A 447,617-nucleotide genomic window follows, 5' to 3' on the forward strand; every position below is an offset into this window, starting at 1 on the left:
CAGCCTTGCTAACAGGATGAATCCCACACAGGTCGCTCCTGCTCCTGAATTCCTCCCAGGCCTTGGGGCTGTCCCCTGCTGCCAGGTGACATCCTGACCCACGAGTCCACGGCACCAGGAGCATCTGTTCCCGAGCTGGCAGGGAACGCCCCGCAGGACAGTGACCACTGACCCAGCCCCACTGATACGGCCACAAGCCCCAGGGACCTCATCAGCAGAGAGCACAACACGATGGGAATCTTCCAAAGCATCCCGTGCTTTTAAAACATGCCATTTTAGGCAAGAGACAAGCACTGACAAATTTTCAGTTTTATTAAAAAAAATTCTAGCAGCAAAACCTGTAACAATTCCAAAAAAAAAAAAAAAAAAAAAGACCAAACCCCCAAGAGAACATAACACAGAGAGAAAGAGATGGAGAGAGACAGGCTTGGGGTTTTCTCCACCATTCACTCAAGTTCCTTATAGCGGGCAAACATGACTCTCCTGACGGCGTCGCGGTAGGTCTCGTTGGACTGCCTCTTGCTGGGCTTCCCTTGGGCCCCCAGCCCAGGGCCCTTCTTCCGATTTTCTGCCTGAAAACAGACACAGCTTGTGTTAGTGATTTCTCCTCTTCGCCGGCTGCCCATGAAGAGAAAGCTTCCCTGGGCTGCTTCAGGACAGCTGATTGCTCCCGCGTGGATCCAGGCGAGGAGGAACAGCAACTGCACTGTGTTCCTCCAAAAGCTGTTCAGGAGAAACCGTTGGTCCTTTGCGGGCAACAAAAACACAGCCAGCAAATGCCCGGTGAGAATCAAACCGCAGGGATCGGCTGCGGAGACCAACACCAGCATACGGCGGGGTGGGAGCGGGCAGCCAAAACAGGCAGCGCTGGCAGACGAGAGGCAGCCGAGTGTGAGCGAGGATCGAAACAGAGCAAAGGAAAGTGCAGCAAGAGAGCTGGGCTCCCGGGGAGCTGCTCGCAGTTAGCCTGCATTTGCGCAAGCTCCGCTGTTCTCTCCTCTAACAGAGTTCCCATGGGCTCTGGTAGCTCACTTTGAATTTCAATCAGTTTTTAACGACTGGCTTTTGCAGCCAGCGTCTGAATTATTCAGTAATACCTGCCTAGAGTTAGCCCAGGAGAGCAGGCCCAAGGCTGAAAGTTTCTCTTTGCTTTTAAGTCCGACTTTTCTGAATATCAGCGATGTGATCAATTAGGCCAATAGATCAAAGTCCTGCGGGGCTGAAGTGGGCACATGGCTTTGCCCAGCATGACTTGGAAGAGGGAAGAAAGCACATCTCTAGGGCTCTTTTGGGAGGCCTTTATAGGAATTGTACGAGGGCTGTGCTTTGCCCAGCTCCCCCATCCGGTCCAGGGAGCTCTGATCGGAGGTCAGACCTCCCAGAGCGCATCGCTGGAGCTGGCTCTTCGACAAAGCCCGCTTTATGGCCACAGGAAACTCTCCACGAGGACTGAGCAACAGCTGGGGCCGGTTCCTGCTGTCTGAACCGAAGAGGGAATCTTGCCTTGTGTGCGTGGGCTCAAGCAAACACACGTCACGAAGCCTCAAATATTTGCCGTTAATGATATACTCGACTGCCAGCTGAATGTCACAACGTGAGCTGCGCTGCAAGTTGCCTGCCCCTCGGCGAAGCGCTGACACCACGGCAGCGAGGCAGCCAGGCGACAAACCCGCCGCGTTGAGCAACCGCAGCCGCAAGGGCATGGTGCTGCTCACGTGCCCCTGAGCGAGGGAGAGCAGTCCCTGCCCCAGGCCGCTTGCCAGATAAACCCTCTCCGGCAAATTAAGGTCCACTGAGAGACCAGCCTGTCCCAGAGGGCAGGATCTACCCAGCCCTGCCTATCCCTGAAGCCCTCTGCTGATGGGGACTCTGCTCCTCATCAGACGACGTACCCTGGCATTCCCTTCCGAAGTCCAGAGTCCAGAACGGCAGCGAGAGCCTCACAGGCAGAGTAGACAAATAGTATCACGTGCCCTGTGGCTTTGGCTATGCTCACACCTCCCCGGAGGAGGTTCACCTTCTCCCCCAGCTCTTGTGGCTGCAGAGCACTGAGCTGGTGACCTGCTCAAACCTCAGCCTGGCTTTGGGCAGGTGTTAATCAGACGCTCACACCCTCCCTACTCGCTGTTACTCTATTCTCAGCCCCTTCAGATCCATATAAATTCTAACCTCCTTCTACTGCCAACATACTTGCAGCCCCTCCTAGCCTGCAAAGTTAATCAGCACACGCATATTATTCCATCAAGTGGGCGCCGAGACTTGCAGCCTGACTCTTGTTCCGGCTAGGAACTCCCTCCAGCTGTCTTGGGAGACATTACCGGCTGCAGGACAGGGATGTGTTCGGAAAGGAAGGGAAGACTCACCTCCATTGGTGATGTTGTGCCCTGCTGGTTGTGGCCGAAGCCTTTCTTCCACCCCGTGGACTGCAACATTCGATTCCCTTTGTTGTTACTATCAATCCTTGGGTCATAGTCACTGCAAAAGAGGCAGAATCAATTGTCCAGTTTTGCAATGCTTCGAACACATGCCAGGGATTTTTAGCTCTGCTAATAGCTCCTTCGTTGACATTCCAACTTCTCCTGAGGGATACCCAAGTTGCTTGCAAGAAGCACACCGCCCAAGGAAACCAACACGGTGGATTCTGTGTGCGGGGCTCAGACACCTTTGACCGCGTAACTTCTTGTCCCACCTCAGGGGAAAATACACCAGGGCACAGGAAATGAGCTCAGGCTTCAAAATATTTATGGTACAAGCAAGCCAGGAGTGTTCTGTGCTTGCATTTCTTAATCTGAATTTTAGCAATAGCAAGAAAGTGAAGTCTACTTCCTGCTGCTCTGTTAGATCTTTCTTTCCTCCTAGTGCTGTGGTCATTGAGCTGAATAGATGCAGTGTTGATTCGGACACCCTTTCTCCCACCTGGTCATTACTCATCCAAGACCATTAACCAAAACCCATAGTTTTGAAAACTGGTCAGCACAAAAATAGCTTCCTTCAGGCAAGTTCTACTTTCTGGCTGCTGATGACACTGCACACAAACTGCTTTAGTTTATCCACAGCTATTCCAGGAAAACAGAGGGAAGAGAAGATGTGGATTTTTAAACTGCAAGACATGGAGGAAAGGTCTCCTTCTGGGGTGCTGTACCAGAAGGCAACAGGCACATAACCGGTTTTGTCTTCAACACAAGCCTAGCAGTTCCTCAGCCCACTGGAACACGCGAGCTTGCAGCAGGCAGGCCTTTCGAGAGCTCCGCACAGCACGCACTTTCTTCCTCCACCTACTCTGAATGAGATGGAAACAGCTCCTAGCGTTGCTCTGAGTCAGTGGAACAGATGAAACACAGCTTTGCTCTTTCTTTCGATGGCTAGATGCCAGGACAGGAGGACAGCAAGTGCCTTAAGGATGAGGTGGATGGGAACAGGCTGCATTCTGCTCCCTGTGCCTGGCCAGGCACGCTCAAACCCCACATCTCACCCCTCCAGCACCACGCAGCCTGTCTCTGCTTTCCCCTAAATCCTCGTTTCCACCCCTGCATTACACACCCCTGGCCCTCTCCTGCCCTCTCTGAGAAGTCCTGCAGCACAACAGGCTCACACTTCGGGGAACTCTACCCACAGGAATCACAGCCCGTCTGGCTCTTGCAGATCTACCCCACCAGCCGATTCCTGGCCTTGGTGTGCCAGCAGCACACGTGCCATCCTGGCATCAGCAGCCCCAAGGAGATCTAACCAAGAGCAGCCATTACCTCTCTGAGTCCCGATCGTATCTGAGTCGTTTCCTCTCTGGTGAATCCATCTGCTGGAATTTCTCTCTCCGGTCATTTCCTTTGTCTTTGTATCTCCCCTTCATAACAGAAAGAACAACGTAAGTACGGGGGCTACAAAGGATTCAACACTCCACAGGAGACTGCTCTGCAGTCAGGTCTCATCTCATCCTCAGCTGGCTGGAAATGTGTCCTGGGAACCCACAAACCCTGGATGTTTTTAGGACCCACAATCCAAGCTTATTCTGTCCTGATGGGCTGACCCATGGTTGCAACCTTCCAGCTACAGCACCAGGAGCAGCTCTGCTACCTTCCGAGCAACAAACAGTTACAACTCTCCCATTTCTGGCCAGGCAGCAGCAGCCCATACACTGCATCAGTTTTAGATGGAAATCTGGGTCCCACTTAGCCCAGAGCCCAACGCTGGCTTGCAGGGCAACAAAACCACATTCAGATCCCTCTGGGAGGAGGGAGACCTCCTCTTAGAAGTCACAGCACTATCTACAGGTCCAAATGCAGAGTGTGCCCACAGCTCCGTCTAAGACTCTTTGGGAGGCATTTGATGCCCAGGCTGCAGATACAGGTGCGTAAGCGGAGGGTCTGCCTGGGACCAACACCCCCCTAGTGCAGGTCCACAAATAGAAGTCTGCCCACCGCTGCAGACCCACCTCACGCTCTCTCTTCTCCAAATATGCCAGTTCTTGCTCAGATCGTTTGATCTTCATATGTATCTCCAGGTTTTGCTGGAAGGAGGAAAACAGAAGCCAGTGTCAGCAGAGGATACAAGCTGTCAGGGCCATTTGCTCCACCCATAAGGAGCACAGGTAAAGCAGCACGCTCTTGCACCTGCACTATACCAGATGCGACAGCTTCTCTTGCAGCCCAGAATACCTGCTCCCCCACAGAGGCCAGGAGCCCTTCCTCTCCACAGTAAGGAAGGCAACCAGTCCTATTTTAACCTGCGTGCAGTTTGGCCCGCCTAGAAGCAAGAGCTCAAAGGCAGCGCAGAACATGGGGAGGCATGTGCTAAGTTCTTACTGCTGTCACACTCGTGTGTGCCAGCACCCCACCCTCCCCAAGCCCGAGCTATCTCACTACAGCTTAAAAAGTCACACCTCGATGTCACAGCACTCCCGCGGCAGGAGCAAGCAGCTCACACAATGCTTTGAACAGAGCTTTGACGGGAACTTTGCCTGCTACTGTGTCAAACTCAGCACAGCTCTTCCCACCCAACCGTCGCATTTTTCCCTGCAGATCACAAAGCTGTTGAGCCAAAGGCAGCTTGCAGCACACACGCAGCCCCCCAGCCACCAGCTCCCCCGTACCTTGTGCAAGTTGGAAAGCTGCTGGTGCTTGATGAGCACTTCCTTGTTGGGAAACTGCCTCCTGCACAGCAAGCAGGCCAGCTTGTTCCAGTCGGTCAGCTTGTCGTCGCTGGCCTTGGCCTTCCTTGGCTGCTCCTCGCGTTGTGCTGGTGGGTGGGGAGGCGGCAGCCACTGTGCCTGTGGCTGCTCCTCCTCTTCCTCCTCCTCTTCATTGTCACTGTCTCCTCCATACTCTCCCAGAAGTCCTATCAGAGGGTTCACCACCTTGGGCTGAGGGAAGAGGCAGAGAAGTGTGACAATTTGCAGCATCGAGCTTGCCCTGCCATGCGGGGCTCTGCTTCCCCAACCAATCTCCCCGTGACTTCCATCTCTGTTCCAGCCCAAGAGCCAGAGAGCAGCGTCCCGGCAGCAGGGGCAGGGAATGGAAAGAAGCTGGCTGGCCAGCATTTGAACACCACGGGGTAGGAGCCCTTCAGTTCTCTAGACAGGCTGTGCTTCGGTGCCAGGCTTTCCCAATCTGCCACACACCCAAGCACAAGCAGCTGACTGAAGCAGCGGCTATTTGGCAAGGAGCTGCTGTCAGTCACTTCCTCTAGCAATGGAGATGAGTGAGGTTTGGCCTTCCTCAGTCTGGAGGCAGCTGGAAGAGTTTTATGCCTGAGGACTGCTTGAGTGAGGAGACCCTGCTTAAATGCAGGTATTAAATTTCCCCATGCTAGAAGCCTGCAAACAAGCTCAGAGTTATAAAACAAACTGCCTTCGCGATTTCATCTCCAATGTTCCCTCCTCTGGCATGAGAAGCTGGCACCTCTGCCATCCAAGGTCACAGCCAGGCTTTGGTGAGCCTCCTTAGTCCTTTACCGAGCCTCGAACAAGGCAAAACCCCGTCCTATGGAGACACTCACCGGGGCTGCACTCTCATCCTTTTTCACCGAGGGAGGTAATGGTTTTTTAAAGACATCTTCTGCAGAGAACTTCTCCTCTCCAGTCTCATTCTAAAACAGTCAAGATCAGGTGTTAAGATTGCCATTGCATAGACGCAGTGCACCCAACAGCTAAGCACCCATTTAAACAGGCCTCCAAGGAAACCGGGCAGGAGGCAGAAATGAGGTGGTGTTCTTGGTGGGAGACATTCCCACTCTGGGAAATTCATAGCTCTCCTGGAGCTATGCCCTTGGTTTCTGGGACGGCTGCAGCAGCTCACCATGCTGTCCCAGCCTGCTCCACTCTCACTCTGCTGGACTGTGATGCTGACAGCGGCCCCAGCCGTGTCTCAGAGCAGTGATGGAGTGGGACTGGGCCAGGTCACATTTAGACCCCTCTGTGTGTGGTGCAAAGCCACCCCCACAGCCAGCCAGCACGGGAGCAGAGAAACCCACCACTCCAGGAAGAGTTACAGTCCTGCTTGCCTGTGAGAGATGAGACAAAGCACAAGTACTATAGACGGGGAGGAGAAATGACAACAACGTGGCTAGGCTCAACCAGCTTGGTGGTGTTTCTAGGACCTTCCTTATACTGGACAGAGAACATGAGAGACCGCAGTCACCCAGCACTGCAACAGGATGAGACTCTGATGCTCACTTGTACGCTCAGCAGCACAAAGAGTAGGCTGGGGTGAAGCTTCACATCTACATGCTTTACAGAGAACTGGTCTGAAGCCCTAGACATGTTCTAGTTTCGCAGTTCATTAGCTACTCATGCTTGACTGGGGAAAGACAAGTGCTATGCAACATCTTACCAGGCCTGCACCCTCATCCTTTTTCACAGAGGGAGGCAATGGCTTTTTGAAGACGTCTTCTGTGAAGAACCTCTCCTCTCCAGGCTCATTCTGAAAGACGCAAGATTGGGCATTAGAACATCAGCAGCACAGGGGTCCAAAAGTGCACAGAACAGCCGGAAAGCCACCTCTGAGCATCCACGGAAACCAGGCAGCCGGGAAAAATGACGGCAGGATTTCTACTGGAGATGCTTTCATCCTCCAGACACCACCATGTTTCTCCTAGGTCAGTGCCCTTGAAAGCAGGCATCCTCCATACCAGATGAGACTCCTTGGCTGGCTTGGTATCAATATCAGAGACAATTACACCCCTCAGGTCCCAACTGCCCAGGACTGGCCATGCCACAGAGCGTATCCAGAGCCACAGGCAAGGAGGAAAACAAAGTTTCTGCATTCGTGGCTCAATCACTTCTACCAACTCTCCTGGCATTCCTCGGGCGCAGTCAGTATCACAGCACTGTTGTGGAAGATCCTGCTCCAAGCACCCATGCACAGACATCGCTTTGGACAGCTACTCCCGACCAGCAGCTCCCCACGTTGGGGAGACAGCGTTTGCTCACTGGGAGCAGCACTGACGGGCCCTGCCCCAGGACCGGGGCTGGACTCCGGGAGGGACTGCACAGGATGTCCGTCACAGACTCCTATCTGCATTCGATCTCAGTTCACCCTTGCAGTCCATCTGCACCGCCTGCCTCATCTTCCTGCCTGTCTGTGATGTTTGAAGGGGGCAGGAAATGCGGTTAGGGGAGAGCTGAATCTCCGTTATTATCTGACTTGGTGTGTTTAAACATCTCTGCTATTTTTCTGTTGGCTCTGTTACAATAGCTGGGTGCTTTCAGCAGTGTGAGTGAAATGTGTGTCTCGGTTACCTGGATGTTTCTGAATCCTTTATCATAAAGAAGGGATGAGAAGCCCTGACTTAATGTCACAAGAGAAAAATTTCAGGAACTTAGTCCCACCTGGCCAGACAGCAACCACGTTCCTGGCCTGCTGGTGACCCCATGTATTTCATCGTTTTCTCTCACTGTCCCTCCCTTTTTGAATCCTCTATATATTACTCTCTATTTTCTAACCTCTCTTAGCTCAGCCTCCTGGCCCCAGATCTCTGATCGTTCTGACACCTGGAGGGATTTACCTTAGCAGAAGTATTTTTCCCTTTCTCCTTTTTGTCCCTATTGTCCCTGCTGTGCGGCTCCTTCCTTTCATTCGTCCGCTCTTGGCTTCCATGCCGCCGCCTTCTGCTCTCTGTAGGCGATGAGCAGGCTTCTCGGTCTATTGTGACTTCTCTCTGAAAGACGCATTTGGAACAGACTTAGCCAAACCCCTGCAATCTTCTTATTGGGCTTATTGTCCTTATTGGGCTGGGGAGACCAGCACAGTAAGAAGGGAATGCAGAGCCTCCGACAGCTGAGGGCAAAGGCTTCAGAACTTTGCTGGGGCAGAAGACAGTCTCCCACAGCCAGGTCATCGGAGCACTACCCTGCTCACCCAAAACTTGGACATCTCCAGTATCATGAAAACAAGATGACAGTCCCAGAGAACCTCTGCTGATGGCTCTTTTTTGGCATCCTTGTAACTATTGCTGGCTGGGGTCGGGGAGCAAAGAGACCACAGATGAAAACAGAGCTCTGCTGTCCATCTTTTAATACAGTCACGTATCACGTCTTCAGTAAAATCTAGCAAGAATGCTCTGTCCGTAAGTCTACTCAATGAAGAGAAGACCAGCAGGGCTTCAGAGGCCAAAGAGGCAGCTACAGGAACTGGTTCAACACACAGCTAATGGGTTCCTAGCCTCTCACTAACTTGATATTTTGGAACGTGCATCCCTTTTATACAGGTCAGAGGACTGAGTAAGAGAAACAAAGCCACCTCTATGCTGTCCCATGCTAGCCTGTCTTCAGGATCTGGCTGCAAAATCTCTCCAGAGAAGGGCAGTTTGTAGGAACGTACTGTGTGTAAAGCTTCCTTCCCACACACTCACCTGAGTCCTGGGGTCATAGTACGTCCCAGCTATGGGATCGTAGTAATTCCCAGTTTCAGGATCATAAATGTATGTGGACACATCTGATGGAGCTGAACAGAGAGACAAGAGTTAACCACAATCTTTTACAAACGCAAAAGCATGAGCAAATATTACATTGGTGAAAGGACCAAGAGTGGGGAAGAAGAATTTTTCTCTCCTGGCAAGAGAGGTACGAGTATCCTCACATCACTCGACCTACATCATCTTTTCTTTAAGGAGTAAAAAGGGAAATAGGTTTTCACAATTCTTCTGTTTTAGGACTCTGGCAAAACTTCCACATCAAAACACACTTACAGGGGCTGTGCTGAGATCACCAGACCACAACACTTGACCGGACAAAGATACGAAACTCGGTAATTTCCCTAAGAATGGGGTAATGACTACCAGGCTCTGTGTCCACCCACCCCTGTGAACAAGGAAGATCTGTACTCTTTCAGTCTCCTCTTTAAAGTGATGACGCTTCCCACATCCCTTCAGCCCTGTGGGTGCATGAAAGCTCCCGACAAGAAAGGCGAGCAAACTGTTTCTACAGGAAAAGCCAAAGGCCTTAAGGGTAGGCCCGTAATGCGAGGAATGCTTCTCATTTCCAAAGTGTTATTAGACAGAGCTCGGTGGTACTACATATAAGTTAGTAAAACGATCAGAAGTGTTCTTCCAGCTACTGGCACTGCTGCATAAAGTGTATTTTCTTCCGTCTCATCTAGTAATTGCCAGGCTGATTTTATCCCATCAGTTTACCACAACAAGAAAAAGCACACAGTAAGTTTCCTTTATCTGCATGTAGTTTTGCACAGTAAGAGTAGAGAGAAACACATCATCAGATAGGAAAATGTGACTAAACAAAGTTGGCAAAGGAACTCAGAAGTGGGTGTAGCAAACAAACCTACTCTTAGCCTTTAAAAATATTTTTGGGCTGAGTTCTACATGTCAGTGCCCTTTTAAGGAAGAAAAGTCTCCACAGTAGGAGTGAGGCAGAGCTTAACTTACACTGTGCTCTGGTGCGTCTCTGTGATTCGCCGCCCCTCCTGTCTCTCATGCCCCTTCTGCCCTGGAGTAAGTGAACAACACAAACAGATCAGAGACTCTTTGACAAACGTCATACTGCTTCTCCTCCCTCTCACAGGCCCAACGTTCAGGAAAACAGCTCATTTAGCTACCCTAAATAAGGCACAAGCAGACACAGCTTTTCATCTACAGAGCAACGGAGAGTGTTGCAAAGCAGAACACCTCTGTAGCTTCCACAAATCTTTAAATGAGGTGCTCAGGGCAATCCGTATCGAAGCCTCCAGCCCATTCAGTACAGGAAGATTCCTGTAATCTAGTAACAAGCACTAGAGAAGAGACATTCACTCCGGGAACCAAGATCAGTCATCAGTTCAGTCACTCTGTAAAAGCGTGGTATAGAGTAATCCAGCCCAGAACTCCCTCAAGTAGCATCTGCACGCTGACTTGCACTTCCATGCACATCATAAACAGCATTAGGGGCACAGTAGCAGTGAAGAGCACACTTGAGCATTATCATCCCATCTTCAAACATGTTGAATTTTCAGCAGCCCAAAGGGAAAAAGCCAAACAAAGTCAGGCCTATCACCCCCGGTGCTCCCTCCCTTTCTGGCTACCTGCAGGGAAGCTGTGCAGACCTACCGGGCCATAGTAGGAATTATCACCGTGCTCCCCATAGTCATTCCTGTTGAGATAAAGGTTACAGGTTAATGTCAATCTGGCTTCACATTAACCTCAGTATACTCAAAATGATCAGCAGGACCAATAAATGCAGAAGGACCATCTTTGCTGGCCACATGTTGGATTGTGTCCATCCCAGGAGGCAGAGAGCCTTTGCAGATCGCTGTCCCCACAAGAGTTACAATCACACTCTCTGCTGTGTCTGCAAAGATGAATCTCTCCAACTGCTTTTTAAAAAGCTGAACCCATTAATTCCCTCACAATGGGATTTGATGGCTGGACAACAAGAAGAGGCCATGCAATATGACGATTAATCCCATACTGCTCAATCACTGAAGCTTCTTCTAGCTCCGATGCCTTCAGCTCTCCAACATATTTTTAGGTTGTAGGAACATCTGTGCTAATTCACATGCCAACCTTTAAGCACCTGGTCTGACGAGACAGCTCTAGCTTCGCAGCACATCACGCAAAGGACAACCCTACTGCCCCATCTGTCTATACCTTCTCCTCCCTGTAGCAAGATTCACTTCCACCGTGCGTCCATCAATGCAGATAGGGGGATCCAGATTCTGCAGTATCTTTAGCAACCTCAGTGCCTCCTGTAAAAGGAAAGGAGAATTTCACGTCCATGAGAAGGAAACACAAGCCCGTTTCCCAGATCCAGTCTGCCTGAAAGGAAGGCTTTGTGCTTACATGATGACCATAGTAGGACAGGAAACACAACACTTGTGTCTAAATATTAGTGAAAGGTATTTAGGAGACGACAAAAAGGATAAATGCGTTGTTAGGTTCTCTGTTTGTCCTATGACCGTTTTCAGCAGCCAGCTAGGGACTATATTCTCCTAGGGCTGCTAGACAATGCAGAACCGTGGCTGCTGTTGCCCCAAAGAGTTTTGGTGAACACCCTCTGGACCAATGCCAAAGCACAGTTATGGAGTCTGGGAGTCACCCAGAACCAGAAAATGTGAACCCTCCAACGTGAGACTGTCTGTTAATTAAGATTCTTGCCTTCTGCAGACAGAAACCATTGAATTCAAGTTCTCTACAAACAAAGTATCTGTTTGCAAGAGGTGTTCAAGTTTAGGAGGGTCTACACAGAAATGTATTGAGGCAAGAAACTCACTCAGCATCACACTTTGTGACAACAGACAATCTTTGGCTCCTCAAGCCAGAGTGCAACAGCTGTATCAGATATTTCCCGTACCTAGCCAGACAAGCAGAAGAGAGGACTCACTCCAGGACAGCTGCCTCACAAGTACAACTATTTCTTATATTCCTGTGGTTTCCCTACTTCTACAGACTATAGATGCCAACAGGGGGAGCATGTGAAAGCAGGAAACTACTTACAGCATGTGAATCCAGTTCAATGAAGCCATAGGTCTGCCCCATCCGGCCAGCCTTGTTCTTCATGATGCGCACGCTGGATGTGGAGAGACGCACATACGGGGCCAGGAGCCCCACAATCACTTCTGGTGGGGTGAATCGAGTAATACGCTTCAGCATAATTGCTGTGAAGCACAATGAGGGAGGTGGCCAGGAAAGAAAAAGTGGTAAAAAAAGATAATTCAGATCTAAGTTTATTGTGACAGCACAGGTAAAACTAAACCCACTCAAAGCAACAGCACAGCTTCTTGCAGTTGAGTCTGGAAGCTATCGCTTTTTTCCTCTCCACTTTGCAAGATGCTCAGAGTACCACCTCCAATTGCTAACCTTTCCTTCCCAGAAAACAGAGCAGAAAGTAGGCCCCTCCTCAGAGGAGCTCAGCCCAGGCCAAAGAGACTTTTGCTGCTAAGTTAACTGTAACATCCTGAAGCCAGCTTGCCCTGCAATTCGCCAGCACCTTTGGAGCTGGACAGCCCACCGTTACTTGACGCCATGATTTGCACAGCATAGAAACAGCCTCCAGCGGTTTTAGTGGAATGCTGCCCTTTCTGCTGATGGCCTCATGTAAGCAAGACGATGCACTCGCAAGCAAGAGGAATCCAAAATCGGGCCCTGTGCCACTCACTTCTGCTTCCTCCACCATCCTGTGGTGTGGCTTCCTCTGCTTCTCTCTGAGAAGGCAGCTCCTGGTGCCGCTCCATGTCCCTTCTCTTCTCCTGTGAGGGCCGCCGCTCTCTCCCTTCATCTCTCTTCCTTGGCTCCTGTTCCTCAGGCTGGCACTCCTGCTGCGGAGCTGGAACCGAGGGCTGGAGAGGCTGCTTTGGAGATCCTGGTTGTCCTGACAACTCTTGCTCAGGTTTTTCAAGCTTTGTCTCTGCTGTTAGAGAGGAGAAATGGACTGGTTCCACATACAGTGTTTCAGCATGTATTTTTCTTCTGCTATTTTCTGGCCACTGCAGCAGCGCCCCTTATAAAAGGCCAACCTGTTCTGCCCTTTGCATATTCCCTGTCTTAACAGTCTGCAGACACAAGCTGTGTAAAGGACAAGCTAGATACTGCTCATCCTTCCATTGCCATGTTTCATGTTGGGCTCCTTTACCTGACCTCTCCTGTCAGAGACAAGAGCCCTTCTGGCTTCCTTTTAGGATTGGCTCTTGCCTGGGCAAACGTTAATCAGGGACGGTTTTGGGTATGTTCCACTCACGTCCAGGACAATCTACATGGCAGTGATATCCTTACTATGCCTGATGTATTCTTGAACACCCATAGCTGAGCAATACCAGCGAGCAACTGTCACCCTATCTCTATGCTAGAGGAAAACTGGGTGCAGAACCCTATAATCACTAAGTGAAATGCATCATAATACAATCACTGATTTTACCAGGTGCCCACTTACCTCAGATGAGGCAGATACTATGTGGAAACACCCTGCCCCCCAGCCTAGCTATGCAATACAGAGAAGATAAATCCCATCAAGTTTCTGTGCTTGAAGGCCTCTGAAGCATCTGGCTTCACTTCAAAAGAGATCTCTACCTGAGATTCTAAAGCTGTTGGAAAGGGAAGCCAAACCTGTGGGGCTGCAAAGTCAGACATCACCAGCCCTGTACCTGCTGCTGAAGCCTCTTCCCACAAAGAGAAAGAAGTGAGAGTGCAAGACCTGGCACAGTGAAGCTTCACTCTTTAATGTCTCCCAGAGCACCTCCCCACTCTCGTTGTGTTTGGGCAGTGGGCAGCATGGCAGAACACACGACCATTTTCCACCTAAATGTTGGGAAAGCTGCACACCAACTTGCTTGGCTGTCAGCACAGCTCATGTTGAACAGGCGTACTAATTTGTCTGCAGTTTGCAGCGTGCAGAGTTTTACCTACGTTTCATGACCAGAACCTATTGTAAAATTTGCATATGAAACCAGTCTGCACATGCAGCTGTGAAAACTGCCCATGCGAGTCACACAGACATGAGCACGACCCCGGACATGGGGAGAGCAATTCTCTTACTGAATTCTTGCTCAGCTGATGCATCCTCTCCTTCAGAACCACCTCTGGACTCTGGGCCTGCTTTGCTCCCTGTAAGAGAGGCACATTAAAATCCATTTCAAGACCATCAGTCACAAAGCACGCAAGAACTCATGCAAAGCTGCAGTAACGTCTGTATATGCCTAGAGAGTTGTTTTGTTTCACCCAGCAATTAAAGGACAGTCAGAGAGGTTACCTTTTTGCACATGTTCTCACAATCAAGAAAACCAGGTCAGTAAGAAGCATGCACCACAATCTGTCCTCACAGCATCTTAAAGGCTCTGTTTAATTTGCTCCTCAGCAGTTTTATTACAATCCACAGTTGCGTTGGGCCAGCTATGCGGATTTTGTCTTCATAACGCTGATGGAGGAGCCACAGTGCAAGGAAAGCATGGGGACAGTGCTTCAGTAAATAGAGTTCTGCATCAGCAGTTATTTTAATGCCCTTCTGCCTGGGGTACGCGGGTAAGAAATGCAAAACATCAGAAGTCTGCTCAAAGATACAGAGTCAAAGCTTACAGAGTGCCTGGAATACCTTCTCGTCCCAAAGAAATCAGTTCCTCAAGGGAGTGTGTTTTGGCTCTCACATCCTCCCACCCAGAAAAGCAAAGGTGTTGGTGGGGCGAGGAGAAGCAGAACTCCTCTCCATGCACTTCTTACTGTCAGCAAGGTCAGTTCAGCGATTCAAGTCCTGGATTCACCTCTAATCCGAGAGCCTCAAAAGAGTAACACTAAAAACATGCAGCTGCATCTCCCGAGGAAGGTGGGTTGAGGGGAAGCCATCTCACCTACGGCCAGCAGTACTAGCTCACTGTCCTAGAGGAGACACAACCTGTAATTCCGTGGAGGAAGGACAAATGCCAAAGCAATAGGAAGGGAAGGCCTTGTGCAGTAAGATGCCTCTCCTCCAAGCCTCACAAGAACAGAGAACCTGGTAGCAACATATCTGCATGCATCATCTTTACTGTGGATCGGGAGAAGGGTCTAAAGGAAGCACAACTAATAATTCTCCTACACAGTGCTCAGCTAGTCCACCAAGAGGGAAGCCAGAAGAGAAACTTACTTGTTAGGGCAGATGAAACTTTTAACCGACCAAACACGGGGGGACCAGATATACTCACCATCTCTTGGGAGCTTGCAATAGGAGCAGGAAGATCTGTAGCCCACAGTACACACCTTACACTGCAATGGAAGATGGACAGCGTGAGGAAGTCATGTTTTGAAGGTAGTGGGTACAACCTACTCCAGAAGGCCAAACTGCAGTGATCTCAGAAAGTAACAGCCACGGAAAAGTTACAGTGAGAGCTTGAGAGACAGGATGGGTAATGGCAGCAGGAGCCTTGGCTGGAATGGAAGGGAAATGCTCACATGGCTCACAACTGGGATTGCCTTGGGAACAGGATTTTCACACAACTTCTGAGCACAGATTTGCTCACACCATGGAGGTACTTCACTAGTCCTTGAGAGAGGACCCTTCCCCCTCTCAAGTGATGCTTGACCAAAAAGCTCGGTGCTCTAGGCACCATACTGCTAGCCACCCTGTTGTTTCAAAGGATCCAAAGTTACCTTTGTATTCGCTAATCTCAACTCAGTCCTAAAGCAGTGACAAAGTCCTTCTCTGAGCTAAACTGTAGATACTGATGTAATTTGCTGCACAGGGAGAGTCAATGAAGAGGTGTCTGCTAGAGGTAGAAGAGGTAGAGCTGTACGGGCTCGGACGGTTATCCCACCCAGAGCCACCGTGGAAAGAGCCAAGTGCCCCGTCTTCACAGCTCTCTCCGAACACAGCATTCCTAACTTCCTCTTCAAGCTCTTTGTAAATGCATTGCTTCTCTTTCATACATTTTTTTTTTTCTCTAACTAAAGCCCTGCAAACGCTCTGGGGCATAAGAAAGCTCTTTCAGGCCATGCTTGTGCACAGCAACAGTACGGACACATGCTCCAGCTACTTCTCGTTGCACTGAGAGCTATTGTGAAACCACTGCCTGAAACTGCTCTCTCTACTTGATCTCTGGAGCATTGCAAGCACAGATGAAGTGCCGAGCAACAGCTCTGCTGGCAACTGGTGTGCATCCAATTAGCCTGGATGAGGGTCTCTGTAGTCCAGTGTGATCCAGTGGTCAAGGTGGGAGTCTAACCAGAACTGATCCCCTCCCACCCTGCTGCAACCTCTTGCTCTGCAGTCAGTGGGAATGCAGGCAACAGCCCTGCCCTTTGCTCTAGCTCTCCTCCCCAGCCTGCTGCAGCCGAAAGCGCCTCTTCTGGGAGAATCGCGGGAAGGGCATGGGAACAAAACTGACCCCTGGGCAACTAACTGCGCCTCCCCAGAAATGGGCCAGTTCCAGTCTGTACTAACTGCTGCCTGGACCTGGACTCATGTCCATGCTTCCTTCCCTGCTGCACTTACTTGACTCAACTCTAGATGACAGGTTCCTGCGTGAGACAGAGGGGTGGTTTGCACTGTTACGCTGGTGAAAGCTCTGGTTACCTGGGCAGTGAAGACATTTGCGGTTAACACACGTGAACCAGAGTGAAAGCCTGTTCCATTCTGGTTGGCAGAATCACTGTCTCATTTTGGTTTTTAATGACAAAGGATCCACACGCTATTTTCCCAATGTTAAAAGGGAACGCACTGCATAGGGATGAAACTGCTCTGCGCATAAAACACTGGCTACCTGTACCAAAGCAACATGCACTCATACGTGGTACCAAAAACAAGGCAGGGAAAACCACAGAAGTTTAGAAGAGGCAAGAGCTTCAGGACAGGTATTACTCTGAAGGATCTTCAGCCACTGAGCAAGTATCACGCTCCTCTCTGCTGCCGCTGCCATGAGAGCCAGCAGGGGAAGCACAACACAGCTCTCTGATCACATACTTACACGTTTGCAGCGCCAAAACTCTGGGCACGGAGTGTACTCAAGGGTCACTTCTTTGCCACCGATCGAAAGAGTTCCCTGTTGAGACAAGGGGGTAAATGACGAAGGTGCCCAGCACACACAGATTACTCAGAGGCAAAGAAAGGGGTTAAAGCTCTGGTTCCTAAAGGTTTCGCAAGTGAAACAGGGTGAAAGGGGGAGAAAGTCTCCCGGTTCAGTTAGCTGGAGCTTTGCCATGGAAGTGGAAGGGAAACTGCCTGTGCCCTGCTCTAGCACGGGGCTACAAAGCTGCGTGTTAGCTCCAGAGGAACTAGGCAGAAGAGGCTTTGCCGCTCCCAGGAAGAGCAGAGACAGAGTAACCAGAGCAGAAAGGGAAACTGCTTTAACTTGCTTTGTCCACATGCTGGAAAGGGGCAGCTGGACAGCCTCCTTCCCGCCAGCCACCACCAGGCTGGCCACAAGGCAGCTATCTGAGGAGCAATACAAGGAAAAATGCCACCGAGGTGAGAGAATTTTCATACTTGGGTTAGTCTTCATGCCACTCATGAAACTGTGGCTTTCCTTCAGGGAAGTATGCCAGCACACGGCAAGGCTACCGGCTCCGCAGCCAGTGCTTGGTGGGGCTGGCCTCGAGCACCTGTGCAGCAGCAACCCTGCCTACAAAGACACGCTGCTTTCAGCTCCACACATCACGCTTTGGAGAGATGTCAGGAGCCCGACAAATCCACGAGCTTTGCTGAAATGCAGATGATTTAAGGGTGAAATGAAGTCACAGGTGCAAGTCCCCCAGCTCCTGCCCGGAGCAGCCTATAAAAGCAGTGAGCAGCAAGGATTCCCGGTGGCTCTCATCTGCTGTGGACAACAGACCATGCCTGGGCATGCAGGATGCAAGCCGAGTTGCAAATGCACGGAGCCGTGAGACATCTCATGTCACTGGAGGCACAGGCAGTCTGTATTTCCCAATACCACAATATGAGACTCGGTGACAACAATGAGACTCAGACCCAGGTCTCCCAAGCGCCAGGAGAGCAGTCGCTCTTCTGGCCCATTGCTGGACGGTACAGACAGATGTCAGGGAGCTGTAAACGGCCCCAAGCTATTTTGGGGACCCCTGGTGAGTCAGAAGCTTCCCAGGTACTCTGACCCAATAGCCTAGTCACGCAAGAGCCCCCAGAGCAAACCATGAACATGAGAAAACAAGTCCCCAGAGTTATTATTCTGAAGTCACGATACACCCATGCATAAATTGCTGTGCAGAATGTGAGGGAGATGCTAGGGAATATGTAAAGTAGGCGGGAAGGGAATCACTTGGCAGGGGAGGGAATCACTCGGCAACGGTACCACCACCCTAAGAAAAAAGGCAGCAGAGAAAGTTGGAGACCAAAGACACTGCCCTGTAAGGTCCGGCTCCACCACCTCCCCTCTCGGCAGCCTGCCTTTCGTGAACCAAGGCTGTCCTTTCCTACCAGGCCTACGTGTGTTGAACACTTCAGGGGTTTCCTTTCTGCCACCCAGCTGTTCAAGCTCTGCTTTCCAGCACGGACTTGCCATTGCCTTACAGAAAGCTGAGCCATTCCCAGACCTTGCTGAGGGCTGGCACGTGTACCCAGAGCACAGTGCTGCAACCTCAGACGCAAGGATCTCCTCGGGGTCTATTCACAGCCTGGAGTATTGCCTACTTCACATGTCTAGGAGAAGGTTTGCACCTTCTTTAAGATATGTGAGGAAACACAAGTAAGACAGGGAAGTGGAAATCAAGGCTGTCCCACTGGGACTGTTGGTCCCTCTGAGATGGACGTGCTCCCTCCCCCAGGCAGGGCACCCATCACATCACATCGCACACTCAAGAGACAGGCAGTGCCAGGAGAGCAGGCTAGAAATGCCCGCATCTGCCTCAGGACCCACTGAGCAGAGGCAGGGAGAGAAGGCAGGGTGCACATCCCCATGAGCAGAGCTGCGGCCACCCCGTGAGCCCAGGAAAGCCCTCAGGAACAGCAGCTCCTCAGTAGGCAGTTGCGGCCCTGCCTATCAGCTTGAGAAACAGGGACAACTAGATTTGAGGACAATCCCTCTGGTAGGGCAATCCGTCATAACAGCTTCATCCTTCTACCAGCCATTGAGGATAAACTTGCCCGAAAGTCTTAAGATTATTTTTGGTTTTATGAAAAATGGTTTTTAAGTGCATGTGGTGCTGGTCTCTACTGCAAATTCAGTTCTCAGAGACTGCAGAAAGTGTCACTTGCATAATTACTCCTTAATTTCCTTAACACCCTGCTGATTGCCTGCTCACTTTTTCAACAAGCTCTCTCTTACTGATTTCTTCTTGATAAAGTCATTTTCAAGGTTGCAATCATCATTTAACACACCAAAATGAGTCCTTCATTTAGGACACACATTGTCAGGATTCAGTGACTTTAAATTCCTCATTCCCCCATTTTGTTACTAGATTCCATCCCAAATATTTTCAGAACCTTTATTTCCTCTAGTCCCTGTCACTGCTTATTCTTTTTCATCTATATCTTCTTCCTTTTGTCTGCAGAATGTTTTGGATAATACTCTAATTTTCAGTTCACCACTTTCAGTTGAGCAGATCTTTGTGAAATCACAAAGATTTTCCAAGAATTTCAGGGAACAGTGCTGGGGGGAAAAAAAAAGGTAAGCCCAAGATATGCCACATGTACTGTCTGGTAACCAGACTGTAACGATCTCGTCCATATTCGTGCGTTTTATCCTGGACCTCTCTCACCGACTCACCTGCACTATGCCCGTTAATTCTCCTTGTGGATTTTCAACACCCTGTACTTCTGAGCAGCTTGGCCTTTTCTTTCTAAATCAGTATGCTACAGAAATGTCCCTCTGGTCCTCCCAGTCAGGAACCTCCCCCTCAAAACGAGCAGTAAACACACAGTTGACTCACCAGCGAAGGGTTTAAAAGGCAGCACAGCTCTGCAGTACTAGAACACCGAGCTCTCAGCCATGGAAATGCCTAGATTTCCAAGGGCACAAGCAGATTCTACTGTTTTTTCTGAATTGCCAAATTCATCAAAACAGAGCATCAGGACTTTACTGCTGGGAGCAATGTTTTATGCTACTGTTTGATATCTTTCACAGTTCTACATGTTTTTTCACTTAGAGGTCTGTTGGAGATGCAATACTGGATCCTAGTCTAAGTGATACAATTCAGTACAAGCCATTTCAGCTAAAGCAACTAAAAAATCTGCATCATCTGGAATAATAGCTGATGGCCTAGTATGTAAATATTACTGTCAGTAGACTGATCAACTGAGCAATCCCATCATGAGGTGGTTCTAGAGAGCGATGCCACGAAACCATAAAGCCTGTTTGCAGAAAGCACACACCGCACGTAGCAACGTCTCAAAGCCCTTCACTGAGCGGGGACAAAACCCACAAGAACAAGTTACTTTAAGAGAGGGAAAGAAAAAGGGAAAATCCCTTAGCCATGATATCCACAGGTGATGAAATCCTTCCAAAAGCACTTTGGAGACTGCACGTGAGCTGGGCACAAGGCTTCGGCCACGTAACTCCGGTTTTACTAGAGCAGCTTCCAAGCTCTTTGTCACCAAAGGCAGTTAAACCAGAAGCATTAAAAGAATATCAGTAAGTTCCAAGTGGTAAAGGTGACCGTAACTGTAAGAAAAAAACCAGACCACACTCCTAGCACATGTAATGCCCACTCACGAGGTTGGTTTTAACTCATCTCTAGTTTAACCTCTTTGCAATCGTACTAGTTTAGCAAGGAAAGAACTCACCTCCTGCTCTGAACAGAGCACAGCTAACTCACGTGGGCAGGAGAAGTCGTGCGTGCTACCGAGTAGCGCGGGTATGTGAGCGCAGACCGCTTTGATCACGCTTCCGAGGGAAGCAACGCAGCTTCTGACAGGGCCAGGAGACCAACTGCCGCCGGTCAGGCATGGCACAAGTTACCCACTTCGGCGGCTTCTCTCTCAATTAACATTTACAGTTGGCACGCTGGTATTTTTCATGCTTGTTGACAGCCTCCTAATGATGATGACTGGGGGTTGAGGAGGGAGAGAACTTGCCAAAAAAGTATCTCTGTGCTCTCCAAGACCGAGATGACAGAAGAATACAAATCATCAATGTCAAAGTTTTTGCTAACTGTTTCTCTGAAAAAAATTTAGAGCATCCAAGAGTGACCTAGAAAATTTGAAACGTGGAGAGCTTTTAGAGCACGGCACACTCCCTCAAATCAAACCAAGCTTCTGCTTTAACTGAATTTGGCCAAACATTAAAACCTTCAGTAAAATCTCACTTCGGAGCCTCTTAACAACGAGCTGACAGCTCTCCAAGTATTCCACCCCACAGGTCATGCTTCAGCAGCTATCACAGGGGCTGCCAAACCGCACGGAGACGGGGATGTAGAAACCAGCACCGCTGTGGATTGCTGTGGAGGAATTGTGCTCCGGCTCTTGCAGTGGAACGGTAACCAGATGCTACCGTCCCGTGTCACAAGAAAGGCCTTGGGTACCTGACTCAGTGGAATAGCAATTGTCAGCCTCAGCTTTACAGATCACACACCTGGAGCGGTTCAGATCATTTTTGGAACAGAACCAAAAGGCTCAGCTCTGGAGCCCCCAAATCCACAAGGATTAACAAGCCAAAGTTTTCTCCTTGGCTACAACCACAGAGCAGCAACCAAGGGAGTGCAGGAAGCACTGTCCCCACGCTCCTCAAAGGAGGTGCCTGCACCACCAGCGAACCATACTCAGATCTCCTCCAGCGGCCGGCTCGTGCACAAAACCAAACACTAATTCAGCTAATTATTTCCTTACATTGTTCATAGTTTGATTAAATGGAAAATATCCTGGCCATGAACTGAGTATCCTTCTTGCTGAGTAATAACCAAGTCAGAAGACTGACATGGTTCCACATGTTAAAAATGAACTGAAAGTATAATTTGCAAACAGATATAAAATTGCATACAAAGATTATGACAAAAGAATGCTTATGGGCAACACAGCGAAGCAGTCACATTAAAATATCAGAATTAAACTTGTTTACGTGATGTTAGTTCAGCCCTCTTATGCATATTTACTATAATTAGAATGGTTATTCAAAAATCATTATACATCCATCATCTAAAAATTATATAAACAGATTAATGACTAGTGTTTATTGCCTTGGGTTGCCTCAGATAGTACCCCAGGAGGCAGCCTGGGAACGCAGAGGGAGCCCACGGTCCCAGCAGCACTTCCTAGAACAGCAAGCTCTCACCATCCTCAGGGTATTTTCCAGTCCCGGCCTCCAAATGCACTGGACGGCACAGCACAGGGAGACAAGCAGCGGACAGCAGAGGTTGGGTTATCTAGTTGTAACTGCAAATCAGACTGCTTTCAGGATTTTCTCCTATTTAAGTATGGATTATAAATGCGAATTTAACAACCCCAACCACAAGACAATGTACATTATGTAATCGCATCCTATTTCCCTGGCATGGTTCTCATCTCTGCACAGAGGCTGGAGGGAAGCTGGCAGGGAGAGCACAAGGCGCTCTCCCTTAAGGTATTCACCTTCAGATAAAGCGGGCAGGCAGAGTCAAACACCAAAGGTCCCTCTAACCCACACATCCCCAGCTGCTCATGGAATTAGGAGGCAGCAGCTTCCCAGGACGGAGCAGCGGGCCAACGCCAAGACACCCGGGAGGATAAGAGACCAGCTGGATATATTTCAAAACAAGATCATCTCAGCCACAGAAACTGGCTTCTCATCCCGTTTTTTCCATATGCTGAAGTTTTTATCTCTTGGCAGCTGCTGTGCAAGGGACTCAACTCTACAGAGCAACAGGCAGTACATCTGCTTACCTTTGACAAAAAGCAGATGAGAAGAGCTGTGAACCCACAAACCACAATCCATCTGTAATTAAACATTTAGAAAACCGAGCGTGACACGGAGAGATGAAGAAACAAGAGCAATCCAGCCTGCTGCAGGGTATTGCAGCAATCTGGCATCTCCTACAGCAGCACTAACTACAAGCAAATTCCTAGTGTAGTGGGACTCTCCCCAAGGCTCTCAGCCCTCTTCTCCAGCTCCCTAACCATTTCCAGCTCAGGGACTTCTTTTTACTGGCCTGATCTATCAGTGTCCAGTACTCTACTGCTGAGTAGCTGACAGCCAAGGCAGAAGATTCAAGATATAGAGGGGAAAAGGATGGTCTGACAAGTGGTGGATCCCAGGGGAATGGTTACATCACCAAGTGGATCCAAACAACCTTGCTGTGTATTATTATTACAGGTCTCTATCAAGACTAACACTGAGATGAATCTTGCACAATAGTTGTGTTAGTGGTACCTGGAAAGGAAGATGTTTGGCTCCTGAGCATCAGCGATGCTTGGAGCTCAAGAGCACGTGGCACCACTTTGAACCCTTTGGCAGTAAGGCATTTGTTTCAACAGTGATCCGATGTCAACCAGCATGGCACACTCAGGGCTCACGGTCTTCAAGGTGAGGAGGCCTGAGACTCAGAGCTCAAAGATGTCACCATCAATCCTGAGTTAACAGAACATAGTTTCAGGCACATCACTGATGGGCATGTTAAACAAAGTCGGCACTAACACAGAACTGAGGCATTAGGAGGATAACTTAGAGAGTCCTAAAGATGTAGTAGCTAAATATGACAGATTAAGATGCTATACAAGGATTATTTTATCCCAGATAGCACTCAGTGCCTCTTTTTCAAACTCCTTTCATGCAAAACCCATTACCTACTTGCACTGGGACCATCCACCGTGACACACAAGTTTCCATTTCTACTTGCTCCCAGACAGCCCTCCTCAGGCCTCCCTTTCTGCCTGGTTATCCAGGTCATTTGTCCTTGCGCAGAAGGTCCCAGTCTGTATCCTTTAAGTACCTTACATCGATAGACACCCAATCTAGCCTGCTGAGACACCTCCAGTTTTCTTCCTACGATTTCTGAATTCCCTGGATGCCAGCCATATTCTTTTTAAGCAAGTATCTTTCTACAACTCATCTCCCCCCCACTGACATCCTTTTCACAAATATACACAGAAATTGCCTTTCAGACTATGCCAGCTCTCTGCATTTTATTGCCTGAATTCCTAACTCCAATTCACTTCCAAGTTAGGACTCTCAAAGTGCTTATCTTTTAAACACAGCATTTGCTTCACTTGTCAGCACACTCAGTCCTGCTCTGAGAACACCACCAAAACAGTCGGCACAGGCAAGCTCCCAATTATGGCTGCAGGAAGGATAACACCGATGTGTCGCAGCTTGAGAAAACACACGATGTGCCTAGGACTTCACATGCTCTAGGGCCAGCTTTGGGTGGTAGGTGATGTGAGTGGCTTCTGCATTTCACCCTTTAAGGAGATTTCAACACATTTGAAAGTTTTCTTGGATCCAGTGAAGTGCAGTGGACCTTTCACCTGCCACTGAAAGCCCTAACGTCTCCATGTCCAGCTAATCCTAACCTCCAGCTTCCCTCACCCTTCTGAAGAGGGCATCTTTGCAGATCAGCATTAAAGGATCACTGGAAAAATGTGAAATTTTAAAATGAAAGCCTTTCCTATACAGTACGAAGAGGTCAGAAGAGGATTTCTAAAGTTCAGACAGTGAGGGTCTGGGGGCATCAGGAGATAACAGCTCAAAGGGGGACAAGTTCTGTGCTCTGGTGTTACTGGCTGCGCTCCCATTCCACAGCTAAAGAGAAGCATGGATGGTTAAGGACTTGTTATGGGGTAAGCTAAGAAGGTCATGCATATGACCTTCTTTAATGGTTGGACTCGATGATCTTAAAGGTCTTTTCCAACCTAAATGATTCTATGATTCTATATCAAACACTTGTTCTCATGCCCAAAAAAGTATGAATCAGGTTGAATCCTCTATTTGAAAAGTATACTTAAACTATCAAAATTTAAGAGTATTTAAATATTTAGCATATCGAGTATCATTATTCATAGATGGCTCTAGGGAAGGGTCCACACAGCTCTGCCTCATCTATATTCCCTTCTGATTCATCACGGTCTACTGCCTGGACACTGTTTGAACAACAGTTTCTTCAAAGACTCCCTTTGCTCCCAATGCAGGGATTTCCCTTCTCTCCCCAAAATGCTGCTCTAGAGCCTGGACATATTTCTCAATACTTTGTTACATGGCCACCTTCTTCCTCAAAGGTCATCTCATCCCATAACGCTGTTAAACAATATAAAGATTAAGCACGTTAGTACAATGCACTAATCCACCCCAGGACCTTCCTGTGCATTTCCCCCAGGAGCACCTTACAATTAGCAATGGTCATAAGGAAGCTGGGACAACAATGAGGAAAGGCCCAGCTCCTTACTCATAGATTTGAAGCACAATATCAAAACACTAAAGAGCAATCCCAATGCAAAATCATGCTGGAGAAAAGTCAGGCTGGAAAGCTCTGCCTTAAAGGGGTAAATTTATTCCTAGACAATTCAACGTATTTGGTTAAGCATTTAAAGATCCCAGACCCAAACAAAAGCACGTCCTTTTACTGGAGCACGTAACCACGGGATTACACACTGATTCCAACACAGCTTGACCTGCATGGCAACCAGAGCGCAGGATGTTCTGCGCAGCAGCAAACATTTGCTAAGAACACGCCAACTGTAAATGGGGAAGAGAGCAGTTCAAAGGCTCCCCCAGACATGCCTCCCAACTCACTTCTGCACCCACTGAATTAAGCACTCGGAGCCTTCGCTTGCAATGCTTTCTCTGCAGCCAGTGCTCAGGCAAGCTCCCTGCAGGACAGCCTCTCTACTGCAAGGAAAAAAACCCAAAACCCTGGGAAGAGGAAGCAGCTCTGGATGAAAAAAGGGTTTTGTCCTTGGAGACTTCATTTCTCAACATCCCCAAGTTCCCAGTTAATGGCAAAAGTGGGTGCCTGATACTGACTCCAAAAGGGTCAGAGAAAGAACCCAGCCAGCTGCCAGGGGAAATGCACCAGCAGTGCAACACTTACCTGTGCCGTCTGAATGATGATTCCCAGCGCGTCACCGTGACCTCGAGGTGGCCTGTCCAAGAGCTAAATCCAGATCCTTAACAGTCACGCCTGGACAGAACCACAAGGCAGCTGGCACACCTTCAGGCTGGCACCTGTACTGATTTCTACATCTGAGCAGGTGCTGCCTTAAGAGAGAGCTCTTCTTAGCAGGCGATTTGGGAAACAGCTGCTTTAACCTCTTTGGTCAGTATTTGCCCAAGAAACCTGGCACAGTGTGAGAACAGAGCTATCTGAGTCCCTCGGAAGGAAATAGGTTTCTCCTGCCAGCCTGGCTTGGGTGCAACGTCACACTAGTGGGTGTCACAGCTCACCTTAGGGCCCAGCAGCTCCTCCTCTACAGGGGCACTGAGGTTTAAGAGGTTCATCCAGGCAACTGCACTGCACAACATCCAGAGGTACATCCAGATCCCTCCTTCCTGGCCAATTTCCCAGAATTGCTGAAGAAAGGAGCTTAGTGCCTTGTCAGGGTGCAAGAGGCAGAAGAAGCGATTCTCCTGTGCGAATATCCAGGCTCTGAGGCTGCAGTAACTGACCTCAGCTCTTCAGGAGAGTCTAGCCAGAGAGGTGAGTGTGCAGGAGAGCAGCTCCTATGATAACCCTGGCACTGAGGAAGGAAAAGAACAGGATTCCCTGTTGTGTCAGAAGTGCCCCAGCTTGGCTGAATTCCTGAGGGCTTGGGAAAGGGAAACAGCATGCACAGACATCTCCTTGAACTGTCAGATAAGCAGCACGGTAGCAGGTGGCTCAGGTATTGCCACCTGAAGCTCTTGTGGGACTCTAATAGCCGGGGATGTGTCAAGCCAGGTAGCAACACGTGGCTCAGTACAGAGCCTGGCCCGTGCAGACCCAGGGCAGACAGACACAGAGGTACTGCCTGCAGCTCCTTGCGTGCGGCTGCTCCTCTCTCAGCAGCAAGCACTGGAGCACCAGAGAGGTGATGCTTTCAGCTGCTCCTCTTAGAATCAGATGGATCAATCATTTGCCTGTCACTAAGAGATGTCTATTAAACATTTTGGAATTCACATCTTACATTTAATGACAGGCCCAGTACGCACCAGAAGGAAGAAAAACAGACAAGCTAAGTTAGTGCAATGGGCAGAGAAGCAGGCAGTGGTAGAGGACAAACACCGATCTCACATGGACCAGGCACAGAACTCCACCTTGTCAGGTGAAAAAAAAACCAAACCACCTCAGCTCTCTTCTCCAGTGATATCAGAAGCTGGGAAGAATCAATCAGGCTTTCAAAAACCTAGGACTATAAACAGTAAAATACCTTAGTCATCCTATCATTAATGTACAGCTTTGCACCGTGAGACAGCTTCTTAGTGAGGCTTCTCAACCTGATTTTACATGTATGAAAATATATCTTGGGATTCTGAGGACTTAAAATTACTTTCTCTGTTAACTCTGCTCCTGAGATCCTTGATGGAAAAGTACATCAAATGTTTGCTTGGGCTTTTACTGCCATCCTGGCTCAAATCTGGTACATCTGAATATTGCTAATTTCCTGCTAAGACATGGATTGCACATCACAAAAACTAAGATTTCCCCTGCTGTCTATGAAAACAGGAGAGAATTACTTTCATCCTCTTGTTCTAAAGAAGGCAGTTTCAGAGATTTAAATACGTAAATCTCATGTTTACAGCTTTATAGCTTTGACCCTCATTAAAATGTAATTCATTATATGACGCACTTGATTTTAGACCCGTGTCCTTTGGGGAATCTACTTCTGGAAGCTGTTTGTTCATCCTGTGGAAGACATAACTAACTGAACTTACAGGTGGCCTGAAGTGATGGAGATGCAGGAGGACACTTGGATGCAACATCTGGTAGTTGTCAACGCATACACACAGTGCATCAGCACAGCAAAACAAACCTTAAGGCAGAACGCTATTTTACATCAGACACTTCACTGCAACAAGTCAATCGCACATTGTACAGCTTCTGTCACTGCAGAAGCCAGGAGGAACTTTCCACCTCCCTCCTGTGTCTCCTTGTACAAGGATTTTCCCCCATTGCCCTCTTCTGGGAGCAATCGTAGCCAAAGATTCAGTAAGCTGGTCACACAGTGGTACCAAGGACCTCTCAGTTGCTGTTCACAGATGTTAGGTTAAACGGGTTGCCAGATATGATGCAAGAAGAAATTCTCCCCCTCTAAAACAAGAGAGGATCGGGGGAAGTTTGTGCCTTTCCTGGAAGTGCAGAGGGCTGTTGTCTGCCAGCACCCTCGGTGCTCTTCCACCTAACGTGTTTTCTTGTCCTGCACAGACGTAGAGTGACAGCAATGCTCCCGATCTCTGATCCTGTAGCACACAGTGTTTCTTGGGATCTCTGTCGGTATTAAAGCTTTGGTAAGAGCCTTGAAGGTGCCCTGTGGCTTGCAGGGGAGTAGGGCGGATAATAACTGTGTGTCCTTCTGTGTTAAATACCTGTTTCCTTGCTGCCTGTGATTAATGGATAATGATACAATAGTCCGCTCAGGCATGCCAGCCCCCATTTTCCACTGTAATCATGTTTCATTTCTAGTCAAGAACATTTAGCAGCCCAGTTACAGTCAAATGGAAACAGAAATTCACAATTAAAAGTTGCTGACTGCCATAGCTTTGATCTTGCATCTTCAAACTTGAAACACTGAATTTAATCTTTTACTCGTGTGAGTCTCATAACCCGAGCAGAAAATGGCAAAATTCAAGGTACTGTTTTTGAACGTACCCCATTTCAAGGTAGCCAAACTTCCATGATTTACATTGAAAAGGTCCAACACAAACTCAACTGGGAAGAAAACAGACTAAAATCCACATCTGAAGGGAATTCCAGCTCTCTCTCACTATCATAACCTTATGCAAAAAAAATACATAGTTTCTGCAGAAAAGCAGGCAGACCATCGCTCTTCTAAGAGAAGGATACAGTGCTTCTGCCTTCCTTAACCCCAGGGAGTGTGCAGTTTGACTTATTTTTTCAGCTTCTAGACTCAACCTTTTACCTTCCTGTTCCAGCAATCCAACATCAACACTGCACCAAGGAATGGAAAAAGCAACCTCCGCTGAGATAGCATAAAAGCATGAACGAACAGTTCTGATGCTGAAGCTAACAAAAATGACTCACCAAGTGAAAATTGCAACAACATTTTGGTGTGCTCCCACTTATCAACAGTCCAGGTGGAGTCTTAGTGCTATAATCTGGCTCATATGCTTGTAAAACATATCTGGTGTTCGCCTCGACGTTGCTGGGATTGGGCTGAGAAAGGCTGCCGTCTCTTTCACAATGACAGGTCTTGTGCAAACCATTATGGCAAAACCACGATAGAAAATGGTCTTGCTCTGGAAATGAAAGTTAGGGTGTGTGCACCGAGATGCCTTTAGTCATGTAAACTGAACCCATACAGACATTTCCTTCTCACTGCCTCTGCGTCTCCTTTAAGTAACTTCAGTCATATCATCAGCACCATCCACTTCCAAGAGTACAGAGGGAATTTCTGGTAGTGCATCTGCAGTTCTGTTAGCCACCAGCCTACTGAAAGAATGACTTCAAAAGCATCAAAGCAAATCAGGGGCATGAGTCCTACTAACTGTCATATAGGAGCTTGACCATGGGATTTTACATCTTAATCCAAAATCACCTTCTGACTATGTACACAATCTATCAATTGCGGCAACACACTATCTGTCCTACAGCTGATTTACCATATTCCTTTGAAGCACTTTGATGCTACAATGACAAACACCTTCCAAATGGTTACACAAGAATATATTTAGAGTTTCTACAGATCTTTATAGAAAATCAACCAATCATGAACGTAAACACAATAACAAACATACAATCTGTGAGTAAGAGCAGCCAGCAGTAAAACATTGCTCTTCGTTTTAAGGTGAAACTACACTTATATATAGCATCTGTAACTAAGGTTTCCCGATTGTCACACAACATTTCCATTAACATGTTAGGAGGAGAGGACCTGACAGCTACACAGACAGAGTAGCACCCCTATCCTCCATATGCATCCAAGGACTACTTCAAATCCTTTCTAGCTCAAGGCAAAATCTCACCTACGAACGAATTCAAAGGATGAGTGTGCCAGATGCCAAGTCACTCAGGAAAACGCTTCGCATGTTGACAATGACCAAAACAAAGGTATTTCTCAGGTGTTGCTCTGCCAAGGAGTGCTCTACAATACAATTTCAGCCCTATGGAAGGGGCAGAGAGCAGACTTATCTGTGGTACACGTTGCACTTCATATTCACGAGCAAAAGTTTTCAAGTACCCCCATTTTTACAACAGCCATGCCAGGCATGACCAAAGGTCCAGCTGCCCAGCAGTGGTTCCTCATTCTGAGCCAAAAGTGTAGGCAGTATCCACCCCCATGCACCTTTGGATGCTGCACAGCGGCATGCGGTACCCAACAGGAGTGAGTGATGCACTGCAAGTACTGGCATATCACATCGTACGACCAATCAGCCAGAGAGGACTGGACACTTATCTTGGCAATCGCTCATGGATCAAGTTATTCAAACAAATTTCAGGAAATCACAATTATTCCTTAATGTTTGCCAGCTCAAGCTCCTGGCATTGTAAATAGAACATCCATTCCAACAGCAAAAAACTTGATTAACAAGCCATTTGAGATCTACAGGGAAAGAATGGATATTTCAGAGATACATCATCACACAGATTTGTTAATGTCAACTGGCAAAAAATCCCAACAAACCCATAACCAGAACATAAATGCCCAGAGGCCAGAGGGAGAGCAGTTTCATTTTAGAGAAAGGTAGGGAGGGATGCTTTACGTGGAACAACCTATTTATACAGCACCCCAAGTGAACTTCAGCATATGGAATAGATAATTCTGCAAGATACAGCAATATTTGAGTCCTGAGATAACCCTGCTGGGCCATACGTCCCCAGCAGCAACCAGAGATACTAAGAAAGTCCTGCTTAAGCATCTGCTGCATGCTCCAAGCAGCTCACCCAGAAGCTGTCTTCTGGGACAATCCCATTACAGAGCAGCAGTTCAGCAGCAGCAAACGCATACAATCCTCATCACACGGGTAAGGTGAGGGTGAAGGAATAAAGGAGAAAGGAAAAAAGGAGGACAGGATTTTGGAATAAGAGCAGGGAGGTAGAGGGATCACACAAGTAAAGCAAGAAGATGCAGCTTCACAACTCTTCCAGTTACTAGTGCACTTATTTTAAAATACGTTGGTTAGCATGGTTTGCTTTCTGAGGCAAGGCAGGACAGAGCTGCCAAGAAGAAGGTTGTAGGTTTTTATCTGGGTAGGGCTAGAAAAAAGACATTGATGGGCAGCTACCACTGGCTAAAGGAAGAGCGTGTGAAGTCTTTGGCAGAAGATCTCTTACGACCTCCTGTGCCAAAGGAAGAGAGACTAAGAGGATTCACACGGCTTGAACAGTTGAGATGACAGAAGATGCTGAGATGACAGAAGAGAAGAAGGTCCAGAGAAGTATTTTCAGTATTTTTGGCAGTTACATTTTACAACAAAAGACACCCTTCTCTGCACAAGGAAGGTGTCTGTAGCACACAGAGATTAAGCCAGTCCTTCCGAACAGAAAAGCAAGCAGTGCATTTATCATAACATCACTGCAGGATATACACACGTACACCCACGCACCCAGCCCTGTCACAGTCATCGCAGGCAGATCCGACTGCTTATTCACAGGCAAGCCTCTGCCCAGCACCAGCAGCCTCCCACTGCAGACTTCCGTACTGATCTCAGAGGCTTACAACTCCAATTAAATGACGGTACGACGCAGTGATTAGTGAGACACAAGTGGGAATGAACAACAACATGTCAAGCCTCAGTGATGTAAGACCAGGGTGAGCTCGTGACAAGGCGACACACTGAATCAGACACAAAAAAAAACCCCAAATCAGCTCTGCTGCCTGGAAATCCACTCATCTGATTACAAGGTAGCCTATGGAGGGAACTTTCCACAGGTCACTTGGATCATTATAATTACCCCATAATGTGCACGTTTCCCAAATCATTAGGATGTTTATAGAAAAAACACTGCCTAGGGATACAAGCCTTTCCCCTCTCTATACACACACTCAAAGTGGAAGACTCCAAAAGGTTATTCTAGAAATCCACACAGTCAAAGGCAGGACAGGTTTAATAAGGGGGAAAAAAAAGTGTGCTAACAATACAACCTGAGCAAAATCCACACACCTAATATACAATAAGAAAGCAGAAGATAATGTCAGCTGATAATCCAAGGAGGACATATCAAAAGCAAGGCCACCTCCAGCACTCTTAGCCTAACACGCAAACAGATTTCAGTGTATTTGTGGACATACTCAATTGTCACCACCACCCTCAACTGCAGGTTAAAGCTAAAGAGATGGAGTGACGTTGTCAAGCAAGTAAATGATGGATACCAGACAGCCCGTGAAAATACACTTGATGCAGGTGTCATCTTCCATTACAGGGGGCATTTTGCATATTCTAGAAAAAAAATGCCAGGCTCCACAACTCGGCATATCCTACCAAAAGGAAAACACTTATTTTTGATGTTTGGACACACATTTTCTCTTACAAATTGCAACACACTCCTTGCACCACAGGCTTCAATAGATACTCCAAGGCTACAGGTCACCAGAGCAGATGCATTCTCAGGAAAATCGCAAGCTCCTTCTGTATTTAACTGGGAAGCCACACAGAGTTGTGACTGGTTACTGCAAATGTTTTCCGGACAGAAAGTCCTAGGCTTTGCCTGCTTGTCACAGCATCTTGTGGATTTTAACACCAACAGCTACAGCGAAAAGCCTGTGAAGTCTGATCTGAACCAGAAGCTATGTTCACACTAAATGCAGAAAAGCACTACAGTGATAACAGGGGACGGGCTTAGAGCCGGAAAAACGCACAGCCGATGCTTCCAGCTGCACGGTGGTGGGATTTGCTCCAGTCAAGCGAGCACCCACAAAATCCAGTAAGAATCCCTCTTACCCTCTCCAGCAAGAAACAAGCAGGGAATGGAGGTATCGCTGTGCTCAGCAAGCTGAACCAGGACCGCACAGCACTGCAGGGGAAACTGCTCTCCGAAACGTGCCGGTCCCGGTGCAGGAAGGCACAAGAGCAAGTCTTGGAATGACTGCTCTAGCACACACCTGGAGACATCCACAATAATTTACAAAGTATGTATTTTTAGAAGTTCACGCTATAGCTCTCCCATTTTTGCCCCCTTACTTAAAAAACAGGAGGAAAGGATTACAAAGATGTTAGTTACTAGCAACAAAAGCTAGGAAATATTCACGCTGCCAGTGTTGCTAAGTTTGAGGCCTGAGAGGATTTGGAGACAATACTACATAGTCAGTCAAGACTAATAATTTGCTCCTAAGCTTAAAAAAGCTTCTTCTGCTTCCATATGTATAACAACCAGCTCCACACCTCAGCTAAAACAGTAATGTCTCCAGGCAGCAGAGACAGGATCTCTCTATTTCTCCTCCTTCACCTGCCTTTATGATACGTGACATACACAAAGGGTACTTCCATCTCCCCCCTGATATTACGCGCGTTTCTTCTACAGATGAAGGAGGAGCGCAAGAGAGAATTCAGGTACTCAGTGGGATCCCAAAGCATGTGGAGAACAAGAGCTGTGGGATGTATTCCCAAAGTTGTCTCCCAAGAAGCCAAAAAGGTGCCCCAAGACAGGAACACTACTACACCATGGGCTACACCAACCCTTAATGCAAAGAAAATGCAGGAAGATAAATGCCACACCACACTGCATTTCAAAACGAGAATAATGGAGGGAAAGATTATTTAGGAGAAACCATGTGACTTAGCAGACAGAAACCCCATTTTCCATTCAAAACACCTGTGCCTCCCCAAAGGAAAAGCAGTTTCTCACAGACAGAAAAAAGGTTTCCTTTCAGAAAAATCAAACGACAGCCAACTTGTAACAAAAGACCAACAGGAGCATCACAACCACCAGGCTGCAAGAGGGGTTGCGCTCGGGTTCTGCAAAACAACCCACCAGCCCATCCGCCCCGCCGGGGCAAAGAGCCTCCAGAGGCAGCAGGGGGGCTGGCAGCCGCGCCTCGCCCTGCCAAACCTGCCGCCCAACGCGTCTGCGCTAGCAACAACGGCAACCCCTCACGTTCACAAACGTTAGATGGGACCCTTTAGCTGTAATAAATTGCCAACGCAACAATCAACAAGGCAAAGCAATTAATAAGGGGGGTATTTTCGTTACATTAGCCGCAGCAATTAACACAAGTGGAATGAAAATCCCCTACAAAATTAGGGCAACATAGAAGATGGACGTTTCCTTATCACGATGTACTTAATAGAAAGCCCCCTCAAATGTCAGCGGTCACATACACACGCTAGACTTACTGAATGGAGGGAGTTGGACCTGGTAAATCTGTAGTTAGCAAGTTTGGGAATGATCTTAATCGAGTGCTGGTCTGTGCTGAGTAAAATAAAAGGATTTCACAATATAGGAATTATAAAATATAGGCGTGTAGCAAATAGTTCTTTAGGTAGGGGCAGTTAAACAGGCATTAAGCAGCACCAAAAACACTGTCTCTGCAAAAGCTATTTATTCCTAGCCTACAGATGACTGAGAAAGAATCAGGTTGACTAGTGAGGGGCTAGGATGTCACTGTGGGCTGAAACTGTTTTGCTATTTATGCTCTCAGAAGTGACTGAGTTTGACAGGGCTAGTGAAACCTTCTGAAAATAACTGAACTACCAAAGAATCTAAGTCGTAGCTAACACAGGTTTTGGGTTTTGCAGCTTGTAAAAATGCAGATTAATTCCCAGTCTAAGGAGATGATCTTACGACTCTACCCTGGAAGATATTAAAATGGGATATCTATTGTCTGAGGACAACTGAATTGCATAACTCCCTTTCTGAATATCTCTATTTGGCTTCTACTGAGAACTTAAAAGTCAGCTCCCTCCCTTGCAGCAGGTCAGATATAAATCTTACTACTTCTCTCTTTTTTAAAAAATATTTAAATAACTGGAAGGCCTTTTTTTTTTTTCATGTTCAATCAAGAGCAACATAGAGAAGTTAACCTATGTGAGGCAATCTAGAGGTTACAACTCTCCTGACCAAATTCATATAGTTTGGATCACCCCAAGCCAAAAAGCACATTTCTTGCTTCACTAATTACAAACTACTGTAGCTCTACTAAAACAGAGTGAAGACTGGAACATGCAGGCTTTGGAGCTGATCCCCTCCAACCACTCCATCTTCCAGGTTTCCTCTCCACACACACAGAGCCATGTAGAGCAGGAAGGAAAACTGGAAGACTTCATACCCTATCTGTTTTTAACATGTCCCAGGTAGAGTGCACGGCTGGGACCATTACCCCCACCGCTAGCAGGGTTCTGGCAACACCATTCCTGAATGTTGGAAGGGAAACACAGTAAAAATTTATCCAGCCTGAAGGCCTGCTATAACTGCTGCTGGGGAGGGTCAATGCAAGCAGCAGCTGAACGCCAGCCAGAACCTCCTCATGTGCGTGCGCGTACAGTGATTTACTGGGCACCTCTAGGCACTCAGTTCAATTTAAGGAATGGTGCTTACAGGCTCTTTGCTCTCGCAAGGGACTGAATCTGATCAAGTCAAATACTTGTCCAAGTATGTAGGGATGCTCCAAATGGGAGAAGGGGCAGAGCAGGCGTCAACAACAGGAAAAAGAGGAATTCTCCAATTCCCAAGCATTTGGGAATTGCTCTCATGTAGGGAGACATTATCTCACGTGAGCAGAATTGGGGAGAGAATATGAGAGGCCTTTAGTTAAAAGGAGTGTCATACATAATTACAGATTCCCCAGTGACAACAAAATAAACTGGGAATTGTAGCAACACTGAAGGGGAAATAAAAGTTGTCACTGATGGTAAAAGTAATAATTAATTCTGGAGCCTTCTCTCTCTGGGCTCACCACCACCACCCCAGTGGGAATGTGCCAGGCTCTTTCCCAGCAACAGAATTATTTCTGTAAAACATTTTTCTAAGTTGCAATACCTCTGTAACTGAAAATAGAGGCAAATGTGAGCGCTTAGTGGGACCTCTGAAACCCCAGCTGTGAAGACTCATTAATTGTAAGTACATTTTTGCAGATGCACAGCTCTGAATCTGACTCATGACTCTCATCCCATGACAGCGAGACTTGGGATTCAGGTAAAAAGGCTTTAGATAATTTATATGTATTCTTACTCAGGCAAATTAGGAGCAAGAAGGCAGCAGAGAGGAGACTTAAGGGATGTAGTGAAGGAAGGGGGATCAATTGTTTAGTGTTTTTTCTTGCACAATCCATCATCTGCAGTTCCAAGGCACAGGGAGGGTGGTGCGAGATGGGAATCTATGTTTTACCTAACAAATTTTGTGCATCTTGCTCTTAGATGGTGGACAACAGCTCTAGCTTCAATTACCAGGTCAGAGTAAAGGCTCCCCTTGGGTACTTATTCCCTGGGGATTTAAGCCATTTTGCACTTCTAAGGGCTGGCAACGTTCAGATTTACCAGGCGCAACTGCATGTAGGGTAGTCCTCATGCTTGCAGCTCCAGCTTGCCAAAGGACAGGATAGATATGGGGGAGATGCACAATAAAGAATCTCTCCCACACACGAGGCATATGAAAAAGTGGAGCAAGCAACTCACAGTTGACTCAGAGCTGCATACCCGAGGCCTCACCTACGGTCACATTTGTATGTGTGTGTGCACGCACAGCCGGGGGAGGCATTTAACGCTAGCAGAGATCTTTCCGACTGGATTTCGGTGTGAGTACAAAAACATCAGGGCCAAAACCTGCATTAGGAGTCTGTCAGCCTCCAGCCGCTGACTCTAGCCAGTGTGCCAACATACGCTAGGGAGGAGGGCAGACCGTTTGGTGTCCAGCAGCTCTTTCACACTGGCATTTCTAAGCCTTTTACAAGTTTCTGGAAACAACATTTAAACCGCAATGTTGTGTATTATACAAGAACAGATCTTCCTTTGAATGGTTCAAAAAAACCTCATTGGCGTTCCACCACCCCACCAAAAAAACTTTTAAAATCTTCTAGCAGCATTGACCGAAGTTTAAAGCAACCTGGTTGGCTTCCATGCATCCGATGGCCTCTTCCAAGAGTGAAAACTCCACGCAGACATAGCCATAGTCGTAACCTGGGGACAGCATTTAAATACAGACGGGAGTCATGTTAGTGCCTTGTCATAAAGAAAGCCACATTAAATATGCAATTTCCCTTTCCCTCCAATGACAAACCCTCTAACCACCACCCCTCTACTCCAGAATGAAAAGGAGAGAAATCAGGGACTAGCTGGATGATGATTAACTGTGCAGTTTATCATGAATGTTAATAGTACAGTGTTCCCACTTCCCCTTACACAACCCAGTGACAGGCACACCCTTCCTTAGGGCAAGAAATAATTGCTTTGGTTTTTTTTTTAAAGGCATAGTGATTTTCCATTGCTAGTTTCCCATTTTGTGCTACCTTGGAGGCAGTGCTCTCCAAAGCAAGCGTGGATAAGTCATTTTGAAGTACATTGCTGCAAATGTATTTTACACGAATAGCCCCATTTTAATTGGGCAATATTTCAGAAAGAGCTAACGTGATTCCTTTGCCTTTGCTATTTTTCCTTCAACACCTGCTTTCTTTTGAAGTCCAGTCCCTCATATTATGAAAAAGTGCAGTGGAGCAGGAATGAGAATTCCAAATTTCTCATTTGGTATAGATGTTATTGCACACGTAACAAGAGAGTGTGGGAGCTTAAGTTTAAATGCAAGAAACTAGAGAGCCTTTACTCTTCTCACTCCTTGGAAAGTTGTCATCTCAGTCAGTGGCAGAAAGGACCCACTGATTCAACCGTGTACTCCAGTCACCTGCGCTGAAATATTATGTCCCACAGTGACGTGCAGGGTGAACACTACAGAAGCTAAGACCATCCTAAGAGCCATCAGCCTTGTTGAAACTATCTCCAAGAACTGAAGCGCTGAGGAACAACCTAAAGTCACAACCTCACCCTTCACATGCCAAGGCCACCTCACTCCAAAACAGTGCTTTCCAGATGATCATGGGCTGAGATGCTTCTACGCGGACAAACAGCGAGAGGAAAGGCTTGGTTCTCTCCTCCTGCTGCTCTTTTGGCTGGTTAGGAGCAAGAGGAAAGCCAGTCTGCCTGTGGACTGTACCATTTTAGGCACCTAGCTGTCCTGGTGAAGAGCTTGCCTCCTCTCCTAAAGATGCACATTAACACTGGTACCTTCAAACCAGGTACCTATCTGATTCCTATTGCTTCAGCCCCTCACCTTCCATGGGAAGGTAACTCCACACGCACTTCTTTCAGGCAAGGCATTCCAGTCTGCTGGAAAACAACCCCCATCTCCCCCAAGCCTGCGCCAAACAACATTTGCCACACTCTCCAATTTTTCTTTCTGTTTCTTTACCATCTTTGTACTTAACCACATCAGAGACAAGGCCATACAAAACTGTTTCATCATCAAACCCTACTGATTTTTTTTTTTATTATTCTGGGAGCTCTGCACACTGTTCTAATGACACAATCCTGACTCTGCACATTTGCCTTTATAACGAGACTCCAATTTGAATTTAGCTCCTCCTCTACCTCACACAGGAATTTATTCCCCTTCCCCGTATTATTTCAGTCAATATAATTACACTAGAGGGAAATTTATCAATCTGGGTGCTTTTCAGCTCAGTGAAGGACACAGGCCAGCAGCACGCCATCTGTGGTGGAACGCAGCTAAAGCCACTTGATATTCTTACATGAAGTGGGCACCTGAACTAGAGGTACAGTTTCAGCTGGCAGAATCGACAGAACCAAATTCACCGAGCTGCTCCCACAGCATCCATTCTGCTCTGCAGTTCCAGCCACACTAAATCACATTTTGAAAATGAAGCAGTCCTCCTCTCGCAGAAGAGAGCTGCTCTCCAGGAGCAGTGCTGCCCCTTGCTGGGAGACTGTTTTGCATTCTGGGCAGACACCTCTGCTGCTTCACGGCGCAGCATGCAGGCTCACACGGTACATTTTAAAGTCTTACTCAAATCCAGAACTCGAGAGTCACTTCTCTCCCTCCTGATCGGAAAAGGGCTGCATGAATGATATTTGTCAGCCTGTAACGCTCGTGATTCTTCTTCACGGAGAGGATTTTTGAAAGCTGCCATAAATCAGCAAGCTAGGATCAGAGTGCTATCTTACTTCTATGTGCATGTGAAGTAGGGGGTCCCCTGACAGATGGAAAACAAGAAGTTTTCACTCTATTTGCTCTACAGAGAGAGCCAGTTTATACCCCAGACCTCGTGAAATGAATGAGTGGTTTAGACATGGATTTAATCAAGCATGACACAACTGAGAGTGCAACGCTGAGTGTTAAATGCAGATACAAAAGCAGAGATGCTTGAAGGAATGCACACTACAGGATTGTTCCAAGCAATGGAACTGTGGAGACGGTTAAGGGAAGACCACCACATTTCTCCCTGTGCACTTCCTTACCTCTGCCCTCCCCCACCAAACTCAACCCCCTAATAAGCATAGCTGCCGCAACATGTACACTGAGAACCAAAACCAGAAACGGTGGCCCCATGTCCTGCCAAAAAGCAGCTTCAGGCCGGATGTTCAGCTCTTGTGGTCAGGTTGCAGAGGGACGCAGCGCTCTGCAATTCCTTGCACAGACAGCACTGAAGTAGTGATGCAAGAAGAGAGCAGCCAGAAGCCGCTGCTCCACTCCAAACCGCTGATGAAGATCTGTGGGGACTCCACACTTTCCCCTGCCTCCAGAGCCAGCCCTTTGCATAGATCTGACAAGCACGCCCAGCATGTGAGAACTACGGAGTAACATCAGCCTTGGACGGTACGGCACCCCTGCTCTGTCCCCTGCCGCCAGCTCCACAACAGCACCCTTCCATTTTAGACCATGATGGAAAGGCCACTGAAATGGAGGCCTGTGAAACAATGGCGCTGCTACAGAGCACCTTCAAAACGCAATGCTTGCTGATTTTAACACCATCTGCAATAATCACACTACCCAGAGCACAACGCTTGAAACAAACCCAAGTGACTTGAGGCTGGTTCTTAAGGGGAGCAGCTATAGAGGCTCCTGCCACCAACTGTTGTGCCTCTTCCCCGCCTCCTCTGTAGGGCTGGTTCAGCTCTTTGTGTCAGCTGCTGAGCCTGCGTATTTTTATTTCCGAAGCCTTCACACAGTTTCCCTGTCAGAACGCAGCAATTCAGCTGCTGTTACCAGAAGCAGGGCAGGGGATTTTGACAGAGGCATGGGGCCAGGCACCTAATAGCAGGAATTGGTTCAACAGGCACCCCAAGGTAAGCTGACGTCCCCTGTGAATGAGAGCTCTCGGACACTCACTGGTATTCTTCAGGTCATAATAATAAAACCAAAGTGATCAAACCAGCAAAGCAAAATCACTGCTGAAGACTACAGCATGGTTTTTTTTGACTCAAGTGGCCTAAATTCATCTGCAAGGTTTCACACGAAGATATAAATCCTGGTATCTTCTTAATTTGATCCTTCACTTACTGATTAGTACAATAATACAGTTTCAGGATCCACAAAAAAATACAATGGAGTAAGAAGTGCTTTATGTTTTGGCAGAAGTATACGTGATCAACACAGACTCTGTCAAAAGAAACCAGTACTTCCCCCCACGCAACCTCTGAGCATGCTGCAGCGCAGTTACTCTGTCCAAATGAACTTTCCAATGGGAACAATCCTCCAGCGCTTGAACTCATCCAGATTTTGGCCCTAGCACGGTCATAAAACACGCATGCCCTCATCTCCCCCCATGTTTTAGGTCAACTATGTAAGATACAAAAAATTTGTACCTTATTTAAGGTACTACTTCCTCTCTGCGCAAGCCTACAGTATCACAGGCTGTGTACGACAGGTGAAACGAGAACACAAGGAGGGCGTGCACATAAAACCCAGAGGACTTCTGTTTTCCCTTAAGTGCTTCTATGCATACACAATCCTTTACGGATGTTCCCAAAGCATGCTCAGTTGTTTTCTGTACTGAAAATGGGCACGATTGCTTAATACTTGGGAGTAAGGACACATTTAGAGCTCCAGGAAGCTGCTCTGCAAACATTTGAATAAGGAATATTTTGCCTCTAAAACAGATGTGTTTTAGTGAAGTGAATTTTGACAACAAATAGCAGGTCCCTGTTAGCATGCCATGGTTTGGCTAAAAGTCCTGAAAGCCTGACTTAAAATTACCATTCCTTGACTTCAGAAAAAAAGATCAAAGACTTGGGATTTAAAATAAGACTTGTTTCTTTACACACACAGTTTCTACGGTACAACTGACACATAGTAATGTGTTACTTCATGATAGTTTGTTATGTCAAAGATCTAAATAAAGGAAAACCATAATGTTGTTTTGATAGGGGCTGTAAGTGGTGTGAAGACATCAAAAAATATCTCTGGAGTTTTAGGAGGCCAAATGAAAAGATCACGTAACGACAGCAGCTCTGTCTATGCCAAACCAAAGATACTTTCGGAAAGAAGGCATGATGGCAACATGACAAAGGCATCTGATTTGAGAGGTGATCCAGCTCCTTGGTTCTAGGAATGAGCACGCAGTAAGTCACGTTACTGCCCGCGCCTACAAGCTTAAGGCATTAGGTAACCTTTAGAATCATAGAATCATTTAGGTTGGAAAGACCTTTAAGGTCAAGTCCAACCATAAAACACTGCCAAGTCCACCACTAAACCATGTCCCTAAGTGCCACATCTACACGTCTTTAAGTCCGTGGTGAACCGCCACTGCCTTCTCAAAAACTGCTACAAAACCCGTCTGCTGTGGTGCAATACGAACATATTACCTTCCAGGCCAGAGGAGAGAGAAGACGGCCTCCTATTAAAGTAACTCTGCGTAACAGGTTGCCAGAAGACAACTACGCTAAACTGAACCGCTGGGCCAGCTGCGAACGTGGGGGAGGTCCCTGCACCTGCCAGATGGGGCCAAGCAGCCTGAGGGCAGATGATAATGATGGAGTCTCCGTAGGCAGAGAGCTTCTCAACCATCTCAACAACACTTCACTTGTGTTTTTTCCTGTAGAATGAGACAGAACTATCACAGAAGAAAAGCAGTTTTGGGTACTTCTAAGAGTCGGAGAGCTAGCACATTGAAGCAGAGCCATGGCCAGCCTGCTGAAGCAAGGATATTCTCGCTGCTTGCTCTCTCCTGAGACAGCATGGCAGAGCAGAGGGCAGCTGGGGAAATCCTCTAGAGTTTCACCCACGTTAGAGAAGAAAGTTCTATTGCTTCAAAGGCAACTACAGCATAAAGTATGGAGTGAATATGAAGGGCTTCTACATCCCTTGAAGGCATCTGCAATCTCACACGCTGACCTTTGCACAGCTTAGGTAGTGGAGACAGGATTTTGCACACTCAGAGATGTGCTATTCTCAGAGAACCTGCTATTCCTTGGTCGATAGGAAAAGCCACCTCATCTGTGTGAGATTTTGGCAATACGCCCATAACCCCATGCACGAGTTTTTCTGTTTCCTCCAAGGAAAGATGCAGATGCAGGTCATCCATACTGAAGAGTGAATACCTCATCACAAGAAAATACTGGAAAACACAGGGCTTTCTCTGCATCTCTACGCTATTACGGTGTACTATTATTAGCAGACATAATACACTCGCTGCTTCCAAGAAGCCAGGAGCTCCTGAACATGCACAGCAGTGGCTGTATCTGTGCTTACGCAGTGAGTCTTGCCATTACAGTGAGGATGGGCAACAGTGTAGTGCCGTCCGTAGTGAGAAGAGAGAATAAAGAGAAAATAAAGCTGTCCGCACAGTCTGAAAACTTGGAGGGCACCCCCGCAGCACGGCAGGGAACAGCGGCAATCTATCTATGCTAACACAAGCTCAGAAGCCAAAACTGAGAGCTCTCTCAATACCAGCTGGTGGATTCTGAGCGTCCATAAATTTGTCAGATGTCTACTGCACAGATAAATTGGTGTTCAGAGCTACTAAAGCTGAAGAGCTGTACCAGAAAAGCTTGCTGTTGAATACTAAACAGGACGATCTGCCACGAGCCATATCCCCAATTCCTTTCAAAGGCTGAGCATTTACAAGCCACAGCTGGCTGCTGGGAAAAGGCCTGCCACTTCATACTGTCCCTCTGTATAAAAAAGTACATCCTTACGCACTCGTTCATCGCAGCGCTGCACAAGAGAACGGCACTGAAACCACAGGATAGGAAGCATAGCTACATCCTGGAAAGCAGAGCAGTGCAGTCCATCCTCCTCCCTCCACCCCCGAGGACAAGACCCAGAAAGGACCTGCCTGAGATACCCTCAAAGACAGACACAGGCAGCCCCGCAAAGTACAGGAACTACAACAGTCAGAGCCCCAAATGGCTGTCAACCCTTCTCGGCCCACAAGGAGGGTAGTTTGCACACAAGCACAGTGAGGAGGAGGGAAAAACCCACAACAGTAAGATCGTACACACTGTAGCTTTATTAAAGACAAAGTTGTACAGACACCTGGAATCCAAGGAAGGCTGGGGCCAACGCAAAACTCCATGAGAGGACTGAAAGCTGCATACATGGGAAGGTGTTGCAGACAGGAGCTTGGTTTTAAAGTGCTGCTAACGTGAACGTGGTGTCCAGGATATATGATCTGTCATTTAGCACAAATGACTCAGAAAAGCAATCAATGCAATAATGTCAGCACGCTGTGAAAAGCCTTGAAGTTTTATGCTGGAGATGCAAAAAGGGTGAGCACATTTGTAAAAATGTTACAGAGGGAAGGATTCTGCATGTCAAAAAGGCTGTGAGTGTGTTTTATGGATGAATGTGTTTGTTGCCTCTCCTGTTGAACAGGCCTTATAACCCTGAACCAAGGTTGATCACTGTCACAAACACTGACTTAAAACAGACTTGTACTTCCTATTTCCTAAGCCACCACATCACAGATGAAGAAAGACTGGCAAGAATGCCTTTTGCTTCCAAGAGACAATGCACTACTGCCCTGAAATCAAGCAAGACCAGCCAAAAGCCTACTGCCCGCACAGCTGGGAAAACTGGCAAGCACTGGTATCGATGACCATGGACTAATTCCAGTTAAGTGCTTTTTTAGCCCTTGCCAGGCTATTTTGGCTACAAACAAGAATCAATTGCTTCACACAGATCAGCGCTGAAGATATTTCCTCAGTTTCTGAAAGGCAAGCCCCTCCAGACTGAAGAACTCTGCTGATGAGCGGGTGATCTGGTCGTGCCTCAAGAGGAAACTCCATGTGTGCTACAGCATCTTGTGAGCTCGTGGACGATCACTTCAGCTCTCAGCAAGTGCCTGAGATCTGGGTGCCCTTATTCGTGGCTGACGCAGTAGAGTGGGCCACGCAATCTTCACTGTGCAAAGCACTAAACACAGCAAGAGGAGATTATTCTTCCTGTGGTGCATTAGCACCAGCCTTGATGGTGAGTCAAGTTGTCTTCTGTATAATTAGCGCAACAGGCAAGATGCACCTCTGTGCCACAGCATGTATTAGAGACATCTCGCATCAACCCACAGCACATTCTTTGTACCAAACCAAAGAATCTAAGTCCTTGCAGGATCTGCTCCTAATCAAACTCCATAGGGTTGGTGCCAAGCCCTCTTTGTGAGGAAGCCACTAGCTGGCCACAAATCCACCCTTCAGAGGGGTTTACCCAAGGGCACTGCATCACTCCTGAAAGGAAACAAAAGGTCTCAGTTTAGCACAGTTCTGCTGCACACCTCCAGAAACATCCCCCCCCATGCAGAGCAGCTCAGCTCCTCAGCGCTGCCTAAGGCTGGAAGCTGCAGCACAGCGGCTCCTGTGGCATGCATGGGGGCAAGCGCAGTATTTCACCAGCGCTTCTGACCTCCAAGAGCATTACTAGCCCAAACCCCACCCACACATACAGCTACAGTGAGGGAGCTAAGACTCAGTTATATGTGGGCCAGACAAATGCACAGCCATGCCTGCTACCACAACAGGAGCTCTGCTTTAAGGGAGAGGAGATCTCACTGCCTCGGGACGCACTCCAGCCATGGAAAATGGAGAACTTATCCCTAGTATGGAGAGGTGCACCACTCAAAAATCTGTACCAATTTTTCCATCATGAAGTGTAAAATTCTGGACCTTAGATTATGAGTTTTAGCAAAATGCAACACTACAGAATACAATTTTAAATTTCAGAGGCTTTCTGAAATGTTCCTGAAACCAATGATTCACTGTTCTGATCTACAAGATAGACTGCACTCGGAAGAAAAAAAAAAGCACCTTTTAAAGGATTATCTAAGGGGCTTATTAATATTTAACAGGGCACCAATGTGGCAGAGCTTAGTGAGAACAAGCAAGATAATCCAGTTTCTTCTAGGCCTTGGCCAAGGCAAGTTTAACAAAGTTTAAGTTTAACAAAGGGAGGGATAAAGGGGGCAGTTCCAAGCACCACATAAGGGCCAGGTCTGGAGAAATGAAACAAACAATAAATGCTAGTGCAAGAAGGTGGCTAAGCAAGCAGTAAAGTACGTTTAGTGCCAATAGTACTTGCTAAAACAAAAGCTTTTCAAAATGGAAGAGGCAGGTGCCATTAAGTAGCCACTAGGTTTTTTCAGGTCACACTACATTTCTACCACTGGAGGATGCCTGTCCTTTAGGATCAGCCACCTGTATCCAGGCGGTCCTCTGGCCTGGCCCCAAGCATTACTGCTGTTCAGAGAGCTCCTCCCTGCTCCAGTCATCCCATTTTCCACGGGTGCTTTGCTCCTCAGGGGTGCAGCATTGTGTTCCCGCATCCCCACCCAGGGTGCAAAAGTGAGTATTCAGAAGGGTCAGGAGAGGGTTAACAAATCCAAATCTCCCAATTTCTGAAGTGCTGCACTAATTTAGAGGGTACCTAAAGGGGCTGGGGTAGACCTCACTGCTCCTTCTGATTGCAATCCAGCTCACCTGGTCCCTCCAGGTCCGCTTCACAGAGCTCCTCTCTGCGCATGTTGCCCTCCATCTCGGTCAGTGTGTCCATTCTCCACCAGGCTCTCCCAGCTCAGCAAAAACTCCTCTCGGTTCCCCAGATGGGCTTGTAGAGTAAGCTAGAAAAGCCTCATGGGCTGCCAGCAATTTCTCAGGCTCGCTTTCCCTGAACAGCTTTTCCCAACTGCTGGTTCTAACACTAACATGAATCCTGGTTGGAAAACACATGTTCCAAGCTTGTCCCACCGCAGACTGCATCCAGGAGAACAATTTGAACAGAAGGCTCAGAGTACGCTTCATGTTTTCACCTACTACTTGGACATCACTGCAGCACCTTTTAAGGGTGAACGACTCATCATAAGCAGCCCTTTAAGATAAAGGCAGCTCCGTGGGCTCTCCTCTCCAGGGCATACGTGTGTGTTCAGCCGAAGAGTTCTGTGCACATCAGACACTCAAGATGATATCTCAGACTTTTCTTACATTTGACATTAGTCAGGAAAGTAGAAATAAAGCTTGATGAGAATCAGGCAGGAGCTAAGTTTAAAATATGATCAAAATCAAACCAGGACAAGGTGTGTTCATGTTAGATTCCTCGAAGGTCAAAAGGTATCGGTTTCAAGTTCCTGGCAGTCAGCACCAACACAAGCGCACGGACAGTAACAGGAGAATGACAGACACCGTGCCACAAGCAGCCTGGTGCTGTTACACGCTGCACCAACAGCTCCACAGAGGGAGGCCCACACTGTAAAGACACTTGAAAGCCTTGACCCCAGTGAGCAGAGACAAGCACCTTCAGATGGGACGGGGGGAGCTCACAACCCCTTCTCAGAGAGCTGCTGACAAGTCATCACCGCCAGTATCTACCGAAGCAGAAGTACATCCACAGCTCTGCCTCTGCATGAGGCAGCAAGAGGCACCAGGAGACACTGCAGACTAAAGCAGTTAATGGTCTTTGAGAAGATTCCACTATCACTTCAGGGTTTATTCTTTGTAATGATTAATAGAACAGACATGACCAAACACACTTGAAAAGGCAAGCTGAAAGATAAGCCAACAATCTAATACAGTTATTTCTGCCAAGGCTTACACATTACGTTGGAAGAAGCCCTCTTCCCCCCACAAATGGATTTGATGCTTTCAGTCTGAACATACAGGCATCAATTCAAAAATCTAACTGATGGAAATCACAAGTTAATGTTGCGTAGGGTAATACTATAAAGTCTGACTTTGAGATTTTATCATTGTCTGTAAATATCTGCCTTTTTGATTTAAATAGAACTACCATGCCACTTCTTAAGGTCTTTCCTTTCACTATCTTGTTGAAAATCTAGACACTGTTTCAGTCTGTGGACTTCAGAGAAAAATAATCTAAAGAATAAACAGCTTGAATGCATACTAAAATCACAGCAGTATACTAAGAAATGTTTCGTGCTCAGCACAACCTTCAGTGAAAATACGCTTCCCTTAGCACATACACAGCGTGTAAAAAGAAAGGGTTTTATAAAAAGAAGTTGAGCTGCTTTTTCCGAGAAAAACCAACCATGTATTCTCCCCCAAAACAGAAAGAGTCTTGTGAAAGATCATACAGAGAAATCATCATGTTGAAGTTGCTGAGATAAGCTTTATGAAAAGCATCATCTTTTTGTGAAACTGATCCGAACCTCACTTATTTTGAGCTAATTGCATGTCATCTGTTACGGCTGCTATTGTTCTCCAACAGCTGCAGGCCTTCTTCTCTCCAACACGCTCAACATGCATACTCATGATTAATGTTATTTTTAACATTTCTGGACAGCACTCAAAAATATACAACCCACTCAGACAGGCTTAGCACGCACTCTTCTGAGCCAGGCTGCCGTCATCCCACTGAGCTGATACAGCAACGCAGCCAGTGGGCCCAGGTGTATCCCAGAGACATTAGCAATCCAGCAAGTCTGCTTTTAATTCTTATGAATATTTACATACACACCCCATCATAAAAGCATTGTTTAGCCCATGACTGGCCTCTAGTTTCAAACAGGCTTAGCTTTTCAGAAGTTAATATGAATTCAATTTCACACACTTCTCTATAGAATGACCTAATGTGAAAAGCTGGATTAAATTTACTACAGCTTCTAGTTACCCAATTTCAAGAAGAAGTTTTCCCAATTCAGGAAGCTTTTATTGTCCTAGATGTATCTATCTTGCGTAAGAAGGATCGGAAAGCTGTTTAAATCAGCAGCTGCATTTGCAGCCTCAGGACATAATGCAAAACAAAGTCTTTGGAGTATCCACGTAACCTAGAAAAATGCTACACTGCTTACATTACTGATGATGACTGGACAGGGTTAAACAACAGCTTTAAATAGCTCATAAAATATGAGCTAATTTTAACTTCATTCTTTCCCTCCCCACAATTGCCAGAAAGACTTAAAAAAATCCCAAAACTTTGCAGCTGAGGAGACAGACTGAAACAGAATGCAGCTTTTAGAGGGACAGCAGAAAACTGCAACCCCCATATTACGTGCGACCACCAGCAGACACCAGGGCTTCTGCATGTAACTTCAGACACTGTGTCTCATCCTGAGTAGCCTTTGAAATGGGGAATGGGAAGGAGCAGACAACAGTTCTCTAATGAGAGCAGTAAGTCCTAACAACGTACATGAGAAGAGACTTATGAAGAGATTCCCAGGTCAAGTTGATTTATCACTGAAAAATGATGTATTTCAGAAAAAAAAACAACTGACAAATCACATCAGCACAGGCAAAAAATGAGTATGTTGCAATTATTGGGTTGCAGTCAGTGTTGTGGCTGACGACAGCCACGCTGTACTATGCTTAGAAAAGAGGAAAGGAAGCAAGAAAGACTGACTGTGCCCCTTAAGCCCTGCTTGTCGAGCCAGACCAGATTACGTGACACAGGGGTGTTCTTCAGTTCAAAGGTTCACGAGAAGGTTGTGAAATCCCCTTTGACAGCTTCCAGAAACAAAAATATACTTGAGAAATACCCAACTGCCCCAGTTTCTCTCCCCAGCTACTAAACACATAGGAAGCCTTTATATAATGTATTGGCACCAAGAATTCCAGCTGCTTCACGTGCAACCCATACTGGTAATAGAAAAAGCACTGACGAAGGTAGAAGCTCTGCTTTCCGAGGTTTAAAAAAGACACAGAAAACAGCCCTGCCATTCTCCCTTTCTTTGGAAAATGACAGAAATTCACTCTGTTCACCATCATCAGAGCAGGAGAAGTAACTTCAGATGGTCCCCTCTCATTTCCAGGTATTCCCTACCAGTATAATCCAAACCAATCCCCAGGACTCACCCCGCATTTCCTACCATCGCACATCTCTGTTCCAGTACAACTCTCTCACAAAGCAGCCTTGTAAAATATTTCTTTCTTCAGAATCCTATACATACTGATCAGAAGTACAGCAAAACTTCATTGTTTGAACGAGGAAGAGCATCCAGAACCAGTATTTGGGTATTTGTTTGTAAAACTTACTTTTCCTTTTTTTAACCTGTCTTCATATCTAAGAAGGGTAAGTTTCATGTTACTGAAGGAGAAATGTTAGGATGTATCAGGTTTCCTGAGGACACTATTTGTGCAGGACATGTTCCACGGTAAGACCACCTCAGAAACAAGATGTAGAACAATCCAAAAGGATTTTTTAATAATTTAAAAAAATCTATTAGGGAATTAACCTGCTGTCCATGTCAGCATTGGCTTTACTCTTGATGGCTATTAGAACAGCTTTACTGTTTCTCCTGCTGCTCCTACATCTATCTAGAGGCAGTAGGACACACGCTTTACCTCTGAAGTAGCAGTGAGCGCAGCCATCAGTTTTGAAGACGAGAGGACAAACTACAAAACTCGGTAGGCATTTTCATTCAAAAATACCTGCAATTATGGCACCAAAGACTTTAACCAAACTGCCTAAGAGAGTATCGGTGTGAAAAATACTCTTTTGTAAACCTGAAACCAGAAGCACTGGAAAAGCATTCTCACCTGAACTGTAATCTTTCAGTCGCAAGTCCTTCACAGGTGTCCCATCGGGCCCTCGGAACGCGTTGAGAATCTACAGCAAAACCAAGATCCACTTCAGTCTCCAAAATCAAACCTCAGAAAGTGAAGCACTTGCTAATGTACATTTCTCTCTCCCCAAGACTTCTTTTCTTTCTAGGTTAACTCTGGCACATTAAGTTCCAGAAGTACCTGAGAATTGTTTATTGAGTTTTGGGAAGTATTTTTGGGTTTTGTTTAAATAAGCGAGCACGATTTACACCACAATTCAACTGTGCAAAGGTTTATCACGCTGGTTTCAGCCAGACAGTTCACCTCTGATCCTTATTTAAGGTCAGAGATGTCTTACTGCCTTTAAGAAAATCAAAGGACATGGGGTGACTGTTCTCAGTCTTACCATCCTCTGATGGACAAAGTTTTTGTCATGAGTTCTTCAGTATCAAGCCTCAGAAGCTCTGATCATCACAGCTAAACTAGCTAGCAAAAACTGTTGCATGTAGGGGTTCTCACATCTGGAACTGCCACCAAAATAACTACCCTAATTCAAAGTGGAAGCTTTTGGAAAGAGAACTTCTTTCACCTTGTAGCCTAGATTATTTTTTGGTTTTTTTTTTACTAAAATCAGCAGTAGCAGCAGACCTCTTTTCCATCTTTCTAAGATCTCTTTCAAGCAATTTCAAGTAACTAAGAACGAACAAGTTCACTTAGACACTACACATCTTCCAAGCCCAAAACATAGCAACAAAGTAGTAACAATATTTGGTATGCATAAAGCAATGCTGGAAGTAAGGCATGTTAAAAAGCCTGGAGTCAAGGCTTTTAGCCACCAACACCCCACAGCTGACTGCAGAAAAATTCATCACTTCCAGACCCCCCAAAAACCAGAATAATTAGATAAAAAAAAAACATTGTAATCAATTCTAAATCTGGATTTCCCTGGGGAAAATGACAGACCGTCTGAACTACATTAGCTAGGCTTAAAAATGGTACATTTAGAAACCCTTGATAGAAGTTTTTGGATGAAAAACATCCCACTTACATCATCCTTTGTGGCAGTTTCAGGCACTCCTCCCAGCCGAATGAGCTTGCTCGGCTTCACATATTTGGGACAGGTCCGGTAATCTTGGTCCTTGAGTTCACACAATTAAGATGGTTTTTACAAATCAGAGATGCTAGCTCACAAAATACACAAACAGTAACAAAAAAAAAGCGGGGTATAATTCAAAGGCAAAGGCCCATAAGCAGACGGGCTCAGATCTTTAAGCACGGCACTGTTTAAGATTCAGAGAGCTCTGGAGGACTAGCATTACTAGCTTCATATGCTCATTGAGCTGTACAATGAGGTCTAGCTCCAGGAAGACAAAACAGGCAAATCACCTCTCTCTGCTTTCCAGCAGTGGGAGATTCAAATTCAGTACTAGTTATTAACTCAGTGGTTACCATTACCTTCAGATTTCAAAGTTAACTCTGAAGGAAAAGAAAGCATGCATGAGAACAGCAGTACTGTTCTACACAGGTCCATCTAAGGCAGTAGCTTCTCTCTGGTAGTGCTCATAAGCGATGTCCAGGAGAAAATAAGAAAACAAGTTCTTCTGTATACTACTTCCCCCATAACACCCTCCCTTCATCGGTCATTTTCAACTTGGGGACTTTCTGAACCAAATCTGGTTTTATGTATTTAGCAATTCTCAATCGCTAAATTGCATTTCTCTTAAGAAGAAAGTATTTCTGAGATAGAAAGGGTACCCATTAAAACAACCTGGAGCATGAGGATGATCTCAGAGAAGGACAATGAATTAGGATAGAACTGAAGTGATGGGATATGAACGGAAGACTCCTTCCCAGCTCCTTCCACTCTTTGGCCAACACACGTTTAACAGAAACATCGATTGACAAAACCACCCACCTGAAGGCTCTTATAGGGCCTAGCATCTTTGCTGGGTTTTCCTTCTGAAAAGGACTTGCCATGTTCATAATCAAACATCTGATGCCCTGGCAGCCGGTGATCCACATCGCGATACTCAATGTTTCGGTAGTCAGTATCTTGTCTTCCAAGGAAATCCAGGCCACCTTCACCCTTTAACCCAAGATCAGAATCGGATCTTTGCTGCTCCCCCCCAGAGAGCTGCTGCTGTTGCTGCTTGTTAGCAAAGGTCTGAGGTTGCTCCTCTTGGTCCTGAAGAGTGGGAAGAGGTCCACGGCTATTTTGGAAATTGTGTGAAGTGTCGTCTTCAAGACCCAATCCGAGGGATTCCTCTTCTCTGGCTGGTGCTTCTGAATGTTGAAATTCTCCTTTTTGGCTACCAAAGGGAGTTCTATCTAGACCAAGTGCAGACTCCTCTCTCTTGCTGGTGCTTAAACCGGAGCCCTCTCTTTCTGCTAAAGGTACAGTAGATTGGTTGCGCCTAAAATCTACAAGGCTTTGATCCACAGGAGGCATTTCCCTATCTGAAAAGTCCATAGGAGGAGCCACATCTCTGCTCCTAAAATCCTGATCAGATCGGGACCTGTGCCTATTTCTGAAGTCTGACGATGGTGCATTTCTGTTTCTGAAGTCCAGATCAGAGGTGCCCACACCCCTGAAGTCCAAATCAGGTACATCCCTATTTCTGAAGTCTGAATAGGAATGCTCTCTGCCCCTGTAGTCTAACTCAGACACATCTCTTGCCCTAAAGTCCGAATGAGATCCATCTCGACCTCTGAAGTCTAGATCAAAAGACCCCCTTCCCCTGAAGTCTGATGGAGGTTCATCTCTGCCCCTGTAATCCATATTATGGGCTTCCCTATCCCTGTAGTTCATACGGAACGTCTCCCTGTTCCTGTAGTCCACTGAAGGAACGTCCCCACCCCTGAAGTCCATAGGTGGCCCTTCTCTCTCCCGGAAGTCTCCAGAGTACATATCCCTGCCCCTATACTCAGAAGAGGGTGGCTCCCTACCTCTGAAATCCATCTGAGACTCATCTCTGCCCTGGAAGTCAGATGATGGGAAATCTCTGCCCCTGAAATCATGGTGTCCCTCCCCACCTCTGAAGTCACTACGTGGTCCATCTCTAGCTCCAAAGCTGAAAGAAGGTTCCTCTCTGTTGGCAAACTGAGGATTGAGGAGGCCTGTGAGTGCCTGGATATCAAAAGGAAGTGATTCTCTGCCAGAGAAGTTGCCAGAGTGTCTTTCTTGAGCAAGACTATCAAGGGAAGGAGGATATTCCCTGTTCCACCCGGGAGCAAACCTTTCTTCTTGGCTCCCACTGTAGAAATAAAGACAGTATTATTCATAACGTGCTTAGAGTCTGAAATCTACACAGCAGCACATTCTTCTCTAAACTTTTATAGAGTTGTGTAACAGTCTAAGATCCGCAGAAGATATTGATGTTTGGCAGTTTAAGATGAGGCAGCATACGACAGATGTGAGAAAGTAAACTTGGGTGCTCCCATTTCAGCACAATTTCCAGAAGCACTCAACAGGGAATACCTGCAATATTAATGGGTTAATGATGGTAGCAATCCACATAGATCTGCACTGCACACAGCTCTGCAGCTGTTCAAGGTTCCACCAGCTGGTGCGTTTGTTCATTAGCATCACCAGCACACGCCTGTGAGGAACCACTCGAGCTTAAGCTCTCCGGGCAGTATTACAAACGGCTAACACATCATCCTGAGGCACATAAAAGCAGAGGTTACCAAACATGCTCTATTAACATACTACAGAGGCTCATTTACGCTTCCTTGTGCTGGAGTCTAAACTGGCAAAATGCTGAAAGCTATCAGTTCAGACTTTGAGGATGCCTCACAGGAATATGCCAACAATCAACGTTCAAGACGATCCTGTGCTCGTGCCTCCAGACTGGCTGTCTTACACCGAGTTTACAATACTGTAGCTATGAGCTCTCCTGATATCTGCATAAAACCACTCAGGAAGAGGTTTCCTCTTAAGACAGTTTTTCAAAACCCAATGAGAGGAGATTTTTCATTTAAGTGAGGCTCCAATCCATTTTTTTAAAAAATAGAAGAATAAAACATCAACACAGTTTAAAATAACACCAAATGCTACCAAAATCAGTGGACATTTCCTTAGCAACTACAGCAAGTCATGTTCTTCTTCAAGTTTCACTACAGAATCACTCACCAACAGAATGCAAGGTGACATTTGCACAGTTAATCAAACTATATACAGATTTCCTAAGCTACACACCCCTGTTTCACCACCATATAGAACAGTAATTAAAACTTGGTTCAAGGTTAGAATTCCCCACCCAATACAGTACAGAATGATGCCAGTAAAATCCACTTAAAAAAATCAGCAGAACAGCACTACTGATATCATAACAAAACACAATCATGCTCCTATCAATACCGTTAAGACATGTTCTGGAGGATACTGGTTTTCGTAGCTCAAATGTCATCGGCTTTCTCAACACATTACAGTCCGACAATTATCTGAAGTATTCTTATTGCAGAAACCTAAGGTAGCCATGAGGAAGTACCTTTATCATGCTGATATTCAAGTAACTGAGCTGGACACATGAGCAAAGGATGAAATTATGCACAACAGGGCAAAAACCTAGCTCTTGGTGCCTCCATTTTTTTTTTTTATACCCAGAGCCCTCTTGCAAACACAGGGCCTAGTAACAACCAGAGGAATATAAACTAAGAAAAATATCATGCTATGCAGGTACAGTTGCATACGAACCTTTAAAACAGTTCCAGTGACATTCAAAAATGTCTTATGAAGGATATATGATCTACTTAACCTCATGGAAAAAGCTAAACTCTCAAAGTTTTCATAAAATCCTGCTTGCAATGAAAGGGCCAGTATTTCTGAAGTTAAGGCAAGCACTTGAACAGAATCAACATCACTATCTGGCACTTCTCTTCTAGGTCTTAAGAGCACCAAAATCCATATGGCATATCATCACCTTAGCTTACAACAGCTAAACTAAGTATTGCTAGAAAAGGTGGTGTGAAGAAGGAATAGAAATACTAAAAGCAGCTGTTGTTTAAAAAAAAAAAGAAATTACAAAACTTCACAGAAATGCAGAAAGTTACACTGTCACTTAACTTGCCTATCCTTTGGCAATCACACCTAGCTCCACACGGACCTCAGAGCTTTTACCAAAATAGTCTGCTTACAGGAGGATGTGCAGAAATACTGACAAACAAAAAGTTCCTATGGCTTTTTGTATTTAAGAATGTTGCTGAAACAAACTGTACATTCAAACGCTTACCGAAAAGACCCCATTCTGTTGCCTTGTCGATGGTCTCCCCACATTTTGATCTTGTCTGGTAGGTTTCCAGAAGTGGATAGTTCACTCTAAGAACACCAAGACAGCACAACCTGTTGAATAAATAACATGACAATAAGCCACATATCACATAAGAAAAACACCGCTGGTTAGGAGAATGGGCGTGCGGAACATCTGATCAGGATCCACAAACATACAGGACCACACTGAGGCATGAATGAATTTAATTGTCGCATTTCTCCACGTTCAAATTTGCCAGCGTCAAATGACTTCTGAAATCAAACTGTCAATATGGGTGGGCAAACAATTTGATATCTGCTTTGATTAACATAAAGCTTTCCAACATACTGTGCTGTCTGACACTATTCAGAGTGCAGCTAGAAATGTGAGAACGCCACAATCTATAAACAACAAGGACCGTTGCCGAACAACAGTTTGCAATTAATGTTTAATCCAAACTATTCTTGCCAAAAGCTCTTTGCTGTTCAAGGAAACGCTCGCTACTATTGGTCTACTATGCTTACTCTGCCCTCAAAAGCACGTAGATAACAGACTAGGCTTTGCCAGTAAATCATCACAGGCACTGTTCTCCAACACTGCCCTCATCAAGCTGAGTGCCGCAAATAACACTTGCCTCAACAGAGATCTAAAATTTCATCCATTTCCTCCCACCAGCGGAGAATGTGGGGCTTTCCTGGTGACTGCCGAAGCCACGACTTGGAACAGGAAGTACTTCCGTCTCTCCCAAAAAACGGCTGCAGCAGACCATAGAGCAAAGTGAGGTAACTAGCAACCCGATGGTCTCAAACCTGCTCTGGATAGTCCGGCTGCAGTGGTTCAGGAGGGCTGCCGTGCCACCAGACCAAGGTTAGGAGACCTGGGGCTCGCGTGCTTCTACAAAGCAGCTCAAAAGCAGGATTAAACTAAGTGCAGTGGTTAGGTGGAACAGCAGATAGCACGGACAGTCACCGCCAGGCCTGGCTAGAGCAGCTAATGTCAAAAAAGCACACAAGATCCTGTGTCTTCTCACTCCCAAAGGCCAGTGCTGCTGTACGGGTGGCAGGTTGAAAGAACAGGTTATGACAGATGTTACACCAGGGATCCATTCCAGATGCCGCTGCCGGCAGCCGCCTGTGCCAAGGAGCTAAAGGGAGCTGCCCTGCCAAGAGGGAGCACCCACTCCTGCCGGGCTCCATCACCAGTCAGCGAACGCTCACGTGGGAGCCGGGGAGAGCAGAGCCTGGCAGGCCCCAGCATGCAAGGGTGCGGAGGCTGATGAAGGCAATCTGTACGACCACTGCCGATCCATCCACCGTGGTGCCATTTCTAAAGAAACAGGTTCATTCAACTGGCCACCCAAACCCGAGAGCGCTGGTCTGCTCACATTTAACATGGCTCTCGATGCAACAAGCTGGGACCTCCCTGGTCCCAGGGATTTCCTCCACGAGCTCTATCATTTTTTCTTTCTTGGAGGTGAATCTAAGAACTGCCACTGCGCCCTCCACGGAGAGGGCAGGCGAACAGAGATTGTTATGGCAGTCATCACTACGGTTGGCTGTCATCAGCCAGTCCTTTTATCTACGATCTTTTGCAGCCTGCAGACATCTGCAGACCTGGTGTTTCTTGTTCTTCCCTTTTGGATTTCCTCCCCCACTCCAGTTCTTATTAAGTCAACAAGCTTACCGATGCTTTAAAAAAAAAAAAAAATCCCTTGCCAGCTGGGAACTGTGTGGACATAATATTCAAATTATCAGATGGGGAAAAAAATACCACTGGACTGGTATCAGGCCTGGCATAGATCAGCTGAGCCATGCAGCAACATCCATGAGTATGAGGTCATGGTTCAACAACACAGGCAGGAACACTGGCTCCGACAGTCCCCTGTTCAGCCTGATACGATTTGCTCCCTCTGCTCTGCCTTTGGCAACGCGCAACGTGTTAGTTGTGCCAGCTTGCGCTTTTCTGGGTCTGCACCACAGATGACCCTCCGAAAACAGTTATATTTAACCCGGGTCATTTCAGCAATACGGTTTACTATACAGCCCCACAAAACAAGGTGACAACAAACTGCAGGACAGGGACAGAAACTTCTTAGACTGGCTTCCATCAACGCCAAGATCTCCTGAAGGTACGCCCTGCTGCAACTGCTCCAAGAGAAGCACGCTGTGATGAGACGCCATCAGCATTTACCCTGCAGGCAACAGCCAGCTCAGCTCCCACCTCCCTGCTCGCAGGCAGATGCTGGGAGACAGGTCAGTGTGAGTAAGGCTGTTTGCCAAAGACACACCAACAGAGCCCGGGGCTGGGGCCAAGCCAGCAAAAAAGCACGGCAAAAATCCACCCTCAAGTGCTAGGAATTAGGCATCAATTAGTTTTACCGTACCGCAGTCACAACCACGCACCTGAAGGAGATGGCAACAACGGATGTTTCAGAGTGACACAGTCACGCAGAACGCACAACATCCAGTTACTCACAGAGGCCAGATTTAGAGTTCTTTTAAGACAATAATCAGCTGTTACAATTATACTGAATATTGAGGAGGGCCGATATGCAGCCTGAAAGTATTGCATTTTATTTCCCTCCTCCTCTCCCAGCTGGCTGTTTCCTGCTGGCAAAGCCTCGGCTCCAGTGAAGATACAGAGGGTGAGTCTCAAAGGAGGGGAAGCTCTTTTGTGGTTTTAGTTCCTCCAACGACCGGTGGTCCCGCAGCCCTCCCAGCAGACAGGAGAGACTGATGGACCTCCGGATGCTCCCTGGCAATTACACCCAAGGACTTCCTCAGGACCGTGCCCCTGTCCCCCCCGGCGCACCCCCAGACGGCCCAGCGCCTCGCACTGCCGCTCAGGGGACGCTCCCAATTCGGCTTTCCACATGCAGGTGCCAAGCCTGACAGCAGACTCTTTTGGATCTCTTATTTCAATTTACATCACACGATGGTAAAATAATGGCATTGTGTATCAGAAGCAGGCAACTGAGCCAGACTAAGAAGCCGGCCTTCTTAAGGAATAATTAAAGATTTCTGGCAAGGGGCAGAGCGAGGAATGCCAGCACAGTCCTCGAGCATTTCCTCACTGACTTACACCCAACTTTGCACCTTGTTTTCCAAATCTGAGGGGAGAGAGGAGAAATTGGTGAAGGATTAGGCAAAGTGAAGTTTCAAAAAGACGCTAGTTTCAGAAAAATACTCCGGTACTCACAACTTCTCTCCAAACAGATTTTGCCAAGGCTGCCAGACTTGGTATTTATAGACCATGAGGAAATCAAACGCATAACTACACACAAGACTACGCTCAAATAACAGAGGAAGTAATTTGCTGCAGAACAACTTTCTGCGCCCAGTAAAGTTTTTGTAAGGCTGAAGAAAGGAAAAAGCCTCTGTGAAATTCAGGTACTACAGGAGGTACAAAAGAAAACATTTCCCCAAGCTACAGAAACTGCAAGTAGCCAAGAGAGCCTGTTATTTCCAATGTTAAAGTTGAAGATGTCTAATCCAGAAGTGAAGAAATATCAAAACCATGTCGCTGAAGTTTGAAAGCGAAGGGAGAGAGAACCATTTCAGCTCTTCTGGGTGTCAGGCTGGAGGTTTTCACTTAAAAAAAGGGATGTGTGTGCTTTTCAGTTGTATGATACTTTTAAAAACATGTATCAGAAACAATCAGGTGAATTTCTAACCCCCCCATTACTATCCTGACCTTGCCTGTCCCAAAGGACTTCACGTGCGCATTCCCAACTAGGGAGACTTTCACTTTTCACTGTTAAAAAGAAACTGCAATGGAGAGTACAGTGTCAGTCACTTTCCTTGTATCGTTTTCCATACCACCAACGCCCTGCTGGGATAGGAAAGCGGATTCCACCTTCAGCAGAATTTCCAAAATCAATACCACACACCAGCAACAACATCAAACTCTTGTAGTGCCAATTGTTTTAAAAAAGAAAACATGAGAGCTCACCGTTATTACTCCCAGTAGGTCGCTGCCACTGCATTACCCGGCCTTCACCAGCCTCCAGCACAAGTCGGGCCACATTCTGCCTGCACCTTAGTCCAAAATCCCATTCAGCCCATCGCTGAGCCTTGCTATCAGCTAACGCACCCCCAGCCCCGCACACCAGCCCTGATCACCCTTCTCTACATCCCAGCATGAACCCGGCCCGCTTTTTGTGCCTCTCTTTTAAAAACACAAGTCTTCTGAGACACTTCTCACGGAAACGCATACGAACGTGGTGTGAAAGAAGCCCTAATTCTGATTAAGGCCTCAGAACACAGAGATACCCAGAAACACCACAACCACCGACAACGACACAGACGGCAGGCCCCAACGCCCGGCACAGCCGTGTGGGACCCCCATACCGGGGACCGAGCTGCCCAAGCCCGCGGCCCACTGGGGCGTGGGGCTCCGACGAGGAGGCTGACCCGCAGGCAGCTGCGGGGCCACGCCGGGGCACGGAGCTGGGACCTGCTTCCTCACAGCTCGCAGCCGAGGCAGCCCCCAGCCTCGGACCGTCCCCCCGTCACGGGTGACCCCAAAAGAGACACACGCACCCCCCTCTGTCCTGACGGACTCCACAGGAGAAACCCCCTGCTCCTCCATCCCAGGTGGCTCCTAGGAAGGGGCCCCCCCGCACGCTCCTCTATCCCAGACAGCCCCACGGGAAGACACCTCCCCACCCCGGGAGACCCTCAGGAGACCCCCGCCCCGCTCCCCTCTCGCGACACTAAGGGAGACCCCCCTTTATCCCAGAGGACACCCCAGAAACACCCCCTCCCCACCTCCCTGTCCGGACGGCCGTACGGGGGACTCTGTCCCGCCCCTGTACCCCGGGACACGTCCCCGCCCCGCTCCCGTACCCCGGGAGACCCCCGGGAGCCGCCCCCGCTCCGCCACCCCGGCGGCCCCACGCCAGACCCCGCACCCGCGCGCCCCTCCCCAGGCAAAGCCCGCAAGCCCCGCCCGGTGCCGCCACACCGGCCGGCTCCCCCGCAGCGGGCAGACCACCGCCGCTGCCCCGGCGGGGCCGCGGCCGGGCCGGCGGGGTGGGGCCGCCCCTCACCTCCGCCACCGCCGCCGCTCCCGCCGCGCCAGGCCCAGCGCAACCACGGCAAGAAACCGGAACTTCCGCTACCCTCCACCCCCGCGCGGCACTCTGGGAAGAGAAGTCCTGTCCCGCCGGCGCCGCACTACCGCTCCCGCCATGCCCCGCGCCGGCAAGACGGCGGGCGGACTCCATTTCCCAGAGCGCTCCGCGCGGCGGGCGGAGCCTGCTGGGAGTCGTAGTCGCGGAGGGGCGGGGCGGCGGCGGCGGGGAGTGGGTGCTGCCTACAGTTCCCATGATTCCGCGGGGCCGGCGCCCGACCTTGGGGCGGTGAGGCCAGGCCTGGCCAGGCCGCGGGGGGCGGTTCCCGCCGGGCCGCCGTGCCGCGATGCCGCCGGCGCCGCGGGGGCCGGGGCCGGGGCCAAGGGCAGGGGCAGGGGCAGGGGCAGGGGCAGGGGCAGGGCGGGAGGCGGCCGCCCACCGCCGGCGTCGTCCCCCCCGCCCCGCCTAGGCCGTGCCGGGGGCTGCCGGGCGGCCCCCGCCGCAGCTGCGCCCGCCGCGCTGCTCGCCCGGGCCTCCGGCGCCGACGTGAGGAGCCGCGAAGGTCGGTCCCTGTGCGTTGTCCTTCGGGGCTGCGGGGGGGTCTCGGGTCTGGCGCTTCCCCGGGGCACGTCGGTGCTCCGGGAGCAGTGACCCCCCGGGCGGGGGAGGGACCGGGACGGGCCCCGCACTGGGCCGTGGGGGTCCCGGGGAGACCCTCACCCCCGGGCAGCCCCGCGGGGGGCTGCGGGGAAGGGCAGCAGGCTGGCAGCAGTGCAGGCAGGAGGGAAAGGGCCCTAATCCACACCCCAGCACCCTCCAGGACTGTTGGGGTCTCACAGGCTTTGGGGGTCGGGGTCCGGCCCCCCCAGGTGCGGCGTTACCTGCTGGGGCTGGGCCTGGGTGCCTGGGGGGCAGGAGGTGTCACGAAACATGGAGCGAAGCCGGGGCTCCACGAGCCTCCCCACCAGCTGGTTTTGGAGGCTGGGGAGGCTCCGGCACCGAAGCGGCACAGGGTCCCGGGCAGCCTGCCTTCCCGCTGTTGCTTTCGCTTGTGTTCACTTTTGGGCCGGTTTCCCCACGGGGCAGGGAAGAAAGCGCAGGCTGGAGGCACGGCCAGGCGCTGCCCCGGAGGGCTGACCCATGGGACAGGGGCTCGAGAGGGCACCCTGCTCGCAGGCGGTTACGCCATCTGAGTGGCTTCAGGAGGAGCGTCACCAGCCTGCTCTCATCTCAGCCTCCTAATCCAGGCCAAGGAGGGCCATAAAACCCGCCCTTTGCAAACATGAGGCCTCTGGGATCGTCGGTGTGTGGGACCAGCCCCAGCCCCATCCGGGGCCGGCTCCCTTCCCCCTTGCTGCCGGGACGCAGCCGAGGGAGGCTGAGCGGCTTTCCCAGCGCTCGGGGGAAATCGGGGCCAAGCCTGGATGAAAGGTGCTGGGGCTGGGGGGCTGGAAGGAGCTGGGACCTCCCACGGGAGGGAGGAAATCCGGCTGGATTAGAGTGGCTTTCCTGACGTCTCACCAGGGCTCGGTGCTGCCTGCTGAGCCAGCAGGATTGGGACGAGGATGCTGGCATAGCCCCGCTCGAGAGTGGAGTGTTTCAGGACCCGTTTTGCGGGTGAGGCAGCAGAGGGGTGACACTGTGGGTCGCATGCAGGTCCTGCCCCGAGGAATGGCTGCGGATGTCCACAAGAAGAAAGGCTGGGAAGTGCCCAACGGGTCCCTGGCGCCGGGAGATGGGCAGCACGCGGAGCGGTCCGAGAGCCCCACGCCAGGGCTGGCGCAGGGGACGGAGCCAGGTACGGGGCAGAGCTCGCCGCAGGGGTAAGCGAGGGAAAAAAACAAAAGGCAGTTCCTCGTTATGCAGGCTGGGCCCTCCACAGCCCCGCGGCAAGGGGAGACGGGCCCACTGGCGACTCCCCACCAGCAGGACCCGCACCCGTGGGTGCCGTGGGATGAGGAGAGGAGGGCAGGTCCCTCCCTGCAACCCCCTGTCCCTTTTGCACCTTCCGTCTGCCCGCTGTCTCGGGGTGGGGGACAGGCGGACGGACGCTGCACGGCCCGTTGTTCCCAGGGGCGGGCCAGGAGGGAGCCATGTTCGTGCACACCCGCTCCTACGAGGACTTGACGAGTCCCGAGGACGGGGCGGCCGTGGCGCGGAGCCCGGAGGAGAGGCGGGGGGAGCCGGCCGAGCCGACCAGCATGGAGCAGATCAGCAAGGACTTCAGCGAGCTGAGCACGCAGCTCACGGGCATGGCCCTCGACCTGGAGGAGGAGATGAGGCAGAGCAAGGAGGGGAAGCTGGAGCCGTCCCCACAGACCACCCGCCGCGACTCGGTGCTGTCTGGCAAGGAGGAGGAGGATGTGACCATGGACGCCTGGCGCATGCACCGGAAGCACGTCTTCGTGCTCAGCGAGGCGGGCAAGCCCGTGTACTCCCGCTACGGCTCTGAGGAGGCCCTCTCCAGCACCATGGGCGTCATGATGGCCCTGGTGTCCTTCCTGGAGGCCGAGAAAAACGCCATCCGGTCCATCCACGCAGGTACCGCCCGGGGGGGGGAGTGGGACAGGGGGGTGTCACGGCCTGCCCGGCCATGCCCCTGCCACCGCAGGCCACATTAGCTGTCCCCAGGGGCAGATTGGTGGCGGGGGGATGCTGCAGCCTGGCTCCCCCTTGCAGCCTGGGGGAGCCAGGCTTACGGGTCTGTCCCCGGCCCCCCCGGGGAACTCCCTCCCAAGCAGATGGCTACAAGGTGGTCTTCGTGCGGAGGAGCCCGCTGGTGCTGGTGGCAGTGGCGCGGACCCGGCAGTCAGAGCAGGAGATCGCCCATGAGCTGCTCTACATCTACTACCAGATCCTGAGCCTGCTCACCTGGACCCAGCTCAACCACATCTTCCAGCAGAAGCAGAACTATGACCTGCGCAGGCTCCTGGCCGGCTCCGAGCGCATCACCGACAACCTGCTGGACCTCATGGCCCACGACCCCAGCTTCCTCATGGGCGCCGTGCGCTGCCTGCCCCTGGCCGCCAGCGTCCGGGACGCTGTCAGCACCAGCCTCCAGCAGGCCAAGGCCAAGAGCCTGGTCTTCTCCATCCTCCTGTCAGGGAACCAGCTGGTGTCTCTCGTGAGGAAGAAGGATCAGTTCCTCCACCCCATTGACCTCCATCTGCTCTTCAACCTCATCAGCTCTTCTTCCTCCTTCCGGGAGGGTGAAGCCTGGACTCCCATTTGCCTCCCTAAGTTCAACTCCAGTGGCTTCTTCCATGCCCACATCTCCTACCTGGAGCAGGAGATGGACCTGTGCCTCCTGCTGGTCTCCACCGACCGCGAGGACTTCTTCACCGTTTCCGACTGTAAGCGGCGCTTCCAGGAGCGCCTGCGGCGGCGAGGGGTGCACCACGCTCTGCAGGAGGCCCTGCGCACCCCCTTCTACAGCGTCGCCCAGGTGGGCATCCCTGACCTCCGGCACTTCATCTACAAGTCGAAAAGCTCTGGGCTCTTTACCAGGTGAGGCCCCTGGGGAACCATCGGGCCAAGGCCATGGCGTGGGGCAAGCTTTTTCCACGAATCCCCTTCTCCAGGGGGCTAACGGGGTGCTGTGTTCCTGCAGCCCTGAGATTGAGGCACCCTACGTGCGGGAGGAGGAGAAGGAGAGGCTCTTGGGGCTCTACCAGTACCTCCACAGCCGGGCTCACAACTCTTCGCGCCCCCTGAAGAACATCTACTTCACGGGCCCCCGTGAGAACCTCCTGGCTTGGGTAAGGGCTGTCTGCAGGGTTTGGGTGAGCCAACACAGCACCAGCTCCGTGGTCCCCAGGGTGGCCTCCAGCTCGTGCACGGGCCTTTTGGGGGCCAGCCTGCCCCCGTGCACCCCTGTGCCAGGGAGGGGCGGGCAGGGAGAGCAGCAGGGGCTGGCGAAGGCCGGCACCAGGGGCTGTGCCATGCGCTGTCCTGAACTCCCCAGTGCCACAGAGAAAATCCACTCTGGGAAAAAACCCTGGGGTTCGGTCCCCCCACTTCTGAGCAAACCAGGTGCCACGCATTTAGGGTACCCCGTTGCCACCCCGCGTCCCTGCACTGGAGCCCCTGTGCCTGTTCCCAGTGCCCGGGGCGGGGGCAAGATGCAGTGCCAGCCCCAAGTGGGGTGCAGGCGTCTGCCCAGCGTGTACCCTGTTTTTTCACCCAGGTCACCAGCGCCTTCGAGCTCTACATATGCTACAGTCCCCTGGGGACCAAGGCTGGCGCCATCAGTGCTGTCAACAAGCTCATGAAGTGGATCCGCAAGGAGGAAGACCGACTCTTCATCCTCACGCCCCAGACATACTGATGGGCATCGCCCAGGGCGTGGTGCCAGCTGGGGGAGCCCCCGCTGTGCCGGGGAGCCCATCCCCGAGGAAGCCCGGGCCATGAGTCCAGGGGAGAGGGCATGCTGGGACCCCGCAGCACGGGGAAACCCACCCATGGGACTGTCCAACCTGGGTGTTGGAGACGGGGTGACAGCTGCCAGGGGAAGGGGTGAGCAGGACTTTCTCTCATCTGCAGGCAATGCCTCCCAGCTGGGGGGGCCACCCTTCCTCTGCAGCCCCCGGCTCCATCCCTCATGGTGGGGGTCCTGGAGCGGGGCTGCTGGAACCCTGGGTTGCTGGAGGGGAGCTGAGGCCCTCGGTCCTGCTGCCCGTTGCCTGGTGCCCTCCTTTCTCTGCCATCCTACGGCTGTGCCAAGGGTGAGGGTCCCCAGGAGAGATGTGGCAGCACTCGGGGGACCCCCGTGCTGCTGTGCCCGCAGAGGGTGGGTGACACCACCCAGGCGGGGGACAGGGTCCTGCCTACCTCCCCACAGGGACACCGAGTGGCCCCAGGGAGACTCGGGGTACCGGGGTGCCCATGGGGTGCTTGTGGGCTCATGGTGCTGGCTCCTGGGCAGCGGACCCTAAAGGGGCGGCTGAAGCGCAGCCCCCCTGGAGATCCCGCTGGCACGGGACCCTGGTGCCCTCCCAGCCCAAGGAGGGTCTTCCCCTTGGTGTGGGGGCACCTGCCCCCCAAACCCAGCCCCTCGAGCCAGCAACACTGAGCTTGCTGCACAAGGGCCGCCTCCTCCCCAGCCGTCCCCAGGCACTGGTGTGGGGCTGAGCGCCCATGAATGCCGCGGCACGCCGGGCACAGCCCAACCCTGCGTTCTGGGACGGTCTGGCGAGCACTGGGACGGGTGTTCAAGGAGGGGCAGAGCCACCGGGGTGGCACCGAGACACTGAGGGAGCTGGGAAGGACCCGGCAGGGCTAGCACAGGGACTCTGCTCCTGTATTTATGCTCCTGCCAGAGTGTAATCGCTTGTCTTTGCTCATAAACATTATCTGGACCCTAAGTCAAGTCTTGTCACGTTCGTGGGTGTCCACTTGGGGGGTTGCAAATGGCCAAGCTGGGGGGGGAAGTTTGGTCCAAGTTTGGGTACGGTGCAATCCAGCCCCAGGGACCCGCTGGGGGCCGGGAAAGCTGGCGGGGAGCGGTGCAGGGCAGCCGGGGCCGTGCTGGCAGGAGGCAGTGCCGGCCGGAGGGTGGGAGCGGCGAAAACCCCGGGACGAGCTGGCCAGGGCCAGCTAATGTCGAAACCGAGCGGGAGACGCGCAGCCGGAGGAAGGAGCTGTTGGGTAAGGCGCGGGGCCAGCGTAACCACCGGGCCTTGCACAACGCGGGGCGGGAGCCTGGGAGGGCTGAGGCTGCCCAGGTGGCGAGGGCAGGGGAGCCCGTTTTTGGCGTGTTCAGCCCCTCCGGGGACCAAAGTCCCCCCGGCAGCGCCCTGCTCAGCTGGAGGAAAAGTTCGTGTGCGCAGCTGGGACCCGCAGCCCCACCGCCCGAGGGCAACAGGGCTCTTGGAAGGCAAATCCCTGCGTGAAAATCATCTTCCTTCATCCCCAGAAACAGCAGCAAGTCCCGGCAGCGCTGGCACCTCCTGCCACCACAGGCAGCCATTGACGGAGGGGGGATAAGGGGACTTGACGCAAAGAATGGGCACAACCGAAATAACCCCCACGGCTCCCCTCGCAAAGCTGCAGCTGCCTCGGCCCCGCTCTTGCCCCCCGGCTGGAAACCCCCGAGCTGAGCCTGGCACCCCCCGGAAGGCCGCCCCGCCAGCCTGGAAGTGAGTCGCAAGCGCGGTGCCAGCGCGGGCAGCTTCGGGGAAGCGGTGATTTCGTGTGTCAGGGTGTCGACAGCCCCTGCCGCCGGTGGCAGCGGGGTCAATGGGTGCTGATGTTCCCCGACCTCCCCACGCACCCCGGGATGCTGGCAGCCGCCTCCCAGCCATGGGGACCCTCCGACGGCCACCCAGTCAGCGCTGGGCTGCAGCGGGTGCCCGGGGCATCGCACTAGCCCTGCACCCCGTGTCCTGCTCAGGGGCCCCTGCTCCCACCCGTGTCCTGCTGGGGCACCGTGCCCACCCACCTTGTGCCCCCAAGGGTGCCCAGCGTCCCTCCGGGCACCCCGGGAGCGTGTGCCCCCCGGTTCCCCCTGTGTCGCCCCGGACTCCTTGGCTCCCCGAGCACTCCCGTCCCCCCGGGCTGCCTGTGCCGGTGCCCGCCCTCGGGGAGCCCCGTGGGCAGGGCCGGCCCGCCCCGGCCCGCCCCGGCCCGCCTCGCCTGCTCCGGGCACGGCCCCGCTCCGCCCCGTCCCGGCACGGCACGGCCCGGTACGGCTCGGCAGCGCCCAGGTGAGCGGCCCGCCGCCCGGCACGGCTCGGAACGGCTCGGCACCGGGCGGGACGGACCGGGACAGGACGGGGCGGCCCCGGGGAGGGGCGGGCGGGGGCAGCCGGACCCGACGGCGACCCCGGCTGGGGACCGCTCCCAGCCCGGTGAGCTGGGGGGGGGCGGCCCCCGGGGTACGCCGGGGTCCCTGTCCCTGGGGGCTGGCAGGGGACTTGTCCCAGTCCCGCGGGGATCCTCTGTCCCCATTGCTGTCCCGGGGGGCTGGCAGGGGTCCCCATCCCCGTCCCCAGGAGGGGGCTCGGCGGGGTCGTGCGGGGCAAGGATGCCCCCAGGGGACAGGCAAGGGTGTCTGGGAGGTGGCAGCAGGCAGGATTTGTCCCCCCGCTGCAGGCAGCTTGGCTTCACCTCCCGCTTGCGGTGTTTGGGAAGAGGTTTGGTGCGGCCGATCCTCCCCCGGCAGCACCCATCGTCGTCTGGCCCCGGGGGACCCGGCACCCCCTGTCCCAGGCACAGCTGTGGCAGTGCCCCAGGGTCCTCGCCTAACCGCGGCAGGTAAAACCCTTTCTCCTTTATTTTGGCAGATGTGATGGGTGACCCGTCCTCCATGTGTCCTGACCCTGCTTGGTGCTGAGCACCATTGATAACCCCGCGCCGGCAGCACCGCGCAGCATGGGGCCATCGTGCCACGCATGCCTCTTGCTGGTGCTCGCCCTGGCCCTGCTGGGCGCCGGTGCCTGGCAGTGCCCTCACATCCCTTACAGCTCCACCAGGAACTTCTCCGTCCCCTACACGCTGCCCAGCCTCGACGCCAGCAGCCCCGTGCAGAATGTTGCTGTCTTCGCCGACTCCACTGGCCCGGCCGCTGTCTTCGTGGCCATCCGCAACCGCATCCTGCTGGCCAGCCCCGAGCTGCGCCTCCTCTCGGTCCTCGTCACTGGCCCGGTGGGCAGCGCCGAGTGTGAGATCTGCCGCCTGTGCCCGGCTGCCGTGGACGGCCCTGAGGACACGGACAACGTCCTGCTGCTGCTGGACCCGCTGGAGCCGTGGCTGTACAGCTGCGGCACGGCGCGGCACGGGCTGTGCTACCAGCACCAGCTGGAGGTGCGGGACGGCGAGGTGGCCATCGCGACCACGCACTGCCTGTACTCGGCCACGGGCAACAGACCCGCGTCCTGCCCTGACTGCGTGGCCAGCCCCTTGGGGACCAGTGCCACTGTGGTGGCCACCTCCTACGCCTCTTTCTTCTACCTCGGCTCCACTGTCAACAGCAGCGTGGCGGCGCGGTACAGCCCGCAGTCGGTGTCCATCCGCAGGCTGAAGGGCACCTTGGACGGCTTTTCGGATGACTTCCAGTGGCTGACGGTGCTGCCACAATACCGGGACAACTACACCATCCACTACGTGCACTCCTTCGCCGATGGGGACTACGTCTACTTCCTGACGGTGCAGCCGGAGCGGCCGGGCTCGGCGGCGTACCACACGCGCCTGGCGCGGCTCAGCACCCACGAGCGCGACCTCCGCCGCTACCGTGAGCTCGTCCTCGACTGCCGCTTCAAGTCCAAGCGACGGCGGCGGCGCGGCAGCGAGGAGGGTGCCGAGTGGGACATCGCCTACAACGTGCTGCAGGCTGCCCACGCCGCCCGCCCCGGCGCCCACCTGGCCCGCAACCTCGGCATCAACGACACCGACATGGTGCTCTTCGGTGCTTTCGCCGAGAGCCAGCCGGAGAGCCGGGTGCCGCGGGAGGACTCGGCCGTCTGCGCCTTCCCCCTCCGCCTCCTCAACCAGGCCATGGAGCAGGGCATGGAGAAGTGCTGCGGCACCGGGCACCAGGCGCTGCTGCGGGGGCTCAGCTTCTTCCAGCCGGTGGAGTACTGCCCGCACAACGTGAGTCCTCCGCCCCGCGCCGCGTCCATCCCGGGGGGGCCTGGGGGTCGGCTGGGACGTGGGGAGGTGGATCTGGGATGCTGGGAAGCGCTGGTAAAGCGGGGTGGACCCGGGGATGGGTTGGGCAGGGGGAGAGCGGCGTCACCCAGGTGTGAGTCAGCCCCGCCGGCCGCCCCGCCGCCTATTGCAGGGGCCGCTGTGTTTCGCCAGCGCCAACCGCGCCGAGGAGGCAGGGTGCCGGCAGGGATCCGGCCGCGCTCCCCACCCCAGGCACCCCACGTTTGCCTGAGCTGTGTGCCGCAGCCACGTGTCCCGGCACATGGGTGTACCGCCGCTTGCCATGCACCGTGCCAAAAGTCCCTCTCCTCGGTATGGCTGCCCCAGGGAGCACCGGCTCCGGCCCCCGCAGTGACTGTCCCCAGCGCCGGGCTGTTGATGACCACCCTCTCCAGCTTGTTTATGTGTGCGGGGGACGGGGAAGCCACGGGGTCTCGGTGCTCCCCGGGCCGGGTGCGCGGGTGCCCGGCCGCTCCCACCTTGCCCCCCCTGGCCCCAGGGCCACCGCCTTCTCTGGGCAAATAAACCACAGGCGGAAGCGCAATTAGTCACCGGGGTTTCTCGTCTGCCGCAGCCCTGGGGCACGAACACCGTGTCCCAGGGACAAGCTCTGGCACGGCTGGGATGGGGACGGGTGGGCGCCCTGGCAGGGCCCTCTCTGCAGGCAGGGTCCCAGCAAGCACCCATGACACGAGTTTTGGCGTTCTCAGCCAGGCGCGGGGCGAGGCGCCGCCAAATCCCCTCCTCTTCCCACGCACGGAGCAGACAGCTCACTGCCGCTGACTCACGCCGCTGGCAGGGCGAGCCGGGAGGGGACCCCTGGCCCCGAGCATCGGTGGGGGGGGCCAGCAGGGTCCCCCCGGCTCCTGGTGTCCCCCTTCATCCCCAGCACCCTGGCGAGCCCCGGGGCTTGGGGATGGCTGGCTTTGGGGTGCCCGCCCCACGGTGCCAGCACCGATAAACACATCCAGATGGGGCGGGAGGGGAGGGCAGGATCTGACGCCGTGCGGGGGCTGCGGGAGGGGCCAGGAATGTGGTTTTTTCCCCCCAAATTTTTGCAGCCTGGAGGGGAGTTTGCGACATTGGGCACTCCCCAAAATATCTCATGGCTGGAGCTGGTGCCCACCTGCAAGGGCGCAGGGAGTCGGGGTGCTGGGGCTGGCTTCAAGGTGCCCATCCCGCAGGTGAACCTCTCAGCACCGGTGACCAACACCAGCTGCTGGGACCAGCCCACCCTCGTCCCCGCTACCTCCTATAAGGTGGACCTGTTCAACGGGCACCTGGCCGGCGTCCTCCTCACCTCCATCTTTGTCACCGCCCTGGGGGACGTCACCGTTGCCCACCTGGGCACGGCAGAGGGACGCGTCTTCCAGGTGAGATGGGGGACCGGGAGGGGTGGGAGGTGCCCGGCGGGGTGTGGGGCCACGCTCAGCCCCCCACTCTGCCCCGCTGCAGATGGTGCTCCAGCGCTCCAGCTCCTACCTCCTCACCTTGGCCAACTTCTCCCTGGGGGAGCCGGGGCCGGTGCGGGGGGCCATGGGGCTGCAGAGCCACTCGCTCTTCTTCACCGCCGGCACCAAGGTGAGTGGGGGGCCCTGGGGGCACAGGGCGGGCGCTGAGCCCCACGCACCCGCTCGCCTCCACTCTCCGTCCCCAGGTGTGGCGCCTGAACGTCACCGGCCCCGGCTGCCGCCACTTCTCCACGTGCCAACGCTGCCTGCAGGCCGAGCGCTTCATGGGCTGCGGCTGGTGCGGGGATGGGTGCACGCGCCGCCACGAGTGCGCTGGCCCCTGGGTCCAGGACAGCTGCCCGCCCGTCCTCACCGATGTAGGTCTGCGCCGCCGTCCCCCCAGCACCCCACATCTCCCGGGCACTCGGATGGGGAGGGAGGTGACACGTGGGGTGGCACATGGTGGGACCTTTGCTCCATCTGGAGACCCCCTCCCCAGGATGGGTGTCATGCCCCCCAGGGAAGGGGCTTTCTGGACCCGCGACTGTCACCGGGCATTCAGGGCTCGGGGCGACGTGGGTGCCTCTCCCGCAGTTCCACCCCCGGAGCGCCCCGCTGCAGGGCCGGACACGGGTGACGCTCTGCGGCATGACCTTCCGCTCCCACCTGGACCCCGACACCCGCCGCAGCCCCCCTGGCACCTACCGGGTGGCGGTGGGACGGCGAGGCTGCGCCGTGCTGCCGGAGGAGAGCAGGAGCCACAGGTGCGTGGCGGTGCCGGGGGGGTGACAGCAGCAGAGGGGGGTCTGGGGCTGCCCCCCCGGCCCGGGGCTGAGCCCCCATCACCACCCCGCAGACCCCTGCCCACCTCCCACCACAAGGACTCTGTGGACGTGTTGGTGTGTGAGCTGGAGCCGGGGGGCCCGACGGCAGCGAGGGGCCCGGCCGACGTGGTGCTCACCGTGGAGGAACCCGCCGGACCCTCCGGCTTCCGCGTCCACGGCTCGGCCACCCTCGGCGGCTTCGTCTTCGTGGTACGGCCCCGCACTGGCGGTCACCCCTGGCAGGGTTTTGGGGGGGGTTTAGCTCACCCACCCACCCACCGACCCCATCTCTGCCCAGGAGCCCCACATCAGCTCCCTGCACCCCCCATTTGGCCCCCGGGGGGGTGGCACCCACCTCTCCCTGCGTGGCACCCACCTCTCGGCAGGGAGCAGCTGGCGGGTGATGGTCAACGGCTCCGAGTGCCCCTTGGCCAGGCAGCACAGGTACGCCCCTGTCCTGCCCCCACTGGGCACAGTGGGGTCCCTGGCACGGGGATGGGCACAGGGACCCCCCCGCGGTCCCACTGTCCCCTCCAGCCATGGCCACCCTGTCCCCAGGCAGGGCGACGGGGCGATTTCGTGCATGGCTCCCACCGCCAGTGGCCTGGGCGCAGCCTGGGTGGCCCTGTGGATCGACGGGGAGGAGTTCCTGGCCCCCCTGCCCTTCCAGTACCGTCCCGACCCCTTCGTTTCGGCCATCGTCCCCAACTGCAGCTATGAGTGAGTGCGTGGGGTCCCTTCCCCTGGGAGGGACAGCCCCGGCCTCCCCACCACCCCGGCCGGGCTGGATGAGGTGCTGGGGACCATGTGCACCCCAGGGACCACGTGCACCCTGAGGACCATGTGCGCCCTAGGGACCACATGCACCCCAGGGAACATGTTAATCCTGGGGCCGCATGCACCCTGGGGACCGCATGCACCCCAGGGACCACGTGCACCCTGGGGACCACGTGTACTTTGGGGACCGCCTGCACCCCAGGGACCACATGCACCCCAGGGACCATGCTAACCTTGGGTGCCGTATGCACCCTGGGGACCATGTGCGCCCCGGGGCCCTGACCCCTGCCCACCGCAGGGGCTCAATGCTCACCATCATCGGCACCCACCTGGACTCGGTGTATCGCGCCAAGATCCACTTCGAAGCCAGCAGTGTGAGGACCGAAGCCACGGTAAGTGCCGGGGCAGGAGGCCGTCACCCCCTGGCCCTGCCCTGCCCGCCCCAATCCCCCTGGCACCGTGCCGCGCCGGTGCCCAGCATCCTGCCACCCGCAGGAGTGCGAGGGCCCGCGGGTGCCGGAGCGGCTGCTGTGCCGCAGCCCGGCCTTCCCCTTCGAGAGCAAGGTGGAGACGGCGCCGGGGAACCTGAGCGTGCTGCTGGACGGCGCCACCGGCCGCTGGCTCTTCCGCCTCCGCTACTACCCCCAGCCCGAGGTCTTCCCCCTGGAGCAGGAGGGCAGGCGCCTCCGCCTCAAGCCTGGCGACGACGAGATCGAGGTGCACGTATGTGGGGCGGCGGGGTGAGCCAGGCTGGGGGGTCCCGCCGCTGGGACCGCTGGGCTCAGGGTGCTGTGTCCGGGCAGCAATTGGGGCTGGACGCTGTGGCCGCCTGCATGAACATCACCATGATGGTGGGGGGCCGGGACTGCCACCCCAACGTGCTGAAGAATGAGGTGACGTGCCGCCTGCCCCGCGAGCTGCGCCTGACCCCGGCTGGGGCCCCCGTGGAGGTAGGTACCCCCTCGGGGTAGGCGACCCCCCTCAAGTGTCCCCCACCCTGTCCCCGCTGAGCCCCTGCTGCCCCAGATCTGCGTGAATGGTGCCTGCGAGGAGCTGGGCTGGGTGCTGCCCCCCACCGCCTCGCTGGACCTGGCCGCCAGCCTGGCCCTGGGCACTGGCATCACCTTCTTGGTCTGCTGCGTCCTGGCCGCCGTGGTGCTCTGCTGGCGCTGGAGGAAGCGGGGGGGTGAGTGCCATGCTCGCTGGGCACCCCATTGCTCCCCCGGCCCCCCGCCGTGCCACCCCCCCGCCCACCCTGCTGCTGCCCACAGGGACGGAGAACCTGGAGCTGCTGGTGCAGCCCGGCCGTGGCGACCACCCCACCACCACCCAGCGCCCCGGCGTCGACTATAGGGAGGTGCTGGGTAAGTGGGTGTCACCGGTGGGTGGTGGGGTGCTGGGTGCCTGCCCAGCCCTCACCCTGCCTCTGCCTGTCCCGGCAGTGCTGCCCGCGGCAGGCAGTCCCGGCCCAGCGGGGCCCCGGGCACGCTTTGCCGGTGCCAGTGCCGGAGCTGGCATGGTGGGCGGTGGCTCCCCCGTGCCCCTGCTCAGGGCCACATCCTGCTGCCTGGAGGATCTGCGGCCAGAGCTGCTGGAGGAGGTGAAGGACATCCTCATCCCCGAGGAGCGGCTCGTCACCCACCGCCACCAGGTCATCGGCAAAGGTGACGCCGTGCCCCGATTTGGCTGTGGCATCGCCCGCTCGCCGTGTGTGGTACCAGCTTCACGCTGCCTGTCCCCGCAGGGCATTTTGGCAGCGTCTACCATGGCACCTACACGGACCCACTGCTGGGGGACCTCCACTGTGCCGTCAAGTCCCTGCACCGTGAGTAGCACTGGCTCCCACGGCGCGGTGCCGCGGCACGGCACGGCAGCGGGGCGCCCCACGGCTCGGCTCTCGGCAGGCATCACGGACGTGGAGGAGGTGGAGGAGTTCCTGCGCGAGGGCATCCTCATGAAGAGCTTCCACCACCCCCAGGTGCTCTCGCTGCTGGGGGTCTGCTTGCCCCGCCACGGGCTGCCCCTCGTTGTCCTGCCCTACATGCGCCATGGGGACCTGCGCCACTTCATTCGCGCCCAGGAGCGGGTACGGGGACACCCTGGGGGGAGGGGACAGCGGGGGTCTGAGCTCACCCCGCTCACCACTGCCACCCTGCAGAGCCCCACCGTGAAGGACCTCATCGGCTTCGGACTGCAGGTGGCCCTGGGCATGGAGTACCTGGCCCAGAAGAAGTTTGTGCATCGGGACCTGGCGGCCAGGAACTGCATGTGAGTGTGGCCGTGCCCACCATGGGGTCACCCCGCGGGCCCGGGGGTGGGCGTCGGGGGTGCTGCCCGGTGCCCCCCCCAAACTGGTGTCCCACAGGCTGGATGAGACGCTGACGGTGAAGGTGGCCGACTTCGGGCTGGCGCGGGACGTGTTCGGCAAGGAGTACTACAGCGTCCGGCGGCACCGCCATGCCAAGCTGCCCGTCAAGTGGATGGCGCTGGAGAGCCTCCAGACCCAAAAATTCACCACCAAGTCGGACGTGGTAGGCACGACCCCTGTCCCCGTCCCCCGACCCCTGTCCCCGTCCCCCGACCCCTGTCCCCATCCCGCCCACCCCGCCATGCCGGCGCTCTGCTCGGCAGTGGTCCTTCGGGGTGCTCATGTGGGAGCTGCTGACGCGGGGGGCATCGCCGTACCCCGCGGTGGACCCCTATGACATGGCCCGCTACCTGCTGCGGGGGAGACGCCTGCCGCAGCCCTGCCACTGCCCCGACACCCTGTGAGTGGGGCTGGGGGGTGGGCAGGGTGGTGGGGGGGGGGTCCCGGGGAGCCGCCGGCACTGACGGGGGTGTCGGGGCAGGTACAGGGTGATGCTGAGCTGCTGGGCGCCGGTGCCCGAGGAGAGGCCGTCCTTCGCGGGGCTGGTGGGCGAGCTGGAGCGTGTCCTGGCCACGCTGGAGGGGGAGCACTATGTCAACCTGGCCGTCACCTACGTCAACCTGGAGCGTGGCCCCCCCTTCCCCCCCGCCCCCCCGGGGCAGCTGCCCGATGGCGAGGATGAGGACGAGGACATCAAGGAGGATGAGGAGGAGGAGGAAGAGGAAGAGGAGGAAGAAGAGGAGGAAGACACAGCTGTGTGCTGATGGGGTGCCCTGCACCGTGGGGGCTCCCGGACCCTCATACACTGCGGGCGTGCTTCCCTAGGAGGGATGCAAGGCGCAAGCGGGTGCTGTGGGGCACCCTCCCTATGGGATGGGTGCTGGGAGGTGGCTGGGTGCTGTGGGGTGTTCTCCCGTGGCTCACACCCAGACGCTGCTGGGTGCTCCCCAGGCTCGGTCCCGTGCTGGTGGGGTGCTGTGGGGCTCAGTCCTGCACTGGCTGGGTGCTGGGGGGCTCAGCCCCACAGTGGTGAGGCTGTGTTGTGGGGTCCCCGCTCAGCCCCAGCGGCTGCCGTGGGGTGGCCTGACCCACCCAGGGATCCCGTGGGGTTTCCAACCCCTTGGCTGCTCAAATCGCTCATTAAAACCTAATTATATTTTTTCCCGGGCTGGAGCTGTCTCTGGGGGCACAGCACCCCTGTCCCCCTGCGCAGAGGGGGCTCCCCACCCCGGGTCCCCACCCCGCCGGGGGCACCCACCTCGCAGGGGGCACGGGTGAGGGTGCGCCCACCGTTCCCGTGCCAGCCACGGGAGGGCACCTGCACACCGGTGCTGGCGTGGCCACCCCGGGCACCGTCCCCCGGTGCCCGCCACGCCGGGACCACCCTGTGCATCCTGGGTGCTGCCACGGCCCCCTGCGCTCAAGGGGGACCCAGGCATCCGGGAGGTGAGGCCGGCATCAAGGAAAAGGATTTTCCTAAAAATCCCCCTCCCACCCTCTTCAGCTGCGGCTAAATACAGCCCCGGCAGCTCTGCCCGCCGGGTGGGCACAAGGTGCCCGCCTGGCTGCGCGGCTACGGTGGGCCGTGGGGCGCGAGATGGCGTGGGGAGCACCGTGCGCTTGGGCGGGGGGTGACGGTGCCCCTGGGATCCTGCTGCCCGGGACGTGGGTCACAGTGCCCCTGGGATTACGGGATGATGGGTGCCCGGGGCATGGGATTGCAGCACCCCTGGGATTATGATGCTCCTGGGATGATGGGTGCCTGGGCACGGGATCAGGGTGCCCTTGGGATCACGGGTGCCTGGGCATGGGATCACAGTGCCGCTGGTGTCACAGAGCCCAGGGCATGGGATTACAGTGTCCCTGGCATCGAGGTGCCCCTGGGGTCACCGTGCCCAGGCCACGGCATCACGGTGGTGGACTCGGCGGTGCCCAGCCTGCAGTCCCCCCCACGACGCTGCCCACCCTGCCCACCTGCATGGGACCCTGCTGGGGGACACCAGCCCAGGCTTGGGGCTGACGTGGTGACCAAGCGTCGTTACCAGCCTCACTTAATCACACCCTAATTGCTTCAGCCGCTGCCTGTGCAGGGCACCGTGCAGCTCCTGGCACGGGACATGCCCGGACGCTGGCACTGGGGCTGCCCAGGAGCAGGGGAGAGTGGCTGAGCCCCCCCACCGATGCTCGCCGCCGCCCGAGCCGCCTCTCTCTGCTCCTTTTGCTGGCAGCGGTGGCAGATGTCACACCTGCGAGGAGCTCGTCCCACCGAGGAGGTCCCCTCCACCCCAATTTTGGGGCAAAAATCCCCTAGAACAAGACATTGAGAAAGAGGAGGGGGCTGGCGATGGGCATCACCCCCCTGGGTGCACGTCCGGAGCTCGGGGTGGGGGGCGAGGGCAGGGTTTGGGACTGGGTGGACGGGCAGGGGGTGCTCGGGGCAAGTCCAGGACGGGCAGGGGATGCTGAAACCTGCCCTGGCCCCGCGGCCGCGGGCAGCTCCGTTCCCCGGCCACGCAGGTGCTGCAGCCAGCGCCGGCTTTGAACAAAACCTCCTCGGCTGCTCATTAAGCGGCGCCGGAGCCCAGGGCCGCGTCAGCTCCCACCAGCCAAGCTGTCCGTCTCCGCCGCCGCCTCACACCTGCACCTCCGCCGCCGCTCGCGAGAGGGTATTTTTAGCGCGGCTGGGTCCTGGCATCCCGCGGTCAGGGGGTCTGCCGGGACCGTGCCTCAGTTTCCCCGTGGTGGGGTCACGCTGCACCCCCCGGCCTGGGTTTTGGGGTGGCCGTGCCCCCCGTGTGGGTGCCGGCCCTGCCCGTGCGAGGCCGAGCAGCGCCATTTTGGCTAGGCTGTCGAGTTGCTGTGGCAACGGAAGGGCCCAGCGCCGCGCAGTTATTACGGGCTGGATCAGAAACGGGAGGTGCTGGGGGATGGTGGGTGCCGGTGCTGGGGGACGCTGGGTGCCAGGGTGGCGGCAGGGGTGCGGCCGGGGCAGCCGGTTGGGGCACTGCCAGCAGCCGGGATGCAGGGATGCAGGGATGGATGGACAGACGGACGGACGGGCACTCTGGGTGTTGCCCTCCTCAGCACCAGGCAGGGTGGGTGCCCAGGGCTGCGATCGAGTGGCGGATGGGTGCCAGGCCCACTGCCCCACGACACGGGGGGCAGCCGCGGGGGCACCCCGCGTGAGGCGGGGCTGGCAGTGCCCCGCGGTGGGGCGGTGCAGGGAACCGCTCGTTAGCTAACGAGGCTCGCGTGGTTACGGTGACGCGCGCGAGGAGGGCCTCTGCCTTAAGCTGAGCCCCCCCCCCCCCGCAAATGTGCCTGCGGAGATGACAGATTTCACGCTAATTTGCATTTATCCCACCCTAATTACGCTGCTGGAGGCAAGGAGCCAGCGCCCGGCCTTTAATGCCATGGGCTGGCAAGTGCCCACCCTTGCCCACTCCTGCCCGCCCCTGCCTGCCCCTGCCTGCCGCTGCCGGCCAGGATCGGTGCTGGTGCTGCGCACGCTGCCCAGGGGACGGGCAGGGGGACCTCGCAGGGTGGCATCTCGCACGGCACCGGCACCCCTGCCCCAGCTGGGGAGTGTCTCAGAGGTGCTGCCCGGACACGGGTGGGCACCCAAGGTTGGGCACTGGGTAAGTGGCACCCTAAGGTGCTGCATGGCTGGGCATGGTTGGTGGAGCACCTGGTTGAGCTGTTGGCATGTGCGGCCGTGCCGTGCCACACTGTGCCATGCCACGTCGTGCCGTGCCCACCCGCCACGGCTGCAGCAGAGCAGCCGGCGTCCCGCCCCGGCAGCGCGCCTTGCACACACAGCACTTTAAATGTTTTATTTGGGGAAAGTGCTGTCGTTAGCAGGGATTAATTATTAAAATCAGAGCCATCTATAAAACATGAGTGGCCATGCGCAGGGCTGCGGGCGCACAGGCAGAGCCGGGCACGGTCCCGCTGCCACCAGCACCCGGGGACGTGCTGCGACAGCGTTTGCCGGCGCCATACGGTTTTGGGCTCCCCATGGCAAAACGAGTGCAAAGACCGGTGGCAAAGCGGGTGCCACCCAGGTGGGCAGCCTGCCCCCTCTTACCTCCGCCGCGGCCCACCGGGCAAACAGGGAGGGGGGCTCCATTGGAGGTGGGCAAAATTGTGCCGAATCAGCGTTTGAGCAGAGCGGTGCTCTCCGGCATCACCCGGCCCCGCAAGAGGTGGCAGGAGGCAGCCGGCAGCGCCGAGCTGTTTTTAGCGGCTGCCGGAGCGCTGGGGAGCGGGCGTGAAGCGCGGCCACGGCGCCATTTTTAGAAACCGGCAAGTTTTGCTAATGATGCCTGCGTGCGGCGGGGGGGGCTGCCTGCACCCCGGCCCCCCCCCAGCCCCTGCTGCCCGCACCCCGGGCAGGCTGCGTGCCCGGCCCCGGGAGCTAGCCTGGGCACCCCCATCCTCCCCACCTGGTGCTGGCATCCATACCTGGGGGTACCCGCACTACCCGGGGCACCCCTGCACCCATCTGGGGGCTCTGCTGGTCCCTGGGGAGCTTTGGTGGTCCTTGGGGAGCTCTGCTGGCCCCCGGGGAGCTTTGGTGGCCCTGGGGATTTCTGCTGGCTCCCAAGTAGCTCTGGTGGCCCCTGGGGGGTTTTGGTGGTCCCTGGGGAGCTCTGCTGGTCCCTGGGGAGCTTTGGTGGCCCTTGGGGAACCCTGCTGGCCCCCAAGCAGCTTTGCTGGCCTGCAGGGAGCTTTTCTTTAGCCTGAAGTTTCCAGCTTCTAAAGAATGTGTTTTTCTCCTTTTTCTGCCCGAGACAGCATCTGCCCTCAGCCGGGGAGGCTCGCCCCGTCTCGGCACCCACTCAGGACCAGTATCAGTCACGTCCCGGTCCTGGTCCCAGTCCTCACCCGGGGCCAGTTCTCTCCTGGCGAGGAGCCCCACTCGATTTGCACGTGAAAATCCTCGCCCTGACCAGCCTCCCCGTGCCCCGGTCCCTACGGCCGCAGGGGGCAGGTACCACCCTGGGGAGCCTCAGGGGACCCCCAAAGGTCTTCCAGTGGGAAGGGGAACCAAATCGTGATGCCAGGGGTGATGTCATCACTGTGATGCAGGCGGTCGCTATGGCAACTAACCCCCCCCAGGGACCAGAGCCAGCCCTGGATGCGATGGGGGCCAAGCTGGTGGAGAGGTACAAGGCTTTGTGCGCCATCGTCATCGACACTGGGTCGGGCCACACCAGGCCGGGGACGAGTAGCCGTGGTCCATGGTTGCCCAGCCAGGTGGGGGGTGGCCCTGTCCTTCCCCATGGCATGGTCACTGACTGGGACGGGCTAGAGAAGCTGTGGCACCGCGTCTTCTACCGGGAGCTGGGCGTCTGCCCCGAGGAGGTGGCGGTGCTGGCCACGGACGCCCCGCTCTCCCCTGCCGCCAACTGGGAGAAGGTGGCCGAGCTGCTCTTCGAGGGCTTCGGCGTGCCGGCCATGCTGGTGCTGCCCCGTTCCCTGTCGTCGCCTACTCCTCCGGCCGCACCGCCGGCGTGGTGCTGGGCTGCGGTGCCGGCACCTCCCACGTGGCGGGGGTGCGGGAGGGCTACGCGCTGCCCCATGCCACCTTCCGCCTGGACGTGGCCAGGGACACCCTCACCCTCTACCTGAGCCGGCTGCTGGGGTCCCGCGGGGCCCACCTGGGCGCCGACCCCCTGCGCCGCTTGAAGGAGACCTGCTGCCGCGTCCCGCCGGGGGCCGGGGGGCCCTGCCCCTCACCCTGCCCTCGGGGCTGCTCCGGGGGGACGAGCGGTTCCGCTGCCCCGCGGCGCTGCTGGCCCCCGCAGCCTGGGGCTGCCGGGGCCGGGGCTGCTGGAGCAGGCGGCCCGCAGCCTGCGCCGCTGCAGGGACCCCCCCCGGCCGCCCCCCGCCCCCCGCCTGCTGCTGGTGGGGGGCACCACGCTGCTGCGTGGCTTCTCCCGGCGCCTGGCCGCCGAGCTGGGGGTCCCCTCCGAGGCCGCCCCCCGCTGCCACGCGGCCACCTGGCTGAGCGGCTCGCTGGCCGCCTCCCTCGACGCCTTCCAGGGTGCATGGGTGCCACCGGACGCCTACGGGGAGGGCGGCCCCGCTGCCATGCACCCCCGCTGCTGCTGACCCCAATAAAGGGCCGGGAGAGGTGATTGGAGGCTGCGCCCCCTTTTTTTCTCCCCCCCGCTAGCCCCCCGAAAGGAGGGATGGGGTTTATTTGGCCCCGTTGCCGGGCCGACGTGCGCAATTATCACTGATTGCCTGGCGGTTGCCATGGCGATGGTGAGCACGCAGGGATGCGGTGCCGCGTGGCGCTTGAGTCACGGACACGCTGCACCCCCCCTCCCGCTGCACCCCACTGCACCCCACTGCGCACCCCCCCGGCACCGCGCTGCCAGGCCGGGCTGGCCCCACACCTCCCCCACCCCGCCTGGGGCAGAGGGGTACAGCCGGGTGCCACCCACCCCATGTCCCCCACCCCAGGCAGAGGGGTACAGCCGGGTGCCACCCACCCCATGTCCCCCACCCCAGGCAAAGCGGTACAGCCGGGTGTCCCCCACCCCATGTCCCCTACCCCAGGCAGAGGGGTACAGCCGGGTGCCCCCCACCCCATGTCCCCCACCCCAGGCAGAGGGGTACAGCCGGGTGCCCCCCACCCCATGTCCCCCACCCCAGGCAGAGGGGTACAGCCGGGTGCCCCCCACCCCATGTCCCCCACCCCAGGCAAAGGGGTACAGCCGGGTGTCCCCCACCCCATGTCCCCTACCCCAGGCAGAGGGGTACAGCCGCGTGCCCCCCACCCCATGTCCCCCACCCCAGGCAGAGGGGTACAGCCAGGTGCCCCCAGCCCTGGCACCCCCACCTCGGGCAGCCCAGGCTCGCTCACTGCAGGGGTCCTGCAGGAATGTCGCCCCAGACTGGCCATGTCACCCTGCACCTGGCTCTGGGCTCACCGCAGGGCAGTGGGAAGGGTGGTGGGTGCACGGGGCAGGGGGTGCACAGGATGGGGGGTGCACAGGGCGGTGGGTGCACGGGGTGGTAGGTGACAGGGCAGTGGGTGCACAGGGCAGAGGGTGCACAGGGCAGTGGGTGTATGGGGCAGGGGATGCACGGGGCAGTGGGTGCACAGAGCAGGGGGTGCCTGGGGCAGTGTGTAGACAGGGCAGTGGGTGCACGGGGCAGAGGGGGAGGGCACAGCAGGAACAAACGCCGTTGGGGTCAGCAGAGCTGATCACCCCAAAACGGGGCCCGGGGTGGCCCGAGAACCCAGGCAGAGCCGGGGCCAGGAGGGGATGGGGTGGGCAGTGATGGGAGCCAGGGGCTGTTCTGCCACAGGCAGGAGGCCGGTGCCAGGAGCCGCGACTGGGGCCAACGGGTGCTGTAGGAGTGCTGGCCCGTCCTTCGTGCCACGAGCCACCGCCGGGCAGCCCTGAGCCGCGCCGGGCGCCCGCCGGGTAATTGTGAGTTACGCTCCAGGTTCCCGCAAGGTGCAAAGATTAATAACGGCGCCGCGCTGCTGCCAGCCGCTATGATTAAACTCTTGATTAGAAGCTCAAACTACAGTGCCCTGCTAATTCCCCCGCTCTCACGCGCCGTTAATTACCCGGTGCGGGTGGCGGCGGGCCCGGGGCTTGGTGCCGCACAGGGGACGGGTGCAGGTGGTGCCCCGGGCTGCCTCCGCCTTGGGGTGCTGGCCAGTCTCCCTGTGCGCAGAGGGGAGGTGCTGGCTTTGGGGACAGGACCCTGGTGTCCCCCGTCCATGGGCCTGCCCGACCCAGGCTCGGGTGGCCGTGGGACCCAGGAGAGGATGGCCACATCCCCACGGTGGCTCAGGACGGGGCGGGCCGGGTGGTTTTGGGGTGCTGGGGTTTGGCGGGTGCAGGGGCGGGAGGGGATGGGGGGATGCAGCTCGGAAGCAGCACCATATGGGCCGCAGATGCCAGTGCGCAGCGCGCAGCCGGTTGGGAGGCTCTGCACGGGCGGCTGCGTTGCGTGAGGAGAGAGGTGCTCCGGAGGCTGGGGAAGGGGCTGGGGGCCCCGCTGCACCCCCGGGGCCCCGCTGCCCACCCTGGGCTGGGCACCAAGCCCGGGCTTTGGGCAGAGTTAAGGGTATCGGGGTGGCCCCAGGCCACTGAGCGTCATCGCCCCTCTCTTGTCCCTTGGCCCATGCCATGGATGCAAACATCTCCCCTGGCCGTGGGGAGCGAGCGGGGCCTTTGGCCGCAGAGCGGGAGAAGGAGGACGAGGGAAGTTGCCTGGTTCCCACAGGATCATGGCGCAGAGGCAGGATCATGCGCCTGCCCGCCTTTTCATGGCGCTTCTTAGTGCCCTGGTGGGACAGGTACCTGTGACACTGAGCCCACACCCTGCACCGCTAATAACCTGCTCCCGAACCACCCCATTCCATCCCATTCCATCCCGTCCCATCCTATCCCATCCATCCTGTCCGATCCCATCCCATCCAACCCGTCCTATCCCATCCATCCTGTCCCATCCCACCCCATCCCATCCCAACCTGTCCTATCCAATTCATCCTGTTCCATCCCATCCCATGCCATCCCATCCCATCCCACCCCATCCATCCCATCCCATCCCATCAACCTGTCCTATCCCATCCACCCTGTCCCATCCCATCCCATCCCATCCCATCCCGTCCTACCCCACCCCACCCCGTCCCATCCCGTCCCATCCCACCCAGGGCTGGTGGCCACAGCACAGCCCAGGGGACCCCAGCTCACCCCAGTGCTCTGTATCTCGCATCGGTCCCCACCAGCTCGGTAAAGCCTGCTGGGACACCAGGGCCACTCCGGCTCTTGGGGCTCGGCAGGACACGGCCCGTGGGGCACAGCCCCGCTTTGGGGGTCACCTCCCGGGGTGAGGCCCTCGTACAGGGACAGCGGGAACAGGCGGTGGCTCAGGGACACCCGCAGGCAGCTCCGCTCCCCCGGCTGGGCAGCAGCCAGAATGTAGCACACCCCGGGGGCTCGCGGGTATTTACACGCCCCCCGAGCCGCCGCCGCGTGGGCAATGGCGTGGGGTCCCGCAGGGTCCCCGGTCCCCGAGGCGTGGCAGTGCCCCAGCCCGCTTTTGGTGAATTTGCCGCCGCCGCCCTCTCCACGTTGCGGGGGCCGCCCCGCGGGACGCGGCCACGCGTGACCCGTCCCCGCGGGTCCCGCTCCCGCGCCCGACGGGCGGGGCGCGAAGTTTGGCGGTGACGTCAGGAGGGGGCGGGGCGCCCGGGGGGGGCGGGGCCCCGCGGTCCCGCCCCCCCCCCAACTTGCCGCGCCGGGCGCGCGGGGCCGCGCCGCGACGGACCGACGGCTGGGTTCGGCTCGGCTCGGCTCGGCTCGGCTCGGCACCGACCCCGCGCGGGAGGGAGGGAGGGGCGCGCAGCCCCCCCCGAGCGGCGGCCCCGGGCCGCGGCCCCCCTTTGCGGTCGGAGAGGCGTGCAGGTGAGCGCGGCGCCGCGCCGGGACAGCCCCGAGCCGAGCCGAGCCGAGCCGAGCCGTGCCGGTCCGTGCCGTGGGCGGGGGGGGCCGGGCCCGGGGTGGGGGGCGTTGCTGGGATTTGGCACTTGTTGGCCCGGAACTGCCCCACACTCTTCCCCCCCCATCCCGCTGGCCCGGGACACCCCGGCGGGGCCGTGCCGGTCCGTGCCCGGGTGCGTGTGCGCCCCGACGGCAGCCCGCTGCCGCCCCGCCGGCACCCTCCGTCCCGCAGACCCCCAGCCCCGACGGGCGCCGCGGGCACGGCGAGATGCCGGGGCACGGTGAGATGCCGGAGCCCGGCTCCCCCCTGCTCGCCCCCCCCGGACCGTTCCTGACCCGCTGCCGGCGCCGCGTCCAGCGCGGAGCCCGGAGAGCCCGGCCGGCCCCGGGGCGGGCGGTGCTGCCGGGGTCCCCCTGCCCCTCTCTCCCGCAGCCCGCTCCCTTCCCGCTGCCGCATCGCTCCGAACCGGCCACGGCCGAGACCTCCCCTGCGGTGCGCGGCCCGGACTGCACCTCCGCACCCCCCCCCGGGGCTGGGGGGTGGTGGGCTCCGGCCCGGCCCCGCGGGGCGGTGGGGCTCCCTCAGCCCTGCCTCTGCCCCAGCCCGGGAGCTCCTGCGGGCAGCGCGGGGCTGGCGCAGCCCCTCCGCCTCCCCGCTGCCTGCTGCTGCCTGCACTAGCAATATTTCGGTCCATCTCGGCCCGGCTGCGTTTGTGCCTCTCCCCGGTACATCCTTCCCCCGGGCTGAGGGGGGCGGGATGGCAGCAGGGACCCCCCCCACGGACACGTCCAGGGCGGCTGCAGGTGGAAGTGGGGCTGGAGACAGAGCGCTGGCCGGTGGCACCCCACGCTGTGGGGCAGAGCCGGGGCCCGGGGGGCTGGGGGGGCCCCGGTGGGCTGGGGGGGCCGCTGGCGAGGGCTGCGCGGCTGCGTCATCCCTCCGTGCCATCCGCACCCGGCCACCCACTTCCCCGCTATTGTCTTACACCCGCTGTTGCTTCTGCTCCCAAATTAGACGCTTTGTGGGGGGGGGGGCTGGCTGTGCGCGGGTGCCAGCGCAGCACCCAGCTTCCCCCCTCAGCACCCCAGGGAGGGAGCGCTCACCCCTTCGCCCACCCCTTGTCTGGGTGCCCCTGCCACGGCGGGAGTGCTCTCACCTGTGGGGCACAGGTGCTGGCCCCGATGTGGGGCTGGGCGCCAGCCTCCCTTGCGGGGTACCCCGGGTGCGCTGAGCCCCTGCAAGCCAGCCTGGGGCAGGGGAGGGTGCCGGTGCTCAGCCCCGGCAGGATGGGTCCCTGCTAAACGAACGGGAACTAATTTTATGAGCGCAGATTAGCTGAGCGCTCGCAGGGACAGCAATAAAATCCCGATACATCATCCCGCCCGTGTCCCCTTCCCGGCTAATCCTGGCATCATGCCGCCGGCGCTGGCAGCCTTCCCATCCACCCGCAGGCCAGCTCTGCCTCTGCTGGCCCGCGGCACCCAGCCCGCTGCCACACCAGCGGCTGCCAGGACAGCCCTCGTCCCCCTTGGCCGGGCACGGTGGCACGGCAGAGCTGGCGTCGGCATGGCACAGGGACGCAGAGGTGCCAGGCAGGGCACGTTTGCCGGGGAGGCTGTTGGGATGAGCCGAGCATGGGCTGGAAAGTCTCACCCGGTCTGTGGCGCAGGGAAGGGTGTTCCATGGATATTCTGCTTCTCTTTGGGGAGTGGGTGCACCCTGAGCGGGACGGGGACAGGTGCCCTTGCCTGGCATGGGCTTTCCCAGCAGGAGGGTGCCCGGGTGTCGTGTGAGGTGGGAGCACCCATCCTGCGGGCATTGCTTGGGCAGGCATGGAGGCAGGTCAGCCCTGAGGGATGGAGGCAGGAAGGAGCATCCCCCGTTCCCTGGCTCGCTGCACCCACGTCCCACCCAGATTTGGGGTCATTCACCCCAGGGAGTGCTTAGGTGCATGCCCTGGGTGCTACGGGCAGGACCACCTTCCTCCCGGGGCCCGTGCAGCAGGGACGGGGCCATGCACCCGCAGGTGGGTCGGGTGCTGCCGGGTGCTGCCCGTCCCTGCCCCCTCCAAAGGATGTGCCGCTTTCTGCATCTCCAGCTCCCATTGCCATAGCAACAGGCTCAGCGCTTGGGTACCCGCGATACCGGCTCCCGCATCCCGCACTGCCATCCTGCCCGTGGTCCTCGCCGCCGGGCCCCGGGCGCTGCCGGCACAGCACAGCGAGGCCGGCGTGTCGCAGCGTGGTGTTTTGGGAGCTTTAACACCAGGCGATGGGTGCCTCCAGCATCGTGCCAGCATCCCATTGTGGGGTCCCGCTCGGGCCCATCCAAGAGGGCTGGGGGGGGCCTGGGAGCCCTTTCTCCTTCTGAGCCGTCAGAAAATAACGTCAGTTGAAACTTCTTCCCACTAATGGGGTGGGAAAGGGAAAAAACCACTTTATGGGACCTGGTTTTTGCTGGGAAGCTTTTGAGCAGGGTCTGGTTTCAAAGGGCTCCCGGCAGGAAAGCAAGGGGCAAACCGTCGTTCCTAAAGGGCCGGAGGAGCCGGGGCTGGTGTCCTGTCTGCTGCCGGCGGCGGGAAGCCTGGCACTGCCGAACCGCGGTGCCCACCTGCCCGGTGCTGCAGTGGGGCCGTCAGGGCTGGTAAGAGTTGGGGAGCTGAGGCTGGTGTAACTCGCTGCACCTGTAACGGTGTGCGACGATGCTCCCTGGGGAAGCCCCGGCTACGGAAATGTCACCGCGGGGCAAAACCAGGCTGAGAAATGGGAAAGGGTCCGTCTGCCTCCGCTTGCCTCCCCAGCGGGTGCTCCAGGCTCTGCGCTAGCCCTGGCTACTTAATAAATTATTAATGATCTGCAAACGAGAGCCGGAGGAGCCAGCTTGTGGCCGCGCCGGCAGCCCGAGCCCAGGCAGAGCGGCCGGACGCCGCGGGGATGGACGTACATCAGTGAGGCTGGGCATGTGGCGGCTTGCGGCAGCCAGGGAGCACGAGCAGCCACCGCACCTCGTCAGGTTTTACGTTAATTAGTGCAGCTCGGGGGTGGCCTGGTGCGGCTCCAGGGGGGCCGGCGGTGCCGGGGCGCTCACCGCCTCTCCCTGCCTTGCCAGCACCGGGCCCTGCGATGCCGTTTGGCTGCGTGACGCTGGGAGACAAGAAAGATTATAACCAGCCGTCCGAGGTGACCGACAGATATGACCTGGGCCAGGTCATCAAAACGTGAGTTGGTCCCTCCCCAGTCCCGGGGGTGCCCCGGGGACCCCAACACCTGCGTGCCCCAGGCTGAGGAGCAGCACCATGCTGCCCGCGGGGGCTGGCGGGGTGCCGGTCCCCAGCTGGGATGGGCAGGGTGCATTTCGGGGTGGCTGTCCCCTAATTAATCCCTCTCGCTGGCGGGCGCGGGGGGGTATTCACCACCAAGGAGGGCAACGAGGTTTCCCTGCTGCTGCCGGCTGCAGCCGAGCGGCTCCCCGTATCCCTCCCTCCTCCCTGGCAGATCTGCAGGGATTGCAGCAATTCCGCACGATCCCGGCTCCCCGCAGCGCTCCGGGGAGCAGGAGGGTTCTGCTCCGGCAAAGGAAAGGGCAGATATCATTTGAGGGGGAGCGGAGCGCTGCTGCTTCCCCCCAACTTTTATTGCCGTGCTGGGGGACCCATGAGGAAGCGCTCCACAAAATGAAGCCCCAGACCCATTGAGGGCGGTTTGACCCCAAAACACGTGCCAGAAATTTTTCCGTCGGCTTCCGAAACACGGGGACTGCTTGGCCGTGGGTCACGCCTGGCAGGGTGACGCTGGGTGGCAGCGGGGACCTTTTTGGGTGCCCTCAGAGCTTTGCTCCGTCCTCTGGGCAGCCTGTCCCAACACCCGTGAGTCCCAGATCCCCTGCACCCAGGGGAGCGGCCACGAGGATTTCGGCACTGGAGGGTTGGAAAGCCAAAGGCTTTGCCGGAGCGGTGCCAAGTGCCCCCCGCGGGCTCCCCCACGGCTCCTGCCCAGCCACTGGGCTCGAGCACCATTAATAATAGAACAGAAATATTGCAGCATCCCCGGGCAACCGGCACGTCTCCCCTTCTTTCTTCCCGACCGCGGTGCTCGTGTTGATGCTGTTCTGCCCCGGCTCGGGCGGCTCCGCAGCGGGTCCTACCCCCGCTGCCACGGGCAGGGGGCTTTTTAATCAGCAAATTTTCCCCCTTCCCTATCAATTTGCTCATTCCAGGTTGATTCCTTCTCACTGCCCTTTTTTTTTTAATCCCTCTGCTCCGGAGAGGTTTTTAGCCGCAGCTTCCTTCCACCCCTGCGGCATCTCCCCTCGCTGTTGGGATGGGGGGGATGCTGGTGGGCTCGGGGACCACCCCAGCACCCCGAGCTCAGCGGTCCCTGGGGGGGTGACGGCTGCGGGCGCCCTTCCAGGGAGGAGTTCTGTGAAATCTTCCGTGCCAAGGAGAAGACAACGGGGAAGCTGTACACCTGCAAGAAGTTTCTGAAACGGGACGGGCGGAAAGTGCGGAAGGCGGCCAAAAACGAGATCATCATCCTCAAAATGTGAGTGCCGTGGCCGGGGGGGGGTCCCATGCTGCCGGGCAAGCGGGGATCCCCCGCTCACCCGCCCCATCTCTCTGCAGGGTGAAGCACCCCAACATCCTGCAGCTGGTGGACGTCTACATCACCCGCAAGGAGTATTTCATCTTCCTGGAGCTGTAAGTTTGGGGGGGACGGGGGGGTCTGGCTGGGGGTGCCCCTGCCGGGGGGGGGGTCTCGGCAGAGCTGCTGTCGGCAGGGCCACCGGCCGGGAGGTCTTCGACTGGATCCTGGACCAGGGTTACTACTCGGAGAGGGACACCAGCAACGTCATCCGGCAGGTGCTGGAGGCCGTCGCCTACCTGCACTCGCTGAAGATCGTCCACAGGAACCTCAAGGTGGGTGGTGGGGGGGTGGGAGCACCCATGGGTGCTGGCGTGCCCCCCGCCCCGGCGCTCACAGCCCCTGTGCCAGCAGCTGGAGAACCTGGTGTACTATAACCGCCTGAAGAACTCCAAGATCGTCATCAGCGACTTCCACCTGGCCAAGCTGGAGAATGGGCTCATCAAGGAGCCCTGCGGCACCCCCGAGTACCTGGGTGGGTGAGAGCCAGCCGGGCGGGCGCACAGGGTTGGGTGGCACTGCTGGGGTCCCAGCAGGTCCCTGATTCTCCCTGCCACCCTGGGGACCGGTCCTGAGGGCTCCTGTCGGGTCCCTGCTGATGGTCATGGGTGCTCCTGTCGGATCCCTCCCACTCCCCATCACCCCAGGGCTGATCCTGGGTGCTCCCGACGGGTCCCTCCTGCTCCCCATCACCCCAGGAGCTGATCCTGGGTGCTCCTGGCGGGTCCCTCCTGCTCCCCATCACCCCAGGGGTCAGGGGGTTGGGGACCCTGGGCCATGGCCGCTCTCCTGTCCCTCGCAGCTCCGGAGGTGGTGGGACGGCAGCGGTACGGGCGGCCGGTGGACTGCTGGGCCATCGGCGTCATCATGTACATCCTGTGAGTGCGGGGCGAGGGCCGGGGCGGCCACGGGGGGCCGGGGGCCAGGGGCCAGGCTGAGGCCCCCGCCCCGTCCCCCAGTCTCTCGGGGAACCCCCCCTTCTACGAGGAGGCGGATGAGGAAGACTATGAGAACCATGACAAGAACCTCTTCCGCAAAATCCTGGCTGGGGACTATGAGTTCGACCCGCCGTACTGGGACGACATCTCGCAGGCGGGTGAGCCCCACGCCGGGGCGGGGGACACAGGGTCCCACGTTGTCCCCCCCCGGCGCTGACTTCCCCGCCCTGTGCCCCCAGCCAAGGAGCTGGTGACGCGCCTGATGGAGGTGGAGCAGGACCAGCGGATCACGGCAGAGGAGGCCATCTCCCACGAGTGGTGAGGGGCGGCAGGGGCGGGTGGGAGGCCGGGGGGCTGGCGGGGGCTGCTCACCCCTCCCCGCCTCCCCAGGATCTCTGGCAATGCCGCCTCCGACAAGAACATCAAGGACGGTGTCTGCGCCCAGATCGAGAAGAACTTCGCCCGGGCCAAGTGGAAGGTGGGTGGGAGCGCCCCGTGCCTCAGTTTCCCCTCTCAGCCGAGCCCATTCCCCCATCACGGGGCTGCCAGCCCGGGGTGGGGGGGCTGCCAGCCCCTGCAACCCCGTCAGCCCCCAGCAGGCATCCCCGGTGGGGGACCTGATGCCCCGGTGAGGGGTCCAGGAACAGGGGAGCGCCCGCACCCCACGGCCCCCCGCCTCTCCCCCCGCAGAAAGCCGTGCGAGTGACCACGCTCATGAAGCGCCTGCGGGCGCCTGAGCAGACGGAGACGGCCCCGGCGCCGGCCACAGCCGCTGCCACCACCACTGCCACCGCCGCCACTGCCACCGCCGCCACGGACACTGCGGCCCCCGCGGCCCCCAGCACGCCGCCCACCGCCGCGCAGCCCCCGGCCCCCGGCACGCCGCCCGCCACCACGTGTAACGGGGACGGGGCTGCCACCGGTGCCACCGCCACCACCGAGTCCCCCAGCGAGCAAACCGGCTGAGTGGTGGCGGCACCCGTGTCCCCCCTCTGTACATAACCCCCAGCATGGTCCCCCCGCGCCCCCGCCTGCGCCCCCTTTTCTACGTGCCCCGACGGAGAGCCGGCCGCGGGGCAGTGCCCTGCATGGAGCCCGTCCTCCCTGGCCCCCCCCCGGCCCCTCCTGGCCCCCTCGGTGGCTTTGCCGGTCGGTCTGTCCCCCCGCTGCTCTCTCAGTCTGTCCCCCGCCACCGTCCCCCCGCGGGGATGCCCAGAGATACGGGGCAGCCCCCCCCGGCCGCACGCCCCACAGGGCTGGGGGGGCGTCGCGCGGGGCCCCCCGGGACACGCGTGCATGTGCGGGACCGCAGGTGGGGCCGCGCGGGACGGAGGGGGGGCCCCGGCGGGCAGAGCACCTGGCACCCCCTCTCTGTCCCGGAGCCCTGGGGGGGCGCATGGCAGGGGGCGAGGGAGCACGGGCCCCCCCCGCCCGGGGGCAGCCACACGGCCGCCCACGCCTTGTGTCTGGAGGGTCCCAAATGCCCCCCCCCGTGTCCCCCTCACCCCGGTCCCCGCTTCCCTCCCTCGCAGCTGCATGCCTGCAGGGCCGGCTCTGCCTGCGGCTGCCGCCGGCGCCCCGCGTGCCCGCGCCCCCGTGCGCCCCCCGCGCGCCCCCCGCGCCCCCGCGCTGTATCTCTGGCAAATAAAGACCCCGCTGAGGACAAACTGAGACAGCACCAGCGCCGCCTGCCCTGTCTCTCTGTGGGGCCCGGGGTCTGGTATCAGCCCTGCCAGGGCTGAGTGAGGCGGGGCGGCCCGGGCAGGCTGGAAGCGACATGACCGCCCAGGCTGTAGGGGCGGCGGGGCCCTGTGGTAGCTTGTCCCGGCCACCCCCCGGGAAGGAGCTTCGCGGCCCAGCTGCCATCGTTAGGCTTCAGGGTACACGGGAGCGGAGACCTGGGGGCGCGGAGACCTGGGGGCGCGGCCCCGCCCCCGCCCGCAGGACACGCCCCCCTCAGGCTCCGCCCCCGGAGCGGGAGCGCGGGGCCAGCGCTCGCCCTGTGAGGTCACTTCCGGGCCGGGCCGGAAGCGGCGGGCGGGCGGCCGGATTTGAATCGCACAGCGCCGCGCGGCTGCTCCGGTACCGGGGCCGCGTCCCGCCCGGCCCGGCCGCCGCGCCCCGCCATGCCCATCCGCGCCCACTGCACCATCTGCTCCGACTTCTTCGACAACGAGCGGGACGTGGCGGCCGTGCCCTGCGGGCACACCTTCCACCGCGCCTGGTGAGCGCCCCGCCGGCCGCGGGGCCCGGGCCGGCTGCGGGGAGCGGGGCGGGTCCGGCAGCCTCTTGCCGCCGTGGGGTGTCAGCCCCGTAGGGCTGCGGGTTCCCCCAGCCGGGGCGAGCCCGCGGCCGTCCCGCCCGGCAGCCCCTGCCGCCGGTCACCCTGCTCGGGCTGCCCCCCTCCGAGGGGGCTCCGGTGCTCGCTGCGCCTCTGGTACCTGCTGTGCCCCCTCCTCCCCCGCTCGGGCTCGGTTGCTGAGGGCGCTGCCGCGTCCCTCTGACCGGCGGAGGCCCGGGCCGCTGCGGAAGCCATAGCGGCAGCGATCCCGCTTTGCGGGGAGTCGGAGGAGCCCACGAAGCTGCCGCAGGAGCCTCGGCTGCGTTGTCACTCCTCTGCCTGTGGCCTCCCTTCTCCGGGAGGGCCGGTGCCAGCAGATTGCTCCTACACAGGGTGTTTATCTGGAAGGAGCGGCGTTAGAGGATGAGTGCAGCCTCCCAGGCAATTTCATGCTTTTGCTGGAACGGTTTTGCAAGTGTTTGTGTTGGAAGGAAACGGTTCTTCTGAGGAAATAAATCCTGTGTGTGGGGAGGGAGCGGGCATTTGCTTTTCTGGCTAACTAACTTGGAGAGGGACCCTCGCTCGCAGGTGCGATGGTCGCTTCTTGACCAGCCTCGCTTGCTTGACCAGGTCTTGATGGTCACTTCTTGACCAGGGCTCGCTCTCCTCTAACAACCAGCGCAGGAGGGAGAGCTTCCACAGGTAACCTGCTAGCTCCAGATTGCTACTCTGCTCCAAAAATAAACCCTTCCGAGTGTGACGTGATGGCTTGGTTGCAAAATGCATTAGTAGCGATCCTGGGGAGCCCGACAGGTTTGCATTCATCATCTTGGAGCAGAGACCGGCCTGGTCTCCCTCGCTCCGCGGACGCGTGTTTGGTGTCAGTGGCACCCTTTGGAGCTGGCCAAACTGGGGATCTCTCAGCTGTCATATCCCGATATAGCAGCTCTTGTGCCACTCTGCGTGTGGATCCGTTCACTCCTGCGAAGCTACAGTTGTTCAAAGACTCTCTCCCAGGGAGATCTGAGCTCTGTAAAAGCTCTGCCCTGCTAAAGATAAGCTTGCACGCTAAATTCAGCTGGGAATTGTCTCGGAGACGAAGGTAGAGTGCGCCTGCTGGAACACGGCGTTCCCGTTAGCTGCACCTCTGGACTAAATGTTTGCGTTTCTGTTTTTAGTTTGTAAAAAGGAGTCGCATCCTTCTGTCTCCTGGTGAGTTGGGGGGTAGCCCCAGGGAGCAGCGCTCCTGGATTTTAAGGATTTACTGTTTGTTTTCTTTTCCTTTCTCAGTCTTATCCAGTGGTTTGACACAGCACCAAGCCGGACTTGCCCGCAGTGCAGAATCCAGGTAAAACCATCGCCTCTGTACACCTCCGTATCTCTACGGCACGATGCTCTGCTAAAGGGCACCCAGGAGCCGTGGTCTGGGCCTGTGGTGGTGCAAGGAAAAAGTTCATGGTATGGAGAGAACTTGCTCTCCCCAAGAGTATCTCCTCAAAGGCCTAGAGGGTGACCTCTCCTCAGCCACCCTTCCGATCAGAAGGGGTGGTCCGAGGGTGCCCTACTGCTGCCCGTATTGTAGCTCCTCTAGGAAGGGTCTCTGGGTTTTCACGGCTTTTATTTAGGCTGAGTAAGTATTGGCATAATGATAGAAGGGGCTGGAAGGGGTTAATCAGGACATCAGGGTTGCATCTCTACGGTACCCTGCTGCTCGCCGTCAGGTAAGCAGCCCATTCTGCTGCACATGGTCGTTATAATTGAGTCCTTGCTTTGCAGCACTCGGCCCTTCGTTGAGAAAAGCGAAGGCTGGGGAGGGAATGAAGGATGTGCTCTGCTTCTGAGGTGGGAAGCCAAGGCTTGGGGATCCAGTGGCTTAATCGGGACCTGAACTTCTTCGAAGTCCCTTGTGTCACCAGCCTTGATGCCGCCAGTAGGTCTTGGCATGTAGTGGCCGCAGGAGATGTTGCCTCACACTCGGATGTCGGCTTTAGCCAGCTGCAGCTTGGGCTTGTTCTGTGTTCGTGCTTCTTTCTTCCTCTCAAGGTCTTGGCCCTTGTTCCTTCCCTGACTTGTTGATTCCCTCTGTTCTTCACTGCCTCTTACATCTCTGGGTTACCATGGAGTTATCGTGAAATAACATCTTATGTAGCAGTAACTATGCAATTAGCTGGTGTCATGACTGTATATAATACTTAAAACACAAAGCTGTAACTGCATGGGGGAGGTGTGGAGAGCTATCAAATTCAATTACAGCACCTTCTGCCTGCAGAAAGCAGCACGTACTTCTGTCTTAGGATTTGGCATCATGTTAGCTCAGCGTCAGCTGCTTGGGCCTTGGCTGCCAGAGAACAGGCTGCGCTTGATTCAGAAATGCCTGAATCTTTCTGCTGCGGCTCAGGAGCCTGGCTGGAGTCGCGCTCCCAAAACTGAGTGGGGGGTCTGCTGCTCTGCTGATGAGCCAAAGCAGAGTGTCGTTGCTAATGGTGTTGAGCACGTGATCCGAGTTGCCTTTCATGGCCCTGTGACAAGATGGTACCTTCTCCCCCTCCATCTGTCTTCCATATCCGTTGTGTTTCCATACGTGTGCCCATCAACCTCTTCTGTCTCCTGTGTTTAGGTCAGCAAAAGACATGTCATCAATAAGCTGTTTTTTGATGTTGCCCTGGAGGAGCAGACAGCACCGGACGCGGAGACCTTGCAGGTAACTTGACTGGGTGGTTCTCCTGTTGTGTGATGCTTCAGCGTCTTGGAAGTGCGGCCTGGGCTGCCGGTCCTCTGCCAACGGCTGCTTCCTGAGCTGGTGCTCGCTGTGCTCGTGTTTCAGACCTGAAGCACATCAGTGTCTCCTGCCTGTCTCTGTTCTCCCTCTCGGTCCTTGCCCAGTCTCAGCTCTGTTGTAAGGAAGTCTCCATGTGGTGGTTTAGAGTTCCCCCTGACCAAATATCCTGTGGTGATTCAAGAAGCCTCCTATGCTTCACTTGCTCTTCCTTCTGGTTCTCGCCTTACCTGGAAACCTCCTGAAGCAGCATCAAATAAACATCCAACTGCTGCTCCTCCGTTGGGTCTCAAAGCCTGGGGGATGAGGCTACAGAGCTTTTCCAAAAGGCAGGAGAAGGAGAATCCCAAATGCAATGAACTGCTGCCGGTGTCTGTGGCTCGGCTGCGTGCGAGCCCTGCTAAGCCCTCTGGAAAGAAGGGACTGTTAGAGGGAGTGCCACCTCCTCCCTTCTCTGCAGGTAGGTTTGTTTCCACGGCCTGTAAGGAGGTGGAGCAGTCTTGGTTCCCCAAGATAAATTAGGAAAGGGACTACCTGAAGCTGCACCAGCAGTGGTGAACGGTGCTGAGGCTGGGCCCTTGTGGGGGGAACCTGGCTGGAGCCGGGGTGCTGGATGATGTTCTCCAAGTGCCACCCTTAGGTGTGGAGAGCTGGGGGTGAGAAGGGATGGACGCAGGGCGGCCGTTCTGTGTTCTCCTCCTTTGCTCAGTGTGGATGAAGCATAGCTCCTTATGTCTTGGAGTTAACTCTTCCAAAAAAAAGTAATCAGTTGACCTTGATATAATGGGATGCTTGTACCCTCTTGTGTTTAGTATCAGCATGTGCAGCAATTACCATAATTAGCAGTTGCCATGACAATGCTATATGTGTATCGTATGTTTTTAAAATAAAGCCAGCCAGATGATAATGTCATTCTTAAAGACCGCTAATAAAGAAACTGAAGGCCAAAGTATGTGTGCTGAGGAAACGAAAAAGCATCTCTGGGCACTTGAAGCTGTGTGCCCTAGAAACAAAGCAGTGGCTTGGAGCGGATAAACATTGCCTTTAGTACATATTCAGATCTGTTCTCGCAAGTGTAAATAGATGAATGACTCAGAAATGGGTTGACTGGAGAAAATGGCCCTAGAAAAGCTTTCTGTTCCCTCTCACCCCCACCCCAGGATCTAAGATGGGTCCCCCCCAGCCTTCCCCGCCAGGCAGGCTGTGCAGCATGGTAACTTGATGGTAACTCATTGTGCTCCTACAAAGTTTGTTGTGCGGCCCTCAGAGCAACATCTAGCCCTGAGTGTGCAGCTTTCCTAATGAGAGTGCTTGAGGTCACTATCTAATGGGAAAGAAAAATATTTTCTGTGTAATTAGCGTAGTCAGTTTGTATGGGTATTTACTGATCGTGCCCCGTGCACTGATTCAGGTTGCTGCTGGGCTGATGCTGGTTTGTCACCAGTTCCACGTTGTGTGCTGCCTTGTTTCTGGAGGACATGGAGCACCTTAAGAACATGGGTGACCATCGTGGGTGGGATTTAATGTCCATTTAGACTGGAGTTCTGTCTGCAAAAACAATTGGTGACTTCCTCAGCCAGAACTGATTTCACCTCAAAAAGCCCTCAAATCCAGGGTTTGTTGCCAACCACTGTCTCTCCCTCCAAGAGCCTGGACGTAGAGTGCTACTCTGCTCCGTAATCAACTGGAGCTGTATCTGTGCAGCCTGCAGATGTCCTGAAATGAGCATTTGGCCTCCTGCCATGAAAAGGTGGGACTGGGGCAAGGGAGCGTGCTTCAATGTGCTAGAAAGCAGAGTGCGCAGCTGCGGTCCGGGGAGACAAGCTTGGGATGCTCTTCTGAGAACCAGTCTTATGCACCCAGTTATAAGTGATCAAAAAAGTTCCCTCATAATCTGAAACCTCTTCGTGTTGTTGCAGAATTATCCAAATTATCTTTTGGATAATAATTGTCTTTGGTGCTATTCCTCACTCTTGCTTCTGCCCTGAAATGTTTACAGTCGAAGGAGTGCCGGGGCTGCTTTGCTTCCCACCACCGGGCATCAGTTTCGGCTGAAACGCCGGGGGAACTTGGTTCCCTGGAGTAGCTGCAGACCACAGGCTGAACGCTGCAACGTGTCCAAGTGTTTCTGGGTGCTGAGCCTGGATTTATCCTGTATTGCTCTTAAAGGTTGTCCTCAGTGATCAGAACAGTCTCCGTGTTCCCAGAGCAGGAAAAGTGTGGGTTTTGGGGTGTAACAGCTCGATGAGGCTGTCTGGAACCTGACACTTCCCATTGCTTGTGATCTGGGGAGCCGAGAGCCCTTCTTCTGGAGGAAACTCGGAGACTTGGGCTTGTTCAGCTTGGCAAAAAGGAGGAAGGAGGAGCAGGATTCCTGCCTGTAAATCCACTGGGAAGGGTAGAAACCTGGGCAGACAGCTGTCTGTCTGTGGTCAGGATATACTCATTTGATCTTAGGAAAATGTGATCTTGTAACTCAGGCTGGCAGAGAGAGGAGAGCTTCTATCACAGGAGTGAAAACTGGGAGCAGCCTTTAGGAGCAGTGGTGGAAGATGAGGGATTTCAGATTAAGTTGATGAATGAGGTAATGTTACATAGCTGCCCACAGTAGCCAGGCATTTCTTTGCTATCATGCTAATTAGCCCATTTTGTGAGCTCACTAATCGTTCCTGAATAGGACTCTGAGGAAGCTACTCCAGAATAGTTCCTGCAGCAGAGTTAATTCCATGTCAGCCCTCCAGCTGTTGTCCCCCCGGGGGCAAATCCAAGTCAGCTCTGCTAGGCTTTGCATTTAGTCCCTTCTGCTTACTGAGCTTGACATCCCATATTCTCTCTCCTGCCTTTATTGTCAGTAGCAGAGCTTCGCCCTGGCCCCGTCAGTTCCGTGGTCACTGGTGCTGCTATTCTCAGCTCAGATTTGCATGTAGCGTTCCGGGTTGCACAGATTTGTGTGCTCTGCTTCAGTACTGTGTTGGCATTTTATTGTGGTTTTATTCCACTGCAGTTCCTGCCTGACTTGTTATGTGCTTTCCTCTGCAGTTCTCTAACACAGCTTTTTAAGTAATCTTCTGTTGACTCTTTCTTGTATATATTTTTCTCTCTATTTTTTTTATATATATACACACATATATATATTTATATATTGCCCTTCTTTGTAACCTCTCCATACTTCCTTTGCCCATTTGCCCGTGTTCATAAGTCATATCGCTTCGTTATCTATAATTTAAGCTGTGGGGCATTTGCTGTCTCCTTCTGATCCTTAACGAAGGCACTAGAAACATTTGACCTTCCCCAGACCCTTGTGGCATCCAGGAGTTATGTGCCCTCAGTTGGGTATGGATTGGTTTATCGCTGATCTGTTCGTGGCCATTCGACCGAGCTGTTAGCTCATATCAGCATCCCCAACTGCAGTGACTTCAGTGTCCGTCAGAATGCTAGCTGGTGCCTCTTGATTGCATGCTTGGTTACCTCTCCAGGCATTTGGACATGCCCTCCTGTCTGCCACCTGCACCCAATTAAAGTTCATTTCAGTTCAAAGCAACTCTCAAGCCAGTTAGTCTGGCAACATCCCTGCCTTATTGCCTTGTTTAGGTAAAACGTTATAAAAATTGTTCCTGTCTGATTTCCTGTGTTTCCCTGAGAGCCTTCCAAAATTATTCAGCTAAAACAAGATGACTGACAGTGTGAGAAACACAAGGTTGACAAGGCTAAGACGAAACTGGGATCTTCTCTTCTCCCCCTGAAGAATGCCAGTTGGAGGTGCTCTTTGCGTTCCCTGTGATAGTACTTGCTTGTAACGTGGTGCTTGCTGTTACTGCGTTCCCTTCTTAGCGCCTGGCCGGTGCAAACGTCCTGCCGAGAAACCTCTCGGGTCCTTTTGAGATCTGGTGAAAGCTCCTCTGCAGGGCATTTCCTAATCGGGTTTTCTGTGTTGTGTTTCAGAATGAACTGGACAAGGTGAAGGCTCAGCTCTCTGTGAAAGGTGAGTTCCAGCTGCCGGCGGGGGATCGGCAGCCCACGATCGACAGGTCCTGGGCTCTGCCTGTGCTAGGTGGCTTGCCCTGGGCTCTGCCTGTGCTAGGAGGCTTGCCCAGGCCTGAGGAAGCCCTGTGCAGAGCCTGCCCCTCTCTGAAGCCGAGGGCACGGTGCAGGCTGCAAACTGTTTTGCTGGAGCAGCTTCTTCACAGCTTTTTCTGAGGCGAGACCTCCGAAAGCTGTACAAAGGTTGTATGACGGAGCCAGAGTCCACAGCCTGGCCCAGCTCTGCTGTAAGTGGGGAGCTCTCTGCAAGTTTAGAGACATACATGCAATTTTTTTGCCCCTCTTCCTAATCACAAGCTACAAAAGTGCAGCACAGCTATATCTGGAGCAGGCTTGCTGAAAGCAAAACCCTTGGTTTGCTCACTGGAAAACTCACAGCTGCAGATGGCAAAGGCTTGTTCCTTCTAACAGATGAGGGGGTAAAAGTGGTGCCCAAGCAGCAGTGGGAAGGCTTTGGATTTGTTTGGCTGTTGCAGTGCCACATGTCGCGCGAAGAGCAGACGGAGTTCAGTGTGTGTGTGCTTCCATTTTCCCATTTTTAATTTTAGAGGATGTTTGAGGGAGGCAGGAAAAGCAAAAGCCCTGGAGACTTGTCGATGGGTTTTAAGCATCGTCTGTAGGCAGCCTGTCATCAGAACATGAGTCATGAGCAGCGAAAGGAAAATGTCAGTCTGAGTGACAGAAATCCAAAGACACACTAGCAGAAGGGGAAAAAGAAAAATCTTTAAAGAATGCTGGGGGCTCACCCACGCTCTGAGAGTCGACTTTCCTCTGCCTTCCCTGCGTGCACGAGACAGACATGAATAGCCAGTAGATGGAGGATTCAGTCCTTAGCCTGAGAGCAGAATTGGACGGTCTGCACGTCTCTATTCTGAGGCCTGTTCTCTTGCCAGCTTGGTTGAGTTTAGTGACTTGGTAGAGAGCCAGATCTTCTGGGGAAGGTGGCTGGGATTCTTGCTAGGATGTTATCCAAGAAAAACTGCTCGAAGGCCTGCTCATCTTCTCGACTTCTGGTGAGTAGAGGTTGGATTCGACGTTCCCTGTCCCATTCTCTTTTCCTATTGAAAACGAGACGCTTCTTCCCACTCCTGCCTCCTTTGCTGTGGGCACTCTGCTCTCTGGTGGTTCTTGTGTATAAATTCTTTACTTAAAGACGTGCTCTGTGCTGTGTGCCGTAGAGGAGCTGTGTAATTGCCAGTCTCTGATCAGCTTGCAAATGGCTCTAGAGGTGCGGAGCTCCGAGCAGACCCAGCAGGCGATGTGGGAGGCACTCTGAATGAGCTGAAAACTCATCCCGGCAGCACAGGGAGGTTTGACTCCTGCCATCTGCCTCTGGGCAGCTGGGAACAGAGGAGGGTGAAGCCCTAACTCTTTTTGGTGGATGTGGAGTCCCTGCAAATGCAGGGGAGCGTCTCCAGGCTGTGCTGCCTCTGGTGAGGAAGGGTTATTCAGATCAATGGAGAAAAAATGCTTTGCTAAGAAATAAATCTGTGTTTCCCTAGCCACCTGCGTGCTTCTGCTGGGATATGTTCCTCTCTTCTTCGCCAGTCCCACGTGGCTCTTCCCATCTGATCGAGCAGTGAAACTGCACTGCAGGTCACGCTTCCATGGGATGTGGTGGCACAGTTTGAAGCCGGATTGCTTGCAAGGAGAAACAGCTTGTGGAGAGGCACTGATTTGCTCTCCACTATTGTCAGGCTGGAGCCACAGAGAATTTTAGCAAAGACAGAAGATGCTGAGCTGAAGGCTTTACCCTGCTCTCAGCAGGGTTAGACAGAGGCATTGCTGCTTTCCCTCATTGCCCAACTGCTTCGAGCTTTCCAGTGATGCTGGCTGTTCCGTGCTTAGGTCTGTCAGCTCCTGATGATGGTTCTTGCTTTGTGAGCTGTACTTCCCTTGTCTCGACAAAACGAATTGAAATCTGGTGTTGTTTTCCACCATCTTCTCTCTGGTGGTCAGAGGCATGTGCTTTGTTCCTGGATTGCCTGTGTGGGGAGGGACAGCAGGACTCAAAGGTTTTGTGACCCGCAAAAAGTGGGCGCTCTGGGGAATCTACTTAAGCCGTCACATGTCCTGCGAAGTCCCCAGGGCCCAGCAGAGCTCTGCTTTGCTGCCTCTTGCCCTCCAACGTAGGTGCTGTGGTGAGGGTAGTTGCAGCAGCGTGGTGACGCAGCAGCGTGGTGGATCGCTGTACGCAGCCACCCAACAGCCCCCAAAGGGCTTCCCTGCATGTAAGGCTCCACGTGGAGAGGACGGGCTGGGGGCTCGGCTCTCCAGCTCTGTGGCAGCTCGGTGTAGCTCGAGAACAGTTTTCCCTGTGCAAGCCTGGCTGTGAGAGCATGCAAGAGTTAAGATGCATCAGCTTAATGCTAGCAGGGCTGGCACTGGGAAGCTATTAAAGGGAACTTGTTATCTTTAGTAAAGAAAATCTTGAAGCCTGCTGGCACTGGGAGAAGCAATTGCTCAGTACAGACCCTGGTGCAGACAGCACTTAGGGAAATGGCTCTCTACAGGAACAGCCAACTCCTACCAGCCTGGAGCCTGAGGCTGTTTGTGGTGCTCCTGCTGCTGTGGGGCAGCTGAAGTCTGGGTTACCAGGCCATGACCTTTTTCTTTTTTCTTTTCCAGAGAAAGAAAAACGGGAATGCCAGGCCGTTGTGGATGGGCTGAGGGACACACTGGATGTGCGCAATGCCACAATAGAGTCGCTCCAGAAGGTGCTGGGAGAGACAGAGATGCTGTGCTCTTCTCTCAAGGTACCTTTCCCGTCCCTGACAGGACTTCAGCATTAACCATTGCACAGTCGGTGTTAGTTTTGTTGAAGGTCTCCGCAGGCCCTGCTAATAAAGAGATTGTGGTGGTGGCATTTTGGATCTGGTGCCTCGAGACTCCCATCTCCTCGATCTCTGAATGACAGAAGGGCAGCGCAGCTGGGTTTTCATGTTGGGTTTGTTAATCCGAAGCGAGTGGTCTCGCTGGTCTCGGTCCTGAGTGCGCTCCACCCGGGGTGATTCAGAGGCGTAAAAGCCAGGCCTGTGGCTTGCGTACAAGTGGCTGCACGCTCAAGGCAGAGGTGGCCGGAGTGGGAGAGAGATGCCAGCCCAGCCTGGGGGATGCTGGCTGAGCCTTGCTAATGAAGTGGCAGTGCTGATCATAAAGGTAGCAGCATGAACCGAGAGTGGGAACTGGCCCCAGCGCCCCATTGCCGAAACACTGGCTCCCTGCGGTAGAATGTTCTTCTGAAATGGGTTTAGGCCAGGCGGGATTCAAGGAAAATTAGTTTCTTAGTTTGATTGGAGGAGAAATCAAACTGAAATATATGGAGGGGGAGTTGCAAGCTTCAGCTGAGTGGGATTTGATCCAGCTAACTCTCCTGTTTCTGTTCTGTTGCCAGGGCTTTCCTTCAGTTAGGTTAGTAATGTATGAAGTCCAGGGATCAAATATTCCTGTTGTGTTTCAGCGTGCAGTGACTCAGTGTGTAGTCATGTACTGTGCGTAAACAGCGAGTGGAAGAGGGTAAGAGCAGGAGCCGCTTTGTTGGGATGTCTTGTAGTGAGCAGAGCGACTTTGCCTTGGCGGTGGGCTGGGACGGGCAGTCTCCACTGTGTGAAGATGACGTGCTTGTCACAAAAGATGGGGTTCAGGCAGGTGGGGTTTGGAGCTCCAGGCTGAAAGGCAGCGTAGGGGTCAACTGCGCTTCCCAAGACGTCTGCCCCTTGGACTACAGGTCTGACCCGATAGCTTAAACAGCACCATGTTCCTTGACCTGCAAGGCCAAGTGGCCCAGGGAGAGCTTGTAGGTGGGTTGCGGGGTCGTCTTGCTGTATGGCACCTGCAGCTGGGCTCTCCCTGGGAGGAACCAGTCCGGGAGGTCTGCCTGACGCTAGCAATGTGGTGCTGTCACGGGGTGGAAGGAGAGGGATAGTAAGGAATTAATGCCAGACAGACCTTTCTGTGAGCCAGCACAACTTTTTTTTTGCCTGACCACGGGATTATATCCAATCTGCTTGGGTGTAAAGGCAGCCTGGGTCTGTGCCATGCCAGAGATGCTCCTGGGATCTCGACTGTACCGGTGGCAGGATACTTCTGATGCTCCCTACTCCTGCAGAAACAATTGTGACAGTGGAAGCTGGTGCTTGCTGCTCAAGTCAACATCTCTGTGCTTAGCTTTCCTGCCTGGCACCTCAGGAGGAGGCTCTCTGGTTATCTTGCCTGTTGCAAAACCCTCTGTGTATGCTTAAGTCCTCTTAATGAAAGCTGGGCAGGGCAGAAGGATTAGGGACCTGGAGGTATCTTTTCTGTGGTGTATGGCGTTTCCCAGCTGAATGCCAAGCACTGTCTTATACTGCATCATTAAAGATTAAAGCACTAAACTTCTGCAGTGAAAATACAGGCTTAACTAGCTGTGACGCAGGTCAAGCCCACAGGCTGCGAGCCGTTCATGTCTTCTGCTAGCGCTGTCAGCTGCTGCTGAACCTTTGTGTGAGAGTTTGCTGCTGTTTCAGGCTGTCTGAGGCTAGGGACTCTGCTCTAACCTGGCACAAAACACTGCTTTGGGGAGCTGAAGTGTAGAGAGCTCTGGTTAGGAAGAGCCAAAGGTGGGCTCTGCTTAAGCAAGAGTAAGACATGAGCCTGCAACACTGGCCCTCTGCAAAGTCCCAGCAGTTTCACAGCTGTTTGGTTTCTGTGGAGGATGCAGATAAAATCCTTTAACTTCCGCGTGGAAGGGAGCTTTATGAGGCGATGGTCTTTGGCCAGGCTTCTCCCTGGAGTCAGCACTGTGCTGAAACCAGGCCCAGAGCCTTTTGAAGCTGCTGCGTGAGGTGCCCAGGCACACACAAATCTAGACAACACCAGACGCATTGGAACGGTGCTAATTCAGGCCAGCTTTCCCCTGTCCTCTGCCACACTGCAGATCTGTGCTTTTCCAGCTCAGCTGAGGTTCTCTGTTACTGCTGCCTACTACTGGAGAGCCTGGAAAGGTGATGGCTGTAACAGGCTTGCAGCCTCTCCAGGCAGGTGAGAAGTGCCCCGGTGGGTGTCTGATCTGGCTGTGGTCTCCCAGAAGAGACCCACTCAGCATTCCTATTTAAGCAGCTAACGGCAAGGAGAATTGGGAGGTGAAAGCAAAGGGATCAGCTGTGCATGGAGGAAAAAGCAATAACAAGGTTTGCTTGCCGTGGACACCCTTGCTTTTGAAAAACAAATTGTCGCTGTGAACACGGTACTGCACAGCCCCACAAACGCTCCCAGCAGAAAGGAGGCTAAGATGCAGTTTCAGCACCAGACTTGTCTTGCGATTAGCACTGAGACCCTGCTGCTCTTGCAAGGAGCCAGAGCTAGGGGTGCAGCAGGGAGGGAGCTAAACTCTCCGTAATCCTGGGCTGCTGAGGTGGTGATAGCATTAAGAGCTAATGTAGGCTCCCAGCTGCCCGCAGTGCGCATAAGCCAGGATATTTCTCTAACAATCCCTGGAGCCTTCCTAACGGTCTGTGTGCTTGCCTCTCTGCAGAAGCAGATGAAATTCCTGGAGCAGCAGCAAGAGGATAGCAGAAGTTCAAAGGAGGAGGCCCGCCGTCTGCGAAACAAGCTGAGAACCATGGAGCGGTGAGATTCCGGGCTCTCGGTGGGCTGCATGCCTCCCCCCTTCTCGGAGAGGGAGGGAGGGGTCCTGCTGCGCCTGCTGCAACATCCATCTCCACGTGCTGGGCTGTCTTACCCCGTAAGGCTGGAAACTGCTGCATTAGCAGGCCTGCCCTTGCCCGTCCGTGCTCTTGCCCCTGCTATGTTTCCAGACAGCTGCTCTCCCTGAACAGGGGCAAGGCCCGGTACTGGCCTCATCTCTAGCGCTTCGGGCATGGCTACATGCCATTCCTGTTATCAGAGGACGCTGGGGCAGAATCCCAGCCCAGGAACAGTCAGTCACAGGGCTATAAGGCCCAAGAGCTGCGCCATCGGCCCCATGTGCCGTATGTGTGTACAGCTGCCCCTTCTCTAGTCTGTCCACGTAGCGCTACTCTTCCCTAGCAAAAAGCCCTGCTTGTGGTGGGGCAGTTGTCTCTCTCTTCCCCGCCACAACATCCAGAGTGCCTGCAGCAGGAGCTTAGGCTGCACCAGCTCCTTGGCTGGAGCCCTGCTTCCCCCCTCTTTCCGAGCTCTGTTTGTGACTCAGGAGCTCAGGGTACTTTTTTTTTTGTGCAGGATTGAGCTGTTGCTTCAGAGCCAGCGCCCCGAAGTGGAGGAGATGATCAGAGAGATGGGAGTCGGGCAGGCAGCGGTGGAACAGCTTGCAATCTACTGTGTCTCACTGAAAAAGTAGGTGCTGCGGGCTTGGCGTAGCCGGCTCGTGCTGTCCTGGTGTGCCCGGGGAGAACCCTCTGCCCAGTACCGGCAGGCACACAGGCTCTGCGGGCCTCTTGCCGCCTGTTTGAGCCTCCACTGGGTTTTGACTGACAGATCCTGGGGACCTAGATTGGAGCCTGTCACACTGAACTGTTCCTGTTGTCACTGTAGTGACATGCGTGTCACCATGGGAACTGTCTCCAGAGCTGTCAGTGCACCTATGAGGTGACGATCATTATTCCCTCCGTTCTCCTCTCGTGCCTGGGGGGACATGAGTGGATGAGGGGCTCGGGGCTGTACCCTCTGCTGCGTTGCACTGTGCAGCTGTGGCCTCAAGCGCTCTCTGGCAAGGCGAGTCTGCAGTGCTGCCCTCCCCTACCTGGAAATCCATCTGGTCCTGCTGGGCAAAACCACAGCTTCTTTGGGTCCGTTCTGATGGCAGCTGAATAATTGTAGCTTTGATACAAAGCTGTAATGAGGCAAGTGTCCCTGTGGTGTAATTGGGAATGAATGTGCACGGCCAATAGTGTGAAGTTTCTGAAAAGTCACTTAGAACAAAATCCCCTATTTGCTGCCAGCATGGAGGCTGCTCTGTTGTCTGTCTGTCTTTTCCACTGGCAACTGAAATGTCTCCGGATCCGGTTTCCATTTTGTTGGTGAGGTCTGTTCAGGCCCTGTTCTCAGGCATGGTATCCCATGCAGCTTTTTTCTCTCCCATGGTGTAGTGGTATGTTTGACACGCTGTCAGTCGGTGTTGGTACACTCTGCTCCATTCCCTAAAGGGCTTTGGGTCTCCTGGGTTTCCTTTGGTGGCTCTGCAGTTGCAGAGCTTCGTATTAAGGGTCTTGGCTTATCTCTGAGAAGTTCTAGCTCAATCCTCTCGCAAACAGCATGACTCTTCTGGTCTCTTTGCAGGGAATATGAAAACTTGAAGGAGGCTCGGAAGATCTCTAGTGAGATGACAGAGAAGCTGAAGAAGGAGCTCTTTTCTGTCAATAGCAAGGTAAAGGAAGCATGTGAGTCGCTAGGGTGACATCTGGTCTGTAGATCCCTGTCAATAACAGTGGCCGAGCCCTCCGCAGTGACCCCCTCCCACACTGAGCACTTCTTGAGTGGTACAGGTGGTGTGGAAGTGTCAGGCTGGGGTTTCTGGGTCAGGGTGTGATGCTGCGGTGAGTGTGCGGCTCATGGGCTGTTGTCAGGAGTGCAGTCTCTGAGGACACTGGTGGGGCAGCATGTGCAGAGCCAGCCAGAGTTTGGCAGGGAGCCTGGAGTGGAAGGCAGCAGCATGCCGGTGCTCCGCTGCTTCCACTGGGCTCTGGAAGCAGCCCTGCCTTCATCCTGCCACACTGCTGAGCGTGAGCTAGCTCAGCTGCCAGCCCCTTACTGATGCAGAATTGGGCCCCTAGGAAAGGTGGGAAGGGATTTGAAGCCAGCACCATTCGAGCAGGGCTTGGCCCTGGCTTGGCACAACCACAGTCACACCCAGCCCTGTGCCTTCGGCGGACCGAACTGGGCCAGGGCTCCTGCGTGGTGCTGGGCCCAGGCAGGAGAGGTCCCCGAAGTGTGGTGAGGACATGCAGGTGGCTCTGTACAGAGCCTGCCTGGGCTGGTCCTGACCTGGTGCAGAGCTTGGAGCTGCTGATGTGCCTCTATTGCTGTGCTCCCCCTGCCCCAGGCCTGGCTGGGCTCTGTTAGCTCAGGTCGGGAATCGTTTTCTGTCAGTTCTGGTAGGAAGTCCCCAGGAAAAGTGTGTGCCTGTAGCCTTGCTCTCCAGGGCGCAGGTGTTCCCTGGGGCATGCCCGCATCCAAGCTCACAAAGTGGGAGACTGTGGGTGGATTTGGTCTATTTTTGTTACCTGACCGTGGCTGTTGTGGTCCCCTCAAATGGAGAAGGAGGTTCTCAGATTGCTGTGCTGTTCCCGAAGGGAGTTAACCCCCTACATGAGGTGCTGCTGCTGGAATCGGGCTGCTCTGGCTGAGTCAGTGCCAAGCTGCAATCACCGGCTTGGGTCAGGAGGATGCGAGTCAGTGCGCTCAGGGCTCCGGGCTTGGCTGACGGAGACCTGACTGTACCGGCACTTTGTGGGCTGGCCCAGACCCCTGAACCCACAAAAGTCTCTGATGTGGTACCAGTCCACTTCTCGACCCCTGCTCCTGGCATGCTTCCCTGTTGAATCAGGCTTGTCCATGTGCCAGTACTGCTGATGCACAACCATCTTCCATCCTGTGGTTTGTAATTCCTGTGCTCTGGCGTGTCCAAAATCCTGCAGGAATTCAGCCACCAAGTGTTAGAGCAGGGAAATGCTGTCACCATCAGGCATAAATGCTCGGGAAATGCTATAGGAAGGTTTGTGCTGGGCAAGCAGCCCTGGAGATCCCTCTGCAGGCAGCTTGAGGAAATGGGCAGGCGTTGCATTGCTCTGATACAAGACAGACTGCCACAGAAAAACCGAGCCCTGAAACAGGGGAAAGTAGCATGTGCTGCAGAGCATACCGCTCTCCTGGGGGATCTGCCGTCTCCTTTACCTACGTGTTGTAACCAGGTGTTTGTTCTGCAGCTGCAGAAAACAGTTTCAGAGTTGGAGAAGACAAAGGAGGAGTTAAAAAGCACCCAGAAGGATCTGAAGAATGCGGACAAGGAGATCTTGGTGAGAATATCACTCCTCAGTCTGCAGTAACTGGCAGCTGGCCATGGCCTGCAGCTGCAAAGCCAGGAATTACGCTGGCTTTTTGCTCAGAGACTAGGTTACCCAGCCCACCTTACCTCTCTTATGTGCCCCACCTCTGAGCTCCACCTGGCGCTGATTTATGGAAAAGGGGCAAAGCATCTGCTACTAAATCTTTCCTTATCTTGCTGTCTGCTTTCCCTCCTCCCTCCAGAGTTTGAAGAAGAAGATAGACATCCTTCAGGATACTCTGAAAGTGCCATCTGTAACCAGAGAGACACTCAGTCGACTAGTCTTTGAAAGGTTAGTGAAGTGCATCCTCAGATACAGGCCAAGGATGGAGATGGCAGGTCCAAAGTAAGAGTTGACAGTTTAACTAGCTGGGGAGGCAGAGATGTACTAGTCTGGCAGGCATCACAGGAGCGTGGTCATCTTGCTCCTTGCGTCCTATTTTGTTTTTTTTTCTTGTTGCTGACAAGATGGTGTTTCATTTACCTGGAAAAAGTGTGTGTTTTGCAGGGTTTGGGTCAGGATGGGATGGAGGAATGGGCTAGGTTTTGACAAACTCTTTGCTGCTATGCCCTGTCAGGGAAATATCCCTAAATCTGCTCTTCTGGTTGCCTCAGAGTTGGCCTTCCAGTGAGCGTGCCCTGGCATGTGGGGACCAGAGGTCTTTGTCAGGCAGAGGAACCTAGCCTGAAAATGGCATTTTTTTACATTTTTATCAAGCCCTTTCTTTTGAGGAGCCTGTGCTATTACCCCAGTACAGCAAGCTGAGTTGTGTACACAGAGCAAGTGTGCCAGTGTGTTTCCCTGGGCTCAGGGTGCTGCTGTTATAGCACAGGCCATTCAAGGGTGAACAGTAGTTTTGGGGCATTGACTATAAACTCTGGGATTTGGACTGTCCTTTCTGTTACTTGTAAGCAGAATGGGGCTCTGATCCTGGTCCCACTGCTGTCTTGCAACTCAATAGTGTAGCTTGCAGCTCTGTCTTCCTCTTGTCTGCTGGGTGGCAGGCGGTGGCCTCCTGATGGCTGACATTCTGCATGGCCTTGCAGCCCCGCTCCCGTGGAACGGCGGCACCCGAAGCTCCACCGCCCGGCCCACAGCGATGAGATCAATCTAGATGCTACTTTTGATGTGGACACCCCTGAACATCAGCCCTGCAGATCTCTCTTCAGCCCTGCAAAAAGGCAGAAGCTGGATAAAAAGCCGTGAGTTTTCCCTCCTCTTTCTGCTTCTAAAGGAGATCAAAGTCTTGCTGCTTTGGATGTTGCTGTGTGAGATCAGATAGCTCTCCAGCTGCCTGATGTCGTGCTGCAAGTTTCGTCATCATTTGCTTGGCCTTGTTTGTCCTTGCCAGCTCCACTTGAACAATAAATCTCTGCTGATTTGCTCCTTGGGCTTCTTACAGGCCTCCTGTGGTAAATCTGGCGAAGAAAGTTCTGAAGGAAACAGTGGAGGTAACAGGACTAATCTTGATTTTTCTGTATCACCTCTTTGATTCTGCTCTTAATAAGCTTGAGATAAAGGACCCGTTTTTTCCATGTAGGAGACGCTGTGATTGTAGACTGGCCCATCTATAGAACCACAGTACATGCTTCAAAGTGCTTTGCTTGGCAGTCTCCTAGAAACACTGTATTGCTGCCTCAGGCCTCCTGGAAGTGGGCAGGAGAGGGAGGGTAGAGACCCACGGGCTTTTTGCTGATTATCCTGCCTCAGACGTGCTTGGCAAACACAACGTGAGGCTGATCACAAGGGCTCTGGGGTCAGCTAAGGGGGCTGTTCTCCCAGGCTTGCTGGGTGCAATGTCCCGCCTGCCAGGCGCCGCTCCACATGAGCCCCAGTGGGAGGTTTGAAGCTGCTGTTCCTTGGCCTGACATGTGGTACAGCGGTAACTATTACCCTAGATAGCTGTCTGCGTTATTAGTGCTCCCTGTACGCGGACTAAATTCAGCAGATCATGCTGGTTAAAGGGCTTTTCTCATTATTTTGTGGGACAGAACTGGGCAGATGATCTGGAGGATGATGCTCTTAAAGGACTCTTGCCAGCATTCATCAGGAACTCTGTTCTCTCCAAGAAGCCGTCTTCGGGTAGCTTGCTGGGTCCCCACAAGAACATGGGCACTGTAAGTATGACTGTCCAGTTGGTGAGCTTGTCAAGGCCTGGCACTGCCCACCTCTGTCCTGAAGTGACCCTACAGGAGGAGGCAAATCAGGCTTTTACCTTGCCACATACAGTGTGTAGAAAATGAGTCTTGGAGCACCACCTGGCTGCTTCCCAGTCCTGCAGAGCTCCAGGGATGACAGATGCTCATTCCCTTCCTGGCAGCAGACTAAATGGCCCTCTATGTCCCATTCCTCCACCTCCTTGGAGCTTGGGGTGTTTTCCTTGTATTCCTCAGTCCCAGTGACAAAATCCTAAGCCTTGCTGCTGCTTGGAAGGCTCAGCTTGCTTCAGAAAGTGCCCAAGATACCCAAACTTTGCTAATACCCCTGGGTCTGTCCTTTTCCAAAGGTAAGGGCTTAGCACAAGTACTGAACACTTCCAGGTGCTTGTAACCCCTCCCCAGAACCTGTGGCCTGCAAGGCTCCCCCTTCCCCATAACCAACACGAGGAGAGGGAGCCAAGGCTCTGTGCAGCTGCTCCAGGCTCATGTCTTTCTCTTTCCTAGGTGAGGATGGGGTACGATGGCTTGGGAGGCAGAACGAAGTTCATACAGCCTGTATCCTTTCCTGCAGCTGGCATGGCAGAAGTGATGCTATGGGGACCTCATCTCTGTTCCTTCTCTTCGGTCTCAGCCATCCTGGGGAGTCGTGTCCCCCGGTCAACCAAAAATGGGCTGGGATCCTCAAGGAACCATCAGATTTCTCTCTATCTGACTCTGAGCTCAGCAAAGGCATCAAGGACCTGAACTTGCTTAGAGCATTATCAGTGGTGGCTCATTCAGAGAAGCAAATTAACTAGAAATCAGTACAGTTTCCAGGGACTGCCTATGCCCTTGGGATCTCTGAGCAGCAGCGAAGCGCAGCCTCTTCCTGGCCGCGTGCCTGCCAGCCCATGCAGCCGAAGCCTTCGTTCCACGCTGCTGCTCTGCTGTGCCTGTCCTGGTGGGCAGCCCTGCAGCAGGTGAGGAGCGGCTGGGCTGAGCTCACCCGGCGGGTGGGGAGCTGCTCTCACTCCCACTCCTCACGCAGGAGCAATGTACCGTCCCCTGCGGAGGCTGCCCCTCACCTGCCTTCCCCAGGCAGTACTGTCAGGGGGGTGTGTGGTGCGCCTATGGCTCTGACACCGTTCTAGCTCCTGGTGCTGGTTTTGAGGGGGTTTTTGCTCTTTATAGAAAACCAGGAGGCTGAAGCAGAGAAGCAGCCATGAGCTGGAAGTCATGACCTGCTGGGAAGCCTTGGGCTGCTGCTCCTGTGGCCTCACGGTGGAGGGACCTAATGGCAGGGAGGTGCTTGAGCCAGATCTCTGGGGCTAGATGTGCCCGTGCTGCCAGCCTGAGGGGCATGGAGAAGGTGGGCAGCCATCCCAGTGCTGCCCCTTGCCTGTGGCAGCTCTAAGCCTGAGTGCTGCAGGTGTGCTGGTTTGTGTAAGCCTGCAGTTCTGCTAGCATAGCCTGCACCTGCCGTTCCGTGCTGCGGGTTTAGTTGTTGCCACTTCTGTGTCTCCGAACGGCATGTGAGTTAAAGAGGACTTGCTGCTCTAAGGGCTCTTCTCTTGGGGTTGCTCTGCTTTGGGATGCTGCGGGCTCTGGCTGTCGTGCCTTTCCCTGCACAGTGCCCTGGCTGACATGCAGGGAAGATCTTGAAGCTCTGATGGATGTGCTTAAATGCTGTTTTGTGTGCAAGGGGGAAGCATTCCTTGACCTGTGGGACAGGAGCATGCCTGAGCTCTGCTGCTGTTGAGTAGGGGGCAAAGCCCACCCAGTGCTGCAGGGAGTTTTTCTTTGGGTGCAGATGTCTCGGTCCCAGGTCTGTGGTTCAGGCTAGTCTGCGGCAGGTATGGGATCACTTGTGTCCCCAGGGCCTTGGTCTGTAATTTCCTTGACAGTTTTACCTCCAGACAAACCTGGCAGAAATCCGTCCGTTAGCAGTGAGGAGCAAGAAGAAGAATGTCTCCAGGCCTGCGTCTGCAGCTCCCTCCGCATCTTCCTCCAGCAGCAGCCAAGCCAGGCTGGACAGTTTCCTGCAGTGAGAGCCCCCGCTGTCCCGGGGAGCGGCTGGGCAGGCGGCTGCAGGGCAGAGCGCACTCGCCCAGCGCCTGGCACGAAGCAATGGGCAACCACCGCTGTGCGGGGGGGCTACTATTTGCAAAACCACAACCGATGCTGCATTGTGGGTGAGACGAGCTGCCCGGGGGACAATCCTGGCCTTGCAGCAAGCCGACAGGAGACCAAGCCTCTGGCTAATGCTTGGACTGATTTACACCCCTCATTTTACCCCTCCTTCCTCCTATTTTCATGCAGAGTAAACAGGGTTTTATCACATTCTGGCCTGCTCAGAGCTCTACGATTGCTGCTGCTGCTGTTGGGCTCTCTGACACCAGGTGGAACTGCACTTCTGGGATGCAGCTGCAAGCTAGAGATGCGGGAAGGGTATCTGGGATGTTAGTCTGGAGCGAGAGCAGGGAGAAGCAGCTCTATGCCTGGTGTAAATAGTTCAAAGAAAGTTTCCTGGAGGAAAGTTTCCTGTAGGGCAGAGCAGCCCTGGCCCACGTTGTTGCAGGGTGGCTGTACGTTCATCAAATTGATCAGCTTCCCTCTGTTGCGGGGCCTGTGTGGGTTGGGGAGACCCACAGGCAAGGCTGGGGATGCTCTGCCTTGCCCTGGTTTGGGCCATGAAGTCCTCTGCGTTTTTGCAGGCTTGGTACTGAATCGCTGACTTGGGGAGGAGGGTGTTGGGGGTGACCCCCTGCCCTGCTTGGAAATGGGGAGATCGGTGTGCTGATGTGACCTCTGTTCTTGGCACATGTTGGTGTGAAACTCATTTATGAATTTCTATTTTTTTTTAATGAGATTGTAGAGTTTTTTGTTCTTTTGAAACTGGTCTGCCTAGTGATTTGAGGGTTTGGAAGGGCCTGAAGAAGTGCTGGAGAATGGCTCCCTTCAGGGGAGGGGGAGACTGATGGGGCTGAACCTGTCTGGGGTTCTTCAGCCGGAGACATGGGACAGGAGATCCCCCTTTGCCCCACGGCTGTAGCAGGGCTGTTCAAGCCGCAAGGAACACACTTGGTGGGGTACCTCGCTACAGCACTTGCTGTACAAATTTGTGATGTTTCCCACTTCCAGCTGCTTCGGGGTGAAAGCCTCAGTACCTGGGCTGGCTAAAACCATGTCTTTAGGGAATAAAATATACTGCCGTGCATGCTTGTTAACACAACTGGCTTCTGAGTGGTTTCCTCCCTATTGCAGCTCAGGGTGGAGGGCTGAGCTCAGGTGCTGAGCGTGGGGTGATGGATCTGCCTGTCCCTCCTGAAACCCCTGGTGCCAGCTCTCAGGAGATGGGTCCCTGCTGCAGGGAAGGGCTGCGGTGGGGTGAAGCCGTGATGAAAGCGGTGCCGACCCCCAGGGCAGCGAGCAAGGCAAGTGCCTGCAGAGCATGAGCTGTGTCTTGCCTGCATCACCTGGGGCTGACTGCTGAATGACGTGGAACGGGCGGAGAGTCTGGAGGAGCATGAGAAGAGGGTTCCGAGGGCTGGGAAACAAGCCTGGGGGGAAGGGAGGGGGGACTTAATCAGGCAGAGTGCCCTCGTCCCTTCAAGGTAGGTACCCTGTGTGTGTAAAATAAGTGACAGACTTGCTTCAGGGCAGAGACATCAAGTTCAGGGAGACCCTTTTAAGAAGGTGGCAGCGAGGCTCTGGGAGCATGGCTGGTGAGGGACGTGTTGGGGTGCTGGAGAGCTGGTGCTGTGTCTACCCATAAAGGTAGAGCTGGTCCCAGTCTGCAGTGGAGGGATTGAGACAGGCTTTTGGGGCTGTCCTGCTCTAGCCCTGGTTTGGGGACCTGTCAGAGCCAGGGGGAAGGTATTTGCATCTGATCAAGCCAGCCCTGTCCCCTGCTCAGCTACGGCCCCGGGGCCACTCTGCAGGCAGCCCTGGGGGTCCAACCCACCTGCAAAGCTCAGCCCCACGGGCTGCGTAGCCCAGTGTCCCCTCCAGCAGGGACAGCAGCACCTGCGTGAGCTGGTATCTTCGTGTTCGACTTCTGCTGGGTCTGTTGCCCCCCATTACTTTAAGCTGATTTTTATTTGAAAATAAACTCATCCTGGGCTAAAAAGTTCTCCCGCTCAAACTGCGGTGAGCAAAGGCCCTTCGTTTTGGTGTCGCTTGGTGTTGGCTCTGCCCGCTGTGTTCCTGGGTGATGTTTTCCTCCATCTCCCACCGTCTCTTAGGCTGGCATCCCCTGAGCGGCTTCCCTGGGTTTTGGCGCTGAGGCAAGTGGAAGCCAGGGCTTGCTTGCCTTGGTTGGGCAGTCAGCTGCTGGGCACCGCCTGAGCTGGGGCTGCTGCTGGCGGCTGCTCAGACCTCCCCCAAGTTTAAGGTGGATGGTTTGAGTCTTCTGTGTTGGGGAGAAAAAACAAACAGACCAAAAAAACAACAAAAACCATGAAACAAACCAGGTTTTTTTTTTTCTGTTCTGGCCATCTTTCATCCGTTCCTGCACTCTCCAGCTCCCCAGGTACTTGCTGCTTTTGGAAGTTGCTTCTGAGGCGGTTTTATTCTGTTTTATTGCACGTACACGTCGCCCCTGCCCAGAACTGGAGCCTTTTTGCTCTTGCTCGGTGATGATTTCAGCTCCTCAAAAGCCGCCTTCCTCCTTCAGGACACCCTCCACACCCTCCGCCCGGCCCCAGCGGGACAGCAGCGAGCCCCGCCCGCGGGCAGGGCTGCTCCCTGGGCGGGAGGGACGCCAGCCGGTGGCGAAGGGGCAGAGACGCCGTCTCCCGGGGGCAGGTTGGAGCCCGTTTCTATTTCTGTGCGGTGGGAGGTGAGACCGGACCCAGTTTCACGTTTATTTTCGGCTGTCGCTGCGCCCGCGTTGACTCACAGCCCATAAAAAGCAGCTGCTGGTGTTAAATACCGGGAGCGGCATCGCGTCCCCCGCTGAGGGGTGGCAGTCAGGTGGGGGGGGCCGCTCTGTCCCTGCCCTGCCTGGGGACCCCGGGGTCGCCCGGGGCGGGGGGGTCCTTCCTCTGCTCCCCCTGCCAGGCCCGATCCTGGCACGAGGGGGAGCGAGAGGCCACGGGGGGGGGGGGGGCAGGGGGTGCTGAGCCCCTCGGCACGGCCTCTGGGCTGCAGCCCCTTCCCCGCCCGCCCCGTGGCACCCCCCGGGTGCCCCGTCCCCCCGCCTGCCTCCCGCGGGAGCCTGCTCTGCTTTTAACGGGAGCTTTAATTATTGCCGCCTCTCGTTAACTACGGGCGAGATCTGGGTGAGGTGTAATTGCGCCGGCGCGCTGCATGGCGGGAGCCCCGGGTGGGGCTGGGCTCTCTCCCAAAGGCACCTCTGCTCTGTGACCTCATCAGGCAGCCTGTGACCTCATGCAGAGAGGGCACGCCTGTTGGCTGAGCGCTGTGTGACCTAATGGGGAAGGGGGGTGCTGGTTGGCTGGGCACCCCATGACCTCCCCGGGGGAGCTGGGTGCTCACGGGCTGAGCCCAGACATCAGGGAGAGCGTGTGAGCTCACTGGTTGGTCCCTGTGACATCATGGAACAGCGACAATGATCACTGGCTGAGCACTGTGTGACCTTGTGGGGGACTGGGTGCGTGTTGGCTGAGGGCTCTGTCACCTCATCAGAGAGCCCGTGACCTCACATCAGAGCCAGTGTGCTTACCCACTAGGCAGTGTCTGACCTCACTGGGGAGCCTGTGACCTCACAGGGAGCTCCATGCTCATTGCCTGGCTGTGAGTGACCTCCTAGGACAGCCCGTGACCTCATGAGGTAGCAGAGTGCTCATTGGCCAGTAGTGTGTGACATCCCAGGGCTGACGTTCCAAGGCTGCCTGTGACCTTACAGGGAGCAGGACGCTTATTGGCTGGCAGGGTTTGACATCCCAAGGCAGTCCATGACCTCATGGGGGAGGTCAGGGTGCTCATTGGCTGGCAGACTGTGACCTCCCAAAGGAGTGGAGAGCCTATTGCCTGGCGTGATGTGACATCCTGGCGCAGCACATGACTTCATAAGGGAGGGAAATGCTCATTGGTTGGTAGGGTGTGACATCCTGCAGCAGTCTGTGACCTCATGGGTGGGCAGATGCTCATTGGCTGTCAGGGTGTAAACCTCATGTGGGAGTGAGCGTCCATTGGCCATCAGGGTGTGACCTCACGGGAGACTGGATGCTCATTGGCTGCCAGGGTGTGAGCTCGCGGGGCGCCGCCTGGCGGGTGCGAGCGTTGCAGAGCACCGATTGGCCGGTGGGCTTGGCGGGGCGGAGCGCTCCCGCGCGCCCGCCGTCGCCTGGCGCCGCCATTGGCTGCCCCGGCGCACGCCCGCGGGGTGGGGGGCACGTGCCGGCGGGAGGGGGGAGGATGGAGGGCGGGGCGGCGGGCGGCGATTGGCCGGGCGGCGCGCGTGCCCGCGGCGCGAGCGGGCGGGCGGGCGCGGGCCGGCGCATGCGCGGGGCGGCGGGGCAGGCGGCGATGGCGGCGCGGGGCTGATGGCGGCGGAGGCGGCGCTGCGCTGAGGGAGCGGTCCCGCCCGGCCCGCCATGGGCAACGAGGCCAGCCTGGAGGGCGGCGGCGACGACGGGCAGCTGCCGCCCGCCGCCGCCGCCGCCGCCGCCGCCGCCGCCACCGGGGCCCCGCCGCCGCCCGCCGCCGCCAAGCCGCCTTCAGCACCGGGCGGCGGCGGACAGCTCCCGGGCAGCGCGCCCGCGCCCGGGCCCAGGTCAGACGGCGGGGGCGCGTGGGGCGTGGGGGGGGCGGGTGTGCGGCGAGCGGGCGGGCGCGTGGGGCTTGGGGGTAGGAGCAGGCAGGCGCGTGGGGCGCGTGGGGTGCGTGGGCAGGAGCAGGCGGGGTGCGGAGGTGTGGGGTGCTGGGGGCGCGGGAGCAGGTGGGGGGCCGGTGCGAGGGGCGGGGGTGCAGGAGGGGCCGGGGCGCGTGGGGCGGGGGAGCAGATGGGCTGTAGGGTCGTGGGTGGGTGCAGGGTTGGGGTGCGGGGGACAGGGGCGTGGGGTGTGGGGGCGGGGGGCCGAGCTGGGTGCCAGTGCATTGGGCCTGGGGGTTTGGGGCACGAGTGTTTTGGGTGTGGCGGGTGTGGGCGCGCTGGTTGCAGGTTTGCGAGGCGCAGGGAGCGGGCTGGGGTGCAGGGGGTGGCTGGGGGGCACGCAGGCAGGAGCTGCCGCTTGGGTGCAGGTCTGCGGGGTGCCTGCAGGCAAACGCAGGCAGGCGGGGTAAGAGAGGGGTGCGCGAGGGGTGCAAACCGATGGGAGACCGGGGTGCAGCCGTGTGGGGTGCAGGCAGGCAGGGAGAAGGCAGTGGGGTGGGGGCAGGTAAGGGAGGTGGATGGGGCTTAGGGAGAAGACAGAGGCACCAAGGCCGGTCACTGCTGGAGGGTGCAGCCCCAGGGGAGCTGGCAGCTCGGGAACACCGTGGGTGCTGGGGGAAGGCAAGGGTGCGGTTTGGGGCTGGGTGCGGGAGAGGGATGGTGTTCCCTCAGTGAGGAGTGCAGTGTTTTGGGGGGCAGGAGAAAGGTGGGTGCTGCCCAGTCCAGCAGTGAGGGCTGGGGCGGCCGCGGGGGGAGCGGGGTTAGGGGGAGGGAGGGATGTGGTTCGGGGTTGGGGAGCCCGGGCTGGGGGGTCCGGTCAGGGTTGGGGGGATGGTGCCTGGCAGCATGCGGCTGACAGCACCAGGGTGTGCGAGCGCCCCGAACATGGCCACCCCAAACGCGGCCACCCCAACTGGAGCCGGCACCAAACGGGAAAGGTCGTTATGTAACAGGAGGGACGTGCAGCCCTGCCAGGAGTCATCGGTGCAAAACCTCGCGGGGAACCGCGCCGAGCCGCTCTCCCTCTGCCAGGCCGGGAGGGAGATGCTTCGGAAGCGGGCGTGGGATTGGAGATATTCCTTTAAAAAAAAAGCTGATCCTAAAATATCATCCTATCTGGAAAAATAAATGCGAGAAGCAGAAAGTTGCACGGAGGGATGTGGGGGACTCGGCGGGCAGTTTGCGTGGCCGAGGCAACAGCGTTTCGGGCTCTCCGCCTCGCCCGTGCAGCGATGAGCTCTGCTTGTGTTGCCGGTCGTGTTACTTCAAACAGGAAAATGCAAGCGGGAGCCCGAACGAGAGGCTGCGGTCTCGCCTGGCGGTGCTTTCCTCTCACTCCCAGCCGGCAGGCTGCAATCGCTGCTTGCAGGCTGCACCTTAACATCCAGATGGGATTCAGGGATCCCACAGGGCGGCCGAGCTGCGGGCAGGCTTTTCTTTGTAAAATCTCTAGTAGCTTTTACACAGGGAGCATGAAAAAATACCCCTGAGCGAAATCGTGCCCGTTTTCCTTTGTGTTTTTCCAGTTCCCCTTGCTAAAGAGTCACCGACCTCTCTGCTTTGGACTCTGCCAGCGAGAACTTGTTCATAGGCTGCTTGTAACAATTTAAAATTAAATACCCATACGGCTATTTAGGCTGGCGTAACAAGATCAGCCAAGGGAGCCCTGCAGATCTGCCGTCTCTGTCCATTTTTGGGGCTGCTGTGGGGCTCCCCCATTGCTGCCCAGGGTCTGCGTTTGCTGTTGGGTACTGGGGCTGGGGGTCCTGGGAGCTTTGGGGGTGCCGGAGCACACGGGGCTGGCGAGGTGGAGGAGTCCTGAGCACTGCCATCCTCTCTCCTCTCCTGCCAGAAACACCAGGTTGGTTTTGCCAGCCGTGCCCGAGCCCTCGCACGCTGAGCTGACGCTTCTGCCCCTCCTGGGGAGCTGCTGCCGGGGAGCTGCCCTCCCTTGCAATTAATTAACGCAATTAAAGAGGTGGGCCGTGCGGGGCCTTGCGGGCTGGCAGCGAAGGCTGCCGCGGAGCGGCGGTGGGACGGGGAAGATGCTGATCTGTACCGGTGTTTAAAAACTGAGTGTGGGAGGGGTGTGGGGAGCTGAGATAACGCTGAGGGATTTTAATTCAAGGTAACAAAGGAAATGAAGGAAAAAACAGGCCTGGAGAAGAAAGTCGTCTTTGTGAGATGCAGGAGTGGGCACATAAGATAGACCAGATGTTGTAAAAGGTTTAGCAAAGCACGGCTCGTGCTGACCGAGCAGCGAGTGTGCGGTGCAAAAAGTGCCGCTCCAGAAATCCCAAGTGACCAGGGAAAGGAAAGTGAATTTCTCTCAATATCTGGGCAATTTTTTTTTTCTCTGAATTAAGTCACCTAAATCTGTGTGCAAGCCAATGAACACCGGAGTAATGTTACTTTTCTGTGTAATTTTTCACAACTTGCTTTGTGTTATACACAATAGTCTGTGTAGTCTGAAATAGCCTGAACACCTTATATGTGGTGTGCTGGATTTCGGGGTCTTGTGTTTAAATTCATAATAATTGTTTTCAAGAAACTGTGCGTACGCACAGAATGGAGAGACTTCAGAGAGTAGAAAACATCCTATAGAAGTAACGTCTTCTCGCCGGGTTGCAACATCTACTGATATTTATAAACTGTGATTTTCTGCTTGCGTGCTTTGGGTGAGGCGCGGCGGAGCCGGGGCGCGGAGGTGCTGGAGGATGAAGGGAAGATGCGTGCGGTGCTCGGCTGTGAGACGGGTAGGCTCTGCCAGCGGGGTGCAGCTCTGAAAAAGGCAAACGCGGTGCAGGATTGCATCAGGCGAGGTGTTTCCAGCGCAGATGGGAAGACCTTACCCTTGTGCAAGGCACTGCTAAAATCTCACGCAGGGGGGTTGTGCCCAGCTCTGCTAATGGGGTAAGGTGATGCTGAATCAGAGGAGGGAGGGAAGGGTTGCTGTTAGTCTGCCCGGACAAACGGAGCCTCTGTTGCCTCAGAGGAGATGAAAAGATGGAGCGTTATTAACCTGTAGGATCAAGGGAACACAAATTGGTTGCAGAAGCATTCGGACTGAAAACTTCACGGCCTGCCTGGCAGCGGAGTCCTGGTCTGCTCCTCCTCAGCAGCAGAGGACAAGCTCATCTCACGGTGCAGCTTGATGGATTGATGAAAGGGAGCTGGATGGCAGGATAGGGATGATCCCAAGTTCAGAAACGTAGCTTAGGGCACAGCACTTTAGGTGGCTGGTTTTCCTGGTATCCAGAAGAGAGACTTTATTGCTGCTTCTGATCATATTTGTCTGTGCCTGATTTATGCCCAATTCATTCAGGTTTTCGGCCCGTCTACTGCTCAGCTGGGGAGCTCGTAAAAGACTTTTTTTGATGCCTGGATGCATGAGCTAAAGCTGAAGGACAGGAGAGGGGAAGAGGGTCAGTCTCCTGGGAAGCATTGAGGACTGGCCACAAATACCCAGGCTGCCGGTGGGAGCAGCGGTGCTTTTAGCATCGCTCTTCCTCCGGAGCCTGGGAGATGCGTGTTGCAAACAACCGGGCTGGCTGCTGAGCTTCAAGGTCGGGAGGAAGCCTTCTTCCACGGCAGAGACCGCCGGGACCTTTGCTTTCCGTGATAAAGAAGCCACTTTACTGAATACCCCAGAATTTCTGAAGTCTCCAAGTAGGCTTGCTGCGAGTTGAAGGTCTTGAAGTGACCAAGAAGGGAATTTTCCAGTACTGAGTAGCAGGAACTCCAGTGTGTGCTGGGAGCACTTCCCCAATGCTTTCGCTTGGCTTGAAACGGCAAGTCAGGTGTTGATCCTGTTTACCCTGCTGTACATTTAACATCAACTTGTTTGGCAGGTGATGGAGGTTGAAGTGAAAAAATCAGGTATAGTAGGTATAGTAGAAACAGGATTGAAAGAAGCACTCCTCCAAATTAGAGAAAATAGCTCAAGTTTGGAAAAAACGTTAGTGCAGTTCAGATGCTCCGTTCTGCCCTTTCGGCAGCTCACTTGCATTTTCTGGGTATTGGCTTGTTTTCTTGCCTTAAGTACCATAGCAATAATAGGTAATAAGTATATACATAAAAGTAATTTAAAAATAAAAGCAAGTTTGCCGATTTCTTTTTAAATGGGCACTTTTCACAAGCTTGCAGAAACGAGCAGTCGATGTCCATTTTCATATGACTGTGCTAGAAATAGAACAAGACTGTGTGATGGGAAACCAGGCTATGGACAGGGCTCACGCTTGTCTGGAGAGCCAGCTCCGTATTTGTGTCCGTGCTCTGCTGTCCCCAAAGAGACTGAGCCCTGAGCAGGACCATGCAGAGGCGTTGCTGTCAGAGGCATCGCTGGAAAACCTTTTCCTTGAATATTAAAATAGCTTTTTCCTGGCCTTTTGCTGAACCACGGACTGGCACTTTGGAAAAGCCTGCTGTGCACCCGTGCTTAGTAAGTATTAGTTTATTTGGTATAAAAGATTTGGAGGGTCAGGAGGGAGCTGAGGCTGGGTTTGAGCAAGGAGGGGAAGAACAGATGTGCAATGTTTCAAACTCATGAACCTTGTGTGTGCAAAATAAAAGGTAAAAGGAGGAGTACAAAATGGCTTACTTGACGGATCAAGTCAAAATATTTGCTGTGTTAAATATCCCACTGGGCTTCAATTAGTCTTCCTCTCCCGTGATGGACAGGCGGTGTCAGCTGCAACGCGCCTTCCCTTTAGCAAGAGGTGTTTTACATATTTTTGATGGCTCTGACAGCAGCCATTAGGCCACTGAATTTAGATGGCACAATTCTGGGTGCTTAAGTAACTCCAAAACCTCTTCTGTGAACGTGTTCATCAATATTCAAAATGTTTGGCATCAAATATTAATGCCTTTATTTCCAAAACAAATACACAGATTTGCAATCCGCTGCACGGTTGGGGTTTCTCACTGCTGAAACCAACCTGGTTGTCGTGCTGAAGGCATGCCTCTTCACCCTTTGCTTTTGCTGTGCGAGGGGCTCCTGGACGTACCTACGCTGTCTGCTTCTGCTCAGGGAGAAAGGTGTGGAAGAATTTGTAAGGGTTGATTTCCTCTCTGTTGGCTCGTGCTGGTTGAAAAGTTGGAGGACTCTTTGGCTCCTTCTTGTGCAGCTGCAACTGTGGCAGGGCCGCTTTCTGCGCCCCGAAATCCTGAGTACTGGTGGTCAGCCTCTTCTGCTGATGCTCGGGAGCAGTGGGTGCCGCAGCTTGAGTGACCGCATCCACTGGGACCGGTGGGTCCCTCCACGCTGCGGGTCATGCCAAGCGGCGCGGTGGGCTGGCTTCTGCTTCTCCAACACACTTCAGTAAAGCGGTTTCTTTTCTCTGCTGTGTGAATTGAGCACATACTTGATGCTTCCCATTATGTTTCCAATTCAGTGCAAACAGATATGCAGCGCCGTGGCGTATTCCTGCAGTTTATACCGGTTTGGGGAATACTTGGTGTGCATCTGGACACCCACCTGCCAGAAAAATACAGCCTGCCTGCCCCAAACCCTGCCTCCCTGTGCAGCCCTCGTCACTGGTTCCCTGCTGGGGCTGGCACTATGGCACACCACGGGCCGAGGGTGTTTTTCTAATAATCCTGTTGCAATATCAAACTCATTTCCTAGCGTATGAGATGCACTTTCGGAAGGATGTGGCAGGCAGTCAGGGTGCAAACAGCATTTCCTAAAGCCGGGTAGCTCCTTAGGGTGAAATGGGCTCTACGGCAATGGCATTCTGGTTTTTCGCTTGATGTGGAAATAAGATTATCACGTCGTCTTCGCTGATGAGCGCGGCTGCTCCTGGATGCTGCCCGGTTTTTTTTTTTGGCTGGCGAGTGACAGCAAGTGCTGGTGGTCATCCCGGTCCCACACATCGTAAACTGTTATGAGTGTTGCACGTATTTTCTTGAGATTGAGATCGTTGCTGTTGAGCCATCGCTGAGTTTTTAAACGTCTGTTTGAATGACAGATTTGTTATTTTTGCATAAATCCATGGGCACGACTGTTCTTATGAACAGGTTTTTTTGGTCTTTTTTAGTGCCTGGAGGTGCTGAGCTTTGGCGTGACCCTGAAGCTCTGCTGTGCAGCCTGTCAGTCATCACCGGGCATGCCAGCCTGCTTTTCATGTCACCGACGCTGAAGATTTTTTATAAATACAGCGAGCTGGCTCCTCGCTGAGAACACCCAGCACCTCAGACGAGCTGTTTAGGAGCCTACAAGAGGGAGCAGTATCACTGCATCCCATTGACACTGGCCTGTTCTTTACAGCGAGGCTGGAAGGCATGTTCCTGGGGGGCTCCTCACCCATGCTCTGCTCATATTTAATGTCAAAGATGACTTATGGATACTTGTGATGGTATCTCGCTGACTCTTGGCCTTTTTATATCTTACTAGTGCATGTTTGATATCGAAGGTAGACCCCGGCCCCGTTAACAGACTGGGGAGTGCAGGTGGATGGGGCAGGAGACAGCAGCTCCCTGCCCATGCTGAGCTCCTCAGAGGCAGAGGAACATCATCCACCAAGTCAAGAAAAGCCACGTCTGAATGCAATTTTTATTTTGTTTTGTTTTCTCCTTTTTTTTTTTTGAAGTGTCATGGTTTGGCTTGAGATGGGAAGTGACGGTATGACATCCAGCCTGACTTCTGGCACTGGGTGGTAAAGATCGTCATGATGGCTGGCAAAGGCAACCCAAAATCTGGAGTTTAGAGGTCCAACCTAGCAAATGGCAATGAAAGGTATATAAAGAGTGAGCATAAATAAATGTAGCAGCAGTTTACCAGAGGGTGCGATGGGACGTATGATCACACAAAGCTTGAATAAAAGCTTCACCTCCTAAAACATAAAGTCTCCCTCAGCCCAAAACTATAGTTTCTGCGATGTACAGCAGATTAGCCATCCATGTTGGCTTTATTCCCCGTGAAGATGTGATTAAAGAGTTTGGTGTATTCTCTTTTGTCAAAAATGATTTAGTTGTGTTTCTAGGTCATTGTCTATAGAAGAAAAATGTGTGTATATTTAATGCGGTAAAGTGTATTAGGCATCTTCTAAGAGCTACAACAAAAAGAAATCCCTCTCCTGCCCAGTCTGTCCCCAGACCTTTCTCCTATCCCTGTCCTTGGTGTCTCCTGCGGCAGCAGTCCTTCTTGGAAACCCGTTGCTTAGAGGTCGCCTCAGCAGCCTGCCCTTGTCCTCCTCTCGCTTCCTGACGTTAGGAAGAGCCTTTACGCCTTTACCCCAGAGCAACCGAGATGAACTTCTCCACTCGGAGTCCATTAGTGCTTGGTGATGATGGGCTGAGTTGCCCAAGAGCCAAGTGACTATAACAGGGTGTGTGAGGTACTGGTGGGCAAAGGTAGGAGCCCTCTGGGCCATTACCCACTGGTAGACACCATTATACACCCCATCGTATGGTCCCACTAATAAGGTAACAACTAAGATCTTAGATGAGATACTCTATTTTGCAAAGCCAAAGTGCAGCATTGATTTGCCTGCGATAGTCCATGAGTTTGAGATGTGCAGCTGTGGCTTAACTTCCATATGTTTTCCTGAGGGATAACGACACCTTCAGGCCCGGGTGTATTCGAAGACTTGGACTTGGGCCATCATAGCCAGCCGGTTTTGCAGCAGGGAGCGATGGTGACTGGGATGTTCACCTATTTCTGGTTCTGCAGCCAGCTGATGGGGCATGTTGCATGGCCGGGACGCAGCGGGGGCAGCCCTTGGTATGTGGGTCAGGACTCGAAGTTGAGCCTTTGGAGATGATGTGATGGTCCTATCCTTGTCCACCATGCCCCTCTCCTCCGTGTTCACAGCCAGGCAGCAGGTGGTACAGGAGGTTAGGAAGGGTATGGACACCAAGCCTTCTCACTGCATCGCGGTTACGCAGTGACTTCCCCAGTTGCAGCAAGCTCTGCACAGGCTCCTCTGCCCCATGCGACACTCTTCCTCTCCTCCCTGTTGAGGGAGAGGCCAACAGAAGACTGTTGAGGCCATCCCTGTGTTTCTCAAGGTTAGAATCATAGAATCATAGAATCATACAGGTTGGAAAAGACCTCTAAGATCATCGTGTCCAACCGTCAACCCAACACCACCATGCCCACTACACCATGTCCCTAAGGGCCTCATCTACACGTCTTTTAAATACCTCCAGGGATGGTGACTCCACCACTTCCCTGGGCAGCCTGTTCCAAGGCCTGACCACTCTTTCAGTAAAGAAATTTTTCCTAATGTTCAATCTAAACCTCCCTTGGCACAACTTGAGGCCATTTCCTCTTGTCCTATCGCTAGTTACTTGGGAGAAGAGACCAACACCCACCTCGCTACAACCTCCTTTCAGGTAGTTGTAGAGTGCGATGAGGTCTCCCCTCAGCCTCCTCTTCTCCAGGCTAAACAACCCCAGTTCCCTCAGCCGCTCCTCATAAGACTTGTGCTCCAGGCCCTTCACCAGCTTCGTTGCCCTCCTCTGGACGCGCTCCAGCACCTCCATGTCCTTCTTGTAGTGAGGGGCCCAAAACTGGACACAGGATTCGAGGTGCGGCCTCACCAGTGCCGAGTACAGGGGCACGATCACCTCCCTATTCCTGCTGGCCACACTATTTCTGATACAGGCCAGGATGCCGTTGGCCTTCTTGGCCACCTGGGCACACTGCCGGCTCATGTTCAGCCGGCTGTCGACCAGCACCCCAGGTCCTTTTCCTCCGGGCAGCTTTCCAGCCACTCTTCCCCAAGCCTGTAGCGTTGCCTGGGGTTGTTGTGGCCGAAGTGCAGGACCCGGCACTTGGCCTTGTTGAACCTCATACAGTTGGCCTCGGCCCATCGATCCAGCCTGTCCAGGTCCCTCTGCAGAGCCTTCCTACCCTCCAGCAGATCAACACTCCCACCCAACTTGGTGTCGTCTGCAAACTTACTGAGGGAGCACTCGATCCCCTCGTCCAGATCATTGATGAAGATATTGAACAGGACCGGCCCCAAAACTGAGCCCTGGGGAACACCGCTCGTGACCGGCCGCCAACTGGATTTAACTCCGTTCACCACAACTCTCTGGGCTCGGCCGTCCAGCCAGTTTTTTACCCAGCGAAGAGTGTACCTGTCTAGGCCGTGAGCCGCCAGCTTCTCTAGGAGAATGCTGTGGGAGACAGTGTCAAAGGCCTTACTGAAGTCCAAGTAGACCACATCCACTGCCTTTCCCTCATCCACTAGGCGGGTCACCTGGTCATAGAAGGAGATCAGGTTGGTCAAGCAGGACCTGCCTTCCATGAACCCGTGCTGGCTGGGCCTGATCCCCTGGTTGTCCCGGACATGGCTCGTGAGCACACTCAAAACCAACCGCTCCATGATCTTCCCCGGCACCGAGGTCAGGCTGACCGGCCTGTAGTTCCCCGGATCCTCCTTCCGGCCCTTCTTGTAGATGGGAGTCACATTGGCGAGCCTCCAGTCGTCCGGGACTTCCCCAGTTAACCAGGACTGCTGGTAAATGATGGAGAGCGGCTCGGCAAGCTCCTCCGCCAGCTCCCTCAGAACCCTCGGGTGGATCCCATCCGGCCCCATAGACTTGTGAACATCCAGGTGGCATAGCAGGTCATGAACTTCATCCTCTTGAATTATGGGGGGTTTATCCTGCTTGTCGTCCCTGTCTTCCAGCTCAGGGGGCTGAGTACCCTGAGGATAACCATTCTGACTACTAAAGACTGAGGCAAAGAAGGCGTTGAGTACCTCAGCCTTTTCCTCATCCTTGGTGGCAACGTTCCCCCCCGCATCCAATAGAGGATGGAGATTCTCCTTGGCTCTCCTTTTGTCATTAACATACTTATAAAAGCATTTTTTGTTGTCTCTCACGACAGTGGCCAGGTGGAGTTCTAGCTGGGCTTTTGCCTTTCTAATTTCCTCTCTGCACGACCTAACGCGATCCCTGTACTCTTTCTGAGTTGCCTGACCCTTCCTCCACAAGTGATAAACTCTCCTTTTTTCCCTGAGTCCCAGCCAGAGCTCCCCGTTCAGCCAGGCCGGTCGCCTTCCCCGCCCGTACTTCTTGCGGCACATGGGGACAGCCCGCTCCTGCGCCTTTAAGACTTCCTTCTTGAAGAACGTCCAGCCTTCCTGGACCCCTTTGCCCTTCAGGACCGTCTCCCAAGGGATCCTCTCGACCAGTGTCCTGAGCAGGCCAAAGTCCGCCCGCCGGAAGTCCATGGTAGCGGTTTTGCTGGCCCCCCTCTTTACTTCACCAAGTATCGAGAATTCTACCATTTCATGGTCGCTAAGCCCAAGCCGACCTCCGACCACCACATCTCCCACCAGCCCTTCTCTGTTCGTGAACAGCAGGTCAAGCGAGGCATCTCCCCTGGTGGGCTCGCTTACCAGCTGCGTCAGGAAGTTATCCTCCACACACTCCAGGAACCTCCTCGACTGTTTCCTCTCTGCCGTGTGGTATTTCCAGCAGACATCCGGAAAGTTGAAGTCCCCCACAAGAACAAGGGCTAGCGACTGGGAGACTTCTGCCAGCCTCTGGTAGAATATTTCGTCTGCCTCCTCTTCCTGGCCAGGTGGTCTATAACAGACCCCCAGCAGGATATCTGCCTTGTTGGCCTTCCCCCTCATCCTTACCCACAAGCACTCGACCTCGTCATCACTATCATTGAGCTCTAGACAGTCGAAGCATTCCCTAACATACAGGGCTACTCCACCGCCTCTCCTTCCTCGCCTGTTCCTTCTGAAAAGCTTATAGCCGTCCATTGCAGCACTCCAATCGTGCGACTCATCCCACCACGTTTCCGTGATGGCGACTAAGTCATAGCTACCCCGCTGCACAATGGCTTCCAGCTCCTCCTGTTTGCCGCCCATGCTGCGTGCATTGGTATAGATGCACTTGAGCTGGGCTGCCGATTTCTCCCCCGACAATGGCGTGCGGACCCTAGGCTCTTCTCTAGAGAGCCTGGTTTTATCATTCTCTGTGAGCAGGCTTCAGTGCTGTGCTGCGACTTCTGGCCAGGATGTCCTGCAGCTGCTGAACCCCCATGTGAGGTGCAGGCTGCCATCTCCTGCCTGTGACTTGCTGCCTGTCCCACCTGCAGTCACCTGAACCTCTGCTGCCTGAGCATGCTAAGCTGCACTCCACAAGAAGAGCATCTCCTGCCCTCTTCTCAGAGAGTTTCCCCCTTTTTTGACAGTTGTAACACTGAGCAAGGAGATACTGTATGGCTCACAGGGAAAATGCATCCATGCTGCTTGAGAAATGTTGCTGAATTTTGAGTTTTTTCGAGCAGGTATGACTAACTGTTCTTCACTTGGCTCCGGGACCTGCCAGGGACCATGGCTTCTCAGACGTGACAAAGCAGTTTCCCGCACTGAATGGCTTTCAGATGAGGATTTGACAGCTCCTCTGAAGGCCGCAGAAAAAAAAAATCACCTTGGACCAAAGTGTTGCCTGGTGCAGATGTGACAAAATTCAGTGTTTCAGCCGGCCCGTTGGAGGTTGGCATGCCCTCCTCCGACCGGCCCCGGTGCCGCAGGCACAGACGTCTGTGTAGGTATTACAGGGCAGGGAGACTTTCAGAGGCCAGATGTCAATAACTGAGAGCAGCCTTTGAACCTTTTTTCTTTTTTTTTTTTTCTTCCCTGGCAGTAGAATATTGGCTTTTAGCCTGTTTTGAGTCTTTCCCGGCAGTGGGGGCTCACAGGTTTCTCCAGTTGCCGAGAGGGACGTGAGGTGACGCCAAGCTCAGAGCCTGGCTCCAGTGGATGTCCCTTTGCAGGACTGGTGCTCTCCTGAGGATTGAAGCGTTGTGAATGTGGGGATTTATTTTGGAATTTGGCTTTATTTATGGATTTTGAGCTCTGTTAGGAGGCGCTTGGAGTATGTGACCTCTTCTGACATGGTCTCAGGGTGCTCTGTCCTTGGAAGTTGTACATGGGCGTGAAGTCAACGTTAGGTGTGTCTTCTTCAGCTATTAAATGGATTCAGAGGGGTCCTGCCCCTCTCGCCAGCCTGCGTGAGACCCACCTGGGTCTGCAATGGGCTCCCCAGTGTGAGAAAGAGCTTGCGTCCTTCCTTCATCAGTCTAGACGTGAGGAGTACGAAGAGATTTTGCCATATTTAATGTCTGCGAAAGGATGAAATTGTGTGTGGGAATTACTTTCAAAGATTGACATGTTGTAGCTGTTAACCACTTTTTTTTTTTTTAAAAAAAACCAGAAAAAACAGATTGCAGCCTGGGAAAAACAGCATGGGTTTTTTTTTTTCTTTCATCTCCTACAGAAAACATTTCAGTTACAGATATGTGAAGTTATGAGTTATAAAATAGGAATAGTTGAAATTTGGAAATGTATAATAAGTTGTTAAGGGACTTGGTAATTTGCCTTCCTCTTGTGAAAAAACCAAATCAGCTGATAATACAAAGCTTATGGAAGGCTTGGGGAGAATGCAGTGCTGAACGAGATCTTTTTCCAGGTTGATTCTGAACTGTACTTTTTCCTTTCATGAAACATGAAATTACTTTTAATTTATTTTGTTCCAATCCTAGTTACATAAACTATTATTTGATTGTACAGCTGGACTGAAAAACTGTAGGAGGTCTCACATTTAGGATTTTGCTGCCTCTTTCTCATTAAGCCTACAGACTGTTTTCTTTAAATGCACCTATTAATCTTCTTAGGGAGACAAATTGTTGTTTGGTTGGGGTTTTTCTTTCTTTTACTTTTTTTTCTTTTTTTTAACACTAAACTCCCAGTTAACTGCCAGAGTAAACGCTGATGGTTTGAAGCCTTTCCAGGTACGTCTGCGCTGCGGTTGGGCAACGCGGTGCTAGCATGTGTTGCCCTGGCCAGGCTGGCTTTGATCAACTTAGTTTAAGCACCTGAGGTGGTTACAGCCTGAACCGTTCTCGTCGTGCTGGGCAATAACCTCCAAGTCTACAGGATGGGGTAATAATTTTTTTTTCCATTTTACTTTTGCAGTATGTTTTTTCAGTACCTTGTCTACAGTAACTTCTGTTGTGTTATTGACTCCAAGTTTTGGGGACTTATTGTGGGGCTCCAAGTTTGGGACCCATTAATGTGGTCCTTGTGGGACCAGCAATAGGGCGCAGCGAACCACGTCTTGTCCTTGAAGCGCGCAGATCTTTCCCATATTTCCTCTGAAGTGCATCAGCTTTGTTGTCTTCTGCTCACCGCATTTTGGGTTTCTTTTTACCCGTTCATAGCAAGACTTCTCGATGGACCGGGCAGGTGTCGGTAGCGATCCTTTGGACCGCTACCCTTGCAGACCTTCTCCGCTCTCCTCTAATCCTCTGCTGGGAATGGCTCTTGGGAAGGTGGGGAAACCGCTGTCAGGCTGCTCCCAAAACACATCGTGGGCTGCGTCTCCTCTGATATGAACCTACGAGATGTCTGCAGGAGATAGTGCCAGAGCACATTGTGTCGGGGCCCGGCAGCATCCGCAGCTTTCCGTAAATACTCCCGACGCCGGCGTACGTGAGGAGGCGATGCTGGGTTCTGCTTACATCGCTGTAAATCAGTCCGTGCTGCTCAGCACCTGCCCTGACAAATGTCCCTTTGCATTTCGGGCAGCTCTGTAGTCCCAGAGAGTGGAAAATTCCAAGCCTTCTCCTTTTCCCCCCTGTCTGCAAGTTGTTGTGGATGTTTTGCTTGGGAATCCTGTAGCTGGGGAGCATGTAAGGAGCGATGGGTTGTTTCCATTTGTATAGAGTGGAGATCTTTGAGTCTGCTGGTCCTGCAAGCGCACCCCTAGCCTGCCCCCCTCCCTCTGGGTGAGACCCTCCCACCCGGGGCGCAGCAGCAGGGGGGCACGTGGTCCTTTGCTGTCCTTTGAACCTTTCACGGTGGTGATTTTCGGAGCAGGTAGAGCCCCTTTACCACTTTATTAGGCTTGGTTTGAACTGGTTACACTAAAATGATGACAGAACATCAGTTCTTGTTTGAGTGGAAAAGATGGTCCGTATTACTACGTTATATTTCATTGATTACCTTAACCTGGCAAAAATAAGGCATCCAGAAACATCACTCTGGGAGAAAACTCTAAAGAAGTCTCTCCTTATGTGTCCTTTTTGTACTTTATGTTATCTGTCTTTCTCTTGAAGTATCTCCTAGCTGCACTGGTTAATGGATTAGGATGTGATTCCTGTACAACTCTGTGTCATCCAACCCATGTTGATAATTACCAACTTAATTTTGATTTATTATTAACTAAAAATACAGTCCCAAACACCCTGAATTAACAAATTATCATGCCTTTCTTTTTCTTTGAAATATGCAAACAAAGTCAGCTCGCTGCTTTGAGTAGTAATAAAATGCCTTCTACTTATCAACATATCTAAAATCCACTTATCAAGTAAACTTCTCAGCCTTAAATTTTACCTGCTTCCATTTCTGCCAAGTTAAGCCTTTCGATGGGACCGTGAGGACAGGTACATCAAATATCCAGATGCGTCAGTGTCTTTGGGGACAAATGTTCTGGTCTGAGGTATGTGCGGCAGGGAAATGCATGCAGGGACAAGGCACCTCGAAGAATTGCAGGCGCTGGCGAAGTGTTTTCCTTTGATCCTATAAAGAATTTGGCAGGGGAATTTCAGGCTCTCCTATTTCAAAAGTGCATTTAAACTGAACAGCTTGAAATACTGAAGTTGATGGTGTCTCTGACAGTATTGGTAATGAATTATTCTTTGGGTTTGCTTTATCTTTCCTGTTGCGAATAACAAGTTTTACACACAAAAATGTAATTAATTCCGAGTTTGGTTTGCCATTCGCATTTGAGCTTCCAGTTCAAATCTCAGAAAACCAGAAAGTGCAAATCTAAGACACCCAAACAACTATATTGACCCCGTCCTGCGCAAGGCAGTTGGCTGGCAGCCCCAGGGCCGCGTCCCCAGCAGGCACTTGCAACCACGGTCTTGTCTCCCATAATAGACATTGTTGAACCACATGCGCTGGTGTGGACAACACCAGGGCTGGAGAAACTTCTGCAGCTGAGAAGTGTTTCTGACAACCACAACCTGATGTCAAGTTTTCGTCAAATGGTATCTGGCCGTGCTGGACACGAAGCTCTCCTCCTTGCAGGAAAGTGTGGGCTCATCAGTTTTACCACGTACCCCTCTACGTGCGCAGTACTTGGAGCTCTTCGGGGAGGACATCAGTTGATCACTGCTTCCTCAGACCCTGCCCAAATGATCTTCTCTTGATTGCTCTTCCACACCTTAGTGTCACCTCTTCTGATAACCTGAGGCAACAAACAAAAAATATTAAGGACCTAAATGGCCTGGGGAAGAGTTCAAGGGACAATTATGAGATAGCCAAAATGCTGTGAGGTGCCAAGACACAATTGCAGGATGGATAAAAATGCTACAGTTTTTCACAGACGCAAAAAAATATATATTAGGTCTCGTGTTTCCTCTGCCCAGGCTCAAACAAATAGGCGTGCAAAGTCAGGATCTTTCTGCTGCCACTCGCTGCAGTCACCAGGAGCTATTTGTCTCTCGGCGGTATGGTAGCCTGATTTCCTCTCCTGGAAATTGCCATTTTAACTGGGTTTTTCTTTCCCTTTTCTAAAAATACAAGCCAGTTTCTTTCTGGTATGTCATTACTGCCTCTTTTTTAACAGCACTTCTCTTTCTGATGGATCTTCCTATTTTTTATGCCTGGAATGAGTGTTGTTCCTCGTTCCGGGCTGAGTTTGGTTGACTCAAGCTGTCACGGAGATGGATAATGATACATTTTTTTTGCATCAGCTTTTCATTTTGGAGCATGGGTGGAACTCATCCAAAAAAAGGGCCCTGCAGTCTTCCCAGCTTCTTAATGGTCGAATACCAACTGCTTGCTGCTGGAGAAGCACGGGGACCCGTGGGTGGTGTGGCCAGGACCGTGAATGCTGTCCTGGTGGAGCCAGACCCCTGGGATTGACCCCTTTTTACCCACCAGCAGCAAACCGCTCTCGGCATCGGAGCACTTACCCACAGCGGGCCAACAGCTGCAGAAATCCTTCCAGCTCCTGGACTGAATCAAGCCTGAAACTCAAAAGGGAGCCTTGCAAAACCAGACCTTCGTGCCACTCTCCAGGGGGGGAAAAAAGCCAGAAGCAAGTCAAGGGAATGGGCTGCCTCTGCTCTTCTCTTTGAATTGCTTTCCAGAATGCATTTTTCCCAAAATAACTTAATTGTCTATTTTTTTGTAGATCGTTCTATATTTGTTGATGAGCATTAAATTGACATTTTCTGAGAACTGTCCAAAATGGCTTGAAGAACTCTTTGCAGAGCGGCAGTATCTCATTTAGAGCCCATCACTACGCGTGGCTACGGTTGTCTTATCTTCTGCGCGTTACTCTGCGTTTCTTGACCTTGGATTTCACCTGCCACGGTGTTTCGAGACATCCATTTCAGGAGAGCCTTCTAAAGCTCTTTGCATTTGGTTTTAGCTTTGAATACTCTGAATAAATTTGTGTGGCTCAGCAAACTTGTCCCTTCATTATTCCCCTCCTTCCCAGGACATTTATGAATATATCCCATTTATTCCATGGCAGCATCCTGCAACTCTGCTTGTGAAAACCTGTCCACCTACCTCTATCCTCGGCGTCCTAAATCGTGGTCAGTTATTAACCCACAAGAAGGCTTCCCCTTATTTCACCATCTTTTACTTCTTTTTTTCCTTCTTTCTTTCCAGATTTTTATGCTAACATTTCTCCCACTGAGACGATTTTTCAGACTAATCCGTATATGAATCGGTTCTGGTGTGGGAACCTTCATAAATTTCTGCTTAGCAAACAGCATTGGATTTATCTTTTCTTTTACAGTCCTGCATTCCTTAAATATTTCTGTTGCGTTTCAATCTTCTTTCAGTTTTCCAGATTCTTTGGCAGATTTCCTATTTCTAAAGTTTTAGAAAATCTTTCTTTTTTTTTTGGCCCAATTTACGAGTTGTTCCTTCAGGGATTTTTTTTTTTTTGTATGCTTTATTAGGGCTTTAAATTTAATTTGCCAAAATTTGGGGTGGTTTTTTTGTTGTTTTTTCCTCATCTAGATACAATTTTTACTTTTTGAAGGATTTCTTTTTACTCCTGTAGCCTTATTTGCTCCACTCTTTAAATATGTTGCCTTGTTATGGCCATGTCTTAAACCCTTTCTTGATAGTGTACGTTTTGCCTGAGAGCCTAATATGCTAACGGGTGCCATGGAAACTTCCCTTTCTTACCCTTCCACCTGCTGCTTTTAATTTCTTTTTAACAAACTTTCTCACTTTTTCTGATTTTTTTTTTTCCTCCATTTAAATCTAAATATTACAGTCGTCATGTGTATTTGTGTGTTTTTTCCAGTCTTGCAAACAGATTGAAGCTGAACCTATTATGGTCACCGTTGCTGAAAGTTTCTGTCCTTAATTTTGGCATTTCAAAGCAGGCGCCGTGCACGGCGCAGGACTAAGTCAAGAGCAGGTAGCTTTGTTCTGCATTGCTTTAGGGGATAGTTAACAACCTAAACAAAAAATTGTGTTGCTGCCAGTTAAAATCAGAGAGGCTCTCGGGGAGGTTATAATCAGAGATTTACAAGATAAGCTTTCATGAACCATGTGCCGTAAAAACTCCTTAGCTTCATGCCGTGGTTTATCTTTTGGCTTTGCTGGCATTTCATAGATACAGGACAGTAATTCATGCTGGTAGCTTTACTGGGACAAAGGTCTTCAGTTAAACGTGACGGTGGCAATCAGCTCTTTGACCGTTTAATTGCTAGAGCTCGGCTATAAAACGTAAGCGGATGGAGGCAGAGGGGAGCAGTTGCTCCTTGGCTGGGGTATTCTACCCATCTTGTCCTTTCTGGTGTCCGCAGTATTTTCAAGATTGTCATGACCCTTTATAAATTATACGATTTTTAATATGCGTAAATGACTTGCTCACAGCAATCAGTTGGTCCTGGGAAGGAGACGGAGGCCACACATGGAATAGCTAGGTGGAAATCAGATGGAAGGGACGGCTGTCAGCCCGCTCCTCACCGTGACTCCTGGGGACATTTATCCTCGTTTCAGCCGCCCTTTCTCTGCGTGCTCCCTGGTGTTGGTCGCAGGGCCGTATCTCTGTGGCAGGGCTCTTCATCATTTCTTGCAGACCTTCCAAGTCCTGCAATAAAGAGGAGAGGAGCTCTGCAGGCGGCAGCCCACTTTACCATCCAGCCTGCAGCATCCCCCGAGCATGGTCCCCCCCAGCGCTCACCTGAATTCACGTGGACTTTGGTATGCTCAACGGGGGGGAGCTAATGAGTCCTGCAGTCGGGCAGCGGTGCTGAGCATCCTCCCTTCGGCAGTATCCTTGGGGCCAGCGGCTGGGGTGCCCGCTGCCTCCTCTCCTTCCAGCTCTTCTCAAGGGCTCCAAGGCTGCTGTTCACCTGCACCGATGCTCCAAAGCTGACTGCACCCATACACTGGAAGAGCTGCCGTTCCTCCTTGCTTTCCAGATACTTCCTAAGTGCCCAGAGAGACGCAGACGCTGGATCAGAAATCCAGTGGATCTTTCTAATAGCTCCACGTTCACCCCAAGGACGGCGTTTCTCCAGGCACGGCAGAGCCAGGGCTCCTGCTTTGCATCTGCACCCTCCTGGCACTCCGCGGCTAGCTCTACCGCTCCTCTCACCCCGTGCAGCTAATTGCATCACGATCAAGAAGTGGCTTCTACTCTGTCTCTGGAAGATTTACATGTAGTTTCCTGCTATCACAGAGGAGACAGATTTTCCCTGATGCTGAGGCAGAATGGATATCGGACATCCCCCTTATCCCCGAGAGATTTTAATGCTTTGAAGTTCAAGATCGTAAATGTTCTTAGCAACAGTTATATCACTTGAAAAGGAGACCTGTTCAAGTCTTTCAACCTTCAGTGTGCCTGCTCCTGTAAAGCTATCTCAGAAGAAATCTCTTTGATATATATTGCGCTGAGATCATTACCTGCAGGCTCTTCTGTCATGCCAGTTGCCGCTGGCTCTGGGGGGCTTGGCCAAGATCCTGACAGCGGTGGCTGCACATTTCAGGCGTCGGCAGCTGAAGGAGCAGCACGTGGGGGTCTGCAGGTCACTCGGTGACTTTCTGGCTTGCAAGGGCTCGTGGGAGGTATGCAAAAGTCTCCCCTGACTCCAGTTTAGGTCTTGGGGTTCGTAGAGGCTGCTGGGGACTCTATGGGGATTAGTTGCCTTGCATTCTGTTGCAGATGTTCATCGAGGTCTACATAGGGTGACTAGTAGACATCAGACATGGGATTCTCTGGAGAGAAATTTGGGGATGCTGGGCTGGTGGGTGTGAGCAGCCCTTGCTCTGGTTTTATGTCGCAAAGCACCCTAAGGGAAATTACTCTTAGCTCAACCAGCACCAAGTTAGGTGCAAATTAAGTATTTATTTGCCGCATAGCAAAATTGGGAATAGAATAGAACAGAAGGGAATAAAATAGTATAGAATAGAATAGAATAGAATAGAATAGAATAGAATAGAATAGTTCAGTTGGAAGGGACCTGCAATCATCTAGTCCAACTGCAATTGATAACAATTCACAAACACTTACAAAAAGGCAGTGCGCGGGAACGAAAATAAGCAAGTAAATGTTTATTTAGAGCTGGAATCAGTCATAACCCCCTCTTTTGGTACGTAGGATTCAGCTAATAAGATGGCAGATGCTTCTCAACAACCGTGCTTCATACAGCAGCGTGAGTGACATTGATGTGTTAGCCTGTTGCGAATTCTCGGCTGAACTGGGTATGATGCTAATAAGATGGAGAATAGCTGGTTTGTGATGGACTGAGGCTTTTCCTAATCTTGACTTTGCAGTATACTGAGTCATGCACCTATAAGGTGGATGTAAACTGGAAAACTACTGGTTCTTGTAACCTCTCCATGGATTGTGTAGACCTCCGCATTTTAAACTGAGGGAAAAGCTGGCGACAGCGCTAAGCGTGTTATCTTCTGCAAAGCCAGGGGCCAGAGGAGGAAGGTGGCACGCCGTGCATCGCCGTGCTGTTTGCCACACGGCAGCATCGTGCTGGGACGCGGTTCCTCTGGGGCAGGTCGTTAGTCTGGTGCGTTAAGTACAAGTGGCTTATGGCACTGCCTGCCTGGCAGCCCCTCCTGGAACCCCAGCCCCAGCGGGGTTTAACAGGGAGGCAGAGGGCTCGAGGATATCGTGTTCCTCGGTATTTATGAGAACAGGTATGTGGGTGGAGGTTAGGGACCTGAATGGTCGCCCGGATTGGGTGAAAGCCTTGAGCAGGAGCTCAAATGCACTATCCAGCATCAGGAGACGCGCATTAGGAATGCCTTGGTCACAGGGAAAATGCCTGACAGAAGCTGCATCTTATTTGACAGGGATAAAGCAAGCCTGGAGCACAAAGCTGCGGGAGAAAAGGGTTTTTCCACTACTCACAAAAGCAAGTCATTAAACACCGTGGCCTTTCGCAAGAGTGCTTGTGTTGCCATCTAATAATATACTCCCTGACAGTTTCTAGTCACCATTTCATATTTTCTATTTTCTTTTCAGCTGTGTGGCATTTGCTGTTTCTAAACCATCCAGTACACACACATTTCCAGCATGAACTTCTTCCTGCATGGACGTAAATGTGATTAAGTCGGGGGCACTTGGATTTAAGCAGGTGCTGATTTTTAATTCTGTAACTGCTTCTTTTTTTATCAAAGCAGAGTCTGATACAGGATTCCCCGTGTTGGATGTAGCACTTCTAGAGCTACGAAGCTGCCGCCCATAAAACTCCCAAGCTCGGTGGATGTTTTAGCATCGCTAGTGTGAGATTTTCAGTGCGTGTAGCTGAAACCGGAGGCCCTCCACATCAGACACTTCTTTTTCTGTTTATTTATTAAAATGTTGCATGTCCTATTTTCTAGTCTGACTTGCTGATAGGCAGTATAACCGTCTAATATTTGATATTATCTCCCGCAGTTCCTATGCGACCCATAAGCATTAGGAATTACGTTTTTCTGAGTCAAACCCAGTGCCATTTTGACCTAAGAGTGCAACTCCCCTTTTGCTTAGCTACCTGTTTTTTTCTAAATAGGTTATATTCAGTGATTCTTAAAATCAGTCATGTGGATGTTCACATCGGGTTTCAGTCGAACCAACTAGGTCAAATCTCTGCTCGTAGCTGAGCAGCTTTAATTCTTGTTCGTTAACCCGCTCTCCCTCTTTTGGGTGTGAGCGTCTACACATCTTCTCTCTTTTCATGCTTTATCTGGGTTTGTTTGCTTCTCATACCCTTGGTTTTACTGCAGGTAAGCAGTCATTTGTTTTCCCTCTTTTTCTACTGATAGAAAAGACTTGCTTGTCCCCATTTTGCTTATTTTGGATACAGATGTGAAGCTAGCAGCTCCCTTCCATGGACAAACCCAGCTCTTCTTTGGAAAGCCTGAGCAGGGCGTGCTCTTTGTAAAATTATGGCGACAGCGCCATTTGTTTTCATGTTCTTTTTATATACTGTAATGCAGTAATTAGATCAGTTGCCCAGCGAGCAGGGACACATTTCAGTTGGCACCAGGCAGAGAAAGGGATGCAATCCATGTTTCCCAGTTGAATAAAAGGGCTGCAGCTCTTGAAGGCTTTACTCGGACCAAAAATGCCAAGTCCCCTGGATGTGAGTGGTGGTAGCTGAGCAGATGGATGCGGCCAGTGTGTTCAAGGGGGGAATGTGAAATTAGGAAAAAAATAATAAATTAGGAGAAAACCAATGGACATGCTCTCTCTTGAACTTTTCCACACACCACGCCTGAACAAGACTTGAGTTACCAGTGTAGATTTTGTGTAATACCATTATTACTTGATTTTATAGCAAAGATGTTAACGGCGTTGGCATTTACCTTGCGATGGTTATTGCTCCCAAGTTAGCATCTTGTATGAAAAAGAACCCGTTGACACCTCTTGGGATGCTGGCTCCACGCTTAGGTCTTGTCTGTAAAATTTAGTGGCACCACTGAACCTCCCGGAGTTAAATTAGAGCAATTCCCTTCTACAGGCTCTGACTTTACCTAGGAATTCCCAAATAAGTTTACTGGAACGGGATTGTAAACCAATACTATGTCACTGTATTGCTTTCATCTTTCCTGCAGCCGGTGTCATCTTTTCACTGGCACAGCCATGCCATCAAAAGTTAGGTTTAGGACAAATCATCTTTTCTGAAATTAAACTTTAACCAGCCAACTGAAAATCTAACATTTGGTTTGGCTGTAAATAGGATTTTGTTTTTAAAGCCTTCCCAATTCTTGTTATTTCAATGAAAAAACATCATTTTTATGGAAGGGAAAAAATCAGACGTAAAAAATCCAAGATGCTTGTGACATCGTAGACTGCTGAGCTCGATTTTGTGGAGAATGGCTTTGACCCTTGGTTTTCATTATGCTGGTCATGCTTCTGATCATCTCAGTCAGCCATTCCCTCCTAGTCCTTCTCCAGCTCCTCCCAGCCTGCCAGGACATTTGCACCAGCCCTAAACAGAAAGGCTGGTTTCATATCCGCGCTTGTTCCCGAGTGGAACAAGGAAAGTTCTGCACCTTTTCAATCAGGAGAAGCATCGGATGGAGAAGCAGACCTGGGCACAGATTAATCTGTCAGGGTGATTTTTAGCTCTGGGCTACGTGGCAAGCAACCTTGCAGTTTAGCCTCCTCTCTTGCATGGAGCTGAGGGTTAATTTTTGTGGGTGTTTTGCAGTGCTTCACGTCGGGAGACGGGCAGATGCTTCTTCCGCTGCGTAGGGAAGGGAATAGAGGTGGCAGGGATACGCTGCGGCGTTGGGAGTGAAACCCAGGCTTCTGATGTTGCAGACCCAGGACTACCCGCGTACTTCTTGACGGTGAAATGCTGTATTCCCCTCTGCAGGAGGCAGAGGCTGGTGCTGTGTGCTGCTTTGCCTGGTTTGATGCTCCGTGTTCAAAGGACGGTCAGAGTTGAGCTCCAACAAACTTGGAGAAGGTTGGGCAAGAAGCGGAGGAGCAGGCATGCTGGTGGTGGGCATCACTTAGGCTGGCTTAGGCTGGCAGGAGGCTGGCTGTGGCTTGGTTTGACGCCGTGTCGGCTTTATGCTGGAAAATGGAGGGAGTTTTAGAAAGCAAGAAGAAAGCCATCGTTTTTCAATTTAAAAATGAAAAAAAAAGGAAGAAGAAGGCATCTTCCCAGCTGCCCAACCTGCCGGTGATTGTGGGCAGATTAATAGAGCTGCCTGCCTGACCTTCTCTTGATAGAGCATTAATGGACAGAATATAATAACTGGAAACCTCGATGTTAATTGTTAATAAGCTTAGTCAAATGCGCTTGATATTTTTTACTTGGACAAAATTATAACTCTGTTGGTAACTGTGAGAGCGCTGCTGAATTTGGACCCTGCGGAGATGTTTGACTGAGCATCGCCCAATATTTTTAATTCAACAATTAGGGTGGTGCAAAATCAATACAGCCCCCATCAAACGGGTGAAATCCTGCCTTATCAAGACATCTCCATCTAATTGTTAACAAGTGATCTGTTGGCATTGGGGGGAATTTCTTTGGAACTGGTTAGCAGCCTGATGCTAGCTAATGTTTTTATCAGTGATGAAGAGGGCTGTATGGAAAAAAAGTGGATGAGCAGTTTGGACTTGTGTAACACAGCAAAAGGGTTCATAGATGGGTACGAGACGTACATGGCACGTTCGGCTGGCGCAAGTGAAAGGCAGCCCAGGCCGTGCCACAGGACGGCTGGGGCATCTTGGATAATTGTAAAATAAATAAATGCAGTGATGGTATAGGTGCACAGGGTGAAACCGCTGCTGGGAGCGGGATGGAGATGGTACATGGCATTTCTTTGCCCTGAAAGGGCGAAGGGAGCCGGGACGAACTCCATCCCAGGCTGGGAGAGCATCCCCGGAGCAGCAGTGTCCCGCCAGGCAGTGAGTGCCCAACTGCGCTCCCTCCTCTTCTGCGCCAGGAATGATGCTCAAGGCAAAATAACAGCACCTTGTGTATTTTTTGCTTTTTCAAGAGAGCCGCAGACTCTGTTTTGGGTAGGAAACACAGTAAACTTGTCTGTGCCTTGTGTGACAGCTCCTCTTGATGTAGCGCAGGTTCAGAGGTACGGTTTTGCTGCAAAAAATTCACTAAGGAAAAAATTCACTCTTTATTTAAAGAAAGGTACTTGAACTAAATAAGCCAGACTGCTAGTACTACTAATACCAGCTGCAAAAATAGGTGATACCTACTAATATACTGCTAAACACTTCTGCTGTGGGTAGCTGCTGTAAGTTCTTTCCATTTCTCACTGAGCTGGGAGGTGAAACCGTAGCTGAGTGGTATTTCTGTGGTCAGAGCCGGTTTGGAATCAGAATTCCCACTTGGTGGCAAACATTTTTTGCATATCAAATGGGAAAAAAAGATTTGAATTTCAAAATTTGCAGTGGAAAAACCATTCTCTTGTTCCAAACAACAGTTATTTGACCGTCTATACATGAATCTTTTCAAATAATTTTATTTCAATGCTGTTTAATACACCATTAGGATAGTATGTATTCTAATACATAAATGCTGTTTTTATAAGAATTAAATTTAAGGAGAGAAAATGCATTTTGCTTTCTGACAGTACCTTCTCCCAGTGTCTGGGACAGACTCTCCCATCTCCACCAGCTACGGATGCCACACGTTTTATGGGGCAGCAGCTTTGCAGCCCTCAGCATCAGGAGGCAAATCCCAATTCTGAACTCAGGGGCGTCAGGACTCGCGGTGGAGGAGCAGGGCGTGCAAACGGCACTTACTGCAGGTGGCTTGCTGCAGGGCCAGGTGCGGTTTGCTCTTTAGTCTGGAGCAGATCAGTTACTCCCTTATTGCTTTGCTTTATTATTACTGTGTGATTCCTCCTTCAGAGAAGTGGATTTCAATCTGCAGCCGAAAAGTATTCCCAAAGTGCTATTTTAATATTTATTTTCATCTGACTTCCTATTACTGTGGCAATGTGCACTTTGAATTTCATTACTTTTATGCATTTAAGTTCCCTTTTTAAACCTTTATAAGGTCAGACCCTGCTTGGGTAAATCAACAATTTATTAAATTTGAGATTCTGAGTAATATTTTTCCTTAAACAGCTGTAGATCACAGGTAGTAAGGGCATTAGGGCTTCTGCTTTTCTGAGAAATATTTGATGAGCACGTGCACCAGATGATTCTGTTACCTAAAACCCCTGTAATTACATAAACATCTTCCATCGCAGATTCATTCTCACGCGTTCGTGGTCTGTCAGCAGCACGTTGCAGGGAAATAACGTGGGAGGTGGGGTGCGTGGGACCTCGTGCCGTGCTCTCCAACACAAGAGCTCAAAGCTCTTGCAGCTGAAGCTGCTCCAGAGCTCCCTGGGGTCACTGGACCTTCTCCCCAAGCCCTGGGGTGGCAGGGAGCACATGCTGCAGGGTGCTGAGCATCCTATGCAGGCTATGGGGACTGCTGCCTGACCAGCAGCGGGTGCGATGCCGAGCTCAGCATTGCTCCTTCTGGGTAGCTGGGCTTTCACAGGGAGGTTTCATCGCCCTGTCCTGGTGACCCCATGCATCCCAGCGGGTTTTCTGCCCAGCCAAGACTCACATCACCCAGAAGAGGGTTCAGCTGGGGGGCAGCCAGCCCACGCAAGCCCCTGTTCCCCAGGCTTCTCATTTTAGTAATGATTACTAAAGCAGAGCTGATGCCCTCTCTCTTAATTTCCCACTGCTGTGGCCCCTGGGAAACAAGCCCTCGGTTGCCGTCACCTGTGACTTGCACGGGAGCAGCTTGACAGTGAGAAGGTATAAGTAGTTCTCCTGCCGCCTTTGGGCCTCTGGAGGGGTTTTCCTTCAATAGATAGGGCTCTTCGCAGTCTTTTCGTTTCGCAGCAACTCCTAGAAGTAGGTTGTGAGAAGATGGTTTAGCGCGCGTTGGCCGTCTCCCTGCAGGAAGGGCCCCGCAGTCTGCAAACCCGAATTGCTGCTGCCTCTTCGAGCACCGGTTTGCGCTGCAGAAGTGCTAATGGCAGGAGGCTGAGCTGCCCCAAACTTCTCATTTATGTTTTCTCTGCAACTTTCCGACTAAATTTCAACTTGGAATACACCAAATAATTCAATTAGATCTCTGCTGCTGGGTTATATAAGAGAAAGCTGAAATTGCGCCGTGTTTCATAAGGTAAAGCGTATCCTTCTGCTGATCTGAACGGTTCCCTGGTTTGCAGCGTGGTTTCGCCGTGCCTCCTTGGCTGAGCTGGGGCTTCGGGGGCGGAGAGGGTGCTTTAGATGTCTTCTGCATTGACAGGCATCATTTGAATATACTAAACCTGGCTTATTATGTGTATTTTTAATGGTGTTTCAGCACGCCGAGGAGACCGGAGCAGCTGGATCAGGCTGCGGGCCAGCGGTCAGCGTCCCCCTCCCTCGCACAGACTGTGCCCAGCTCCCAGAGCCCCCGGGAGATGAGGGGCCGGGGCCAGCCCGGACCGCCGGCGGAGGGACCGCGGAGGATGCTGCAGGTGGATGCCAGGAGCCAGGGCTCGGGGAGGTCTCCCTCGGCATCGCCGGACCGGGGCAGCACCCCTACCTCTCCCTACTCACTCCCGCAGATCGCCCCCCTCCCCAGCAGCACGCTCTGCCCCATATGCAAGACGACGGAGCTCACCTCCTCGCCCGGCCAGCCGAACTTCAATGCCTGCACCCAGTGTCACAGCAAAGTCTGCAACCAGTGTGGCTTCAACCCCAACCCGCACCTCACCCAGGTAATGCCTCCTCTTCCTCGGGCAGCCTTCCCGGCCGGTTCGGGTGGGCGGTGGGGTGGCCGCTGCCAAGGTTTGCAGGGAGAGGTTCTTGATTTCTCCAAGCACAGAAGTTGCACCTTTGCTTTTCGCAGCTGCGAAGCATTGCCCAAGAGCAAGGGCTCTGCTGGTTAATCAGGGGATAATTGTGATATTGTGAACTATAATGAGGCAGGGGAGGTAAATTAGTTAAAGGGAAGTGATAGACCACCAGAGAGGTTCAGTCTCCGTTGCTGGGACCCCAGAATGCTTGGCTGAGGTGAGGTCCACGTACACAAAACTGCCCTGAAGTTGAAGGACTCGACAGCGGGAGGGGAGCAGAGGGGTTGTTGGCAACCCCGAGGTGCCGATCCTCTTAGACCCTGACTCATCCCAGGTGATGATGTTTTGGTGGCGGGTGAGTTTCAGACAGCATCAGGCTCGGCGGCAGGAGAGAAGTGCGAAGTCGTGCGTGAGATGGTGCCTTGCTGGGGGAGCTTTTTGCGCCGTGTGGGATGTGTGAGATGGATGCGCCGGGTTCCCGGGGGTGGATCCAGCAGCGGGGGGTGCTGGGCCATGGGGGCCCCCCCCTGCCGATCCATCAGGTCAGAGACCTCCACACAAGATGGGAAGGGACATGGATGCTTTTTGCAGCTGTTAAGAGCCAAACCATGGGGATTCCTACTCTCAGGCTTAACAACAGAAACTTTAAGCCACGCTTTGGAAAGCCACTGTGCCACTCCAGTGAGGAAACAGGATTTGGGCACTGAAGTCCCCTGGGTACCCACGTTTTATTGCCGGTAGCTGTTTCTGGTAAGCGCGCAGTGCTTGCTCCTGACACCAGCCATAGCGGTTTCTAAACACCGATGTTTGAGAGAGACTCCTGCCTCCCAGTCCCTTTTCCTGGTGGAAGGAGAGTTGGGGTAGCTGATACCCCTGGAATAGCGAGACATAATTAGCTGGGTGCTGCTTTTGTACCCCTGTAAAGAGGTACTTACCCCTGCGAAGATCAGCATAAGGTCTCAGACCTTAACAAGGGGCCCTGGGGTGGACCTGGGATGAAAAAAGATGTGGGTTTTTTTTTGTTTGTTCTGAGTTTAATATGCATTTCAACAGCAAGCAACCTTATGACTTGTAAGTAGGTTATTGAGGGAGTTGGGGGATGAAAACAGTTGTCCAAGATTGCTGTTTGCAGCTTGCGTTGGCAGCCGGTGTGATGGGCTGGCTGGGGGAGCGACGGTGGTTACTGCCTTGTTGAAGTGCGACTCGCTTTCCGCAGCATCATCACTTGTGCTGCTATTCTAGAGTCACCTGGAGAGGCGGCTGAAGTGGTCTGGTGGCCTTAAAGAGCGTTGATGGGAGGCAGCTCGGAGGTTGATCTCTTTCTTGATGGTAGGAGCCAGGTTGGAAAGGACCTCCAGAGGTCACCTAGTCCAACCTCCGCCCAAAGCAGAGATCAGGCCAGGGAGCTCCGGGCTTTATCCAGCTGGGTCTCAAACTCCCAAGGATGGACCTCCCGGTCCCACCTGCTCCACTGCTTGACCGTCCTCACAGGGCAAAACATCCAACCAGCCTGGTCCCTCAGCCCAGCAGGTGCTGCAGGGTGGCTGCACGGTATTGCTAATGAGGGGATTTGTGGGGTTGCACTTTCCATTTGCATTTCCTTATGAATATATTTTCATGTGAATAGCTGATGTTTCTACTTTGTGCTGCAGTAGATATGGATTTGTAACTTCTCCTTCTGCTTTCAAGGCCTTCTAGCAGGATTAAATAATTGAAAATATCACATTTTCTAAGAAAACCAAACCCAAGAAAACCAAAATTGTGTTTTACGTGGTACATCCTCTCCTGCACAATCTGTGGGACTGCCAGAAACCGCAGGTGTGGCGAGGTGGGAACTCCGGTACTTGTCTGGCATAACACAGCCACGTGCATTGACTTCTGAAACCCTTTTGAGAGCCTGGTGTTTATATAAACTTGATGTCTTTTATATTTTTTTTTAAATACATATATTATAAAATAGCTTTTTAATATATCTTTTCTATATATATATAAATAAAATAACAACAGACTTAGCGTATGAGCGGTAGTCCATCACGCTCCATCCTGCCACTTACAAGAAGCAAGAACACATGTTTCAGAGGAGGGTTAGCCGTACCCCCTAGCAAAACACCTTAGCTCGATAATTAGGTGATAGCTTCTGCTCAGAAGTATGTACATTCCTTTGAAAAATTGAAAAATTCTTTTTCTTTGTCTTTTATTTTATTCTTTTTCATGTGGCTTGATGATCATTTTATCTTAAAGGCAAGTAATGAATTTCTATCATGACGAAGCAGTTGGCCTCTATGGCGTCTTGAGTTGATTTCTTGCTGAGCAAAAAAAAATAATAAATCTCTTTTGTTTTTTTTTTTTATTTGCTGTCTTTTTATTCCTTTGAGCACCAGCTCGTTCTTGTTTCACAAGACTGGGCAAACAGAAGTTCCTGTCTGCTGTTGGTGTCACTCAATATTTTACATGTAGATAATCATATTCTTCCCTCCCTTCATCTCCGTGCGTGGAAATAACTGCTGTCATCGTTTTCAATTTGGTCGCATGCTGGCGTGCCAGTTTTCTCATTCATTCACTTATTCCTGAAGGTCAGTGCTCTTGCCATAGACGGTTATTTTAAGCAAGGGGAAATGTGAAGCAGGGAGCTATGATGGCACCATTAAAGACAAGAAGTTATGAAATAGCATGGTAAAATTTAAGTTGGCTTACACGCCTATGTAGGAAATAGGCTTTTGAATGGAAATGTGTTATTTTAAATGCAATATTGCAGCCCTTGCATTCTAGTAGGATTTTAAATTTCTCGTTAAAACTTTTTTTCTAGTTGTCCTCTCTGTTGTCTTTGAGGGTTTTTTTTGGACAGTTTGTTCTGCAGAACCATACCGGCAAGGCTGTCGTTTCCTCTGGGGGGGAATAGCTCAGTTTCAAGCCAGTACAATAGGTTTAGAAAATCCTCTTTTTACACATCTTTCACTTTGTAATGCCACTCCTGTGGCTTTCGCCTGACTGATCCTGCAGCATGTTCATCTGATTGGATTTGCTCTGTTTGGTATCATAAGGAGTAACCTGCAGGCATCCTTTCTGTTTTTCTGGGGTTTTGAAGTGCCACTGCACGTTGCTAATTTGAGAAATTAATTTCTTCTTCAGTGTTCTCTTAAAATTTTTCAAGTTTCTTTTAATTCATTTCCTCCCCATCCTAAGTGCTAAACCGAAAAAATTTAGAACTTGGTTTTGATCAAGAGCAGAGGCACAGCATTAAAATACGTGCTTTAGTTAGTGCTGAAATGAAACTCAAGATGTCTGGCTGCCTAATAGGTTTGCTTGGAACCGCTTTGGGATTATAGAAGATCTGTGCGTTCTTCCTTACGTTTCCATTGTGCTTTTTTTCAATTTGAAATCGTGTTCATCAGATGCAGTTTCATAAGTATTCAGATGCAGATATCTTCTCCCCACCCTGAAGAGAAGGAGCATATTTACACGTGTATGTTCTTCACCAAATTACTTCCTTTTTGAAGTCCCTGCTTTTGTCCTCAAGCCGTTCTGAGTGAATGTATGAAGTGGTAATACTTGTTAAACTTCAGTTCTGGTCCTCGTTTTTTAGCTCTGCTTAAGGAGATTGAAGAGATTCTTTGTACTTTTTATATTATGAATATAATGTCATATGAAAATATGAAATATTTAAAATATTTGAAAGTAAATCTGTTCCCTATGTACTCCGTGCCGAGTAAGATCATCACCAACCTTTGATCACGGACCTTTGGCAAGTGAAACGTAAAAAGTCTCAGGGAGGATTAAAAACTTGCTGGTTGGTTTCCCAACAGCGGTCAAGGTTGTTTTTTTAGGCAAGGAAAACCTCTCAGTAGCTCTTGAGTTATCTGTAGCAGGAGAAGATATCCACAAAAATCATTTAAAGTTTTGAGGTAAATGTTTAAATTCTATTAATGGAAAGCACACCATCAGCTGAGGAGGTGAGAATGAAATAATAGAAGTATGAATGTACAGTATAGGGTTGTATTTGTCCTATCATAACGTACCAGTAGATGCTTTTCTGCTCAATACTGTAAGAAAATTCAGGTAAAGTGGAGCAAAGGAGGAGGAGTTAAGGGCAGCCGAGGATGGCAAGGTGCTCAGCCGGGCATCTCTGCCGGGAGGACAGCGCGGGGGGAGAGGGGCTCGTCAGCGCTGGAGGGGTGGCCTTGGTCCAAAGCTCCACCGGCAGGAGCCGTGCCTGCCCGTAACATCGCCTCATTTATTTAGCAAATGACTTCAAAAAAACCAAACCAACAAAAAAAACACCCAAAACCCCACCAAACGTCACCGAAGTTGTGAAGGTGTTCGTATGCTGCTTTTCCTAAGAGCCCATTTCTCGTTTGGTTCATTGTCTCAGTTTTATACCTTGTAGCGTGTAGTGTCTGATTTTCAGTAAAACCTGCTGTTTTTGTGAATTAAGGGCCCAATCTGAAATAATTACGCTTCAGGAGGCTTTGGCTTGACTAGTGACCACTGGTTCAGCAGCCCCGCGAGCAAAGGGCTGTGCTTAGGGGTGCCAGGGGGGTTATTAGTTCTACGTTAAAATGATGGCCATTCTTAATAGCAGTAAATCCCCAATCTTTCTTTCATCCCTCTCATCTCCTGCCTGTCATTCACTGAACATCCAAACATTTACAGGTCTCTGATGCCCGCTGTGTCAGCGGGGGCAAAATCCCCGTTGGCATCAGTGGTTTTACCCCAGGGTCTAAGAGATGCTGAAACCATTTGGTGGGGAGTAGCTGGGCGCAGGTCCCTTGTGGTCTGGGTAGCCCTGAAGTTGTTGGAGCACGACTGTAATTTATGTTTCTGTAATTTGTGTGGCTTGAAGTCACGTTTTGCAGTACGTTGTGCTCTGACGCGCTGCCTCGTCCTTCCTGGGTGTTGATGTGGCGGTTTCTGGGACTCTGGCTGTGTCCGAGCTCGGGGAGCACCAAGGGGTGAGCACCAGAGGATTGGATGAAAAAGGGTGAATGTATTGCTTGCCAATAGATAACTAAACATGATTTTTGAGACATTTAATCTCCCCTGTCTCTCTCTGCCTTTTTAAACGACCAAAGTGGTCCTTCTCCTTCCTGGCTCTTCATTGAGAAGCTGTGGGGCAATGCCGGTGTGGCACCTCCTAAATTTCTAAGTTTTCTCTGGGTGCGTCAGCTCCGAGTTTGATTTAGCTCTTTGCAACGGGACTGACGGCAGAGGAGGAGCCATTTACGTGGTCTCTTCTCCTGCTGAACAGCAAGGCCGACAAGGTTTTCTCCTGCCCTTGGGACCTCGCCGGCTATTCATTTTCCCGGCTGTGAAGCAGCCTCCAGCCTCAGCTGTTGGCGTGCGTGCAGCACCGCAGCTCGAAGATGTGTTATTGTGCTCGTGCAGAAACGCGAGGCTGTATTCGGAGATTATAGTTCCCCCTTCCCTTAAAGAATGGGTGCTGGGTCTGAAAAATGCCGGATCTCAAAAAGCAGATCCTATAGTGGGGTAATATTTAACAGCAACTGTTTCTCCGGTCTGGCATCCCCCGGGGGATTTCACCCCCAGGCGTGGGGGCCATGGTGGCCGTGGCAGAGGAGCGGGTAGCTGGGGAGGTAAGACTGTCGGGCTGGCTCTGTAGGCAGCGGTCCTCTCTTCTGGGCACCTTTCAGCAAGTTCAGTGGTATGTTTTTTCTGCCTGTGATCAGATGAAAACCCAGGACACCCTCGGGCAGGCAGGATTTGTGTGCTGCTGTGGTGTGAGACAGCTCTTTGCGTGTGTGCATGGTAAGGTTGCACCCTATATCCAGCCAGACCCCTGTGTGCTGAGTCAAGTTGCCCGTTTCAGAATGACTTCTCTTTTGAGATCATCCTTCTTCATGATATTGCTGTAAAAATAAATCTGTCGTTAGCGTTATGTTGCAGATCCGGGAGAAATTTTCCATTGGTTCAGGCTGCGCAATAGGAGAGAAATGCGAGTTTTACTCCAATTTATTGTTTGTTTTTAGCAGAGCTTCAGCCAGCAGTGACCTGTTTGTGCTGGGTGTGATCCTCTTTGGAGGAGCCGGGGCTCATCATGGCTGCTGCCTCCTCATAAGGGCAGGGATGCTTGGCCCGGTCTGCTGCTGCGGGGCAGCTCCCGGGACCAGCGCTCGCTGGGGATGTGCCCACCTGAAGAAGCCCTACAGCTCTCTTCAAGAGCACCTCGTGCTGTGAGCACGATGGAAAAGCTAGGCACTAAAAATATGCTCTTTGTGATTGCAGTGAATATTCTGTATTTTTTTTATGGTGAGAAAATATTGATAAGAACTTTGAATTTATCACCCTGGACCAACAGATGGGGGGGGTGGTGGGGGTGGGGTGGGGGTGTATTTCCCGTAATTTAGCCCTTCCTCACCATTGCCCTTCACCTCTTAATCCCCTTATCCGTACACTAAGTATCCCAGCCCTCATTTCTTCCTGTATCTGCAGTGTTGCAGTGAAGGATGCTTCTGTTATCTCTTGCTTGGACTTTTTTTTTTTATTTATTTCTGCTCTATCTTTTTTTAATGGGGTGATTAGCACTGAATAAAGCAACTAATACGAAGCTGGAGAGTAGCACACTTGCTGAGGATTTCTGCATATAAATGACTCGTTTGCCTTTTCAGCCCCTGCTGCAGCCTAAGCAGGGGTTTCTCCCAGCCGTCTGCAGCGACATGCGACTTGTCTGTTTGATAGATCGCAATTTAAGTTAAAGCCAACAAAAAAAAAAAAGCTCATGAGTAATTCTGGCTGTTCCTCCCAGTATGCCGCCTTTCGCTCTGCTCTGCATGGATGATTCAAATAATGCAAAATTCACTTGCGGAAAATGTCAAAAACTATCTTGGCTAAACGGTTCCGGGTGAGTAATGGGGCTGGTGTTGCTCACGGTGGCTCCCCTCCGCTGACGGCTGGCTCCGATGAGCCGTGGCAGCAGGGACCCGACTGTGGGGACACATAAAAGTCCACGGTGACGCGTTAAATTGTTCGGAGGGGATGGGAGAGCGTGGCTTCCCGCACGCCGGAGCGATGCTGTGGTGGAGAGGGGTAATAAAAACAACTGCAAGTAAGGATGAATACCCCTGAGAGATGGGAAGTGACCTGCTTTCTTCTTGGCATCTTCTGTCACTTGATAAATACCAAGCCCAGCAAGCCGCACGTGCTGAGCCACCACCGCCCTGCGTCATCCTTCCCTCGGTACATTAAGTTACGGCAAGCTGTTTGCTTGGATGAGATGTGGTTTTCCTCTAGCTTTCGACTCGCATATCACTTTATCATTAAAAAGAAAAGCAAGCTGAGGATCGGAAGCGGCTGTCAAGCTCTCCAAAGCAGAGCAGGGTACCGAGTCAGAGGCTCCCCGTGTTTTTGAAAGCTTCGCTGTGTCTGCTACTTGCTTTCAGTTCCCTCCCCTGGATGTCCCTGGGCAGAGGAATAAAATCATTTACAGCCTGTGGCGGTCGATGGAGCTATTTTGCTCACGTGGATGCTGCTGAAGTTTTTCCTACCAGTCGAGCGCGTGAAATCTCACAGGTGGTTAAGTGTCCCTCTGGATCCCGCTCACCGCACACAAAGTATCCCGAAGAGCAGCGATTGCGCAGGACTTTATAGCCCTCGCTTGTACGGTCTTGTTTGCAATGTGTGCTTGGTGGTACAATGCTGCGCTGCCTTCGGGGAGCGGTTGGGAGGACACTTCAAGCGCTTTCAGTGCCTCAACAGAGATTGAGTTAATCCCAGCCGATTTAATTCCGATTTACCATCTTTCTACAAGCAGCAGAGCAGGGTGGTTGTAATGGGGGGTGTCCGACGCTCCCCTCTAGCACCCGCTCTGCATCCCCTATGTTGCTGTCTCGGGGGCCGTGTCTCCGGTGCGGTAGAGGGGTGCCCGGTAGGAGAGCCCCGGCACAGGAGGAGACGCCGTGATGTTGCTCTTCCCACCCTGGCTGGTAACAACGTGTGAGGTTCATTTGGTCCTTAAAGATAGCGCTGCTTGGCAGAGGTGGTGACATCTCAGCAGCATCTCTTTTGACCTGAATTTTAGCTGATCACCGATGCTATTTATAGAACTGTGTGGGCTCCCATCACCAGAAACCCAACTTGCTTCTTCCTAACCCTGTTTCTCATCTGTCTCTTGGCCATGGTCACGTTTAGGTGCCGAGAGGGGATTTATGTAGTGTGGTGGACTGAAAAATATCGGAGATTTCTGAAAATAGCCCTGTGACTGCAGTAAGGTGTTTGTGGGACAGCAGTTTGTGCCTGCTGAGGTGTTCCTCACCGCTTTAATTCAAGCTCGTACAGCCTTGCTCCCGGACCTCACCCTCCTGTCGTACCCAGCTCCTCATCTCAGAGAGGTAATATGCAGCCGTGCTCTTGGGCAGCCCTTATCTGAGGGGGTATGGTGCTAATTGGACTATAAAACCTGGTTATTTTAACTCTGATTGAAATGCCATTTTATCTAGGCTGTAAACCTTTTGATCAAGGACAGCCGAAGGGTGGGATGTTTCAGTTCTGGATTTGGTTCATGTTGTAAATAGTCTGTGCCGTTGGCTTGGCTTTCTGCTCGAGGTGAAATCAAAGCCAAATTGTTGGAATGGCTCAATAGGGAAAGATGTGGTCTTGATGGGATGGGAGTAGACTATGCAGCAGGTCTGTGGGATTAAAGGTTTGTGAAAACGAGTTAAGGCATGGACATAACATGGCACTAAACCAGCTGGAAGTCAGTTTTGAAGACTGAAGAGCCAGTGTGTCCCTCCCCTTCCTCCCTTGCCCCCTGCCCTGCCCACTTTGATGCCCATCTTCTGCGTCTTAATTGAGCCCCAACTGCTTGTGCAGCAGCCCTGCTGCCTGGTGGCAGCTCATGGAAATCCCCCCAAGATGGGAGGAAGACTTAATTGACTTAACTGACTTTTTGCTCCCTCCCCACCTGCTCTGTCACCCCCTTGTTGTGTCCGAGCCATGGGGTCAGACTGGCCAGACCCTTGAGTTGGAGACCTCCATGGAAGGAGACCTGAGTGGTGGGCAGGACAGATGTGCCCATCAGCCTTACGGAGAGGAAGTTTTTGTGTCCACCTACCTCCAGTCGCCCTCTCCCCCTTCTAACAAGCACGACGCAGTATTCCTGTTAGACAGAAAGAGAAGCACAAACACTCGGGCTCATATGTTCAGCAAAGCCTAGATTATTCTGAATCATCCCGTATCCTTATCAGAGCGCTACAGCCGGCGCTTGCATCAGTCACAGCACAGGCTAGCGGAGTCGGTGGCAGCGCTCTGCCCGTTTTAATTGCCACAAGCGAGCAGCTATTTGAAGCCCTGTCCCCAAAGAGCAAACGAGCTTGTCACTGCACATAACTCGGCTTTGCAGGAAATACGGGCTCAGCAAGCGTTCGCTATTAAAAGCCTGCTAAGGATGCAAACGTATAGGGGTGCACGTATAGTGCAGCAACCAGCTGGATATGCCGGAGTGGGGGCACGGCTAGGCTTGGATCTAGGAATGGGAACTCCCCTTGGGATTTTAGTTTTGTTTTTTTTTTTCCCCTCTCTCTTAATTGCGGAGTACTGTGATGCCTAGAGACTTAGGTGGGGGGGAAGGTGGAAGGGTCATGTCCCTGCAACTCCTTGGGTGTGGGGTTCCTCCAGAACAAGCTTCATCATGGCTCTGGGTCACACATTGGTTCTGCTCAGCCCCTCCTGTGCTCTCAGCTGTACCATGTCTTCTTTCTTCCCTGGCAGACATCCCATGTTTCTCCTGATCTCCTGTAAGGCACTGCTTGCTGCTCCTTCCCCCTGTGAACAGAGTATGATGCCCAGTAGATAAAATACCAGGTCTAGTGGAAAGGTCTGGCTAAAAACTAGTGCTCTGTGCTAAAGTTACCCTGGGGACTTGAGGAAGAGTTGAATTACCTGAATTTCTGGATTCCACAGAAATAATGAGCATACTTACTGTGGGGAGAGGCTGCATATTGCCTTGAGCACGTCTGCCTCCGTTTTGCCTGCGATGGGCAGTGCGTACTCTACATATTGCAAAACCTTTTGAGCTTCGAGAAAAGCAAATACTCTTGGTGTTTGATGGAGCACAGCGTGCTAATGCAAGGCCAACAGTGCTGGGGCAGAGGAGGGGTCCCCCCCAAAAAAGTGAAGCCCGGTTAAACTGAGCCCTTGTACCCAGACATGCTGCTTTCCTCTACTCCTGAGCAACCTGCCCAAGGGACCTTTGGCAGACTGGGGCATGAATCCTGCTTTTTTTCGGAGTCCCAAGTCAGTACTGAGATGCTGGGCCAGGCCAGCTCATGCCCTGAAATTCGTTTTTACAAACTCTACCTTATGTTCTGACCTGCCATATTAATTTTCCAGATGATATGATTGTGGCTTTCAAATTGGAGAGCGCTCTGAGAAATATCACCAAACAGGCATGCTGCTGCTGCCATCTGTCTTTGAGCTGCTTCTGGGATCCCATTACTTGCTCTCAGCAGACGATCGTTATTGCTTTATTGAATTAGGAAGAAAAAAATCCAGCAACTTCTGAAATATTGTTTTCCATAACTAATTCCAGGTGCTAAATTCTCGTTGAGACCTAGGGGACGTGTTGAAATGATGCTTTATGCAGATCTTGGGCATAAAGTTTTTACCGGTCTGCCCAGAAAAGTCCCGTGACCTGATAGTTCTGAAGGATGTGTCGTTTGGAGGGCTCTGAACAGCTCCAGCACCACCGCATTGAGTGATCTCCAAGCCACGCCACCCCAACCAAAAGCCAACATTGAGCGCTACGTTACTTTTTGTAAAAAGTGAAGGCTTCATTGCCCCTACTGATGGTTTTGGCCAGCTCAAGCTGTTGCCCCAAGTCCCCCTTCTCCAGCCAACCCCTTTTCCCATGTCTTCCAGCTGCAGGGAGTTGCCCCATGCCACCCAGCCTGCATCCCACCGGGAAGCAAAGCTCTCAGCACAGCGAGACCCTCTCCCTGTGAGGATGAGCAGCATCCCCTGAGGAGATGTTGGCCGTGCACAGTGTGCCATTTTGCATCCCAACGCCTGCTGCACACCATGGTTCAGACCTGCTTCTCCTCCTTTCCTTTCTCTGCAGAGTGCCAGGAGCCAGCCCAGCCAGGCAGGGGGCTTGACACCAACAGACAAGGCTGTGGGCAGATAAAAGCTTATGGGAAGGTGGTATTTATTTGGATGTAAAATGTTTTCCCCTCCTGGTGCACAGGTCCTGCTGCTTCCCTCTTGCCGGGCAATCCATCCCTTATCTGCCCAATTTAAGGCAGTTTAGGTCTGATTGCTCGCAGTCGGCGCAGCTCCCACCGTTCAGCTGGAGGTTTTGATGCACAACACTCGAAAATCAGGAGAGACCTCTCCAGCTGAACACCCGAACACGGAGGGAGCAGCAATCGCTCCTGCTATCTCGCCTGCGAGAAACGCGCTGTAGATCGGAGGGTGCCGGTGGCTGGTAATTACACTCGAGTCGCCTGGGTTTGAGGCCGGGGCGCGGTGACAAGATGTATTGTTTCTCTCCAAAAGCGGTTTCTAATTGGCATTGGAGCAAATCAAAGCAGGGTGAAATCAGCTTGAACTGTGCAGTTTGCTGCTCTGTACTTTCCTTTTTGCCTGGATGGACACGGAGCGGGGCCGTTCCTGGAGCACTGCAGCTTGCGTTGCCTGTCACCCAGTCCAACGTGCTCCTCGGCTGCGGCGGCAGCACCGGTGGAGTGGAACCAGCATGGAGGTGCTGGGCGCTTTTGGCACCTAAAGATGATGTATTGAGCTATTGGGCTTGACTAAGAAATGCTTCTATAGAAGCACCTTTTAAAAAATGTTCTGCCAGAGGCATAGGATGGCTGCCTGGAGATAGCTGTCTGTCATAGCTGTGATGCTTTAATCAAAAATACACTATTTACAAGTAAAAGAAGTTTTTTTTTCTTTGCCTGACAAGTTAATTTGAGATTTCATTAAACACTGGTCCGCTCGTGGGGACCGAGTTGTCGGCTGTGATGGCATGGACGGATGCCTTCATTGAGGAGCTCTTAAAGACTTTGTTCAAATGAGCAACCTGATTTATTTCCCTGGTATTTATTGCTTGGGGTTGCATGCACCACTGTGACCAGTACATCTCCATCTCTCTTTCCATCTTCTCTTTCCAGCCACCAGTGCTAGAAATGTTGCTGCAGCTCAGCAGTGGGAGTGCTGTCTTGGCAAGGGGGATGCTCCCGGCTGTGCGGGCAATAAGGGGCTAAAGGCAGCATTAAAATAGTGTTTGACAGCGGCGTGTTTGCCCAAAAAGGGGAGAGAATTCTTGCATGGTGGGTTTGGGTTTTTTGTGTTGTTTGGTTGGGTTTTTTGTGTTGACCCAAAGCTGCTGCTGTTTAGAGATCTTTCAAAGAAAAGCTAAGAAGCCTGAAAAGGTGGAGGAAAGATTTGCTTCTGCGATATTTTTTTTTAACTGAGCAATTTCTATTTGAAATTTTTTCTCTTCTGTAATGGTTTCTAGTTTTGCAATCAAGGACTGGGCCCCTTGTTTGAGCAGAACAAAAGTAGCTTTCATTTGTAAGCTTGCCCAGGCTTTGAAACTGGGCTGAGGGGTCCCGGGCAGGTTGCTCTCTGGCGATCCTTTGAGCCCCCCATCAGGGGGGCAGCAGAGAGCTCCCCTAATTGGGTAACTTCATCTTTTGGCTTGGGTGATGATAAAGGAGGCAGCCTTGCGGATAGCAGGATTCTTTCTGATTAAGAGTTTATGCACCTTCCCGGGATGTATCACTTTAGATCTCCATGGCAATAATGACTTTAGATCAGCAAGCAAAAAATCATGATTTGAATGACCAATTTTAATCTTGCTTTGCAATTAGCATTTCTTTTGAAGACAAGGTAATTGCTATTGTAGACTGGCTTGCAATTAAGTACCCTCTTCTTAAAGGTTATGCAGTGGCTATAAAAACACAATTAACAGTGATGTGGCTTACAGGTATCTGTTCAAATTCTAATCGTTTGCAGATTTTTATGTTAGAATTGGTATGTATTTTACTTAGTAGATGGTGACTTATGAGCTGGGTCCAGGTGCTTTTGGATGGGGATAGGAATTCCAACACAGAAAGCCTATTCTAATTTATTAAAATAGGTAGCTGGTGACAGGACAAACTGTTTCTGGTGTTCGTGGCCATACCTGTAAGCCTGTTTTGGGCACCAGGGTCACCCAAGTTGGTCTCTCCAGAAGGCGGCGAAACAGGAGGTACGTCAGGGGGCAGGTGGTCTGTAGGCTGCTTTGATGGAACATGCAAGACTGAGCTCCTTTCATAGCACGTTGTCCTCCAGCGCTGCCCGAGCAGCTCCTAAACATGCACAGAAACTGCACCTGGAAACGCAGAAAACCATGAATTGGGTCTGAAGGCCATGGAGGTGCTGTGGAACCCCGGGGAGATCAAGACCAAGAGTTCTGCAGCATGAAGGTGGTGACCAGTCACCTCTAGGAGGCATTTTGCACATTGTGGTCTTGGTGCCGGGACAGGCTCAGACGTCTTCAGCAGGGAAGCTGCTCGCAGGCTGTTTTTACTGAATAAAATAGCTGCTGTTCAGTGTTTGTGGGCTGTAGGACGGCAAGGAAGACTTAGGTTAATACTTTGGGAATGTTTTCTAGCGGTGAGGATAGTTAAGCCATAGCCCCTTTATTCCCCCTTTTGCTGCCCACCCAGTAAATCCACAACTGGTGGGAAGTTTTAAAGACCAAATTAGACAAACATCTGTCGGCCCTCTTCTTGCTGCTGCAGGACATCGGGGCGAAATCCTGCATCCTTTAACATGGGTTTGTTGCAACGAAGCAGCAGCGTAAATAAAATTCAGACGCAGGAGCATCTGTTGGAAAGAGTGGGGCAGGGAAAGGCAGTGCTGGGTGCCCAGGCTGAAGGAAACCCACCCAGCGCCTCTCGTCTGCCTCTCGGAGAGTCTTAAAGATGCTCAAGGTTCGCGATAGGGCCCCGAGCCCCGTGGGAAAGCCTTCTGCGTTCGTTCGGGGTCGCTGGAGCCGGGAGGTGGTACCTGCCCCTCCTACCCGTTGATGTTGGTTGGTACAACAGCTTTCCCAGGGCGGTGCTCAGCGCTGCGGTTCGTTACTCCTCTGCGTGGGAAGGGGGCTGCCTGGGATGGCTTCGTCATGGGTTTAGGATTAACGCTCCTGCTGGACACCTTCCAGGTCCCTCGCTCGGGTCTCTCCTATCCAAGCGTGGTAAGTCCTGGCTGGACAGGACCTTTCGTTCTCCCAGCAGTCCTCCTTTCCCCTGCCTCCTCTGCGGGGTCCTGAGTGCCGTCCCTCGCGACAGCCCCTGCAGGCTTCCAGCCTCCAGTGCACTGCGCCCCGTTGGGCTTCACTGCGGCTCTTAAGCTCTGTCACGATCATCTAATGAAATTCCTGGAGAAACCAGTACAGCCAGCTCCTGAGGAGGGCTGTCCCAGCACAGTCCAGACCATGAACAGAAGGGGGGATGTCCTGTGCCTGTCTCCTCCCAGGTGCGCATCTGAACTTCGTGCCTATTTAATTTGTTCGATATTTGCATCCTCTGAGCAACATGATAACCCAAATGCAGATACAGGCTGAGCTATTTCGAGCAAGATCAGACCTGCCTTGGGCAGCTTACGCTATTGCTCCTTTGGCCAACGTTTGGTAACGAGCCGGGGTGTCTCAGGATCGTGGCATCTGCTCGCTTTTCCTTTGCTGCAGCCATAGATTTGTGTTTCATAGATTGTGTGGCTAGCTGGATTATAAATTATTCATGGCAGGGAACTTATCGTGTTTATCTGGAATAATTGAGCAATTAAATCTGTTTAGGTATGTAAAAAGATTGTGCAATGGCTTGTCTATCTTCAGGCCTTAAATTCTACAAGAGCATTTATTACATATTTAATCCAGAATAATAAAAAAAAGAAAGACAGAAAATACATTCTGCTTTGATGCATTGATCCACTCCCATATGTTCATTTGCAGTTGTTCATTCCAGTGGCTTCCCTCATAAATACATATTGGCGCAGGATAAATGAGACCTAACTTGAGTCCTTCAGTCTGCAGAAAATGTGAGGCCATAACGCCTGGTCTGTGACTCTCTTTGAAAATACTTTGGGCTATTTACGCTAGCACCAGGATTGTCTTTATCGTTTAAAAACTTCTGTCCCAGGCGCTTGCTACTGCGTCAGAGGATCAGGATCCTCTCCGCCCTGACTGCTGCTGTACCCTAGTCAGATGCTGATGCTGCCAAGGTAATGCAAAGTTTGGGGCGTAAAAGGACCTTCAAATATTCAAGCGTGTTTAGTTTAGTCCCTGAGCTACAGCCATTATCTCCTATTACTGTAATTGTCCGGGAGGGTTTCCAAAGGACCCAGAAACTCATGGGCAAGGCTGCAGCAGGGCCCACTCATAACTGAATAAATGTGGAGCCATGCAGTAAACGAATGATGATTTTATTCTGTATTACCAATAGGAAACTGGGCTGCTTTTAAATTAATCTATTAGAAGTCTATTTATTGAGAGCAGCCTATGCTCTTTATAGCATTATAGCTATGAATTGCATCACTGCTCTACGTGGTAGCCACTTTGCATCCAGAGAAACCCCATGGCCTCATGTATTTTTCTGCTTTAGGCAGGAGGTACCGGTGAATGGAAAGTTTTGAGCTCCCCTGCTCCCTCCCAGGCTGCTATTTTAGTTCTGCAGAAGACAATAAGTGAGCAGGACCGGAGGCTCCTGTAACTCTGGACGTCCGTCCTTCGGCTGGCAGCAGGGTACGGGAGCAGCCGCAGAAAAAGGCAAAGCAAGCCATTAGGCTTTCCTTGACCGAGAGGGCTCGTGCGGAAGTCCTGCATCCTGCATTACGGAGCGGGAGGGGACCCGGGGCTGCACTTAGAGACCATCGGCGTGCAAAGCTCAGGAGGTTAAAACCTGGGGTGAGCTCTTCGCGATCCTCCTGACGGAGCCCAGGGGAGAGCATCCTCTGAGCACGCACAGACGTCCAAACCTTTCATGCGCTCCTGCGGACAGGGAACAAAGGCTGTCTAAACAGGAGCTAGCGAGGCAGCAAATTGCACAAGAAACCTTCCCTAATGAACTGGAAGGACTTGTCCCTTCGCCTCGGGCGGTGGCACTGCCGGCGTGCTTAGCTAGGCAGCGCCTTGCTTTGGCGGGGGGGGGGGACCCCCGCTCCGGGGGGAGCAGAGGAGCAGCGCTGGGTTTGATGCTGGTAAGGTTTCCTTCTGCCCATCCATTTCTCTCCGCCAGCAAGGGCAAGTGGTGAAGAAGGGGATGCTCGCGCTTCCCGAGGGGCTAGCAGCTCGATCGGCGCCTTAGCCATGGGGGATGCTGCTGGGGGAGCGCCGTCCTGCATGTGACAGCAGATCAAGGTTAGTTGCAAAGCCCTGCAGCTGCAGTTATTTTCTTTGAACGTTTGCTTCATCTCTGCGTCAGTGGCTGCGTGGTGTGGGTAAAGATTGTCCGAACAGCGAGGCGCAGGAGCTGGAGGTTGCCTTTAAAAACTGCAGAGCCTCGTGTGGGTTAACACCTCCTGACACCCTCTGGGGAGAGGAGAAGGCCTGCTCTAGCAGCCTCCGGTTAGTTCGGGGAGCGCTAACTAGAGAAAAGGAAACCGGTTAAGAAGTGACTAATAGGATGAAATGGCACCGTCTTATTCCACAGCTCGATTCTCTGAACAAACGCTGTTTCCCATCTGTTGTTTGCAGTGAAGGACATGAGTTTGGGGGTTGGTTCCTCTTGCTCGCCAGCAAGCGAGCAAGTTGATTATTTTCTGGCAAGCATTAGCAGGATGATTACTGACGGCTTCGGTGGCTTCCCCTCCTGGGCAGGAGTGCTAAGGACTAGATTTTATTTGTATTGAGATGTTTGAAGATAAAGATGAGCATAAGGTGGCCTTTTTCAGAAGTGCCTCGGCGACCAATTCCCCTGTCAATTAAGTGCCGAAAGACTCCTAATTGCACAGTCCCTCTGGAGCCCTGGGTTCTCCTCAAACTGTGCTTTAGATTTCAACCAGGAAGCTTCAGCCCACGCTGCCTGCATGTTTGCATCCGCCTTCTTTCCACCTGGGTGCACGCCTGCATTTTGGTGATGTCTTGACACGCAGCCTGGCCAAGGACACACGATGGCTCCTGCACCCTGGGCCGCTCATGGTCCTCCAGAGGTGCCCTAGGAGACTTCATCTCCTGACGTTATCTGTCCCCCCCCAGATCGGACTGGTACACCACATTGCAGCCTCCCACGGGATGCTTTGCAGGCTTCTCGCTGCATTTGCACGCAGGATGTGCGCTGATCCAAACAACAGGGGCTGCTTTTCCTACCCTCGCTGCCTGAGCTTTGTGGCAAGCTGTCCCTGTGCTGCTGCAGGAGAAATCAGCCATAGCCCGGCTTTAAAAAACAACCCCAAAACTTCAGAATAAGGCATATATTTGTATTTGTCATATGCTCCACCAGCCAGTCTGAGATGGTGTGGGAAGCCTTCTCCACGCAGCGCTTTTAGCTTTTTCCATGCATCAGCAGCTCTTCCAAGATTTGCTGAGCTTTCCCTGCTCTCCTACAGCCATTCCCACCTCCTGCCTTCCCGGCAGCGTCCCAGCTCCCCACCGCAGCTTGCTGTTCCCTCTATTTTCTAGCCGAGGGCTGCCTTTAGCACTGCCTCTTCTCTTGGATCAGGATGTTGCTTTAATTGTAGGGTACGTGGCTTTGGCAGATTTCAGCGTGACAATGTAAAGCGCAAGACGTGCCCCCTGGAGAGCTCCTCCGGAGCGGATCCCGGAGGCATGGAGGGGAAGGGACGTTTCGCTGACTGGCTGATTTCACGAGATGACGGTTCTTTGTCTGCAGGCAGACTGATGAATTGAAGGCACGTAAGGACACTCTCGGGCAGGTCACTGGCGGCACCTGCAGCTCTAGGGAGAGGCCAGGCTGTTGCAGTGTTCCTCCAGGATAAGCCAGTAGCACCCATTAATGAAACCCTTCTTCATCCAGTCAGTGATCTTGGCACTGAGCCTCCCTATTAGTCTGATTAACGCAGTACCTTCGTTACCCAATTCCAGCTTTGGTTATTTTTATACTCCTCTCGTTCTGGCTGTACTGCTGGCTGCGAAAGGCAGAGGAGGGAGCTGTGACCCCGGCCCTGGGGTGCATCTGCTGGGGGTTGGCTCCATGAGAGGTGGCTCTGGGGCAGGAGCCTGCTTAGGGCTCTTGGAGTCGAAGAGCTCCTGCCAAAGTCTCGCTGTCTTGCTCTTCCCAAATATGTTTTTTCCAGGATTTCCAGTTTTGTAGAATATTAAATACAATGTTTTGGGCAACTCGGAGAAAACCCATGCTCCTTTTCTTCTCTGATTTCCCATGAACTTGGCTTCTTGTTTTTCAGCTAGTTGTCCATCCTGTTGTCTCACACCAGAGAAGGATGGGTTGTATCTTCTGCTGAACAAAGCTCCTTTGCTCTGTCCTGTTCAAAGTGGTCAACCTTGGATGGGATTGGCCACGCTTGACTCGAGATGACTTGGGAGCTGTTCTTCCCAGCCTAACGTAATCATCTAAAACAAGTCAGATGAACTGTGCTCCTGAAGTGCCCAATGGCCTCCTCTGATACAGGGTCGGATGGCTAGCAAGGTCAGGTGGCTTTGGCTGCAGTGAGGGGTTGTAAGTGGGTAGAGCTGGTGAGGAACCATTCAGTCTCAAGTCTCCAAAGTCCTAAATATGGTCAACTAATGCTCTCCCATACTTTTTGGGTTTATTATTTTTAGGTAGTAGGATAGCATCCTGGTCGAAATGGTCCAAAATAACCAACCCTCAGCAAAGACAGAATTATTCTTCATTATAATCCTAAATTTTGGCTTGAAGAGATCTCGGACGTTCAATTAAGAAATCTTTCTGCTTGCAGCTCATTTTAAAGCTTCTCCTGTCTACTGCAAAGGCTGAACACTATACTTAGGATACTTTTAGAGCTGTATTGTCTTACCTCAGGAGAACAAAACAACCCACACATTACCAGCGCTCCCTTGCATCTCCTGGTAACAAATCCAGGGGACGGACTGCTTCCACATAGTTTCCTAAAATAGGTGGTGTTAGAATAACTTCAGAAGTCTTATAAACTCAAGCTATCTCTATCGTTTCAGATCATTTTTAACTGGGGGCTTTTCTTGGTGTTTTTCGAGAAGGATCGGTAAGCCACAGCGCACAGGGAGGCTTTTTGGTCGCCCCTACGTACCTGTGCAAAACACTGCTCTCCTGTACTGCAGAGGGTCAGGATCCTGCCCACCAGGCGTGTGCCCATCTATAATTCTTATCGGTGTTTAAATCTGCCCTGAGCACATCCAGCGTGTGCTGTGTATATTCCTGCCTACCATTTGTTTTAAGGAAATGCTGATTTGAAAGTTTTCGTTCCTAATGGGATTCGGAAAAGGTCGGTGCCGGCAGCCGCAGGATGGCGTCGAGAGGGGGAGGCACATCTGGCAGCGGTGACCCCACAAGTGCTGCAGGCTGCAGACCCGTCCGTGCATTAGGGAATAGCAGGATTTGGGAGGGGGGTTAGAGGAGTAGTCTGGGACGTTGCAGGGGTCTGGGGTGGGAAGGGTAGGGCTGGTGGTCGTGGGCGTGTTGGGCACTGCGTGCAGGGCTGGGGCAGGTCAGGTGTTGGATGCGGACGTACCAAATGTCAGTAAAGATGGGATGGTTCCAACCTTCAAAGCTTTTGAGATCAGTACGGGTATAAAATACCTCATAGATGAAAGGCCTGCAAGCTTCACTTCCCTGAGTCTTCTGCTGAGCCCAACAGCATGTGTATAATTTGCTTTAATGGTTAGAAACATCTGCTGTTAAAAGTGATGCTTAATATATTTGGCTTCCATTTCCAGTCATTAGTTCTTTTTATGTCTTTTTCTGCCTAATTAAGAACCTTTTAGTACCTGATATTGTTTCCCCTGAATGTGCTGCTATATCGTAATCAAGTCACTTCTTAATCTTCTCTTTGATAAACGAAAAAGATCAACCTCTTTAATTCTCTCATTTCAGACTTTTTCTGCATCCCTAGAATCACTCTTAGAGATCCGGTCTATATCTCCCGCAGTGTTTTACTAATCTCCTTAAAATGTCGGTGTGGAACCGTAGAGGGCTCTGGAAGGAGTCCCTCGGTGCTGGACGAGGAGGCTGAGCCACCTCCTCACTCCTCCCTCCAGCTCCGGGCTTCCCGCACGGATCGAGCGCAGGTTTGCCAGGCAGCGGAGACTCATCTTCCTCTATTTATCGTTTTACCAAAATCTGCCGTGGGTGAGTGGTGTTAGCCATAGTGAGATACTTAAGCAGTGATGAATCCTTGTTGTCTCCCGGAGCAGCCAGGTAACTAGTCTGAAATCCATTTAGCATATTCACTATTCATATTTTATAGTCCTTTTTTTTTTTTTGTCAGCATGTCATGCATTACTAGGTCAAAAGACCTTTTGGACATCAAGGATATTGCTTCTATGCATTACAGTGCATAGAGTAAAATCAGGTTTGCCTGCTGTGACCCATTTTCCCCAAGACCGCGTTGACTGGCATATACCCGTGCCCTTCAGTTTTCTGCTGCGTGAATCCAGCGCTGTCCTCCTGTCTTGGACAGATGTCTGGCTAGCTGTCCCCTTCAGGCCGTACCTCTGCCGCCTTGGATATTCAAGCAGAAGACTCTTCCAGTCTTCTAAAATTTCCTCTTAAAAAAGAACATCAGCACACAGCAGTTTTCTTAGCTCTCTTAGATCTCTTGGATGCAAAATTATTCAGATCTGCCAAATTTAAATATCTTCTGGTGCTGGTAGATGTTGTTGAATGTTCTTCTCGATTGCTAATAAGTTGGAAATGCTTCATCCTCGTAATGAGTGTTATCCTGCTTCTTCCCAAATGTTCGACGACAGTAATTACAGCACTTCTGCCATATCAGTCTCGTTAACAGCTTTACCGTCTCCATCCAGCGATGGGCCTCTGTCCTTTCTAGGATGGCCTTTGTCCCTAATGCCCTCGATCAATCCTTCCTACTGCTCCCCAAGAGATTTCTTCCTGAAGCTCCTTTGTTTTCATATGGTTTAAGCACTTCACAGCTGCTCGGTTGACGTTGGTGTGCTGAGCTCCGATATTTGCTGATTTTGTATTTCTCATGGTACCCTTCATTTTGCACAGCAGCCGCCTTCACTTTTAGCTGGCCTCGTTCGCTCTTCAGTGAGGCATCAGTTTGGTTTCAGAGCTATTATCCACATTCCCATTTTCTTTGTATTTTTCAGTATTTCCCCCAGTCAGATTTCCTGGGGTGAGGGAGATTAGCATGCTCTGAGCAGCCAGTCTCAGGCTGTTCAAGAGAGCACAGCTTTACCTCCCCTTATTTTAGGGTATAACGGCGACTTCAGCATTCCCAGGTGAGCTGGAACTAGAGTTTTCAATAATTTTGGGTTTCTCTCTTCTCACCAGTAGACATTTTGTTTTGCTAGTTACCCAGACTGTTAGCAGTGATGAAGAAGCAATAGGATAAATTATTCTTTTCCTATTCTTGCCCCTATTTCTGTATTGTTTTCTGAGCATCTTCCCCCTGCGTGATGAGTCTGCAGGCAAGAAGAGGAACATTTAGAGGACAGCGATGCAAGCCAACCGAATAGTCCACCGTTTCATCTATTTCTGCATCTTATTTGGCCAGTTCTCCACCAAATCAAAACTTTCAGGGGTTGGGCTGGTAAAGGTTTACACCCAGGCTTTTCCATTCTCTTTTCTCTTTCCTGGGGGAAGGATCTTTGGCAAGATGACTTGGCCCTTCCTCTTTATTATCTTCCCTTCAGGATCCTTTAAGTCATCTTTGATCTGTGTAATCCACACGTTGTGTCATCAGTTGCATCAATTTGTGATAAACCCATCTAAATTTACATTTCAAATGCTTGCTCTGGGAGCACACTGACCCACTGTATTCCCTGCAGCTTTCTCCTGCTCCTCAGGACAGATGTTCCTCAGCAGTTGTTCACCAAGTCACCGAGAACAATTTGATGGTTTCCATCCCATCTGAAAGCCCCCTGGCTTTCTTCTGCCTCGGCTCCATAAGCCAGGGTTATTGTGGAAGGTGAGAAAGCTTCAATGATCCCATTGTTCCCCAGCCCCTGAGCTCAGGAAGATTCTGGTGGGCTCATCCACAGCTTGCATGGTGGCAGGACCTGGGGACGGTACCTCCCGGTGCCCGGGGAGCCGTTCTCCTGCACAAGCCTTGACCAGGGGCAAAGCAGGCACCGTGCGTGGCGCGGGGAGGGGGTGAGCCAGCAAAGCCGGAGCTGTGAGCTGTTCGGTATTCACCAGCAGCACTTGCTTCTCGTTAAAGCTGGCAGACAGTCGAGGGCAATCAATTGAATTCCCTCAATATTTTGTTTGATTGTTTGGGAGTTTATGCAGGAGAGGGGCAAAGTATTTTTCCTATTCCAGAAAATAAGCTAAATCTTGTGCCAGGCTACGATAGACACAGACTATACAAAAGCAGGAGTGTGGAGCGTGTCCTTTGTCGTGTACCTTGCGGTCGTGGTCCCTTAAAATCGAGATGCAAACAGCCCCGACGGCGGGTCTGGGAAGATTTCCTTTTCCCCCAATTTCCACCTCACCGGAGGGTCTTAAAGTGCGGGTAAGGAGATTATGTGGAGAGCTAAGATTTGCATTTCTTGGATACTGGGAACTTTGCAGGGAGAGACAATCTGAACAGAAGGGATTGGTTCTCCCTTATCAGAGCTGATGGGGACAGTGCCCAAAGCCGATGGGATTTTGGGAGACGCTGTCCTAAAATAGAGTAGTGGGAAGAAATTGCAGGGGATGTGAAAGCAAAAATAACGCGAGGAATTCTGTATGTCAGAAGAGAGATAGCAAGACCATAAGAAATTATAAAAACTAAAGCAATATTTTCAAGAACTAAATATAATGTGGCTTGTTTGGAAAGGCTTGGAGAAACAACGATGTAACGCAAAATTGCTGGGGAAAAATTGAGGCTGCTTTTCACTGGGCTCCGAGTCAAATACTCGAGCAGAGGCTGGTGGGGATAGTGGCGTGGGAGCTCAGCAAGCACAGCGGAGGCTGCGAAGAGCACAGAGCTGACGTGTGTCACCAGGCCTGTAAGGTGATGGGAAGAGCTTTGCTGGAGACTAAGAGGCAACGCAGAGCTCTCTGCAAGCTGGCAAGGCGGCCGGGTGCTGGGCAGAGCGCGGAAGGGGCATAGTGGGCAGGTGGAGGTTTAATTTTAATTTTAATCCGTCTTTCCTAGCTGATCTGAATTTCCTCTATTTCAAAAAGTTTATTATTTGAAGACTGGGCTCTATGAGAGTCTTCCTGGGAGCAGACCTGTAAGGGGGGGTTCAGGGCACATCTGCCTCCCTTCTCGGGGACTCGCCGTCCTGTCCCATCACAGGACCTGCCGAAACACCCAACTGCATCTCTGCAGGCAGCTCCTGTGAGCGGAAAAAGGTTAAAACGTGCCTGTGGTTGGAGTGTGTGTGGGGGGGGAAAAACCCCTGTGGCCAGGTTATGAATCGGTTGTGCAGCGCCCGTGCCTCCAACTGCAGGACCAAAAGGCCACGCAGACGTGGAGATGTGGGGCTGGGCGAGGCGATGGGGCGATTAATGTCTCTGTAGTGGGGATTAAGCCGAGCCTTAGAGGTGGCCCTTAACACTGGGATGAGGAGACGGCTCCCGAAATGAAAGGCAGGAAAATCTGCATCTCGTGCGGTGCGTTGCTGGCCCGTGGGACATGCGCAGGGAGCTGTCGGGTGCAGCAGCCCGTGCCGGGCTCTGGGCCCACTTATCCCGGATCCTGCTCCGGTTTTTGGGAATGCTCTAGTCCTTTTTGCCACCTTCGTTGCTTGTCTCGGAGAAATCTGTTGCAGGCAGGGCCGGTTGTCCTGCTGACTGTGCTATATAGTAATATTTGCCCAGCCGCTGAGCATCCTGGGGATTCCTCGTATGGGAAGGTTCACAGCTTTCATACGGCCTCTTTAATTAACTTAATTCAGACATTAGCGTGTCACAGGGAATGTCTCTCAAGGGGGAAGTCTTTCATTTATCACCATTTAGCCAGGGAGCATTGTATTTTTCATTTGCATCCAAAAGTTCATCGCTGCGAGAGTGAAGATTAACTCTTTACTCCCCGTCGGTGCGTTGCCTGCCCAGCAGCACAGATAGATCATGCAAGGAGAACCCTGCTGTCCCTTACGGGCTGCAGCCCCAAATTTTTGGGTGGAATATCGCAACCACCGCACCAATTCTAGAAAAGCCATCTCTGCTGGCCCCGGGGAAGCATCGGGCACGTCACGGCGGCTTTTCCCCGGGGAGGTACCCGGCGGCAGCGTGCCGGCGCTGGGGAGCGTCGCAATTGTACCTGTGCCTTCTAGCAGCATCCCTCTGTCGAGCTGCGCTGGGCCTGCTGCCAGCCTGCTCCGGTCTGAGGGGCCCCGGCTGTTTTCCGTGCTAGCTCTGGTTGCCAAGCGGGAGGAAAAAAAAAAAGGGTTTTAGGGAGGTGGTGGGGCCGGGAGCCCTCGGAAAGGCCCCTCTCCCCGGGGAGAGGCACGAAATGCGCTGCCTGCAGGCAGAGCCTCGTGGCTAGCAGGAGTTTTACAGCAGAAGCCTTGGAAGCAAATCAACGCTAATTAAAGCTGGCTTTCGCGCCGGCATGTTGTGCCGTGGGTACCTGTGACGGATGGGGTCTGTTCGCCGTGACTGCAAGATACTTTCGTGAAGAACGTGGTACCAAAATGTTTTTCGGGGGTTGATGCCTTGTTCCTCTAGCTACGTGGGGTTGGTTTAGGGGAACCGACGGGTGCGCTGGGGCTGCCTGCGGGCAGCTGTGGCCTGCCCGCCGCTCACTGCCCGTGTCCTCTCCTTGTCTCGCAGGTGAAGGAATGGTTGTGCTTGAACTGCCAGATGCAGCGGGCGCTGGGGATGGACATGACCACCGCTCCTCGCTCCAAAAGCCAGCAGCAGCTGCACTCTCCTTCGCCGTCCCCCTCCCACTCCCCGGCCAAGCACCCGCCGCCCGCGGGTGCGGATAAGTCCCCGCCAGCGGCCCGCGCCCCGCCTCCCGAGCCACCCAAACCTCACCCTGCGACGCCGCAGAGGGAACCGCACGGCCAAGGCCAGCCAAAACCTCAGGAGGCGGCCAGGTCCTCCCCGCAGCATCAGCAAGCCAAGCCTTCCTCCTCCGAGCAGAGAAAGATGACGGGAGACGCGGGGGCGAAGCCTGCTGCCCCGGCCCCCGGGGCTGGAGCACAAGAGCAGCCCCAGGAGGGGCTCACAGGGAAGCTCTTCGGCTTCGGGGCATCCCTGCTCACCCAGGCGAGCACGCTCATGTCCGTCCAGCCAGAAGCCCCCCCTCCGAGCCAGCCGTCTCCTGGCAAAGTGCCTCCAAAAATCGTCTTCAGCGATGCCAGCAAAGAAGCTGGTCCCAAAGCCGCAGGGGCGCAGGGCCGGGCTGGTGCTGCAGCGGCCGCGAAGCCGGGCAAGCCGGAGCAGGGCGTCAAGCCAAAGGAAGTGCCGAAAGCAAGGGTCTCGTGCCCCCTCTGCAAGGCGGAGATCAACGTGGGCTCCGGCGAGCCCCCCAACTACAACACCTGCACGACCTGCCGGCAGCAGGTCTGCAACATGTGTGGCTTCAACCCCACGCCTCATCTGGTGGAGGTAAGGGGGCTGGCGGGGGCGGGCGCCTTCCGAGCCGAGGGTCGGTGCTCTCTCCTCGCTTAAAATGGAGAAAAGAATAGTGCCTTTTCTTTCAAAGGTTTAAAAAAGCCTTTAAGAAGCTGCTGAAGCCAGGTCCCTCCTGGGTGAAGCCCCAGGGTTGGAGGCCATGGTCCTCCACCTCTTGACAAAGACATGGATTTCATATGGGTGCACTGATTTCATGCTGGTTTCAGGCCAGGAGTGGAGCAAGCGGTGGCTGTTGTTCGGGGCACCCCTGGCAGTGCCCACTGCTCCCCAAAGGTGTCCAAGGAGTCAGGACAGGGTGAGGAAATAGAAACAGGTCATGCAGATGCCAGCGTCACCAACAAGCATCCTCCTCCCGGTGCTGCGGATAGACGCCTTGGCCAGGCTTGGGAGGAGGCTGGTGAAGGATGAACTGCGGCTCCTGCATCCTCAGATGGTGAGGGTGCAAGGAAAATGGTACGGGGCGGGAAGGTGGCAGGACCTCAGCAAGAAGATTTCAAATCAGCTGAGGGCATGCAATGTCCCATTGGAGTTTGCTGCCCTCTCCAGATGGCAAGGGTCCTGCGCCGTTGTGCCTGGGGGCAGAGCGGGGAGGTGGGCTGAGCAGAGGATGGATGTGGAGATGTCCATGGTGTCGTTTGGGTATGAATTGGCTGGGGATCATGCAGCCTGCTGAGATGGAGTGCAAGGAGAGGAGGAGGAGGTGGAGGTGGTCTGAGGTCCACCCAGTCTCACCAACTATAGTCTAGGAGGTCTCTGAATTGTTATGATGCCCACCCAGATCATCTTCCCAAGCACCAAAAAGGCACCTTAGCCGACTCTAGCCACCGATGCCAGGAGAGGAGAGTGGTGCAACTGGGGCTCAGCTGGAGCATTCCCCTACTCCCTCCTCCCCCTTGTTAGCCAGGGAGGGAGATCTTCCAGACCCTTGGAGAAGACCTCAGTTAAAGTCTAGACCCTCACTCCCTCCTCTACAGGCGATTCAAGACCATTACGAGAGGACGCCCAGGGCTTTCTTTTGGAAGTGCTGCATCTCACAGCCAGTAAGACACAAAACCGATATCATCAGCACATGAAAAAGTTAATGAGAACTTTAAATGACCAGAAGTAGGATTGCTAATCTTGGCTCCGTTCCATGGTGGATAATTACATTTTATGTCCCTAGCTCCTCCCTGCAGTTTCAATTACACCCAGTAATTTTCTCCTCTTCCTGAAGCTGCTGCTGTTCATGGTCACGTTTGCGGTGGAGGAGAGCCGCTCTCCCGGCGCGGTGCACAGCGTGCGCGTGGAGGTGTAAACCTGTTAGATGGCCGCCTCCTTGTACATAATGCCGTTTTCAACTGAAACGCTTTGCTCGTTGCTCCTACCACTGCTTCCTTCCTGCCCAGAGGGCTTGGGTGGGAAGAGAAGGTGTCCAAGCGTTGTGCAGTCTCTTGGGTAGGGCTGAAGCCCTATGTTGGCGTGCCCTTAGGCAACGATGTGTTTCCAGGCTTCAGAAAGCTCGTGGGTTGATGAAATGGCTTTAATGTGCTCCCCTTGGCACCCACCTGTTAATTAATTAATTAGAGAATTAATTTGGAGTTGGGTTGTACTGGATAACATGATGCTCTCTGCAGGTACCATGCTGGTGACCTCTCCCCAGCGCTTGTCTCCAGGGTCACGAGCTGAAACCTGGGATTAAATTCCAGATTTTGAAGGCTGGACTCTGTCTTGGCTCCTTCAGCTCTTGAGTAAATGCCTTCAGACACCCTTGGCAAACTCGCCCTTGCTCGTATGTCCGTCCTAGGGTTTCTTGCCGCTGCTCATCACTGCGGTATCCACATAGAGTGAAGACCCACAGCGAGGTCCCACCTGGGCTTTGTGGTGTCTCGGGTTTTGTTTCCCTTTACACAGAACCATTATCCAGCTCGGAATAGATGGGTTGGTTTATGGGATATTTTTTTTGAGAGTAGAGGAATAAATGCAACATTGGAGCTGTGAATGTTCTTAACAAACCCTTTCTGTGAAAAGGAAAACGTTGCAAGACCTGTTAATGCAGTCGGGCTTTAGGCTTGCTTGATCTTCTGAGAAAATTGCTCTGTGGTCTGATCCTCTTTTTGCCCGCAGCTCACGTGAGCTTGTCCCGAGCCCGGAGATTCACACAAATACCAGAACTCGCTCTTTGAAGTGGCGAGGCTTGATCCATTAATTGCTTTATGAATTAGGACCTTGACTGCAAACTGCCCTTGGAAGCTGCCTGCAAACTAATGAGGAGATTTGAGCCGAGGTGGGGTACGTGCGGAGGAGCGCGAGCTGCGGGCGAGACGGGCACGTCCTCTGTATGTACCGCTGGAGCCTGGGCAGAGTCCTCACCCCCGGCGTGAGTCACAGGGAGGGAGAGGGCATGGGCCGCGGTGGCCTGGTTTTTGGAGGAAGGATGGAGTTTTGCATTTGGTGCTAAAAGAATCCATTTTCTGCCAGTAGAGTTGTATCGTCGCTGCAAGCAGTTGAGGCTTCGTCACAGCGTTGGGGGTGGGCTGCGTGTGATCATAGTTTCGTAGCAAAACTGCGTAACCATCCTGGGAGGGGAAAAAAACCTAAATAATGTTTGCATCCTCGTACAGGACAAGTATTGTCGCTAACTAGGTCATCGCCACTGCCGGAGAGGCACTAATGAACTTGCGCTGAGGGAGGCTGCTCTCCCCGGATCGGTGCGGGCTGTCACAGCTCAGTGGGAGGCATCACCCAAACTGAGACTGGAACGTGGTGGGGGGGCTGGATGACCCCAGTAGTACGATGGGAGCTGGAGGACAGCACCGCTTCCCTGGGGGGACCCCAGCTCCTTGGTGGCATAATCCTGAGGGTGAAGGGCATCCTAACACCCACTATCCCTCGTGCTTTCCTCCAAATCCGTCACAGCTGTTGAGGAATAGTCCCTGCAAGTGGCTGAGGTGGATCTTGGAGGGAGCATGTGGCCAGAGCAGGTCTTCAGGAAGGGGAGCTGCACGCTTAGAGAGACCTCATGAGATGCACTAGCCTGCTGATGGAGGTGAGACCGTGTTAGGCTGTTGCACGCTGCTGGAAGCAGACCTCCTGCTGCGTGTCTGTGTGTTTCTGCTGTGTGGATGGGCCACCAGCGGGATGGGACGGGTCCCAACTAGTTGGACGCACGGTCGACATCAGGAGGGGCAACTGGTCCAACCTCTGAGCCGCTCTCAGCAGCGGGGGGATGCGGGAGGTGTTGCTGTCTGACAATCGCCGTTATGAAAGGGGGAGAAGAAAATGCAGAGCGAAATACAGAAAGTAGGGAAGGCTTTTGCCCCTATCTGCAGCCCCCTAAAACTTCTGATTTCCCTGGAAAGATGCGCTATTATTTACCCATGGTATTTTCATCCCCATCCCACTCCTGATCTAAAGATGGAGTCGGAGGCTCCAGGTCCCTGTTGTTCCCTCCCACCCTCTGCAGCCACCTGGGGAGATATCCAAGGAGCTGCCTCCTCCCCAGCGCTTCATTCAGCCGAGCGCACTCAAACCTAACAAAAGAGAAGAAAATACTAAAATTGCTGTTTTTCCGTGGACTCGCCGGCTGAGTTGCGTAGGTGCCGAGCCACCAAAGGAAAAGGGTGACTTGCACTTCCCTCGTTGTCTTTGCACTGCCGTGGGCTGAGGGCTCCTGCAGTCTGGTCCAGCTGAAGGTTGCTCCAAGACCATCCCACCTCTGAGCAGCTGGGTAGTGCCTCCAAGCCCAGAGCTCCATCAGCAGGGCTGGCTTTCCTTTGGCCCTGGGTCTCAGAGAGTTTCTGGGCATGGTCAGAAAATGATGGTGAGGACTGGGAACGTAGGACACTTGAAGAGTTCAGGTACAAGCATGGCATTTTGGCAGCGTGTCTCAGGGGAAGCCTGTGGGCTGTGGTGGCCCATGGCTCTGGTGGCTGTGAATGACCAGCAGAGAGGAAGCCCAAAGGTGTGCCTGACCTTACTTCTCCTGCTTGCTCACCACGATACACGTTACCCAGCTTTAAATAAGTTGTTTATGTGAATTACCCGAAGTACAGGTGCCTGGAGGTTCCTCCCACCTCATCACACCTCCTCCGGGAGCCAGCTCCCGGGAACAGCACCATGAGTTCTCTCAAATTCCCTGCAGCCTCAGCCTGGTGACATGCAGGCAGGAAAGAGGTTTCCGTTGCAGGAAGAGCAACGTTTCACTGGGGATTTAAGAAATCGCGCCTGTTTACAGCAGAGTCTAAGGGACAAGTGATCTGGCAAGAGCTGGCTTGGAGCGTGATTGCCCTGCACTGCACGATGCTCTCCCAGTAACCCTGACTGACCCCAATTGACTCCAGGGGTTTTGTATTAAGGAACAAATGAACTATGCATGTTGTGCTACTAAATAGGCATGGCAGGATGCCCCTTTGCCTAATTAACCAGCCTGAAACAGGAGCTGTGACACGTTTTGTGGAAGAACGCTGCTGATCCCTGGGTGCCGGGCTGTGACCTCCAACAGGCGCCTTACCCTCAGGAGGGTCCTCGTACTCATTTGTGGTGCCTGCCACGCAGCATCCGCATCCTAACGTTGCATTTCTTTTCTTGCTTTCCCCCCGTGTTACAAAAAGCATCCTTTTTATAACGCTTGTGTTGTCATGGGTGTGCTGCTGCAGCTCTCTATCTGGTCTCACCAGTGAATGCCGTTATGTTCCTTATTATATGCATATTATATATATGCATTATATGCATTATCTTGGATGTGATATCACAAGTCAACCAGATGCAGGAGCAGCATTTGCTTGGGTCCTTCGTGGGACATGTACCCCTTCTGCTGCTCCCCCTGCACCTGCAGCCAGGTACAAACAAGCCCGTTCAGATGGCTTTTTTGCAAAGAGCTTGTGAATCACCGTATCGAATACTTTCCGGAAAGCCCTGGACTTCTCTTTCCGTCAGGCTCCAAGACCTCCCGCCGGGCAAAATTGAGCAGAAGAGCTCCCCAGGGTATGATGCTGTGCAGCTCAGGTTTGAGATGCTGAGGCCGAGGATGGGGCTGAGCCTGCCCTACTTGCAGGAGCAACCGCAGCAGCTCCTGCGCTTGGCTGCAGGGAGGAACGCCTGCGAAAAAGGGAGTTCAGCTGGATGGAAAAACCTCCGCGAGATCAGTCTTTGTGCAGAACAGGGTGTCGCTGCTGGCAGCCGGAGGATGGGTTAGAGAAGGAGGGCTGAGGAAAGGTTTTGTGCCGAAATTATTTCAGTGTTGGCACATAAATTTCACAGAAAGGGGGGGGAAAAGCGAGCAGGGAGGAGTGCTGGGCTCCTGCCTCGCCTGCCCTCGCTGCAGGTGGGAGCCGGCAGCCACGAGCCCGTGTTCGACCCCCGGTGTGCCATACCTCCCTGCCCCCTTCCCAAGGGTCCGTGCTCGCACTGGGAATGTAATTAGCCGGTAGCTCCCGGCCAAAGAGGATTAGCCGGGTTAAGAGTGCCTCCAGCTGCCCCGCCGCCTCCTTCCCGGGGGAAAAGCAGGATATAGGTGCCTTCAGAAGAACCTGCCTCCTGACATGCGGGCAGTGCCCGCGGAGGGGGTCCGGCAGCTCGCTGCCCCAGAGAGCCCCATGTCCTTCCTCCGCGTGATGCTCTACGTACGAAACCCTTCCCAAAGAGCCGCCTGCCTGCGCGCGGTGCCGGGGTGGATGGGTGACAAGCGGAGACAGGCGCTTAAAGTTTGCAGGCATCGTTTTTCCATAGGAATCCGGGTTCTGTTATTCCAGAGGGCCGAAGGGTACCGACGGACACTCTGCGGCCCCTGATGTAGCAGGGAGCAGCTGTTGTCCGTCACCCCTTTGAGGCTGTTTTCCCTGAAATCGGGTGTCCTGCGCTGACAGCTTGGCAGGGTCCCCAGGGCTTGGCTGGATGCTGAGACGGCCGGGTCCCCGCTCTGGGGACAGGAGGAGGGGTGAGGTGCCACGCTGGAGGGTGGGCAGGGGGTTAGACCCCAGAGTTTCCCACGGGAGGAAGAGGTAGCCAGAGATGCGGGCCACAGAGTGCAGCAATTGCTGGGTTTCTCCTGATATTTTGCGTAGAAATCAGGATTTTTAAAAAATGCCCCAGAGGTATAAATATTCAGGTCAGTCACATGAACTTAAGTCAAACCGAGAGCGCTGCCTATGACAGCGCGAGATGAAGTCGGCTTCACCGGCGTGAGCCCTCAAATCCCTTTGTGGATTGGTAATTAACAGCTCGCTGTGACTCAGGAGTTTTCTGGGCTGCTTAACCTGCTGTAATTAAGCCGGCTCCTGCTGCTGGGCTGGGCAATGCCGGGCTCCCCGCCGGCTCCTCCTGCAAGCACGGGGGGCTGAAGCGGGGCTGGGGGTCGGTGGTGATGTGTAACTGGGCCTGAGTTAAGAGTGGAGTCCCATCAGATGGGTGATGCATGGTGTCCACGGGTGTCCCACCCATGCAATCCATGTTTCTGTGGCTGTCGCAGCCCCTCTGGACCCCACTGCTGCAGAACCCCATTAGATGTTACCTCTGTGTCTGCTGCAGACTCTTGTCTTCCGCTAGTCCTGTCTCTGGAGGTTCTAGGACTACTCCAAATGCTGGGCTTCGCCTTGCTGAGCCTGCTCTCAGCTTCTGGCCACTTAGAAAATCATTTTAAGAACCGCTGTTCCTTTCTGTAATCAGAAAAAAAAACCCCAGAGCTCCAGATTCCTTTCCTCCTTTAGATGCAATTATATTATTAACGGACAAATGTCAGCCGTATGTGAACCCTGCTGATTAATGCTTCGGAGGAAGCCGCTGCCCGCGCCTGCAGATTGTTTGCAATGGTTCATAAAACCAAACTATATATTCAGAGGGGTGACAGTGGCTGAGCGAGGTAAGGGATTTCTGCCTTCCTCGCTTCTAAATAAAGATGTATTTGAAGTGAATGGTGCTTCCCTGATGCCAGGCTGGTTTTCCAGAGCATATTTGCTGTGCCCTAGGACTTGGAGCCGCTGCCTGTTGTGTTGCTGTGCTGGGCTAGCAAGCTGCCCGGGCCAGCAGTGCCAAGGTGTCCTCCTGAGCTGTCCTGCCGGGAAGGCCAGCGGGTACGTCAAGAGCAAAGCCTGAGTGCTCACCATGGAGCAGGCAGTGCAAAGATTCGGGCTTAAAACCGGGAGCCCTTTGGCTTTTGGGGCATCAGTATTGCTGCTGTGGGCCAGCCCGCTGCTGGAGGTCAGCTGCGTACCAGGGCAGACATGATACCTGAGCCTCCACCGTAGATGTCCTTCTCAACAGCCCGTAAGAGTGCCAGCTCTTAGGGCCACCACCTCGGTGCGGGGTGGGTGGCTGCCCACACCGCTGCCTCGGTCCCACAGCCCCTGTGTGCCAGCTGCTGCCCAGGCATGGCAGCCTGCTCCCAACAACCAGCCGGGGTGAACAAGACCCACGGGCCAGTGTTCCCCAAGAGGGTGCTGCGGGCAAACCTGCAAGACCCGACGTCTTGCTGTGGATTGTAGCAGCATCGCTCGCTGTCATTAGTGGCAAACCACCACCCGTTGCTCCTGCAGAAGGTAGCGGTGTGGGTGGGTGGGTGGGCGCAAGCGGTGCCCACCCACAGGGGAGCAGGGGGGCTTTGCTGGCTCTGCTGAGCTGGGCCAGCAATGGGAGCCTATGGAAGGGAGGCTCTGCTGGTTCCCACCACCGTTCAGGCTGGGAATGCAAAGGGCAACTGGTATTGCTTCATTAGGCAGCAGCGTGGATTTAGTTCTGCTGTAATTGATGGTGAAACTCCATCCGTGTGGTATTGATCATGGTGTTTCCTAGAAAGTGCCAAGGAATGGTTTAGGGAAACGCTTTTTGCCCATATAACGTGATTAGGTCTTCATGCCAGCTCCTGTCCCCTGCTAAGCTTCGTTTGCTTTTCCCAGCAGACACTTATTTTGTTAGTTGTTGCAAATCTGCTTCTAAGGGGTGATGGTATTCTGTCCCTGAAACTTTCATGGAACAGACTTATCCTTCAGAAACCTGCCTGAGCCGTCCTCAAGGAGATGGAGCGGACTGCGACCTTGCAGCAGGGACGTGCAGACAGACGTACAGGGCTATCGCTGCGAGAGGATTTGATATTCTCGTGAGTCGGGTGCCATGAATATTAAAATTCACCAACCCGGGAAGTAACTTTCCATCTCCTAACTGAGGTTTCACAGTTTGGACCTGCGCTGGAAAAACCTGAGAGAAGATCAATTACTGCCCTAACGCGCCTTGTTAGGGACTTTCTTGAGCTTGAGAAGCTTTGAAAAGAATTACTGTTGTACACATGAAAGGTTGAAGGCAGCAAAAATAGGCAAAGTAAAAGCACAGAGAGGAAGCAGGACAAGCTAGAGCTGCCATAGTGCTTTATGGATATCAGAAAGGTTTTTAAAAGAAGTGCCAGAGAGCAAAAAAATCCGGTTCATTCACAAAATTCAGGAGTACCTGGTTCTAGCACAGGATTTTCTGCCTTTGCTCTGCAAGTCAGAGCTGGCAGCTGTGCTGCTGGGGCAACCCTAAAGCCCCATGCTACCCTAAAGCTCTCTGCTAACTTGGGCAGCGTCATGAAGTCCACCGCGGGACCAGCCTGAGCGATGTCCTCGTAACTCGTCAGATGAGCCCCACGCCCAGGGAGTTTATGGAGACCTCAGCGGACACCTTGTTCAGGCACACAGTTGGCATGAGGGCAAAGCAAGACGTTCCCGGGGCATCCTCCTAAAGGTGTGCCAGATGCAGCAGAGGTGGTGGAGGAAAGCAGGGGAGGAGGTGTGTGACATTACAGGGGAGGCGTGGGGGCTCTCAGCGAGATGGGGAAGAGCCTGGACCCTCGTTTCTGCTCCTGCTGCGTCTTGTATTGAACGTTCAGTGGCTAAAGAAGCTCAGGAGCAGTCCCCAGCGCAGGGACTGGCACCCAACATCAGTAGGTTACCACCATCTCTGCCCTGGGAGAGGCGGTGGTGGGATCAGCGGGATATGGGCTGGGGTTGTTTGGTGGCCTCCAGGTAGGATTACAGACTACTTCTGCTTTAGGGGCAGCGTGGCTTGGATCACGTCTGTGACGCTCAGCTTGGCGGGATGACTTCTTGGGGGCCGGTAGGACGCAGTAGCGCTGACCCTTGAATCCAGGCCGCTCGGTGGGGTGCCTGGGCTCCTGTGGCATGGGACCTCTCCCCTGCCCGCAGCAGGGGCTGCTGGTGGAGGTGGAGAACATCTGCCTGTGGTGGACACTGCTCTTACCAAGACAAGAAGTCTGTGAATGGGGTCGGGTTGGAAGGGATCTTTGGAGCAGCGTGCTCTCAGCAGCGGCCTGGGGACTGATGGTGGAGGTGCAGCAGCAGATGGTGAGGCTGGTGGGACCACGTAAATCAGAGTCTCGGTCTGAAGGTGTGGTGGGCAGAGAGAAACAGCTCTTTTTATTGGAGATGGGGAGGTGATTTGGCTGTTCAGCTCCTGTTTCCACCCCCTGGGAGCAGGCGGAGATTATCCTGATGTGCTCGCAGGCCATTATACAACCTGGAGCTTTCTTCTTTCTTTTTTTTTTTTTTTTTTAATAACGTGCTATGTTAGTACTTTATTTGGGAACACATTGGGACACTTAATCGAGCATTTAATTGGCTTTGTAACACTGGATTTCTGAGTGGGTTGAGGGGGAGGCAGCTTTAGGGCCGGGCTGCAGTGGAGATGCTCGGTTTTCCGGCTGTGGTGGGAGCATCTCAGACTGACTTTGTTGGTGTTGATCCACCTTCCAAAGCAGCATCGTTCCTCCTAGTGAACCCAGTGGCGTTTTGCAGTTGTATCCCACAGTTTTTAGCATCTGTAAAGGTCCATGGAACAAAATTAGAGTGAGGAGAGGGGCTGCCGACGGTGAAGTGTGTGGGCATGCTGGGGAAGAAGCCAACGGTGATGCCAATGATGGGATTACCAGCTGGATGTGCATGTGTTGGGGATGGGCATCGCTAGCTCAGCCCAGGCTCGTGTTGACTCCCTCCTTCCCATGTTGAAACCGTTGTTGGTAAAGCCCAAGGGCAGGGCAAGCCCGCGTGGGCAGCACAGCCTCCTGGCGCTGCAGGCACGTTGTACCGTGCTGCTGAAGCAAGCCCAAGCCTTCATCAGCCACGTGCACGTTGGTGAAGGTTGTGTCCTTCTCCAAGGGCCAACAGGACCTGAAAGACAGTTTTACGGTATCTACAACTCAACCACTGCAGTGTTTCACCCTGGTTTAATAACGTTTCACATAGTGCAGCATTCAGTCCTTGCCGTGTGCCGGGATGCCCTATTTTCCTGACTACACGTGTGTTGGGGCGAGCCATGCGAGGCGAGGACTATAAGATCCCATCTCCTGAGAAGTACATTGAGTGTTGGAGAAACTGCCGCTGGGCAAAGGCAGAAGATCTATGCAAAGAAACGGCATTATCAGCGCGGTTACAAGTGAACGCTCAGTGGTTTGTTTTCTTTCTCTGGGTGTTGTTTTCTTTCTCTGTTAAATGGCCGTGGGGCTTTGCTGAAGGGACGCAGCCTGATCCCCAACGGAGCGGTGGTACTGCCAGGAGGTGCGGGATGAAGAGCTGAGCCCTCACCATCATCCCTCTCCTTGTGTCTCCCTGCAACGCAGTGTAAACTCTGGTCTCCAGAGAAACAGGACCTTTCTCCCAGTGGAAAGGGGAGCCTTGTAGAGTTAATATTATTGGGGGAATTGGGGTTCTGCACTGTCGGGGTGCCCGGGACTCAGCAGAGCTCTGGCGCGATGTGCCCGCACATGGTGATCCTCTCGCCGGGCAACGTGGGTGGCAGCAAGGAGCAAGCAGTGTGAGCCAGGGCACTTCAGCCTTTTATTTAAAAAAATAAAACATTACAGCATGTTAAAAGCCAGAAAGCTGAATGGACCGGGGGGGTGCACCAAGTGGCTGGCTGCTTCCTCCTCCTCTTCCTCCTCCTGGCCTGCTTGGTAGGCTGATGAGCTGGGGAAGGTGGGTGGTACCGGCCTGCAGCAAAAATAAATGCAAAAGCAAAATAGAAAATGAAAGCAAGCTCTTTCTTTGAAGCACACCAAGGCTCTGAGCCCGTGCAGGTCTCTGAATGGAGATTTTGAGCGACGTTTCATTCTTATATTATCCAGGCTGATTTTCAGTCTCGGTGATGGATCTGTTAGCATGGCCCATGGCCACCTCACAGGCACCTTTTGAATGATTTTTCAGACATAGGGGTCAGGAACTGACTGGAAACGCGCGATTAAACGCCTTTTTGGTTGACATTTGCCACTTAACTTGAGACAGAAATGTTTCACAGGGACAGTTTGATTTCTGGAGGTGTGAGATCCTCGCAGAACCCGGGTGCCCATGTGGCACCCCAGGGCAGGGGCTGGCTGGCAAAACCCTGGACGCTAGAAACTGGTTTATTTTTGTTATTTATTTATACTTATTTTCTGCTCTCCCAAAGGAAATTCTTGGATCTTGGGGACCCCCATCCTGGCGTGTGGGGGAGTTGGGTACCACTTTACAGGCACTTTGACCCCCCAGGGGATTCATCTGCCTCTTCATCTGCTTAAAAGCCTTTGCACGCCTGCCATCGTGGCGTTCGGGCTCCTCGATTTTGTGGACTCTGGCTTCCCCCGCGCGCGTTTTACTCACAGAGCAGAAGAGGGAAAGACACGTCCCTGCATTTTCCACTCCCGTTTGTTTCCCAGCTTTCAGTGAACCTGTTCAGTGCAGAACATCATCTCTGCCCCTGCCATTTAAACTGAAACAGCTTCGTTTTGCTACGTGTCTCTTTTTTTTTTTTTTTTTTGCTATAAAATGTGCCTAGCAGCAGCTGCTCTGTTGGGCAGACTGAAAGCCGTGCTGCAGCTTCCTTGGTGCTGATACAGGATTTCCTACAAAGCCTGGTGCTTCCTGTCATGCTTTAACCCCAGCCGGCAACCAAGCCCCACCCAGCCGCTCGCTCACTCCCCCCGGCGGGATGGGGCAAGAATCAGGAGGGTAAAAGTGAGAAAACTCGTGGGTTGAGATAAAGACAGGTTAACAGGGAAAGCAAAAGCCGCGCGCAAGCAAAGCAAACCAAGGAATTCATTCCCTGCTTCCCCTCGGCAGGCAGGGGTTCAGCCATCTCCAGGAACGCAGGGCTCCATCACGCGTAACGGTGACTTGGGAAGACAAACGCCATCGCTCCCAACGTCCCCCCTTCCTCCTTCTTCCCCCAGCTCTATATGCTGAGCATGACGTCATATGGTATGGAATATCCCTTTGGTCAGTTGGGGTCAGCTGTCCCGGCTGTGCCCCCTCCCAACTCCTTGTGCACCCCCAGCCTCCTCGCTGGTGGGGTGGGGTGAGGAGCAGAAAAGGCCTCGACTCTGTGTAAGCCCTGCTCAGCAGGAACGAAACATCCCCGTGTTATCAACACTGTTCTCAGCACAAATCCAAAACACAGCCCCGTACGAGCTACTGTGAAGAAAACCCAGCACACTTCCGTCGTCTCATTTTTCACGTAAGGCTGTAAACCAGCTCCTTTCCAATAATCAGAAGTTTAGGAGGGATTAGCAAGGAGGTGCTGTTATTAACCTACGTGGTTTTAATTATAAGCCAAGCCATTAACATAGATGCTCGTGCTTGATCCTGCAACAATTGCAGTCTTTTCCATCTTTGATTTTTATCCTGTTTCTGCTCCCGTGAGTGCAAAGGCTTGTCCAGCGCTCGGGCTGCTGCGTGTTGAAGTGCTTGGCGACTTGCAAGCCAGCGCCCGTGTTTGGGGCCGGGGGAGTCCCCATCTCTCCTCCTGCCTTTGCTACCTGTTATTTCTGGCACCGCAAGGACTGACCCCCAAAACATCGGTGACAACCCTACTGCGGTTTTCGGGTGAGGGGGTTTCACGCGCGGCACGTCGGGTGCTCCCCGGACCCACCGTCCATCCTGCACGCGCGTGGCCGTGCCTGAGCTCGGGGAGCCCTGCCAGGAGCTGGGCTGATTGCCGAGCAGCGCTGCTGGCCCCTGCAATGGGGGGCTCTTCCTGGGGCAATGGGCACGTCCCACCTCCCCCGGCGCCAAAACGTGGCTCTGCGGGGACAGGCGGCCGCTTTCCCGTCCCACGTGCTCCCCCCGCTCCTGTGCTGGCTTTAGCCATAAATAAATAAGGTTAGCCCGGGTGTGTTGGACTAGGGTCTGGTTGCGTAGGCAGTATTTAGAAGCCCTGGGGGATAAAACACTCCATCAGATGTGCGATCGTTCCCTGAGAAAATGGGGAATTTTTAGGAAATGTCCCTTGAAAAGCTCACAAAGCAGAGGAGGGTGCCGGGGAGGGCTCCTGTGCAGCCGGAGGCTCACCTGCTTTCTAAGGATATTGATTGCCCTAATATAAAATGTATTTCTCTCTAAAAAATTTACCCGTTGTGCAAACACCAACACCAAAGAGCAGAAGATAACCACCCCGGGGACAGCTTCTGCCACCCTGTTTGGCTCCTCCAAAGACAGAGGCTTGCTAGCTATAGCATGTGCTAACGTAGGTGCATTCTGAAGCTTGCTAGCTATAGCATGTGCTAACGTAGGTGCATTCTGAAGCTTGCTAGCTATAGCATGTGCTAACGTAGGTGCATTCTGAAGCTTGCTAGCTATAGCATGTGCTAACGTAGGTGCATTCTGAAGCTTGCTAGCTATAGCATGTGCTAACATAGGTACGTTTGGGTAACGTCCTCCTGTGGTGTTTGGTGCATCGCGGACTGTTTGTTGGTGAAACAGCAGACTCAAGGTTTTGTCGCATCCAAATTATCTGTAGAGTTATTTGGTAATTTGCTAGAATAGTTTTTCTGGAGTTCCTTGATTTTACCCGTTATCCTTTTCTCCCTAATTCAGCTAGGTCTGGCTGTAGCTGGGAAACATCTCCATCCCGCAGCAGGGGCGCGGAGGGAATGCCAGCGCCTTTCCCAGTCCATGCCCTCCTGTGCTTCTGCTCCAGGCCGATCACCTCCAGCATCAGGGGGTGACGACGGGGGGTGCTGCCTGCAAGTGGCTGGGTGCTCTGCCACCCGATTAATTTTAATTTAAAATCCCCCAAATTTTAAAGGCCATCCTGGCCAGGCATAAGAAACTGGATGAGAAATGGGACACAAAATGACAGTTTAAAGAGGGAACGTAGCCACGGCTTTGCCGTACCCGCAGGAGACTGCTTTGCTCCCGTCAGCAGGAGCTGACGTGCCTGCCCTCTCAGAAAAGGACATCCAAAATTATTTATTAGTTTCTACTTTGCCAAGAGTTTCTAAATATGTTGCTTGAAATGGCACCTAGAGAAGTGAGATCTTCTAGAAAGTATGCAAAATGAGCAATTATAAGTAAGCAACCCATTAAAGGGAATGCTATCGCCTTCTCTCTGTGCCAGAAAGTCCTGCTTTTGGGTAGGTAAGAGGTTGTTTTATATCCCTGGTGTGATCTGAAGGTGCTGTTCTTTCTGGTGCAGTCACAGCCAAACGCGGGCGTTCTTCCCCTGCGACCGCCTGCCTGCGGCGGGACCTGGAATTCCCGGCGAGGGCGATGCTGGGGAGCCGAGAGCTAAATGTCTCCCTGCCCGCACTTCAGGTGTCGAGGGAAATAGCAGCTTGCTAGCCCTTTCCCGGCGGAAGGGAATATGAAAATTATTGTTAAAAATTGCCCAACTTCTTTGCATGGCAGAAAGAAATTGGCTGGGGAGGGCAGAGGTGTAGCCTGGTGCTCGGCTCGCCCTCCACAAGAAATGCTTTTCCCTTCTGAGGCTGTTCCTGGAACTGATAGTAAAAGCTGTTTAGGAGCTCCTGGAAACGATTCCCCGGCAAAGCAAATCGTTTCAGCTAATTAAGAACCTGATGCGAAAGCCCCAGGTAATACTTTGCAACTTAAACAACTTTCCAGGGCATTTGGAAGAGAAACAATTTTAAAGGCGCAGCTGCTGGAGTTATATTTTGTATGTTGGAGGGCAAGGCGGAGGCAGAGGTCCGGGAGGATACGGCTGTGGTTATTGCAGGCTGCCCGTCCCTGCCCCGTGGTGCTTTGTCCTGCTGGCGCTGGTGAACGTGACACCGGGCGAAGGGGACAGCAGGGAGGCTGGGGCTTCACGGCTCCCGTCAGGTCCCACGTGGATGGCGTCCGCTTGCAAAGCCTTTGGCACCATCTCCCTGAGCATCCTGGTAGCCGGGCTGGGGGGGTACGGTCTTTGGGGTGCAAGGAGGCTGTGCTGCCGCCCGGCACTGGGGACGGGGCCGCACAGGGCAGGTGGGGGATAAACCATCTTCTCAACGTGCCCTGGAGTCCGAGCTCAGGACTGCCGCCGCTAGACCAGTCCCTGCGTGCTGCTGTCACGGTGCCCAGCTCTGCAGGGGCTCAGAGAGGAGGAAAAACCAGGGTGCTCTCCAGAGCATCCCCTGCATTTCAGGCAGGGAAGATCCTGCGGACAGCCCTGAGAGATGTTCAGGCTCAGCCATGCCAAAACCCACGGTGGCATCAGGCAAGGGGACGGTCCCAGCTCCCCCCAGCCCCGCGGGCAGGAGGCGGCGGAGCTGAGGCACCTTCTCGCCAGGGCTGAAAGCCTCCGCGAGGGCTCTGGCTCCTTTTGCTGAGGATTATTTCTGTTTGTGCCTCACCGAGGCCGTGCTGAGCCAACGCCAGCTGTCCCTGCCAAGTGGTATTTGGGAACCAGGGCTGGCTTCTCCCCGCCCCTGCTCTCCGTGGCTGTAGGTCCCCCACCAGTCAACCCCTGAGCTGCCTCAAAGCTCATCCTGGCTACGACCGTCAAAAGGCATCAAACCACTTCGGCAGAGCACGGGGCTTTATTTCAAAAGCCTTCTCTTCGATTCTGCCTTGCCTCTTTATCTTCCCACTGCCATCTGCTCCGCCTGCTAAAATAAGGCAGCGTGCTGCGGACGAGGTGTGCTGTGCTCGGGGAGCCCCGCGCCGCCCTGCCCGGGCTGCCCCAGCGCCAGCTCCGCGTGACGACTCGGCACATGGGGACCCTCCGGATCTTCTGCCGTGGCCTAGGGGAAGCTGGACCTGTTGGAGGGGGTCCAGAGGAGGGCTACAAAAATGATCAAAAATGATCAGAGGGATGGAACACCTCTCCTATGAAGAGAGGCTGAGAGAGTTGGGGTTGCTCAGCCTGGAGAAGAGAAGGCTCCGGGGAGACCTTGTTGCGGCCTTTCAGTGCTTTAACGGGGCTTATAAGAAAGATGGGGACAGACTTTTTAGCAGGGCCTGTTGCAACAGGACAAGGGGGAATGGTCTTAAACTAAAAGAGGGTAGATTCAGACTAGATATAAGGAAGAAATTTTTTACAATGAGGGTGTGAAACACTGGCACAGGTTGCCCAGAGAGGTGGTAGATGCCCCATCCCTGGGAATATTCAAGGTCGGGTTGGACGGGGCTCTGGGCAACCTGATCTAGTTGAAGATGTCCCTGCCCACGGCTGGGAGGTTGGACTAGATGACCTTTAGAGGTCCCTTCCAACCCAAACCACTCTATGATTCTATGATTCTAAGCTGATGCTGCCGCTGAGGGTAGGGTTTGTCTCTGGTTTTAGGTGTCTGCAGGTCTGGTACCCAGGCTGAGCTGGCGGCGGAGGCACCTCTCCACGCTGATGGAGAGAGTGGTACCCAGCCAGGGTGACTCCTTGCACGGGTCTTGGCTCCCCGCCCTGGAGATGCTCATCTCATGCCTGGGGCAGATGATGATTTGCTGAGACCAGCGGCCCAAATTTTAGGCAGTTAAATGAACTGAACCTTGAGAGACCTTAAGTGGAGAGCCACCCAAGTCCTTCATGCCTTTCTCATTCCTCGATGCCCTGTCCCGTGCTCTCCTTGCAGAGGAGTGACCATAGGGGAATGGACACAGGACCACTTTCACCACCCTCTTCCTTGGCATGATGAAACATCTCAAAGGTAGATTTTCCAAGAGCCCCTTTGCGCCTGATGAAGCGAATGCCCACGACAGAGTGGGATGGGAGTCGCTCGGTGCCCTGCAGCAGAAGTGGCACAGCAGAGCAAGGTCCTGCATTGGCTTTTACATTTCTCACAACACAAAGGCAAGAAGAAAGGCGAGGTTGGGAAGCGGGGAGAAGATGTTTTGCAGAGTTAGCCTGGAGACCTCATTGCCCTGACTTACTTGAAGCAGAGAGTACAACAAAATGCTGGAATCCGGAGGGAGGATTTGGGGAAAATGGAGATACCTTTGGGAGTGATGAGAGGGGTTTTTTAATTTAGAGATCTGCTTTGGGATCTTTAGATTGCATCTCTGAATGCTTCATGTTTTCCTGTGCCACGGCTGGAAGCTTTTGGCCCTTATTTGTGCCGTGACTGGGAGGTAACTAGCAGGCAGTCTCCGATCTCTGACACGAGTTTGGTTTGGTTTTTTTTATTTTTGGTTAGGATATTTTTAATTGTTTGGAGTACAAAAAGCACTTGGTTCCCAAGCCTGTCGAAGCAGAAAAGCATTGATTTCAGTGGGGTTTGGTTGACTCGGAGAACAAATATTCTCAAAAAACCCTCTAGTTTGGCAAAGAAATGAGGTGTTGGGTTGGGAATAATCCCTGAAAGCGTGAACGTGGGTGTAAGGATAGGACCTGCGCTGTGGTTTTGCCTGTGGCTCTGTACTAGCCGGGGCCACATCCAGGCTCTGGAGCTGGACTGCCTGGATGAGCAGGGCTGAGTGCTTTCACAGGCTCGGGCGAGTGGGCTGCGGCGGCAGATCCTGCTGGGTGCCGGGAACGAACACCCGCGCTGCACCGAAAGGGCTCGCTGTCTGCAAAGGAGCTGTGAAATTCCCTTCTTTACATAATTTCCTGATTTACTCGGAGCTGTTAAGTATGACCAACAGTCATCTGTTTGCCAAGAGCAAATCGGACATGAGGAAAAGAAGAGCAAACTAGAACTAGGCAGCAATATTTTTACAAAATCTGGGTTTTTCTTGGGGCTGGAAGTCAGCAAAGTGTGCCGGCCTTCAGAGAAGCAGGTTTCTGGAGTGGCCCCGAACTGGTCTTGAGGTGGAACTTCTTAAATTACTTAAAGGGTTTGCATGAGGTGGTTCCTCCTGTGGCTTCAGGGAGTCTGTCTGCCGTTGCAAAAAGGGCAGCTGGGGAAGGAAATGCCTTCGCAGATGCATGGTAAACTGAGCAAAGATTCATGTGATTTTTCTTTTTAATTTTTTTTTAAAGCAACCATTTTATGCGGACTTCACCATTTCCTTTTGTTTTGGCTTCTTAGCTTCATTCTTGCTGCATTTACTCTTGAGATGGTGTCATGGTTTAACCCCAGCCAGTAACCAAGCCCCACCCAGCCGCTCGCTCACTCCCCCCGGTGGGATGGGGGAGAGAATCGGAAGGGTAAAAGTGAGAAAACTCGTGGGTTGAGATAAAGACAGTTTAACAGGGAAAGCAAAAGCCGCGCGCAAGCAAAGCAAACCAAGGAATTCATTCCCTACTTCCCCTCGGCAGGCAGGGGTTCAGCCATCTCCAGGAACGCAGGGCTCCATCACGTGTGACGGTGACTTGGGAAGACAAACGCCATCACTCCCAACGTCCCCCCTTCCTTCTTCTTCCCCCAGCTCTATATGCTGAGCATGACGTCATATGGTATGGGATATCCCTTTGGTCAGTTGGGGTCAGCTGTCCCGGCTGTGCCCCCTCCCAACTCCTTGTGCCCCCCCAGCCTCCTCGCTGGTGGGGTGGGGTGAGGAGCAGAAAAGGCCTCGACTCTGTGTAAGCCCTGCTCAGCAGGAACGAAACATCCCTGTGTTACCAACACAGTTTCCAGCACAAATCCAAAACACAGCCCAATATTAGCTACTGTGAAGAAAATTAACTCTATCCCAGCCAAAACCAGCACGGATGGAAAATCTCAGCTCTTCCACCCCAGCGCCTGTAGCCAGTTCCTGCCTCCCGGCTGCAGAGAGACCTGGCACCACTGGTGGGAACATCCATTCAGGTCGGGGCCATCATCAAATCACCACGTGGCAGCTGGGGGGCTATCAGCTATTTTAAAAATAAGTTTAAGTTAAAATAAGGGGGTTTTGAAAACAAGCTTAAGTTTTAAAATAAGTCTTAAAGATGATGAAAATTATATCGGACCCAGCAAGACGCGTACCCCCTCTGTAGGCAACTCGTGGGTTCCCCAGGCGTGCCCTTACGGCCCAGATTTTAGGCATTTTGGTGGAGTCAGGAATCGCATGGGATGAGCACCGCCGGTGAGGACGGGGGGGAGATGCTCTCCCGACGAGGAGGGCTGGGAGCCGGACCTGAGAGGGTGGGAGCCGCCGGCCGTGCTCCAGCTTTGCTGTGGGCAGCAGGCGAGGGGATGGAAGAGAGGGCGTGCGAGGCACGAGCATGGAGAAATGCTGATGTGTATAATTTGGGGAGTAAAATGGCTCATTCGTCTCTGTTGGAACAACCTGTGTTTCTAGAACGTTTCCCAGCCTTTTACTGTAATAGTTTATTGACCTGCATAGAAGCATGAAAGATTATGAGAGTTAATTTTTCAAGCTTATCACTTGATTTATTCCATAAAGGTAGTTTATTTAATTAAAATATTTCTGCCACTGAAATCGGGACTCTCAATCTTGAAGCTGGGAAGAGGGCATATGGGCTTTTTTTGAAGCAGCAGTCATGGAACGGGGTCACACAGCATCGCCCACAGAAACCAAAGCTTCCCGTTCTCTAGGCGCACACGTATTTCAGGGTAAAAATCCTGGTGGGGGCCATAGAAATAGAAACAGAACAGGATGGAGAAAGAGAGGAAGGCAAAGGGCTGACGTCGGTGGGGTCATGGTTACCCCGAGATGTCTGCCTGTGTCTGCGCAGCACTGCTCACGACCCGAAGGTGAAGCCCTTGGCCTTTGGTGCCCTATTTTCCAAGTGCTAAACAGCCAGGAAAGCCCAGAGGTGACCTCCCGCTCTCTGGCAGAGCCTGGGAGAGCTGAGGACAACTGTTAGCAGATGTCTCCTCCGGTGGTGCATCTACCCAACGTGGTAGATGGGTGGGGAAGGTGGATTTGGTAGGTGTCAGCAGTGGAGCCCTGAGTACCCCCAGCCACCTCCCCGTGGGGTTTTCGGTCCCTGCCGATGTAGAGTTGTCTCCATGGAAAATCTTCTAATTATTTTTAAAGTTTTGAAAGCCTTATATGACTGTGCAGGTACCACAGGACGTCGGTTTGTGATGTCCTCAGCTTCCAAGCCGTACAACTGCTGGCCCCCCAGCAGGCTTTGAAAAGGATCCATCGTGATCATGAAATAGGTTCAAACCCTTTTGCTGCTGCCGAACTGGTTTGGGGATGGGAGGACTGGGAACTGAACAGCTCGTAGTGGGAAGGAAGCTGAAGCTCTTGAAGATGCAGATTTTCTTCTGGTTTGGAAGTGAGTGGCTGCTGCCTGATAGACACTTGGGGCTCTTTGCAATTTGAAAGAGAGCAATCAGACAGCTTGAATCTGCTTTTATCAGATGCAGAAAATTACTAGTTGGGTGGCTGGATATTTTAGTCAACACTAGTGCCTATGAAAACCCAAGGTTTTGATTAAATAAGGTTTCTCTAATAAACTTAGCTTTTCTTGGATTTTCTTCCATTCTTTTGGAAAAACGAATAGAATATTATATTTGTTTTCTGCAGACTTTTGCCAGGTTTCTCTCTGCAAGCATTATTTTGCTGCAAACTTGAAATCTTCCGCATAGGGGTTCAAACGGTTCCTGAAGAGGCACGGTTATTTCATCAAATGTATGCGTGAAATAGCAGCGTGGCCACGAGAAACACCTTGCACCTACACCATGCCAACGCACCGAAGGGGGTTAGGATCCGTGGTGACCAAGGTACGGGCTCCACTGGACCCAACATATGTCTCCTGGGCGTTATTGCAGGATTATTATCATGCAGCCGGCGTTCGGACATCCTCCTGCTGCTGTTAACCTTGGCTGAGAAATACATCCCGATAATGGGGACTGTTAAAGATAAGACTGGCTGGCAGGCTGATAAATCTCGTTAAGGAGTACTACATCACGGAGTAAATTACAATGCACAGCCGGATCGATGCAAACAAAAATGAACAATATATTATTCCTTTATCAGTAGGGGAAAAATAGACTCCTGCGGCTGTGCTGGTGGGTTTTAGTGCTGGATGCAGAGCTGAGTCGTGATGTTAGCGGCGGGGCTTGCTGAGAAGATGCAGTTTCTCAGCGGGTGCATCCCTGGTGTGGCTGGAGCAGGCACCCGGCGGGGTCCTCGGAGAGGGTGCACTGGGAGCAACTGGTCTCTGTGTGGGCAAGAGGGAGCGGGGAGCTGGGATACGATAGAGGACAAGAGTCACGTCCCTCTCTTCTAGGTGGTTAAATGATGGTCATGGCCGTCTGGTCTGTAACGACTGTAAATGATCCAGACAGCTTTATAAACGTCACGTTGGAGCAAAATGGGAAAATCGGAGCTTGTCTTCCTTGGGACAGCCATAGCTAATCTTTGAAAACCAGACCAAACCCTCTGCTGCTTTAATACCGTTGGTTGGATTTTATTGTGAACAGAAAATCTTCTTAATTCTTCATCCATTTGGATCCAGTCTCTCGGAACTGAGCTGGTAGTTAATTTAGCTCTTTCTCTGAGATAAAACAGAGAAATAGTAAGGTTCAGTGCAAAGGAAAGCGAAAAGCGCTTTCAGCGTCTGAGGCTTGCTCTCTTGTTCCTCCTATTTTTCTCACTCTTTGTGATTTTCCTTTTTCTTAAACACGCAGCGCCGTGCTCCTGCGTTTCCTCCCGCGATGGCACCCTCGGGTGCCCAGCCTGGGCCTGTCGTCTCTCCCACTTCTTTGAAAAGATGCTCCGTCTTGAGTCTGTCCCACGCCAGAGGCAGCTTTATCTCCACCTGCTCGCTGCAGAAGGGGACATCGGGTAATGGTCAAGGTAGCAGAAGATGCATGGTGGTAGCCAATGGCCAGGAAAAAAAGGGAGCACATCCAGATTGGAAATAACGGAGATAAATGAGTATCAAAGCTGCTGCCCAGCAGTGGCAACCAAGTGAAATCAAGGCTGTATTTTATCTGAACCGAAGTGCTGAGGGATGACCTGGTGCAGAAGGTGGTGGGTGAACTTGTTGGGTCTGAGTGAGGATGGGCGTTTCTGGTGGTCACGTCTAGCCCCAAAACCAGTCTTCTCTTCTTCAAATGGTAAAGCAGAGGATGGCCCATGTCCCACCCAGAGGTGGTCGGCCTCCACGTCTCACCTCCTCACCATCTCGAGGCAAACCGGCTTGCGTTCATCCCCACTGCCATTGCCGTGCTGGGAGACGGCGTCTCTGCTTCCCGTTCCTGACGGCGGCTGGTTCATTGCTGGATGTCTGTGTTACCGCAGAAGCGTGGCCATGCTCAGCAGGCCGTTCCCAGGGCGATGGGAATCGGTCCCATGGCTTTTAGACCAGCCAAAAGCATCAAAGTGCTCTCCTCAATATCCTACTGATTTTTTAATTTTTTTTTTTTTTTTATCTAATGAACTGGAAGGAAATATGTTGAGTGGGGAGGGATATCTATATATATTCTGCAAAAGCACCGGTTTCCAAATTTTGGACAGCTGTGTACCCTTTTTTAGCAGCCCCTTCACACAGCCCACACAGCACCCAGGCTCTCGCAATCGGGCTCGTTTGGAAATACACTTCCTTGATTGCAAAATAGTTTCAATCCTTTGACTTAGAAACATTCTTGCCATTCGAAAAGATTTTTTTTTTTTAAGCTCCGAAAATACAGAAGGTGCTTCCTGCCGCAGCAGCTGCCCTAATTTTGGAGGTGGTGGAAGATGGGCAGGGGCAGAGACGAGCTGGGGGAGCCTGATGGCTACGGCCGCACGAGGATGCGGGCGCTGAGATGCTCCAGAGCTGGGCTGTGCCGAGAGCCGCTCGGCTGTGGGTGCTTCGGCTGGATGCCAGGGGTGGGGGGGGCTTTATTCCGGGGTCCTAGCCAGACGATCCAAACTGGTTACCCAACTGGCCCTTTGGCATTCCAGTCAGGCGTTTCAAGGCGAGCTCGTTTCCCAGCTCTGTGGAATGAAATCATTTGGGCGCGACAGTGAAATAATAATATGGAAAAGTAGTCTAAGCTTGACTCTAACGCCACAGTTCCTAATAACGTGGGAAGAGTTGGTGGCCTTTTTCTCTAGCCTCTCTCAAGCCAAATTTGGGAAGGACCCTTGCTGGGAGCCATGGGACAGCTCAGGAGGCAGAGCAGAGCAGTGTATGCCCCTGTCCGCAGGTCAGCGCCCCAAAAAGCCCATCAGTTTTCTGCAGATCTCCACGTCTGCCGCAGGAGGGGCTGCCCAGGGCGGCGATGCCCTGACCCCAGGGCATGGCTACTGGGCTTTGCAGCTGGGCAAGAAGCCGCAGGTGGTCCAGGCTGGCCATGCTGGTGGAAACCACGTTTGCAGCTCTCCTACGGCCGCAGGGGCTCACACCACTTTCTCCCCGCCGTGGCGGCGTTCACCGGCCCATCGGCCGCTGCAGTGGAATAAGCTGGACTTGGCAAGAGCACAGCTATTCCTCGAAGGCGAGCGGAGGGGAGCGTTGCTATTACTCATCAGTCCAAGACTTTCAGCTGGAATAATCCTCCGCAGGCTATGTGGTCTATCGAACTGCGGGGTGGGAGGCTGGGAACGCCCCGGCTGCTGTTTCTCTGACCCCTGGGCTGTGTCGTGGAGGGCTGATGCATCCCTGCTGTGGCCAGGAGCAGGGAAGGAAAAAAAAAATTCCCAACGTGAGGCATGTGCAGGGGGAAGGAGAAGGGAGAGCCGAGGGAGGAGGATGCTCCCGGGCGCCGCAGGAACAGGACTGCGATGGCCCCTTTGGCACCTGGCTGCTGTCCAGCTCCCCGTCTCCGCTCTGCCTTCTCCTCTCCGTGGCACCGGTAAAGGAGATGGGCGGTAGGGCAGGCACCGCTGCTCCTGCTCCAGGTCCCCTCCGGGTAGTTTTGGGGAGGGAGCGTTGGTGTGGGACACGGCGTCTCCCCTGCGGCTGCCCTGGAGCCGGGGCTGGGAGCTGCCGCTGCCCACGTCCTTCCCTTCCCTCCCCAGCGCTCAGCCAGCGCGTGCAGCTTTTCCCATCTTCTCTTTCTGTGTCTTTTTTCCAACCGGGAGAGGTCCCAGCACAGAGAAGGAAAAGGGATGGAGTGGAGCAGATGGGAGGCAGAAAACGAGCCCTGCGACGCAGAGCTCATCCCGGCGAGCTTATTACCCTGCGCTGCTTTTAATCACATTATTGCGGCGTGAAGGCCACCGATACATCGCACACATCTAAAATAGGGCTGGGGAGGGTCTGTCGGCTCCATCAGCCTGAGAGAGGCCTGAGAAAGGCCACGGGAACAGATAAGAATAGGCTGATGCTGGAAAACACATCGCTGGGTTGCTTAGTGAAAGGCTCTGTTTAGCAAGGGACTGAAATAACCGGGGTGGTTTTCAGCTGGGCTAACCTGTGAACCCTGGTTGCTAACACTTGCCCCGTTGGTGGTAATGAAGTCAATTAGTGTGGAGCGCTTGGCAGCCCAGGAAACTGCTGCGGGAGATGCGGGCGGTCCCCTCGCTGCCTTGCCCTGCTGCGGAGGGTCCCGGGGGCTTTTACGCTGGGGAGTGCTGGCTCTTTGCTGCGCTGCCTGCGACGGCCTCCCGCCGGGCAGGCGTCGGCGCGTGGCCGACTGGGCTCGAGAAACACGACCCGATCTGCTGAACGGTGCTTGAGTTGCATTTAGCACTTCTTTTTTATTTACAGATTTTTTCTATAGATATAGAGATATACATAGATATAGAGAGACATATATAGGCATGCATAAACTTCAGAAGCAGCACCCATATGCCAGCATAAATGTAGTTAGCAAGCACAAGCGAAGGCAGCTCTGCGTCTAGCTTGAGCGGGATTTTGAGGGTGTTTTTAGGGGAAAAAAGACACCATCGGCGCAATAGCACACCCTGCACTTTCTGCCCTGCCCTGTCCCGGAGGCGGCTGTCCCGCGGCGGTGTGTGAACAGGCGTGCGTGCACAGCCCCCCCTGCCCGTCCCCCGGCTCCCCAGGGCTGCCCCTGCCTGCCCGCTGCCCCCGCCTTCCCCTCGGTCACGGTCCCCTCCTGGCGCTGGGGCCAGCTGAATCCTCTCCGGTCTCTTCCCACCCCAGGCACAGCTCCGACGAGCATCTCCTGCATTCGCTCCATCTCGTCTCCTGATCTCTAGCGCTTCCGCCGTCGCGGCGCGTTTCCTCGCCCTCATCTCAAATCCCATCCTAGGAGAGATAAGGGCTGGGGGCGGAGGTAAAACCAGGCCCGTGGTTATTTGCTGACGGCACACGAGGTTGAAAATGTGCTTTGTGAACGTGCTGTGGTCGGGACCGTGATGTGCATCCTCCCCTCCGTGGGTGAGCCTCCCGGAGAAGCACCGGTTGCTCCCCCGTCGCCTCCTAAAACTGCAGCGGCTCGGCGGCAGGGGTTTGGCAGAGGGGTGCGGTGCCTCCAGCCGCAGGGAGATGATTTGAAGGGGCTCGGGAGGGTTCAGCTGGGCTGAAACCAAGGGGGAGAGAGCACCAGGCAGCGCTCGGGCAGCGGCATCGGGGGAGCGAAATGAATGAGCACCGGGGTTCGCCCGGGGAGGCTGCTGGCAGAGGGAGCCTCTTTGCCGAGGGGAGGGAAGGGCACAGGAGCGCTTAGAGGATGGAGAACCTGCCAGCCAGGTCCCTGGCACTGCCCGAGGTGGGTCCCAAACAGCCCTGGCATCCAGTGATCAAACATGACTCGGTCCCTTTCCTTTAAAACTGTGCTAAAACCCATCCACAGTATGGACAGAGCTGGGGTGTTCTTAGCGCCGGGGTGCTGAGCGCCTGGGAGATGGGATCATACAGTGAGATGCCCCCAGTTCTGCTGCGGGAGGGGGTGGAGAAGGTGTCTGGGTGTCAGGAGCCTTCCTAAACAGGAGGTTTCCTGCAAGCGGGGCTGTGAGGAATGCTTGAGAAGTGATTTTATGAGGTTCCTGTTGTTAATTTGGATCTTGATTCAGATACCAGAAGTGTTTTCCATATTTTCCAGGCACCCATCTGTCACAGTGATGAGCCCTGCACAGTACTTGTCAGCAAATAAATGAAATATTCTGGTGAGATTCACCGCATTTAATGCTGGGAGATGAGATCTGGCTTGCGAGGTACTTATACCTCACGCTGTTTATCTTATTTTGTACAGATTTTTGTCCTGGTATTTTAACAGATACCATTTTGATTGTGTAAAATAGTGCCGTAGAACATAAATAACCGGGCAGAGTCCTAGGGATGATGTTGGAAGGAGAGGTTTGCGCTGGGATGAAGACCACGGCCGTGCATCTCCCAGAAGCCGGAGAGGTTGCAGCGAGGGTCGCGGAGGTGACGGGGACGGTGCGACTGGTACCCAGGAGCTAACTGGGGAAGCCGAGAAGCCTCTGGAGAAGCCTGGGAAGCCTCTGGCACCGCTGGCTCCTGCCGAGGCTCTCAGACCTCCGAGTTGCTGAATGGGGGATTCATGTACAACCGTAATGCTGAAGCTCGCTGGCTCCGTCGTTAAAAAAAACCCCAACGGCGCTGGGGGATTCAGCATTTAATTAACTTGCCAAGCAGTAATGTTGACCAAAATTACACGGGAAGACTTCTATTTTAGTTAATTACAGTTTTGTTGTCTCCTATTAGTAAATTAAAACAATTGCAGGGTAAAACCTGGCGGAGGTTGGCGAGCACGGCTGTGGCCACCTGCCAGCGGATGCCAGAGCTCGGGGGGAGCCGGGCGCACCCCCCATGCACACCCCCCCCGATGCTCGCCGACCCCATGCCCCGTCCCCGCGTATTGCCCTGGGGTGTTGCAGCAGCCCCGGGGGCTCCCCCGCGAGCAGGGCTGCTGCAGATCCGCCCTCGCCCCCCGGGAGGGAGCGCGGGCGGCCATCGGCACGGCAATCGCCGCCCCTTCAGCAGACCCTGCGGGAATTGCGGCCGCATGCTGCATTTCCCAATGCGGCTCAGCGCGTGGTGCGCAATTAAAAACCGGGATAGTCGTTACCGCTCGGATGTGATGCCTTGAATGAAGCCGCTCGCTCTTGGTCGCTGGTCGGGGCTGCCCTGCACCCCGGGCTCCGTCCTGCCCCTAATGACCACAGGAGCACCGCTTCTCTCTCCGGAAATCTACTTTTTCCATAACTCCTCTGCAAATCCCGGTGGTTTGGGGGTGAGGAAGGCTGGGAGACCGAGGGGTCAGGGCGGTGACCCTCCCAGGTGTGTAAGCTGATCACCCGGCTGGGCTGGGCAGCCCCCCCGGCGCCTTCGCCCCACTGCCTGCCCGGCTGGCCCGTTTCCAGCGCGCCCCGCCGTGCCAGCACCTCTTCATTTAAGATGGCATCTCAGGCGCACTTTGGTTTCATCCCTCTCTTTAATTATTGATGCTTTCCTCCGCCTGGAGTCCGCTCTGCATCCCAGCGGCGTTGCTGGTTTTCCCCGAGCGCCGCAGTCTTCACCGGCTCCGGCTTCCCATCACCTGCACTCCGCGCGCTTAAAACCCCCGTGCCTGCGCCGCGGTGCGCCCTCAGGCAGCAAACCTCGGCGTCGAGCGAGGCCCCATCCCCGTCCTGATTGGGGCCGTGGTTTCCAGCATCTTTAAGCACGGAGACTCAGACAGGCACCGCCGTGCCTTGGCCGTAAGCTCCTTACCCGCTTACCGCCCCGGCGAGGGGCACCCGGACTTCCTGGGCACCCAACGGTTTGGACATGTAAAGCACTAAATACAGCCTAATTATTATTATCTTCATGGGATCTGGTTAATCTCGGGGGGGATTTACAAGCTGTTAGAAAATCAGCCGGTCGTCGAATGTTTGCATTTTTCTCAGGGGCAGCTTAATCCCGTTGGCCGCGTTAACTGGGAAATGCCGGCGGCCAAGTCAGACCTACGGGGGAGCTGCTCCAGAGCCGATCCCTCTGAGAGGGAGCAGAGGAGCTGCGGGATAACCAAACACCGCGCCGACAAGGCTGCGGGACCGCGGGAGAGGGACGGCTCATTTGTCACCGGCAGAGCTCATTGTCACCTCTGGCGCGGGGCTGTGAGATGCCTCAGACGCAGCATCTTCCCGGAGCCCCTGGGTTTTTAGCATCCAGCAGCATTTTGGGTGTCAGTGCCGGGTGCTGCTGGGGCTGCGGAGGTCTCTTAAAGACGGGGACCAAGAGCTCGGAGAGGTTTGCCAGAGATGTTCCCGCTGGGCATGGGTGGCTTTGCTTGCTTCCCCGCAGCTGCCACGGGCAGGATTTCTTGCCCTTCCCCATGCGCGTGTAGGAGCCAGGCAGCTTGCAGCTCCTGCTGCTGGAGGCATTCGCTGCAGCAAGCGCCGGGACGCGATGGCAAATGCTGCGCTGGCTGCTGCGGCACAGCCTGTGCTCGCAGTGTACGCACGGCTCCGCGCGGCGCTGGCTGCTGACGGGCCGGGGGCTCTCCCACGGCTCGGGAAAATTCATTTATCCCTTCGCTGGTTTTCTGCCACCCGAGGCCATAACAGCATAGTGGTTTGCCGCGGGGGTTCAGACTGAAGCGTGGGGTACTGGACTGTCGGCAGGGTCTCCCCAGCACGGGAGACCCCCCTGGGGTGCCGAAAGAAAAGCCAGGAAGAGAAAATGCCGAGCCCCTGCCGTAGCCCCGCAGGCTCTCTGCCACTCACAGCCCTGCTTGCAAGCTGCTTTTTCCAGGCCATCAAACCTCGGCTCTTGCTGAGAATTTCACTAGATGAGATTGTCTTGTTCTTTTCCCGCACAGCGTGTACTTTGGGTAATATCTCTGGGAAATTTTTGCGTACTTCTGTAGCCAGTATTTTCTGATAACCCAGAAAAAAAAGATCCTTAAGTATTATGATTATGCTATTAAACCTTTCTTGTATCGAGGAAAACAAATCAGAGCGAGAAGGAAACTGTATGGAGCCCGAGAAGTGCTGAGCTACGGCAGTAATCTGCCTTCACTGTTTAACTTCATTTAAAACCGAAATACCGGCAAGACTGGAGATGAAGAACGCTGGTGATGCTGAGGTGTCGTGGGGGAGAGTGTGAAATCCCTGTCTCGTAGCCATGGTCCCTCTGGCTGAACATCGCGGGGGTCTGGACGAGGGTAGGGGTAGGTTTAAGCTGGGTGGTTGGTCTCTTCTAGGTGGTTTGTAGGGTACGGCTCCAGCGCCGTGCACGCGCCTCCGCAGCCCGCACCGGCGTTTTGGCGCTTGCCTGCTCACCGCCTGGCCTCTCCAAAGCTGGTTATTTGGTTTGGGCAGGCTGAGTCCTTTGCACCATCGCCGTGGGTCCCATCAGCTGAACTTCTCAGTGAGGTCCCCGCTGGGACGAAGCTCCCAGAGTTTCAACAGAACTTTTCCTTTCTGTGTTTTGCAGAAGAACGAATGGCTGTGCTTGAACTGCCAAACTCAGCGGCTGCTCGAAGGCAGCCTCGGCGACCCTGCCCCGATGCCGCTGCCTGCCCCAAAGCAACCGCCCACCGGCTCCCCACGGCACCAGCCGCCAGCTGCCGGCCAGCAGCAGAGAGCGCCCGCGCCGGCGCCCGCCGAGCCGGCGGCACCCCCCGAGCGGCAGCCCTCACCTGCGAAGAGCCTCCGGGCTGCCGAGCAGAGCAGGACCCCGAGCCCTGCGCCGGTGGAGAAGAAGCCCCCGGTGCCGGCAGAGGAAAAGCCGCTGCCCAAAGCTGCCCCGGAGCCTTCCAGAGCTCCCGAGAGTGCCGCACCGAAGGGGAAGAGCGTGACCCCCAAACCGGAGGTGGAGAGCAAGGAGAGCCGGGCACCCCCCGAGGCGCTGCGGGCGAAGGAGCAGGAGGTGAGCTCTCAGGGCGCGTCCGGCTCCGAGCATCCCTGGGGACCGCATCCCGCCCAGGGCTGGCGCGGTGCCGAGCCGTGCCTCCGCCAGCGGCCGTGCTCAGAAACAGGGGGGTTTATTCCAAGTCAGAGCAGAAATCACGTCACCAGGCCCGTTTGCCTCCGGAAAACCGTTTGCCTTTTGGGAAACGGTGAGCGCAAAGGCTGCTGTCTCAGCATTTCCAAACCGCTTAGGAACTTCACACGCTCTATAGCTGCATGCTGGTATTTGCCTTCTCTTTATTAGGATTACATCAATCTGGGCATAATGCAATAGTTCAGGTCGTCTTTGGCCTTTGGATTTTTTAAAATAATCTAAGGGGAGCTGAATTTGTCGTTAAATGGAAAACTCGTTTCACAACTTTTCATGTTGCAGCAGTGGGCATTTTTCAAGCTCCTCGCCCCACCTTTTTTAAAATTCAGTACAATTTGGGGAAACATTTGGCTGCGTTGGAATGGTTTTCCCCCACAAGCAACCATCCCAGCAGCAGGGGCTGTGCAGCCCCGCAGGAAGAGGCTCCTGGCACTTCTGAAATCAAATAAGGTCCCTGGTGCCTCCGTGCTGGCAGGGTGATGGGCACCGGGGCCAGGCGTGACGATGCTTTCCCTGCGGCTCGGAGGCTTGCCCCTAATTGTAACGTCAATTAAAACAGCCTGTTTATTTCTGCTGGCATCTAACGAGGATCCTGGGGGCCGCCCTGCTTCTGAAGGCTGCTTTGCAGGGCTGTCAGTCAGGGAAATTAAAAGTTCATTAAAAGCCGGCCCATTACCAGTGCTCCCCCGAGGGAAGGGCGCGCAGCCATCGGTACCCCAAGGCTTACGGCCGGGCTCGGCCGCCGCTCTCTAAGTAGTGGGTAGTAAAAAAAGCGATGTTGCTATTAGAAGCCTTCTCGTGTTAGTTACCGGGGAGGTAACGCTGACGGGGCCTGGTTTTGTGGACATAATTTGTGAGCCCCACCATGCCTGTGCCCCCGAGGGCGTTTGCTGTGCCATCCCCTGCTCGCAGCACGCTCCGTCCCCTGCCTTCGTTAGCGCGCAGACAGATTGCTGACGAGCCATTGGGGGGGACACGGGGCGGCCCCCCGCCTTCGTGCTGGGCTGGCTCCCAACGCTGCCCAGACATTCTGCGCGCTCCCCGGGGGAGGATTTGGGGGGAAGCGGGGGGAGCAGCTCCGGAGCTGCCCGGGTCTGACGCTGTGCTCTCCCTCGCCCGCAGGACGGGAGCAAGCCTTACCCCCCGGACCTGTCCCGCAGCCCCCAGAGCCTGAGCGACACCGGCTATTCCTCCGACGGCATCTCCAGCTCGCAGAGCGAGATCACCGGCCTGGTGCAGCAGGAGGAGGAGAAGCTGAGCGGCACCGGGCTGGCCGGGCAAAGCCCCCCCAGCCCCTCCGAGCTCACCAAGCTGGAGAGCAGCATGCGGCCCCTCCTGGAAGGCCGGGGTGCCCCGCCGGAGCCCACCGAGCGCGGCAAGGGCTGCCCAGAGCCACGGGAGGAGCAGCGGCAGCGGCAGCGGCCGCGGTACCTCTCCATCACCCCCGAAGCCTTTGACTCGGACGAGGAGCTGGAGGACATCCTGGAGGAAGACGAGGACTCGCTGGAGTGGGAGAACCAGCGGGAGCGGCGGGAGAGCGCGGAGTCCTCGGACGAGTTCGGCAGTAAGCTGCGGCACGACTACGTGGAGGACAGCAGCGAGGGGGGCTTCTCCCCGGTGCCCCCCCGGCCCAAGGGCCGGGAGGCGGATGCAAGCGATGAGGAGTTCATGCGGAGGCAGATCCTGGAGATGAGCGCGGAGGAGGACAACCTCGAGGAGGAGGAGGAGGAGGAAGGCAGCTACGGGCGCGCCAAGTACGGCGTCCCCAAAGCCGGGCAGAAAGCCGAGGTAGAGAAGGGCAAAGAGCCAGCGTCGGCCAAGCGGCGCCTGCCGCACGGCCCCGGCAGCCTGTACAAGGAGGAGAGGAAGGAGCTGGAGGCGGCGGAGGGCGACGACTTGAGCACGGCCCAGGGCGGGCTGCGGCGCTTCAAGACCATCGAGCTGAACAGCACGACCGGCTACGGCCGGGAGATGGAGATGGGCCAGGAGGCGGACGCCAGCCTGGACCGGGAGCCCGAGCTGGAGATGGAGAGCCTGACGGGCTCCCCCGAGGAGCGCTCCCGGGGCGAGTACTCCTCCACCCTGCCGGCCACAACACCCAGCTACACCTCGGGCACCTCGCCCACCTCCATCTCCTCGCTGGAGGAGGACAGCGACAGCAGCCCCAGCCGCCGGCAGCGGCTAGAGGAGGTGAAGCAGCAGAGGAAGGCTCGCCACCGCTCGCACGGCCCCTTGCTGCCCACCATCGAGGACTCGTCTGAGGAGGAGGAGCTGCGGGAAGAAGAGGAGCTGCTGCGGGAGCAGGAGAAGATGCGGGAGGTGGAGCAGCAGCGCATCCGGAGCACAGCGCGCAAGACCAAGCGCGATAAGGAGGAGCTGAGGGCCCAGCGGAGGAGGGAGCGCTCCAAAACCCCCCCCAGCAACCTCTCCCCCATCGAGGACGCCTCCCCCACCGAGGAGCTGCGGCAGGCGGCGGAGATGGAGGAGCTGCACCGCTCTTCCTGCTCCGAGTACTCGCCCTCCATCGACTCGGAGGCCGAGAGCTTTGACGCCGTGGCCTCCAAGCTGTACAAGTCGGGCAGCGAGTACAACCTGCCCACCTTCATGTCGCTGTACTCCCCGACGGAGAAGGGGGAGAGCGGCCCCAGCCAGCCCACCAGCAAGCCCCTCAAGAGTGCCGAGGAAGCCTACGAGGAGATGATGAGGAAGGCGGAGATGATGCAGAAGCAGCAGGTCCAGCAGGCCCAGCCGGCTGTTTCCTACGGCGGCACCTACGAGCAGGTCGGCTACCGTGGCACCGAGGGCCAGAACGGCTTCGAGTACCAGTACGCCGAGGAATACCAGTACGACGGCAGCCCTGGGCGCCCCTCCCAGCCCAGCTATCCGAGCGCCCTGCCGAAGGCAGAAGCGGTGTACGAGGAGATCCTGCAGACCTCGCAGAGCATCTCCAGGATGCACCAGTCCTCCTCCTTCGACCTGGCCCTCGAGCAGGGAGAGAAGGCGAAGGGGCAGGAGGAGGCGTACCAGGAGAAGCGCTTCCTCAACGCCGAGAGCGCCTATGCCGACCTGATGAAGCAGAACGGCGGTCCGCTCACCCCCGGCACCAGCCCCACACAGCTCTCCGCTCCCGTCTCATTTGCCACCTCCGACGGCAGCGCGGGCAAGGCTATTCCTGATGTCCGGGTCACCCAGCATTTTGCGAAAGAGGGGCAAGACCTAGCCAAGCTCCAGAGCGCCCTGGCAGCGCCCGGCCCGGCGTCCAAGGCTGCTGCCGCCACTCCCTACGCCTATGGTAAAGGCACCAGCACGGTGACGACGGTGGCGGCGGGTGGCCCCGGGAGCACGCCGCGCAGCTACAGCTCCTCAGCTCCTGAGGCCCCGTCGGTAGCTGGCAGAAGCTACGGTCCCGTGAAGAGCACCGTCAGCTACGGGTCGCAGACGGAGGATGCCGGCAGAAGCAAGGCGGTGGTGGAGATCAGCGTGCAGACAGCCAAGGAGAAGCTCCCGGCCGCGAGCGACGGCAAGCCCCCGCCGCCCAAGATGTACCCCTTCTTCAAGAGCTCCAGCCCTCCTCTTTCACCCACCTCCCCCACGCAGAGTCCCACCCGCGCCGCAAAGGCCACAGCAGAGTTTTCCACGCAGACGCAGAGTCCCCTCCTCCCCTACGAGGGTCCCGCCGCTGCCGGCCCCGCCACCTCTTCCCCCATGGTGGCGCAGGGGACGCAGACGCCGCACCGGGCGGGCTCGCCGCGCCTGGCCCGGCAGCCCTCCTCGCAGGACGCCCCCTTCATGCTGATCACGCTGGCGGCCGACGCGGCCAGCCAAACCCAGCCAGCCAGCTCCGGCTCCTCGACATCCCCTGCCTCATCCCCGACCAGGCCGAGCCGGCAGCTGCCAGCACACGGCTACAGCCAGGCGCCAGAGCCGGAGCAGCCGCCGGGCGCCTACGTCAGGGCACAGCCGGTGAAGGAGCACGCCCCGAAGGCGCCCGCCATGACTTCAGCCACCGACGGCATCGCGGGGCTGTACGGCTGGGGAGCGCTCCCCGCGGAAAACATCTCCCTCTGCCGCATCTCCTCCGTCCCCGGCACATCCCGGGTCGAGCCAGGGCCCAAGGCGCCGAGCACTAATGCCGTGGACTTACGGACCGCGCTGAAGTCGGCCCCCATCATCATAACGGACCAAGGCATGGATCTCACCTCCTTGGCCACCGAGGCCAGGAAGTACTGCCTGACCTTGGACCACATCCCGAGCCGGCAGTCCACGGCCATCCAGCCCTTGATCATCAACCTCAACGCCCAGGAACAGCCCCACGCCATCATCGCGGCAGCCAGCACCGCCGGCCTGGCCATCGCCTCCCCCATGCTCCTCTCGCAGCCCAAGCAACCCGTGGTCTACGGAGACCCTTTCCAGAGCCGGGTGGACTTCGGGCAGGGGACCGGGAGCCCGGTGTGCTTGGCGCAAGTGAAGCAGGTGGAGCAAGGTGTCCAGACGGCCGCTGTCAGAGCCAGCGGGGCGGCCGGCGGCAAGCCCGAGCCCGCCACTGCCCCCCAGACCAAGTTTGCGAGGTATGGCGTGCCGGGCCAGATGGTGAAGAAGGACGTGCTCATCACGCAGACCGGCGGGGCGCAGAACGTCGTCAGCCTCCCGCAGCCCTTCCTGCCGGAGCCGGGCTCGGAGCTGTACCGGGCGGTGCCGGTGGAGCTGAAGAGCCAGAGCCCTCTCCTCGCCCTGGGCGGCAAAAAGTCCCAGGTGATGATGGTGCAGATGGAGGAGGCGGCGGCCGGTCCGGTGACCAAAGTGCTGAAGGAGGAGCCGCCGGCCAACGTGCTGGACCTGACGGGCGTGAAGCCAGAGAGCCAGGTGGCCTGCTGCGACGTGGTCTACAAGTTCCCCTTCGGTGGCAGCTGCACCGGCGCTTTCAACCCCACCTCCAAGATGCCGGAGAAGAAAGTCGGGGAGGTGGCGGCACCCAGCCGGAAAGCCAGCGGGCCCCTCTACGGCAGCAGAGAGCCGGAGCTGCCGGAGACCTTCCCCTACCGGGAGCAGCCAGCCCCGGCGCCCGCGCTCTACGAGGAGCAGAAGTTTTACCCTGCCAGCGCCTTTGGCCGCCTCTACTCCTCCATGTCGGACACGAACCTCTCCGAAATCGGGATGAGCTACTACCCCACGAAGGGGGATCAGCCCTTCCCCTCCCCGGCAGGCGACGCCGCTGTGGACCTCAGCACCATGAAGCACTCCTACAGCGTGGGCTTCGCCGAGGGGGGTTACCTGGGCCAAGGGCTGCAGTACGGCTCCTTCTCCGACCTCCGCCAGCCAGCGGAGCTGCTGGGCCACCCGCTCCCCATGCGGAGGTACAGCTCGGCCTCCAACATCTACTCCGACTACCGCTTCTCGCCCCGGGGCGACCTGGCCAGCTTCCAGGAGTCCAGCCTGGCCCACTACAGTGCCACCACGGCGCGCGAGATCAGCCGCATGTGCGCCGCCCTCAACTCCATGGACCAGTACGGGGGCCGGCACGCCAACGGCCCCGACCTGCTGCCCTATGGCCCTGGCGCGGGACCGGGGGGTGCAGGGGGGCTGGCGGCTCAGCAGCAGGGCCCCGCGCCCCCCAAACCCAGCGGGATGTACAACCCCACCTTCCCCGAGGCGCGGCAGGGCTTCGGCAGCCTGGCGCAGTACAACGTCCCGGGCGTCCGCCTGGGTGCCGTCCGGCAGATGTTCCCTTCCACCGCCACCGTGCGGGCTGCCGACGGCATGATCTACTCCACCATCAACACACCCATCGCCTCCACGCTGCCCATCACCACCCAGCCGGCCTCGGTGCTGCGGCCCATGCTGCGCGGGCTGTACAGACCCTACGGCCCGGGTGGCGTGGCGGCGGTCCCGCTGGCCAGCCTGGCCAGGCTGCCGGTCGTCACCCCCCGTGTCCTGCTGGCGGCACAGGGCCTCTACCGCTACCCGGCCCCCGGCCGGCCGGCCCCGGCGGCCTCGCTGATGGAGACGCCTGTCTACCTGGGCAAGCCCGTCAGCACAGCACCAGCAGCAGTGGGTGCTGGTCCCGCTCCCAAAGCCCCCGCCGCCCCCACCGGTGGCTTGCAGAGAGCGGAACCGGCGGCGGCTGCTCCCCGTGCTGAGGGGCCGGCGGCACCGGTGGCCAGCAAGGAGGGCGGGCAGGCGGCCGCGGTGCCCAAGCCGCCACTGGACGGGCCTCAGCGGGAAGAGCGGGAGCGGGAGGAGGAACGGCAGCGCAAGCAGCAGGAGCACGTGCTGCAGCTGGAGCGGGAGCGCGTGGAGCTGGAGAAGCTGCGGCAGCTGCGGCTGCAGGAGGAGCTGGAACGGGAGCGCGCGGAGCTGCAGCGGCACCGGGAGAAGGAGCAGCTGCTGGTGCAGCGGGAGCTGCAGGAGTTGCAGTGCATCAAGCAGCAGGTGCTGCAGCAGCAGCAGGAGGAGCGGCACGCGCAGCTGGCGCTGCAGCGGGAGCAGCTCGCCCAGCAGCGCCTCCAGCTCGAGCACATCCACCAGCTCCAGCACCAGCTGCAGCAGCAGCTGGAGGAGCAGAAGCGGCAGAAGAGCACCTTCCCCGCGCCCGCCGAGCCCGCCGCCCGCCCACCTGAGGGGCCCGCCGAAGCGCCGCGGGGCCCGCCGCACAACGGGCAGGCGTGGCCCCCGCCGGGCGAGGTGCCGCCGGAGGGGCCCGCTGGCCCCCGCTACCCCGCGCCGCAGCGGCCGCTCAGCAGCTCGGCCTCGGACATGTCGCTGCAAGCCGAGGAGCCCTGGGAGCCCGGCCGGGGCATCAAGAAGAGGAACTCGATGCCGCGGCTGCGGGATGCCTACGAGAAGGAGGCGGCGCGGGAGACCTTCGCGGCGAGGAAGACGGCAGACAGCAGCGTGCAGACGGATGAGGAGGACGGCGAGGAGCGGTATCTGCTGTCGCGGCGGCGGCGGGTGCGGCGCAGCGCCGACTGCAGCGTGCAGACAGATGAGGAGGACAGCGGGGAGTGGGAGCAGCCCGTGCGCCGCCGGCGCTCCCGGCCCTCGCGGCACACCGAGGCCAGCGCCGAGGGCAAGTCGGAGGGGGCGGCCCGCGGCACGGCCAGCGTGGGCATCCAGACCATCAGCGACTGCTCGGTGCAGACGGAGCCCGACCAGCTCCTCCGCGTCTCCCCCTCCATCCACATCACCACCCATGACCCCCGGGTGGAGATCGTCAAGTACATCTCGGCCCCGGAGAAGACGCAGCGGGGCGAGAGCCTGGCCTGCCAGACGGAGCCAGAGCCGGCCCCGCAGCCCGGCGTCGTGGTCCCCCAGCTGACGGTGCCCACCACCATCCCGCCCTACTCCACCAACATCCAGATGGTGAGCACGGGCCCCCTGGACCCCCACGCCGTCCGGCAGCAGACCCTGGGCAAGTTCGAGAAGAAGAAGCCGGATCCCCTGGAAATTGGCTACCAGTCCCATCTACCGGCCGAGTCCCTCTCCCAGCTGGTGACCCGCCAGCCACCCCGCTCTCCCCAGGTCCTCTACTCCCCCGTCTCCCCCCTCTCCCCCCACCGCCTCCTGGAGTCCTCCTTCGCCACCAGCGAGCGGCTGAACAAGGCTCACGTCCCCCCGCAGAAGCACTTCGCCGACTCGGCCCAGCGCCAGCAGACGCTGCCGCGTCCCATCAAGACCATGCAGCGCTCCCTCTCCGACCCCAAGCCCATCAGCCCCACCGCCGAGGAGGCCGGCAAGGACAGGTTCTCCCTCTACCAGCACCCGCTGCTCACCGGCACCCAGGTATGTCGGCGCGGGGAACCACCTTTCCCTCGGGGAACGGCCCCAGGAGGCACCTTCGGTTTCATTAGTGCTGCGGCAATTAATATTTTAAAAGGCCGGCTTCCCACGGCAGCTGATGGCAGCTGGCGGGCACGGACACGTGCACCGAAGCCAGGAGCCGGCAGCCAGTGAGAGGCCCTGGAGCTCTACCGGCTGCCTGAGCCCGTCAGCGGGCAGGAGCTGCTGCTGGGTGGCAGGATCAGGGCTGTCCCCTGCCCCCCACCCCAGCCGGGTCCCCCTCCTCTCCCGAGGAGCAGCTGCCATGCACGGCTCCATTTCAGGTTGCGGTGGCTCTCGCTCCCACCTTTGCCCCCCCACGCTGCGGTTGCCTTGGGCTGCCAAGCGCCCTGCAAAGAGCCCCAGGGCAATTCCCGGGGCAGCAGCAGCCCCCGGCCGCTCCCCGAGCCCCGCTGCCAAGCGCCCGAGGACGGAAAGCAGTTTTTGCGGCAGGCAGCGGCGCGCACGCGGCCAGCCCGGCGCTTGGCCGGCTGCCACCCCCGGTAATTACTCACGGAAAGTGCCCTGCCTGTTACTTCCATCCTATTTATTGTGCTTTTATATAAACGCCGCTTCCTCGCTGCGTGGGGGGACACGTGCGCAGCGGGCTGCCTCGCCGCAACCCCGGGGCACGGGAGGAGCTCCGTGATGCTCAGGGGAGGACACGAGGGGACACCCAACCCGCACCTCTGACCAGGTGTCCCTTGGCTTTGCAGGTGGGGGGGCTGCAGTCGAGCCCGCTGGCACGCAAGGTGAAGCGGACGCTGCCCAGCCCGCCGCCCGAGGAGCCCCACGTCCCCCTGGCCAGCCCGGCCGCCCCCCAGCTCTACCTGAGCAGCCTGGCCCCCAAGGCCACCGCGCCGGTCACCAAGGCCAGCCTGCTGAAGGAGCTGGACCGCGACCTGAAGCTGGTGGAGCATGAGGCCACCAAGCTGCGGAAGAAGCAGGCGGAGCTGGATGAGGAGGAGAAGGAGATCGACGCCAAGCTGAAGTACCTGGAGCTGGGCATCACCCAACGCAAGGAGTCGCTGCTGAAGGAGCGGGGGGGCGGGCGGGACCACCCCTACCTGCGCTGCCCCGGGGACCGCCGCGACTACCTGTCTGACAGTGAGCTGCACAGCCTGCGCCTCGCTGCCTACGACGGCGCCGGCCTGCGCCCCGTGCCCGCCGGGCAGTACCCCGACTTCGCCGCCGCCACCGCCTCCTACGGCGCCTACCCATACCCCGCCCCGCAGGGCCCCGCCGCCTTCCCGCCGGCGCGCCTGCAGCCCCCCCAGTACCCTGTGGCCAGCACCTCGCAGGACGGCTTGCCGGCGGCCCCACTGCCCACCTTCGCCTCGCCCGGCGCTTTCCCAGCCCCCGGCGCCGTGTACCCGGAGCTGGGCATCCCAGGCCAGCCGGGCTTCCGGCCCCAAAACCCTTACCAAGCCCCGAGCGCCTTCGCCGGGGTGGCCACCGTGCCGGCGGCGCAGCCCGCCCTCTTCCAGAGCCCGGCGGAGATGGCCAGTGGGCACCAGAAGCCGCGGCAGACCTCACTGGCCGACCTGGAGCAGAAGATCCCCACCAACTACGAGGTCATCGGCGCGGCCACCAGCGCCTCTGCCGTCCCCGATGTCACCTTCAGCACCGCGACGGCCAGCAGTGGCTACGAGCAGTACAAGGCGCCCGAGGCCCGGCCGGCTGAGAGAGCCAGTGTGGCGCAGGGCCCCTCGGCCAGCTTCTCCTCTGAGTCCCTCTACACCAGCCTGGAGCAGAACATCCCTCGTAACTACGTGATGATCGAGGACATCAGCGAGCTCACCAAGGAGAGCCCGGCGGTGGAGGGGCAGAAAGCGGAGCCAGCGGGCACGGGCGCCGACGGCCGCCACGGCAGAGAGAAGAGCGAGCTGGGGGATGCCGAGGGCTCCGGCCGGCCCTGCTGCTACACCAAAGCTGAGGAGGAGTCTGAGGACGACATCTATGACCACCATGGCCCCGACCATCGAGGGAAGAACAGCTACCACCGGGGCGCGGAGAGCAATGGCAGGGTGTCAGGGAGCTCCGCTGGCTCGTCCTACTACTACGGGGACGGCGAGTACCGGCACTCCTCGCGGGCAGACAAGCACGGCTCCAGTGTGGCACTGCCAAAGCATTCGTCCAAGAACTTGGCGCCTGCTGTTGTCTCCTCGAAGCGCAGCAAGCACAGGAAGCAGGGCATGGAGCAGAAGATCTCCAAGTTCTCCCCCATCGAAGAAGCCAAAGACGTGGAGTCAGACCTAGCCTCCTACGCGGCAACGACCTCAGTTGGCAGCAGCAACGTGGCCTCCAGGGCCAAGAAGCTGCAGGAGGAGATCACCTATGGCCTGAAGAAGAACGTCTACGAGCAGCAGAAGTACTACGGTGTCTCCAGCCGGGATCTGGTGGACGAGGAGGAGCGGGTCTACTCCACCGGCAGCAGAACCCGCTCCTCCGGCTATGGGGTGGAAAAGTCCTCCGGCCGGGAGGCAGGCGGCCGGAGCAAGTCCTACGAGCGGGAGGGTGCGGAGCGCTCCCAGAAAGGCGGCTCCAAGCCCTCGTCCCTCGGCATGAGCCAGAGCCGCGGGCGGGCGCCCATCCGCACGCAGCCCTCGGAGGAGGAGAGCCCCGTCAGCCCCCTGGGGAAGGCGGTGGGGGGGCCACGTGCTGGGGGGGGGCCCGGCCCCCAGTCGACAGGGGACCCCTGCTCCCAGTTCTGCTCCAGCCACTCGTTGCCTGATGTGCAAGAGCACATCAAAGACGTGCCAAGGAGTCACTCGTACAAGCACGAGGAGGGCTACGGCATGGACGATGCCCATTGCGTTGTCTCGGACAGTGAAGGTAACGGCTCCCCGTGGTGACCACCCCAGAGCATGGCACTTCCCCGGGGCATGCCCGTCCGCTCGTGCGCAGAGACACTCTCACCGCCTCAGTTTGCTTGACACGTGCCTTCCTCCCCCCGCCCCGGGTGTTCGGTGTTAGCCGGTCCTGCACGGTCCCCCGCGCGCGTGCCCGCTGCTTGCCTCTCCCGCCTCATTGCATGGCTTCCGCCCAGGCGGCCCCGAGCGAGAGATTGACTGTGGTTTGTTTTTGGTTTCCGAAGCCTATCATTTGGGTCAGGAGGAGACAGACTGGTTTGATAAGCCCAGGGAGGCGCGGGCGGAGAGGGTCAGGCACTACGGTGGCCACTCTTCCTCGCAGAAGAGACCCCCGGTTAAGCACACCTACCACGACTACGACGAGCCCCCCGATGAGGACCCCTGGCAGCACAACGACTACCCCCAGCACCGTGAGCACCGGCACCACGGGGACTACGGGCGCCATGCTGGCACCTCCCGGCACGCCGGCGATGAGCCCCCACGTCGCTCGGCCAAGCAGCACCCGCGGGAGCCCGGCCGCCACGAGCCCCGCGGCCACGGGCCGTCGGCCGCCCCCAAGAAGGCTCAGCACCCCGAGCCCCGCACGCCTGCGCCCTACGGCCCCGGCTCCTCCGAGTACACCCCGCCGTCCCGCCCCGCCGCTCACCACCACGGCGCCGAGACTCCCAAGGCGCAGAAGCCCCCCCAGCCACACGGGCCGGCCACTCCAGCGCCGAAGCCGGAGCCCCTCGCACACGCGCAGCAGCCGGTGGCCAGGCAGCAGCAGGCAGGGCAGCAGGCGGCGCGGCAGCAGCCGGCGGCGCGGCAGGCTGCCCAGCCGGCAGGCTTGGCGCAGCCCGAGGCCAGGGGCAGGACGCAGGGACCCCCGTCGTCCCGGCCACCGCAGCAGCAGCCGGGGCCAGCCCAGCCGGCGGGGAAGGCGCCGGCCACGCTCCACGCACAGCCCGGCGGGCACCCAGCGCCGGCGGTAAGTAGGGGCTCGGCCGGCTCGGCTGCCTCCCCGCCCCACGGCTCTGCCCGGGACCGGCCCGGCTGGCCGAGGCCAAGGGCTGGCAGGGGAAGGATTGGGGACAGGAGCCATGGGGCAAGGCGTCTCCCACCTGTGTGCCCACCACGGCCACTCCTGGGTGCGGCGGGAGCAGCTGTCCCCACAAGGGGACCTGGGAGGGGACATCCCTGTGGCCTGGATCCCTCCCTGCAGCTTTTGGGACTGCGGGGCCATTTTCCCGCAGTGTTTGGGGGTTTCAGTGTCACCTCCCGGCCCGGGCCACCTGCAGAGGATGCTCTGCCAGGAGGGCGAGCCCTGAGAGCTGTTTTCCCTGTTCCAGCCGAAAGCGGAGCAGACGGACGCATCCAAACCCGCAGCAAAAGTGCCACAGCAGCCAGGGAGAGCGCCCGCGGCACAGCCCCTGGGAGCAGCAGGTCAGTGGGCCCGGCGGCACGGTGCCGTCCCCACCGCGCCGGCTGCCTGGCACCCCGGGGCTTCAGCCGAGCCCCGCCGGCCGGGCCCATCCCCTGCTAATGGTGGCTTCGTTTGTCCCCCAGCAGACGGCAAGGCCGGTCCGAGGGCGCCTGGGCCGCGTGGTCCCGCCGGCACAGCCACAGGGCAGCCCGGGGCGGAAGGGGAGAGCGTTTTCTCCAAAATCCTGCCGGGGGGGGCAGCGGAACAAGCAGGCAAACTGACTGAAGGTGAGGGCTGCTCTCGGGGACAGGGACGGGGCAGTGATGCTCTTCGGCACCGAGATGGGGCTGGGTGCCGCGGGGGTGGCCGGGAGCAGCCGGCGGGATGCGGTGCTCCCATGGTTTGGGGCAAAAGCAGCGGTTTGGGGGCCGGGGAGGTGGGCGGCCGGGTTGGCTGCGCCGTGCTGATGCCTCTCCCGGCTTCCCCGCAGCGGTGTCGGCTTTTGGCAAGAAGTTCACTTCGTTCTGGTGAGAGAACGGCACAAGGTGAGTGCAGCCGGCGCCGCGCGCTGCACCGTGGGCTCTCCCTGCCCCAGCCGCGCCTGACGCCCTCCCGCTCCCTCCCGCTCCCTCCTGCCACAGGAGTTTGGGAAGCGAGTGGAGATGAAGTCGTTGCAGTGGAAAAACCTATGAAGAAGCCAGTGAATTCAGCATGCGGCGCCGGACTCTGAGTATAACGGTGAGTGTCCGGGGCACAGCCACACACCGCCCCCCTCCATCGCACCGCTCCCCGCCATCGCATCCGTCCCCTCCATCACACCGGTCCCCTCCGCCATGCCATCCCCAGGGCTCCCGCGGCACCGCTGTCCCCCTTAGCACCCGCTGAGCCCTGCCCTGCCGCGCTCCCAGCCCCCGGGGTGAGAAGGACACGGCGCAGCCACGTCCCCTTCGCACCGGGCCACTCGTCCCCATCCTCATCCCCAAGCCAAGGCGTGGGGGCTTGGCCTTGTCCCCGGTCTTGGCAGCGCCGCGTGAGCCGATGCCATGTGGATGCTGGTGCAGACCCTGGGTTTGCGGGGAAGGTTTGGGCGGCCCGAGCTCTGTCCCGGGAGCCCGTCCAGCGCGGGGGCGGCAGCAGCTGCTCCGCCGGCAGCGCCTCTTGGCTCACTGCCGCCCGTTCGCTTGGGCCAGCGCTGCCGCTCGGCGGGGTCTCCTTCGCGGGGACGTCACCGCTCGGACTAACGCCTCTCTTTCTGTCTCTTGCAAGCTTTTGAAAGCAGGGCGATCCCTGGATGTTGGACCAAACGGCGGCCGAGCAGGAGCCTGGCAGACGCCCCGGGGCGGGCGCCCCCCACGCCTGGCGAGCAGCTCCGGCGCGGCACGCGGCGAGCCCCGGCGGCCGCCCCGAGGGGACGGGCCTGATCCGGACTGTCGGGTCAGGCCCTGTAGGTGGGCCGTGGCCCTTTCTCAAGATTATACGCAGAGTTGCTCCCTCCGAACCCCAGCTCTGGCCTCTTCATAGGTTTTTCCCCCCCACCGCGAGCCGAGGGCTGGGCGCCGCGGGCGCTGCTCCTCCTTCCCAACCCCGTCCGCCCTGCCGGGGCCGTCCCCGCGCCCCCTGCACTGCGGCCCGCTCCCGGCCCCGCCGGGGAGCCCCCGGAGCGCGTCAGCTAGGACCTAACACTGTTTCACTACCGAAATACGAGGCCATAGGACTCTGACAGGCGGCATGGTCGGCCTTTGCCGACACGGCCGCCGGCCGGGCGCGCGTCCCGGCACGCGGCACCGCCCCGAAGCCATTGGAAGCATTGAAAGGGCCGCGCTCGCCCTCGCCACGCAGCCAGCGCGCCCGCCGCCGGGCACCCCTTTTCTTTCAAGAACAGCCTTAATCATCCCACTTTGATTTCTGTGTATACCTCATCTGCACCGGGGGGGGGGCACGGGGCGTCGTCGGGGGGGATCCTTTTTTCTCCGTTTCTCTGGGTTCATTTTATTTTGGTTTGGGTTTTGTTTTTTTTTTTTTAAACTTTATACCAAATCCTCTTCCCTCTTTGCTTTGTGCGATGAGTTAGCACACGGGCTGTCGTCTGTAGAAGCAATAGAGTGCAGGAGGCTACAAAAGAGCACAAATCCCGTGGAACAAGATCAGGAGAGCTTTGCCTCCGGCAGTATCCTTCCTCTTACTGTGCAATCCAAGTCCTTCTCAAGCCATTTTCCGGGGACGGCCGGCGCGGCGGCCGGCGGCCAAAGCCCGCTCGCCCTGCCAGGAGGGGGTTCCCAGGGGGGGAGAGGCAGCCCGAGGAGGGGGCTTGCCAGCGTACAGCCACGCGCCGCCCGCGCCCCGCCGCCTCCCTACGCCGGCAGCACCCCCCCGGTGCCCCCCACGGCGGGCGGCAGCCGCCCGCTCGCCCGCCTGATGTTCTATGCAACGAAATAACACGACTCCAGAACAAGACCTGTGAATAGCTAATCAGTTCAATGTCGCGCCTAAGGGTTTCATCGCAAAGCGTGCCGCCGAGCGACCCGATAACTACTCTTTATCGACCACCCGTGCGTATGAATTCGTGGCATGTTCGACCCACGGAGGGCCACTTTGCCAAAGGGCAGCCCTAGCGCCCGTGACCGTCTGTCCCGTCGTAGAGCATGGCTTGCTACTTCTCTGCACGGTTCCACCCGCCTTTCAGTGCTTGCTGTTCTTTGCCTGGACTTTTCTTTTTTTCTTTTCCATCAGTCCATCGCTGTACTGAAAGCTCTTAGCAGATTTATGCACTTGTTATCGAGGACCCGGTCGCCGTGGGAAGCCCACACTCTGTGGCAGGTCCCTCGCAGGGGGCTCTGCCTGTGCCCAAGGCTGGGGGAGAGGCCGGCGGCTGCGGGACAGGGGGGAGCACGGTGCTCCCGTGGGGCAGCCCCACGGAGGAGAGCCCCGGCCCTGCGCACACCCACCGCCCCTCCCCGCCGATGACAAGTGCATAGCCCGAGGGTGCCTCCTCCGGGCCCCCGGCCGCCCCTCGCGCTGTAAATACTTGTACAGTGTGTAAATCGCACGCGGGACCGAGACCCCCGCCGGGGCCCGTCTCGCCGCCCGAGCACATCCACCACCTCGCCTCCGTGCCCGCCAGGACCGGGGGCACGTAGCCCACCCTGCCGGGCCGGGCCCCCAGCCCAGATTGTGGCAGTCTGCTGGCCGGGGCGGGGGGACGGAGGGTGCAAAGACGAAGGGCCGAGCGCGGCCGGGTGCCGTTTCCAGCGGTAAGTGCGATGCCGGGTGCGCTCCCTCTGAACATTGTGACGGTGTGCGTGTCTGCTGTGCTCTGTGCCACCCGTAGTGACCCCGTACCGTGCCGTACCGTGCCGTACCGTGCCGTACCGCCCCCGCCGCTGTGTCGTGACTCCCTCCCAGAAGCTGCCCCCTCACCAGGTGTTTCTGTGGGAACAGAATAAAAAGGACTTGACACAAACCACGGACTGGCCCTGCTTCCTGCCTGCGGCGAGGGGGAGCGGGGGGCCTGGACCCCCGGCATGGTGGGGGCGGCCGGGCTGGGAGCCCCGTGGGCCTGGTTGGCACCAAGCGCTGGTGGGCTCTGCGGCCAGCACCCGCGGCTGCCGGGCAGTGGGGTTACTGTGGGCCCCAAGGGCCCGATCCCTCCCCCTGGCCGGGCTGCTGCGCTGGGGGGTAGCTGTGGGCCCCCAGGGCCCGATCCCCGCCAGCCGGCGCACGGAGCCCCTGTGCTGCAGCCACCTGCCGGGGAAACCACTCCGGCGCGGCCCAGAGGCTGCGGGGCCGCGCCCTGGCCCCTGGGTACGGCTTCAAACGGGGCCCCGCGGATGAACCGGTGTCTCTGGGTGGAGCGGCCGCCGGGCGAAGGCGGGGCCCAGCCGGGGTGAAGTGCGGACCCGAACCTAGCGGCCTTCGGCAGCGGCACCGCCCGCGCCCACCGGGGGGCGCCGTAGCGCGGGCGGCTGGCCGAGCGCCACAGCCAATGGGAGATGCCGCACGCCGCCGGCCACGCCCCCACCCAGGAAGTGCGGACGGTGGCTCCGCCCCCGCCTCGCCGCCGCGACATGGAGCCGCCGGTGAGGGGCTGCGGGGGGGGGGGGGGGCGGGAGAGGGGGGTGCGGTGACGTCACTGCCCCGGGAGCCCGCCACGCCCCACTGCCCCCCGCCGCCCCGCGCCCCGTCATTGCAACCCCGGGAGCCCCGTCCCGGGCATTGCCCCCTCCTTGCCCCGCCCGGTGACCCCCGGCACCCGCCTGCCCCCGCTGCTGCGGTGGCTCCCCCCGTGTCCCCGTAACTGCCCCCATACCCTCGTCCACCCCCGGTACCCCAATATCTGTCCCGGCTCTGCACCCCCAGTGCCCCCCGGCACCTTCCTAATCCCCCCCGTATCGCAATAGCTGCCCCAGCTCTGCAGCCCCACCACTGCCCCTGGTACCCCAGTAACTGCCCCAGTACCCCCCTAATCCCCGCTATGTACCCCAGTAACTGCCCTGGCTCTGCACCCCAGTACTGCCCCTGGCACTCCAGTAACTGCCCCAGTACCTCTGTACCCCACCTATACCCCAATAACTGCCCTGGCCCTGCACCCCCAGGCAGTGCCCCCAGTAAAACTGCCCCGGCTCTGCAACCCTGGTACTCCGGTAGCTGCCCCCGGTACCCCCCTGATGCCCCCCATGTACCCTGGTGCCCCAGTAACTGCCCCCCGTGCCCCACCACTCCCCGGTTAGCCCCCCCCGCGCCCCCAGCCAGCCCGGCGGGTCCCGCAGGTGCCGTTGAGCGCGGAGGAGATGGCGGAGCTGTACCAGGAGCTGAGCCGGCACCCGGGGCTCAGCGCTGCCAGCCTCGGCCCCGACGTCACCACCCAGTACGGGGGCAAGTACTGCAGCCTCTACACCGGTACGGGGATGGGGTGGCCCTCTGGGGAGCCCGGGGGTGTCCGTGGGGTCTCCGCCCGCCTGGCGGGGACGCGGCGGGTGTCCTCACCCCGCTCCTCGCAGAGTGGTCGCAGCGGGACCTGGCGCGGGCCGAGAACGTCAAGTTCTGCCGCCAGTACCTGATCTTCCACGACGGGGCCTCCATCGTCTACTCGGGGCCCGCCGGCACCTGCTCCGAGATCAAGGACGAGTGAGTCCCATCCTGTCCCCCGCACCGGCGTCCCCTCGGGGTGCGGATGGTGGGGGGCTGACAGGCACCCACCCACCCACAGGCTGCTGAGCCGGGAGTCCCCCAGCGGGGCGCTGAAGGCCGTCCTGCGCAAGGTCCCCGGCAAGGAGAAGGAGAAGGAGAAGCAGTTCCTGGAGGTGAGGAGGGGGCCGGGGGGGGCCGGATCCACGCTGGGGCTCAGGGTCGGATCCACGCTGCGGCTCGGGGCCGCCCCGGCGTCTCTGCCCCCAGGTCTGGGATCAGAACCGCAAGGTGAAGAGCATCGACCTGACGGCGCTGGACAAGCACGGCAGCGTCTACGACGATGGTGAGGGGCCAGGGGATGCCGAGGGACGTGGGGTCCCAGGGGGACGGGGTGGCCGGTGCCTGACCCGCCCCTGCAGACCAGTTTGGCTGCCTGGCCTGGTCACACTCGGAGACCCACCTGCTCTACGTGGCGGAGAAGAAGCGTCCCAAGGCCGAGTCCTTCTTCCAGAGCAAAGCCCCCGAGCTGGGCCCCTCCGACGAGGACGCGGGGCACCCCGGGAAGGATGACGCACCCCTCAAGGTGGGGTCCCCCAGCCCCGGGCCGGTGGGGGCTGGTGGGAGCAGCCATGGGGCTGACGGGACTGTGCTGCAGGGCGAGCAGTTCGTGTACTACGAGGACTGGGGGGAGGCGCTGAGCACCCGCAGCGTGCCCGTCCTCTGCGCCCTGGACATCGAGGGCAGCAGCATCTCAGTGCTGGAGGGCGTCCCGGAGCACCTTTCTCCCGGCCAGGTCAGGATGGGGTGCCCTGGGGAACCGGAGCAGGGAGGTTTCGGGGGGCAGCGGTGGGCTGAACCGCTCTCCCCCCTCCTCTCCCCGCAGGCTTTCTGGTCCCCCGGCGACACCGGCGTGGTGTTCGTGGGCTGGTGGCACGAGCCCTTCCGCCTGGGACTGCGGCACTGCACCAACCGCCGGTGAGTCCCCGTGGGGCACCCCACCCCACAGCCAGGCCCCCCGCCCCTGCGGTGACACCCGTCTCTGCCGGCAGGTCAGCGCTCTTCTACGTGGACCTGACGGGAGGGAGATGCGGTGAGCAGCACGCGCCCCAACCTCGCCGGCGCCCCGGCTCCCCGCAGCCCCTCACCGTCCCCTCATGCCTGTGCAGAGCTGCTCTCCGAGGACACCAGGGCCGTGTGGTCCCCGCGGCTCAGCCCCGATCGCTGCCGCATCGTCTACCTGGAGAACGACGCCCTGGGGCCCCACCAGCAGTGCAGCCGCCTCCGCATGGTGAGTGGCACTGGGGGGACACTGGGAAGGTGACGGGGTGCCCGTGCCGGGGCAGGGGCTGGCAGGAAGGTGGTGGTGCCCCCTCCCCGGGTGGCAGCGGGGGCAGGCAGGCTGCGACCCTGCAAAACTCACCCCATGCCATGTCTCCCGCAGTACGACTGGTACACCAAGCACACCAGCACGGTGCTGGAGGCCGTGCCGCGGCAGGCGTGGGGTGAGTACAGCCCCGGGGGCGGCGGGAGAGGCGCGGGGGGGTGCTGAGCACCGCCCCTCTCCTTACAGGCACCTTCCCGGGCATCTACTGCGGCGCTCTGCCGGGGCTGTGCTGGGCGGCCGACAGCCGCAGGCTCGTGCTGGATACGGCCCAGCGCAGCCAGCAGGTGAGGGCTGCTGTGCCGGATCGGCAGGGGGGCACGCAGGGGGGCTGGGCAGGGTCAGGGCTGCGCTGGACTCTGCCCTCATGCCCCTAGGACGTGTTCGTGGTGGACACGGTGACGGGCGCCACGACCTCGCTGACGGCTGGTGAGTGCCAGGCTGGCGCGGCCATGCCGGGGCTGGGGCTGGGGAGGGGGGCACGCCTGCAGGTCTGACCCCCCCAGCTTCCTCCCCAGATGCTCCCCAGGGAAGCTGGTCTGTCCTCACCATCGACCGGGACATCTTGGTGGCCAGGTTCTCCACCCCTAGCTGCCCCCCCACGCTGGTAAGGTGACACCCCCCCTTCTCAGCACCCACCAGCCCCTCTCGGTGCCGGCACCGACGCTTCTACCCGCACAGAAAGTGGCCGTGCTGCCTGGCGCCGGCCGGGAGGCGCAGGCGCAGTGGGTCTGCCTGCAGGACGCACCCCCCGTGCCTGGCATCAGCTGGGGCATCCGCACCCTGCAGCCCCCCCCGGAGCAGGAGCACCCCCAGTATGGTGAGTGCCCTGGGGGGGCCGGGCTGGGCTCCACCGGCCCCGCCGAACCCTGACACCACCCACCCCGCCTCTGCAGGGGGCCTGGACTTCGATGCCATCCTGCTGCGCCCAAGCGAGGGCCCCGCTGCCCAGAAGCCCCCCCTTGTCGTCATGCCCCATGGTAAGAGCTTGCCCCCGGCTGCCGGGCCCCGGCCCCAGCCAGGCAGCGTCACCCCGCTTTGCCTTTGCCTTTCGCAGGGGGTCCCCACTCCGTCTTCACGGCCGGGTGGATGCTGTACCCGGCAGCGCTGTGCCGCATGGGCTTCGCCGTGCTGCTGGGTGAGTGATGCCAGGGGGCCGGGGCTGCTGGGTGGCACGGCTCCCGCAGTGGGGCGGGGGTGGGGGGAGGAAAGGCTCCAACGCTGCCCCCCCCCCAGTGAATTACCGCGGCTCGCTGGGCTTCGGCCAGGACAGCGTGGCCTCCCTGCCGGGCAACGTGGGCACGCAGGACGTGCGCGATGTGCAGGTATGGCTCCGGCACGCGGTCCTGGGGCACCCTGTACTCCTGCGGGTACCCCCAAGGAGGGAAAGCGGGGCCGCCTACTTCAGTGGGTGTCCCCCGTGGTGGCAGCTCTGCGTGGAGCGGGTGCTGCAGGAGGAGTCGCTGGACGCCGGCCGGGTGGCACTGGTGGGTGGCTCACACGGGGGCTTCCTGGCGTGCCACCTCCTCGGCCAGTTCCCCGACACCTACCACGCCTGCGTGGTCCGCAACCCCGTGGTGAACATCGCCTCCATGGTGGCCGCCACCGACATCCCTGACTGGTGAGTACCGCCGCCCCGGCCCCCCGCCGCCCCGGCCCTGCACGCGTCCCCGTCCCTCTCGCCCGCAGGTGCCTGACGGAGACGGGGCTGCCCTACGCGCCCGACACCCTGCCGGACCCGGCCCAGTGGACGGAGATGCTGTGCAAGTCACCGATGCGCTACGTCGACCAGGTACGTCCCCGTCCCCATCCCCGTCCCCGCCGGCAGTGCCGGCACCGAGGCTGTGCCACTCCCGCAGGTCCGCGCGCCCGTGCTGCTGATGCTGGGGGAGGACGACCGGCGCGTACCCCCCAAGCAGGGGCTGGAGTATTACCGTGCCCTCAAGGCCCGGGGGGTCCCCACACGGTGAGTGGGGTGCTGGGTGCCCGGGGAGGGCGGGGGGGTGCGGGCATGGCGCTAACCCCTCCTCTCCCCTCCAGGCTGCTCTGGTACCCGGGGAACAACCACACGCTGGCTGGCGTTGAGGCTGAAGCCGACGGCTTCATGAACATGGCGCTGTGGCTGCTCAAGCACCTGCGGTGCTAACGGTCCCCCGCCGCCTCCTCCCCCAATAAACGGTGTAGCTCAGCACCCCTGGTCTCTCTGATGGTGGTGCCAGTGCCGGTGTCACCTCCACTCCTGGTGGCCCAGGGGCTCGTGGCCACCAGACCCCCCTCCCACGCAGGGACGCGGTGTGTCACAGCAGAGGGTGAACCCTGCCCAGCCGCCCTGGGCACGGCAGCGCAGGGCAGCTGGAGAGCTGGCGTCGGCCAGGCCCCTCGCGCCGGGCTGCTCGCGCACGCCTTGGCAGCCTGCCTCGCCGCCGAGCAGCAGGCGCCGGCGGCCCAGCGCGGCGGAGCAAGGCCCCATGGCCTCAGGAACCGAGCGGGGCGCGGAGGTGGGCAGGGGAGGCTGGAGGGGGCTGCGTGGGTGGGCACAGCCCCGTTTCGGGGGGCGGGCGTGGGCAGAGGGGTGAGCTCGCCCCCTGCCAGCACGCCTCTCCCCCCGCCCAGGCGGCCGGCGGCCCTGCCGCCTGCTACCGGGAGCTGAGACGGTTCCCGGCCATCAGCCGTGCCGCCCTTGGCACTGCCACGGGGGGACAGACCTTCCTGCTCTACACCGGTGAGTCGCGGGCTCAGCCGCCCCGGTGCTCTCGGCCCGCGGGTCCGGTGCGGGCAGACGCTGACGGCCCCCTCCCGCAGAGTGCAGCCGCCCCGACCTGCCCCGCCGCCGGCTCCTGCGCTTCAGCCGCCACTACAGCCTGCGGCGCACGGGCGGCGGCGGCCTCGCCGTCAGCCGGGCAGCGCTCAGCGCCGAGATCCCCAACCAGTACGGCACGGACAGGCTGCGGGATGGGGCGGCGTGGCTGGTGCATGTGGTGTGGCCGGTGCCCGTGGCGTGGCACGTGCCCACAGCATGGCGGGTGCCCGGGCCCACCGCAGCCTCCCTCCCTCCCTCCCGCCCGCAGGCTCCTCAGCCAGGACTCGCCCACGGGGCAGCACCGCGCCGTGCTCAGCCGCTGCCCGCAGCAGGGCCACGAGCTGCTGGAGGTAACGCGGGCTGCCCCAGTCACGGCAGCCTCGGGGCTCACCGGGGTGCCTGAGTGCCAGCGCAGGGCCGTGGTGTGCCGGTGCTGACCCCCGTGCCCCCAGGTGTGGGGTGGCAGCGGGCGCAGCCACAGTGTGGATCTCACGGCGCTGGGGAAGCACGGGGAGGTCTACACGGAGGGTAGGGCCCCTGCCCAGAACACAGGCGAAGGCGGCACGGCCGGCGGCCCCAGTGCCTGCCCGGTGCCCGGCTGTGCCTGCGCCAGGCTGGGCTTTGGCACCCTCCTACCGTGCCAGGGCCCTTCGCCTGTCTGGCCTGGTCCCGCTCGGAGACGCGGCTCCTCTACGTGGCTGAGAAGAGCCGGCCCAAACCACGGCCCCCCTGCCCCTGGGACGTGCCGGGAGCCGCCAGGCCGGCGGCGGAGGACGAAGATGAGGAGGTGGGTGCCATGAGCCCCGTGAGTGTGCAGAGCACCCCATGAGTGTGCTCTGCGCCCCACGAGCGTGCCGTGCACCCCATGAGCGTGCCGTGCACGCTGTGAGTGCACCCCATAAGTATGCTGTGCACCCCATGAGTGTGCCATGCACCCCATGAGCGTGCCGTGCACCCCGTGAGCGTGCCGTGCACCCCGTGAGCATGCCGTGCACCCCGTGAGCGTGCCATGCACCCCATGAGCGTGCCGTGCACCCCATGAGCGTGCTATGTGCCCCATGAGCATGCTGTGCACCTTGTGAGTGTGCCATGCACGCCGTGAGCTTGCCATGCACGCTGTGAGCATGCTGTGCACCCCATCAGCACACCGTGCACCCCATGAGCATGCCGTGCACCCCATAAGCGTGCCATACACCCCACGAGCGTGCCATGCATGGAGCCCTATGTCTGGGGCCACCAGCCGTGGGGCTGACAGGGCTGTGCCGCAGGGCGAGCAGTTCGTGTACCGCGAGGACTGGGGGGAAGCACTCAGCACCTGCAGCGTGCCCGTTCTCTGCGCCCTGGACCTGGAGGGCAGCAGCGTCTCGGTGCTGGAGGGCGTCCCGGAGCACCTCTCCCCTGGCCAGGTCAGGACGGGGTGCAGGGAGAGCCCTGGGGGGGCCAGTCTGGGGGCTGTGGGACGAGCCCGGCTGTCACACAGGCCCTGTGGTCCCCGGATGACCGCGGCGTGGTGTTCGTGGGCTGGTGGCATGAGCCCTTCCGCCTGGGGCTGAGCGCCTGCTCCAACAGGAGGTGGGTCCCCGCCGGCACCCAGCGCCGTGTCAGGATGCCCACCCTGTGCTGGCACGGCAGGGGCTCAGCACGGCCGCGGGGCTCCAGCCTGACCCGCGCCTTCTCCTCAGGTCAGGGATTTTCCACTTGGACCTGGCCAGTGGGCGCTGCGGTGAGCGCCGGAGGTGCGGGGGGTGCCCTGGGTCCCAGGGGTGCCCGGGGTGCTGACCCCCTGCCACCCGCAGAGCTGCTGTCAGCCGAGCACCGCGCTGCCTGTTCCCCCCGGCTGAGCCCCGACGGCCGGCGCCTGCTCTACCTGGAGGGGGGCCTGGGGGGGCCCCACCGGCAGTGCCTGCACCTGCGCATGGTGAGCGGGGCCCTGCGGGCACAGGGCACGGCCGTGCCACCCTGAGCTGCCGGTACAGGACCCGGCCCAGGATGTTACAGCCACTCCCCGGCCGGGATGGGGGGGTGGGCTCGTCCCTCAATCTCCCTGCCTCAGTTTCCCCGGCGGGGTCCTGTCCCTGACCACTGGCTCTCCCCAGCTCACCTGGCAGACGAGGCAGTCGGTGACGGTGCTCGACGTGGTGCAGGAGCCCACAGAAGGTGAGTGTGGGGTGGTGGGCAGGGCTGGGCGCTGCTGGGGCGCTGGGACCCCCCCATACTGGGTACCCATAGCCCCGTCTCACCAGCACTCTGCCACACTCACAGCCTTCGCCGGGCTCTACGCCGAGACTCTGCCATTGCGGTGCTGGGCGGCCGACAGCCGGCGAGCCGTGCTGGGCACCCCGCAGCGCAGCCGCACAGTGAGCCCTGGGGACGGGGACGGGGGACGGGGACGTGGGCCCTGCACCCCGTGGTGACGCAGCTGCCTGTGCTCTGCCCCCTCGCAGGACCTGCTGCTCGTGGACACGGAGGGGGCCACCGTCACCAACCTGACGGCAGGTATGTGGCGCCGGGCCGCCCGCGGTGCCCTGGTGAGCATCTGCCAGCACCAGCATGCTCTCTGTCCCCAGGGTTGCCCGAAGGGTGCTGGGAGCTGCTCACCCTCCAGTGGGACCTGCTGGTGGCCACCCGCTCAGCCCCGCACCGCCCGCCCAGCCTGGTGAGCAGAGCCCCGGCACCGCGCGGCACAGCGTGACACGGCACGGCAATGCGCAGCCAGCCAGGCACAGCACGGCACGGCATGACCGGGCACAGCGTGGCGTGGTGCCGCATGGCACGGCGTGACCGGGCACAGCGTGGCGTGGTGCCGCATGGCACGGCATGACCGGGCACAGCGTGGCGTGGTGCCGCACGGCAGGTTGACCCCGGCTGGACGCCGAGGTCCCACCAGAGCCGCTGTCACTGCCCTCCTCAGCTGGGCAGGGGAGAGAAAATCGGAGGAAGGGGGCGTAGGTTGAGATGAGGACAGGGAGATCACTCAGCGGTTTCCATCACGGGCAAACCAGACTTGACTTGGGGAAAAATTAATTTAATTTATTACCAATCAACTCAGAGTAGGATAATAAGAAATAAAAACTGAAACACCTTCCCCCCCCCCGCCTTCTTCCCGGGCTCAGCTTCACTCCCGAATTCTCTCCCTCCTCCCCGCAGCGGCGCAGGGGGACGGGGATGGGGCTGCGGCCGGGTCATCGCATGTCTCTGCCGCTCCGTCCTCCTCAGGGGGAGGACCCCTCGCTCTCTTCCCCTGCTCCAGCGTGGGGTCCCTCCACGGGAGACAGTCCTCCACGAACTGCTCCAGCGTGGGTCCCCCACGGGGTCACAAGTCCTGCCAGCAAACCTGCTCCAGCCTGGGCTCCTCTCTCCACGGGACCACAGGTCCTGCCAGGAGCCTGCTCCAGCGTGGGCTTCCCACAGGGTCACAGCCTTCTTTGGGCACCCACCTGCTCCACCGTGGGTTCCTCCCCGGGCTGCAGGTGGATATCTGCTCCACCATGGACCTCCACGGGCTGCGGGGGGACAGCCTGCCCCACCATGGTCTTCTCCAGGGGCTGCAGGGGAACCTCTGCTCCGGCACCCGGAGCACCTCCTCCCCTCCGTCTCCACCGACCTTGGTGGCTCCAGGGCTGTTTCCCTCACGTACTCTCACTCCTCTCTCCCCCTCCAGTTGCGCAGGTTTTTTTCTCCTTCTTAAATACGTTATCCCAGAGGCGCTACCACCGTCACTGATGGGCTCGGCCTTGGCCAGCGGCCGGTCCGTCTTGGAGCCGGCTGGCACTGGCACTCGGCCATGGGGGAAGCTTCTAGCAGCTTCTCATAGCAGCCACCCCTGTAGCCCCCCCTGCTACCAAACCCTTGCCACGCAAACCCAATACACGTGGCAAAACGCGGTGTGGCATGGCACGGCGTGGCATGGCACAGCCAGGCACAGCTCAGGACAGCGTGGCACGGCACAGAAGAGCTTGGCATGGCCAGGCACTGTGCAGCATGGCATGGCACAGCGGGCCAGGGCCAGGTACAGCATGGCACGGCCAAGGACAGCACGGCATGGCACAGAGCAGTATGACCAGGCACAGCATGGCACATCCACGCACGGCTTGAGATGGCACAGCACGGCATGGCACAGCACAGGACAGCACCACAGAGCACCAGAGCACTGGGACTGTGGGCACTTTGGGGCTGATTACACCCCAGCAGGGGCCAGGGTCCCCCAGTGCCACCCAGTGCCTGTCCCCAGGTGGTGGCGGTGCTGCCGCCGGCGGGCCAGGAGCTGCCCCTCCACTGGGTGCCGGTGGAGGACACCCCAACGGTGCCCGGTGTCACCTGGAAGACCCTGATAGTCCAGCCACCCTGCAGCGGGCAGAGCCCCACTGCGCACGGTGAGCGCCCGGGGGCCCCTGTTGTGCCTGGGTGCTGCCTGGGTGCCAGGGACCCTCGGGTGCAGGGGGGTGGGCAGGGTGCCGGGTGCCCAGGCTGGTGGGTGCTGAGTGGGACCCCTTCCCTGGCACAGGCGCCCAGGCCTTTGAGGCCCTGCTGCTGAGCCCGACGGACGGCACAGCGCCGCATCCCCTCGTCGTGTGTCCCCACGGTGAGTGAGGGGACGGCAGGGACGCCCCATGGCGCTGGTGGCACCCTGGGTGATGTCCCCACTGGCCCCAGGTGGACCCCACGCCGTCTTCGATGCCCGCTGGCGCCCGAGCATGGCCGCACTGTGCCAGCTGGGCTTCGCCGTGCTCCTGGGTGAGTGCCGGGGAGCCCAGGGACCTGTGGTCCCCGTGCCCTGCTGGGGACGTGGCACCCGTGGCACCCATGTTCCCTGTCTCCCCAGTGAACTACCGTGGCTCCCTGGGCTTCGGCCAGGCCAGCATCAACTCCCTGCTCTCCCGCGTGGGTGAGCAGGACGTGGCGGACACCCAGGTGAGGGGCGGTGGGCTGGGGGGTGCCAGGGGATGCCGCTGGGGGAGTGCAGATGTTTGGGTGCTGATGGCGGGTGCCCCACGGGAGCAGCTGGCGGTGGAGCAGGCGCTGCGCAGCGAGCCCCTGGACCCGCACCGCCTGGCCCTGCTGGCTGGCTCCCACGGAGCCTTCATCGCCCTCCACCTCCTCGCCCGTCAGCCCGAGCGCTACCAAGCCTGCGCCTTGCGCAGCCCCGTCTCCAACCTGGCCGCGCTGCTGGGCACCTCCGACATCCCTGACTGGTGAGTACCACCCCCCCACCCTGTGCCGTGCCGTGCCACATCCCCACGGCACCCACCAGCACCTCCATGCCGCAGGCGCTACGCCTCCCTGGGGCTGCCCTACTCCTTCGAGCGGGTGCCCCGTGCCCAGGAGGTGGCCACCATGCTGCTGCGCTCGCCCATCGCCCAGGCGGCCCGGGTAAGGCAGGGGCAGGATGGGTGCGGGGTGCCAGGCACAGGGTGCCGGGCACCCACTGCCAGCTGTGCCGCAGGTGCGGACGCCGGTGCTGCTGTGCGTGGGTGCCCGAGACCGGCGCGTCAGCCCCACGCAGGCGCTGGAGCTGTACCGGGTGCTGCGGGCCAGGGGGGTGCCGACACGGTGAGTGGGGTGCAGGGGCGTGGGAGCGGGGAGGGCGCCCCGGGGCGCTGGCTGAGCACCCCCCATCCGGCCCCGCAGGCTGCTCTGGTACCCGGAGGGCGGCCACGTGCTGGCCGGCGTGGAGACGGAGGCCGACGTCTTCGGGAACTGCGCCCGCTGGCTCCTCCGGTACCTGGGCCAGCCCCGGCGGGACGGGACGGGCCGACACAGCCCCTAGCACCCGCGGTGCCACTGTGGCTGTGCCAGCCTCGGGGTGACCGCCGGCCCTGGGGACCACACCAGGACCAGAGGAGGATGGAGCCAGCGTAGCCAGGGGCAGGACGGGACGTGGGTTGGGGTTTGGCGCTAAATAAACGTGCGAGACCCTGTGCAGTGCCCACCCCCACGGCCACGGCCGGGCCTTTATTGCGTGTTGGTGGCTGTGCCAGGCTGGGGCTGAGCCGGCTCAGCCCATCTTCAGCACCTTGTGGATCCAGTCGACGTAGAGGGAGACGCGGATGAAGAGGGCGGGCTGGTCGGTGCGGGCGCAGACACGGGAGGGGGTGATCACCCCCTCCAGCACCCAGCAGTCGGCGGTGAGGCAGGCCAGTGGCCCCCCGTAATCCCCCTGTGGCACCCGGAGAGCGGCGTCACCACGGTGCCGGCACCCACAGGCCCCCCGAGGCAGCGGTCCCCGGCCCAGCTCACCTCACAGGCCCCCACGCCAGCACGCAGCGGGGCGGTGCACAGCTCGCTCTCCTTCAGGCGCCCGCGCAGCGCTGCGTTGCACTCGCCGTGGGCCAGCACGGGCAGCCGCGCCACGTTCAGCACGCTGCCGTCCGCCGTGCCTGCGGGCAGCGAGCATGCGGGGCAGCGGGCAGGGGATGCACGGATGGGGGATGGCGTGGCAGGGGGATGGCGTGGCAGGGGGATGGCGTGGCAGGGGGTGCCGTGGGTGGGTGGATGCCGTGGGTGGGGGCACACAGGATGCAAGGTGACGCCTTTGCAGGGGGAGTGCCCTCCTGGGGGGTACTGCGGGCAGGGGATATCGTGGGCAGGAGATGGTACGGGCAGGTGAATGCCGTTGCTGGGGAATGGCATGGGCAGGGGGATATCATGGGCAGGGGGACGTCGTGGGCAGGAAAATGCCATGGAAGGGGGATGCCAGGGAAGGGGTACGCTGTGAGCAGGGAGATGCCAGGGACTCAGGGATGCCGTGGGCAGGGGGATGCCATGGACATGGGGATGCTGTGGGCAGGGGGTTGCCATTGCAGGAGAATGGCATGGGCAGGGATGTGTCGGGCAGGGGATACCGTCGCAGGGGATGCCCTGGCCTGGGCTGCCCGCGGCGGGTACCTCTGGTTTCCCCCCAGCCGGCGATCTCGCAGACGGTGCCCGCGGGCACAACGTAGCGCTCGGGCGGCAGGCAGATCAGGGCCACGCGCCCGTTCAGAGCTGCCGGCCTGCGGCAAGAGGTGGGGTGGGACGTAGTGCCAGCCTGGCCAGCAGCGGGGCACGGCAGGGGTCGGGGCACGGCCGCCCACCTTGCCAGCTTCAGCATCACCAGCTGGGACTCGGAGGGGCCACAGGCGACCCGCGTGATGGGGATGGTCTGCTGGTCGGGGTCCCCAGGGCCGGGGTCCTTGAAGAGCGTCCCCAACTGCACCTCGTAGCCCGTCAGGTCGGCGTCGCTGCGGGACGGGGACGTGAGGGTGCGGGGGGCTCCTGGCACTCCGCGCCCCGGCCCCGGCCTTACCAGGAGGAGAAGCACTGGCGTGTGCTGATCACCCACTGCTCCTTCACCAGGGACCCCCCGCAGAAGTGCACACCGGCCCTGCGGGGACGGGGGGGGTGAGCTCCTGGGGGGGACGCTGGCCGTATGGCGGTGCAGGCGGGGCACCCGCTCACCGGTTGCGGATGCTGACGGTCCAGGGCGAGTTGCCAGGCTGGCCGCCGACGATGCGCCCTTTCTTCTGCAGCCTTTCGTCCCGCCGGCCGCACTGCTCAAACGTCACCGCGTCTGCGGGCAGGGTGGGCGTCAGCCGGGGCTGTGCTGCTGGCACCCGCCCCACGGCACCCACCCGGCACCCATGGGCCCCCACCTGCGTTCTCCAGGACGGAAGGCACCATGCTGCCAGCTGCGGAGAGAAAGCCAAGGGTGGCGTTGGGGTGGGACCCAGCCACCCTGGGGGGAACCAAAACCTTAGCTCTGCAGGGGTGCGGGTAGGGGCTCACCGCAGGGCTTGATTGCGCAGTAGTCGAAGGGGGTGCGGGGGTCCATGGTGTAGCACCAGGGGCCATGGCTGTCGTTATCGGGGTTGCGGCAGTAGTTCTTCTCCAGATGTGCCTCAGGGTGGGTGACGGGCGAGATCCTGCCAGGAGAAAGTCACCGTCACCATCACCATCCCCACCTCCATCCCCAACCCCGTCCCCGTCCCCACACAGCACCCCCAGCACGCTCCCGCGCACACTCACTGGGGCACGTGGGGCGCCTGGGCAGCCCACGGCTGGCAGGTGATGCCCTTGCGCGTCTTGCTGACGTGGCCGCGGTAGCGCTCGCCGTGGCCGTGGTAGCACTCTGGGGACAGGCAGGGAGGGCTGGCACCCCTGGCAGGCACCCCGGGGACGGGTGCCCGGGGGTGGCTCACCTTGGGCGCCCAGCTCATCGGGGCAGCGGCGGATGTGGAAGCAGAAGGCGACGCGGATGGTGGGGCTGGCGGTGAAGCACCACGGTGCCTCCGAGCCATCGGGGTTGCGGCAGTAGTTCTCCTGCAGGTCCCTGGCGGAGGGGCTGCGTGGGTGCCCCCCCCCACCCCAGGCCCACACCCACGGGTGCTGCCCACCGCTGCCCTTCCTGGGCGCATCCCCCTCACCCCCTTACTTGCACGGGTACTTCTCGGGTGCAAAGTGGTGCTGGTGGGGCGTCTGGGCGTCCCAGCGCTGGCAGGGGATCCCCGAGACGGTGACGTTCACTCGGCCCCGGTAGCCTTCGCCCTTGCCCCTGAAGCAGCCGGTGGTGACGTTGAGAGACCGCGGGCGTTTCTCTGCTTGTGTGGCCAGAGAGGGGCAAAGCGGCAGGGTTAGGGTGGCACTCGGGACCCCCGGTCCCAGCTGCGTGGCAACACCGGCGGGGACTCACTGCAGAGGCGGATGCGGCAGTACTCGCGCTCCCGCCCGGGGTCGATGGTGTAGCACCAGGGTCGCTCGGAGCTGTCGGGGTTGCGGCAGTAGTTGTCGTCCAGCCCCTTGTCAGGGTACCTGGGCCAGAGACGGGGAGCAGCGGTTGAGGGTGGCACCACCACCCCGGCACCTGGCATGGCCGGGGCGGCCGCGCGCTGCCAGGGGCTGGGGGCCGATACTTGTGAGGGTGGTAGGGGTGCTTGTGCGGGTGCTGCAGGTCCCAGCGCTGGCACTCCGTCCCCGACTCGGTGCGGTCCACGGTGCCGCGGTACTCCTCCCCGTTGCAGGTCATGCAGACGGCTGCCAACAGCCGGGGGGGTTCAGTGGGGGGGTGGGGACACGGCACAGGGCACCCCCGGGCTGCCGCACTCACCGTCCTCGCACTTCTTGATGCCGCAGCTCTGGTGACGGATGTTGGGGTCGACGGTGTAACACCATGGGCCCCGCTTGTCCTGGTCGGGGTTTCGGCAGTAATTCTCCTCCAGCCCATTGCTGGGGGATGGCAGGAACCTGCTGGCAGCGGGGCGGGTAGGAGCGCTGCCGGGAGCCCCTCGCCCCGGGGCTGGCACAGCCACAACGCTGCGGTCGCCATTGCCCCCGCGTTGTCCCCATTGCCCCTGTGCTGTCCCCATTGCCCCTGTGCTGTCCCCATTGTCCCTGTGCTGTCCCCATTGCCCCCACACTGTCCCCAGCCCGTTCCCCATTGCCCCACACTGCCCAGGGCCACCGGCGGGTGCCGTGGGGCAGCTGGGGACATGGGGGCACCTGTGGTCGTGGGGTGTCGTGGCTCGCCAGTGCTGGCAGCGCAGACCCTTCTCTGTCGTGGCCCGTGTGCCACGGTAACTGGTGCCGTCGGCCACAATGCAGTCCCGCAGGTAGTCTGCCCAGACCCAGGGACTGTGTCAGAGCCCCAGGACCGGGCTGGGGCGCACGGGCACGGGGGAGCCCTGCGCCAGGTGGCCTGTGCCTGGTCTGTGGTGTCCCTGTGCCCACCCGTGGCACCAGCCCACCTTTCTTCTGGTACAGGTCGTAGTGGATGTTTTTCTGCAGCTGGACGTGGGGCGAGTGCTGGGTCCAGGGCAGCAGCTGGCACAGCTGGCTCTGCCGGTCGTGGTGGAAAGCCCTGGGAGGCACAGTGGGAGCCTGGCACGGCACCCTGCAGGGCCAGGGCCCGTGGGACCCGGCGGCACACGCATGGGCACCCAGCATCCGAGCTCACGGAGTGACTCTGGTGTTGTGGCCCCCCGCACTCCCACCCACCCCACGGCGCTGCCACGGGCCGCTCACCGGCAAGCCAGGCTGGCGGCACAGCGCCGGGCACACTGCTCTGCGGAGCCCCGCTCCAGCAGCGGCGGCGGTGGGTCCGGGGGCACTGCCAGCAGCTCGGTGGCTCGCAGGCGCTGGAAGTCATTGAGGGGCGAGCGGTGGCCTGGGGAGTGCGGCAGGAGCTCAGCATGCCTGTGGGGGCACAGCGGGGACACCCGAGCCCCACAGAGCGTGGGATCCCTGCCCCACGGAGCAGGGGGGTGCTGCCCCACGGAGCGTGGGATCCCTGCCCCACAGAGCATGGGATCTCTGTCCCACGGAGCAGGGGGTCCCTGCCCCACGGAGCACGGGATCCCCATCCCACAGCGCAGGGGGACCCTGCCCCACAGAGCATGGGATCCACGTCCCACGGAGCAGGGGGTCCCTGCTCCACGGAGCACGGGATCCCCATCCCACGGCGCAGGGGGACCCTGCCCCACAGAGCACGGGATTCACGTCCCACGGAGCAGGGGGTCCCTGCCCCACGGAGCACGGGATCCACGTCCCACGGAGCAGGGGGTCCCTGCCCCACAGAGCACGGGATCCACGTCCCACGGAGCAGGGGGTCCCTGCCCCACGGAGCACGGGATCCACGGAGCACGGAGCAGGGGGACCCTGCCCTACAGGGTGCTCCGCACCCGCTGCAGCCCCCTAGTTCCTGCTGCCTCCCTCTCCCGCGGGACAGGGCAGTGGCCGGCTGGCTCCTGGCCTGGCCCTCAGGCCTGTCTAGGCCCCGCGGTGCCCCACGCCCTCCAGCCCCACGGCAGCCCCACGGCAGCCCCACGGTGGCCCAGCCCAGGCCCTACCTGAGCCGAGGGCCGCGGCCAGGGCGAGCAGGACCCCCAGCACGGGCTGCATGGCGGCGGCCCCGCGTCCCCGGGCTGCTGGAGCGCGGGGCCGGCCCCAAGCAAATATTTGCCCGCGGGCCCGGGGCCAGACGGGGCCGGGGTCACCCCGCGGCGGGGCCGCACGTGGGGCGCGGGGCGGGGCCTGCTGGGCTGGGGGCGGGGCCTAGGGCACGGGGCGGGGCCGGCGGGAGGTGTGGGGCGGGGCTTGGAGGGGGGCCAACATCGAGCGGATGGGGCGGCGGGGCGGGGCGACGGGGAGGGCGGGGCCGCGTGGGACGGCCGCAGGGCGCGGGGGGAGGCGGGGCCGCGCGCGGCCAGGTGGGGCGGGGCGGAGAGGGCGGGGCGGGGGCGGGCGGCTGGCGCCGATTGGCCGCGGCGCGCTCGTGCCGCGGGTTGCTAGGCGCCGCGCGCCCCTCCCCCAGGTACGTGCCCGCGCGGGGTCGCGCTCGCGCCGCGCCGCCCGCTCGGTGCGTCGGGGCCGCTGGCGGCGAGAGCCGGCGGGGAGCGGCCTCCGGGCCCGGCCGTCGCACGGTGAGGGGCCGCGGGGACGGGGGGGGCCGCCCTCCGCCGGGCGGCGCGGGGCTGCGGCGGCACCTGCCGGGCCGCCCTGCCCTTGGCCTACCGGGCGGAGCGGGGCTGGCAGCGGCGGCGCGGCCTGGGCAGAGGCGCGGCGGGCGCGGGCCTCCGGTGCGCGGGCAGTCGGGCGGCCCGGCCCGGCGGGGGCGGCCCGCCGCCTCCTCAGCCTCGGCGCGCCCTCCGCGGCCTGCCGGGGCCGGGCGCGGGCGGCGGCCCGGGCTGGCTGCGGGCTCCGGCGCCGCTGCCCCCGGCTTGCCGCGCTTCCCTCACTTCCCTTCTCCTCGTTGTTTTCCCGCCGCCCTCTGCCCGGCCGCCGCCGGGGCCGCCGGTTGGGGCCGTCCGGGGCCTGGGTGGGCGCCGCGCCCAGGGGCTGCCCGGCGGGGCCGGCCCTGCCGGCGGGCGGGAGGCGGAGCGGGCCCGGCCCGGGGCACCGAGCGGCTGGACCGGGCGAGGCGTGGGGCTTCGCTGCAGCCGCCGGCGGGGACCGTGGGAGCGGCCCAGGTGCTGGAGGTGGCGGCAGCCGGTCCCTGGCTGCGTGTGCTGGGGCCCGTGAGAGCTTCCCGGGCTCGGCCCGGCGGGGCGTGGGGCTCTCCCCGGGTTCGGCGTGGCGCCGTGGGAGCGCAGGTGCATTTCCAGGTACGCGGCGGAGTTGGGCGTCTCTCTCCCCTCGCAGCCCCAGGCAGGGGTGGCAGGGCAGCCCCTCGGCCCCGCTTCGGGACAGGCCGACCTTGTAGGGGGCTCTGCGGGGCCCCGGGGGCTCCGAGGGCCGAGCTGGGTCTCGGCGCTGCGAGCGCGACTAACAGCAGAGGCGTTACAGACCCACAGTCAAACTTTTATCTCTATGCAGCGGTGCGGGTGACTAAGTGCAAGTAAATAGTTCTGCTGCACAAAAAGGCGTAAATGCAGAATATTCCTTCTGGCCTCCTTGGCTCCTCAGAAGCAACAGGCTGCGGAGCGGCTCGCCCGAGTCTCCAGCGCCCGTCAAGTCAGTGGGTATGAATTTAGCAAGTTTTGCCACAGGTTTGCAGGCGCAAACTCCCCGTGTGTGCCTTTACAGCTTAACCTGGTCTCTGCTGCGCGGGGGTGGGAGGGTGCAGGCAGGGGGACGGGGGAGCTGGGCAGCAGGGTTCGCAGTCACTCCCTGAGGTGCTGTGTCTCCCTTGGTCCTGGAGCTTTGGGCTCGTAGGCTGGGGAAAATGGCACTGACATCGCTCACCTGTCCAAAATGAGACTAAAATTCTCTTTTTGTATAAAAAGACCAAGTATTCACCTATCTTCTCTCAGCCCCTTCAGGCAGGGGCTTCTTTCCACCGCCTGCTGCTGTTACAGGATGGACTGCTAGTGTCTCTTGCCTTGAGAGTACTGTCCTTAACAAAATTTGTTATTTAACTTTATATATGGAGTGCTATCTTTTCCCATCTTTAGCTTTACAGATTCCTTTCCTCACTTTAAGAGTTTCTAATTCAGCATAGGTTTCTTCACACAGTCTCTGCCGCTATTCCGAGTATCCTAAACCACTTATTCATTCTTCCCAATGCTTGTCATTGCGCTCTTCTATCCTAAATATAGGGTAGTATGCCAACGGGAGAAGCTTGAGAGCAAGCTGAAGTGCTGGGAACACCACTGTTTACTCAGAGGAGTAATCAGCAAAGCCTGGCTGATTCCAGGTCGTGCCGTCTTCTTCCTGCCGGAGTTTGCGCTCACTTCTTTGGGAGCTGGCACAAATTCTTCAATAACTAGAAGATCTTGTTGACAGCACGTGCTAGCTTAGAAATACCCCTTTCTTTCAGCATTGTGTAAACTGAGTAGTAAATTCTGCTTAATTGCTGATATTAGGCCTGGAGAATTGGCAAAAGCTGTGGGGCTGATAGCAGTAAAGGTGTTCTGTGCCTTGCTGTGTACTGGTAGGTTTTGTGGGGGGTTTGTTAACCCCGAGCACTTCTCTGCTTTTAGAAATGGCTGGTACTCATTGCTAGCTCAAGCACTGCTTATCCACTTCTTTCTCTTCTCGTCTCTCGCTGCCTGGTGTGCTGGGCTCGGCCGGTACCAGGAATGAAGGAGGGTGCGTGACAGGTAGAGCGAGACCTCTCGCCGTCTTCAACGGTAAAGTGCGTGGTTAGGATTGGCTCAAAGCTCTGACCGTAGCTTATCTTCCACGGACGGCTGGTCTGGAGGAATTCTCGCGTGTCTCTTGTTGGCAGAGCTGTACTCCGGCAGCGAGGGGGGAACGTCGGAGGGAGCGCTCCTGCGTCCTGGCTTGCGCGAGCGCGCCAGCTGACAAGCCTAGGATGTGCTTTACACTAAAGACCAGCGGTCCCACTCGGGTCTGACGGAGGAGAGGACCGTGCGGTTGCAGAAGCCAGGTCCTGTGGAAATTTTCATGCTTTAGTGTCTGCAGCACAGGTGTGAGATGCGGCAGGTTGTCAGCCTAGCAGAGAAGGTGTGATGCTCTGGCAGAAGTGGTGTTGCTCAACGGCAGGAACGGTGTCTCCTTGCCTTTTCCATGTCCCTTGGAGAGATAACAAGAGAGATTGCCCTGGAGAGATACCAGGATGCTGTGCCAGCCTGGCGAGGAACTCCAGCTGATGGCAGTAAAACTGTCTCTCTCGTTTCGGCAATGACAGCTATCTTAAAAGTTTCGTTGCGGGGATGATTTTGCATGGTTTGTGCCTTTCCTCCCGTTAGCTGAGGAATAGTACAGAAGATTTAATTCTAGTAATGATTAATTTGAATGAGGAAAATGCAAACTCTGAATTCTCCTTGGGCAAACAGGGGTCACGTAAATAAATGTGTCTGGCATTCTTGTGGTGCTTGTAGACTGTCTACCAATTACTTCTGGTCTCTTGCTGAATCAGTGGGAGGCTGTTGCTCCTTGAGCTCTGAGTACTTTGGCGGTGATTTGGGCGAAATACAAATAAACACAGTTGGATTGACCTAGTGTATCTGAGCTCTTGGTATGCTGAAAATGTTTGTTCTTAGGATGTTTGTGCAGTCTGGAGAGCTCTGTACCTTAAACCCGATTTGCAGAGGACTGTGACCATGTTTAAGCTGTGAAAAATAAAAGATCAACCTGAAGAACCTGTGCTTTTAGGGCTTATTCTGTGAGATTGAATAAGTTTGAGCAAACTACTAAGGTGCTGCTGGACGGAAAGTTAATATATTAACTTGCGTGAATATGCTAGGTAGGTGCACTTCCTAGTCTAGTGCCTTTTTCTGTGTATCTCCCTGCACTTATCCGTTGCCTTAAACTGTCTCTGGTTCAGCTTTTCTGGGGTAAAATTTTAGCTTGCCCGTGGGAAAGGTGGTTGTATATATTTGATGTTACCATTTTCTTTGTCATTGTATTTTTCACGACCATCCGAGCTGATCTGCTGGTGCAACACTCTCCAAAGGAGATGGTCCAAGTCCCCTGGCCAGGCAGGCCCGTTCCCTTCCTCTCGCGGGTGCCTGCTGGGCCCGTGAGCTGATCGCCTGGGGACCCGCAGAAAGCTCCCTGGCTCTTGCGCCTGGTGTGTGAGCTGTTCTGGGCGTCTGATGAGGGGGTGACAGGGCAAGGTGAGCGGCATGGCTTTGTTCGGGGTGTGGGGAGGCAATGGGGGCCTGCCTCTTCTGTCAGCGGTGACCTGCTCAGATGGGCAGATGTGTCTTGAATTAAAGCTGCAGCTTCTTGCCTGATGGTAGCTTCTGCCTGAGTTATTAGCTGGGGTGCAAGCCATGTAAGACACCCTAGGAATGCACCCGTGTTCTGCTCAAGGTCACCTCAGCCCAGCAGTGCTGGTTTCCGGGAGCCAGGCTTGATGCATGCTAGGAAATTCCCCGGAATCTCTGCCGATGGCAGCAGTGCAGCCTTGTGGCTCTTCAGTGTCCGGGGTCCCGTGCCTGGGCAGTGTGCTGGGACCCGAGAGCTGGAGGGGGCCGCTGGGCTACCACGTGCTCCCACGGCTCCTTACTGTGACCCTTGCTTATGTCTCTCTGCGGAGAGCTCACAACAGCCCCCCAAACCTTAACACAGACGGTGTTCTGCTGGGTGGCCCCCTGAGCTCTGTCACTGCCGGGCCACGTCAGCCCCGATGCCACCGCGGTTGTCCCCAGGGTGAGGCGCAGCGAGCAGCGGCGGGTGGAGTTGTGTGGGATGGCTGAGCTGGTGTAAGGCTCGCTGCTTTCCGAGGGGAGAGGTCCGGCCTCCAGCCACGCAGTTGTGGTGTTTGAGGTCATCTTGCTGAGCTGATCTTTTTTTTTGTTCCTGGGTTAACTTTCTGCAAATTAGTAACCTGAATTGTCCATGGAAGGAGCTTGTAAATGCCCCAGCCAGAAGGAGCTTGTCAGCACCCTGGCAGTGCGGGTGGAGATGAATCAAGGCTCAGCATGGAGGAAGAAGGAGAGGTGGGCATGGTCCCTGTGCTGGAGGGTGGTGGGTTAGCTCAGGACGAGCGGTTGCCTCAGCCAGCCTCGTGGCTTGGTGCTCTTAAAAGGGCCCTTCTCTTTCCCTGCTTTCAGCTGTGCCCTCTTGCCTCCTCCCACGTGCCAGCTGTGGTGCTGAGCTGATGAACTGATCCTACTAACTTGGCATAAAATTGTTCTTTTTTTCAGCTCGACCCTTTCTCCACTGGTTTAGCAAAGTGGTCAGGAGGGGAGTCGGACCACCCTCGGAGGCAGGGAGCCGTTGTATCAGCAGAGCTCTCCCTTGGGATGGTGCTCTTAGCCGTAATGGATATTTTCTTCTTCAGGGTTCAGTTGTCCCCCTGGTGTTACTGTCCTGCAGGTATCCTCTAGGTCTGGAGAGTAATTCTTGATGGGATTTGAAGTACATTATCTCTGGCAGACCTTCACATGCAGAGGGTGGGGCTTGGAAACAACAGTAGAACTTGTCCCAGCCCCACAGGTGGACAGTGTTCAGCTTTGTTTTGGGTTTTTCTTTAGAAAAACAGGCTCCTAGCCTCATCTGGCCTGTAAAGATATACTTGAATTAAGGTTTCCGCTGACGAGTTCTCCTTTCTTTCCCGTTTCTTCTGTTGTGGTCTCACCGCAGTGCTCATTTATGGTATTTGCCGTCACTGCAACCCCGAATAAGGGTAAGGTGTGTATTTTCTACTGTGCTTTCTGAGAAGGGCTCAATTCATAAAGGGTTACATGGGCAGCTTCAGAAATATTTTGGATCCTGGCTTCTCAGAGCTTTCCAACAAATTGACTTGGAAGCCTCTTCCCGCAATACTTGATGTTGCAAATACTCCTTGGTAAGGACCTGACGAGCGGCATTCCTCCCCTCCCTCCTCAGGGGCTGAAAAGTGATTACGGGAGAGGTTTCAGTTTACTCTAGCATAGTTACTGGTCACGCGAGTGCTGAATGCATATAGGCAATGAATTCACACTGGGTTTTGCCTTTTTTTGAACTAGATTGTACATTTAGACTTCAGAAAGCTTAATCTTCTGTGAAGTGTGTTCCTTAAGGGTGGGGATTAGCATTCAGTAATTTTGATGAGATTTTCCAGTAGCAGATACTGATCATTTTATATCAGTCCCAAGGGCTAGGGATTGATTTTGGATGAGCTGAGTGAGGAGAGGCTGGGCGAAAGTTTGAACCAGCGGTTTTCCACTTCAGCGATGGATTACGACGGGTGATGTGAAAGCCTCCTGCCACCGTCACAACTTCAGATCACGACGTGGGGGCTGTCTATGCTGTTGGTCCCTTGCTGGGGTGGCACTGCTTGCTTCTTGTCACATAGGCTTCTTCCCCCTTTCTTGTGCAAGGTCAGCCCCCAAATGGACTCTTCCAGGCTCTTGGGGAAGCGCATCTCTTCCCAGAGCTCCCGTGAGGCCCCGAAAGGATTTCCTCGTGTGTGTGGCTTCTTTGGGACTTTTTGATTACAGGGGAGAGGGACTGAGGGTGATTGATAAAAACGATCCCTGTCTCCAGCACTCGGTTATTCAGCAGTCCAGGATGCTGGTCAGATACTGCTTTAACCAGAATGGAAATAGTTGCTGAGTTTTTCCGGTACGGCTTCTGTGCCTCTCCCGTAAACTTCGTCTCTTAAGCAGCCCTTCGGTTCTGGTCTCTAGCTGAGAGTTTCCGCTACAGCAGGGAAAAGTTTCATCAGGCCTTCTCTAAATATTGCTGAAATAATGTGTAGAAACCTAAGGTGAGATCTTTTGTTATCTTTGTGTTGTGGCGCTTGGGATTCCTACAGGAAGGCCTTACGCAGGTGTGGGCTTCCAGGTGGGTAGTGAGAGGCGTTTTGAGCCAGGAGGCAGAAAAAGATGAGTGTGTGCTGATACTGAATGCTTTGGGGCTCTCTTTTTCCTCTAAGGCAAAGACCTTCCCTTGCGATCTGCTTTCTCTGAGGGTGAGTACTTTGCTTTTCCCAAAGTAAGGGGTTCTTCTAATAAAATGGTCTTGCAGTCATCTGCAAATACAGAGTTTGATGCCAGTGGAAAATCTGGCATGATGTCTTTGGCATTGGGATTGCAGTGATACGAATATTTGAGGCTGCGATGATTCCCCTTCGTGTCCCTTAGACTTTCCAGTTAGGTCTTGACCTCTGTGGAGTGTGAGCTCTCTGTGCTGTAGGAGCTGATTCCTGCATGACAGACCGTGCATGGTGTTTTCCCACCCCAAAGGAAATATTTCTAGTGGAATTTTTATGATAGTGCCTGGGGCCTGCATTAGAGAATAAAAGGTGATTATTCTAAAACCCTCTCTGAATTAAACTTTGCAAGATCCTGTCGGGAAGAGACACAGAATCAGTGTAGCCGTGTCTCTTTTTCTCTAAAAAGTAGACTTCCACCTCTACATGTGCAGGGTGAAGACTGGCTGCAGACGAGGGTGGGACTGCGCCGGTTCAAAGGGAGAATCTTCCTCTAGTATTTTTCCCAAAATTCAAAAACCCCTTGCCTATCTGCTCCCCAAAATCCTCAGCATCTTTGCATGCTGTACAGTAGCACATGCTTTAAGACATGTTGGAAAGTATAATTTCAGTAGTAGTGGCAACAACTGAACTTAATAAGCGCAAACAACTTGTATCATTGATTTCATTAGTTCTCGCACTGAGTTAATTTAAAGCTTCTGCCGTGTGGTGTTTGTGCACAGAATAGCTGTTGTATGGGGTGCATAAGTGGTCCTGCCAGTTTTGGAGTGTGGTCACAATGCAGATCTGTCCATCCTGTGTGGAATAAAGCATCAGGAATAGGGCAGTAAACCTTATTTTAATTACTGTCCAGGTCAGATCAGGTGTTTTTCAGGCTGGGCACTAATGTTTTTGTTGGTGGCAGGAATACAGAAGTGATTTGGACTAATGATCTCATGTAATCTAACATAAAGGTCTGTGCCATGGTGCTGTACGTGTTTGCACGGTATCAATTCAGTTCCCCTGGAGTGAGCTGTTTGGCCAAAATGTGAAACTTCATGTCCTCTGCATGGGGAATTTTGTCCTTCCAGTGGTGTTTTTGAAGCCGATGCTTTATGTTTATCCGTATGCCAGCAGCCTTGTGCTGGTTGCTCTTTCAGGAAACACTTTATCACATCTTAGAATAAAATTTTGTTTGAATATCAGGGGTCAGCCTTTAGGGAGGTAAGAAGTTTGATCTTCTGAGAATAACAATTGCTGAGAATAAATACAAATCTCCTTCAGAAACGTACAGAGGAAGCTAAAGCAACATGTTGTAATGGTACTGCATGCAAAACCCCAGGAACCCTTGGTAGTAAACTGTTTGTAAGAAAAGTATAAGTATAGGGCTTTATAGCCTCATGAAAACTTTGTAATCGAAGCTAATGTGAAAAAGGTCTTCATTTGCTACTGGCAAAGATGTAAAATTGTATATTGTGGACTTAAAGCATTGAGAAGGCAGCGGTGTTCCCCTGTGTGGTAACGGTGATAAGCCGGGATAAAAGTTGTATGCGATTCTGTCTGCTGAACGTGGCAGAGTGAAGTACTCCGTGATTACCATGGCTAATTCAGGCGTGAGAAGGTTTGCTTAAAAGCCTCGATCAGAGGTGGACAAGCTCCTGGAGTCTAGAAGCAGTACTCCAGACCTGTGATGTGGTTCAGTCACCACCTTCCCCTCAAACCAGTGTCCCAGCACTGGTACCATAGTACTGCACACCCCTTATTCCTGGAAACTGGAATCCTGACCCTCCTCTTCCTTCTCCCCGCCACGCTGGTGCTGTGCTGCCACGCCAAAGCCTGAGACGTCCCAGTCATTGGGTCAAGTGGAAACGGTGCAACTGCTGCTCGCCTCCGCCTCCTGCTTTCCCCCTGCCCCAGCAGCGGCTGTGGCGGGTTGGAGCCAGGACCTGCTGGGACAGGTAGGGCTGTGCATCGCTCGCTGGCGCCTCGGTGACTTTTGATCTGCAAACTGGATGTGGCTCTGTGAGCTCAGCCCAGTCTGGCAGTCGGCTGTGCCTGGCCCGTGGGCATCCCGGGGGAGAGGGGTCGTGGTACTGTCCTGCCGTCACAGGAAGAAGCTGTTTCCTGCAGACCTCCGCGCTGCATCCTGGTGCTGTGTGCTTTGCTCTGGCGTGATCCAGCGCAGCAGCCTCCGGCCCTCTTCCCTGAATTGCAGGCTCTTAAAGCTTCCCCTGGAGGTGCGTAACTTTGTATAGCGAACTTAATCCTGCTGACTTCAGGTAAGTCTTTTTGCACCTTTTATGGATTTCTTACAGTCCGTTCATATGCTGGTTGAAAACCATTGCCTTGATATGATGCTTCAGGAGATCGTTTGAGGCAGCGTCTCCCCTGCTCCATAAAGAAAAGCAGAGAACAGAGGAGGCAGTGAGATTTAGGATTTGATTTTTCCTGAAGTTAAGATGAAATCAAGATCCTGCAAATAGGGGCGGTTCTGCCCTTTCTGCCTCGGCTGCACATACCTGCGTTTTGTGATGGGTTGGTCAGCTCAGATCCTGCTGGAAAAGCAGTCCACCACCAGCATGAGGGAGATCACGGAGAGCAAGGCTGGGTGCAGAGCTCTTCCTTGGGAGTGTCTTTTGGACTGGTGTAGTATGTGGCTCGGTCACTCCAGCTGAGAGCCCGGGGAAGACTGCGTGACATGCTGAAGTCCGATTTTCTGGTCATATATGGGAATTCAGGCTGGTTAAGCTGCCTCCCTATGCAAGTGTTTAGGGGTGGGATTCTTCTTTAAGCAGTGACTTAAGATGATGATTCTTAGGGAATTCTGCGCAGCTGACTCTAAGCCCTGTTTGGGACCAGCAGTCTCGGACTGTGCCAACTGGAAAAGGTCAGCTGAAGCTCGGAGCCGCCTGGGCACGCGGCTAGGTGTCTGGTTTGCAGCGAGGAAGAGCCACCCTCAGTATCAGGAGAAGCAGATGGCTCGGCTCTGCAGCCTGAACTGATCCAGGAGCAGACACCTTTCATTTCCTAGCATGTCAGTGTCTGCTCTGGGTCAGAGCAGACCCAGGCACGTACAGAAGCTTGTAAGCACACGGATCCGCATCTCAACAGCACAAAAGCTGTCCGCTCCCCGCTGGGAGTGGAGGGAGAGTCTTGGTGGGAAACTTGGTGATGTAAATCTACTCTAAGGAGTGCTTGAGGATCAGCTGGAGTAGTTGAAGTGGCCAGTGTCCTCCTGCTAGGGCTTTGTGATAGCTGGCTGAGCTGACTTGCAAAGCACTTTTAAAGGCAAGCAGTTGTCCTGTTTACCTCGCCTCTCCTAAATGGAGAGGGATTACCTGTGTCAGCAGAGCTGGGAAGTTATTTTTCTTCTTTAGGCTTGGTCAGGAGGAGTATACATTTGAACTGTTCTGGGTGTAACGAGTTAAAGATCCTTCTGGAGCAGAAACAAGGCAAAATATTGCTGCTCCCGATCTGGGTGGTGATCCTGAACAGAAACGCAGCCCTTTGGGGAAAACGGTGCTACATCAGTAGCTGATGCTGCCGAGCAGACTGCATATTGCTCCGGGTTTTTATCTTAGGCTGGTCTCCTGGACTCAAACAAGTTGACAATGCGGAGGCCATTCGTGCAGGAAAGAGGTCTTGCAGCAGCGTCTTGTTCCATTTGCTGTTGGCAGGCTTTAGAGCAGTCCCTTGCTTAGAAAAGTCACATGAGAAAAGCATTTAATGTATTTTTAGATGTCTTTTAAAGTGGCTTAGTAGCTGAAAAGAAACCTGCGTCAGGTCACTCGCCTGCTTGCTGCAGTTTGCCCAGAAGTGCTCGAGCAGACTATTAATGTGGAATAGATCCAGTTGGAGACTTCTGCTGTAAGGGAATTGTGTTGCATGCTACCAGGATGCAGCTGACTGTGGGAGGTGGCCCTCGCTGTCAGAATGTGCTGCTTAGATGCCAGTTAGGACAATAGTGGGAAATGAATGGGAGATGTCCAGCTGAAACCAGTTTAATTTCTTTTTCCCTTTATCTTTTGGAATTGTTGGGTTTTTCTTGGTGACTTTGTGCAGTGCTCTTGCACAGCACGGTTTTTTACAGGGTCCAAACCTAGCGCGCTCGGCTTCTCGGTTGGTTTGAGCTGGAGCTGCTGGCAGAAGAGGTCCTGCCTTTGACTTGTGCCTGGTGCAAGGGAACAGAGAAGTGGTCTTGCAGACCCTGCATCAGCCAGGAAGCTGAGCCAGATGGAAACTGGCCTCTTGTTTGTCTCTTACTGGGTTTCTTCAATGTCTCTCAGTTCCCCCATCCACTTTTCTGTGCGGCTGTAACACTTGTACCAGCACAAAGGGGAGAGAGGAGTGGGATGGGGGGGTGGAAATGCTTCCTCTGGAAGTAACACCAGCTTAAAATGACCGTGAAGCTGGCTGTGATGCTGCGGTGGGGCTTCACGCAGAGCACGTCTGCCCCGGGAGGATGAGTCAGGGAGAAGGTTCACTCACTCCTTTTCTCTACAAAGACTCTCCTTTCCGAGTCTTTGCCACCACGGGAGAATGCGTGCTGCTCGTGGGTCCCATGTTGCGTGATCTCTTGAGATCTTTGTGGGCCATTGAATAGGAGGAAAAGTGCACCGGAGTAGGAAGGAAGCGTGATGCACTGCATCGCCTTGCTCGGGGAGGGGAGTACTGCTGAAATGCATGCGCTGGGGGGTGGAAGTATGAGCTGAAATCCTGGGTTGTGCACACGGGGTGAGACTATTGGTGCGTCACAGTTATTTGGTGCTTGTTTGGTGGCTGGGCTGTTATACCAGTGCCTACCAGATAAGAAGAAAATTTATTTCCAGGAGTCCTGGCCTTTCAGAATAACCTAAAAGAATGGGAAGCGATGGCAGGTGAGGAGAGCAGAGGACTTGAGAGAAGCTTCCTTTAAGAGCAGCAGTATTTATGTAACAGCTAACACCAAATATTAATATAAATAAGACAAGCTGTGATTTTTACCTTGAAGCATCTGGTGAGGTGACTCTTCAGTGATAGAGTGTAGGCAGGTGGGACAAGAAAGCTGGAAAGTGCCAGATCACTCTCCTTGTTCTCTGAAACTGTTTTGACCATAAATGATGAAAGTCTGTGTATAACAAGAGGAGGAGGAAGCCAGGCAAATTAAAACCTGGAAAAAGGTGAACTTTTTTCTCAATTATTTGCTAGGGTGCTTAATAATTGGAAGAAATAGCTGGGGGGAGGCTATGGCTTTCCCATCTCTTGAAGCCTTCGACTCAAGATTTGCTTTAATCAGGTAGGGGAAACTTTAGGGACCCATGTAACAGATCTCACTGAATGCTGGCCTTGAATGTTTAAGAACATAATCTAAAATACAAATGTTGAGCTTTTCAATGTGACCAGCTAAACTGAATGTGTATTTAGCAAGCAAATTTGTTTTTCTTGTCCCTGTCACTTAAAATGAGTGTGGCTGTGCTAAGAGCTCCTCTGAGATGTTGCTGCGTCTCACCCAAAGCCCCATATCGCTGCTTAATTTATGCCACCTCAATTTGAGCCCAGGTTTCTGGAGATAAATTGCAATGGCGAAAGCGGAGCCGGTGCTGGAGCGCGGTGTTTGTAGGTGGGTATGCTGGCAGAGGTGGTCTCGGGGGGGTGCCACAAAACCGGTGCCTGCCACGTGTTGTCTGGGGCGGGTTAAAGCCTGGTGTGCGCTCTCAGGCTGCGGCGAGGCGGGAGAGCGCGGCGGCAGATGGACGGCTGCATGTGCCGCTGTCAGGACTGCCTTGTAGGGAGATGTGCCGGCAGCCCGGGACCTTCCCGTCCCTCCTGGACCGGCTGCTGGCCATTTCTGGGAAGGCTCCTGGGGCCGGTGGCTCCTCAAGCTTTGCCCGCGGGGCTGGGGACACCTACGCCTGGCGTTTTGCCTGGGGTGCCTTTTAGTGCACGTATAAATACCAGCAGGGTTCAGATGCGTTGCAGATTCTCCTCTGGTCCTTTTTAAGGCCCGAGTCATAAATAGGTTGGTGTTTGCTTGTGGGTCCAGCTGGTCTGTCATTAGAAACGATGTCATGATTAAACTCAGTGTTGTGATGGCTCTCCTGCGGTGCTGCTCTCCTCTTGTTTTTCTGTTCTCTTCAGGCCTGAGCATCGCAGGTGCCAGGTGAGATACATTTAGGCCCTGGAAAAAAGTTAATTTAGCAGAACTTGCTATGAAGTGATGTTTCTTATGGTGAGCCAGACCAGCCGCAGTCTCTCTTCTCCTTTTGATGCAGACGCTGATTGTGCTCGCTCCGCTTCCCGGGGAGCCCATCCGGCTGCAGCACAGCTTTGCACTAGATTTTATAGTTAAAGCTCTTTGGAATATGTGTCATTTAAAAAATATCCAGCCAAGAAAGAGCACAAGATGTAATTCCAGTGAAGGCTTGTTGGTTTTGGGTTTTTTTTGTTTTGTTTTTTTTTTTTAGGACGGTAGTTTCTATTAAAGGGAATTGGCAGCGCCTGGCCTTTAGCCCTGGGTGGGAGATGAGCTTCGAGGGTGCATCCCTTTGCTGTGGGGGCCGAGGTGGGTTTCTGAACTCCTCCAACCAGTGCAAAGCTCAATTCAAGACATTCCTTGCACGCCTGGTATTTTTATAGTTAACCTGTGAAGCTTTTGTGTACGAAGCAGAGGTCCTGGGAAGGGATGAGAAACAAGCTATTTTTACTCCATCACAAATAGGGCTTGGCATGTTTATTTTAGACTCTGGAGCCGCTCAGGCCAGTGTGGCGTTTTTTAATAGTCTTCTACTGTTACTATCAGATTAAAAAATAAACTTGAACTCTGGAAATCACAGGAAAATAGGGTGCCCCAGTGTACTTGGCTCGGTGAGCCTCTGAGGAAGCTGCAGGGAGGAGTTGGTGGTGTTGCCTGTGTTGTGGAGCGTGCTGGTCTTAGGGTCTCCTGCATGTCAGAGGAGGCTTTGCTGAGCCACCAGCTGACGATGGACTACGTGCCCTTCTCTTGCACAAACTGCCCTCCAGAGAAGCTGTTGCCTTGCTAGGTGTCCTAGCTGGATTTCAAAGTCCCCAGCTGAATAACTTGAGGAGCTCTGGGGGAGCACGAGCAGAGCTTGGCCATTAGGTGAGCGATGCTGCAGCAGGTCGTTTGCTGCCTCCTGCTCCAGAGAAGATTCGAGTTGCCAGGTCGCCAGATTAGCTTTGAATCATTTTTTTTTTTTGCTGTGGAGAAGTTCACCAGGCAGCAGGAGGTGAAATTAATGAGACCGGCTCATTTTCCTGCTGCCACCGAAGTCTGAAAGAGGGAGGATTTAGGTCAGTCCTGCTCGGAGAGTGGGAGGACCCGAGGTGGGCCCCGTCCCCAGCCCCGCGTGGCCGGCCCTCTGGTCTTGCTGACGTGGGGTGGTTGAGGAGTGTCCCTTTAATTGCAGGTGTGCTTTACGCAGGCACTTCAAACTTTTAAGCTCTTCATCCTGGTTTATTATTAGAAGCTATTAAAAGTGTGGCCAGTGGTGCGTTCACGCCGTGGTGGTGGCGTGCACGATTTTCAGTGGTGGGTCACAGCCTCTTCGTGTCATGCGTTGTACAAACGTGTAACACAAGCAGCCCAGATTGCATCGGCCCACGCAGACTTAACCAAGCGCTTTTGCTTAACCGAGATACCTAGACAGCAGCTAGCCCAGACCTCCGGGCCAGGAGATCCCGGCTGAGCCCCTGCTCTGATCCAGCCCCTGAGGGGTGCAGCCTGGAGACGTAGCTGATCCAAGAGATGCGATGTTTATTATGAAGCAATACTCCACCGAGAAACTAGTTGAGTTATTGACTATTTAATTGATTCACTAATAAACACCCCTGATAGTAATTTACAGTTAGAGTACTTTGCACACTTATAACTCTAAAGCTGGTAATTATTACTGCTAAACCTGATGAATCACACTACTGCTGAATTGCAAATCTGTCGCCCTTCCCTCCCATGCCACTTTGTGTTAGGGTGTGAGTTCATCCCGCTTTGCTCTCCCGTGGCCAATCTTCTGGACGCAGGCGGGGTGGGGAGTCCAGCAGGTTGTCCAGGGGGTTCCCCTGGACATCCCCGGGGGGGCTGAGCTTGCACATTGGGGTCATGGCTGTCCCTAGGTGCCCCTGCTCCTACTACAGGAAGATTGATCCTTCTTTGTTCTTTATACTACACCTTATTCTACATTTTTTCCCCTCTATTTCTGGACCCACCTCTTCATTGCCCCGGTCCTTCCCTTTCTCTGCCCACACTCTCAAGTAACAGCCCCTTATTACTTTTTGCTAATCGGTTTCAACCCTGCTACATCCATACCCAAATCTGGTGTACCTATTTCTTAGGCAATCTCAACCTTGTATGGCTGTGTCACTGCTATAGTCATCTCGGTGCAAGTGGCCTTGCAAGTCCCCACACCCCAAAACTCCCCTACAATTATGTGGCTCATGCCAGTGGCACGTTGGGTATCCTACACCTAAGATAAATGTCCCTAAACCAAATCACTCCACTTTAGCCTTGATTCTTCTACCTGTGTCCAGTTAAGCAGTTTCTTAGGTGCAGTCTGCATACCAGTACAACACATTAACATTTTTCACAGGTTTTAGGTTTACCCAGCATCCTTACCCTGGAGCTGTTGGAACTGCTGCCGTGGCTCCCTGCGGAGGTCCCAGCTAGCCGTGACCAGTGGTGCCCAACTGGGACCTCCTGCTTGCAGCTGTCCCTGAAGAATTTACAGCCTGAGCTGTAAGGATGGGAAAGGAGATGGAGGGGTCATCTAGCCCCGTTCCTGCTGAACGGTCCCGGAGTATGGCTCCTCCAGTAAGGTGTGTTGGGTTGACGGTTGGACACGATGATCTTAGAGGTCTTTTCCAACCTGTATGATTCTATGATTCTATTCCTCTAACCTGATTTAGCTGCTAACTCGTGAGGCACGCTGGCAGGCAGCTACCTGCCCCGCGTCCCTGACCCGGCGGGCATGCCTCCTCTCCATCTCCCCAGCAGGGCTGCTAGAGATGACTGCCGTACCTTGGGGGTGTCTTCCCTCTTTCAATAGCAACCAAGAGCTTGAAGAGGTTTTGTGGGGAGGGTTGGTGTTTCGGCTTGGTTGTTATCTCTTTGGTTGACTTAAATCTGGCTTTCAAAAATAGCAACCAGGCTCGGAGTGTCTGGTCTGTTCTCCAAAGAAAACACGTGCTTGGCCACAGCTGTGTGTTTCTTGGATTAAGCAGGCCTGGATTTTATTTGCGAATATTAATATTTGTGTACTGTAAAACACCGGTGGAAATCTATGCTCCGAAGGTTAAGCCGTGTTTTGTCGGTATCTCCGGTGCACAAGAACCGCTCTCCCTGATGGGGTGGGAGGTTGGAGGGGCAGAGCTGGGGTGCAGGATCTGCCCTTTACGCCGTACCCTGCTGTTTGCTAGTGCTTTGGATCTCCCAAAACTGCCGACCGCTGTGTCTGGGTTAGATATCACTGTGAATGCAGCGTCTTCGGGTTGAAGAGGCGTATAGGTCTAGACCTGCCTTTGCATGGCCCCATTGAAAGATTTTGACACAAACTTTTACAGGCAAGCAGTTTTCTGTCTGTCTTAGCTCCCTATTTGCAGGCAGGTACCCGGGTTAGGTCGTAGGATGATCCGTTTTCCCTCTGCACGCCGTTTTGCCCTGTCTTTAGAGGAGAAGGGCCTTTGGGGAGCTTTGGCACGTCTGTGGCGTAGTTGGCTTGTTACGTGCAGTACTTGTGTCCTGGCAGCCTCGCACGCTGCTCAAATGGAGCTCCCAGAAATTGCTGCCAGTTGTATGTGCTGTGGCTTTGTCAATGACAAAAATACCTAGTTCCAAAGCGAGTTACTTTGCATGCAGAATTACTGGTGTATTTTCTTTTGCTTATTGGCCTGTAAAAAAGGAAAAAAACGCTAGATTTGAAAATAAAACCGGTGTTGTTGGTTTGTGAACAAAGATGTGTTAATCCACAGAACTCGGGCTTGATGTATTAGTAGAGACCTAATGTTGTAACACAGAATAAATGTGTTTGTAGAAAAGCACCTAATAAAAACCCCAAAGATGATCCTATGCTTTAACCTGGGTAACAGGGCACGGTTTTAAAAATTGGCAGCAAATTTGGCTGGCAGCCTACAGGTCTAAAATTTGAAGCATTGCACTGCACATGACTAATATAATAAGTTTTGAAACAAAGTGACTTAAAATACTTATTTATAGAAAATATACTCAGGGACTGGAATGCAACTGTAGTAATGCTTAAAATATCCCTGGAAGAGTGGTACGGCTGGTCAGTGTTCGTTTCCCAAACTCTATTTTCAACTCTTCCAAACATTTCCATAGGTCTTTCGGACAGCTTTTCCCTGGCATGCTGCACCCCGAGGCTGTGCCGGCAGGCTGGGAGGGCTCTGCGCTGAGCCCCCCAGCACGGGAAACCCACTGCTCTTGCCCGGCGGTCCCAGAGCAGGGTGCTGGGGGGGCTGCCCAGCGCTGCAAGCCCCTACCCCGGCTGGCGGGGGTCCCGTACCCCGGGACAGGTGCAGCTGCAGACTGGCCCTCCTTGTGCTGCCGGAGGAATTCAGCCCTTCTGCCAAATGACTCGCTCCTCCTTTCCTGGGACGAGCCAGCCTGTCCCCTGGTGAAACGGCCCTTCCCGGGGTCCTCGCTGCCAGGGGCTCTCCTCTCGCAGCTCAGGGTGACCACGGGGAACAAGCATCCCACCGCGCACACCGGTCCTCCTTGTGCACCCTAAGCAATTTACTTTATTTCTTTTATTTCCCATGTTTGCTGCACTGGCTTCACCCTGCCTTTTCCCATCCTCCTCGTTTCCTCAAAACTGGGAACCTGTCAAGTGCATTTTTGTCAACAGAATATGCCTAACAGGCAGCTCTTACCGCTTAAATAATCCTCTCGAGGAAGAGGAAGCCAGAAGGGTTGGGTGACAGTGTCTATAACCACCTTATTGCTTGCAGCTTCCAGACCTGGAAGGAGCTGAAATCAATGTGTTTGTCGCTCCCGCAGAATAAACAGCCTTGCGAGGACTTTGGCAAGGGGAGCTGTGGCTGTCTTTCCGAGGCCGTTGTATAGTTTGCTTTCTGGGACAGAGACTACTTAGACATCTGGATTGCACTGGGGATTTTAGGGGAAACATAAATTATTAGTTTGCTGTGAATGGAGAATGACTTTGATTGCTTCACGAGCGTGCTTTCACCAGCTTACTACTGCACGGGCTAACTCCACGTTCTCCTGCTTCGGAATGAGAAACTGCAACTGCAGAGCCTGTTTGCCGTGTCCTGGGAACGGGGGGCTGAGCAGACCTCTCCTGACCTTCTGGTGCGTTGAGAAAACATGCTCATTTTATGGGCAGTTAATTTATGGAAAGTTCCTGTTTAAATTTCCTCCAAGAGCTGTAAAACCGGAGGACAGCTGCACCCATTAGCCAGCTAATCAAATGCTGCTCACACCTGGTTCGCCCTCCCCTTCCCCTTTCTGCTGCTAACTTTTGTCCTTCATAAGAGCGAGCGTGGCAACTTTGGGAAATACCCTCAAAAAACTGGTCGGGAAGCTGCTCTGCACAGGCGGGGGGGCTGGCCGGTGCTCGTGGTGTTTGGGGTGTCCTTCTTGCCGAGCCACAGCTCTCGGGGCTGGGCTCTGTTCCCCAGGAGCATCCGGGATAAGTCAGATTTTGTATTGCATTTACCCGGGTTTATAAAGGCACCACTACGCTGTCTGCCTTAAGGAGTGGTGCTGCCTGGCCATGGAAATAACCACCCTGGTCTGAAATAAAAAGCTGGTTTGCATTTCGCTCCTCTTCCAGGTGTGGGGAAAGCTGCATTTATTTCCTGCTGCCTTCCCCCTCCTTCCCCAAAGATGGCAGATAAGCAAAAACTCCTAGACGTGTTTGCAGTTGTTTGTGCCTCTTTCAGTGAAAGAAAATCACTTTTAGATGGGTGCTGGGGCACCCGAACTCTAGAAACCTCGCTTTGCCTTGGCTCCCTGCAGCAACCAGGCTGTGATGGATTTCAGTAGAGGTATGCGCTCTAATAAATCCGATGCTAATAGCTAATTTTGATCAAGTTTGATAGAGAGGTTGGGATCTTAAAGACACTGAGCTCTCAGAGTTCCTTGGAGCTGCTTTTTCCTCTTCTGACAACAAGCAGGCTCAGGTTCCACCCCTCCGCTTCGAGGCTCCGCTATAGTTGTATGGGTTTATTTTCCTTCACCTTCTTGCCGTGTTAAAACTAACTTGAAGAAAAGGAGGAACTTCCAGCCCGTGTCCAGGGCTGAAAACCAGAACTAAACTCCTGCTCCTTCACTCCCAGAAATATCTGTTGCTGCTCTGAGCAGCTGCCCTGCCCGCTCTCCCGGCTGTCCGTGCTCATCAGCCCTCCGCTGCGGGGAAGGCAGCGAAGCCTTCACCCTTTCGGAGAGGTTGGCGTCGTTTCCCCCTTATCTCCCTTTTATTCTACGGGGTGGTTGACCGGTGCAGAAAATGACTTTGGCGTGAGCAGCTGGAGGGTGGTGAGACTTTCCTGGAGCCCCGTGCTTTATCTGCCAGGAATTTAATAGAGGTATGGTGGCAGGAATGAGCAAAGGGGAGCACTTAACGCCCATTATGAGTTTCTGAACCTGTGAGGGTTCCTGGAATAAACCCCTTCAGCAGGTTCCCCGATCTGATGCAAGAAAACTGTCTTTGGCATGCTCGGGGCCTGAAATCTCTTCATTTTGTTTAAGCTGGGGCCTGTTTTCCTTCCTTTAAATCTCCTCTGCAGCAGTTGATAAGCAGCTGGTCCCTTCTGGGGAGAAAATGCTGCAGAAAGAAATGCCAGGAATGCGAACAGCAGGTGGGGACTGGCAGATGTACTTATCAATCACGGAGGAGTGGTTTATTCCTCTAAAGAGCTACTGTTTGCCTCTGGCTTGGTTTGTGCATGTCCTCTCCAACCCCCTCCGGCCTTTACTGGGGTTGAAGATAAGAGCGGGGTAGTTTTCCCATTTTTTCTGGGGCATGGCGTGCTCTGTGCAGGACTCCCTGCTCCAGGAGGCCAGAAAAAGCGGGGTGGTGGAGGCAGACCCGCTAGATCCCACTGGAAGGGTCACAACAGCATACCTAGTATTACATTACATCTTAGGGATGGGAAATCTTGCGTCTCTGTTGCCCCAGTAGAAAGCAGACTCAATTAGTTAATTGAATTTGCTGCACTGTTGCTTTTCAAAACATGACTTCATATCTCTGAGGAGTCTGGAGTTATTTCTGTGGATGAAACCCTATTTTAAGGTGGTGATACTTTGAGGAGATCACCTGCATCGACAAGTGAGAAGACTCTGCAGCTCCAGACTGCAGAACTGCACCTGTAGAAAGGGGAGCAGGACCCTCCGGTCATCAGGGGGGGGTCTGAAGGGACTCAGCCCCAGTGTGAGTACTTGATTTTTGCTGCTGCTGCTCCTGATTTTTTGAGCACCTTGCACTTCATATGGGGATGCCTTTTGGTAGCAGGACAACCTGATTTACATGAAATAACAGGCTGAATGGTGAAAAGCCTTTATCTGTTGATCACTAAGCAGCTTTCCCCGGTGTGTTGGCAGTGTATGTTACAAGCAGAACAAACCTGCTGTCACAAGTGACATTATGGATGTTTTTCCCAGCCTCTAAGCTTTCATTCTGTGTCAGAATACATGTCATCTGAGTGCTTCGGATCGACTCCAGTTCTGTGCGCAGGTCCCTGCAAAACCCAGAAGAAGCCATAGACTTGTAGGTGATGTGATTAGACCTCTCCTTAAATGACTTGCCGGTGTTTTGCTAGGCTACTTCAGCTGGTCTGGATAATGCTGATGTCTGCAGTGCTTCAGGGCACCCATCTCCAGTCTCAGTGATTTGCCTTCATAGGGACACTGCTGATGTAGAGAGTTGATATCTCTAAAAAAAAAATGAAGGCACGTATCTGCCCCCGAGTCCTCTTATCAGTTTTTCTTCGGATTGTTTCTTGTTTTTGCGAAAGAGCAGTGTAAGAAAGAAATAGCTTTCGCAAGGAAGAAAAGCAGTGAGAATAAGGGAGGAGGCAGTGCTACGGCAGAGAATCAAGACCTTGGGAACATCACTTTTTGCAGCAGCAAAATGTTATTTTCAAACTCTGCTCAGACAGCACCACCTTGCCTAAACAGGGCTTGTATTTGGGAGGTGCTTCCTTCAGGTTTTAAAGTAGCTTAGATTCTGGAGGAAAGGCAGCAATTTAAGCAGTGATGCTAATCACGGTGTCACTTGCTTTGCTACCTAACTGCATTCTGCGTAGCACCTTGCCTGTGGACTCAGCCGGAGGCCAGCACCCTGACTGCGCCCTGCCGCTCTGCTCCCTCTGCCCTCTGCGCAGCTCCGCAGTCCTGCCCGGCTCACGACTGGACGTGGGTCGGCCGGTGAGTAATGTTCCCATGGAGCTGCCTTCAAGGGGAATTATCCAGCGGAGGCTGGGACGGAGCAGGGCGTAGCGGCAGTAACCAGGGAGCACGCACGTCCAGATGCTGTAAGCCCCTTAGCACATTCCCAAGAAGTTGCCTCCCAGTTGCAGTGATTTGGCCGGAGCTCCCTATTGCAGGACCTCCCCGAATTAATTCCCATTTGGAGTAGATTCAGTCTAAAACTCTGGGCGTGGGGTAGTTTGTTTTTGCTGCTGTGGCAGTTTTTCCTCCCAGGCCAGCGTGGAGGAGCCGTGAGCGTCTCAGTGACACCGGTCACACCACCTGCTCCAGAGAATGTCTGACGGTGGAGTTGCATTTAACTCTTGAACTTAATTGCTCGCACAGGAATTTCCCATGCTGCTTCCCTGCCTCAGGCTTTGTTTCAGGTTTTCAGCAAAAGCAGTTCAGCCATTTCCAAGAGTTAAAGCATAAAAAAAGCTTTAAGTTGTCAGTATTTAAAAAACCAAACAGAACCTAACTGCTTGCATTGAGAGGTGCTTGTGTGGCACAATGGCTGGAAGGTTGGCAGCCCCGGGTCTGGTTGCAAAGGATGTGCCCATCTCCTCTCCCAGCAAAAATGCCCCGTATCTTATGTATCTTGTAGGGTTACAGGCTGCTGAAAGGCTCCCAGTTCACCAGTGCTTTCTAGACTTGATCTGCCAAGTTAAGGTTTTCAAAGATCCTATCCGTACGGGGGCTCCTCCAGCCCGGGGGGCTGGATCATTGCTGGGGGTGGGAGGGAGGTGCTGCCACCGGCCATCCCAGCGCTGGGAGCAGGATCCTGACTCTCCTGGGCTGTTTGCTGGCTGCCATGGATGGGTGAAGGGCTTGCCCGTCTCAAAGGCAGAGAGAACAAAAAAGCTGGAATAGGGGTGGAGGAGTGAATTGTGGTGCTTGGTGTGACCAGCTCACACAACCTTAATTCTCAGGTATTCTGACTTTTTTAACTCATTATTTGCAACTTGAGGTTTAAGTATTGTTTGCATTATAGAGCAACATCATATGTTGTTGGGGGTGGGGGGTTAGGCTCAGCTTACAGCAATGAGCAAAGTTCCCGCTGGCATAAGGTCTGGAGGAATAAATGAGAGGCAGTCCATCTTCTGCTGCTGCCCTGCGGTGGGAGGCACCGCTGTTATCTTTGAAAGCTTTTTTTCCTGGTTTTTTTTTTTTTTTTGTGGAAAGGTGCTTCAGTTCTGTAACCTGGTTTTGTTTGCTCTGGACTTTGCTGCAATAGCGTAGTGGAGGCCTCTGGAGAACAACACTGAATTTATTATTATATATGAGAAGTTCCAAAACTGCCTCATTCTTGATCATTGTATCATGCTGCTCACTACAGCTGCTGACCAGCTGTTGTCATACATGGGAAGTGCCAGGTACAAAACTCTGCCTGAGGAGTTCAGCCCGTCCAGCAACGGCTGAAGACGCAGCAAAGCTGCAGTAGAGACCTTGTCTGAGCTGGAAGAAAATGCTTCCTTTGGGGAGGCTGGCGAATGAGTCCTGACTATCTACTGTTTTAAAAACCGCTAACTGCTTTATGTGAAACACCTCTGTGATGTAGGGGAGGGCATCCTGTCCTGCCCAGCGCCCAGCCGGTGATGGTGGTGATGCTGTGGTGCAGACAGAGCGGTGTGGTCTCTGATCAGTGACTGGAACTAGTAAGCCCGGTTATTTTTGGCATAGCATCTCTGCTTTATAAGGGATGGACTGAGCTGCTAAAACCACATTTTTCCCTTACATCCCATTATTAAGCCCAGGAGAGGCCCGAGCACCAATCCAGAGTTGCTCTTCAGAGGTGGGCTGTTGTGGAGCTGGAGGCTGATCCTGGCTGTGGTGTAACTGGTTTTTTATGTTTAAACTTTAAGCCTAGCCCCTCCAGGTGAGGAAATGGTGGCTGAGACCAGGCTTTGTAACTCGCTCTGCTGAACGACTTGTAATTCACCTGCCCACATCTGGACCGTTCTGCATCCCCCAGATGCCGTACAAGGTGCAACTAGGTCCTGCGGGACTGATGTGATCTCAGCTGAGACCTACAGGTCGTCCCTGAACCTACAATCTTTTCATGACAGTAAGCCAAGGAAATACTATATAACCACTGAAGTAAAAGAACATAAGCAAAGCGAAGCTTTGGTGCACGTAATTGGGTACCTAATTGCTGCGCTTGCCACCTGGGGATTGGAATTGCTCTCCCGCTCTGGAGGCTGAATGGGCCATACTGTGATAAGCAGTTTAATTGTTTCCCCGCATCTGCAGCAGCGCTGTGAAGCGAAGGCAAGCTGAACACACCTTCAGAGCTTAACGGCCTCTCTGCAACTCCAAGACTGCGTTTTTCCTGTAGCGCTTGAGCATCCCTCTTCATCCAGCCCTTATGCTCTCGCTAAACTGTTTACGTTCTCCTATGCCGTTTGATAGCAATGAGCCATCGGGTTTTTCTGGGAAGTGTTTCAGATTTACTGAGATATACGAACAGCCGTAGGAATGTGAGTGTGAGCACTGAGGAGAGTCTGGTGGGTGCTAGTCATGGGATGCCCTCTTAAACTAATTACTGGGATTTGGGCATCACATTAGTAATGAAAATCAGGTGAGTGCTGAGCCGAAATTAAAGCAAGAGTGACTTGGGGGGGGCTGATTCAGAAGAAAAGGCTTGGAGTGATTAAGGACAAATGTATTGTCACACACTCTCAGAACACTTAAGGGTGTTGTGGGCGGTTGTTGGGCTGGGAAGCAGGGTTGTCCTTGTTCCGCTCCCAGGGTCAGCACAGCCTGTGCCTAGGGCTTGGCTCTGCTCTGTTCTGGGTGCCTCACGGCAGAGAAGATGGCTCTGTGGGAGTAGAGCTCGAAGTAATGAAAGTACGGGCATAGAGGCTCTGCTCCATGCAAAGCATTACAAACTCTGAGTATGCTTGACTAAGAAATGCAAGCATGAAGGGGAGGGTGTTTTTTGGGTGTCCAAAGTGTATGTGGGGAGCAAGAAGAGATGGTGCTTGGCTCAGAGAGGCTCAAACTAGGACAAAACCCAGCTGAGTGCTGGTTTAATGTTCTTTGTTGCCTCAGAATGGCATCTGACTCTCTTTTCCTGGGGCAAACATTCGAGCTTTGATGACCTTCTTTGCCCCCATTCCTGGGATTCTTCCAGAGGGAGCAGGTAAGTCATCGCATGTTCCGCCGTGTTACTTTGCACTGGGAAGGAAGTCGGTACAGGATCTGTCCCATCTTCTTATTCCAGTTTTTTTTTCTCTTTACAACTTAAATTCATGTTTTAATCTGCCCGCTTGAGTCAGGAGGAGGACACAGCCGTTGCCATCTTCCATGTCACTGTGCAGCTGTGAGTCCACGCTGCTGTCCCCTCACGGCCGTCCGGATTGTCACCTAGGAAGCTGTGGGACACAGTGTCAGCGTGCTGGGAAGGCAGGCTGCAGTCTTCCGTCTTCTGTGTAAAAACTGCAATGGCAAGTCAAAGTAGAGGGATGCAGCTGTGCTCATACTATTTGAAATACACTGTAACTTCGGTTTTTTTCCCTCAAAAACATGAAGGTCTTGTTTCCAGCCTCTCTGACCTGTACAAGATAGATTTCCTGGGGGGAAGGGAGAAATTTCTGGATTTTTCTGCAGCAGCAAAACCTCTGGACCATTTTTTGCGGGCTGATACCAGATGCCGTGCTAGCTAGCTAACTGTTGCAAATGTGTTAGACTATGTGGGCTCTGTGGCTGCTTATGGAAGAAAAACATCGGTTTTTCTTGTCCTTGCTGTCTCTCTGCCTGCCCTTTTTCCTGCACGTACTCTGCCATTACCCAGGTCCCAGTTTTAAATAACGTGTCTGGTGGCTGAGCAGGTCAATTTGATCCTATTTTTTTTTCAGTTATCCACTGGGCTCTCCCTGCCAGCAGGAAAAGGCAGGAGTCTACAGAAACTCGTGTTAAGCGTCTTTGCTGGCATATGAAGACTTTCATTTAATTTAAGCTGAAACTTGTCAGAAATGGATTTAAAACCATGCTTTCTGGAAAGCAATTTTTTTCAGTCCCTTGGACTTTCTTGTTTGTGGAATTTGGGCGCTGGCATTGGCAGGATGTGCTTGTGGTGGAATTGCTGCAGGGGGGTTGCTTGGAGCAACCCTTGAAACTTCTTTGACGTTGCAGGTGCAGTGCTTCGCTGCTTGCAGAGAAGGCCATGTTACCCTGTATTTAGTAGATTGTGCTGGCTTTTTCCATGTCAGGGTTGATTCTCTAAAGGTAAGCCCTTTTTCCCAGATCCTGAATGAAGTAAAGTAGTCTGAATGATCTTGCATTGAAACAATTCAATTTGTCTCTTAATTTCTCAATACCAGAGCGGGGTGGGGAGAAAAGCTGGAGCTATCTCTGCGTTGGTGGACCTGTGATGAGCAGCTCCAGCCTTCCCTGCTCCTGACTGAAGCCATGAAGGCCATGGTCGAAACCAGATGAGGGTTATTTTTTAATTATGTAGTGCAGGTAAACAAGATAATTTAGCTGAAAGATAACACAGTGAAATTAATGCTGCAGGAATGTGATGCAGACTCTGTTAGTGTCTTGTCTTTTAAGGTGCTCATCTTTGCTTTTTCATTTAAATCAGTCTTCTTGCACCAGAGCAGCTGGGAAGCAGATGGACCTGCGAAACCACACACTGTCCTTCTGCCTCGGTAAGCGTGTGCTGTCGGTGATCTGTTGCTTTCGGACTTACTGTATGAACAAAAAGCTGGCCAGTTTGGGCCAGAGGTTTTTGTGAAGAGCAGACAGTTTTAACGAAGCAGTCCAGCCCTTTGCACCCTGGTCTCTAGCAAGAGGAGAACGCACCTATAAAAATGTGCACCTGCAGGACGAGGTTATCAGTTTGATGGTTTTTGGTTACTCTTGAATTTTTGCGGGTTTAAGGGAGTGTGCTGCCCAGCTGGAAGCTGCTGATCTTCAGGGAGTTAATTCCTCCTCCAGAAGCTTTCTCTGCTTCTGTGGCATGGGAGCAGTGCTGCTTCATTTTGCAGCTTTCCCATTTTATGCTTGATGGTTAAAGTTGGAACACTTATATCTCATTCTGCCAAGAAGCGTTTAGAATAGTTTTCATGAGAAACATTGAAAGTTGCAGGTCCACGGCTGATGCCCTGGCTGCTCTGCATAAATCACTGGGTGGTAAATATATTTAAATGAAGAGCTATGGCAGTCTTGCTAGCTGAGTAATAAATCAGGGCTGAGCAGCTCCGTAAAGTTGAATCTTAATGCCTTGGCTTGGAGTTGTAGGGTGGGGTGGTAAAGCTGATGGAACAGCGGGATGTTTCTAAACAGAATGTGCCTGCCCTTAGTTACACTGCCACAAAGAATATAAACGATGCTGTATACGTAACTGAAGTGCTGAAAATGGCTTTTTGTTGGTGTTGCTTGCCCTGTTTCTTGTGTCCGCTTAATATCAGCTTTACATCTCTTTGGTGGCAGCAGCAGATCTTGTGCCCGGCAGTCAGGTCCCTGGCAGGTAGGAGAGAGTTCCTAAGCCTTGACTTCCAGTCCTATGCTTAGTGCTGCAGCCCTGGTGCTGTGACATCAGCCTATAGGAAATTATGGTGCTTAAACACTTTCAAGGACCTTCTTGAAATATTTCATTATCTGAGGAATTTTGTGGAATACCCAGAAGGTGATTATAAACCCTTGGAATGTGGCTGCCTCTCCATAAAGCACTCCAGCCAAACAGCGTTTTGAGGCGACTCTTAAATCTTGATGAGGTTTCATATTCTGGTTTTTTTTTCAGATTTGGATTTGGTTCCTGCAACCCTTGGGCTGTTTGTTCCTCACACTAGAGGAACACCTGCCCAAGTTGCCTACTCTCAGGTGCTCCAGCACTTCACTGCCTGCTTCTGCTTCAGTACCATTAGCAAAGCTAATGCTTGCCTGGTGGCTGCGGTGGCATGTCCTAGGGAAGCCCGAATACTGTTCTTGGTGCACAGAAATGTTCTGGTGATGAAAAAAGTACTCTGCTCTGCCCTTGCGTGGCCAAAATGTAAGCGAGGGTCCTGCTGCAAGCCCTCTGGCCAGGCTCAGGTGCACCGCCAGAGCTGGAGCCTCGGAAGGGTTTCCTTCAGAACCGGATTTGGAAGTAAGATCAGGTTTCCTAAGAAGGGGCTCTGCAGGACTGCCCTACCCATCAGTCTGTCCTTCACCCCTCTAATAGCTGCTTCTTGCTAATTTGACAGAAAGCTTTTTTCTGTTTTTAAAAAATAGGTAGCAAGGTAGGTGGGAGAGTTTTGGCTAAAAGGACGCACCAAAGCTCGCCTCTCTCCTCTGTGCGACTTGTGCAATGCGTGATGTGCTCTGAAAGCCAAACTCTGGCAGAAACTTCAACGAGATCTCCTGTCTTGCTAGACATGGGAGTTTATGCCTCGGGGTTTTTCTCTTTGTGTGGACTCTTTAGTACTCAGTAAGACAACATGTCCAGTGGAAGCTTCCTCTCCGATTAGGATATTCGTCGTTTCTTTTCCATGTGGATTCTCTGAAGCCTCATAGTGGGTTTTGTTCAGCCTTTAATTCAATTAAGAAATCCAGCAAGAGATGCAAACCTTTTTAGCCTCATTGGTTTCGGTGCTTATGACTACATCTGAAGAGAACATCTCCTGCATAGTACAACAGGCAGCTTAGGGGGAAGTATTTTTCTGGGCTTCAGTTGAGATTTCAGGTGCTGCTGGAGGCTTGTGGATGGTTTTGTCCCTTTGGAGCATGGAGTGGAGGAGAGACTGCGGTCACCTATTGGTGACGGTGCCTTGGTTTAAACCTGTTTCTGAAGCAGCGCCTTCAATAGAAACCTGCTTTCCAGCTGGGTGACTTCTGTCAAAGGTCGTTAGCTGGTGTGATTAGACTTGAAACAGCTGGTGGATGGTGAGTGATACCAGGGGACAGGACACAAGTGGTGACTGTCACGCCGGCTGCTCTTGCACATGTTCTTCGGTGCTAGCTGGGGAACGACCTGCCCGCCGAGGAATACAAGATCGGGCTCTGATGCCTCATAGTCCTTGCATTTTAAAAGTGACATCTTGTATCTTGCTTCCTGCTAGTTTGTCTCTGCAAGTTCACGTGTAAACCAGTTGGACCCCATGTGAATCGTTTCTAGAGAGTCCAGAATCAGACGTCAGTGAATACACTGCTATGGCACAGTGAGCCCGTGGAGGGCCGGGGAACTTACCTCGAGAGTCCTGCATCTTCTACTTCCAATGTTTCTAGGAACTAGTGCCCCTCAAATCCGAGCGCGGTGTCATGGGAACTGGTCTGCCGCCTTCTGTACGCTAACCAGTGAGAACTCTTCCATGGTCCAAATTAAAATTGCTCTAATTTTTCAGAGTGGTGCTTTGCTCTTGTCTCTGTCGGCTGCCTACCCAGGCGCTTCTGCCAGCCTGGGTTTCCTCTGTCCCGGGCTCTCCCACAGGATGGCTTCTGCTAAAATGCTTTTCCGTAACGCCACTGTCTTCACTTCAGTATTAACTTCAAGCAAATTCAGCACGATATGAAGCTTTCCTGACAAAAGAGAAATCTACCTATTTTTATCTTGGTGCCTTGAGTTCTGGTTTTTACTAAATCTTGGAAACTGATAAAGTGTTCATGTGCATGTATATATATATATACATGCCTGTCGTGTTTGTCTTCAAAATATGCATTTTTATAGCATTTGTATGGAAGGAGCTCTTAGCCCCATCTTCTTTTTTTGTTTGGTTGTTTGTTTTGTTTTAACCTTTTGTAGTTAATTTCCTGTGGATTTTAGTATTAGCTTTAGCTTACATTTCCTTAAACATAGAATTAAATATTAGGATTTTGTAAAAAAAACATTTTGCTCTGTTTCCAGACAAAACCAGGAGTTACAAGTAGAGTTTTGAGGGGCTTGCTCTGGCTGGCTACGCACTGGAAACCCAAGTGAAACCAAAGCCAGGTTAAACTGCATGCCCGTAGGCAGACTGACCCTTGCTCTGCCCTGCTACAGCTGTATATTTAGCCTATATGCCCTTTCCAATAACAGCCAGGAGAAGGTGCCTGGAGAGGAATGCGAGTCATCATTTCCCTGAATGCTATCCCGGGATCCTGCTATCTGTCACGAAGTGCTGCTCGAGCCAGAAACGCTGCCGTGGTAACTCTGCCTTCTGTAAAATTGTCCCATCCCACCCTTTTTTTTTTTTAACCTTCATGAAGTTTTAACATTCATGTTCACAACCTCATTGGGTCCTGGGGGAAGCTCTCATTTTGTTTGGGTTTGAGCCTGGTTCAAGTTAGTTTGGCTTCTGGTCCTTTTATTAGAGAAGTGCCTGGGCTCTTGTTCCTTCATGCCCCAGTGCATCCCACTTTGGTCTCCAGCTTCCTCCGGGCAAGATCCATTTTCTACCGCTGATGATCCCTGTTGCCCTTCCCTGCCAGCCCTCCCTCGAGACGGGGCTCGGTCGGAGGGCGCAAGCAGTGTTTAACGTGTGGGGTGGCACTGGTGAAGCTGTCCTCAGTGATTATTTGGAGTCCTCTCCTTGGTGGGTGTTTATATCCTAATTTGCTTGCTGCCAGCAGCCAGGAAAATGGCAGTTCTACCTGAATGCGATGTTTGTAATTACAGGGAAAAAATGATCTCTGAGGCCTTCTAAATACTTGGGAAGATAATATCTGAGTTTCCTTTCAACTGAATGCACTTGAAGATATGATCTGAGTTGGCTGTCTGGGAATAACAAAGTGGGAGGAAGGGATTGATTGTGGTTGCAGAAACTTTCATCAAAGAGTCAGAAGTCTTGCCCAGCCAAAATCTGCGGCTGCTGGTCACTGCCGCGGGTCAGGCGCAGCGGCCGTTCGAGGCATGGCTCAAGCATAGGACAAGTAGCACACAGGGCTGCAAGGGGCCACTCGAGCAGGATTGGCAGGCGGGGGGACATCCATACAGTCTTCCAGCAAACGTGTCAGGTCAGCGTGCAAGTCCGTAGTCGAGAGGCGCTTGTGGGTACCATACTCATCCCCTCCTGCCTCCCCGGAGCTGCAGGACGCTGGGGAAGGCGCTTGCCTCCAGAAGTCGTCTTATCGCTGCACCTTGCAGGGGAAATGTTCACTGCAGGGAAAGAAAAACACCGTGTCCAGCTGGCAGAAGGGCTCTGGTGTCCTTCGTGCTTCTGCTGCTGCTCTGCAGTGCCCCTTGCACGCAGCTCTGCAGGAGTGCCCCTGGCTGGGGGTCCGGGGGGCGGCCGGGGCTGCTTCCTCCCCGCCACAGCTCTTGCTGGAGGGAGGGCTACCGGGAGCATATCCTCGGTGCTCACCTTTTCCAGGGCAGGAAATCTCCCTGGGAGCAGAGTCCCCAGCTGGGAAGGACAGTATAGTGGCCCAGCTTCTGGACAAGCAGATGCAATACAGGGGAAAAAAAGGAGAAATTCTGCTTTTTGCATCTTTTCTCTCTATCTCGGAGGTGCCTCTGCGTTCGCTCTGCAGGAAGTGCCAGAGATCGCACGTCCTAATGAACACAAAGCCTGTGCGGTGTCTCGAGCGGTTCAGCTTCCCCTCGCTGCTTGCTCAGCACTCCGCTGTCTGTCCGTCAGAGCAGAGGCATCGGTCGGTGTCTCTGGTCCCAGGCTGGTGGAGAACCACTAGCAGGTTTTGTTGGCCAAGGGGAGACATGAGGTGCAAATGAGAGGGCTGTGAGAAGGCTTCATCCCTTCTTGGTGGCACAAAACTGTAGTTTTCAAACAAAAGGTAATGGAAGACAGTAGAAAGCTTTCTCTTAGTTACAGGAAATTTAAATATCGTGGTGCTTACTCTAGCAGAATAAAAACCGCTGTGAGGTGTCGATTGCTGTGACCACTTCCCGTACAAGCTTCACGAAGCTGCTTGTGGCACGTATGATTTGAAGCAACAAGTCAGTGACAGTTCGCAGCCGTGTTCCCCATCAGCAGGAGGGTGCTGCTTGCTTTCCTGCCTGGCACTGCTGGTTTGGGTTTGTTTGGGTTTGGTTTCTTCTCCTCTAGATTATTTTTCAATGTCAGGGTTTCCTGTTACTGTCACCAGATGTGCTGGAGACGAGCAATGCAGAAATACAAGAAGGGATGAGACTTGAAAAAAGCATCTTTTTTAAGCGTGTGTCCTTTGAGCTTGGTGTCAGTTCGGTTGGGCGTTTAACTTGGTGACAATACAGGGTGGGCATAGCTGCAGAAGAGCGTGTTGAAATGCAGTTTTAGGGCGAGGAATGGAGTACAGCTCGGTTTGTACCTCCTGGGCTGATGGCGTCTGGGGTGACCAGCTAATGACGGCAACCTTGTCAACTGGCTGTGGGGGGCAGAGGGTGGAAAGGGCTCCCAGGGCTCCAGGAGCACTGATGTGGGCTCCCTGTTAAGGCAGCTTTCTCTTGCAGTCCGATCTCTGATGCCGAGCTGCCTGCTACTTTGGTTTTGATGTACACATGGCTATAGGCAGGCAACTGTGATGGCAGCGTTAAGCCAAAAGCTTGTGAATGAACTTGTCTTTTAGAGAGACATCCAGTCTCGGTATAAAGCCACCATCCCTGCAGATGCCTGGTTAGCGCCGTGCAGGACAGGATGCCGTCGCTCTGAGCGCAGCTGAGCGGGGAACTACGGCTAGTGGTGAATCTTCCTGCCTCCGCCTTGCCTGGTCCCTTGCAGCAGCTGCGTGCCCGTTAGTCTGCGTGACGAATACGTCTCTGTGCAATTGCCCTCCTGTATGTCCCTTTCCGTAACTCATCCCCGGCGCAGCAGCGTCTGGAGCCTGGGTCATCTTCTGCGAACGTTCGTGGCTGAAGCCATTGAGGTTGGAAATAACCCCCGGCGTCATTTGCAGCACGTTCCCGTAGCTTATAACGTAGGCTGTTGGAGGGGCTGCTGCCTTTGTTTCAGGGTACGTCCGGAGCTGGGCAAGTGCGGAAACTCTTACTGTTTCCTAAATTTCACGCTCCAGAGTGTTCTTTGTGCATATAACGTGTCAAGCTTGCAGACTGACATGCTCTTAATCTTAGGGAGACTGTTATCTATTAGTTCATAAACTTGGTGATGGGCTGCTCTGCCCAGACGTGCTGGCTCTGAGCTGTTTCTCCCTCCTGCCCCCCTCCCCAGACTCCTTTAGTGCAGTGCAGACGTGCACGGAGCACCGGCCGCCTCTGCCTGGACCGTGCCGCCGGGCTGGCACCGTCGGTGCCTGCTGTCGTGTTTTTGGACCAGGGAGCATGTACGGCAGAGTGCCATCTTTGTGTGCCTGGCCGGTGACGCTGGATTTCATCATTCCTCCTGCTTGCTGCCTTGACACGCAGACGCGCAGTAGCTGACGGGACTTGCCCAGAGATCCTCCTGTGGAAACACGCACGAGAGATCTTTGCGGAGACAATAGCTCTGTTCTGGAAAGTTGCACTGGCCCTTTTTAGCCGAGTCTGAGTTTGCTTCCTTAGAGAAAGGCCACTCGTTTAGTGCTTCCTTTAATGAGGATATTGGTAAATAAGCAATCAGGTAAGTGGGATTCCTCCTAACTCTCCTAAATACCTTCTTATCTGGAGTAGAGAATTGCACGGCAGTTACCTGAGCTTTCTGCATGCTAGGCTCGGTGGCATTAATATGCTGGCAGTGATTAATTACCGCAGCCCAGTGATGTGATTGTGTGCTTGAGCAATTGGATTAGACACAGCTGGACGGAGACTTCACTTTCACTGGTTCTTGCTGAAGCGGTGGTGTAATCGGCCACAGAGGAGGAGTGATTCCTCGGGCAGCCACGCTCCTGCTGCCGGGACTCTTCCCCTGGCCCCACGCCTCTGATTCTGTGTGGAAGGAAAGGTCTCTGGGAAGATGCGTGGCTGGGAGTAGCTACTTTGTCCTGCTGTCAGTCCTTCCTTTCAGTCCTTCCTCCCATCTTCTGTCTGCACTGTTCTGCGTTCCTGAATAATGAAGGTAGAGCACGTCCTTAACATGTCAGCGGGCCTTGTAGCTGCATGGAGAAGGAGCAAGCTCCAGCACTGTCTTGACAAGTCAGCATCATATCAAGCGCAGCATCGTATCAACATAACTTCACCAAGCAGGCCCAGTTCCGTGTCTCTGAGATGGGGGTTTGGCACTGGAGATCAGACATCAACATTGGCACGTGCACCGCGCGCTAGGACTGAAGCAGATGTTGATACTGACTTTGATGTTTCATCCAACGCTCTGGAGGCTCAAAGTTGAGACCAAAAGAGCTCTCACAGAAGCAGGAGGATAAAGAGAAAGTTGGTTCTTTCAGAAGATCAGACAGAATGAAACATCCTGAAATTCAGGACTAACCTGAACCTTTGTGTTTCTTCTGCGGAACTGGGCAGTACAGATCCTGCTGGAAGAAGGAGCACTGTGCCGTGTAGAGAAGGGGTGGTCTGGCCTTCCCTCGTGACTTGAAAGTGCCATCGAAGTCAGTTGGCCCTACGGCCTGATGCTTCCCGGAGATCAGCAGATGGCCGCTGCAGAATGCCATCTGCGTTTGGGTTTTGGCCCTGTTTTGAGCTTGTGTGAAGTGTTGACATTTGTGCTCCAGCTCCATGCCACTTGCTGGTCGTGGACAATGATCCAGAACACTTTTTCCTCGTACTACTGGGGTGATGTCTCAAACAAGTCAGTCTGTGTTTTGCCCGTGGTAGTACCACATGAAACGGTTTGGGCTTTTGAACTTGACAGAGGCACCACGCACGTCCCCAGTGCTTGTTCCAGCCTCGCTGCAGGTAACATTCGCTCTGTTCTGCAGCTGCAGCGAGACCTGCAGTGCTGGCCGCTGGTGGGCTTGCTGAGCAGGACGACCGGCATTCAGGCAGAGGACCTCCTATCACAAAAACCATCCTGCCTTGAAGTGACAGTCCCCGTGGGCCTCAGCACTGCGGGCGATGCCTTGTTCCAGCTATCTGCAGAGGTGTGCCAGCCTGCCTTCCCTCCGTAGCACACAGTGTGAGAGGCTGGCACTCTTTCAGCTTCTGGCAATTGTTTGGTGAGGGGGAGCTGTGTTAAGAGATTTTTTTGGTGGTGCAAGTTTGTTCTCAGCTCTCCTGGTTTTTTTTTCTTTTGTTATCAGCTACTGAATTCCTTGTATACCTCCTGTGTGCTCTGCTTCCATATGCAGAGACTGTTCTTCTGTAGCTCCCCTAAAATGAAATTCTGAATTTGTACGACCTGTGAGCATCACACGCGATCTTCGCAGCCAGCGCTTGTGTTGCTTGGCTGAGGGGCACGTATCAGACGGGCAGTGTTTGTTGCCTGCTGCGATAATTGTTTCTGCAATGGGTGATGACTTCATCTTCCTCTCTTGCTTGCCACAGATATCAAGAACCAGCTCCCTTCTGCCCAAATACTCCTCTCCATCCAACAAAAACGCCCCAGGGCAGATCACGTCATTTGGCTGAGCCACACAGAGCTGCACCACGCTCGTGCACGAGCTCTGCTGCAGCCGTGACAGGCCAGGGGCAGGGGCTGGCCTGAAGACGTGGTGCCGAACCTCTCCAGGCGTCTTTACAGCTCCGTGCGGTTGTGTGCTGGGTGTCTGTCTGTCTGGTTGTCTGGGGCGTTCCTCCTCTGCCCAGGTGCGGAGGCTCAGCGCAGCTGTGAGAGGCAGCCATGTTTCCATGCTGATAGCATCTCGGCCCCGCAGCAGCCACGGGGCTGCTGGGTTCTGCTGCTGCCGCATTCCTCCCCAAGCTCCCGGCGAGTTTCTGATCCTGCCTGTACTTGCTGTGCGGGTTGCTTTCTAGTCCCTCGCGCAGCAGGACTTTCCAAGGAGCAGGCTTCAGGAGATGCAGCTCACGGACAAGGCATTGTCACTGCAGCGTCCATACCCCGAACTCCACGGAGGCTGAAGGTGGTTCCGCTTTCTGCTTATTTAAGGCACTGTGCAGGCATGGGAGTCCCCCGTTTTCCTGCTGTGATGATCAGTGGCCTCCTCAGGACCTCTTGCAGGTGTTTGCTCCGTCTCTGTAGCTCATTCACAGCCTGTTGGATATTCTCCAGGGAACGTCTACTGTGGCGGTGGCCTCGCTGAGGTGACTCTGGGTCCCCCCAAAATCAATTGCAGTGTGTGTCAGACTCATCCTCTGACCACGCAGGGAGCTGGTAGGAGAGATGGGGTCCTGTAGGAAGCGTGACTTGGTCTTACCCACCCAGCCACTTCATCTTTCGTGATGATAACCTCTGGAGAAGCAGCTTGGGCATCTCACTCTGGGGTGAAGACCACCATGTGCTCAGTTGCCTTTGGGAAGAGCCTGGCCTTGCCTTCCCTGTTGTTTCATCGGGTGTGTTCCTATCCCAGTCGGTTCAGGCAGTGGGAAGGACAAGAGCGGTGGGGGAATGGGCTTTCTTCTGACGCTGGCATGTCTCACCAACCATCCTCCCATCTCTCTTGTAGTTTCCAGCAATGTTATTCCACCTCTGCTCTCTCTTTTGCCTTTCACCTGAGACAGGCTTTCCGCGACTGATGGGTCAGATCAGATACCTGCCTTGGGGAGGCCAGAGGTTATTGTGTTCGGCTCATAATTTCCGCCACCCTCAGCCCTCTTTGCTGGCTGCGACTGCTCGCTGGGCCCGTTACCTGGCATGGGAGGTGTCAGCCCCTCTGCGTCAGTGGTTTGTTGTGAAAAGGCCCATCGAGGGGTGAGGGTGTGCAGGTCCTTGCACACTACCTCTCAGCTTCTCTAGAATGCAGATTTTAGGGTGAGCAACCAAATCTTACCTCTCCTATTATTCCTAGAGCCCGCTGTGGTAACCTTGGGCTTGGTTGCCTGCAGGGACAGGCCCTCTGCCTGCTTCTGCGAGCCCGTGGTGGGCAACACGCGCCTGCCTGGCCGCAGCGCAGCAGGACAGCTTGTCCTGCAGTCGTGCTGCCCCGGGACCTCCGCAAGGGCAAGACGCAGTGGGATTTCCCTTCCCACCCGGTCTGGCTCCAGGGTCTCTTGGGATGGCCTGATGTGCGTCACACAACGCAGCTGGAATGGACTAAAATAAATGGATGCTGTGCTCAGAGGATTGGGAGCCAGTGGTTAGCGGTTGGGCTGCGTTTGCTCTGGGAATTTGGAGCCACTTCTCTCTCAGCCGGGAAAAAAGGAGTTGGTTCAAGACGTGCAAGTGCCTGGCCTGAGGAAGCCCAGTCCCGTGTGCTCCCGGGGGCCTGAGCAACACCCGCCTGTCTGTGCGTCTGTCCTCCCGTCCTGCATAACCCACTGCCCGGCTCGTTACCGCAGATTAGTTAGAGGGCTGTGCTAGCTGCAAATGGAGACGCTGGAGTGGGCAGTACGGCTTCCCCCGGGGCCTCAAATGGCTCTGTCCTCTTTCATGAACCCACTTGTTCTGCAAAGAGGCTGTGAAGAGGAACGTGGGGGTGTGTAGAGATCCGTGACTCCTGTGTGCCGTGGCTGAACGCAGGCTGGAGGGAGAAGCAGCTGGGGAAGCGAAGGAAATAATGCACCGAAGGAACAGAGGAGAGAAAGGAGAGCTGTGATCCAGGGGACCAGAGAGAGGGTGGGGATGGGGAGGAAGCAAGTGAAAGAAGAAGACAACCAAGTGAGGGAGAGCTGGAGGGGTTTCTTGGCAGAGTGTGGGGACGGGCGAGCTGTGCAAGCAGCAGGGAGCTGGACGGCGGGTAGCAGTGTGGGACACTCTGTGCATAGCTTACTCCAGTCTGATTTTTGGGGTGCATATTGCTAGACCCCAAATCAAGTTTAAACATACTAATACAAAAAGCTGGAACAGAGAGGGGACCTGGCTTGAAAGCCAGGCTCATGGGTCAGAGGAGCACAAGCATCTGTCGTGCGTCAAGCTGTCAAGATGGCAACTTTGGAGGACTGAAGGTTTCTTGGGACCTTCATACTGTGTAACTGGCATTTAAATCCACTGAAGCCCCAGCCTGACTTCAGCTTGCCTTGAAAGGTCACCCATTACCACTGTGCTCTGTCTTGGCTTCGGTTGTATCTGCCCTATCTCCCTACCTGTGGCTACGTCAGGATGCTGTGGCTCCAGAGCAGCAGAAACATGGTTGTGTGCATGGAAAAGAGAAGGATCTTGTTTCTCTAGAGATGCTGTGCGTCAGAAGAGGAGCTGAGAAGCTCTTGCTCTCTTTAATGGTAGTGGTGACTTTTGCAGTCAAATCAAAAAGCTGAAACGAAGAGGGTAGCGTGGCAAGTAGCCCTCTGTCCATTGCAGAGAGGTCTGTGTGTTAGCTGGCTGGCTTGGATATTGTAATTATGTGCTGATTGGGTTTCCTTTGTTTAAGCAGGTTCCCAGGACTCCTAGGATGAGGCTGCTGTGAAGGACTGGCGGATCCCCTGCCTACGCTGCGGAGCCTGCAGATTCCCTGTGGTCCCCTTTCCGGCTGGAGCACCGTCGCCGAGGCCGCCGGGAAGAATGACTGTTGGATGCCTACTGCAGCCCCCTTTCCTGGGGAGGACTTGGCTCCCCGTGCTGCTGCTGGCAGCCTCTGCTCACTGCCACTGGCCCAGCGAGCCAGCAGAAGTGGTTCGGGACTGGGAAAACCAGCTGGAGGCCTCCATGCACTCCGTGCTCTCGGACCTCCGGGAGACTGTGCCGGCCGTGGTGGGCATACCGGACAGCTCTGCCGTGGTGGGACGCTTCTTCAGAGTCTCCATCCCCACGGATTTAATTGCTTCCAATGGAGAAATTGTCCAGGTGAGAAATGCCATTCCCTCAGGCTCATTCTCAGTTATATTCTTGCAGGAGTCGAACTAGTCACCCCACGAACAGGCTGGGTCACGAGGGTGCTGTGAAGCAGCCTTAAGGTTTTGTAGGACTATGGGAGAAGGATTTTAAAAAAAAAAAAAAAACAAACAAAACCTTCAAGTCCTCACCTCATTGCAAAGTTCCTTTCCTCTATAATGAAGAGAGGAGACTTCTCCCCTCAGGGATGACTGATCAGGTTTGTTGGCTGTATTTAAACTGTGAGATACTCGGCCCCTGGAACGATGGGTGCATTCATAAGGAGATGTTGCCTCGGGATCTGGGGAGCCACAGATTCCCTGGGGCTGCTGCTCTGACGCTCGGGGAGTTTGCTTCACTGTGGTAACAAAACATTGCTAGACAAACAGACCTTGTTCTGCCAGCGGGGCTCTGGGCTGCCTTTGACACAGTCTATCCTGACCTCGTCCCTAAGTCCTCTTGGGAAAGATGGGAGCCTTTCTCTTTATCCGACGTACCCTCATGCTGCTGGCACTGCAGACACCTGAAATCTGAGTTTTGGGAGTCGGTCCTGAGGGCAAGAAAGTGTCAGAATATCCCAGAGGAGGGTAGGCACGCTGCCAAACCCACACTTGCTCCTCTTCAGTCCTCTCCTGGGAGGGTGCTGAGAAGACAACTTCTCAGCATCCGCTTGCTTGGATAATGCGGAGTTCAGAAAATTCTGTTCTTAAACAGAACTACCTTCTGATCTCAGGAATTTTTTTCAAAGAGCAAAATGGAAAAATAGTTTTAAAAATCCATATTTAGAAGACATTATAAAAAGACAACCTTCTGGTGTGTCTCAGAAGATCAGAGGGAGATGGAGAGCAAGTCGGGAGAAAGTCTGACATCTCAGCTTCTCCTTGAAGGCAGGTTTGTTTTAGCTCTGCCTACTGTCACGCAATTATCTCAATCCAAATACGTGATCTCGCTGGCTTCAGCGAGGGTGCCGGGACCGCGACGTGCCAGTGGTAGGCAGAAAATCTGAAGAATGCATCTGTTATTGACAGACGGTCAGATGGGGAGGAGGAAGGTGGTGGGTGAGCCCCTGGCTAGAGGAGTCGGAGAAGGGGACGAGCTGGTTTCAAAGCAAAGGCTGTGACATTTAATTGCCTCTGTGGCCGAGGAGACTGGCTTGGACGGGAGGTGGTGGAGCCTGCCCTGCTCTAACCACTGCCTGTTTTCTGCGTGCGGGGCACCTGTATAGCAGTGGGTTGCAAGGGTCCAGATGGGTGCGGTGAGATCTTGTGTTATGGAAATGATAACTTTGGTTTGGGATTTTGCATCAGAGTGGCTTGTTCTGGTGTTGTCTAATGGCTACTTTGATGGCAAGAATAATTTTCAGTGTTTGTATAACACCGCAGCTTCCTCAGTCTCTTTTTCCTGGCACAAAAGTAATCTGTGATAGCTCCGGTAGGTGCAGGCAAATCCTCCAATAGATTATTTCCACTCCTGGTAGCTTCAAACAATACCTCTGCCACTTTGGTGTTGAGGCGTGTTTGCTAACACCAACAGATGCCTGAAGAGATGCAAATGGCCTGGGCTGGAGCAGGACCCAACAGTTGCTAGTTGTGTGTAGTTCAGCAAACGCTGGGAGCGATTTTCACGCTCGTCTGTGGGCTTGCCCGAGTGCGTGTTGCATCTGTTCACCTTGAAATTGATTTTAGAAGTGCAGCAGGCTCTAGGGCACTGTTGGCAGCCTCGTTTAGCTGGTGTATCTGGAAGGTCTCTCCCTTGCAGAGAATGTGTGTTGGCTGCTGAGCACAGCTGACCTTTGCTACGGGGATTTGATTCCTGGCTAGCGAGAACTGCGTAGGCAATTTTGGGTGCTGGGGTGCATTTTTGTTTTACTGGAAAGTTTCAGGGCAAGTTGCTCTGGTCTTTTTCTCAGGCTGCCTTGCGTTTCTCAGCCAGAGCAGTAAAAGCGTAATACTTCTGGATCTTGCTAACTAGTGTACTTAAACCCTAATAAGAAAGAAAAAGGGGCTGTGCCCTTTGAGATGAAGCAGTGGGTCGGAGTTTACAATGAGATGTGGTTGCCTATACTCAGTCCCCTTCAATTTCTAAGAAATTGGCTATAATTTCATTTTTTTTAAAAAAAGCTGACGGTTGATGTCCCCAAGCTCCCAGGAGATTCCTATCTGGAGCCTGAAGAAGGTGTGATTGCTTCATTTCTAGATAGTTCCCGCTGATTATTTCTAGGCTCGGTTTGTATTGTGGTGGGGATGGCCTTGAAGCTGCTTCTCAGATCCTCTCCCTGCTTGTTAGCAGACTCCAGCCGGCTGTAGACAAAATACTTTTCCCTACAAACTTGGTTGTGGGATGGAAACAACGCCAGGCATCTGCAGCGTGGCGGAGGAGCGCCCCGCAGGCACGCGCTCCTGCACAGATCTGTGGGCTCTGTGCGCAATCAGGTACGCGCTCCTGGGAGCAGTCGCCAGTGTTTCCCTGCCACCCCCAAGCTGCTCAAGAGCAGGTGAGATTTTATGGCTAAGTACAAAAGCAAGTTTATTCTAACGCAAAGATGCAAGATGCAAAGGTGGACCTGCAGAAAAGTAGTTTAAAAACTACTTTGTGTCTTAATTTTCAGAGTCTCTTTTCTGTGTTGCGCAGAGCCAGCTGCCAGCAAGGCTTTGTGGCCGTAGTAACTCATGGCTGGCAATTAGAAACCCCCTTCGCCTGTGCCTGGTCTTGCTGAGCGGGTGCCTCGGTCGGGCATTAATGTGTCCTCTGAAGGGCGGCCGCAGCTTTGCAGGTATTTCAGCTGTTGAATTCGGTGGCGGTTCAGTCCAGATGCTGTCTGGTAGCTTCCTCACTACAGCAAGGCTGCTCGCCGCAAGACTGTTCTCCTGGTGTCTGAAGGGGTCTCGGAAATGAAAACCCTTCCCAAAAGGGTTAACAGCAGCTTGGCACCTTGCAGCCCTTCTTGCCGCATTTGACACCAAAACCTTGGCATTTTTACAAGAGTTTGGTTAAAACATCCGATCTCCGCATATCGTACAAACCCTTGCCGCGCAGACAGGTAGCGCAAAGGTGTGCAGGTTCCCACTAGCTCCTGGCTGGGAGCAGGATAACCGGGGGCGTTGGCGCTGGTACCCTCACCACGATCAGTCGTGGATGGCTGACGATCTCCTTGCCCCGTTTCCACTGACGACTGGGCGCCCTCTGACCCGTTACCTTCAGCTGTGTCCTGTTGTGAAGATCAGATCGTGCTCCGACCAAAGACCAGGTGGATTTCCTGTTCCTGCCACTTCCATTTGAAGCTGCTCCAGAATCTGGCTGCTCTGATTAAAAATGCAGCTTCTAGCCTAAATTTAGAGATGGCTAGAAATATTTATATGTGCTGCCCTTTAGCTTAAATCAATTCTACCTTCATAATATTTACTTCCTTTATGTATTTATAAGTGACAGGCATATTCCCCTGTTTTGATTTTATTTGGTTAAGCAAGCCAGCCCCTTCAGTCTTTTTCATAAAATAAGCTTTCTTTTCCTCTCCTCATCTTTGCAGCTGTCTTCTGCACCTCTTCCAGCTTGAGTTTATTTTTCTTATGTTTGCATGATCACAGCTACACAAAATAGTCTAGATGAAATTTTACCAGAGCCTCATATAAAGGCATCAAAACTTCCTTTTCTTTTATAAATAACCGTGTTTGATATATACTATAATTGTTCGCTTTTCCATGTCTGCCTTACTTTGGCTCAGACATCTTGCCATCAGCTGAAATATCCAGGTCTGTAATTTTTTCTGCTTCCAGTTGTTGAGGTCCCAGAAGAGGACATTAGGTGAGGTGTGGGATCATTGATTTTGCAGTGCTGGTCTTGGTCTCTGAGGTCTGCTAGTCCCGTCTCTAAGGTTGTCCCATTCTTGTACGAAAATCTAAGCCTCCCATTGCTGTCTGGGTGACACAAATAATCGAGGCGAGGACAGTGGCACTAACGCTGATAGCACCTCTGTCAGCGTTTGGGATGGTGGCTGTTGCAGTAAGCATGGCTCTCCACTCATCCCACCGACAATGATACCCTGCCACAAATTGGGAAAGCTGGCACTGGCCTTGGCCCATGAAAGAAAAACCACACAAAAGAGGGCATTTACGTGGTGATTACCTCCATCCTGCATGCAGGACGTTGATCCGACCTGGTGCGGAAGCTGCTGTAGAAAGCATCTGGCGTCTCCAAGTCTGCAAGAAGGGCTTTCTGGCTAGAGGCTGCGACGGTGTTTCTCTAGGGTGGCTGCAGTGAACAGGAGACATCTGGGCTGCAGACGCCTCTCCAGAAATGCCAGGCACTGCACTTGGATCAGAGTATTAAATACAGTCACTAACTGGCACTGCTGTGGCAATACCTGCTCCTTTCCCTTGGGATGCAGGGATAAATCCAGTTCCCTCCAATACCAGTGTACCCACAAGGTATTTGAGCCCTTGCACAGTCCAATACACTAAATGCATATGCCCACAGTACATAAAGGCATGCAACTTAATGGCTTTGGTTTAAAGGGGGGTCTATAAATGATGCTGGAAGGAGAGAGACTCCTGGTGTGCGCTGCTTCCCAAGGCACATCCCTGCGCGAGCGGGTGATTTGCTGGGTCTTCCTTGAAGGTACATAAAGCTGCCGACCTGCCTTCGTCCTGGGAGCGTTAGGTACGGGATGGATCCCACGGAGCAGATCTGCTGCTCAGGTTCATTAGCTGATGCTAAGGAGAAGTTCTCAGGTGAGCACAGCTAAGTCTTGTTGTTCTTGGCTGTGTCTTGGCTCCTGATTTTTTTTTTCTTTTTCATTTTGAAGTGCACAGTCTCACCAGGGCTTGTCGGGAAGACAGATAAAACACGTAGCAGGGGCCCCAAGAAGCTGTCGCTGTATGCAAACATAGCTGGTGGCAAAGTGATTAGAACAACTGAATTAACTCAGGTAGTTGATTTACACAGTGCAGCTATGCAGCAGGTTTGTGGGGCTTATCAGAGCGTTGGATATTAATCTGGGGAAAAAGGAGTCTTGCTTTCCAAGCAGGAGCCTGGTTTTTCCAATGGTTGTTCTATTTGCCATCTGTTGAAGTGGCTTTTATTGAACAGCTTTACTCTCATCAGACTTCAGGGACCTTGTTTTATAAACAGGATCCGCGGGGACTGGGTTGCAGGAGTCCTGACATCGAGTACCTGCTGCCGGGGCTGTGCTGCTCGCCTCAGCCCTGCTCCGACCCCCAAGGAAAGGGCTGGATGCCAGCAACCAGCCTGCAGTGCCAGGACACTCTCAGTTTCAGGGAAGAAAAACATGAAATACTGATTTATTTCCCTCCCCCCCCCCCCTTGCAATGATCCTTATTTCAACAAGTTTTTTAACGGAACGTGAATTTTATTAAAGTGGCATTTCTCAAAGGAGGAAGACAAGCACAGAGCGCTCCTGAGGGGCTGTGTCATCAAGTTAAAAGGCTCTCTGTGTCGAAGCATTTGAGTTTCACCTCGTCCCTGGGGTCCCCAGTTTTCTTGCACTTTGACTAACCAGGAGGTGTAGCAACAGCCGCTATTTACAGAGGAGTGCACGGGGATAAATGGCAGCGCCTGGAACAGGTCCAGGCAAAGGACTTCTTGGGCAGGGCTTTGCTTAGCTGCCATGCTGCAATCTTAGCGATAAGATGAGCTGATAAGATTTCTGCTGGGGGGCCGAGGGGGCCGCTTATCTTTTTTCCTGCAGCAAGACCGAGTCGGGGAATTTGGCATTTTCAGTGCACGCTTAGTAACAAGCTCTGAATTTGGAGGAGTGGAAAATGTGACTCAATCTAATTATAAACTAGCTTTTCAGGCGGGCCGGGAAGTTCCTTGTTTTGTCCTGCTCTTGTGGGTTGTTGCCCTGCGCATCCGGGGAGACTGAGGAATGCGACGGTAAGGAGAATCCTGCGAAGGAGCCGACCTGAGATTGCGGGATCTGGCTCGCCTTTCCTCGCCGCGCTCTTGAATGCCAGCTTTCCAGCAATCTGCTGATGGCAGGAATAAATTGCCGGGGCTGGTTAGCTGTGCGGCGGCAGCGCTAAACCCCCAGCACTTGGCATCCCTGCTGTGTGGTATTTTTGCTTCCCTTTGGCCTTTCACTTATAAAAAGTTGCGCTGAAAGAAGAGCCCAACTGAACTTTTTTTTTTTAAGCTGTTTGAGGCTTTTCCTGCCCTGCGCTCGCCCCCTGAACAAGGGAGAAAGCGGGGTGTGGGCAGCCCGTGCTGACCCCAGCCCTGGCGCGGGCGGGCTGCGCCTTCCCGCTCCAACAATAAGGCTAAACAAATCCTTCCAAGCTGCTTGCATGGACCGATGAAAGAAGGATTTCTTGGGACACTCAATGTTTTGTAGTGACCTCCCAGTGAAACAGCTGTTGTGTTCCCTTGCCCAGGCAGAGTGGGACGCTGAATAGTGCCCTTATAGCAAACACAGAGGCGCATCTGGAAAAGAAGCCGTCATGGTAGGAGTATGCGAGGATGGCATGAGCTGGGCGTAGCCGCTCAGCCTGCGCTGTTGCGAAGCCATTTTACTGATCGTAAAGAAGTTGGCGAGACAAAGCACCGCTCTTCGGGCAGGCTGCGTCCGCGCAGCCCTACGCTTGCATCCGCAAAGGAGGGGGGTTGATTTCTGTGCGTGAGGCTTCGCTTGCCTGCTCGATGGCTGGAAAACGCAGATTAGCAGCAGACATGTAAACTTCTCATTCAGGTTTTCATGAGCACGTAAAAGTAGAGCAGCTACTTCAAGTAGCTTTGCTGCCTGGTCCTTCAGGGACTGAAGTTTGAACTTGAAGTCAAGGGCCAGGACCTGTGGTACAGCCTCTGCAGCCTTGTTCTTCCTTAGCTCAGCTCTCTGAGCTGAAAGGTTTGATTTTTCTAAGGCAACAGCTTCAATGCACGGAGACATGCAGGAAGAGCTTTGCAGGGCTTTCGCTGGGACCAGCCGAAATGCGGGATTAGTGTAAGCGTCCTGTGCACAAAGGAAGCACCAATTACCGGCTGTTCCCATATAGCTTTCAGTCTCTGAACAGAGGTGGTGAGCTCCTGCTGGTAATGAAGACTTGGGTCACCGAGGCTGACGTACTTCTGAGAACCAGTGAAGTCTCTGGGCTGTTTTTAGACTTTCAGAGGCAGATGCGTCTGCATGAAATGTCCTGGAGCAGCTTGTTTTTGTCCGTGAGCTCCTGTGCCTTTCATCCAAGGCACGCAGCAGTTCAGAAGAGCGCTGTCTGCTGAAGATACCCAAAAGCTCTGGCAGGTATCGCAGTCCCCTCTGCAGGGAAGTGCATGCGCTGCGATTCCTCCCTGCTCGCTGTGCCAAGTAAATGCAACTTTCCTTTCTTCAGACTGAGCTTTCCCACAGCGCAGCACTGTGCAGTCGCACCGTTGCTGTGCCCGGTGAGCAGAGGGCTCCGAGAGGTGCCCATCCTCCTTTCGCCACTGTCTTCTGGGCCTTGTGTTTCTAGGCAAGACCCGTCTGATGTCCTAGTTTGCAGTTCTGCTGTATTTGAGAAAAGGAAGGGCGTTGTAAGATTGGAGGCTCCTTCTCGCACCATCTCCTGGTTGCATTCAGCCAAGCCTCCCTGTCAGGGCTGTTCCTTGGGGCCAAAGAAGCGGCTGTTGCGGTCTGAGGCTTGTCCAGCTCCTGGCTTGAGCCATCGTGTTCCCTGACCCAGTGCAGCAGCCTCTGCTGCTGCAGGACCTGCCCGGGGCAGTGGTGCCCGCGCAGCTTGGCTGCATGAACACTCCACACCTGCAGTCACTGGCTCCATCTTCATGTTGGTGAGGAAGAGGAACACACCCGATGGACCCACGGGCAGAGCATGCCTCCCAAAAGAGGACTCAATCCTCTGACTCGGAGCCTGCAGCCCCATGTTCTCATTGTTTCTCTTGGCTCCAGGTTGGCTGTGCCAGCACCACGAATCATTGCCGTGCCTGCGGCTTCAGCAGCGCTGGGGCAGATGTGGAACCCATGTCTCTACCACCACTTCTCTGGCCCGTGCGGGACAAGGCAGCCCGAAATCTGCCTGCCCACATACCTGGTTTGGGGCTGAGACCCCAAACCGCCTGTTGCTTCTGCTGACAGAACTGTTCCGTGCTGCTGCATTAGCAGGGGGTTAAGATGAAGCTTGGGCTTAGGCAAACAGCTTAGGTTTGACTCTGTCTCTGCAGCTATATTTGCATTTGAATTGTCTTCCTTTCCATTTTCTCTCCCCTGCCCGCTGGTTAATTGCTTGCAGAAGCCTGAGCACTGCAGACTTGGTTTAACACGGGTTAGGTCAGTCAGCCTGAGCACAGTTCAGCTTGGCTTCTGCTCAGGTGTAGAGAGGGCTCAGCCGGGGTGCTCTTCATTCCTGGCCCTCTGTTAGGGTAATGCCGAAGGAGCAACCCAGAAGGGGAGTCTGTCGTACGGTAAACTGTCATCAGTAATTATAACCCAAATGAAATCCCTGGCACGGGGGTCTGTGTCTCAGGAACAGCTGGACACGGGGAGAAGGGGTTGGTGGGAGATCTGGCAGAGCTGCCGGAGTATCTGTGCTCACCCCTGCCCAAAAGCAGTCAGGAATTTTTTAGGACTGATTTGAAAGGGCGCGGGAAGGAGCCGAGTCCCTGGCTGCTGCTGCTGCCCACGGGAGGGTCTGGCAGCATGGGCTGGGGAGATCCCATCGGATACCTCCAGGGCCGGGAGGATTTCATAGTGGTCTGCCAAAGGGAGACCTGTGGCAGGATCCTACGGTACCTGTCTCCTTTTTGGAGGATTCATCAGGAGGAGGAAGACTAAATACTTGGAGGATTAGAGGGCACTCTTGTAGGCAAGAATGCGGTTTTTGCCTGAATTCCCTCAGAGGCAGCAGTTTTGCTCGCTGCTCCTTTGCTTATCTTTGTCTTGTTGGCTACAGGGCTTTAAGATCTAAGTTTAAAAAAACAAATCAAACTGTGCTATCTTCTCTCATGAGCTGACTGCTCTTGGCTGGCCTAAAAATAGCGGGCCATGTATATCTGAAAGGACTTTGTGAACAAGGTCTTCAAAGCCAGCCAGACCACTGTGTGTATTTAAAATCGCGAACATGGCTAATTTTTTAATGGTCTTCAATACACTGCCAGGCTTGTGTAATCTTTACCCAACACGCATTCATTTACAATTATCTCAAATAATGGGAAAACAAAGGCAGCCTTTTTTTTCCTTGAGCAACGGAAGAGTTATTTTGAAACCAGACCCCTTGAGGGAAATGGCAGGGCTTAAGGCTGATATTTATTGCATACATAGAAAACTGGAAAACTTTTGACATGAAAACTAGAGATCCCAAATCATTAACTATGTATAGCCTTAACAAATATCCTTTGAAACAATATTTGAAGGAAACGTTGCAAGAACAGAGTCCAGGGCTCTCCGCTCCCGGTTTCATGCCACCACGAACACAGCAGCGACCGTGACCAGGACAGACCCACGCCGAGGGCTCTGCTGGTTAGCGTTCATTTAGGAACAAGTATTTTTATTCAGCCCGATAACCGCTTTGATTATCTACTCTAATCTTGCGGGGCTCTTCCTTTGACATGCGAACATGGATGAATTTTGCTGCCAGGGCAGCAGCCGTGTTTAAAGCAGAGCTGCGGCATCGAAGACTTGTTGCCTTCCTAAAGATTTCCCAGGGGAGGCACAGGCATCTTCATGGGCTTCATAGGCATAATACACATAAATTTGATTTTCTGAATCACCTCTTGCAGAACCCTTAGAAACAGTCCACATCTCCTCGCAGGTTGAATACAGCTGAACTAGCTCAGCTCTTTTTAAATCAAGTTTAAGTGGGTTTATAAATGTTTTGCAGCCGTCGCATCTCTGCTAGAACAAGTTGTCCCGGTAGGTGATTGCCTGGCCTGTTTCTGTTTTTCAGGAGAGCCTAGTTTTCAGTGTGAATCTGTCTAGCTGCAGTTTCATTTTCTAGCGTGGGCTCTTACGAACGTGAGCTCACATGCAAACTGTCGGTTAAAAATGGTTTTCCAAGCAGAAATATTCAGACTGGCCTGTGCCTCCCTCACTGTCCTTTTTGCACGTGGGGTTGGCTCCCTTTCCTAAGTGAGTTTGGCTATCAAACACAGGAGCGCACGTGATTGAAAAGAGAATCGCCTTGTGACGTGAGATTAAAAGCAATGCTCGTTGTACGTCTCCTCCTCGAGTCATGCGCCGTGCCCGGGGAGGAGGGAGCAGCAGAAAACCCCAGCTCGCAGGAGAGCTCTGTGGAGTGTGTGATCCTGTAATTAAGGGCTTTTGCAGAGTGCATGGAAGGGGAAGATTTGTTCCAAATGTAGCCTGAAATTACACGTTCAGTGTGCATTTAACCACTCACTACTAAAGTTTTTATTCTTCTTGATTGTGTAAGCCTCAGTAACGCTGCGGCTTTGTCCTGGCTCCTTGTGTTTCTGTTCCTAACCTGTGCCCAGCCCTGCCCTTCCTCCTCCCCAGTGGGCAGGTTAGCCGCTAATCTTGGCACAAGGGGACGAAGAGTGGCACCATCCAGCTCCTGCTGATGTAAATGCTGGATTGCACTGGGTGCTGTCCTGGCATCTCAGTTTTTAGAGGGCGCAATGAAATGACACTTTTTTTTTAAAGGAACACAAGTGCCGGTCAACCCTGGTTCTGGCTGGGCAGGATGAGACCCTGCCTTTGTCCTCTCTTGGCAGGAGAGCTGCCAAGGAAGGACAATTTGGTCCTTTGTTCCTGCGTGCCCATCTCAGGTGAAGGGCTGGTTTTCCTTCGGGCTAAAAGCAGCTCCTGTTCTTGCTGTGGTGGGGGAGCGGGTGCCCGCAGCAGTAGCGCTGCCAAACCCCCCTGGTTTCTGCCAGACCCATGGGTGAAGAGCAAAGCTGAGTGGAAGGATGTTCTCGCCCCAGCGCCTCGCTTTGGGTGGGATACATCGGGGCGTATGGCCCGTGCGGCGGCCTCCTCTGTCTGGCGTAAGCAGGAATCTTAATTTCCTGCTCTCGGACATTGCTGCTGAGGAGTTAACTAAAAGCTGTGCTAACAGCTTTAAACTCTGCTCTATAAACTGTACCCAGCGTGTGTCTCATGATGCGCTCTCCAGCTTGTCCAGGCTGGCCGGAACGGGGCTGATCCTTTGCAGAGGAGAGGAATGAGGGTGTTGCCCCTACGGTCGTAGCCGAAACCCTCTGCGGCTCTCGCCAGAAGACTTTCGGATCCTACGTTACCCTTGCAGAGCTGCACATCCAGACCCCTCAGCGTGCCGAAATCTGCAGCGGGGGGGGAGTCTGCGAGCCCTGCTGCTCTGCCTTTCAGCGGGCTGCCTAATCCTGCCCGCAGCCGGGGGGGTGGGAGAGTTAGCCAGGGCTCGCAGTCTGCCCAGCCCTGCAGCACCGGGCATCGCTCCTCGTCTGTCCGTCCCAGGGGCTTTCCCTGCGGTTAGGCAGGTCTGGCGAGTCCGGCCCCATCTCTGCGCCCGCTGCCGGATGTGGGGACACTCCTGCCAGGCAGGTTTCCTTGCGAAGCTCCTCGCCCAGCTTTGTGTTTGGATAAATTATGAAATATGTATGAGCTTTACAGAATTGCAGAGTAACCAAAGCACCCTTTCAGGAGGAGAGCTGGAACGCGGCTCTGCATTGGACTGCAGCAAGCCCAGAGCATCGACCGGGCGGCTAAATCTGTCTCCGTGGGCCCCAAAACGTCCTGTTTCCTCTGGGTGTGGGGGGAGATACCTCGTGGTGAGCTCTGGAAAGCCCAGCCGGGGCCCTTTCCGAACGCCTCCAAGCCCGGGGGGGTTGTCAAGCTCAGGTTACTTGCCATGGGGTACCTACAGCCCCAGGAAATGTCACCCCTTCCAGCGTGCAGCCTGAGCGGCTCCGCTGTGCTTCATGGTCGGCGAGCGGCTGTAGCGCAGACGGACAGACGTCAGCTGCTGGGCACAGGAGGCTTGCGGGGTTCGTGTCCACCCTCAGCTATGACCCAGGGTGGGAGGCTGGGGTGCCCAGGCTTTCCCCTGCTCGGGGTGGGGAGCGCCTTGGCGGGGTGTCAGCCATGCAGGTGACGTTTTGGAGAGAACCAGTGTCTTCTCTGCAATCGCAAAATGGGGATCTGAAGGCTCCGGACCTGGGCTGGCTGGGAAGGGGACCCGAGGTTGGAAGAGGAGGGTGGGCTCGGAAAGGCACAAATGAGTACGTTGGGAAGCGGAGGCAGCCGGTGAGGTTACCGCCAGCTCCCTCCTCTGGAGCGTATGGAAATGCCATCCTTGCATACATTGCCCCTGCTGTTGGACCACACAGTTTGAAGGGGAGGCTTGTGCTCTCGGACCGTGCTTCACTAACCTGTGCCACAAGTCGTGTTAAAAAAAAAGTCTTGCTGTTGACCTAAAAGAGGTAGTAAATAGTGCGTTGGAGTCCTGAGGTGCCTGCGGTCTGGGCCAAAGCCGCCTGGTGTTTCTAGTCTGCAGAAGCAAGTTATTATATGAAAGTGAAATCCTTCATTTTAAGCTAACGCTGAGTATAAAGCCAGGCTGGTGCGATGCCCAGCAGCGCTCCAGCCCGTGCGCTATGTCCCTGCCTGCCCTGCTGGCCATCGCAGTGCTGTACTGGCCAGATGTCGGGTTTTGCTCCCCTCCCTCGTCCCCAGCTTGCCGTTCCTCTGGCAGCGCAGGAGGACGCTGTGTTTTAAGCGGCTGCTTAGCTCTCGGGATTTGCTGCTGCTTGTTGAGAAGCTGGTGTGCTCCAACCAGGCAGGGGACTCCGAGCCATAGTTTGCCAGCTTCTGGCCCCTCCGGCTCAGCCTGGCTGCTGCGGGCAGCAGGACGAAGCAGAAAGTTTACAGAGAAAACGTACGTTCTGCTCAGCTGCTGGAGCAATGGGCTTGCAGGGTGCCATCAGGTGAGGAACGGAGCGAGGTGGCAGGGATGGGAGAGGAAGAAGAGGGAGCGGGAGGAGGGCAGCTGTTGGATCAGCTCTGCTGTATCACATAACTTCACCCTCAGCTTCATAGCTGTCCCCATGACTTGAACTCCCCTTCTGCCCTCGGAGAAAATGAACCGCTTGTGCTTAGTAGTTGCACAGCAAGTGCTAGAGAGCTGGTACCTGCAGGCAAGGGACCTTTGCAGGACTTGATGACCTTCCATGGCTCCTTAAGCCCTTTGGGACCAGTCTACCCTACAGAGCTCGTCCTTGTCACTATGCGGAGAAGGAGACACAGGCTGTCCCGCTCTGGTCAGGATGTTCCTTCCCCAGTTGTTACGCTTCAGATTTTTTTCTTTAACCCTTTAAATTAAGCGTTATTGCTGCTAGAACCTGTCTTAATGCTGTACTTCTAAAATCACCTTCTTCTCTTTCTTATTTGGTAGCTCTCCGAAGCTGGGAAGGACTCCTTGCCTTCGTGGTTACACTGGAACGCGGAGAGCAGCTCCCTGGAAGGGCTGCCCCTTGACACGGACAAGGGCGTCCACTACATCTCGGTGACCACGCTGCAGCCCTTTCCGAACGGGAGCTATGTGCCGCAGACCGCAAACGTCTTCTCTGTTGAGGTCCACCAAGAAGACCACAACGAGCCTCAGTCGGTGCGAGCGGCCGTCCAAGACACAGGTGACGCAGCGCCGTTCGTGTGTGGCTCGGAAGAACCGGTCACTATCCTGACTGTCATTTTGGATGCCGACTTAACAAAAATGACACCAAAGCAGAGGATTGAACTCTTAAACAGAATGAGAAGCTTCTCAGAGGTGGAACTTCATAACATGAAGTTGGTTCCTGTTGTAAATAATAGACTCTTTGACATGTCGGCCTTCATGGCTGGACCAGGAAATGCAAAGAAGGTGGTGGAAAACGGGGCCTTACTCTCATGGAAACTGGGATGTTCTCTGAGCCAAAACAGTGTCCCCAACATCAGCAAGGTGGAGGCTCCAGCTAAGGAAGGAACCATGTCTGCCCGCCTTGGCTACCCTGTTGTTGGCTGGCACATTGCAAACAAGAAACCTCACCTCCCAAAGAGGATGCGGCGGCAGATCAACGCCACTCCTACGCCTTTGACCGCCATCGGGCCACCCACCACTGCCGCGCAAGAACCGCCGACCAGGATTGTCCCCACCCCAACATCGCCTGCCATCGCGCCTCCCACGGAGACGACGGCCCCCCCAGTCCGGGAGCCCATACCACTGCCGAGGAAGCCTACGGTCACCATCAGAACAAGGGGCCCCATCGTCCAGACACCCACTCTGGGACCGATCCAGCCAACCAGGGTAGCAGAAGGCACCGGCACAGCCTCTGTGCCGATTCGCCCCACGATGCCGGGGTATGTAGAGCCCACGGCAGTGATCACACCGCCCACAACTACCACCAAGAAACCGAGAGTCTCCACTCTGAAGCCAGCCACGCCATCCACGACGGATTCCTCCACGGCGACGACGCGAAGGCCTACTCGAAGACCTAAAACGCCCCGTCCAACAAAGCCTCCCAGCACGACCAGATCCCCCATCTCCAAGCTGACAACGGCCTCCCCGCCGACCCGCGTACGCACCACAGCTAGCGGGATCCCCCGGCCCTGGGAGCCAAATGAGCCACCCAAGCTGACGAACCATATCGACAGGGTCGACGCGTGGGAGGGCACCTACTTTGAGGTTAAAATACCGTCCGATACCTTCTACGACAAGGAAGATACCACCACGGACAAACTGCAGCTGACCTTGAAGCTGAAGGAGCAGCAGATGATAGAGGAGAATTCGTGGGTCCAGTTCAACAGCACCAGCCAGCTCATGTACGGCATGCCGGACCACAGCCACATCGGGAAGCACGAATACTTCATGTACGCGACCGACAAAGGCGGGCTTTTCGCTGTGGATGCTTTCGAAATCCACGTCCACAAACGCCCGCACGGGGACAAGTCTCCAGTGAAGTTCAAGGCCAGGCTGGAAGGGGACCACAACGCGGTGGTGAACGACATCCATAAGAAGATCATGCTGGTGAAGAAGCTGGCTCTGGCGTTTGGTGACAGGAACAGCAGCACCATCACGGTGCAGGACATCGCCAAAGGCTCCATCGTAGTGGAATGGACGAACAACACGCTGCCCCTGGAGCCCTGCCCCCGGGAGCAGATCCGGACTTTGAGCAAAAAAATTGCGGATGACTCCGGCAGGCCAAGCCCGGCTTTCTCCAACGTCTTGCAGCCCGAGTTCAAGCCTCTGAACGTGTCGGTGGTCGGCTCCGGCAGCTGCAGGCACATGCAGTTCATCCCCGTGACGAAGGACGGAAGGGTGATCTCAGAGGCGACGCCGACGGTGGCAGCAGGCAAAGACCCCGAGAAGAGCAGCGAGGACGACGTGTACCTGCACACTGTCATCCCCGCCGTGGTGGTGGCCGCCATCCTCCTCGTGGCCGGCATCATCGCCATGATCTGCTACCGCAAGAAGAGGAAAGGGAAGCTGACCATCGAAGACCAGGCCACCTTCATCAAGAAAGGCGTGCCCATCATCTTCGCCGACGAGCTGGACGACTCCAAGCCTCCGCCGTCCTCCAGCATGCCCCTCATCCTCCAGGAGGAGAAAGCCCCTCTGCCCCCCCCGGAGTACCCCAACCAGAGCATGCCGGAGACCACGCCGCTCAACCAGGACACCATCGGGGAGTACACGCCGCTGCGGGACGAGGACCCCAACGCGCCGCCCTACCAGCCTCCCCCCCCCTTCACCGCACCCATGGAGGGGAAAGGCTCCCGCCCGAAGAACATGACCCCGTACAGGTCCCCGCCGCCCTACGTCCCCCCTTAACGAACGGGAGGCTCTCGGGGGAGAAGGGGCCTCCAGCTCCACACCGGTGCTGTCTGTGGGCCGGCAGCCCCCTCGCCAGCCGGGAACCCAAAACCCCAGCCCGCTCCCCAGCAGGCCCTCCCCGGCTGCGCCCGCCGCACCGGAGCGCTCGCGGGACTCGGGGGGACACTTGTTTTATTTTTGCCTAACAAGCTTTGGTTTTATTTTATTCATAGAAAAAATTCTCGGCTCAAACACGCCTTCCCGGCGGCTGGGCTTCTGGCCGGGGCCGGGGCGGCGGGCAGGGAGGGGGGACGGGACGGGACGGGTCGGGTCGGGACGGGAGGAGCAGGCAGCACTGGGGTAGCACTCTGGGTCTCCGCTGTTTGCCTTTAACACTAACTGTACTGTTTTTTCTATTCACGTGTGTCTAGCTACAGGACGTAACATGAAAGGTAGCCTAAAAATAATTAAATTCAAGGGACTTTCTGAAGTCGATGTTTTAAGTTTTTACATTTAATCTGCTGTTTACCTAAACTGGGATGTGTAGTTTTGGGGAGGGGGAGGGCAGTGCTGTGCTGCAGGCGAGCTCCAAGGGCGATTCGGGGCTGGTTAGGGGGGGGGCCTTGAGGACAGCCAGCCTCCTCCTCCTCCTCAGGGGGGTCGGCTTCTTGGTTCGGGGTTTGATTCTTTTTTTTTTTTTTTTTTTTTTTAATCAAAGAAATCCTATTTTTCTCACGCATCATAAAATAGTCATCAGTTGAGTCAGACTGGCTTGGGGTACCTTTGGCTGAGCGCGGGGGCAGCTGCCCGCACCTCGGGGTGCAGCGCTGTGCCGGGGGGGGGGGGGCTCGTGGGAGGGCGAGCCGGGCCCCGCGCTGTGACGGCTTCTCCGCTGCCCGGCGAGCGCCGGGGTCGGGGAGGTCTTTTTTAAGCAAAACCCCCTCCCCACGAGGTGTTTTGGCGATGGTGGGGTGTTTTCTCCATAGCGCGGTGCCTCTCTTTGCCTCCACTCCTCCTTGAGAGCAGTGCCGGAACGGCCTCGCCGGCCCCTGGCTCTGGGCCGCATGCCTCCTCCCGGCTGCTCCGCGCCCGGATGCTGTTGGAAAAGAGAAAAAGTTTTTTAAAAAAAAAAAAAAAAAAAGGAAAAAAAAAGAAAAAAAAAGGAAAAAAAAAGCACCAGGAATAGTTAATAGTAAAAAAAAAATCAGCGAACTCTCAAATCTAATTTTTTACTAAATTTTTGATACAGCCTCAAATTGTTTTATTAAAAAAAGACTTAAAAACCGGTGTACCGCTGCCACCAGTTTGTACGAGCTTAGCTTCCCAGTGCCAGCTCCCCGGGACCCACCGCCCCGCGCAGGCCCCGCTCCTCTGAGCCGCGGGGCCACCCCCGGCCCCTCCTGCCCCTCGGCCGCCTCTTCCTGCACTCTGTAGATATTATTTTTCTCTCCTTCGCGCCAAATCATTTTACGCATGGATTTACTTTGTGTTTTCCCTGAGCGTTCTTTGGGATACGTTTGGGGGGAGGAGAAAATACCCCCTGTGCTGGGGGGGGGAGGGGGGTGTCCCAGCACACACACGCAGCCATCCCCCCCCCCTCCCTCAGGGGATGGCGCGCTGCCGCGGCCGGGCGAGCGGCTGGGTGGGTGACTGCCCTGCCTCCACTCGCGGGGGGGGGGGGGGGGGGGGCTCTCCCCGGCCCCCCCCCCGCCCTCACGCTCTGATTTCAGCGTCGCGGGGGCGGCGGTTTCCGCGTTGTGTAAAGAAACGTATGGAGTCAATAAACCGTGTGCTTTACTACAGCCCAGCCTCTGCCACCGCCGCGGCGACGGGACCGGGCGGGCTCGGGGGGGGCTGCGGGAGGCACCCGGGCCCCGCGCGGGGCGGCGGGAGCGCGGCGCCCCCTGGCGGCGGAAGCGGGCTTCCCGCTTCCGGTCGGCGCGGCGCGTGACGCCACCGCGCACGGCCCCGGCCCCGCCCAGGAGGGGCGGCCGCTCTGCGCCGCCATGTCGGGAGCGGCGGGGCCGGGGCCGGGCCGCTCCCCGCTGCCCTGCGCCCCCCGCCCCGCCGCCGCGCTCCAGCTGGGCGGGGGAGCCGAGCCGGCGCGGCCCGGCGTCGCTGTCATCGACCTCCGCTTCCCCCGCGGCGCCGCCGCCGACGTGAGTGCGGCCCGGCCCGGCCTGGGGCGGGGGGTGCCGGGGCGGTCCCGGTGTGGGGCGGGGGGTGGTGCCGGTGCCGGTGCGGGAGGGGGGATGCCGGGTGCGGCAACGGTCCTGGTATGGGGAGGGGATGCTGGGGGCGGTACCGGGGCGGGGAGTGATGCCGGGGGCGGTGCCGGTATCGGGGGGATGCCGGTGCCGGGGTATTGCCGGGGGCAGCACCCGTACCGGTGTTGGGCGGGATGCTGGGGGCGGTCCCGGTCCCGGTATGGCGGGGAGGGATGCCGGTGCTGGTCCCGGTACGGGGGATGGGGGCGATGCCGGTGCCAGTCTGGTGTGGGGGGAGATGCCGGTGCCGGTGCCGGTATGGGGGGAGATGCCGGTGCCGGTATGGGGGGGATGCCGGTGCCAGTCGCGGTATGGGGGGGATGCCGGTGCGGGTGTGATGCGGGGGCTGAGGCCGCCGGTCCCGCAGGTGCAGGAGATCGTCTTCAGGAACTTCTACACGGCCTTCCTGAGCGTGCGGGTGCAGCGCCCCGGCCCCGCCGGCTCCCGCCGCTGGGTGACCTGCCTGCGGGACTACTGCCTGATGCCCTGCCCGCACACCGAGGAGGGCTCCCAGGACTACTTCTCCCTCCACCGCCACCAGGTCGGCATGGCCGGACAGCGGCCACGGCATCACCCACGCCTCTGGGGCTCACCCCTCTTTGCCCACCCCCCAGGACAGCTCCCGGTCCCCGGGGCCCCGTGCTGATGCCCCACCGTGCCCCCACTGCACGCCTGCCAGCCCCTCTCAGCAGTGAGGGTCCCCGTGCTGGTCCTGCCCGTGCCCCGCGCAGCCCAGACAGCCACCATGAGGTGACGTTTCCCTCGGGCTCCTTCATCTGGGGTGGCTTGGGGTTTTTTTGGAGCAAATCCCACCAGCTGCCCCGGAGCAGTGCCAACCTGGCCAGCCCCTGCTGTACCCCCGGCAGTGACGGCTCCCCCCGTCCTTGCCCCTTCAGATGCTGTGCGACTTGGACCAGGTGACGGCGGTGCGGTTCATCCTGCGGCAGCCCTCCCCGGTCTGGCTCCACTTCACCATTGAGGAGCTGCAGATTTTCCCCCCAGGACAGAAGGTGAGCGGGTGCCGGTGCTGCCCTCCCTGCCAGCTGCAACCAGGGGGTCCAGGACAGGCCGCTATCCCCAGCCCTGCGCCTGGCATTGCTCCCCGCAGCTCCAGGGGCTTCAGGCTCCCTCCAGAGGAGACAGTGGTGTGGGTCCAAGTCCTTGTCCTTCCCTGGGCTGCTTGGGGTCCCCTTGTGCACTGGGGGCCGGGGGAGGGACTGCTCCAGCCAGCCCCAGCCCTGCCTGTTTTGGAGGTGGATGTTTGTCTGAGCAGCGGGACGTAGCTGGAGGTTGCTGCAACAAATTACAGGTTGCAAACACCCACCCTAAACACAGAATTCCCTTTAATAATGGTAAAGCGATACTTATTCCCATATATATACACAGGTGGGCTCCAAACTGCAGCACGCTGCATGGTGTGAGGGATGGAGGTGGGACTGGGGACACCCCTTGTGTGACCCTCTGGATCTGTTTCAGAACCCCCAGAAAGATTTCCCCTCCTGGCTCTCCCAGCTGACCCCTCCGGAGCAGCCAGCCAGCCTGCACGGGGTGAGTAGTCCCTGCTGAGGTATTACGGGGAAGGAGGGACCTGGGTGGGGTGCCGGCCACGGGCACGAATGTCACTTATGAGGTTGCTGGCCCCATCCTTGCCCCATCGGCTCCAGGCTCGCACCAGGAATAGCTGTGGAGCCCTGAAATGCCCCGCCTTGTGCTGGAAGTAGTTTGCAGCGCTCGGAAGAAAGATGTCTCCACAGGGATGTGCAATTTGAGGTGACAATTAAGCCTACCTGCCCTCTAGTCCAGGGACAGGAACGTCCCTGTGGGAGCGGTGGGTGCGCAGCATCGCTCAGCCAGCCGGCAGGACACGTGGGGATGGGGTGGCCTGGCTGGTCCCCGGCACTTTGCCGAGGGTGCACCCTGGGGAGCGTGTTGCACAGCCAGGGCGACACGCGGGCATAGGGAGGTCACAACCACGGCGCATGTTTGCAGCTTGTGAGCCACATCTGCCCGGCCGGCAGCCTTTGGTGAGCAAAGTCCGGGCAGAGCACGGCAGGGGCAGGCAGCTGGCTCGCCCACGGAAACCTGCTGACTCAGCCACCGGCGTTGCCTGTAGGAGCGGTGCCACGTGCCCCAGCGCCTCCGGGGCAGTTCTGCCTCCGGGGCCCACACCACCGCCGCCGCGGCAAGGCTCCTGCCGGCCCTGGCAGGTGCGGGAGCTCCAGTCCATGCCCGACTGTCCGGCAGGCTGGGAAAGACACCCCGGTCCCTTGCTGATCGCTTGGGTTGCTCTGGGCTTGGCTGTTCCCGACACGAGGCACCCACCAGCGGCCTGGCACCGCGGGCAGGGCCGGGCAGGGGAGACGCGGCGCAGAGTTTTGCCCTGGCCTGGAGAGCTGCTGCGGATCCCGCGAGTCCCGCCTGGCTAAAGGTCCCGGAGGAACCGACACCTGCAGCGGGGTTTCTGACGCCAGGCCCGGGGAGCGCCACGGAGGGAGGCTGTTGGGAAACTCTGGACTGTGCAATTAAGTTTTTAATTATTAGCCAGCGATCTGCTTTCTGTCCTCACCCTGGACGCCTGCCAGCAGAGATGAGCTGTCGGTGCCAGGGCTCAGGGTCACCCATTTCCCCAGCTGACTGTTTTCCTAGAGTGGGGCCCTGCTCACCCTGCGTTGGGAAACCACCGGCAGGTCGGGAGCGTGGGCACCATTGCGATAGTGCCCGGCTCTCCGAGGGACACAGCCATGCGGCCACACCACTGCCCAAGCCCGGGACGATCCAGCCCATCCGGGCCATCCCCGCTCCGCAGCATTATGCCCACTTCTTTCCAGGAGCTCCCTGACCCAGAGAAGGTGTCAACGGAGGTCCAGCAAATGTGGGTGCTGACGGAGGTGATCCGGGCTCGCCAGGCAGCTGCCCGCATCGGGCGCTTCGACGTGAGTCCCCCCCACCCTGCTCAGGGGGGCTCCGGCCCTGCCGCATTCTGGGGGAGCCCTCCTGGAGGGGCTGCTCCCAGCGGGATGGGGTGGGGTGTCCTGGCAGAGCGATGGTGCTGTGCAGGGACCGACAGTTGCTCCCTTTCCCAGGTGGACGGCTGCTACGATATCAACCTGCTTTCCTACTCGTGAGCCCCGTGGCTGCTGGCCAGAGGGAGCTGGCTCCTCCCCGCTCCCGGGGCTGAAGCGGGCTCCTGCGACCCCTCCATCGGCCTTCGTCCCTTCGGCCCCGGGGGGTTTCCAGGCCTTCCCCGCGCCCCTTCCCCGACTCCTCCTGCGCTGGCCGGCAGTGATGGGCAGCGCTGCCGCCCCGCAGTCCCCCGTGAGCCGCCCCCACCCCGGTGCCCTCCAGCTCTGCTCTTGGCACGTCCCGTGCTGCTGCTCCCTGCTGCGGGCAGAGCCCGGCTCCCCCACCCTACCTCTGCCCTGGGGAGCGGCCCCTGGCCCTGCCTGCGCTGCCTGCGCTGCCTGCCCTGCCTTGCGCTGCCTGCAGGACGGGGCTCCCGCAGACAAGGGGGTGCTCGGGGGGCCGAGGAGGTGCTGGGGGGCGGCGGGGAGAGCCTCGGTCACGACTAAAAGCTGCTACCTTGGTCCTGCCTGTGCCCGCCTGTCTCTTTTTGGGGAGGGGGGGGATGGCCGTGCCCGGGCAGGACCCGCACCCAGCATCCCCCCGGGCCGGCGGCGGGGGAGGCGGTGCCGGTGTGCGGGGCGGGGCGGGGGCCGGGCGGACTCCATGTCCCAGGCGCCCCGGGGCCGGGCCGGGCCGTGCCGTGCCGTGCCAGGGAGGGAGGGAGGATGCTGCGGGCGGGCTGCCGCGCCGCGCTGCCCCGCCGCCCCCCTGGCTCCGCGCTGCTGAGCGGGGCCGGGGGGCAGCGTCCCGGGGGGGCCCAGGCCGGGGAGGGGGGGCTGAAGCGGACGCCGCTGGACGCCCTGCACCGGTCCCGCGGCGGGCGGATGGTGCCGTTCGCCGGCTGGAGCCTGCCGCTGCACTACGGGCAGGGCCACCTCCAGTCCCACCTGCACACCCGCCGCCACTGCTCCCTCTTCGACGTCTCCCACATGCTGCAGGTAGCCGGGGCGGGATGGGGGCCGGGGCCGGGGTGGGGGGCACCCACCCCGCCTCACACCCCCACCCCGGCCCTTTCCAGACCCGGGTGTACGGCCGGGACCGCGTCAGGTTCATGGAGAGCCTGGCGGCGGGCGACATCGCCGAGCTGAAGCCAGGACAGGTACGGAGCACCGGGGGGGGCACCGGGCATCCGGCGGGGTCAGAGGTCCCCGGGGATGCCCCGAGCAGGTAGGGGGGACAGGAGGGGATGGGCAGCCTGCCCGCGCTGCCGAGGGCCACGTCCCGCAGGGCACCCTGACGCTACTCACCAACGAGAGGGGCGGCATCGTGGATGACCTCATCATCACCAACACGTCGGAAGATCACCTCTACGTGGTGTCCAACGCCGGCTGCACCGACAAGGACTTGGCCATCATGAGGGTACGGGGCTGCCCAAGCCCCGCGGGAGGTGGGGACGTGCGGTGGGAATGAGTCCTCCCACCTTTTGGTGACGTCCGTGAGCTGCGTGGGGCAAGGTGGCCGCGGCCACATGCGGGGCTGGCACCAGCCCAGCCCCTGTGCTAGCAGCCCACTGTCACCCTGCTAGGACAGAGCAGCGGAGCTGCGGGCTGCCGGCAATGATGTCCACCTGGAGGTGTCGGACAACGCACTGCTGGCTCTGCAAGGTAGCGGGGGCCCCGCGCGGGCTGGCATCGAGCATCACCGCACAGGGGTCTCACCCTCAGCGGGTGCTGGACTGCCCACTCCTCCGGGTCCTTGTCCGATGGATGTCAGTGCTCTCCCCGCATCCCCCCCCTCCCCGGACACTGCCGTCCCCCAGAGCCACCTGCCTCCCCAGGTCCCTCCATGGCACGGGTGCTGCAGGCGGGGCTGCCGGATGACTTGGCCAAGCTCTCCTTCATGAACAGCATCACCACGACGATTTTTGGCGTGCCGGGTTGCCGGGTCACGCGCTGCGGCTACACCGGCGAGGATGGCGTGGAGGTACCCCGGGAGCCGTGCCAGCACCGCCCCGCCGCGGGAAGGGAGGGGAAGGCCGTGCCCCGCTGACCCTGCCCGTGTCACCCCGCAGATCTCGGTGCCCGCAGGGCGGGCGGTGGAACTGGCCGAACAGCTGCTGGGTGTCCCCGAGGTGTGGCCAGCGGGGCTGGCAGCCAGGGACAGCCTGCGCCTGGAGGCCGGGCTCTGCCTCTATGGCAATGACATCGATGAGACCACCACGCCTGCCGAGGCCGGGCTGCTGTGGACCTTGGGTAGGTCAGGGCCACGTCCACCCCTACCTACTCCTCAGGGTGGGCAGAGGGGCGAGGTGACCCCATGTCCCCAGTGGGGCGTAAGGGGAGCAGGTGGGCATTGCCGACCCTCGCCCGTCTCTGCCCCGCAGGGAAGCGCCGGCGCGCAGCCATGGACTTCCCCGGCGCGGCCATCATCATGGCGCAAGTGAAAGAGAAGCCGAAGCGCAAGCGCGTGGGGCTGACGTCGGTGGGACCCCCCATCCGGCCCCACACGGCCATCCTGGGCCCCGAGGGCACGCCTGTGGGTAGGTGGGGGCAGCAGGGCTGGCATGGGCACGGCCCCGATCTGCGCCCATGGCAGGGGAGGGGGCTGGGGCTGCCGGCCCCCACTCACCTCCCCATGTCCTCACGTCCCCAGGGACAGTGACCAGCGGCTGCCCCTCGCCCTCCCTGGGCAAGAACATCGCCATGGGCTACGTGGAGGCGGCACACAGCCGGGCCGGCACCGCACTCACTGTTGAGGTGCGGAAGAAGCAGCACCCGGCCCTCGTCACCAAGATGCCCTTTGTGCCCACCCATTACTACACGGCCAAGTGAGGCCAGCGCCCGCCGCGGGCACGGCGCCCCAGCCCCAATAAACCCCCCTGCCCTGCTCTCCTGGCCTCCTCTCCGGTGACGGCGGCGGGTGCCAAAGCAAGGGGCAGCGGGTGGGGCACAGCGCTTTAATGGTGCGGGTGGTGCCCGGCAGGTCCCGGCGCTCCTCACTCCCGGTGCGTCTTCGCCGGCTCCGCAGCCGGGCCCTCTCTGCAAAAGAGGGGCAGCGTGAGCGGGGCTGGGGTGGCACCCCAGCATGGCACCCTGGCACGGGGGGAGGGCACCTGCCTGCCTGTGTGAGGCGGGCAGGGCTGGGGCTGCACTTACTGGGGCGTACTGGTCTGGGGGCACAGCTACGAGGGCGCTCACTGGGGTGCACTGGTCTGTGGGCATGGATGAGAAGGTGCTTGCTGGGGTGTACTGGTCCAGGGGTGCAGCCGGGAGGACGCTCACTGGGCTGTACTGGTCCGGGGGCAGATGGGTGGGCACTCACTGGGCTGTACTGGTCCAGTGGTGCAGCCGAGAGGGCGCTCACTGGGCTGTACTGGTCCGGGGGCAGATGGGTGGGCACTCACTGGGGTGTGCTGGTCCAGCGTTGCAGCCAGGAGGGTGGTCACTGGGGTATACTGGTCCCAGGGCACAGATGGGAGAGCGCTCGCTGGGCTGTACTGGTTAGGGGTGCAGCTGGCGGGGCGCTCACTGGGGTGCACTGGTCAGGTGGCGCAACCAGGAGGGGGCTCACTGGGACATACTGGGCTGCGGGGGGCACTCGCTGGGCTGTACTGGGCCAGGGGTGCAGCCGGGAGGGCGCGGGCCGGGCCGGGCCGTGGCGGGGGCCGGGCAGGGCCGGGGAGGCCGCGGCGGGCCGGGGTCAGGGGCTGCGGGCCCGGTAGCGGTCGGGACTCACCGGGGCGGGCAGTGCCGCTCGGCGGCGCCGTTGCGTCCGGCCGGGCCGGCGGGGGAGAGGGAGTGCGCGCGGGGCCGGGCGGGCGCGGAGCCGGGCCCGGAGGCGGTGCCGGGGCCCAGGCCGGTGCCGGGCGGCCGGCGGGCCGCGGGCCCGGTGCGGTAGCAGAGCGCGGCCACCGCCCCGCCGTAGGCGCGCCAGGCCAGGCGGACGCCCAGCAGGCTGAGGCCCAGCCAGAGCAGCAGCAGCTGGCACAGCACGGCCCGCACGTCCTGCGCCGCCCATTCGGCCGCCAGCTCCCGGCCCAGCGCGCCCAGCGCCCGCCACGGCGCCTGCCAGCCCGCCGACACCGACATGGCTGCGCCGGCCGCGGCGGGGCCTCCCGGGTGGGCGGGGCCTCGGCGGTGGGCCCTTCCCGGAGGCGGGCCCGGGGGCGGGGTATCCACGGGGGAGGGGCCTTCCGGGTGGGCGGGCCTCCGGCGTGGGCCCCTCCTGAGGGCGGGCCGGGGGGCGGGGTCTCCACGGGGAGGGGCCTTCCGGGTGGGCGGGGCCTCGGGAGCGGGCCCTTCCCAGGGTGGGGTGAGGCGGGGCGGGACCTGAGCGGTGGGCGTGGCCGCCATGGCGAGCAGCGGCGAGGAGGGGCTGTACTCGCGGCAGCTGTGCGTGCGGGGACCGGGGCCGGGGCCGGGGCCGGGGCCGGGGGGCGGCGGCGGGCCCCGCTGACGGCCCCTGCCCCGCAGGTACGTGCTGGGCGGTGGCGCGCGGCGGCTGGCCGGGGCGGCGGCGCTGGTGTCGGGGCTGCGCGGCACGGGAGCGCAGGTGGCGGCGGCGCTGGTGCTGGCGGGGACAGGGCGCGTCGTCCTGCACGATCGCGGAGCCGCCTGCACCGCCGACCGCGCCCACCAGGTATCGGCGGGGCCGGGCAGGGGAGCCTGGCTCTGGGCACGGGTATGGGCGGGGGTCCCCGTAATAGGTACAGGTGTGGGTGAGGGTCCCGGTAATGGGCACGGGCAGGGGTCCCGGTAACGGGTACAGGTATGGCTGGGGGTCCCTATAATGGGTATGGGTACAGACAGGGGTCCTGGTTATTGGTACAGGTAGAGAGGGGGTCCCAGTAGCGGGTACGGGTGTGGGTGGAGGTCGTGGTAATGGGTGTGGGTGGAGCTGGGGGATCCCTGTTGCAGGTATGGGTACGGGGTGGGGGGCTCCCAGTAACAAGTACAGGTTGGGGGTCTGGGTAAGGAGTGTGGACTGGGAGATCCCTGTCATGGATATGGCCCAGGGTGCCCCTTATCGTCACGGGTAGGGCCCATGGCGTGTCCCATGTCATGGGTGTGGTCCCCAACAGAAGGCCTTCCGCCAGCGTGGGCAGGGCCCCATGGGGCACCCTGCTGTGGCAGGCAGCACCCCAAACTCGTGGGGTGCCCGCCGTGCACCCACCCCACAGTTCCTCCTGGGGGAGAGCGACGTGGGCCAGAACCGTGCCGAGGCGTCCCAGAGAGTCCTGGCCGAGCTGAACCCCCGCGTGGTGGTGGCAGCTCACACCGGGGAGCTGTCGGAGGCCTTCCTCACCTCCTTCCAGGTGAGCCTGCACCCCTGCGCCCCAGGGCCCCCCGGGACGGTGGTGCCCGCTGACGGCCCTGGCGCAGGTGGTGGTGCTGACCGAGTCCCCGCTGGAGGAGCAGCTCCGCATCGGGGACTTCTGCCATGCCCGGGGCATCTGCTTCATCGTGGCCGACGCCAAGGGGCTGGCGGGGTAAGGGGTCTCTGCCGCGGGGTCCTGCCACTGGCTCCGGGTCACCTTGTCCCCAGAGCCCAGCCCTGCTCTGTAGCCCGTGCCCCTGTCCCACTGGTGGGGCTGCTCGGACCTGGCAGCGCTGGGGCAGCTTGGTGAGGCGGCTCCTCTGGCAAAACCCCGTCGGTCCTCTCCAGGCAGCTGTTCTGTGACTTCGGGGAGCACTTCGTCGTTGACGACCCGGCAGAAGGGGACCCGGCGTGCGCCGCCGTGCAGCACATCTCCCAGGTAGGAGGGCAGCCTCAGCAGGCTTTCCCAAAACGCTGCTACCTCCTGCGGTGGCTTTATGCCACCTGGGTCCGGTTCCCCGCCCTCATGTCCGTTCCCCGCCCCAGGGCAACCCGGGTGTGGTGACGTGTGTCGGGGCAGAGGACAGCCGTGGCCACCTCTTCTGCAATGGTGACCTGGTGACATTTTCCGGCGTGGAGGGGATGACGGAGCTGAACGGCCAGGAGCCCGTCCCCGTGCACGTGCTGGGTGAGCCGCCCAGCGGTTCCTGGCAGCCCTGGCCCAGGGTCGGGGAACTCGCTGGGTCCTTGGTGGTGACCGTGAGGTCCATCTCCCTCTCATCCCCAGATGCCTTCAGGCTAGAGATTGGTGACACCAGCTCTTTCTCGCCGTACCACCGCGGGGGCCTGGTCTCGCAGGTTCGGCTGCCCCAGGTGCACTCCTATGTAAGTCCCCCCTCCGCCCTGTGGTGCTGCCGCTGGGGCTGGGGCACCGCCGTGCCGTGCCATGCCATGCCATGCCCCGGCCCTGGGGAAGCACTCGCCCAAGCCCTGGCGCTGTGCCGGCAGGAGCCCTTGCGCCGGGCGCTGACAGAGCCCCAGATCCAGGTGGCGAGTCCCGAGGAGCTGCCGCGCAGCCGCAGCCTGCATGCCGCCTTCCAGGCCCTGCATGCTTTCCGTGCGGAGCAGGGCCGCCTGCCCCGGCCCAGGGCGCCGGTGAGTCCCCAGCCTGCCCCTGCCCGGCCTCCCCAGCCCCCCTAGTCCCCCACCACCCTGCCCGGAGCTGCCCTCGCCCCTCTGCCCGCAGGCAGACACCGAGCGGGTGCTGGAGCTGGCGCAGAGCCTGGGGGCGCAGCAGGGTCCCCTGGACGAGGACGTCGTGCGAGCCTTTGCCAGTGTCAGCGCGGGGGACCTGTGCCCCGTGGCCGCCGTCGTCGGGGCCCTGGCGGCTCAGGAGGCGCTGAAGGTGAGCAGGGCGGGGGTCCCGAGCCCTGGGGTCCTGCTGGTCACGCTCCGCACGACTGTCCCGTGGCGTTTGGTGACCACGAGAGGGCACTTGCTGCCTGCTTGGGGACGCCAGGCTGGGCAGCAGGGCTGGGGTGGGGTACGGGGGGGACCCGGCTGGCCCCCGCGCTGACGGGGCCCTGTTCGCCCCAGGCCATCACCAGGAAGTTCCTGCCCCTGGACCAGTGGTTGTACTTCGACGCCCTGGAGTGCCTGGCGCTGGAGGGGGCCGCGCGGCTGACGGAGGAGGACTGCGCCCCGGTGAGAGCGCGTGCCGACCCCTTCCTGGGTGCTGAGGGTGCCGCGGCCGCCTGCGCTCACGCGGCTCCTCCATCCCAACAGAGGGGCTCTCGCTATGATGGCCAGATCGCCGTCTTCGGGGCCGCCTTCCAGGAGCAGCTGGGCCGCCAGAAGTACTTGGTGGTGAGCCGGGGCGGGTGCCGCCGTGCCAGGAAAGGCTGCGGAGAGGCCGGCCGGCGCGCGGGGAGCTGCAGCGGCTTCTGCCCCGGCAGGTGGGAGCCGGCGCCATCGGCTGCGAGCTGCTGAAAAACTTTGCCATGATGGGGCTGGCAGCGGGGCCGGACGGGGACCTCACCGTCACCGACATGGACACCGTCGCCCTCTCCAACCTCCATCGGCAGTTCCTCTACCGCTCGGCGGATATATCGGTGAGGCGCCACGAGACAGGGGCCGAGCTCCCCCCGAAGGGCACCTTGGTGTCCCGGGGGCTCCCCGGGGCGGGGGAGAGCTGCCCACCCCCTCTCTGCCCTGGCAGAAGCCGAAGTCGGTGGTGGCCGCGGCAGCCGTGCGGCGCATGAACCCCAGCGTCAGGGTGACGGCTCACCAGAACCAGGTGGGACCTGCCACCGAGCCACTCTACGGGGACAACTTTTTCCGGCACCTGGACGGTGTCACCAGCGCCCTGGACACACTGGAGGCCCGTGAGTGCTGGAGAGGGGAAAGGGGCCGAGCCCCTGGACGTGCCCCCCAGCTCCCCAGCACCCCTGGCTCCCCGCAGGCGCCTACTTGGAGCGCCGCTGCCTCCGTTACCTCACACCGCTGCTGGACTCGGGCACGGAGGGGCCACGGGGGAACGTGCTGGCCATGGTGCCCTCCCTCACCCAGCCGCTGGTGCCGGCCAGCGCCCCTGGGGACGGCACCTTCCCCCCCTGCACGCTGCGGTACTTTCCCCGCACCATCCAGCACACGCTGCAGGTAGGCTGTGCTGCGCCACCTTTGTCTTCCTTTCCCGTCCCCCCCTCCGGCCGTGGCCCAGCAGTGGGCTGTGGGCAGGATACGGCCCCAGCTGCTTCCTGCTGGCAGCCCAAGCTCCGGCCCCGGCACGGTCTCTCCCTCCCGCTGGGCTTGGGCTGGGGCTCCCAAGGGGCACGAGGCGGGGGTCCCAGTGCTTAACCCCCGTTCCCCCTCCACAGTGGGCCCGCGATGAGTTTGAGGGGCTTTTCCAGCTGCCCGCGGAGCACGTCAACCGGTTCATGGAGTGAGTGGGCTTGAGGGAGCGGCACCGGGAGAGCGGCTGCCAGCCCTGCCGGGGTTGGGGAGAGGGGGACAGACAGCCGCATCCCGCCTGCGGTGTCCCACGGGATTGCTCCTGGGCCAGCAGCAGCGGTGCCTGGTTTTGCAGAGACCCGGCTTCCCCGTGGCAGCTGGAGGTCCTGCAGCAAGTGCGGGACAGCCTGTGGGAGCGGCCGCGGGACTGGCAGGACTGCGTGCGCTGGGCCCGCCGGCACTGGCAGAGCCGCTACCACGATGCCATCGCCCAGCTGCTGCACAACTTCCCCCCGGAGCACGTGAGCCTGGCACCCCCCTCACCCTCTCCCCTCTGCCTGCCACCCTGCCGCAGCCGGGGGGACGGTGTTCCCAGGCCTGACTCTGCTCTCCCTGTACCAGGAAACGAGCCCGGGTGTCCCCTTCTGGGCAGGGGACAGGAGCTGTCCCCATCCACTGACGTTCGACCCCGACAACGTGAGTGCAGGGGAGAGCCGCAGGGCCCCCCGCCGGGGACAGTGCAGGCGGGGGGAGAGCCGAGCCTGTGCCAGGGGTACGGTGGGTGCTGGACCATAGTCGTGCTCCATCTGCCACAGCCCTGTCCGGGGCTGCCAGGTCCTGGACTGGGTCTGTCCCCATCCCCCGGTTGGCCAGGGCAGTGCTGGGGACAACCGACGTGTGCTCTGCTGCTGGAGGAGGAGAGGCACCTCCATCTCCGCTTTGGTGCAAAGTGGGCAGCCTGTGGCCGTGTGGGCTCGTGGACCACCCCGGCTGCCCTGGCGCTCTGCCCCCGCAGGACACCCACCTGGATTACATCCTGGCTGCTGCCCACCTCTTTGCCCAAGCGCACAAGGTGCCACCATGCAGCGACCGGGCGGCCGCCCAGACCATCCTCCGCAGCGTGGTCCTGCCGCCCTTTGCACCCCAGGAGAGGCTCCAGATCCCCCTCATGGAGGAGCAGGAGGGGGTGCAGGTGCCTGCAGGTGAGGTTCCCCATGCCCCTGGGTCCCCCGGGACACATCCCCGGGTCCAGCCTGGTGGCAGTGGGGCTGTGGTGCTGCTCCTCCCTGCCCCAGCACCCAGGAGGGCCCGGACCGAGGGGGGGGGGCACTGTGCCGTGCCCGCCGCAGTGCCATGGTGCAGGGGTACCACCCCAGGCGTCCCTGTGCCCCCAGACCGCGGGCGGCTGGCGGAGCTCACCCAGGTCCTGATGCAGCGGAGACAGGAGCTGGTAGGGAGTGAGCAGGCGCAAGTGCCCCTGATGGAGCCCATCCACTTCGAGAAGGTACCCGGGGCCGGGCAGGCGGCCCTGCTCAGCTTGGGGGGGTTGGTGGTTGCTAGTCCCCACAGGACGCCAGTGTCCTCGCAGGAGGCTGATGTCCCCATGCTCTTCCCTGCAGGACAACAACATCCATGTGGACTTCATCACGGCGGCGTCCAACCTGCGTGCAGAGAACTATGGCATCCCCGCTGCCGACTGGCTGACGGTGAGGAGGGCAGCCCATGGGGTTGGGGGTCCCTGTCCCATGCGGGGCAGGCGGTGACACCCCTCCTGTCCACAGAGCAAGCGGATCGCCGGGCGGATCGTGCCCGCCATCATCACCACCACGGCGGCCGTGGCTGGGCTGGCATGCCTGGAAGTCTACAAGCTGGTGTGGGGGTGCCGGGACCGCAGCTGCTACCGCAACAGCAACCTCTGGCTGTCCGACTGCCTGCTGCTCCGCGTCCAGCCCCTGCCGCCCCCCACCTACCGGGTAGGACCCTCTCCCCCGCGGCAGGGCAAGTGGGGGACACCCACAGGTCTTGGGGTGCCCTAGGTCCCAGTGGCAGCTGCTGTGGGGCGATGCCGGGGGACCCAGGAGCGAGGAGGTGGCCATGCAGGAGGGGCAGCCCTGGCCATGGGGCTCTAGAAATGGATCCGGGTGCCGTGGTGGGCCGGGCGCACCGCCAGGCAGCGAGGAACCCGCTCCTTCCTGCGGCCACCCCCTTGGCACCGAGCCGCCACCACTGTCCCGCTCGCCCCGGCTTCGGGCCCAACCGGGATGCTCTGGGGCACCCATGGGGCTGAGGCAGCCCCCTCGCCCCACGGTGGGCCCCACGGCGAGCCCCGCAGCCGGAGGGCGGGGGGCCGCGGCAGCCGTGTACATCTGGCTTATGGAAACCAGCTGCAGCAGCCGGAGAGCAGCTGGCACCGGGCCGGGAAGGGCCGCCCGGGGGGAGCGGGGCCGGGGGTCCCGGCGGTGGGGGGCCAGGCCGCAGCCGCTCTGCTGGGGAGGGAGAGCGGGGGCGGGGGCAGGCCCAGATTGGGACCGTCTGGGCGATAGAGGCCCCTTTGTCTGGGGGTTTATGGCGTGCGAGGCAGCCCTTCCGGCGCGGCAGGAAGCGCCGATTGGAACCAGATTGGCCCGGGGGGCCCAGGGCCGGGGGCAGGAAGAGGGGGAGGGAGGCGCTTCCACCGCCTCGCGCTGGCTCCGGCACCGCTTTGGGCTTCCCGGTCGCCCCATGGCCTCCTGGCGCCCCACAGGCTGCCCAGCCCTGCGCCATCCTGCCCGCGGTGCCCCCAGGTTGGCACCGTCCCTGGGTGGAGGGTGCTGCTGGGGCTGGCCGTGCCCTCGGGTCCCCGCAGCAGCGTCCGGCACCTCCGTGTCCCACGGCGAGGACATGTCCGGCCACTTGGCCGCGGTGGGAGCGCATGTGCAACAGGCCGGCTTGGCGTGACCTGCGGTCCCACAGGGGCCCCGGGGAGCCCGCCTTGGGGGGCAGCCTCGGCCGGGGCGACGGGCTTTCTGGGGCGCTGGGACGGGCAGTGGCGTTCCCTCGGCGCTGGGCAATCGCCTGGGTCCGTGCCGCCCCGGTGAGGATGGGGTTAAGCCCTTTCCACCCCGGTGGGATAAGTGCAGGCAGCAGAAGGCAGGAGGGGAGAAGGCAGCAGAAGGCAGGAGGGGAGAGCGGCCAGGTGCGAATGCCCCTTCCCGAGCGGGGCCGGAGCCAGCGCTGGGCAGGGGCTGGTGCTGCCTGCGGCGAGGGCAGATGGCAGGGCGGCCGTGCCAGACGGCGCAGGGCCGCATCCGGCGCTCGGCCCCAAGGTTGGCGCCTCGCTGGCCCCCTCGGGCCGGAGCCGGGGTCGGGGGGCCACGGGCGTGAGAAGAGGCGATTGTGCGGGGCTGGGCAGCGCTTCAATGGCCCTTTGTGCGCCGTTCCTGGCCCGGGGCTGGGGGCAGCGCCGGCCCCACGCCAATCCTGGCCCCTGCAGTGCCGGGGGGACGGAGATGCCCCCCACTGCCCCTGGACCATGGTAGTGCTGGGGGCGATGGCGGTGCCCCTATTGCCTCCTAAACCCAGCAGTGCCAGGGGGGACGGAGGTGCCCCTCAGTGCCCCTGGCAGTGCTGGGGAAACGGTTGTGCCCCCCATTGCCCCTGGACCCCCACGGTGCCTCCGTCCCTCTGCCCTCAGACTGGTCCCTTTGCCTGCCCTGCTGTACCCCAGCCCTCATGCCCCACCAGTCCCTGCCCCGTGGGGCTGGGCAGCCGGGGTGTGGGGTGCCAGTGCCGGCTGCTACCCCGCGCTCCCCCTTGCAGTACGGCGGGCGGGAGTGGAGCTGCTGGGACCGGCTGGAGATGCGGGCAGTCGGCGCCGACGGGCAGGAGATGACGGTGCAGGAGGTGCTGGACTGGCTGCAGGTGAGCCTGGCATGGGCAGCACCCAGCTGGGTCACCCTGGGGGGTACAGGGCTGGATCCTGACACCCACCTCTTGCAGAGGACACACGGCTGGACCGTGACCATGCTCCTGCGCGGCCGCATCGTGCTGTACGACAGGGAGGAGGGCGAAGAGACGCAGACCCGGCAGCGGGCGCAGAAGTAAGTCCCTGACTCTGGGGCCCAATCCTGTCCCGGGGGGGCTGCCAGACCCCTCTCCCTCCATCCTGAGCCACTCCAGCTGCAGCGCAGCTCCCAGCCAGCTGCTGGATAAACATCCTGCCGGCAGCACTTCCCGTGGCAGGACCCCTGCCCGGCCCCTCGCTGCCGGCCTCTGCATCCCCCCAGCCTGGCCGGGCGCCCCGGGGGGGCCCAAGGCCCCCCCGGGGCGCCCGGCCAGGCTGGGGGGACAAGCCAGCGTCCCCAAAACCCCCTTTCCCTGCTACAGGTTGTCGGAGAACTTAGAGGATGCCGGGGAGCGACGGCAGCGGGAGCTGGAACTGCACTACGTGTGCGAGGGAGAGGATGCTGAGGCCGAAGATGCCCGTCCCCCCCTCCTCTGCTCCCTACCCTGAATCGGGGGCCGGCACCCCCCCCGCCCTGTGCAATAAAAGCCGCAGGATGAGCTCCCATGCATTGGCCCTCGTCGCAAAAAACCCCCTGCCTGCCCCTGCCCAGAGTTGGGGTGTAGGCAGCCCCCTCCCATAAATGCTGCTGCGCCCGTACCGTACAAAACCGGGGTTTATTTACAGCGGAGGAGGGTGCAGGCAGCGGCGGGCAGGGCTAAATGTAGCCGATAACGTCGTTGCAGATGATGGGCTGGCGACTGCGGCTGTTCATGAGGGCGGTGAAGCGGTGGAAGTCCGTGGCCAGCTGGGCGATGTTGCTGTGGGACTGGTGGAAGCAGGCGCCCTTGGGCTGCCCCCCCAGCCCCAGCGGGCAGGAGAAACGCTTGGTGGCTTCGCGGCCCCCTGGCCGGGCGCTCTCAGCCCCCCGGGGCCGGGCCATGTTGGCCAGCTTACGGCGTACGTTGCCCGAGAGGCTGAGCAAGAAGGCGGGGGGCTTGGCCAGCCGGCGGGAAGCCTCAGCAGGGGTTCGGCGCCGGGGTTCGGCACCCACCTCAGGCAAGTCCATCCAGTTCTCTACCAGGTCGGCGAAACAGTTGTCACCCAGCACCAGGGGCTGCCGGTTCCGGCTCTGTGACAGCAGTGCCACGGTCCAGTCCTGCGTCTCGGCTGGCTCCAGCACCCGCCACTGCTCCAGGCAGGCGTCCGAGGTGGATTTGGGGCGGACGCGGCGGGCGGGGGCAGGCGGCGGGGCAGCAGGGCCGGCGGAGAGCCGGTGCGCCCGCTGGCAGGGCGGGGGGTGCCGACGCCGCACGGGCGCCTCCTCCTCCCGCCACGTGCCCCCCGACGCCTCCGAGTACCCCGAGTCAAACTCCAGGCTGCGCTCGCTGGCCGGGGGGGAGCGGGCGGCCGGGCCCCCCCCCTCCTCTTCCTCGCCCCCCGGCTCCAGGCTGCAGGCCGAGTCTGCCGCCGAGCCGGGGCGTGGGGGACACGGGGGGCGGGGGGCTGGCCCCGGCACCCCTCCGGGGTGGTGCGGCGCCTGCCGCGTGCCGTGCATGTGCGCTTGCGGAGCTGCCCCTGCCTCCCGCCGGCACCGCTGGGGGGAAAGGGCAGGTCAGCGCGGTCGTCCCCGCTCCCCCCAGCCAGCACCATGAACCCCTATCCCACCCCCCTGGCACCCCGCGCCCTCCAGCCCCGGCTCGGGGGGGCTTCACTCACGGAGCCGGGCGTGCAGCAGGGTGCGGGGAGTGGGGCGCAGGTCCCGGCTTGCCTGCAGCCCCGGGCCCCGCTTTCCTGCGGCTCCTGCACGGAGCCGGCCGGCGTGCAGCGGCATGTCGGGTGAGCAAGCAGGCACCCAGCCCCGGCCGTGCCTGCGGGAAATGACACAAGGCCACGGCACGTAGGAGCCGGGCGCCCCGCTGCCCCCCCCGCCCCGGCCCGTCAATTCCCCCTGCCCCGGTTGGGCAGCAGCCGGGACACCCCACTGGTGGGACCCTACACGGTGGCTCAGGGCCAGCTGCAGCCCCAGGGCACCCACGGGTGCTGGGGTGGGGCGCTCCCCCCATGCGTTGGCAGGGCCAACCCACCCACTCTCTGCCCTCCAGCCGGGGACACCCCAGGTGACGTCAGGGTGCAGCCAGGCCTGCGCCCAGGGCCAGGGCCCCCGCAAAGCGCCAGGGAGTGCGGGGATCCAGGGCAGCCAGGGCTGAACAGAGCATGGCCGGGCGGGCGCTGGAAGGGGCGGCTGGCTCCCGCACCCAGGCCGCTCCTTGCTCTTGAATTCCTATTGTCTGAACCCAAAAGCAGGGTGTTACGTCCGCTTTCCTTTCCGCGCTGGAGCCGCGGGAAGCCGAGCGAGCAGGAGGGATCGCTCCCCCGTCCTGGTAACCAGTCCCCACCAGCCGGCCCTGACGGAGCTGCTGGCCAGGCTGTCCCTGTCCCCACCCCTGTCTCCGTCCTGGTCCTTGTCCCTCTCCCTGCTGGCTGGGACCCTCTTAGCCAGCCCTGCTGGCAACTTGCCACCGCTCTGAGCTGCCCCGTCCCGGCGCTGGCCGGGGACGCCAGCGCACCCGGCCGCGGGGAGCTGGGTAGGCGTGCGGCAGGCCCAGGGGAGCCGGCCGGGCCACCCTGTCACCGCCGGTCCCCTCGGGGCAGCCCAGGCGGGCGGCAGGGTGGCAGCTCCGGGGTGGCGATGCCGCTGGCACCCTGACGGCTGGACACTGTGGCCCCTGGCCACCCGTGTCCCATGGCCACCCATGCCCCCACCGCCACCCGTGTCCCACCGGTCGTCCACGTCCCACCGGACGCCCAGGTCCCCCGCGCCACCTTGGCCTTGCGCATGATGTCACAGCGCTGATGTCACTGGCAGCGCCCTGACATCACGGCAATGCCCAGGCGGTGCAGCGGGGCGCGGGCAGGGTGGTCCCGTCCCCTCCCGGTGCCCGCGGCGGCACTCACCCGGTCGGCGCCGAGCTGGCCCGGGCAGGCGTCCGGGCGGGCGCTGTGCATGCCCGGCCCGGCCCTGCTCCCGGCCCCGCTCCCGGTCCCGCCGGTGCCGGTGCCGGTGGCGGCGGCGGTGGCGGAGCAGCAGCGGAGCGCGGCGCAGCGCCCGCCCGTGCCCGCCGCCTCCCGGCGCTGCCTGGGCGGCACCGCCCCGCCCCGCCGCAGCCAATGGGGCCGCCGTAACGTGAGCCCGGCCCGCACCGGCACCGGCACCGCCGCCCCACCGCCCCGCCCCGCCCCGCCCCGCCGCCCCGGGGCCCCGCGCCGGGCACCACCCGGGCACCTCCGGGCACCGCGGGACCGGGCACCGCTGGGCGAGGCAGGACCCGGGGAGCCGGCCGGGGAGGGCAAGACTCGGTGCCCCGGTCGGCAGCACCCCATCCCCGCGGGTCCCGGGGGTCCCGGGGCCGCGAAGCCTTGGGAGGAGGGGGCAGCCCCGTTACAGGGCCCCGGCAGAGGCACCCGCGGCCACCGGGTGCCAAAATAGGTTTGAGTATTGGAAGAGGGAGAGGTGACCCCGGCCACAGGGGCCGCGCTCCGCCAGCGCCCATTAATTGGGAGCTAATAGCGCTTAATAGGAATTCCGGGAGAAGCGGCTCTGGTTTGCAAATGAAGGAGAACAGGGCCAAAAATTAGCTCCTAGCTAATTTTCCCAGTTCCCAAGTGTGCCACATGGCCAGGCGGCGTGGTGCGGCAGCGAAACCCCGCGGAGCATCGCTGCCCGCCTGCCCCGCGCCAGCTGGGGCTGGCTCCCGGGGGATGGCGAGAGGCTGGGAGCAGAGGCCTGCGGGAGCTGGGGGCAGCAGGACCGTGCCCTGTCCCTGCCCTCGGGCCAGGCTGGCAGCCGCAGATGGTCGGCGTGACGCTGGGCCGGGGTGGTGCCCAGCACCCGTGGCAACGGGCTCCAGCTTGTCCCAAACAGCCAGCGAGCCATGGGCATGCACGGACACCTCACCTTCCTCCTCCTCCTCCTCAGCCTTGGTGCCCCAGGTAGGCACTTCAGGCTCACAGCGTCGGGGGCACCCTTTGCCAGCCCCTGGGTAGGGGACCGAGAGGAGGGGGACAGGGGACAGGCTTCCCCCAGTTGCCCTGCTGTGCCTGGGGCTGACCCCAGGATGGGCAGAGGGGCTGGCAGCTGCCTGGCTGGGTTCAGGCAGGGAGGGGGCATCACTGGGGCACCCTCAGGGCATTACCAGGGCATTACTGGGGTATCTGGGGGGCATCGCTGGGGCATATCCAGGCACCACGGGGGCATCTCTGGAGCATCATGGGGGCATCTCCAGGGCCTCCCCAGGGCATTGCCAGGACACACCTGGCAGGCTGGGGTGACACTCTCCTCTTTGCAGGGACTTTTGTCAAAGCAGCAGGTAAGAGCGGGGTGCCCTGGGCCCTGCTGCGCCTGGCAGGGAGACCTACACCCACGTGGGTGCCCAGGCACAGGAGCAGGGCTCCCTAAGCACGGCTGGACGAGCCATCGGTGGCGCTGGCTGGGTGCGAGGCCAGTTCCCGGGGTCTCCCACTAGCCCTGCCTGATCTGCCACGTGTGGTGGCACTGAGCGAGGACGCAGCGCCAGGCACCCGCGTGGCCGAGGTGACCGTGTCCTGCAGCAATGCGAGCGGCAGCCCCAACGTCACCCTGATCGGCATCGAGCCCGGCCACCCCTTCAACCCCATCGCCATCAGTGCCGACCCCGCGGCCGCCACCACGTTTCAGGCAGAGGTGTGGCTGGGGGAGGGGGAGCGGGGCAGGAGCCCGCGGGCACCCTGCTGAGCACCATGTCCCCGCGGCAGGTGACACTGCGTGCCGGTGCGGAGCTCGATGCCCATCGGGTGAACCAGTACACCCTGACCCTGCAGGCCGCTTGTCCCGGCGAGGACGAGGTGGAAGAGCGGCTCTTTGTCCGGGTGACGGCAGGGCAGGTGCTGCGCTGTGATGCCCCCTTTGCCAGCGCGGGTAGGAGCCGGGGGGCACAGGGTGGCGGGGGCCGTGGGTGCCAGCTGGCACCGGGCTCCCGCAGCCATGCTGGGCCACAGGGGGAGATGTGGTGCAGGTGCTGGCGGACACGGCACCCCGGACGCCCCTGTACGCGGTGCTGCCGCAGCCGCTCGGCGGGCTGACAGTAAGTGGTGGCTGCCCCAGGGTCCCGCAACCCCCACAAGCGGAAGCAGCCTTGGGGACGGTGGGACCCTGGGCGTGGAGGGGGGGCACAGAGGTTCCCCCCCTCCTCCTGCTGCCTGTCTCTCTGCAGTTCAGGCTCCAAAACGACGACACGCCGCTCACGCTCACCCACCAGGGCCTGGTGCTGGCACCTCTCGACGGCTTCGACACCAGCCAGGACACCCAGGTGGGCAGCAGCGTCCCCAGGCTGTCACAGCCACCTCTCAGCCCGCCTGGGCTCAGCCCCTCAGTGGCACTGCCCGCAGCTCTCCGCGTCCTGCTCCTCCCATCGGGCACCCGTCTCCCCCTGGTCCCGGGAGTGCTCCAGCCCTGACCCTATCCCTGTTCCCATCCGCAGCTCCATCCACTTCTGCGTCTCGAGTCCTGTCCCAATCTTCATCCCTGTCCCTATTTCCATCCCTATTCTGGTCTCCAGCTCTTCCTTATCCCCGTCTCCATCCCTATTCTCACCTCTGTTCCTGCTCCAAGCCCCATTTTCATCCCTGTCTCCATCCCCATCCTGTCTCTGTCCCTGTTCCTGTCCCCATCCTGTCCCTATTCCTGTCCCTGTCCCTATTACTATCCTCATCCCCATCCCTACTCCTGTCTCCCCCATCGCTGTCCCCATCTCTGTCCCTGGTGCCACTCGGGGCTGCCCCATGGCCACCCTGGCACTGCCCTGCAGACGTTCAGGCTGGAGATCGAGGTGACGGACCGCCATGGGCACAACTGCAGTGGGACCGTGAGCGTGGAGGTGCTGCCATCGCGCCGGCCCTGTGTCACCTTCCTGTGAGTGGGGCCGGACCGGGCGGGGGGTGCTGGTGGCACCAGGCCATGCCACACTGCCTGCTTTGCCTGCAGTGAGCCACAGCGGGACGTGATGGTGCCAGAGGGCACCGGCCCCTTGGAGGTGGTCACGCAGGTCCACGCCAGTCTGCTATGCCATGCAGACACCGTCCGCTATGCCATCGTGGCTCCCACAGCGCCCGCACTCTTCACCATTGATGAGGGTGAGTGGAGCGGTGAGGTCCCCGGGGTCACCCTGTCCCCGTCCCCGTGCCTGTCGCGAGGCCGTGCTGTCTCCCGCAGTGACGGGTGAGATCCGCAGCACCTCTCAGCTGGAGGTGGCCCATGCAAACCTCCTCGTCCGGGCTTACAACGCGCTGCACCCCACCGACCAAGCCACCACCATGCTCAACATCACCGTGCGGGGGACGGACCGGCGGGCGCCAAGCTGCGTCCCGGCCCTCTCCGTGTACAGTTTGGGGCAGGGAGTGGGGTGTGGGGGATGCTCTGCCGTGCCCAGCTGAGCTGCTGGCCGCCCTGCCGCAGGTCCCAGGTGCCCGAGACGGTGTCCCCCGGCAGCACCCTGGTGACACTGAGGTGCACCGACCCCGCCCGCGACGAGGGGGGCCTGCGCTATGCCCTTGAGGGGCCCCCCGCCTCCCGCTCCCGCTTCCGCATGGAGGGGCCGCGGCTGCAGGTGAGTGGGACCACAGGCAGCACCCAGGACCTGGGGGAGCCCAGCAGGACAGTGGGGACCATCTGACATGTGCCGTCACGCCGGGTCCTGGGCTGGGGCTCCCGGGGCTCTTGCCCCCGCCCCAGACCTGCCTGTTCCCCCCCTCGCTCCCTCCGGCTTCCCTGGCATCACAGCTCTGCAGGGCACCCTGGCTTTGCGGGACACCCCAGCTTTGCAGGGCACCCTGGCTCTGCCTGACCCCCCGGTCCTGGCTTGGCAGGTGAACACCACCCTGGACCTCGACTCGGACTACGCTCTGGGCTTCCAGTTCACAGCCACCATCGTGGTGACGGCGGGAGGGCAGCCCCCGCGGAGCAGTGAGTGCCTGTGTCCCCGGGGGGGGTGCAACGGGGGAGGTCATGGGGGAGGTGGGAAAAGGCCCTTCCCGACCCCAAAACCAGCAGATCACAGAGGAAACCTTCCTCCCCTGCTGCCCCACAGACACCCACCCCAGGGGTGGTGCCACCGGCCCCGTGTCCTCCAGCCTGTCCCGGGGAGAGTGCGCCCAGCCCAGCGCGGGCTGCGGGGTGGTGCCAGCACAGCTGAGCCGCCGTGTGCTGCACAGCCCGCGTGCCCGTGCTCGTGACAGTGACGCCCGTCAACGAATTCACACCGGTGTGCCCCAACGGTGCCACCTTCACCGTGCTGGAGACGGCAGCTTTTGGCAGTGCCGTGGGGCGCGTAGCCGGCACGGACCGCGACTACCCACCGGACAGCCTCGAGTACAGCCTGGAGGAGGGCCCCGGCCCCGCACAGCCCTTCTCCATCGACACGCGCACTGGTGAGCGCCCGGCTCCTTCCCCAGCCCCCGCCACACCCCATGGCACCCACGGGTGCCCAGCAGTTCGCGCCGCCCCGCAGGCGAGATCCGCGTGGTGGGACCCCTCGACTCCCAGCGGCGCAAGAGCTACAGGCTGACGGTGCGGCTGACAGACACCCGCAACGACCTGGACCCAGCAAAGCGGCGGAGTCGCCTGTGCGACGTGGCCGTGCGCCTGCAGGTGTGAATGCAAGCCTGTCGGGTGAACCGCGGTGGGTGCAAGCACCATGGGTGCCATACCACCTCCCCCCGCTCCCAGCAGGCCGTGCCGGACCAGGCGCCGGTGTGCACCCCTGAGGTGCAGGAGCTGCGGATCATGACCAGGTTGGGCGGCCCCCAGCCTGTCACCCGCCTGGCATGCCAGGGCAGCCCCGACGGTGCCACGCTGGCATACACCATCGCTGGAGGTGAGGAGCGGCCAATCCACAGCACAATCCAGCCCATCACCACCGATCACTGGTGGTGGCACTGAGCAGAGCCTCTTGTCCAGGCAACGAGGATGGGCGCTTTCAGCTGGAGGGGAACACCCTCTTCTACCTCCCCAATGACCTGGCCGAGCCCCGCACCTTCGTGCTGCTGGTGGAGGTGTGGGGTGGCCCCGGTGCCCCCCGCCGCAGCACCGTGGTGGCACTGGTGGTGCACGTCACCCCCCGGAGCACCCCGGTGCCACCCAGCACCACCACCCGGCGCACGGTGAGCAGAGCCCACTGGCCAGGCAGGGCTCCCGGGTCCATCAGGCCCCCCTGTCCTCTCATGTCCCCTCACCCCGCCGCCTCTGCAGACGCTGCGGAAGGAGCCGCTGATCGTCATGCGGCCGGAGGTGGCATGGCACCCGCCAGCTTGGTTTGTGGCTGTGCTGACTGTCTCCGGTGCCCTGCTGCTGGCCACCCTGGGCTGCGTGGCCCGGAGCCTGCTGTGCAGGTGAGCCCTGGCCCCATGGCATGGCGTGGCACAGCATGGCATGGCACGGCATGGCACAGCATGACACAGCACGGCACAGCGAGCAAGGCCAGGGGCTCACAGCCGCCTTCTGCTCTTCCTGCAGCAACCAAAACCCTGGCAAGCTGCTCCTGGGCAAGAGGTGGGTGCTGTGTGGCCGGGGCGGTTGGATCGGTGGTGAGGGGCAGCCATGCACGTTGGCACAGGCTCCCATAGCGTCCTCACAGGCAGCCGGGAGATGCAGCAGTTGGGGGGGTGTTTAATGTACCCCACGTTTGGCTGCGGTCCGTGGGTCGCTGCGCCAGGGAGCCGTCTCTGCCCCAGGGTGAGGGTGCAGCACTGACGGGAGCCATGGGTGCAGAGACAGCGATTTGGCTGGGGGACAGCCATGTCGGTGGCCAGGTTGGGGCAGAAACTCTGCAGTGGGAAGGGTGGGATGGCACAGCGCTGGCGCTGCTGCCTGCCGCAGGGCTGGGTCCTGGTGCCGGGGCTGGGGCCGCTGCGGCTCACCGGGAGAGCCCCGATTTGCCTGGGAAGGCGCCTCGGGAGGAGGTGAGCAGGCTGCACACCCCCCGGGGAGGATGAACCAGGGGTGAGAGGCGGCAGAGGGGGGAGCCCGAGGAAGCACTGGAGCCAGCCCAGCCTGCGCCGGGCGTCTGCATGGCGAGGAGGAGGCATGCAAGCTTGCGGGCAGGATAACAGCCACCTCCAGCAGCGTAACCGCCCCAGGGTGATGCACGGCTGGATCCACGTTCGTTGGTGAGGTTGGGGACATGGTGCTTGGTGGCACCAGGGCTGTAGTGATCATGAAAGGGAGAAGAATCGGGCTCAGGGCAGTGCTGGCAGCCGGGGGGCTCCTGGGGCTGCAGCTCCCCCAGCACAGCATCCTCCGAGCACAGCAACGGTGTGCACTGGCACGTGGGGAAACAAGCAGGCGTGCTGGCAGACCGGCTTGCCACACTTGGGCATCCCTGAAAGATGGTGCTGCCTGGGGGAGCAGAGCCCCCGCTGCAATCCCCTTTGGCACCCAGGGCCACGCCAGAGACACACGGGCTGGGTAAGGGGACGATCAGGTAGGTGGAAATCAGTCGGGGTGACGGGCTCGTCGGGGCGCAGCTGGCAGTGCAAAGCCTGGCTGGCGACCCGCTCCTGGCAGCATCCCTTGGGGTTGAGGCCAGGGGCCGTCACCGATGGCGTGCCCTCCCCTTGCCCCCTCTGCAGCTCCTGGGACGCGGTGGAGCAGAGGGGCAGCAAGGAGGAGCGGAGCCGCACCCACGCCGGCAGCCCAGTAAGTGTGTGCCATGGCGGCGAGGGCGGGTGCCCTGCCGGGGGTGCGGGCGGGCACCTGGGGGCCCTCAGCACCCTCTCCCATCTCTCCTCTGCACAGGGGCAGTTCGACGGCCGTGCTCGGGACCTGCGTGAGTGCCCTGTCCCGTGGCCCCTGCAGCCTCGGGCTGCATCCCTTGGGGCAGAGGCGTCTGGGGGACGGGAGAGACGGGCCCCAGGCAGCAGCACCCGGGCAGCACCCCAGGGGCGAGGGCTGACTGCTGCCTCCCATCTCAGGCACCGGCAGGGACTATGTCTTCAACAGCGTGACTGGGGCACGGCGCTGGATCTGAGTGGCTTGACCCAGCGAGGGACTCCCCATGACCCACAGCTCCCCACAGGCCGTGCTGGGCAGAGCACTGGGCGCCGGGAGATACTTGGCGTGGTCCTCGGGCCCGGGAGGAGGAGGGGATCCCTCCTCCGTGGTCGAATTTGCTGCCCACAGGGTGCAGACAGCCCCTGAAACGCCCTGGCCAGTGCAGACCCAATAAACGGTAGCAGAGATTGCACCCGCTGCCGTGATTGCCATGGGGAGGGCTGTGGCCAAGCAGTGCCGCCGGTGGCTGTCTGGCTGTGGCGGTCATTAGCGCCGTCCCCAGGAAGGGATGTGGGTGGCACAGCCCAGGACCAGGATGGCGGTTACGGCAGCACTGGCCCCAGGCTGGGGCTGGCACTGCGAAAAACGTGTCGAGGACTTTGGCAGGGTCTGCTCCGGTCATGGCAGTGTCTCCGTAGCCTCTGGATGTGACCCAGCTGGGGCAGTCCTCCACAGAGGTGTGATCTGGGGCAAGAAAACTCAATCACGGGTTAATTCTGAGAACCTTTTGCCCCGTGTCCCATGTCCCCCTCAAGTTCGAGTGCTCCCAGTCGCAAGCGGGTGGGACGAGCAGCTGGTCGGCGGAGGGGCCGGGTTTCTTAATTGGGAGGAAAAGGGAATTAGCGCGTGCGCAGGTAAGCGCGACATGCTGCGGGAGAGTTAGCAGGGCCTGGCGAACGGGCGGGAGCGCTTTGAAGGAGTCAGTCAGCGCGGGGAGGTGGGAAACCGGTTATTTGAATTTCAAAGGAGCGCGCCACGGGACGTCTCCCCGGCAGCTGGCAGGGAAACGAAGCGCTGGCGGGATAAGAGGAAAGACACTAATTTGGGGAGTAGCTGCCTACAAGGGAGGAAGGGGAGGGCAGGAGCCAGCCGTGAAATTTCACAGCGGAGAGGGGTCACCTCTGTGACTCTGCTTGGGGGTCCCCGTGCCCTGAGCCCACGGGAACTGTGACCATTCGGGAATTAAACCTTTATTGTACCGGCTCGGTGTGGGCACACGTTCCACTCGCTGCTCCAAGGGGCCAGCCGAGCGCGAGGAGCTGTTTGGGGCCAGGCCGCAGCGGCGGAAGCTGGGTTTAGCCCGGCTGACCCCGCAGGATGCACCGCACCGAGCGGGATGTGCCGCCCCGGCGGGGCCGCCGCACTCGCCCAAGGCCCCGGGGGAAGGCGGATGCGGCGGGCTGAGGCGTGAGGCCTGCCTCCGAGCCCGGCCTCCGGCGGGGGGAGAGCGGATCCGCACCCCCGCAGGCCGCGCCTCACACGGCCGCCTCACACGGCCGCCCGCGCGCTCCCGCCGCGCGCTGCCCCGGCCGGGCAGGGCGCGCGGCCCGCGCCCTGTGTGCCCATTGGCCGAGCGCCCCCCCGCGGGTAGCCAATGAGACGGCGCAACCCGCGAGGAGGCGGGGTACTGGAGGGCGTCACGTGTGCCTAACGTGAGCGGCCATCCGGAGGCAGTCCGCGCACGGAAAGGGACTGGGCGGCTCTGCGCTTGAGTGACGGTAGCTTTGACCTATCAGCGTTTTCAGGGCGCCCCCGGCGGGCGGGGTTCGGCTTTGGATTGCCGCAAGAGGCGGTGGGGCGGGTTTTGGACGGCGCGGTTGCTATGACGGCCAGCATCGGGGCTCCGCCCCCTCGGCCGCCGCCATCTTGTTGTTGATTCGAACGGCAGGGAGCGGGCGGCGGGGAGCGGCGGCGGTGGGGGCTTGGTGTCGCCAGCCCCCGGCTGGGCAGGCAGGGCCGGCCCCGGTGAGCCGCAGCAGGCGAGGGCTCGGGGCAGGCTGAGGGGCGGGCGGGCTGAGGCGGGCACGCTGCCGTGAGGGGAGGGAGCGAGCACCGGGCGCGCTGCCGTGAGGGGAGGAAAGGGGGAACCGGGCACGGCCCCGTGAGGGGGGGGTGGGAGAGGGGACAGCCCGGCGCGGTCCGATTGAGGAGGGGGAGAGCCAGACGCGGCCCACGGGGAGGGCGGGACACAGAGGCGCGGTCCCCCGTGAGGTGGGGGACCGAGCGCCGTGCCGTGGGGAGGGGGACCCATGGCGGGGAATCCAGGCGCGGTCCCGTGAGGAGGGGAAGGGGGGAGGCAGGCGCGTCCTTGTATTTGCGGGGTGTGTGGGGGTTGAGACCCAGATGGTTCCCCGTGCGAGCCCATTTGGGGCACAGGTGGGGCGGGAGGGTCGTCCCCCAGCGTGGGGAGAGCTGTGGGAGCTGGGCTCGGCGAGGGCAGCCCCGTGGGCAGCAGGGTGCCTGGGCAGGGCCGTGCTGCTGCTGCCGGGGGCCCTGCCTGGCAAGCAGATCTAGCGTCCCCTCCCTTTGTGCCCTTCTCTTCTACAGGAGCAGTGCGCAGGAAGGAACTCGGCAAACCACGGTGGTAACATGAAACCAACATGGTGAGGAAGCTGGTGGGGTTGGGGGCCCTTCCTGCGTCCCAAAGTACCGCCATCCCTGCAGAGGAGGGGGTGTGGGGAGGTTTGGGTAATGCTGGCTGCCCCAGTGGTTACGGGAAGATGCCTGGCAGTCCCCGGAGGCGGATGTGCTGATGGGTCTGCAGACCTGGACCGTAACCAACAAGCTTCCCTGGGGTTTCCAAGTAGGACTTGGATTAGGAGAGGTGACACTGACTCTTGTTCAGTTTTCAGCTACTCTGAATTCAAACTGGGGCCAGGCTCAGCGTTCCTCCATCTTAAAGCTCTGAATCAGTAAGGCCCCCATTTTTCTTTCCAGCAATATGCTTTAGTGTGTGCTGCCTTTCTTGCAGCCTGTCTTAATGTGTTTCTGCTCCATCTGCTTTTCCTCCCTTCGGGTTCACCTGGCTTAACTTGGTATTCAGAGCTTTCAAAGCTGAATTCCAAGGTTGGCCTATGCCAACGAAGCACCGAATGGTGCCAAAACAGTGTGGCCTTGAGTCTCTGTTCATTCTTAATGTAATATTTCTGTAGTCTGTAGGGCTATTTGTGTAAACTTAGTTGGTAGCTTGTCTCACAAAATAATATACTATAATGTTTTGTGCAAGTCTCTTTGTACTGGCTGTCATCTGCAGCTGATATACTGACCTATGTGCTTATGTCAGATTTTTGATGGAGAAAAGTACTGTGGTGTGGTTATATATCACCGAACTAAGACTTTGGTTTCCTTTTTACAGAAGTTCTGTCAGGAGCTTGGAAGTGTTTTAGAATTAGATATATCGGTTATTAGATGTCTCTATAACCCTAACCAGGTCTATTAGAGACATCCTCATCCTGTGTAACAGTTCCTTGTTACTGAGATTGAGAAATATTTTTCTGTGGCCAGGTTAGTTTAGCACTGACCTAAGGTAAGTGCTTTGTTTTGGAGCTGGAAGGAAAGCAGTTCGTTTTGAAAAGATTAAGCGTGAACTCTCTATATAGCAAGATAACGTTGGGTTGCTGTTTCAGCTGTGTAAAAACTCTTGTTTTGTCAATGTCTTGAATTGTCCTGTTTTTCTTCTGATATCATTAGAGAGTGTTTCTTGCCCTCCCCAGCTTTTTCAGCGCAACCATTTCCAGGTGCGTGAATGAACAGCCTATGCCATCCTGATTAGAGCCCATTAGGCAGATCTGAAGTGTCCTTTTCATGGCATTGCCTTTGTTCCCTGTCTACTAAGGACTTTTAGGAGAGCAGGGGAAGTGATCCTTGGCTCCTTGAGGGGGAAGTTGATGTACACGAAGACATTACTGTAGGAATCTCTGGTGACCACAGGCTTGGAAATGGTAGGATATGCTGGTAGGGCCCTCTTCTGAACAGTATGTGTGTGTCTTTCCTAGGTTGGTTTCTACTGTAGTTATCCAGTAGGCACTTTGTGGCAGTTTTGCATGTTTCGTACATAGAAAAAGAGCAAGTGAGCACGATTCACTTGAGATGAGAAAGGGGACAGTTTCTAGGATCAGCTTCCTGTCACCAGAGGTTTGTTGTGCCACCTCCTGTGTGTACCTCCACAGTCACTTTAAGCTCGTGTAAGTACAGACTGCAACCAACAGGAGGTTCTTGCCCTGTCACTGGTGCCAGCTGGGGTGTTTGTGCAGGTGGGAATCAGAGTTCCCTTACTTACGAACTGATCAAACTGAAGACAAACTGACTTTTTTTTTTCTCCCCAGCTTTGTGGGTGCTTAAATGGTTTTGCTGGTGCAGGGGCAATGGTGGGAACATGGGGCTGGTGGTGGAATGGAGTCTTATTCTTATTCACACTATGACTGTGAAACAGTGCAACTATTTTTGTATATTTATTTAGTTATATAACAATGTAATTTTTAAATACATATTTACATATATTTAAAAATTAAATGGAACAATAGCATCCACGCTTCTTTCCTGCTACTTTTGTGAGTAGTATTGTTGTGTGCTTCATCATCAGGACGACAGTACCAGACATGTCCTTCTTACAAAAATATTCTAGAAAGCAAAATTAGATGTGCTTTGGGATCCCCTCTCATGGCAGATTGTGTAAGTCAACTGACTTGCAAGTTATTCTGTGTTGCATTGCGCGTAGTGAGAAGTCAAGGTTAGAAGAGCAAGCACTCGAAGGTTGAAAAATGCCCAGGCTGAAGTAGTACCTGCACCCTTAATCAGTTAATTAACTTTCTGAACAAGCATTATGATTTCTTCTTGATCATGCATTGCATGCTATTCTCATCCCATCTGAGCTGCCTAGTTTGTTTCTTCTCTCCTTCCCTCCCCCATCTATGGAGCTTATTCATTTCGGGTAGAATTATCAGACTCTGAAAATGTGACCTTGTTGAGCTCGACTAGTGCAAGATGATGAGCTCTGTACAAGCCTGGAGCTGTTTGTTGACCACTTGCTTACAGGACACAGTCTCTTTGGTTCAGTGGATCGCCAAATGTTTGTAAAAAGGTTTGATCACTTGTCTTTTTAGATTTCAGCTTTTAATTGATTTCTCTGTGTCTGAAGGTTGTTGCGGATCTGGTGAGTTCTGACTGGCACACTGGGGTATGGGGTGGCACTGTCTTGTGGTTTCCATTGGAATAAGAAATGAGGGTGGTAAGTTTGAAGTTGAATATTCACAGCCTGTGTTTGAGAAGGAGGTATGTTTCTTCCATCTGTGTTTGAAATGCAGGTACTGAAGCCATAGAAAATCTGACAGAGGCCTTGTTTGGGCCATTACTTGGGCATTGCATTGTAACCCAGGCACTTCACTTGCTGCTGTTGGGTTCCCCCAGTCTGCCCATTGGGAATGGGCTTGTAACATGTTTGAGACGTGCATCACGGTTGAGTGTTGACGCTGGGATTTATAGTCTCAGAAGTTAGTATTGACAGAAAACTGCAGCCTGATTTGTTTACTCTTGCATTTGACAGTGTCACACCGTGAGTCTTCGTGCTGGGCAGGGTTTAGATTTGAACTTGACTTGCAGAGTTTGCGTGTGGCAGCTCAGTAGTGCCGTGGCTCTGTGCTTACTTGTTTATATAATGTGACTTGCCTAGGAACAACTGCTTTTATTTCTGACTTCTCAGTCTTTGAGAAGGAATCTATCAAAAACAAGCCTAGTAAATACAAGGGGTCCTTAGTGAGCTCTGAAATGGATGAGCTGGAGAAAAGAAGTGAAAGAAAAGAAGAAAATGCAACAGAAACCTCTGCAAGAATCATGTCAGGTATTTGTATTACTTGCTGTAAACTGAAGGAACCCTTCAGATGTATGGAGGAAGCAGCTAGCAGTGCCCCCCTTTTATATTCCTGATGTGACAGGAATGCAGAGCAGGGTGCTGGTGAGTGTTTAATCTCAGGTTTGTTGCTGCTGTCCTAGGGGTGGTGGGGGAGGAAGAGGAAGTGTTTGTGCGTGGCTGCTTAGTTTCTGTTTTGCAGGCATCGCCTGTACGCAGTGCTTGTGCTGTTCTGATGTGGCAGCAGCTGTTATTTTTGGCTTTCCCAGTGTGCTGTTCGGGTAGATGTACTTTCTAATAGATGCAGTTCTCTTAATTGGCGTGTTGGGGTGCCTGTGCCTCCTATATAGTCCCCATCGGAGCGAACTACTCTGCAGATAGTACTAAGGTGCGAGTCATTTGCCTTCATTTATTTCTGTAGGCTTGTCTGTATGCATTTTGAGTGGCATTAACTGTGTATAAAAGACAAGCTTCTTTAAGCTTTCTTTTACTTTGTGTAACCCCCATCAGTATGTGGCCAGTTTCATTCACAACAAGTTCTTTTATCCCCTTCTCTGGGAGTAAAGGAATAAGCTTTGCTATTACAGGGTGCCTCTCTATCTGTATAATGCTATCCACGGTAGTTAACATCAGTGCAATTGTTTCTGTTAAATAACATGGGCGTAGCTGCCACAATTATATTAGTAGAAGATCTGTGTCAACCAAATCTGATAAAAGCAGTGAAAAAGGTTGTGAGGTGTAAGGTGCCTATCCTGGTAGGATGTTACTACACATGGTTGAGAGCTCTGATAGATAAGCTGACTCTGATTTAGCTTTTGTAGTTAGAAAGGTTATCTCCTCCACCAGCTGTCCTGCTTCTCTGCCAAATGCCACCTCCCTTGTATTAGGGCCTACAGCAGTGCCTGTTCAGCTGCCGTGGTTTAACATACTACGCTCCAACCTTTCTTCATTAACACCCATCAGTATGTTGTGAACCAGGCCAGGTGAAGAACCAGACCAGATGCTCCACGCACTGGTTGGCAATCTTCAGCAGAGGGATGGAGGAGGCAGGTGGGGGCAGTGGTCCCCTCAGCCCCAGTGGTACCTTTGGTACAGAGCATCTGTCAGAGCCCAGAGGAATGAGTGAGAGCATCTGCATCCTGAAAGGAGCTCGCTGTGAATTCTGGTCCCAGACTTGAGGGGAAGCGTGCTCTCAAATGTTCTGAATTGATGAGCAAGTAAAGATCTAAATAAAGCTAATTTAGCACTTGTTAACTTGTTTCCATACAACATCTTGCAGGCTGACTTGCTTCTGGCATGCTGCTCCCTCTTGATTGTGAGAGGTTGGCTCCATATTCCAGTGACTGCTCAACAGAGAGAGCTTGGGTGACATCTCTAAGGTAACTTCTTTCTGTTTTTCCCAGAATACATATGCAGGCACCTTAAATATCATGCAAAGAGAAATAAACTGCTTGCTTTTTACCTCTTACTTTGTAATTTTACCCTTCAAGTCAGTATGTGTAGATATGGTTTGTGGGAGGTATGCTCTTATCTTCGGAGGACGCTACAGGAATGCCCAGGTAAGTGGACTAGAACAGAGTGAAAAGCTCAGTCCTGTTTTATATTTGTTAACTTTTAAACAAATCAGTGTCAGTTCTTTGTAATATGAACTAAGCTTTCAGGATTTGGAGGCTAACTCTTATGCTCTAGCAATTCTGGCCATTTAGGTGGCTGAATTGCAGCTGAATTATCTTACAGTGATTTCAGAACTCTATCATTGTCTGGTTTTTATTTTTTCCTTTCTGTTCTGAGGTTAGTTTGCTGAAAGGTGATAGGCTGGCTTGATAGTCTTCCAGGTTGAAAGGGGTTACTTTGCTCTTCTAAATTTGGAAGAAAGTCTAGCATATCCATTTTCCCCCAGTTCTTCATTGACAAAGATATGACTCAGTAGTAGTACCTGTGGTATAAGCATTTGTTTGCCAGCAGGCTCAAATGACCTCGTTTTCTTCAGAAACAGCGTGTTTAAATAGTGGTTGTGTCGCACAGTTCACTTTTCTGGTGGGGAGGCCCCTGACCTGTGTGACTAATGGTCTTTGCTAGTTTGAAGTGCAACAGGTAATGACCAAAGATGCTGAGCTCCACAACTACCTTCCTGGGGTGGGGAGAGGAGAGATGCGGTGCCTTCTCTGCAGGGGATGCTCCTGTGTCTTTGTCACAGCTGACTTAAGTGCTGATCTAAAGGTGAACTATTGTATAACTCATATATTCTTCTGTGACGTTTTTCTTTTTTCCCTCCTGTAGTTCTATGCTGAACTGCATTTTCCCCATTTTTCAAACTGCCAGAGTGGGTTTATGCAAAATATAATGTAATCTTTAATTCCGATTAGCATTGTCCACTGTTGGTATCAAAGTACTGTCAAGCATTTCAAAAAGTGAGTTTAGAAATCTTAGAGAGGCACAAGAACATAGGGCTGGCTGTTTGTTCTGTGTCCTTTGACAGTACTGTCTAAGCAGCTTAAGCACGTGTGGGGAGGCAGTCATGATCTCATTACAGCTAACTATAGGCGATAAGCAGCTTCGAGCACCAAAATCAGCGCACCAGTGAATGCAGATGTCAGTGAGTTATTTAAAGCAGGAAGGATTTGGGAGAGAAGCCTCGGGGGCTACATAGTCCTGTGTCTTCGTCAGTGGCTGAATCAAACCAAAGAGTAACTTCAATGAAAGTGTTGGAGCTATTGCAGAAGAGGAGATATTGTGCTCTTGTGTTGGTTTGAGTACTGTTGTGGATTGTAAGTAAAACTGGTAAGGTCCTGGAGCTTTGGAAGGCCCTCACAACCCTTGCTGCCTAGTGGAAGGTATATTTCACTTTTCCGAACTGTGGTGTGTGTGTAAAGCTACGTGACAGATCTGAGGAAGGTATGTCTGTCAAATTCATGGGGGTTGACTCTCTCATCCCACAAATGTAGGGGGGGAAAAAAAACCTTTTAACGTCAGTCTTTTGAGTCTGTCCCAAAAGGATTGTTGAAGCAGTCTGAAGCTCAGTTTGTGTTGAAACACTACATATTCAGGTTTTTTTAGATAGTTTCTTAAACAGACACCCCCACACCTCCCACAATAAAACCCACATCAGGTTAATCTTGAATATGCAGATTTTGCTTAGATGAAATGTGACTATATACAAAATGATTATGGATACCCTTACTCTTGCAAATACTGGAATGGTTTGCTTTATTTCCCATTTGGACCAAATACCGTAAGTGCTTTTTCTTATGCTGTGCAAGTGGCATTTTCTTTGGTTGGGTACAAATCTTGTTTATGTAATTGAGGTCTTAATATTTCGCAGTTCTTACTGCAAGTGTTGACCTGAATACACTTATTAAAATTTGAAGGTAAGCTAAATCTGAACCAATAAGCGTTATCAAGCATGTTTTATGCATCTTTTGTTTTTACAGAACTGAGAGAAACCCCCTAACTCCGTTAGTCAGACTAAATAAGTACCAGTGTTGTGCACCATGTGGAATCTGAATAGTTTTCACTCTTTCTTCTTCAGGTGCTGTGCACGCTGGTATTTTTTTTTCTGTAATAGCAGCACTCGGGGTTTCTGTTTTTCTGCTTAATTATTCTTAACTTTAGTTAAGTAAGATCACAGGTATTTCTGTTCTTGTGGTCTGTTCATTAGTCATGTAGCATCCTTAGGACTGACACTTTTGTATGTATTTCAGCAGTTGAGAATACAATGAACCTATTGACAACTTGGTTCACCTAATAACAAAAACCAGTCATCTTAAAAATTAATTCTGATTTGTAAATGCAGCTCGACTCAAATATTCTTAGTTAAAATAGTTAAAGGTATTGCATCATTCACCAGCCAAAAGTAAACCAAGCTCTTTATTCACTGCAGTTAAAATATCTTCCTAAAACCTGGCAATTAAAGGTTACAAGTTAGATTGTGAAGTGTTTCCAGACCTTGTTTTTTGTACTTCATCCTACTGTGACATGACAACCAGAAGAAAATTCAAAACCTTTTAAAAATTCTGATAAGGTCAGTGTCTTGTGGTACTGAGCTTGGCAGGTTGACTCTTCCATGAGTGCAAAGCAGTTTCTGTTGCTTCAGGTTTTTGCTATCGTTTGCAGTTTTCTTACAATCTTCAAAGAAGAGAACTACGTGTTATTTTCTACCCATAGTGCTTGTTAGTCTGTGTCTTTCAGTCTGAGAGGGTACACTTCTGGCACCTGTTATCATACTGTATTGAACTGGAGAAGAAAATTAAAGAGTAAATTTGCTTTCCCTAGATATGCATGGCCCGTGATGTATTGTAACCCAGATGGCTGTGAGAATACATCTGATTTGGCAGACTGATGTTTTGTGGAAGCTGCAACGTGTTGTTCCAGTATCTCTAGAGGAATTTAAGGTGTGAAAAATCAAGGTAGCTTTTATACACTTGAGACAGACCTGCTATTAAAAGCAAACTTGCCACACAGTCTGTGTGTCTTCCAAATGAATGTGTGCTGTGTTTTTTTAGCGTATGGAGCAAAAGCTATTTATTTATTTATTTATTTTAATAATACAGGTGTTGCATTTTAATAAATAGACGCAAGCCAATTTGAAAATAGATCAGGTTTAACAAATTATTTTCTTTTTGCTTTGGCTTTATAGCTCTGTTACTTAGCCAGTGGCCTCAGTTGTCGTAAGTGGCACTCTAGAAAGCCGGTTGGAAAGAGCTTTGAGCTCTACTTCAGCAGCTTAACATTTAGATAAGGTATTGGAAATTTGTGACCTGTAGAGTGTTTACAAGAACTTGTTTGCAACTGCTGCAGTGAATAGGAAGTTAAATATAGGCTTCGTTTGTTTGATTCTTCACTTGCTTTGAAAAGGGGGAGTCTCTTGTTTCAGAACTTCAGAGCAGAACTGGCTCATGTGGTAGAGTATTCCGAGAGGCCTGCTGTCCAGTGGCAGTGTATAAGGAGAGTAATAATGAAGATTTGGGTTATTAAAGGTCCCTTTCTTTGGAAGGACCTTAAGAAATACAGTAGGGTGACTTGTATTCAGGGACTGCTGCTTTGGCATCTAGGAGCTCTCTTCTCCTTGGATTTTTCTTCTTGGAACGCCAGAGTTACATTGGATCCCTTGGAAGTGAGAGGTTTGCTAGAAGAAGGCACCAAAGGATGACACTGCTGGCTCCTGGTCTGGTAAAATGATCTTGCAGATATTTTTAAATGCCAAGTTTTGGTTTTTGCCCTTCAAAACGCACAGCATCTTGCCAAGCTCGAAGCTGTGACTAGCCATCCAATTCATGTATCTTCTGAGAAGATTGCCTCAGGTTCAGATTGCCTTTCATTTTCACTCAAGTGGCTGGGTGCATCTCTGTTAATTCTTTGCCACTTGCCTTCCAGAGCATACTGCAAGCCACAAAACAACCCCTGAGGTATTTTAACAGCTTTAAGATTTTCAATATGAGTGAGTGGGAGTCTTGCAGATTATGCTGACTCCCAGAAGAGTAACAGGGTAACAAAAGGCCCAGATCAAAAGCCCTTCTGTGACCCTGAGTTGTGTGTCATGTATGTTTTGCCATATTGGATTTTTTTAATGTCACAAGGGATGTGAGAGTATCCTTGTATGAAATTCTCTTTAGAGTTGTAGCTAGTTTCAAACAAAATCTGCTACCTTAGCTTTAAGGGCCATCAGATACGATATCATATATTTTACTTTAATTATGTGCTAGCTTTAGTGCACTGTCTTTTTCTGTCATAACAAATATATTTTAGACACTTTAAGTTGTTTCCTATTCAAAACCTCAAAACCAAAATGTTGCACTTTATCCCTGTATTTTCTATGGCATTGTTTACTTTCTTGCAGCACCTGCATTGAGGTTTTTTTTTCCCCCCTAACACTGAACTCAGATTTTTCTCTTTCCTTCTCCTCTCTGTTTTTGTTTTGGTTTGTTTTTTCTTTTTCTGTGTTGACTGTACAAGAGAATGTACTGTATATAAGAATGTACCTTCATTTGGTACTTACTTTCTCATGGAAAAAATCACAATGAAGTGTCAAGTTGGGAAGTTATAGCTCATGTTTTGTTGCCTGTGACCCTTAAGGGTCATCTGCTTAGGAAAATTAAACTGATATCAAGCAGGGGGCATGGATTTGCAACGTGATTATGTGGCTTTAACTCCCTGTGGACATGCTTATAAGGTCATTTCTGCTACAAATGCTTGTGACAGCTGCATTAATCAGCATGTTCATCCTTGCCTAGTACAGCTCTGCCAGTGGAATCCCTTAATGTAGATGCAGTTACAGTGATAAAACCGCACTTTTAAAATAAAGCTTGTTTTGCTGGGGGTATTGAGAAGGTAGACAGTGATGTGAGTGCTCTTTTTGTCATTGTGACTAGCGCTTTTTCCAAGGAAAGAAGGATTAGGTAGAAGAAGTAGGGCCCCAAAATATGTCTTTTCCAGCTGAATTAATTTTTTCATCAGCAGTGTAAAAATAGAAGGGGTTGCAGCAGGAGAGGAGGGCATCCTCTATCAGTTGGTCTAATAAATGATTTACCTATCCCTACGAACCTTGCTATATTTATTCCAGAATGGGTGTCCACTCAGCATCGCAGGGCAGCCTGCAGTTCCCTTTCCTCATACAAGAAATAAAGATGTGTCCTGAGCATTCATGTAATCTGGAGTACTGTACATCTGACTGCCTTGGATTTCTCTGCCGCTCTGACCTTTTTCAGATGCTTAAGAAAGCCCCAAATTTTGTTTAATATCAGTGTCCTGGAACTACGTTAGCAGAAGAAACCACTAGGTAACAGCTGCTCCTTGTGCTTTTGGCACAAGAATTTGTTTACCAGGGTGAAGTGAATTTGTTTGAATAATCTTTCTTTTATGCTCTTAAATCTTTCTGTGGAACTGATGTGCTCCTAGATTGTCCTTTTCTGTTTCTGCCATTTGAGCAGAGAAGTTGCTAAAGGGTTTGGTTCTTCAGCCATTCACTTGAAAGAGGTGCCCCAATTTGAGTCTGTATTAACAAACTCAAGTCAATTGTTGATGGACTAGGACACAAATTCTTAAAATCTTGAGAAATTAATTATCGGGTAGGACTAAATTGAAATGGAGTGCAAGGGGATCATGGAAAATAAAGTCATCACCAAAGTGCAGTCTTTTCAAAACAGTATACAGATAGTTTACTTGACTATCCTGCTGTTCCTTTCTGAAATGCTGTTTTGCTGATGGCTGAAGTACACCAGGACTGAATAGTTTGACCAAGATCATTGAAACATTCAGCGGAAGCACCAAAACCAGTAGCCTATTCCTAGTTCTTTTCTTTCCGTTTAGATGACCTCAGATAGATTATGATTATCTAAAGAATCTCTTAACCAAATCAGCTGAGCGCTTTGCTGACCTATTAAAGTTCAGCAGAGAGATGTAAGAAAGCTGGGCTGTCCGGTAAAACTGCATGATGCCATTTGGGGCTCGCCAAATGTAAATGTTGTCAGCTTCCCCGTGTGGAAAAAGACAAGTTTAGCTGAAGGAAAATGTTTGTTCAGCTTTATCTTCACAGTAAGACAGAGGAAGAGAAAATTCTAATGCACGTGCCCCTCCATTCACTCTCAAACTCAGTTCTAACTGCCGAAATGCCCTGGTATATCTTTGCCTGCATATGTGAGATTAAAGTCCTCTTGGGTAGCGAAATTCCAGATTGCATGAGGCTGTGAAGCTTACTGTTACTGCCTTGCTTTACATGGAGGCGTAGGTGGAGCTTATGCAGACAATGTGTTAAAGTTGAGTATTAATCTTTTTGTTGAAACCTGCTGTCTGTGTATCACCAGCAGTTTTGGCAGAACTTCCTCAGGTCAGGATGCTACTCTGATGTGGTCTAGTGGTGACAAGAGGCAGAGGTAGAACCCACGCCATGGCTAAGCATGTGTTAGTTTTTGGCCGCAAGTGAGAAGATGGGCGTAGTACTCATGTTTGCTTGTTTGGATCTTAAGTTCGTTCTCTTTGTAACGGCACAAGTTGTACTGAATGGGCATTGCTACAGATCTCTTGAAGGCAGAGGTCCTGTAGTCCTCAGTTCTTTTAAGAGAGCCAATTGCTTGGAATCCCTTTATCTAAGACTGTTCATTTCCATATAATTAATTCTCAGATAGCTCAGAAAAAGGGCAACGTATAGCTCTGAGAAGGGGATGGATCAGAGTGGTGTCACAGCCCACAGCATATTGTAGGAATTGTAAAGCTGCTTTACAGTGAGCTTGAAGCAAACCAAATTAAATGCTGGTTTTGAAAGGCCTTAAGGGTGAGATTAGCTTGCTTGTGATGGTTCTTCATGGCAAGTTTGTGTTTGGCTTTGATGCATAACTCTCAGACTTGATAGGTTTAAATCTAGATGTTGTCCTAATTCCTAGGAAACAAAACATTTGTGCTGCTTCCTGAGTACTGGAGCCAGCTTCTGCTCCTTACCAGCTGACTTTGCAAAGGGAGGGGAGAGCATGGAACGAGTCGTTGCTCACAATGTGCTCTTTGGATAGAGTTCCAGGATCTCTGCTGCGGGGTCGGTCTCTTCAAAATGAGAAACATTTCTCTTCACAGATCCTAAGTGGCTGCTTAACAGTAGCTGTGCTCCATTCCTTTGGAAATTCCCTTCCCCTTGTCACAGCTGGGAGTGGGATGTGGGGTCTTGCTTAGCTTTCCTCCTCAGTAGCCCACATGCAAAGCAGAGACAAAGGAAAAATGTTTGAGTATCTGCTTAAGTTTTCTGAGTAGCAGAGTATTACAGGACTGCACTCTGGGGGTGAAGAGGAAAGTGCAGTGCTGTGAAATGCAAAAATGCACAGACAAACAGTAGCACGATGTTTTCCTTGTTAACAGTAGTAGGAAGAGGCAGGTGGGGGAATTTTTCTCCTCTGGCCCTAGTGAGGTCTGTTTGTCTTTTGCATTTAAGATCTCAACATGAATAAGTGGGGTGGCAAGTCACTGCAAAGGGATTTTTGCTTAAGTCAAGTCTCAGTCAGCAGCTTAGTAGAATGTGGTTTCCATAACTTGTGGAGAAGGTTTATGAGCAGTTAACGCATATCATGCAAGCTTTGCTATAATTGCTATATTTTTTTTTTTAATTTTGGGGAAGTAAGTAGTGGAGATACTGGGGTAAAGGACAGGGAGTCTGCATTGCGCATCTGCATTGTGACCTGAGAAATGGATTGGCTTAGTCATAACAGTAGAGCTGTAGTGAATTGTCAGGCCGTTTTCTGGCAGGCATGAGTTTGTCAGTGGCTCAGTGTACGGGTAAAGAAAATTCAGTTTGAGTCTGTCTCTGCTGCTCAAGGAGATACTTAATAATATCCATGTCTTTGCTGAAGGGACTCCTGCTTGAGGCAAAAGTTCTTTCTGGTTTTCTTTTGGTTGTTTGCCCAAGTAAAGAATTTTATCATTGGAAATAGATATTGAAGTTTTCAAATCCACCTTGTTCCCAGAAGGGGGCAGGGGAGACTTGCGAGTTCTGGAATCTGACTAAAACGTACTTTTGTTTGCTTGTCTTACACTTCCGTGCTAGCTTTCAGACACAGCAGGCACTGCTATGGCTTTGGCAGCGTGAGCATGGCACAATGAGACGCCTGCTCAATGCCAGAAGCCTGCAGCAACGACCTAGGCTGCAAGCGTTTTGTGTCCTTCGGTTCTCCTTTCTCTTGGGGAGCATTAGAACAGCTTTGAGTTTTCTCCTGCTATTCCCCCTCATCTGATACCCTGAGATATTATGTATGTAAAAACCATGAGACTATGGAGTCATCGTAAAGCATCTCCTTTTCTACGCCTAGAGCAGTCTGGCTAGCTGGCATCTGATTGGGTAAAAATCTTTGTTCCTTATTCCATCGTCTAGATTTTTCTTCTTAACTAAAGCTGAAAAGAAGCTTCTCCATTAAACTTTCTTGGGGATTTTCAGGAGGGCCTAGGTTTGCTCTTTACAGAGCCAACTTCCCTTTGCTAAATTCACTCAGCCTGGCCGACAGTGAGAGGGAGGCTTTTTTGCCAGGCATTTTAGAAATGGGGTCATGCAACTCTCCAGCAAGTTGGTTTTACATCCTGCAAAGAGACTTGTGGTTTCTTTGACAACCTGGAATACAGACAGAACAAACTCAGCTATGTTAGTCTGCATTTCTGTCTTTGAATTGTGGAAACGGCTACTTTCTCTCAGAACAGTGCTTATTACAACATCCCTGATAATTATGACATAACTTCTATCTCTACATCATCAGTAAAAGGCTAAACAAAGATTCTGCTGAATGAGGTGGCTGAATGAGTGATGGTTGGCAGAGACTTGCTTGGGGTATTCAGTGCTTTTTATGACTAAGTCTTCAGTGGTAAGGTCTCCCGGGCTCCTGTGTTTAGAGACAAGGCTCAAAGAGGAAACAGCAATCAGAAGCAAATGAAAACAGGGTGGGGGATTACTTGAGAGAATTTGAGCCATGTGAGTCCATGGCACCTGATGGGCTGCACCCAAAGGTGCTGAGCTGGCTGTGTCAGAGTGATGCCAGTCTTGGCCATCTTTGAAAAGTCACGCAGGTGCTGGGATGTCTCCTGTCACTTGACAAAGGCAAATGTTGCACTTGTCTTCAAAGTAGGCCCGAAGAATAATCCAGGAACTACAGGCTGGTCAGCCACACTTCAGTCCCAGGGACAGTTGTGGTACACCTTTCTGGGTATGTGAAGGAATGTGGCTGGGAATAGTTATTATGGATTTACTGAAGGTAAGTTGTGTCTGACCCATCTCATTGTCTTCTGCGATAATAATAATCGGATTTGTGGATGAGGAAGAGCACTAGAGGCTATTTAGCTTAAGTTCACTGAGTGTCTCTCAGTCTGTCTCCCACAGTATTCTTGGGACATTACAGTCTGGGTGGGTGGAGTATGAATTCAAGCACATCAGGGAATTCTGAAGAGTAAATGGAGTCAGAGGAGGATGAACTGGTGATTCATAGAGAGGTCTTTCCACATAGCAGGACGATAGCTTCTGAAAGTAGGCTCTTAATCAGTCTTTCTTTTCCTCCTGAATGTCATTCTTTGCCACAACGTGATAAGAATGGATGGAAGACAGTATTTAAGAGGCTGTCAGGTTGCAATTCATCAGTCTTGCTTATTATCAGTGTAGAAGATTAATCTGTCTTTTCTTGGGGGGTAGGTAGGGTGGTGTTGACATGAACGTTCTTTAAGATTACCTTGTTTTGGTTTTCACTCAGTCATGTGTGTATGTGATAGCCACTGAACTACAGTTAAGTACAATACATGGCAGTTTTGGAGATTTTAGTCATACCTGACTTAAACTGCCGTGGAGGATGTGTGTGGAATGCTGAGAGGTTAGTTTGTAAAGAAGAAAAACAGTCGCTCAAAATGTAAAGCAATTTTCTTTTCAGTAGGTTACAGCCTCTTTGGGTTTTACCCACTTTCTATTATAAAAGGTGAGCTGGAGGTTTTCCGTCAGTCCAGATCTACCGTGTACTTTGATTTCTCTTCAGTGTTCCTAAGATACTAGGGAGCATCTGATAATCTTTTTGGAATTACCAATCTGGAAAAAACACTGTTTCATTAGAGCTGGAGAGGCTCGGGTATATCTACTTGTGCCCAAGGAACTGTAATAGCAAAAATCAGTATATGATCCTTGCTTTGGGACTTTTTTTCCCTTTCCGTTATTGCTATTACTGCCTTGCTGCAGCCGGTGGTATGCTTTGGCATTAAGAATTCAGTTTAAGATATCTAGTGTGGTAGTGTGCTAAATTAAGGTGCCAGTTACGAGCAAAGAGGTTAATGGTCTTACATAACGTTTGTCTTGAGGTTTTTTGTCACTGCAGAATTAAAAATAGCAATAAGAAGTTCTGTTTTGTCCTAGTTGTGTATTTTTCTGTGGAAATCAATCATCTGCAGCAACTGACATTTTTTTAATCAAAGCTGTTTTTTCTGTTTTAAAAGCATCATAATTCAAAAGTTGAGAACAGATACTAAAAACCCAAGTTCACCGCAAGCTGCTTATGTTTGTCTTTCAGTTAGTGGTCTCTTGGAAAGCTGTAGATCATTCTTATTTTATCAAAACTACTTAAGGAATGTAATTTGAGCTCCTCTGCATTTACAGCTTTTGTAATAATTCTTCATGGGTTTAGCTCCTTGTGGCTTTTGTGCTTCTGTTGTTAACCCTATAGCTTCTCTATACAGTTATTGGTTAAAATTCTTAACTCTTGCCTTCACTTAGCTATTGCACTGTGTAGTCTGAAACAGCCAAAAACATGGAGTGTTCTTACAGATGCATCTGAAAAGATCTTCTGTTGTGTAAGGCCCATACTTTTTTTTCCTTTTGAGAACATTTTACCATTTGTCCCAAATCGGAATGGACTGTATCAATTGGGATTAGCTTGTATATGTGTCTAATCTCATCCTAAATCTCCATTCACAGAGATTCTGCATCCTTGCTGGCAATGTGTTCCTACCTGTCAAGGTTTCTCTTCATGTCTAGTCTTTGCAGTTTTCGTAACTATGGAATTCATAATGCAGTTTAACTTTGATTACTTTATGAAGGAAAACCTACATATGTTCACCTGGATGGCAGCATAGATTGCTTTGCATCTGTGCACTATTAAGTGGCAAGGGAAATGATTTCTGTTACTGTTGTCTAGGGATCATTCAGGACTTGCTTCATAGACTCCATTCAGAAATGTCCAAATGGTGTCTTGTTGGAAGGTGCAAAAAACCAGAAGAACGGGGGAAGAATTGTCCTCAAATTCTTGGTTCCTGGTGTCTGTGAAAACAAAGATTTATGTAATTGAATTTGCTGCAGTCTACTCCTTGGCTTTCCACGTGAGATGCCAATGTGTTCTTGCAGTGCATTGCTGCTCCTCGCTTCTTGAAAATACACCTGGGCTTAGTGGTCGCTGAGACTCTCTTCGGTTTGGTGCAGTCTGTGCATGAACTGTGGAGCTGTGAACCGCATTCACTAGACTTGGCCTAGATTTTTAGGATATGATGATCTCCAGTTTTCAGTCTTTCCTTGATTAAATGTCTGCTTTCAAGGGTAGTCGGTAGCCTGCATGTGCAAATAAGCTGAACTGGCATTTGAGCAGGGAAGCACTAAGCAGAGCTGCAGCTGGGCATGTGGCAGCCACAAAGCGGAGCCACTGGCTGTGGCTTTCCCTGCTTGCATTAGAGGTTCCATTTAAAGTCCTGATCTTTGAGCAGTGACCTTATAAATTCTTCTAATATCTCTCTGCTGATAAGACTGAGGAGACAAGACATAGTATTAATGTGTAGTATCAGTGGGCCAGTAGCTGAGCAGAGGTCTCCCAAGGGTAGGATTCATAATCCTCTTATTGGAGAGGAGAGTCAAAGAAGCTTTGGAGGTCACCTTTTATGGGGTGAGAAACAATCCCTGTGCGAAGCTCTGCCTCTTTGTGATCAATTTCTCTCCCTTTTTTGTATTTGATCTCACAGCAGCGGAAAATAGATCTAGATGAATCCTGCAAGTCTTGACCACTGTAAAAGTCCTACTGCCTCAAGGTTTGCACAAGCAGAGACTACCTGCCAGAAGACAGCCATGTGTATACGGGTTGATAATCTTATGTGACAGCGTAATGAAGTCTTACTCTATACAGATACTATTACTCATGAGACACTTAGAGCATGCTTTGATTTAAACGGGACCGCGTGCTTCTGCTTAGCGCTATGCAGCTTCACCAGTTTTACCTTTGTCTTACTTTGTCGCACCCGTATTTTACTTGTATTGGAGAATTGTGAGAAATTCAGGTGTCTAAATGCTGTCCTAAATGATGGCTTTACTGAATTTTCTTAATGTTTTAAAATCCCTTAATATGTGTTTTTGATATTTAAAGAGAAATACTTCCAATGTTAGCGACTAAGTGTCAGCAGTCAAGCATTTATTAAGATAAACTTCTTGCTTTGTATTTATGATATTCTAGTGATTTAGTGGAACAGAGATGTTGTAGCATTTGCTCGTGAACATACTGTTTTCTTTCAAAAGACCTACTTTTTCTGCAAGATTGTCCAAATACGGTAGCGCTGGAAACTTGCTGCTTATTCAAGATGCAGCCACGGCTTCAACTCTGAATTTTGGAGGAGTGAATTGTGTATGGAAGTAGCCCAGACTGATCTTCGCGTGTGCTGTCCTCCAAGTGGCAGCAAGGTGACAAGCAGAAATTGAATTTGCTGCATCTCTGAGGTAAAACTAGGTCTTCCAGGAATCCACCATTTGATCAATGCTGTGTCCAGAGTTAGGTGTTACAAGCAGTGACAAGAGCTAGCTAAAACAGATGTTGATCGTGAGGAAATGGGTGTCAGACTAAAGTCATGAAACATACCTTATGAATAAGTGAAATTCTTCCTATAATGTCACGAGCATTAAGGTATCGCAGTGCACAGCAAATGGTGAGGTGTTCGGTCTCCAGCAGATGAGGGGTACATACATGCAGCTTTCGGAGCTGTGGTGGCACAAGACCCCTCTCATGGTGAGGCAGAGGACAAATTACTAGTTCTAGCTTCATGTCACCCTTAGTGTCACCGCAACATACCTGGTGAGGCTTTCACCTTTCTGAGTATGACAGCGCACAGGGAGCTCTGGTATATTGATTGACAACTACTCTGGGTAGTACCTGCACTTGCGTGCATTACTGCTGAAACCAGTTTGGTTACGGATCACTTCACAGTAACTGTTGCAGTGGTTTCCTACATAAAGCCCTTTAGATGGATCAGCTCTTGCTTCCAAAAAAGCTTGGTTGTGCAGAAGTGGTCAGCTTTCTGAAATGACTTTCTTAATAGTTTAACCAAGGTAAAGAGAGCCTTGGACATAACCCAGGCCACAGTTTCTAAGAATTCTTTGTTGTTCATGAATCAATGTTGTTTGTATAATGTCGTTGTCACTGTTCCTCCTGGCTTTGCTCCCCGGCACTGCTTGCGCATGCTGCTGCTATTTGTCATGCCCTAGTTAATCACAACAGGCTGTTTCTCACTCTCCCCTATATATTTTTAGTAGCTCTTTTGCTCTGAAAGTAATGCTGGTAACAAAGATTTATTTTTGAGGAAATAGGGCATTTTAAGTATTAATGGTGTGTTGTGGAAAATTAAAACATGAAGAATTAGATTGCTGATTTTTATTTTAATGTACAATTTAAATATTTTTTACAAAAGTGTTTTTGTATAAACGTTACGTAGTCCTGTTGTGATATTTTGTCTATGTTGAGGAAGAGTTCAGCTTCGCAGTTGCTTGAAGTTGAACTTTAGCCTTTCCTTTTCCTGCCTTTAGTTACAGGTTCCCACTTTCTCCCTTCTTTTGGTGCTAGGGGGATTGTTGAACGGTCAGATCTGTTGGGGACCTGATCCACCTGAAAACTAAAGGCTTTTTGTTTTGTTTTATATATTGCTGTGTTAGTTTCCTACCAGATCGGGTACCTAATCTAGCTGTCTGCAAGAGTGCTGATGCTGGTTTAAAGAAGGCGTCAGGAGAGAGGTGAAAAAGTTGAACGATCTCTCTGCTGGGAGCAGCAACTCATGTCTCTTTAAAGACAGGGTGAGACTGTTCTCTGAGCGCATGGTCGCAGGGCAGTTGAAGCTGAATGAAACTGGCACTGCTACTCTTCTGCCTGCCCTTCCCCTGCTGGATGATTCTCCCCTTTTACTTTCGTTGGGCACTGGCACTAAACCAGTTCAGGAAGCCACATTGGCAAAAACAACTTTTTTTTTTTTTTCCGGATTAACTTTTTTGCCAGGCTAGTTTTTGAGCAGGATCAGGTGAGTGCCAGTGCTGAGTCAGAGAGAGGATGGATTTGAAGAGTGCTGGCTTAGATTTATTTAAGCTGTCATGGAACTATACCCTGAGATGCGTGTTAAGGAACAAAGGGTAAGATTTGCCAAATACCAATTTGGTTAGTTTTCTCTGTCCTTGTGGATTGATTTGACGACATCTACAAAACAAGGCTGGTGAACAGCTTAGAAACTGTGATTCTTGCCTTCTAGAGCAGACACAACAGAAACTGTAGAAATCTTGTTTCCTGAAGCTGTTTCATTAACATGCCTCCTACCCTGTTCCAGAAGTCAAATCTTAATGGTTATTCAGTCTTTTGTGCCTTGTTTTCAATGAGACGGCCATACATAATGGTGTGTGTCTGATGTGGATACCTGTCACCAGCTGAAAGCAGAGAACTGAGAACCAAGTCCTTTCCAGTAGGTTGCCAGGCACCCGTCAAATAGGAAGTATTCTCAGTTGGTTTTGTTTCAGATAAAGTATTTGAGCTGGTAATTTGGGAATAGAACCTTCAGTCTGTTTCTCTCATGGTCATTTCTAAAGCGTGCTAGCATTTAATCATCGCTTAGTGCTTGTTTTGGTTTTCCATCTTTCTTTTTGTATTTCCATGTTAAAATCAAAATTCAGCTGCAATTGAAGAGTTGCCAAAACTGCAGATAGATTCCCTGCTCCTTAAATGTCACAGTCTTCAAATCGGTGGGAATCTGCACATCACGTAGGCTTGAGTTTTTTGAATGGAAGATCACCAAGATAGTTAACGGTTATGCAATTTCTAGGAGAGTCTTGTTTCAGAACTTGGCCCAAAGCGGTTCATTCGCATCAGTGACTTTGTTAGTCATGTTTTTATACTTATTTCAGCATGCAGACTGCAAAAATGACATATAATTTAGGACAAGCAACAGCTCAAGGGAGCTCGGTAGCCATGCCTTGCTTATAGGATACTCATCAGTGTGACCTCATTTTGTCTCATTAGAGACCCTCCACGCGGTTGTGAGCTGCAGCAATAAAGTACCCTACGTGTTCAGTTTAGTAAGTAATCCTGTTCTACAGCAGCCATGAAATAAGAGGTGAGCTGGGAATGCAAACGTTGGCTTTTGACACAAGGATAACCATCAGCAATTCAGGCACCTTGTGCTGATACAACTGTTTGTACAGCTGCACAATAGATTGGGGATCTGACCTGGGTTGAAACGTAATCCTTAAAAAAAACAAAACAAAGTGCTGGTTTATTTTTAACTGCGATCAGTTCCCTAATTTGATTCATGGTGAGGCTGCAAACAGTTGTACCAGCACAGCAGAGTTGAGTGGGAGGGTGCTGCTCGTGCTGGTGCAGCTGTCAAAGGATTGCCTGTGTAACTATGGTCTGAAGAAATAACTGAAGGAGGAATTAGAAACTGATTTGGCTCGATCAGTGCCAAAAGAAATCTGAACATAATATTAGGTATTTTTTTTTTTAAGCCAGGCATTTGGATGGAGTTGATTTCATTGTGGAGGATCACTTTAAAGAGCAACCAAGACAAGCAGTTGTCTCCACCCCAAAATCTGCCCTGTTTTACGGAACTAGAGAGAAGATGGTGGATGAATAAAGTATCAACATGCACTTTTTCCTTGGGCAGACCAAGCTTTTGATGTATGTTTTTTGACTGTCATTTCCCTATGAGAGAACTGGAGGCCTAGCTGTTTGCCTGTGTTTTCTTCCTTATTTCAATGTTTTTACACATTCTGAAAGCAGGAAAAATTATGAAGTGCAGGTAGATGAAACTTTTTTGCTGGAATTTTAATTTCAAATGGATTTTATATTTTGTTTTTCTGGGTAGGTCTTGTTTTTTCTCTTTTGTTTTTCTCTTATCTTCTGAGGATTCCTTATGAGATGGTGGAGGGCAAAGAGTCAGAAAACACCCCTTCTTTCTCTTCTTTGGCAGCCCACATATGCTCTGAAAGTGGAGTATATGTGTGCCCTTGCTCTGGAGTCGGGGGAGTTGACTGTTTTTCCTGTTGCAGAATCCTCACATTGGCCTCTGTGCTTTGCTTTCTGTGCGCAGCAGGTGTAAGATGCAGCACATCGGCTGTTCCTTTCAGTTCCTGTCAACCACCCTCTCGAGCCTGAAAACTGATTTTGTTGCTGCACAAGTACTTTGCTTTTCTGGGATTTTGGTGCTTTTGCTGGAGGTTTCCTCTTGTTCTTACGTGAGCTGGGAGGATCTTGTCCCACCTTCCCACCAGCTTTCCGGATGTCTGTACTGGCTAGGAGCCTGAGACACAAGCCTAAGGTGCACAACCATTTCTGCTTGTCGAGTCTGCGTGGAGGTGTGAGTGGGAGCTGAAGCTCTAGAGACGCTTGCACACCTCTATGATGACAGCCCCTTTCCAGCTCGGGGGCCAGCAGTTACTCTGTACGTGGTTAGGCCAAACTGACTTCCTTGGCTCTGGCCTTGACACCTCCAAGGATTTCTGGGGCATTTTTAACCAGGAGAAGATGAGGTAAGAACTTTCTCAGGAGGTGCCAGTTGGTCTCTTCGCCCCTGTTGTGGCACAAACCTGAGACGGCCGCTCGCCTGATCGCGCTGGGGTCTCGTCTGTCTGGTGGGGCTGCCCTCCTGGCACTGAGCAGTCCTCCCCAGTGCCATGCATCGGGCTAAGCTGCGTGCACGTTACCACAAAATCGCACCTTCCTTTTCTCTGCCAGCAGTGGCTTGCTGCGTGGTGTGTTTGTCGTCTGGTTCAGCACAAGCATCACCAGCTCTGACTCATTCTCTTAGTGTCAGCAGATTAGCGTGGTGCATTTACCTGCTCATCTGTCCCACCTTCTGATGCTGTTGAGGTTGTAGAATTTGGTACCCACAGCTGACATGAAAGCAATGTTTCTGAACATACTCCCTCCTCATGCTGAACTCAGCATAGTCGTTCCATCGTCTTCCTACGGGGGAGGCATTTGGGTGGAGTTACCTGGATGATCGTGCAGTCTTTCAGGACTTCCTTAGGGATGTGGCTGGCTTATTTAAGCCTCACTGTTGGGGAGGAGGCCAAGGTCTGTGACTGAAGAGCAGGTATGCTTTATTACCAGCATTAATGAAAACTTTAAACATTGGATTTTTGAGGCAGGAGGTGAAATTGTTCCCTCTGCTTATTCAGTCTATAAGTTGAGTTACAAATTCTTTCCAAGTTAGTCTTTGAGCCAAACCTCTTCAGTGGGATTGATGTGAATTTTTTTCCTCCCCCCCTCCGCCCCACTATGAGTGCAAGGACTACAGTCTTCTGCTGATGAGCCTGTTGATGAGTGTCCTGATCCCCTTCACTAGTGTGAATTCAAGAAATGTCTTTTCTTGGTGGGTTAGGTTGATTCCTTATGGTTTGTGACTGTTGAAAGTAAGTTCCTTTCTAACTGTGTCTGACTGTAGGATCTGAGAGCTGTGCTGAGCGGCAGCATCTGCGTTGGGATAGTTTAAAAATAACCTGTATCCGGTGGAGACTTTTTTCCTTTTTGTAAATGAGATGAAGAGAAGCCAGAAATTAGCTCTCAGAAAGCTGAGCAATGAGGCCTCAGAAGCATCGATCTTCCCTAAGCTCTTCTCTAGAAAGCATGTGTCATATTCTCATCTCTCCTATAAAAAGCAAAGCTGATACTGGATGAGCCTGCTCTCCTAGGCACAAGCTTGGAAGAAAATCTTCTGGGCTGGTACTGATAAAGGAGCCTTTTGTTAATGTACGTATTCGATTAGGTCTTGCTGCTATGGAAACTCTCAGGCTTGGACTGAAGCCAGCCTGAACAGAGAAGGAAGGTGCCCTTTACTACTGAGGCAGGGTATATTTGTGGCGAGGTGCAGCAGGATTCAGCAGCTCAGCTCCCTCTCGTTCATCCTCCCTGCCTACTGGAGAGGAAAGAGTGGTGATGACCAGACCAGGGCTGGACCTTCCTCCAGCCTCCCCTTTGCAGTGACACTGATAGCGGTGACAAGGACTGGCAGGTCCCCAGGCAGCCTGTGTCCTCCTGCTGATGCGCTGCATTTCTCCAGTGAAGAAGGGGAAGCCCGGAGAAAAGAGCAGCGAGGAAATTAAATCAGTTTATATCATCCCTGTTATGTGCAGTCCTTTCCTACTCCCCAGCCTGATGTTATCGCAGTAGTGCCAGCTTTTCTAGCATCAGGCCAAACAGGAATACAAGCTGGAAGAAGCTATTTGAGCCCCGGCTTTGGTTACCCTCACTTGCAGACAGCTGCATGGCAGATGTTCACAAAGTTTGCAGAGCACCTGCTCCATATGTTGCTAAACGTTACAGATGCTCCCTATGCACTGTTGTGTGCTAAGGCTTGGCTTAAAAAACAAACAAAAAAAAAAAGAGAGAAGCTACCACTGTAGTGTGCCAGTGTGAGAAAACAGATATTGTCTGTGCCCTGGGTCTAGATCCCTAGCAAGGACTTCAAGTACCTCATCCCTCCTTGAAAGCATGCCGTGCTGTATGAGTAGGTGACAGCAGAAAGGCCTTTGCAATTTTTGCTAATCTGGCCTCTAAGAAAAAAGCCTTCTTTAACCCCATATCTAGGCACTGGTTTTAACGAGTGGTTTAGGCATTCCAGCCATAGTTAAAAGTGCATAGCTCAGCCTTTCTTTCTTCAGAAAGAGCTGAAAAGGCTTGGCTTCCGCTCCTTTCTTAGGAAGAGAAGAGGAGAAAATTCTTGGTCTCTCAGGCTCCTGGCAGAAGTGCTGAAGCTTTGTGATTAGCGTGATAGAAGTATGGCACAAATTGTCTTCCGTCAGATCTCTGGGAGACAGAAGCATAAGGTTTGCCTAAGGACTCGTATTACAAGCTTAATTTTATTTTCCATGTGGTCCTTTCTGTCAGTTCAATCAAGCCCTGTCTTAGGGTAGATTAGGCCCTTTCCTTGTGCACACTTCAGCAGTTGGTGCATTTGTGCCCTGTTCTTGAGGCAGGAAAAGTGTTGGTGAAGGAAGCGTGCTTTTGTTCAGCTCGTGGCACAGGGTGGAGCACACCTATTAGTGAGTATTGTCCTCTCTGTGGCCTTGTTCATTGCAGTTCCTCCACCAGCCTCACTGTTGCATTCTCTTCCTCAGCTGGTATTCTTCAGCAGCTTTTCCTAAGGCTTCTGTTTCACTTTTGATGCGTGCATATGGATCGTATTCTACTATCTGGCCTTGATCTGAAGAACCACGCTTGCCTTGGTGAGGGCAGCGTGTCCAAAAAGGGCTGTATTTGGTAATAGTTCAAGCGTTGGACAAGATGCAGGGGAAGGCTCAGGAGTCAAAGCTGTGTGCCCAAGCAGGCTAGGAAGGTTTGTAGCTTCGTGGATACAACGCTGGCCAAATGTTCCTGGTTACATCCTAAATGTTGCTGCAGGTTCTTGGAGAGTTGTGTTCTCTGCCCCGGTCCCAGGGTCGTCTCCATTTTCCGCTGACTAGACAGAGACGTCTTGGGCCTGTGGGTCAGCTTTTGTGCTGGGAAGCTGATCTCATAGCACAGCAGGAGTTGCTTTTTTTCTTACACTGTGTTTTCTTCTGTAGAAGTTGGGTCACCCGATCCAGCATGACTAGGAAACACCATGCTTTTCAGCGTGGATGCTAGCTGCTGCTTCTCTTTGCTAACAAGTCTAGCTCACAAGAAGCAGTCACCAGGTACCCACTGGCCACGTGCTGTAGTCCTCTTGCCTGGTATACTGGTATTTTGTATTCTTGTGCTTTGCTTCTGACTGCTTTGGGGTTGTTAAGGGAAAGTCCAACTTCTGTCAACGTGACCTTGAGGTCAGTATTTATCCCTCACCTGTGGCCCGGCTCCAGAATCGTCAGAGGCCATCTGCCTTAGTCTTCAGCACCGCAGGTCCTGAGGGCTGGCCACAATCGTAGGAGCCGCAGCAAGGTGATGCTGGAAAGATGGATGTGCAAGCTGCTTACAACAAAGTGTGAGTCAACAGTGCTTAATGCAGTCAGCTTTCTCGCTGTGTAATACATCACAATTTTAAATGTTTGTTCTCCTTTTTATTTTGGAAAATAGCTTTACTAGTGAGTCATGAAGCATTGCCAGTGTTCCCGTACAAGACGGCTTATAACGAGTGGGAACATCAGCATCGTGGTGCGGTTTGCAGTAATTCTCACACCCATTGCAGTGCAGCTCTCTGCCCCCATCTCTCAAGTGTGTGGTGAGCTTTGAGGCTAGTTTCCCTGTCACCTTAAGTTACACCATCAAAGAGGACATCCCTGCTCGTCCCACTCCCTTGTTCCTGTGCTGGCATCCTCAGGTGGCGGTGCTCTGCTGCCGTGAGCTGGCAGGAGCAGGCATCTCCTTGATTCTGGTGGTGGTCTGGTAAGACTTCAGCCAGGGTTCAGTAATGTTTAAGAGTACTCTGGCTGGGTCTTCAGGAGCACAGCGCTGTTTGTTTCTGTGGAGGGGAATATTCCCTTCTGGAGGGTAATGTTGGTATTGGGGGCAGGCTTTACCCCACTTAATGGTTAGGAAGAGCAGAGTTACCTTGTGTGTCTTCCTGACTTTTGTTCGGAAATATTTTGTGCGTTACTACAAGAAAATACAGCTTATTGCTCTTCTTTATGCCCATCCTGCTAAAAAGTGTTTGAACAGTGAAGTATGCAGTTCAAATTTGGAGCAGATACACTGACAGACAGGCATCTAGACTTAAACGTTGTGGAGTAATTTCTCTTCCAGTACAAGAGTTTTTTACTGGGGAGGATAATGGAATATGGGATGTGGTATGTCCTATGGGTAATCACTGATAACTCTGCTCCGGAACTTCAGCCCTCGCCTCTCGTGAGTCTGGCTTGATGGGCGATCTGTCTTGCTAACTATAGATCAGTCTGTTGGAAGGGGGGATGCTAAACTGGCCTGAATGTTTTACTGCTGTTTGAGCTATAGCGGTGGTGTTGGAGGATACTAAAGGATCTGTTTGGATGAGCTTGGGTCTCCCTCAAGCTGTTGTGTGGATTGTGCACTGCGTTTTACGGTATAATTGGAAGGACTTTGAATTTTATAAGCTGGCTAAAATAGTCGAACCCATGCCTTTGTTTAACAGAGGAAGGATGAGTAATATTTAGGCCTTCAAATAGTTTTCTACTTTATATTTGTTTGAAACTGCTGGGATTCTTCTGTCTTTATTTGTGGATAGTGTCCGTGTTTAGTAATAACCCTTTACTTTGAGTTAGTCTGATGAAAAACACTAAGCTGTATCTGAGCTATAAAGTGTCTGTTTTTCAAGCCCTATAGATAGCTTCCTCTGTAAAAATGTTGTCTCTGAAATGCTACTTGCCACAAAGTATTTTTTCTCACATTCATCTGTACATGGGAAAATATTGGCTATATCGCTGTTTTCTTTAGAGCGCGTGGATGAATATGTGGAGCTGTCGTAACCAGGTTTGGACTCTACCCACCTGGTGCCCAGCTCCTTCTCTTGCATCACGGCCACCGAATTTTTTTTTTTTTTGTGGCTGTCACTCCCTCCCAGGTGTGGCTGCACATCCAAAACTTGTCATGTTGGGTTTTCTTGGGGGCGGTGGGGTACTTGGCAGTGAGCCTGGGGCACTTCTTGGTGGCTGCAGCCTGTTTTCATTGCCGCGTTCCCAGGAGCCCTTCGACGACTGCAGTCGTCTCATGGATATCTCTAGGCCATGCAGTGGAGGAGGCTTGAGGGACTCTGCAGAGTGGGTGGCTGCTGTCCTCAGAATAATTCAGGTGGCATGTGCTTCGTTGTTGCTCGCCTTTAGGAAAGAAGACTGCTGAAAGTAGGGAAAGGGTTCAAATCTCCTGCTCTGATGACCGAAATCTGCCTGTAGCCCATAGGTGAGGCACTTCTAACTGTGAGAACAGTCTGCGTGGGCCTTGGGGAGGGGGGGTGTGTCTGCAGGGGTGTTTGTGATCTCCATGTGAAGTTAGTGAAGGTGTCTGAAGCTAATGAGTCTGCTTAGATAATCCCCCTTCTCTAAAGTATGGATAATAGTACTTCCTTCCGTCACTGGCAAAACTGAGACCCTGAGACATTTTGTGGTTGGCTTTCAGTGAAAACTGGGACTAGTACCAGACCTGAGCATCATACGCATGTCTCCCCAGCCTGGCAACTACTGTTACCACACAGGTGAATCTTTTATTTCTCCTGTCTTGCGAATTTTAAACTATAGGAAGGTGTGAAGTTAAACTTGTCCCCTATATTGTTTGGAATAACTGAAAACTCTGCTTTAGTCATTAGCAAAATAAAAGAAACTGAATCCAAGACAAAGCTGCGTCAGCAAGGGGAGATTTAAGTCTGTAAAGCATTCGTCTGAAATCTGTGAAGTGCTGATCTGTTGCAGATGCTGGCACCTTGCTTGTTCTCGGATATTAACTACCATTAAACCAAACTAAAACATATATGACATAAGCAAGCCTCTGCTGCTGAAATTTCTTCTTGTTGATAAGGCAAGTAAGAGGGAGGAGAGAAATCCACAGCATGATTTTTGTCTTTGTGATACAACGTAGGCTCTGAGTGAGTTTAGGAGGCAGGCTTTGTTTGAAGAGACTTTGATACGGGTTGCTACAGAGAGGGACCGTCTGTGGTGGTGTTTTGTTTTTTTTCCCTCCTGTTCCCTGCCCCCCACCTTAAAAGCCAGTTAAATATTCACATTGTTCCCCTTACGCTGAATGTAGTTGTGTGGTCATGTAACCACAAAAGGAAATGTTTTCCATCGGATCAGTGAGATGATTCAACTCAAATGTACGTACACTCATACTATCCCAAAATCCAGTGCGAGGGAGCGAACAGGAACGTGCGGACCGGGAGAGAGAAGCATTGTCCTGTTGCGGGGAGCTTTTGGGTTAGGTTGGGTTAAACACGTTATGAAGTGTCGCCCCTCCTTTTGAATCTCTTGAGCTGCATCTCTTATGTGATTGAATTGGAGGGGAGGGAGAAGAGCCCATCTTCATCCAGAACTTCCCCCAGCCTGGCAGTGTTGTGTAGCTGTGGAGACATCCCGTGGCCAGATGAGGAACAGTCTGAACCACGTCCCTTGTTCAGGCCTCCAAGATTCCTCAGTTCTTAAATTACTGCCCTTGGCTGTGGCTGCGCTAAGAAACTGGAAATTTGATGAATTCAGAAACTGTAGTCACCATATGGTTCTTGTACCAAAGGCTTTGGATAACTCATCGTTACGAGGAAATCCTGTGGTGGTTTCCCTAGCAGCCTCAGGAGCAGCTATGATCTAAGCTGGAAAGGGCAAATCATCTGGAGAGAATTTGGACGGCTTTACTTTTCCATCATCCTGTGGCTGTGCCGGGCACTGTGCAAACCTTAAAAGAGCGTCTGTCTTCTCCAAAGCACTTCTAATCTCATTTGGATTTAGCGATCTCTCTTGCCTGCCTCTAAAGATCAGGGACCTGTTGTGCATGTAGGTGCTGTGGAAGCTTCAGGAAATAGTTGTTGTCCTGAAGGGTTTAGAGTAATAAAGGAGAGAGTCCGAGTGGAATCCATTCAGTTACAGCATATGCACAGCGACAGAATAACTGTCTTATTCCGACAGAGCTCAGTGTCAGAGCTTGAAGAGAAACGAATCAGTAAAGGAGGAAACAATGTTAGAGTAGGAGGTGAACAGGAATTATTTAGTCATTTAGATGTTAAAAATGCAGAAGCACAAGGAGTGGAATTCGGATTCTTGAAATGTTTGTTCTGCCTGTGTCAGTCACTGTTGCTGATAGGCAGGTGTGGGCTTGGTTTTAATTGTGCTGTAGCTCATGGTTTGTGCTCCTTTATCACGTTGCCTTACTGATAAAATGAACTAAAGGAAGGCAATAGTATTTGCTAAAGATGAGGAGGCTCAAAATACTCATATCTCCTCCTTGTGTCTCTTGTCAACCCTATTGGAGAAGCTGTAGATGAGGCTGCCTCCGAATTAGGGTGTGTTTACCTGTAGGATTAAAGAGGTGGTGAGCAGCATGCTGGAACAAGTGGGATGTAAACAAAGAACAGAAGAGGAACAGTTATTGATATAAATAAATACCCAAAACTTTTCTGAGCCAACAGGGAGCGAATGCAAGTGGTCCTCCGTTCACAGGACTCTCCTTTGCTTTTTCAGATCATTATAAGGAAGCAGATTGCCAGGATTTCCCCCCTGTGGCTGCCTGACTGCTGCTGAGCTACCCCTCCCAGCCCATGTGGCTCTCCCCATGCTCCAAGAGTGCAACTGGTGCCCAACGCAATGTGTGTTTGTCAAACCATGGAAGTGGGCAAGTATGGCAAGAATGCCACTCGATCCGGAGACCGGGGGGTTCTGCTGGAGCCTTTCATTCACCAGGTGGGCGGCCACAGCAGCATGATGCGCTACGACGACCATACTGTCTGCAAGCCCCTCATTACCAGAGAACAGCGCTTCTATGAATCTCTGCCCCCTGAAATGAAGGAGTTCACACCTGAGTACAAAGGTGAGGCCTTTTGTCGTTCCAGAATGCAGTTACATGCTTCAAGAACCTGCCCTCTCATTTTCCTGCAGCTACTGATGTCTTGCTGTCTTTTGGTGTCATTTTATTTGTTGTTTTTAATTCTCTTTTGCTGGCTAGCAATTTGATAGGAGCAGTTGGAAAGGAGGAAGTCTTTTTTTGTAGGCGTGCAGAGTTTAATCTGCTCCTCTTTCTAGACAGAGAATATGCAGTGTGACAGTTGTAGTCTGAAGCTTAAGGTAATGGATGTGTAACTGAAGTAACTCTACTACCAAGTTACTGTCAATTACAGCCTTGACCTTGAGCAAATGAAATTCGGTCATATACTGAGCATTTGCACATTCCAGTCCTGTAATTTATTGCTTCCTCATCCCATCTCTTTTATGGACCCGTATCAGAAAGCTGCTGAAGCAGGAAGCGTTGCTTTCCCAGCGCTGAGGTGAAGCCTTGTCCCCAGCTGCTTTGAAGGAATGGAATTTTCCAGTGTCGGTATCGTTGTAGGAGGTTGGCAGCTCATGTGTATCTTTCAGAAGCTCGATACGCTTTTGGCCATGTATTCAGGATGGTGACACTGGCAGGTAGCCTTCTGGGGGACTCGGCGCTCCTATTGCCTCCGCTGCTTTGTCACCGCGTGGCGCTGGGAGGGGATGGTGCTTCACAGACAGCTGGGACCACCATCTGTTCAGGGTCTTGCCGTTTGATCTGGCTGCGGCCTGAAGGTCTCGAAGCAGTGTCAGCTTACCTACCTGTGTCTGTATGCAGATCACGAGTGAAGGATACAGTCTCCAACAGACGGGTCTTCTTGTACCCTCAAGCTGCTCTGGGGCCAATACGGTGCTCTAGTGACCCATCAGAAATCCCAGCTGAAGCCTGTGTAGTTACTAGAATTGATACGGTGTCAGGCTTTCCTTGGAAGATGTGTTTAAACTGACGAAGCTGATAGTCCAGATGGAGACCTGTCGTCTTGAAGTCAGATACTTCCTGGTAGCCTAAAGGCATAGGACGTGCACCTCCACCCCGGTGTGGGATTTCATCCGAGAGTCCCGTGCAGTTTCCTGATAGTCCCAGAAATTGTTCCTGCTGATCTGGGGGAGAGGAGTATTGGGGATGATGTTTCCTGTCTGAGCACTCAGGTGTTACTGTAAGATTGCCCTTTACAGAGATATCTTGAGGAGCATATCCAGGCAGCCAGAGCACTTGGAGTGGCATTTATGTAGTGACATGCTGGAGTCCTGAAGTGCTCTGAAGTTGCGTTGAGCTGCCTGAATCTCGTTAGCGTTGTCATGTGCAGATAAGGAAAAAGGAAGGACAGTAACATGATGGCCTGCATCAACTGAGCAGTGCGAGGTTTCCTCACGTTTGTGATGAATCATTTGATTCGGTGCATCTAGCATCTGATACTCCTAGCAGCTGTTCAATCCTGGTGACAAGCTAATGAATGATTTTTGTCATTGCAAGTTAGGAGATGGGCTGATAGCCCCATTTTCAGGGCTGGGGGAGTCCCAAAGATGAAGATGTCAGCCCTAACTAGAAGTGTCAGCTGTCCCGCTCTGTGGCTGGCCAGCTAGATATACTCAGTCTGTGCTGTGAAAGATCTATACCTTCCCTTGGACTATGTTGCTTTCCAGGAGCCTTCAGAAGGTAGAACTGGACAGGACACAAATGGTCCTGCTTGCCTGCACCTGGCTGGGGTAGTTTTACTTCCAGGGCCTCCTATTTTTATTGCTAGGAAGCCCTAGCAGAGGAGTTTGCAGATCCCTTTTCTGCAAGACTGGCTGACTTGTGATGAGTGGCAGGTGTCACCTCGGCCTCAGAGCTCTGTACTTCAGAGCTCAGATGCTGGAGAGCTCCTTTATCGGAGAAAGTACACTCCTCCTTGGCCAGCAATGTCCTTGTCAACAGCAGGAACGCTTCTGCAGGACATAGATACTTACCCCAATGAACTAGATATATATTTCGTATGCTTTGCCCCCCTCAACGTCTTGGTAGACTGTGCTTGACTTTCTCCAGTTTGACGACATTTGCTGCAAGACTGAATGGAAGGAAATAATCACACCCCTCAGCCTACCAGCTGCGCTTTTGTCCTTAATTTCCTGTGGGTGGCAGAGCTTCCCCTGCTGCTGCTGAGTGTTCACTCAGGTAGTGACACAGGGCACTCTTTGGGGGATTTCTCCTCTGTGCTGTGCTAACAACATTTGGGTTCTTGTAGTCTTAAACCTCCTTTCGTTGCTCTGGATTTGCTTTGCTGCTCTGTTGAACATTTAGGTGCTAGTGGTTGTGTATTCCCTGCCCTGGGAAACAGAACTGGCATGTCACTTCTCTCCGGCAGGTGTGGTATCTGTCTGTTTTGAGGGAGACAGCGATGGCTACATTAACCTGGTGGCCTATCCCTATGTGGAGAACGAGGCTCTGGAGCAGGATGATATGCCGGAGAGGGACCAGCCGCGACGCAAGCACTCGCGTCGGAGCCTTCACAGATCAAGCAGCAGCACTGAGCACAAGGAGGAAAAGCCTGGCCTGGCCAGTGACAGCACTGAAAGGTAAAAGCTTTGAGGGCCCAGTGACAACACGATGAGCAGGAAATCTCTCTTCCCCTTTCAGCTCTGGTGCTCCTTTTGTTGAGAGCATTTTGCACTTCCACACAGTCGGCAGGCTGTCTTGCACTTGCCAGCCCAGCAAACTGTGGCACTGCAAACTGCGTCAGGAGTTTTGCTAGATTCAGGATGAACTTGTCCACGTGAAGTGCTTCTGACACAGGATAACCCTTGGCAGTTTGTTGGATGTGGAACCAAAGCGTGTGGAGCAGATTCAAACACTCTTCAGTCCACCTGGTTATTAACCCAAAATTTCTTCCAAGGGTACTTTGAATACTGGTCTCTGCCTTCTCACACCAGCTGGAGCTCCCTGAGGAAAAAATGTTCCCGATTACTCCATCAATTGCAGTACAACCTAGCACAGATGTTTGACCAGATCCTTGAGCGTGCGTCCACAGCCCAGGGTATTAGTGAGGATTTGCTGTTAAGAAGGTCTGTATTGTGTGAAGTGTGCAGCAGGAGAAGGAACAGGAGATAGTCGTGTGCAAGGGGAGGGAATGACAGTCGTAAGTATCTGAAGAATGCGTGGATTCTAACAGGCAAGTTTGTTCTGTCTTTATACCAGCAGCATCCAGGAAACCAAGAGTCCCAGGGTGGACTTGCACATCCACTCAGATGTTCCATTTCAGATGTTGGATGGGAACAGCGGCCTGAGCTCTGAGAAGATCAGCTATAACCCCTGGAGCCTGCGCTGTCATAAGCAGCAGCTGAGCCGCATGCGGTCAGAGTCCAAGGACCGAAAACTCTACAGTATCCTTTGGGAAGCAGAACTGAGTGTGTCGGGTTGCTGCTGCTGCTCTGGCCTACACGTTTGTGCCTGGGGCAGCTTATTTCCTTTGGCTTTCCCATCGTTCACACAAGCAAAGCTGTATTACATGTTTCTTTTTACTATTCCTTCCTGCTTCCCATACAGTGACACTAAGAGAAGCCATGTTTCTAGCTAGATTCCATGTTTTCTTTCTTTTCTGGTCCTTCTCTTTGTTAGCTTGTGTTTTGAACTGTAGTTTTTCATGTCAGGCTTTGCCTGGCAGCAGATACAGGTCTACTTTGTTCAGTAATCCCTTGGGAGAGAGCTGGGTTTGTCCTTGTCACCTTTCTTGAATTTCTTCCAGTTCTACGGTATCCTTCTGGTGACCATGACCAGAACTGCACACAATACAGAAGATGCAGGTGAACCAGAGATTTCCACTGGTGTTTAATGCTGTTGTCCCTCCTCCCTCATAACTCCTGACACACTCTTGTTCTAAGTGCTGTTTCATTACCCCCAGATCCCACTCCTGGCTGGTAATAGTTGTCTCAAAACACACTGCTTTATGCATTAAAAATTTTTTCTCCTTATCTTGTGTGTTAACTCTGGAGAATTTTGCCTGCCCATTTAATGGCCAAGTCAGTCTCACAAGATTCTTGTGGAGTTTTTCACAACTGTTCCTCATGTTGGCAACCTTGAGTAACTTAGTCCTACAAACAAATTTGTCATCTCGCTGTTCACTCACTCTTCTGCATCACTTGTTGAATGGTACGGATCTCCACGCAAAGACCTTGCTGGTGACTTTGGCTGTAAGACCGGTCAGGCTAGTCTGTAGTTCCCCAGATCTCCGCAAATGAGCGTTGTGGTGGCCCCCCTTCAGTCTCCTGGTACTAAGGCAGTGTTAAATGAGTTACGCATCTCTCATTTTCTGTTCAACATGCGCTCTCTTCTCTTGGCATTTCAGTTTGAGAATTCTCTGAACTCAGACGGAGAGTTCTGGCTTGGCAATCCTCTCAGCTCTTCCCCAGTAAACAAAGCAGCAAAATATTAATCTTACTTCTCTTTATAGGGGGTCTCTCCACACCCCCCCATCCCACCCCCTTCCCCTGTAGCTCCTTTTGTACTTTGTCTTTAAACCCTGCAGGCAGGGGTCTGGGAAGGGAAGGCTGACTGGCTTCTTCATGTGATTGGGGATGGATTTGTTATTTTCTAAGCCTTCGCAAGTGACTCCTCATGCTTTTGTCTTGAACTTGCCAGCTTGTGGGTTTTTTTGTTGTTTTACCTGCTGGAGCTTGATTCTGTTTTCCTCACACAGAAACAACCTTACTTTTAACAGCTGTATTCTTCATCATTTTAACTGTGTGGGCTTCCTTTTCCTATTCTCAAACGTGTGCTTTGAGCCTCCAGCTTTTATTTTTAAATAGCCTGTATCACTTGCAGAGAAGTAATTATTTTTGGCTGTCCTATTCTTTTTAATCACACTTCCTTATTTTTATGAAGTTCCTCTTTCAAAATCAAGCATAGTTGATGATAGATTTTTTTTTTCTAAATGTTAAACTTCCTTGCAGGTTTAATCTAGCTCTGCTCTGGTTGCCATTTCAGCGTGACATGTTGAACTGTGCCCTGCAGGGCTACGTGGGGCAAACTTCAGGTTGTTTTTTTCCCCTTTGGGACAAGCTGCTGCACTGATTGTCTCGGGTTTGTTCTCAGCGCTGTGCCCTAATGGAGGGTTTGCCCATTGTGCGTGCTGGTAATTGAAGGCTGCCGTTACTCTTCTGTTTCCTGCCTTTGTAGCCTCTCCAGTTTCCCCCCTGTGTCGGGCAGTGTTGCTGCTCTGGGCAGGTCAATAGCAACAGTACTCTGCTATTACTTGAGCCTTGAGTTTTCAGTCCGTGGGGATTGTATTGTTTATCCATATGGTTAAATTGCTAATTTGATTAGACTTCAAGCTCTCCCTTAATGTATCAGCAATTCTTACTGGCAGATTGTGTCTTTCCTGACACTAGCGTTCTGCTCTTCGGTTCCCCCTGCTGAGTTTCCAGTATGCCTGCATGTGATCTCCTTGCTTAATGTTGGCCGTTCCACTTTCCAGGCTGATTTCTTCTGCCGAGTGTGAAAGCCTGGGTGCCGCTGTTTGGGTTTTGTACTTTTCTTCACCTCCCCAAATAGTTTGTTCTGTCTGTTCTTTGGGTTCCTATTCGTTTGTTGCCCGACCCTATCTCATGCTGGCCCAAGTCCCTGTCCGTGGTGGCCCCAGGGAGCGGTGTCTCTGACAGGTGAGCTCTCCTTGACATGTCTCCCAGAGTTCCTTTTGCTGGAGAACGTGGTGCATCACTTCAAGCTTCCCTGCGTACTTGATCTGAAGATGGGGACCAGACAGCACGGAGATGATGCATCTGAGGAGAAGGCTGCTCGGCAGATGAAGAAGTGTGAACAGAGCACTTCTGCCACCTTGGGCGTGCGCGTGTGTGGGATGCAGGTAGGGATCCCCGAGGCTGCAGGTGCTGCACCTTCCCTTTCACAGCCCCTTTAGACCTCCTAGTTAGTTTTCTGCTGAGCCCCGACTTACAGAGTCTTCCACTTCAGGTAGGTACACCAGTGTTCATAGTACGTGCTTTTTGTCTTCGTTTCTACGCCTAGAGCAAAGGAACCTGCTTCTCCCAAAATGGCCCACTTTATCCAAAGCGGTTTTGTTCACAGACAATTAGGGGATTTTCTAATAAAACTAGTTTTATGGCTTAGTGTTCAGCTAGAATCACAGTGCCTGGGCAGGGAGGTGTCCCTCTGTCCCAGCATCAGCTGACACTTGCTTCCGTACTCTATTGGGAGTTAAGAAGTTGCTCTCCTTTTGTGGGTAGGCCCCGCACCCAAGGATTTGCTGCTGGTGCTGTTGTGCAATAGCCGCTCCTTTCCCCACCCGCAGAAGGATCTTGTCATCCAGATCTCTGCCCACAGACTCTGAAGCAATGAGGGCCCCTCATTAATCACATGCCGCATAATAACGGCAATATGTGCCGGCAGCTCCTGCTGCCAGAGGATTGTCCGAGTTGCTGTAAGAGTCGGCTTTTTAAGCCTCAGGGTCTGTTGTGTCATGCTTTTTGGGCCACCCTTTGGGTGTCCTGGGAGAGAACCAGTGCTTGGGCACCCTGGCTGTGCCCAGGGGATGCACCCGTGAGCTGCTTTGGGATTCAGGGAACTGGCAGAGCTGTTTCCTGTTTCCCTCCTGGGTGTGGTGGGGACAGGACGAGTTCCCTCTGCCCTGTGCAGGACAGCTCAGGGCGCTCTGTGCGTGGCCTTAACCTGTTGCTCTGCCTTTCCTTTGGCGTTGTAGGTCTATCAGCTGGACACAGGGCATTACTTATGCAGGAATAAATACTATGGACGTGGTCTTTCCATCGAAGGCTTCCGCAATGCCCTCTACCAGTATCTCCACAACGGCATTGAGCTGCGCAAGGACCTCTTTGAGCCTATCCTCGCCAAACTGCGAAGCCTGAAGGCAGTTTTGGAGAGACAGGCCTCCTACCGCTTCTACTCCAGCTCCCTTCTCATCATTTACGATGGGAAGGACAGCAGGGCAGGTACGTTTGTGGAGCGCCGGCCGGAGACGCGCCTGAAGCGGGTGGACAGCTCTCTCCCGGAGAGCCTTCAGGATGGCGGCAGCACGGAGCCCGGCTCCTCGGCCCAGCCCAAGGTGGATGTGCGTATGATTGACTTTGCACACAGCACGTTCAAAGGCTTTCGCGATGACCCCACTGTGCATGACGGACCCGACATGGGTTATGTATTTGGGCTGGAAAGCCTCATCAACATCATGGAACAGATGCGTGAGGAAAACCAGTAGCCCCGGGCTACAGCCTCTTATTCTTGTCCTGGTGGCAGGAGCAGACAAGACCACCTACTACCACAGGAAAAAGCAGACAACTTTGGTTTTAAACAATTGTATTGCTCCATTGTTTTTAAATGTACTTGGATAGAAGAGCTGAGGGCAGGCAGGATGGAAGAGCTCCTCGTGCCGCCCAGATGGTTCTGACCACACTAGCTCTGCCTTCTGGAGGAGGCTCCGTAGATGCCTGCTGGGTGTTGGGTGTCCTGGTTCTTTGCTCGTCATGTGTGCGTTCTGGAGGGAGGACCTGGACGTAGGGAAGAGAAAGCAGGAGAGCACGGGGCTCTTTAGGGGGCTGGAGCTGTGGCGTGAGGAGCCTCCTGCCTCAGGACCCCCCGGGAGAGCCTTCCCTTTGAAATTCTCCTGGGTTATGTGGAAAGGGCACTCGACTAATAGTTGGCAGCGTCTGGGGGGCTGACGGCGAGCGGCGCAGGTGCTGGTCTGTGCGTTCGGTGTCGCTAGCTCTGCCCTGGGTTTTGCCGATGGGGCTTTGCTTTTGATGCTGCCTTTTTCTGCTGTTTGGGCACTGTGAATAACCAACCCAAACATGGAAATAAAATGACCAAATGCAACCCCTGGCAGAGCTGTGGCCAGGAGGGAATGCCGCACACCTGGAGTTGTGCTCGAGCCTGGGGCCTGCTTGCTCCCCGACGGGGTGGCGTGGGCAGGCCCGCGTACAGGCAGGCACGGGGCTCTGCAAGAGTAGCTCTGCCTTGGACCACTGACCAAGCAAGAACTCAGCTCGTGGGCTAGCAATAGTATCTGTAGCAGTTAACCCGACCCCAGCGGTGCAGCGGGGCCTTTCGGACCATTTCAACCCTTCCCCTTGTGTAATGTTGGTCCCACAGGTTGTACGCGAGTGTCTCCCTGCTGCCCTCGGGGGCCGCAGCGCGAGGCTGCCCTCTTCCCCCAGCGCGGCCCTCTGCCCCGCGGCCCCCGCTCTTCCAGCAGGTCTGTGCACAGGGATGGTGGAAGGGGAGGCCAAGGGTTAGGGCTAGCTCCTGTCCTCCCTGGGGGGGCAGGTGAGGGGGGACCTGGCTGAGCGGTGAGTGCCATCGCCTGACTGTTCAGCTTTGCCTCACGGAGTCAGTCTTTCCCAAAATAAACAATGTTTGTGGATGGAACAGCCAGCTGGGATGTGCTCTGCTGCCTGGGCTCCTGCCTGGAGCTGGTGCTTTACCCATGGCTTCCCTTGTTGAGGGCATTAACGTTTGATACTGTGGCCTGGTGGTACCGAACCGTACCCCCCTCTGCATCACCCCCTCTGTGTTTCTGTGCTGGGACCCCCGGTTGCTCCTTCCCCAGTGTCACTGACTTGTTCCATGGCGTTACCATTACCCTGACTGGCTGAGAAACCGCCTGGGTACCTGCAAGGCCAGGGTTGAGGGTTTTTTAGGGTTTTTTTGTTTGTTTGGGTTTTGTTTGTTTGTTTTTTTTTTTACTTCAGGAAAGCTTGTTTGGGGAACACTCGCATGTAGCATGTGTGCCGACTCTGTGTGTGCACGGTCTGCTTGGAAGGTGTTGGTGCTCGGCTGGTGGCCAGCTGCAGCGGGCGCAGCTCTGCGGCACTGGGGGTGGAAGGGGGCAGGGGCAGTGCCGGCTTTTGTCCTAAATCGTACCTCTCTGCCTGTCTCCCAGCTCCTCAAAAGCTTGCCCAAGCCACTGCTCCCCTCCAGCTCTCTGGATGAGGACCTTCATTCCTGCCGCTCTCCCCTGCGCTGGGTTACTACTTCATCCTTTCTGCGAGTCGCTGCCCCGCCAGGCAGGGCTGATGGGATTTTCAGGGAACAGGTTTGCAGGAGGGAGGGAGCATCAGGTGCCCCAGGTACCTACAAGAGCCACGGTGCCCTCACAGCCCTGTCCCTGGCCGGCTGCGCTCGGGCAGGTGCCGGGCCGGCTCCTGGGGATCACCTCTGCATCCCCCCGGCGCTGGCTCCTGCCTTTCCCCTTCCTCGCTAGGCCTGACGACCTGTGCCCTGTGGGAGCCGCCTCTCCCCTTCCCTTCGGACCACCGCCGTGGGACTCCACAGCTTGTACATAGCCTTGACCCCTGTTTGTTTTTACATGAATAATCACCCCGTTTGTGCTTCACAGAGAACCAAAAACCATTAAAGGATCTGTTTTTGTCCGTGGTGTGCCGTGCCTGCCTTTCCCTGCCGACTGAGCACGGGGGGTGGACTGGGTGGGGAGGCAGAGCTGGGCTGAGGGGCTTAGGCAGGATCCAGGTGGCTTAAACGTCTTCCCTGTCCCCGTAGGGTACAGCCGTGCCCCTTCCCTCCTCTCATCGTGGGTTGCCTTCATCCTTGCTCGCTCCAGGGGGCAGCACCGGCCCCGGGCAAGTTGCTGCCGTAACGACCCCACCTTGCAGGTCGCGGGGCGGGAGGCGAGCGGGACCCTTCTGCCCCCGTAGCGCCGTAGGAGCCCGCTGTGCTGCTGCTCCCCGCTTGCTTTTCCCCAGCATCCAGCTGCGGGCTGTTGGTGCCGCCGGGGCGGCGGCGGGACGCGGGGCGGGCGCTAGGACCCGGGGCGGGCGGCGGGACCCGGGGCGGGGCAGGCGGCGGGGCGGGCGCTAGGACCCGGGGCTGGGCGGCGGGACGCGGGGCGGGCGCTAGGACCCGGGGCTGGGCGGAGGGACGCGGGGCGGGCGCTAGGACCCGGGGCTGGGCGGCGGGACGCGGGGCGGGCGGGGGGCGTGCCGGGCGGCGGTGACGCGGAAGGCGCGCGCGGCGCTGACGTGTCGGTGCGGGCGCGGGGCGGCGCGGGGATGCGGGCGCTGATCCTGGTGGGCGGCTTCGGGACGCGGCTGCGGCCGCTGACCCTGAGCCGGCCGAAGCCGCTGGTGGAGTTCTGCAACAAGGCGCTGCTGCTGCACCAGCTGGAGGCCCTGCGGCAGGTGGGGGCGCGGGGGCGCGGGGGGCGCGGGGGCCGCCCCGCCGCCCGCTGACCTGCGCTCCCGCAGGCGGGCGTCAGCCACGTGGTGCTGGCGGTGAGCTACATGTCGGAGGCGCTGGGGGCCGCCATGCGGGAGCAGGAGCAGCGGGTAAGGGTCCCCCCGCCTCCCCCCGCCTCCCCCCGCAACCCGCCCCGCACCCGCCGCTCACCCTGTGCCCGCAGCTTGGCATCCGCATCTCCCTGTCCCACGAGAAGGAGCCGCTGGGCACAGGTAGGGTGCGGGCAGCGGGCAGGGGCAGAGGTGCTGGGGCTGGGGTGGGCGCAGGCAGGACGGAGGAGGCCCGGGGACGGCGGGGTGGGCTGGGGGGGGACACCGGGATGGGTACGGATAGGGCTGGGGACGCTGGGAGGGGGACACCATAAGCAGCAGGGTGGGTATGGATGGGCGGGGCTGGGGGACACTGGGAGGGGGACACCATGGAGAGCAGTGTGGGTACGGGTAGGGCTGGGCGACACCAGCAGGGGGACGCCACGGAGAGATGGGTGGGTATGGATGGGCAGGGCTGGGGGACACTGGGGACACTGGGAGGAGTATGCCAGGATGGGCATGGGCAGGATGAGAGGGACCAGGGACAGCAGGACTGGGTGAGGATCCAGGGGGACTGGGGGCTTGGGAGGGCCAGTGGGGAGCAGGGATGCTGGGACGGGCACAGGTGGGGCCAGGAGGACCCGGGCACTGGGCTCACCCCGTCCCTGCGGCGTCACTCACGGCTGGGCAGCGGGGCCGCTGGCGCTGGCGCGGGACCTGCTGGCCGAGGGCGGGGAGCCCTTCTTTGTCCTCAACAGTGACGTGATCTGCGAGTTCCCCTTCGCGGCGCTGGCCCGTTTCCACCGGCAGCACGGCGGCGAGGGCTCGCTGGTGGTGACCCGTGTGGAGGAGCCGGCCAAGTACGGCGTGGTGGTGAGCGAGGCTGACACCGGCCGCATCTGCCGCTTTGTGGAGAAGCCGCGCGTCTTCGTGTCCAACAAGATCAACGCCGGGCTTTACATCTTCAGCCCCGGCATCCTGCAACGCATCCAGGTAGGGGCTGGGGTGCTGGGCCGGGCTGGGGTGCCAGGTCCCCCGCTCAGCCCTGAGCCCCGTCCTCGCAGCTGCGCCCCACCTCCATCGAGAAGGAGATCTTCCCGGCCATGGCGCAGGAGGGGCAGCTCTACGCCATGGAGCTGCAGGGTAAGACCCTGTGCACGGTGTGGGCAGCACGGGGGAGGTCTTGCCACGCTGAGGGCTGTCACCGTGGCTCTGTCCCCGCAGGCTTCTGGATGGACATTGGGCAGCCGAAAGACTTCCTCACCGGCATGTGCATGTACCTGCAGGCGCTGCGGGCTCAGCACCCCGAGAAGCTGCACTCGGGGCCCGGTGTCGTAGGGAACGTGCTGGTGGTAAGTGCCAGCCCCCAGCACGCCGGCCCTGTGCATGTGTCACGGGCTCTCTGTGTCCTCCCACCGCTGTCCTCGCTGTCGTCCTCAAGCTGTGCCCCCCTGTCCCCGTGCTGGCCAAGTGGTGCGGGCCGTGCCGAGAGCTCTGGCTGCCCTCCCGGCCCCGCTGCAGCCCCTCTTCCTTCCAGGACCCCAGCGCCAAGATCGGGGCAAACTGCGTCATCGGCCCCAATGTGACGATCGGGGCCGGCGTGGTGGTGGAGGACGGGGTGCGCATCAAACGCTGCACTGTGCTGAAGGGGGCCCGCATCCGTTCCCACTCCTGGCTGGAGTCCTGCATCGTGGGCTGGAGCTGCTCCGTGGGGCAGTGGGTGAGGATGTGGGTGACCCCACGGGGGATCGGGGCTCAGCTCTTGCCATCCTGACTCCTCGGGCTGCGGCTGAAGGGATGGAGGGATGCGCCGGCTCCTGCAGGCAGGAGCGTGGCACTGAGCCCCGAGCCGGGGCAGGTGTGACGGGGCCTCTCTGGCGCAGGTGCGCATGGAGAACGTGACAGTGCTGGGCGAGGACGTCATCGTCAACGACGAGCTCTACCTCAATGGGGCCAACGTGCTGCCGCACAAGTCCATCGCCGAGTCTGTGCCAGAGCCGCGCATCATCATGTAGCAGCCCCTGGCGGGCCCCGCACTCCCGGCTCTGCTTGGATTAAATATTTATATTTCCATCTACCGCTGAGCGTCACCTGAGCGTGGCCCGAGCCCTGGGTCGCTCACCAGGGCTGCCCTGGCTTCCCCTCCCTGTGTCTCAGGGCACCACATAAGGAAGAATAATTTAATGCTGCATTTCATGAAGTCAGCCCCCAGCCAGGGGCAAGTTAACAGCCCGAATGCCCAGCCCAGCCCCCCTGCCCCAGCGCCGGGGCTGCCACGTGTCCCCCGGGCTGCCGCAGAGCCCAGGCCTTGGGCACCCCTCCCTGAGAACGGCCCATGGGGCAGAGGGGCTGCCATGGCCCAGGCCCTGGGCCAGGGGGACGCTGGCCCCAGAGCCTGGCATCGGGCCTCTCCCTCCCCGCAGCCCCCTGCCCCACGCTGCGGCCCCGTGCTGGGTCCTGGCCCTGTGGGCGAGGGCCCCGCGGCCCTGGGCAGGGCGAGCGTTTGGGGAGAAGCCAGTGTGCGGCGGGGGGGCCGCCCCGCTCAGCTGGGGGAGCCCGCGGTGCGGGGCTGGGCGCTACGAGCTGGCTGGCTTGGTGAAGTCGTCCACCCCCGTAATGGTGGCTTTGCAGAAGAAGCAGTCCTTGTTGTTCATCAGGTGCTGGTTGATGCAGGCTCTGGGACAGAGGAGGAAAGAGCGTGAGCTCCCCCCCGGCATGGCCTGGGGGGCCGGGGGCTGGCAGTCGCCCCGGTGGGGGTCGCGCACACGAGCTACTCACTTGCACGACTTGTGGGAGCAGGGTCTGAAGATGGCCGAGATGGGGTGTGCGTAGCAGATGGGGCACAGGTCTTCCTCGCTGGTGGGCTGGGGGGGAGCACCAGGTCGTTAGCGATGGCAGCAAAACCCCGTGTCCCAGGGCAGCTGTGCCGGGAGCCGGGGCTGCTGCCGAGCATGGGGATCGGACCGGGGGGACTCACCAGCGTGGTGGCAGCCGCCTGCTTGGACTCCTCGCTCAGGTGGCTCAGCATCTTGTCCACCTTCGCCAGCTCCTCCACGCTGATGTACTCTGTGTCTGTGGGGACAAAGCGGGTGTGCGTGGGGTGAATGTGACCCTCGGGCTGCCCCGAGGCTGCTGGGTGGATGCATGGGGGGGCTGCAGCTGCCCTCGGGGACCAGCCAGGACAGGGAGCCTGGTGCTGGGGACTGGGATCCCCATGCTGGGGACAGCAAGCTGGCCATCGGGTGCTGCAAGGGGACAAAACTGCTGCCAAAAGCGGGCACTGGACACAGCCCCATACCAAGCGCCACTGCTGGGGGACAGCGGGGCAGCCATGGATCCCAGTCCCCAGGGCTAAGGGCGCTGGGACATGTCGCAGGGGACACAGACGCCAGCAGCCCTGTCCCCCCCTCCCAGCCGTGGCCGGGCGGTGAGCACAGCCCAGATCCCAGCACAGGGCTGACACAACACTTACAGGTGTGCAGGGAGAAATGGCGCTTGTCCGCAGCCGGGGCGGCAGTCGCCAGGGCCGAGGGCTCCGCGTGGCCCAGCAGGTACTGGATGGAGCGCAGCTGGAAGCAGGGGTCCGCCAGCAGCACCGCCGTCGCGCGCTCGGCCCTGCAAAGGGAGACAATCGGGCATCTGCCCTAGGTACAACCCACCCCGTGGCCACAAGGCCACCCGGCTGCGTCCCCAGCTGGTGGACCCACCCCCCCCCGCCAGCAGCATCGAGCTGGGCAAAGATGCTCAAATGCAGCTGAAGGGCAGCAGCCCTCCTCCTCCTCCTCCTCCTCCGCCTCCTCCTCCTCCTCCTCCACCCCCTGCTCAGAGGCCCTGGGGATCGATACGGCGCATTAGCACTTGCTGAGGCTGCAGCCCTCGCGCACCGGTGCCCGGCTGAGCCTGGGGAGCTGCAGGGCGGCTGCAGCAGCCAGCACCACCCTCGCATCACAGCACCGCAAGGGTAAAAGGAGACGTGCCACGCAGCAGCCTCATGCCCGGGGACTGTGGCCCCCCTGCACCAAGGGGACGGCTCAAGGTGCCCCCAGGGCAAGTGGATGCCCCCAGACGGCAGAAGGGAGCAGTTGTGGCTCCACGCATCAGTGGGGACAGCCAGGACAGATGAAGGGCACCTTAACGAGCGTCTCCATCAGGCACCAGTGCTGTGGCCTGTTCACAGCCCTTGGCAAGGAGCAGAGCTGGCTCCATGGCCAGCCCTCGGGCAAGCAGAGCCGCCCTGGCGGGAGGAGGCGGCGGGGGGCGAGGGAGAAGCCCGGCGGCGCAGGCTGAGCCTGGGCCGGGGCGCAGGGGGTTAACAGCCCCTTGACGCGTGGCAGCCGCAGCCGCCAAATTAGCTTTTTGCTGCCCTAATGGAAACCAATTCCCCAGCCCAGCGGCTTTCCGCTTCCCACTGACGCGCCCGGGCTCTGGGTAATGACATTCCTGCACGTCCTTCACCCTGTGGCCACCCCCTCCCGGCCGGCACCCCCTCTGCCGTGGGGACCCCCACTGGGATCAGCCGGCCCTGCTCACCCCATGGCCGGGGGTGCTGGGGGGTCCCTGCCAGCTCATGCAGGGGGTGGTTAGGATGAGAGCAGCGGGAAGGACCACGACTGGGTGCTAAGCAGCTGCGGGGGCAGGGAATGACCGCCATCCCCGCTCCCAGCCTGGGTGCAGGATCAGACTCGAGGGGCTCCCAGAGGTGACAATGGGGCGGGTTTATTCCAGCATCCTCCAGGAGGCTGGGCAGTCGCAGAGCAGCCGGCGCGGCCGCCTTACAAATTACAGCCGGTTGAGGTTGCCGTTCTCCAGCGAGAGGGATGGCGGCTGCGCACCGGTAAGGCCGGAGGGTCGGCGAAGTGGCCCTGAGCACCCCTGGGGACAAGCGACCACGCAGGGCCGGTGCCGGCTGCGCATCGCCCTGCCCACTCGCAGGACGGCAAGGGAGGGCCACAGCCACGGCCACCACCGCGGCCACCACTCCCCGCGCCGGGACCAATGGGATCCCGCCCGGCCCACACGTCGCGCACCGCCAGCGCGTAAATAAGGGCAGGAGCGGGACCGCGTTCCTGCAGCAAGCCCGGCTCCCTGGGAGATGCTGGCCAGCAGGGAGCCGGACGCTGGATGGGGGTCACAGGGGGCCGGAGCACGGGGATGTGCCACGGCGGTGCTGAGCAGTGAGAAACTTCACGCTCCAGGGACGTGCGGCTCTGGGAGGCAGGGAAGCGTTCACCAAGCTTGAAACACAGCCCCGAAACGCTGGAGCGACTCAGCCCCCTGATGCCGGACGCCAGCCCCCACCCGCCCACCCTGCACCTGGGTGCCAGGCAGCCCACGGCCGTCCAGAGCACAGGTACGCGGCAGCCTCGCGTGAGACGCGGCAGAGCTGGGCAGGGCGATGCCGCCCTTTAACTCTTTTCAAGCCCCACGGCTGGAATCGGGATCCTCCTTTGCGAGGTGCAAAGAGGCATCTGTGGATGCTTGGTAGAGCCCCCCCCCAGCCAAGACAGCACAGGGGGAGACCGGGGAGGACCGCGGCACGTCTTCTCTCGCGTCTCGTGGAGCCGGGCTGTGCTGCCGGGCTCCTGCCCGGCACAATGTCCCCGCGGGGGCTCTCAGACCCGCTCTGGCCGCGAGTGGCAAAGCTGCTGCTGCTGCTGCTGCTCCAGCTGTGCGCCCATGGCCGCGCTCCCCGTGCCTCCTCGCTGCCCCGCAGCTGCCCCGCCGTCTGCATCTGCACCTCCGACCTGCTGAGCTGCAGCCGGCAGACGCTGCAGCGCGTGCCCCGGGCGCTGCCGCCCACCGCCACCACGCTGGACCTCAGCCACAACGCCCTCACCCAGCTCCACGACCGCTGGCTGGCTGCCCTCCCACACCTCGAGGCCCTCCACATCAGCCACAACCAGATTAAGGACCTTTCTCCGCAGGCCTTCCACAATGCCTCCTACCTGCGGCACCTCGACATGTCCTCCAACCACCTGCACGCCGTCGAGACGCACTACTTCGACGCGCTGGTGAGCTTGGAGGAGCTTCTGCTCTACAACAACCGCATTACACGCGTGGATGAAAACGCCTTCACCAAGCTGAGCGGCCTGCGGAAAGTCTACCTGAGCTGGAACAACCTGACCACCTTCCCCTTCCGCTCGGTGCAAGGGCTGGGCAACTACAGCCTCCGCACGCTGGACCTCTCCTCCAACAGCCTGAGCAGCATCCCCGTGGAGGAGCTGGCGGCTCTGCCCGAAAACATCAGGAACGGCTTGTACCTGCACAACAACCCCGTCAGGTGCAGCTGCCCGCTCTACCTGATGCTCCAGCGCTGGAAGCAGCGAGGTTTCAGCTCCGTGAAGGATTTCTTCGAGGAACACACCTGCAAGGTGTCTGACAACGTGCCCCGGTCCCTGATCAAGTTCCTCAAATACAGCCACATGTTCGAGAACTGCTCCGCGGGCCCCGAAGACGTGCAACCCGTGCCCTTCCCCGTGATGGTGGGCCAGACCCTCCTGCTCACCTGCAACACCAGCCTGCCGGCTGCGGCCACCACCTACATGTGGATCTCCCCTCACCACGAGCCCATCAAACACCCAGGGAACAGCAACCGCTCTTTGGAGGTCTACCGCAATGGCAGCCTGAAGATTGAGGAGGCCAAGCCCTGGCACTCGGGGGTCTACGTGGGCTTGGCCATCAACAGCCCCCACAATTTCAGCAGGCTGTGCGAAGTCAACGTGACGGTCTACTACCCCAAGCCAGATGGGGAGACCTTCAGCACCGGCCTCACGACCCTGCTGGGGTGCATCGTGAGCCTGCTGCTCGTGCTCATTTACTTGTACCTCACGCCCTGCCGCTGCCTGAGCTGCTGCAAGAAGCCGGCTCCTCTCAGCCCTCCGCAGGAGTGCAGCGCCCAGTCCTCCATCCTCAGCACCACTCCCCCCGCCACCGACGGGCCAAACCGCAAAGTCAGCGCCAACAAGCACGTGGTCTTCCTCGAGCCCGTCAGGGAGACGCAGAACGGCAAGATCCGCCTGGCCCTCGGCGAGGAATTCCCCGACGCCAAGCACCCCAAGGTCCTGCAGCTCAAGTCGGACTCGGAGTCCATCAGCTCCGTCTTTTCGGACACCCCCATCGTGTCGTAGCGGGGCAGGAGGGAGCTCGGAGGAGAGCCAGGGCCTCCCGAGAGCTGTTCTCCTCCATCGCTGCTAGAAGCAGGATTATCGGGCACCCTGAATTCCTGCTTGACTGCGACCCACAAGGGTGATCGGTATCACCCGCATCTGCTTCAGCCACGAGCCCCTGGTGGGTTTTGGGCTGGGGGCACGTTGGTGCCCAGCAAGAGCTCCTCGTGCAAGCCACCGGCAACAGCCTCGTTAGCACAAGGGTAACGCTGACAAACCCAGCACGCCCGAGAAACCCCTACTTCGTTCGGGCAGCCAAACTCTCTAATGGTGACAGTGGGGCTGGCAGTCTGCCACGTTCCCGGGCGTGCGAGACTCAACCCTGCACCACCGCCACAGACCCCCAGGCCAAGGAACCGCTGTGACGAGTGGGGCACTGTCCTTGTTCACGCCAGGGCTCCCGGGGATGGCGGTGCCACCGTCCTCCCCAGCCTGTGCCGGTCCCCATCAGCATGCCGTGGATGGGGGCAAGAGGGGGGCGTTGACCCCGTCGCAAGGCGGGGGTACGCACCCCCCTCTCCCTGAACGTGGCCACGCAGGAGGGATGAGCTCAGCGCCTGTCCAGCCACGCAGCCAAGCAAACGTTACAAGCTTTTGCCTCCCAAGAAGCTGTAAATAGTCAAGGCAGGATTAGGTGATGTGATACAGCGCCCCGGCCCGCATTGCTCAGAGCTCCCCGTGCCACCAAGGACGATGAGGTCTCAGATGCACCACCCTCCTTCGCTGCTTCTCCTTGAGGCGGACAAACGCGCTGCTAAAGCACAGCTATCTAGGCAGTAATCTAATAAGCCTATCGATAAATGTGAGTAATCCTCTCCTCTCTCGGGTCGTAATTCTCTAGTTACATTGGAATAAAAATGCCTATTTTTTTAAGCTTACACTGGGTTGAGCGTCTCCTTGCCCTTGCAGGGCAGCAGTGCGGAGCTGCCCTGCATCCCACGGGCGTAGCGGCAGATGTCTGGGGGTCTGAGGGAACCCCAAATTCCCGCTGGCCCGGCACACGGAGCCGGGCGATTTGCACCAGGCTGGCAGCCTCTGTTCCCATCGAACGGCAGTAGGTCGGCCTCGGCGAGGGGGTTAAATGTGCCGAGATGGAGCTGGTGGCCTGGGGATGGTGCGAGAGGAGTGTCCAGTGCCTTGTCCCCAGTGACGCCTGGGAGCTGGGGAGGGAGCAGCTGACACAAGGGCACATCCAGACCTCAACAGGGACGAGCAGGATTTAGATGCGGGGGAGAGGCACCTTGGGGAGACCCGCTCGGGGTCGGACTGGCCCTGTCTTTGGCTGAGTCCCGGCGCTCTGCACATGGAGCCCTCACCTCACCGGGTGCCTGCACCGCTTTCCCCAGGGCCCAGCCTTGCATCGCCCCCGGCACAGGGAGCGGCTCTGCCCCCCTGTAATGCCTGCGCGACCCCGCAGAGGGATAAGGGTGTCCCCCCATCTGCCGGCCACCACTGCCCCGAGCAGGAGCATGTGGCTGTCACCTACAGCACGGGGGATGCTGGGGCCACCCCGCAGGTAGGGGCACAGCTCAGACACAACCCAGGAACGGGGACCAGGACACTTTGCAAACCTTCCCCCCCAACTGCAGCCCGCCACGGCCATGAGCCCCTGCCCCAAGAGCTGCTGGCAGCCCTGTGACCGGTGGGAGGGGAAGGTCCCTGGGGCATCAGGACACCTCTAGCACCCGTCCTTCAACTTTTTCAGCCAGGAAACAAGCAGCTTTTTTCCCAGCAAAAAGTCAACCATGCCCAAAGCCCTTGTCAGAAACCCCCCATCCATCCAAGGAGGAGAGAGCATTTGGGAGAGCAGCTATCCTGAGACAACCGCAGCCGCCCAGCGCCCCTCCTGACGCTGACCTTGCATGCAGCTTCATGCGATACGTGCCCCGCTGCCGCACGCCCCGCAGCTGCTGCTCGGTGGCTGGTGAAGGCAACGGGATGCGGAGCGACAGGCCCCACTGGCTTGCGCCCTCGCTCCCCGCGTGCCCGCCGCTGCCGGCCCTGTCGCCTTGCGTTAGCGCAGCGCTCCTGACGAGGCCGGGACGCTGAGCCGGCCGCGCCGGGGTGCTGCCGGGGGGTGGCGAGGTGCTTTGGTGTCAGATGGATAGGTGAGTGGCACCCTGCCCCTCGAGGGGCACCCTGGCTTTGCACCTGGGCAGGGATCCCACGGGAAGGATGGTTTGAATTTGCCCTGGGAACATCTGGGAAACAGAGGAGACACCACCGAGAGGGCCCAGGTCCAAACCCAACAAGGGCACTGCCCGGAGCGTGGCCTGCGCCTGCCCAGACAGTGCCGAGCCCCCCGCCGGAGCCCATGCCGGATCTAAACACTGTGTCCGCCTCCAAAAGGAAAGGCGAAGTGCTGCTCTGGGCTCCAGCACCCGGAGTGGGTGTTACGCTCCCGTTGCTCTTCTGTCGCCATCCTTGTAGGTCTCCTCGCAAACCTTCCCCCTCCTCGGTGCCAACATCAGCTTCCCGGGCATTAGTGCTCCGGCAAACCTGCACCCTCAGCTGAGGCTAATGACTGAAGCTCGGGAAAAGCTCAGGGCAACTGGAGTGTAGGAAAAGCTCCTGAGGGCCTCTCTGGGGACACTCCAGCTTCGAGAAGCCAACGAGAGCTCTTCTAGCCTGGCTGCAACTCTCCTGTCCCTGCAGGAAGGCTGAGCCCCGCTATGCCGGGGACGGCATATCTGAGGTTCGTGTCAGCGTCGCTCCCAAGGGCTCGACGCTGCCTTTACCCAGGAAAACCGTGCTGCTGCGTTTCACACCTTTCTGATGCTCGGGAAGGACCCCGCACCACATTGCTGCTCCAACCAGCAGGGCAAGGCAGTTTGAACTATCGAAGCAGCTCATTAAGCAGCCTAAAAGGCAAATCATCTCAGCAAGGAAAAACATAGCCATGAGCACAGCCTCCCTGACAGGCAGGAGTTGGGAAATGTAATGGATGGTCCCTGAGGAATACACCGTCCTCTCTCGGCAGCCATCTGCACCATTACAGCCCCGGCTCACTGCCAAACTGGCCTCCCGCTCCTTGACTCGGCAGGGTAAAGTAACGGGTCAGCACAAAGCACGGCATCCCTGGCACGCAGGGATGAAGGACTAGCTTTGGGGACCAGCCTCCAGTGCTGACTCCTGTCTCCCCTGGCACTTCACATCTCAGCCAGGGCAACGCGGGCATGCTGAATGCCAGTCCTGCTGCCGGGGCTGGACACACGGTGTATACGGTTGGACCTGGATCCTTTCCTTATGATGCTTATGGTTTTCCAAAGAGCTCGAAGCAGCAAAAGCTGGCACTGGCCAGCACAATGCCTGCTCCTGCCACCCAGCGTGTGCCCGACAGCCCCGAGGGGATGGAGATCCCAGCCTTGGCAGTCCCACTGCTCAGGATGCAGTGCTTAGAGCTGGCAGCTTGTAAAAACTGTAAGATCAGTAAGGCCAGGCTCCTTTTTTAACTGTGAAACCTAGGTCTGAGCTAGTCACTCCTCCGTGCTCTGGCTCACACTCACCCTGATACGTTACGTACTGCAAGGCTTGCGTACCTCTCATTTTCTGAGTTTTTACGGCAAGGTAGCAAGGACTCCTTTAGACTGAGCGGTCCATGAAATGTCTACTCCTGCACCTCCTTCCACCACAGCTCGCCCATCAGTACGTGTCGAAGGAGCATTAGTGTTTAAGTGATCAGTAATCACAGTGTCCTACGGGAGCACAGAGAGCTACCATGTCCAGCGGGGACCAGCCAAGTCCCCAGGGTCCCAGCAGGACTCCAGCATGCCAGGCTGAGTTTAGTAACCTGCAGACTGGAATCTTCCGTGACTTTTCCAGTGGAGGTGACCCCCAAACCACCTAGCAATTGAACAGAGTCTGTTTAGCCTGCCTCCCCCACCTGGCCTCGTGCCTCCTCACCTTTCTGCTCACCAGCGTTACTTCTGCCCAGGGAATCTCTCCGTCTCTTCCCTTCTGCCAGTCCAACCCCCTGCACCCATCTGTACTGTGCAAAGGAGAAGAGTGCAGAGATCCAGCCAGAATTACCCCAACATCAGGTGAGCTTAGTGCTGCTCCTCCCGGCAGGTCCTGCTGGCTCGTGCTCAGCATCCCACTGGCACAGCGTGGTTGTTTCTGGCCCATGATCCCCGTCCTGTGCTCTGCTGGCTGGTAGCACCGTGTTCCTGGTGACCACAGTGCTCTTCCCTCTGTCCTCTCCATCTTTTGGGCAGAAGTCCCTGGAAGCTGCACCCTGAAGGCTGCTTAGGTCTTTTCTTGTACAGTTGTGTCTCAGACAAGTTCAGTGGCTCTGTGCACGTGCCCTAACCCTCCAGACTCACCCTGAGAGCATCGGCTGCGGGCAGGGCTGGGGAATGCGCTGCCCGGCCTCGCTCCCCTTGCCTCCTCCGAGTGGATGGTGTCCACGGGGCATGGGGGAAGCCTGAGGAGCAGAGCGGTGGCCGATCCCTGGCACAACATGGCTCATCTCCACTCTGGGATGGCCACTTGCTTTCCACAAAGCCTTTTCCAACGTATATGCCTGGTCCTAATTACAACATGCCCTTGCACGCAGGGGACCAACAGCCTCACCATTGGGCCTTGCCACTTCTCTTGCCTCTCGCCAGGATCCTTACACAAGCTCTGGCCGATGCCGCTCCATTAGCTCGCTCCAAAGGAGGCTTAATAGAAAATCTGCTCAATTATTTAGCAGACAAACGGGGGGATGATACCGGCTGAAGGCAGCCAGGGTCTCTGGCGTGGACCCAATGATTCAGCCCAACTCCTGGCTCAGCCTGCCAGATCCTGCCCTCCCTCTCCTCCCCGCAGAACCAAGGCTCTGTCTTCAGAGCCTGGCAAACAGGCAGCACACGGGCATCCCTGCCCGCCCGGCCCCGCCAGGCGCTGACACTCCCTGCAACGAAGGTGCTGCCCCACTGCTGTCAGACCTGAGGGCTGCGAGGGGGCGGCACGTCAGGAGGCCTGAGCAGTCCCAAAACAACATTGCAGAGGCCAAAATAGTTTTAAAACAAGGAGCTGTTGCCTGTTGGTGAGACAGCCCAGCCCCCAGCGCCAGGCTGCCCCGCTCTCGCCTGCTTTTTGAGGAGGTTTAGCTCCCTCCCGGCAGGAGGGACAGGCAGCTGCTCTGCCCGGAAACACAGCTCCTGCTGTGGGAACTAGAAGACCCTCTGCTGAGGCACCCCAGTTTGAGCTAGCAGCCTCCCCATCTGTGCCCTGCACTAATGCTCCTCTGCCCGTTTGCAAGGGTTGTTACATCCTGCGAGGGAGCCGAGACATGCTGGTTACCAGCGCCAGGTTTTCCTTTCCACCCTCCATCCCCCAGCAAGCATTTGGGAGTTGTGGTCAGTGACCCATGGGGGCTTTACAAAGATCAGTAAGCCCGGACGAGGTGAAGCTTTGGTTCACCACGAGCAGCACCAGCCGTCCCGCCGGACCCGACGAGGAAATGCATTCTTTCTCTTGCAAAAGCACAGCCCGCTCCATCCAGGGACTAAGGCATATGATGTATCAACTGTCTCATCACATCCCAGCCTGGGCAACGTTCCCTTTCCTTGTGCTTAATGGCTCTGTTTAGTGCCAGGAGGCCGTAGGAAGAGGACTTGATGCCTGGCTGAGTGTCCTGTGCTGGGCAAGGAGCAGCCGAGGCATCCGACTGCATCCTGATAACATGGCTGGATGAGTCGGCAGGGCCCTGGCTCTCCTTGCTCCCACCCTTCCCCGCTGGAATGTTTTGGCCCCATAAATGGGACCTCATTCCTCCACCCCCAGGTGAACCTGTCCTCTCTGTCCCAGGGCAAAGCTTGCAGCACCTTCCAACCAAGCGCCTGGCACAGCGTCGGCTCGCTGGGTTAAAGGCAACCAGAAGAACCACAGTCAAGCCAAGGAAGTCACCCAAGGTCCTGTCCCCTGTCCTCATCCTCTGGGGCAGAGCCTCCTTGCAGGGAACCAGGATAACAGCTAGTGTCCTAGGCAATTCCCACACAGAAGTTCCTACATGCAAACGTGGGTCGGATAATCTCTCTCTGTTAATGATTTCTGGCAATCTGGGTGTTGCCAAACGGGACCTGGAAGAGATTTCTACCTGCTTCCAGCACTGCCCAGGCAGTGTGCTTCAGAGGAAGGAAAAAAAGCCTGTCTTCTTATCCTGCTCGCTGCACTGAGAGGAAGGGAAAAAGGAAAAAGGAGAAGTGTCTCCTCTTGAGTTCATATAAAACAAGTCTGTTCTGGAGAGCCTGATTACATAAGGGATCCTTTAAATCTCTTCAGTTACCTTCTGCAGCAACACGACCCATGGCAATCATCTCCCGCGGGAGTGTACAGACCCAAGGAAGGTTTGAATTCTTCTTTTCCATTCCACAGACCATCCTCTTACTCACGCGCTTGGAGACGGATGCTTCCCATTGCCCTGCTCTGGGCCAGCCGTTGTTGAGCTGTACCATCTCCCTGGTTTTTGGGTGACTGTGAGGAGGAGATCCCTACGGGGCTCTGCTCACCCCAGCTGCACCTCCCAGTCCTACAGCACCCTGCGGCGATGGTGCCAAGAGACTTGCACACGGGATCACGCCAGGACTGAACTCTCGAGGAACACAAAGGCAGCAGAAAAGCCTCTGCGTTTCCTCTCATATCTGCTGTCTTTCTCCACCCTGTCCCTGTTTGCTGTTTTCGAACATGCCTGCGCAGAGCAGAACCATTCCATAAGCGGGGTGCAACACTCGCACCCCAGACCTCAATTCAAAGTGCTGCAAAGAGGGTGGATAGCTCAGCTTTCCTTTCAATGTCAGGGACTCCGCCTGCGGCCACGCTGATCTCTGCCATCAGGCTGCCCATCCCCTCTGCTCAGGTAGCGGTAGAGGGTCTCCAAGCCACTCACCCTTGGTTCTTTTGTCTTGATTGACCTGCAATGTTTGCTTGCCTTTTATATCAGTGACTTATCAAATCTCAGATTTATTGCAGGGCTTTGCAAAATCACACTGAAGCATTTTGTTTTATAGACAATTTCCCTAGGCTTCCTCCTGTTTCACCTTGTGCTTCTCCTGCTCAGCTAGGTCCACCATGAGGACATGATGCTTTGCCCACATCATTCCCCCATTTTGTATTTATTTCTGCTTTCCAGTGCCCAAGGAGGCGACTACAAAGCCCTTGATGATCAGTCAGAGACTTCCCGCTTCCCAACCGGATACCACAGGATATGGCATCTCTGGTTTGCGACCACGCAGCCTGCCGCTGCCCAAGGCACAGAGGATGCTGTTGGCAGACTGGGGACAGTGCCGCTTGGTGATGTACAGCCCCTTTGACACCGGCTGCCCGGGTTTCCCTAACCCAAAGCACAACTGGCTTTTCAGGTAAAGGAGACACAGTCTGGAAGCTTTTTGTCCCCCCAGGACTCCCTGCGGGCTGGGAAGGGTGTGATTTTCGTCACACTACCATCCTGGCAGCGCTCTTCAGAGTTTGCTGAACTGAGGGCCAGAGAAAGAGCTTTATCCCTTCCCCTCTTTGACTCTACAAGCGACCTGGTCTGGGGCAGATGTTTAAGGGACAGGGAGCCAGGGAAGGACTTCTCATCCTGCCTGGCATGCAGGGAACTGCTTTATCACCTCCCCACTTCCCTCCAGGAAGAAGTGTCTAGTTGTGGTGTCAAATTCATGACGTTTGCCCTTTCCACAGAGCAGGATTCTGGGGGCGAGCAAAATCCCCCCCCGTTCCCGGTCCAGAAAGGCCACTGATCAATGACCTTGGCTAAGCTCTTGGTGCTGTCACACTCGGGGCTGTGAGACTGGTGCAGCAGCCACAGGAGGCAGGATATAATTAGATATATTTGTCTACATCTTTGAGTCCTTGAGAGAAAAAGCTGAAAGACTGGCTGCAGGGCTGAGCTGCTCGGCCAGATGGGGCTCCGCTCTCCACAAAGCCAGAGACTATCATGTTCTCCAAACGCGAAAACAAGGAGGATTTGCAGCGCAGACAGAACAGCCCCATCTCCTACAGCATCCTACAGGGCACAGTGGCCGGGCAAGACACCTACGAATGACACTGGGAGAGAGCAGAGGCAGGGCTGCAGAGGATATCAGCATGAGCCTATTTTCAGGACTCGGCGCAAGCAGGCACACACATAAACCACCAGGTCAGCTGTGGCTTTGTCCGGCTGCATCATTCCCCCAGTGCTGTCTCTCTGAATAGCTGGTTACCATAAAGACAAGAAGATTTGCTTCATCTGTAAATCAGCATCACGTAAGGGCCTGGACATAATTTGTCTCACCTTTGTGCCACAGGTCTGGGCAGCCAGAGAGCTCTACACACATTTTGATGCCTCCCCAAGATGTGTCCAGAGCGAAGGAGCTTTAATGAACTCCCTTGCATCCATTGCTGTGTGTCACAGCACTTTGCCTGCATCACTGCAACAGCATAGCTCTTTCACATGCGGCGCTCACATCTCCGACAGCAGTTGTCCTGTTGCATGGAGTGCCAGACCCCATCCTGGGGAGGAAGGTGCACAGCACCTCATAGCTACCTCTCACGAGGGCTTTCCTGCACCACAGGAAGGAATTTTGCACCCAGCAGTAGCACTGGGATGCAGCTGCTGCAGGGGCACGCGGCTCCTTGGCTTCTCCCTGCTCCATGCACATCTGCCTCACCTCGCTTTGGCCCCCACGCACCCACATCACTCCTGCAACACCTCCCATGGCACTGACTACTGCAGCGCCCAAAGCAATGCCATATGCGGCGACTCTGGGCTTCGGAAGTCAAAAGCCACTCACCCCTGAACGTCAGTGTCCACAAGCAGCCGGACCAGTATCCCCGTCACAGCCACAAGGATTGGGTAATGGTCCACGCTCTCCAGCCCTAGGGAAACAAAAGAGAAATATAAAGCCGCTGCCACCGCACGACAGGCAGAGCAGGGCTGCACCGCTATTTCCAGACTCGGTGGCAGAGCAGTCCAGGAGGTAGGGACCATGACTTGGGCTCTCCGGTGGGGCCATGGGTTTCACTGAGGACAGAGGAGTGTTCCCCACTAATGCGAACCCCAGACTCAGGCACTGCCCTCACGATGAAGCACCCCTGCCTCTTCCAAGCCTCAAGAGGAGAAGGTGGTCTGTCCCCCCCCCAAGCAGGCAGGAAAATCCAGCTGCTGTATGGGAAATATAGGATGCCCATAACACAGCACCTGGAGCCAGTCTCTGCTAACAGGCACAACTCAGCTGCCCACAGTCAACTCCACGAGGAAAAGGGCTGATGTTGGTGAGAACGGCTTCCCCCAGCAATTCAGCGCACCTTTTACTTGATGCAGAGCACAGCAACCAAGTCTGCTACCTAAACCGCAATCTGTCCAGGGCTTTGAGCCTTTCAAACAGCTCCCACCTAACCTGTGTCACATCAGCACCCAGCAAGGCACCTCCCCGCCCAAGCACAGCACGGCTGCCACTTCCACACGGACAGCCAGACCCCTGCATCAGCTGCCTCGTGAGGACAGAGATCCTGGAGGGAACCGGAGCTGCTGGGCAGACAGAGGCTAAGAGCCTAGGAAGAGCACCAAAGCTGAGGTCTGCCTGGAGGATTTACATGTCTTCTGAAGACAGCACTTCTGTGGCAGTCCGTGGCACCAGACTGGCTTCCCAGCCAGGGATGTGGCAGGCCTGAGGTCTGATCCCATACATCTCCGCACCGACCTTCAGTACAAGCCCTCCCCCACCTCCCAAGGGCATGCCTCCAGCGTGTTTTCAATGGAGAGAGACAGAGAGTTAATGCGTGGACTCACCTGGCAGGCGGAGGTTGACCACTCTGTCAAACAAGTTCCTTTCAGCTGTCACACGGTTCAGCACCTGGTTCAAGAGCTGTGTAGGGAAAAGCAGAGAGGGTTTTTATTTTCTGGATGGGCCTTCCTGTGAGCAGCATCCAAAGGGCATGCTTTGGGGCAGCATGTCCTTAGAGCTCAGGCTCGGTGCCTGGGAGCTGGTGGATGCACAGAGGGAGGCTCGCAGCACAGTCCTAGCTTGGCCCTGGCACAGAGGGAGGTGGCACCACACCACAGTGGTTGTACCAGACCCAAATTTCCCAGGAAAGAGTCAGTCTGAGGTCAAGACACCTCAATCTCAGCATCTTCCACCTAAATCTGAATCCCACCTACAGATGCCAAGTTACTTCTGTGGATAAAAGCTCTTGGCAAGCAGAAGCTACAGTCCCTAGAACAGCCACAGCCCGTGAAGAGCGAGTTGGCAGGGCAAAAGGGGGGTGAAGTACAGTCCAGGTCCTGCCCTGCCTGGAGCTGGCAGCAGGTTGGACCTACCAGCCCTGAAGCATGGGATGAGCGCAGAGAGCAATCTGCTTCTCTGCTTGACAGAGCATCACAACAGGCAGAGATTTCTGCCTATGACCAGCACAGAAGGAATCAACTGTAAAGACACTTAATTAGCCACCATTAGCGCTCACCCAAACCCCCAGTGGGATGAGCGGGGACTGCTCCAGGCTTGACACAGCCGCTGCAAGCTGTGCACCGGCTCTCAGACGCAGCATCCCTCTTCCTGTCGCCCTCATGCACGAAGAGCAGAATTCTGCACCCCTCTGTGGGCATGTTCAGCGGTGGGGCACAGCTTCGTGGGAGCACCAGGATGCGAGGGGGATGCTGCAGCACCCTATTCCCCAGCTTGCCTGAACCACCTGCTGAGGGCCCCTCGCTTTCCTCCTCGCACAGGGAAAATCCCGGGATTCCAGGCTGAGCACTTCCCTCAAGATCGCCGTACTAGACCCCACTGTGTCTTGCTTTGCCTCATCTGCTCAGAGCCCTGAGCCTCAACCCCTGGAGCAACCCAACCCTTGCAGTATAGGTAAGGTATATATGACTGTTCTCCATTAGGCTGGCTCGTACAAGAGCAGCCGCATGTCCTCAGGGCTTTCCAGGTTTGCTCACGCTTTAGAATAGAAACTAATTTACTGGAGCCTAAGGGGTGTTGTGGGTTGGAATGGGGCTGTCCCAGTCACCCTGGCAGGGAAGTGGAGACGTTTGGTACCATAGTCTAGGACTGAGGGACAAAGGACCACGATGCCTGCCCAAACACTGGGGCATGTTCCCTGTGAAGCCAGCTATACCCTCTACAGCTCTTGCTAAGATGTACCACACCTCCTCTCCGGATTTCATGGCATTGCTTATCACAGGAGCATTCAGCATTTACTGGGTGGAAGAAACTGGCCATAGCCCCTCTGAAGGAAGATTTAAGGGGCTGTCATCCTCCCTCCCGGTAGAGGTAGAAACCAGCTGCAGCCAAACTAGTTGCAAAGGAGGGGAGCAGTTGACATGCAGGGATTTTAGGGAGCACCACTTGTTCTGCAGCAGCTAGGTTTGCCATAGCAGCTTTAAGTACTACAGCGTTTGCAGCAGGAGCCCCCACGTCATAGCACATCTGCAGAGGGCCCCCTCAGAGGGACACTACAGAGGACACTTCACACCTCGCGAAAGGATGATACCTGGGCAAGCCTCCGAAGCAGCAGCTCTGACGACGGGCGATTCCAGTCGAGAAAGATCTCCGGTGCCAGCGTGACGGTCATTTCCAGCACCCTGAGCAAGCTCACCGACAGGTCAAAGCAGGTGGCGCACACCTTCAGCTGGCGGCTGTCCACAAAGTTCCTCTCCAAGCGCTCTGCTGCCTGCTGGATCTGCCAAGCAAGGGAGACAGTTTAAGAAGGTGCCCCTTCCCAAAAGGAGGGCTGCAACCCCCAGCCCAGCTCCGCTCCCAAGCGTGCCAAGGAATCGCTGCACTCGCAACCCCGAGAGCTTTGAACCTCTCTGTGTGCAGGACACGGACACCCATTGAATGCCGGACCCCGCAGCCCCAGGCGGCACACTCACCTCCTGAATCATGCCGATGAACTCGGAGAAAGCCCAGTTCAGCTGGTTGAGGACACTGTTGAGGAAGCTGGGGGCCAGGTCGCGGTCGCTGCGGAGCAGGTCTGCCATGTGCCGCTGCAGCAAGGTGGAGGGACATGGCTCTAAAACCAGAGAGCGACAGCTTCAGTGGCCTGGTCCTGGAGCGGCCGTGGGTGCGGGGCAAGGACTGTTATGAGCAGAGATCTCGCCTGTTGAGCCTCCAAGCAATTTTTTGCAACGCCAGCCTGAATTAACCAGGGAAGAGCCCTGTGTGCTCATTGCTGCCCACATGCATGGGAGCGCTGCCCTGCAGCTTGGCATCCCTCCTGCTCGGCTCTGCAGAGGCCCACGGTCAGCTCAGCCTTAACTGCTCCCGATAGCAGTGTGGCAGCTGCCTGAAGCCAGCATGGCCACCTCTGGCCTCACGTGGCCGTGCCTGCCTGCCCGTGTCCGGGGAGGAAGGCTCCTAGCAAATCCCACTGCTGAGAGGCTTCTGCACGGAGCTGGGGCTGGCTCTGCCCTCGGCAGGCTCAGGCAGGCAGGGCTGCCCACGCTCCCCGGCCAGGTTCAGCCCGCACACAGACACGTCCCCGTGGTACGTGGCATCTCGCCTCTGGGCTTTTTCACCACCAAGAGCACAGACGGGGTCAGACCAGCTGGGAAACACAGAGTCAGGGCTTTGTGGGGTGCCGGTCCTCGCGCACGGGCAGGGAAAGGAGGGAGGCACAAATGGGATGGATGCTTCTCACTAGGAAGGTTACCGGAGTTCAATCCACAGACTAAAGTTCAGGGCTTGAAGAAAGAAACTTGAACAGATTTACCAAGTATAAGAAAAAAAAAAATCCAACTACCTTTCCCTCTATTAGAAGCTATTAGTAAGTAAGAGCAGGTGGAAACTCTGGCAGCGCCGGCACAGCCATGCTGTGACTGCAGAAGGTCTTTGGGGTGGCAGCCCATGCTCAAAAGGCCAGCATGGGCAAAGGAAACACGGGACGACCTCCATCACATCCCTAGGGATCGAGAAGCGAGGCGTAACTACAGGCAGATTGCTAGCTGGGATTAGCAAAGCCAGAGCGGGATGGCAGGAGACTGTCAGCTCAAACGAGAACAGGGTAAATTATTCTGTAAATACCCACTAATAATTGCCAAGAGCTTCTGTTGTTATGGAGGACAGGCACTGATGTCTCGCAGTGCATTATCGCTCCCGGCAGGCCAGCGCCCTGGCTTTGATCCTGCCTAAAAGCACGTCTTTGGGAGGGATTTCATTATGACAAACGTCTTTGATGTCCTACTCCCACCCGCAAGTACCTTCCCAGCCCTTGGCTAGATGCGGCTCAGGGTCTGCCCAAGCTGGACGTCCTTTTTATGTATTTAATGATCCTCAGTGGATTTCTTGCCCGGTGTCCCCTGAAACTGTGTAAGCCTTTAGCATTGAATGTGTCCTGGAGCAACATTTCACAGCTCAATTGTGTGTGGCAGGAGGAAGTCGCTCCTACTCGCTTTATTTGACAATATTTATTCTTCGCAGCCCCGTCCTTCTGGCGGGAGAGACAGAGAGATGCTGCTCTGCAGTCACTTCCTCCAGCTAGCCATGATTCCACACCTTTGCGATAGCCTTTCGAACAGGAACGGCCCCAGCCTGTGCAGTTTCTCATACAGAAACTCTCACATCTTTGTCTCCTTCGCCTGAGCGCCCTGAGCCTTGCCGGTTCTCCCAGATTTTCTTCGGAGAGGTGGAATCAGAAGCGCAGCATCCAAACCACAAGCGTGAGGCAAATTTGCACAAAGGCGTAATGTGGTTTTGGTTTTGTTCTGTTTTCCTTTCCTCATAATTGCTGTTGTGTAATTTGTTCCTTTGACTGGGCATCAAACTGATATTTTCCAAAAGATTACAATAGGATGAGAGTTCAAGGATAACCCTTTTGTAAGAATTACAGTTCGAGATCCTCAGGAACTTGCTGGTCGCAAGGCGTAAGTGGAGAAGCCCAGGAGTCAACACTGGAGCCCGCTTCCAGTGGGAAGGGGAGTCTTCTCTGTCAGTGATGGACGATGGGGCACAGCACACCCTTACCAAATCTGCAGATGACACTAAACGAGGGGCTTTGTCCAATGTGCTAGAGGCACCCTGAGAAACTTGAGGATTGGGACAAAAAACCTGATCATATTCAACAAGAAAGAGAAACTTCTGCATCCGGGGAAGAATGACCCCAAATATCAGTCCTGGCTGGGAAACAATAGTCTGAGCTCCGTTAAAGGGGTTATGAAGGACACCAGCTTGAACAGGGGACAGGTTAGGGCTCTCGTACAACTAAGAGGTGGGTGATGGTAGGAGGACATGCTCAGCAGATCAAGGGGAGGTGTCACCCCTCTGCTTGGCCCTGAAGAGGTCACACCTGAAATACCGTGGCTCTTCTCTCAGAAGGGTGCATAGACTGGTCCCAGGGAGCCCACCCTGCAATCTTGTCTCTAGGGGTTATGCTCAGCTCACAGCCCACTGATTTTTAATCACATTTTCCCTTCACGTTCACCACTCTGCATCTGACGATGCTGAATTCCATCTACGTTTTCTCTCCCAGTCATTCAGAATTGGAAGGTCCTTTTGTAGCGTTAAGTTTTTTGTGTCTTCTTTTCCCCAGCCTCCCCTCAACATGTAAAAAGTACTGTTTATTAAAACTGCTGACATATTAGCCCCCTTCAGTCTTCAAGTACCGAAGCCGTTCTAGGCAAGGAGCACGACTCCTCACAGATGAGCTCTGTGGGTTGTCCTGTTGGTCTGTCGCCAAAGCCTCTTTTACCAACATTTCAAGTCAGGACAGATCTCAAAATGAATCGCTCAGCTGAAGTCTATCTCATTTGAAGGCAGCTTTGGCTTTTTGAAGCTTGTGTTTGTAATAATTTGCTTTATCCTGATTTTTAGCCAATTATTTACTTACGGTCTTTTTCCAATAAGTGGTGTGAATTTGCTCCAAACCTCCAATTCTAGGTCCTTAAATGCTTTCCCTGCTGCTGGCAAAGACTGTGCCAGTCTATAAAAGCATTAAAAAGTGGTGCCTCTTGTCAAACTTCTCCACAGTTATGTAGGGTTTTTTAAGGTTTTAAGCTAACACCAAGAAACAATGGACTTCCTCGGCTTTTGTTGCTCCCAAGAGGATTCTGAATCTAAAGACGCTGCGATCACTGCTACTCTTTGAAAGCAACATAACGAACCAGCCCTGGAATACAGCAAGAGCAGCTTTGTCCCTTGCATGAGTTCCCAGATGAGGTTCTCCATGGGGCAATCATCAGTGGTATCCAGAAATCTAGCTCTGGTGCTGTGTTCATCTTCATTTGCAAGATGTTCACCTTTGCTGAGGCATTTCCACCCGCCTCCTTCACATCTCAGTTCCGACTGCCCTCCTGGGTAACGACACAGCCCTTACGTGTGCCACTTCAGACAGGGACATCATTTCATAGGGAGTCTGTGGATACTCACTGATGTGGTTACTTTCTTGATCCTGGCAATAGTATGTCATTAGTGTTTCTAAAACTTGTAACTCCCTAATACAAAAGCCACTCAGTCTTGGCTTAGCCTTCATTATGACAGATAAAGATCAGTCACTGGAACAGAAACCGGTGGTTTTCCAAGGCCAGAAATTATGACCTCAATACATTTAATGTGGGCAACAGAGCATGGCCCCAAGCAATTATAGATATATCCGATGTTTCCACAACAGAAACTTCCCCACAAAAGTATAAGCAAAATAGTCAGAGGAAAAAAATAAATCTAGGTGAGGGGGAAATAGTGATTAAAAACACAGAGTTCTTTAAGAAGATTATTAGGCAGCCAGAAAGCCCCAGTGCTACAGCAAGCACTTGGGTTAAAAGGTTCACTGAGACCAGGATGAAGCAAAGACATAAGTTAAAATGTAAAAGGCAAAGTGAACATAATCAAGCATAGCCAGCGGTTGATGAAAACAAGGAGAAAAGGGGTAATAGAAGGAGAAGACATAAAAGAAACATCCTCAACTAACCACGCTACATGCAAAGCTTCTTCAACTACAGGAAAAAATTCTAGCAGAATTATTAAAAATAGTAGTAATGGGAGAAAGTCTAACAGTAGCAGAGGCCCATTAATAGATAGAGTTAAAAATTAATAAAGCAGACAAAGTGGAAGCCTTCAATAAGTGCTCCTATTAGATAATTGTAAAGAAGGAGGGTCATGTACTTTCATCACAGGAAGATAATTATGTACTTTATAGTTTGCTAATGACCCAGGAAGATTTATAACAGGGCTATTTGTGAGACTTCTTGGTCAGCAGCCCAAGAGGGGCTCTGGACGCTGCAGCATTTACAGTAGAGCTGGGAGCACAGAGGAGGAAAGCCCAAAATGGACAAGATTCAGAAGCAAAGCGGTTCCACCCAACACTAATCTGAGTTTTCAAAAGGTGAAATGTAAATGTGTCACAGCTGCCACTCAGTGGCTGTGGCTGATGGACTGATGAAACAGCAGTGAAAGGGGTAAGCTGGGGATGCAGCCACCCACGGCACCAGTAACCTGCATCCGTTCAAAGATGTGTTTAGAGAGAACCAAAGGGAACGTTGCAGGGTAAGGCTGAAGGAAAGCAAACTGCATTCAGGGGATGATATCTCAATAAGGTCGAGTGCCAGGCACCAGGACGTCCCAGCACACGCCTGGCACTCGCGCATGCCTCCAGAGCAAAGTGCTGGCGAACAGGCTAATGCACGTTTTGGCTCCGTGACCAGCAGATCAAGGAGGTGTTCTAGTCAGCGTGACACTGGCAACTCTGGGGCTGCTAAAAACATGGAAAGGGTGAACACCGGGGCTCATAGAAAAGCAAAACCCCTTCCCGAATAAGACATAGAGGCTGCACTTTCTTTTCACTATTAAAAGATCAAGAAGTGAGTTACCATGGTACACAAGCACTTTTGAAGAATAAAATGTTGCAACGCACAGAGTTTAACCTGGCAGAGAAAAGCAGAGCAGCAGCAGCGGAAGACAGAAGATGAGGTTAGGTACATTCCCATTAGGAACAAGCGATGGATTTATTTCTGAGGGTGAGGAATCACCATCAGAAGGGCTTGGATAGTTCAACTGCCATCAGCTGATGCTTTTGCCGTTGTCAGACCGAGACAGGATTTCTTCCTGAAAGACCTCTTTAGCTTAGGTGGTTTGCTGGACTTGGGAAGGGGACGTGGGTGAATTCCCTGTCCCATGTTGCACAACAGCTCAGCTAGATAATCTCAAGGTCCCACCCACCTACCCTCCACTGCTTGATGGATGCGTGGGCAGAAGGCCTGGGGCAGAGGAGCCCTGTGCTGCAACCTGAAGCCACCCTGTAGCTCGGTAAAAGCAAGACAGGCTGGGCCTGGCACAGGGCCACCGCTGCTGCTCACCGTGTGCGTGCCGTAACAGCACCCAGCCTTGCCTACAAGCCACGATGAAAGCAAAACAAGTTCCTACGGCAGCCGCCGACCAGATCTGCTCCCACCTCTGAAGAGAGCCCCTGTCTGCTCTCAGTTGCCAAACTGGAGGCAGAGCCCTGCCTGCACGAGAGCTGTTTGGTGCCAGCGGAGCAAGGCCAACTCAGGGAGCAGGCAGGAACACACACGGCCTTTCTGAGCCTCTCCCCCTCCCTGGGCTCACCCAGGCAGCCATCTCGTTGCTCACCCTCGGTGAGCACGGGCAAAAGGCAGCGTAGGAGACCAGGTGGTCTGTGCTCTGCGCGTTTCATGGATATGGCGAGGCAGCGCCAGCCCACCTTTGCCACTTGTGCAGAGTCCTCCAAGGAAGCATCCCCAAAGCAGGACAAGGCTGGAGCACCAGAGAAGAGGCATTTGCCCAAGCTCCCTTCAGACTGGCCTGCAGAAGCAGACCCAGACAAACAGGGATTTCTCTCAGCTCAGCAGTTTGTTCCGTTGTCTCTGCCAATGCTCAAATTGCAAGAAGGTGAAGACTGAGGGGTGGGAAGGTGGGGGGGTCATCTCCTCCTCCTTCCCCGGGCAGCATCACAAGGACAGCTCTGAGTCCCATGATCCTCTTCAATTAAATCAGCATTCATTATTGATTTGGTTGCACCTTAAAATAGCAATCCTAGGAGCAAGTCCCCAGGAGCCAGCCCAGCCCACTCCAGGCTCAGACTGTGCGGAGCCATCCGGAGATGGATGGAGAAGGGCCTCAAAAGCTGAGGAACTTTGCTCCAGCCCCAGAGCTCCCCAGGATGGGGGGAGCTTGGTCACTGCCCCATGGGACTGGTGGCAGCCACTCAGGGGCTTGCTTGTGCGGTAGGAGGGTGAGGGGACAGTGATGAGGTCCCTCCTGCATGTGTACCAGGGCTTCCCCGTCGTCCACCAAGGACGAGAGGGCTGCAGCAGGGCTCCGACCCCAGAGGTAACCCTGAGAAAACAGGTGCAAGAGCGGGTCCGTGATGCAGCCTCAGAGCCTGCCATGTGGGCACCGGTCCCCCTGGCATCTCCCAGGGACGTAACTGAGAAAAGCGATCATTGGGTGAAGCCCTCTGCCTCCCAAAGAAGGGTCTCTCTAGACAGAAGAGGGGAAGGAGGGAGCTCTCTAAAGCTACTTCACCAGACAAGAGAGGGTCACACAACAAACTTACTCTGGAAACTAGCAACAGAGAGATCTCCTGGGCACCATGGGCAGGAGAGAGAAAAAGAACAAGAGTGCCGTTAAAACAGACAGGCAGTTCTCCCCACCGGACGGGGATTAGCACGCACCTCCACATGCTGCCAGCCCATGTCAGGCTGCAGCACCCTCTGTCCCCCGTCCCCGGGCAGCTCTCCAGAAGCAAGGTCTGGCACAAAGCCTTTTGCACAGCAGAGGGGGGTCAGGAATGTATCCGGACAGGCCCAGACCCCGCAACGGTGAAGCTGGGGACGTGTTCTTCAGCTTAAGAAAGGTACCTTCTCCTCCCCACGTCTTTCTCAGCCGCAACAGAGCCAAGAAACCCCTCATTTTGGTGACAGTGCTGAGAACCAAACTGCCATGCCAAAGGCAGGACAGGCTCTGCCAGGCTCCGAGAGAGATGCCTGGTTAAAACACTCCCTGTTTGCAAACTTTTCCAGCGCCCTGCCTCCTCGGGCACCCACTCCCTCTCACAGGGTGGCTGCTGCTTGGCATACTCGCCAATTCTTCCCCACAGCAGCTGCTCGCTGCGGACATCAGAGAGCCTTCTCCCAGGCTTACATTTTGGGGTAAAGCTCTGGTAAGGATGCAGCCCTGGGCCTCTCTGCTCTCCCTTAAAGGGCTGAACCCCTCTTCATGATGGATCTAATCCACCACCCAGCCCGCAAAAGAGTCACCAGGCAGTGCAGAGAGACTGGGGATGTCCAGGAAAGGAAACGCTGGCTGCAAAGGTCAGGCCTGGATATTTGGCCAGGATCCCCCTACTTCAGCAGCCCTCTCACCAGCTGGCCTAGCCCTCAGAGGGACGGCTGCTAGGGAAGAAGCCAGTCCTCCCTCACCCCCCATCATAATCCCGAGAGTCAATCCCCTGCCCCACTCACTCTGCAAGCTGGGGAGGCTTGCATCCTCAGGCTTGGTTTTCAGCAGGTGTGGGAGCCGCGTGTATCTGTACCCAAAGCCACAGCCCTGGTAAAAGAGATAAGGAAAGATCTTAGAGGCTGGAAACCAGTTGGGTTTTGCTGCTACTGGAAAGTGAAATGCTCAGTGTCCAACCAGCCCCAGACGGTGAGAGGGGCAGGGACACAGGACGCTCACCCGCCACAGCCTGACAAGGATCCAGTTGGTCTGTGCCCAGGGTCGCTGCTCATAGGGAGCCAGAAGGTTCTTCATCATGGAGATCCGCCTGCCAGATGAAAGACATAGGTCAGCCACAAAGGGTTTGGGATCACAGGGGATTAAATAGGACCACAGTAGGACCCAAGGAGCTGGGACAGAGCAAAGCCACTGGTATAAGGGTGATAGGAGGCTCCCCAAACCAACTCCAGCACCAAACCAGCTGCAGCTCCTGGACCCTCAGCAGTGCTTGGCAGCCAGCCTGCTCCCCCATTCAGCCTTGCCACCACCCCAGCCCTGCCCCAGCTCCCCGGGAACAGGCAGGGCAGCACTTACTGCTCTTCTGGGATCCTCTCTACAGCACGCAGCGAGTGGGGGTAGCAGACGTAGCTGGCCAACGCCTGCATCAGGGAGTCCCGGATATCTGTGGAGGAATGAGAAGGAGCTAGGCCAGGCACCCAAGGACATGCAGCGTGCCAGGGAGCACCTGAGCACCCAAGGCAAGGAGGGACCGACCCGCACTTACAGAGGTTTGCCATCTCAGCTGACAGGGAGAGCTTGCCTATGTTCAGGCAGCTAAGAAGTAACCCCAGATTTGACATGCAAGTAGTTGGGACATAAGTCCTGCTCTCAAAAGGGTATCCTAGGTCATGTATCTAACCCTGGAATAAGGAGGACACACCAGACAAGTGCAGTGACCAGCCTCTCTTTGTACGTGGAGGCATAAAACACTCAACAGATTCAGCAGATAGATCGCAACAGAAGTCTGGTGAGCCACCAGCAGTGGGACTGGCCAGACCTGCAACATTATCACTCCAAAGCAGAGGAGTGCAGCTTTACCCGTGCCCACAATCCTTGAGTCAGCAAAATGCTTGGCCAGGATGGCAGCAAGGCGCATCAGGGTCTCTTCATAGCCTGCAAAGAGAAGGAGGGAGCAGGGGTCACGCCAACGACCCGATGGACAGCCCTGTGGTCCCAGCATTCCTGTGGACAAGACACGGGCCATGCGATTCATTCCTGCTACAGTTAACTTTGCAGTTTTTTCTAGCTGTCAAAAAACAGTTAGGAAAACACATTCATCTCCAACAGAGCCGCTCGCCTCAGTATGCAGAGTCTAAAACAGTTACTCGGAGAAAGATAAAACCATGCAGCTGAGTCGGACAGCAAGGGAGAGATGCCTAGTGCAGAAGAGCTTGAGCAACACAAATAACACCCTAGATCTACGCAGAAAAGCCATATCCAGCCTGCAGGTCCCGAAGAAATCTGCTACCGCTTAATTCTGCTGCTCCCGGAACAGCAGCCACTTAATGGACATGAACACGTTAGCTATGTCTTTATGGTGGGAACAGAAGCTCTTCTTACCTTCATGGGCTCTGGAAAGCACAGAACAATTTGCTAAGAGCTTGCTGGGATCACTTAGTCAGGAAAAGCACAGAACATGCACAGAGGGAATCCACCTAAACACAGACTCTTGGCATCAAGTGGGTGGTCATCTCCATAGGAATGTATCCAAATCCCAGGGATATTTGAAAGCAATCTCAATTCCTGCACTCACAGCACATTTTCCCCCACCCAGAGACCAGCAGGCAGTGGCACGCATTGCCAGGGCAATCACATCTTCCAGCATCCCAGCCCATTCCTGGTGCCTCCTCGGAAACAAAATCCATAGCTGCCCGTGATTTTGACTATAGCCAACATTATGACAACTTCAGACAAGGCACGGGCTCCCTGATTAAGCTCAGCAACAGTCATGGCTCACCAGCGGGTACCTACTCAAGGAACAGCACTCAGCGCCTGCCCACAGCACACACAATATACTTGTGCAGCACATCACAACCAGGAGAGGACACAGAAGGGATGATGCCCAACTACCACTTCTTTACCGTAAGGATGTGGCTTGCTTTAGACTTTATCAGCCCAGAATTAGCAAGGCCTCCCCATCCCTTACCTGGAAGTTCCTCCATGCTGTTTACAGGGCTGAAGTAGTTCTTGAGTGCGCTGTAGCTGTTCATAGCTACGCTGAGGTAGAACTCCGGCATGAAAGCGAAAAGTGAGCCCGTCCTGTCGCCATGCTCGATGGTGCGGATGCACACTCGCAGCAGCCAATATACATCCTGCATCTTCTCCTGGCCAGAGATAACACAACAATTCCCATTCAGTTTTGTCCAGCTTCTCTTTGGAGAAACGCAACAGTCAGCATCATGCTTAGACCTCAGAAACATCTCCATGTCTAAGACGTTCCTCAGACCACCGCTCTAAGTTCATTAACCAGATCGGTGCCATTCAGTCTTTTAACAGAGCCGCAGAAGTGTTAGGTGGAAGGAACAAGCAGAGATCTCTACAGCAACCTCAAGCTCAGAGCACAACTATCACCAGTTGACATAAGATGGCTTTATCTCACTGAGCCTTGAAACCCTCCAAGAACTCCTCCTTGGTAGGACATATCTGACCACACAGGCCCGATCGCAAAAAAGGCGTGCTAGTTTTTATTCCAAGTACACTGGCTGAAGGAAAGCAGGCACTAGCAAACACAGCATAAATCTGCTGGAAAGAAAGCTCATCCTTTGTAGGAATTAAATGGGAACAGGCTGAAAGCTCATACCAACTCAGATCTTTGCAACAGGCGGCCACAGCCTTTTGGATTCTGTGCCAGCCATTCAACCAGATTTACTGTCCTGAGGGACATTGGCCTCTTGCTTCTCTAAGCAAAACTCAGGGGGTCCTAAATTAAAACCAGGAAATTTAAGGGCATCTACATAACTTTAAGCTATAAAAATCAGCACCAACAAAGCCATAAAAAGAGGAAATATTATTTCATATCCTGCAATGTCAAGAAATAGCATAAGCAATAGCAATTTGCATAAAAATAGATAGAGGAGGGTTCCACTTCTAATTAAAAAAATTAAAATCAGAGGTGGAGAGAAGTGATTTCATTTGCTTAGTGGCTTTTCTAAAGTATGTTGCTACCATCTTTGGGAGATTTACATGGGTTTGTTCTGTAAATTAGACTGAACTAGTGTAAATCAACAAAATTGACCAAAAGACATCTTTATCGTGACACCGACACACATCTCAGCTCAACTGTTTCTTTCAGGATAAAAAGCAATTCTGCAGACAATATTAAGGTAAAGAAAGCTGCATTTGGTTTTATTAGGACTTGATAATCTCAAAAAGTCATTGCCAAGCTAGAAGAAAGCCTACACCAAGAGGATACAAAGAAAGATGTGATTATCCACAGTGTGATGGACAAATACAGTGTCGTAACAAAATAAGCTGAAATGGTCTTCCCACAGGGATGTTTTGAAGACAGGATTATCTGCTTTAAAACTAAGAGTGTTTTTAAGCTGTAGCGCTCCCTTTCGTCTAACGTTGAATCCCTCAGCTCAGAATAAACTAGTGACTAATTCCCCTGAGGAAGAAGCAGCCTCTCCCATGCTCTGACACCTCAGCACAGACCAGGACTTCACCTCTAGACAGAACCAGTCCCTTTCTCTCCATCAGCATCAGCAGTGCCCGCAACACTCATACAGATGTGTCCCTCCGTTGCACACAAGTCCCAGGGACACAGGAGCCTGCTGGGTGGATGTCTCCATTGGGAAACCGCAGGCACCTGTGACAGCTGTGAGATGGAGCCCTGAAGGCACAGGCAGTATGGACAAGCTTCTCCGTGCAGCCACACTCCTCCTCAGAGCAAGCTCACTCGGCTCCTGAGGCACATTTCACAGCCCGAGCCAGCTAGTGACCTGCTCTCCCTGCCGGCCAAGCAGACCAAGGCAGGAGCACAAGCAGGGAAGGCTGTAACCTTCACTCCCAGATGCTGCTGATTCATCCAGAAAGGTGACACCGCACTCCTGACGGGAGGCGGGTACCTGCGTTTAATATGACAATAGATCATCTGGAGACACGAATAGTGTTTCTGCATGGGCCATCGCAGCGATCCCTGCAACGCACACTGCTAATGCCCCTCAGCCTTTCAAGAGCAGTCCAGGAAGAAAGGTTTATTTTCTGGCAAGCATGGGCTATGCTAATGCAGCTGGAGAGCTTCTGCAGCGCAGCACTTTGCCTTGCAGTCCTGCTCTGGGAGCGAAGGAGGGGACGAGCAAAGAGCGCGTGAGTCAGGATCAGCCACTGCAGCTCTGCCAGACATGTTCATAGGAACTACCACTCTTCCCCTCCCCGTTTACACCCTGGGACACATGCAGAGACCCTGCTGCCTCTGCATGTTCAGGGAAACGCGTCTTCTTCCCCAGCACAAAAAAGCTACAAACACAGATGGGGCATGGCAATGTGCAAGGGACGACAGGAAGAGGAGATCTGCAGAGCGTAAAAGCACAAACTGCTCATGAGAAAACAGACCAGAGACTTTATCGTGGAAAATGGTGAATGCAGGGAAGAAGGGACAACCTGTGCAAACAGTCACTGCGTTACTAAATGCAGAATGCACTCTATGTGGGAACCAAGTGAAGAAGGGGAGAACACCTGAACGAAAAACCCTAGGCTTGGATCCTGCAGATTTCAGGAAAAGCAGCACTAGTGAGACCGCCCTGTGACGCACAGCACAGCTCAGGGAAATGGTTCACAGTAGCCTCCATCCTCTAAACATGCCCTGAGAACTGAATCTCCCTTCGACCTGCACCCTTCTGTCCGCAGGGCAGAGAGGCCTGATGCCCCGAGGGAAAGCTTACAGCACCACACACAGCTCAGAACAGACTGACAAACACTATAGGACCAAGCCTGGGACAGGATGGGGTCCAGGCCTAGGAAGGTGTCTCTGATGCAAAAGAAGGGAAAAAGAAGCCCCACAGATCATCGGCATTGCTCCAACACCAGGGAAAATGACATTTGTGACATGTGAGCCGAGCAGCACAAATACAGAGGCACACTTGCTCAGTCTCCTCTGAGTGCTCCGTTATGCTCCTGCCCACCTTTGAATAAATGGTGACATTTATCCAGGCGAGGCGTCGGCTTAGGTGGTTGAGCTTCTCGGAGAAGACCTTTTGGCTCTTCAGCAGTTCCTCATGGATGTCTCTCCTCTGAAAAGAGCGCAGAGATGTAAGGGCAGATGTAATTCCCATTTACAGCATCCTTTTTCAGAGAGGGACAAACAATGCAAAAGCAAATACCACCCTGGGGCTAGCTAGGGAGTACTGGCAGGAGGGAAAGGGGTCAGCAGCCTTTCTGTGGCGGGAGTGGGAAGCAGTGCTATAAAGAGCACTTATCGCTCTCAGCTGCAGCCCACAAGGCCTGATGCAGATGCTGGTCCAGTGTGGGCAGCAGCTTAGAGTCAGCTGCTGTCAGGGATACTTTTTTAATGCATCATCAGATACAGTCAGTCTCTAGCAGCTGGAATAGGACAGATGTGGCCCAAGTCCCGCACTAGAGGGTCCCGACCCCAGGAGACCGGCTCCAAGGTGTCTGCAGCACATGGAGGTTTGCAAGCTGCTACGGCTTGTCCAGGAGAAGCTGAAGTGGTTGCTTCAGTCCCTCTGTTCCTTGAGGCAGTGGTACAATGGGTTGGCACAGTATGAAATGTGGCTGCCAGCTCCAGGCATGGGTTACTACCCCATCCAAGACACTGGCCGCTCCAAGGCTGGAAATCACCCACTGTGCTTCATCCTTTTTGCCAGATACGGAGGCTCTAAGAGAGAAGGAAGCTGGGAGTCCAGACACTTACCCTCTTTGGGCAGCGGCTGATTTTTTCCTCTGTGTCTTTCAGTGCCATGGCGTATTCATTCACATCATCTGACACACCAACCATCTGAAAAACAAGCAGAATCCAACAATAAGTGAGGGTATTTTTTTCCCTAGACACATAAGCATGCAACCAGATCCCCCATGGGGGTTAGGAGGAGAAGGAAAGGGCATACACAGTCACTAAATAACCAGAAAACAGTCAGTGTAGAAGCATGGAGGTTGAGGAAATGGGATTCCTGCATAGCACATGCCGCTTACCTTCCCAAGCTGCTGGTGGACACTGAGGTTGTACATCATCACTATCCCATCCAGGACTTCCAGGAGGGAGTTCTCTGTGATGGGCTGGTCTGGCTCCTCTGGGGGTCTGCCCAGTAAGAGACCCTCATTTCCATGGCTGCCTTCAACTGCAAATGCAACCCCAAGACAGAAGAGAAGTTCTCAGCAAGGCATTTGGGCACCTCAGCTTCTGCCTGCCCCTCTCTGAAGCCAAAGCCCTGCTGTGCTTCCGTAACACAGTGCTCCTTCCCAGCCCATGTGATTCGCTAGGTACGCTAACACACCATTCCCATCCCACTGCCTGCACCAGGCTGACCTGCCAGATCTGTTCAAACAGACCCAGGCCATGCAAGTCCCACCTCCTCGAGCCCTGTACGTGCTTCAGAGGCCTGCCTGGCCTGCCCCAGCAGCAACGGTGCTGCTACTGCACACCTCATCCTCCAGCTGGTCTGCGTCCAGAGCAAGCATGGCTACAGCTGCCTTTGAACTACCTCCCTGCAAAGTCTCACTGCACTTGCAGGAACCAAGGCAGCGTCTTCGTACAAGCAGAGAGTGACAGCATCACCAGTGTCATGTTCAGGATGGCAAAGTGGTTAACTGTGGACTTGTGGGTGTTGGCATGTCCTGAGAATGGGAAGGAGCAATGCTGGCAGTAGATTGCTTTCCTCTTGAGAGTACTGGGAGCTGGAAGACACCGTTCTCCCAGGGACCTCCTGGGCCACGCTAACACCCAGCAGAAGTACTCACTGTCCTCCTCTGTCCGCTGCTCCACGCTTAGCGTGCGCACTTTGATCTTCTCTAGGGTGCCAAGAGGCCGACGCGGGTTCATAAGGCTGACGGCAGCTGTGCTGAGGAAGCGGTTGGCACGGCCCAGGGTGGGGGAGCTGAGCCAGCCAGGTCTAGCGAGAGCTCCACCAATGGCCAGGGCAGCAGAGGGACGCTGAGACTGAAAAGAAATTAAGGAAGAAACAGTTCTAGCTGTTCGGCTGCCGGCTATTCCTCCCTTGTCCCTGCAAGGATGTTAGTATAGATGCACAGTGGCCGCTGGAAGGTGAGCAGATACCCTGCCTATCATGGCTGGGCCAGCAGTACCAGGTTAGCAAATGGATATTCCTTCCTCTAAGGGCCCATGCCAGGTACAAGCAGCAGGTCTGCACAGCAAGAAGCTGCTCTGTCTGCAGTTGCCATGCACCCTTTCAAATGCAAGCACCAAGAGCTGCCACGGAGGGGAGGGGGCATATTCAGGTGGGTGGGTAGTGAGAGAGCAGAGCAAAGAAAGTTTTGCTGCTGAGACTTGGTGCATCCAGGACCTTACTGATCTCCAGTGACCCTCATGCAAGTGCAGCTGTTTATCTGACCGCCCATGGGCTGGTTACAGTCCTGGCCCAGACACTGCCTTCCTCTAAAGCAAAGCTTTTCTAGCCAGAGGCTGAGCTTGCTGCCCTGGCATCAGGGCCCCCGCAGGTGAATAACAGTACATGACTCACCTGTGCCGCCGACGTTGCCGATTCCTCATCTTCATCGAGATCGTCCATAGTCACTGCCTGCAGCTCCGCAGGGTCGATCAGGACATTGGCTTTTGCAGCCAGGTCATCTGCACAGAGCACACCAAAGCAGCTGTGAACGCAGGAGTCACCCTTCGCTTCCCAAGAGGCAGCCCTAGGCTCATCCTCTTTCCTGCTTCTTGGCAGTAGAGAAGCAGCCAGTGAAGTTGGATGCTGCATCAGAACAAGCTCACCTTCTCCCCAGCTTCCTTACGTGGAATAGGTCTGCTGTTGCTAACACAGCAGAGACCAAGCAGCGATGGGTGCTGCTCACCCAGGACCCATTTCTGTTCCTGGTCCTACCAGCAACAAATAGAATAACCGAGGAACCAGGAGACAACCAGCGGGGCCAAACTGGACTAGCGTAGGGAAGGAAACTCAGGAACTGAGACCATTTTTTAAGCATCCCACTCTTCAATGCTGTCCCATGATATGTCCTCAAGTAACGAGGACTGAGACTCAGACCAGAAACCACTCTCAGCCCAGAGGAAGGCTGTGCTGACGGCTATGCTGTACAAAGCCTGAACAACGTGTCCTCTAGTCCATAGCCCTGTCTTTAAAGCTGGCTAGGAAGACCTTGGTAAGAGACCAGAGGAGATTACATGGTTCTCAAATTAAGTAATCTAATTTTGACAGGCAGGGATCAACCTGAGACAGGGAAAATTGTCCTAATCTTGCAAACACACTGGGGAAGGAGAAGAGAGATCTGAGCCAAAGGCAAGTGCCACATTAGCCAGAAACCAGAGACAAACCAAGTCCAACTGAACGGCAAGGGGTTTCTAACCCTTCCAAAAGGGAGACTTTGAACGTCTAGTGCCAGTGTAGTGTTCTGTGTACAAACACACAGCTGCAGCACATATGCAGGGCTGCTATTGCTTGCCCAGAGTGGTACAGCAAGTAAATCCTGGACATCCTTCCCACCCAGCAAAGCCAGGCTGATGGTCAGCGCTTTGATGGCTCCCAGCCCTCGGCTGTGGTGCAGCAAAAGCACCACACCAGAGGGTATTCCCAGACTACCCCTTCCCTCCACCAGCCACAGGCCCCATTCAGGGATATAAACAATAAACTGTTAAGTTAAAGGATGCTCCACCCAAGAGGGATGGTGTCTTCTTCAGCGTAACTTGCATCTCATTAAAATTCAAGTCTCCTCTCCTTAAATTTAATCACAATTTATTACCCACGGCTCCCTCCCTGGGATGTCTCTTGGGTGAACTCCAGCCAGGACCTGGATGCAGGTATTGGAAATAAGAGCACTTACCTTTCAGAGTTTTCTTAAGATGAGACAGGAGACCTCCAAGTCGCTGAAGGTCAAAATAATCCACCTTCCCGTTATAGAAGAGTTGAGGAGGGACATATGCCTCTAAAGCAGAGAAGGAGATTTGTTTCTTCCACGAGTCCCATGCATAGGACCCACCCAGACATGTAAGCCCTCCTAAGACAGACCCCAGGGCCCAGCCTGGACTAACATTTAGTGACAGCTTTTGTTGTCATAAAAGCACAAGCCATTAAGGCAGATTGTGATTTCCACAATGAAGCAAGCATTAGATCCACACGGGAACAGGAGCAACCGACGGCTGTCCACAACAAGCCTCCCAGCACTTCCTCCCTCCCAGCCACAGTCACTGGGGGAAACTGGATCATCAGAAAACTCATCAGCTCCCCACCTGGCTACTCCAGCTCTGTCACTTAGTCCCACAAGGATCATAAGGCACTTATTGAGTCTAGAGAAAGGGTCAGCCTAAAGTAAGAAAAAGGAATGCCAAGCAGATCGAGGTAGAACAGGCAAGGTGGGGTTTGAGGGTGGGGAAGCAACTGGCACTGACTTGGTTTCTGCTTAATCCCACAGTCTGGGAACCACAAAACCAGACAAATATCTTCCCCTAAACTTTGACTATGGGATGACTGAGCTGCCCTCCTACAGACCCATACTCAATATTGGACTCTGCTCCAGAGCATACAGGGGAAACTAGCAAATAGTACAGGTGTCCCTTTGCAAGTCTCAGGTCTGGATGTTAACTGGAATAGATCTGCACACAGGAATTTCCCAGGGTGACTGCGAGCTACAGACACAGGGTGACAGAAGGCTCAAGCACCCATGAAAACCACAAAATTTCCAGCATCCTGGAGAGCACCGTCAAGAGGCAAACCTTGTCCTAATCACAGAAATGTCCCCTAAGCTTCTCCTCCAGGCCTTACCTTCACTGCTCAGTGCAGCAGGGGTCTTCACCTTGTGGCCATCCCAGAAGAAACGCAGGGCAGCGATAAGCCGGTGCAGGAAGCACACCATGTACTCTGGCGGGCACAATACAGTCAAGTTCTAGGGCAAGAATGAGAGTTCAACCATCAGGGCAGGTGTGAAAGTGCATCTTTGTCCCAGTGGCCACATGGGGCAGGCAGAAACTTTGTATTCTCAGCCTTGCTACTATGTCTAGCTTCCAGCCCTGATGGTAGGCAGCGGTTTCCACCTCCAGAAAGTCCTGGGCACTGAAACAAGCTGGTCTGACAGAGCAGGATGAATACCACATGCTCCACCATGAAATATGGGGCTGATCATGAACACAGAGACGCAGGTGAAGAAAGGGTTTCCTGCAACAGTGGACGCCTACCTCCCAAAGCTGCAGGCCAACAGCCTGATCCAGGGCCAGAACAGTCCCCACCTAAGCAGTGAAGAGGATGCCAAAGCCAGGCAGAGCACTCCACAGCCGTGCTCCCCGGGAGGTTTTAGGAGAACGTTCAGCTCCCACCCAAGGCTGTTCCCAAGGACCACTTTCCCATAAATCACTGCATAGGACTTGGATAAGCTGCCTGGTTTTTAGCCTTAGATCTTCTCCCCACTCCCTGCTGTATCTAGACCTCAGTTGATCAACTGCTGGAAGCAGCCCAGCCAAAAGGGCAGAGCTCCCAGCCTCAAGGTGCCAGAGAGCTCTCAGGGTGAGGCTTGCAGGGAGGCTGGCCCTCTGACTTACCCCTCTGTTGCTAGCGTTCTCCTGAAGAAACTTGCGGAATTTGTTTAGGAAGATGTATCTGGAGGCTTCCCCCTGAGAGGAGGAAAAGCAGGTGGTAAACCTATACCTTACCAGTCCTGTGCTGTGGAGATACTGTAGCAAAAGATCCACAGAGCACTTACCCCTCCTCTGTCCTTGTTGTTCAACAGCAGCTTCAGAATCTGAACCTGGAGACCTTCCACCACTAAAATGGGGACACGTCTGCCATCAGAAAACAAGCACTGGAGAGCACCTACCCATATTAACCCCAACTGTGTACCCTGTCCCCAGGAGAAAGGCTACCTCCTCAGCAGAGGGGGCCCAGGAAGAACCGGTGCCAGCAGAATGCTAATCCCATCACTGTGAGAATTTTCTCCTCCGCCACCTAGCAATAAATTCATCCACAGCTGATAAACAATGCCCGTCAAGGGGAATTTCGGTTTGCTCATGTCCCATGGTGGGACGCTACAGGTCTGTGCAGCGGGGTCCCAGCACTCACACCCCTCCACCAAACAACGGCATGGCTGGCCCCCGCCTCTGCAGCACAGCATGTCCTGGCAGAAACACAGCCGGACTTCAGGTCGTGAAGGGGATTTGGAAACAGCTCAAGTCCTGGCAGAAACACAGCCGGACTTCAGGTCGTGAAGGGGATTTGGAAACAGCTCAAGGGTCGGTTCCCCTGGCTGCACAAAAGGTACGTGATCGTCGCAATTTCCCTCCTTACTCACAGACCTTCAATGCGTTTCTTGAGCCGCTGGCAGCCTCTCTCATATGCCCGCCGCCTCAGCCTCTCCTCAGCACCCTCCTCCTTCACCTCCTTACTCTCCTTGCCCTGGTTGGGGGACAGACACTGATTAGTAGGAGATCACTGCACGGGGAAAATGTCTTGCCAAAGGGAGAGCAGAAACTCACTGAAACAACGTGCCAGTATGTGACTGCAGCTGGCAGCACACCTAAACAGGCCTTCCCTGGCTTTGTAATGATGAGGGCAGGAGATCTTTTGAGGACACGCAAGTCAACCTGTAATTCCTTAGATGCTGTGAAGTTCCCTTCCAAATCTGTTGCTATAGAAAACTGTCCCCCTCCCCTGCCCTGAGCAACACACCCCAAACGCCCCCTCTAAGGGGACAATAAAGATGACAGGGCAATGGAGAGGCCACAGCTCTCACACAGCTCTGCAGGGTCCACCAGTGCTAGCGCAGCTGGAAACATGGGCCATCCAGTTTCCTCAGCCAGAAAATGATGGGCACAGCAGGCCACAAAATTTCTTGTCTCCTTAGTGGACGTGCCCTTACTCACCTCCTTGGTGAAGCGGTTTGGCCACCACGTGGTGGGAATGAGCTCCTGCAAACCAGCCTCCTCCACACGCAGCGGGCTCTTAATGTAGAAGAACACAACCGAACGGAGCACATCGAAGCTGCGGCCACGTTAAAGCAAGCACAGAAGCTATGTCGGGAGAAGGTACAGGGCATGTTTCCAGAGCTGTAGCGAGAGACCCCCTTCCAAACAACCACTCAAAGCTCTGCAGGATCCAGAGCCCCCTTCTCGTGGGGGAATTATCACAGCAGCTGCCCAAATGCTAGCATGGCAGCTGGACTGCTCTGAAAGTGTTTTTGCTCTGGGGACATTAGAGAGGTCAGTCAGGTAGCAATGAAGTCCCCTGTGTTAGTAGGATGTGAACTACACGACACTGCTCCCCCTCCTCAAAGCAGGACTTTGCAGACAATGGTGTCAGGCAGACAGAAGAGACCTGAGAAATTAGAAATGCCCTCTCAAAGACAGGGTGGCTTCTGCCTCCCAGGACCTGTAGATCCTTGAAGTCTCCTCGGCTGCATTATTGAGGGCAGGGAGAACCGAGACTAGAGGAGGCATAAAGGATACAGAACATTGCTGAGTAGGTATTTCCTGGATTTCTCATGCTTCAAGACTGCAATGGTGAGCCGGAGGTAGTGAATCTAAGGAAACAGAAGGAGCAAAAGTGACTCCATCTACAGAAGAGGACACGACTCTCCAACAGGTACAATGTGACAGAACTATCATCTCTGGATCAAACCACCACAAAATCCAAAACATCGTGTACCTTTGGACAAGGTGACATAACAGAAGCTGGCTAGTCACAGATTCCTGGGGATTCAGAAGTGCAACTCACTTGTAATCCCAGGTCTGGGATGATGGGGGAGAACCTGTAAGCCCGCAGCAGGGACATCAGTAGCTGCTTGAGGCACTCGTGCACTTCATACTCCTGAGAAAATAAGAAACATGTTGAACAGCAACAGCATGGAGTTGGGAACAGCTATAGTTCCCAGAGTGTGACCTTGGGAGGAAGCATTCACTTCTGAACTGAAAAAGCAGGTGCTCTGAGCCCGGTGTTTGTCTATCTGACTCCTCAGGAGAGTGTCCAAGCAGAAGTTGGTGCCATCGCTTTGCTACAGGGAAACAAATTTCTGCACTAGTAAAACTAAAACCAACCCAAAAGTCATCTACAAAAAGCCAAAGTCCCAGATCCTATTTAGTTGGCCTGAGTCACCCATCCTCGTATCCCCTGAACCTATCCAACACAGTGTTGGCAGAACTAACCCAGAAAGAAGAGAAGTTACTCTTGTGTAAATGTGATGATGGAAGAGCTGTCTTTTTGAGTCCAACTCATAGCCAAGCAGGAGGGTGAGAGCCAACTCTTCCACAAACACAGCAGCCCTAGCAGGCTGTTCAGCTTCAATTCTAAGATGATGGGCCTGAGGGGGTCATGACATTTTTCAATTAAACTTTTCATGACAGCTGGCTGGGCCAGTGCCCATATCTGTTAACTGTTACCCCAAAGGACAGACATGCTGTCTCCAAGCAGATCCCTGGCAGTGATTGGATTGTAACCACCCCAACACTCCGGCAGCAGCAGCTTCCCAGTGGCTAGCAAAGGCTGCCTCAAACAAGCAGGAAGGAGTGACCTCATCCAGCTTGGACAGAAAGGGGCATGGAAGTTGAAGGAGGTTTTTCCCCAGCTGTGCTGGAGGTGGTGAGAGTGCAGTGCCCACTTCCACCCCAGTCCTGCAAGCTCTGATCTATCTCTTGGGGCACATTGTGGCATTTAAGACCTCCACAGTCACATAACCTTTAACAACATCCAAGAGACCAACTAATTTCTTATTGATAAATTTGATGTTCCCAGAAGCAGGAAGTTATTCAACATCACCAGTTCCTTTGGTGGTAGGAGAAGCTTAGAAATGCCTTGTTAGCTCATTGCCAGTGTCACCATTACCAATTACTCTGCATTCAACCCTCATTCCCTGGGTGTGAAGCAGCAGCCAGATGAGCTAGGTGAGAGGGTGGTCTACCACAAAAAAAGGGATCTTGTCACCAGGAAGGGAAAGAAGCTGATCACTATTGGCATTTTCTAGGGAAGGCTCCTGTCCTCAGCACCTCCCGGGGTCTCCCTGTGATCCCTGAGGAGGAACCAGCACCCTAGCAACTCACCTCCATAAGAAGCCACATGAGATCCAGCAGCTGCTGAATAAGGGGATGGGCCTCCACTGCCCCTCCTCGCTCAAGAATGCTCAACAGGAAGGTCATGAGCACATCTTCGACCAGGTACACCTTGCACTGCAGACAGAGAGCCAGGTCAACAGATCTCCAAGGCACAGTCACTCCCCAGCGAAAGCTGAGGTTTACCTCCCCTTGCAAGCACAATAACAGGCACCTACAGAAGCTTGCAATGGGCAGGCAAAACTCACCATAAGAGGGGAGAAATAATTGAAGATGTGGGCTAATGTAATCAACACTGTGGGTTCTCCCTGCAGTTGCCACATGGACGTGTCCTTCTCCACCAGCTTCCCCTCCTGCAATGACAAACCCAGAAAAACACACAGCTTAGATCCAGCCCAATCCACCCATACACCAATGACTGAATGAACCGGAGGCCTGGAGCAGCCACTGTTTGCTGTCCCATGCCTGATTGCAGTAAAAACCTTGAACATGGGAATTTAGGATGGCAAAGCAGCCAGGCCCGTGCCTCTGGAGAGCTCTGGTGCAGTCCAGATGTCGCTTACTATCAGCCACGTGCACGTCCCTTGACATGGGGGTTTTTCCAAAAGGGTTCAAATGTACATGATAACCTGTAAATGGGAATCCCTACAGAGGAGGCCAACTAGTAAAGCAAGCCTCCATTCAAGCCAAGACCATAGCAGATGGCATTCCCTATGCTTCGGGCATAAACAGATCATCTCTCACCCGAGCAGAAAAAAATGGCTTCGAGCGAACAGTGCCACAGCCAAAACGGTTCTCAAAGCAGACCTGACAGAATTTCACCACATCACCGCACCAGGACATCAGTAAAAAGTTTAGGATATGAACAAGCTTCTTTCAAGGCTGCAAAATCAAATCCAGCAGTTCTGACCCTGGCAAACATCACCTCTTGCATGCTGGGAATGAAACTTCATAGGACTGAGAACAACAAAGCCCAGTATGATTTAAATTAAGTCCTGGAACTATCAGGAATCCTATTTTGCAAGCCGAAGAGCTCCAGGAACATGCACGCCCCATGCAAAAGCACGCAAGCATTTAGACTCTCAGGTGTATGGAAACATCTGAGCTGCCAGCATGTGCCGAGAAGTGCAGAACCACATTTCCCAGCATGGTGCCCCACAGATCCACCCAGTGACGTTAGCCTACCGTCACATCTATTCCGACATGGATTACATTCTTCAAGTAGCCTAACAGCTTGCGAGCCTTCGCTAGGTCTGCAACAGGAGGATCTTGCAAGGGGCGGTAACCTTCCACTGGATAAGTAGGCAAGTGTTAAGGTAAAATGCAATCTGATCCTTTCAGGACTTCTTTTGTTTGTGCAAGGAAAAGACCGTGTCTCTATTTTACTTTATACCCACGCATGTCTCAGTCACAGTTCAAACCACAGTGCCTTCTAAACGGATGATAAGCCATAAGCTCTTATTCCCACTTCCTCAATATTGCAAGCAGCAAGTATTTCACACCACACTTCTGCTCTCATCAGAAAGACCGACAGGAGCCTCCACAGCTATCAACAGGCACACCCAGGACTGCTCTGACAGGAGCTGCAGGTCTCAGCATTTGCACAGGAAGGCAGCAGGCAACGCTAACACCACGTCAGAGGTCCCATATGGCTGGGAGGTAGAAGAGACCAGTGGCCAAGAGGCTCAGCAGCACAGCAGCATTAGGGTTTCCAAAACTGGAGAGTGAGATCTTTGCAGGATCTGAGTGCCTGGGAACAGGCAACCCGCAGCTGCAGCAGTAGCTGCTGACTCAGAGCTGAAAGCAAACCTCATTTCAGAAACTGTCAGGGACCAGCACTGGTGTTTGTGTGCCCTGCATTTCTGCTCCAGCTGAGGGATATCTGGTTCTTCTCTCCTTGACCCTGCTCTGAGCATAAGTACCAACAGAAGTAAGTAAATTGCAGTCAGGTATGTATATTCTACAGCCTCCAGGGGTGGTCTCAGGACAGGCTCTTCTCCCTTCAGACCTTCTCTCCCCACACCCAAAGGATATCGGAGTGGACGGCTCCCGAAGTTAAAAGCAACGGACTCTTTGAACGAGAGGCTGATTGCAGGGAAGTAAGCCATTCCAGTGCCCCTTGTGATGTTATCAAAAGCGGTTCCCAGAGATATGCCATTCCTGAAAGAAGGAAAACCCACAAGATTTTAGCCACAGTAGGAGGGTTTTGAGGTCAGCTGGGGAATCCAGGTATCCACATTCCCCTCCCAGCAACTTGCCAACACGGACACATCAGTCAGTCATGCCTCCTGTCACTCTTAACCTGGCACACACGCAAACGTTGCAGCTTTGCTGAGCAAGAGCCCTGGGAAGCACAGCAGCCCTCCCATTTTCATACGATGGCACAGGAAGGCACTGGAGTCTGCACAATATGCAGAGCCTGCTCAGCTTCAAGGGCAACCCAAATCCTTACGAGATAACTAACCAGGAAGACATTTTAAAGGCAGGTGACATTTTTGGCCTCATCCATTTGATGTTGGTGGAAATAGAAGGATAATGCCCTCAATCTGCTCTTCTCTAAGAGATGGAGCATCTAACCGTTTTTAATTCTGGCTGACTTGTCGCAGGCTGTAGCTTAGGGCTAGGGAACAATTCTTATTCAGGCTGGTCTCTGCTTATTGTGCACAGGAGTGGGAGGCTGGAGATTTATCAGTCTTTCCACAGCTCCTTGTGAATCTAGGACAGACAAGGTCTACACTAGCCACAAAAGCAATCAGTGTGGCTCATTAAGCATCGTGAGAGATGCCCTCCCCTGCAAAATCCTAGCAAGCTTTACACAGACTTTGTAGCTTGAACGTCTTTCTGCCAAATGCCCTCACCTGAACTTAGGAGACTCAACAGCCCAGCTTGATGCTTTCTGAACCCAAAGCAGGAAAGCAAAGGCTGGAACTACCAAGGAACTTAAAGGGGAGAGGGCAACCTGCTGAGCAGTGAGGAAACCTTTATGTTACACACAGACATCAACAAAGCAGGGAACTGGGCAAAGATGCTTACAAGCAGAAAGCAATGGTGCCCTCATCAAGGTCTATCAGACAGCTGACGATGTCTCCTGCTGCCCAGGACTGCAGTAAAGGGAGAGAAAAGGTTAAACATATATCCAGGGTGTTCCCACATCAGAAGAAAGACTGCAGCCCAACCAATCCTTTGTGACTCAGGGTTGAAGAAGAGAGTTCCTTCTCACAGCAGCTCACATAGCATTCTCAGACACTTCTGGAAGCTGCACATAAGCCACTGATTGGGATCTTTTTTCCCTCCAGCACTAGGAACATGCACAGGACCAAACACATTTATCCCAACACTGCATCATCCTCTGACATGCTACGGAGAACCAAAGCCTTCCAGAGACCAACAGCAGCACTATGCTGGGAATCAGTCTGCTGGGGCTGCTAAACAAAGCACCCACATAGCATGTCCAGCACCCCTAAAGTACAAACAATTGCTGGCACACAGCCTCCCCCAGAGCAGACTGAAGCAGAGAGGACAGCTTGAGGGCATTTCACGGGGCCCAGCACAATCCAGCGAGCAGGAGGAGCCACCTGCTTTCTTCTCCTTACTCTACATCCCGTTCCTGGCAGGACAGCTACTCACTTTGCCATAGTTGGTAGTAGTCACGTTCCACTTGCGCACCCTGTTTCCATCATACGCATATGAATCTGGCGTATCTCCAACTCCTTCCTGCACCAAAGTATGAAAGAGGAGACTCAGACCAGACCAAGCATAGGGGATCCCTCTCATTGCAAGAGTGGCTTTAAGGGGGAGACCCAGCAGGTAGGGAGAGGAGCTGACAGCACACATGCTCTGTCTGGGAAAAGCCCTCACTCTAGGAGTGAATCCAATGGCTTGTGATCTTTGGTTCAGAGAAATACACCATTCCCTACTCATTTTTGGGTCAGAAGAGGAATACTGGCATACTACACTTCCAAACTCTGTCAAAGCAGCCCCCCCCCCAGGATGCCAGTCATCTCCTCTCTCACATGTTGCAGAGTGGCAAGTTAGTGAAACTCTGCAGCTGACATGCTGTCCCAGCAACAAACATCCCACCCACTGCCTGAAAAGAGCTGGCCTGGGCCTGCTTCTCCTGGGCAAAAAAGCCCCGTAGCACCAGCTGCTGAGGGCCATCCTGAGACAGGCTGCCAGCATGGCAGACCCACACACTCTCTGGAGAAGATGCCAGCTGAAAATCAACACATAGCAGTGGCTATGTGCAGCAAGAGCACAGCAACACACCCAGCGTGCAAGGCTTTCACACTGTGCACCGTTCTGTGAACGCAGACAAGAAAGTCTAGTAAAGATTTTTAAAACAGCAGACCAGGTATTTCTAGTGTGTGTGCTGGGCACAAAATGCCAGCAGGGCAGGAGCACAGCACCAATGCAATGCTCCACCCTGACCTAAAAAGCAGTGGAAGAACACAGAGCAGCCCTGTGCCACGTGCAGCAGTTACACTACCTCCTGATTAAATCTGCAGCTCAGAGTACACCAGCCAATCTGCATGAGTCCCTGGGAGGAGATGAGCACCTCGTAAATCCATTTCCCTGAAAGAAAGAGAGATACCACACAGTAAATCCCTCCTGCTGGCTCATTGTTACAGAAGCACAACCTGACACTGCTCCCACAGAAAAGAACATGGCACACAAAGGAGCTTCGGGACAGCCCCAGCATTCCCCTCCCACCTCTTCACTCCGGCATCACACAATCCTCCACCCTTCTGACTTCCTGGAAAAGCCAGTGGATGAAGTGGGGAAGAGGGGGCTCAAGATTTGTGACTGCAGCATATTCAAGAGCTTTCTAGTTGTGTAACTCTTCACACACTCTTTCCGGGGTCTTTTCTCAAAGCATCGCCTGCTTTTCTCCTTACCTTTATACACACACGTTGTGGCCCTGATGGAGCCAAAGTTACTGTGGCCAATCACCTGGATCAACAAACAATAGATATTTTAAAGTCAGACAAAAGACAGTTTCGCTCAGCCCTACCCATTCCCTCCATCCTAGCCCTGAAAATCAAAGCGAGATGGAGAGCTATTCACAAGCACAGTGTAGGGAAGAGACAGGACATCTTCCCCATCCCAGCAGCTGTACTCAGAGCCAGCAGACCTGGGGAACCATCCAGGTCCTCCTCAGCTCATCTGTACGTGATAAACCCCAGTGAAGCATGCAGCACGGCAGCAGCACAAGGGGAACGTGGTGACAGACAGGTTCCCAATGAATTGTGACAGGTATACAAAAGTGACTATTATATAGGAAAGACATCTGAATCCTGGACAAGTTAGAACAAAACTATAAGTTCAGGGTGTCCAGACTAAAGCCCAGGACCAGCAGACTGCCCAGAAACTGAACCCGGTTAACTCCTGACTCTCTCAATCTCAGGACAGACCATGAAGAAGAGATGAAGGTAGCAACAAGGAATTCACAGGCAAGCCAGTCTGATCCGATATGAGGGTAAGTTCTAGGTACAGCCAAGGCAAGCCACAGCGGGTGGTTAACGGGAAAGGGGAGACCAGGGCAGCCTCCTCTGCTACAGGTAAAAAAGGATATACAGATTAAGGAGGGAATGAGCACAGGAGCACGGGATGTGCGAGCTCACTGAAGGGGTGAAAGGAGTACAGAAATTACTGAAATAGGAAAGGATTAAATTCCAGTGGATTCTTTCAGCTAAGGAGCAAGCAGGGAGCTAGTGGAAACAAAGGAGAAAAGAAAGCCTCAGCTTCAGCCTCTCGCCACCATTAGAGAAGACTAGAAGGAAGGAAGGAAGAGGCAGTCTGCTGGAGGGAGGGACAGGAAAGCTGGCTGCTGGCCTTTCCTCTGCTTAGCCAAGCTCCTCAGTGAGCCCCTGGGCCAGGGTAATCCTTTCACTTCCTCGCAGCTCCATTCAGAGCTTGCTGAGACTTAGGGGTACTGCTAGAGCTCATTTCCTCCAGGATCCTGCAGCTTTCTGGGTAGACTCCGTTCACAACATGCTACAAAGCCAGTGACAGGGATCTGTTATGAAGTACAAACCAAGATGCCCAAAGTGCTTTTAGTCCCACAAGACCATTTTCTGTTGCACCCAGCATCACACTCACCCCAAGTAAGTCATCATCAACCAGCAAGAGCCCCTCAAAACCGCTCGTGTGGTCCAACACCACAGTAGGGGGACCAAGCCGGCCCTCTGCTACCTGATCTGAAACAAGAGTCACAGAAAACCTGTTAGGGAAAGTTGTGCAGGATTTAACAGTACACCTGATGAGTGTCTCCAGCTAGACTACAACAGCACTTGGATTCTGCTACAGTGGAGGCAGACTAAAATAGTGTTACCCATGTTAGAACCCATGAGAACCTCAGGAAAGGAGACACCCGTGAGATTTAAAAGGAAGTTTTCACAGCAACACACAAGGTCTTAGCTATGCAGCGTTCAGGTCATATGTTAAGTTTTCCACATCGCCTGAAAATTTTACTTTGGCAAAATTCAAAGACCAAACTAAACTCTGAGCCAAATGTTTGGCCAACATATCATGCTTTGATTGCAGCCAGCGAGAAAAAATCTTCTTTTTAGGAGAGGAGCCAGGTTGTATCCTGCCACATCCTGACTCATTCAGGGAAACGGATGCTAGCAAGAATACAGGCAACAGCCTGAAGCCCAAAGTGAATACCTACAGTGGAGACCAGTACGTAAAAATTGTCAACAAGCCTCTGCGTTCCCCTCTGAGGATAGCACTGCACACTGCTGGTCACAGCAATGGCTCTGCATATCATTATCAGTGAAATACCTCCAACATTTGCTCCAAAACTGCTTCTCCAGGCATTTTTGCGTGGAAATATGCCTCCTCCATCTGCAAGCAGACCTGCTCCAGGGCTGGCTGATGAGCCAGTCACAAGCAGGATTTAAAGGTACAATAAATTAGAGCATAGGAGGGCAGAACAACGCTCACTCAGGGAACTGCCTTTCATGATACAACTTGTCCTCCCAATTAGGCAGCACAAGCAGAAGCACAAATTGGACAGACACCCAGTGTCTCCTACCTCCACTGTCTTCGGAGCCATTCTCCTCTGCTAGCAACCGGTCAAGGTGCTCCTGCAGGTTCTGGAACGTCAGGTGCTTTCTAGGGAATAAATATGCACAGGAGCTCTTCAGAAAACTCTGTCTCCAAGTTTTAAAGAGTTTCAGCCCAGACACATCTGTCCGCACAGTCCTGCACTGTGAGACATCAACCGGGAAGTTCTGTCCATCTGTGTTTCTTCTGATGAATCTGAGGAATTTGCTGCCCAGCGTGTTGGGGCAATGAATGAACCAAGGACCAAATACAGTGTGAACAAGCAAAGTAGCTAACAAAGGATCTTAAAGTCTTCAGTCTGCTCAGAGTATTTGGTGGCAGTAAGAAAACTGTACTGTGGTACAGTGGCAGTAAGAAACCAGCTGTAATATCAAAAACTGTGGACCACAACTTTGCTGCAGTCAGCATCATACAAACATGGCATAAGTCAGGATTCGTTTTTTTCCCCAAATATTTCATAATATAAAAGAAGAGAGAAGACCACATCAGCAGCTGTAGCAGTTCCGACAAAGGTCAGGGTAGCCCAGCATCCTCTCTCTGACAACAGCCAAAACCATTTTGTTTTCATGCTGAGGAGAAGTCTCTCATGCACCCTCTCTGGGCCACTATTTTAGAGAACTTTCTCATATTGCCCTCCCCCAGTTCTCTCTTTTCAAGGCTAGTTTACTTAGCTGTTCCTTGTACAAGAGCCATTCCAAACATCTGACTTGCCTTTACCCTTTCTCAAAACCTCTGCAGCTCTAAAATACCCTTTTGGAGTTGGCAAAACCAGAACCACATGTTAGTCAAGATGAGGGTAAACCACAAATTTATTCAGTGGCATAATGATTTTCCTTATCCTACCTCCTTTTCCTAACAATTCCTAACTTCCTACTTTCTTTTCCTGACTTACTAAAGACTTAGTATTCCCACCCCAAACTCAATCCTATGCAGTAAAAATCAGCTCAGGGCCCATTATTTTGTGCACAATTGAGGCTGTTCCCCTTTCAATACATCACTTTGCGTTTCCCTACACTGACTTGCATAGACCATTTCACTATCCAGTCACCGTCTCACAACCACCCTACATTTACTTTCCTCTAAATAGCTTTGTAACAGCAGCAAACTTTCCCACCTCATGCTCTCTCCCTTTCCAAGTCTCCCAAGGATACATGGAACAACACAGGTCATGTTTCAGGTCTTTGAGGGACCCCAGCAGGACCTCCTTTTACCATGAGAGTTGCTAGTTGCTCCTATCCCTGCTTCCCATTTCCAAAGTAATCGGTGGAACAACCTCCCACTTCTCCAGGACTAGGGGTTTCCCTAAGGCTGTGGTGAGAGACCTTTTGAAAGCCTGATGGATGTGAAGATGCACAGAAGTGGAATCAGAGAATCAGTTTTGGTTGGCATGAGAGAGGGTGGCTTCAGCAAAGCAGCTTAATCAGCAGCTAGCGTGGAGGAGGAGTTCTGGAAGGAGGTTGGAAGAGCGTGAGACAGCCAGAGAGATGCCTGCAGCGAGCTCCTCTATGAGGAATTTAGGCCTCCGAAGACAAGATGTCATACCATAAAAGTTGCTCTCATATGGCAAATGTTATTTTCCAGACCTCTTTGACTGCTACTGGGCTTTCTACCAGGGAAAAGGGTAGAAAGCAGGAAAAAAAGAAAGAGAGAGACCAGTCTAACAAACTATCAGTTCTGTGCTTTCAAGTCATTAATCACCAGGCAAAGAAATTAGAAATGCTGAAAACCAAAATGCCCGGGCAGATGGAATATTCCAAGGCATGCTGGCAGGGGAGGTCGTGGCAAAGTAACATGACCCACTCTGCCTCCCCCCCGCCATAACCCTAGCTCACCAAGAGCGGAGAGGGCCAAGGGCTATTTTTAGCAGCTCTGAGCTCACATTTGAGCTGGCAGTACTAAGTATAGGCTGTGGAATGTGACCCCAGCCACTCTGCAGCACTGCCAACCAGCAGGAGCTACACGCCTGCCCCGCTCTACCGCATTGTACCTGCCCTGAACCTGTCTGACTTGCCTCTGGCAAAAGAGCTAAATGCAAGGGAAATTTTTCTCATCCAAAGTTACAAGTTTCTGGGCTACAAGGTGAAGGAGAACTGAAAACAAATAGAAGAAAACAGACACTAAAGAGGAATTTCGTGTTTCTTTTCCTTTGGTAACTCCTAATAATAAAGTACCAACAGTTCCACATCCTGAGAAATGTATGGTATTCCATGTATCAATAACAGCCTTGCTTTTAGTTTACAGGGCACTGATGACCTATTTTTCATTACTGTACCTAAAATCTGTGCATTTTGCACTTCATTACACAAACAGGGCACAGGAACAATAAGTTGAATGCCTACTTGCCTGTTTATTTCAGAAATATTGCCTAATGATTTTGTATATGGGGTTTTTCATGCAAAAAATTCTGAAGAATCCTTCCCGGCAAGCCCTGCAATTTGAAAAAGCCATTAAAGGACAAGACCTAGGAGTAATTTCTGTAACACGGTGCTGCTGTGCTTTTAACAAAGATCGCTGTGTGGCACTAAAAGATCTTTCCTTACACCACAGCGTTGTATATCTGGGAATTGATACAGCATCGCTGGCCAACTAGTGAATGAGAAGAAGTCCGATACCTGTAAGCAGCTGCAGGCTGGTTCCCATCAGCACTGGTAAAGACACGATGCAGATAATCATTCAGCAGTCTGCTGTTCACGATCCCTTGTGAAAAACAGAAAGGAAATAAGCTTAGGGAGTCAGGAAGCTCAAACATTAATTTTGAAAGAAACTGGTAACTATGGGAAAATGATGTTCAAGTTTGCAGATCAACACAGTGGAAAATGCAGCTTCAAGAAGTCATTCATCGTCTTACTGTCCTCACTAGCAGCCCTAGAGTCCAGCATTATGGGGTGCACCTCCACAACAAGGGCTCCTTCCAATTTGAGCTGCTCTACGATCGCAAAAGGGAGGCTATACTTTGGTGCCCACAGTGGAACTACATCCTCAGGAATCCTGCTGTACTACTTCCAGATAAAAAAGTAACTTCAAAAGCTGGAGGTGGGAATCCAATTTAATTTCCAAAAAAAAAAAAAAAAAAAATCTTATCACTATTGCAATTCCTGATGTCCTATTCACACCTGGGACATCTTAAGTACCTACATCTCTTAACTGCACTAGAAGATGCTGAGATAGAAAGGCTGGCAGATGCAGTTCATCTTGTCTAACCCACAGCCCTCTTTAATGACCTAAGCCTCACTTTAACTTTCATTGTGCAAAACAATCCCTAGTGTCACATGGATGCAGCATGCTTTATTTCTGGGTGCAACAGTGCCCTCAAATGCCAGATTTGTGGTCTCATAAGCACACTTCTGCTGGATTGGTGAGTCCAAGAGAAAACAGACTGCCTAGCAGGTACCAAAATTTCCCAGAAAAGGATTAATTGGAGAACTTGACAAGCTGTTCATCCTGGAAGGGGAACTCCCTGAATCAGATGGGACAAAGGCAGGCAACACAACATTCTCCAGCCTCACAAGGCAGGGCTGTGTGCCGAAGAAAGGGCACTGTGACATGAGCTTCCGGAGTCCTTAGTACTACAGGAGTGTCCCTCCCAAAATCTCATCTCAGTTCAGGGATTTACTCAGTTTCAGCCCCACCATACCTCACATCAGCAAGGTAACTGCAACTGGAAGGCAGCTGATCTCAAGTGAGGCAAGGGGCACTCACCCGCTCCACAGTGGTCCTGCTTTTACATGGCACGTGCAGGCCCATACCTGTGACCTTGGACTTCTCTGGCTCAGTGCTCAGCCTGTAGTTCTTCCTCGAGAAAGCAGTCCCAGCACCTCTCGACGTCATTCTTCACAGGCACCACTTCCAGAGCGGACATAAGACGGACAGATGCCTAGAACAAAACTTGCTGGGGAGGATGCTGCCTTTAGACTTCTCCCTTTCTTGGTGGTTGATGTACCTGGATTGAACAAACAGGGATAAGCCAAAAAATAGCCAGAGTCCTTGCACTAACGACATCATACAAGAGCCCAAAGCCAACTAACTGCCAATCCTGCTCTCAGTCCCACCTGTCCAACAGCTCAAAATCTTCCCAAAGCAGACAAGGCATTAAGGCACACTCCAGACAACCACACAGACCCCACTCCAACCAAAGGCACAGGCAGAACCACACCAGAAACACAGGCAACCTTTGCACCGAGTTTGAGCCAGAAGCACTGAGCCAGCACAGGACCGCAGCTAGCACCACTGCCAAACACCGCTGAAACTGGCAACCGCATCGCACTTCCACCCATGTCCTGATGAGACACTTCTGCCTTTCTCTCCCACACTGTATTCTTTAAGACAGGAACATGCATCTGGTTAATCTTCTGTTTAACAGGTTATTAGATTATTCTGCTATCCCAAGCAGAGAGAGAGGGAGAAGGAATGAGACAAATGCAGATGAACTGGACTACAAAAGAATATCACTGACTACAAAGCAAAAGACCCTGCTGACGGTTTTGTAGGGACAAAAGCAGACGCAGGTAGAAGTACGCAGATGTGTTTACAGGTGAAAACCTACCACAAGACTAAAGATTCATGACCCTTCCTGGTATCACTAGAATGCAAAGGATGCTATTACAGCTGATCTGACATGTGCCAGGACAAAAAGAATAAATTCAAGTTGCTAGTTCCATCCAGCTTCAAAATGTTAGGTTACACCCCTCTCCTGTTTCTAATTGCCCCAATAGCCGACCATCACTGGAAGTCTCCCTCGTTCACTAGAGAGCTGTCTGACAAACAGCTTTGTGACACACAGAGCAACAGGAAGATGCAACAGGAGCAAAGGCTGTGGGAATTAAATGCTTGCCAGCAGTCTAATACAGAGCAGAAACTAAGGTGAACCCATGAAAAGTTAGTGAACTTGCCAAGTGACGCAAGTGCCATGGCAACTCCACTGGCAGAAGATCACTTGAGCTTCAGCTAGACTCGGGAAAGGATTTCCTAAAGCCCCTTTGCTCAGGGCCAGCCCAGCATCCACCAGTGGAGCAGCACTGCCCAGCATCCCTCCTGCGGCACTGCCGAGCAAAACCTCAGGAACGAAACAAAACCTGCCTGGATCAATGGCCCTGAACGATCTGCATCAAAGACTTAAAACAAGGAATAAAACAATTAAACTATAAACAGAAACACATCATTTACTACCAAAGCAGAGCAGATAGCACAATGTGTACTATCCTAAAAGTACTCTAAACGCAAGAGACTTGATTTCACCTCTGTCAGGACAAGTTAAAAACACCCGAGGGTGGCAGGGAGTGCCCCCAGCTCTTCCCAAGGGTGGCCGGGCCTGTACCTGTGCTGCTGAAACAGCCTGAACGCCCAGGCAGAGAGCGCAGCGTGGTCGCACCGGCACCGTACGAGATGCACTGCTGGCACTGCTGCAGTGCCAGGGTTTTTTTTTTCTTGTTGGAGCAGATGCTGCTTTCAACAGGTCAGAGAAAGGGCAGAGCAGGGGGACACACATCTGCCCCTTCACTGCTCCCATGTGCGATTCACAAAACTTGCCCCAGCAGCTCCAGCAAAGACACCCAGCTCTGGGCCTGGCCACGGGTTAAACTCCCTTCTCAGAACAATGGCAAGCAGGTTCCAGCAGAAGGACAGAATAAACAACACGGGGAAAGCCAGATCTTAAACTGAGCCGACTGCAGGCAGGCGAGGAGGCCGAGAAGCTGGGCCAGCAAACCCAGCTTTGTCCGGCAGCTGCTGACCAAGCCCTCCCGCTCTCGCCAGGGCAGTGGGGATGAAGCCGGCAGGGAGACGGCCAGGAGGCAGAGGCCCCCGCGCCGCTCGGAAACTGCTCTGCGTTAATCACAAGCGCAGGTCTCTGTGGCACCCCCAACCTGGCAGCACCCCCAAACCAGAAATACCGGGCAGCATTGCCCAAATCCAAGAACCAACCCTAAAACCAGGCACATCCCACAGCCGGCAGCACCCCCGAAGCTGGCGACATGCCCCAAGCCCAGCGACACCCCCAAACCCGGAGACATCACCTAAACTGGGCAGCACTCCCTGCAGCCCCCAAATCCGGCGACACCCTCCATGTCCACAAACACCCCCAAGCCCAGGGACGCCCCTACACCTGCCCACAACCCCTAAAGCCCAGAAAGCCCCCCCAAGCGCGGAAGCACCCCCAATTTTGTCGCCACCAAAACCGGACGATCCTCCCCGAGACCGGCAGCACCCCCGAAACGCCCCTGCCCGGCCCCCAGCCCCGCGGCGGCAGGGGCAGCCCCCGGGCCGGGCCCACCGGGGACCCCGCACTGCCGGGGCCGGGCACGGGGGGGCACGGGGCGGCCCAGGCCCGGCGGCCGCCGCACTCACCACCGGCCCGGCCGCGCCACCGCCGCCACTGCCGCCGCACTACGGCGAGCCGCGAGGGCCATGCCGGGCGGGCGGGCGCGGCCCGCGTTGCCTAGAGACGGGCAGAGGCGCTGGGCGGGCCGAGCCGCGGGACCCGCTCCGAGCACAGGCCGTGCCGGGACAGACTGCCCTCCCGGGGGCAGGGGCAGAGACCCCCGGTGGATGACTTCTCTGAATACTTCACCTGCGACACCAGGACAAAAATCCCAGGTCCGAAATGCAATTCAGGACCAAGGGAGAAGCCTGCAACCCCGCGAAGCCCTTCTACAACACTGGCTGGCTGGCACGGCTGGGAGCGACTAGAGGCTTCCCAGGCTGCCTCCTTCAGCTCCGGCTTTTAGAGTGTCCTCAGCCATCCTCTTCTACCAGCCACCTCCCAAGCCAAACTCCGGTGCTCAGGGTTTCCTTCTCACCAGGCTTGCTGGGATGTCGCTCGGCCTTCCGACGCCGGGGCATTACAGAGCTCCGTTAGCTAGATGCCGACAGAGGTGAACGGTGCCAGGGAACGAGCACCTCGGCTCAGAGCCACAGCTCTTTGGCCAGCTCCGTTCGAGCTCCGTTGCTCAGGAGTGCCTCGGAGCTCGCGTGGCAATCCCCCTGAAGGGCACTTAGGTGCTCCGGCCATGCCTAGACCTCCCGTCTTCCCAATCCCGGCAGTCAAGAATAGAAGGACAAAGTGCTGCCACCGGCTTCTCGTTCGGACCCTCTGTACCTCCTTCCCTTCCTCATGGCCTCTTCGTTGGCAGAAAAGCCCACCAGGTCTCCCAGGTTCCCCTGCCTTCCTCAGCGAGGACAGCTGCTCCCTGCTTTGAGGGGTCGACTCTCGTGCTGCAGGAAGGCCTATCAGGAAGGCACTTGATGCACACACCATGAGACCACCTGGAGTCTGCCCGAAGAGCAGAGGGTTGTTCCAACGCGTACAGCCAGCCCACGGGATTTCCTTGGCGCTTTGGTCACCGTTCTTCTTGGGTTCGGCCTTCTAGCCCTCCGCCAGCTTCCACAGAGCTGTTGAGCAGTCACTCTGCAACCCAGCCTTTTCTCCTGCCTGCGCTAGGAAGGTGCTCGCTGCTCTCCAAGAGGAGGGAAATCCTTTCGGATGACTGACGTTTCCCAGGCCCCTTGTTACCCTCCCGTAGAGCACAGGTGATTTTTTTGCTCCGCAGGGCATGTGACGGGACTCCAGCCCTCAGTGACAGGTACTGCTCTGCCTCTCTGGGACTCTGTGGAGTACAGTCCTTACCAGGTGGTTGCAATCGCTATTCAAAAGGATTCTTGGCTCCTACTGCAAGAAGGAAGCCTTCAGCTGGTGCAGCACAACCGTGTTGGGGACCGTGTTGGGGAACGGGGAATGCCCTTTGGCTCCTGGAGAAACACAATCCACGGAAATCTTCATGTCACAAACACAGACGTGACACAGAACGGCACTTTTAAAGAAAAGCAGCTTTGCCACTTTGCCACAACGCTCACCAGCCGAGGCACCGAGGGTAGGAAATTGGTTATAGCCTCGTCCAGGACGAAACAGAGTTGAAGCGTGTCAAAAGTCGCTGGGGGCGGGGCGCGTGATTTTGGGGGGCGATCCGCGAGGGCCATGCCGGGTGGGCGGGCGCAGCCCACATTGCCGGGAGACGGGCGGCAGCGCCGACTGGGCTGTGCCGGGCCAGGCTGCCCTCCCGGGGGCAGGGGCAGAGACCCCCGGTGCCGGGGGTGGCTGCGAACTTCCCCTGGGGAAACTGAGCAGGCTGCGGGGCCAGCGAGGCCCGAAGCACAGGGCCGTGGCGCTGGGCAGCCGGCCAAGGCCAGCCCGCAAGGAGGGAGGTGTGGGGAAGGTGCTGCCAACCCCCGGGGAGAAGACGACCCTCTGGGCCCAGCCCCTAACGCTGGCCCTCGCGAGAGGGAGAGGAGGAGGAGGAGGAGGAAGCCGACAAATGAGCGTGGAATCTCCCAGTGCAGAGATTAACGGCCGCCTTTATTGTGCCGGTGGAGGGGGATCAGGGCCAGCCCTCGGGGACGGCGCACGGCTGGTCCCGCGGCGGCGTCCGGGCCGGCTGTAGGGAGTTTGGGCCCGACGTTGCAAGCGGGAGCGGTCTCGCACCCGCTCGGGCCCAGGGGCGATGGAGCGGCTGCCGCTCTGGAGCGCTGGGGAGCCGCAGGAGGACCCCGACGGCAGCTGGCTGGCGGCGCTGGGGCTGCTGGTCTCGGGTGCTGGGGAGCCGTGGGACGGCCCCAGCGACGCCTGGCTGGGGGTGCTGCTCTCAGCACTTGGTGCGGGCGCGCAGCTGCTCTTTCGGCGTCTTCTGGGCCGGCCGTTGGGACTTGGGGCCCGACGTTTCCGCTGGGAGCGGTCTTGCACCCGCTCGGGCCCAGGGCAGATGGAGCGGCTGCCGCTCTCGAGTGCTGGGGAGCCGCAGGAGGACCCCGATGGCAGCTGGCTGGCGGTGCTGGGGCTGCTGGTCTCTGGTAGCAGCGAGCTGTGGGACGGCCCTAGCGGCGCCTGGCTGGGGGTGCTGCTCTCAGCACTTGGTGCGGGCGCGCAGCTGCTCTTACGGCGTCTTCTGGGCCGGCCGTTGGGACTTGGGGCCCGACGTTTCCGCTGGGAGCGGTCTCGCGTGCGGTCGGGCCCAGGAGGGCTGGAGCGGCTGCTGCCCTCAAGCACTGGGGAGCCGCGGGTCGGCCCTGACGCCGCATTGCCGGGGCTGCTGGTCTCCGGTGCCAGGGAGCCATGGGATGGCCCCAAAACCGCATTAGTGGTCTCCAGTGCCAGGGAGTCGTGGGATGGCCCCGATGGTGCCTGGCTGGCGGTGCTGGGGCTGCTGGTGTCGGGTGCCGGGGAGCCGTGGGAAGGCCCCGATCCTGAGTGGCTGGCGGTGCTGGGGCTGGCGAGCTCCGAGCTGGCACTGGAGGCTGTAAGGGGAAGCAGGAAGGTCAAGGGCACGGCCCCCCAGGCCCGGGGCAGGATAGGCCAGAGCGGTGCCCCCAGCCCCCCTGGAGCAGAGAGGCTCTGCCAAGCCCACCCTGGGCACCCGCTGGCAGGCCTTGCCTGGCCCCTGGCCCCAGCCCAGGGGCACCCGGGTGCTTTGCCTCTTACCGGTGCCCAGGCCAGCACAGCTGTCACACTCCCAGCTGGCCGTGCTGTTCCTCAAGTGGGAGCAGCCTCTGTGGGTGCCCTCGGCAGCGCAGGAGCAGCACAGGAGCAGTCGCCAGGGCCTGGGGAAGCAAAGGGGTTCGTGGCTCTGAGGACAACGTGACCGCAGCACGGGATCGTCCGGCAGAGCTCTGCTTCTCAGCCCTTCCGCTTCGAGCCCTGGGCGGGACACAGGTCCCGGGCAGAGCCCCGGGCTGCAGCTTTGGCAGCTTACCCCTCTTCCTCTGCCTGCTCCCTGCCTCCTGGGCAAAGGCACTCCCTGGCATCGCAGCGGCTGTGCCTCTCACTTAGTGCCGCATACGCCTGGCTGTTCTCCCACGATGGCAGTCTGATGGAGAAAGGAAAACTGGTGAGCCCCTGCTGCCCCGGCATAAGGCAGGTACAGGGCGTCCCTGCTCTTCCCCCTGCCCTGGTTCCAACTCCTCCGTGAAGCTGAAGCCCAGACGCACGGGACAGCGGAGGGCCAGGACTGCTGGGGCAGGCCCTGGCAGGGCACAGCGCTTGCACCCTCCTGTCTTGGGAGCCGGGCAGAAGGACACCAACCTGACGGGGATTCGGATCCCCACGGTTAACATGTCCAAGACAAATGCATCCCTATCTCTACAGAGGGGGCACTGGAAGCAGGAAATGCCGGCGCGCACAGCCTGTTCCTGCAGGAGAAACGTAAGGAGCGTGAGTGAGGCCCTGGTGCTGCTGAGCGCCCACCGTGCCCCGGGGGCGAGGGAACGGCTCCTACCTGGATGCAGCCCCTGTGGAACCAGGCGTGTTTGCACGCTGGGCACACCATGGTGCCGTAGGACTTTCTGTCCCCCACAAGGTCCAGGCAGATGAGGCAGGCGGTGTTCTCCTCCGGAGCCGCCTGCACTGCCTGCTCTGGGCGGTGCTCGCAGCAGAAGGACCTGGGGGAAGAGGAAAGGGATGGGCGAGGTGAGAAGCGCTGGGTCCTTCCCCGGTGGCGGCGAGGAGGGGAGAGGACGTACCTGTACGGAAAAAGGAACTGGGTGACGCATCCACCCTCCGCGGCACAGGGGAGGTGGAAGCTGCGGTCGCAGCCCGTCTGCCGGCAGGTGATGGTGGCCCCGCTCTCGCCACAGACGAAGCAGTGCTGGAAGAAGCACAGCAGCCCCCATCAGCGGCAGCCTCCGGGCCTCCGCAGCCAGCCCCACACCTCCGGGCAGGGCGCAGGATGCGGCCGCTGCTGGGTCCCACCCCGCAGATCCTGGCGGACGAGGCTCCTGTGCTGGAGGCTCTGTGGAGCTGCTGGGAGCAAGACTTTTGTGCCAGAGCTGGTTGGAAGGGCTGGCATTTCTGTCTCGGGGTCTGGGCTAAGCTCCCGCAGACCTCTCCTGGCACAAATCTCCCCGTTCTTGTCAGGTGCTCACCTTCCGCGCTGCCCGCTTGATCGTGCCTTTAACATCCGCAGGCAGAAATCCCATGAGTCCTACGTCCTTGGATCGTAGCTGAAAAAGCTCGTTGGCAAAAAACTGCAGGAGAGAAAAGACGAGGAGCTGATGAGGAACTGGCAGGCACTGCCTGTCGGAAAGCTGGAGGGAGCCCCCGCGGAACTCACCAGGCAAAACTCATGGGCACAGAGCCCTCGCTTCTCCACTTTGCGCCCGCAGGTGTCCGGGTCAGCCTCTGCCCGGCGACACAGCATGCATGCTGGAGGGGAGAGAGCAAACGCCACCGGGCATGAGCGCGTCTGCGGGGCCGGGGGAAGCGTCCCTGAGGGCTTGCCCCAAGGGCCTGCTCTGTCCCTGCCTAGCTGGCTGATGGGCAGGGCTGGAGGCCTTGGGGAGGAAGGGGGCATTGCAGGCAGGGGTGTCCCAGCCTGGGCCCCGCTTGCTGAGGAAAGGAGGGGCCCTGCCCCGGGGCGGGTGGGGAGCTCCTGCCTCCCCCTGCCACCGCGCTCGGCCCCACGCTAACCGCCCCGACAACCCCTCTGCCAGGCTGCGGGAGGGATGCTTTGCTCTCACCCTGCTCCCTCGAGTCGGGGGCCTTCCGCTTCCTTGCGGCCATGGCGCACGTCAGCGGTGAGCGTTTGGAGAGTCCCTGTCCCAGCAGCGCCGGGGTGTCTCCTCCAGGTGCTCCTCTGCTGACTCTGAGGAAGAAGCGGGACGCGGGTGAGGGAGAAGCGGGACGCGGGTGAGCTTGCGGCACAGGGCCAGAGCCCCGAGGCGTGGGGCCCCCCGCCACCCCCGGCAGCCCCGCGCAAGCCCCGTCCCTCCCCTGCCCTCTCCTCACCTCTCCAGGGCGCACTGACGCACGGCCTGAGCCCAGCGGTCCTTTTTGTGGGCTTGGCCCCGCGAGTCACTGTGGTGGCCACTGTGACACGAGGGGATGTCACAGGGACGCCCTCGGCCACCTCGGCCCCCGCCTCACAGGGGTGGGTGTGAAGCGCCGGGGCGGGGCCCGAGCCCTCGGCACCCGCGTCAGCGGGGCGGCTGCTCCTGCAGCACGTGCAGAGTCAAATGCCAGGTCCCCCGGGGCAGCCGTCGAGGGTGGCACCGTTGGCCGAAAGGTGCTGTTCAGGCAGTGCGGCTCCAGGGCTCCAGCCCTGGCCAAGGGAAATCTCTGCTGCTGCCCCGGCACGGGGAGCGCTGCCAGCAGGCCGGGGAAGGCGATCCTTCCTCCCTGCGCCGCACCGGGAAGGCTGCACCTGCAGTCCTGCCTCCGGTTCTGGGCTCCCCGGTACAGGGGAGAGAAGCGACCTTGGAGCCTGGCCTGGGCTCACCCATCCCATCCGCTCAGACGCGGTGGGTGGCCGGGGCACAGCACAGGACCTCAGGACGGCACCTCAAAGTCGCAGGTGGCCCAACGTCTTTCTCCCGCACTCCTTAGCGCTTTGGTGAGGTGCTGCCTCCGGAACAAAAAGCGGCGGGACCGCAAGCTGGGGAGTCACGGCAGAAAGGGCCTTTTCTCATGGCGATAACCTGCCTTTCAGAGTCAGTGCGAGCCTTTCCTCGGTGGGGTCAGAAACCGCAAGTGGCTGTGGGGCAGCTGCGGAGGCGGTGGGTGGGAGGATTGATCTGTTTGAGGGTAGAAAGGCTCTGCAGAGGGATCTGGACATCGGGATCGATGGGCCGAGGGTTGTCAAGCACTGGAACAGGCTGCTTGAGTGACCATCCCTGGAGGTATTTGAAAGACGCGTAGACGTGGCGCTTAGGGACATGGTTTAGTGGTGGACTTGGCAGTGCTAGGTTAACGGTTGGACTCGATGATCTGAAGGGTCTTTTCCAACCTAATTCTGATTCTATGATTCTAATTACCATTCCATTATTGCTTAAGCGCCATTTGATTACCATTTGATTTTCATGCAATCCTCGATGAATTACCATTTGATCATCACTTAATCATGAATAAAACCCACAACGATGACTTCTCTGAATAATTCACCTGCGACACCAGGACAAAAACCAGACGGCGTCTCAGGCGCCACCAGTGTAGGAAAAAAGGAATGTGAAATCCCAGGTCCGAAATGCAATTCAGGACCAAGGGAGAAGCCTGCAACCCCGCGAAGCCCTTCTACAACACTGGCTGGCTGGCACGGCTGGGAGCGACTAGAGGCTTCCCAGGCTGCCTCCTTCAGCTCCGGCTTTTAGAGTGTCCTCAGCCATCCTCTTCTACCAGCCACCTCCCAAGCCAAACTCCGGTGCTCAGGGTTTCCTTCTCACCAGGCTTGCTGGGATGTCGCTCGGCCTTCCGACGCCGGGGCATTACAGAGCTCCGTTAGCTAGATGCCGACAGAGGTGAACGGTGCCAGGGAACGAGCACCTCGGCTCAGAGCCACAGCTCTTTGGCCAGCTCCGTTCGAGCTCCGTTGCTCGGGAGTGCCTCGGAGCTCGCGTGGCAATCCCCCTGAAGGGCACTTAGGTGCTCCAGCCATGCCTAGACCTCCCGTCTTCCCAATCCCGGCAGTCAAGAATAGAAGGACAAAGTGCTGCCACCGGCTTCTCGTTCGGACCCTCTGTACCTCCTTCCCTTCCTCATGGCCTCTTCGTTGGCAGAAAAGCCCACCAGGTCTCCCAGGTTCCCCTGCCTTCCTCAGCGAGGACAGCTGCTCCCTGCTTTGAGGGGTCGACTCTCGTGCTGCAGGAAGGCCTATCAGGAAGGCACTTGATGCACACACCATGAGACCACCTGGAGTCTGCCCGAAGAGCAGAGGGTTGTTCCAACGCGTACAGCCAGCCCACGGGATTTCCTTGGCGCGTTGGTCACCGTTCTTCTTGGGTTCAGCCTTCTAGCCCTCCGCCAGCTTCCACAGAGCTGTTGAGCAGTCACTCTGCAACCCAGCCTTTTCTCCTGCCTGCGCTAGGAAGGTGCTTGCTGCTCTCCAAGAGGAGGGAAATCCTTTCGGATGACTGACGTTTCCCAGGCCCCTTGTTACCCTCCCATAGAGCGGGAGGTGATTTTTTTGCTCCGCAGGGCATATGACGGGACTCCAGCCCTCAGTAACAGGTACTGCTCTGCCTCTCTGGGACTCTGTGGAGTACAGTCCTTACCAGGTGGTTGCAATCGCTATTCAAAAGGATTCTTGGCTCCTACTGCAAGAAGGAAGCCTTCAGCTGGTGCAGCACAACCGTGTTGGGGACCGTGTTGGGGAACGGGGAATGCCCTTTGGCTCCTGGAGAAACACAATCCACGGAAATCTTCATGTCACAAACACAGACGTGACACTGAACGGCACTTTTAAAGAAAAGCAGCTTTGCCACTTTGCCACAACGCTCACCAGCCGAGGCACCGAGGGTAGGAAATTGGTTATAGCCTCGTCCAGGACGAAACAGAGTTGAAGCGTGTCAAAAGTCGCTGGGGGCGGGGCGCGTGATTTTGGGGGGCGATCCGCGAGGGCCATGCCGGGTGGGCGGGCGCAGCCCACATTGCCAGGAGACGGGCGGCGACGCTGACTGGGCCGTGCCGGGCCAGGCTGCCCTCCCCGGGGCAGGGGCAGAGACCCCCGGTGCCGGGGGTGGCTGCGAACTTCCCCTGGGGAAACTGAGCAGGCTGCGGGGCCAGCGAGGCCCGAAGCACAGGGCCGTGGCGCTGGGCAGCCGGCCAAGGCCAGCCCGCAAGGAGGGAGGTGTGGGGAAGGTGCTGCCAACCCCCGGGGAGAAGACGACCCTCTGGGCCCAGCCCCTAACGCTGGCCCTCGCGAGAGGGAGAGAAGGAGGAGGAGGAAGCCGACAAATGAGCGTGGAATCTCCCAGTGCAGAGATTAACGGCCGCCTTTATTGTGCCGGTGGAGGGGGATCAGGGCCAGCCCTCGGGGACGGCGCACGGCTGGTCCCGCGGCGGCGTCTGGGCCGGCTGTAGGGAGTTTGGGCCCGACGTTGCAAGCGGGAGCGGTCTCGCACCCGCTCGGGCCCAGGGGCGATGGAGCGGCTGCCGCTCTGGAGCGCTGGGGAGCCGCAGGAGGACCCCGACGGCAGCTGGCTGGCGGCGCTGGGGCTGCTGGTCTCGGGTGCTGGGGAGCCGTGGGACGGCCCCAGCGGCGCCTGGCTGGGGGTGCTGCTCTCAGCACTTGGTGCGGGCGCGCAGCTGCTCTTTCGGCGTCTTCTGGGCCGGCCGTTGGGACTTGGGGCCCGACGTTTCCGCTGGGAGCGGTCTTGCACCCGCTCGGGCCCAGGGCAGATGGAGCGGCTGCCGCTCTCGAGTGCTGGGGAGCCGCAGGAGGACCCCGATGGCAGCTGGCTGGCGGTGCTGGGGCTGCTGGTCTCTGGTAGCAGCGAGCTGTGGGACGGCCCCAGCGCCGCCTGGCTGGGGGTGCTGCTCTCAGCACTTGGTGCGGGCGCGCAGCTGCTCTTACGGCGTCTTCTGGGCCGGCCGTTGGGACTTGGGGCCCGACGTTTCCGCTGGGAGCGGTCTCGCGTGCGGTCGGGCCCAGGAGGGCTGGAGCGGCTGCTGCCCTCAAGCACTGGGGAGCCGCGGGTCGGCCCTGACGCCGCATTGCCAGGGCTGCTGGTCTCCGGTGCCAGGGAGCCATGGGATGGCCCCAAAACCGCATTAGTGGTCTCCAGTGCCAGGGAGTCGTGGGATGGCCCCGATGGTGCCTGGCTGGCGGTGCTGGGGCTGCTGGTGTCGGGTGCCGGGGAGCCGTGGGAAGGCCCCGATCCTGAGTGGCTGGCGGTGCTGGGGCCGGCGAGCTCCGAGCTGGCACTGGAGGCTGTAAGGGGAAGCAGGAAGGTCAAGGGCACGGCCCCCCAGGCCCGGGGCAGGATAGGCCAGAGCGGTGCCCCCAGCCCCCCTGGAGCAGAGAGGCTCTGCCAAGCCCACCCTGGGCACCCGCTGGCAGGCCTTGCCTGGCCCCTGGCCCCAGCCCAGGGGCACCCGGGTGCTTTGCCTCTTACCGGTGCCCAGGCCAGCACAGCTGTCACACTCCCAGCTGGCCGTGCTGTTCCTCAAGTGGGAGCAGCCTCTGTGGGTGCCCTCGGCAGCGCAGGAGCAGCACAGGAGCAGTCGCCAGGGCCTGGGGAAGCAAAGGGGTTCGTGGCTCTGAGGACAACGTGACCGCAGCACGGGATCGTCCGGCAGAGCTCTGCTTCTCAGCCCTTCCGCTTCGAGCCCTGGGCGGGACACAGGTCCCGGGCAGAGCCCCGGGCTGCAGCTTTGGCAGCTTACCCCTCTTCCTCTGCCTGCTCCCTGCCTCCTGGGCAAAGGCACTCCCTGGCATCGCAGCGGCTGTGCCTCTCACTTAGTGCCGCATACGCCTGGCTGTTCTCCCACGATGGCAGTCTGATGGAGAAAGGAAAACTGGTGAGCCCCTGCTGCCCCGGCATAAGGCAGGTGCAGGGCGTCCCTGCTCTTCCCCCTGCCCTGGTTCCAACTCCTCCGTGAAGCTGAAGCCCAGACGCACGGGACAGCGGAGGGCCAGGACTGCTGGGGCAGGCCCTGGCAGGGCACAGCGCTTGCACCCTCCTGTCTTGGGAGCCGGGCAGAAGGACACCAACCTGACGGGGATTCGGATCCCCACGGTTAACATGTCCAAGACAAATGCATCCCTATCTCTACAGAGGGGGCACTGGAAGCAGGAAATGCCGGCGCGCACAGCCTGTTCCTGCAGGAGAAACGTAAGGAGCGTGAGTGAGGCCCTGGTGCTGCTGAGCGCCCACCGTGCCCCGGGGGCGAGGGAACGGCTCCTACCTGGATGCAGCCCCTGTGGAACCAGGCGTGTTTGCACGCTGGGCACACCATGGTGCCGTAGGACTTTCTGTCCCCCACAAGGTCCAGGCAGATGAGGCAGGCGGTGTTCTCCTCCGGAGCCGCCTGCACTGCCTGCTCTGGGCGGTGCTCGCAGCAGAAGGACCTGGGGGAAGAGGAAAGGGATGGGCGAGGTGAGAAGCGCTGGGTCCTTCCCCGGTGGCGGCGAGGAGGGGAGAGGACGTACCTGTACGGAAAAAGGAACTGGGTGACGCATCCACCCTCCGCGGCACAGGGGAGGTGGAAGCTGCGGTCGCAGCCCGTCTGCCGGCAGGTGATGGTGGCCCCGCTCTCGCCACAGACGAAGCAGTGCTGGAAGAAGCACAGCAGCCCCCATCAGCGGCAGCCTCCGGGCCTCCGCAGCCAGCCCCACACCTCCGGGCAGGGCGCAGGATGCGGCCGCTGCTGGGTCCCACCCCGCAGATCCTGGCGGACGAGGCTCCTGTGCTGGAGGCTCTGTGGAGCTGCTGGGAGCAAGACTTTTGTGCCAGAGCTGGTTGGAAGGGCTGGCATTTCTTTCTCGGGGTCTGGGCTAAGCTCCCGCAGACCTCTCCTGGCACAAATCTCCCCGTTCTTGTCAGGTGCTCACCTTCCGCGCTGCCCGCTTGATCGTGCCTTTAACATCCGCAGGCAGAAATCCCATGAGTCCTACGTCCTTGGATCGTAGCTGAAAAAGCTCGTTGGCAAAAAACTGCGGAAGAGAAAAGACGAGGAGCTGATGAGGAGAGTGTGGCAGGCACTGCCTGTCGGAAAGCTGGAGGGAGCCCCCGCGGAACTCACCAGGCAAAACTCATGGGCACAGAGCCCTCGCTTCTCCACTTTGCGCCCGCAGGTGTCCGGGTCAGCCTCTGCCCGGCGACACAGCATGCATGCTGGAGGGGAGAGAGCAAACGCCACCGGGCATGAGCGCGTCTGCGGGGCCGGGGGAAGCGTCCCTGAGGGCTTGCCCCAAAGGCCTGCTCTGTCCCTGCCTAGCTGGCTGATGGGCAGGGCTGGAGGCCTTGGGGAGGAAGGGGGCATTGCAGGCAGGGGTGTCCCAGCAGGTGCCCACTGCCCAGCCTGGGCCCCGCTTGCTGAGGAAAGGAGGGCCCTGCCCCGGGGCGGATGGGGAGCTCCTGCCTCCCCCTGTCACCGCGCTCGGCCCCACGCTGACCGCCCCGACAACCCCTCTGCCAGGCTGCGGGAGGGATGCTTTGCTCTCACCCTGCTCCCTCGAGTCGGGGGCCTTCCGCTTCCTTGCGGCCATGGCGCACGTCAGCGGTGAGCGTTTGGAGAGTCCCTGTCCCAGCAGCGCCGGGGTGTCTCCTCCAGGTGCTCCTCTGCTGACTCTGAGGAAGAAGCGGGACGCGGGTGAGGGAGAAGCGGGACGCGGGTGAGCTTGCGGCACAGGGCCAGAGCCCCGAGGCGTGGGGCCCCCCGCCACCCCCGGCAGCCCCGCGCAAGCCCCGTCCCTCCCCTGCCCTCTCCTCACCTCTCCAGGGCGCACTGACGCACGGCCTGAGCCCAGCGGTCCTTTTTGTGGGCTTGGCCCCACGGGTCACGGTGGCCACTGTGACACGAGGGGATGTCACAGGGACGCCCTCGGCCACCTCGGCCCCCGCCTCACAGGGGTGGGTGTGAAGCGCCGGGGCGGGGCCCGAGCCCTCGGCACCCGCGTCAGCGGGGCGGCTGCTCCTGCAGCACGTGCAGAGTCAAATGCCAGGTCCCCCGGGGCAGCCGTCGAGGGTGGCACCGTTGGCCGAAAGGTGCTGTTCAGGCAGTGCGGCTCCAGGGCTCCAGCCCTGGCCAAGGGAAATCTCTGCTGCTGCCCCGGCACGGGGAGCGCTGCCAGCAGGCCGGGGAAGGCGATCCTTCCTCCCTGCGCCGCACCGGGAAGGCTGCACCTGCAGTCCTGCCTCCGGTTCTGGGCTCCCCGGTACAGGGGAGAGAAGCGACCTTGGAGCCTGGCCTGGGCTCACCCATCCCATCCGCTCAGACGCGGTGGGTGGCCGGGGCACAGCACAGGACCTCAGGACGGCACCTCAAAGTCGCAGGTGGCCCAACGTCTTTCTCCCGCACTCCTTAGCGCTTTGGTGAGGTGCTGCCTCCGGAACAAAAAGCGGCGGGACCGCAAGCTGGGGAGTCACGGCAGAAAGGGCCTTTTCTCATGGCGATAACCTGCCTTTCAGAGTCAGTGCGAGCCTTTCCTCGGTGGGGTCGGAAACCGCAAGTGGCTGTGGGGCAGCTGCGGAGGCGGTGGGTGGGAGGGTTGATCTGTTTGAGGGTAGAAAGGCTCTACAGAGGGATCTGGACATCGGGATCGATGGGCCGAGGGTTGTCAAGCACTGGAACAGGCTGCTTGAGTCACCATCCCTGGAGGTATTTGAAAGACGCGTAGACGTGGCGCTTAGGGACATGGTTTAGTGGTGGACTTGGCAGTGCTAGGTTAACGGTTGGACTCGATGATCTGAAGGGTCTTTTCCAACCTAATTCTGATTCTATGATTCTAATTACCATTCCATTATTGCTTAAGCGCCATTTGATTACCATTTGATTTTCATGCAACCCTCGATGAATTACCATTTGATCATCGCTTAATCATGAATAAAACCCACAACGATGACTTCTCTGAATAATTCACCTGCGACACCAGGACAAAAACCAGACGGCGTCTCAGGCGCCACCAGTGTAGGAAAAAAGGAATGTGAAATCCCAGGTCCGAAATGCAATTCAGGACCAAGGGAGAAGCCTGCAACCCCGCGAAGCCCTTCTACAACACTGGCTGGCTGGCACAGCTGGGAGCGACTAGAGGCTTCCCAGGCTGCCTCCTTCAGCTCCGGCTTTTAGAGTGTCCTCAGCCATCCTCTTCTACCAGCCACCTCCCAAGCCAAACTCCGGTGCTCAGGGTTTCCTTCTCACCAGGCTTGCTGGGATGTCGCTCGGCCTTCCGACGCCGGGGCATTACAGAGCTCCGTTAGCTAGATGCCGACAGAGGTGAACGGTGCCAGGGAACGAGCACCTCGGCTCAGAGCCACAGCTCTTTGGCCAGCTCCGTTCGAGCTCCGTGGCTCGGGAGTGCCTCGGAGCTCGCATGGCAATCCCCCTGAAGGGCACTTAGGTGCTCCGGCCATGCCTAGACCTCCCGTCTTCCCAATCCCGGCAGTCAAGAATAGAAGGACAAAGTGCTGCCACCGGCTTCTCGTTCGGACCCTCTGTACCTCCTTCCCTTCCTCATGGCCTCTTCGTTGGCAGAAAAGCCCACCAGGTCTCCCAGGTTCCCCTGCCTTCCTCAGCGAGGACAGCTGCTCCCTGCTTTGAGGGGTCGACTCTCGTGCTGCAGGAAGGCCTATCAGGAAGGCACTTGATGCACACACCATGAGACCACCTGGAGTCTGCCCGAAGAGCAGAGGGTTGTTCCAACGCGTACAGCCAGCCCACGGGATTTCCTTGGCGCTTTGGTCACCGTTCTTCTTGGGTTCGGCCTTCTAGCCCTCCGCCAGCTTCCACAGAGCTGTTGAGCAGTCACTCTGCAACCCAGCCTTTTCTCCTGCCTGCGCTAGGAAGGTGCTCGCTGCTCTCCAAGAGGAGGGAAATCCTTTCGGATGACTGACGTTTCCCAGGCCCCTTGTTACCCTCCCGTAGAGTGGGAGGTGATTTTTTTGCTCCGCAGGGCATGTGACGGGACTCCAGCCCTCAGTAACAGGTACTGCTCTGCCTCTCTGGGACTCTGTGGAGTACAGTCCTTACCAGGTGGTTGCAATCGCTATTCAAAAGGATTCTTGGCTCCTACTGCAAGAAGGAAGCCTTCAGCTGGTGCAGCACAACCGTGTTGGGGACCGTGTTGGGGAACGGGGAATGCCCTTTGGCTCCTGGAGAAACACAATCCACGGAAATCTTCATGTCACAAACACAGACGTGACACTGAACGGCACTTTTAAAGAAAAGCAGCTTTGCCACTTTGCCACAACGCTCACCAGCCGAGGCACCGAGGGTAGGAAATTGGTTATAGCCGCGTGCAGGACGAAACAGAGTTGAAGCGTGTCAAAAGTCGCTGGGGGCGGGGCGCGTGATTTTGGGGGGCGATCCGCGAGGGCCATGCCGGGTGGGCGGGCGCAGCCCACATTGCCAGGAGACGGGCGGCGACGCTGACTGGGCCGTGCCGGGCCAGGCTGCCCTCCCCGGGGCAGGGGCAGAGACCCCCGGTGCCGGGGGTGGCTGCGAACTTCCCCTGGGGAAACTGAGCAGGCTGCGGGGCCAGCGAGGCCCGAAGCACAGGGCCGTGGCGCTGGGCAGCCGGCCAAGGCCAGCCCGCAAGGAGGGAGGTGTGGGGAAGGTGCTGCCAACCCCCGGGGAGAAGACGACCCTCTGGGCCCAGCCCCTAACGCTGGCCCTCGCGAGAGGGAGAGGAGGAGGAGGAGGAAGCCGACAAATGAGCGTGGAATCTCCCAGTGCAGAGATTAACGGCCGCCTTTATTGTGCCGGTGGAGGGGGATCAGGGCCAGCCCTCGGGGACGGCGCACGGCTGGTCCCGCGGCGGCGTCCGGGCCGGCTGTAGGGAGTTTGGGCCCGACGTTGCAAGCGGGAGCGGTCTCGCACCCGCTCGGGCCCAGGGGCGATGGAGCGGCTGCCGCTCTGGAGCGCTGGGGAGCCGCAGGAGGACCCCGACGGCAGCTGGCTGGCGGCGCTGGGGCTGCTGGTCTCGGGTGCTGGGGAGCCGTGGGACGGCCCCAGCGGCGCCTGGCTGGGGGTGCTGCTCTCAGCACTTGGTGCGGGCGCGCAGCTGCTCTTTCGGCGTCTTCTGGGCCGGCCGTTGGGACTTGGGGCCCGACGTTTCCGCTGGGAGCGGTCTTGCACCCGCTCGGGCCCAGGGCAGATGGAGCGGCTGCCGCTCTCGAGTGCTGGGGAGCCGCAGGAGGACCCCGATGGCAGCTGGCTGGCGGTGCTGGGGCTGCTGGTCTCTGGTAGCAGCGAGCTGTGGGACGGCCCCAGCGGCGCCTGGCTGGGGGTGCTGCTCTCAGCACTTGGTGCGGGCGCGCAGCTGCTCTTACGGCGTCTTCTGGGCCGGCCGTTGGGACTTGGGGCCCGACGTTTCCGCTGGGAGCGGTCTCGCGTGCGGTCGGGCCCAGGAGGGCTGGAGCGGCTGCTGCCCTCAAGCACTGGGGAGCCGCGGGTCGGCCCTGACGCCGCATTGCCAGGGCTGCTGGTCTCCGGTGCCAGGGAGCCATGGGATGGCCCCAAAACCGCATTAGTGGTCTCCAGTGCCAGGGAGTCGTGGGATGGCCCCGATGGTGCCTGGCTGGCGGTGCTGGGGCTGCTGGTGTCGGGTGCCGGGGAGCCGTGGGAAGGCCCCGATCCTGAGTGGCTGGCGGTGCTGGGGCCGGCGAGCTCCGAGCTGGCACTGGAGGCTGTAAGGGGAAGCAGGAAGGTCAAGGGCACGGCCCCCCAGGCCCGGGGCAGGATAGGCCAGAGCGGTGCCCCCAGCCCCCCTGGAGCAGAGAGGCTCTGCCAAGCCCACCCTGGGCACCTGCTGGCAGGCCTTGCCTGGCCCCTGGCCCCAGCCCAGGGGCACCCGGGTGCTTTGCCTCTTACCGGTGCCCAGGCCAGCACAGCTGTCACACTCCCAGCTGGCCGTGCTGTTCCTCAAGTGGGAGCAGCCTCTGTGGGTGCCCTCGGCAGCGCAGGAGCAGCACAGGAGCAGTCGCCAGGGCCTGGGGAAGCAAAGGGGTTCGTGGCTCTGAGGACAACGTGACCGCAGCACAGGATCGTCCGGCAGAGCTCTGCTTCTCAGCCCTTCCGCTTCGAGCCCTGGGCGGGACACAGGTCCCGGGCAGAGCCCCGGGCTGCAGCTTTGGCAACTTACCCCTCTTCCTCTGCCTGCTCCCTGCCTCCTGGGCAAAGGCACTCCCTGGCATCGCAGCGGCTGTGCCTCTCACTTAGTGCCGCATACGCCTGGCTGTTCTCCCACGATGGCAGTCTGATGGAGAAAGGAAAACTGGTGAGCCCCTGCTGCCCCGGCATAAGGCAGGTGCAGGGCGTCCCTGCTCTTCCCCCTGCCCTGGTTCCAACTCCTCCGTGAAGCTGAAGCCCAGACGCACGGGACAGCGGAGGGCCAGGACTGCTGGGGCAGGCCCTGGCAGGGCACAGCGCTTGCACCCTCCTGTCTTGGGAGCCGGGCAGAAGGACACCAACCTGACGGGGATTCGGATCCCCACGGTTAACATGTCCAAGACAAATGCATCCCTATCTCTACAGAGGGGGCACTGGAAGCAGGAAATGCCGGCGCGCACAGCCTGTTCCTGCAGGAGAAACGTAAGGAGCGTGAGTGAGGCCCTGGTGCTGCTGAGCGCCCACCGTGCCCCGGGGGCGAGGGAACGGCTCCTACCTGGATGCAGCCCCTGTGGAACCAGGCGTGTTTGCACGCTGGGCACACCATGGTGCCATAGGACTTTCTGTCCCCCACAAGGTCCAGGCAGATGAGGCAGGCGGTGTTCTCCTCCGGAGCCGCCTGCACTGCCTGCTCTGGGCGGTGCTCGCAGCAGAAGGACCTGGGGGAAGAGGAAAGGGATGGGCGAGGTGAGAAGCGCTGGGTCCTTCCCCGGTGGCGGCGAGGAGGGGAGAGGACGTACCTGTACGGAAAAAGGAACTGGGTGACGCATCCACCCTCCGCGGCACAGGGGAGGTGGAAGCTGCGGTCGCAGCCCGTCTGCCGGCAGGTGATGGTGGCCCCGCTCTCGCCACAGACGAAGCAGTGCTGGAAGAAGCACAGCAGCCCCCATCAGCGGCAGCCTCCGGGCCTCCGCAGCCAGCCCCACACCTCCGGGCAGGGCGCAGGATGCGGCCGCTGCTGGGTCCCACCCCGCAGATCCTGGCGGACGAGGCTCCTGTGCTGGAGGCTCTGTGGAGCTGCTGGGAGCAAGACTTTTGTGCCAGAGCTGGTTGGAAGGGCTGGCATTTCTTTCTCGGGGTCTGGGCTAAGCTCCCGCAGACCTCTCCTGGCACAAATCTCCCCGTTCTTGTCAGGTGCTCACCTTCCGCGCTGCCCGCTTGATCGTGCCTTTAACATCCGCAGGCAGAAATCCCATGAGTCCTACGTCCTTGGATCGTAGCTGAAAAAGCTCGTTGGCAAAAAACTGCGGAAGAGAAAAGACGAGGAGCTGATGAGGAGAGTGTGGCAGGCACTGCCTGTCGGAAAGCTGGAGGGAGCCCCCGCGGAACTCACCAGGCAGAACACATGGGCACAGAGCCCGTGCTTCTCCACTTTGCGCCCGCAGGTGTCCGGGTCAGCCTCTGCCCGGCGACACAGCATGCATGCTGGAGGGGAGAGAGCAAACGCCACCGGGCATGAGCGCGTCTGCGGGGCCGGGGGAAGCGTCCCTGAGGGCTTGCCCCAAGGGCCTGCTCTATCCCTGCCTAGCTGGCTGATGGGCAGGGCTGGAGGCCTTGGGGAGGAAGGGGGCATTGCAGGCAGGGGTGTCCCAGCAGGTGCCCACTGCCCAGCCTGGGCCCCGCTTGCTGAGGAAAGGAGGGCCCTGCCCCGGGGCGGGTGGGGAGCTCCTGCCTCCCCCTGCCACCGCGCTCGGCCCCACGCTGACCGCCCCGACAACCCCTCTGCCAGGCTGCGGGAGGGATGCTTTGCTCTCACCCTGCTCCCTCGAGTCGGGGGCCTTCCGCTTCCTTGCGGCCATGGCGCACGTCAGCGGTGAGCGTTTGGAGAGTCCCTGTCCCAGCAGCGCCGGGGTGTCTCCTCCAGGTGCTCCTCTGCTGACTCTGAGGGAGAAGCGGGACGCGGGTGAGGGAGAAGCGGGACGCGGGTGAGCTTGCGGCACAGGGCCAGAGCCCCGAGGCGTGTGGCCCCCCGCCACCCTCGGCAGCCCCGCGCAAGCCCCGTCCTTCCCCTGCCCTCTCCTCACCTCTCCAGGGCGCACTGACGCACGGCCTGAGCCCAACGGTCCTTTTTGTGGGCTTGGCCCCGCGAGTCACTGTGGTGGCCACTGTGACACAAGGGGATGTCACAGGGACGCCCTCGGCCACCTCGGCCCCCGCCTCACAGGGGTGGGTGTGAAGCGCCGGGGCGGGGCCCGAGCCCTCGGCACCCGCGTCAGCGGGGCGGCTGCTCCTGCAGCACGTGCAGAGTCAAATGCCAGGTCCCCCGGGGCAGCCGTCGAGGGTGGCACCGTTGGCCGAAAGGTGCTGTTCAGGCAGTGCGGCTCCAGGGCTCCAGCCCTGGCCAAGGGAAATCTCTGCTGCTGCCCCGGCACGGGGAGCGCTGCCAGCAGGCCGGGGAAGGCGATCCTTCCTCCCTGCGCCGCACCGGGAAGGCTGCACCTGCAGTCCTGCCTCCGGTTCTGGGCTCCCCGGTACAGGGGAGAGAAGCGACCTTGGAGCCTGGCCTGGGCTCACCCATCCCATCCGCTCAGACGCGGTGGGTGGCCGGGGCACAGCACAGGACCTCAGGACGGCACCTCAAAGTCGCAGGTGGCCCAACGTCTTTCTCCCGCACTCCTTAGCGCTTTGGTGAGGTGCTGCCTCCGGAACAAAAAGCGGCGGGACCGCAAGCTGGGGAGTCACGGCAGAAAGGGCCTTTTCTCATGGCGATAACCTGCCTTTCAGAGTCAGTGCGAGCCTTTCCTCGGTGGGGTCAGAAACCGCAAGTGGCTGTGGGGCAGCTGCGGAGGCGGTGGGTGGGAGGATTGATCTGTTTGAGGGTAGAAAGGCTCTGCAGAGGGATCTGGACATCGGGATCGATGGGCCGAGGGTTGTCAAGCACTGGAACAGGCTGCTTGAGTCACCATCCCTGGAGGTATTTGAAAGACGCGTAGACGTGGCGCTTAGGGACATGGTTTAGTGGTGGACTTGGCAGTGCTAGGTTAACGGTTGGACTCGATGATCTGAAGGGTCTTTTCCAACCTAATTCTGATTCTATGATTCTAATTACCATTCCATTATTGCTTAAGCGCCATTTGATTACCATTTGATTTTCATGCAATCCTCGATGAATTACCATTTGATCATCACTTAATCATGAATAAAACCCACAACGATGACTTCTGTGAATAATTCACCTGCGACACCAGGACAAAAACCAGACGGCGTCTCAGGCGCCACCAGTGTAGGAAAAAAGGAATGTGAAATCCCAGGTCCGAAATGCAATTCAGGACCAAGGGAGAAGCCTGCAACCCCGCGAAGCCCTTCTACAACACTGGCTGGCTGGCACGGCTGGGAGCGACTAGAGGCTTCCCAGGCTGCCTCCTTCAGCTCCGGCTTTTAGAGTGTCCTCAGCCATCCTCTTCTACCAGCCACCTCCCAAGCCAAACTCCGGTGCTCAGGGTTTCCTTCTCACCAGGCTTGCTGGGATGTCGCTCGGCCTTCCGACGCCGGGGCATTACAGAGCTCCGTTAGCTAGATGCCGACAGAGGTGAACGGTGCCAGGGAACGAGCACCTCGGCTCAGAGCCACAGCTCTTTGGCCAGCTCCGTGCGAGCTCCGTTGCTCGGGAGTGCCTCGGAGCTCGCATGGCAATCCCCCTGAAGGGCACTTAGGTGCTCCGGCCATGCCTAGACCTCCCGTCTTCCCAATCCCGGCAGTCAAGAATAGAAGGACAAAGTGCTGCCACCGGCTTCTCGTTCGGACCCTCTGTACCTCCTTCCCTTCCTCATGGCCTCTTCGTTGGCAGAAAAGCCCACCAGGTCTCCCAGGTTCCCCTGCCTTCCTCAGCGAGGACAGCTGCTCCCTGCTTTGAGGGGTCGACTCTCGTGCTGCAGGAAGGCCTATCAGGAAGGCACTTGATGCACACACCATGAGACCACCTGGAGTCTGCCCGAAGAGCAGAGGGTTGTTCCAACGCGTACAGCCAGCCCACGGGATTTCCTTGGCGCGTTGGTCACCGTTCTTCTTGGGTTCAGCCTTCTAGCCCTCCGCCAGCTTCCACAGAGCTGTTGAGCAGTCACTCTGCAACCCAGCCTTTTCTCCTGCCTGCGCTAGGAAGGTGCTTGCTGCTCTCCAAGAGGAGGGAAATCCTTTCGGATGACTGACGTTTCCCAGGCCCCTTGTTACCCTCCCATAGAGCGGGAGGTGATTTTTTTGCTCCGCAGGGCATGTGACGGGACTCCAGCCCTCAGTGACAGGTACTGCTCTGCCTCTCTGGGACTCTGTGGAGTACAGTCCTTACCAGGTGGTTGCAATCGCTATTCAAAAGGATTCTTGGCTCCTACTGCAAGAAGGAAGCCTTCAGCTGGTGCAGCACAACCGTGTTGGGGACCGTGTTGGGGAACGGGGAATGCCCTTTGGCTCCTGGAGAAACACAATCCACGGAAATCTTCATGTCACAAACACAGACGTGACACTGAACGGCACTTTTAAAGAAAAGCAGCTTTGCCACTTTGCCACAACGCTCACCAGCCGAGGCACCGAGGGTAGGAAATTGGTTATAGCCTCGTCCAGGACGAAACAGAGTTGAAGCGTGTCAAAAGTCGCTGGGGGCGGGGCGCGTGATTTTGGGGGGCGATCCGCGAGGGCCATGCCGGGTGGGCGGGCGCAGCCCACATTGCCAGGAGACGGGCGGCGACGCTGACTGGGCCGTGCCGGGCCAGGCTGCCCTCCCCGGGGCAGGGGCAGAGACCCCCGGTGCCGGGGGTGGCTGCGAACTTGCCCTGGGGAAACTGAGCAGGCTGCGGGGCCAGCGAGGCCCGAAGCACAGGGCCGTGGCGCTGGGCAGCTGGCCAAGGCCAGCCTGCAAGGAGGGAGGTGTGGGGAAGGTGCTGCCAACCCCCGGGGAGAAGACGACCCTCTGGGCCCAGCCCCTAACGCTGGCCCTCGCGAGAGGGAGAGGAGGAGGAGGAGGAAGCCGACAAATGAGCGTGGAATCTCCCAGTGCAGAGATTAACGGCCGCCTTTATTGTGCCGGTGGAGGGGGATCAGGGCCAGCCCTCGGGGACGGCGCACGGCTGGTCCCGCGGCGGCGTCCGGGCCGGCTGTAGGGAGTTTGGGCCCGACGTTGCAAGCGGGAGCGGTCTCGCACCCGCTCGGGCCCAGGGGCGATGGAGCGGCTGCCGCTCTGGAGCGCTGGGGAGCCGCAGGAGGACCCCGACGGCAGCTGGCTGGCGGCGCTGGGGCTGCTGGTCTCGGGTGCTGGGGAGCCGTGGGACGGCCCCAGCGCCGCCTGGCTGGGGGTGCTGCTCTCAGCACTTGGTGCGGGCGCGCAGCTGCTCTTTCGGCGTCTTCTGGGCCGGCCGTTGGGACTTGGGGCCCGACGTTTCCGCTGGGAGCGGTCTTGCACCCGCTCGGGCCCAGGGCAGATGGAGCGGCTGCCGCTCTCGAGTGCTGGGGAGCCGCAGGAGGACCCCGATGGCAGCTGGCTGGCGGTGCTGGGGCTGCTGGTCTCTGGTAGCAGCGAGCTGTGGGACGGCCCCAGCGGCGCCTGGCTGGGGGTGCTGCTCTCAGCACTTGGTGCGGGCGCGCAGCTGCTCTTACGGCGTCTTCTGGGCCGGCCGTTGGGACTTGGGGCCCGACGTTTCCGCTGGGAGCGGTCTCGCGTGCGGTCGGGCCCAGGAGGGCTGGAGCGGCTGCTGCCCTCAAGCACTGGGGAGCCGCGGGTCGGCCCTGACGCCGCATTGCCAGGGCTGCTGGTCTCCGGTGCCAGGGAGCCATGGGATGGCCCCAAAACCGCATTAGTGGTCTCCAGTGCCAGGGAGTCGTGGGATGGCCCCGATGGTGCCTGGCTGGCGGTGCTGGGGCTGCTGGTGTCGGGTGCCGGGGAGCCGTGGGAAGGCCCCGATCCTGAGTGGCTGGCGGTGCTGGGGCCGGCGAGCTCCGAGCTGGCACTGGAGGCTGTAAGGGGAAGCAGGAAGGTCAAGGGCACGGCCCCCCAGGCCCGGGGCAGGATAGGCCAGAGCGGTGCCCCCAGCCCCCCTGGAGCAGAGAGGCTCTGCCAAGCCCACCCTGGGCACCCGCTGGCAGGCCTTGCCTGGCCCCTGGCCCCAGCCCAGGGGCACCCGGGTGCTTTGCCTCTTACCGGTGCCCAGGCCAGCACAGCTGTCACACTCCCAGCTGGCCGTGCTGTTCCTCAAGTGGGAGCAGCCTCTGTGGGTGCCCTCGGCAGCGCAGGAGCAGCACAGGAGCAGTCGCCAGGGCCTGGGGAAGCAAAGGGGTTCGTGGCTCTGAGGACAACGTGACCGCAGCACGGGATCGTCCGGCAGAGCTCTGCTTCTCAGCCCTTCCGCTTCGAGCCCTGGGTGGGACACAGGTCCCGGGCAGAGCCCCGGGCTGCAGCTTTGGCAGCTTACCCCTCTTCCTCTGCCTGCTCCCTGCCTCCTGGGCAAAGGCACTCCCTGGCATCGCAGCGGCTGTGCCTCTCACTTAGTGCCGCATACGCCTGGCTGTTCTCCCACGATGGCAGTCTGATGGAGAAAGGAAAACTGGTGAGCCCCTGCTGCCCCGGCATAAGGCAGGTGCAGGGCGTCCCTGCTCTTCCCCCTGCCCTGGTTCCAACTCCTCCGTGAAGCTGAAGCCCAGACGCACGGGACAGCAGAGGGCCAGGACTGCTGGGGCAGGCCCTGGCAGGGCACAGCGCTTGCACCCTCCTGTCTTGGGAGCCGGGCAGAAGGACACCAACCTGACGGGGATTCGGATCCCCACGGTTAACATGTCCAAGACAAATGCATCCCTATCTCTACAGAGGGGGCACTGGAAGCAGGAAATGCCGGCGCGCACAGCCTGTTCCTGCAGGAGAAACGTAAGGAGCGTGAGTGAGGCCCTGGTGCTGCTGAGCGCCCACCGTGCCCCGGGGGCGAGGGAACGGCTCCTACCTGGATGCAGCCCCTGTGGAACCAGGCGTGTTTGCACGCTGGGCACACCATGGTGCCGTAGGACTTTCTGTCCCCCACAAGGTCCAGGCAGATGAGGCAGGCGGTGTTCTCCTCCGGAGCCGCCTGCACTGCCTGCTCTGGGCGGTGCTCGCAGCAGAAGGACCTGGGGGAAGAGGAAAGGGATGGGCGAGGTGAGAAGCGCTGGGTCCTTCCCCGGTGGCGGCAAGGAGGGGAGAGGACGTACCTGTACGGAAAAAGGAACTGGGTGACGCATCCACCCTCCGCGGCACAGGGGAGGTGGAAGCTGCGGTCGCAGCCCGTCTGCCGGCAGGTGATTGTGGCCCCGCTCTCGCCACAGACGAAGCAGTGCTGGAAGAAGCACAGCAGCCCCCATCAGCGGCAGCCTCCGGGCCTCCGCAGCCAGCCCCACACCTCCGGGCAGGGCGCAGGATGCGGCCGCTGCTGGGTCCCACCCCGCAGATCCTGGCGGACGAGGCTCCTGTGCTGGAGGCTCTGTGGAGCTGCTGGGAGCAAGACTTTTGTGCCAGAGCTGGTTGGAAGGGCTGGCATTTCTTTCTCGGGGTCTGGGCTAAGCTCCCGCAGACCTCTCCTGGCACAAATCTCCCCGTTCTTGTCAGGTGCTCACCTTCCGCGCTGCCCGCTTGATCGTGCCTTTAACATCCGCAGGCAGAAATCCCATGAGTCCTACGTCCTTGGATCGTAGCTGAAAAAGCTCGTTGGCAAAAAACTGCAGGAGAGAAAAGACGAGGAGCTGATGAGGAGAGTGTGGCAGGCACTGCCTGTCGGAAAGCTGGAGGGAGCCCCCGCGGAACTCACCAGGCAGAACTCATGGGCACAGAGCCCTCGCTTCTCCACTTTGCGCCCGCAGGTGTCCGGGTCAGCCTCTGCCCGGCGACACAGCATGCATGCTGGAGGGGAGAGAGCAAACGCCACCGGGCATGAGCGCGTCTGCGGGGCCGGGGGAAGCGTCCCTGAGGGCTTGCCCCAAGGGCCTGCTCTGTCCCTGCCTAGCTGGCTGATGGGCAGGGCTGGAGGCCTTGGGGAGGAAGGGGGCATTGCAGGCAGGGGTGTCCCAGCAGGTGCCCACTGCCCAGCCTGGGCCCCGCTTGCTGAGGAAAGGAGGGGCCCTGCCCCGGGGCGGGTGGGGAGCTCCTGCCTCCCCCTGCCACCGCGCTCGGCCCCACGCTGACCGCCCCGACAACCCCTCTGCCAGGCTGCGGGAGGGATGCTTTGCTCTCACCCTGCTCCCTCGAGTCGGGGGCCTTCCGCTTCCTTGCGGCCATGGCGCACGTCAGCGGTGAGCGTTTGGAGAGTCCCTGTCCCAGCAGCGCCGGGGTGTCTCCTCCAGGTGCTCCTCTGCTGACTCTGAGGAAGAAGCGGGACGCGGGTGAGGGAGAAGCGGGACGCGGGTGAGCTTGCGGCACAGGGCCCGAGCCCCGAGGCGTGGGGCCCCCCGCCACCCCCGGCAGCCCCGCGCAAGCCCCGTCCCTCCCCTGCCCTCTCCTCACCTCTCCAGGGCGCACTGACGCACGGCCTGAGCCCAGCGGTCCTTTTTGTGGGCTTGGCCCCGCGAGTCACTGTGGTGGCCACTGTGACACGAGGGGATGTCACAGGGACGCCCTCGGCCACCTCGGCCCCCGCCTCACAGGGGTGGGTGTGAAGCGCCGGGGCGGGGCCCGAGCCCTCGGCACCCGCGTCAGCGGGGCGGCTGCTCCTGCAGCACGTGCAGAGTCAAATGCCAGGTCCCCCGGGGCAGCCGTCGAGGGTGGCACCGTTGGCCGAAAGGTGCTGTTCAGGCAGTGCGGCTCCAGGGCTCCAGCCCTGGCCAAGGGAAATCTCTGCTGCTGCCCCGGCACGGGGAGCGCTGCCAGCAGGCCGGGGAAGGCGATCCTTCCTCCCTGCGCCGCACCGGGAAGGCTGCACCTGCAGTCCTGCCTCCGGTTCTGGGCTCCCCGGTACAGGGGAGAGAAGCGACCTTGGAGCCTGGCCTGGGCTCACCCATCCCATCCGCTCAGACGCGGTGGGTGGCCGGGGCACAGCACAGGACCTCAGGACGGCACCTCAAAGTCGCAGGTGGCCCAACGTCTTTCTCCCGCACTCCTTAGCGCTTTGGTGAGGTGCTGCCTCCGGAACAAAAAGCGGCGGGACCGCAAGCTGGGGAGTCACGGCAGAAAGGGCCTTTTCTCATGGCGATAACCTGCCTTTCAGAGTCAGTGCGAGCCTTTCCTCGGTGGGGTCGGAAACCGCAAGTGGCTGTGGGGCAGCTGCAGAGGCGGTGGGTGGGAGGGTTGATCTGTTTGAGGGTAGAAAGGCTCTACAGAGGGATCTGGACATCGGGATCGATGGGCCGAGGGTTGTCAAGCACTGGAACAGGCTGCTTGAGTCACCATCCCTGGAGGTATTTGAAAGACGCGTAGACGTGGCGCTTAGGGACATGGTTTAGTGGTGGACTTGGCAGTGCTAGGTTAACGGTTGGACTCGATGATCTGAAGGGTCTTTTCCAACCTAATTCTGATTCTATGATTCTAATTACCATTCCATTATTGCTTAAGCGCCATTTGATTACCATTTGATTTTCATGCAATCCTCGATGAATTACCATTTGATCATCGCTTAATCATGAATAAAACCCACAACGATGACTTCTCTGAATAATTCAGCCTGCAACCCCGCGAAGCCCTTCTACAACACTGGCTGGCTGGCACGGCTGGGAGCGACTAGAGGCTTCCCAGGCTGCCTCCTTCAGCTCCGGCTTTTAGAGTGTCCTCAGCCATCCTCTTCTACCAGCCACCTCCCAAGCCAAACTCCGGTGCTCAGGGTTTCCTTCTCACCAGGCTTGCTGGGATGTCGCTCGGCCTTCCGACGCCGGGGCATTACAGAGCTCCGTTAGCTAGATGCTGTCCTGGTTCCGGCTGGGACAGGGTTAACTTTCTTCCCAGTAGCTTGGGGGATGTGCTGTGTTTTGGGTTCGGTGTGAAAGGAGCGTTGATGGCCCATTGATGCTTTGGCTGTTGCTGAGCGGTGCTTGCACTGGGAGGGGGGAGCATAGCTGGGGTGATGGACCCAGCTGGCCAATGGGGTATTCTATGCCATGTGACATCATGCTCAGTATAAAAACCAGGTGTGGGGGGGGGCTTGCCCCCGGTTCGTGACACGCGGTCGGCGGTCGGTGAGCGGTTGCGTTGTGCATTGCCGGTTTTGTGTATTCTGTTATTGTTGTTGTTCTCATTGTTATTATTACTGTTCTACTTAGTTTTATTTCAATTATTAAACTGTTTTTATCTCAACCTGGGAGCTTTCCTACTTGTGCCCTCCCGATTCTCTCCCCCATCCCACCGGGGGGCTGTGATCGAGCGGCTGGGTGGAGTTTATTTTTGCTGGCTGGGGTTAAACCACGATAGTCCTTTTTGGCGCCCAACGTGGGGCACGAAGGGTTGAGATAACGACAGATTATTTAGAGCATATTAAGGAATTTATATCTGGTAACATATTAATTTGTTCTGCACCATGCTCTTGTTTTTACTGTACCTGTTAAAAATTGGAGTTGGGTTTTGTAGTCTGTTGTGCTCTGCCGTGATTAATGATGTTTTGCCTGGGAGATTTGTTACTAAAACGCTGGCATTGGGGGTTATTTGGTATTTGGGATTCGTAATGAAGCCATTTCTGCATTTCGGGTACCACCTCATGGAGACCATTAGCAATTATACCTTTTCCTCCGAGAGATTTTTTATGGAGGAAACAGAGAATGGCACCCTCGCTACCTTTCTCTATGATGTCATCTCCTTTGTTAAAATAACTTGCCACTACCTTGAACATCCCTGGGTAGTTAAGATACATCTCTTGGTACTCCTTGGGAATATTGTTGCGGTTTTATCCAAGGTTAGTAAGCAATTTAAGAATGTCATCCAGAGATCTGCCCCAAGGCTGGATAGTTATGAGTGGCAGGGCGAGTGGGATAGCATGGGCAAATGCCTAGGGCGATGGGCACCCCCAGTGTTCTGGAACTTTACCCCTGAACAAGTGCAGAACCCTGAAAAATTAGTAGAATATTTGGAAGAAGTATGCTGTCACCCTGGCCATTCTAGGGAGACACAAATCACTACAATGTGCTGGGGCCTGGCCCACGCCTACCGAGCCCTGTTTAACACCACTCAGAACCCCCAAGGGGAAGGAAACGTCTCTGCAGCTGATGACAAAGCAACAGGCCCTGTGGCTACCCCACCCCCCACGGCAAGCACAGCGGCTCCCTCACCCCCCACGGTCTGCACGGCAGCTACTCCGCCCCCTGCGACAGGGAACCAACCCATGCCGGTATCAGTCGCCCCTATACAAAAGAGAAAATGCACAAGAAAATCAGCTCGTCTAGTAAGGGATGAAGATGAACCAGGGCCATCACGAGAACAGGAGGAGGAGGAGGCAGAACCCGTAAATGAGATGGTGACCACGCGATCCCTATCTCTGGGTGAGCTGCGAGATATGCGAAAAGACTTCAGCCGTCGTCCAGGGGAGCACATTGTCACCTGGCTGCTCCGATGCTGGGATAACGGGGCCAGTAGCCTGGAATTAGAGGGTAGGGAAGCCAAGCAGCTGGGATCCCTTTCTAGGGAAGGAGGCATTGACAAAGCAATTGGACAAGGGGCACAAGTCCTCAGCCTCTGGAGGCGACTCCTGTCAGGTGTGAAGGAAAGGTATCCCTTCAAGGAAGATGTTAGATGCCACCCAGGCAAGTGGACCACCATGGAGAGAGGTATCCAGTACCTGAGAGAATTAGCCGTGCTGGAAGTGATTTATGATGACCTGAACAACGAGCAGTTATCCAAAGACCCAGATGAAGTCAAATACACCCGACCCATGTGGCGGAAGTTTGTACGGAGGGCACCAGCGTTACATGCAAACTCATTGGCAATAATGACCTGGAGAGACGGAGAGGAACAAACAGTGGATGAACTGGCTGGCCAACTCCGGCAATATGAAGAAAGTCTCTCTTCCTCCCTACGAGCCTGTGTCTCTGCTGTGGAGAAACTGTCTCAGGAGGTCCAGCAACTCAAAGAGGATATGTCCTGCTCCCCACCTGCACGGGCCAGTGTCTCAGCCATTAGGAGCAAGCGTCCCTCTGCTCAAGAGAGGAGACATCGTGGGTACACACCCCGGGGCACCCTGTGGTTTTACCTGCGTGACCACGGAGAGGACATGAGGAAGTGGGATGGAAAACCTACCTCAGCCCTACAGGCACGGGTACATGAGTTGCAAGGAAAAACAACCACAAAAGGGGGTTCTTCCAGGAAAACTGCTGCTCCAGTCTCCAGTGAGTAGCTCCCCAGACAGAGTAGAAGGGCTGATTCCACTTCCGACCTTAACAAAGGGACTTCTGACTCATACTTACAAGAAGTAGATAGCGAATATGATGACCAGGACTAGAGGGGCCCTGCCTCCGGCCAGGTGGAGGAAAGGGACAACCGGGTTTACTGGACTGTGTGGATTCGATGGCCTGGCACATCAGACCCACAGGAGTGTAAGGCTCTCGTAGACACCGGTGCGCAGTGTACCCTGATGCCATCAAGCTATAAAGGAGCAGAACCCCTTTGTATTTCTGGAGTGACAGGGGGATCCCAAGAGTTAACTGTGTTGGAGGCCGAAGTGAGCCTGACCGGGAATGAGTGGCAGAAGCACCCCATTGTGACTGGCCCAGAGGCTCCGTGCATCCTCGGCATAGACTACCTCAGGAGAGGGTATTTTAAGGACCCAAAAGGGTACCGGTGGGCTTTTGGTATAGCTGCCCTGGAGACGGAGGAAATTAAACAGCTGTCCACCTTGCCCGGTCTCTCGGAGGATCCTTCTGTTGTGGGGTTGTTAAAGGTCCAAGAACAACAGGTACCAATCGCTACCACAACAGTGCACCGGCGGCAATACCGCACCAACCGAGACTCCCTGATCCCCATCCATGAGCTGATTCGTCGACTGGAGAGCCAAGGAGTGATCAGCAAGACTCGCTCACCCTTCAACAGTCCCATATGGCCAGTGCGAAAGTCCAATGGAGAGTGGAGACTAACAGTAGACTACCGTGGCCTGAACGAAGTCACGCCACCACTGAGTGCTGCCGTGCCGGACATGCTGGAACTTCAATACAAACTGGAGTCAAAGGCAGCCAAGTGGTACGCCACCATTGATATCGCTAATGCATTCTTCTCCATCCCTTTGGCGGCAGAGTGCAGGCCACAGTTTGCTTTCACTTGGAGGGGCGTCCAGTACACCTGGAACCGACTGCCCCAGGGGTGGAAACACAGCCCTACCATTTGCCATGGACTGATCCACACCGCACTGGAACAGGGTGAGGCTCCAGAACACCTGCAATACATTGATGACATCATCGTGTGGGGCAACACAGCAGAGGAAGTTTTTGAGAAAGGGGAGAGAATAGTCCAAATCCTTCTGAAGGCCGGCTTTGCCATAAAATGAAGTAAGGTCAAGGGACCTGCACAGGAGATCCAGTTTTTAGGAATAAAATGGCAAGATGGACGTCGTCAGATCCCAACGGATGTGATCAATAAAATAACAGCCATGTCTCCACCAACTAACAAAAAGGAAACGCAAGCTTTCTTAGGCGTTGTGGGTTTTTGGAGAATGCATATTCCAAATTACAGTCAGATCGTAAGCCCTCTCTATCACGTGACCAGGAAGAAGAACGACTTCAAATGAGGCCCTGAGCAACGACAAGCATTTGAACAAATTAAACAGGAGATAGTTCAGGCAGTAGCCCTTGGGCCAGTCCGGGCAGGACAAGACGTGAAGAATGTGCTCTACACCGCAGCCGGGGAGAATGGTCCTCCCTGGAGCCTCTGGCAGAAAGCACCAGGGGAGACTCGAGGTCAACCCTTAGGGTTCTGGAGTCGGGGATACAGAGGGTCCGAGGCCCGCTACACTCCAACTGAGAAGGAGATATTGGCAGCATATGAAGGGGTTCGAGCTGCTTTGGAAGTGGTTGGTACTGAAGCACAGCTCCTCCTGGCACCCCGACTGCCGGTGCTGGGCTGGACGTTCAAAGGGAGGGTCCCCTCTACACATCATGCAACCAATGCTACGTGGAGTAAGTTGGTCGCGCTGATCACATAACGGGCCCGAATAGGAAACCCCAGTCGCCCAGGAATCTTGGAGGTGATCACGAACTGGCCAGAAGGCAAAGATTTTGGAATATCCCCAGAGGAGGAAGTGACACGTGCTGAAGAGGCCCCACCATATAACAAACTACCAGAAAACGAGAAGCAATATGCCCTGTTCACTGATGGGTCCTGTCGCCTTGTGGGAAAACATCGGAGATGGAAAGCTGCTGTATGGAGTCCTATACGCCAAGTTGCAGAAACTGCTGAAGGAGAAGGTGAATCGAGTCAGTTTGCAGAGGTGAAAGCCATCCAGCTGGCCTTGGACATTGCCAAAGGAGAAAAATGGCCGGTACTTTATCTCTATACTGACTCATGGATGGTGGCAAATGCCCTGTGGGGGTGGTTGCAGCAGTGGAAGCGGAACAGCTGGCAGCGCAGAGGTAAACCCATCTGGGCTGCCGCGTTGTGGCAAGATATTGCTGCCCGGGTAGAGAACCTGACTGTAAAAGTACATCATGTAGATGCTCACGAACCCAAGAGTCGGGCCAGTGAAGAGCAACAAAACAACCAGCAGGTGGATCAGGCTGCCAAGATCGAAATACCTCAGGTAGATCTGGCCTGGCAACATAAAGGTGAATTATTTATAGCTCGGTGGGCCCATGACACTTCAGGCCACCAAGGGAGAGATGCAACATATAGATGGGCTCGTGATCGAGGGGTGGACTTGACCATGGACACTATTGCACAGGTTATCCACGAATGTGAAACATGCGCTGCAATCAAGCAAGCCAAGCGAGTAAAGCCTCTTTGGTATGGAGGACGATGGTTGAAGTATAAATATGGGGGGGCTTGGCAGATTGATTATATCATGCTCCCACAAACCTGACAGGGCAAGCGCTGTGTGCTCACCATGGTAGAAGTAACCACAGGATGGCTGGAAACATACCCTGTGCCCCATGCCACCGCCCGGAACACCATCCTGGGCCTTGAAAAGCAAGTCCTATGGCGACATGGCACCCCAGAAAGAATTGAGTCAGACAACGGGACTCACTTCCGAAACGCCCTCATAGACACCTGGGCCAAAGAGCACGGCATTGAGTGGGTCTATCACATCCCCTACCATGCACCAGCCTCCAGGAAAATTGAACGATACAATGGACTGCTAAAGACAACACTGAGGGCAATGGGTGGTGGGACATTCAAGCATTGGGACACACATTTAGCAAAGGCCACCTGGTTAGTCAACACTAGGGGAGCTGTCACTTGAGCGGGCCCTGCCCAATCCAAACCCTTACGTGCTGTAGAGGGGGTTAAAGTCCCTGTCGTGCATATGAGAAATATGCTGGGGAAGACAGTCTGGGTTGCTCCTGCCTCTGGCAAGGGAAAACCCATCCGTGGGATTGCTTTTGCTCAGGGACCTGGGTGCACTTGGTGGGTGATGAGAAAGGATGGGGAAGTCCGGTGTGTACCTCAAGGGGATTAAATTTTGGGTGAAAATAGCCAATGAACTGAACTGTACGATGTTAGTTATTACATAGTACTGTATGTCATCACTTCTATGGTTACCATATGCCATATTAACAGTATTACAGTAAGAATCACCCAGATTAATGTAGGATGAACTCCAATGAAACTGTGCAAGGTGCAACGATGATAGAACCGGACGAGCGCCCAGAACTGGCCTCCGCATGCAAGAGCCCACCACCACACACCATCTCTCCTGCCCTGCAAGACTGTTATGACAGGTGGAACCCGAAGTCATGGACTAATGAACTCAACGGACGTTTTAGAGGGATGGCCCATGGACTAAGGGAATGGTATCTCTGTGTGTGTATATATCAAAAGGCAGGAAAAGTAGCAGTGACTAATTGGAATATATGGGAAAATGTGAGACCTGGGCATGATGTAGATGGTATAGAATAAGGGGTGGATATTGTCCTGGTTCCAGCTGGGACAGGGTTAACTTTCTTCCCAGTAGCTTGGGGGGTGTGCTGTGTTTTGGGTTCGGTGTGAAAGGAACGTTGATGGCCCATTGATGCTTTGGCTGTTGCTGGGTGATGCTTGCACTGGGAGGGGGGAGCACAGCCGGGGTGGTGGACCCAGCTGGCCAATGGGGTATTCTATACCATGTGACATCATGCTCAGTATAAAAACCAGGTGTAGGGGGGGGCTCGCCCCCCGTTCGCGACACGCGGTCGGCGGTCGGTGAGCGGTTGCGTTGTGCATTGCCTGTATTGTGTATTCTGTTATTGTTGTTGTTCTCATTGTTATTATTACTGTTCTACTTAGTTTTATTTCAATTATTAAACTGTTTTTATCTCAACCTGGGAGCTTTCCTACTTGTGCCCTCCCGATTCTCTCCCCCATCCCACCGGTGAGGTGTGATCGAGCGGCTGGGTGGAGTTTATTTTTGCTGGCTGGAGTTAAACCATGACAGATGCCGACAGAGGTGAACGGTGCCAGGGAACGAGCACCTCGGCTCAGAGCCACAGCTCTTTGGCCAGCTCCGTTCGAGCTCCGTTGCTCGGGAGTGCCTCGGAGCTCGCATGGCAATCCCCCTGAAGGGCACTTAGGTGCTCCGGCCATGCCTAGACCTCCCGTCTTCCCAATCCCGGCAGTCAAGAATAGAAGGACAAAGTGCTGCCACCGGCTTCTCGTTCGGACCCTCTGTACCTCCTTCCCTTCCTCATGGCCTCTTCGTTGGCAGAAAAGCCCACCAGGTCTCCCAGGTTCCCCTGCCTTCCTCAGCGAGGACAGCTGCTCCCTGCTTTGAGGGGTCGACTCTCGTGCTGCAGGAAGGCCTATCAGGAAGGCACTTGATGCACACACCATGAGACCACCTGGAGTCTGCCCGAAGAGCAGAGGGTTGTTCCAACGCGTACAGCCAGCCCACGGGATTTCCTTGGCGCGTTGGTCACCGTTCTTCTTGGGTTCAGCCTTCTAGCCCTCCGCCAGCTTCCACAGAGCTGTTGAGCAGTCACTCTGCAACCCAGCCTTTTCTCCTGCCTGCGCTAGGAAGGTGCTCGCTGCTCTCCAAGAGGAGGGAAATCCTTTCGGATGACTGACGTTTCCCAGGCCCCTTGTTACCCTCCCGTAGAGCACAGGTGATTTTTTTGCTCCGCAGGGCATGTGACGGGACTCCAGCCCTCAGTGACAGGTACTGCTCTGCCTCTCTGGGACTCTGTGGAGTACAGTCCTTACCAGGTGGTTGCAATCGCTATTCAAAAGGATTCTTGGCTCCTACTGCAAGAAGGAAGCCTTCAGCTGGTGCAGCACAACCGTGTTGGGGACCGTGTTGGGGAACGGGGAATGCCCTTTGGCTCCTGGAGAAACACAATCCACGGAAATCTTCATGTCACAAACACAGACGTGACACTGAACGGCACTTTTAAAGAAAAGCAGCTTTGCCACTTTGCCACAACGCTCACCAGCCGAGGCACCGAGGGTAGGAAATTGGTTATAGCCGCGTCCAGGACGAAACAGAGTTGAAGCGTGTCAAAAGTCGCTGGGGGCGGGGCGCGTGATTTTGGGGGGCGATCCGCGAGGGCCATGCCGGGTGGGCGGGCGCAGCCCACATTGCCGGGAGACGGGCGGCGGCGCCGACTGGGCCGTGCCGGGCCAGGCTGCCCTCCCGGGGGCAGGGGCAGAGACCCCCGGTGCCGGGGGTGGCTGCGAACTTCCCCTGGGGAAACTGAGCAGGCTGCGGGGCCAGCGAGGCCCGAAGCACAGGGCCGTGGCGCTGGGCAGCCGGCCAAGGCCAGCCCGCAAGGAGGGAGGTGTGGGGAAGGTGCTGCCAACCCCCGGGGAGAAGACGACCCTCTGGGCCCAGCCCCTAACGCTGGCCCTCGCGAGAGGGAGAGGAGGAGGAGGAGGAGGAAGCCGACAAATGAGCGTGGAATCTCCCAGTGCAGAGATTAACGGCCGCCTTTATTGTGCCGGTGGAGGGGGATCAGGGCCAGCCCTCGGGGACGGCGCACGGCTGGTCCCGCGGCGGCGTCCGGGCCGGCTGTAGGGAGTTTGGGCCCGACGTTGCAAGCGGGAGCGGTCTCGCACCCGCTCGGGCCCAGGGGCGATGGAGCGGCTGCCGCTCTGGAGCGCTGGGGAGCCGCAGGAGGACCCCGACGGCAGCTGGCTGGCGGCGCTGGGGCTGCTGGTCTCGGGTGCCGGGGAGCCGTGGGACGGCCCCAGCGGCGCCTGGCTGGGGGTGCTGCTCTCAGCACTTGGTGCGGGCGCGCAGCTGCTCTTTCGGCGTCTTCTGGGCCGGCCGTTGGGACTTGGGGCCCGACGTTTCCGCTGGGAGCGGTCTCGCACCCGCTCGGGCCCAGGGCAGATGGAGCGGCTGCCGCTCTCGAGTGCTGGGGAGCCGCAGGAGGACCCCGATGGCAGCTGGCTGGCGGTGCTGGGGCTGCTGGTCTCTGGTAGCAGCGAGCTGTGGGACGGCCCCAGCGGCGCCTGGCTGGGGGTGCTGCTCTCAGCACTTGGTGCGGGCGCGCAGCTGCTCTTACGGCGTCTTCTGGGCCGGCCGTTGGGACTTGGGGCCCGACGTTTCCGCCGGGAGCGGTCTCGCGTGCGGTCGGGCCCAGGAGGGCTGGAGCGGCTGCTGCCCTCAAGCACTGGGGAGCCGCGGGTCGGCCCTGACGCCGCATTGCCGGGGCTGCTGGTCTCCGGTGCCAGGGAGCCATGGGATGGCCCCAAAACCGCATTAGTGGTCTCCAGTGCCAGGGAGCCGTGGGATGGCCCCGATGGTGCCTGGCTGGCGGTGCTGGGGCTGCTGGTGTCGGGTGCCGGGGAGCCGTGGGAAGGCCCCGATCCTGAGTGGCTGGCGGTGCTGGGGCCGGCGAGCTCCGAGCTGGCACTGGAGGCTGTAAGGGGAAGCAGGAAGGTCAAGGGCACGGCCCCCCAGGCCCGGGGCAGGATAGGCCAGAGCGGTGCCCCCAGCCCCCCTGGAGCAGAGAGGCTCTGCCAAGCCCACCCTGGGCACCCGCTGGCAGGCCTTGCCTGGCCCCTGGCCCCAGCCCAGGGGCACCCGGGTGCTTTGCCTCTTACCGGTGCCCAGGCCAGCACAGCTGTCACACTCCCAGCTGGCCGTGCTGTTCCTCAAGTGGGAGCAGCCTCTGTGGGTGCCCTCGGCAGCGCAGGAGCAGCACAGGAGCAGTCGCCAGGGCCTGGGGAAGCAAAGGGGTTCGTGGCTCTGAGGACAACGTGACCGCAGCACGGGATCGTCCGGCAGAGCTCTGCTTCTCAGCCCTTCCGCTTCGAGCCCTGGGCGGGACACAGGTCCCGGGCAGAGCCCCGGGCTGCAGCTTTGGCAACTTACCCCTCTTCCTCTGCCTGCTCCCTGCCTCCTGGGCAAAGGCACTCCCTGGCATCGCAGCGGCTGTGCCTCTCACTTAGTGCCGCATACGCCTGGCTGTTCTCCCACGATGGCAGTCTGATGGAGAAAGGAAAACTGGTGAGCCCCTGCTGCCCCGGCATAAGGCAGGTGCAGGGCGTCCCTGCTCTTCCCCCTGCCCTGGTTCCAACTCCTCCGTGAAGCTGAAGCCCAGACGCACGGGACAGCGGAGGGCCAGGACTGCTGGGGCAGGCCCTGGCAGGGCACAGCGCTTGCACCCTCCTGTCTTGGGAGCCGGGCAGAAGGACACCAACCTGACGGGGATTCGGATCCCCACGGTTAACATGTCCAAGACAAATGCATCCCTATCTCTACAGAGGGGGCACTGGAAGCAGGAAATGCCGGCGCGCACAGCCTGTTCCTGCAGGAGAAACGTAAGGAGCGTGAGTGAGGCCCTGGTGCTGCTGAGCGCCCACCGTGCCCCGGGGGCGAGGGAACGGCTCCTACCTGGATGCAGCCCCTGTGGAACCAGGCGTGTTTGCACGCTGGGCACACCATGGTGCCGTAGGACTTTCTGTCCCCCACAAGGTCCAGGCAGATGAGGCAGGCGGTGTTCTCCTCCGGAGCCGCCTGCACTGCCTGCTCTGGGCGGTGCTCGCAGCAGAAGGACCTGGGGGAAGAGGAAAGGGATGGGCGAGGTGAGAAGCGCTGGGTCCTTCCCCGGTGGCGGCGAGGAGGGGAGAGGACGTACCTGTACGGAAAAAGGAACTGGGTGACGCATCCACCCTCCGCGGCACAGGGGAGGTGGAAGCTGCGGTCGCAGCCCGTCTGCCGGCAGGTGATGGTGGCCCCGCTCTCGCCACAGACGAAGCAGTGCTGGAAGAAGCACAGCAGCCCCCATCAGCGGCAGCCTCCGGGCCTCCGCAGCCAGCCCCACACCTCCGGGCAGGGCGCAGGATGCGGCCGCTGCTGGGTCCCACCCCGCAGATCCTGGCGGACGAGGCTCCTGTGCTGGAGGCTCTGTGGAGCTGCTGGGAGCAAGACTTTTGTGCCAGAGCTGGTTGGAAGGGCTGGCATTTCTTTCTCGGGGTCTGGGCTAAGCTCCCGCAGACCTCTCCTGGCACAAATCTCCCCGTTCTTGTCAGGTGCTCACCTTCCGCGCTGCCCGCTTGATCGTGCCTTTAACATCCGCAGGCAGAAATCCCATGAGTCCTACGTCCTTGGATCGTAGCTGAAAAAGCTCGTTGGCAAAAAACTGCGGAAGAGAAAAGACGAGGAGCTGATGAGGAGCTGGCAGGCACTGCCTGTCGGAAAGCTGGAGGGAGCCCCCGCGGAACTCACCAGGCAAAACTCATGGGCACAGAGCCCTCGCTTCTCCACTTTGCGCCCGCAGGTGTCCGGGTCAGCCTCTGCCCGGCGACACAGCATGCATGCTGGAGGGGAGAGAGCAAACGCCACCGGGCATGAGCGCGTCTGCGGGGCCGGGGGAAGCGTCCCTGAGGGCTTGCCCCAAGGGCCTGCTCTGTCCCTGCCTAGCTGGCTGATGGGCAGGGCTGGAGGCCTTGGGGAGGAAGGGGGCATTGCAGGCAGGGGTGTCCCAGCAGGTGCCCACTGCCCAGCCTGGGCCCCGCTTGCTGAGGAAAGGAGGGCCCTGCCCCGGGGCGGATGGGGAGCTCCTGCCTCCCCCTGTCACCGCGCTCGGCCCCACGCTGACCGCCCCGACAACCCCTCTGCCAGGCTGCGGGAGGGATGCTTTGCTCTCACCCTGCTCCCTCGAGTCGGGGGCCTTCCGCTTCCTTGCGGCCATGGCGCACGTCAGCGGTGAGCGTTTGGAGAGTCCCTGTCCCAGCAGCGCCGGGGTGTCTCCTCCAGGTGCTCCTCTGCTGACTCTGAGGGAGAAGCGGGACGCGGGTGAGGGAGAAGCGGGACGCGGGTGAGCTTGCGGCACAGGGCCAGAGCCCCGAGGCGTGTGGCCCCCCGCCACCCTCGGCAGCCCCGCGCAAGCCCCGTCCTTCCCCTGCCCTCTCCTCACCTCTCCAGGGCGCACTGACGCACGGCCTGAGCCCAACGGTCCTTTTTGTGGGCTTGGCCCCGCGAGTCACTGTGGTGGCCACTGTGACACGAGGGGATGTCACAGGGACGCCCTCGGCCACCTCGGCCCCCGCCTCACAGGGGTGGGTGTGAAGCGCCGGGGCGGGGCCCGAGCCCTCGGCACCCGCGTCAGCGGGGCGGCTGCTCCTGCAGCACGTGCAGAGTCAAATGCCAGGTCCCCCGGGGCAGCCGTCGAGGGTGGCACCGTTGGCCGAAAGGTGCTGTTCAGGCAGTGCGGCTCCAGGGCTCCAGCCCTGGCCAAGGGAAATCTCTGCTGCTGCCCCGGCACGGGGAGCGCTGCCAGCAGGCCGGGGAAGGCGATCCTTCCTCCCTGCGCCGCACCGGGAAGGCTGCACCTGCAGTCCTGCCTCCGGTTCTGGGCTCCCCGGTACAGGGGAGAGAAGCGACCTTGGAGCCTGGCCTGGGCTCACCCATCCCATCCGCTCAGACGCGGTGGGTGGCCGGGGCACAGCACAGGACCTCAGGACGGCACCTCAAAGTCGCAGGTGGCCCAACGTCTTTCTCCCGCACTCCTTAGCGCTTTGGTGAGGTGCTGCCTCCGGAACAAAAAGCGGCGGGACCGCAAGCTGGGGAGTCACGGCAGAAAGGGCCTTTTCTCATGGCGATAACCTGCCTTTCAGAGTCAGTGCGAGCCTTTCCTCGGTGGGGTCGGAAACCGCAAGTGGCTGTGGGGCAGCTGCGGAGGCGGTGGGTGGGAGGGTTGATCTGTTTGAGGGTAGAAAGGCTCTACAGAGGGATCTGGACATCGGGATCGATGGGCCGAGGGTTGTCAAGCACTGGAACAGGCTGCTTGAGTCACCATCCCTGGAGGTATTTGAAAGACGCGTAGACGTGGCGCTTAGGGACATGGTTTAGTGGTGGACTTGGCAGTGCTAGGTTAACGGTTGGACTCGATGATCTGAAGGGTCTTTTCCAACCTAATTCTGATTCTATGATTCTAATTACCATTCCATTATTGCTTAAGCGCCATTTGATTACCATTTGATTTTCATGCAATCCTCGATGAATTACCATTTGATCATCGCTTAATCATGAATAAAACCCACAACGATGACTTCTCTGAATAATTCAGCCTGCAACCCCGCGAAGCCCTTCTACAACACTGGCTGGCTGGCACGGCTGGGAGCGACTAGAGGCTTCCCAGGCTGCCTCCTTCAGCTCCGGCTTTTAGAGTGTCCTCAGCCATCCTCTTCTACCAGCCACCTCCCAAGCCAAACTCCGGTGCTCAGGGTTTCCTTCTCACCAGGCTTGCTGGGATGTCGCTTGGCCTTCCGACGCCGGGGCATTACAGAGCTCCGTTAGCTAGATGCTGTCCTGGTTCCAGCTGGGACAGGGTTAACTTTCTTCCCAGTAGCTTGGGGGATGTGCTGTGTTTTGGGTTCAGTGTGAAAGGAGCGTTGATGGCCCATTGATGCTTTGGCTGTTGCTGGGTGATGCTTGCACTGGGAGGGGGGAGCATAGCTGGGGTGATGGACCCAGCTGGCCAATGGGGTATTCTATACCATGGGACATCATGCTCAGTATAAAAACCAGGTGTGTGGGGGGGCTTGCCCCCGGTTCGTGACACGCGGTCGGCGGTCGGTGAGCGGTTGC

The 447,617-nt window shown here is 55.8% G+C and overlaps 22 protein-coding genes and 5 long non-coding RNA genes across 41 annotated transcripts; 15 read left to right on the plus strand and 12 right to left on the minus strand.

Annotated features, from left to right (window-relative positions):
• Positions 1-294: 294 nt before the first annotated feature.
• Positions 295-60,141, minus strand: RBM6 (RNA binding motif protein 6). 2 transcript variants are annotated; one of them, XM_075159287.1, is made up of 23 exons: positions 60,111-60,141; positions 55,043-55,152; positions 51,727-53,065; positions 50,860-50,949; positions 49,806-49,875; positions 36,925-36,998; positions 16,848-16,922; positions 15,090-15,150; positions 13,951-14,019; positions 12,578-12,829; positions 11,917-12,077; positions 11,071-11,168; positions 10,531-10,573; positions 9,874-9,934; positions 8,845-8,936; positions 7,999-8,151; positions 6,825-6,914; positions 5,992-6,081; positions 5,087-5,356; positions 4,430-4,504; positions 3,744-3,841; positions 2,364-2,475; positions 295-572 (listed from the first exon to the last, which is right to left on the minus strand). In XM_075159287.1, the coding sequence occupies exons 2-23, from the start codon at positions 55,084-55,086 to the stop codon at positions 447-449; spliced, it is 3,543 nt and encodes a 1,180-aa protein (XP_075015388.1). In that variant the 5' UTR covers positions 55,087-55,152; positions 60,111-60,141; the 3' UTR covers positions 295-446. The 2 variants fall into 2 exon arrangements, with proteins under 2 accessions (XP_075015388.1, XP_075015389.1); XM_075159288.1 differs by lacking the exon at positions 60,111-60,141 and having other exon boundaries at positions 51,727-53,289; positions 55,043-55,149.
• Positions 60,142-60,560: 419 nt separating this feature from the next.
• Positions 60,561-65,497, plus strand: MON1A (MON1 vesicular trafficking associated A). Of its 2 annotated transcripts, none has more exons than XM_075159292.1 (6): positions 60,561-60,696; positions 61,791-61,932; positions 62,208-62,675; positions 62,876-63,641; positions 63,716-63,892; positions 64,321-65,497. In XM_075159292.1, the coding sequence occupies exons 2-5, from the start codon at positions 61,806-61,808 to the stop codon at positions 63,846-63,848; spliced, it is 1,494 nt and encodes a 497-aa protein (XP_075015393.1). In that variant the 5' UTR covers positions 60,561-60,696; positions 61,791-61,805; the 3' UTR covers positions 63,849-63,892; positions 64,321-65,497. The 2 variants fall into 2 exon arrangements, with proteins under 2 accessions (XP_075015393.1, XP_075015392.1); XM_075159291.1 differs by having other exon boundaries at positions 60,566-60,696; positions 63,745-63,892.
• Positions 65,498-66,821: 1,324 nt separating this feature from the next.
• Positions 66,822-75,359, plus strand: MST1R (macrophage stimulating 1 receptor). The gene is made up of 21 exons (XM_075159295.1): positions 66,822-66,838; positions 67,418-68,723; positions 69,965-70,153; positions 70,236-70,361; positions 70,438-70,608; positions 70,826-70,995; positions 71,088-71,265; positions 71,354-71,499; positions 71,614-71,775; positions 72,131-72,224; positions 72,328-72,555; positions 72,636-72,782; positions 72,859-73,018; positions 73,104-73,196; positions 73,275-73,496; positions 73,577-73,657; positions 73,737-73,918; positions 73,991-74,100; positions 74,198-74,363; positions 74,464-74,600; positions 74,682-75,359. Exons 2-21 carry the CDS (start codon positions 67,506-67,508, stop codon positions 74,962-74,964), a joined length of 4,263 nt encoding a protein of 1,420 aa, XP_075015396.1. The 5' UTR covers positions 66,822-66,838; positions 67,418-67,505; the 3' UTR covers positions 74,965-75,359.
• Positions 75,360-86,794: 11,435 nt separating this feature from the next.
• CAMKV (CaM kinase like vesicle associated) lies at positions 86,795-90,938 on the plus strand. The gene is made up of 10 exons (XM_075159294.1): positions 86,795-86,897; positions 88,090-88,221; positions 88,302-88,376; positions 88,457-88,595; positions 88,675-88,795; positions 89,123-89,198; positions 89,280-89,416; positions 89,498-89,576; positions 89,649-89,736; positions 89,949-90,938. The coding sequence occupies exons 1-10, from the start codon at positions 86,803-86,805 to the stop codon at positions 90,222-90,224; spliced, it is 1,218 nt and encodes a 405-aa protein (XP_075015395.1). The 5' UTR covers positions 86,795-86,802; the 3' UTR covers positions 90,225-90,938.
• A 359-nt stretch (positions 90,939-91,297) lies between these two features.
• TRAIP (TRAF interacting protein) lies at positions 91,298-112,742 on the plus strand. The gene is made up of 15 exons (XM_075159293.1): positions 91,298-91,482; positions 92,830-92,887; positions 94,157-94,240; positions 98,258-98,297; positions 100,985-101,112; positions 103,869-103,963; positions 104,558-104,671; positions 105,614-105,701; positions 107,260-107,349; positions 107,582-107,670; positions 108,426-108,581; positions 108,782-108,830; positions 109,371-109,496; positions 110,043-110,093; positions 111,434-112,742. Exons 1-15 carry the CDS (start codon positions 91,385-91,387, stop codon positions 111,563-111,565), a joined length of 1,398 nt encoding a protein of 465 aa, XP_075015394.1. The 5' UTR covers positions 91,298-91,384; the 3' UTR covers positions 111,566-112,742.
• Positions 112,743-116,077: 3,335 nt separating this feature from the next.
• On the plus strand, positions 116,078-211,453 carry BSN (bassoon presynaptic cytomatrix protein). The gene is made up of 10 exons (XM_075159286.1): positions 116,078-116,256; positions 142,673-143,072; positions 168,011-168,793; positions 198,146-198,580; positions 199,835-206,491; positions 207,244-209,362; positions 209,625-210,367; positions 210,729-210,822; positions 210,946-211,089; positions 211,293-211,453. Exons 1-10 carry the CDS (start codon positions 116,078-116,080, stop codon positions 211,331-211,333), a joined length of 11,595 nt encoding a protein of 3,864 aa, XP_075015387.1. The 3' UTR covers positions 211,334-211,453.
• A 3,375-nt stretch (positions 211,454-214,828) lies between these two features.
• LOC142086332 (acylamino-acid-releasing enzyme-like) lies at positions 214,829-219,501 on the plus strand. Of its 4 annotated transcripts, none has more exons than XM_075159284.1 (22): positions 214,829-214,878; positions 215,569-215,698; positions 215,800-215,926; positions 216,009-216,102; positions 216,197-216,272; positions 216,349-216,512; positions 216,585-216,722; positions 216,813-216,904; positions 216,979-217,019; positions 217,096-217,217; positions 217,371-217,431; positions 217,500-217,597; positions 217,688-217,739; positions 217,829-217,917; positions 217,992-218,130; positions 218,207-218,290; positions 218,368-218,448; positions 218,547-218,635; positions 218,741-218,931; positions 219,000-219,102; positions 219,170-219,276; positions 219,351-219,501. In XM_075159284.1, the coding sequence occupies exons 1-22, from the start codon at positions 214,867-214,869 to the stop codon at positions 219,454-219,456; spliced, it is 2,196 nt and encodes a 731-aa protein (XP_075015385.1). In that variant the 5' UTR covers positions 214,829-214,866; the 3' UTR covers positions 219,457-219,501. The 4 variants fall into 4 exon arrangements, with proteins under 4 accessions (XP_075015385.1, XP_075015384.1, XP_075015386.1 ...); XM_075159285.1 differs by having other exon boundaries at positions 214,831-214,878; positions 215,548-215,698; XM_075159283.1 differs by having other exon boundaries at positions 219,000-219,276.
• Positions 219,502-219,516: 15 nt separating this feature from the next.
• Positions 219,517-225,877, plus strand: LOC142086014 (acylamino-acid-releasing enzyme-like). The gene is given in 22 exon segments (XM_075158473.1): positions 219,517-219,696; positions 219,698-219,808; positions 219,924-220,032; positions 220,113-220,239; positions 220,379-220,460; positions 220,563-220,638; positions 220,755-220,897; positions 221,379-221,527; positions 221,591-221,682; positions 221,793-222,028; positions 222,207-222,267; positions 222,373-222,467; positions 222,555-222,606; positions 222,678-222,766; positions 224,342-224,483; positions 224,615-224,692; positions 224,764-224,844; positions 224,933-225,021; positions 225,112-225,302; positions 225,378-225,480; positions 225,554-225,660; positions 225,739-225,877. Coding segments are annotated over 22 exon segments (2,532 nt in total).
• Positions 225,878-226,028: 151 nt separating this feature from the next.
• MST1 (macrophage stimulating 1) lies at positions 226,029-235,763 on the minus strand. The gene is made up of 21 exons (XM_075158474.1): positions 235,551-235,763; positions 233,689-233,822; positions 231,595-231,937; positions 231,399-231,453; positions 230,107-230,248; positions 229,830-229,942; positions 229,585-229,699; positions 229,193-229,329; positions 228,999-229,119; positions 228,779-228,897; positions 228,521-228,683; positions 228,288-228,418; positions 228,115-228,217; positions 227,875-228,011; positions 227,742-227,777; positions 227,548-227,659; positions 227,396-227,473; positions 227,184-227,330; positions 226,996-227,102; positions 226,348-226,487; positions 226,029-226,267 (listed from the first exon to the last, which is right to left on the minus strand). The coding sequence occupies exons 1-21, from the start codon at positions 235,761-235,763 to the stop codon at positions 226,106-226,108; spliced, it is 2,808 nt and encodes a 935-aa protein (XP_075014575.1). The 3' UTR covers positions 226,029-226,105.
• Positions 231,431-285,181, plus strand: DAG1 (dystroglycan 1). Its single transcript, XM_075159290.1, has 3 exons — positions 231,431-231,503; positions 268,533-268,942; positions 282,301-285,181. Exons 2-3 carry the CDS (start codon positions 268,661-268,663, stop codon positions 284,707-284,709), a joined length of 2,691 nt encoding a protein of 896 aa, XP_075015391.1. The 5' UTR covers positions 231,431-231,503; positions 268,533-268,660; the 3' UTR covers positions 284,710-285,181.
• Positions 285,182-286,678: 1,497 nt separating this feature from the next.
• On the plus strand, positions 286,679-290,544 carry NICN1 (nicolin 1, tubulin polyglutamylase complex subunit). 2 transcript variants are annotated; one of them, XM_075159297.1, is made up of 6 exons: positions 286,679-286,850; positions 287,326-287,499; positions 287,855-287,968; positions 288,435-288,506; positions 289,787-289,891; positions 290,042-290,544. In XM_075159297.1, the coding sequence occupies exons 1-6, from the start codon at positions 286,698-286,700 to the stop codon at positions 290,081-290,083; spliced, it is 660 nt and encodes a 219-aa protein (XP_075015398.1). In that variant the 5' UTR covers positions 286,679-286,697; the 3' UTR covers positions 290,084-290,544. The 2 variants fall into 2 exon arrangements, with proteins under 2 accessions (XP_075015398.1, XP_075015399.1); XM_075159298.1 differs by lacking the exons at positions 289,787-289,891; positions 290,042-290,544 and adding an exon at positions 288,948-289,075.
• Positions 290,545-290,731: 187 nt separating this feature from the next.
• On the plus strand, positions 290,732-292,909 carry AMT (aminomethyltransferase). Its single transcript, XM_075159296.1, has 8 exons — positions 290,732-291,019; positions 291,100-291,180; positions 291,309-291,440; positions 291,607-291,685; positions 291,859-292,004; positions 292,093-292,273; positions 292,405-292,560; positions 292,674-292,909. The coding sequence occupies exons 1-8, from the start codon at positions 290,747-290,749 to the stop codon at positions 292,850-292,852; spliced, it is 1,227 nt and encodes a 408-aa protein (XP_075015397.1). The 5' UTR covers positions 290,732-290,746; the 3' UTR covers positions 292,853-292,909.
• Positions 292,910-292,963: 54 nt separating this feature from the next.
• Positions 292,964-294,142, minus strand: TCTA (T cell leukemia translocation altered). The gene is made up of 2 exons (XM_075159299.1): positions 293,757-294,142; positions 292,964-293,059 (listed from the first exon to the last, which is right to left on the minus strand). Exons 1-2 carry the CDS (start codon positions 294,107-294,109, stop codon positions 293,017-293,019), a joined length of 396 nt encoding a protein of 131 aa, XP_075015400.1. The 5' UTR covers positions 294,110-294,142; the 3' UTR covers positions 292,964-293,016.
• A 220-nt stretch (positions 294,143-294,362) lies between these two features.
• Positions 294,363-302,616, plus strand: UBA7 (ubiquitin like modifier activating enzyme 7). Of its 4 annotated transcripts, none has more exons than XM_075159304.1 (24): positions 294,363-294,412; positions 294,494-294,659; positions 295,201-295,335; positions 295,403-295,509; positions 295,686-295,776; positions 295,884-296,025; positions 296,125-296,222; positions 296,346-296,492; positions 296,584-296,742; positions 296,934-297,041; positions 297,123-297,203; positions 297,293-297,448; positions 297,556-297,721; positions 297,799-297,995; positions 298,214-298,278; positions 298,423-298,588; positions 298,689-298,763; positions 299,083-299,269; positions 299,462-299,571; positions 299,687-299,773; positions 299,849-300,040; positions 301,866-301,967; positions 302,046-302,146; positions 302,433-302,616. In XM_075159304.1, the coding sequence occupies exons 1-24, from the start codon at positions 294,372-294,374 to the stop codon at positions 302,557-302,559; spliced, it is 3,006 nt and encodes a 1,001-aa protein (XP_075015405.1). In that variant the 5' UTR covers positions 294,363-294,371; the 3' UTR covers positions 302,560-302,616. The 4 variants fall into 4 exon arrangements, with proteins under 4 accessions (XP_075015405.1, XP_075015401.1, XP_075015403.1 ...); XM_075159300.1 differs by having other exon boundaries at positions 294,371-294,412; positions 299,444-299,571; XM_075159302.1 differs by lacking the exons at positions 298,214-298,278; positions 298,423-298,588; positions 298,689-298,763 and having other exon boundaries at positions 294,371-294,412; positions 299,444-299,571.
• Positions 302,617-302,629: 13 nt separating this feature from the next.
• On the minus strand, positions 302,630-305,058 carry INKA1 (inka box actin regulator 1). Its single transcript, XM_075159314.1, has 2 exons — positions 305,008-305,058; positions 302,630-303,646 (listed from the first exon to the last, which is right to left on the minus strand). Exons 1-2 carry the CDS (start codon positions 305,056-305,058, stop codon positions 302,768-302,770), a joined length of 930 nt encoding a protein of 309 aa, XP_075015415.1. The 3' UTR covers positions 302,630-302,767.
• A 926-nt stretch (positions 305,059-305,984) lies between these two features.
• Positions 305,985-312,110, plus strand: CDHR4 (cadherin related family member 4). The gene is made up of 20 exons (XM_075159305.1): positions 305,985-306,042; positions 306,399-306,419; positions 306,576-306,772; positions 306,844-307,006; positions 307,087-307,172; positions 307,302-307,397; positions 307,896-307,999; positions 308,072-308,220; positions 308,300-308,465; positions 308,543-308,693; positions 308,953-309,049; positions 309,298-309,513; positions 309,594-309,733; positions 309,815-309,959; positions 310,043-310,245; positions 310,334-310,473; positions 310,598-310,633; positions 311,713-311,779; positions 311,879-311,909; positions 312,055-312,110. Exons 1-20 carry the CDS (start codon positions 305,985-305,987, stop codon positions 312,108-312,110), a joined length of 2,322 nt encoding a protein of 773 aa, XP_075015406.1.
• A 1,645-nt stretch (positions 312,111-313,755) lies between these two features.
• IP6K1 (inositol hexakisphosphate kinase 1) lies at positions 313,756-353,292 on the plus strand. 5 transcript variants are annotated; one of them, XM_075159307.1, is made up of 10 exons: positions 313,757-313,879; positions 314,462-314,517; positions 319,039-319,138; positions 319,839-319,979; positions 322,032-322,150; positions 343,579-343,924; positions 346,269-346,479; positions 347,099-347,283; positions 349,585-349,760; positions 350,613-353,292. In XM_075159307.1, the coding sequence occupies exons 6-10, from the start codon at positions 343,702-343,704 to the stop codon at positions 351,120-351,122; spliced, it is 1,305 nt and encodes a 434-aa protein (XP_075015408.1). In that variant the 5' UTR covers positions 313,757-313,879; positions 314,462-314,517; positions 319,039-319,138; positions 319,839-319,979; positions 322,032-322,150; positions 343,579-343,701; the 3' UTR covers positions 351,123-353,292. The 5 variants fall into 5 exon arrangements, with proteins under 5 accessions (XP_075015411.1, XP_075015410.1, XP_075015408.1 ...); XM_075159306.1 differs by lacking the exon at positions 319,839-319,979; XM_075159308.1 differs by lacking the exons at positions 319,839-319,979; positions 322,032-322,150 and adding an exon at positions 334,978-335,149.
• A 585-nt stretch (positions 353,293-353,877) lies between these two features.
• On the plus strand, positions 353,878-356,221 carry GMPPB (GDP-mannose pyrophosphorylase B). Of its 2 annotated transcripts, XM_075159312.1 has the most exons (8): positions 353,878-354,057; positions 354,124-354,204; positions 354,279-354,327; positions 354,836-355,137; positions 355,209-355,287; positions 355,369-355,496; positions 355,682-355,864; positions 356,028-356,221. In XM_075159312.1, exons 1-8 carry the CDS (start codon positions 353,929-353,931, stop codon positions 356,157-356,159), a joined length of 1,083 nt encoding a protein of 360 aa, XP_075015413.1. In that variant the 5' UTR covers positions 353,878-353,928; the 3' UTR covers positions 356,160-356,221. The 2 variants fall into 2 exon arrangements, with proteins under 2 accessions (XP_075015413.1, XP_075015414.1); XM_075159313.1 differs by lacking the exon at positions 354,124-354,204 and having other exon boundaries at positions 353,898-354,057.
• Positions 356,222-356,310: 89 nt separating this feature from the next.
• RNF123 (ring finger protein 123) lies at positions 356,311-408,348 on the minus strand. The gene is made up of 39 exons (XM_075159315.1): positions 408,306-408,348; positions 405,710-405,903; positions 404,576-404,660; positions 401,932-402,011; positions 400,995-401,092; positions 399,791-399,845; positions 399,382-399,467; positions 398,523-398,609; positions 397,929-397,996; positions 396,919-397,055; positions 396,081-396,187; positions 395,144-395,248; positions 394,887-395,012; positions 393,568-393,660; positions 393,300-393,373; positions 392,718-392,835; positions 392,151-392,250; positions 391,562-391,623; positions 391,401-391,472; positions 390,631-390,751; positions 389,693-389,794; positions 388,378-388,484; positions 387,638-387,836; positions 386,873-387,018; positions 386,595-386,678; positions 385,846-385,953; positions 382,869-383,046; positions 381,761-381,835; positions 381,257-381,344; positions 380,903-380,990; positions 380,689-380,773; positions 373,150-373,289; positions 372,768-372,956; positions 371,065-371,140; positions 370,067-370,151; positions 357,617-357,759; positions 357,122-357,216; positions 356,923-357,008; positions 356,311-356,820 (listed from the first exon to the last, which is right to left on the minus strand). The coding sequence occupies exons 2-39, from the start codon at positions 405,789-405,791 to the stop codon at positions 356,721-356,723; spliced, it is 3,930 nt and encodes a 1,309-aa protein (XP_075015416.1). The 5' UTR covers positions 405,792-405,903; positions 408,306-408,348; the 3' UTR covers positions 356,311-356,720.
• On the plus strand, positions 359,739-361,277 carry AMIGO3 (adhesion molecule with Ig like domain 3). The gene has a single exon (XM_075158466.1). It carries the CDS (start codon positions 359,739-359,741, stop codon positions 361,269-361,271), a length of 1,533 nt encoding a protein of 510 aa, XP_075014567.1. The 3' UTR covers positions 361,272-361,277.
• Positions 408,349-411,136: 2,788 nt separating the features above from the next.
• On the minus strand, positions 411,137-411,848 carry LOC142085996 (uncharacterized). Its single transcript, XR_012674933.1, has 3 exons — positions 411,701-411,848; positions 411,430-411,548; positions 411,137-411,245 (listed from the first exon to the last, which is right to left on the minus strand). It is a non-coding gene; the product is annotated as an uncharacterized LOC142085996 (long non-coding RNA).
• A 1,231-nt stretch (positions 411,849-413,079) lies between these two features.
• LOC142085997 (uncharacterized) lies at positions 413,080-414,436 on the minus strand. The gene is made up of 3 exons (XR_012674934.1): positions 413,731-414,436; positions 413,463-413,587; positions 413,080-413,148 (listed from the first exon to the last, which is right to left on the minus strand). It is a non-coding gene; the product is annotated as an uncharacterized LOC142085997 (long non-coding RNA).
• An 8,693-nt stretch (positions 414,437-423,129) lies between these two features.
• LOC142086031 (uncharacterized) lies at positions 423,130-425,741 on the minus strand. The gene is given in 8 exon segments (XM_075158490.1): positions 423,130-424,064; positions 424,249-424,367; positions 424,520-424,633; positions 424,849-424,986; positions 424,988-425,035; positions 425,037-425,204; positions 425,286-425,410; positions 425,688-425,741. Coding segments are annotated over 8 exon segments (1,701 nt in total).
• A 24-nt stretch (positions 425,742-425,765) lies between these two features.
• LOC142085998 (uncharacterized) lies at positions 425,766-426,484 on the minus strand. The gene is made up of 3 exons (XR_012674935.1): positions 426,302-426,484; positions 425,879-425,970; positions 425,766-425,789 (listed from the first exon to the last, which is right to left on the minus strand). It is a non-coding gene; the product is annotated as an uncharacterized LOC142085998 (long non-coding RNA).
• Positions 426,485-428,866: 2,382 nt separating this feature from the next.
• LOC142086032 (uncharacterized) lies at positions 428,867-432,162 on the minus strand. The gene is given in 9 exon segments (XM_075158492.1): positions 428,867-428,949; positions 429,652-430,485; positions 430,670-430,788; positions 430,941-431,054; positions 431,270-431,407; positions 431,409-431,456; positions 431,458-431,625; positions 431,707-431,831; positions 432,109-432,162. Coding segments are annotated over 9 exon segments (1,683 nt in total).
• Positions 432,163-432,322: 160 nt separating this feature from the next.
• On the minus strand, positions 432,323-433,734 carry LOC142085999 (uncharacterized). Its single transcript, XR_012674936.1, has 3 exons — positions 432,992-433,734; positions 432,724-432,848; positions 432,323-432,391 (listed from the first exon to the last, which is right to left on the minus strand). It is a non-coding gene; the product is annotated as an uncharacterized LOC142085999 (long non-coding RNA).
• A 9,663-nt stretch (positions 433,735-443,397) lies between these two features.
• On the minus strand, positions 443,398-444,107 carry LOC142086000 (uncharacterized). The gene is made up of 3 exons (XR_012674937.1): positions 443,898-444,107; positions 443,627-443,745; positions 443,398-443,442 (listed from the first exon to the last, which is right to left on the minus strand). It is a non-coding gene; the product is annotated as an uncharacterized LOC142086000 (long non-coding RNA).
• Between the last annotated feature and the right edge of the window lie 3,510 nt (positions 444,108-447,617).

This window comes from Calonectris borealis, chromosome 10, assembly GCF_964195595.1.
Source record: "Calonectris borealis chromosome 10, bCalBor7.hap1.2, whole genome shotgun sequence".
Taxonomy (NCBI): Eukaryota; Metazoa; Chordata; class Aves; order Procellariiformes; family Procellariidae; genus Calonectris; species Calonectris borealis.

What these genes read in the sequence shown, in the direction of transcription:
- RBM6 (XM_075159287.1), bottom strand. Translation starts at nt 55,086, where the DNA reads ATGTGGGGAGACCATCGACAAGGCAACAGAATGGGGTCTTTTCG. An exon ending in AACAGAATGGGGTCTTTTCG is followed by an intron (nt 53,066 to 55,042) that starts GTAAGCGTTTGA and finishes TTATTTCTACAG; the next exon opens with TGGGAGCCAAGAAGAAAGGT. An exon ending in ATCAGCTGAGCAAGAATTCA is followed by an intron (nt 12,830 to 13,950) that starts GTAAGAGAATTG and finishes CCTCTCTAACAG; the next exon opens with CAGAGACAAAGCTTGAAAAA.
- MON1A (XM_075159291.1), top strand. Translation starts at nt 61,806, where the DNA reads ATGGCTGCGGATGTCCACAAGAAGAAAGGCTGGGAAGTGCCCAACGGG. An exon ending in AGCTCTGGGCTCTTTACCAG is followed by an intron (nt 63,642 to 63,744) that starts GTGAGGCCCCTG and finishes GTGTTCCTGCAG; the next exon opens with CCCTGAGATTGAGGCACCCT. An exon ending in GTGAGAACCTCCTGGCTTGG is followed by an intron (nt 63,893 to 64,320) that starts GTAAGGGCTGTC and finishes TTTTTCACCCAG; the next exon opens with GTCACCAGCGCCTTCGAGCT.
- MST1R (XM_075159295.1), top strand. Translation starts at nt 67,506, where the DNA reads ATGGGGCCATCGTGCCACGCATGCCTCTTGCTGGTGCTCGCCCTGGCC. An exon ending in TGGAGTACTGCCCGCACAAC is followed by an intron (nt 68,724 to 69,964) that starts GTGAGTCCTCCG and finishes CCCATCCCGCAG; the next exon opens with GTGAACCTCTCAGCACCGGT. An exon ending in CAGAGGGACGCGTCTTCCAG is followed by an intron (nt 70,154 to 70,235) that starts GTGAGATGGGGG and finishes GCCCCGCTGCAG; the next exon opens with ATGGTGCTCCAGCGCTCCAG.
- CAMKV (XM_075159294.1), top strand. Translation starts at nt 86,803, where the DNA reads ATGCCGTTTGGCTGCGTGACGCTGGGAGACAAGAAAGATTATAACCAG. An exon ending in TCGTCCACAGGAACCTCAAG is followed by an intron (nt 88,596 to 88,674) that starts GTGGGTGGTGGG and finishes CTGTGCCAGCAG; the next exon opens with CTGGAGAACCTGGTGTACTA. An exon ending in GGCGTCATCATGTACATCCT is followed by an intron (nt 89,199 to 89,279) that starts GTGAGTGCGGGG and finishes CCCGTCCCCCAG; the next exon opens with TCTCTCGGGGAACCCCCCCT.
- TRAIP (XM_075159293.1), top strand. Translation starts at nt 91,385, where the DNA reads ATGCCCATCCGCGCCCACTGCACCATCTGCTCCGACTTCTTCGACAAC. An exon ending in AGTCGACTAGTCTTTGAAAG is followed by an intron (nt 107,671 to 108,425) that starts GTTAGTGAAGTG and finishes ATGGCCTTGCAG; the next exon opens with CCCCGCTCCCGTGGAACGGC. An exon ending in CCCACAAGAACATGGGCACT is followed by an intron (nt 109,497 to 110,042) that starts GTAAGTATGACT and finishes TCTCTTTCCTAG; the next exon opens with GTGAGGATGGGGTACGATGG.
- BSN (XM_075159286.1), top strand. Translation starts at nt 116,078, where the DNA reads ATGGGCAACGAGGCCAGCCTGGAGGGCGGCGGCGACGACGGGCAGCTG. An exon ending in GCGCCCGCGCCCGGGCCCAG is followed by an intron (nt 116,257 to 142,672) that starts GTCAGACGGCGG and finishes ATGGTGTTTCAG; the next exon opens with CACGCCGAGGAGACCGGAGC. An exon ending in CCAACCCGCACCTCACCCAG is followed by an intron (nt 143,073 to 168,010) that starts GTAATGCCTCCT and finishes CTTGTCTCGCAG; the next exon opens with GTGAAGGAATGGTTGTGCTT.
- LOC142086332 (XM_075159282.1), top strand. An exon ending in AGGATGACGCACCCCTCAAG is followed by an intron (nt 216,513 to 216,584) that starts GTGGGGTCCCCC and finishes ACTGTGCTGCAG; the next exon opens with GGCGAGCAGTTCGTGTACTA. An exon ending in CCTGACGGGAGGGAGATGCG is followed by an intron (nt 217,020 to 217,095) that starts GTGAGCAGCACG and finishes ATGCCTGTGCAG; the next exon opens with AGCTGCTCTCCGAGGACACC.
- MST1 (XM_075158474.1), bottom strand. Translation starts at nt 235,763, where the DNA reads ATGACCTCAAACACCACAACTGCGTGGCTGGAGGCCGGACCTCTCCCC. An exon ending in TGCCAGCCCCGCTCCGCCCG is followed by an intron (nt 231,454 to 231,594) that starts GTAGGCCAAGGG and finishes TCTCGCCGCCAG; the next exon opens with CGGCCCCGACGCACCGAGCG. An exon ending in CCCGAGAAGTACCCGTGCAA is followed by an intron (nt 228,419 to 228,520) that starts GTAAGGGGGTGA and finishes CCCCTCCGCCAG; the next exon opens with GGACCTGCAGGAGAACTACT.
- DAG1 (XM_075159290.1), top strand. Translation starts at nt 268,661, where the DNA reads ATGACTGTTGGATGCCTACTGCAGCCCCCTTTCCTGGGGAGGACTTGG. An exon ending in CCAATGGAGAAATTGTCCAG is followed by an intron (nt 268,943 to 282,300) that starts GTGAGAAATGCC and finishes CTTATTTGGTAG; the next exon opens with CTCTCCGAAGCTGGGAAGGA.
- NICN1 (XM_075159297.1), top strand. Translation starts at nt 286,698, where the DNA reads ATGTCGGGAGCGGCGGGGCCGGGGCCGGGCCGCTCCCCGCTGCCCTGC. An exon ending in TTTTCCCCCCAGGACAGAAG is followed by an intron (nt 287,969 to 288,434) that starts GTGAGCGGGTGC and finishes GATCTGTTTCAG; the next exon opens with AACCCCCAGAAAGATTTCCC. An exon ending in AGCCAGCCAGCCTGCACGGG is followed by an intron (nt 288,507 to 289,786) that starts GTGAGTAGTCCC and finishes ACTTCTTTCCAG; the next exon opens with GAGCTCCCTGACCCAGAGAA.
- AMT (XM_075159296.1), top strand. Translation starts at nt 290,747, where the DNA reads ATGCTGCGGGCGGGCTGCCGCGCCGCGCTGCCCCGCCGCCCCCCTGGC. An exon ending in CCGAGCTGAAGCCAGGACAG is followed by an intron (nt 291,181 to 291,308) that starts GTACGGAGCACC and finishes CACGTCCCGCAG; the next exon opens with GGCACCCTGACGCTACTCAC. An exon ending in CCGGCGAGGATGGCGTGGAG is followed by an intron (nt 292,005 to 292,092) that starts GTACCCCGGGAG and finishes GTCACCCCGCAG; the next exon opens with ATCTCGGTGCCCGCAGGGCG.
- TCTA (XM_075159299.1), bottom strand. Translation starts at nt 294,109, where the DNA reads ATGTCGGTGTCGGCGGGCTGGCAGGCGCCGTGGCGGGCGCTGGGCGCG. An exon ending in GAGCGGCACTGCCCGCCCCG is followed by an intron (nt 293,060 to 293,756) that starts GTGAGTCCCGAC and finishes CCTCTTTTGCAG; the next exon opens with AGAGGGCCCGGCTGCGGAGC.
- UBA7 (XM_075159300.1), top strand. Translation starts at nt 294,372, where the DNA reads ATGGCGAGCAGCGGCGAGGAGGGGCTGTACTCGCGGCAGCT. An exon ending in GGGCTGTACTCGCGGCAGCT is followed by an intron (nt 294,413 to 294,493) that starts GTGCGTGCGGGG and finishes CCTGCCCCGCAG; the next exon opens with GTACGTGCTGGGCGGTGGCG. An exon ending in CGGCTCAGGAGGCGCTGAAG is followed by an intron (nt 296,743 to 296,933) that starts GTGAGCAGGGCG and finishes TGTTCGCCCCAG; the next exon opens with GCCATCACCAGGAAGTTCCT.
- INKA1 (XM_075159314.1), bottom strand. Translation starts at nt 305,058, where the DNA reads ATGCACAGCGCCCGCCCGGACGCCTGCCCGGGCCAGCTCGGCGCCGAC. An exon ending in GCCAGCTCGGCGCCGACCGG is followed by an intron (nt 303,647 to 305,007) that starts GTGAGTGCCGCC and finishes CTTTCCCCCCAG; the next exon opens with CGGTGCCGGCGGGAGGCAGG.
- CDHR4 (XM_075159305.1), top strand. Translation starts at nt 305,985, where the DNA reads ATGGGCATGCACGGACACCTCACCTTCCTCCTCCTCCTCCTCAGCCTT. An exon ending in AGCCGCTCGGCGGGCTGACA is followed by an intron (nt 307,173 to 307,301) that starts GTAAGTGGTGGC and finishes GTCTCTCTGCAG; the next exon opens with TTCAGGCTCCAAAACGACGA. An exon ending in TGGAGGGGCCGCGGCTGCAG is followed by an intron (nt 308,694 to 308,952) that starts GTGAGTGGGACC and finishes CTGGCTTGGCAG; the next exon opens with GTGAACACCACCCTGGACCT.
- IP6K1 (XM_075159310.1), top strand. Translation starts at nt 343,702, where the DNA reads ATGTGTGTTTGTCAAACCATGGAAGTGGGCAAGTATGGCAAGAATGCC. An exon ending in GTTCACACCTGAGTACAAAG is followed by an intron (nt 343,925 to 346,268) that starts GTGAGGCCTTTT and finishes TCTCTCCGGCAG; the next exon opens with GTGTGGTATCTGTCTGTTTT. An exon ending in TGCGCGTGTGTGGGATGCAG is followed by an intron (nt 349,761 to 350,612) that starts GTAGGGATCCCC and finishes TTGGCGTTGTAG; the next exon opens with GTCTATCAGCTGGACACAGG.
- GMPPB (XM_075159312.1), top strand. Translation starts at nt 353,929, where the DNA reads ATGCGGGCGCTGATCCTGGTGGGCGGCTTCGGGACGCGGCTGCGGCCG. An exon ending in GCATCCTGCAACGCATCCAG is followed by an intron (nt 355,138 to 355,208) that starts GTAGGGGCTGGG and finishes CCGTCCTCGCAG; the next exon opens with CTGCGCCCCACCTCCATCGA. An exon ending in CTACGCCATGGAGCTGCAGG is followed by an intron (nt 355,288 to 355,368) that starts GTAAGACCCTGT and finishes CTGTCCCCGCAG; the next exon opens with GCTTCTGGATGGACATTGGG.
- AMIGO3 (XM_075158466.1), top strand. Translation starts at nt 359,739, where the DNA reads ATGTCCCCGCGGGGGCTCTCAGACCCGCTCTGGCCGCGAGTGGCAAAG.
- RNF123 (XM_075159315.1), bottom strand. Translation starts at nt 405,791, where the DNA reads ATGACGTCGAGAGGTGCTGGGACTGCTTTCTCGAGGAAGAACTACAGG. An exon ending in CACAACGTGTGTGTATAAAG is followed by an intron (nt 399,468 to 399,790) that starts GTAAGGAGAAAA and finishes TCTTTCTTTCAG; the next exon opens with GGAAATGGATTTACGAGGTG. An exon ending in AGAACGCTAGCAACAGAGGG is followed by an intron (nt 390,752 to 391,400) that starts GTAAGTCAGAGG and finishes TTCTTGCCCTAG; the next exon opens with AACTTGACTGTATTGTGCCC.